The sequence below is a fragment of the Scomber japonicus genome, chromosome 18 (genome assembly GCF_027409825.1).
Source record: "Scomber japonicus isolate fScoJap1 chromosome 18, fScoJap1.pri, whole genome shotgun sequence".
NCBI classification, from domain to species: domain Eukaryota; kingdom Metazoa; phylum Chordata; class Actinopteri; order Scombriformes; family Scombridae; genus Scomber; species Scomber japonicus.
The window spans coordinates 25,359,090-25,863,278 of record NC_070595.1 but is presented as its reverse complement, the minus strand read 5'-3'; the positions used below and the strand labels follow the sequence as shown (position 1 = coordinate 25,863,278).

General features: G+C 39.1%; 24 protein-coding genes, 2 non-coding genes and 6 pseudogenes across 34 annotated transcripts in view; 11 read left to right on the top strand and 21 right to left on the bottom strand.

The window, feature by feature from the left end:
- radil2a (Ras association and DIL domains 2a) overlaps positions 1–35,941 on the bottom strand; it is a 46,065-nt gene extending 10,124 nt beyond the window's left edge. Inside the window, exons 1-11 of the mRNA XM_053338941.1 lie at positions 35,385–35,941; positions 33,589–33,927; positions 32,505–32,740; positions 28,959–29,287; positions 25,089–25,784; positions 24,785–24,822; positions 20,626–20,795; positions 20,407–20,519; positions 12,354–12,573; positions 11,315–11,487; positions 1,761–1,905 (exon numbers count right to left, since the gene is read on the bottom strand). Coding sequence (XP_053194916.1) covers positions 1,761–1,905; positions 11,315–11,487; positions 12,354–12,573; positions 20,407–20,519; positions 20,626–20,795; positions 24,785–24,822; positions 25,089–25,784; positions 28,959–29,287; positions 32,505–32,740; positions 33,589–33,927; positions 35,385–35,512 — 2,587 coding nt within the window. The 5' untranslated portion in view covers positions 35,513–35,941. The remainder of the gene's footprint in view (positions 1–1,760; positions 1,906–11,314; positions 11,488–12,353; positions 12,574–20,406; positions 20,520–20,625; positions 20,796–24,784; positions 24,823–25,088; positions 25,785–28,958; positions 29,288–32,504; positions 32,741–33,588; positions 33,928–35,384) is intronic.
- Positions 35,942–47,124: 11,183 nt separating this feature from the next.
- Positions 47,125–70,439, top strand: grap2a (GRB2 related adaptor protein 2a). Its single transcript, XM_053338282.1, has 8 exons — positions 47,125–47,386; positions 56,727–56,874; positions 56,958–57,049; positions 58,591–58,710; positions 62,476–62,665; positions 65,928–66,020; positions 67,687–67,806; positions 69,672–70,439. Exons 2-8 carry the CDS (start codon positions 56,797–56,799, stop codon positions 69,852–69,854), a joined length of 876 nt encoding a protein of 291 aa, XP_053194257.1. The 5' UTR covers positions 47,125–47,386; positions 56,727–56,796; the 3' UTR covers positions 69,855–70,439.
- A 3,119-nt stretch (positions 70,440–73,558) lies between these two features.
- Positions 73,559–93,996, top strand: fam83fa (family with sequence similarity 83 member Fa). The gene is made up of 5 exons (XM_053338723.1): positions 73,559–74,032; positions 83,672–83,839; positions 87,837–87,958; positions 91,753–92,549; positions 93,910–93,996. The coding sequence occupies exons 1-5, from the start codon at positions 73,559–73,561 to the stop codon at positions 93,957–93,959; spliced, it is 1,611 nt and encodes a 536-aa protein (XP_053194698.1). The 3' UTR covers positions 93,960–93,996.
- Positions 93,997–100,092: 6,096 nt separating this feature from the next.
- Positions 100,093–110,447, bottom strand: LOC128378360 (cytohesin-3-like). Its single transcript, XM_053337848.1, has 13 exons — positions 110,407–110,447; positions 109,258–109,340; positions 109,040–109,104; positions 106,960–107,026; positions 105,751–105,869; positions 104,294–104,374; positions 104,002–104,114; positions 103,548–103,696; positions 102,766–102,877; positions 102,573–102,649; positions 102,354–102,425; positions 101,974–102,122; positions 100,093–100,810 (listed from the first exon to the last, which is right to left on the bottom strand). The coding sequence occupies exons 1-13, from the start codon at positions 110,444–110,446 to the stop codon at positions 100,726–100,728; spliced, it is 1,212 nt and encodes a 403-aa protein (XP_053193823.1). The 5' UTR covers position 110,447; the 3' UTR covers positions 100,093–100,725.
- Positions 110,448–115,467: 5,020 nt separating this feature from the next.
- On the bottom strand, positions 115,468–406,901 carry rpl3 (ribosomal protein L3). Its single transcript, XM_053338513.1, has 10 exons — positions 406,857–406,901; positions 406,167–406,359; positions 405,728–405,896; positions 405,212–405,347; positions 404,825–405,011; positions 404,469–404,731; positions 403,923–404,018; positions 403,710–403,829; positions 403,197–403,321; positions 115,468–115,478 (listed from the first exon to the last, which is right to left on the bottom strand). Exons 1-9 carry the CDS (start codon positions 406,857–406,859, stop codon positions 403,277–403,279), a joined length of 1,212 nt encoding a protein of 403 aa, XP_053194488.1. The 5' UTR covers positions 406,860–406,901; the 3' UTR covers positions 115,468–115,478; positions 403,197–403,276.
- On the top strand, positions 158,382–159,851 carry sstr3 (somatostatin receptor 3). Its single transcript, XM_053338505.1, has one exon. The coding sequence runs from the start codon at positions 158,382–158,384 to the stop codon at positions 159,849–159,851; it is 1,470 nt and encodes a 489-aa protein (XP_053194480.1).
- Positions 170,816–178,460, top strand: eif3d (eukaryotic translation initiation factor 3, subunit D). Of its 2 annotated transcripts, none has more exons than XM_053338501.1 (16): positions 170,816–170,926; positions 172,608–172,733; positions 172,820–172,865; positions 173,068–173,204; positions 173,296–173,381; positions 173,826–173,898; positions 174,193–174,308; positions 174,399–174,531; positions 174,620–174,767; positions 174,844–174,974; positions 175,522–175,607; positions 175,860–175,989; positions 176,915–177,057; positions 177,811–178,003; positions 178,107–178,200; positions 178,353–178,460. In XM_053338501.1, exons 2-16 carry the CDS (start codon positions 172,611–172,613, stop codon positions 178,364–178,366), a joined length of 1,653 nt encoding a protein of 550 aa, XP_053194476.1. In that variant the 5' UTR covers positions 170,816–170,926; positions 172,608–172,610; the 3' UTR covers positions 178,367–178,460. The 2 variants fall into 2 exon arrangements, with proteins under 2 accessions (XP_053194476.1, XP_053194475.1); XM_053338500.1 differs by having other exon boundaries at positions 178,107–178,213.
- Positions 178,464–183,224, bottom strand: sult3st1 (sulfotransferase family 3, cytosolic sulfotransferase 1). Its single transcript, XM_053338530.1, has 6 exons — positions 182,981–183,224; positions 182,692–182,897; positions 181,626–181,752; positions 180,496–180,590; positions 180,177–180,348; positions 178,464–180,089 (listed from the first exon to the last, which is right to left on the bottom strand). Exons 1-6 carry the CDS (start codon positions 183,120–183,122, stop codon positions 179,980–179,982), a joined length of 852 nt encoding a protein of 283 aa, XP_053194505.1. The 5' UTR covers positions 183,123–183,224; the 3' UTR covers positions 178,464–179,979.
- Positions 184,988–190,032, bottom strand: LOC128379324 (apolipoprotein L2-like). Its single transcript, XM_053338939.1, has 4 exons — positions 190,019–190,032; positions 187,453–188,049; positions 187,161–187,268; positions 184,988–185,924 (listed from the first exon to the last, which is right to left on the bottom strand). The coding sequence occupies exons 1-4, from the start codon at positions 190,030–190,032 to the stop codon at positions 184,988–184,990; spliced, it is 1,656 nt and encodes a 551-aa protein (XP_053194914.1).
- LOC128379323 (alpha-2,8-sialyltransferase 8F-like) lies at positions 191,711–201,098 on the bottom strand. The gene is made up of 7 exons (XM_053338938.1): positions 201,007–201,098; positions 198,015–198,089; positions 197,484–197,558; positions 196,906–197,047; positions 192,470–192,579; positions 192,256–192,348; positions 191,711–192,170 (listed from the first exon to the last, which is right to left on the bottom strand). The coding sequence occupies exons 1-7, from the start codon at positions 201,096–201,098 to the stop codon at positions 191,711–191,713; spliced, it is 1,047 nt and encodes a 348-aa protein (XP_053194913.1).
- On the bottom strand, positions 204,896–210,411 carry LOC128379322 (alpha-2,8-sialyltransferase 8E-like; annotated as a pseudogene).
- LOC128378921 (cytochrome P450 2F2-like) lies at positions 212,833–221,804 on the bottom strand. Its single transcript, XM_053338506.1, has 11 exons — positions 221,646–221,804; positions 220,285–220,447; positions 219,255–219,407; positions 217,071–217,231; positions 216,491–216,559; positions 216,284–216,388; positions 216,053–216,188; positions 214,845–214,930; positions 214,227–214,328; positions 213,887–214,028; positions 212,833–213,775 (listed from the first exon to the last, which is right to left on the bottom strand). Exons 1-11 carry the CDS (start codon positions 221,802–221,804, stop codon positions 213,588–213,590), a joined length of 1,464 nt encoding a protein of 487 aa, XP_053194481.1. The 3' UTR covers positions 212,833–213,587.
- LOC128379321 (alpha-2,8-sialyltransferase 8F-like) lies at positions 225,198–230,374 on the bottom strand. The gene is made up of 7 exons (XM_053338937.1): positions 230,283–230,374; positions 228,825–228,899; positions 228,129–228,203; positions 227,613–227,757; positions 225,949–226,061; positions 225,735–225,827; positions 225,198–225,657 (listed from the first exon to the last, which is right to left on the bottom strand). Exons 1-7 carry the CDS (start codon positions 230,372–230,374, stop codon positions 225,198–225,200), a joined length of 1,053 nt encoding a protein of 350 aa, XP_053194912.1.
- LOC128379320 (alpha-2,8-sialyltransferase 8F-like) lies at positions 234,293–243,781 on the bottom strand (annotated as a pseudogene).
- LOC128379319 (alpha-2,8-sialyltransferase 8F-like) lies at positions 249,606–253,539 on the bottom strand (annotated as a pseudogene).
- On the bottom strand, positions 263,188–267,959 carry LOC128379318 (alpha-2,8-sialyltransferase 8F-like; annotated as a pseudogene).
- On the bottom strand, positions 271,060–275,899 carry LOC128379317 (alpha-2,8-sialyltransferase 8F-like; annotated as a pseudogene).
- Positions 281,925–287,261, bottom strand: LOC128379316 (alpha-2,8-sialyltransferase 8F-like; annotated as a pseudogene).
- On the bottom strand, positions 292,643–297,672 carry LOC128379315 (uncharacterized). Its single transcript, XM_053338935.1, has 5 exons — positions 297,659–297,672; positions 295,914–296,507; positions 295,593–295,712; positions 294,162–295,119; positions 292,643–292,711 (listed from the first exon to the last, which is right to left on the bottom strand). Exons 1-5 carry the CDS (start codon positions 297,670–297,672, stop codon positions 292,643–292,645), a joined length of 1,755 nt encoding a protein of 584 aa, XP_053194910.1.
- Positions 299,138–309,543, bottom strand: apol (apolipoprotein L). Of its 5 annotated transcripts, none has more exons than XM_053338494.1 (6): positions 309,451–309,543; positions 307,276–307,524; positions 304,450–304,520; positions 302,004–302,600; positions 301,778–301,897; positions 299,138–300,702 (listed from the first exon to the last, which is right to left on the bottom strand). In XM_053338494.1, exons 3-6 carry the CDS (start codon positions 304,461–304,463, stop codon positions 299,679–299,681), a joined length of 1,755 nt encoding a protein of 584 aa, XP_053194469.1. In that variant the 5' UTR covers positions 304,464–304,520; positions 307,276–307,524; positions 309,451–309,543; the 3' UTR covers positions 299,138–299,678. The 5 variants fall into 5 exon arrangements, with proteins under 5 accessions (XP_053194469.1, XP_053194468.1, XP_053194470.1 ...); XM_053338493.1 differs by having other exon boundaries at positions 307,360–307,524; XM_053338495.1 differs by lacking the exon at positions 309,451–309,543 and having other exon boundaries at positions 307,360–307,550.
- On the top strand, positions 316,136–388,385 carry cacng2a (calcium channel, voltage-dependent, gamma subunit 2a). Its single transcript, XM_053338528.1, has 4 exons — positions 316,136–316,361; positions 363,990–364,073; positions 385,982–386,122; positions 387,850–388,385. Exons 1-4 carry the CDS (start codon positions 316,136–316,138, stop codon positions 388,383–388,385), a joined length of 987 nt encoding a protein of 328 aa, XP_053194503.1.
- LOC128379680 (small nucleolar RNA SNORA54) lies at positions 403,411–403,542 on the bottom strand. The gene has a single exon (XR_008323450.1). It is a non-coding gene; the product is annotated as a small nucleolar RNA SNORA54 (small nucleolar RNA).
- On the bottom strand, positions 405,076–405,171 carry LOC128379685 (small nucleolar RNA U83B). The gene has a single exon (XR_008323455.1). It is a non-coding gene; the product is annotated as a small nucleolar RNA U83B (small nucleolar RNA).
- Positions 406,902–408,406: 1,505 nt separating the features above from the next.
- On the bottom strand, positions 408,407–418,454 carry slc25a39 (solute carrier family 25 member 39). 2 transcript variants are annotated; one of them, XM_053338525.1, is made up of 12 exons: positions 418,252–418,454; positions 416,006–416,123; positions 415,856–415,915; positions 415,578–415,628; positions 414,130–414,239; positions 413,966–414,033; positions 413,738–413,862; positions 412,721–412,894; positions 411,997–412,106; positions 410,752–410,833; positions 410,207–410,287; positions 408,407–410,104 (listed from the first exon to the last, which is right to left on the bottom strand). In XM_053338525.1, the coding sequence occupies exons 2-12, from the start codon at positions 416,112–416,114 to the stop codon at positions 409,986–409,988; spliced, it is 1,089 nt and encodes a 362-aa protein (XP_053194500.1). In that variant the 5' UTR covers positions 416,115–416,123; positions 418,252–418,454; the 3' UTR covers positions 408,407–409,985. The 2 variants fall into 2 exon arrangements, with proteins under 2 accessions (XP_053194500.1, XP_053194501.1); XM_053338526.1 differs by lacking the exon at positions 415,578–415,628.
- Positions 418,455–420,052: 1,598 nt separating this feature from the next.
- Positions 420,053–432,290, top strand: grna (granulin a). The gene is made up of 14 exons (XM_053338490.1): positions 420,053–420,082; positions 420,717–420,857; positions 422,126–422,263; positions 422,374–422,502; positions 423,613–423,694; positions 423,787–423,893; positions 424,196–424,349; positions 424,453–424,584; positions 426,761–426,858; positions 427,733–427,969; positions 428,113–428,478; positions 429,848–430,081; positions 430,240–430,494; positions 431,398–432,290. Exons 2-14 carry the CDS (start codon positions 420,717–420,719, stop codon positions 431,539–431,541), a joined length of 2,217 nt encoding a protein of 738 aa, XP_053194465.1. The 5' UTR covers positions 420,053–420,082; the 3' UTR covers positions 431,542–432,290.
- A 1,583-nt stretch (positions 432,291–433,873) lies between these two features.
- rundc1 (RUN domain containing 1) lies at positions 433,874–443,777 on the top strand. The gene is made up of 5 exons (XM_053338498.1): positions 433,874–434,388; positions 437,967–438,125; positions 440,931–441,129; positions 441,227–441,319; positions 442,567–443,777. The coding sequence occupies exons 1-5, from the start codon at positions 433,987–433,989 to the stop codon at positions 443,427–443,429; spliced, it is 1,716 nt and encodes a 571-aa protein (XP_053194473.1). The 5' UTR covers positions 433,874–433,986; the 3' UTR covers positions 443,430–443,777.
- A 2,149-nt stretch (positions 443,778–445,926) lies between these two features.
- LOC128379314 (gastrula zinc finger protein XlCGF17.1-like) lies at positions 445,927–448,177 on the top strand. The gene is made up of 4 exons (XM_053338934.1): positions 445,927–445,956; positions 446,897–447,350; positions 447,438–447,570; positions 447,721–448,177. Exons 1-4 carry the CDS (start codon positions 445,927–445,929, stop codon positions 448,175–448,177), a joined length of 1,074 nt encoding a protein of 357 aa, XP_053194909.1.
- A 1,024-nt stretch (positions 448,178–449,201) lies between these two features.
- On the top strand, positions 449,202–474,437 carry rpl27 (ribosomal protein L27). Of its 2 annotated transcripts, XM_053338541.1 has the most exons (6): positions 449,203–449,243; positions 449,668–449,750; positions 450,535–450,704; positions 452,906–453,016; positions 453,751–453,804; positions 474,428–474,437. In XM_053338541.1, the coding sequence occupies exons 2-5, from the start codon at positions 449,670–449,672 to the stop codon at positions 453,797–453,799; spliced, it is 411 nt and encodes a 136-aa protein (XP_053194516.1). In that variant the 5' UTR covers positions 449,203–449,243; positions 449,668–449,669; the 3' UTR covers positions 453,800–453,804; positions 474,428–474,437. The 2 variants fall into 2 exon arrangements, with proteins under 2 accessions (XP_053194515.1, XP_053194516.1); XM_053338540.1 differs by lacking the exon at positions 474,428–474,437 and having other exon boundaries at positions 449,202–449,243; positions 453,751–453,909.
- Positions 459,194–464,990, top strand: ifi35 (interferon-induced protein 35). Its single transcript, XM_053338933.1, has 8 exons — positions 459,194–459,211; positions 459,711–459,785; positions 460,661–460,819; positions 461,276–461,537; positions 463,187–463,296; positions 463,390–463,573; positions 464,548–464,654; positions 464,753–464,990. Exons 1-8 carry the CDS (start codon positions 459,194–459,196, stop codon positions 464,957–464,959), a joined length of 1,122 nt encoding a protein of 373 aa, XP_053194908.1. The 3' UTR covers positions 464,960–464,990.
- bcat2 (branched chain amino-acid transaminase 2, mitochondrial) lies at positions 468,114–483,302 on the bottom strand. 2 transcript variants are annotated; one of them, XM_053338512.1, is made up of 11 exons: positions 483,276–483,302; positions 480,865–480,936; positions 479,912–480,112; positions 476,889–476,999; positions 475,735–475,854; positions 474,817–474,980; positions 472,152–472,294; positions 471,437–471,522; positions 470,652–470,792; positions 470,324–470,398; positions 468,114–468,989 (listed from the first exon to the last, which is right to left on the bottom strand). In XM_053338512.1, the coding sequence occupies exons 1-11, from the start codon at positions 483,291–483,293 to the stop codon at positions 468,948–468,950; spliced, it is 1,173 nt and encodes a 390-aa protein (XP_053194487.1). In that variant the 5' UTR covers positions 483,294–483,302; the 3' UTR covers positions 468,114–468,947. The 2 variants fall into 2 exon arrangements, with proteins under 2 accessions (XP_053194487.1, XP_053194486.1); XM_053338511.1 differs by lacking the exon at positions 483,276–483,302 and having other exon boundaries at positions 480,865–481,066.
- Positions 483,303–486,511: 3,209 nt separating this feature from the next.
- Positions 486,512–493,561, bottom strand: hsd17b14 (hydroxysteroid (17-beta) dehydrogenase 14). The gene is made up of 9 exons (XM_053338549.1): positions 493,295–493,561; positions 493,164–493,202; positions 492,844–492,941; positions 492,312–492,378; positions 492,128–492,219; positions 491,804–491,908; positions 490,384–490,451; positions 489,323–489,419; positions 486,512–486,772 (listed from the first exon to the last, which is right to left on the bottom strand). Exons 1-9 carry the CDS (start codon positions 493,374–493,376, stop codon positions 486,626–486,628), a joined length of 795 nt encoding a protein of 264 aa, XP_053194524.1. The 5' UTR covers positions 493,377–493,561; the 3' UTR covers positions 486,512–486,625.
- Positions 493,562–496,581: 3,020 nt separating this feature from the next.
- LOC128378918 (potassium voltage-gated channel subfamily A member 7-like) lies at positions 496,582–501,946 on the top strand. Its single transcript, XM_053338503.1, has 2 exons — positions 496,582–497,286; positions 500,804–501,946. Exons 1-2 carry the CDS (start codon positions 496,582–496,584, stop codon positions 501,737–501,739), a joined length of 1,641 nt encoding a protein of 546 aa, XP_053194478.1. The 3' UTR covers positions 501,740–501,946.
- The last annotated feature ends 2,243 nt before the right edge of the window (positions 501,947–504,189 follow it).

Below are 504,189 nucleotides of genomic sequence, written 5' to 3'. Positions count from 1 at the left end.
TGCTCAACGTGACATCCTTAAATTGCGTGTTTTTGTCCAATATTTGATGTATAATGATGTAAGGCTGCGAGTCATCTCATATGAGAAGCTGAAACTAGAGTATCTTTGGCATTTTTTATTTGAAAATTGACGAAAATATTTGCAGAATATTAACCCTCCTGTTGTCCTCAGGTCAAGGAAGGACAGAAGGAGGGACAGGAGGAGGGAAGAAAAGGAGGAAGGAGGAAAAGAAGAAGGAAGTAAGGAGAGAAGGAAGGAGGAAGTAAGGGAGGAAGGAAGGGAGGGAGGGAGGAAAGAAAGGAGTAAGGAGGGAGGGAGGAAAGAAGGGAGGAAGGAAGAGAGGGGGGGAGGAAAGGAGGAAAAGAGGAAGGAAGGAAGGAGAGAAGGAAGGAAAGAAAGGGGTAAGGAGGGAGGGAGGAAAGAAGGGAGGAAGGAAGGGAGGAAAGAAAGGAGTAAGGAGGGAGGGAGGAAAGAAGGAAGGAAGGAAGGGAGGGAGAAAAAGAGGGAAGAAGGAAGGAAGGGAGGAAGTAAGGGAGGAAGGAAGGAAGGAAAGGAGTAAGGAGGGAGGGAGGAAAAAAGGGAGGAAGGAAGAGAGGGGGGGGGGAGGAAAAGAGGAAGGACAGAAGGAGGGACAGGAGGAGGGAAGAAAAGGAGGAAGGAGGAAAAGAAGAAGGAAGTAAGGAGAGAAGGAAGGGAGGAAGTAAGGGAGGAAGGAAGGGAGGGAGGGAGGAAAGAAAGGAGTAAGGAGGGAGGGAGGAAAGACGGGAGGAAGGAAGAGAGGGGGGGAGGAAAGGAGGAAAAGAGGAAGGAAGGAAGGAGAGAAGGAAGGAAAGAAAGGGGTAAGGAGGGAGGGAGGAAAGAAGGGAGGAAGGAAGGGAGGAAAGAAAGGAGTAAGGAGGGAGGGAGGAAAGAAGGAAGGAAGGAAGGAAGGGAGGGAGAAAAAGAGGGAAGAAGGAAGGAAGGAGGGAAGGAAGGAAAGAAGGAAGGAAGGAGAGAAGGAAGGGAGGAAGTAAGGGAGGACGGAAGGGAGGGAGGGAGGAAAGAAAGGAGTAAGGAGGGAGGGAGGAAAGAAGGGAGGAAGGAAGAGAGGGGGGAGGAAAGGAGGAAAAGAGGAAGGAAGGAAGGAGAGAAGGAAGGAAAGAAAGGGGTAAGGAGGGAGGGAGGAAAGAAGGGAGGAAGGAAGGGAGGAAAGAAAGGAGTAAGGAGGGAGGGAGGAAAGAAGGAAGGAAGGAAGGGAGGGAGAAAAAGAGGGAAGAAGGAAGGAAGGGAGGAAGTAAGGGAGGAAGGAAGGAAGGAAAGGAGTAAGGAGGGAGGGAGGAAAAAAGGGAGGAAGGAAGAGAGGGGGGGGAGGAAAAGAGGAAGGAAGGAAGGAGAGAAGGAAGGAAAGAAAGGGGTAAGGAGGGAGGGAGGAAGGAAGGGAGGAAAGAAAGAGTAAGGAGGGAGGGAGGAAAGAAGGAAGGAAGGAAGGGAGGGAGAAAAAGAGGGAAAAGGGAGGGAGAAAAAGAGGGAAGAAGGAAGGAAGGAGGGAAGGAAGGAAAGAAGGAAGGAAGGAAGGATGGAAGGAAGGAAGGAAGGATGGAAGGAGGAGAGAGCAAAGAAAGAGGAAAGAAGGAAGGAAGGACAGAAGGAACAGTCAAAAGAGACGGGGTCAATTTGACCCGGGAGGACGACAGGAAGGTTTAATATAATGACTATTTGATAATGATTATTTTTCTGTTAAAAGCCTAAATGATTAATCTAGAGTAGTCTGTGTGTCTCACCCGTCCTGACGGCGTCGTCTGCGTCGTCCGGTGACGGGCTCCACCCGGCTGGACAGACCTTCCCAGAGTTATACTCCCTCAGCATGTGGTGGAGCTGTGCCGGGTTCAACGCTGCGAACTCGGCCCTCAGAGACATCCAGGACGCCTGAGCAAGACAGAAAAACACAAAACATTGAGAAACATGATTCTTAAAAACACGTCTATAACAGTAAATATGGGATTGTAAAGAAGAAACCTCCATTGATGGTTTTTAGCTTGAAGAATAAACTATAAAATCTCTTTGTAGTCACCGTGAGAATGACAGGGCGGGAGACACAAGAATCTTTCCCATCATGCTTTGTTTCCATATAAGGAAACAGCCGTCTTTGCTACTCTCTCATTTGCATGCATAGCATTCAAACCAATTATATGATCTAGTAAATACTCTCTCACCAGATGTGGTAACAAAGCCTCTTGGGAAAGTATTTTCTCGACAGTAGCACTTTAAGTTGTTTGTTATCTCCGCAGTGCAGGATTTCATTAGAGTCGTCGCTAATTAACAACGTCATTCTTGTGTCTGTGCCGGCGTGAGAAATGTAAACTTTTCTTATTATCTCTTCTCTCAGGTTATAGATTCCTTATCACGGCAAAGACAATATTTGATCTTTTAATGAGTGTGAAAGGAGTCGCTCACGGATATAAAAGGAAACAGGTGAGTCACTCGTCGCTATAGCGGGCCATTCATGTGATTATTACACAGTCAAACATTATAAACATTACATAGTTCATTCAGTCGGTCGGTTTTCCCATTTGAATTGGTGGAAGTGAGAGTTTGCCCAGGCATGTCGGAGCCCCACAATAGAAAAAAAACATTCGGGTTGAATGTTGTCGTGTTCCTGCTGCCCTCATCCTCTTATAACGCAGCAGACGCCGCACTGAGCTCAGCAGAAGTTCAAGTTTAAATGCTGCTTATAAAACAGCAGAGACTTTTTTTCTTTTCTTTTTTTTTTTTAAATGTCATGTTGTTATGTCTGAGATTTAGTGTTTGGCAACTACGAAACTTAAAATAACCTTCTCAGATGTTGTATTCTCTATAAAACTGCTGCTGGTGCTTCTGCTGCTGCTGCTGGCAAAAACAAAAACAAGGCCACAGCCCTCTGGTTGTAATTTACAGCTCTGCCAACGACTGCCACTTCATTTCTTTAAAAAAAAAAAAAAAAAACCCACTCCAGATGGAAAACTTAAAAAATTCTGTTGAGGGTGTGTGCTCTGTTGCGGCAGCCACAAAAGTGACCTCATGCCAGGAGAGGGGAGGAGGAGGAGGAGGAGAAAGAGGAGGAGGGGGGGGGGGGGGTAATACAGAAAACCACCGGCTTCCTAGCAACCATCCAATCCCACGAAACAGATGAGACACTGTCTTCCACTGCCGGTGTCGTTGGGTGTTTCTGGAGCTGCAGATGAATCACGTCTAACTTGGGAGTCATGCAGTGGAAACAGGTGTCGACCTCACAGGGTTAAAACTAACAGCCCCCCCCCCCCCCCCCCCCCCCACACACCACACACACACACCCCCCCCCCCCCGCCCCCCACCACCTCCTGAATGCATGAGGAGGCATGATTCCTCTGACTTATCAGCTTTAAATTAGTAATGTGTTTTTTTTTTAATACATGCTGATGTGCCCACATGTGCATGGAAATAGTTCTTGGTTGCCGTAACGATTCGGAGAGAGTGGGGAGAGTAAAATGGAGCTAATATGAGGCTCTTCTAATTTGCTGTGCTTTGTCCTCCATATAGCGAGGATCAGTCTTAATCATGCAGAGTGATTAATGTATTACTAATATAATTTATTTTACTTGTTTGTTTAGCTACTTTTACTATTTCAAAATGATTGCTATTCTCATTTTCCATCTTTATGCTCCGTTTAGGCCATTTTAATGTGAAGGACTTGTAGTGGAAACAGGTGTCGACCTCACAGGGTTAAAACTATCAGTTCCCCCCCCCGAATGCAGAATGAGGAGGCGGATTCCTCTGACTTATCAGCTTTAACCCTCCTGTTGTCCTTAAGTCAAGGAATGAAGGAGGGAGGAAGGAAAGGAGGGAGGAAGGAAAGGAGAGGAAGGAGGGAAGTAAGAAGGAAGGAAAGGGGGGAGGGAGGAAGGAGGGAAGAAAAGGAGGGAGTAAAGAAGAAAGGAGGGAGGAGGAAAGAAGGAAGAAGGAAGGAAAGGAGGGAAGGAAAGGAGGGAGAAAGGAAAGGACAGAGGAAAGAAGAAAGGAGGGAGGAAAGAAAGAGAGAAGGAGGGAATTAAGGAAAGGAGGGAAGAAGGAAGGAAAGGAGTGAATTCCTTCCCTCCTTTTCCTTCCTCCTTCCTTAGGAGGGAGGAAAGAAAGAGAGAAGGACGGAAGGAAGGAAAGCAGAGGAGGAAGGAAGGAGGAAGGACAGGAGGGAGGAAGAAAGGAGGAAGGAAAGGAGGGAGGAAGAAAGGAGGAAGGAAAGAAGGAAAGAGGGAGGAAAGAAAGAGCGAAGGAGGGAGAGAGGAAGGAAGGGAGGAAAGAAGGAACAGTCAAAACGGACGGGGTCAATTTGACCCGGGAGGACGACAGGAAGGTTAAATTAGTAATGAGCCCACATGTGGGTGGAAATAGTTCAGAGACAGTGTGGAGAGTAAAATGACGACTTCACTACTCCTTAAAAGTTCATCTGAAGCTAATACGAGGCTTCAGGAGTCTGTTAGTTAGTTTAACATTAGTCATTTATTAGGAAGCTTCCTTGTGATACAAAGTCTTTTTCTTACCTTTTATGGAGTCTGTCTTATTATATATGTATATAAGTGGTGTAATGATCAATCTCTTATTTCAAGCTTGCACCCTAAGTTGTATTTTTGACACTGGTTGGTTTATATAGATCAGAGGTGTCAAACTCATTTTCATTAAAGGGCCACATACAGACCAATTTGATCTCATGTGGGCCGGATTATTAAAAAGATGGAGGGAAAGAAGGAAGGAAGGAAGGAAAGAAGAAGGGAAAGAAGGAAAGACAGGCAAAACGAAGGAGGGAAGAAAGGTAGGAAAGACAGACAGTGAAGGACGGACAGACAGATGGAAGGAAGGAAAGAAGGAAGGACAGAAGGAAGGTTGGAAGGACAGATGGAAGGACAGAAGGAAGGAAGGGAGGAAGGAAGGAAAGAAGGGCGGTTGGAAGGACAGAAGGAAGGAAGGAAGGAAGGAAGCAAGGAAGGAAAGAAGGAAGGTTGGAAGGACAGAAGGAAGGAAGGAAGGACAGAAGGAAGGAAGGAAGGAAGGAACAAAACAAGGAAAAAAGAAAGGTAGGGAGGAAAATAGGAAGGTAGGAAGGACAGATGGAAGGAAGGAAAAGAACACAGGAAGGAAAGCGGGCCGGATTGCACCCCTCAGCGGGCCGGTTCTGGCCCACGGGCCGCATGTTTGACACCTCTGATATAGATCATATTTATCAATCAAGTGACATTTGGTCCTTAATTATATTGCTCATCTATTGTGTTTTACCATTTTTATAGTTTTATATTATTTCTAATCCTCATTGTATTATCTGACAGGTGATGTACACTATTTATATTGACCCTAATCCTAACTGATGAAAATTAATTTCCACTTTCCAGTCCTCTGTATGTATGTTTTAATGTTTCCATGTGTTTAATATTATTGGGTCTTATTCTTATTTCTCAAATTGCTCGTTTTTATGTTTTTTTAAATTTCCTATTCTTACTGTTAAATGTTCGTTTTATGCCTCTCATTGAATGATTGAGGCAGCTCTTGTGTGTATATATCACAGTGTGATAATGATGAAGGTCCGAGAGCGTTGAAATGTTGTTATTTATTTGAAAAAAAAACAAAAGTGAGTGAGACAGAGTGCCGGCGCTCTTTTCATTTTTGTGTTTAGTACAAAGCTGAAATCAATAAAGTGCTTCCTCTCCAAGCTGTGGAAGTTTTCTAATCATTACCACCATTAATATAAACTTCAAAGTGAGCATTTTGTTTTTTAAATTCTCATATTTCATAAACGTCACGCTCCGACTCTTGTGTTTCTCGTTGTTGACCCTCTTTGATTTGCGGCACACAGAATAATATGGTTTGAATCTGCGTTGATCCGAGGGACCAAGGCATTTAGCGTTAGCAGATGTGTTTCATTTAATAGCTTTCCTTTTTCCCTCAGAGACCCTGGATGGACTGTGTTGTGGCTGATAGCCGTCAACAAGGAAATAAATAAAAGTGTTTGTGAGGTTTTAACCCTCCTGTTGTCCTCAAGGAAGGTCAAGGAAGGACAGAAGGAAAGGACAGGAGGAAGGAAGGAAAGGAGGAAGGAAGGGAAGGAGGAAGGGAGGAAGGAAAGGAGTAAGGAAGGAGGAAGGAAAGAAGGGAGGAAGGAAGGGAGAGAGGAAGGAAGGAAGGAAGGAAAGAAGGAGGGCTGGAAGGATGGAAGGCTGTAAGGAAGGATAGAAGGGAGGAAGAAAGAGGGAAGGAAGGGAGGAAGGAAGGACAGTAGCAGGGAGGAAGGAAGGGAGGAAAGAAAGGAGTAAGGAGGGAGGAAGGAAAGAATGGAGGTAGGAAGGGAAGGAGGAAGGAAAGGAAGAAAAGAGGAAAGAAGGAAGGGAGGAATGAAGGAAGGAAGGAAGGAAGGAGGAGGGAGCAAAGAAAGAGGGAAGATGGAAGGAAGGAAAGAAAGGAGGAAGGAGAGAAGGAGAGAAGGAAGGGAGGAAGGAAGGAAGAGGGAAGGAAGGGAGGAAGTAAGGAAGGAAGGGAGGAAGGAAGAAAGAGGGAAGGAAGGGAGGAAGGAAGGACAGTAGCAGGGAGGAAGGAAGGGAGGAAAGGAAAGGAGGACAGAGGAAGGAAAGAAGGGAGGAAAGAAGGAAGGAAAGAAGGAAGGAAGGAAGGAAGGACAGTAGCAGGGAGGAACGAAGGGAGGAAAGGAAAGGAGGACAGAAGAAAGAAGGAAGGGAGGAAGGAAAGGAAGGGAGGAAAGTTGCAGCACGTGTTGCAATTGAGAGTGCCTGAAAAACCTAGTTATTGAACGAGTTGAAGCTGAAAGTATAAATGATCATGTTGCAGATGTTCCTAAAAAATCTTTTCTTTAAACTGCTTCTTTTGTTCTTAGCTGGTTAGTTTCATCTCACAATGATCTCAAACCGAGTTATAGTCCGTCCCACATCAACATGCTGCTTCAATAAATAACTTCTAGAAGCAGAGAAACCCAACAAGTAATAAATCCCTCACTGCATCTGTGTCTTTAACCCTCCTGTTGTGTTCGAGTCAAGGAAGGGAGGAAAGGAGGGAGGGAGGGATGGAAGGAAGGGAGGAAGGAAGGAAGGAAAGGAGGAAGGAAGGAAGGAAAGGAGGGAAGAAGGGATGGAAGGAAGGGAGGAAGGAAGGAAGGAAAGGAGGAAGGAAGGAAGGAAAGGAGGGAAGAAGGGGTGGAAGGAAAGGAGGAAGGAAGGAAGGAAAGGAGGGAAGAAGGGATGGAAGGAAGGGAGGAAGGAAGGAAGGAAAGGAGGGAAGGAAGGAAAGGAGGAAGGAAGGAAGGAAAGGAGGGAAGAAGGGAAGTAAGGAAAGGAGGAAGGAAGGAAGGAAATGAGGGAAGAAGGGATGGAAGGAAAGGAAGAAGGGGTGGAAGGAAAGGAGGAAAGAAGGAGGGAAGGAAAGAAGGAGGGAAGGAAGGAAGGAAGGAAGGAAGGAAAGGAGGAAAGAAGGAGGGAAGGAAGGAAGGAAGAGTCAAAACAGATGGGTCAATTTTACCCGGGAGCACAACAGGAGGGTAAAAAAAAAAAGGACAAAGAATTATAGATGAGCTTTAATGTGAAAGGCTTGATTTTAGGGTTTTACTGGATATGAGATAAAATGTAGATATGAGGTTAATTAATATACATTAGAGCAGGGGGGTCAAATATGCGGCCCGTGGGCCAGAACCGGCCCGCCGAGGGGTGCAATCCGGCCCATTTTCCTTCCTGTGTTCTTTTCCTTCCTTCCATCTGTCCTTCCTACCTTCCTTTTATCCTTTCTTTGTTCCTTCCTTCCTTCCTATTTGCCTTTCTTTGTTCCTTCCTTCCTTCCATCTGTCCTTCCTTTTATCCTTTCTTTGTTCCTTCCTTCCTACCTTCCTTTTATCCTTTCGTTGTTCCTTCATTCCTTCTGTCCTTCCTCCTTTTCTTCCTTCTGTCCTTCCTTCCTCCCTTTCTTCATTTCTTCCTTCCATCTGTCCTTTATCCCTTCCATATGTCCTTCTTCCCTTTCTTCCTTCTGTCCTTCCTCCCTTTCTTCCTTCCATCTGTCCTTCCTCCCTTCCTTCCTTCCTCCCTTCCATCTTTCCTTCCTTCCTTCCATCTGTCCTTCCTCCCTTTCTTCCTTCTGTCGCTCCTTCCATCTGTCCTTCCTCCTTTTCTTCCCTCTTCATTCTGTCCTTCCTTCCATCTTTCCTTCCTACTGTCCTTCCTCCCTTTCTTCATTCTGTCCTTCCTTCCATCTGTCCTTCCTACCTTCCTTTCTTCCTTCCTTCCTTCCTTTTATCCTTTCTTTGTTCCTTCTTTCCTTTCTTCCTTCCATTTGTCCTTCCTCCCTTTCTTCCTTCCATCTGTCCTTCCTCCCTTTATTCCATCTGTCCTTCCTCCTTTCCTTCCTTCCATCTGTCTTTCCTTCCTTCCCTTCTTATTTCCTTCCTTCCATCTGTCCTTCCTCCCTTTATTCCTTCCTTCTTTCCTTCCTGTCCTTCTTTCCTTCCATCTTTTTAATGATCCGGCCCACAGAGATGAGATGAAATTGGTGTGTATGTGGCCTTTGAATGAAAATGAGTTTGACGTCTCTGCTCTAGAGGAAGTACCCAGTGAACAGTAGCACATTATTACCTCACCACCAAAACATTCAAACTGGTTCCACATCATCTTATTTACCAGGAACCATAAAAGAACCAGGAAGATGTTTGTATACCTTTGACCTTTTGTTCCTCACCTGTCACACCTGGGTACTTTCCTTCCCTATGTGTGTTTGGATTGCTTTCTCTTTAAGAGTCTGAATAACGTCAATAGCGTTCATTCAAACCCCCCCCCCCCCCCCCCGAGCCGAGTGAGAACTGTAGCTTCCTTCTGTGGTGCAGTGTAAACAAGATCCTTCCTTCCATCTGTCCTTCCTTCCATCTGTCCTTCCTCCTTTTCTTCCTTCTGTCCTTCCTTCCATCTGTCCTTCCTCCCTTTATTCCTTCTGTCCTTCCTTCCATCTTTCTTTCCTACCTTCCTTTGTTCCTTCCTTCCTTCCATCTGTGCTTCTTCCCTTCCTTCATTCTGTCCTTCCTTCCATCTGTCCTTCCTTCCTTTCTTCCTTCTGTCCTTGCTTCCATCTGTCCTTCCTGCCTTCCTTTTATCATTTCTTTGTTCCTTCCTTCCTTTCTTCCTTCCATCTGTCCTTCCTCCCTTTATTCCTTCTGTCCTTCCTTCCTTTCTCCCTTCCATCTGTCCTTCCTTCCTTTCTTCCTTCCATCTGTCCTTCCTCCCTTTATTCCTTCTGTCCAGGAAGATGTTTGTATGACCTTTTGACATTTTGTTCCTCACCTGTCACACCTGAGTTTCTCTTTAAGAGTCTGAATAACGTCAATAGCGTTCATTCAAATCCGCCCCCCCCCCTCCCCCGCCCCGAGCCGAGTGAGAACGGTAGCTTCCTGCAGTGTAAACAAGATCTGAATGGGTCACTAAGAAAACATGTACTTAAGGAGGGATTAAGTTTCATGTTGGCACGGTAGCGCTGCACAGAGAAACGTACAACATGTTTGTTTTAGTGGCGCAGTAACTTATTCCTGAAAGTTATGAAAAGGCTTTAAACCAGGAGGTGTCAAACATGCGGCCCGTGGGCCAGAACCGGCCCGCTAAAGGGTGCAATCCGGCCCAGTTTCCTTCCTGTGTTCTTTTCCTTCCTTCCATCTGTCCTTCCTGCCTTCCTTTTATCCTTTCTTTGTTCCTTCCTTCGGTTTGTCTGTCCTTCCTCCCTTTGTTCCTTACTTCCACTTGTCCTTCCTCCATTTCTTCCTTCTGTCCTTCCTTCCTTCCTTCCTTCCACTTGTCCTTCCTCCCTTCTGTACTTTCTCCCTTCCTTCCACCTGTCCTTCCTCCCTACCTTCCTTTGTTCCTTACTTCATTCCTTCCTTCCACTTGTCCTTCCTCCCTTTCCTCCTTCTGTCCTTCCTTCTTTCTGTCTGTCCTTCCTCCCTTCCTTTTGTCTGTCCTTCCTTCTTTCCTTCCTTCTACTTGTCCTTCCTCCCTTTCCTCCTTCTGTCCTTCCTTCTTTCCTTCCTTCTGTCTGTCCTTCCTACCTTTCTTCCCTGCTTCCTTCCTTCCTTCCTTCCATCTTTTTAATAATCCGGCCCACATGAGATCTAATTGGTCTGTATGTGGCCCTTGAATGAAAATGAGTTTGACACCTCTGCTTTAAAATGTCTTTACTCTGGTTTATTTGTCCATTTGAGCCTCTTGACTTGAGTTTAAACTGATAATATATCACATGCATACACACGCTGGCTCGGTTTAACAGGATATGATCTGTATAATCTTCATTACCACAATCATGACAGGTTTTTTTTAGTGTATTTATTTAGTGGCACTCTGTTCCCGCAGGCTATTTCCTCCTTTATATCTTGATCAAGGTGTTTGGTTGCATGGGAGTTTTTAGTGCCTCTCTTTCTGAGCAATGCTGCAGTAGCTATAACCATAAACCAATAACAGGCTTCCTAAGACAATACTCCGCAGCTTTTATGGCATTATTACTCCGCGTTATCACTATCAGTAAGTTTGGCAGCAATAAGAAGCTGCAGTGGGAAGAGAGAGTTAAATGATTCTCCAATTATGGATATTTTAATAGTTTTAGTTTGGTTTTATTTTGAAGGAATTGACTAGTTTTTAATTTAGTTTTATTTTGAAGGAATGGACTAATTTTAGTTCAGTTTTATTTTTGAAGGAATTGACTAATTTTTAATTTAGTTTTATTTTGAAGGAATTGACTAGTTTTTAGTTTAGTTTTATTTTGAAGGAATAGACTAGTTTTTAGTTTGGTTTTATTTTGAAGGAATTGACTAATTTTTAATTTAGTTTTATTTTGAAGGAATTGACTAGTTTTTAGTTTGGTTTTATTTTGAAGGAATTGACTAGTTTTTAGTTTGGTTTTATTTTGAAGGAATTGACTAGTTTTTAGTTTGGTTTTATTTTGGAGGAATTGACTAGTTTTAGTTTGGTTTTATTTTGAAGGAATTGACTAATTTTTAGTTTAGTTATACTTTGAAGGAATTGACTAGTTTTTAGTTTAGTTTTATTTTGAAGGAATTGACTAGTTTTTAGTTTGGTTTTGTTTTGAAGGAATTGACTAGTTTTAGTTTAGTTTTATTTTGAAGGAATTGACTAGTTTCAGTTTAGTTTTCCTTTAGTTTTAGTCTTAGTGTTTCAGGTATTAAGAGAAAGCCTTGACTTGTAGAAGCTGAGAAGGATGAAAGAATGTTTGACTGGACTTCTCGAGGGCAACACCTCACCCCTGGAAAGACAAACAGGAAAGGAGAAAACGGATTTCCTCTGACCTGCATGAGTGTTTCTTTGGGTGTAGCCAGAAGATTGACAGCGGCTGAGAGCTTCTGGAAGAACTCGGTGGCCAGATCGCCCAGACTGATGCTCTGGATCCAGTCCATCAGCAGGTCCAGGTTGGCCCGGATCTGAACACCTCGGGACCACTGGTAGAACCCAGCGACTGATCCTGAACAACAAAAACAGACTTCGGTTAAGAGACTTGAAGCTTGACTGACATATGAGACCAACTGGACTCTGACACAGGCATGAAATAGAAGAGGAAATAAACTGAAATGCTTATTTTAGGGGGGAATAAAATCAATAAATGGATGTTTTTATAGTGAAAAATGGTCAAATTTAAAGAAGCATAATAGCAAGATAGCATGTACTGCACAGTAATCACTCACCAATAAGAGAGAAAGTAAGTTTATTTTTTTATTTTTTTAACATTATTTTTGGCATTTTTTATGTCTCTGGGGTTTTTATTTGACAGTCAAACCCCCACAGAAACACTAAAAAATTGGGTATTTGAGGAAACAAGCTAAATCAATGTATGCTTTTATTGTGTAAATAGTCAAATTTAAAGAACATAGGAAAAAAATCTATGTCCATTATTAATCTCAGTCTGGGAAAATAATAGCACAATGATACTGCACAGAAATTCCTCACCAATGAAAATTTTACTTTTTTTTGTTTTAGATGAGCAGATTGAAATCAAAACTGTTTTATTTACTGTAGTTCATCCAAAAACTCAAATTCAGCAGAAAGTTTATGTTTTTTAAAAATTTCTTAACATTATTTTTAACATTTCTTGCTTTTAATTGACAGTTAAAACCCCAGAGAAACAGGAAACATGTGTAGATAAAGCAATGTGATGTCTGCAGTAGGCTAACCACTAGGTTTCCATGGCAACCAAGCTCATTATCTAACAGATAGACACAAGAGTGCTATCAATCTTCTTATCTACTTCTGGGCAAGAAAGCAAACAACTTTCTTCTGCAAAAAAATATTGAACTACTCCTTTAATGTTTGACAGTCAGGTGGGGGTCGTACCTCTCTCCATGAGGGCGTTGAACAGCGATGCGTTGATGAAGAAGAACAGGTAGGCACACAGTTGTAAAGAAATATCCGGGTGAACCTGGAAGGCCGTGAGGAGCTTCAGTGCCTCCTTCAGCACCTCCAGGATGCCGCTGAGTCCGTCGGGCATCCGCAGCTGGCCGCTCTCCGAGAACGGGTTCCCATCCAGCAGACCCGGCAAGGCTGAATACATGCTCTGCGGAGAGAGAGAGAGAGACGACGGTCTGTTGGATGTCGTTGCTGCATGTTTGTACAAAGTAGCTGAATGATATGAGCCTCTGGACACTTAAACCATCGTCGCTGCTAAAGCCCTACTTGAATCCAGTCGTGATAAGGCCGATACGAGCGGTCATAAAAGCATAAAACATGTTAACCCTCCTGAGTCAAGGAAGGAAGGAAGGAAAGAAGGAAAGGAGGAAAGAAGGAAGGAAAGATGAAAGGATGGAAGGAAGGAAGGAAGGAAGGAAGGAAGGATAGATTGGAGGAAGAAAATAGGAAGGACGGAAGGAAGGATAGAATGGAGGAAGAAAGAAGGAAGGAAGGAAGGATAGAATGGAGGAAGAAAGAAGGAAGGAAGGAAGGAAAGGAGGACAGAGGAAAGAAGGAAGGGGGAAGGAAAGGAAGAAAGGGAGGAAAGGAAAGGAAGGGAGGAAGGAAGGAAGAAAGGATGGAAAGGAGGAAGAAAGAGGGGAGGAAAGATGGAAGGATGGAAGGAAGGAAGGAAGGAAGGAAGGAAGGAAGGAAGGAAGGAAGGAATGACGGTAGCAGGGAGGAAGAAAGGGAGGAAAGGAAAGGAAAGGAGGACAGAGGAAAGAAGGAAGGGAGGAAGGAAAGGAAGAAAAAAAGGAAAGGAAGGGAGGACAGAGGAAAGAAGGAAGGGAGGAAGGAAAGGAAGGAATGAAGGAAGGAAGGAAGGAAGGAACAGTCAAAACAGACGGGGTCAATTTGACCCGGGAGGACGACAGGAAGCTTAAACATAAACTTTCCTTTGCCTTCACATTAATCCTGTTACTATGATGTTTAAGTTCAGTGCAGTAAAGTTATAAAAGGTCGCCGTGTTATGATTTGTCTGGTCTTGTTCAGCGTTGCCACGGTATCCGTACAGGACGTCATGACATCATGTCTCAGAGAGAGAGAGGAAGGCATTCATAGAGCTCACAGGAAACCTTACAGGAAAGCTTATGTTTCCCAACACTAAGGAGCAGCTGCAGGTAAAAGTGAGATCTACAGTTACACTGCAATTTTTAAGGTCATTTTAGATGCACCAAATTCTCCAAACTCCTTTTATAAGTGTGGGTTTTAACATTATGACGCATTAAACTATTGCCAATAAAGTTACAGACATTCCTGGAAATGTGTTGATGAGGTTTTCTGGCAGCTGGTAGAGGAAGAAAAAGCAAAAAATATAAAATAAAATCTAAAACTCAATAAATGTAATATGCAGATTCCTGACCTCTGTAATAGATGTGGAGAAGATAAGGTCACATTGTTCCACTGTATATGCTATGCCCTTCTGCTCTACTCGTACTAACTCTGACGTCATTTGAAGTATGTAGTGTGTTTCAACTGTAGTATAGAAGTATGTAGTATGTAGTATGTGGTTTCGAACACAGCCATAGATTTATCTGATTTGCTGTCTGAAACCACAATCATCTGCTGCAACCCGTAGACTATTTTATAACAACTGTAAGAACTCTCATGGACTCAAGTGCTCTTATTGAATGTATCTAATGTTTGTATATTGTTCAAATATGTATGTCTGTGTGCTTTTTAGTTTGGTTTATTTCAGTCACTCATCAAACACACTTGTATAAATAAAGTATTTCCTTGTTTTCTTCTTCTTTGGTGTAATTTTATACCCTAAGAAAAGTAATCCCATTTATTCTGCCTCAGGTCTTTGTGGAATTCATCGGTGTGTGTGAACAATTTCGTCTCTTAGTGTTTCCACCTGGTGAATTGTGTGTTAATTGGTTTCCAGCTGCGGTGACTCCAGTTAATGATATCGAATGCCACACATGAGTGAAAACAGGTGACTAGTGTTTATAGTTTTGGGAAATGGGTCTGTTTTGGTTAGATGGCGTCATGCTTCGGGGTGTTTGGTTATAATGTGTAAGCCATCTAGTCTAGAGAAACTGTACATAGTGTTCAATGCTGCAAATTCTGATTTTCCTGAACGCCTCATTACTGTAAAATCCAGCTTGCTTTAAGTGCCTGAAGACCTAGCAAACTAAAATCTGTCTTTCAAGATGATTCGATTTAAAGACTATAATGCAGGGGTGTCAAACATGCGGCCCGTGGGCCAGAACCGGCCCGCCGAGGAGTCCAATCCGGCCCAGTTTCCTTCCAGTATTCTTTTCCTTCCTTTTTTCTTTTCTTCGTTCTTTCCTTCCTTCCATCTGTCCTTCCTCCCTTTCTACCTTCTGTTCTTCCTTCCATCTGTCCTTCCTTTTTTCCTTTCTTCGTTCCTTCCTTCCTTCCATCTGTCTTTCCTACCTCCCTTTTTTCCTTTCTTCGTTTATTCGTTCCTTTCTTCCATCTGTCCTTCCTTCTTTCCTTCTGTCTGTCCTTCCTACCTTTCTTCCCTCCTTCCTTTTGTCTTTCTTTCCTTCCTTCCCTTCCCTCTATCTTTTTAATAATCCGCCTTCCTTTCTTCCTTCCAACCTTCCTTTTTTTCTTTCTTCGTTCCTTTCTTCCTTCCATCTGTCCTTCCTACCTTCCTTATTTCCTTTCTTCGTTCGTTCGTTCCTTTCTTCCTTCCATCTGTCCTTCCTACCTTCCTTTTTTCCTTTCTTCATTCCTTCCATCCTTCCTTTTTTCCTTTCTTTGTTCGGTCGTTCCTTTCTTCCTTCCATCTGTCCTTCCTTTTTTCCTTTCTTCCTTCCATCTGTCCTTCCTTCCTTCTGTTCTTCCTTCCATCTGTCCTTCCTACCTTCCTTTTTTCCCTTTCTTCGTTCCTTTCTTCCTTCCATCTGTCCTTCCTTCGTTCCTTTCTTCCTTCCATCTGTCCTTCCTACCTTTCTTCCTTTTGTTCTTCCTACCTTCCTTTTTTCCTTTCTTCCTTCCTTCCTTCCTTCTATCCACCTGTCCACCTGGTGAATGTAAGTCCAATATTCACTCTCTTTCATCTCTGTTTTTATCTCTCTACCAACTCCTGAGGGAAATATCTGGCTCTTTAGCTTCTAAATGCTCCACTATGTTCACCAGCTAGTCTCCAGCTAACTGTGTGTGTTTGCTGTGTGGTGCTGAGCAGGTAGTATACGGTGGGTTTTTACAGCTTTTCCTCTGAGAACAGCTGCCTGCCATGCCTGAAAGTGAAGCTTTAAGAGCGCTGGGAGTGAACTCAAACAATAAAGTTGCAGCTGGGCAGTTAAACAATGAGCTGAAACTCGCTATAAAGCTGAAATTAAAACCACTTTAAAGCTCTGAAGAGTTAAGTGTGTATTAAACTCTACTCTAGTGGTTAAAAAAAAAAATCACATAATGCAGCTTTTTAAAAAATGCTAAATGTAGGATTTTAAACACAGAGAAACAGATTTCTGCAAACACAGCAGAATCAAAGCTGTTTTTTTTTTTTTGGTGGTTTTTGTTTTTGTTTAAACCTCGTGTCGTCCTCCTGGGTCAAATTGACCCCGTCTTATTCTTCTTTCCTCCCTTCCTTCCTTCCATTTGTACTTCCTCCATCCCCCTTTCTTCCCTCCTTTCTTTCCTTCTTTCCTTTCCTCCCTCCTTTCCTTCCTTATTCCTTCCTTCTTCCCTCCCTCCCTCCTTCTCTCTTTCTTTCCTCTGCCCTTCTTTCCTAACTTCCTTCCTTCCTTTCCTTTCCTCCCTTCTTCCTTCCCCCCTCCTTTCCTTCCTTCTTCCTTATTTCCTTTCCTTTCTTCCTTCCTCCCTCCCTCCTTCTCTCTTTATTTCCTCTGCCCTTCTTTCCTAACTTCCTTCCTTCTTTCCTTTCCTCCCTTCTTCCTTCCCCCCTCCTTTCCTTCCTTCCCTCCTTTCCTTCCTCCCTTCCTTCTTTCCTCCCTCCCTCCTTCTCTCTTTCTTTCCTAACTTCCTTCCTTCCTTCTTTCCTTTCCTCCCTTCTTCCTTCCCCCCTCCTTTCCTTCCTTCTTCCTTATTTCCTTTCCTTTCTTCCTTCCTCCCTCCCTCCTTCTCTCTTTATTTCCTCTGCCCTTCTTTCCTAACTTCCTTCCTTCCTTCTTTCCTTTCCTCCCTTCTTCCTTCCCTCCTTCCTTCCCCCCTCCTTTCCTTCCTTATTTCCTTTCCTTTCTTCCTTCCTCCCTCCCTCCTTCTCTCTTTATTTCCACTGCCCTTCTTTCCTAACTTCCTTCCTTCCTTCTTTCCTTTCCTCCCTTCTTCCTTCCCTCCTTCCTTCCCCCCTCCTTTCCTTCCTTCTTCCTTATTTCCTTTCCTTTCTTCCTTCCTCCCTCCTTCTCTCTTTCTTTCCACTGCCCTTCTTTCCTAACTTCCTTCCTTCCTTCTTTCCTTTCCTCCCTTCATCCTCCACCCCCTCCTTTCCTTCCTTCTTCCTTCCCCCCTCCTTTCCTTCTTTCCTTTCTTCCTCCCTCCCTTCCTTCCTTCCTTGACTCGAGGACAACAGGAGGGTTAACATGAACTCCTTGTCAGTTCTCACACAGATCCTGCTCTTATCACTCGTCCTCCCTCTGACACAGTTCTGCCATTGTTTCAGAAGCATGACATCATCCAGTAGGTACACACACACACACATACACACACACACACACACACATACACACACACACACACACACAGGCACCATGACTAAGATAATGACCTCAGACACACTGAAAGAGGCCATAAAGACGACAATAACCCTGCGTGCCTGAAGCAACAGATCAGCTGATAATTTACAGTGAAGCTCAGCAGATGTACAGGTGCTGATCTGTTATGCATGAAGAGTACGATGGAAACTATGAGCCCCATAAAAAACTAACTAACAACCCCCCTCCCCGCCCCCCCGTCCCCCCCCAGATCTTTCTCACATTTTTCTTCCTGTTTGTTTAATCCCTATTGTGTTGTATTTAAGTGCAGTTTTATTCATATTTTAATTTTAACGAATTTAGCCTGAAGAAAAAGCAGAAGTGAAGAAAGAAAAAAAAAAAAAAAAAGATGGCTGCCCTATTATGAACAGTTAGTCAGTCCTGTCATATTTCACAGGAAATCAACAGAACAACCTTTTTCCCTCCTCCTCCTCCTCTTCCTCCTCCTCCTCCTCCTCCTCCTCCTCCTCCTCCTCCTCCTCCTCCCTCCTCCCTCCTCCCTCCTTGCTTTCCTCTGTGTTGGGTGTTTCTCTGACAACAGTTTGACTTCCTCTGCAGGAAACAGACTGCTCATTGCTGCTAATCCTCCTCCTTTCTCTCTAATAGTTTCCAATAAACACGTAATACTTTAGTAAAATATTAAAGAGAGGAACTAAAGCATAAGATACTCCTGCAACTGAGTGATTAATAAGAAAGTGAGGAATACATGTGATGGAAAGCTGAAAAACTGCCTTATGAAAAAAGACTCTACAGTCGACTGAAGACGAATCTGTGCTGCTAAATTTGCTTTTTTTAGCTCCTTTATTTCTCTGTTTTGTGCAGCTCAAGCAACAACAGCACAGATTATTCCTACTTCCTTTAAATAAAATGTTCAACTTCACCAGACAATCTATAATAAATCATTATTTCCTGTCTGAAATCTAACAGCTGCTTTCATATTTCACCATTCTGGCTGTTTGTCTGGTGCTAAATGTCCCGCTCTGCTCCTCCTCTCCCTTCCTCGCTTCCTTTAATAGTTTCTGTGCAGAGAGGAGTTTTTTTTTTGTGTTGTGTGATGTGACGGCTAAATTCTGCAAAAGCCAGACAGCCTTTAATAAGAAAACTTTTAACATGGGAAAGTCACATAAATCCAGCCTGGGAGTGTCCTGTCAGGGTTGTTAAAAAAAAAAAAAGATGCATTTGACTTTGAAATACTTGGAGAAGTGGACAACATGTATTCATCCAACTTCTGAGAATTGCACTTTAATTTAGGACAAAAAAAAGTCATGAGTGGGAAGAATAAGATGACCTAACCGCAAGGAGAAGTTCTCAAGTAGTCACATGATTGATCAGATGTATCGTTAGAGCAGGATTAGCCAATCAGAGTCAATGATTTACCCATTTTTTTCATTTTAACCCTATATTTAATTGTTATTTCATGGTTTTGTTTATTGCTGGTTTTACTGTTTTATGATATATTCTATAATCTTGATTTGGAGCTATATAAATAGTTATTATAGTGATTATAATGCCATATTGTTCAGTCTTTTAAAACAACATCCTTACATTTTACTGCGTTTTTTTTGCTTTTTTGCTTATTTCAATTGTTTTTTAAAAGTTCATTTCAGTGTTTCCAGATGTAAATATAGCGTGAAATGAACAATTGGGTCAGGAGAGAATGGCATATTGGGAAAAAACCCTCTATCACACTGTGACATGCGACAGTGAGGATGTTTTTGTTTTTCTTGTTCTTTGCAGCCATAAAGGGAAATGAAAGTTGTATAACATCTTATCAAATGTATGTATTCCACATTGACCATTCACATATTTCTAATTGGATTAAGGCTCTAATAATAATTTGGGGATATGTGTGAGAAGTTTTTAATTAAAGAACAAAAAAAAGAAGTGAAATCCTAAAGTTACTGTTTGCTTGCATAATCTCCCGGATGATGCAAGGCTGAACTGAGTGGGTGCATAAAGGTTCAGTACGAGATAAATAAGGAGTTTTTTTAACTGTAAAACATGGAAATATATTCCAGTTGAGCCCCTAAATCAGGGGGGTCAAACATGCGGCCTGTGGGCCAGAACCGGCCCGCTGAGGGGTGCATTCCGGCCCACTTTCCTTCCTGTGTTCTTTTCCTTCCTTCCGTCTGTCCTTCCTACCTTCCTATTATCCTTTCTTTGTTCCTTCCTTTCTTCCTTCTGTCCGTCCTTCCTTCCTCCCTTTCTTCCTTCTGTCCTTCCTTCCATCTTTCCTTCCTACCTTCCTTTTATCCTTTCTTTGTTCCTTCCTTCCTTCTGTCCTTCCTTCCATCTGTCCTTCCTCCTTTTCTTCCTTCTGTCCGTCCTTCCTTCCTCCCTTTCTTCATTCTGTCCTTCCTTTTATCCTTTCTTTGTTCCTTCCTACCTTCTTTTTATCCTTTCTTTGTTCCTTCCTTCCTTCTGTCCTTCCTCCTTTTCTTCCTTCTGTCCGTCCTTCCTTCCTCCCTTTCTTCATTCTGTCCTTCCTTCCATCTTTTCTTCCTACCTTCCTTTTATCCTTTCTTTGTTCCTTCCTCCCTTTCTTTCTTCCATCTGTCTTTCCTCCCTTTATTCCTTCTGTCCTTCCTTGCTTCCTTCCTTCCATCTGTCTTTCCTTCCTTCCCTTCTTATTTCCTTCCTTTCTTCCTTCTTTCCCTCCATCTTTTTAATGATCCGGCCCACAGAGATGAGATAAAATTGGTCTGTAAGTGGCCTTTGAATGAAAGTGAGTTTGACGTCTCTGCCCTAAATAATAATATAAAGCTGGAAATGCTTCTGGAGTTTTAGTAATAATAAATAACTTTTATTCTTAAATCATCCAGTTCATTTTTCTTTAAGAAGTTTGATGAATATGAGACCAGCTGTAAAGATTTGTTCCCTTTTTGTTCACCTCTCTCTAAATCAGCCGCTCTGGTTTTGGTATCCAGAAACATTGCTGTAACCTTGGGAGACAAGATTGTCTCTGTTTATATTCCAGTCAGTGGAAAAGACACCTCGCTCACTATCTCACAGGCCTTTCCTGAGCGAGGAGTGCCAGACCAACGTCGGCGTTTCCATTCTGTTTTGTGCTTTCTGTGTGGAATATACTCTATGAAAACAAGATGTGGTGTTTATACAGTTCGATTTCCTGCTTCACATGTGACCAACACTCAGATTTTACAGGTCAAAAGGATGTGACAGTGTGTGTGTGTGTGTGTGTGTGTGTGTGTGTGTGTGTGTGTGTGTGTGTGTGTGTGTGTGTGGCAGCCAACCTTTGTTAGATAATAGACAGACTGCTGGAAGGTGAACATGATGACTTCCTCCAGGACTGTCATGGCTTCTTCACACGCTGTCCGAGTGGATATAATCTCTGAGTCCGGCAGACCTGCCATGAATAAATATTGAATCATACACACTGTGCTCCAACAGCTGCGGCCATGACAAGACGCAGTAAAGCTACGTGTTTGTTTTCACGTCCTGTTTTGGCCCACCTTCGTCCTCCTGGTCCTGCCTCCAGGGCAGCAGCTGAGGGACTTCATGCTGGATGAAGTGCAGCAGTTCGATGGAGTTGGCCATCCACAGCACCAGCGGCTGCAGACCTGGGATCAGCTCGTCCATGCTCAGCATCTGCAGCTGCTCGTTCTGCCCGTCGTTGGAGCTCCTGATGTGAAAACACAGCGAGTTAATAGTTTTGCTTTACACTGTAAAAAATACGGGAGATATTTGTTAGGAAACTATTGATATATGGCGCTTTTCCACTACACAGTTCCAGCACGACTCAACTCGGCTTTTTCTCCATTTCCACTAGGGATAGTATCTGGTACCTGCTACTTTTTTAGTACCTGCTCTGCTGAGGTTCCAAGCGAGCCGAGCCGATACTAAATGTGACGTCAACAGACTGCCAGCCTCTGATTGGGAGTGAGAAGAGTTGTCGCTGGAAGAGTCATGAGCCGTCCCACACAAGAATCAAACCCGCCATTTTTAAATACCGACAACAGCGTTACAGCCATACGGCTCAATGTTGTTGCTTTGTGTGTGACAGAAAGCCTCATACAGCAGCAAGTACACCATCACCTCCATGTCCTCCATTGTTTATGTGTTTGTGTCGCGTATAAAACGAAGTCACGGCAGTATCGCGGAGCCGTTGCTATGACGACCCCGCCCACGTTGAGTAGGTACTTCTTTGTAATGGAAAAGGTCGTTACTGGAACTTTGTAGTGGAAAAGCGCCATTACTATTTACATAACATCTGATAATACTCTAAATTAAACTGTCATCAACTTGTAGTGTCATGTGACATTGAAATAGCGGCACAGCTGTCATTATATCTACAAAATAATAAAATATAAGGCTGCAGCAATGAATCAATTAGTTGTTTGGACTAAAAAATGTCCAAAAAATATAGATCAATGCTTCCAAAAGCTCAAAATATAACCTGAAATGTCTTGTTTTGTCCTGACCAACACTCCATAGAAACCAGAAAATATTCACATTAATGCTAAAACCATTAAAAAATGACTCTTATCAAAATAGTCAAATCAGTGTTCCTGTGTATTATTTAAATGTAACATTTTCCATGGTATTTGTTGTAACAACGGTATTCAGTAAGTATGAATTGAGTAATATCTGTTTTATGAGAGACATAATGAAAAGGAGAAGTGAACATGCTTAGTTTCCTCTTACATTTCTGCACGTCAGCAATAGCTTCCCTGCAGTTGCACGCTATTCCCGACTCCTTTGTTCAACTTTGACAACTTTGCTCACCTCCTCTTGAAATAGACTAAATGTCATCGAGTGCTACGTGATGATAACGCTGGCATCACTGGAAAACTCTCAGCTGCTGCTTTTAGTTTCTTAAAGAAGAAGACAGTGTGGGGGATGCTCTCATTGCACAACCCTATATTTAAGAAACCTCACTGGTTACTGAAGAGCACATAGTATTAAAATCACTTTAAACTCTCTTCAAGGACGCCGGCGTCTGTCTGCGCTGTCTTTCAGAGGCAGTGGACGGCTCGGTCTTAAAGCTACAGTAAAGATAAGGGTGTCATATGAAACTAGAAGACATCTACTTCAAATGTGTTCTATGGGTAGCCACGAGTCTCCCTTTTAATCAATTTATGCTAATCCCGTGCTATTTTCACCTATTCTAAAATAAGAGATCTATCCTTTCAAACTAAACTTAAGAGATGGATTAAAAATAACCAAAACCGTAACCATGACTACCTGCACTGTAATTTCTCTGTATGTGTATAACGCCTTGTATGTCTGTCTGTTTTTAACCACCTGTTGTTTTAATTGTGCTGATTTGTCACTCTGTCGTTCATTCATTTCTTTTTCTTTTCTTTTTTTTTTAAACTTTTTTATTTATTTATTACTCTTTCTTTCTCTCTGTCCTGACCTTTCAAGGGACAAACGGATGAAAACCAGTTATCTTAGCTAATTCTGGTGCATTTACATTTTAATTTGAAATGTTCATGAATGTACACTGTCCCTTTTTAAATAAATAAACTAAACTAAAAATGGTGTATTTCAATATTTCTGCATACTGGGGTCCCTTAAGTGTCTTTGAACCGCATAAATTGGGAATGACTGGAAAGCTGGAGACTCTTGAGGATTCAACTATGTCCCAAGTGTTTCCACAGTAGTCATTTCATTGTACTGAAACTTGGCCTCACTGTATAAAATGACCTATTGTGATCTCTGGGATAATCACAGCCTGATGAAACTTTACAGCCACAAACTAGAGAGCGGTTGCTTTCAGAAGAGGTATGGCTTCACTAGATATACATAATAAGGAGGGTATATAGATTCAAGGGCTGCTTGATTATGGAAAGAAACCATAATCACGATTATTTGGGTCAAATTTGAAATCACGATTATTAAAACGATTTTTTTTAACTTTAGAAACATGCTGCTTCCTGTTTAAGCTTTCAAAATAAAACCTGTGTTATTGTGCACTTCTCATTATTATTAACAAACAAAGTTGGAGCTTGTAAAATTACGGGATTCCCAGGAGCGGAGGGAGATGGGTCTAAAAATACGGGAGAAACACTTTTTTGCTTTTTGCGGGAAAATGACAAAAAATCGTTCCCCCCCCCCGGTGGCTTCCTGTCTATTTTGCTTTTCAAAATAAAACCTTTGTTATTGAGCGCTATCTCGTTATTATTAAAAATCGTTTCCCCACGATTTTATTAGTTTTGAGATCGTCTGGCCCCAAAATCGTAATCAGCCTTAATATAGATACACAGAAGTGCTTGCTATCTAATGCAATCCTAATAGAAACCTCCAAATGTTAAAAGTTTTTGATACCAAATAACAACATGACTTTTTCTATGGAGCTCAAGGTCTTGGTGTCTTAAAACCTCATAAATGTTTACAAAACCTGTGTAACAAATAGTATCAACCCAAAAAATATCACTGACCAAGAAATAACTGAGCGTGGGAATGACCGTCATATACTTGTTCCTAGCCCTTATACCAGAGGTGTCAAACTCATTTTCATTCAAGGGCCACATACAGACCAATTTTGGCCGGATTATTAAAAAAATGGAGGGAAAGAAGGAAGGAAGGAAGAAAATAAGAAGGGAAGGAAGGGAAGACAGGCAAAAGGAAGGAGGGAAGAAGGAAAGACAGATGGAAGGAAAGAAGGAAGGACAGAAGGAAGGAAGGAAGAACAGAAGGAAGAAAGGTAGGAAGGACAGATGGAAGGAAAGAAGGAAGGACAGAAGGAAGGAAGGAAGGACAGAAGGAAGGAAGGAAGAACAGAAGGAAGAAAGGTAGGAAGGACAGATGGAAGGAAAGAAGGAAGGACAGAAGGAAGGAAGGAAGGACAGAAGGAAGAAAGGGAGGAAGGACAGATGGAAGGAAAGAAGGAAGGACAAAAGGAAGTAAGGACAGATGAAGGAAAGAAGGAAGGACAGAAGGAAGGAAGAAAGGTAGGAAGGACAGAAGTAAGGAAAGAAGGAAGGACAGAAGGAAGGAAGGAAGGACAGAAGGAAGAAAGGGAGGAAGGACAGATGGAAGGAAAGAAGGAAGGACAAAAGGAAGTAAGGACAGATGAAGGAAAGAAGGAAGGACAGAAGGAAGGAAGAAAGGTAAGAAGGACAGAAGTAAGGAAAGAAGGAAGGACAGATGGAAGGAAAGAAGGAAGGACAAAAGGAAGGAAGGACAGAAGGAAGAAAGGGAGGAAGGACAGATGGAAGGAAGGAAAAGAACACAGGAAGGAAAGTGGGCCGGATTGCACCCCTCGACGGGCCGGTTCTGGCCCACGGGCCGCATGTTTGACACCCCTGCCTTATACACTTGAAACCTCCAATTACAGTCCTAACCAAAACACAATGCTTATTGCAGATTCATGACTAGAAACACTTCACACACAGAGCTGAGCTGTATTTCAACATTAACCTCCAGGTCCCAAGCTTTCAGATGATGTATAACACCATATATGGCATGTACAGCTGATCTGCTCTCTCCCCTCAAAGATCCTGAAGTTAACTCCTCTTTTATTTTGACAGTCAGACTTGAGGCGTCAGGTGTCATATATATAATTACAGGCAGCAGCTGCTTCTCTTCTCTCTGTGTGGCAACCTCATTGTTGTTTATTTCTGGGCCGTTCTGAAAAACACTTGGTGGTGGTTTTTGTCTACTCACGTTTCTGGCTGGATTGCTGCAAGTTCCTTTGTCTTCTCCTGAGAAAGAGAGAGAGAGAGAGAGAGAGAGAGAGAGAAAGAGAGAGAAAGAGAGAGAGAGAGAGAGAGAGAGAGAGGAAAAACATTAAAGAGAATATTCATTTCATGCACAAACATCAATCATCTTCTGCAAACCCTTGATGGCATGTTTGATTACTTTATATTCTTCGTCACACTCTGGGGAATGTGGCGTTGAATGCACAGAGATTTATAAACTCAACTGGCACAAAAGGGTCAATTATCTGACGGCAGAGTTTCATCCTTACCCACATAACCAGCTGGATCTGACTGGCTATCCGGAGCAGCAGCTGTCTGAAGTGTGTCAGCTCAAACGTGGAGGCCGAGTGTTGGATGCAGAGGCTGAGCAGGAAAGCAGGCGTCAGTTTTGGTTCGTTCCCACTCGGGTCCAACATGTCCAAAATCTCCTGCAGGACTCTTTCCTCCTGCTCCAGCTCGTAGCTTAGCAGAGCCGCCGTGCCTTCCAGGTCCCTCCAGCGAGGAGGTAAAGCCTTCCTCTGAAACCTTTTAAGGGCGATAGAGGAGCCGCACGATGAACAAGAGGACGACAGCTTTGTGTCAGAGTTCGGGCAGAGTCTGGTCATCCAAGGAGGGGTTTGGAGGGATCCCGATGTGCTCGTAGGATCCTTAAACATGAACAAGTAGTGTTTCCCCAAACCCACCAAGTCCCCTGGATTCAGTTCGACCTCCTCCTTCAGGAGAAAACCATTCCTGGTGACCGGAGCACCGTGGAGGGGCTTCAGCATTGTCAATGTCTTTCTGGGCTCCCCCGTGGAGGTTGGGCTGTTAGAGTCCAGGCGTCTGACGCAGCAGTGCTGAGGCAACACATCAGGAGCAAAGAGGAGGATGTCGACCTTTAATCTCTCCTCATCTTCTCCGTTACAGTGTTCCCTGCAGCAGCCGAAGATGGTGGTGGTCCCACTCATCAGATAGATAACGAAATCCTGCAAAGAAAACATTTAATTAATCATTTCCTATTTCTACTTCATCTATCTCTCTCTACCACTTAAACTACTTCTAAATGACATTCGATGTGTGATTCGTTTCTTATCCAACGTTCTGGAAATCATCCAGCAGTGTAGCGTGTGAACGGCAGCAGGATCAGCTGGTTAAGCAGAGTCTGCGTTGGCTGTATGACGAGACAGGAATGGAAGGGCTTATGAGAGAGTCGTCGGTGATGTCCGTGACCTCGGGGTCACCACATTAAGACTATTAGCTTGGTGATGATACTGTATCATCTGTGCTGCTAAGAGGCAGTCAGACTAAGAGGCCTGTGACAAGCAATGTAATGGTATGAAGATAGTGAAGCTGTTATCCTACATGGTAACAGATACTGGCTGCAAAAATGGATTTCATCTCATTTTAAGTATCATGAAGTTATTTTTCTTTCATAAAATAAAGCGAACATCTTGGAGCACTTTGGTAGCCAAGTGGTGACCAAACCTGCCGCATAATCACAGCGTCCTTGGTCCGAATCTGGCAAGAGACTTTTTAATGCATGTCTTTCCCCTCTCTCTCTGTTTCCCTGTTTCCTGTTGGCCTCTAAGCCAGTTTCTATCAAATAAATGCATTTAAATATAAATAAATACATAAATAAAGCGAACATCTTGGAGCACTTTGATAGCCAAGTGGTGACTAAACATGCCGCATAATCACAGCGTCCTTGGTCCGAATCTGGCAAGGGGACTTTTAATGCATGTAATTCCCCTCTCTCTGTTTCCTGTTGGCCTCGAAGCCAGTTTCTATCAAATCAAGGCATTTAAATATAAATAAATACATAAATAAAGCTCACATCTCTTATTGTTTCAAAGCCTAATCAACAAATTTCGAGAGAGCGTCTTAAATATGGTAGCAGGATCTGTGATATTTGGTTAAAGCTACAAAAATAAGTCGATTGTTTCATTGCATTTTAAAGAGGAAAAAGTTAATCATTAGCTGCAGCTCCACCGGTTAATCTGTGAAGATCCGAAAGAAACAAACGTTGGGAGGTCTAATCTCGTTACATGACCGTTGATAAACCACAGACCTGCCTCGTTCCTTTGGTTTGGCTTTGGCTTGACCTATTGTTGCAGAGTAAGATTAGAGCCTGCTGCTGCTGCCACTGCTGCTGCTGCTGCTGCTGTGGTGCTACCAGCGTCCTGCACAGTCAGCAATCTCCACCAGCGGGGGATAAACACCATTGCGAGAGAAAGAGAGCTTCCTGTTCCTGGGAATGGGCGGGGGCCGAAATAAAAAATAAAAAAAAAAGCTGCAGCCTGACGCTCTGATTTACAGTGAAAAAATGAGGCATGTAAACAAGACTTCAACTGTTTTGGAGGTGATATTTTTGAAGCAGTTTTCGAAATGAGGTGCAGTTTAAAAGCATGGATCAGGTATAATTGTAGGTAAGATTACAGCACGACAGTTTAAGTGTTCCCATCCGACTGAGTGAGTTTGTTTATACGCTCTACGCTAAGAATAGCTCCTGTGTAGTTTATCCTCCTCTGCACTTTATCCTCATCTAGAGTGCGTCTTTAATCAGGGTTATTATCTGCTTGTTTGGCTAAATGTCCTGAGCAGATTTTCCTCACTGACTGGCTGTTCCTTGTCCTTTTACTGGGACACGCTGACAGAAAAGCTCGTCCTGTGCTGAACTTCCCAAAGCAGAGAGTCACTTCTGTTTCCGATTCAGGACTCTGTGAGCCTGGGAAATCCACAGCCAAGCACAGAGTGTTTCCTTCACTTCCTATCTGGCCTCCCTGTTATAACACAGGTGACCAAAGCCTCCTCTGCTACTCTCTGACTCTCTGGATTTTCTCCTTGAGGTTCTTAGCTATAATCCAGCACTCATATATCTGTTGTCTCTCATAAGCGTGTGTATAAGCGTGTGTATAAGCGTGTCTGCTGTTGCCAGGAGACGCTTAAAGGACCTCGAGAGGCCTTTTAATGAGACAATTACAGCGGCTGTTTGACTGCAGGCTCCCCCTCTTACTTACAGGCAGTTTTATCTATGATGGATAAGAGGAGCCATTCATGTAATTACAGTCATTATGATGCAACCTAAATTACTTCCCATGCTTCCAGTGTTAAATGATATTTTGCTCCTCTCACGCGGTCTGAATGCACTTATTGTTATTTATTTTGTACTACAGCTGCATCTTATGATTGTTTTCATTAGCAATTTAAGCTGAAGTTTTATTTTCTTGATTGAACAATTAGTTGTTTTGTCTATAAAATGCCAGAAAATAGTGAAAAATGCATTGTTTAAAGTTCTTATATCTCATTGTGACATCTCTAAGGATGTCAATATTGTGTTTAATATCATGTACAACACAGATAAGTTTCAAAGCCTCCTTTCTGGTGATTGTCTAAATGATGCAACTCTCCAAATGTACTGAATGTATTCTTATCTAGAGTCTCAGGCAATGCTGTGCCACCTATCTGCTGTATTTAACTATATTTATCTTTATTTGTAGAGCACCTTTCATACAATAAATGCAGCTAAAAGTGCTTTACTACAACAGAAATTGCATACACCAAGTACTTCACATAAAAAGGAACATAAAAGGAGAATAAAGGGACAAATGGAGTGTTACATCTTGAGTTTTTAGAGATTCTGGTAAAGATAAATTCAATAAAACATAAAGAGAGAACACAAAGAAGAGACAAATAACGTTTCAGCAGCTAGTTAGCTAGCAAATCTTAATTTTGAGTAACTTTTCTGATATGAAAACACACTGCTGGTCATGATGACAACAGTTAAAATGTCTGTCTATGTCAAAAATGATCATCTGGAAGATAAAAAGAACATTTTTTAGGTCAATTCTTAAAGCTAACATGCCGAGAATATGTGAATATTTGCTAATTTTCTGAATCGGGTGTCATAATAAATTGCACATTGTTCAATGTTGGACATCTGTGTCACACATTTCATCTTGGATTAAGTAAAAGTGTGTGTATTTTTGACCAAATGAGTCATTGACTTATGGAGTTAATCATCACTTAATCATCAGATTAACTGATAGGAAACTGATGATTAGACACAGCCCTACTTATCTGTTTAAGGTCATGATAACGAGGTTTAACAATTAATCTGACAATTATACATCAATGATAAAGTTCATTATCTGATCACTGACCTGTCTGTGGTTGTAGCCCTGCAGCAGGAGGAAGTAAGGGAAGTCGAAGGGCGGGTGAATGGAGTACTGGGTGGTGTTGTCATCACTACTTTCCGTCTCCTCCTTCTCCATGCCGAGCCTCAGGACCTCCTTGTCGGCCTCGGCCTCTGGATCCTCCCTGAGAGCGCCCTGCTGGGCCCGGCTGGCCTCCTTCCCCATCGCAGACAGATCCATCTCACTCAGGCTTCTCCAGATCCCGAGCCCGTCCACGTCCTCCACGCTGCCGTCCACGAACAGCGAGGTCACTCTGGAGCGGCCCTTCTGCAGCTTACGGGCCTGAGCGTTGATGCCTGGATTGAAAAGATTACAGCGTGTTAAAGCAACGTAACGAGAACTGCCTGAAGCCAATCTGTGCTGTACGTTAGAGCTGTGACTATTAGTCCACAGATAAGTGATTGGCAACTATTTAAAAAGAAACTGAATGCTAATTTAAGGAGACGATACCAAAGATTTTGCCGTCTTTTATGCTTTTCTTTCTTATATGTAACAACTAACAGAGCATTTTTGGGTTTTGGAAAGTTAGTCAAACAAAGCGAGACATCTGAAGAAGTAACCTTTGACTCTTTGGTTAATTGCAGAGATCATTATAATTTCTTAGAGTCCACGGAGACGTCTTCAAATGTCCCAAGCAGCAAATCCTCACATTCGAGAAGCTCAAACCAGAAACCAGAAATTTCTTTTAACATTTTATCCTTAAAATAGCTGCAGATGAATTCTCTGTTGTTTAATTAATGAAGAGCTGCAACAATCGATTACCTGCCAGCTTTTAAATTAATTGACAACTATTTTTGCTCATTTTGAGTTCTTTTTTAAGAGAAAAACATCAAATTATTTAACTGCAGCTTCTTGGCAGTTTCTTTAGACTCTGTGACAGTAACATAAATGTCTTTGGGTTGATGACAGTTGGTCAGGATTAATAAAGAGGATGCCATCTTGGGCTTCAAGAAACTTTTTCACCATTTTCTAGACCAAATAACGAATTAATTCATCGAGAAAGTAACCAGCAAATGAATCAATAATGAGAATAACTGTTAGCTGCAGCTCTAAAGGAATCAGATAAATGATTGATGCTTGCAGCTCTACTCATGATAAGCCGCCTGTGACCTCAAAACTACCCAAACATGTAGACAAAATAAAAAATAAAGATTTCTATAGATTATTGTTGAAATTCAGCTTTTAAAAGGAAAACATATTTAGCTCAACGCTCAATGCATAACCCAAAAAAAATAATCAACAATGACCAAAAACTCCCCCCTGATAAATCACTCCGATCAATCAAACTCCAACATAACGGCTCGCTGCGCTGGCACCGACTCAAACGAAACATAACCGGAGGAAAGAGAGGAAATGTGCAGGGGGGGGGGTGGGGGGAAAGTGAGATGTGGCCACCTCTGTCTGATAGCAGCAGCCGCTCTGTCGGCCCCTGACGTAACACAAACACTATTCAGCTCATTTGAACCCATTAAGCACCATGGAATGTCCAGAGAGCCCGGCTTCACACCCGCCGCTCGGCCGCTCTTATCAGCTGTGGAAATGGGTGTTTTCCACATTGTTCACCCCCAGTGTGACAGACTGGGCTCTGTGCCTAAAACACCCAAGGAGGTAGAGTGGGGCAGCCCTCCCAACACCCAACCCCCACACCCCACCTCCCCCCAACCTGGGTCAGAGAGGGGAGAAGGGTGGATCACATACACACACACACACACAGAGAGGAGGGAAACCATGATGACAACTGAGGCTTTTAAAGATGTTTTTCAGATGAGAAATATTGATTACTGCATTAAAATCCTCAAATTTGATCGTATCCGTGCAACGAAATGTAAACTGTTTCTAAAAAATCAACACCAAGACCTTCGTGTGACTTTATAGGACCATTAACCTTAGTTACTCTCTATTGTTCTCTTTCTGGACCAGAGTGAAATGAGAACATTGATATCACTCTAGTTAATGTGTGTGGGACTATTTTTTGATTTTTTTTTTTTTTTTTGTGGCCAGGACCAGTATGGAGTCTCCACTGCTTGCAAAAAAGAAATAGTTCAACAAATAGCGTTTATAAAGGAGCTGAAAAAATGAGACGATTAAGTTAAGAAAATGAACCTGCAACTTTTTTGATAAACAAATAATCATTTTTGTACTTTTTTAAACAAATATCCAAAACAGTTTCTGCTTTCAGCTGCTGAAGTATGAAGATTTTATGTTTTTTTATTTGTCATACATGACAGTAAAGTTTATATCTTTTGGTTTTAGACTCTTGGTCAGACAAAATAAGACATATGAAGGCATCACCTTTGACTCTGAGAAATTAAAACAGCTCTTTTCACTATTGTCACAGTTTAATGGATTGAATGACTCCTCGACTAATTGGTTTTCTAGTTTAGTTTCCTGGTTCAGTTTTTGTAGACATTAAAAGAAGAGAGTCCAGTCTATGTGCTAAGCTAAGATGCATGAGACAACAGACATGAGAATAGGATCAATACTCTCATCTATCTTTAACCAATATGTCACTTTTCCTTTCAAACTCACACACAAACTAATAAGAAGCCATTTTCGGGGGGGTTTTGGTTGAGCTACAGAAGCTGACATGCCAAAATCAGACTTTGCATATCAACAACAATGATCAGAATTAATATTTTAGACACTTAAAACATCTGCTGATCATTGCATACTCTGCAAAAGGAGAACATTTTGGAGAGAGCATCTGCTAAATTGGGACTGCTTTTATACTGGATGTATAAAAAGCAGCAGATAAATTATATAAAACTGATGGATTACTATATGTAGAATACCTGCTGATACATTTTAGTAATTAAATTCTCACTCTATCTCTAGTTAAACACAGTTACCTCTCAAAAACAACTAAACAGACGTCAGATTTTATGGTTTTATGTTACTTTTAAGTGGCTGCGATCAGGAGGAATGTCTAACATGTCAGCAGCACAAGACACAAACACAGCGAGGTTAATTAAAAGGCCGCTATCAGCAGAGCAATAAACTGGTTTAATGCAGATGAGAACCACAACAACACTTGTGCCAAAGTCAACAGGGCTGCAGGGTCTCTACAGCGTGCAGGAAGTGAGCTCTGATAGAAAGAATAACACAGCAGCCAGCGGCCACATTCTGGCAGCTACAGGCCCGCTGGGAAGAGCTGCCCAGTGCCTCCAAGCTTCACGGGGCCCTGATGGGCCCTTGCAATAAAACAAAGATAAGAGAAGGGGCCGCTCTGACCTCCTCTATCCCTCACTGCAGCTTTTTGTTTCCTCTTGACCTCTCTCACATGCCCGCCGTCTCCCCTGTTCTAGCCGGTGATAAGCCGGACAATGAAGGCTGTTAGGCTGCAATAAGAGGCAAGGATAAAGGCTCCACATGCCACCACAAGAGAGACTGAGTGATTGATTACCCAGGCGTAAGGATGTTAGGGTCACTGAGTTATGTCTACGTCACTGAATATGCTTAGATGTGTGCTTTTGAAGGAGTCTTGGATCCTTTTTTTTTTTTCCACCTGTGTACCTGCTGTGACTGTGTCTCTGTCTTTTAAACTTTGCTCCTCGATGCTCGCTCGCATCTGGATTTCGAAGCGTCTGGAGAAGCCTTCCTTGGGTTTCCAAAGCGACTGCAGCATGAGGGGTTTCTCGTTGTCTCCCACCACGCGGAAACACTCTCTCTTCCATTGGTTGTCCGCGCCCGTCTGACCGATCACGTCACATAACACGTAGTCGTTGGGGTCTTCTTTTTCCAGGCAGTACCTAAACAATAAAAAAAGTAGAAATTAAGACTGTGAAACTATTGATGCAAGAAGCTGGAGGTCAGATTTGACTTCTCTTATCCTCGCCAGCAGCAGGGATAGGCAGTGTTAGTCTAGACTGAAATATCTACTGGATGTTGAACTATTCACATTATATTTTCTACAGATATTGATGTTTCTCAGAGGATAAATCCTGCTGATATTGATGATCCCCTGACCTTTTTCTCTAATGTCACACAGCAGGTCAACGTTTTCACTTATACTGCATTAATCTATAGTCTATAAAATGTAAAAGAATACAAATGTCTGTCCTCAAATGGCTCTTTTTCCTTTCACTATCTCATAAGACGAAAAAAAGCAACAAATCCACACGCATAAGAAGCTGGAACAAGGAATCGTATGGCTCTTTTTTTTAATAATAATCATTTGTTGATCAGTTAATCGATTCATAGTTTCAGCCCTATTGCTAAACTTCAGCAATCCAGCATTGTTACTGAATATGAGAGCATGCTGATATTTGCTTTGAACACAAAACCCTCACAAAGCTGCTAGCATGGCTGCAACAAATATCAAATCTTGTTTTTTAAATCAAGCTCTGAATGCAGCTGAGGAAATATAAGACATGTGTTGTGCAGTTTATTTAACATGCAGGACACATTTTAGGAGTTGTGAGAGGCGATGAGTCACATCATCAGAGCTGATCAATCCTCAGTGGAGTTTTTCCAGATGTAAGTCCTGCAGCAAAAACTGAGGCTGAAATATCTCTTCTGACTTTGAGAAGCAAACATATTTCAGCTTCATCTTAAATTTAAAATCTAGTACACATATAAATCACATGAAACCCCGCACCTGTCCAATGCCTCCTTCACCAGCTCCTTTGCATTGGACTGCGTGGTGGCCAGCACGCTCTTGTAGTTGGTCCCATGGCAGATGTCACTGCCAAAGATCTTCAGGATGCCGGGGACAGACATTTGGCTGGACAGCTCGGCCGGGTCGTCTGCAGCCTGGAGGTCTCCGGCCAACGTCCCGCTGCCCATCGTCTGGCCGCGTCGTCCGCTGTCCCGCAGGTTGGGGCTGTAGTTGAAAACAGTTGAAAGTCTGTTGTTGTGCCGGCGGATTTTGCTCTTGGCTGGCTGCCGGACACCCGTGCTCTCTGCGGAGCGGACTGTGCTGTCCGAGTTGTTGGACCTGAGAGGGATCAGAGGGGAAAGATGGTGAGATAATGTCACACGTTGCAACGCCACACAATAAAAGAATCAGCCGTTCTGCTTATGTGGGAATCATCTGTGCGGATCCTGAACACTCACAGGGGTCAAACTCTCAACCACAGATATCTGACTGTGTAAACTGATTCATGTAAGATCAGTGTAAGCTATGACCGCTACACTAATCATAAAGCATCACAGCCACTTTACACCATGATAAGCTTTTCAGAAGAGACTGCAACTGGCTTATTTTCACTATCGATTCATCTGCTTATTGTTTCTTCGACAATACATAGATTCATTTATCTACACAACATCAGAACACTGTCAAAAATGTCCATTACAGTTTCCTGCAGCCTGAGATGAGGTTATCAAATGTCTTGATTTGTCGTCAAACTGTCTAAAAAACAGATTGAAGCATTTATTCAATTGTCATTTGTTATTTGTTGGTCGATCGACTGCCTAATCAACTCATTATCGCAGCTCTACTTTTCACTCATTTATATATAATAGCTCTCTCCTATAACATTTGTAATCTCAACTTGTTTTCATACTTCATAAAAATGTGAATTTAAGCACTAAATATTTATATTATACATAGTTTTCCTGGTGGATGAACTGTGTTTAGTTAGGTTTTCCCTTCGGGAAGTGGATACAGACGTACAAGCAGTGAAATACAAAATAAAGGATGTGACTGCAACAGTAGTGAGTTAGCAGGAATGTGGTTGAAGATAAACAATATATTTTCCTCTAAATACTTCTCCATTTGTTGCATTTATGGTGCACATAATGACAGCTACTTGAATGAATGTGCAGCTATATTTTAAAACCTCACAACTTAGCATTAATTAGCAGTATATAAACATCTATTAACCGGTTTATAACACACTATAATGTAGTTTTTAAGTGTTTATTGATTGTATTTATCAACTAGTGTAACGCCTGTTGTGAGGAAGCCTTGCTACAAGTGGAAGTAGGTATATAAACTTCCACTTACAGCAATTGTAAATGACAATATAGTAAAATGCAGTTGTAATAATGCAAAGTGTGTCTTCATAGGAGAAGAACTGATACATACTGGATATTAATCAACACCTAAAATGTCATAATGTCTGCATATAACATTACAGTGTGTTTCCCTGTTAAGCTGCAGTGGAAAATGGGGACTTTGACACTAAAAGGACTTTAATGTTGAAATATATCTACTTGATTTGACTCATTTGGACAGCCTGAAGCTTCATATTAGCTTCAGATGAACTTTTAAGTACATTTTATGGATGTTATACCCCATCACTTAGATTATAAGTGCATTATAAAGGGATATTGTATGATTACAGCAAGAAAAATATGCTTCAGTATCTTTATGGGCTCCTGATTGTTGTTTTAAGGTTGGAAAAATGGTGAAGCAGTCCTTTAAAAAGTGAATTTTTACAGACTTACTGGACAGATCCATTGCTGGGTTTCCTTCCCAGCTTGGCCAGGCGCTTCTTTGGAGAGCGGATCAGTAAACCCACAGGGAAGTTCAGGGCTTGTTTATTTACGTGGCTGCTTCTCTCCTCCGAAATCATATTTGAAAGTTTTCAGTTCACGTAAAACACGACAAAACTACTGAAACAGTCGCGATGACAAGAAAATTGCATTATCCACCACTTAAAACAAAACAAACAAACACAACAAATAACTTTTGTTCCACCTCAAAAGAAAAAGTGAGGAATTAAAAAATATATATTCCAACAGTGTACTGCATTTGCATCCATTAGATATAAGCTGTTATTATATGTTAGTAGACAAGATAACGTTATATTCCCAACATAACGTTAGCAAGAAAAAAACAAAAAGAGCGCCGGTAACTTCAAAATCCCAACTTTTCTTGAAGGTAAAATCCAAACCGGGAAAAATAAGCAGAATATGAAAAAGAAGAAGAAGACGTGGAGATATTTTCACACACAGTTTGTCCGTGTTTGGCTGGAGGTGATTGGAAAAAGGTCCGGTCCATAGTGACAGTGTAAAGTTCCGTTAACTCCGCCGGGGAGCGAGCAGCGGACTGAATGAAGAGCAACCTGCTGCAGTGCTCCACACATACTACGGCATACGTCACCACGCAGAGGCGGGACGTATGATTCACGCGCGCACACAAACACACACACACACACACACACACACACACACACACAAGCACACACACGTTCTAGATCGTTGTGAGGACATTCTATTATTAACCGTCACAACTTAATGTCACACCTATCGACGCCCAGTTTCACCAATGTGATGTGATATTTTGAGACCTCAAAATAATGAATTAGTGTCTATACTAAGTCATTATTTTGAGTTACTGACATTATTTTGAGATACTATATCTATATTTTGAGATACTATATCAATATTTTGAGTTACCAAGTCATTATTTTGAGATACTAGGTCATTATTTTGAGTTACTAAGTCATTATTTTGAGTTACTAAGTCATTATTTTGAGTTACTAAGTCAGTATTTTGAGATACTAAGTCATTATTACAAGCCACAATGTCCCCACAATCCCAAAAATTCTAGTAGTCCTCACAATGATAGATGTACTGGTACACACACACACACAGAGTATTTTCTCCTTAAAATTTTGAGTGTAATAAGGTATGGAAATATGGTTCCCTGTGTCTTTGGGCCGCAGCTGCAAGATGTGTTGTTACTCTGGCCAGTGACGAAGTTGGAGGGGTAAAGAAGGTGAAGGTGAATTGAGGTGCTTTTACAGATCGACTTAATTGTCTTACAAGTAGAATAAACTCATTAAGCACCTAGTACGTAGGATAAATCTATTTTCAACCAGTGTGAGACAAAGAGATTGCCAACTCACACATCCATCAGATACAGAACAGTGGCATCATCCCACTTGAGCTGAGTTTAAGTCCACCTGAGGAATGTAACTGCAATATTTACTGAGCTTTTTTTGGTCTCCTACAACTTCTGTGTGAAAAATAAACCAATTTGCTGCTAATTGTACATTTGCTTGCAAGATATTATATGTGACAACAAGGTTGATCGGGATGCTAAGACTCACCAAAGACAGTAAATGTGCAGTAAAACAAACACAAAGTGGATCCAAATATAGAACACAGACAGCACAAGGAACTGAAGAATATAATTATTCACCAACTAAGAAACAAGGACAAAGGACAAAACTTAACAAATGACTCAACAGGACTGAACTGGAAACCAGAGCTATAATAGAAACTGAACTAATGAGGGAGCAAGGCGGGGATAACAAGGGTAGACGCAGGGCAGGTGTGGAGCCCATTAACAGAATGGAAACACAGAGCAAAGAGAAAACCAATTAACACAATATAACTGTGCACAAATTGTCCCAGAACTCAGATGAACCCAACGAGCACACAGCAAAATAAACTTAAGCATATAAAGCATGAATTATCTGCCTTTTAAACCGAGCGACTTGCAAAAAAACAACACAAATCAAACTTAAACACAACTGCAGCTTTGAATAACATAGTAACACTAGTCATGTTATTTACTTGAGCACTCGATTCCAATAAGAGTCAATGTGGAAAACCTCAGTGGTCCTTTAAAAACACAACCCAAATCATATATGAACCAACAAAACCACATGACCAGAAAGACTGAAAACAGAATTGCAACACAGGAAACCAAAAGAACAAAAACACAGAGTCCAAAATCCATGAGTACACATTTCTTTGTGTTTGTCCCTATAACCAAAATGAAAGACATTGTGGTCAGACATTAATTTCAGTGCTTATATGAATAAATCATGATTTAGCTTAGAGGCTTTCAGGCTTTAACGTTTAGTTATACAATGTTCACCTGAGCCTACATACAACAGTGATCAATGGTGCCAATGTCATGTTGGCCTACTGTACTCTGAAGGATGAGTGACAAGGCTTAAGTGAGGATTAGTTCAGCCCCTGTGAGAGTAATATTGAGAGTGTTGACAAAAAACAGCCAGAAACAAGACAGGAAATGATTGGTACTGTAACGGAAACGTGATAGTATTAATAGTAAAAGACGTTAAGGCGGATTTAAGTTATTTTTGGTTGTACCTCATTACCAAAAAAGATTAGACTATCATTAAAGTAAGAGAAGGTGAAGGAAAACAAGTCACGCAACTGCAGTGTTAACAGGTGCAGTAGTTAAGGAGGAATATATTAGAAATGGTGATGTAGGAGAAATATGAAGCCAAGGTGTGTCTTTACTTCTGTGGCAGAGAATGAAAATCTCAATTGAAACTGTCTCCAATCAGCTCCAACTAGCTACTATAAAATCTAATAGAAATATAACTAATGGAAAGGTGTTTTGTGTTCTTTTTTCAATTTAAATTTTAGCAAAGCATGTGTCAAATTCCAAAAAATAAATAACGTATATAATCAGTGCCTAGGTCTACGGAGCCATAACCCTAACCCATAACAGATATGTATCCTAGTCTTCTCTATAATGTGTATCATTTTGATACAAATCAAAATGCAAATTAAACTAGTCAAATATTTTCTCACTATTTTTAAAAATAAAAGCATTTTAAGCCTTTTTGGAGGTAGAGACTATCAGTAATTTGAAAATGTATTTTGATTGTAGTGATCATTTTTATCTGCACTGTCAAAAATTAAAAGTGCAAAGTCTACAGAAATAAAGAATATCATATATGTATAAATTCCTGCATGAAAATAGAACAATCAATTCACATTAAGTTAAAGGGAGAAAAACACATTTATATTGTGGATCTGAAGCTTCATCCCAGCTGAGGCTCATTTGTTCATGTGACTGTCTAGTGCTCCATCTAGTGGTAGAAAAGTCGAACTGCAACAAAGCGTCTCACCACATTGACAGGAACATTAAAGCTATGTGATGCACAGTTTCACACTAGCTCCTGGAAAGCACCAGATGTGAATGTTATCTTCTGAAATACTTCCCCTGACATTTACAATGACATGTTAAAAACGTGTATTGCATTAATGTGGAATTAGTAAAATGCATATTGCACAATCAACTGTCAAAAGTACATATGCAACATACAGATATACTCTGTGTGAATTTATCTTGTGAACACATCATGTATTTTGTAACATAAAATACCGAGGCACAGAAGACTTGACATATTTTCTTTTTCCCGCAACATTTAATCTGATTGTTGCAGTTACTGGTTGTTGTGTAATGCCTTTCATTTCCCAAAAATTAAAAAAAGAGTTAACAGCATTAGTTTTACTCTAGCTTGTAATGAAGTATTATTACTGACTACATTGAAAGGGAGTCTTCTAGTACTTTCAAATAAGCTACATGTCATTAATGGTAAGTTAATTCATGTTGACCACAAGTAACACCTGCACTTCAAACTCACTCTCTCTCTCTCTCTCTTTCTCTCACACACACACACACACACACACACACACACACACACACACACACACACACACACACACACACACACAGCGTTTGTAGTGCTGTGGTATTGAGCAACAGGCGGATGTGAGTGAGCTCCACCTGCAGCTGCTGTGCACAGCGAGCGGTTTAGAGACGAAGCGATTCAGGTCAGACATGCATCTTTAGACTTTTCTGCGAACTGCCTGTTTATGCTCTCTGGCTCTGACACTGCAGCTTACTATTCATCCTCTCTAGTTAGTTATTTCTCATAAGTATGATGTTATTGACCTTATGCACCCTGACTGAGATAAAGAATAATGAAGAAAAATACAGTAAAAGAGGAAGGGAGGGGTTGTTTTCATACCCTGCATGCACGATTACATTCATGCTTTGATAAGACTGCACATTTTCATCCTATATTAATAAATGCAGTGTCATCGTTACTATTATCTTGTTACTGTAAATTGAACCAAAGCACATAGGTGTAGCATGAGGAGATATTTTGGTGTTTTTATATAGGAAGAAAATAGGACATAAATATGTTATGATTGAGTATGGCACTTTGTCCCTCAGATTCATTCAGTATTTCTGCCACATACAGTAAAGGGGAAGTGCTTCATTAACTACTTCTGCCAAGAAGTCATACCTCAAATGTGCTTGTTTTTCCTAGGATGTTGAAATGTTATTGAGAAAAGACAACTAATGCATTAAATGTGGACTGGCAGAATATCAGCACTCCTGTGCAATACATTATAACCACTGCAGAAGTGTGAAAAACAGTGTCTAAAAGTAAATAATCAATATTTTTAGTGCAGGAAATTATCATAAAATCACAGTGCAGCCAATTAATTACATATATAATGTTCGTCATGATAAAACACTTCTCTACAGACTTCCTCAGGACTTTATAAAGTAGAATTTTATTAAGTCTATATGTCGGGCATATTCAAGAACAAAAATACAGTTTAAAAAGTTGTTTAGCAAATATTTGAGGGTTGTTATGTTTTCCAAGCAAGTTTCGAGATTTGAAAACAGGAACCGAGATCTAATGCTGTGAAACACATTAATCATCCGATAAATCATTGCTCCATTTTTAGCCCAGTCATTTACATACATGTTAACAGTGTCACGGCTCTTGTCAATCAGATGTATTTGTCCCTTTTTAAGATGTTTATATCTTAAAAATGTAAATTGGTCAGTCAACTGCATCTCCAGCTGGTGAACAACAAAAAGCTTCAAAACCCTGTTTGTCTTATGTGACTTTGCCATCTCATTATAACATGGCATGGATACATATCAGATCCTCTCCATGTGTTAGTCAGGATCATACTCGCATTGGTAAAACTTTAACCAGCTCTGTTATAAAGATTCAGGGAAACAAGGACTTTCCATACAGCTTTCCATATTAACATGAATGTTGATCCCTGCTCAGTTAGCCTTGACGCCTGCGACAGGTGGCTAGTTTGTGTTTACTTTGAGACTGAGAGACAAGCATTTTAAATTATTCATGTACAAATCATGTTTATCTGGAAAAGCTGGAGGCGTTTGCAGTTCACCCCGATCAGTATAACAAGAGTGTAAAGTTAGTATGATGATGAGCCACAGCCATCACATTTAAGGGAAATAGATCAGGTTGAAATAAACCACAATTATCCATTTTCTACATTCACCTTATAATTAAACAGTGTTTATGAGACACTCTCTCCACAAGCTCTATAAACAGACGAGCCCTTTAAAGGATAATTACCGTATTTTACAACCTGGACCTTATTTCTAGCATAAAATACGATCATTTACTCACCTAGACAACTTTGGTGTCATTTGGAGTCGTTCAGACGAACTTAGCTCCAGTGTTGCGCTGCGTATATCCCTATAATGTGAGGGGAGCGTACCTATGTTCCCCTGGTCCTATCCTATCGCGGCTAACTCCGCTGCTAGCTCGGCGGCTAACTCAGCGGCTAACACAGCTAACTGGCTAACTGTAGACAGGATCATCCCTATGTTACAAAGCGGGGAACATAGGACCAGGGGAACATATGGATGATCCCTAATGGGTGTACACAGGGCACCAAAGCGCAGCCTCTATATAACACATTATCTGCCGTGAAGCTAGTTCATTTCACCAATATTTAGTTATGATACGTTAGTGCTATTCCCCTCCGAACCCGTGGTGGCATGTTATCAACATCCGGGGTCTATAGGTTGACCTACTCACCTCTGACCTGGATGACGTCATTTCAGATGATGTCAGATCAGAGGTTATCTATGAGAGGTTAGTAGGTCCTAATTTCGTCCAAACGACTCCAAATGACACCAAAGTTGTCTGGGTGAGTAAATGATCGTATTTTATGCTATAATATTTATGAAATAAGGTCCAGGTTGTAAAAAACGGTAATTATCCTTTAAAGGAAATAGACCAGGTTGAAATAAACCAGAATTATGAATTTTCTACATTCACCTTACTGTATAATGAAACCGTGTTTATGAGATACTCTCTCCATATGCTCTATAAACAGATGAGCCCTTTAGATGTTATTTCTGTTTTCTTTACTGCATTTTGATATATTACCAATCTCAAGAATGTTTCAAATCTCTACAAGGTGATTTTCAGGTTGTACTGAATCAGTGTTTCCCACAGGTAAGGCATCTATTTTTGGTGGTGTGGTCCTCAGCTCATTTTTGATTCTCCCCAAATGAGAAAATGATCGCTCCCCCCCACAGTTTGTCACCGGCAACGTAAGGAACATCCTCAAAGCCACATAAACATTAGGGAAGACTAACTGCAGGCCAAACTTCAACATGGTGTTCAGCATATTTGAGGGTGACTTGTCTGTTTCAGCCAACATGAAGGACCGGAACTGCAGACACTTAAAACACCCTGTTCCGCCTACGGGACGGACCGGAAGTTGGGAGGTAGCGACAAGTTCTTCTGAATGTTTTAAACACCAACCCTTAAACATATATATTCATGCCGTACATTGTTAGAAAGCTTAGATTGTCCTGATTCATTCAAGACCACTCATGAATTATATGGTTGCTCACAGCTGTAATAGTATTAGCGGTTAGCTCGGCCAGCCATTCCGCTAAAGTAAGCTAACAGCTATAATGCTACATACCTTCAAAGTCTTCTCTTTATCCACAACGATCATCTTATGACTCAGGACTTTCTGTACAGCTCGCCAAATATCCATTCTGGTGAAATATGAAATCCGTTTCCATAAAACCGAAATATTTTCCTCAATATGTCCATGATGTATTTAGTCCAACACGTAAGGAAACAGACACGGAACAAACCATATACGGTCCCTTTCACGTCACTTCCTGACCTACACGTGCATCTGTGGGACACGTGACTGTTTTGTTTACGTCCGTGAACTCCTCCTGTTTCATACACACCATAGACTGTATGATACACACCACACACCAGCAGATAGCCTCTAGCAAAGACATATGTCTATCTTCTTCATCTTCTTCTTCTTCTGGCCGACCAGGTGAATTAAGTGCGTCTTCTTTGGTTTTATTGCCGCCACCTACTGCCCCGGAATTGTTACGACAAGCTACATTCACAGACAGAGTCCCATTATTATGCTTTTATGAGCGAGGTCGAGCGAGCCAAAAGCCGAAAAATCTATTCGTGGCGGACGTAATTCTTTCGTGGCGGGCCGCCACGAAAGAATGAATGTGTGGGAAACACTGGACTGAATAGAGCAAGGTGGATTTTATTGCTACATGTACATGAGACAATGTTTTGCAGAAGAATTCGTTTTCTGGTTGTTTAAAGACAGGAATAATAGTTGAGTAGTCTAATTTGCTAATCAAGAGGCTTTTAAACTGTGCTTAGATGAGTTTTACTTCTCTTCTCTTAACTTCTTGAGTGAAATAAGCTTCCATTGGGCATTTGTAAAAAGAGATTTTAAGAGTATTGCATATAGATGAACAGTTATAGTGACGTTACCCTGTTAGGAATAACCATTAAATATTAAATTGAAGCATTTTAAAGAAACACAACAAGGCAATATTTTAATTGATATTATTAGGCACATAAATTAGAACATGGTTATCATATAGTTTTTAAGGCCAATACATTGTACTGAAACTCACAATAACTTTGAAATGGAAAATGGACTTTTTCAGTATCTCAGGATTTTATTCTGTGGTCAAACACTGACATATTAATCAGACCTTGTGCAGAATGGTAATAATAATGTACATCAGTGGTAACAACATAAAAATAACTAGCATAATCTTTCACTTATACTTTGTGTGTATTAGGTTTATATGTTTATAAGTTCAGTTTTTCATGATTGTGTGTAAATGTGAGTAAACCACTGCTACAGAAGAGCTGAATAGTATTTTGAGTTTCACTATGAGTGAAAAGTGTGGTACAAATTAAATGTATAATTATAATTATTTTCATAAGTGAGTTCTTCCGTTGATGATGTGCGCACAGATAAGGAAATATAGTGTTAAAGTTATAAAAGGAAAGGATGAGGAAGCTGCTACTAGAGAGAGACACACAGTATGATACAGGAAACTCTTATGCAAAACCTTCGTTTCTTTTGCTTATCTCAAAAAAAAGAACAAAAAAAAAAAATGAAACGAGAAATTACTGAAAAAAACCCCCCCACCACATGTCCACTGCATTAGCAGACATCTAAGACTGTCTCAGATCTATCCGCACAGATACCACTAGAAATAGGTAGAAAAATATGTTTTTGAGTGTTTTTTGGATGAAATGACCCTTTAATAAAACTCAATCTGAAAAGGTGAAAACATACTTTAATAAAATGTCTAATAGGGCAATTTCAGGTAAAGTGGGAGATTTTTTTGGCAAATACTCTCTGGACTATAACAGTTTGTCCAGTCTAAAGTGATGTTGTTGTTTTTTAAAGATCATCAACTTGCCTTCAATAAAATCAAATTGTATGATTTACTCTTCTAAAAATTATATGTCACCCTCTTTTGCCAAAAGGTAACTTTCAAGTTGAGTGTAACACGTTCTTTTGGTAAAGTGGGAATCTTTACATTTTTAAAAACAAAAACAAAAAAATCAGATATTTGAGTTTAATCCAAATGAAATTTATGCACACATTTAGTTCAACAGTTAATCCTGGGGTCAACGTAGTTAGAGGATATGACTCTGAAAAAGTGTGTCCATTTCCTCTTCTTAGTTGTATGGCTCTTGTTCTCATTTCTTTCTTCCTTTCAATGTTTTATTCTAACTCTTCTATCTCTCTCTCTCTTGCAGCACGTAGCTCATTTTGTATAAGAAAATGAAATAAAAGCAAAAATGACTACTAACATTTCACACATATTACATCATCCTTTTTTCTGACTAAAAGATTAAAATGTTGATAGATGCAGTTACTGTCATGTGTGACACTAAAAAAGAACCTGGAGTCATATATTTTATATTTGTGCTTGAAAAATGACTGAAACCAGTAATAGATTATCAAAATAGTCTAAAAATGACATTAAATTCCTAATCTATGAATATGTAAATATGTTTAACTTTTATATGTTTAAGGTTCAATATGTAACTATTATGAAGCTATTTGCATTCATTTATCGTTTTTTATCGCTGATGAGTGAATGGGTATTAATATAACCTAAAAATTGGATACTACCTGAGTTGGTCGGTTGTGTATATCAACCTGTAGACTAATTTTTTTATGTTTTTATTTGCCTCTCTCCCAATAATGTTAACAAATAACACAACAACACAACAAAACCAGTACTATCCAATTAGAAACACCTTGCAGATATTAGCTCTTCGGCTAATGACACCATAGCATAGCATAGCATAACATAACATAACATAACATAACATAACATAACATAACATAACATAACAGCACCACAATGACTAGTCACTCATTCTCAAGCACACACACACCTCAAACATTATTTCCGCCAAAAAGTAGAAGAAAAAAAAAAGAAAACAAGCTCCAGAGCAAAAGCAGGACATTACTTATCCCTTTAGTTTTTTTTTCTGTCAGTAGTCCAAAGATGATAATAAACACAACAATTTACAACAAAATGGTAAATGGACTGTAATTATATAGCATAGTCTTTTTCACCACTCAAAGCACTTTTACACTACATGTCACATTCACCCATTCACACACTCATTTATACACTGATAACAGGGGCTACCATGCAGAGTGCCAACCTGCTCATCAGGAGGGAGCTAACATTCACACACCATTAGGAGCAATTAGCGGTTAAGTGTCCTCCCTAAGGACACATCGACATGTGGTATGCAGAAGCTACTGTAGGAGTTGAACCGACAAGCCGTTAATTGGTGGATGAATGCTCAGCCACAGCCAACCCCCTAAACCACGTTTCTCCCCAGCGACACTGCATCAATTGTTTCCTGGACACATCCTGTTGCTCCCTGGACACAGCTTGTTGCTTCCTGGCCATAGATCACTGGGCCTACTAGTGCTTAGTAAGCATGGTTAGCAAGAAAAAAGTTGGTAGTTTGTGAGTCTCAGTTGATTAAGGTATGTAATGTATGTTTGCCAGTTGGGTGGTGCTGATTCACTCTCTCAGGAGCCTCTGTTTGTATGTTTGTATGTGAGCATGCAGCAGCGGAGGGAGGGCGACATCACCTGCGATAGTCTCGTGCTACGAATATGCACTCAATCATAAAAGCTTAACATCCACAGGTATCACTATTTAGAAGGGATTTCTGATTTCCACATACAGAACCTTTAACCGCTGGACACAAGATGTCTCCTACTTCACTGAAAAGTCTTCGAGGTTACAAGTTGCATAAGCTGGCTCCTAACTAGTGCATTTACTCTGCAGGAAATGAGATATGTTTAAGTGGCCAATTAAGACTTAGAGAGGCACACACAACAGTGATCCAGCTACTATGGCGGCATGCTTAACAAAAAAAACCCAACTACATCACTTCAAATTATTTAATTTTTTATTTTTTTTGGCGAGCTCATGAGTGATTCTTGCTTCTTGTTGTTTTTAAGCTCCTCTCAAAATAGGTCATTATAAATCTAAAAAAAAATCTTGTGCTTACTTACATGCTATGACCGTAAATATTCATCTTAGCCTCATTACCACACAAGGCTAAGATTACATTTTAGAGTATTTTTAAAAACACCTTGCAAACTCAGCTCATCTGCACCAATGTGCAGGTACACACTGTGGACCTTTAGTGCAAAAGATGCATTTAAAAGTAGATGTGAAGATTTTATGAGGCTTCAGCAGTCTGAGTTAGAAATATCAAGTGGATATCTGACACATTTACAGTCTCTTTAGCATCACATTCTCTCTTTGTGTTTCCTCGGACAGTGTTTCCCTGTTGAGCTGTGGTGGGAGTAGACCTTTAGTAACAAAAAGAGGGCACTTTGGCACTAAAAAGACTGTAACCTTGAAAGATATCTACTTGATTTGACTCATTTGGACGTCTGAAGCTTCAGATGAACCTTTAAATACATTTTTGCACAGAAGGAGGACTGTGGATTTGGTCCTCCATCATTTACACTGTAAGTAACTGTAGTCAGTATGAACAGGATGAATGATTACAGCTAGAAAAACATGTTTTAGTGGTTTAAAAAGTGTGAACTCGTCCTTTAAGGTAAATGAAATGCGACAACAAACTCTGCACAAACATCGAACTGCGGGAGCAAGTAGTGAAGACACATATTTGGGTGGAGCAGCAGGGAGGGATGTTAATTATTCAGACTTGGAGACTTGCATGAAGCGCTGCTGCAACACGTGGGGTTGTATTTTGAACATGAGGACGGAAGTGACAAACTGCGACTGATAGTTTGGAGCCGAGGAGCGGCATCAGATCACAGACGACTCGACCGCGCAGAGCTGAGACACACACACGCACACACACGCAGCTCATCCTCCGTCTATATATTCGACTTCATCCAGGCAACAGACCGGGAAATCATCCTCCAACCAGAACCAGGACTTTTTATTTGTTCATGCAAATACTTCTCGCTCACAAATATGCTGCTGTGTTCACACTTCGGAAGGAGAAGAGGCCAGCCTTAGAATAAACTTCACACAACTTTAACTCGACTCTGCAGAGGAGGTAAGATGAGCTGCATGTTCATTTAATGCCAAAATAATCTATTAAATAATAAACCATGCAACACCATTCCTTGTAAAAGAAAATTATAGATTTTAGTTAGAGCTCAGTCTCTTCCTCTTTCTCTTTCTCTCTCTTTCTCACTTCTCTATAGTTCATCCCCACCTTAAAAAAAACATAACTGTACTTTCTTTCAATACATGTATTTTTTATAAACAGAAGTAAACCCTTATTGCAATCTCTGCTGCACTTACAATAGCCAATTAATCAAACATTAAAACATGCATTTAAAATGGATTGAATTGATAATAACTGATTATAAGGACACCTACAAAACCCGCACTTACATCTAACCATTTATACCTTGAATCCAGGTCAAATCTTAATTTCTGGTGTAATTTAATGTATGTGTTGGTTTACGGGATCCTATCCTAGTGTTTTTTCTGGCATGTTAGTTCCTCACTTGGATGTTTTTACGCTCTTCATTTAGGGGAAGTGGTTTAACAGGCTTTAGTTGGGGTGAGAGAGAGAGAGGGTATTTCAAGGCCATTACTTATAGAAAGCATTCACAGTTTCATTAGTTCAGACACACATATGTTTAATTTCGTCTGAATCACTCGAGATTTCCTCCTGAAACACATGTCACATACCCCTGTGATGGAATATGACATGATTTTACAACGCTACTGTTGGTTTATTACAACACTAAATAGTGTCAGGTCGTATGGGAAAGATCTGCCCTCTTGTTTTTCAGAGTCAGAACGAAAAATGGAGAAGCAGCATTCAGTTTTTATTCTCCATGTCTGAAACAAATTCCCAGAAAACTGAAGGTTTCCTGGCACTCTCAGTTCTCTTAAATCCAGGTTGACGACTTTTCTGTTTGCCGCTGCCTATTATTCAATCAAATTTGAGGCTTTTGATTGATAAATTGCACTGAACTGTAACTTTTACTCTCTTGTGTTACGCCTTATTCTATTCTAACTTGTTTTTATTTACAGTTTAACACTATTGCTTTGTGTTGCTTTTACATGAGGTCTTGATCCCTTTTTAAGCACTTTGTATGTGCTTTACAAATTAACTTGCCTCAAAGTGTCAACTAGTGATCAAGATCTGTAACGGATGAGTTGATTGTCATCTGCCACAAGTAGACTCTGATCCAGTGGTGCAAAGTAACTGAATACGTTAACCCAAGTAAAGTACTAAAAAGCAGCATTTACATTTCACTTCACTACATTCACCTGGCAGCTATACTGTAGTTACTCTCTAGATTAATCGATTCATCATTTGGTCTACAAAACATGAGGAGACTGTGAAAAAAAATGCCAATCACAAATTCCTGAAGCACTGTGTTACATCTCTAAATGTAACCAACAGCCCAAATCGCAAAGATATTCAATCTACTATAATGTCAGACCAAGAAAAGCAGCAGATTTCTTACATTTGAGAACCCGGAACTATCAAATATTTGACATTTTTGCTTGAAAAATTACTTAAATGGGTCAATTAACAAAATAGATGATTGAGAAATTGTTGCAGCTCTAAAATAAACATAGATTTTGAAATAAAATGCATTTTCAAAGATTAAAGCCTTTTGCTTCACGACGCCTCACAAAAATCAGTGTCCACTTGAGAACCTTTGCGCATCAGTTGCTCAGACAAGTTTTTCCTCAAAACAGACATTTCCCCTCTAAACTTCTCAAATTGTTTCATTTGAATAACTGTTTGAAGCATTTAAATAACCTATTGAAGCATTTGAATAACTGTTTGAAGCAAAGATTAACTCCCGCTCCCAATAACCATCTCGCAGGCCCTCAGATCATGACCCTTAAGACCCTTATAGATGGATCCGACTCCAGCAGGTTGGAAATCACTGGACACAAGTAAAGCAGCTACAAGAGCACTTTGCTGATAATAAGTGTGTACTATTACTGGGATTTGAATGCTAGACTTAAAGTGTTGTTTTAGTACTTGTACTTTAAGTCCAACTGAAATTAAATTTACTTTTTTTTGTCTACAGCATACATATCTGCTCTGTAAATCACATATAATCAGACCAAATGTGAGAAATTAGTTTTTTGAATTCTTTAATATCATGATTGTGCTTTCTAGTTTTACATTATTTCAATTGAATACCATTCCTGCATCCATTAACGTAGCTAGAGTCCTTGTTTCTTGACATAAATGATAACGTGTTGGTCTATCATAAGCCCTTTTTTATACAGAAATCTTGTAATATTGCCATAAATTAGGCGTGGTACTATGCAAACAACGTGTTTTTACACTGAACCGGAATAATGTGTGATGTGTGATTTTAGACATCATTGTGGTGATACAGTATCAGTGTAACACAACTGCGTCAGTGTCTAGTTTTGACAGTCCCGTCATACTAGCTCTCCCTTTTACTCAGATCTTGATCCGGCAATGTGACCACGTCTGCTGTCTACTTAGTGGCGGAACAACAATGCCCCTTCACTCCATATTTGTACCTTTTATACTTAGCGGAATAACAACGTAACATTCCCGCCTTGAACAATCTATGTAGGCAGGCGGTCACACTGAGCCTGATAGCATCCTGCTACTCAGCACAAAGGTCACGGACTGATGAACAACCCAAAATTAGCTTTCCTGCTAAAAACTCCTTCTTATCTAACTTGCAAACATGAACACGTCTTCCTCTGCATGTTAGCTTATTGAATGAGCCATTCATGGAAGAAAATTGCACTGCTGTCAGTTAGCGAGCTAGATAGCGTATTAGCTGCATGCTAACCTGCAAATGTCACTTGGGACTCAATAGATGCTGGTTTGGTCCCTCTTTAAAATCACTGTTAGTGACTTGTAGCTATAGCAGTTTGTTTACTGCCAGCTGGCTGTGACAAAAAAATGGCAGATTTCTTTCATCTAAAAATACAATAATACTATTAACTATGCATTTAAAATTAAGTTTTAACTGCAAAGACGGATGATTAAATGAGGATTCCAGCTGGACTTTGAATAAAATATTCAAATACTTTATCCAACACTGCTTTGACCTCCTAACTGGTTGTTCTTTATATTAATGATTAATCTGCAGTTGTTTGAATAGCTGGAACTATTAGATGTTGGGAATATCTGTCAGACTTCAGTAATGACAATCCAACTTTTGTAACAGGGTATTTATTCACAGTGGTATTACTGGACATATCACGCATATACCCAGGTGTATATTATTTATATAATAAATAATATAATATTATTTATATATTGGCCCCTTAGTTCATTCTCTATCTCAAACAGTCCATTTTAGCTCCTGTTTAGCTGATTTTTACTTATTTTCTCTCAAATGATAAACCTCTCAAACACATTCTTACATGTTTGAGCCAAAGTCAAACTCTTAACAGTCCGTGATGCCGTGGCTCAAGAGGTAGAGCAGCTTGTCCACTAATGAGAAAGTCAGTGGCTTGATCCCTGACTCCTCTTGTCGACCCTTTGAAATGTCCTTTGGAAAAACACTGAACCCCAAATTGCTTCCAATGGTTGCGCCAACGCTCGGCTTGGTAGCTTGCTGCCATGTGTGTTTGAGTGTGTGTATGAGCGTGACAGAGATAAAAGCAGAGGCATTGTAAAGCGCTTTGGATAAATGTGCCTTATAAATGCAGCATTTACCTTTGAATAACCCTAGCAACAAAGACTACAGAGTGGACGGACGTCTGTTGGCATATGCAAACAATCTGGCATCAGCTCGATGGGGAAGTGGACATAACTTTGCAAACGGAGCATTGAGCGCAGGCTGAAGCCGTGGTTTTTGAATTGTAGGGAGCATTTTTACATACATTCATCAACTTTTTGACCGTTGGACATGTTAAACATTGACATCCGACATTATAAAAGCATAAATGTTACAGAAAATCCCCTTTAAGTAAAAGATTAGAGTACTTCTTCCCTCACTGGTTCTCTTACTATTCCTAATTAACAGCATGTTTCAATGGGATGGTAAGCTACTGATGCATTGTAGGTTTAAGGCCAACCATAAGTTAAAGCTTTATAATCCGATTCAGAAAAATGATTCAGTTTTCTCTTCATGGGAATCTGCAAATAGACCAAGTAGGTGCAAAATGAGAACAAGATCCGACACTGAAACTTAATGCAACACTGCAAGCAACACTTCTAACAACTGAAACTATTAATTGCAGTCAGTTGTTCAGACCGAAACGAGGAACAAGTATTCGACTCAGTAATAATTGTTTAGTCATTTTTAAAAAATTTTAAGCTGAATATCCAAACTCACTTGTTCCAGCTCTTTAAAAGTAAATGTTCTATGACAGCACATTGAATATATTTGGGTTTTTGAGAGTTGGTTGTACATTTTAATTGAGATAAATTGTAAATAATGAACATTTTTTCATTATAGATTATTCACTTAAATTGTCAAATGTGAATATTTTTGTTATCTTATGCGTAAGCTAATTGAATATAATTTGGGTTTTGGCAAAACAAGTATATTGAAGACAATTTTTTACATTTTATAGATTGAAAAATAATAGAGAAAACAATCAGCAGATGAATTGATAACGAGGATAGTTGTTTTTTGCAGCTCTACTCTTTCTATTGAAGTATATTGAAGTAGTCTGACATATGTGTCATGGCCTCTTTGTCTGCACAGTAAAGAAGTACAACTGGCAGCTCAGGAAAACCACTTGACACAAGTCAAAGCTGCCAAAAATGCTGACCAGCACTCTTCTTGTGTGGTTTACCTGTTGTTACAATTGCTAAAAGTGCTACTAGAACTGCAAATATGCAAACAGAACACAGCCAGACTCAGACTTATGAAAGAGCATTCATGTGGTGGACTCCTGATTGAACGGTCCTCTTGTTGTTCTTATCATGTGGAAACTGATGTGAGACCTTGTAGCGTTTAATGTTGACTTAAGCTGGAGGATCGGACATGTTGCTACTGAGTTAGATATTAAAGATAAGACGAGGTATTTAAAAAATCCCTGAAGTCACACAGGAATGGCCTTGTGCACTAAAATTGTACTTAATTTCCTCTTGATTTATTTTTCTGCATTCAAGCACGTACAGGAGTCAGCAATGGTAGACTGGAATGAGGCCGAGGCTGCTTCTCTACAGCTGTATGTAGCAGGCAGAGTCCTTTTTTAACTTTATGCATTTAGATTTAAAGGTGAACTGCGTGTAAAATAAGTGACAGTAAGAATGAACACATGAATTTGATGCTGAGGAGAACTAAAGAAATCACTTGTGCTCACTTTATTCACAACATTTCAGTCGTCGGAGCTCCATCGGATAAAACTCAGTCTGATTAAATGGTTTAATTTACAAACATTAAAGGTTTAAATCTCTCCATGTGAACCTTTAATATGCTGTGTACTGTAAATCCTGTCTTTAACCCTCGAAAAGGTCAGATTAAGGCATTACATTCAGGAAATTAGGTTTATTTGAAGAGGATTGTGCACACAAGCTGTAACGATTTGTTGATTGAAACAATTAGTTGAACATTAGTCAGAAACTGTTTGAATAACTGATTAAATGTCTCAGTTATCTTTGCCAAAATACCAAAAATGTGTTGACTCAAGTTTCTCAAAAGCGAGATTGAATATATGTTTAGGTTTTGGACTGTTACCTTGGATTGGGGGGTAACTTAAATGTATTTTTCCTACTTTTTGACATTTCATAGACTAAACGATTCATTGATGAATTGAGAAAGTAATTGATAGATTAGTCAATGATGAAATCTTTCATTAGCTGTAGGTCTATTGTGCGTAGATTATGAAGAGATTAAAGCTTTTTTTAAGGGTTGTTTTCAGGATGTAAACTACAGAAGCACTTCCTGGTTCCTCTTAATAAGACACAAACTCCCCTTAAAACGGGATTTGTCAGATTTCGGGGGTATGGGGTTCCTAAAATATTGTTAATATCTAATTTTTCCATGCATGTCTCTTCCCCTGTATCTTCATCATTATGGATGATGTGTAGACATTGCACTATTATTGACTTATGATTAATGCATGAGGTTGATTCATCTCTAATTCCCTTGAACTGATAAACCAGCATGCATCACTGTTGGAGCGTGACGGCACAATATCATAAACTTACTTTAACTCTTTAAGATCTGAAAAGAAAAACCTGACTTTCTTATTCCCACTCAGTCTGTGTATTACTCTGCACTTCACCATTACTCATTTCTCTGTTTTGTAACCCATCATACAGCCCGAAATTCACCCAAAATCTCCCTGATTAAAAAAAAAAAAAGTTAGTTTCCTTGAAAACCACAGCATAATTCACTCCTCTGCAACTCGTTTAGTCTAAAATAACCACGAGTAGTGAAAAAATGTCCCAAAAAGATCCCAAAGTTAAGTCATCATATGTCTTGTTTTAGTCTATCCAAGAGTTTAAAAGACAAATAAAATCAATTAACTACAACGTAAGACATAAAAAGTAGCAGATTCTCGTAAACTGTCCATTTTTTGGTGTTTTTACTGTTAAACAGTTAATCAACAAATCTATTAGTTGACTAATCATGGCTGTTTTCTTTCCTGAACTGTTTACTCGTGAGACATTTGGGTTTCTAAGAAGATAGTTGTAAACTTGCAGCTGCACGAATGAAGTTAAGGTAGAGTCAGTTTTTTTTTTTTTTAATACATCTCACCACATCCTCCGTAACCACAAACAGAATGAATGTTTTATTCATGTCTGTGGGAAAATAACCAAATGTCGCACCCAAGATACAGTAACTGCTGTCATGGGATTTAAATCCAGACCAGAGTTTCAGAAGTTAAACTTTTTAATTGGAGAATTAAATTTTCTTTAATGATGTGCTGACCTCCACATTCCTGTCCTGTTTGTGTATCTGTAGGTAGCGAATGGAGAAGTGCGTTTTCATGTCTCTTCCTAATTTATAAATACATTACAAATTAGTTTTTCCACTTCCTTTACTCTGAATATATCGTTTCCATGTCCTTCATATATGTCGAGGCTTATAATACTCGATAGCTGCATGGCATGTGACTGCAGACTGTTTAAATACCAGGAACTGAAATCATAATTGGTTCACTGAAATAACGCACACTTCTGGTATATGTGTGTGTGTGTGTGTGTGTGTGTGTGTGTGTGTGTGTGTGTGTGTGTGTGTGTGTGTACCATGCTTGCATGCATACCGGGAATTTAGTTTGTCCTATATTGTGCTGTTAACATCTTCTTCCTCTCTATTGTGTTGCTTAAATGTAAACTAAAAAGACTATTGTGTTTAAATCGATTATATCCTGAAGTACCTTTCCCATCTACATACTCAGTCGTTGTTTCGATGTCCTTTTTCTACTGTTTTAATGTTTTTAATATAACTTTCATCATTTTTTAATCTCATGTCTTTGTAGTTTTTTTGTGTGTGGTCTAGTTTCGCTGTTTATTGCTCTTATAGTGTTGAAGAAATAGATGAACAGTTTGCTTCCTTGCAGTTAGAGTTAGAGGAGAAGATAGTAAATGTTTGGTAAATACATAGACTGCATAAAATTAATGGACGTAGCCACCATGACGATTTGTGGTCTCCCGTTTTGAAGCCTCGAATTTGGCATTTTGACCGTAGCCACCTTGGATTTTTGGAGCCAGAAGTGACCATATTTGGACGAAGGGGCAGCACCGACTCTAGCGCACTAGCTGCTATCTTCTTTAGCACAGTGCATTTACAGTCTATGGCTTAACTGTGATAATGCCAATGCTTATGTTCGCCAGTGAAAAACATCTGTAAAACCCCAAAATATAGTCACCTTTTAATCAATCATTTAAAAAAAGATACACATACTGGCTGACGATACCAATTAAGATCAAGTTCATGCATTTAAGTAACATAACAAGAACATCTGGTAAGGATGAACCATTATGTTTTAGAGCATTTTCACTTTATTAGACAGGTATAGATTCAAGATGCATGATGCTTTATTTGTCAGTCATCATGTCAGACGTGTGAGATACAGTACTCAGGTCTCTGATACTAAAATAAATTACATCTAATTTAAAAACAAAGCTAAAACAAGCTAAAACATCATATACAAATAAAACATAGTTAAAGTGACTGGTAGTTTAAAGTGCATTTATCGAGAGAGATCGCAGAGTCCGAACAGATTAACAGTCTCACAGCATCTGGGACAAAGCTGTTTCTCAGCCTGGAGGTTTTTTGCTCGGATGCTGCGTAGCCTCCTGCCCAAGGGGAGAGGGACAAACAGTTCATGTGCCGGGTGGGTATATATGTATAGTGGAGAGAGACAGGAAGGATGGAATATAGAGAGAGGGGATCGAACCCAGGCGGCTGCAGCAAGGACTCAGCCTAACGTTACGTGATACACACACCAACCGTCGGCTAATTCATGCTGGCTTCTGACAGCAGGTAGTGATATTTGACAACTTAGATGGAGCTCCAACTATATTTAATGTTAGACCTACAGTGAGAAAGCCCAAATAAGCATTGAAGCCAAAGCCAAAAGTGATATTTGTGTATTTATGTGTATATTTAAGTGAAAAACGTCACTTATAAAAAGCAGACCAGGCAACTGTTTTTACTTTTCAAACTCTGCAGCCCCAAATGACACTGACTCAAATCACTTGAGTCCGTTTATCACACTGGAGACACAAAACAACTTTTTTCACACATGCAGTCGTACTCCTCAATATCTGGAAACCAACGATGATGTAAAAAAAAAAAAACCCATTAAGACAAGAAGCCAAGAAATAGTCAGACACATACAGTAACCGACTGTTAAACCACAACGGCTCCTTTTTAAACTTCGACTTTTGGACAGATTTAACATACAAGAGTCATCTTTTCATTTAACTTTTGGCAGAGAGGAGAATAATCCACTCTCCTGAAATGTCAAACTATTCCTCTAATAGTTTAATGATCACATGTTAACCACTTTGAAAGATGATAGTTGTTTTCTGAAGACATTACTTTAAAATTATTCCTTTAATGTTTAAACTGGCTGTTTATCATTATTATTATTATCAATTATTATCATTCTGAGAGACGACAAGCTCTCAGAATGATTAAAAAAAAGCAAAAAGATAGACGTTAAGTTATTTCTGTCTTAACTGTATATTTGGAGCAGTGTTGAAATCTTGTGACTTCCTACAGTTACTGTAATTTTCAATCTAAAAACAGCTTCATCTGATCAGCATGTTCAAACCTCAAAGAGGAAAGTGTCTCTCTCTCTCTTCTCAACAGGCGCTTTGAAACGTGCTGCTTGTGAAGAACAGAAATAACTTGCTGGGACAAACTCTGCAGATTTTTCACTCTTTTGCTGAAGGGTTGAGAATTAATATTTAAAATATCCTACATTCATCTTGTTTCCCTGCATAGAAACTCTTGCTGTGGACCTTCAGATCTTTCCTGCATTTCCTGAACCTTTCCGACACTTCAACCCGTCACGATGGAAGCGAGGGGAAAGTACGATTTTAATGCAACAGCAGCCGACGAGCTCAGCTTCAGAAAAGGCGATATATTGAAGGTCAGTGTGTGTCAAGTGGATAAATCTTTGTCACAAAGTTGTTTATTTGGTTTGACATGTCTTCTCTTTCTTTTTCTGGTCAGATTATAAGCCCACAGGATGATTGGTACAAGGCGGAGATGAATGGAGCTGAAGGATTTGTACCACAAAACTACATTGAAATGCAGTCACCAAGGTGAGGGACAGTTGCACTTACCTCTTGATAAGCATTTGATCTGGTATGCCGACTAATTTGAGATGATCTCCAGTTGAATCCTCACCAAACTTTGACAAGGTGCACACAGCTGGAAGCATACATCTGCGTGATTCTACTACAGTGTTTCCAACAAACTCATGGAGATAACGTTAGCTTAATTAGCTTGTTACAGCCAATAAAAATCTGCTGGATGTCAACTAATTTGGGATTGCCTCCATTTGAATCATCACCAAACTTAATTATCATTATTATTATTATTATAACTTTAGCACTTTTCAAAACACAGTTGCATTGCTTTACAACAAAAACAGAGCACCTTAGAAATGCAAAAACAAACAACTGAAAACTATAAAAACTAAGCACATTACAAGAAATAAAGTAAAATGAACTAAAGTGTCATAAAATCTAATAAGATCACCGAAAAGCAATTTAACAGATGAGACGGAACGACCCGCCTGAGGAGATCAGGGCTGCCAACTCTAACGTCTTTGAGCCCAAATTGCAAACACACTGTCCTCTTTATGTTTAAATTTGGACTTTGAAACAACAAGAAGTGACGCATCCGATGATCTCAGAGAGCAGGAAGAGACTTACAGCACAAGAAGAGATCTGATAAGATGGGGAAAGGCCTCTTGGGGCTTTGTATGTTATCAATAAAATCTTAAAATCTATTCTTAAACTAACAGGTAGCCATTGAAGGGAAGCTAGGATTGGTGAAATGTGATCATGACCTGCAAATACAACAGTAACACAACTATGAAAAAAATAGGCTGGATATGTTTGCACCTCTGTAAATTTGGTTCAGTATCTTTTAGACTAAGGGCCCATTTGTGCTCAACGTATGTACCAAAACGTATCCGTCCTTTTCAAACGATGTTACCGTCACTGCTCACATACTTCCATGCGTCCTTTACGTTGGCATGGATGTTAACCAATACGTCCACCAGGGGGCAGCACAGAGTCAAACGTTTATGACAACAAGAAACTCAAAAACAAACATGGCGACTGTGGAGGAGATATTGATAATGTTCCTCTTGCATAAAAGACAAAAACGATATGTTTAAAGTTTCTAACCAACTCGCAAAACCTTTCCTCAAAAAGTTCCGCCATTGTTATTTCTTCTTCGTGTCTCACTAGAGCTACGTATCGAGTAGTGACAGCAACACTGTCCCCCCCATGGTTTCTGGTGGTACTGCTCCGTCTGTAGCTTTATGGAAACGTGCAGAAATACGGACAAAATGAACGTGGAGGACGGACAGAAGGCTCCGTCTGTATCTGTATCCGTATTTAACGTTGAGCATAAATGGGCCTTAATGCAAACTTTTTGATACTAAAGTCTAAAGAGTTAAATTTCAGAAGCAATCAGGATCAAAAGTTAAAAATATTTGTCATTCATACTGTGAGTTTGTCAACAAAAAAGTCGAGCTTGTGAAAGAGAAATTACATCAGGTTTGTGCCACTGGCTTTAGGTGTGTGGTTTACGTCAAATAATCAGGAGCATTTTCCCGCTGTGTGTGCAGGTGGTTCCAGGAGAACGCCAGTCGCAGCGCTGCAGAGGATCTTCTGAGGTTCAAAGGTGTGGGAGACTTTGTGATCAGAGGCTGTCAGAGCTCTCCCGGAGACTTCTCCATCTCTGTCAAGTGAGTGGCAAGAAAATAACCCATTGAAGTTTTTGGTTGAGGCAAATAAATAAATGGATAAAAGTTTCAGGGTTGCATCTGTACTGTAAAAGTCTGTTCACTTAATCTGTGTATGCATGAGAAGAAAGCTCGGCAGACATCGTCATAACAGAAACTAACGAGGCTTAAACTGGAATTATGATTCTCTGAGCTGCACCAAAGAGAACACATACTGGTGATGTTTACGTGATGTTTGTGGTTTTTAGTGGTGGAAACTATTTACTCAACAATACTGAGGTACTTGTATTTTACTTGTGTTTCCCTTTGATGCTTATATTTCCACTCCACCACATTTCAGAGGGAAGTATTGTACTTTCTACTACATTTATTTGACAGCTTTAGTTACTTTTCAGATGAAGATTTGACACAATGGATAATATAACAAGCTTTTAAAATACAACACATTGTTAAAGATGAAACCAAACAGCAGTGTGTAGTCGGCTCACATTTCAGATGACTATGAGTTGTTAACAGCTCCACCAAATAGTGATGATCCCTCTAAACTTCTCACATGGTTTCATTTCAATAAATGTTCAAATGATCCAATATTTCAGCAGAAATCAAAGATTAGAGATTCTTTCCTCTCCCATTAATCATCTCACCACCCTTCACATTTATCTGCTGACCCTTTGGAGGGACCCCACCCCTAGGTTGGGAACCACTGGACTAAACTAGCTAACTGTATATAAAGTAGTATAAACTAGCTAACTGTATATAAAGTAGTATAAACTAACTAACTGTATATAAAGTAGTATAAACTAGCTAACTGTATATAAAGTAGTGTAAACTAGCTAACTGTATATAAAGTAGTGTAAACTAGCTAACTGTATATAAAGTAGTGTAAACTAGCTAACTGTATATAAAGTAGTATAAACTAACTAACTGTATATAAAGTAGTGTAAACTAGCTAACTGTATATAAAGTAGTATAAACTAGCTAACTGTATATAAAGTAGTATAAACTAGCTAACTGTATATAAAGTAGTAAACTAGCTAACTGTATATAAAGTAGTATAAACTAGCTAACTGTATATAAAGTAGTATAAACTAGCTCCACCTCCAGCAGCTACAACAGTAACATGCTGCTCTAACACTGATGCTTCACTATTAATAATCTAATGATGTCATATATAATAATATATTACTACTTTTACTGTAATACTGCATACTACATCACTCATAATACTGCAGTACTTTTACTGTAATACTGCATACTACATCACTCATAATACTGCAGTACTTTTACTGTAATACTGCATACTACATCACTCATAATACTGCAGTACTTTAACTGTGGTAGGATTCTCATGCAGGACTTTTACTTCCATTACTGTAAGTTTCTTCTATACTTGTACGAATTGGGGCACTAATGTACCAAACCATATTTAGAAACCATACGAGAAATGAAAGAAGAAATCAAACAGATTTCACCCTGGTGACAGTGTAAACAAACAGATAGACGCTGGTTTCCTTTTCTCTGCTAGGAGATCACTTGTGGCAGTTCTGTGAGTTGAAATGTATGCGACAAAACAGAAAACTTCTGAACAGGATGTTTGCCATGCATGCACGACTACACTTACAGTCGATGATGAGATTTGAGAGGTGTGTCTCATCTTTGTGAGTTCATAACGACATGTATGCCTGCAGTTGCACAATTCCAGCTATTGCAAACTCTAAAAACAGGCGTATTGTCCTTTTAAAATTCACAAAAATAAGTGTTTATGTTGTAGTGAGAATAGTTTAAGCCTTGCAGTTTTGCCACCAACATGCAAAGAGGAGAATTAGTCAAAATGTATGAGCTACAGATTCTGACTAAATGCTCAGCGTCAGGTATGTTAGTTTCATCTCAAAATGTAGCTCTCTGTGACAAAGCAAACATCCTCCTCTTCACATACTTATCAGCTGGAGGGATGAGTTGTAGTTGATGTTAATGAGTAACTAGCCAGAATGCTACTTGTTAGTCACGTGATGTCTTTGTGCAAATTAGATGTGAATGCAGAGCAAGAACTGTAATGTGCCTCGGCAGATACTGTGAGTTTATATAAAAAGCTTCATTAAGTGATGAGATGAACAAAGATTTGAGGAGATTTGCAATTACGTACTCTCATATTAGAGTTTAACTGTAGCTGATTCTTGATTTGGTAACTTTTGGAAAAACAGTGGCTGAAACATGATTTAATGTGGTAAAAGTATTGCAGAAATCTGTTAAGCTTGCTATATTTAACCGTCAGGCAGTAACAGAAAAAAACATTTCCCCCTCTGTCACCTTCAACTTATATAAAACAAGTAAACTCTGACTCATCTTGCCCTCTTTGCTTCCTTTAATTCGCTGCAAACTCTGCAAGAATCCACATATTTACAGCCAGGAGACAGCTGCACAAGTGCTGGTACAAACAAGTCAGTATTTTTAGAGGTTGTGGCAGCTTTCCAACATGAGGTTACGTTAGCTCACCTCAATGCATGCAGCTGCTGTCATTCAGACTGCCGGTGAAACGCTCAAACTGCTCACTGTGCAGAAGGATCAATCGTCTATTCGCTCGCTTTAACTCTATTCTTTGATTCTTTTTTTTTTTTTTTAGCTGGTATTGCTCAAGCAAAGGCACACTATATGATTTGTGTGGCAAACCCAAGCTGTAATGTTCCCTCTGCACCAGGAAGTTAGCTGAAACTAGCTGTTTATGCTTAGTTAAAACTAGTGCAGAGCTCTGCCAGGAGCCGAGACTAAAGAAATCAGACCATATTCACATTTAAGAAGTTGCAACCAGTAGTCTTTTTTCTTAAAATGATTAATTAATTAGCTATCAAAATAGTTAGCGATGGATTTTCTGTAGCAAAGTTGAGCTTTTTGGCACAATTTCACCTACTCTCAAGATGTATGGAGAAGAAAGAAAGAAGAAAATAGTCTAAAAAAAGTCAAATCTCCAGCAGGACTTGTAATATAGAACAACTTTATTAATACACCAACACATTTCGACTTCCAACCTTTAGCAGGATCATCATAAAACACATTATACATATTATTCTTTTACCATTTAACCATCCTATTTGAATAGTTTAGTCATTAAACTCAAATATACATGTGTAGCCAACATACAGTACAGTAAATAATCATATTTCCTTGTTCCTTGTCCTTCATCTCTATTAGAAATAGTGTCAAGCCAAAAGGGAAAAGTAATAAAAGTTAAAAAAGATCAATAAATAAAGCAGTCTGTGACCGAAAAGGTGTAGGCTGAAGCATTTCCTCATAACACCTACCCTTTTTTTTTACGTTAGTCATTCAGTAGATCCCTGTGTACATAATATTTGCTTGTAACGTGTTTTTATGATGACCCTGATGAAGGCTGCAAGCCGTGATGCATCAGTCTATTAATAAAGTTCACCTTTTCCACAAGTACTGCTGCGGCTTTGACTTTCTTCATCAATTAATTGAGTCATTATTGCAGCTGTACTGTAAACTCCACCACACCAGCAACGGAAGAATACATATAATGCTATATCTGAATACAGTTTTGAGGTGATGTTACTTTCTTCCTCCAGTGTTGCGGGATCATTTTTAGTATTTCTGACCACCAGTGAGGTAATTAGTTTCTGGTGAGGTTTGATGTTGTAGTTTTGCACAGCGGCCAGCAGAGGACAATCCAGCTGAGCAAACAGCTGAATCTCTGGAATGAAGGAAACTGTAGGAGTCGTGAGGTTTTCAATCTTTTTTTTTTTCTCCCCTTCACAGACATGAGAGTGATGTTCAGCACTTCAAAGTGATGAGGGACAGCAGCGGCCAGTACTACCTGTGGTCTGAGAGATTCACCTCTCTAAACAAGCTGGTGGATTACTACAAGGCCAACTCCATCTCTAAAACCAGGGAGATCTACCTCAACGATGGCAGCCAGGACAGTAGAAACTCTCCCATGGCCCAGCCGGTAAGACTCTTTCCTTCCTGCCCACCCAGCGTCACCACAGGCGCTCATTAGACATTTGAGGTTTTTACAAAATTGAGAACTTGCTCAAACTAGATTTCTCACGGAAATGCTGCAGGTGTTGAATCACAAATCAATTTTTTTTGTTCATGAATATCTTCTCGGTGATTAATCAATGCACATTTAATCCTTAATGAAGCTTTCAGAGAGCAGAGAGAGTGTATTCTTTAGGTTTTATACTACTTTATGCTGAAAAACAGTCACAATCACACTAAATTATGATCCTATATTACCTAAAACAGGAGATTATAACATTATATTTTTGAATAGAGATTTAAATTTAAATAAAAACATCAACTTCAACCCAGAAGACCCTCTACAATATGTACAACAATATGAATCAGCTGCACCAAAGTCTTAAAAAAGTTGAAATATTTCCATTTACTATAATATCTTCATAATTTAACCATACTTATTTACACAATAACATGGTTTATTGCGTAATAGTTCATGTCCGAAAACATTGCAGCTGATTTGCAAACAGCTTTTATTTTGAAAAGCTGACCACATATTGGGAATCTACAAAGTTTCACACTTTTAAATATTTTAACTATTATGCAATAAAGTGGCGTTATTAAGAAAATAAGGAAGTTGAAATTATGATAAGATTAGATTTCATAATGATGAACTGATATATTTTGTAATAATTAACTTTCAATCAACTGGGGCTCCATAGTCATTGAAATACTTCCATTTATGAACATTCAGAGTCCCTTTCAGAGATGTTTATAGAGTGTTTTTACCGCTTTAAAATGTAGAAATGGGTCAAATGATCACACATTGACCTCGATAGTATGTGTAATAGTTACTTGAAATGGATTTTGTGTTTCAAAAAAGAGCTCAAAAGTCTAATTCTTGTCTTTATTTTAACAGTTTGTTAATGTTAGCTGTAAAAAAAAAAAGTGTTATGGCAAATTGAAAGCAGGTATTTTCTACAACCACAGTCTTTGTAAGCATCAACTAATCTGCTTATTGATTGCATAATACAAGATGATGCATACATGTTTCATTATATTAAAATAAGACACTATTTATAGTTAGTATAAATCAACTTAAATCATTAAAATGGTTAAATACTGAGAATGTGGTTGAGTATAGCAGTAGATAATGTGTAAAAATGTCTAAATGTCCGTCTATGGAGCATCCTGGAGACCAGCAAGGCATATACAAAATTCAGTCCAAATGTATGAATACAGTCTTTTGGATATAAAGCAATGCTGCAATGTTTAGTCAATAACAAAATTAGTGTTTTAGTCATTTTTTTAAGCAGAAATATCAAATATCCACTAGTTGAAGCTTCTCCAGTGTCATATATGATAGTAAACTCAATATATTTTGGATTTGGACTGTTGATTAGACAAAACAAGACATTTGAAGACATCACTGTGGGCTTTAATAAGTCAAAAAGGACATTTTTCCATATATTCCAACCTTTTATCGCCCAAATATTGCAATATTTAATATTTTAAGATACGTACAGTCTGTGTAATGGACAGTTTAATAACCCAATCTGCATGTTTTAACTCCCATAGGAGCTACACACTTGGTTTTTCATTCATGATTCTGAACAGGACACAATGTTTTTGGGGTTGTAATCTATCTTATACTTCTATTTTATGCATAACACCTTATTTACAGTATGTTTTATTTCATCATAGTGTCATTCTTGGTTCTCTTGTATGTTTCTTTTGGTCTGGTTTGTCTTTGTAAAGGAGGATAAACGTGGTACTTCATATGTTGTTTTATGGCGGAATCAAATCAAATCGAGCTGAAAGAAGTCAGACAGATAACATTTTCAATATGTCGAAATGTTTTTGTGATACCATTCAATATCTAACCAATCAAGTTTCGAGTGTTCAATTTACAGTAAAGCCCCCCCGCCCCCGAAAAACATGACGTGTTTGAACTTTTCACTGGCTTGTCACCATCCCTGCCTGCAGCCTTGTCAAAAATACAGCGCTATCAAATCCGAAAAAGTCATTATATATGTGCATGAGGGATGTTTAGCCGTGTTTTTAACGAGATGGACTTGCAAAGAGACCAACGTGAGTAGGCACGGCAAGAGATCACAGAGTCAGAGTGACTGATTACAGCCCTCCTGAATGACTGTGTAAAAGTAGACGTGCTAGAAAAGGAAATAAAAACCAGAGAGCACAGAAACAGGACCGAGACCGAGACACGTTTTAATGAGAGCAAATCAAGGCAAGCTGAGAGGGAAGATGTGGGAGAGGAGAGGCGTTTCTGTGAGAAAACCAGCATCAGAAAGATTCTCCTCAAGCTGACGATGAACTGTGAAAATCTCTGAGCAGTTTAAAGGACCCGAGTAATCAAAAATGCATCTTATTCATATCTTTTACTGGAGTTGTTCTGCATCTGACTGTCACTATTATTATGATTTACTCTCTTACTGAATCAACAGCAGTGTGGTTTCACTCATCAGTCATTCTCCTAAAATATTAGAAATATTATATAAAAACATATAAAGTTGTCCTTTTACAAAAACAGTACAAAATAGACAATAAAACACTGAAACCAGGAAACGTTTAATGTTCTTCTTCCTCATACTGCAGGTTAACAGCAGCTCTATATTGGTTACAAGGCTGTTGTTCTCCACAATAAGATATGAAATTTAAAAAAGGACTTCTCACTTCTCTAAATATTCAACACCTCGTCACATTACTATCTCCATTTTTTCTATTTTTTTTTTTTTAATGATTCAATTAATTTGTAATCTTGTCCAATTTATTCAAGTTTTTTTTACGTTTTCTTTATATTTTGAGGGTTTTAAATGAATATATTCAAATTTCGGTGAGCATGCATGTTTGGTTTTGGTTTGCATGCTTGGTTTTGGTTTGTCTAATGAGGGGTGAAAGGAGAAATATTGTGGCCTCCTTCTCATGCAAAACAGTGAACAAGTAAAGTTCCTAAAATGTTGCAGTGTTTGTTCCTTGATGGTTCAATTTGGTTTTTTGATATATTTTAACTTATCCTGTTATAAAAGCCTGCTCTGGTTGAGTTCACACCGACCCCTCCTTTTTTTTTTGTGCACACCCAGTTAAAAAAAAACAAAAACACGTTTGATTTACAAATATATAAATAGAAATTACACCCAGTGACGCCTTTATTGCTCTGCTGTAGTTCCTGATGCACGAGCTCGGTTTTACAGTGTGCTGTTATCTACTTCCTGCATGTTTCTGTCTTGCAGGTGAAGAGGGGAAGTTTGCCTGAACAGCGAAGCACAGCTGCAGCCATCGGCGCCACACCGCGCAGAGCCTCAGAACCGCCAAACAACCAGCTGGTACGAGCTTTATACCAGTTAACCCCCCCTCCGTCCCTCCGCCCCTTCGCCCCTTTTACTTAACCCTGTCAGATCAACCCCTTCATGTATGGAGGCCCAGATGATTCAAAACTCAATGCAATTAATGAATAAGTTAATTATTATGAAATATAATATTATGATCATAATTTAATCATCCTTATTTACACATAATAACATTGCGTAATTGTTCATGTCCGTAAACATTGCAGCAGATTTGCAAACAGGTTTTATTTTGAAAAGCTGACCACATATTGGGACATAGTTTCACACTTTCTCTCCTGAAATTGTTTTAAAACTTAATAGTTAAAAGTTTTGCTGGGTTGTGCTGGGGGAAAAACAGTATTATAAATAAATAATAGTCTATATATAATAAAACTATTATGCAATAAAGTGGCGTTATTATTATCATTATTATGAAAATAAGGAAGTTGAAGTTATGATAAGATTAGATGAAGATAATGATGAACTAATATATTTTGTAATAATTAACTTATTTACTAGGCTCTATAGTCATTTACATAATTTGCTCTGTTGAGAAGATTTACAACTGGATGAAATGAAATGTAACACTTTGAGTTATAAGTAGATATAACAATATATTTTATACAATTTAACTGTCAATCTTTTGGTTGCTTTACATTCATAATGCTACTATGGCAACCATTTTTTCCCATAATTTTTACATAGTAATCTATTTCAACCATTTATCCTCTTATCAAATAGTAAGAAAAATACATTTAGCTAGCTATTTTTAACTGCTAATGTTAGCCGATCATGTATCTTATGCTTTTAGCCCTTTCACTATTAATCCAAAACCCTATATTTATATGTGACTTTTAGCTAAATAGTTTATCCATAGCTGTTAACTATCAATGTATCAACTATTTTTAGCCAACGTTTAACCATGTAGCCTTCTGCTTTTAGCATTTTTACTGCTAACTGTCGACTATTGCAACTGCTAATCTTAGCTAACTACTCTAACCAACTCTAACCTTACCCAAAACTGGTAGCTATCGGTTTATCAATTATTTATAGATAACTTTTAACCATGTAGCCTTCTGCTTTTAGCATTTTTACTGTTAACTGTTGACTATTTCAAGTGCTAATCTTAGCTAACTACTGCAACCATGCAGCCTATTGCTTTTAGCCTTTTCACTATTAATCCCAAACCCTATATTTATATGTTACTTTTGGCTAAATAGTTTATCCAAAACTGTTAACTATCAATGTATCAACTATTTTTAGCCTACGTTTAACCATGTGGCCTTCTGCTTTTAGCATTTTTACTGCTAACTGTTGACTATTTCAACTGCTAATCTTAGCTAACTACTCCAACCATTGCTTTTAGCTTTTTCACTATTAATCCAAAACCATCTATTTCTCTGTTACTATTAGCTTAATTTCAACCCTGTGTTGCTAACACTTTAGATGTTACAGCTCACTCATTAGATATATAATATATCTTCAAACATTGCATTTAAATGTTTTAATATTAGCACAATCTTTCCATGTATTACCCTCTGGCAACTGCGGAGCTACTTCTGTTTGGGAATCACTGCTCTACACTTTTATGACTCATATAATATTTGATCAGTTTTGATTCAAGCAGAGATGTAAAGTGGAGTGTTTTTATGCCATTTTCCAGGGTAAGAGACCTGCTGGTATGGAGGAGCGAGCTCACACCATCGGACACACAGGAAGAAGCAGCCCTGTGAGCAATGCTTATCCTCCCCGTCGCCCGTCTGACACCATGCCTCTTCCTCAGGTCAGCTCGCTCTCCGTTCTCCTCTGACATATGGTTGGAAAAAATATCTAAGCAATCATTTTCATCATTGGATATTATATCTCAACATCTATTAGATTGCAATTAAACTTTATAAAGACATTTATGGTACCTAGAGGATGAATCATGATGACTTTGGTTATAATGAGGTAAATTTCAATTTGCCCAATATTTTAGTTTATGACTTAGGCCTAATGCTTGCAAAACTTCCCATCAGCCTCAGTTGCTTTGCATTTGCATTACACCTGCTTAACGTTAATATGTTAGCATGGCTACACCAGAACCAGAATCAGGTTTATTGCCAGGTAGATTTGAACATGCATACCTTGGTGTTTGTGGTGCATAACAGTCAAAAATATTATACAGTATTAAATAATCCTAAATAATATAAAAAAGTATGCTATAGGTGTAAATTCTAAATGAAAGACAATTAAATTAAATGTTCAAAGTATTGACCAGGAAAGTGCAAATGTTCATTCGTAGTGTAAACAGTCTGTACAATGTGCAATTAATAATAATAATGATAACAGTAATGATAGCAGTTGCGTTAATGTAATAGGTCACCTTAGATCAAAAATCACAGATGTGCAAATATAAGATTTTATGTTAATCGGAGGGACAGAGTGTCAGCCTCTGGTCTTGTTGATGAGCCCGGCTGCAGACGACAGGAAACTGCTCTTGTGGCGCAAGGGGTTTTTTGTTTTTTTTATAGACCTCAGCCGCTTGCAACAGTTCAAGTTCAAAAAGTTAACGTGAGCGTGCTAACTGAAGGATTTAGCTCAAAGTAACGTGGTGCTTTTTATAGCTTCACAGAGCTGCGAGCATGGCTGTTGAACCTGAGTAACCTTTCATGCCGAACGAGTTATAGAAGTGATTATTAAAATGTATTTGGACCAGTGAACAGATTCATGATTTAAGCAATGGTGTTTTTACTGCTCTCATACATAAAAATGGGTCAAATTGTAAGGGTTAAATATATTACCACATTTTAGTGATTTAAGAGAGTTATGTGTAATTTGACCTACATCTCTATTCATTAATAATATAAACACTTAAAATAAAACACTGAATGTTTAACACTGAATATTTAGCAGTGCAGTTATGTTTATTGAGTTTTCTTTCAGTTACTAATCATCACTTGGTTTCTCTCTCTCTCTCTCTCTCTCCCTCTCTCTCTCTCTCTCTCTCTCTCCCTCTCTCTCTCCCTCTCTCTCCTCTCTCTCTCTCTCTCTCTCTCTCTCCCTCTCTCTCTCTGTCTCTGCCTCTCTCTCTCTCTCTCTCTCTCTCTCTCTGTCTCTCTCTCCCTGCCTCTCTCTCTCTGCCTCTCTCTCTCTCTCTCTCTCTCTGTCTCTCCCTCTCTCTCTCTCTCTCTCTCTCTCTCTCTCTCTCTCTCTCTCTCTCTCTCTCTCTCTCTGCCTCTCTCTCCCCCCTCTCTCTCTCTCTCTATCTCTGCCTCTCTCTCTCTCCCTCTCTCTCCCTCTCTCTCCCTCTCTCTCTCTCTCTCTTGCCCTCTCTCTCTCTCTCTCTTTCCCTCTCTCTCTCTCTCTGTCTCTGCCTCTCTCTCTCTCCCTCTCTCTCTCTCTCTCCCTCTCTCTCTCTCTCTCTCTCTCTCTCTGCCTCTCCCCCCCCTCTCTCTCTCTCTGTCTCTGCCTCTCTCTCTCTCCCTCTCTTTCTCTCTCTCTTGCCCTCTCTCTCTCTCTCTCTTTCCCTCTCTCTCTCTCTCTGTCTCTGCCTCTCTCTCTCTCCCTCTCTCTCTCTCTCCCTCCTCTCTCTCTCTCCTCTCTCTCTCTCTCTCTCTCTCTCTCTCTCTCGTCTCTCCCTCTCTCTCTCTCTCTCTCATCTCACAGAGGGCACAACAAATGCCACAGGTGAAGGCGCTGTACGACTTCGTAGCCGAGGAAGACGACGAGCTCGGTTTCAGCGCCGGTGACATCATCGAAGTGATGGATCGCTCGGATCCGTCGTGGTGGAAAGGGAGGCTGCGGGGAAGAAGCGGGTTGTTTCCTGCCAACTACACAATACAGCTGTGAGAAAACACCCCAGGCGATGCACTTATTATGCCCCGCACTTATTCACAGACTTGCTCTGCAGGTGCACAGAAAATGTGTTTTTGAATATAAACACTGAGCAGCCAGTGACACATCAAATCTCTCTCGACCACAAATCAGAACTTCATCAAGTCACCAAAGGACTATGAGTCATGCAGCGTTGTCAGATAATATTCTCTTAGCACATTTCTTGTCCAGTTTTTGTCTCAGTCATTCACAAAGGAGCAGAGACACACCCACAAGAATTTCCTAATAGTTGGTACATGTTTAACTTGCACGTGCAGGAGCTGTGTGATCGCTGCAGATGGAGCTGAGGAATGTCCTATTATTTTTTATTATCACATATCTGACAGCAGGTATTTACTTGCAAATTGCTCGTTGGCCAGTTTTTGCTGATGAATCGACTGTAATCCGACTGTTTCTGCTCATGTATCACATTTTATACCACAAGTTTTTTTTTGTATGAAGAAACTAGTAAGATTTATCAACAAGTGTGCATGCTTAACATAGACGTGTAACTTCCTCGCGGCTCACTGACATGGAAATAAAATTATTTTTTATCACGGATTTCATGTTTAACTCTAATCCTAACTCTGAGTCATACAGGGCAGGTTTTATACTCCTCCTTTGTTGTTTCCTATCAGCTATAATAGATGTTTTTCTTTTGAACCCTGAAATTAATTAACCTTCATGTCGTCCTCCCGGGTCAAATTGACCCTGTCTGTTTTGACGTGTCCTTCTTTCCTCCCTTCCTTCCTTCTGTCCTTGCTTCCTCCCTCCTTCTGTCCTTCCTTCCTCCCTCCCTGCTTCTTTCCTTCCCTCTTTCCTTCCTTCCTTCCTTCCTTCTTTCCTTCCTTCCTTCTATTGTTCCTTCCTCCCTCCCTCCTTCTTTCCTTCCTTCCTTCCCTTTCTCCCTTCCTTCTGTCCTTCCTTCCTCCCTCCTTCCGTCTTTCCTCCCTCCCTCCTACCTTCCTTCTTTCCTTCCTTCCTTCTATCGTTCCTTCCTCCCTCCCTCCTTCTTTCCTTTCTTCCTTCCCTTTCTCCCTTCCTTCTGTCCTTCCTTCCTCCCTCCCTGCTTCTTTCCTCCTCTCTTTCCTTCCTTCCTTCTATCGTTCCTCCCTCCTTCTTTCCTTCCTTCCTTCCTTCCCTCCCTCCTTCTGTCCTTCCCTCTTTCCTTCCTTCCTTCTATCGTTCCTCCCTCCCTCCCTCCTTCTTTCGTCCTTCCTTCCCTTTCTCCCTTCCTTCTGTCCTTCCTTCCTCCCTCCCTCCTTCTTTCCTCCCTCCTTCCGTCTTTCCTCCCTCCCTCCTACCTTCCTTCTTTCCTTCCCTCCTTCCTTCCTCCCTCCTTTCCTTCCTTCTTCCCTTCCTTCCTTCCTTCCTCACTCCTTTCCTTCCTTCTTCCTTTCCTTCTTCCCTTCCTTCCTTTCCTTCCTCTCTCCTTTCCTTCCTATTTCCCTTCCTTCCTTTCCTTCCTTCCTTCCTCCCTTCCTTCCTTGACTGGAGGACAACAGGAGGGTTAATGAAGGAACTTTTATTGGTTATTTTATGAGTGAGAGCACATCTACTCCCCTGATGGCTCTTGTCCAGCTGCATGATGGCAGCCAGAGCCAAAATAAATAGCAGGAAATAAAAACACAAGTAGAGTCAACCTTTTAAATTTAAAACATTAGAGCCTAGTCTTGATTAAGCACCCAAAAAAAGATATTAGTGCTTCACAGTGACCAAAAAATTGAATACTTCTCATCTACACATAAAGGAAAATCACTTGCATGGTTATAATTCATAAGTTGCCTCCAAAAGTATAAATTACAGCAGTCAATTTGAGTTTATAGTACGAGCTCTAGTGTTTCATTAATCACATGTTGGACAGCTTGTAAATGGGCTTCTGCTGAATGTAATTATAACTTCTACTTATCTGTAAAACCCAGTGATAATAACACACACAGGCTGATATACATAAGTGACTGATTGTAAATGGATTGTAATTATATTGTGCTTTTATAGCAAAGTGCTTCACAATGTGCTTTTCATTCACCGACACACACAAGCGCTCATCAGTGGCGGTGGAGCCTCTATTGAAGCTGTTGGCCATCTCCGTCGTGACCAATCAGGGTTCATTGTCTTGTTAAAAAAACACTTCAACGTGTGGACACGAGGAGTCGGTAATTAAGCCAGCATCAATTAACATGTGACCCACTCTGCCTCTGTTAATGCAGTCTACACATAACCATTAAGACGTTAAACATGAATGAATAATAATAGAAAAATATGTAGAGTAAAGGGAAAAAAAGCAACCAGTGCTGGGAATTAACTAAGTACATTTACTCAAGTATGATTTTGAAGTACTTTTTCAAACTTCTCACATGGTTTAACTTCAATAAATGTTCGAATGAGCCAATATTTCACCAAAAACCTTTTAATTTTTGCTTTATTTATTTTGAATGACTGTATTTCATCGCCTTAAAGCACTAAAAGTTATTAAAATAAAACCAAAGAAGTCATCTTTTATTACAATATGACGTGTGAGGAGGGGTCCCAGGTAGATTTTGCTTTATTTAATGGGATCAAAAGCCAAAAAATACTGAAATACTGAAGATCACTATAGTTAATTATTGTCATTTTGATATAACAAAGCTACATTTCTCATTATAATGGGTTCATTTATCTCATTATCCTGAGACAACAAAAAGCTGATGATACCTGTGTACATTTACTTTGATATTTTAACTACATAAAGCTTCTGTGTTTTTTACTATGATACTTTAATAACATGAAGCTGAAGCTCTTAAAGGGTTTATTTACTCAAGATAACAAGATCAACTAAACCCTTATCAAGATAAAACAAGCTGTATTATCTTGAGACAACAAAGTAATGAACTCATGATCTTGACATTAAAAGGTAATTGCAAACTTGGCAGTCTTGGGCTTCCGTACAAGAAGGCAATTTACATCATTACTATCTTAAAAAAAAGCTAATTAATTGACAAAAATAAAGTCAAAATGAATAGATATACATTTAATGTTTATGTGAATTCAGAAACTACTGAAAGAGCTGGATTTACCAACACATTATAAAAAATAATATATATTTATTTAGAGTTTTATTGCCATTCATTAATATTAAACAGGCAATTTTAACTGTATAAAACACAACAAAATCACCTTGAGTTTGGACTTCGCTTCACACATACTGTATATAAGGTACACATAAATAAGACACAACAATGCTGTATTGGGTCAGAATGACATCATAGGTCCATATATCACACAGAGGATGAAAATCTTATTCAAGGTATAGAGTAATAGGTGTCCATCTCCTTATAAATATAGGCACTATTAGCTTAAGCTGGGTTGATTTTTTTTATCCATTGTCCTTTTTGCAGGCTTCATCCAGTTAATAGTAATCATTACTCAGTCAGTTCTCAGGATTTTCTCCATTTCATCTTTTATTAAAGTAATATTTTGAAGGTTATTTAATAGGAAGCTGTTTAGTTAACGTGGTTACCTTGATACTTATGATTCCCATGAGTCCCAAACTACAGTTAGCCCCGCCTCCTGCCTCTACCTGGGAGACTCCACGTCACCTGGCTGCTTTACCTGTGCGCACAGGTACAGTAGAGCTGCTGTAGAGAGCAACAGGTGAAGTCGACCAGGACGGGAGGAAACTTGTTTTTTTTTTAGCCGCTATGGCGGAGTCTCAGCTGCTGTGCTTGGAAGATGAGCACGTCAACGAGAAGATCCCGGAGTCCCGACCGGAGTTTTACTACAGCGAGGAGCAGCGAGCCGCTCTGGAGCAGCTGCTGAGGAACGGAGACGGAGCCTTCAAGATGAGACTGCAGGATGACAACACCAAAGACTTTCTCAGCGCCAGGGAAATTAAAGTCATGCGAAAGACATTACAGGAGTACGACATGGACAGTGATACTGAAACCGGAAACAATGAGAGGTCTAAAGGGTCGTCCAACGCGGACTCCGGGGTCCACTCCACCTACTGGCCCCAGAAGTCCGACACCGAGGCCCCACCTCTGGACATTGGCTGGCCGGGCAAGAGCGGTGTCTACAAGGGGGTGACCCGGGTGTCCGTGTACACCCAGCCGCCCAAAGAGCCCGGCCCGCACATCAAGGAGGTGGTGAGGAGGCTCATACAGGAATCATACAAGGTAACTTCACCTTTATTCTCATGTCCACTCAAAATGTTTTGTGTCTTAATTCAAAGTAATTTACCGTTTTCAACTCATGTCCACCACAAATTAATTTTTCAAGTGTAATTTTCTTGAAAACAAATTAAGTTGTATTGTTAGGAGCCTGGAGTTGAGTTGTAGAAATAAAAAAATATATATTAAGGCCATTTTTTACTTCATCTAGCGCTCCAAATGCTCTTGTGTGCGCACTAGACACAATTCATCCCCATGTTTGGATTATTTTTGGGTACGACAAAACAATTTGTACCCAAGTTTTGATAAATCCGTAGGCCCCATATAAAGCTGGCACAGACCTCTTTTTTTTAATTTGGGGGGGAGCTAAGGGTGTTGTTGAATGAGTTGTGTGCGTCTTTACGCACGGTGGGTAGACTTGGACTAAAACGTGCCATAGTTGCGTGTTGATGGCCTACCTATATGTCCAATTTAGGCTTTATCATGGTGAAGAAATTGATGCTAAGTTAAAGTTGATTTTATAGTTTAGTCCATAATTGTCAGTGTACAGTTTGCGCATTTGGTCAATGAATCCGCGCGTAAAAGGCGTATGGGTGCGCAAAACACGCCTAGCATAATTAGGCCTGTGATTTTTGAAGAATGCACCTTGATGTAACCACGTGACGCCAATTAGTTGTTAATAAGGATGTATTACAGAGAGCACACGGCGACTGACATCCTAATCTAGTAAACTAACCTGTATTTATCAACTGAGATGACACAGTGTCTTGGAAACGTTGATGCAGGTTACTCTGTGGATACACTTCTGCTGTGCGCACGAGGTAACCAAAACTTGTGGACGACTGCATTTCAAGGCCTCTATATAGTAAAACGAATTTAAAAATAAAACAAAGTAAAATACATTCAAAGTGAAAATCCTAAAACTACAGAGCTGACACACTAAGTTCATTAAATTAGTCTATAGATGATAGAAGAACAATTTTGATCATTTATTTCTAGTTTAAGTCCAATTAAAAGCCACATTTCTACTCTTTCTTCTGAGTCCAAATGTAGCTTTACTTCTACGCAAAACATAACTTTTTTTAAGACTTTAGGCATCAAGAAAATACAGATTGATTGGTAATGGAAAAAATGTCCTTAATGAATCAAATAAGGCGGTTATTTATGAATTCAGAACAACTTGAAAAGCAAGTTTGCTCTATGAAGCACTAGCTCATGTGTAATTGCTCCTACAAAGACTGCAGTGTTGAACCTGACGTCTACAGTTTGCCCTACATAAAAGCAAAACTCATTTTATTACACTGCCATATGAAAATAAGCAGCCGTGTGCAATAAAACTTCAACAATCAGTAGCTTCTTGTTCTTGGTGGTGAAAGTCCCTGACTCATCACAATAATTGCTCTAAAATTTTAAAATGATTGGCTCACAGGTGCTCACGTGATCTTCTACCACAAAGTGAGCGAGAGAGACAAAGACCCTCCGGCTGAGCGTAATCACTGTCACTGTCACTGTGTGTGTGTGTGTGTGTGTGTGTGTGTGTGTGTGTGTGTGTGTGTGTCCTGTCCTGTTTGCTTTCACTGTGAATTCATCAGAAAGCCTGTGAGAAATGACAGTTTAAGTTAACGTTACAGCTTGAAGGCTTTAACTTCTATCCATAGGAGACATAGTATAATTTAAAAAGCTGCCTAAACATTCATACTATGGATTAGATTCATTTCATTATGATTAAACAAAGCCTGCACTTAAGTAGTATTTTTTAAGTTGCTCACATTTATAATTGAGTGGTTGCCAGAATAATGATATTAGGGCTGCAACTATTGATTATTCTCATTATCGATTAATCTGTAGATGAATTATATTATGTTTTGCCAGCATGACCTACAGTTCACAATCCAAATATATTCAGTTTTTCATCATAAAGGATTAAAGAAACCATAAAATATTCACATTTAAGAAGCTGGAATCAGAGAATTTGGATTTGGTAATTCATTTTGCAGTTGGAAACTAATCAATTATTCAAGTTATTACCGTACTGCTGCTCTAAATGATCTAAGTGGTTTGAATAAAAGTAATTATTATTTAAAAGGAAACTCAGGCTTTGATCATATCTTTGTGATCTAAATCAGTAATAACAGGCATATTGTAATTAAAAAGAAATGAAAAGAGTATGTTTGATGTTTTATTTAAGTTAATAGATTGACGTTATCTCATCTAAACTCTTCGCTTTCTGGTGGATCAGCACAGGAAGACTGATGATTATATCTGTCTGTTTGAAATGTAGCCGACAGGCAGCGATCTTATCTCAGTGCAAAGACTGCAAACAGGGGTAACAGCTGGCCTCCACTCCGCCCCCCAGCCAGGTTAGCAGGTTCCCCCTGTTCCAAGTCCTTATGCTAAGCTAAGCTAACAAGCTGCTGGCTTTAATGTTCAATCTGATAAAAGAGTGGCATCAATCTTCTCATTTGATGTACGGTTACCATACTATATCAACTTGACACTTGCAGGGTTTAAGGTAACAGTCTCAGTCCTTTGAAGACAGTTTGATGATTTCAGGGACTTTAGCAGACTCAGCAATCCAGCGTGCCTATAGCCTCAAACAGGTTTTAACAAGTACACATCAGCTCACCTGTACTAATGTAGAAATGAAAATAAATAAAAAACTGACAGCTAAGACTTGTGACCCGAAATTTCCACTGACATGAACCGCTAAGAGCTACTTCATGTTTCATCTTGCAGGATTGACCGTCAATCATGCGCTCATACGGTTAGCGTTAGCGTTAGCGTGAGGTTTAACAAGTGGTTTAACTGTCTCCAGCTGTGTCTAAAAATATCTATGTTGAAAATAAAAGTGAACAAGAACAATTACTCAGCAACATTACATGAATGATCTTAATGTTTGAGATTGGTTTATAATCCTTCACATCTTTAAAGGACTGATTCACAATTTGAAGGCAGCAGTGGAGTGTCCATATGAACAGTGAAAGAGGTTTTTCCTCATTGTAATCCTTCCTCCTGTTCATACTGACTATTAAACGATCTCCTTCAAATGTGCTTTGACTGTAAGTGATGGAGGCCAAAATCCACAGTGATACAGTCATTTCAAAGTAGATGTGAAGCTTATATGAGGCTTCAGCAGTCTGAGTTAGTCATATGAAGTGGATATCTGACACATTTACAGTTTTCTTAGCATTAAATTTCCCTCTTTGTGTTTCCCTGTTGAGGCTGTGGTGGAAGTATAGTAACAAAAAGAGAGACTTTGGCACTAAAAACACAGTAACGTTGAAGGACTTGATTTGACTCATTTGGACGACTTCAGCTTCGGCTTCATATTAGCTTCAGATCAACTTTTAAATACTTTTTTTCAGAAGAAGGAGGACTGTGGATTTTGTCTCCTGTCACCTATGTTGTAAGTGCATTATGAAGGGATCTTCTACTGGACTGTATGAGCAAGAAAAACCTGTTTCAATGTTGATTTTGAGCACCATGACTGTTGTTTTAATACAGACTTGAAAAAATGTGAACCTGTGCTAAAAAAACTAAAGCTACATGTCCAGGACTAGCTGACATGCCAACTATTGGAGTTTATATTAGAACAGACAGACTAACACACTGTCCTAAAGGTTACAAATAGCTGTTAACATCTTTAGTATTGTTCTTATGATAGTAAATAGTTACTGTTGCTAAGCTATGATTGGTTTAGCTCATGCTTATGTATTGATATTTTCATTACATGCCAGTGGTATAAATTGACATGAAGAGTATTTACCTTCAATTTCACCTAAAGATACTACATATACATCTTGAAAACATACCAAATATACCTTTCCTCACATGAAATCTGTGTGTTCCCCCACGGAGGATTGATAAAAAGGGGAAAAAAATGGTACAAACTAAATGTAAAACGTCATAATTGCACCTGGGCTCAAAGCCGAATCTTTTCTCTTTTTAATTGCCTACAAAGACTTGCACAATAGAAAGCAGAAAATATCCCCGAGGTGCTCTCACGCTTCCCTCCTGAAATGATCACTGACTAGTTTAAGTTGGAGTGATTACATAGAATTGAAAAACAAAACCTCAATACAGAATTATATTACGAAATAGTCAAAAAAAAAAAAAAGATATTAAACAGTGAAGGGTTAACCAAGCCCAAGAGCAGCAGCAGCAGCGATAGAAAATCTAGATCAATGAAAGTCACATGCAAGTTTTAACAAGCTTGAATCATTCATGGTGCAGTCAGTGAAGGCAGAGCAGCTTTAAATGTCAGTTTCACCGCACTTGCAACAGGAGGGGATAAAGACTTTGTTCAGCCTCCCACACGATCCACCCTCTCTGATTGGTTGACCTCTCAGGTATGCACACTTAAACCCAAGCGGAGAATGTTCACCTGTGATTGGTTGGGCGCCAGAGGCTGTTGCACAGTAAAAAAAAAAAAAAAAAAAGATGGGGTTTTGTTTCAACTGGCATGACGACGAACACTGTTTCTCTTTCTGAAGGTGTGGAGGACAAGAAACGACCGGTTAGTCAGAGATGTTATAGAAGAATAACCCAACATACCTCAACGCAGAAGTTAATCCTCTTTAATATCTGTTTACAGTACCCTGACCGCCTCATTTACTGATCACACACTGAGATTGTTCCACTATAGGTGAAATGAATCATCTATTCCTGAAAGCCTGCCAAATATTTTAGAGAGTACTTCTGCATTTGAGTATATGCAGCTATATGGGAAGGCACATTTTCATACACATGCTTGATCATTTTAGAAGCAGAAAATGCCTAGAAATGAGGAGCCTAGCTGTTTCATCTTTATGTAAATGAGCTGAGATTGTGAACAAAAGTAGTTTTGGAGCCATGACAGGTGGTAATGATTTCCTGTTTAACTACTTCCACGATAAGGCTAGTACCACAAGACATGTCTTTATCAACAAGTCATTAAATTAGTATGCTGTATTTCATCCAAATAGAGCTTTACCAGTCAGGTGAGCTAATCTTGTTTTCGAGTAGGAGCCAGAGCACTACATCAGTATCCTAACCGTATTTATCATGTTAATCATCTTAGTTGTTTAGTGTAGCGTGCTGAAACATGCTCATTATTTTTAGATTACACATCTGAGGTTAATGGGAGGGTGAAAAGTATTGGTCATGAATGCCTTAATAGAGCTGGATGCTTGTCACTACTCTTTACTGCCAGTTTTTCCCCAGTGGTCACATGCGGTATTGCAGCGGCCCACAAAAAGCATTTTCCACAGACTGTAATCATAAGAGAGACATCTGTATTGACTAACTGTTGAAAGGAGACTTTAACCTTCAAAAAAAGATCAATATTTACCCTTTCTATCATGAATATTTAATCTATGAAGTTTGCATTGTAATGTTTGTGAGTGTTTGTGAATCCACTGCTATGAATATTCAATGGACCGCACAGCTTTGGACGTATTAAGTAGTAAAGCAAGTGTTTCAAGATTGCTATAAAACCTGCTCAGTGGCACAAAAAGTTGTTGTTGTCTGTTTCCACATGCTTCTGCGATTTTGGCTCCTCCTTTCACTTAAATTCAGATAAAATAATTTAATCAAGCTCCTCTTTTAGACTTTACAAATGTTATCAGATCAAAGGGATCATATTCTGATCGTAAAACGAGTCATTTTCGTGAGGGTTGTGTCTTTGTCCAATAATTTTGTTTGGGAACTTCAACTTTATTCATGCTTCACACACACAATAAAAACTAAAAATAAATAAATTAAATATAAAAAAACCCAAAACAATAAAAAAAAAGAAATCAGAATAATGATAAAAATGTCAAAAACAACTTAAATGTACTATTATGAACATTTATAGGGCCGCTCAGCTTTGGATGTATTAAGTAGAAACATGTTCAAAGATTCATATGAAAGTTGCTCAGTGGCACATGATACCCCCCAAAAAGTTGTTTTTTTCACATGCTTTTGCTATTTTGGCTCCTTCTTCACTTTAAATGGGCATAAAATAATTTAATCATGCTTCTGTTTTAGACTTTCCAAATGTTATTAGACCGAATGGATCAAATTCTGATCGTAAAACAAATAATTTGTGACGATTGTGATGCTCAGACAAATGTATTCACTGTTTTACAGCCGCTCCTTTTCCAAACATGGTTTACAGGAACAATACTTTCTAGGTCAGTGTGTTTCATGTGACACTGTAATCCAAGCAAGTTGTAATTACACAGTTTGGACACTTTGTCAAATTGGCTTCACAGTACAGCGCTGTTTCGGAGACTTGCTCATAATGTGGAAGCAAACCTAGAAGCTAGAAACTTTTTTTTTGCTTATGTCTCAGGTGAGTGACATCTTGGAGTCCGGTATCCATTTCCCATAACACATCCATGGTTTTGGACAAATTCAAACTTTGACCTGATGGTGTAGCTTGATGTTAAAAGTTAAAAAGTAAATTTCATGACAAGCCAATAAAACATTTGTTGAGACTCAAAATCACAAAACTGAACCTCAGAGTAAAAGTCACAGGATCAGTAGCATGATTTCCTCTCTATAGTTGTTGAGATACTTCAGTCTCGATTGAATTGGTGGACCAACCTGGTGTCCGACAATGTCATCGCTATAGCAACGCCCCAAGCAAGGCAAAAAATAACACTTTAATTCTTGAAAACAGGCAAATTTACACTGAAATGAGTCTAACTGTCTCCTTTCCTGGACATGTTTTTCTCATGATGTAATTACCAGTTAAGATGAGGTTTACTTTTAATGATTGTTGTCATTTAAAAATCCTCCAACCTGCTTTCACACGTAGAGAGTATAGTCTGCCAGGAAAACTTTACAGGCTGTTGGATCAGGCGCAAACATGTAAATGAGAGAGCTGCAATAAAGAAATTAAAAAAAAAAGAAAAAGCTTCGCATGATAACTCCAAATTGTTCTCATGGTTATAAAAACCTGGTGTGGTTGTAAAATGCTGTAACGCTTCAGTCACTGTGTTTGTTTAATAAGACGAAGGGGACATCTTGTGTCTTGTGTCTTGTGTCAGGTCCAGTACTTGACCCTTTCTTCCTTCCTTCTGTCCTTCCTTCCCTCTCACTCCTTCTTTCCTTCCCTCCTTTCCTTCCTTTCTTCCTTCCTTCTGTCCTTCTTTCCTTCCTCCCTTCCTCTCTTCCTTCCTTCCTTCCTTCCTTCCTTCCTTCCTTCCTTCCTTCTGTCCTTCCTTCCCCCTCACTCCTTCTTTCCTTCCTTCCTTCCTTCTTTCTTTCCTTCTTCCTCCTTTGCTTCCTCCTTTCTTTCCTTCCTTCTTCCTCCCTTTCTTCCTTCCTTCTGTCCTTCTTTCCTTCCTTCTTCCTCCCTTCTTCCTTCCTTTCCTTCCTTCCTTCTTCGTCCTTTGCTTCCTCCTTTCCTTCCTTCCTTCTTCCTTCCCTCCTTTCCTTCATTCCCTCCTCCTTTCCTTCCTTCTTCCTCCCTTCCTTCCTTCCCCTTTTCTTTTCTTCCTTCCTCCCTCCTTTCCTTCCTTCCTTCCTTCTTTCTTTCCTTCTTCCTCCTTTGCTTCCTCCTTTCCTTCCTTCCTTCCTTCTTCCTTCCCTCCTTTCCTTCATTCCCTCCTCCTTTCCTTCCTTCTTCCTCCCTTCCTTCCTTCCCCCTTTCTTTTCTTCCTTCCTCCCTTCTTTCCTTCCTCCCTCCTTCTTTCCTTCCTTCTTCGTCCTTTGCTTCCTCCTTTCCTTCCTTCCTTCTTTCCTTCCTTCTTCCTTTCCTTCATTCCCTCCTCCTTTCCGTCCTTCTTCCTCCCTTTCTTCCTTCCCCCTTTCTTTTTTCTTCCTTCCTCCCTCCTTTCCTTCCTTCCTTCCTTCTTTCCTTCCTTCTTCGTCCTTTGCTTCCTCCTTTCCTTCCTTCCCTCCTTTCCTTCATTCCCTCCTCCTTTCCTTCCTTCTTCCTTCTTCCCTCCTTTCCTTCCTTCTTCCTCCCTTCCTTCCTTGAGGGTTAATGACGTTGAACACAGGCGCTACTCTTGAAATAATTAAGTCGAAGACGTCACTGGAATGTTTTCTGACAGTTTTTTTATTACCTGGAAAACCAAGTTCCACTGAAGTGTCAACTTGTACGGATGAGACCAAATTAGGTGCCATAACAACGACGACAAGTAATCGTTGTGTTTATGGGCTGTGGGAGGGGTGAAGAACGTTTATTAGTCATTATGTTTCACCAGGCAGGCTTTAATAATGGGTGAGAGGTATGTTAAAACCCGCAGTAAACTCACATCAGTAATGTGCACTAATCTCTACTAACTCGGCTGATTTGGGGAGTTTTTGGAGGGAAACTCAACGAATGAGAGGAAAAAGATTAAATCCAGCTTTTATTAATTGTAGTAATAATAATAAACTTTATGAACAATTTCTAATACACCTTTTAAAACAGTGTTAAATAGGGGCTTCAAAGGGTAAAAAATTAAACTTAAAACAAATAACTGATAATTTCTTTTGTCAGTATAAATTAGCAGTAAAGTATATACTGTCTGTACTGTGTGTGTATATATAAATTAAGTGTTGCCATATGGTATGTATCATTATTTTATATGTCATAGGTTGTTGAAATTGGGTTTAGCAACATATGTGAAAAAATTAAGTAAAAATATCTGCACCACAGTATATTAAAATCCAGCTATAAAATATACAGAATATAATAAAATAAAGTAAATAAGACACATAAAACTGACAAAATATATCTTTGTGTTATCATTAATCAAAGTTTTTTTAAATTAGTGGGTTTTTTTTCTTTTTTAAAAACATTAAGTTTCAGAAGTGATTGATAAAAATGTTACTGGTACTTCAGGTTTAGATGTAATAAAAGTCGTTTATGGCACTTTAATCATACAGCTTCATTTTACAATTGAGAAAAAAAGCTGTTTCACTGTCCTGCTGTTAATGTGGCAGAGGAAGGATTCAGATCATTTACTTTAAGTTTATTAAATTAATGTACTGCAAAATAAACTCTATTGTAAGTAGAGATCCTGCATTGAAGATGTACATAAAATAATACTAATGTACTATTATACTACTATTATTGGACTATTGCTAATGCTTTAATAATAGCTACTGTACCGGTGGTTTAATATATAATAATTTATCTTTTTTAAACTTATCATATGAGTGAATGAAACATAATATCTGAATATTTCAGGGTTTTGTTTGTTGAACCATTTCATGACAAAACTGACAACGTTACATTTCACAAGCTGTTTTCTTCTTGAGTGTTATTAAATCTGACAGCCGTGATGGCAACAGGAAGAAACGCAGTTCTCAGTTGTGCAACTGAAGAAATGTGGTTTATAGATAAAACAAGATGTAACATGATTCAGAGCCAAACCCTTCTTTAATATGAATGTATGTTCTGGTTTTGACAGGATATTTTTCAATCTCCTTTTCGTCTAGATGGAGATTTAAAGGGCTTAAGATTCTTGAAGGTCTCATATCTCTGTAGCACAGTTCGGTTTAAGTAGGACACATGCGTCATGAAGTTGTGCATATGTAGAATAACTCATTCATCATGTCAGTTTGTGTGTTTTGTGTGTAAAATGTTAATCTGGAAATTGATTAAAGCTGTCAGGTACATGTACTAAAGTTAAAAAAAAATACTTCTTCACTGTTGAAACGTTCTTCCTGTGTGTTTCTCAGGTGGTGGCCATAGTCATGGATCTCCTGACGGACCTGCAGATCCTCCAGGACCTGCTGGACGCCTCGGCACGACGAGGGGTGGCTGTCTACGCCGTTCTGGAGGCCAAGGGAGTGCCTCACTTCCTGGATATGTGTAGTCGACTGCAGATAAATGCAGTGCATCTGCGGGTGAGTGAGTTCAGTAAACAGTGGAGAGCATTACAGAGAGGTATCTAAAGGAGGAGGCTCGCTTGTACAATACACAAAGAGAAAATATTAAGATGGAAAGTTTGAAGCTAAGCACCTCGGTAGGCCACAATGGCAGTGGATTAAAACATTCTGTATCATGTGCCAAGCTCTGTGTAAAAAGGCTTAAGAGGTGTTGGATCTGTTGGTACAAAAACCTGTTAACCTTTAAAAACACGACAATAAAATGGCCAATAAAATAATTTCAGTGCAGTCAGTGCAGGTTGATAGTTTTATAGTACAAGCACTCATCACTTTAACAGGTATGTGACTGAGAAAAGGACGTTGATGTTGAATACAGGGCATACAAAAATCCAAACCTCATCAAGAAATGTTTTTTTAGACAAATAAACTTTTAGACACATTCCTCCAATGGACAGCCTTCTGTGATGATATAATCATAATGATGCATTTAAAAGCACTCAAGGACACGGACCTTACAAGACCCAACAATACATCCAACATCATACCGTCTGCAAAACAGAGAAATAGAATATTAGGTTAGTATCAATAAATAAAATCATCAATGCAGAATTTCAACAGGTACGTGACTGGGAAAAGGACATTAATGTTGCATACAGGGCATACAAAAATCCAAACCTCATCAAGAAACAAATAAACTTTTAGACCAATTCCTCCAATGGACAGCCTTGTGTGATGATATAATCATAATGATGCATTTCAAAGCACTCAAGGACACCGACCTTACAAGACACAACAAAACAAACAAAACATCCAACATCATAACATCAGTAAAAACAGAGACATAGAATATTAGGTTAGTATCAATGCAGAACTTGATGTGGGTGAGAATGACTAGGTGGGTTTTAAGGTGGGATTTGAAGGTAGCGAGTGAGTCAGAAGTGTGAATGTCTTGTGGGAGAAAGGCGGCGGGGGGGAGTAGATCGGTTGAAGGCCCCCATTATGGTTAAGTGGGCAGATTGTGCTATTAGTTAGGTAGCAGAAGAAGATCTGAGAGTACGTGAGAGGGTGTGTGTGTAGATGTGAGCGATATCGGAAAGATAAGATGGTGCAAGATTATGAAGAACCTCAAAGATGAGAAGCAGAGTATGTGGAAATCTTTATAAAGAGACTTGAGAGGAGATAATTACAGTAGTCGATACAGGATGTAATCAGGATATGAAGTGCAGTTAGGTGTAAACAACAGTACGTGGGTGAAAGTATGCAGATAGAGCAACATGATTGATGTGGGCTCTTTTTTTTCTAAATATGTTTTAATTGGTTTTCAAAGTGCATTATCATCAAAAACACTTATATAATACCATCCACCCACCCATAGGGGTCACAAGTTAATGTATATATAGATGATAGATGAAGAAGACAATGATCATAAGCAAATAATTGGTCTTTATCATTGGGTTCCTGAAGAGAGTCATAGAAATCTATAAAAGGCCTCCATATATTAACAAATATTTGAAAGGATCCTTTAAGTGTATATTTAATGTTTTTCTAGCTTTAAGAAGTACATCACATCCTTGATCCACTGAGTGAAAGTCGGAGGGGCTCGTTGGTTCCATTTGGTTAGAATTAAACATCTTGCAAAGAGTGTGGTGAAAGCTACGACCACATACTGTAGGCTTTGTTTGGTAGAAGAGCCTGAGCCTAACCCTAACCCTGAGATTCTTCTGACGTCAAACCAAAGAGGGCACCGCCACAGTCCTAACCAACAGTCAAAGAGAAAGTGTGAAGTGTTGGGTTTTGCCAAAGATTTTTTAGTACCAATAAAGAGGACCTCAGTTTTGTTGCTGTTAAGTTTGAGAAAGTTGAATTAGAAAGGGAAGCGGACGGCAGAGTGGAAGTAGGCTTCGTGCAAAGATGTCCAAACTATTCAATAAAGGGCCAGGTGGGTGCAGGTTTTCATTCCAATCAAGCAGCAGCACACCAGGGTTGACTCATTTAATCAACTCATCTCAGCCCTCAGACTCAGTTGATTGATCAAATTATGTACTCTTGATTGCTTGGAACGAAAACCAGCAGGCACAAACACAAACATGGACATGCCTGGATTAGTGGATTAATAGAGCTGGGTGTCATCCACGTAATAATGAAATTGATTGCCAAATTTCCAATTTCCTGAAAATATGGCCAAGAGGTAAATAATAAAAGGCAGCCGAGGGGAACATCACTAGGACTGACAAGAATCTCAAGATGAGGCCAAGAAAGATAAGACTGCTGCGGAGGAAACGGTCATCATCGGCGGTCACTCGAAACGAGTATGACTGTCTTCTGCATGGGGTCATCTACTTGTGGGTCTTCAGGTGGGCATAGAGGCCGATCCGTGACCCACATATTTTGGTGCAGTGTTGACATGGGAAAGTGGTAGTGGGTTGTGGTCGTGCTGGAGACCTTTTCTGTCTTTCCTTGCGGAGGAAACGGTATAGAAGTAACCTCATAGGACAAAAAACAATTTGAGTATAATTGTAGATAGGCTTTCAAATATAAGAGTAAACATTATGAGAAGCAAGTCTCAATTTAGTGAATTCAGACTCTGAGGTTATCATATAGCAATTAATGTAACATAATGTATTGTGTATGTAATACCTGGAATATGCTACAATATCATCATTTTTCAATACAACTGTACAATGCCTCACTTACATAATGCACCCTGACCCTAACTACTTTACATGCACTTTTCTTCCATATACTCATTGTGCTTTTATACTGGGTTCTAGCAATGCTGAGGGTGGGAGGGGGTGCGTTTATGTATTCTTAGGTCTTTGTGCCATGTATTGCGGTATTGCTGCTCTGACATTTAAATTTCCCCTTAGGGCAGGGGTGTCAAACTCATTTTCATTCAAGGGCCACATACAGCACAATTTGATCTCATGTGGACCGGATCATTAAAAAGATAAGAGAAGTAAGACAATACAGGAAGGAAAGGAAAGATGGAAGGAAGAAAGTGAGGAAGGACAGATGGAAGGAAGAGAAGAGAAGACAGATGGAAGGAAAGGAAGGAAGGAAAAGAAAACCAGAAGGAAGGAAGGAAGGAAGGGAAGAGAAGACAGATGGAAGGAAAGAAGGGAAGATAGATGAAAGGGAAGGAAGGAAGGAAAAGAAGGGAGGAAGAAAGGTAGGAAGGACAGACGGAAGGAAGGAAAAAAGGAAGAAGGAAACTGGGCCGGATTGGACCTCTTGGCGGGCCAGTTCTGGTCCACGGGCCGCATGTTTGACACCCCTGCCTTAGGGATTAAACAAGTTTACCTATCTATCTATCTACCTATCTACCTACCTACCTACCTACCTACCTACCTACCTCTGAAATGTCATCATCTTTCTTCCATGAATTTACATATTTCTCTCCTATGTGTTGCAAGTGAGTGCTGAACTAGATTAACAGCGAGCAACAGTTCACAGAACCAGACTGTCATCTTATCTCCACAGAGACACAATGCCCAACCTTATCTGCTGTATTCAGAGTTTTGTAGCTCCAGTCTGGCTGAATTGGAGGACGGGAATACCTGGCAGTAGTGGTGTCAGTTGATAAAGCAGTGAAAGGCCTTTTCAGCGCTCTGGGCTCTGTTACTCTGACTTCTTACAAATGAACATTCATAGTTCCTGAGAACAGATCCACAGAGTGTAACTCGACGCTACACCGCTGACGGCAGATGATAGCCTCGCCTCCTCCCAGCCTCCACCGAGTTGTTAGGTCTTCCTTTCTTTCTGTCTGTTTCTCTTCCCTTTAGGTAAACACTTGGGGCTTAAAGGTTTTTGTTTTTCCCCTCCATTTCCTCATAAAGGTGACTCATATGTCACAAGGTGTGACAGTGCAGTTTGACTTGCTGGTATCATTACATCAACAAGTCATGCATACAGTAGGGGATGTTTGATAGCTGTCATCGAGTGTCTTTACTCAGGCTTATGTTTGAGATGCTAAGCCAGCTGAAATGTGTAATTAAATGGGTGTTTTTCTTTGCAGAATCTCCGTGTGCGGACGGTGAAAGGTGCAGGGATGGCCTTGTCGTTTGGCAAGCTGCCAGGCTCCCTGTGCTCCAAATACATGCTGGTGGATGGAGAGAAAGTCATGTTTGGGTCTTACAGGTGAGTATGTCTCAGTGAATAACCAGCAAATAAAACACACACACACAATCAGTGACTCACAGTTGAGACAGTTGAGTGTATGCAGATCTTGTGCCTGAAGGGCTTTGTGAAGAGGTTGAGTTTCTATGTAATCAAGCAACAATAAGGATGGATTAAAAAAAACAACAGCTGCAGAGTTTGTTTACAATTTCCATTTTTTCTTCTATTTATTTCATTATTTTTATGAACCTAAACCTGGTGACGACAGCCTGTTCCCCTTTCTCTGATCTAACTCCTAAGAGACTTTCATGTTTAATCCAAAAACAACTTGCTACAACAACAAATCCGTATGTCCAGCACACTAATAACTCATTAAAGGCCTTCTGGAGCTTATTAAACTTGACTCGAGTGACTGGGATTCATTTTAAGCTCCTTATCTACCATTGGTTTTAATTTGAGAAAGTCTTGCACATAAATCTGTTGTTTTGGATCGACTTCATTACATTTACCAACTGAACCAAACATGCACAGCCTGCAGTGATTATAATGAAGAAGCCAACAGTCTCACCTGAGAGTTTATTTCAAATGATTAACCAGGTTCAGTGACAGCACGGAGAATTGGGAGTTCTCAGGCTTTGTAACTTCACGTTTTAATTAAAATGTGTGAGATGTGTGAAATACAGGAGTGTGGCATTTGGCACATCTCAGCTCACCTGAAAATTACTCAATTATTGTCTAATTACAGCTGGAGCTGAGGTGTGATCAGGTGAAGTCTTTCTTAGATAATACACATATTTCAGTCTTGTTTTCCTTCCTGACAGTTATTTCAATTTACAACAGTTTGACACTTTTCGGCTGCAAAAATATGTTTATACACAACAGATTTTTCATATGCTGTATTTGTAACGAGGGCTGACAAACGTTTTTATGTGGTTTTAACCCTCCTGTTGTCCTCGAGTCAAGGAAAGGAAGGGAGGAAGAAGGGAGGAAGGAGAGAGGGAGGAAAGAAGGAAGGAGGGAGAAAGGGAGAAAGGGAGGAAGGAAGGAAGGAAGGAAGGAAAGAAGGACAGAGGAAAGAAGGAAGGAAGAGGAGGGATGGTGGGAGGGAGGGAGGGAGGGAGGAAAGAAAGAGAGAAGGAGGGAGGAAGGAAGGAGGGAGGGAAGGAAAGAAGGAAGGGAGGAAAGAGAGAGGAAGGAAAGAAAGAGAGAAGGAGGTAGAGAGGAATGACAGAAGGAAGGAAGGAAAGAAAGGAGGAAAGAAAGGAACAGTCAAAACAGACGGGGTCAATTTGACCCGGGAGGACGACACAAAGGTTAACCTCTAATACCGAACTAGTCCTCATTGGGGTTTTATCACAGTCCATTAGAGATCATAAGAAGTTTAACAGGCTGCTCAACCTGCCTAGAGTCTAATATACCTTTTAAGTATAGGATACATACAGTACATACATTACAAAGACAATACAGGTTCAGTATAGATGAGTCATGAGGAAGCTTACAAGAAGACAGACTAGCTGGAACGGTGAGTCAGCTAATCCTATAGTCTGTGGAAAGAAACAAACAAACAAAAAAAATGAGTTTTCAGGACAAAAGCCAGAAAAATTTCCAGTTTCAACATCCCAACTGTTTGAATAATGCATATGCAGTGAATAAACAGTAACATCATAAACCGTAAATGATTATCATGTTGTTTCCTGCTCTCATGTTTGAATAGTGTTAGGATAGGATGAATCTCTACTTAGAAATATGAATCATGGAGCTCCTTGGTAGCTGAGTGTTTAAGGCTCATACCACATGAAAGCCGAGTCCCGGGTTCGATTTCGGGGGGGGGACCTTTGCTGCTGCAGGTCATTCCCCTCTCTCTCTTCCTGTTTCCTGTCGGCCTCTATGCCACCAACTGTCAAAGCCTTTATATTATATGTGCTGTTTATTATATGATTATATAGAATAGGACTTGGCTGATACTGGAGCTGATGCCAATACCAATATTTGGGTGTAAAAAAAAAAAAATCTTATATATAAACAACAAAACAAACTTTTTAAATAACTTAAATGTGGTTGTCAATCATTTGTACCATAGATATGTAATGGAGGCATGATATTTTACAGTTTGACAATAAGCTTTATTGTATAAAATGATTAAAAGTGCACTGAAACAGAAAACTTAATAATTATAAATAACTATGGAAAAAAAACATATATACCAAAACAACAACTTAAAATAATGTCGGCACATTATCGGACAACATATACGCTGATACCGATATATCTGTGATAGGCCGTATTGATTAAGATTTCATACCAAGATTAAATCAATAATCATGTTTCTCAGTGTAAGAATATTGTTAGAGTAGCATGCTTATGAAATATTTACATATATAATATTTAAGACAGTGAGAACAGAATATAAACCTTGTTTTATTGTACAAAATGCAACATAACAGACAGCAGATTGATGCATAAAGAAACCTGTCATTGTGAAGATTATCATAAATCCACTGTATACTCAGAACTACAACTACTACAAAGCTTTAGAAAACTACATTTTAGTAAATTACTTGGAGTCCAGGAAGCAGAAAAGTCAGACCCAGACAGAGATAAGCAGATTGATATGTTTTGGATACAGCATGCAGCATGTTAAGCTCCTGTATACAATGTCTGCAGGCAACATAACTTCCCACACATCGCCCGTCTTACCTGAAAGTGACTTATATCAGTCATCTGGCTCTGCTGGTAAACCACATCGGTGACATTTAGACAGCGTTTTATGAACACGTTAGTGACAGAATCCATCCGAGCTGCAATAAATGATACGTGCCAGGTAAAATAAGCACCATCATGTTCTGAGTCATGTGTGATCTGTGCATCTCATTATGACTGCTTTAAGTTTTTGTGATGAAACTTTTTGTTTTGTGTGACTTTCTGGTCATTAAAGGACGAGTCTGTCTTAAATCAACAGCCAGGAGCCCAAACGAACTCTGAAACAGGCTTTTCTTGCGTCCTGTTCATACTGACCATTAGAAGATCCTTTCATAATGCACTTATAATGTAAGTGATGGAGTACAAACACACAGTCCTTAGTGTAATGTATTAAACTGAAGCTAATATGAAACTTCAGTCATCCAAATGAGCCAAATCAAATAGAGTGTGTGGCAATTATTTTTATATTTCACTTAAACGAACCTCATGTTTTTGGAGCCAAACCAACAATTAATTAAGGTCACAATTAGAGTCACACCACTGTTCCTCTGTCACTAAGAGTTAGTTTAGTTTGGTTTAGAAACAGCTCTAAAGACTTATAACGGCAATCAGTCCTTAGTGTAATGTATTAAACTGAAGCTAATATGAAACTTCAATCATATATAGTGTGTGGCAATCATTTTTATATTTCACTTGAATGAACCTCATGCTTTTGGAGCCAAACCAACAATTAATTAAGGTGAAAAAAAGTTATTCGAAACACATCATTGAGTCATACCACTGTTCGTCTATCACTAAGAGTTAGTTTAGTCTGGTTTAGAAACAGCTCTAAAGACTTAAAACGGCGATCATGATAATTCACCTTATTAGAAAGTGGCACAAACATGAACATTATTATTTTTTGTATATATATTTTTACCTTTATGATTTTTGACCCTGATGAAGGCCACAAGCTGAAACACGCTGGTTTGTTAATAAAGTTCTTCAGACTTGTTTTCCTTCTCCATGCACGAAGTTGTACCAGAAACCTCCACCCTGTTTCTCGAAAGCGGTACCACACAGGTTTACTTCAACACCACAGTTTTGGTTCACTCCTTTTTTTTTTTTTCCTCCAGCTTTACCTGGAGTTCCTCTCGGATGGACAGGAACGTGATCACGGTGATGTCGGGTCAGACCGTGGACGTCTTCGACACTGACTTCAGGGAGCTGTACGCCGTGTCCGAACAGGTGGACCTCTACACGGAATTCAACATCACCAAGCCGCCTATCCCTACGCCCATCAGGAAGCCAAAGATCGAGCCCATCCAACCTCTGCCCATCTCCACGTCTCGCTTTCAAGTAAATGTAGGGGACTCCAGACAGGCCGACATGAAGGTACCTGCTCATAAGTACCACAATCCAAAGTACTCTCTAGTTTTTGGGAACAGTAAGCACCTAACGGGCTCCCTACAAGACCTGTCGACGTGTCATAGGGATAGGGCCGACTCGCTGATCGGTGGGCTGAATCAGAGGAACGGCCTGCAGAACAGTTTCATTTACAAGGACAACATGGAAAGGTTGGAGATAGCCCGACCAATGAGTCCCGCTTCGGTTACAGGGGACGAGGATGAGGATGAAGGCTTAAAGAAGAATCAGCCGGAGGGTTTAAAGAAACGCAGCTCCTTCAGGAAGTTCTTGAAAGGCAGAGGAGCCAATCACTGCACGGATACTATAGAGGAAGACGTCGTCACTCCGCAGAAGCCCCCGTCTTCTTTTAAAGCACCGGAGACCAACGGTGTCGCAGAAAATAAGCATGAGGACTCGTTTGACATCATTGAGAAATCAAGTCCGCATAAACCAAAGATCAAGAAGCCCTCAAAGGTCATGCAGAGGAGTATGTCTATGCAGACCCTCAACACAGCAGACGAAGACGGTATGTTTCCAAATGATCTGGTTTATTATATATGTGTCTTTTATATGTATATTTGTTTCATTATAATTAGTTTCTGCACAGCGACTAGTCCAATATTTGAGAGATGCACATTTTATTTATCTAAACAAATGACAACACTCCTCAAATATACACATTTAAAATATTTTAAAGGGGTCATATAATGCTTTTTGTGATTTTCTCTTATGTATATGCTGTTGTTATGTTGGATGTCTATGTTAAACATGGTCAAATTTCCAAAACTTGAGGTGAGCATGTGTGTAAAAAGGCTTCCTGTAAGTCAAAAGTCAGAGTTTCAGCCTGCTTTGAACTCTCTGTTTGTAAAGATAGCTCCATTTCCTCCTCAGGATGACATCAGGTTTTTCACACATGCTCACAAGTGGCTCACATTGCCCACTCTAATATTTTGGATCTGATTCCACCTCAAACATACGTACGGATGTGTTTGAGAAACTGGCTACTTATGGTTAAAGAGCTAAAACAGTCTGTTTTAGACAGAGGCTGAGGCATAAAGAGATAAAAAGATAAATAAGGAGTTTTTTTTAAAACTGTAAATCATGCAAAGATATTACATTAAAGCCTCAGATTAAATATAGACCTGGAAATGTGCACATACATCCCCTTTAACACAAAAAGCTGTGCAAGAACTCAAAATACCACACAATACAAAAAATTAAGCATTCAGCAAGTGTGCAACCAAGACTATACTGTCCTCTAAAATGTGTTATTGTATGCCATTACATTTCAGATAAGCAGAAATATCAATATCATATAAAAATCTGAACTGAGTGGCTGCATAAAGAGCCACTGAAAGATAAATAAGGAGTTTTCTTTTTTACTATCATGCTATTCAAGATGTTACAGAAGAGTCCCAGAATATAAATACAGACCTAAAATGTGCATGATATGTTCACTTTAACACAAAAAGCTGTGCAAGAACTCAAAATACCACACAATACAAAAAAGTATGCAACTCCACCAAAACTATACTATCCTCTAAAATGTGTTATTTTAACATAAGAAAAGGTGCACTTGCATTAATAACACACATAGTCATACATGGCCGTTGGATATTTTACATTTCAGATGAGCAGAAATATCAAAAATGTCCCTATAAAGATCCCTTTCAGACATGTTATAAGACCCTTTCTATTCTTCATAATGTGACTTGCCACCAAAAGTCTTTATCTCATCACATGAGTATGAGACTCTGGAAAAAAAACATTTCTATTTCTTTGCTTCACAAATATTATTCTTTTTTTTGTCTTACTCATGAAGTGTCTTGTAACCTTAGTTAATCTGTCTTTTTTTTTTTTGTGTGTTTGTTTTTTTTTGTTAACAGGATTCAAAAGCCGCCGGCGGCATCAAAAGAAGAACTGCATACAGTCATGAGGGCACAACAAAGATCACAGTCTGTTGGCGGAGAAAAAGAAAAGAAAAAAGGAGCACCTGATGGTTAAACATGCTGCAATAGCTCAGTCACACTGTCATGTTATATATATCGCACCCAGCCTGTAAACACTGCTGTCACCTGGGTGAAAGTCCTTCTATAGTTTAACTAATCACATGGAAAAGGTAAAAAGTCCCAAGAAGTCTCACCGATGTAGCCAAAGTGCATCAGCAAAGGAAAACATTGCCATTATTTTGTTTTGTTTAATGTTTTTATTGTTTATTTTTTAATTAAATTATTCTCCAGTGAAGCTTAAGTTGTTTTTTCCTTTTGTGTGCTTGGACCTGAACACCACAGAGTAGTCGAGGTGTGACCCCCCCCCCCCCCCCCCCCCCCCTCTCTGCCTCCCTCCTCCCTGGGTTACGTGGGTGGATTACATCATACCTGTTAGTTACTCTGGTTGCTATGGACACAGGAAAAGTGATCAGTTGTGCTCGGTGTCACCTTACCGACGACCCTTGGTAACAGAATAAGTGTTTGTATGTACAGGCTGTGAATAATGTACGGCGTGCTGAGCGTCACCTCCACACTTTAAAACTGGGCTGAGATTAAAATGTGAACCTTTGAGAACCACTTGAGATGCAATAATCTAAATTTTATCGTAGAAATGTGATAAAATATATGAAAACTGTTTTTTTGCAGTATGTTGCACCTTTTCCAACAACCCCAAAATATCTTATCCACAAGTTTAGAGAGTTTATACCTTAAAACTCCCAGAAATGTTCATAGTAAGATTAACCTTTGACCCCGTCTGTTTTGACTGTTCCTTCTTTCCTCCCTTCTTTCTTTTCTTCCTCCATCTACCTTTCTTCCTTCCTTCCTTCCTTTCCTCCTTTCAGTCCTTCTTTCCTTTCCTCCCTCCCTTCCTTCCTCCCTCCTTGCGTTCCTTCTTCCTCCCTCCCTTCCTTCCTTCCTCCCTTCGTTCTTCTTCCCTTCCTTCCTCCCTCCTTTCCTTCTTTCTTCCTCCCTTCCATCCTCCCTTCCTCCTTTCCTTTCTTCTTCCTCCCTTCCTCCCTTTGTTCTTCTTCCCTTCCTTCCTACCTCCTTTCCTTCTTTTTTCTTCCTGTCCTTTCTCTCTCCTTCTTCCCTTCCTTCCTCCCTCCTTCCCTTCCTTCCTTGACTCAAGGACAACAGGAGGGTTAATGTTGAATAAGATATTTGAAGCTGTAGTTCAGGGGTGTCAAACTAATTTTAGTTCAACGGCCACATACAGCCCAGTTTGATCTGAAGTGGGCCAGACCAGTAAAACCATTGCATTATAACCTATAAATAATATATAATGTATATGATATGTAATATAACTTTACTATAATAAAAAATCTATTCACAAAACAGATGAACAGCCTGAGATGTCTTTAGGAAAATGAATGCAATTTCAACAATATTCAGTCTTTTACAGATTATTTTGCACAGAAGCTGCTGATTTTTGCACTTTTTACTATACAAATTATATATATATATATATATATATATATATTAATGTATGTTTAAGAGGACTGAATTCATGGTCAGGTCAAAACCTCTGAAGCAGCAGAAAAGTTTTCCAGTGGGTCAGATTGGACCCCTTGGTGGGCCGTATGTTTGACACCCCTGCTGTAGATTACTGACTTTTTACATTAATGATTAACCACTTAACATACGCCCCTATTTTTTATGTTGTTAGCCTAAATGTACTGCCTAAACACCGATTGGCTTGTGTGTGGTGTCGTCAGAAGCAGAAGAGGCTCACGGTCGTAAACATCTAGTCACGTGTACTCTGAGATGCACGCGCAGGTCAGGAAATGACGTAAACGGACCGGGTTTGTTATTTGTGTTATTACGTTATGTGTTGGACTAAATACATGGACATATTGAGGAAAGTATTTCGATGTTATGGAAACGGATTTCATATTTCACGAGAATGGATACTTGGCGAGCTGTACAGAAAGTCCTGAGTCATAAGATGATCGTTGTGGATAAAGGGAAGACTTTGAAGGTATGTAGGCATTATAGCTGTTTTTACTTTAGCTGAGTGGCTAGCCGAGCTAACCGCTAATACTATTACGGCTGTGAGCAACCATATAAGTCGTGAGTGGTCTTGAATGAATCAGGACAATCTAAGCTTTCTAACAATGCACGGCATGAATATATATGTTTAAGGGTTGGTGTTTAAAACATTCAGAAGAACTTGTGGCTACCTCCTAACATCCGTCCCGTCCCATAGACGGAACAGCGTACGTTAAGAGGTTAAAGGGTTTAGTTTTCACTGAAGGTTTATTTGACACTGATGTTCTCTCGTAGGGTCCCTGAGACCTTTTTACATTTACAGATTAAGATTTTATCATCTGGCCGAAGTGTTTATCGGCAGAGACGATCAAGCATCAGAGGAAAGGGTCCTTTTCTCAAGTAGCTTACAAAGGTGTAAGTTAAATAATAAAAGGTGCTGGACAGATGTTATTTTTATTTGAATTGAAGTAGGAAACAACTCGATGTTGACAAGTGCATAAAAAAATACTATAAACAAAGAAGTCGTGCAACAAAGTGAAAACAGCTTGAAAAACACACTTAACCCTCCTGTTGTCCTCGAGTCAAGGAAGGAAGGGAAGAAAGGAAAGGAAAGAAGGAAGGGAGGAAAGAAGGAAAGGAGGGAGGGAGGGAGGAAGTAAGGAAGGGAGGAGAGGAAAAAAGAAAGGAAGGAAGGACAGGAAAGAAGGAAGGAAGGGAGGTATTAGGGATGGAGGGAGGAAGAAGGAAGGAGGGAGGGAGGAAGGAAGGAAAGAAGGAAGGAAGGTAGGAGGGAGGGAGGACGGAAAGAAGGAAGGGACGAAGAAGGAAGGAAAGGAGTGAGGAAGGAAGGAACAGTCAAAACAGACGGGGTCAATTTGACGACACAAAGGTTAATAGCCTTTAATCAAATTTAAAGCAAAAATAACTGAGTTCATCTTTGCTGCACAAATGTAGAAACTCAACAGCAGATATCACATCATACACATCATACGTCACAACTACAGTCATTCAAAAACATTTAAATACACTATATTAGATGCTACTTCATAAAAATAATAATTTTGGTACATGGGATTCAACACGATACATTAGTTATAGGTTTAACTGATGTTTGGCATGTGGGACGAATGATTTTCTTCTATACTCAGAGACTCTCTGAGCTGGAAGCGATGATTCAGAGGACGGCATGAATCCTCCAGGATTATATCTGTCATTTGTTCAGCTGCTTTGTCAGAAGTGATGAACTAAAACTAGAGCGTTGTTTATAGCCTGACACACTGGTGGATCATTTGTTCTAAACACGGTTTTATAATGATGATAAGTTGTTTTTTTTAAAGGTCTCAGAGACCCCAGCTATAAACCGGGGTAAAAATACATGATTAAATGTTAATATTTTTACACCCAAGATCCCAAATTATCACCTTATTACTTGCCTGTTACTGGAGGTCTTATTCTCTGCTGTTGAATTGACCCAGTATGCACACAAAACCTCTACTTCTTTATCTGTGAATGACTTTATGGCGACTTAAAGGAGTAATATTTTCATTCATGCTTTACCAATATAACATATAAAACATTAAATATGTTCTAATTTGGCTTCACAACAATTCTTTATGCTCATTTCTGTATTTAGTCTCATCACTAAAACGTGCAGCTCAGCTTGCAGCAGAGTGAAGGGTTGCCACTTTAACACTGGTAAACATTTTGGGTTTTAAATGGTCCACGTGCGGTTTGATCGGTGCAAACAAACAAAAGTTGTGTTTATGTTGAGTTTCTACTCTTTAAAACACATTTTCTCATTCTGTGTGTGTGTGTGTGTGTGTGTATGTGTGTGTGTGTGTGTATCATTGAACTCCAACCTAAAGCATTTGCCTGGCCGATTTTTAAGTTGTATTTGAAAGCGTGCATCATATAAATGTTTAGTGGCTTGTGGTCTCCTTCTTTGCATTAGAGCCACATGTAGATCAGCTCAATAGAGTGAAACCAGTGGCAGGACTGGGTATGTTGTCACGTATGTGCGTGTGAGTCTTCATAAGTGTGCATGCAACAAACCAACCATGGACCCACCCCAAAAAAAACATTCTCCATAGTGCTACTAGAGGTCAAAACGTGACAGGGTTCCTTTTAAAGAGGCCAAAAGGAGAAAAAAAGCTGATTTTGCAGTTACATGTAGCAGTGGGGGTTGTTTGGTGGGAAGGAATTTAAATCTCAACGAAACACACTGTTTCAAGGACAAGTTCACAGTCTTTCGAGTGTGTCTTAAAACAACAGTCAGGTACTTAAAATCAACATTGAAACCTGTTTTTCTTGCTGTAATCATTCTTCCTGTTCATACTGACCACCACAGTGCAACAAAAATGTATTTAAAGGTTGAAGTGAAGCTAATATGACGCTTCAGTTGTCTAAATGAGTCAAATCAAGTAGATATATTTCAACATTACAGTCTTTTTAGTACTAAAGTCTCTCTTTTTGTTACTATACTTTCACCACAAGTCAACAGAGGAAACACAAAGAGGGGATTTGATGCTAAAAAGACTGTAAATGTGTCAGATATCCACTTAATAAGCTTCACATCTACTCTTTTGGGATCTGTTAATACTCAGTAATAAACAGGAATGATTATTATAAAGACACCTGACTGCTGTAAAAGTATAATCCCAGTTTTACACTTATAAGTAGAACTGCAAAAATTAGTTGACAGAAAATTAATCTACTGCTCTCAATCAACTATTTTAAAGCTCTTCATCCACACAGAAGATATAAACAACATTTCTGTTGAGCTCCACTTGTTGTTTTCTTAACCTTTTAACTCCTTTAACTGCAGCTTCATATGACTAACTCAGACTGCTGAAGCCTCATATAAGGCAGTTTTATTTATATAGCGCATTTCATACACAATGGCAACTCAATGTGCTTTACATAAAACAGAAATAGAATAGAATAGAGCATTAAATATAAGATTGCAGCATAAAATAATGATTTGCTTTAAAATCATTAAAAGGACATAGAGTGCAAATGAAAGATTAAAATGTAAAGTGCTTTAAAAGAGCTCAATCATGACCACAGGAGAAGAGAAATGTTTTTAACCTGGATTTAAAAATGATTTCAGTTCTGCTGGTAGTTTGTTCCAGTCGTGTAAAAGCTGCTTCACCATGTTTAGTTTGAACTCTGGGCTCAACTATCTGACCTGAGTCAGTAGATCTCAGAGCTCTGGGCTCAACTATCTGACCTGAGTCAGTAGATCTCAGAGCTCTACTGGGTTTATATTCTACTAACATGTCATTTATGTATTCTGGACCTAAACCATTCAGTGATTTGTAGACCAGTAGCAGAACTTTAACATCTATTGTATAGCTGACTGGGAGCCAGTGTAAAGACTTGACTTCACATCTACTTTTAAATACATTTTTGCACACTGAAAGCACATTTAAAGGGTTTTAATAGTCAGTATGAGCAGGAGGAATGATTACAGGGGAGGAAAACCTGTTTCACTGCTGTTCATATGGACACCTGACTGATGTTTAAAGACACACTTGGAAAAAAAAAAAGGTCAACCTATCCTTCAAAGTGTCCTGTTCTTTAAGATTGAGCCGCCTGAAGTTTATTTTCCACAGGTGAGTCAATACACTCACACCCAACCATATTTGAAGAAAGCACTGTGAGTAAATATATTTTGCATAAAGTAAAGATGTTTCTTTTCGTTTCTTTTACTTTCGGGGGTGGGTCGACTGTGGTAAAAGGCTCCCAGGAAACTCCAACCTCAGAACCACAACTCACTATCAAAACCATCTTAACACGACACGCACAGGAAAAGCCTTCATGCAGCAGATAACATCCTCCTTAATCTGTTGAGAAAAACAAGATTACTTTTTACTTACTTTTCATTACTGCGATAATGTGATTAAAAAAATATGTCAGCATGTCACATTTAAGTTCATATTTGAGCATATTGAGAGGGGGGAAAAAAAGAGAGGTGCAGTGACAGTTTAGCTCCATCTGCTGGACAAACAGCAACACAAAACCTTCAGCAGAAAACATTTTAATATAATATAACAAGTTGCTTGGTTCTCCCATTAGTACACAGTCATTAAATTATACATAAATTCATTAAATTATACATAAAATCATTTGAACAATGTTAAAAAATACAACATTATAAAAAATACTTACAACTTACTGAATAAAACTTGCTGTACAATTTCCACCTATTTATAAACATTTCATTTTATAGCTTTAAAAAAAAATCTATATGCAGTTAATTTGAGTATTAAATCACTGTGCTGTAAGTGGTGACACTCATTAAGAGGAAAAATGAGTCGTTTACATGATTTTGATGGTTAACTGCCATTTTCTCTAAAAACCCTTCATTTAAAACTTAAACTCAGAAGCTGGTTTAACAAAGTGCTACATTACATTTCTCCAACTGATCCAATCAGAGACATCTTTTAATTTAAAGTTTGGTCTTTAGCTGAACTGCAGATGTGTGTCAGTAGGAGTCATCAGCCCCTGAACTCGGAGCAGTAGTGCGTGCAGTTTTTCAGAAGTTTTGAAGTTTGGTGATGATTTTTTTTGAAGGATGGGTCATTCAACAGCTCACAAATATCTTTTTTAACACTTCAAGTGTCACTTCCAAAATGTGCATGCTTTTGCTGTGATGTGCTGCTTTTATGGTATTTTCTGGAGTCACATGAACACGCCCAGGATCCTCTCGTGTCTCGTGTTTCAGGCCGGTGAGGAAGCGTTGTTGATGATCTTCCTCTTGCGTAGTACCACCAAGTCATAAAAAGGGTCTTTGGTGACGCTTGCCCTGAGGAGGAAGAGGACGATTCAGTTCACATTCAGTAGTATTTTGTCTGTTTGTTTCCCCCCAATGTCTCTTAAAATAAATGCCAGAAAATAGTAAAAAAATTCCAGAAACCCAAAGTAACACCTTAAAATTGATTGATTTAGACTGAAACCTAAAAATAAATAATTTAAGTGACTAACCAATGTCATTAATTACTTTTCATTTGGATAATTCATTAGATGATGCATTCATTAACATACAGTTCTTGGGTTAAAAGGACAAGTTCACAATATTTAAAGTGTGTCTTTTAACATCAGTCAGGTGTCCATATGAACAGTGAAAGAGGTTTTTTACTCTCTGAAATCATTCCTGCTGTTCATACTGACTATTAAAAGATCTCCTTCAAATGTGCTTTCAATGGAAGTGATGGAGGATAAAAACCACAGCGTGTCCACACAGTCATTTAAAAGTAGATGTGAAGCTTCAGCAGTTATATGAAGTGGATATCTGCCACATTGACAGTCTTTTTAGCATCAAATTCCATCTTTGTGTTTCCCCTGTTGAGCTGTGGTGGAAGTATAGTAACAAAAAGAAGGAATTTAGCACTAAAAAGACTGTAATGTTGAAAGATATCTACTTGATTTGACCCATTTGGACATCTGAAGCTTCATATTAGCTTCAGATCAACCTTTAAATATTTTTTTTTTTGCACAGAAGAAGGACTGTGGATTTTGTCTCCCGTCACTTAACACTGTAATGGTCAGTATGAACAGGACGAATGATTAAAACAAGTTTCAATGTTGATTTGGAGCACCTGACTGCTGTGAAAAACGTGTCTTTTAAAGCATAAATGAGATACTGCTACACTAATTATTTTACACACTGAGTTAATTGATGTTTTTTCATGCATGAATTCATAATAATTCACGTATCCTTAGTTTTACTTTTCTGTTTGCTGATGCAACGACTAATTGAACAAACCATGAACAGATCAATCATTAAACTGTCGCTTTAGATTTGAGATGACAAATATTTGGAGAGCATCTGTAGCTGTCTTGATCGCTGTAGTTGCTTGCACTAACTCTTTGCAGTCATGTGTTCCAGCTTTGACAAACACAACTCTGGCAGGCGGCACATGGCCTCACATGTGTCCTTCAAGGTAACATCAGTTATGCAGCTCTCACCTGATCGCATTCATCCAGTCGTCCCGTTCGTCTGCGTTGGCTGCGCTGAATCTGTAGTACTGGTGTTTACCCTGCACCACTTTGCCTTTGTTCTCTGTCTTGCAGGCCTTGATCTTTTGTCCTTGGGGGTTATATAACTCCAGACAATACTGTTCAAACACACATACAGACACATGCCGCTCCGTCAGTGTGTGCATATGCTTTTCTGTTTATTTGATTAGTCTTCTGATAGCCGTGTGACTCAATGTTTGGAGGACTTGTGCTATAAAAATTCATTTAGCAGCTGCTGTGTGATTCATTAGGTTGTGTGGCAGTAGATAATGTTTGTGAGGAAGCTCAGCGCTCCTCTGTAAACCAAAGCAAGCTAAATTATACTGTACCGGTTTGCCTGTGTACTGGACCTCCCTGACACACAGGTTCTCCAGAGGAATAATCCCGATTGGGTCTTTATCCTGGAGGAGGAGACGGATGTTAAAGACAGACTGAAAGATGCTTGACATTTGCATATTTAGTTGATAATAAGAAATATTTAGAAAATTGTCCCTCAAAGCTGTTCTTTGTATTATTTCATTAAAAAAACTGAAATATACTCTACTCACTGTGGTGTATTCAAAGTAATAAAGGCAGCTGTCCGTCAAAATGAACCACCGCCTCTTCCAGGTTTTAACTCGGCCACCTTCAACAAAGAAAGGAAAGATTTAGAGCGATGCACTCACGCTGTTGTAATCTCCTCTGAAAGCCGTGCAATCAACTCTGACTTTTCCATGTGGTTCAAATATCTCATCATCTCACCCATTTTAAGGAGCCAGCCCTCTCTATCTGGATTAAAAAATGTCAACGTGAGGTCGTTCCCATCATCCACTGGGATTTTGAACGGTTCGCTGCGGATGCTCGTGTACAAGCTCTGGAGGACGAAGACAGAAGAGAATGTCAGTTTTATGGTAGATTATATACAAATATTCGTGTAATTATTCTTAAAAATGGATTTGGATCGTAGCGGAAGAAGCACTCAGTGTCAAAAACAAGTCTGCTGGTTGTGCTGAACTGTCTCTGTCAGAGTGAAAAATGAAAACCCACAAGATTGGAGATAATGAAATAATAAAATCCCCCGAAACTGGAGATAATTATTAAGTTAAATTCCCCCAAATTGGGGATTTTTATGCTTTTGCCCACAACTCTTAGAAGACGTCACTCGTGTCATATCATGACGTGTTTTTAGTCAGTTTTTGGACAATAGTGGAGGTCTAAAGCACAGAAGAACAAGATATATCAGACTTTAGATACACATACGCTACTTGTAGGTGGATAAATTCATTTGTCTTAAAAAGTTGACTCCAGAAGAAGATATTGAGGAAATTAAGAAACACCTGAAGGTACCTGCCTAATGAGGTTTCTCATATTAAATGATCTAAACCAGGATAAGATTCTTGTGCTTCTAAACATGCTCAATACACTCCTCTGAAACACAGGAAGAGGAAAAGTAGAAAGTGCAGTATTTAAGGGAATGTATTTTGTTGAATTTACTGTCAGGACGTTATGAATACGATGTTATAAATAGGACGTGAGCAGCTGACCGTGAGGAGCTCGGTGGGCAGATCTTCCCCGTTGTTGATCCCCCGGTTCATGGCGACAAAGCGCTGCAGACTGGGCTTGTCTTTCACGTTGGGGTTGTGTAGACTCGTGTTGAGCATGATGATGGAAAAAGACAGGATGTAGCATGTGTCTGTCGCACACAGAATGCAGAAAAAAACAAACAAAGCCACAGGTTAGTCTTCTTCAGCTGTGCATCATTATTGCAGCTTTGCCAGTATAAATTGCACCCATTAAAAGTAATAGCTTCCTTTTGAATACTGAAGAGTAAGGTGGTGCTACTGCAGCTTCACTCATATTTACTGCAAGAGGACATTTCTTTTTCTTAACATAACTTTCTTTTGAGTTGTTTTCTTTCAAATCTATAAATTAAAGACACTGTAATGAAGAAACGCTGTAATGATGAGACTTGAAACAAAAGCTTCCGTGTCCTCGTACCTGTGGATTGGAAGACCCCCGGGTTACAGTCACAATAGCGGCTTGCAAATGCCTCCATCATCCTGTCAATCTTCTGAGCTTCTCCCGGGAGACGAAAGCTCCATAGAAACTGCCTGCAAGGTGGCGGAGGTGTAAAAAGAAAACACAGTCACACAATGTCAGGTACGTACAGGTCAAGAAGGAGGATTTCCACACCATCATAAAAACAAGACTAGACGAGACTAAAGGTAAAATTGGCTGCAACATTTCATGCTGACTTGTCATGCTTGCAGGTGAGTTTTTTGACACAAACCTGAGTGCCTGCACCAGATTCAGGTCTGAGAATTCATGCAGGCCCACGAAGGCTTTCAGCACCTCCAGATGCATTTCCTTCCTGCAGAAAAATGAGGAAAAAGGGAAATAATGAGAACACCAAATTGAAAGTAGATTCAAGGTAGATCATAAAACTGAAAGTCTCTCTCTCTCTCTCTCTCTCTCTCTCTCTCTCTCTCTCTCTTTCTCTTTCTTTCTTCACAACCATCAGATTGGTTTTCATCTTATCCTGTGGAAAAGAACAGCCGGGAAATTCTCTGCATGTTTTGAAACAAATTGTTTGGTTTGATTTTTGGTGAAATACCCTTATTGAAAGTTAGATTATCCTACATTATGTAACTTCCTGGAGTCGTCACTGTGAGGTTGCCGGGCAACCAGCAAAAGACTCAAGGAAGTTACTGCATCTAGTCAAGAAATAGTCCAGTACATTTCCCCCATGGAATCTGTTGTTTTTCTACTTGTTTACAATGTTTGTTCTGAATAAGACAACTGGGATATAATTTGAGTTTTAGAGTTGCTGGTTGGTGGATTTTGTTATTTTTGACAGACAGACAAGCTGTTTCCCCTGGTTTGCAGTCTTTACTCTAAGCTAATGATGCAAAAGTGGTGTTGGTATTCTCATTTAGATTAAAAACAATGTCTACACAGGCTGAGTGGTTAAAGTATCATGTTTGCAGAGCAGCAGCAGCTCTAGTTCTCCATCAGGTGTCTACACAGGATGTATTGAGGCACAATATTGAGTGTAGGTCACCTAGATTTTGGTCGCATTCAGAGCCTCACACACTATCACTGTAGTTACATGCACAAAATAGAAGAAAATAGACTTTCAGGTCAGAGTTGCAATCATAAAGAGTGAATAAAACATGAGCAGATAAGTGGCCCGTGTAAAAAGTAAAGTTATTCATATAAGCACATTTTGAAACAACAAAAGCTGAACAATGTGCTTTGCAGATTGAATAAAAACACAGTCATAGTTATGAGGATCAATGGAGAATAAATGAATAAAAGCGTAGAATAGAATAAAAATTAATTAAATCCTAAAAACACAACAGCAGTGCACACAGAACAAATTAGCAGCAGAGAGAGAAAATGGAAGTTAATCTGTTCCTTCAGAGACAGATGGCTGAAAGAAAGAAAAGCGAAGAAGCTCATTTCCCGAAATATAAAAACTATTCCCTTTGAAACAGCCGCTATTAAACACGCAGCAGGAGATGTGTATGTATGCGTGCATCGTTGATATTTTCTGGAGCCTGATGAGTACTCTTTTGTACCAATGAATCTTGTGACAAACTGCAACCTTCAGAATGTAAATAGCTGCTTTATGTAATGCGTACAACTTAGTTCTTACATTATATTTCAGCCTTGACTTTCCTCTCACTTGTACTCTCTCTTTAAAAATGAAACCAATCAGTTGTGTTAGTGTGTGCTATACTGTACCTCTCTCCGAGGAAATTTCCTATGGCGGTCTTGTTCAGTCCCTCCTCTTTGTACAGAAACTCTGCCACCGACTCTGCTTCCCATTCCAGCAGGCCATTTTCAACCAGGTAATGAACACCCTGCGGCAAATGAAAGCACAGGAAGTTAGATTTGAATGAGCAGTACCACTACCAAGAGCATGCAAATCAGGAACTTTTACACACTTGAAACTTTATATTTTCATTTTATATCGTAGGCGAGTGGCTGTCCAGATTTTTAAGGGTATAATAATCAGACACTTCTGGCTTGAAATAGTTCAGAGTAGTTAAATGTCATAATGTTTAGCTCTGTAATCTGATGTTTTATCTAAAAGATTACATGTGAAGGTTGGTCATAACAAGGTTAGTCATAACACACATCAACAAAGTTTGTTTCTTCTGTATTTGTGTCACTGTTATCACTAATCAGCAAAACAGCAGATAATTCAGTACGTGTTGAATGAATACTGCATGCTCTTATCTCTTTAATCACACAGGGCGCCATAGAATAAAACTTTATACTGTGTCTACACCTGCAAAGTAGTTACTCAAATTAATACCACTTAAAGACACCCTTAACCTCGAAGATATTTCATCCGCCCACTCGTGCATTTTCCTCGGGCCTGAGAGTGGAGGGGCGACTGAGCTTTAACCGAGGTCCTTCTTCTCTTCCGAGACACTTAGAGGAAGGAACGAAAAAGACGGAGGTTGCTGTGGTGAAGTGGCGCTTCTGCCCCACTTCAGGGAACAGGATGTGGTTTTTCTCGCTTTTGCTCACTCTCTACGTCTGTGCCTGTGCATAGTTTTGCACGTCTGCACATCACGCACGCACGCGCACATGCACAAGCACACACACACACACACACACACAGCTCAGAAACACATCCACTCCCTCTGTTGAGTTATCTCCTGCTTGTTGACCTTCAGTTCCAGAGGAGCTGAAGTAAATGAAAGTGATATCTCACCTACGGTACCTTTTAATATGAGTCATTGATCAGATGGGACGTAACAAACTGTGTGTCTCCATCTGAGTGCAGGTATTCATGTGACTAATTCAGTATTTCGTCAGATTCACTGAACTCACACACTGTTCACCAGCTCAGGTTGAGTTTAAAATGTCTCAAAAACACATAATCATATAATCAATTAACATTTTCTTCTGTTTATACTGTAGATACACATATAAACTCACTTTTTCAGGGTCCATGTTGAATTTCTTTTTCCCATTTAGAAATCGTCTGTTCCTCGCAACATTTTTACTGCAACAAAAAACAATTTAAAGTTAAACAACTGCAAATAATTAGTGTTTCAGTATTAAAAAATAAAAAGTTAATAAAAAATCCACTAAAACAAATCCTTTAATTGGATTGTTAATGGATTGTGTGTTTCATTGACTATTGACTTGAAGTATATTTTCTTAATTTCCTTTATGTTTAGTATATTTAGTAGCTTTATTGTCATTATATTGAGGGTCAGACAACAATATCATGAAATTAAAATAGCACTCCCTGAGCCATAAGAACATTTAAGACAATTAAAAATAATTTAAGACCTAAACAAAACAATGATAATCTACAAGAGCAATACAAATAGGAAGTTAGGAAGTTTCTGTTTTGAATGGATGTATGTGTGTATATTTACAAGAAGATAAGCATAAATAAAATTCTAACTACCCAAATATCAAGTTATCATTTCATCTCTTTAACAGTTCAAAACCATTGGTGGAGAGTATAGTACAGTTTTGAGGTACTTATACTTTACTTGAATGTTCCCATTTCTTGCTAATTACTGGACTTTTTATTCTATCGTGTGTAATTGGCAACTAGAGACTCTGCAAGTTCAGCTTTTGACCAATACCTGTGTGAAGCTACAACATTAAAAGGCTTCTTACATGTTAATCATCTAACACTTAAATATAAAGAAGTGAAAGAGTTCCTTCTGCATAATGAGTTTCCGAGAAACTGTGCCTCTCGTGCCAGCTAAGCAGTTATAATGACATGCAGCGTCATGACACTTACAGTATATTAGTATCAGCTTTTCATAGAAGCGATAAAAGTGACAGGAAGTCCATATATGTCACAGGCGGTGCTCAGTATGCCTTCATATGTCCAGAGCTGCAGTAAATGACCCACTTTCTCCTCATGACCCTGATAAAGTTGAAAGGCATTGGTGGTCTAATAATAAAGTTGTTCTACATACTACAAGTGTTGCTGGATTCGAATTTTTAAACAATATTAATAGATGATAGACAATATTGACTGTAACATCTGAGCACTATATCTTAGGAGTGCATGAAAACTAGTTAGCAAACCAGCAGAGAAGTTGTAAATGTTCACTATAATTGAAGGATAAATGGTTGAAATAGAAGCAGTGGTCACCAACCCTGCTCCTGGAGAACTACTGCCATGCATGTTTAAGGTTTCTCCTCACTTTAAAACACCTGCATACAAAGCTTCAGCTGCTTTATAAAGAGTTAATTATTAAAATCAGGAGGTGTGTTAAGGTGGGGAGATACCTAAAACATGCTCTCCAGGGGAAAGGTTGGTGACCACTGCTTTAAGCTGTCTATGACAAGCACTTATCCATCAATTTAAGTGAATGTTTGCTCATTTGCTAACTGGTTTTCATGCACTCTTGAGATGTGGTGTTCAGATGTTACAGTCAATATTGTATATCATCTATTAATATTATTTTACTATTCCAATTTAAATTCAAATCAGTTAAACTTTTCCTCAGATGGATTTGGAGAAGTTAAGCATTGTGAGAGGTCTAAACCCCCAGCAAACCTTCATCAGGGCTCATGCAGAGAAAGTGTCATAGTCACTCTGGACATAAGAAAGCATACTGAGCACTAACTGTGAGAATAATAGGAAATACTCTTGTGATAATTTGGAAAAGTGCGTAACTGTACAGTGACGTTTTGGTTCCTTCCTGTTACTTTTTTTATTGCTTTTGAGAAACTGATACTAATATGCTGAAAATAGTTGATGTGAATTTACAGTAACGGGCGAATAGTTGTTACTTAAAAAGTTTAAATGGATATATCGTTTAGACAGTTTGTTAAAATTTAATGGAAAACTTTTTGATTTCTGACTCAGGCAACAAAACCCCCAAAACACTGCAACAAAGCTGATTGCATGACTTCAGGGGAACTGAGTATTTTTGGGAGCCGTGGGAATTTAATCTACATGAAAGTGTTGCTTAAATAAGAGGATAAAAAAAGGCCTTGCTGATTCATAGAATAGCTGTTCTTAAAATGTCCTCATACTCACTTCTGCTCCTCCAGATCAAGGTTGTGGATATCTGGCATGACGTGATTATTGTGTAACCTCTGCTTCTGCAAAGAGGGCATTGACAAAGATAGTTACGACGATGATGACGCCATGGGACCAAGCAACCATACACTCAATGGTAAACAACTCAGGGGGCCAATTTATCCTCCCCATCGTTATAAAAATAACCTTCATATCTCAATTAAAAAGTGTCATACCTGGATATCATCCGGCGGCTCAAACTTGTGAGTCTTAATGGTGCCACTCTGCCTCCTCTCTGTCAGGGGTTGTTTCATTGGAGCTGTTGGGGCGAGAGAAAGAATCAGCAGGTGGCGTTTATCAGTCAGGTCGACATGATGGAGACAACCTTACTTACTCACACCTACACTCTTTCTCACACACCCACATGTATTTAAAAAGAAAAAACTACACCCTTCGCTGGTTAGAGAAATGATCAGTGAATGAGAGAAAGAAGAAGAGGGATAAAAATAGATCTAAATTTCTTCCTCTTAACAGTCGGATAGACTAACAAGCATTGCAATTAGCTTTCAGTGTTAGTTAACCCTTACATACTGTTCAGGGTCAAATTGGAGAGCTGTAAAAACACCATATACACATTTCTATTAGCCAGATAGCTCCTAATGTGGCCCACAGCATACAAGAAAATGGAAATAAAATGTATCTTCTTTAAATTTTAGTGCAGCTGATACACAGTTTTACATATGCAAATGTTAAATGTTATAAAAAAATCAACATTAAAACATCATATTATATAAAATGTTCTCCTGGACCATAAAATAGTGATTGTTAATGTCTTTTAATCAAGCAGAAGGATTAACCAAACATGTATTAATGACTGATGAGGAGTTTATAAATGTGAATTGGTGAAGAGACTAATTATGAGAATATGAAAAGTATGTAAAAGGTTAAAACAATCCATCTTGAATCACACGTTTGCAAATGTCACAAATATTGTTGATAACAGTCATAAAAGCTCAATAAAATATGTTAAATATAACACTTCTATAAGGTTTTACAGCATAACAAGTGTCTGTCAGTGTTGGCTAAACTATGACACAAAAGTGAATTAACAGAAACCTAAAATATTTGTAAATTATAGGTTTAAAAAAAAACAACATTTCTATAAAAAAGCAAATACAAGTAAAAACAACAGGTTAAGATAAATTAAGTTTGTAACCCACACAATTTAAGAGTTATCTTAGCTGAATATTATAAACTATACAACTCATGTAATTTAACAAAAAATAATCTAAATCATCTGTCATCAAACTTCGCATTTGTCATTTGTGTCGAAAAATGTAAAGTTGTGGATAAAAATGAGAGAATAAAAGCATTTAAAAGCATACCTCTCCCCCAGAGGAAGCTGTCTTTCCTGCTTATAGCCATGTTGTTGATGGTGCAGAGAGAGTGACGGCTATACAGGAAACAGACTGTGTCAAACCGAAAAAAGGGTCGGCGCTACCATTGAAGGAGCAACGAGTTCACCCAACAGTCTGTCTTACAACATTTCAACTGACGTGCGCGGCAACATGTTGAAATGTAGTCTGATTGTGGAAATAGAGATGTCATTCAACTACAGCTATGACACAGTGCTATGCCTACTATTATTACACATCTCTTACTAAAGCAGTTGTTCTGTAAAAGTACTGTTTTATCATACTGACGTCATAAAGTACCACAAAGTGTCACAAAGTACCAAAAATACTAAGATTAAAGTTAAAAATATGATAAAACCCCAAAAAGGAGCCATATCATATTTCTACTTCTACTTATTCATTCTATATTTATCATATTGATTTATTTACTTTATTTAACCCTCCTGTTGTCCTCGAGTCAAGGAAGGAAGGGAGGAAGGAAGGAAAGGAAGGAAGGGAGGAAGAAGGGAAAGGAAGGAAGGGAGGAAGAAGGAATGAAAGGAGGGAGGGAGGAAAAGAGGATGGAAGGAAAGGAGGAAGAAGGAAGGAAAGGAAGGAGGGGATGAAAGAAGGAAGGAGGGAGGGAGAAAGGAAAAGAGGAAGGAAGGAAAGGAGGGAGGGAGGAAGTTAGGAAAGGAAAGGAAAGGAAAGGAGGGAGGGAGGAAGTTAGGAAAGGAAAGGAAAGGAAAGGAGGGAGGAAAGAAGGAACAGTCAAAACAGACGGGGTCAATTTGACCCGGGAGGACGGCACAAAGGTTAACTTCACAAATGTACAGTAAATTGATGGGTAGCTTCATTTATAAAAGTATAGAGTGCATCATACTTTTATAAACTCATTTATTTTGAGTGTATCTTCTGAAAAGTCTCTAAAAGTAACTGTAAAAAAATGTCAAATTGGAATGTACAATATCTCTAAATTGTAAATAAATGCAATATAATAGAAGTATAAAGTAGCACAATAGCAAAATACATAAGTAGAATACCTTAGGTGAACATCATGGTAGGGTAGAAATTACATCACCATGTCATTTGCCAATCATGTCTTCTTCAGGAGGAAGGAAAGAGAAGTTGAAGAGAGAAGGGCTTCTTTTATTTCTAAATACGATGCCCCCATCTAGTGGGACATCATGTTTCTTAACACCCCTAAAAAAGTTGGTAAATGTACAATTCATGTATTTTTTACATTATTACCATACTCGTTGGAATGAAGAACAATCCCTGTAAAGTTTTGAGGCTCTTTCTCTGTGTTGCCATGGTTACCTTAAAGGGGACATATCCAGCTTAGTGTGATTTTCTGTTGTTAATATTCTGTTATGATGCCAGGTGTCAGGTGTCAGGTGTGTGTTAATTAAGGTCAAAGCTCCCAAACTTGAGGTTAACATATGCAGTGATGCTCGCTGCAAGTCAAAAAGTCAGAGCTTCAACTTGCTCTTAGCGCTTAGTTTGTCAAGTATGTTTCTAACTTACCTACGAGCTGATATTAGCTTGTCAGTCATACCCGTAAATGGACATCCCTTCTGTATATTGGTTGCCTTGTCCACTCATATGTTGAATCAGGTGGATGTATTTGAGAGGGTTACATTAAGTAAAGTAAAGAATAAGAAAAAGTAGGGAACTATTATTACTATAGTTAGTTGATGTAGCCTACGGAGATGTCGCCCAATCAGAGCAGAGTGGGCTTTTCAGGAGGAGGAGGGGGGGCCTTAAAGAGACAGGAGCTAAAACAGCCTATTTCAGACAGAGGCTGAACTGAGGGGCGGCATAAAGAGCCAGTATAAAGCTTTTTTAAAACTGTAAATCATGCAAAAGATATTCCAGTAGAGCCCTAGAATATAAATATAGACCTGAACAAAATGCACAAAATGTCCCTTTTTAAATAGTAATGCTGATCATACTCAATAGTTTCGACAAATGTAATCAAAAATACAAAGCTAATGAGTCTTTTTACTGTTGCTCAACGCTTTCTGATCTCTCAAACCTTTCCGTGGCTAATGAATAAAAAGGCCTTGAATATACAGATAATACTTGTTAGTAGACGATAAGAAAAATATCACCATTAAAGTTCCTAATTACAACTTCTCATGATTCCTGATAGTAACTTATAAAAGATTAAGTGCTTTCAAAGTAAGAGATGTTTATTTTATAATCAGTGTTATGTGCGTTGGTAATTAAATGTCCGTGAAAAGTAAAGTGATAACATTGTGCTTCTGAAAAAAAAGGATGTGATTACTTTCAGAATAATGACCACAAATGGTTGTGCAAACACTTTTAATAGCTTTAAACAAATTAAGTTACTTCCTGCTATCTGTCAAAACTCACGACTACAGCAAAAGCAGCTCGAGATAGACACTCAACATCAGACTGGCCAAATATATACAAGACTGTACCCTACTTTGAAATGTTTAAGTTATAACAATGCATGCTATTAAATGTGCAGAGGGTTTTGTGCAAGATGTCAGGCATATTTTAAACTCCTTGAGTCAGACTGAGTGTGTGGTCTTAACACAGTTTTGCAGTGTAAGCGCATTGTGGCTTCATGTCATGCTGACTTTCCGAAACAAAGGTCACCAAGTTTTGCTGCTTTTTCTTTCACAGTGAGAACATTATGGTTAAAGATATTTAAAGTAAGCTGTTCAGAGTGCACTGACTCCTCATTTATCAAAGTGTCATGAAATATGTTTAGATCTTCACATGTATCACACCCTGAAAATTAATAATTAACAGCTCGCTATTGTATAATTTTAGTAGCATTTCTGGATGTGTGAAAAAATAAGCATTTATCTTCTTCATGGAGGAGAGGCAGTGCAATATCTATATTTATAGTGTAACATATTGCACTTGTCTTAAGTCCCTGCCTCCTCTAAACAAAATGTGTTGGGGTTTTTTTTGCTTCTTATTCCTTCAGTTCGATGTTTGAGCTTCACTGTGCAAAATGATGTATGTGCAGAGTTTGTCTTCACATTCACCTTCACCTTAAAGTCTGTGTAAAGTAAGAATAAATATGTGTTCTGAGTTTGACATACCACAGAAAAGTGTGTTGTTAACCACCCTGCCAAACGCTGTGGGTTTGGCCGCCGAGTTCACTGAAATCCCGCCCCCTACCAAGTGTCACCTGTCAATCAAAGTCACCACCTCTACCAGAAACTTGGACGCTACGTCTGAGAGCTTTCTGCGGCTAGCTCAGCGGCTAACTCAGCAGCTAGCTTAGCTGCTAGCTTGACGGGCTAACTGTAGACTTTAGTAGTAGTAGTAGTAGTAGTAGTGTGCACTGAATACCTCTACAGCAGCAGGGGCGGGTTTATGCCAATCACTGCCACATGATTTTCAGACCCGCCCACGAAATCCTGAACACAGAAATCTTGAAACACAGTTTGTGAAGCCTAGCTCCACAATTCAAATCTAAATGTTGAAATGCTTTTTACACCTTTTTTTTAGAAATTCATGTATGACCTATTTTAATACCATATTTCTTGCAAAGCTGTAATTAAGGAGCGCACTAAAAAAAAAAAAAAAAAGATCGGTTTTCTAACGCTCATTTGCACTTCATGTCTTCTTTTTATAATGTCACGTGTGGATCATTAACCTTGTTGCAGCTTCTACCTGCTGAGAAGAGCTCAGTCAGAAGTAGGAGAGGATGAGAGGAGGAGCTATAAAATATCTATCTATACTGTATGGGGAAACCTTTTACAGTGCTGCATACTGCATATAGTAATTATATATTTAGAAAGTAGAACTGAAGTATTATTTCCATTTTGTGAATTTCAAATAAAAGAAGTCTTGTATTTCCTTATTTAAGTTTTCTTAAAAATAGTGTTGAACTCACATCTCGATCTTGTGAACCCATTATCATGCCTCGTCTCATGAGCTGAGTGTATCGTCACACCCCTAGATTCAAAACATACTTTTTTGTTGCCACAGCACAGAATGTGACCAAATTATTTACACAGTAGTCGGGAAAACTCTGAAGTGAAATTCTGAATGCAGTTTGAACAGACTGTAGCAGTAAAAGTGTCGAAAATAATTGTGTTCATTGTGCCGAAGCATCTCTGTCAGAGTGAAAAACTAAAAACACAGAAGACTGCAGATAATGAAATAATAATAAAATCTCCCAAAACTGGAGATGAATGAAATTAAATGCACACAAAGTTGGGGACACAATTATTTGTGTGTGTGTGTGTGTGTGTGTGTGTGTGTGTGTGTGTGTGTGTGTGTGTGTGTGTGTGTATTTATCTGGAGGTCCTTAGTACAAGTTTTAATAGTTTTAGAACAACAAAGTCGAGTTAGTGGTGAAAGAAATCAGCATGCTCGTGTTTTGCGGCAGCAGACTGTGGAAAAATGTGACTCTTCTCTCACTGCCAAACTACTTCAGTGCAGACATGAAGAGGAAAAAACCAGCACAAACAAGTCTGACAATGATTTCTCAGCTGTATTGTTCTGAGCTGACCCTTGTCAAATTAGGTACATTTCTCCTGCTGTCAATCACCGGCACCATTTGTTATAAGACAAGGTAATCTACCAGCCGCAGCCTTGTGTGTCTGCAATGCTTTGAACTGCCTCTATCATTGTATTCTTTTATCCATAATGAGAAGCGCTTTGTTCCCACAATCCCATATTTCATGGGATAAAATATGTGATAAGACCCAAAAAGGATTTTTTAAAGTTACTTTTCTTTTTTGAGTTGTGGAGAATCAGAAAAGGGACATTTCAGACACTTGAATTGATCAGCATGCTGCTCGACTCTCTACCAGCCTTCGTCAAAGCAATTACTTCTAAAATGGGCTTCAGCAGCTGTTGTGTTGTAAGTCCCACACTGTAGCAGCAAGTCACAAGGAAAACGCACTCAATCTGGATCCGCTACATGAATTACAGGTGCACGAAGAGAGATGGATTAGAGGGAGAATTGTCCTTGATATTAGTAATTATTGGGGTGCCATCCATCCCAATTTGTGCCATTTAGACTCTCTCCGCTTGCACAAATAAGTCTACTAAGTGTTTTGATTTGTCATTAGACTTTGACAATAGCAACCCTGCCTTCCCTTTTCTCTGTCCCCCACATGCCAACGCCTCGCACATCTCCCCCACATGACTCTTTGTTCGAGGTTTGTTACTCTCATCCAAGGTCTTGGTGTTTTATTCAGTTGCCGTGGTAACGCGATATCCATAATGCAAATTGACAGATTGTGGACCTTCAGGTAACAAACGCAGATCTATTTTAGAGCGGTGGGATGTAGGCAGTGTGCAGAGGTGACAGAGGATTCGTGTTTAGATGTACTTGGTCGTGAATGCGTGCTGCAGTATTACCTGATTCACTCTCCAATTAGTCATGTAAAAAAACAGTTCACATATATTATCTTATCTACAGACCTTCGGGGTGACCCTCAAATTTTATGGCACACTCTCCTGGTGCTGCTCTGTTTAATTTTGTTTTCATTGAAGATGCACAGACGCTGCAGAGTGGATTTTAAGAGAAACACGAAAGTCTGTCAGTCTGCAACTTTCATCCAGACTCCATTATCTCAACTATCGAACACATCGCCATGAAATTAGCGTGAAATGTTTATGGACAGGCATACATGATCTTTTTCCTTTATGAGACTGACAACTTATTGATGGATTACTTTGACTTTGGCAAAGATATCCATGTTGCCAAGAGGAGGAATGAATTTTAACCCTTCCTGTTCAGATTCAAGCTTTTCTCATTATCCCCTCATAATTAGTCTCTATACCGATTGTGTATCAGCTGTGCTAAAACATTTTTAGAAAGTTGTAAAATATTTCCATTTTTGTATATTCTGGGTTACATGAAGATAACTCATCAAATGGCTAAAAGAAAAGTTTTTAATGTTGTTTTTCTTCTCTCCAATGTAAAAAAAATTGGTCAAATTAGACCAGGGATGTCAAACATGCGGCCCGTGGGCCAGATCCAGCCTGCCGAGGGGTCCATTCCGGCCCACTTTCCTTATTCCTCCCTTCCTTCCTTCCTGTCTTCTTTTTCTTCCTTCCTTCTTTCCTTCCATCTGTCCTTCCTTCCTTCCTTTATTCCTTCCATCTTTCATTCCTGTCTTCTCTTCCTTCTCCTCCTTTTCCTTCCTTCCTTTCATCTTTTTAATGATCAGGCCCCCGTGAGATTAAATTGGGCAGTATGTGGCCCTTGAATGAAAATGAGTTCGACACCCATGAATTAGACCCTGAACACTAAGTAAGAGTTAATGATTTACTTTTTTTGAGAGCCACAAGCAGGTTAAATCTTTATGAAAGATCTCAACATTTACTAGATGGAGTGGCAAAACATTTTGTACAGAAATTCTTGATTTCCAGATGACCTTTAGTCAGTTTAGAAGTATCACAATCGAAAGCCAGAGGACTCAAATGCACAACCCAGCGACACGAGGAGGATTCAAAAATGATTTAATAGCAATTGTCAAAAAAACAGGATGTCACTCAGTGGAGCAAAAGTAACACAACTGCAAAAATCCAATAAAACAGGCAGAAGAATAATAATGCTGGAACACTTACAAGCCAACAGGTAGACAAGACAATCAGGCTAATTGGAGTGAGAAGACACATAGTTTTATACACACAGACAGGAGAGACAGGTGCAACACATCAGGGCAGGGCCTGATAATCACACAAGCAGCAAAACACAGGAGGAAAGGGAAGGAGAGTGACCTGAAACGAGACAAAAGTTGAGTATAACAAAATAAAACAGGAAATAATGTACACTGAAATGGGAAGACAAGACATGACCATTTCTGCTGATTAGCTAATGTTCTAGCTTCCTAACACACTCTTATTGGAGTGTAAGAGATAAGATAAGATATTCCATTATTAGTCCTGCAATGGGGAAATTTACATTATTGCAGCAGCAAAGTGGATAGTAGAAATAAATAATAGTAATGGTAACATTATGTACACAAGTCATATTGGTGTTGAGCGATAATACAACAGAGTTTGATAATGTTATTGCACAGATTTAAGTGAAAAACATATATACACACATATTGCACAGTTGAACTGAAGTAGTAGTATACCTGAAATGCTAATATTGTAAACTCATGTACAGTCTCAGGAAGTCTCGACACCATTTAATCAAAGCAGACAGGATTTCACACCTCTTTTCAAATACAACCAAAGACCTAAATCTAAAACCTAAAAAAGGAACAGTTGCCTTATCTATAAAACCCTCAATGGGCTGGCTCCTCCCCCGTTCGAGGAATTTTTTAGACGGAGAGACAACACACTCAGCACCAGATCTGCCTCCAGAGGGGACTGTGAGGTGCAGTTCAGACGTTGCCATATAGGCCAAAACCCATTAACTGTCAAGGGCAGTGCATGTTGGAATAGTCTCCCAACTCAGATCAGAGATAGTTCCACTTTTACTGCATTTAAAAAACTTAAATCTTAAAGAATGGTTACTGTCCCACCAAATTTGCACCCATGAATAACATACTGACTAGCACTTTAATACAGTATTACTGTAGCCCTTATTTCTCACTGTATCCTATCCTTTACTGTATCCTATGGTATAATTGCTGCTGATCATTGTGCCTTCTTTTATATTTATGCAGGTGACAATACCATGCAGCGTTACCGCTAGCTGCGTGGTATTGTTATCTGTTGTCTGTATCTTATCCTTTACTGTAACTTATTGTATAATTGCTGCTAACATTGTGCCTTCTTTTATATTTTTTTATATTCTAAGTTGTTGTTTGTGTTTATGGTATGTCTGTCTGTCTTTTAATGTGAGGACTGCGGGTGGAAATTAGCCTTGAGCTAAACCCGGTATATTTACAAGACGTCATTGCACCAATTGTCCATTAATATGCATTGTCCTCTGCAAATAAACAATATAATAATAATAATAATAATAATATAATAATAAGAAACATCTAAAAACTGACTTTACCCATAAACATGAAATACAATCACTGTCTACTCTCTGTGTTGTCTCTGAGCAGAGCAGACTATAGTGTAAGGTTATATAGAGTGCACACAGGTGAATGGGATGTTGATAACTTGAGTCCATCTGGAGTGATACTTGGTTACCTGCTGGTGGGAATACCAGCGAGAGCTCTCACACACTCCCAGGGGAGCGCTGTGTCTGCTCCAGGCCACACACAGTATCAGCAGCATGAATAATACCCGTGACAAGAAATTTCCATAAATGGATCCTTCAGTTTGTTGTGGCTTATTGCATGTAGTCACACACAGCTCATAGGTCTTTTTACATTTGTTTTCACAGGAAATTGGTTTAGGTGGTAATGAGCAGGTATGAAATATGGAAATAAAAAACCATCTCAGCTATCAATCACTGGTTTGAGAAGGGGCAATTTGAACATTTGGGATTATATGTTGCCAGTCACTTGTCGATAAAAACAAGTTCAATTCAAATTTCGACAAAGAAAATTACTTCCCAGTGGGTCTCGGCTTCGGTGATAGTGTGAGTGGAGACAGGTGTGTTGGAGTCCAAGAAGAGAAAAACCAGCTGCAACCTGTTCCATTATTGAGACCTCGACAACTACTCCGAATTCCTTTGAGAATCGGCTCTTTGTTTGGGAGAGTGTTGAAACAGCTCCAAGGTCTGTTTGGCACATTTTGCTGTGTATTAATAACTTCAACCCTATTATACAGGGATACATTACATTAACACTGTGTTGCTAAAGGAAAGCAGTATATGTTAAAGAGAGAGAGAGAGAGTTTTAAAACATGTCTTTTCTATAATTTCTTCAGTTTTTATTTTTCTCTTTCTGGTGAAATAATAAAACATTTCAGGTGAAGCTCTAAAAAAATCTGAATAAATCAATAAATGTAACCAACACCATATTTCCTCCATTCTAACATCTATTAATTCAATTTTTTTGTACTCATGAGTTGTTTGATTTTCTCAGTCTGTGTGTTGATTTTTGCATCCAGCAACATTATTCTTTGCATATATAGATTTTCAAATAGCCTTGAGTGAATTATCAACAATGCAAATAATTGAAGACAGTAGTGGGAGTGTAGATGTGACTGAGTTCATGTGTTTTAATAATAAAAAATAGGTGAGTGCTTTCTCTTAGTGAAACCGCTGTTGCTGAATGAAAGATTGGACGGCAGCCACAGACTTCGGCAAGTCGATACATACACACACAAACTCTCTCTCATTGTTACACTCATCATCATAACATTGTTGAATATTATATGACATTTTCTTAATCACCACTGAAATGTCATTGCTTCAGAGAAAATATATACCCTTGAACAGGTTGGTGCACAGTCTAAGAGCTGCGGCACAGACTGTAGTAGCGCTCTGAATGAAAATACAAACCCTTTTTTATTGTGAGGACATACATAATGTACCTGCTCAGGGTTCAGGGCTTCAGCTCAGCTTGTTCTCAGTGGGGGTTTTTTTTAATAAGTAGTTTTTCAGTTATGGTTCATGGTTTATGATACTTCACCTTCTTTTTAAATATTGACACAAAGATGTTCAGACAATTCTAGAAAGAAATATTCAATCTAAATTTCAATGAAGGTCTAAATCTAGCCACAGATGACCAGTATTAAATGAATTCAAACAAAATGACCAACTTTCATCCATCCATTTTCAGCTGCTTATCCAGAACCTGGTTGCGGTGGCACCAGACTGAGTTAGGAAACCCAGACATCCTTTATCACGGCTATGCGCTCCAGCTCCTCCCTCGGGATCCCAAGGCGTTCCCAGGCCAGGAGAGATATGTAATCCCTGCAGCGTGTTCTATGTCTGCCCTTGGGGTCTCCTACCAGTCGGACATGTCTGGAACATCTCCTGAGGGACGCAACCAGGAGGCATCATAACCCAGACCACCTCAGCTGGCTATTTCCGATGTCAAGGAGCAGCGACTCTACTCCGAACTCCTCCCGGATGTCTGAACTCCTAACCCTATCTCTAAAGGCTGAACCCAGACACTCCAGAGGTAACTCACTTCTGCTACTTAGATGCTATTGCTCTCCGTCTTTCAGGCACTACCAAAAGCTTGTGACCATAGGTGAGGGTTGGAGTGCAGACTGACTGGAAAATTGAGAGCATCGCCTTCTTGTTTGGCTCTTTCTTCACCACAACAGTCTGGTACAACTCCCACGTTATTTCTGTTGCTGCTACACCTGATCCGTAAGCCTCACGCTCTATCTTACCCACGCTCATGAAAAAGACAGAGAGATACTTGAACTCTTTCTTGAAGTATCTCGGGGCGACTAGGCTGTTTTTGTTATATATTTATACATGTGGGTCACTCAAAGGTCTGTCTCTACTATTGAATACATTCAAAGTTTTACATCTTACCTTCTGCTTCTTTTTTTTAATAAACCCAGTAGGGCTCTGAGATCTACTTACTCAGGTCAGATAGTCGAGCCCAGAGTTCAAACTAAACATGATGAAGCAGCTTTTACACAACTGGAACAAACTACCAGCAGAAATAAAATCAGCCCCAACACTTCTCTTCTCCTGTGCTTATGATTGAGCTCTTTTAAAGCACTTTACATTTTAATCTTTCATTTGCACTCTATGTCCTTTTAATGATTTTAAAGCTAATCATTATTTTATGCTGCAACCTTATATTGAATGCTCTATTCTAGCATTTATTTCTCTCTCTTTCTATTTGTCCGTACTTGAGGGTTAATTAGGGCCCGAGCGCTGACCAGCGCGAAGCCCTATTGTTTTTGCCATGATTATTATTATTATTTTTTTTCTCTCCCGATGACGGCCTTTTTGCCCCCCTGAACGTGCCTTAAAAGTCACCAAAGTTTGCACGCAAGCCAGACCCGGCGAAAATTTTGATATTTTATGGTTTGCAGAAATGGGCGTGGCAAAATGGCTCTCTAGCGCCCCCTACAAAATCAATAAAAGCGAGCCCCTCGTGACAGATTGACATAGAGAAACGAAACTTGGTACACATATTCATCATGTCAAGACGCACGAAAAAGTCTCTTGGACACATACCCTAACACCAACAGGAAGTCGGCCATTTTGAATCAAAATATTGATTTTAATGCAAATTGTGGCATCATATTTGAACAAACTACTCCTAGAGTTTTCTTCCCATCCACTTCAAATTCACACAGAATCATCTTGACACATTGGAGATGCAAAATTATCAAAAGCTTTTTCCCACGTCATTCCTGGTTGCCGTGGTGACGCGGCGAATTTCGATGCTTCGCCATGAAATTTCAAACCCTCATAACTTGACTCCACATGCTCTGAGCTTTCCCAAATTTCAGATGCTTGTTCAGTGTCCTGGTCTGAACACATGTACAGTCTCATATTTAGTGACAGTCATAGCGCCACCTAGTGGCGACAGGAAGTCACTTGCTTCATTCTTTCACTAAGTACTCCCATAATCTTCATCCCATCCACTTCAAATTCACACAGGATCATCTTGAGACATTGGAGATGAATAGTTATCAAAAGCTTTTTCCCTCGTCATTCCTGGTTGCCGTGGTGACGTGGCGAATTTCGATCCTTCGCCATGAAAATTCAAACCCTCATAACTTGACTCCACATGGTCTGAGCTTTTCCAAATTTAATATGCTTGTACAGTGTCCCCGTCTGAACACATGTACAGTCTCATATTTAGTGACAGTCATAGCGCCCCCTACTGGCAACAGGAAGTCACTTGCTTCATTCTTTCACTAATTACTCCCATAATCTTAAGTATTTACACCTGAAATTGACTCAGCTGAGACATAAGACCTTGGTGATGCTACATTCTGCAACTCGTGACCCATCATCAAATACTGTTGCCATGACAACGCATTCAACGCCATGAAATACGATTACAGTTTTCAGAGGCAAAGGATGCCTCCACGGTAACGAAACTCAACACACACGTCTGGAGTGGGGTCATTTCACATCCTATATACTTCAATGGGATGGCCGTGACTAAATGGCTCAATAGCGCCCCCTTGAATATTTCATAATTGAACCTCAGACTTCCCGATTGACATAGAAGAATGAAATTCGGTAGGTTTATGTATCATCTCCAGACGCACAAAAACGCCATTTGGACCCATACCCTAAGTCCAACAGGAAGTCGGCCATCTTGGGAAAAATGCTCAATTTTGGTGAGTTTTGTGGTCATTTCCAGGCCTCATATTTGAACGCACTAGTCCTAGAGATTTCATCCCATCCACTTCAAATTCACACAGAGTCAGCTTGAGACATTGGAGATGAAAAGTTATCAAAAGCTTTTTTATGACTTCTTCCTGTTGGGCGTGGCTGTGCAAACCATTTCGATGCTTCGCCATGAAGCAGGAAGTCCTTATAACTCCTACAGACATTGTCCCGTCTACACCAAATTCATCACACATGTAGAGGGTCCTGCCCTGAACACATCTATGCATCAATACTGCGTCAAATACACAGCGCCACCTACTGGACACAGGAAGTCAGCCTCATATGACAAACATTATCCGATTTACATGAAATTTACAGGATGTGTTCTCCACATCACACACTGCAACATGACATGTCATTGGTGGGTCATCTCTAGCGCCACCTAGTGGACACATGCAATGTGACTTAGCCCCATCACACAACATTCATTACGAGCCCGGGTGCCAAGACGTCTACGTGCCCGCTGTGTCTGCCATGTGCCTGCAGCACGCACCGGCATGCGCGTACGAGGCGGTGCATGGGGGCGCGAGGGCCCGTTCATCACTGCTTGCAGTTTTAATTGTATGTTTTAATGTTTCCATGTGTTTACTATTATTGGGTTTAATTTTTATTTCTCAAATTGCACGTTTTTCATGTTTTTTTATTTCCAATTCTTACTGTTAAATGTTTGTTTTATGTAAAGCACATTGAGTTGCCATTGTGTATGAAATGCGCTATATAAATAAAACTGCCTTGCCTTTAAAGCTCCAGATACAGAAACTCTTTCACCCCTCGGTCATCTCTTAACCTCACTCTGTGTGGAAAAGGTGACCCGAGCACACAAACCTACTCAAAAGGCCAAATCCTAGACATCTCAAAAATGCTAGATTAGTATACCAGGAAACCACTTGTTTTAAATTGGTTTTCTTCAGTATTTCTTTGATGTTTTAATATTTTGTGTTCATTTGCTTTGAGGTTTTATCCTGAGTCCCAACTGCTGCACAATCAATTGCCCCTCAGGGAACAAATAAAACATTTCATTCATTGACGAAACTCTGTGGAGAAGCAGGGCTTTACAAGACAAATGACACAACCAGTGTTAACGTCATAACTCACAGATACGTTTGAGTGACAGAAGCTATCTAGCACCAGTAGTGATTGTGACCTGGAGCAGTGGTGCAGTTTAGATGGTGTGTGTGTGTGTGTGTGTGTGTGTGTGTGTGTGTGTGTGTGTGTGTGTGTGTGTGTGTGTGTGGACTCATTTCCAAATTGAGAGAAGGATGGGGGGTGGATGGAGGCATTGACCTAACAGCAGACTTTGCCACAGGAGACTTCACTTGGTTTCACATTTCAAACCATGAGCTTAGACAGATTAAAAAAAAACCCTTTATAGGACACTCATTGAAAGGAAGGGAGGAAGGAAGGAAGAGAAGGAAGGAGGGAGAAAGGAAAGGAAGGAAATACGGAGGAAAAAAGGAAGGAAGGAAGGTAGGGGGGAGGAAAGAAATAGAGAAGGAGGGAGGGAGGAAGGGAAGAAAGAAGGAAGGAAGGAAGAAGAAAGGGGGATGGAGGAAGGAAAGAAGGAAGGGAGGAGAGAAGGAGGGAGGGAGGAAGAACAGATGGAAGTAAGGAAAGGAAGGAAGGACGGACAGAGGAAGGAGAGAAGGAGGGAGAGAGGAAGGACAGATGGAAGGAACGAAAGGAAGGAAGGACGGGGGAAATAAGGAACGAGGGAGGGAGAAAGGAAAAGAGGAAGGGAAGAAAGAAGGCAGGAAGGAAGGAAGGAAGGAAGGATATTTTGGGATATTTACATAAGTTACTAAATATAATTATTTGCCCAATAAAGGGTTAACCTTAAAGTCCCAGTGAAAGGAAAGTTAAAGTGTCTTTAGCTTCTGTACTGTTGTGTATTTCCCAGTGAAACTAAATATTTAGCTGGTGTATAGTTACAAAAGTGATTATAAATGTACAGTAATCCTTCACATGTGATTGGACTGCTAAAAAGTGGACAGGCAGCTCTGGGGCACCAGACCTGGAATTTGGAGATTGATTGACGGGTGGGTGTCATGAGGTCCAAGCCTACGTAAGCATTGGATTGATTGATTTGTATTTTGTTATAAGAATGCAAAGAAATTGATTTTTTCTTTTTTGTAATCTTGTTTTTGCCATATGGTTGAATGGTTGAACAAGAACATGATCTAAAATGGTTAAAAAGACTTTAACCCACTTTAACCCACACAACATGTTAATCTTACTGACAGGTGCAGCTTCTTTATTTTATTCAGCACTGTGAAACTAAACAAAGTATAAAATACAGGCCTTTAAAAATCACAGTTTTAGCTTCCTTAAATTATTTAAAATCATTGCAGTTTTCATCATAATTCCTTTACATGCACATAACAATGCTCATATACTACATAATTAAAGGCCATACAAAACACATTGCACTGAATAGGTTTAAATAAACAAACAAACCAAAACAAACCCTTAATAATTTAGGAACAGAAACAGGAAAAATACAAATTAAAAACAAGACTAGAGAACAGTAACATATATTCAAGGTTAAAGATCATGACGTGCAGCTTTGAATTAAAAATGAAAAGCTACGGTAAACCACTCTGTCCTCACTTTAGTTTTTAAAAGTAGTCAGCATTGAGTCTAGTCCGAGATCTTCAGTTAATTTCTTTCAGATGTGAGCAGCATAGAAGCTAAAAGCAACTTCACCATAACTTTAGAGACTACAGTTAGAATAAGAAGCTTAAAAGGTGAGTGATAAGCAGAGTGCAGTGCAAATAATTAACAAAAATGTCAAAGCAAGTAGTTAAAAAACATCACATTACAGAGAACGGTAGCAAATTCATCAAGACAATAGTATGAAAATACAATATATATGATTACAGAGGTGGCTGGATTACTGTGCATTGACAACATAACACTACATCCATTTAATTTAGCTGTAATAATTGTTAGCTGACGTACAGTAAAGCATCTATATCTGCTATTTTCAGGCATTTCTGCATACAAGGCGACAAGTTGGACGTATTGGAGAAACGCAATGCATATACAAGTCTGAACAAGTGAGTGAGTACAAAAACACAACATCCTCCCTGCATCTGCCTCCTTTACTTCTTTGGCACCTTTAACACCCACACATCCACAAAAAATGCTTTCATGCAGATGCCACAGACCTACGCATCCTGTTTATTAGTGTTAGCTTCAGTTTCAACAATTTAGGTTAGTCCGCATAGTGTACTGTTGGTTGTGACTTTAATTTTGCTGATGACACTTTTTAAAATTTTTCTTGTATTAGAATGTTTTTGAGTTTTGTACCAACCTACAATGATGATTCTCAAATATTGCGCCCAAATATTTCCCCCTAAATTCAGTATAGTATTTCTTATTAGGGGGGCAACTAGTGGCCATCAGAAGAACTGCATTTTTTTTTTTTTTGCCATAAGTCAGGTTTTAACACTGTTTTAATATCCCCTGGAAACTTATGATGCTTTCTAGAGCATGACTGATGTTCGACTGATATTTTTGGCTGATATTGGCCTATCACAGTTCTGCTGGTTATGTATATGGACAAAATCTTGAGACAAAGGACAGTGTGTCTGGTTTGGTGACCTCAGAATTTCTTTTTGCAGATGATGTGGTTCTACTCGCTTTATCTGACTTTTATCTCAGGATCTGTCCAGACAGTTTGCGGCTTGAAATGTTAAGGGTACGCTGAAAAATGAGATCAGCCAATGCATTATCCTGGACTGTTGTGCTCAAGAAGGATATGATCTTTAAGGCCAAGCTCTTGATATACCAGTTGATGCCATCCGATAAATTTAAAAAAAAAATATATATAGGCCACATTTTATGTATATGTAAATCTTTTTCACATATTAAATTCCCATTGAAGTTTACTGTTTCAGCTTTTCATACAAATTAAGTTTATTCTTAAACTGTAAAATATCACAGCCTCCATTGCATAGCTTTGTGTTTGTGTTTTGAGTGTTTGTTAACTGCATTTGAAAAAAGTGTGTTTTATGTTTATATTAGATTGTCGGCTGATATATCAATATCAGAATTTTTTTACTCCCTAATATCGGTATCGGCCCCAAAAATCCAATATCGGTAGGGCCCTAATGTCTTCTAACTAATTTTTGTTGTATTAATTTCTCCCTTTGCAGTATTTAGGGGAACAATGCTGTACATGTTGTCAAATTAGTGAAGCTGTTTTCTGTTGCAGTGCATTGATGTATCAGGGCCACCGTATTATACACATAGGAAAAACAACAACAGTGCAAAGCAAAGTGATTGGGCTCGGTCCACCTGTAGGTTAAGAAAAGGGTAATTATTTCCACCTTTGTATTGCTAATGCAGTCATGACAACAAGCAAGAGTATAAAAGGAAGAATTTGTCCCTTAAAATTTTATTCAAGGAGACAGTTTGGGTCGATCATGAGATGCTGCAATCCTCTCATGGCGACCAGTGAATAAGAGCAGCACACACACATAATCATCTCTGCATCAAAGGAAGAGCTCATTTTGGCCACGACTGGACCTAATTAATGCATCAACTCGGTTGTAAACACACTTGTTCAAGATTGAACAAAAAGGGTCGTGGTCCACAGAGAGTTTCTCGCTGCCTCACTGCTGACAGAAAATTAGACTGTGTTGCCATTTCTGAGCAAAACATGCAAATTTGCACATACTGTATGAATTGGACAAATTTTTATCAACATGTTGCAAGTATGGTTGAATTATTTAACTGTGATCATCTTTTAAAGGCTTTGCACAAGTAAATATGGATTAACGGGGGGGGGTGGGGGGGGGGTTGAACATATCTGATCACAGGGAGATTGAGGAGTGTCAACATATAAAAAACCGAGCGGCAGTGATAAGAGTGTTTCAATGCTTTAATTCTCCAAATCAACACATACAGAAGACACATGAATAGATATAGAGACACACGCCAAGATTCAATTAATGCATAATGAATTATTGCTATCTATTTGATCTTTCACGGTTCAACTCCATCTCATCACCGTTTGGGTTTTTTTTTTTTTTTTTTTTACATTTTGCACCCGTGCGAGTTGCGAAAAGAGCACAGGGTTTCATCTGAAGGAAAAATTAACATGAAGACTTAGAATTAAATGAAACTAAAAAGCCAGCCCTAGAAGGTGACAGCTTAAAAAAGAGAGAGAGAGAGAGAGAGCTTATCTAATCGCTGTAGCAGCTGGTTCCCATCAAAAAGCGGATAAAAGGAGCATGGGAACCTGCTTTACTTTTTCATTTGGAAAAGCGAGCGATAAGCACTCAGCATAAGCGGACAGCTGTCACACCTGACTTCACAAACACAAGCTTCGAGGAGCTGTGATTTGTAGATGAGGTATGACTGACAGACAAGTGGAAACAGTACATCTAATCTAATATGTGATGTGACTGCACCAAAACTGAACTGTACAAGTGAGGGTCAGATAGGAACGTCAACCGTCTATCGATTTCCCACATGGATTGTAACTCACAAGCTCATTGACTTCAGTATTGATTCCTCATCAACTCATCAAATTACAAACAATGCTACAGGTCTGCATCAATACGCAGACTTGTAATATTGAGCTCTAAAGTGTGTGTTCATGCGTCACCAGGAAGTAGCGTATCTGAAATATAACCAACACACAGTCCATTTAACCCACACTTGATCTCTTAATATGACTTCAGTGCAGTATTCAAAAGCCAGTTGAATATCCCACAACTCACCACTGTCCAGCTGTTTGCAATGGTCCACCTATAGTCTGGTTTCAGAATCGACAATAATCCACAGTGTTAGTTTGTCTTTTTGTAGTCATGCTGTGCTCAAGCATGACTCCGCTGGGTCTAAAGAAACTTGTCAAAGAATGATTGATAATAGACCAGAATAGTTAGAGGTACTCGTACTGATGATATTTGACCCTCTCTGTGACAGTATAAGACTCTTGTGCTCTGGAATGAATCTTTGTCAGTGTCTCAGGAATGCAGACCTGAATCGAGCTTGTATTAAAACATGTATTAAGACAGAACTCCTGATTTGATTCATCTTTGCCGATCGACCGACACAGAACTCTCACTGTCACGCAGTAAACTAGAAATTTAAGATCATAAAAGCTTGGTTAAGTGTGAATAATCCTAGATCCAAACATTCATTTAGGGCAGAACCTCTACTCATGGTTGTCATGAGGCTTCTGGCACAACTATATCTGTGCATCTAAAGATGTATCAGCCATTGGGGGGTATCAAGGGGGGTAGCCAATAAACGACATGGGTGACACCATATTTGGACTGTAAACCAGAAAAATGCAACTAAAGGTGTCGTACTCAAGTTAATACAGAAGTGGCTCAAATCTAAAGTGTTGCTGGTGCTTTGACTTTTTTTAATCATGTAATATTAGAACTTAATCTGGCTTTTAGTGATGGGACTAATGTCATATGATACTGTCAATATCAATATCATATCCATTATATTTTTTCTCTTAGATTAAAACATTCAAAATTATATTGTGTTTTGTCTCTTTTATGTAATACGCCTGCATGCTCCTTGATGGCCTAATTTCTTGCTGTCTGTGTCTCCTCTCAGGTCCTGAGTTTGCTTCTTTTTTCTTTTCTTTTTTTACTGTTATCTGACTGTGACTGTGTAACACTGTTTGGCTGTTTATGCTCCAGCAAATCTTCTGAGCCTTGGAAATGGGCAGTTTTTATATTTACTTGAGTGATGGGATGTGCTTAATAATCAAGAGTGTCCCAGTGAGCTCTGATAAACAGCAACACTCTTGGTGCTTTGAAAGGTAGTTTTCTACCACAAGTGTGAGTTTTGGGACGGACTAGCAGCTGTGTGGAGGCTCTACTTACTTAGGCACAGTGGTGCTTTGAGCTACATGCTAAATTCAGCAAGTCAATATGCTCACAATAAGCCTACAATGCTAAGATGCTGATGTTTGGCAGGTATAATGTTTACTATGCTCACCATCTTAAGACGTTGGAGATACACATGGTGGCTTTTGTCATAAAATCACCAAAATAGGTCAAATGTATTTTTCTTATAATGCACCTTACACATGGAACAATCTGCAAAAGACCTTAAAATTATATCACTACAGCTGCTCAAAAGCCTTATCTCATACCTTGTTTTATTTGATTGTAAATGCTTTTAACTTCACAGTATCTTAACTGTTTTTCTGTATTTATTATTTTTTTATTTTATTTATTTCTTCTTTTATTTTACCTAATATTGTTTTGTGTGTTGTTGTGATGCTGTTAATGTTTCTTGACACCATTGTAAATGAGGATTCCCCCTCAATGGTCTTTCCAGGTAAAATACAGTAATGAACAAAGACATTTTTAATGGATGATGATTACGAGAATGATTACAATGATTCCTGAGGGAGACATGAATACCAAATATCATTGCAATCCATCTGTTAAGTGTTGAGATATTTCACTGGATACGTAAAAACAGCGTTGTGTTTACTGATATATTGTATGCAACTTAAGGTGTAATATGAAAAAGATGGTCGATTTTTGTTTTTTGGATGCTAAATGTACAATTGCTGTGTGTTGGAAAATGTCATCTCTCTCTTGAGCCAATGGCTGAAGGACTCATAAACTTACTGTCCAATGAGAAAAAAATCAATTTATGGACTAGATTCTACTCTCTGTTAACTTTGAGTGTCTGTACCAAATTATGTGGCATTATTATGGCAATCATTTTAATAGTCGAGATATACATTTCTGAACCAAAGTGGTGTACCGGCTGACATTTCCATCCCTAGACCTACAGATAAAAGCAGCACTTTGACACTTGAGGATCCAATTTAATGACAGCAGCAGTTTATGGTGAAAACAGGGGCGACCTCCTCAGTGCATGTGCGAGATAATAGAGATGTTAAGACCTCTTCAATATCCATAAGAGGAGGCATGAATGTTGTTTTATCTCGAGGGTAGATTGTTTTCCCTTTATGCTGTGTAGTTACAGCTTGAGGGTGGACCCATCTGTTTTCCTAATGATGTTTGTGTAATCAAACATGGTCAGTCTGTAAAAAAGATGAGTGTCTTATCCCCACTGAGACATTAAAGATCTAGCAGTTTGGCATCAGTGTGAGGTCTGGATGGTCCCTTGTTCACAGATGTGGATAAATTAAAATGTGATTAGTCTTCTGAACAACTGTGAACAAATTAATTCAGTTTAAGGTGGAGTCAGGGTTCACATTAGAGTAAATATATTGAGGTGTTGCTGTTACTGTATCTTATGATCGAACACACGGGTAAACTTGCACTGCCTTCATGTCACATGTTTTCTGGGTAGTAAAAATCTGATTTTTCCAGCGTTTCAATGGAAATAAATGAATAGAAATCCTTGAGATGCAGTCCACTGATGTCTGGCGTCTGAAGGACAACTGGGTCGCATTTGGTTCTGGATTTCATCACGCATTGAATCAAATGGAAAAAATCCATTACATGTCCAAATGAAAAATAACAGAAAAAATGCAATGGACTCCAGCTCCAGTGTCCATAAAAAATTAGACTTTCTTGGTCTCTTGTACACAAGGGGAGAGAATGTACTCCTTTCGCTGCTCTACATGAGTCACTGTGCTGAAAGTGACAGACAGCTGACAGAAATTATAGAATATATATCCTATAAATACAAACTCATTATGCATATTCATTTTTAAGTGATTTCCATTAATGCTTTGGATTTAAACATGAGCATGAAATGGACTGGAAACACCTGCTACACTTCACTTCAAGTCGCCCCTTCATAGCATTTATAAGCCGTTAACGATCAAGTGTGTACATGTGGACATTATCAGTGTTTAGAGATACAGCAATTTCCTGGAAACCATCAAAATGACGACACTCATTTCAACCTCATCACCTTTAATCAGCTCTTACTAGCTAATATTCTCGTGAGAAATAAGAGGAAGTAGCAGTGACAACATGAACACAAACAGGTAGTGAAAAAATGAACTGATTGCACAGATAAAAGCGCTGAGGCTCCATTTAGAAAACTAACATTGGCTTTAAAACACAGTAATGTTTGTCTCGTCCAGGTCATGTTTTCTTTGTTCTACACTTTGTTCCCCATTTCTTGCCTTTGTGTGTTTCTCGCTTCTGTGATTGTGTAGGTGTATCTGACTCATGTTATTTAATGTCTTCTTTCTTTAATGAAAATGAAGTATCAATGCCACGATGCCCCATTGCATTTGCGACTGTTTAGTTATCTTGTAGTTCATAATGCACACCTTACAATTACTTTTACTGTTACTGTATTAAACAATGATGATCATAATAATAATGATGATGATGCATTTTGTTTATTGGCGCCTTTCAAAGCGACACATACGAAATATATGAATCTGCCCATTGCTTTATCACACTCGCATACAATAATAGTGGTAGAGAATACAAGAGAAAATGTTAAAATTACCATTGGACCAATGCAATGTCAGTATTGTATTCTGGTTGTCGACTGGTTTTGGAGGATGTCCATTATTTATGCGTTTTGGTCAAAAACATTAGGATGAAAATAATTAAGAGTATTAAATTTATAAGAGATTCAGTCGTAAGGAAGCCAGCAGGATCCCGTCCACTTCTGCTCTCTCCTCTCATCACTTCATACACGCTTTCGTCTCTTAGCTGCCCTGCAGGTGTTGCTGTTGAGCGAGGAATTTTTAATAAATGATAATACAATTTGATAATTTTTATATTTTAGTCTCCCTCTTGCCTCTCAAAAATAGAAGGACGACCCTCCTATTCAGTTGGTTGTAATCTGCAACTTCACCACTAGATGGCACTAAAACTTACACACTGGTCCTTTAAGTGTTTATTAATGCTCAGTACTTTGGTTTCATATTAATCTCACTGTTTTACTATAATATCACTTATTGTCCAGTTATGCAGCAGCATTCAGTCACCAATGCCCACTAGTATACAAATACATTAGTAAACACATATCTACTTAAAATTACATTGTGCTTATAAATGATAAAAACAGGGAATAAAGTTTTAAGAAAAGCTCTTTTAAAGAGTTTTTTAAGGATAAATATGGAGAACTTTTCACGCTCCAGGAGTTTTTCAATTTTGCCTTGAGCCAACACTCTTCATCGCCTTCATTCCTCGGAGCCAGAATAATTTAGTCACTGAACGTCAGAAATGGCTCATCGATTGCAGAGTACTGGGAGAAGGCAGGTCTCTTCTTCTTTGACAACCTCTTCACAGAGAGGTCAGAAGTTAGAGTCTGCTGTCCTGAAACTGGCAGAGTTTTTTAGTGTGTGTGTGTTTAGTTTTGTTTTTCAGCACATCTCAGCAGGTTGAACTAAGGTCAGCCTTTAAACTGAAGGACTCGGTTGCCCTTTTCTGCTCAGTTGAGAAGCAGCAGTGGTGGAATAAGTATAAAGATCCTTCGCTTAAGAAAAAGTGCAAATGCAGCAAATACTCCTACTCCTAAATAATCCTACTTTCAAATTATCAGTAAAATATACTATATAGAGTATAGAGTGATGCATTAATGTGTAAGGAACATTTTATTGAGATGATTAAAGAAGAGAAAACAAGTCCTGTCTTCTTTTTTCCTCACATTTTTGCTGTTTTTCTGTTAAATATTGGACACCTTTACCTTTTTGGATCTCAAACTGTTAAAAAAAACATCTGTGAAGTTTAGAACAGAAATCCCTCTTTAGTGAAACTTCCAACAACATTACTTTAATCTTTGACAATGCATTGTACTTTATAAGCTTATCATATATTTTGAATGTAAAATCTTAAAATGAAATAGTAACTAGCTGTCAAATAAATACTTTTTTTTAGTGCAAACACAAGATAAGTACATTTTCTTTTATTGCCCAGACTTCTCAGATCATCTGGGATAGGTTTGCTTTCAGTCAAAACTCAACACAGAAAATCAGCATATAGTTTTTATGCACTGTATATCTTGAGCAAAGTAATCCCTCTCAATCAACACTACAAGTGTGTCCTTGTTTTTTCTAATTATTTCATTATTTTACTGTGTTGGGGTGATTTCTGAATCAACTTTTGGGCAGTGGGTGTGTGGCCCCCTGCCCTGACTCGTAGCGTAGTGACCAGGTTACATGGTTTTCTGCGTCTCTCTCCTCTGCTCCGTTCTACTCTTTGTCTTTGTGCCATGGACGATGTTTAAAGAGCTGCAGGTGTGTGTGTCTGTTTGACCGAGGGCGGATCTGAGCAACACACACACACACACACACACACACACAGAGAGAGAGAGAGAGCAGAAAAGCCACAACAGACAGGATGAAGCTCTACATTCACACAAAATCCATCAATTTGACACCTTCTTGCATGTTGTGCAGAGGTGTGCAGATGTGCTTTTGAACATTACCACTGTGAAAATCAGAAAATCAAGTTTTATTGACCTGATTCACAACTTTGGTTCTTGCCAGCCACCGATCCTCTCTCTCTCTCTCTCTCTCTCTCTCTCTCTGTCTCTCTCTCCCTCTCGCTTGCTATCAGCTCACTCTGGTTGAATTGGGGAGGACGTGCCAACTTTGAATCCTTTGAATTACAACCAAAGACCAACAAATGCTGCATAACACACTATTAAATATTAAATCTGGGACAATATATTCATATCTCTCCCAGCACTGCTGAACTGTTATTATTATTTTATTCTACTTCATCTTCTATTTTATGTGACTCTTTTTCAAGCCTATTGATAAGTATGTCTTTATACTGTATTTCAGTGTGTTTCCTTTTTTAAAGAGGACATATGCACATTTTTTGGGTCTATAATTTTATTCTGGGGCTCAACTGGAATATCTTTGCATGATTTACAGCTCAAACATCTCCTTATTTATGTCATACTGTCTCTTTATGCAGCCCCTCAGTTCATCTTCTGTCTGAAACTGTCTGTTTTAGCTCCTGTAGTAGTTGGATTACACTTCTATTTCTTGTTCTTTACTCCAAATGTCAACTTGTTCAACTACATCCACACATGATGCAGCCAAATCAGATACAACATTTGTGAGTGGACAATGTGAGCAACCCATAGAGCAACTTTAGCAAAAAAGACTACGCAATGGACAGTCATTTGTGGGCTTGCGCAAACAATCTGATGTCAACGAAGAGGAAAGTGGAGATAAATTGGACATTATATTTTTATACTACACATCAGACACCGTAATAGTATTCTTAAACTTTCATATTTTATGTAAAGCACTTTAAATTGCCCTGCTTTTGAAAGGTGTTATACAAATACTCTTGACTTGCTTCCCTGTAAAGTGTAGTGAAGTAGTAAGAAAATTCAAATACAGCTACCTGAAACTGTGAAGTAGTTTGTGTATCAGACTTTAGAATAGCTTAAGAATTGCATGGCCTTCAAGCCTATTATCATCCTTGTTTTGCCTGACTCATCAGAGTCTTTGCAAAACTATGACAAATCACTAAAAGTCTAAAAGCCTCACCAACTCTGAAACATGCTGTTGATATGTTGCTGAGATGTTTGCTAGTATCAGATGAATAATTCAATTGTCTCCCACATACTACGCACCCGACATGCTAATTTAATTACACAAACATCACATCTGGTAATGAACCTGAGGTGGAAACAAAGCATGTGACATACCCATCAATGGGCAAAGAACAGGCGTCCAGAGGATGCAGCATAATTTTTAATGATGATAATTTAATTTTTTCGTGAAGCCGAGTTCGTGTTTTGTTTCTTTTTTTCCTAAAGGGAACCGGTTTGCCATTTACAGCACAGTTATTCGTAATGATGAAGACAAGGCAAGAAGGATGTGGGCACTGCTCATGACCTTTTCTGATGCTGTAGGAGTCCGTTCCCTGAGGCGATGTACAGCTCCCACTCCACAGATGGGTGGTGCGATATATGATACAAAGAGTGTAATATATAGTAATTTTATATTCTGCTGGCTCCAGACTGAATCATTAGATGGATAACCTTGATATTATCTGATAGGGGCAGGTGTCAGCGGAGCTATCTTTTGCTATGAGTCCCTGAAATATTCTTGCATGGTGCACCTTACAAACTTACTTTAATGTATTTTTTCCAACTGGCATAGATTTGTAGATAAGCCTATAATTTACATATGGTAACTGAAATAGGAAATGACCATGCTATGATCAAGAGGTTTATACGAAAATACAGTTAAACAACTGAATCATTTACAAGCAGTGATGCAACAATTATATTCACTATTAATTTTTTTCATAATTATTTGTTGTAATTGTATTTGTTGGTAACATTTTGGAAATTCTTAACAAGATTAAGTTCTGAGTGTTCAAGATATGTAGTTATAATGATCATTTAATTAATGAATTCATTCAATATTTTTTATATTTATAAAAAAAGTTTAATTTTATTTATTTTGAAGGCATTTTAGAGACGTTATAAAATATTTAGATACATGAAGGAAAATTGGAAAAAAGCCTACTATAATCATTACATTTACAATAAAATCAATCTTAGGGTGCTCAAAATACATGAATAACATCTTCAATAGACAGTTTAAAAATCATGTTGGCAAAGACGACTGAATCCGACAAAGAATTTGGCTCTTAAGTTGCTAACGGTGATTTGTTTTATTTTCTACAAAAAGTAGTTAAAAATTCTAAATGATTCAATTCAATTATAATTCTCTCACTATTCATTTTTACCAACGTACGCACAGATGTGAAGTTGTGGTTACTGCCATGTTGTGTTCATTGTTTTTGAGCTGTGATGTCACATGACCAATTGATCAATCACAATCTACCCCCTCCACTCTGCATGTACTTGCATCTTAATTTAGTACTATATCATTAGATTAGGATTAGGATACTTTATTGTTTTCCCTAGGGAGAAATTTAACTTGGAGACAGGGAAAAATGTTGCATAAATAACATACAATAAAAAAACAAAAACAACATGCAATACAAACGTACAGGTAAAAAGACAGTGGTGGAACAAACACAAACTGACATTGGACGATCCTACGCATGTACCACCATACATCCACCCCCCCACCCCCCACCCACCCTCCATCATAGCATTCACTCCTAAAAAGAAAACAGTTTCCAAGAGGCAGAGGAAACAAAAGCAGAACCTGGGACAATGTGTACAAGTTCAGTTATGGGTCAGTATGCTCTCCTAGTGCCTAAAATCCTACTCCTTCTAATAATTAACTCATTATCAAGCTCTTGACAAGCTTCAGCTGCTTGATAACGCGCTAATAAAAAAAAACAGTTTCCAAGAGGCAGAGGAAACAAAAGCAGAACCCGGGACAATGTGTACAAGTTCATTTATGGGTCAGTAGATTCATGCACTCCTCCTTCTAATAATTAACTCATTATCAAGCTCTTGACAAGCTTCAGCTGCTTGATAACGAGCTAATAATTAGAATCAGGTGTGCTATGGCGCTTTCCCACTACACAGTTCCAGCACGACTTAAATATACTTTTTTTTAGTACCTGCTCTGCTGAGGTTACAAGCGAGCCGAGGCAATACTAAATGTGACGTCAGACTGCCGGCCACTGATTGGTCAGAAGAGTTGTCGCTGGAAGAGTCATGAGCCGTCCCACACAAGAATCAAACCCGCCATTTTTAAATACTGGCAACAGCATTACAGTCATACGGCTCGATTTTCTTTGTGTGTGACAGAAAGCCACATACAGCAGCAAGTACACCATCGCCTCCATGTCCTCCACTGTTTATGTGTTTGTGTCGCGTATAAAATGAAGTCAAGGCAGTTTCGCGGTGCCGTTGCTATGACCACCCCGCCCACGTTGAGTAGGTACCTTTTTGTAATGGAAAAGGTCGTTCCTGGAACCGTGTCGAGTCGAGGCGAGCCGAGTCAAGCCGAGTAGTGCTGGAACTTTGTAATGGAAAAGCGCCATTATAGTGGTGACCAAGACCCTTATACTCAAAATACAAAATATTCCAAAAGTTATATTTAAAGCTATAGACCAGGGTATAATATATATATAATGTATAGAGGCAACACAACACTTCTCAGAGCTGATAAAGAAGATCTCACTTACTCATCATCAGGAGGCCCCTAATATTTGTTATATTTCCTATTTCAGCATTCATTCTTGAAAAGTATATTCTTTCTCTTTACTTTTTTTTAAACTGCCAGACTGTTGAGGAGTTTTCTACATTAACGAGAGGGAAAGCTTTTTCTCTTTGTGTGCTAAGAAGGAGATATCCGCCCACCTTCTAACGCAGGATACACTTTCTATAAACTGTATGTACACTGCAGAGGACACTTTTATGTAATGTGAATTCCATGTGAAATGTGAACTGACTCTTTATCTGGTACATTGAAACATTGTTGTAGCAACAGATGGGCTCAAGATCCCTGTTGTCATGGCCTTTTTTTGATAACAGCGAAAGCCTCCTTTGTAGCCTTGGTGAAAAAGAAATCCTTTATAATGAATAGTGGTCTTCTTATGAAAGCACTGGAGAAGTAATAATAGTGTGTAAGGGCAGCGTTGTCACAGAACAATGTATTGATCTGTTGCATCAGCGTTGCTCAATCCATACATCTGAAAGGACAAGGCTGAAGACACATCTGCTTCACAAGACCCATGGCACTAATCAGCCAGAGCTATAGCAACAATGCAACAGCAGTCTGCTGGTTGTAAAATGCCCACACACACACACACACACACACACACACACACACACACACACACACACACACACACACACACACACACACAAATCTATAATGAAAAACGTCTTCTTCTATTCATCACCAGAGCTGAATACAATTTTATCCAGATTGTCAGCAATCTCATCAAGATGATGATGTGCATATGATATCTTTATTGCTTTTTTTATTGCTTTTTCAAGATCCAAGTTATAAAAACAAATCAGTGTTGACACAAGCATGAGGTAACAGCACAGAGCAGAAAGGCATCAACTATATAACATGAGTACATTTTGAACAAACACTACAAACAATAACTTAACCCTTATATACTGTCCAGGGTAAATATTGACCAATTTGTTCATTTCAGAGCTGTAAAAACACCATATACACATTTCTTTTAGCTGGACTTTTCCTAATGTGACCCAAAGAATACAAAAATGGAAATAAAATGCATCATTTTTTAAATTTTTTGCAACTGATAAACATTTTTATATATGCAAATCTGACCATTGTTGATTACAAAAATACAAAAATTAGCATTTAAACATGTTGTTATATTCTTCATATTCAATAAAATGTTCTCTTGCACCATAAAATAGTGCTTGTAAATCTTTTTTCACAGAAGGATGGAGGCATTTATGAATCTTAGACTAATTATGAGTCAGAATATAAACACTGTGTAAGGGTTAAACAAAATGAATTGGTCTGGAAATTGGTTGAACCCATTTAACAGTATAAAAACTACTTTTTAAGCTTCCTTTAAGCCTGTATACTTCTATTTAGGTACATTCCTTTTTTCACTGCTTGTTATCATTAGTCATCTTCTGAGAGCCTCCGAGCCTCGGGGCTGAGAGCCTGTTTAGTTGATAAATATGCACCGTTACACAGTCAATAGAGAGTTACACCAATTGACCAGATGATGGTGCTATAATGAGAAACTTTACATTTTAGTCCAGTAACATCAAGATGTATAAAATCTGATATATTCATACAGATGCATCCAACACTACAACTACTTAATAAGTTATAAATGTTACAGTAAAGCTCAAACTAAGTGCTACTACCTACAAGATTAAGGTTGAAAGTTTTTAACCTTTACATACTGGTCAGGGTCCAACTTGACCCAGTTTTCCATTTGAGAACCTAAAAACGTTTTCTTTTAGCCAAATATTTGATGACTTTTATGACCCAGAACATATCAAAATGGAAATATTTCGAACTTTTAAAAAATATTTTTGTGCAGCTGATTTTTGTTGAGTGTCTGACTCATATTTAAAGAGAAATTGAAAAACCACCCTTCAAAATAGAGTTAAATTTGAGGTCACATTCATTCTTCATTCGAAAAAGAGATTTAAAACTGAAAGTCCAAGTTTTTATATTAGATTTTGAAAAATAAAACAATGTATTTCTAAAAAAAACCCCAAAATGTATTCATTTATTTTAAATAAAATATTTAATTTCATCACAATATTTTTTTCTTTTTTTGGTTTCAAATCTAATTTTATTGGTTTCATTTTTTTTTTTTTTTCAGTTTCAAGTACATTTTTTTTCAGTTTCAGACTTTTGGCCCTGCTTTGGAGGCGTGTGGTATAAAGGGAGAAGGGCATGAAACAATGATAGAAAGCATAACAATGTTATTTTCCATTGGATAGTTGCAGATAGTGTCGATGTAGCTGCTGTAAACCAAGCAATGAATAAAGTATCTATCTATCTATCTATCTATCTATCTATCTTGGCAGCCTCCAAAATACAAAGTGGGTTGGGCTCTATTTACAATCTACAATCTTTTACAATCAATAAAAGAAAATAATCAATTAAACAAGTAGGGCTATAGATAGACAGATGATAACACACACACACACACACACACGTGTTTGTCTTTACATCCTTATGAGGACACTAATCGAAATAACTCACATGTCCTCACGATGTTGGTTTTTCCACTGAAACTGGTTCTCTCAAAGATAGAAAGACATGCACACACACACACACACACACACACACACACACACACACAGCATAGGATTTTAACACCTCCTACTTGACTCCATGCAAGGCAGGCAGAGCTGTTACCTAGTTACAAGCAAGAGACTGTTATAATGCTCGGCCGGTGACTTTCAGTGCATCAGTCAGTGAGGAACAGGCGGAGGGAAAAACTCACCGCGGACCGGAGCGGACTGTGCACAGGCGGAGGATGAAATTAAAACACATCCCGACACTGGAATAGACGGAGTCCGGCTGCTCTTCTCGCTTTTATTCCACTAATAATAAATCCTTGATTCACCAGAGTGGACGGACTGACTGACCTGGGTTGGATCGCTGTTTGAAAAAGTCTCAGCACAATAAAACAAGGTGAGTTGAAAGAGTTGTTCCCTGTAGATTTATGCGTTGTTTGTGCTGTTTTTCTTTTCTTTCTTTTTTTAATCGTCACTGTGTCCATTGACAATGTGGATCAGTATCGCAAACCAAAACACACGCTGTCCATCAAATGCTATTAATTACAACGCTTGATCAAGATTATTCTTATTATAAAAATGGGTTAGGGTTAGAAGTCAGGTACTATCAGAAGCTTAATTAAGGGGGGTTTCTGCCTGGTTTTGCACTATTATAAAGCTTATTAATGGGTTATTGCTCCTTAATTACCAACTAAATGTATCCAAATACCATTAAAGTTAAACTGTACTCAATACTCTAATAAGACGCCTTAATAAAGGCTTTATAAGCTGATTAATACATAATTTATAATCACTTACATAAAGCCTGCCATCAGTAAGAAGAATTTTTTGGGCTGCAATAGCTTGTGAAAATGCATGTTGGACTTAAAATGTATTTCTGAACAAGTTATTAAGCATTTATTTATACATTAATACTATAAATACAATATTTATAACTTGATTTTTTACAAAACAGATAAAGATAAACACAGGCAAAAGCGATATTTAACATTACCTGGCAACCTAATATGACTTTTCTATATTAATGGTGTGCAACATATCTATGAAGCATTAGTAAATGATTTATTAACCAACAATGAACCTGTTTATTACAGCTTATAAACCCCTTATAAAGGATGCATTATAAGGAGTTCAGCTACTTTTTGATTGAAAGGTAAAAGCCCATATACATCCTTATTTTATTATTTATTTTATTTATATATTAATTTGATTAGAGGATAAACCCCCCCTTTGATCTCTTATTGAGGGGGTCCTCAGGCATAAAACATAAAACTTACAACAATTAAACTAAACAATATACATTAGTTATCATAATGATAATTAATTAAATAATACAACAAAACAATTAACATAATACATCAAGAGGCACACACACACACTTCCATTATACAACACATAACACATATAATTTGTTTTAATGAATCCACTTAGAAACACTATTATTAAAGATGCTACATGCATAATTATTAATAATGTTATTGTAATTATAATTATTATGTGTCCACTTAAGCAACCTTCTATGAAACAGAGAAATTAGGAGCTCTTGACATAAGAGTGTTTTTAATGGAAAGTTTCTCTCATTGTAATGATTTTATGGAAAAAGCAGTCAGAAATGGAGTTGATTAAGACCTCGAGTATATAGTCTTAATAGCTGAATATTCATCTCTCTTAATAACTCCCTCAACGCAGCTTGTTTTAAAGGTGGTTCGGTATTATAAATAACACATGACTGAGTGCAGATCTTTGACTAATTAGACTGTCTCTCTCAATATTTAAAGATTATTAATACATTAGCATAGTAATCTAATCTGTGTGGAGCATGTGGAGCATGTTTATTACAATAAAATGTCATATGATGATGTTTAAAGGGCAGATATGGCTTTAGTGTCTTGGATCCTTGTGTCACTTGAGCCACTTTGCCACCAATACAGCAGTAATATGGAAAAATCAGTGTTGTTATAGTACACATCTTTCATGTTATGTCAGTATAATAGTTGTTTTACAAGACCACTTCTGTGAAAATGTATTTGTTGTCATTCATGTGGACACGAGAACTGTGAAGCTCATATCTCACCCTGAACGCTGCGTTGTGAGAAAACATGCTTTACCAGTGAAAAAAAACAACAAAAGTTCCCTGCTGTGTTTATGAGAGAGTGCGTGAGATTATTAGATGATAACAATTTGTTCTGTTCAGAGGAGCAGAACAACATCACATCTCCTCTAATGGTGAGCCACTTATGTGTTCAAATGCTGCATCTTTATCCTTTATCTTTTTTTTACAGCTGAAATAGCATCTAAAAAAGGGATACTTAGATCATTTTCAGTGTGAGATCCTGGCAGTTATGCCTTGTTGAAGTTATTATGAATTCACATACTAATCGCAAAATTATGCCATCATCTGTGAATCAGACACACACACACACACACAGTCACCACAGGTGGGCAAGTTAATCACGACAACCCACATTTTCATTTCAGGCAAAATTGCCTTTTAAGAGGTCAAAGAGGCTGAGCGGTAGATCTCACTGTGTCACGGGTCATGATTGCTATTAAGGAACATTTACACAGGCTGGTGTGTTTTTTACTTCTTTTGTCCTTTTCAGTCATGAAATATGTAACATTATTTGCATTTCAAATTGTGCATTTAAATCTGAGTGAAAAAAAAAATCCAATCCAAAAAATATTGCGTAAAAAGGGTTTTATGATTGGCTGAGCTGGAAAAAATGTATCGATAAAAGCAAAATGCCACACCACAAAGTGTCATGGAAACAGACTTTGTGAATAAATAATGAAATACATGAAGTGTGACTTGAACATCCACTGAAGAGATGAAAAATAGCAGCAGATGGTGGCACATGAAACAAACATAAATTACATGTTTCCATCATGTCTTACATACATTATTTTATATTTATTATATTCATCTATATTCCATTCATTATTGAGGATAGACTGGTGGACTTTTAATTAAATCATCTTGTTTTGTATGTGCTCTTCTTCTGCAATGGTTTTAGCGGACTGGAAAATAAGCTCCACCAACTGTTGTTCTCCAAAAAATTTGCCTAATAGCTGTGAATGGAAACCACAGCTCATAAGCTCATAGCAGCTTATGACATAACCCATTGGTTTGCATTGGAGCCGGCTGCAGCTTATGGTCAGTTTGGAGCCAGTGTCCTCCCAATAAGAAGTGCAGGTGTTGCCTTTCAAGCTCTGGAAACACACCCTGCTACTTTGAAAGCTAACATTAGCTACTGTAGCTAAATGGTGCTGACCAGACATTTATTGTAATCAAGTAACATGAAACTCAATAGTCTGACATTATGTGAGTCTTGGAGCCGGGGAGAGCAGCAGGAGAGCCAACTGTCAATCACAGCTGTCAATTAACACCCACACAACAGACATCAAAGCTTCTATAAGTGTTCAAATTTTATTAACAGCATAGTTAATTCCAAAATGACCAATAGCACACTTATTAGAGGGCCTGAATTTAGAGATTGAGACCTATTCTTTCCTCACTGGTTTCAGCCCCAAGCTGTATTACCTGCTGCTGATTGACTGAAACACACGTCAGTTTTCTTTTGCCCCTTTTCTGTAAATTTGGCTGAAACGTACGCTGCATTTGGATGGAAACAAAGCTACTGCTGGCTTCATTGTGCCATCATTAAAGTGATGAAAAAGGAGACTTTTACATAAATTATCCTTCTAGGGCTTGTATGGAAAAAAAGAGTTGTGTGTTTGTGTGATGTTTGCAACAGGTGCATCACTGCTGGAAAACAGCCATGAGTTGAAAGGTGCAGCCTGTTCTCTTCAGGCTGCAACACGGATGAATTTTAAAACTTACTTGGATGTTGAATCCTAATTTGTGACCTGCTAATGTGTCAAGTGAACCACCTTCTGAATATTCTCATCACTTTCATCATTTTAACATTATCAGACAGCAAATTCTGCTTCCTGTTTTAAAATGACTCTCTCGTTTAATTCCTATTCACTCACATGGCTGTCCTTAAGAGTCTTGCCAGATATTTATTAATTCATGCATGAATGCAATGAACGTTGACAGTATAAAAAGGAGAGACAACTGTTTTTTAATCTCTTTTTTCAGAAACAGTGAGGGAGGAAATTATTTTTTACAGATCACACATGAGAAGAATTTTTAACAGAACCTGGCGTCGTCTCATTCAAAGCAGCTCAGATTTGAGTTTCTTTGAGTTTAAGAGATGATAGATTTGTTACATCTCTCCCAGTCAGACGAACAAGATCTGCATTTAATCACACTCTATGCATGTGTTATCTTGTGCTGCTGGGTTGTTGTTTAACCAGCATTCAATTCAGTGTATGGTATGTTGAAAGTGTTACAAAAAGGTCACTATACATACTATTGACATAAAGAAGTGCAATATGTAAAAGGACAAAAGGACCCACAAAACAGGATATTTCCATCTTGTTCTGAGGTTATTTTTGTTCTCCCTTGAAATTGGCACCTTCCTCATATAAAACATCTGAACAAAACATAAAAAGGTCAGCAAAGCTCAAAACTAAAGGATAGCAGGCTGTCTATGAATTTCCTGTGTTTTATTGAGTCTCCAAGCCTGGAGGAAGAAGGCTTCATCACTCTTCAGCCTCAGAAAGGCAGCAGCACAGCACCCTCAGGACAACTGACTTCCTACTGAGTTGGAAGAGGAGGTTAAAAAAAATTAACAACATCATCTTTAAATATTCATCGATCAACATGCCGAGCCACGAGCTCCTAATTTATTCAAGGAGTGCTGATTCGTTGTGAGTAATGGCTGCAACAAATTAAGGGGCACCTGTGTTCCTCAGCAGTGCGCCCAAACATAAACGACACAAATATAAAGTGTATGATTTGACTTTTTTCTTCGTTTTTTAAATACATGTCTAGACAGGCACCTTTCATACAGATATATAGTCATTGGTCACACATGTAGATGCATTAAAAATGCAAGTTCTGCTATCAAACATTGTAGGTAGATCATAGGAATCACAAATAATAGGATACATTAAAACTGCCTAAAATGTAGTTTTCCTCAGATATTAATGCTTGCAGGGTTTAAAAGGCAGCTAAAATATCACTAAGAGCATCACAAAACATTAAAAAATCTCCCTTGAAAGCATCTTTAAAGCCAAATTCCTTAATTTCCTCCATATTCTCCTCGTTTCCAGTCACTGAAATGTTACCAGAAAAGATCGCAGAGTTATTGTGGATGGTCACGTGCTGTTTATATCAATCATCCACAGCCAAATTTTGGACCAAGTGTGATACCACTGAGCTTATATTCATTTTGATGTGTGAAAGAAAGACAAATACAGTGTGAAATGCGTCAGTGTTGCAGCATTAAACAGACTTTATTAGTGTTGTCAAGCAGGACGGGTGCAACCTGTCAGACTGATTATTACATCAGCTGTGAGATTAAAGAGAATACTGATACAGTAGGGAGAGTGGTTTATGATATTTCATCATACATGAATATAGCCACAACATATAAGTAGCAAAAACATTAAACCAATAGAGTGAAAGGCACAACGATGATAAGATTTCATTGAAGGGTATTCAAACAAAAAGTCCTCAAGGACACAACAACCTGACAACTATATACATACACATGAGCCGCATGCAGCCACAGCTTCTTGCTATTACACTATAGTCTTTGCACCAATTGAATAAAGAAGATATACAGTGGTAATTGATTAGCTTTAGAGTCAAGTTTCCCTCCAAAGAAAAATTATCAGTCAATTAATGTTAAATTGACAGACGCCATCTAGTGGCTCTAGTAATTATGACGGGAACAAAGAAGGAAATCAGATGCCGTTATTAGAGCGACAAAGTTGGTGTAGGGAGGAAGTTGGGGTGGAAGGATGGATCACAAAGAAATCTGACTTTAATGAATTAGATGTCTGTTCGTTTTTAGTTTCTAAACACAAGTCAACACTGTTTTTTAAACCATGACCACCATCGTCTTCTAATGGATATTTCTCATAATAATGTTATGTCAGTGTGTAATTTGTTGATCGTGGCTCATAGTGATGAACCTACAGAGAATTATCAGTGACTCTGCAGCTTCCTCTCAGCTTTACAGAGCTTTATAGTGAGTTTCAGCTCATTGTTTAGCTGTCCGGCTGCAACTTTACTGTATTTGTTCCCTCTCAGCGCTATCATAGCATCATTTTCAACCGTAGCAGGCAGCCGTTTTCAGAGAAAAAGCTGTAAAAAGCCATTGTACATTACCTGCTCAGCACCAAACAGCAAACAGACACAGTTAGCTGTAGACTGGTGAACATAGTGGAGCAGTTAGCAGCTAAAGAGCCAGATATTTCCCTGAGGAGTTGGTAGAGAGCAAAAAAAAGACCTAAAAGAGAGTGAATATTGGACTTTAATCAGCAGGTGTACAGAAACATGACTCCAAATGATTGATAATATTGCTCCGTAACTGCTGGATGTAGAATGGAGCAACTGTTCGCAAGCAAGTTCAACTCTCAGCAAGAGAATGAATACATGTCTAAATAGTCCTTGAAAGCAGCTTTAGTCGGTTTGTCTTCTGATGTGAGAAAATAATGGACATGATGGAAGCGATGTTCCCTCTTAAAGTTCAAGTATTTTCTATATTAGGACACCAGAGGACATTTTTGTTCCCTAATGGCCACTATCCAAGAAAAAAGAAAAGTATAATCCACTTTTAAAGTATCCATCACTGTTGAAGGATTAATATTGTTGCTATGGTTACTTCCAGATTGATTTCTACCATTCAAACTGATTAAAAACGTAATTAAGCATTTTCCATGGCTCAATTTGAGTCCATTGTAACCCTCAGTTTCTGTGTTTAGCAGCCTCTATAGTAAATACTAACTATTCCTATTCAGTATGTGGTAATAGCTTGTTCATTGTAGCATCTGTCTGCTAATAAATATCCTTCATTCTTTGTGTTGTTTGAGAATACGATTTCCTGTGAATCACATTCATAATTTTCCATTCTGCTCTGCTCACGTCTGTGCAGGCCTGACTGTTTAGTTAACCGCAGCTAGCCGCTGAACATTCACTCTCAGCTTTCAAGAGGAGAAAATACAAAAGAAAGCCGAGCAAACACACTATTCAAACAACTTGGCTCGATGTCCTTAACTGTGACCCTGATGTAGTCTCTTAACTGCTGTGACCTGTCAGTACCGAGCACTCAATCAGTCCAGGCTGATTGGCTCTGTGAGACAGGCAAATAACATGAATTCAGATTTAAGTGTTACGGTCAGTGTGCCCGCTCTGCCTTTTCGGTATCACAGGAAATTATGAAATGTGTGAACAGGTGTGAACATGCAAGGATGTTTTTTTTTAGAGTGGGAATGGTTTCATAACGTTAATGTTTACACCAAACCAGGTAATTATCTGCTTCCGTTTCTTTGTTTATGATCAAACCACACCCCTAACCAGGGGTGGATCTAGGAGTTGATAAGATCCAGGGTGAAAGCCAGAACACTTTTTTTCTTTTTCTTTTTTTTTTGTTTTGGTTGGTTGGGTCACATTGCTTCACACAATTTAATTTTACTGCATTGTATGACCACTGCAATCATTAATAGTTGTAATTTATTTTGGTCTTTATAAACTATTTTCCAAAATAATGCACATATAAATAAATAAATAACAATGAAGTAATAGATCAAAAGAAAAAACAAAAATATTTTATGATTAATTTTAATTACATTTCATTCAGTAACACTGCCTCAACTGAAATGTCTTCAGAAGATTCCTTATTAATCACAGTTGTTATAATCTCACGCAGATTCAATCAGCAGCTGGTTGAAGCCTCTCTTCAGAAAAAGTGACTTTAATGAGATTAAATCAAAACAAAACAAAAAATCTGGGCTTTGAAATAGCAATCAGGTCTGCAGCCTCAAAAGTCACCCCTAGCTCCGCCCCTAGTAACTAAGACTAACACTTATTAACACTATATTGAATTTAATAGCAATATTAAACAAGAACATTACCAACAATAGCTCTGAGTTTAATACTCTTTCTTAAGTAAGGAAAGCTTGTAAACATGTAGCTGCTGTTTTTACTGACACTATTTAGCTCTTTACAAAACCTTTACTAAACCTTTAAAACTTTAAAAAAACTTATATCTTTGTTCTGTTTTGTATGTTTACCAAATCAATATTTTAGCTGCTGATAATAGCAAAGCTAACAAGTTAACACTAATGATAATTGCTTGTGGGTTATAGTTAAAACCACGGATGCTGAAGTCACTTTTAAGGGAAAATCTGAAGCTCAAAGTCATTCACAAATTCATCAAAGTCGAACTGTTTCGGAGCAGAGACCTGGTGTATCTAAATTGAATTACATTATGTTGATTATATGAGGCAAGAAGCAGCATTTAGCAACTGCTACGATTAGAGAAAAGGGATCAAATGAAAGTTCATGACAACAAAATGATAAACAAAACGATACAAACACAGAGCTGAACAGATTACTGTGGCATTCAGGTTTATTTTAACGTGAATTAAATGATGGTCAACCTGAAAGAGATATTAATGTTACTAGTTACTGAGACAGTTGCAGGTCTCGAACAGTTAATATGTTTATTTTCTCCAGATTTGTCTTTCTGAATGCCATTTTATAGTGTCAAAATTTTCAAAAGATATGTGGCTTGTTAGTAAGGGTCCAACATTTAATTCAGTGACTATGGGGTGAATGAATCAGTCATAATCTGTGCTGACGTTCACTTTGATAGAATAGACTCAGCACCTGCAGCTAGTCTCCTTAAGGGTTGTGCAGCATCTGAATGCATATCTGGCTCTGTTGATCTGCACTTCATGGCTGTCAGGATTTTCACTCCCAACCTGAATGACGAAGCTCCTCCCTGAAACTCTCTGAACCTTTGAAGTGTGAGCGTCTGTCAGAGACTCTGACCTTTATGATGGATGCTCAGCTCAGCGGTGCAGCAGCGCTTGACAGTTAAGATTTGGCATTTCCGCTCCTGCAGTGAGTTGCGCTTACCCAGTGTGAGATAGACTACTGTACACACATTCCCCTCAGATGTATTTACCCTTCAGCTTGTTAGCAACATCATTTTGTTGTTGAGTGGATATATGTAGTATAAAAATCTAATTAAAGGCATACAGCATGAGTCTTAGATATAAAATTCAAGATCAGGGGCAAGATGAGAATGCACAAACTAAAAAGAGATTGGAAGAAAAGTAATGCTTGGATAGTCAGTAATAGGGAGAGATATGCAGAACAACACATAACAGATTAGCTATTTTATCAAAGCAATTCAATACAGAAAAATGAAACACAGTTTTAACAGTGACACCAACATATTGTCACCAATATTGAAGATTTTCTTGGAAACAGTATTTTCAGGAATTGTGAAAGTTTTCTTTCGATGTAGAGTTCGTATTACTAGGTAGAATACCAAATGGAGTATCATGTACATTTCAAGCTCTATATTTTTATTCAAAAAAATATCTTAAATACACTGAGAACCACCATACCAAAATAATTAAATTAGTTCAGGTTTCCCTTTTGCAGCAAAGTAGCATAAAAACACAAAAACATAAGCATAATAAGAAGATAATTGATCATTGAAGTGCCGGTACTACAGTGCGAGGTGATTGTTAGAAGCAAGAAAAACAGCAAGAAGTAGGTGGCACTATGACTGACACTGAATATGGGCCTGTACATACTGATACAGACTGAATGTGAAGTCGGTGGGATCCTGTTGGATGGAGAGTGTGGTCCCCCCCATTTTTTGTGAGTCTGGACATGATACATTCGCATACCAAATTTCGTTCTCCTACGTCAATCTGGACGGAAGAAATTCACTTTTTAAGGTGTCCTATGGGGGCGCCGTAGAGCCATTTTGCAACGCCCATTTCTGGGACCCATAAATTACGCCCCATAAATTTGCACGAGTTTTCGTGCAAAAATGCGTTTGATTTTATAAAAAAAAAAAACAGAGCTTTTCCTACATATGCAATAGGGCCTCCGCACTGTGAAGTGCTCAGGCCCTAAAAAGTAAAGTGCTATGATGTATTAAAAATAAGAGCACTTCACTTACTTCAGCTTTCTGTGAGATTTGTCTGCTATTAATGTCTGACAGAGGAAGCTGCTGCTCACCAGTGATTGTACGTGCTGTCTCGACAACGTCTCCCAGCTGATTTGCTGTTGTAAATAAATTGTATTTGATGTTTAAGATGCAGTAACAAGCTCTTCTCATAACTGCAGATCTGTTAAGACAATGCTGAGAAAATAAGCAGGTAACTCTATGAAGTGTGACGCCTGTTTTATGATTGTTTTCACAGTCATTTATCTACTATGTTGCACTCATCCACTTTCATTCAAGTGAAGAGAGTGTTGAAACCATGTTTATGAAGCTTGATGTTGTCTTCTGTAAGGGTGAGATTAGATTGCTTCAGATAAGTTACTTTAGTACTATGCATTGCTCTCTTCTGTTATACCTTCTTATGCTTCTGAAGTTCAGGGGTTCAGGATTCATCCACTAAACAACATCTAAGTACAGTAAATTCAAGCCCAAATTCAGAAAGAATTCAGTTAGATTTGTGTTTGAAAGTGAGATAAACTAGAAAATAAACCGAGATTGAATTATTAATCAGCAGATAATTAATTTATTTACTGGTAATCTCCGGTATGACTGCAGTGGATCCAAGAGATGCCATTTGGCTTTAACTTAAAACCAAATTTTAAAGGATAAAATAAGTAACTATTCTGCATTAAAATGTATAAAAAATGACTAGACTTATGTTATATATTTTGTTCAGTTGTCTACTTACATTATCCCAAATGTTTACAACAATTTTAAAACATAGAGAAATACATCATTTTAATCAAGGTAATGGTCATTTGGTCGCCTATCAGTGGTGTCACACCTCATACGCATAAGATGTGTAACTCCTTTATTCAGTATTTTTACCAGTTTAAATCATTGTGTCCGTTTGTTTTGGAGAGGAGAAGAACTCTGCAGATAATTTGGCTGCTGGTAAAAATGCTGCGAACGATGAACACTAAAGGAATCCTAACTGAGAAAAGCTGGCTGTTTAACAATGAAGACAACAACTCCATGAGCTCATGCTACCTTCAGGGGCTTCATCAAACTCAGATCCCTAGAAGCAGAAATCATACATTGTCTGTTCAGCTGTGAGGGCTGCACAATAATTGAAATTTGTTATTTTGAAAGCAAATAAGATACTGTTGTCATTTACATTCGAAACTTGTTTTGTTTATTGCCTCAAAACACATATTAATATAAAAGAGAATCCCTTTTGAAAATTAGTGATAAGAAAACTTTTGTTTTTATTTATGAGTTCCTGTTTTATTATAGGGCAGTACTGTGACTTACTATTTTTAAGTTTAACAGGTAATGTTTCGGAAAACAATTTATTTTATTTACAAAGATCCTTGATATGTAAATCAGAACATTGAGGGTTTTAGGAGGACTTTAAATTCTGAATAATTATGTCCAAATCAGGAATACTTATGTGTATTCTATATTGTGATATTTTCAGACATTATTTCAACCTAAACAGAGAATTCAAAACCATCATCATCCCAAAACCATTCAGAATACAGAATAGCACCATAATACTTGAACATGTAATTGGTTTTGATTAAACTCTAAAAAAAAAAGGTGTTTGCATAATTATTACTGGAAGATCAGAACTCTTTGATCCCACTTAACCATTGTAATTTGTGTCTCGACCTTCTTCAAGAGACCAAAAATAGCCTTCATACTCTGGTTTTTCAGATAAGACCGGTTTCACCTTCACATCGCTGATATGTGCTTATTTGTTCTGCCTCATGAAAACACTTCTGGTCAAAGGGGGAAAAAAAGAAAGAAACTGCTATTCATAGATTGTAGTTTGTTTGATTAGTCTGAGATTGGTTGAATGAAGCAAATGGCACATACAATACCCTACAAAATAATAGTGTCCATGATTATTTAAAGTATAGAGTTTACAGATAATGTGTTTAAATAATTTAAAGTTTAAAGCCTCCATTTAACCAGAGGAATATCACAAGGTTCTGTGCTTGGGTTACCATTATTTACAATTTACCTTAACAATAGCAGTTTATTGATTGGTCCAAATATAACCCAACCTCCCCTTTTCCAACAGCTGTTTTTTGAAAAAGAATTATTGAAGAATGCATGCAACACGATGTGTGTTTCTGGAGCAATCTGAGGGTAACGTGATGAGTGTGATGACTGAAGTTCAGCATTCACCACCATCATCCCATCAAATTGATCACTTAACTTGGTGACTTTGGCATCAGCACTCTCCTCTGTAACTGGATAATGGACTTCATAACCAGCAGACCTTAGCATGTTAGGTTAGAGAACCTCACCTCCTCAATCTAAACACACCCATTCGTATCGACATGACGACTGAGAATGTCACTAGCTTCAAGTTTCTGGATGTCCATATTTCTGAGGATCTCTACTGGGCCCTCAACAAATTGACCAAGAAAGCTCATCAGTGTCTCATCTTCCTAAACCCCCCGACCACCACCCCTGGAAACCTATCTACCCCTTTCGTCCAAGACTGAACCACTTACTATTTAGTACTTACCAGTATTTACTACATTATTTATATTTATGCTATTGTCTATACTGTTGGTATCTGACCTATAGTGTATTCATATGTATTCATTGCTTATACCACACTGGTTATACTAGTGTACTGGTTATATCTTATATAGTGTATTCATATTTATACTATATATTGTAGTCTTATCATACCTCAAGCTATTTAATCTGAATATCCAAGGGTTTACATTTCATACTGCTCATACGGTTCCTAATGTTCACACTGTATATATATCTTCATACTGTCTTCATACTTCATAATGTTCATATATCTCAGCATATTTATACCTACCCTTATTGTTCATTATATTAATATATAATTCATACAGATGGGTGACAAATGAGAGGAAAACCTAGTACAGGTCTGAATGTTTGACCCTTATAATGAGAGGATTTGGTGATTGTGGGGCACATTTTGCTGACATGGTTTGGGACTTCTTGGCCCCTTAGAGGGAAGGGTCACTGCAAATCAATACAAAGCTGTTCTGAGAGATCACCTTTATCCTATGATGAAACACTTCTATCCTGATGGGAATGGTTTCTTCCAGGATAACAGTGCCCCCATCCAAAGGGCATGAGGGGTCACAATGGTTTGATGGGTTTGAAAATTACATGAATCATATGCTATGGCCTTCACAGTCACCAGATCTCAACCCAATTGAAAACCGATGGGAGATTTTGGACCAATGTGTTAGACAACGCTCTCCACCTCCATCATCAAAACACCAAATAGCAAATATCTTTTGGAAGAATGGTGTTCATCCCTCCAGTAGAGTTCAGAGGCTGTAGAATCAATGCCAAGGTGCATTGAAGCTGTCCTGGCAGCATGAGGTTGCCCGACACCTTTCTAAGACACTTTATGTTGGTTTTTCCATAAATGTGTCACCTGTTATCTACATTACAATGCAGTGCACTTACTGCCTCTTATGCACTTCTGGTTAGATGCTAAATTTCATTGTGTCAGTACTTGTATTCTGTGCAATGAAAATGAAGTGGAATCTAATCTAATCTAATGAACACCAGAGATGAGTCCTCAATACAGCGTAGACTGTCAACCTATCAAAAGCAAGGGACACCAGACATCAGAAGATTAAAATATAGATCATATGTAATTTTAGCATGGTTGCCCAATTTTTTCAGATGTTGTTAACACAGTATTTAGCCAGAAGGACTCCAGCTACAGACAGTCTCAGCCTCTGGTTTTACAGTCTGAGGGTGTTTTCAGAGAGACATTGATCACTTTTGATTAGAAGTATTCACACTAGAGGTTATACAACTGTGTCCCTCCACATTATAGTTCTGCGCCCCTCCCCTCGTGTCATTTACAGAAAACAAAGACAGATGAGGAGACATTGACATCACATCACTCCCGTGTGACACCGGGAGCAGTTCAGAACCTCAGTTTCCAAACTGAATGGATTTTTATTTCAGAAAGGTTTAAAAGCCTCAAAGGGTATTTAGCATGAAGATTAATGAGGCAGAATGAAATATGAAAAATACAGTGCAGATATTTGACATTAGGCAGACTTTAGGGTGTTCAAGATGAAATATGTAGACAGAGAGTTGGATAAATTGATTTCTCTGAGGCTTCACAGTTGTGAGAAATGCAAATAATTGTTACAGCTGCACTGTGGTGAGGGTGAGAGAAAAGAAAGGTTTTTCTTTCTTTCTTTCTTCTTTTTTTTAACGTCTAATATTCATTATTTTCATTATGACTTGAAATCAGTAATAGTTTGTGAAATGTCAAAAAAAAAGTCAAAACTTCCCAACAGCTTCAGATTTTTTGTTTTGTCCGACCAGTTGTCGAAAACACACCTCAACAAAATATTTTCAGTTTACTATCACAGATGACAAATCCCTATTTTTGAAGCTGGAACCAAAAATGTTTGAAGAATTATTGAAATTACCAATCATTTAACAATCAGTTAATCTCTACTTCTTATTTTACTTTTTTATACAAATCTTTATGGTTATATAAATGTTCTATTAAAGTATATGTGCTTACTTAACAATCCATATATCATCAGATCAGATCATAAAGACAGTCATCCCAAATTCCATTTTAAGTCTGGGCTAATGTCTTATATCTCACCTTTGTAACGCTTGTATAAAGTATGTTTTCAAGTGCAGCAGCAACTTTGCTTCATTCTGATGCAGAAACACATTTTTTAAACACAGTTTTCCATCATTTCAGCTTTAATTAGAGCACTTTTTATGGCACCTACTGGAAAATTAGCACCACCAACTGTTCCAACCAATTCTCGATTAACCAACTCCTAATATTTATATAACAGTTGGTGAAAATTCACATTAATTCTAGTATTCTCTTGCAGATTAAAATGTTTGCTACATTTATATGGAAACTTGATTATTGGTTGATATGGCAGCTCTGTGTAGTGTAAATGTGGAGCCATTAAATACTGGTGTCAGTAACCAAACAAAGAATTCTATTAATTTCTATGAAACCTATAAAAAAATATATATATATATCCATCACTCTTGACTATCCTGCCCATAACTCGGTCATTAGTGAGTCTGGCAGACTGCTTGACAACATAAGGGGCACAAAAATAAAATTGCTGTGTACTTTTTGGCTTTTAAGTAGAACTAATGGCTAATTGTGTCAGTTTTCTGTGTAGTTTAACTGCCATTTGTTTTAAAAATGGGTCTCGAAAGTCATCCTGTCTTCACTAATGATGAAAACTGAGATTTAGTTTTCAGGAGGTATGAATATACCTTAGTTGGAAATTGTTTTGCAATATTAAAAAGGTTCATCTTCATACATGGATAATGATAATTGCTTGAGCTGTTGTGGCAAATGGTATAAGGAGACCAGAGGGAGGAAAAATCTGTGTTGTCCTGGAAGGCAGGATGACGCAAACCATCAGGGATTTACTCACACAGTAAGTCCCTGATGATATGGATTAGTGTCTCCTTCATATTGATAATGCCTACTAGAATTGCATTTGAATCATTAATAAACACAAAGCAGCATCATGAATGTCCCCTCCGCTATGAACAGTTGCCTTATCAGGTCAATTACTGATTTAATTTCAGTTCAGTGTAGTAAACCAATATATGGATCTAATCCTGCTCATAATGAGGCTCTTCAGAAGATGATGAGAGTTTTTGCTGCTATTGATATATTATTGTATCATTCTTTTATCAGCAAGAACCAGTTATTTTTCCCTTTTAAAGGACATTCATTTGAGATGAGAAAAGTCTGTTCTTGTTTTGCTGCCACGTGTTGCTGTTTATTTGTTTCTGTTTGATTTATGACACTGATCTCTAAGTTTGCTCCTCCTCTGCTTTCCAGTGGCACTCCAAATTTAATGTGAAATGCCCATAATCACAAGGAATTGAAGATATTGAAAAATGATTTATGGGACAATCTGCTAAAATCCAAGAAACTACTGAAGTCTCATATGAAGATGTATGTTTGTTGTCCTTTTTTGTTATCCTCTAAGTGCTGCTTCAGGCTGTTTTTTTTTCCTTGTGTGTTTTTAAATTGAAGCCTTGTTCATAGACTTTGCAGCTGTCGCCATCAAGGTGACAATAACCTTTCAGTCGGATTGTTTGATGAACTCTATCAATGAGCGCAGGGCACATCTGTGATATTCTCACTGCTGATTTTATGAAAACAACATCAGACATTTTGGAAAAAACGAATATGGTCAGAAATATTTTCTGAAAAAACTTTTTTATGAAAAATGGTCATGATGCTTATATTGTGATATGAGATTGAATGCTGTGTGGTACAGTAGGGTGAAATGAACTGACACGTCTTTTTAAGTGTGGCATTTTCACATTATACTGTAACTTTCTCTGTAAGTACATTATTTCATCTGCTAGAGTAGTGAATTAATTTAACTTAATTGCCAAGAGTTTAACGAGGAGATTACTACCACTCTCAAGTCTGTGTGCTAATATGAAGCTACCATTAGTAAACAGGTGAAAATAAACTAGATATAATGTGTTAGCAAGTGAGCCTTCTGTAGGTGGATTTCTTTACCTTTAGGCCAAGCCAGGCTAGCTAAAGCTATTCTTTTAAAAACAGTAGAATTCAGATCTCTCAATTATTTTAGTGGGTAATTCCATGATTTGATTGAGTTTACAGTTATGCAATGCTATTGACAGAAAACATAAGTCATCCAGCATTACTTTTCTAGAAAAGTGTATTTGCTGCTGTTTGCAGCCACATGGCTACATGCTTACAGTGTCAACATGCTCAAGTTAACCAGGTACAATGTTGACCATATTCATTTTAGCTTCTTGGCATGCTAACATTTGCTAATCAGCACTAAGCACAAATTTCAGCTGAGGCTGGTGGGTATGTCATTAGTTTTGCAGGAATTCAGTCACAAACAAATTTTAATTTTTGACTTTATGATGCTCTAGGAAAGTTAAGGGATTACTCAAATTAAAGTTTTTGACAAGAATATGAATGGCTGCACCAAAGTTCATTGCAATCTACTTAACAGTTGTTCCAGTTTGGACTGAAGTGGCATAGCCATCTTTAGAGCCATACCACAAACTGAGTCTTCCAATTACAGTGTTTTGCATGTTTATTACATAATATCCCATGTAGAAGTCCAAAAAGAGATCCCACATAACCCACATAAATCACCATATTTTAGCTTTGCTCTTCTGTCACAATCAGAATATCTCAAATATAAAATGTAAAAAAGGCTGATTTTGTTGTTTCTCAATGATTTTTAAATGCAAGTGAATGTGAATGCGAGGGTGAGTGTGCCAGCTGTTACTTTGCCTCAGTAGAGATGTTTACAAAGTGTGAGTCCTCTGAAACCACACATAGAGTCTTAGCCAGAGTGCTGGGCTGCTAATCAAATGTCAATTATCAGCATTGCATCTGTGTGTGGGAACATACTGTATTTAATTTGTCTGCCATATCAAAAGGACCAAATATAGCTGTCGCGGTCAAATCAATCTAAGTGCAAACATCCATTTTGCCCCTGGTTTAATTGTTTCCTGTCTGACTCATCTCATATCCCCTATTGCATTTGCTTTTTATTATCCAGATCCTGTATTTTTCTTTTTCTTTTGTTTGTGCTACCCGTACTGTGAGCGCTATCATTACCATTGTAACATGTTAATGGTGGCCGCAATCAGAAATGAAAGGGTGAAAATGTCCATGAATGATTGTGTAGTAGTTGCAGAGTTGCTTGTGCTGTGTGTAATTTCATTGTGTTTGCAACTATAAAAGAACCAAAATGCCCCTAAAGTAATATATTAGTAAAAACTGAGGGAAAAAAGTTAATTACTTATTCTGACCTACACATCAGAATAATGTTAACATGATCTACTGATGGTTTTCAAAGCTGAAATGAGCAAACATGCATTTTTTTCAATTAATAGAGAAAAATGCTTTTAAACCCAGCAGCACAAAAAAATGTAGTTTTTCGAAATCTCAGCACTTTACTCATGTCCTTGAAAAGTAAAGATGTGTTCATTTTCTGCAAAAATGTCAACAATTCAGTTAGATAACCAATTATATTTTTTCCCTTCAACAGAACAGATGGGTGGGAGCTGAGACAGCAGAAGGACAAAGCAATAGAAAGAAGACATCCATGGGTGACATCTCGGTTCCCGGGCTGGAGATGATGGATGAGATGTGGGAGAATGGCAGCTTCGCCAGTCCCTCTCCTGGTCTCCCCCTGTTTCTGCTCATGTTCAATGACAGCATTCTGAACGAGACGCTGTCCAACTCCACCAACTCCACCAACTCCACAGTCACAGATGTCTCTTCAGGTCCCACTGTAGCAGGGGTCCTTATCTCACTCATATACATAATTGTTTGCATCATCGGCCTGGGTGGGAACACTTTAGTAATCCACATTGTGCTGCATTATTCAAAGATAGAGTCAGTGACAAACATCTACATCCTGAATCTAGCCATTGCTGATGAGCTGTTCATGCTCGGCCTGCCATTCCTGGCGGTTCAGAACACCCTCGAGTCATGGCCTTTTGGCCCCTTCATGTGCCGCCTGGTCATGACCGTTGACACAATCAACCAGTTCACCAGCATCTTCTGCCTGACTGTGATGAGCATTGACCGCTACCTGGCTGTGGTCCACCCCATTCGCTCATCTAAGTGGCGACGCCCTCAGGTGGCCAAAATGGTGAATGGCACCGTGTGGGCGCTGGCATTCCTTGTTGTTCTGCCTGTGGTCATTTTTGCTAATATTCAGAAGGCAGGAGGCACCTGTAACATCACCTGGCCACAGCCAGATAAGATCTGGAATGCGGCCTTCATCATTTACACCTCCACTGTTGGATTCTTCTGCCCTCTTCTTATCATCTGCCTCTGCTACCTGCTTATTGTCTTCAAGATCCGCAGCTCGGGTAAGAAGGTTCACGCCACCTCAACCAAGCGAAGGAAGTCGGAGAGAAAAGTAACACGCATGGTTGTGATTGTGGTGGCTGTGTTTGTCTTCTGCTGGCTGCCTTTCTACGCCCTTAACATCATTAACCAGCTGGTATCCCTGCCTATAGAGTACGATGGCCTTTACTATTTTTTTGTCGTGCTTGGCTACGCCAACAGTTGCGCCAACCCCATCGTCTATGGCTTCATGTCAGACAACTTCAAGAGGGGCTTTCGAAAAGCCCTCTGTCGCTCCACAAGGAAAGTGGAGAACCATGAGCCCATGGAGCGCCAGCAGCAGCAGCAGGAGGAGGGGAGGAGGGCGCTCATGCCCAGGGAGAGCCTGAGAAGGGGAATCAGGGTTGAAGAGGACGATGATGAGGAAGACGTCTCAGAAATGACTGAGATCTACAGAATCGCCCAAAATGGCAACAGCAACTTTCAGATGCAGAGTTCTCAGCCGTTGTTCTCAGAAAAAGGAGCAAATCCAGCAACAACAGAGCTGTCCTCTCCGGACAACAAGGACACTCGAAAGGACTCAAAAGGGAAGGACCCGGTCAATGGGTCGACACTGACTGTCCCACTGCTTCTCAATGGAGCCAAAAATGGGAGCATCAAAACCCTGCCGGAGGAAAATTTAGAACAGAGCACCTCATTGGAGATAAGTTATTTATAGACTCCGCCCTCTCTAACACACAAACACTCATTCTCACATAAATATCCATAGATCACATGCGCCTCCGATCTACAAGAACTGATCACACACCTCACAAACCTCCACCCGCCCCCTCAGATCTGCCAGCAGCTCGCTCCTCCAGGATTTCGCCACTAAGCTCTGCACCAAGGGGGATCAAGCCTTCTGCTCTGCTGCAGCACACTAATAGAACAGCCTTGCTAACTATGTGAGGGCTTACAGACTCCAGACCTTCTTTTAAAAAAAACCTTTCTATTCAAGAAGGCTTTTTCATCTTAATCCTTATTACTATTTTCTTTATGTTGTGTGTTCTGTTATTAATACTGTAGCACTTGAAAATGAAAAGTGTGATACAAACTAAATGTATTGTTATTATTATTAATATTATTATTATTAATATGGATTGTCAGCTTATGTTACTTGAAGTGAAATCAGTATTATAAGAAACATAATATATATAAGAAACATTTTAAAAATCAGAAATGCTTTTTTGATCAATGGACTCAAAGTTTCTTTAGCATTTGAAGGAGTTGCTAAAGTTTTACCAACATACAGGCTGTATGTTTATAACGTGTACATATGCATGTTTGAATGTACAAATTTGTGCCTTTATTTACTTTCATCACATTTATCTTGTTGATCTTTGTACTTGTAGCCTTTTTATTCCATAATGTGACAATCACACAATTCAACTGTATTTAAGCTTGTCAGCGTTCACTGTAATTGTACACACATTAGCATTTTGGAAAAGACTCATGCCTTCACGTGTTGCATGGCTCTCATGGATTGTTTATGAATAATATATACACAAATATTGTCTTACACGTATATTTTATGGTATTTGTATTCATGCATTGACAGAACTGACCTTGGGCCTTGAAGGATGTTATTTAAATTCAGTCTGAACGATGTTGTAAATTTTGACTATGGCGAAGGAGTTACTTTGTCTCTTGCACTGTAGCAGGAAATATGGACCATTTCCTGAGAGCATAAGGCTTTGTGTGATAACTTTGCACCCTGGACACACAAGTTCAGAATTCATAACATTGCATTTTTCTTGCACATTTGATGACAATAAACTAGCATGTGCTGCCTGGAGATCAGGGTAGATTAAAAAATACACCACATTACTTACATTACATTTTGCTCTAGATTACAAACAAGCAAACAAAAGGACCAAAACAATAAACACATTAAATCCTGATTAATACTATAATTTTCCACCAGTTCACCATACTTCAGATCAAGTAATTCTAAAGGATCTTGAATCAACCCTCCTATTGTCATTGCGTCAATTTTTACTTGGGAGGCATGGTTTCATTGAAATGAGGCCTATTGGCCATTATTTAAGAAAAAATATGTGTAAAAACTCTGATAATAAATTTGAATGAAGTTGACTAAAAAGGTCTAATACATAATTAGGTGATAATTTATAGCTTATGCTTTATTAACAGTCAAACCAGGTCAATTTTGACCCAGAAGGACAAAAGTTGCACAGTCAATGTTAAGATAACAGGAGGGTTAAGCTGAATTTCTTGGTAAATCCTGTACAACTACAACGCTGGAAGCAATTCAAAGTTAATCATTTACTTTTGTTATCAGAACAAAATTCCACGTGATATGAGACACATGAGTGACACACTGTTACAGGAATTGCAAATCACACTGGCTTTGATTCAGATTTAGTGATGCATGTGCCCAGGTGTTGATTTGCTTTCTGCTTCCCAAAGACTAACAACACTGGCTCTCATCAGGTAGGCTGACGCCAACACTGAAGTAGTTTAAAATGTAAAACCACTGAAGGCCACCAGATGCTGGCTACAAAAAAAAATCTCTGGCTCCAATTAACACCTATTCAAAAAGTTTCAAATTCTCTCCAGAAATACTAAATTAGTATGTTTTTTCAATGAGTCATTCTGGTCTCAGTCTCTAAATGTGCTGGTGGTCATCATGGAAATTATTGCTCTGTTAATAAGATTTAAAGACTTATAATAGCTTTGATGTCTGCTGTGATCAGTTGGCACAATTTAGTAGCTAACGGGCATGTTTGCAGAGCATGAAAGCCAACACCTTCCACTCCTTTTTTGGAAGGTCTTAGCACTGCCCATAAGCTGCAACTCTTGGCTTCAAACCAGCTCTAACGCAGACCAATGGATGATGTCACAACTCGCTATGGTGCAGAGGCATGAAAAGATCAAGAGATGTCTCTGAGCCCTTTAAGAGTTGTTCTCTTTCGATATGTAATAAAGAAAAGTTTCTAAAAAGAAGAAATTTACAGATTTCTGAGTCCTTTAAAAAGCAGAAAGGAAGTGAAGTGTGATTTAAACTGACACATATTACTGGTAAGATAACACAGTATACAGTATAGTGCATGCAAGGCTACAGCTGCTGTACTCAATGAACACGCACATTCAGAGACATGAATTCGTATACTGACTGTCAGCAGAAAACTTACAGATGAGGCCCCTTCAGATCAACCTGTCTGATCCACTTCATATCCATCTGTGTCAGAAGATCTAACGTCTGCACACAGAACTGCTCAGCCAGCGATTCAAAGTGCTCGGAGTGGCAGACATATTTCAAACTAGTGTATTAATATTCAAAATTGGCTTCTTCAGATTTGTTTTGTGCAGCAAAACAAATTTATTAAATATATTATTCCAAAAGTCATGCCAAAATCAAGGCAAAAAAAGAATAAAGTCATTTTGTGTGGTAAATTTTGTTCTATTTTTTGCCATTTTAATGATGTATGTGGTACTTCTAACCCAGAGATGTGTTGAGGTAACGTTAAGCTCAGTTATTGTATCACCTTCTTGCCCCATGATGAAAAGAAATCTTACAAGACAAATCCTCATTTATTTTCCAAATTAACCCTAATATTCTGTTTCAGGTCAGACCCTCTTTGCTAATTTTATGAAAATTGCTTAAAACATCATTGTAACTTGATGGCATGTTTCATAAGAGTGTTGCTGTGAAACACAAAGTTAAATACAGTGAACTTTTAAATCCTCTGTATCTGTGATTTGTTGGACTCTTCTTTTAATGCAGCATCTACCAAATCCAAAATAACTATTAAGACTCATGTTGGGGTTTTTATAACAGCTTGTTCATGCGAGGTATCCAACCATGAGTTTAAACCAAAAAAAAGGTTTATTTTGCTAGTTTTATTTTTATGATTCTTTTACATTTCCTGTTGTAGAATATATTTACTTTATTTTCATTGCACATTTCACAACAAAGTTAAGTTTTCCAACTCCTGGAAGAGTAGATACGACTAAAAACAAGAACATATATTGATAGACAGTATTAAAAAAACACGATATATTAAAAAGAAATAAATAAAGACAGACAGATTAAAATGAGCTAAATCTGCATGTAAAAGATAAGCTTATTCTAAATGACACTAAATATGACAACAAATCTCTTATCATTCAACAAAGAGTCACTCATTCATGGACACACACACACACACAAACACACACACACACACACACACACACACACACACACACACACACACACACACACACACTATATTTAGCGGGCTCTAACTACAGTGAAACAATGCTTCTGCTTGCTTTGTGCTCCTGCTCCTCTCGGCTGGTCTTCATCCCACACGCCCACACTCACCCCTTTTCACACGGATCCACTGAGGAGTGTTGAAAAAACCTAACCTAAAACGTCATTAAAGGCACATTAAAAAGGGATTTGCCTGGCTGATACTTTATTTGCCAGGCCTCTGGGGCGTGCATCTTGATGAGAGCGGAGATTTGTTGAGGGCGAGCAGAGCTGGGATGTGTCTGCTGCACACTCTCTCTCTCTCTCTCTCTCTCTCTCTCTCTCTCTCTCTCTCTCTCTCTCTCTCTCTCTCTCTGTCTGTCTTTCTTTCTATGAGTAAGCTGTTTACTAGTGTTTGTGCATGTGTGTGTTCAGCTATAAATATTGTTGGACTGTATTGATCCTCGGCCCCCTCCTCTCCTGCTGCGCTTACTGTACATAAAGAGGTGATAGTCAGTTGATGGGTCTGCTGGTGGCATCGCTATGACTCAGTGTGATTCTCTGCCTACAGGCTTTCACCCACGTACAATATGGACTGGACTCAAGTTAACTCTAATAGCCCATTATTCACTTTTTTTCTCTTTTTTTTGTTTTTGGCAGGAGCAGCTATGGAAACCCTGCACAAACACTGTCATCAACACAACAAGGTCCTTACAAGATGCTAATAAACAGCAATGCTTCCCTTTTGGGTTTTAATATCTCAGTCAATGACACAACAAACAGCTTATTCTGCTGCACATTAAGCACTTTTTAATGCATATAGAACAACGCCTGTTTAATTCAATCTGTGCCTGAGTGTAATCAGGATGCTTGACTTCCTGCATCCCCACTGGTAATACCAACCGAGCGTGATTCTTCATTACTCTGTGCTTTCATGAAATGTCAATGTTGATTTAGGTGAAGAAACATGAACCCTCATCAAAGTGAGATTGAGATTAGTTTAAACCATCAGGGAGTAAAATGTGCTACATAACTCTGCCTGATGCAAGATGGTGTATACTTTGTACAGTACGTATAAACACTGAATTGTTTTATTGTTGTTTGTTTGTTTTTCTAATTGTGCTGCTGCAGTTTCGCTGTTTTGTGCCACAATCACAAATCTGAAATTTAGATTTGAAATAAGAAAAATAAAAGATGTGTTTCAGTGAATTTGTTGTGATTGTCTTCAGTATTATCAGTAAAAGAATCTACAAATATAAATGGTGGTGATATGTAACTTAGTGTTTACTGTACTTAAATACAATTTTGAGATATTTGACAGCTTTAATTACTTCGGATAAAGATTTGGCCACAACAGAAAATATAACAAGCTTTTTTTCCAACCTTTTTGTCTTTTGACGTCTTATAAAAAGCAGTGTGTAGTCCGGTTGTTGACAGTTCCACCAAATAGTGATTTTCCCCTCTAAACTTCTCACATGGTTTCATTTCAATAAATGTTCAAATGATCCAATAATTTAATATGATTAGATATGATGAATCTGGACCTTCAGTCTTTAGTGAAGTTCAGAAAGTCACAATTGTTAATTAAATGTGTTTAATTAACATTTTATATATTAAGCCGCTCGTCTTATTTTCAGGTTGTCGGAACGTGTTGTGAATATTAATTAGGCTGCCAATAAATACTGTTTCAGCTTTCTCAGTCAGCAACAGGTGATTATACATCTTTGAGTTGTAGTTAGTTCAGTCTCTTGCAGATGTTGAAAAGTAAATGCAATCAAATTCAATAAGTAATTAAAAAAGATCCAGATGTGATAAAAGGATTTCATACTGGACTAGAATTCAATAAAATGTCTGGGATCTTTAAAGGAATTTATGCCAACAACAAGAATGTATGACTCCTGATCTCCAGTAGACCTAAAACTCTTCCTCCTCTGCTTTGTTTAGTGCCCCCCTCCCCCACCCAGTAATCACCTAGTATTTACCTAGTATTTATAGAGGATGTGGGGCTCTCTGATTGAGCACAGGTGCCGGTAATTTTCCCCCAATTTTTTCTCAGACACACATTAAAGACACAGAGAGCAGTAAGAAAAACATGCAATAAAAAAAACCCATCATATATATAAGATCCTCAACTGGGGTTTCATATTTTGAATACCATATACTCGTAGAAAGCTATCTCAGTAGAAAAACTGCTTACATTCTAGTTACCTAAGCATCATGGAAATTATTGCCCCGGTAATAAGATTTGCAGACTTATAGTTGTGTTGATATCTGCTGAAGTAGCTAATGTTAGCCCTAGTTTGTAGCGCAGCTCAGTGTCCCTGATAGCTTCAATCTGAGGTAATAGGGTTTGTTTCCAGAGTGTGAAAGGCAACACCTTGCATCTCTTATTGGGAAGCTCCTGGCTCCAAATATAAAGGATGAAATAAGGGCTTCGAACCGGCTCTAATGCAAGTCTCACCTCACTACTTCCATCTATACATACAGTCAGTGTAGCAAACATGAATGTAACAACATTGGATTTAAAACAGCTAGAATAGAAATTTACTGAGATGCTGAGATGCTTAGTCTATGTGAGACCAGGGTCATTCATGACGCTCATCATTATGTGTGTTCTGGTAAATTTCATAAACAGAAGATGTGTCCTTGCAGGAGATTAGTGTGTATGGTTAGGCTATCTCCAGAGTGGCAGATTAAGGGGAATCTTTGCCTTGTTATACAAAGGGTTGGCTGTTTTCGTCTCTGTATGAAGCCTGAAGACTTTCTGTGGGTCGTAAGCTTTCTATAATATCCACTCGAGCCTACACCACTACGCTTGCAGGGCCTCAAATAAATGCTTTCTTCTTCTATAACAGGAATGCATCAAGATGTTTTGTCAGTCCTGAAGAATAGACTCAAAACATCAGTGCAGTTCACAATATCAATACATTATTATACACCTTTGAATGGTTGCAGCTCTTGTAATGTACATTTAATGGAATAAATCACACTTTCCATCTATACACATTCATGTCTAAGTGAGGATGTAACCAGTTAAATAATCAGTTATCTTCATTTTTAATGCTTGAATGAATATGACACACACACACTGGGTTTACCATCTGTTGTCAGCGCTGCTCCAAACCTCCCTGACGGACGACAGTGGGCGTGTTTGATGTGATTCACAGCCGAGCTGCCAGGTGATGATGCAACATGGGAACGAAGCAAAAGGGCTGAATTTAAATTCTGGTGCTTGCTGCGACAGACTGATGTCTCGAAGAGATTACAGCCACTACTCAATAGTGAGGATCTGTGGTTTGTGTCAGCTCAAGAGAGAGACTGAAGTAGTCAATTAATAAAGGGCAGATGTGGTCACATGACAGCATCATTCACAACTGCAATGATCCCTGAGCATCACTTCAACGTTGTTGAAATATTAGCAGTAGAAGTTATTGATATCAGTCACAGAGTCAGTCTTATTCATGTATACTGATTAGATTTCCTGACCTTTCCAGTGCAGGAGCGACATCTTAATTAATACCAAGGATTTGTTTAGAAAATACTCAAGACCTCCTAGATGACACCAGAGAAGAAGATCAGTGCATGAAATCACAGGATCACACATAGGAGAGTGTCTGTTTTACTTATCTAAAGCCCTTTTGGTGTATATGCTGCCTAATTAGCTGTATAACATAGTATTCAAAAGGCAAATTGAAATGCACTGACTGATAATTATGTTATTTATCCTGGCTCGAGGCAAAGAGTTCATGTCTTCTGTGTGGAACAGGTGGAAGGAAAAGAAAGGAAATAACATCTAAAATAACAGAGAAACACTCAGACAGCATACATTTCCCCAAAGACTGCACAGTCCAGCAGCACACAGCAGCTCTAGCACCAGAATTTGTCGCACTTTTACTCAAACCAGGTCAACATTGCAACTGTGTGATGCAGCCATGTTTGTCAGTTAAATTGGTAAAAGTCACACTCCAGTAAACCTCTCCAAAGTCACGCAAGCACTTCAATTTCTCATTTCAGTATTTATGTAATATATTATAAAATAAATCCACATTTGTTTATCATAAACAGGACATGACGGTACTTAATAGTCTCTATTTATTGAAACAATAATGTTCATAAGTGTTGTACAAGGCAACAAAAACAACATAAATTAAGGACATGTAAAGACAATAAATTAAAGTATAAAGGCAACAATATTTGCATAATAATAATAATATGTCATCCTAAAAAAATCAGTTTGTTAAATGTGTTTAAACTGTATGTTTGTGTCTCTTTGTCACACCTTTTCAGAGCAATACAGAACCTACAATGTACAATACTGAAATAAAGAAACAGCTTTTATGCAGAGGATGAAACTTTAATATCAATTTAATTAATCATGGACTACTTATATTCTCTATATGTTAACATGGTTGGTCTAATGTTACATGATATGTCATTTGATTTCATTACTTACCTTATGCCAGGAAATACATGTTCTATATGCATCTGTGTCTTATTACACATAATTCTACAAACACTATTGTTGTTATGTGATATTATGCACTCTTAGAAAGGCGGTGTGAAAGTGGACATATGATGCTTTTTGAGAGTTTCTGTTATTTATATATTGTTAAGACATTTCTGTGTTAAACATGGTCAAAGCCTAAATCATGAGGTGAATGTACAAATGGTCCCTGCGTGTCTAAAGTCAGGGAATCATTCTGCTCTGAATGTCTAATTTGCAAAGTTACTTTTACTTTCCCATCTGACATCAGATCATTCACACATGCCCACAAACAGCCGTGCGTCCTTTAATCTTTGTTGCTAAGGCTGGTCATTTGCATATTTTAGATCGAATTTCAGCTCAAACATGAAGGGATGTATTTAAAAAGTTTCCATTTCATGTTAAGTACAAAAAAAGTGAAATCCTCCAAATGTAGTTTGTTTACATAGCCTCTGGAGTGAGAGGAAGCTTCCTGAAGCTGCCCAATAAGAAAAGAGTAGGCTCATGGGAGGAGGGCCTTAAAGAGACTGGAGCTCAACTGAAGATCTGCATAAAGGACCAGTATATGTTAAAAAGAAGGGTTTAAAAATGTAAATGATGTAAAGATATTCCAGTAGAGCCACAGAATAAAAATATAGTCATAGGAATCATAGGAAATGATAGGTCTCATTTAACAAATACACACACTGTGTTAACGTTAAATATACACAAAAGAGCTCAATTTATCCAACACAATTTGATTTTAACTGGCACAACATGAATAAAACAGAAAGTATACAGTAAATGTGTTCGTTTTCCACACATTGCTTCCAAACTAGAGACACTGTTGTCTCCTTTGATTTTTATTTTGGATTTGTTTTTTTTACTGTAATTGCAACAGCAGGACTGTCAACATTGTCAAAGACTCCTCTCATCTCTCCAAAAATCTGTTCAATCCACTACCATCTGGAAAAAGGTTCAGCAGCATTCATGCCAGAACCACAAGACTGTCTGACAGCTTTAATCCTGTAGGCTGTGAGGCTTCTGAGCGCCGTAGTCCCCCCTGCCGACCGCTGCAGACGCATACAAAAAGTCTCACTCCCCCCTCCCAGCTTTCCTGTTTCATACTCGAAAACACTCACACAGCAGCAGACTTGGGACTTGTGATGCTGCAAAATGGCACTATTCCTGTTGCCATTTTTATGTTTTTTGTACTTTTGCACTTAATATAATAATTATTTTTTATGCCCATTTTCTTATGTAAGAACATGTGCTTTAAAAACAGAGAAAAAAATTACACCTGTTTTACAGTTTTTACACTGGTTGTCTGTCAGTTCCTGTATTGATTTTTTCTTGTTTTAAAGCACTTCATGGTCTTGGAGCCGCCTCCTTGTCTGACATACTTACAATGTATGAACCATTACGTCCCCTCAGGAGGCTTTTAGTTGTTCCAAAGTGCAGGACAAAAACTTTTGATGAAATATATTCTTTTAGTTTTTATGCTCTGAGCTGTTGAAACAGTCTGCCTGAAGCTCTAAGAGCAGCTGGAAGTGTTAATATCTTTAAACTTAAAACCTCTTTAGCCAGGCTTTTTAAAATTTTAATTGCATTTTTAATTTTATTTAATCATGTTTATTCTGTCATTGGTTTTATTTGTCATATTTGTTTTGTCTGTTTTCTCTTGATCTTATTTGATGTTACATCTATTGGTTTTATGACATTTTCTTTTTTATTTCTTGTGTTAAATTTGTTCTGTCTTATCATCAGCTTTTGTGTCATCAATAAAGCACTTTGAAATAGACTAACCTGTACAGAGGATGGTGTATAGATAAAGGCTGATTAACATTACAGTTTTTGCTATATTGTCTACACTGTAGCAAAGGAGGAAATCCAGTTTTATTCACCTGAGTACATAGAGCGAATGACAGTAATTGACATGAATTGTATCGTCACTGTTGGTGAAGTGCTTGGCCTGAGCGCATCTACAATCATAAGTATTTACTGCTCTCCAGTGGTGTCAGTGAGCAATTGCAACATGGTCAAATTACTCATTTCATTGGATAATGTAAATTACAACAAGAAATATCAATATATAGTAGAGTGGTTTACTATAGTGTATAATAATAATGGTTCAGAATAAACAATCACAGATTTCTACAGAGAGAACCCTAAGATAGTTAATGAACCCTGACGGAAACACAATATTAATGACAGAACTATTCAAAGTACATTAAAGCTGTTAGAATAAAACCATTTGAGTCTGTAGTATAATTGTTTGTCCCATCTCTAGCAGACAGGCTTGTAAAATAATAATAATTGTAATAATAATAAGTTGTATAAAATATATTTCTTCTTCTATACTTCTTTTTTTGTCTACAAAACTCTCTTTTTAATTTGTATTTAATTTAACTAAATTATTTTTTCACTGCTAGTTTTAGTTTTAGTCTTACTTTTAGTTAGCTATAATAACCCTGAGGTTTGGATCTGAAAATCACCACTGATGTGAGGGTCAATTCTGCCCAATTTGCTGTCCCACACACAAAATCCAGTGGGTTCCACTGGTGTGATAATAATAATTTTCTTTTTTAAGGGGTGCTTATTATAGTTTTGAAATTTTCATTAGTTTTTATTAGTTTTTATTTTTATTTAGTTTTTCAATTTTTATTTCAAAGGAATTGACTAGTTTTATTTTATTTGAATTTATTTATTTATTTTATTTAATTTTATTAATTAATTAATTTTTTTCAGTTTATTATAATAACCTTTGTTGCTGGGTCTAAAATCGCCGCTGGTGTGAGGGTCCATTCTGCCCCAATCTGCTGTCCCACACAAAATCCAGTAGGTGGCGGTAACACCAACGTGAGGGTTCATTCTCCCTATCGGCTGTCCCACACACTGTCCAATAGGCGGCGGTAAATGCGCCTGTGAGCTGTGTTTTTCAACCGCCATTAAAACTCAGTAGAAGAAGAAGAACACACTCGTCAGTTTCCGGCGGTCTGTCGTTTCCTTCCTTTCACATCGCCACACATCTGGGATTATCACAGTCTTTGGGCCGGCTTCTTTAAAAAGGGCTCGACAGGCTGTTACACCAGTCACGGTGAGATTTCAGTAAAGTATGACATATACAAAGAAAATGCTTGTTTTTTTTATGAGAAGTCTGTAAATAAATCGTAGCAGGGCTTTGTGTGTGTCAGTAAATAGCCTGTTAGCTTAGCTTAGTTTAGCCGGGGCTAGCTTGGCCACCTGGCAGGCTGGAAGGCGTTAGCATGTTAGCATTAGCCACCGTCAAATAACTGAGTCACAACATGTTAAATATAATCCTTAAATAAGAAGATAGAGCGGGTTTTATTTTGTGATATAACATCCGAGTTTGAGCCTGAAAGTCTGATTTAGTTTTAATAGTATTTTCTGTCAGTATGAGGCTAAACTAATGAAGGTGACGCCTCTAAAACACAAAGATGCTGCAGAAAAATATTAAAAATATCAAAATCTTGCTTCTTGTAACCATGCTGATAACGTCAAAACATTATGTAGTCACCCTTAAGTGACATCTTTACGCTGTAGGGTTGCAATGAATGATAACTCTATCGTTTAATCGATCAGTTGTTTGGTTCATAAAATGGTGCTAATTGATGATAAAAGCCCCAAAAATAACATCTTCAAATATCTTGTTTTAGTCACAACCTCAAAAATGTTTGTTTACTGTCACGTAAGTCTGAATAAACTAGAAACTATTCACATTTGAGAAGCTAGAATCAGAGAAATTGGATTTAAGGAGAGAGTCCAGTAATATTATTTGGCGATTCATTTAATAATTGACAACCAATTCATTATTCCTTTAAGATCTAATTTATATTAATTCTTTTATTACCATTTGAATTCATATCCAACCCAGTGCTCACATATTATAACATTTACTGATCAATTAGATGATTTGTGCACCCAGTTATGCCGTTTTTTGTGCCAGTGAAAATCACTAGAGTTTTAATAATTTAGTAATTAGGTTATAATAGTCAATGAAGTTAAGCTAAAGTGCTGCACATGATCAGGTTACAGCTTCTCCTATATGAAGATTTGCTGCTTTGCTTTGTTTCACGTCATTTTAATTTAATGTCTTGAAGGTTTTAGTCAGAAAAGTTAACTTAACTTAACTTAATTATCACTTAATTTCATACGTACTTTGCATGTACATCCTACTGCACAACGATGACAACACTTTTTTTTGTTATGTGGTTCAGTGCGTCAAGAAGATCACGTGATACAACATGATAATTCACAATTAATGTAACAATTAGCCAAGTAGGCAATTCAACAACAATATTCACAATATAGCTTCACCACTTTACGGTGCATTTTAAATTAACCTAGATTTTAACCAAAAGAACAAACTTGATGTCATTGTGGGCTTTAGGAAGGTCTTTGTTGACCTTTTATAGGTTATTCAATGTTGTCATTTAACAAAAACATACAATATAGTAAAAATTGGAAACATACAGGATTATAAAAACTGAAAACCAAGAGCTGGAATCGGATAATTTGGACACCTTTCCTTTAAAAATGACTCTTAAGTAATTGAGTACCTGAGTCGGACAGTAGTCAGGGGTCAATGATGACTAGCCCACTGCGCAAGCTGATCAGTGCCTATTGTTTTAGTGCATTGCTGGAGAGATCAGTGCTGTTCATTGGCTGAGACTCTGCGTGTGTGTAGATAAATACATTGGTTTTTTGAATCTGAATTGTTCGATAACAGAAATCTGTCGCTCTCCATCTGACTTCAGGTCATGGCGAAGTTCAACGCCCCCGTGATCCAGGACAATCCGTCCGGATGGGGTCCATGTGCGGTCCCCGAGAAGTTTAAAGACATGCCCTACCAGCCGTTCAGCAAAGGAGACCGTCTGGGAAAGGTTTGTTTTCTCTCTTTACTTCCTGTTTAAGTGGTCTGACATCTGTTTGCTACAGTTCTTTTAACATTGTTTCTTCCATCTTTCAGGTCGCTGACTGGACCGGAGCCACTTATCAAGACAAGAGATACACAAGTTAGTAAAAAATAAGTTCTCAAGATGTGGAAAAAACGGACGATTCCTGTTAATGATTGAATTTAGAATGAGAAACTCCTATTTGATTTACATTGAATTTAAAGGGAAATTAAGCACATATTACATGTTATCAGTGTTTATAGGAGTGTTAAATCCATCACATAGTTTATTATTACAATTTGTGTCTTTATTTCCTCCTCAGATAAGTATTCCTCTCAGTTCGGAGGCGGTAGTCAGTACGCCTACTTCCACGAGGAGGACGAGACGAGCTTCCAGCTGGTGGACACTGCCAAGACGCAGAAGACCGCCTACCAGAGGAACCGCATGAGGTTTGCTCAGGTAAACACAGATCAGGCCATAGACGCACCCAACACAGTGTTACATATCGTATTTGCAGTAGTCCAGTAACAGAATGTGTTTGTTACAACAGAGGAATCTGCGCAGGGACAAGGACCGCAGGAACCTGACCCAGTTCAACATGCAAACGCTCCCGAAGAGCGCCAAGCAAAAGGAGAGGTGAGGATCTTTTGAGTACTAGAACTTCTCTTTTATGCAAATTTTCTCTTGTTACAGGTGTTGTAAAGATTAGTCCGACAACAAAAAATAAATTGGCAACTATTTCTATAATTGATTAATCATTTTTGTAATTCTTCAAACAAAAATGCCAACATTTTATGGTTGAAGATTGACTGTGTTTATGTGTTCTGTATGACAGTCTTTGTGTTTTGGACTGTTGGTCAGACAAAATGGGACATTTTAATACCTCTTCTTGAGCTGCAAGACTATTAATCAATGATGTATCTCAAGAAACGTTGTGGTTAAAACAGATTATAATCAAGCATTTCCTCTCTTAATTTCCATATGAGAAGTACAATCCCAGTGTGAGATTACATTTACTCATTTTGCTTTGACAGCCTGTTATAAAGACTTTATTTTAACCTCAAGTGTTTGTCTTTCCAGGGATCGTATGCGCCTGCAGAAGAAGTTCCAAAAGCAGTTTGGTGTCCGTCAGAAGTGGGACCAGAAGTCTCAGGTAATGATCGACTAATTGATTATATTCATGGACAAACAAGACATACATGAATCCTGGAGTGTGATAATTTCCTATCATATTGCTACTATCATAAAAGGCATAGAATGTAATTTAAAAATAACTAATTTCTAGTCTTAATATGTTAATATATGGAGAAAAAAAGTAGCTTGAAGGCTTGTTTTGTATGAGCATATTGAATACTTGTGTTGAAGCTTTTTGCTAACAAAGATTTCCCCCTTTCTCCTCTGTCTATCATCTTTCTCTCCGTGCGCCTCCATTTTCCACAAGGCCCAGCTGAAGCCCAGAGACTCTTCTGTGGAGGTGAGGAGCGACTGGGAGGTGAAGGAAGAGATGGACTTCCCCAGGCTGATGAAGATGAGATACATGGAGGTGGCTGACCCCACTGACATGTAAGTGAATCACACGAGGCTGTAAAACAGACCTGCTCTTCGTAGGCGAGTCTCTTTCTTAATGAACTCGTGTTTTCTGTTTTCCTGCAGTGAGTGCTGTGGTGCGCTTGAGTACTACGATAAAGCTTTTGACCGAATCACCACCCGCAATGAGAAGCAGCTCAAAAGCATCAAGAGGATTTTCCACACTGTCACTACAACTGATGATCCCGTCATCCGCAAGGTATAAAGTCACACTTTTTTTTAAAATAAAAGAAGCTCTTTCCAATAATCACAGTTTCTTTAAACCATGTTGTCTCTTTGTCCCTCAGCTGGCGAAGACTCAGGGTAACGTGTTTGCCACTGATGCCATCCTGGCCACTTTGATGTGCTGCACTCGCTCTGTCAACTCCTGGGACATCATCGTGCAGAGAGTCGGCAACAAGCTGTTCTTTGACAAGAGAGACAACTCTGACTTTGGTGAGGCTTTGTGAGATCTTAACGAGGTCTAATTCCAACTTTTACGACATGTTTTAACACTGACTGCTTCTCTCAGATCTGCTGACCGTGAGTGAGACCGCCAACGAGCCACCCCAGGATGAAGGAAACTCTTTCAACTCTCCCCGTAACCTGGCAATGGAGGCCACATACATCAACCATAACTTCAGCCAGCAGTGTTTACGCATGGTGAGAAAACACACAGTTTTATGGCAGTATATTTCTGCAACCACGGCAGAAGAATGTTTTTTAAATTTTTCAATATAAGGTGAACACTTTCTTGTTTTAAACAGGGCTTTCCATTATTTTCATGATGAATACATTGCATTTTTTGGGCAATAAAACATCAGAAAATGGTGAAAGACACCCATCACAACACCCTGGTGTAAAAGTTGATGTCCCTAAATGTGTTATCTTGTTCATCCAACAGTCCAAAACCCCCAAATATTACATTTACAGTAATGCAAGACCAAAAAAGCAGCAAATTCTCACACTTAAGAGCCTTGAACCTGACAAATCTTTGCCATTATTGCTTGGAAATGAAAAATTAGATGATTTAAATAGTTACTAATTACATTTTCTGGTAATTGACTAATCTTTGCAGTTTGGCTTTTATCACAGTTGCTGTAATAAAGTGTTTTTGTTACAACAAGAAAACTTTGTATCTAGAAATAAGAATGACTGCCTAAATTGATTTCTCTTATCAGGATATTGATACATGTTTTTCTTTTCTTAGGGTGGAGAGCGACACAAGTTTCCCAACTCTAACCCATTTGTGGAGGAGGATATGGACAAGAGTGAGGTGGCATCTGTAGCCTACAGGTAGGCACTGAAAGCTGCTGGTTAGATCACTGTCACTGTGTAATGATGTGCAGCAACTTCAAACATTTTCAATTGAACCTGGTCAACAGTCTCATCTGTAATTACATACAAGATCAGAGTACTAAACTAATCTTGTAAAAAAAAGTAACGTATTGTAAATCAATAATAAACTAATAATCACTAGCCTGCATCAGTCTCATTAAATGTGACAGCAGCTTCCTCTCAGGCTGATGGGTTGTGTTTGTGCTTCAGGTACCGCCACTGGAAGCTCGGGGAAGACATTGATCTGATCGTCCGCTGTGAGCACGATGGAGTGATGACTGGTGCCAACGGAGAAGTGTCCTTCATTAACGTCAAGACCCTCAACGAGTGGGACTCCAGGGTAAGAGGAAACGCGTTTAGTGGTTTCAACAGTGGTTGAAGTGCATCTTCTCAGGATTCATAAAGCAGCAGCTATAATCTCTATTTTTCATAGTGTGTCAGTATGAACCAACAGTGCATAATGTGAGAGGTATCAGAAATAGTGACGAACTTACAGGGAATTATCAGTGACTCATCTCATTGTTTAGCTGTCTGGCTGCAACTTTACTGTTTTCGGTCATTCTCAGAGCTCTCATAGCGTCATTATCAGAGAAAAAGCTGTAAAAATCCTACTGTACACTACGTGCTCAGCACCAAACGGTAAACAGACAGTTAGCTGTAGACTAGCTGGTGAACATAGTGGAGCATTTAGCAGCTGAAGAGCCTGATATTTCCCTTTAGGAGTTTGTAGAGAGCAAAAGCAGAGATAAAAGAGAGTGAATAATGGACTAACATTCACCAGGTTGACAGAACACAACTCCAGATGAATAATCTGTAACTGCTGGATGTGAAAGAAAGTGACTTTCAATTTAAAGGTGAAGATTTATCAGTGCTGTGTTCACTGCTTGTTTCACTTGAAAACTAGTGGACAAAAAAATCCATTAATGTAGCTTTTATGTCATGAGAACCTTCTCATTATATAAGAAAACTGGCTGCCTAAAAGTATTTAGTGAAGGGAAAATTGTTATATTTAACATTCAATTAATCTGCAAGCCAAAAAAAGTCCATTTTGAAACCTAAATATCTGCTGACTGATATTCTTGTCTGTTTATTTTGACTTATTGTAGTAACGACAAAGTTGGTGAATGACCTCTCTGATAGACAGTTCTCATTACAAAGTTATGTCATTTTATAAAAGTAAAGAATTCAAATGTAGATTCAGCCATTCAATTCCTGAATTATTACTGTTATGTTAAAGAGCTTCTTTTCCTCTGTTTCCTCGTCAGCATTGTAATGGAGTGGACTGGCGTCAGAAGCTGGACTCTCAGAGAGGAGCCGTGCTGGCCACCGAGCTGAAGAATAACAGCTACAAACTGGCCCGTTGGACCTGCTGCGCTATGCTGGCTGGATCTGAGTACCTCAAACTGGGGTGAGGATCATTCTTTCTATGTGGATGAATACAGGAGATGTAGAGTTGGGGACAGCTATGGATCAGCAAAGGGGGGGCAATTATTTTGATTATTATATTTACTCTCATAGAGGACTAAAGAAACCAGCAAATATTCACACTCGAAGCTGGAATCAGCCTCTTAAGTAATTAATAAGTACCTGAGTCGGACAGTATTCAGGGGTCAATGATGACTAGCCCACTGCGCAAGCTGATCAGTGCCTATTATTTTAGTGCATTGCTGGAGAGATCAGTGCTGTTCATTGGCTGAGACCCTGTGTGTGTGTAGATAAACACATCAGTTACTTGAACCTGGGCTGTTTGATCACAGAACGATGATTCAATTATCAAAATAGTTGGCGATTAATTTGATAGTTCACAACAAAGTAATTAATCGACTAATTGTTGCAGCTGTATAAATATAGATTGTGTCACTTAAGATACTTAAGATCGGTTACTGCTAACTGTTAATTAGCATTCAGTGTTGTGGTCAACTGTTAGTAATATACCTGGTGATTTTCACTTGTTTAAGCATATTAAAAGATTTATATGGATAACTTTGTCCCCTGAAATCCTGGAACATACTCAAATTCCAGCTATTACACATTAAACCTTTAAAAATAACAAAAAAACACCCCTGCTGCCATGATGTTTGTGCTTTAGCTTGTTAAATGAGGGATGTTTGGACTGTTGATGACTTAATTCACCTTAAATGCATCCCTTTGTGTTGATCAGGTACGTTTCGCGTTACCACGTGAAAGACTCCGCTCGCCACGTCATCCTGGGCACTCAGCAGTTCAAACCCAATGAGTTCGCCAGCCAGATCAACCTGAGCATGGAGAACGCCTGGGGTATCCTCCGCTGTGTCATCGACATCTGCCGCAAGCTGGATGAGGGCAAATACCTGATCCTCAAGGATCCCAACAAGGTGAGCCGTCACGCTTTCTGCTCGTGGAAGTTTTAAAGGTAAAGACAGTTAATATTAATAATTACGGAACTGATCTGTCATTATTCTGTGTGTCCGTCAACAGCAAGTGATTCGGGTGTACAGCCTGCCTGATGGTACCTTCAGCTCTGATGAAGAGGAGGAGGAAGAAGAGGATGAGGAGGACGAGGAGGAGGAAGGTGAGATTGAGTGGTTAGTACTTTTACTTATCTTTTAATGTACCTTTCATCCATGGAGAATTACCTGGTAAACTTTATTTCCTCGCAGATGAATCCTGTTTTGTTAATCTATTAAAAAATCTGTTTTCTTCTGTTTCTGTTTTTTCTTCCAGATGAAGAGAACTGAAGTGTGGAGTCGGCTACAGAGACCAAAGCACCACACGTATAGAAACAATTTAATTCCTTTTGACATTCAATAAAGAGAAGATTGGCCAGACTGATTTTTGCTTGTTTGCTTTATTTACAATTAACTGTGTGTTGTAAGTTGAAGTTGTTCACAAACAGCGTAAATGAATTTGGGTGTTTTTAGCTTTTTTAGGAATAAGAACATGAAAACATCTTGAAGGATAAAGGCTGGTGATTTTCTAGATTCTTCTTGCGTGCAGAGGCAAACTGGCAATGAATGAAAGTATTGTGTGTGTATCCAAAGCCTGACACCACTGCACTGGGTGACATGTTCCTTCATAACAAAGCCACGGATTCTTTGGGAACCACTCCGAATGCTAGAAAAACGATCACATTTTCAGTTTCTGGAGAGTAGTGCTGTGTTTTTATTCATTCATTCATTCATTCATTCATTTATTCATTTACCTCCGAAGTTGGAAGTCAGGGCTGAGAATGAAGTTACACCCGAGTTCGAATCATTTTAGTTCAAGAAGTCAGAAAACCAGTTCCAGCCAGGTTAGCCATTGGTAGCAATACCAGTTCATAAAAAAGCATTTCACTGTGTTTTGCACATATAAACAGCATAGCAACATGGTCATAAATAGTAGTCAGACAGTGCTGTGTTGTACGAGTGATTTAATGAGACACAAATAAGACAAGACTGCTAATTAACAGGATATTACTACAAATTCCACACTATTCCTGCATGGGGCTACCATTTTGGATTTTTTTTTTTAAAGTCAAGGTTGAAGTCAGATATCCTACTTCGGGAAGTGGTTCCACTTGAATTTTCCGACTTCCAAGTACAAATGAAATGCACCATTGTTTCCATGTAATGAGACACTGCTGAGTATGTGATGTAACTGTTTACAGAGCATCAATAGCTGCTTGTGCCACATATCACCAACTTCTTGATTTTGATAAAAGTCTCTAAGAGCTTTATTACAATCAATCTTTTTTTATATAGCACCAAATCAAAACCAATAGTCCTCAAGGCACTTTTCACATAGAGGAGGTATAAATCGTACTTTTTAATTTAATTTAAAGAAACCCAACGTTCCCACATGAGCAAGCACTAGGCAACAGCAGCAAGGAAAAACCACCCTTTAACGGAAAGACACCTCAGACAGAACCTGGCTCTAGGTGAGCGTCTAGCCTCGACCAGTTGGGGGTTGAGAGAGGAGAGAGGCACAGTAAAAATCAATCAACATTGAAAATAGTAGGTCCAGGACAGGGACTGGTACAGCAGCACAAAATCAAGAGGTTGTTAAATGTAGCACAACAAGCAAGACTTGAAAACAGTCTTACACAGAACTACTCTAAAAATGTGATCGCTGTTTTTAGTCTTTGTAGCCATTTCTAAACAAATTAACATCCAGAGTCCAAACTCGTTGTAATTAAGGAACATGTCACCGAGTGCAGTGGTGTGGTTGATATGTTTTTCACAGTTTTTGGACAACAACAAAGGTCTACAGTCCACACATGTTGGTTTGGCTCTGCACAATTGTTGACAATGAGAAAATAACTAAAAACAATCACCAGCCTTATCTTTGAAGGTTTCTGTAGCTGCTCTCCTCATTCCCAGATGAAGTTTAGAGATAAGTCACCGAGTCTCTCCTGAAGGAGTCGATCCACTCTTTGACTCTGAGCGTCTGTAAAGGTGTTCTTCCAGTCACCGATCTTACCTGTAATGAAAAACACAACAAAAACTGAACCTGATATCTGTGCGAGTGTTTCTGCACAGGAGCTGTAGTGATGTTACATTACGTTACCTTTACGCATGAAGTCTCCGCTGAGCTTCTCTGGTGGCAGGAACTTATAGTTGGCTTTTGAGTTGTCCCTCATGGTCTTAAATGTAGCTTTTTCTACAACTTGCTGAATCGAAGCTTCACTGAGGTTTTTCCCCAAGAAACTGCAAATCTTTGTTACAGCTGTCTTCAGATCCTGAAAGAGAAAAGGGGCACAGATAGAAAAGAGAGACAGAAAGGACTATTTTCAAGTTAACACATCTCTTTAAGGTATTAAATTGATATAAAATATGTTCCTACCCCGAACCATTAACTCAACAACCCAACAAGAACAATATCTTACCAAAACCATGTCCTCATAGGTCAGAAACAGGATGTCATACTGGTCTTTCTTAGAGTGCCACTCCCTGATGTGGTCAAACCAGGACGATGCTCCAACTGTAAGAAAAAATGTATCCCATAATTAAACATCTTCCTTAAATATGTGTTTTTAAAAATATATCTTTCCCAGTAGTAACAACAGGTTTTTTAAAAGTCTGAAACACACATATTGGTAGAGCAACAGTAGAAAAGTCAATACTAATGGATTTTGTCACTCCTCCTATAATTCATTCATTCATTCATTTGAGGGACATTTGTGCTAGCTTTTTAGGAACTACAATTCCCACAATGCTTTGGGGGATGTAAAGAAACTATAATATTCCTGTACTATAATTATATTTTGGCAATTTAGAGCCAAATGACTTATTTTGCAGTTCCTATCCTCAACTATCAGTGAATTATTTTAAAGAGTGATACGAGCTGTGCAATTAGAAAATCTCTGGTTTTTAATGTACCGAAATGGTATCACAAGAATAAAAGTTTTCAAAGTTTGAGTTCTGTAGTTATCCACACACTAATTTCTCTTGGGGTGGATGGTCCGCTACTTCCAGACAGAAATATCTCAACAACTATTGCGTTGATTTCCATTAAAGTTTGTACAGACATTCATGGTGACCAAAGGATAATCATGATGACTTTGGTGATCCCCTGACTTTTCCATCAACAACTCAAGCATCTCATTATTTGTAGTTTTGAGTAAAATGTGTTAAAACTGTTTTTAGGGGGTAATTTCGTGTTCATTGATCACAATTATATCATCACTGTACACATGGCAGAATAGACATAAAACCCTTATGGCTTCTACTGACCAGTGCAACACAATAGAGGTTGAACTTTACTAATGTTACTACTGTATCAGTGTTATCATTAAGTATGGTTACCAGTTCATATCTTAGTGTCCTAGCTCAAAGGTCTAGAAAATATCTTTTATCAGGTCATTTCAGTACAAACATACAATCCAGGCTTAGAATTAGCAGTTCTGTCCTCTCTTTAAATTATTTTTTCTTGATCAGTTGGTTATCATGTAAAATTGATCAGGATTAGACTCTATCTGTCCATCATCACCAAGACTCTGCAGCTTCAGTATCTCACCATTTCCCGTCAAATACTGCTCAAAGAAAACTTCGAAGCTCTTGGGAGACTCAAGGTCAGCTATGGCATGACTGAAGTGGTAATAAGACACAATGTTGTCCTTTGGGTTCCGCATCACATAGATGATCTTTGACACAGAAACAAACACTCAGCTCAGAGGTGAACCTAACACATAACAATCTCAGGCCAAATATTCACTTTACTATAGCTACATAACGAAGCCAGGAAAAAGTCAAAATTATGATATGCTGAGTCACTCATTTATCTTAGCTTCACAATTTAACTTAAACAGTCTCATAATTCTAGTAAGTAAGATTTTCATGTTGTATCTTGTTTTCTTAGGCAATAAAAGAATTAACATACTTAACGATTATTTGATTCATCAATTGGTCAAATGACAGAAGGTCAGTCCACAGCTACTTTGATAATTAATTAATCACATATGTACATTTTTGTCAAACATGTTGAACATTTGATAGTTCAAGCTTTTTTTAATGTGAGGATTTGTTACTTTTCTTTGTTTTTCAGTACAGTATATTCAGTAACTCTGGGTTTTGGACCTCTGGTCAAACAAAAACATTTTTTTATAAAACTTCTACAATAGACCAAAGGTATAATCGGTTTATTGATTCAATAATCAGCATATAAATGAATAATGAAGATATAGCTACTTGAAGCCCTGCCCACAGTTAATAATAATAACTATAAAGTGCTTTACATGGATAAAACATTTAAGTACTACAATTAGACAGTAAAAGAAGATAATTAAAATAGAATAAAACATTAAACATAAAATAAAACATAATTGAATACCCCTAGTATGAGCTATAGAGGGTAATAATAAAAAAAACAACTGTGGTAATAAAAAAAAGATAAGACATGTTAGAAATTAAACAGTGCTGTATCAATTAAAAAAAGGCCTCTCTAAAAAAAGAGCTTGTTGTTGGTGTTGTAATTGTTACAACACTTAGCCTACTCTGTTTTTGTTTTGTTTTGTTTATTATTTTGTTTTTGTTTTTTTAATATTCCCTCTTCTGGCAGGATTGGACTTCCACAAATTACTGACCTTTGCCTTCTTCTCCTTCAGTCCAGGAGGCAGGAGAGCCGGGGTGAGGTGAGAGGCGAAGAGTCGCGGTGATGGTCGCAGGGAGTAGTCCTCACGACCCTCCCTGTACTCCAACCATGGCATCTGCTCCAAGTTGTTGGGATATTCATTCAGACCCCCGTCTAACTCACAGATGGAGATGATGATCTGTTGAGTCCATATAGTGCCTGTATGGGTACACGGGTACAGTCATCAGACATCATAACCAGGTCAAAACTTAATGAAAATGTTGTAATAGTAGGCTACTGACCTGACTTTGGATAAGTGACAAGGAATGTGTCACTGTCTCGTATTTCAAAGCTCTGGAGGGAATCAATGTACTCTGCAGTTGTGTAACCAACTGCAAAGTTGTAGTTTTTATATCTGACGAGGTAGTCGGTGACCTTTTCCATATTTACTTATTAATCGCAAAGAAAAAATCAGAGTAAAGTTTGCACATATGCGACTGAAGAGAGAAGTACTCACAGTTACAGTAGATGGACTCTGGACTTTGATTTGTGCTGTTGGCTTCCTCGTGTCTAACCTATATCTGTATGTTGGGTACACACTGCCACCAAGTGTACACTTGAAGTATAACACAATATGCTGCTTTATTGTTTAAAATAAAGCAGCAGTTCAATTAAATTAGTGGTGAAAATACAGTTAATCAAGTATCAAATTCCCTCTTTGTATTTCCCTGTTTAGCTGTGCTGGAAGTATACTAACCAAAAGAGGGACTTTGACACTAAAAAGACTTTAATGTTGAAACATATCTACTTGATTTGTTTCAGTAACTTCAGATACACTTTTAAATACATTTTTGAACAGGAGGACTGGGGATTTTTTCCTCCATCACTTATATTGTCAGTGAATTATCAATGGTCACTATGAACAGGAGGAATGATTAACGCAAGAAAAACAGTTTTCAATGTTCATTTGTGATTGTCATCACAATAGGCACGTCATCACGTGTATACAATCAGGACAATAGTTAATCAGTAGATTATAACATACATGATGTTCAGTCAAAGTTCAATGATGTTCATTAAATCAGCATTTCATGTCATTGTCAGCAGATTATGACGCACACATACATCTAATCATATAATTACTCATTTGATCAGACAAGATGAATAATAAGAATTTCCATTACAGCTCCTGACTGTTGTTTTAAGACATACTTGAAAAATTGTGAACCTATTCTTAAAAAATCCTCAAAAATAATCTATACTTAAAGCCAGGACAAAATCAGAATAAATTACCAATATAAACCTTCAGCTAATCACATACTAGTGATGCTACCAGATAGATTTCACTTAGTTTAGTTTTTGGAATAATGGGGCCATATGAATAACTTTAGACATGTATTTAAATGTGTATATAGAGTTCATAATCCAACTGCTTCCTCATTTCAAATCTCATCTAGTACGGTAAGTATTGACTATAATTTCCCATATTTACTTCCATTTGTCTTCCTGCAGCATGAGGAAGCTGAATTTCAAAATGCAGACTTACGTTGTATGACGACAGTAAAGGCTTGACCTTGAACCTTGACTGTGCTTGATCTTGGTTGTTGTAAACTCAGCTCGTTTAATGTTCTCACCAACTCTTATCTTAATTTCATAATCCAAACATCCTGTCTTTAAAATATAAGGCAATCATTACCACACTACAACACATTTGGTATGAGAAGTTACTTGAAGAAATCTGTTTATTAATTGTTAAAGTCTGTGATCAGAGTTTACATGTATTTGGATTCATTAGGAATACATGAGAGTTACATACATGTTAAGATCATGAAACAGTGAGACTAAACTATAAAATAAAACATTTCATGTTATTACAGCGTCTCCTGCAGACTCTGCAATAATGGATCCAATTCATGAAATGCTGTAACACATTAAACTTAAAACAGAAGGCAAAAAATAAACCAGATGTTGATATTACTTGACTTCAGTGACTGATGATTAAAGCACAGTAAGCACCTAGTAATACAATCTACTGCACTTATTCTGATTATTTTTAAAGTGGCTACAAATTGTAACAAAAGGGACAATGTACTGACTTTAACAAGAGACAAAAGTAATGCTGGTTATGTAATATGTTATGTTTAAAATTGTAATTGGTTAAGACATGAGAATCACAGCTTATTGTCTAAAGATAAACTGACATGAGGATGTTCAGTGATTTTCTGCTGTATCCTCAGGGTTTTTTTTTAAATTTGTCTTTCACTGACTTGATAGGATGTGAATTTCATTGTATCTCTGTGTTTCTAGATTCAACCCTGTACATAAAATGGCATATCCAGATTGGCTTGTTTCTCCTCTGATGTCGGCAGACCCTCACACAAAGAGTCACGGATCTTCCTCCATGCGTCCATCTCTGAGCTCCAAAGTGCAGCTCTGGCTCTGATGAACTTTGAGACTTTGGGCTTTCTGCCTTTGGCCAGACTGATGCTGTCTTTACAGATTTTATAGATGGTCATACCAAAAGAAAGTGAGCCAAATCCAGTCATGACTGAATTAGACAGAACAAAGGACCCTTTGATTGCTGCCTCACCAATCTCTGGGACATCTGCTGTTACACCGGCCACATGACATAATGCTTCACCTTCCTCAGCCATCACTTCGCCAACACCTGCAATCAGCTCTTTACTTTCTAACATCTTCATACCAGCAGTGTTAAGTGAATTAATACCTGTTCTAACACCTCTACCTTCTTTGATAACCTTTCCCACTCCCACAGCCACATATGTCATACTTACTTGTTTTATGTTGGTGACTGTTAGACTGGATGCCTCCTTCAGACATTTCTGAAGAATCTGCACGTCTTCCATGAAGCTTTGGAAGTCTTCACGAGCTTTCTTTTTATATGTGAGGTTGACTCCAATCTCTGTAGCTGTGGTGACAGCGCTGTTGACTCCACTGGTAATTCCCAGCCCCACCCCAGTCACAGTCAGGGCGAGAGACGCTCCAGCTGATACAGGACTTAATGCCAAACCAATTAAAGAAAGAATACTTCCAACTGCCCTCACTGAGTTTCCTGCCACACTGGAGATCTTTGCTCCCTTATTCATGCTCTCTAGGTGAACAGCGCTCTCCTCCAGGTTCTTCAGGAATTCCTGCATCCTGTGCTGTCGTTCATCAAACTTACTGATGAAGTGACGACACGATTTCTCCTTGAACAGGAACACCATCCGGAAGGGCTTGTCCTTCCTGATGAAGAATCAAGAAATGAAGAAAGGAAAAAAGAGGTGACATTATTAAGTATAACGTGATATTTAAAATACAAAATGAAAACCAGTTGGTGAGTTTTCCACATTTATTTAACATACACTATAGGAGGCTAAAACTGCAATAAACCACCTCAGAGATTAGCACAAAATAGCTACAAGTCATTAAATCTGTGGAGAACAAACCCAGAATCTGGGCTTCATGAACTGGCTAACTTGGAAATCCGTTTTTTAATTAAAGCTCTTCCTGTCTCTTTTCCACCACAACTAAACTATCTACAGCGACATATGCTGTTGTCTGATGTATAATACCAGTTGGATATACCCAACATAATTTAGTTACTGATCATTGGCTTTATTGTGTCAATCACTGGCTCCTCCTTCCTGTGTGTTGAAGTGACCTGAGCAGCACACTGAGGGTCGAACATCAATCTCAATTCATAGGAGAGCATGGATGTAATATAGTTGCAGAAGCCAGTATTTCAACTTAGCATTTCTCCTTTGTCTCTGATATGATGTTTTTTAATTTAGTTAGTTAATAGGCTACAGTAAATATTTTACCTAATGATCTTTTAATCATTACATTCATTAAGTTTCAAGTTTACATGATTCATATAAACTGTTCAATTTATAAATAATGAGAGATGAATTAATCAATGTAATCCCATTTGCCACTGAATTCAGTGTTTAACAGGTGTTCATTATATTGGACTTAGTGTTTTAATATTTTCTACAGTGAGAAAGAGTTGTTGTTTTCAATAATTTTGACTTTGATTCAATTGATATTATTGAGATATGACTAGAAAAGTTGTTTTTATTACTTCATCCTACACCCTTTTCAAACATTGACGTTTATTACTTTTTGTTGTTTAACTGCAGTCTACAGTTATTTTAATTGTTTGTTTGTTGCTGTCTATACATTTTATTTTGTTATTTTAAGATGTTCAAAATAAACTAACTAACTAAAACTAAATGAACCAAACTACGTAGTTATCTGTTAAGTCTATTGAACACTACACTAAAGTACACTGATGTAATACTAATTAGATGTGTTTTCCCATTAATTTTGTGAACATCTGTTCTATAAAACTTTTAAATAACTAAAATACCAAATAAAGCTATTAAGAGCAGCAACTGCATTTCTGATATAAACTACTTTGTACAACCAAAATGAGATATTTCAGCACCATCAAACCTCTTATTATCAATTAATGCTTACCTGATTTCATGAAGCTGTTTAATCCTTCGTATGTCATCTTCAGATAAATCCTCATCAAGATCTACCACACTTTCCATATTCATCCTCAGGCGAACCTCACTGAAAGAGCTGTGAATTATATAACTATACCATTAATTTATACATTAGATTTAAAATAATATTTTTTGCACAGAGTATTATTTGAAAAACATATTTAAGTTCTGTTTATGAAACTGTGTTTTATTTATTAAATGCTCTAAATTTTAGGATTGGGTTGTGGCATGTCATTAACAAGGTTTATGAAAAAGTTTACCTTTTCTCTAACTTGTCACATATCTTCTGGGTGGTCTGGATGTATTCATTCAACTGATATTCGAGGACTTCCACATTCTGAAGTTTGGGACGGAAGAATGCCTTTGCATCTCTTTGAAATTCGAGGAGGAGAGGACGGACCTCCCGAGCAGCTTTGATGACAGCCTTAACAGTGTCAGGACTGATCTCTTGGGGCAGATGTAACACCCGGTTCTCCTCACTAAACACATGCAGTGAGGTGACCGCCAGCCTCTCCACTGCATCCAGGAAGCAGTCGAGCTTCTCCAGTCCTCCCAGAGTGTCCTTCAACACACCAGCAAGCTCCTGCTCCAGCTCTTCACGCCTGCTGTCTGCAGTCACTTGGGTTATCTTACTCTTCGTGTACTTCCAGAAAGCCTTGCCTCTGTTGCCTGACTTAGTAACATAGCTGATGCTCAGGTTGATTTTGTCGGCTCTGTCTTTAATGTGTGTAATTATGTTCACCTCTTTCTTCCTCTCTTCCATCCATTTAGAGATTTTATCACCGAATTCTTTCACTGTGTTGATGTCAAAAAGGGTATCTTTGATGTACTGGCACAAGACCGTCTTTAGTTCCCCTCTGTAACACAAAAAAAACATCCAATATGTGAGATTTCATAACAAAATCTAACAGTCAACTGGAGTAACCCAAACCCGACCACATTATCTCTGTGCCAGTACAGAAAGATCTGGCAGAATCCTTCATTTTGTATTTGCTGGAAAAAAATTATTCAACACTGTCAAAAATTACCTGACAATTTTTTAAAAACCAAAGCCTTAACTGTGGCTTCATGACAGACATCTTGGTGCCAGCTTCTCCAGGCCTCTCAGAGTGTACTTCAACACAACAGCAAGCTCCTGCTCCAGTTTTTTTTATTTTTTTGCCGATGTATGTCACCTTCTCCTATTCTGATATGTGTTTTGGTACCTGGCAACCCAACCCAGAGGAAGACGTGAGCCTGAATTCTCTTTAGCCCTCTACTCCACTCATGTTCTTGCTGGAGGGGCTGGTTTGTCTCAGCCATCGGCTACGTTTATAAGAATTTTGTGTTATTAGATGAACCACTGGCACCATTTTACTTGTGTAAAACAAACAGGCAGTGGATGGGTATGGAAGAAGATCAAGATCACATGTGAAAAATGTATTTGAATTCTGACATTTTAAAAACAAAGATATTCAAAGTGCTTTATATGAAACATAAAATGCATCAAAACTTTTTATATGTGGTCCTAATCCTCTTCTGTAGATGAGACTCTGCAACCAACACAGTTGAAAATACCTCTTTTCTTATAAAAAAATAAAGTACTTATCAGTGAGTTAAGGTGCCATACCGTTATTACGTTTTCAACTGTCGGGAATATTAAGGTTGACAGGTGTAATGTATGTCCTAAACAACCATGTATATTATAATATTCTGCACCTAGTGTTTATGGTTTGAGTTTGAGCCAAGAGGCATGCCTTCACTCACTCTTTGATCATGATATCTAACTGAAGTTTTCTTTTGAACAAGTTAAGAGCATGTTATATAACATGGACAATTGCCTCTTGCCCTGTAGATGATCTATTGTGTACTGTTCAATGTCAGAAAATGTTGCACAGTCGTTTTTAATTTGCAAATATATGAAGCTCCTTATTTGTAGGTACTTAAAAATGTTTTCTGGGGAGATTATATTTTTGCAATAGTTGTTGGAATGACATTAGGGTGCTTTCACTGAAAAAATCACCTACTTTATTGAGCCCAAGATCCATAAAGTGTTTAAAGCCTATATCCTGTCTCCCTGGTTTGAAAATGACATTGCCCCAAATCATCAGGGCATGAGCCTCATACCAGATTGTTATTGTATTTCTAAGAAAAGGATCCTTTGCTTATGACGAGTAGAGATATAAATGTAGTGGAAGTGTTATTCTATGTTTCTCTATTCCAACCTAGGCGGGAACCTCTTCAGGAAGAAAGTAAAACATGACTGCTTGAAGCTGACCTGCCCAGTAATAAAGTTTCATATTGGGAAGTTTTGCACTCCCTAATCATGCGGCAAAGAAACTGAGATGAAGTCTAGGGCATTTATTGTTGCATATAGAGCGAATAAAGCTTTTTCTTAGTGTAGAGAAAAAGGAGGCTGAAGCAGGATTGATTGAAACATTTATAGAAATGTTGGTAAAATCCACATTTTGATAATATTAATGCGTCCTACCATAGAAATAGGCAATGGGCTTCATCAATCTAACATTTCCATTACCTCTTTCACCAAGGGATCATAATTAGCTGATATAATATTTTCAATGTCAGCAGTTATTTGAATTCCTAAATAGGTCTGTCATGAAATATATGTTTTAAAATATAACCACAAAGCCTGCGAAGACAAACACTTTCACCTTATTGTAGTGGATATGTGTTGTTGGTGTCTTTTTGTTGAATTTAAAATATAAAGTTAGATATAATATACAGTGTTGGTGTTTGTAAAATCATAAAATATATGAAATATATCAAGTGCATGTTGATTTGGATATGAAGTGTATATTGAAATTAGTACAAAGAAGCTAAACTTACCTTGCTGCTGACATTTCTAACCTCTCAGAGGGTCTTCTTTTCTCATGTACTAATATATATCTATTGCACCTCTCAGTGTCTTCTGTCCTCGTGAGACATGTCTGTTGCGGTACAGTTGAACAGGAAGCACGTCCCTGCCCAGCACTTCCTTTATCTACTAAAAAGTTATTCTGACTGGCATGACGATTTTGATTCCACAGTATTTCCTACTGTTTCCATTCAAAAATACTATTAAATACATAATAAATGTTATGTTATATGTAAACAAATGAATTCGATGATGTAATTGAAATAATAAAATAAATCCACACCACTGGCAATAAGAGAAAAGAAAGCATTTAATTGACTGAAAAAGTTTAGTTTTTTACCGTTTCCAGCCACAAAACTTTAACTTAGTCATTCTTCACTGCTGTTCTGACTTTCTTGCTAACCTTTTCATTTTCTGGAGTCATAACTTCCTGTTCAGTCAACCATAATGAAGAAGTAATCTTTCTGTTCATGGTTCAATGTTTAATAAAATGGCTAAAAACATTATTGCTGTCATTGATGTATTTTTATGTTTCTGGACAACAGCAGAAGTCTTACAGCACAGAGGAATACAGGCATCTGTTGACAATAAGAAAAATAAAGACATCACCAACCTTATCCTTTAATATTATACTCATTACTGTTTTCAAACAGCAAACATTTGACCTTATTATTTCACTGTTATGATAGGATATGAAACTGATATCATGTGATTATTATGAGCAGATCAGCCTATTGTGACCTTCTTATTGCTGTGTTATTACTGAGAAGGTTATGGCTTCTTATTTATAACATTTGTAGTGTCAGTTCAGCATACATCTCTCTCTGCTTAAAAACAAGCTGCAAACTTGACATGGTAGCTGTTTGAAGTTAGATAGCTGCTACACAACATAAATGTATTTTTGTTGCTTTTACCTTTTTTAAATTATCACTGCAGATCAAGATGAACAAACTTTAAATTGAATTCACTAATACAAAATGTAAATACAGAATTTGTCTATATGAGCCAATTATGAGTCAATATGTAACTTGCACAAGTGTCACGTGGAAACTTGAAGCCTGCAGTGCACAAACACTGATAATGAACTTTACAGTGAAGTAGGAGATGTCTCGTGTCAACAGTTAAAGTCAAGTCAAAGTAAAGTATTTACATTTTTTTCCTTTCTTCTTTAAAATTAGTGACCTATCTCAGTTTTATAGATGAGACAACTTACTAAAGAAGACTAAGAGACTAACTAACCATAAGAAACAAGTCAGTCTGTGTCTTACATTTACAGAAATGTATTTAGTATTTTTATCAAAACAGTTTCATTATAAATCAAAGAAAATAACCTCATTGTACACAAATGAGACCCCCCACCCCACCACCAAGGCTTCACAAAGGCTTCCCAGTTAAATCAAAATAACTCCTTCCAGACACCAGCTGAGACATTTGCAGTAATAAATACAGTTGTACATACAATGACTGTGTCTTATCATTGGTGCATTATGATTTCTGTGCAAATGCCTTGGTTGCTGAAGGCCAGCTTAGTCTTAACTGTAAGTTCAAACATCCACCTCGCTTGGGTGAAGTTGAGTGCCTGGCTTCATCCAGAGGCTACAGAGAAGGCACCGTGCCCCTGAGCTGTCATCTGTCCCCAAGTCTGGAAACTACTTTTCACGTGGTCAGCAATTTTTCAGATGAAGCTTGAGCACACCCTCACTGTGCAGCTTCAACAAGATGTCAAACTCAGCAGGCATGGCGTGGACTGCCTTAACTTTCATGTCATCGTAGTAGTGATTAGACAGGGAATAATAATCATATGGATGATTACCAAAAGGCCAGAACCCATACAGTTCCACATTGTCACAGATTTCCAGTGCTAAGCTAGTCATGAATAAGCCAGTGCTGAGACGTCTTGGTTTCAGGCCCTCGTTCCTCCAGAAGAGAGAAACATTCTGAAGGTACTCAGGGTTGAAGAAGACTGGTCGAGCAGGGCTGTTAAATTCCTCAACTGTGTAAGCGGCCCGCAGGGACAAATCAGTATTGGACCTAAATGAAAAGGCAGGAAGGACAAGCAAAGCGTTCCCGTAGGTTTGTAGACTCTCCACAAACAGAAGGCGGCGATTCATTAGAGACTCATATCTGGGGGAAAAAAGCAGATGTGAAGTAACAAAAGATGAGGAATATTACTAGGAGATAATCAAATGAGACTCATCCTTTTGCTCACTTGTGTTCGAGAATGCTTGGGTTTGCTGTCACAAGATCAGTCTTGATGCCCACGTGTTCCTCATAGCCATCTTTCAAAGGCGGTAGATTGCACCTGAAAAAAACAACAGAGAACATACAGAAATGTTTGTATGGAATTCCAGCAGAGATGTGTGTAACTGTGTTGATTAACTGTTATCAACATTTCAATTAACTACACTGGATGCCTGTCTCACCTCATTACAAACTCAGCTGAATCGATGCTCTTTCCACACCTGCTGTCAGTCAAGATACCGCCGTTCCCAACAAGAGCACACGTGTCCAGTCTTGTCTTGAAAGGATTCTCCTGGATTCAACAGACACTGAATTACTATTACAGTCAAAATAAAGACATAGCATACACTATTTAGGACATACGGTTCATTGGAGACAAACATCTTGAGGGAAGAACATACATGCATTTATTTAATTCATAGATTTCATAGATTCAGGAGCAGGACAACACCACAACTGTTTAACGGATCCTGAGGAAGTCCGTGTTATGGTAGACTTTGTTTAAGTTTCCCCACAACACAGTCAGCAAGCAGAACCATGCTCAACAATCATATGTATAAATGATATTTATCAAGTAATAAAGTGCTATTTGGGTTTTCAAACTAATCATGCAAATGTAAACTGAGGTTTTGGCAACACTTCATTGTGATCTGGGAATCATAGTGATTTATACAGTGGTTAAATGTTTGACACATACCAAAAGCTTTGATAATACACATAATCATCTTCATCTAGAGCAAAAACGTTTTATTTTTTCTTTATTTAATCTTGTACTGTGGTACAAGAGGTATCTTATGTGGTATTTTATTCAGTTTTATTTTATTTTGATTGTCTGATTTTAGTCCTTATATTAGTATTAGTAATAATATTAGTATTCATATTATTGTATTAGTATAAATATATAACCAGGAGGAGGATATTGCATTTTTTTCAAATCCATCCATCCATTTTCTGCCACTTATCTGGAGCAGGGTCATGGTGGCATTAGGCCGAGCAATGAAATCCAGACATCCCGCTCCACCAGCCACACTCATCAGCGCCTCCCTAGGAGGAGCCTTCAGACTAAGCGCTTTCTTCACCAGGGCGGTGCAGTGCAACACCCGCATCACTGCCACCAATCCGCCTGTCACATTCCATTTTACCGTCACTGGTGAATAAGACACTGAGATATTTAAATTCCTCTGCTTGGGGTAGCAACTCCCTCCTGGATCTATAATGACTGAATGACTCACAACAGTGACCCCGGTACCCTATACACCTGCAACACCTCCCACAAGGTCCCCCAAGGGACATGGTCGTAAGCCGTCTCCAAGTCTACAAAGCACATGTAGACAGAATGTGCGAACTCCAATGACCCCTCCAGTGTCCTTGTGAGGGTGAAGAGCTGATCCACGTTTCCACAGCCATGATTGAATCTGCATTGTTCCTCCTGAATCTGAGGTTCAACAATTGGCCAGTATCTCCTGTCCAATACTCTGGCTTAACCTTTCCCGGCTGAGTAGTGTGATCACCCAATAGTTGGAGCACACCCTCCAGTCCCCTTTTTTAAAATGGGGACCACGATCCCGGTCAACCAGTCGATGGCCACTGTCCCTGACCTCCATATGACACAGAAGAGGCGCGTCAGCCATGACACGCCCGCAATGTCCAGAGCTTTCCGCATCTCAGGGACAATCTCATTCACCGCCAGTGCCTTGCCACTGAGGAGCTGTTTAACTATCTCAGAGACCTCTGCCAGGGATATGGGTGACGGTTACCCCAGATCATCCAGCTCTGCCTTCTCCACAGAGGACATGTTGGTTGGGTTTAAGAATTCCTCAAATGTTCCTTCCACTGCCAGATAATATCCCAAGTCGAGGTCAGCAGATCTCCGCCCTTGCTGAGAACAGCCTGGGCTAGGCCCTGCTTCCCTTTCCTGAGTTGCCTGACGGCTTGCCAGAACTTCTTTGAGGCCAACCAAAAGTCTTTCTCCATCTCGCCAAATTCCCATACCCGGACTTTTGCTTCAGCGACTGCCAAAGGCTGCCCACAAGGCTTTTGATTTTGTGATCAGTGACAATGATTTTGAACTGGTTAAATATGCACGAGATGGCCTTAGTTGGACTTCTACAAAAAACAGAGTTAGTTAAGCTGCATATTTAGCCAAAAGGTACGGGTACTCTGCACAAAACAAGATATGATCATTAAGCCAGTTTCACTCATCAGCCAGTCTGTTGAAACGGTGGATAACTTTAAGTATCTTGGTACAGTTCTGGACTCTCTGATGGCCTTCTCTGTTAATACAGAAAATATTCACAACTTTTGAGAAGGATTTGCAGTCTAGGTGTCAGCCAGAAGATAATAGAAGTTGTGTAAGTGTAGAGAGTGTTGTAACCTTTCGTATTCCAGCCTGGTACAGTCATCTGAGCTTCCAATCTAAGAAACAGCTCTCTTAATATAGTAGTCTTGGTCAGTAAAATAGTTTGTTCACCTCAAATGCCCCCCCCCTCCGGGCAACTCTGTAAAAGAAAAGAGTCCTGCCCCTCTCCACAACATTGTGCCCAACCCCAGACATCTAAGTCAAGCATTACAAAGCACTTACACATTATATTTACAGTTTTATGCTGTTATTCTGTCTTGTCTACTGTTTTATTGTTTCACTGTTGAACTATCTTGTTTTAAAGCTAGTGCAATAAAGATCTGAACTGAGCTGAAAGTCAAACTGTCGACATAATGTGAGCTTTCCCAATGATGGAGGAAGGAACGATAAGAACTCTTTTCCAGAGAATAGAGAGTTAAGAAACATTTCACTCTGTGGCTCATAGTTGTATTTATTTGTATTTTGTGCAAATTAACAATTCTGGTAAAAAAGTAGATTCAATAGACAACCAGTCAATCCTTTGGTGACTCATTCAGTACATTCAGAGACACACTACCAGACATCAAAAAGACCAATTAAAAACTTTTCTAAAAAGTTACTCAAATCTGTATTTACAGACTCTAAATTTTGTTGATTTTCAATTTGTGTACAAATATGTGTACTGTGTTGTTTGTCTAATTGTTTTAGTGCCATTCTTTGTGTGTATGTTTTAATTGTAAACTGTCATTGAACTACAGTAAAGTAAGAGTAAAGCTACAGGCTCATGTCATGATTTAAAGTAGTTATGGATTGGTTCTCACACTTGAAACAAAATTGTTGATGAAGACCGGAAAAAATGAAAACTGTGACTGTATTTTTCAATGTTTCATGTTTATATAGTTAGGCCATTGAGTGTCAGGTTTTTTCCTTTTTATAATTACTCTATTAGATTCATTTACTCTGGCAAACAGAAATTACCCTTTTTCCTTGTTTTGGTAGATGACTTGACTAATCTGTTACACCCATTGGGTAACTGCTTATGTTTTGCTTGTCCTTCTTAAGTCTGGCTTGACTTTAACTAAAAACCTGCACCAAGAAGCCACACACAAGCAGCAGGACATTTATTTGTGCAGCATGCCAGTAAAGTATAGCCACTCTAACGTATATAGTTTAATCTTGTTAGCGTATTGTTTGGACAGTTTACGATTGTTGTGTTTATGTGTATGTATGTATACATACAATTATTTTATTTTGTGCCAAAACTAGCTTAATTCTTATAGGTAGTGGCATATCAATGTTCATGAAGTAGGAACATTGATTTAACAAGGTCTTGAAAATTTAGATAATTTCATTTCATTACTGGATAAGCTATCATCTGAAAACTATAACTGAAGTCATTTTGAGGCTAAAAAAACCCTTTTACTCCCAAATGTCTTTATTGCATAAATAAGCCAGACATAAATCATGTCAATTACAGTCTATTTAACAAAGATATTAGACATACCAAACACACAAACATAAAAATTTAAATTATTGACTATAATCATGTTAATATCATGCTTGATTACGCTATAAACAGCAAACACGTATTCTGTTAAAAGAAACGCTATCGTTTCACAAATACATACCATCGCTATTAGCTCAGACATAGAGTTGGTCTATTGGTGCGTAATGGCTGTTTGATCAAAATAAAAGCAGCTATAAAGTCATATAAAGTGAGCTTTTCAGTATAAACAAGGCTGCCAGCGCTCCCACAGACGGAAATAACTTTTTGGCAGGCAATCATTTTTGGCACAACACCTGCGTTCTTTCTTCTGTCGCCAACCCAGTAACCCAGACCAATTATAAAATCGGACCGCATGCTTCCGTTGTCTTAATTTGCATCTCAGCTTTTTTATTTGCGTTGTGGTGTTTGCAGTACAGTGATCTTTCTTGGCCACCGTAGTATGTTGAAGACATATTATCTGAAATATACATGACATCATTTAACTACAGGTCAATAATTGCCCCATTCAAAAGTGGGAAGTGTTTTCCAAAATATTTTATGTTTTTTAAAAAATCTTTTCATTACAAATTCCTAAAATGCGAAGAACATGCAAAGCTATATATGATCTCTGTTTTATAAAAAAAAAGAAAAACAATGCTCTGTCCTTTTTGAAATGCCACCATGATGGACACATGATGAGCAGTGGAACAATCGCTGTAGAACAATATTTGAGGAACAAGCAAGACACCAAGCAAGCGGCTGGTGGTAATATCCATGAATGATAAGCAGCATACCTTTGCAAAAGTCCTGAAAATCTCCTTGGTAACCTGAAGAGTCTTCCCGTCACCGTTGAACACAAGCTCTGATCCAATCGGAGTGTTTGCCTGGGTGATGATGGCCTTGTCGAAGCCATTGCACTGCTTTCTCAGCCGAGATCTGGGGAACCACAAGGACTTTGTTAAATAGTCCTTGAATACAGCCAGGACTGTTGACACTGACTGACGGGACAGTTTCGTTTTCCTTATTGAAGAGAAAGCTTCATAATTAGCTAAATAAGAAATATGTGAAATGGCAGTTACTTAATTAGCTATTTGAGGTTATGAATTTCAAAATGTGCACAAATTTACATCCGTAAAATATATAACTGAGCAAAAGCAGTCTCAGTTCCTTGGTGAAGACTGTCTGTAACCATAAATCACATGGTAAATCCAGTGGTTACTTGGATGACATCTGCCAGTCAGGTTCCTCTATTTTAATGTACATTTTTATTTTTACTTTTCACATCTAGTTATTATTCTTTCTATTAACAAAAAATAGGCGCAAATCTCACATTGATTTTTGTTCAAATCTTTCGGAGGATGTTGGCTTTTACCTTAATTTTAGGGAATTGTCCTCTTGCTTCTTCCAGGTTTGAGAATAACGCTTTTTTACTTTGTCGATGACCTTCCTGTGGGACACACACATGCACACATGCACACACACACAGACACACACACACACACACACACACACACACAATGTCCCATACTTCACTGTTAAGGCCATGATCAGTGTATGTGCAGTGGAAGCTTCAAGTTTCTACATCGCACTTGTGTGAGGTGCATACTGGACCAGGATTGGTTTTTCTGTTTTATGTAAAGCACATTGAGTTGCCATTGTGTATGAAATGCGCTACATAAATAAAACTGCCTTGCCTTGCCTATAAACCAGTTGTCATGTCACAAATTTTGCTCGTAGGCCTAAAATCAGATTTTCTATGAGCACAGAGAAACGTTCCACTTTTAGCAGTTGAATGTGAAAACAGCCTTCTATTGTCAAACTCCACATACATTATTCTGCACAGTGAAGCTCAAACATACCACTGAAAGAACTTTAAGGAGAAATAATGTGTGTTTGCTCTCACCTGCAGCCTTTACAAACATCACTCAGCTTGCCGTGACCTCTCTTTGGACGAGGTGGTTTATAAAATTCCAGGTCACTGTGAAAATACAAATAATGATGAGAAAAATGCATAAAACAGATCATCAAAGGAAGTCTGGGCTCACATTTCAATAAAGGAGAAACTCGTGTTCTAACAGTGTAACAGAGTTTGATGTCATGTGGGAATTTCATTATTTTCATTTTTTGGATTTTATTTTAATTGACTCAGAAAATACAAACAGAAAAATAGAAAATATAGAAATCTGACAATAAATTAACAAACAAGTGAACCCTTCCACCTCTAAACTGCAATTTTGACCTTTTACCTGCCTCTCAAACAGTAGTAGTCATAAACGTTATCACTATCCTGTCCTCCTTTACTGTACTTACAACACAGATAACATACAAGGTTAATACTCAGGAACATAATTGACGTAATACTGACTACTTTCTTTTTTAGTAATAATATATATAAATAGTAGTTGTATTCTGTCTTAGTATTTTGCAGTCTAAAACCTTTTCTAAGTTAAATAATTTCAATGGTGAAATGTGGGGAATGTTGGGTAAGCATACCTTTACTATTAATTACCCTTGGATCAAAGAGCAGAAACGGCCTGACAACCAGCTTTTCATCTACGACTTGTTGTTTTATTACTCTGTAAAGCACTTTGAGTTGACTTTCATTATGAAATGTGCCATACAGTTCTATACGACTGTATGGCATCCTAGTAGCTTGACAGGCAATTAAACTACTACTACTACTATTAAACTACGAATGCCATGGCCTAAAGAACACCCAAAGTGCCTGTAAATCGGTCTGTGGTACGCTACATGTTGCTTGTAAATGTTTCTTTTTCTTTTTCTTCTTCCTGTTTTAAGTTTCTGACAACAAGAGCTAAGATAACATGAATGAAAAATCTGCCTTTCATGTAGCAGCAGGTCTGCATTATAAAACCCAATCTGTAGGACAATAGGTCCAGAATGTGGTTGTTCCTGTTCCTGCATGTCCAATTTCATGTTCAGTGACTTTGTATATTTTGTTGTACATATATTGCATACTTGTACTATAAAATATAAGTAAAACTTTCAATTTAACATACTTTAACATACTTTTAATGTACGCACATGAAACTTATGTAGAAACTTATATTAACACTTTGTAATGAGGGCACAAATGCCACCTCAGTAATGCATGACTCACTTTACTTCATGTGATTAGTTCAGTGTTGGTAAAGTTCACGTTCTACATGAACTAGTTCAGTTCATAGTTCATAATTCCAAATTATGAACTAAGTTCACAGCTCCAAAAAATGAACTAGTTCAGTTCTTTTTTTCAATACGTTGCGAACTATACTCTTTTAAAATTGTTGCCACAGCCAGCAATTATTTCATTAGTTTAACACTGAAACTATGTGTCAGATTTCATCCAGTTTTGAATCCTTATCCAACCAGGATTTACATTAGCATCGAAGGGCCTTCCCCCATTGTTGTTTAAACTCCATTCAGTCCACACTTGTAGCAGTTGCAGCTTTCACCCCAACATTATATTCTCAAAAACATGAGGAAAAACTAGCTTGAATGTCATATATATGCTAGTTTATATAAGCTAGTTTTATATATATGTGTATATATATATATACACACACACACACACACATAAACAAATACTTAGGAGTTTATATTCAATGATAAGTAGACCAAGAAAAAAAACAACACACTGACACTTCAATATATATATATATATACACACACACACACACACACACTAACACAAACACATACTTAGGAGTTTATATTATATATATTTACAAATATTATGGAAGACAACACAGTAAGCAGGCTATTAATTAATGACATCAATAACCATTTACCCGATTTTTGTTATCTGTGACTGTGATTGTGGGAAAGTATGACTATTGTGGAATCCATGAGCGCATTTAAACATGAATCATTAACACAAAACTGGACGCTAAACAGAGCGTGACATGGAATGAGAATATCATTTTTGTCATTGTGTGTACGTTGTCATTTGTAGTAAATTAAACATGAGTATTTAGTCCTTTTTGACATTTACTCGTGAATAAGAGATCTGTGGGTAATATATGTCCGTTTGGTAGTAGTTTATAGCGTCCTCTCCACATGCGGGTTCCCGCGACGAGGGGGTGCTTTTCACGGCAGGGGTGCTTAATACGGCACAACAGGCAGTGCGACACTGGCTGCCATTGTCTTTGGTTGCCAGATCCACTCAAGTTGAGCTCCACTCAACTGTGGCGCACTTGTTAGAATCTGGCACAGACAAAGAGGCACACGCAACGGTTGGGCAACACTTTAGTGCGGTGTGTTTTTTGCCTGAACCTTATTGAACGAAATTAAAAAAGAGTGAACGTGACGTTCACAGACACTAGAATGAACGCGTTCATAGTATCGTTCATCAGGCAGAAATACCGTTCGTTCGTTCAAGTTCACCAACATTATGAACGAGTTCATGAACTTTCCTTCAATGAACGCGTTCATGCACAACACTGGATTAGTTAACACTTACTTTATAGTTAATTAATTAATTAATTAATGGTAATTGACCGGTACATCATACATTTATATAATAATTGATACTTTTTCATGCATTATTTAAAATTACTTAAATGATAATAATGATAATACTTATAATTATAATTATTTGTCATAAAATGAATGAAGCTCAAAAGGCCACATATATGCTTTGTGCAGCATCCACGTAGCCAAGTGGTTACAACAAGGGACCTTTGTTGCATGTCAAACCCATTTCTCTCTTGCTTTGTCGTATTCTTTTAATTGTTCTACCAAAAAGAAAACAAATTAACTTGTCATTCAGTCTTAAACGACATTTCCCACATTTCTCTGCTAGAAAGTACTTTTAAGAGCGAGTAGTATATTGTGAAATAAATCATGGAATTAAAGCACAGTTACAGCAAAGGTGGTAGGAAGGCAACACTTACTTGTCGAGCCAGTACCAGGTGACAGTGGTCAGCAAGCTCCCCAAACAGAGGATGGCGAAGATCCAAGAGACATGTGTATTCTCTGCCCCCATGCCTCTCTTTTACTATTAACTTCACCCTCTTGTTCTCCTACTTGCCTTACTTCATCTTGTTAAAACTTGTTAAAAATCTGTTATCTACTGTCCGTCACTCATTCTTTCCTGGCTGTGACTCACACACACACACACACACACACACACACACACACTATTTCTGAAAGGTGATAATTTGCCTCTGTGCTTTCTTCTGTTTCCTTTGTCACACCCTCGCCCCACCATCCTCCTATCAGTTTGAGTTAAGTGTTTCTCTTTCCCGTTAATACAGTTAACATGCCTCCTCCTATCAGCCCTCCTTGTCCTTGATCAGGCCAATCCTCTATCCTCTGCACTTGTCGTCTTCCCTCTCTTCCCGTTTGTGTCGAGGTCAGTTGTGTTCAATCCTTTTGTTGCTGCACATCAGGAGTAGACCTAAGGTGGCTTCTGGGGCAGCAGACCTCAATGTTTTCTCAAAAACCCTGAATATACAGTTGTGGTCATAAAGTTTACATACACTTGTAAAGAACATAATGTCATGGCCATCTTGAGTTTCCAATAATTTCTACAACTCTTATTTTTCTGTGGTAGAGTGATTGGAACACATACTTCTTTGTCACAAAAAAGATTCAAGAAGTTTGGTTCTTTTATGAATTTATTATGGCTCTACTGAAAATGTGACCAAATCTGCTGGGTCAAAAATATACATACACCAATCCTAATATTTGGTTACATGTCCCTTGGCCATTTTCACTTCAATTAGGCTCTTAAAGGACTCACCTTTTCTCCTCCAAACATATTGCTGGGTGTTGTGGCCAAACAGCTCAACTTTTGTTTCTTCTTATTTTTGTTTCTTATTTTTCTCATGTGTTCTTCTCACATATCTTTGTTGGACAGTGTTGGACAGTGATGTTTATTCATTTATTAATGAATTGATGCAGTCACCTTTTGGCTGCAATTTATTCTACCGACCAAAGATTTACAAATTTGAAATGCCTTTAAGAATTATGTTTTTAATTATATATATATTTTACTACGATCTGACCAACGTACTGTATTTCCTTCTTATCTACATGGCTGGAATGACAATAAAAATCCCTTAAGATGTTAACCAGGCTTCTCGTCATTTCTGCACAACATCCTGTATTGATCAGGTTTCCTCTAAATGTACGGACAGCTTCCTGACAAAAAATGACAAAGAATAAAACAATAAAACTGACACTTCTTATCATTGTTAACTCTGACAGGAACGTGACGATGACAAAGCTGGATAACAATTTCCTTGTTTTTTCCCGTTAACCATGCGCTGTTACTTGTATGTAAATTGATTCACAGACACTGCACATTGTTTTAGTGTTTTACAACCAGACCACACCGTTCGTGATGCTGATTAATGTGTATGGTGTGACCGTTTGTACATGAGTACTGAGACTGCAGATAAGAAGAAGTAATTTGTTTAGGTCAGGTGTATATGATACTGGGTTATAGCTATTCAGAAGTTAAACAATAACCAGATGAACATTTCATCAGTAAATTCCATCAGGTTTTATGGTGGAAACCTTGACTGACTCACAACATTACGCTGACGGAAAGGGGTCTGGATGTAATCTTTTATGTCATCTTTTTGATTTGAAAATTATACATGCTTTTATCTAATCTTGGCTGGACTACGGTGACGCACTTTATTCGGTCAGGGCTCGCTCCATTGGTCAAAAAGCTGGAGCTTGTCTAATTGTAGGGACCATATGTGAAGGGGGGTGAGCACTCCCTACACTGGCTCCCAGTAAGCTTTAGTGTTGATTTTAAGATTTTATAGCCCACCTTTATGGCATTAAGCAGGCTTTCCCCTAGTTACATATCTGGTTTATTAATCTAAAGCCGTCCCCTAGCTCCACCCCTGCTTCCATTTAGTACATTTGCCATATTCAATATGCAATATGAGGCGTTTTTCTTGCAAAATGCAAATATGTTAGTTTAGCACATGCATTGCGATTTACCAAAATTTAAATCTCATTTAAATACTGCTGTCTGCACTTGTGGTCATTTACGCAGTTATTCTTAGTTGATCACCAGACTTCAATCTGCAATCTGTTACACTGCACACAAAATGTATTATTCTTTATTTGGCCCCTATTAAATCAGGCCCAGAGCTTAGTAATAAAAGATCTTTTTTCAAATCAGATTAATAAGACAGTAAAGATAGTAAGAACAGTGAAGTTGTTTCATTACAAATCAAAGCACTACAAAAAAAAAAAGAAAGATATTGACCTTCATGGACACACATTCACAGAAAACTGCTTCCACTTCATGAAACAATAGATTAGATTTGTCATTGTGCAGTATAGGAACAAAGCCAATAAAATGCAATTAGTATCCAAACAGAAGTGTAAAAAATACAGTAATAACATTAACATTAAAACACATTTATTTTGGCTACTTGGTGTCTAATGAATGAAGCAGATAAGGCACAAGTACAATCTCATGTAAGCACTGAGCTCTGTTCATTTTGTTTAAGTTGTAAGTTTTATTATATAAGTAAGTGTGCTTTTATAGTAATAATTTTGTATGTTAAAACTAGACATTTAAAGTCAAGAATTGAAGTAGCATGGGATTGAACCACCAACCTCCTGCAGTCGATGGATATTCTGCTGAGCCTGAACTGAACTGATATGTGTTCTTCATAATCAAGGTTGTGTTGCCCCCCTAGTGTCCTTTTCATGCACCTGCTTTCCTTTAACAATAAATGAATAACAATCACTGCATTTATTTTCAATATTTCCAAGTACAAATTATTCATATGGACCATTTTACTTATGATATAATAAGAAATAAATTATTAATGGGAGTTTATTCCCATTTGGCACATAATTTAGTGTTTTAAGAGCTTTTTATTATCTTGGACTTACTGTATTTTAATCTTTGATACAGTAAGAAAATTTTGCATGTAAAGTCTATTGAACGCTTCATTAATCTTTTATCATATCAGTTTGACTATAAATCAAAGCATTACAAAAATAAGATATTGCAAAGACCTCATTGTACACACATCTTTGGACGACTTGTACTGAAGCCCTATGGTACACAATGCTTTAATGTAAAGTAAAATATGCTGGACTCTAAAGGTACATTATAGAAATGACCATTTGGTGCTAAAACTGCATTACAGTACAGGATTGTTGTGTTTCCTATGAGATAGTCTGATGATTTGCCCCTCAACACACAATGCAATTAAAATGTTCACAAAGCTTCGCCACATAAGAAGAAGGTAATGCTAATAATGTGATTAGATCTAAATATGACCTGCGTTCTCTTCTGTTTTTATGGTTTAAAGGAACAGGCTGAAATAATGAGGAATGTGGTTGTTTGCTGTCAAACACAGTGAGACGAGAAGATGTCAGATTCATCTATGTGGGGGAAACTGCCAGTCTAATTCTGTATGACAAAAAAACAAAAAAACACTGCAAAACATTAACCCTTTCACGCATAGTGTTCACTGCAGTGGACAGCTATTCAAAAGCTGTTTTCTTACTTATGAAAGGATTTTGATGGCATAGTGGCATCCATCCATCTATATCCATTAATATTCATGTACTATTAATGCATTCAATAACCTAAACTTCCAGGCTTGTGATGTGCTTTTTAATCAAAATAACTCCCTCCAGACACCAGCTGGAACATTTGCAGTAATAAATAACAATATAGGACTGTGTCTTATCATTGGTGCATTATGATTTCTGTGCTGTGTCTTGATTGCTGAAGGCCAGCTTAGCATTAACTGTAAGTTCAAACATCCACCATGCTTCGCCCAAGTCTGGGAACTACTTTTCATGTGGTCAGCAATTTTTCAGATGAAGCTTGAGCACACCCTCACTGTGCAGTTTCAACAAGATGTTAAACTCAGCAGGCATGGCGTGTACGGGCGAAACCTTCATGTCATCGTAGTAGTGATTAGACAGGGGATAATAATTATATGGGTGATTACCAAAAGGCCAGAACCCATACAGTTCCACATTATCACAGATTTCCAGTGCTAAGCTTGTCATGATAAAGCCAGTGCTGAGACGTCCTGCTTTCATACCCTCATTTCTCCAGAAGACGGTAAGATTCCGAAAGTACTCAGGGTTGAAGAAGACAGGACGAACTGGGCTATTAGAGTCCTCAATCGTGTAGGCGGCCCGCAGTGACACAGCAGTATTGAAGGTAAAGATAAAGGCAGGAAGGACAAGCAAAGCGTTTCCGTAGATTTGCAGACTCTTCACAAATGGACGGCGACGTTTCATTAGAGACCCATACCTGGGGGAAAAAACAGCAGATATGAAATAGCAAAAGATGAGGAATATTACTAGGAGATAATCAAATGAGACTCATCATTTTGCTCACTTCTGCGTGAGAATGCTCGGGTTTGCTGTCACAAGATCAGTCTTGACGCCCACATGTTCCTGATAGTCACTATTCAAAGGCGGTAGATTGCATCTGAAAAAATAACAAAGAATATACAGAAACGTGGAATTTCAGTGTGTGTAATTGTGTTGATTTACTGTCATCAGCAATTCAATTGACTACACTGGATGCCTGTCTCACCTCATAACAAACTGAGCTGAATCGATGCTCTTTCCACACCTGCTGTCAGTCAAGATACCACCGTTCCCAACAAGAGCGCATGTGTCCAATCTTTTAGTCTCAAAAGGATTCTCCTGAATTCAACAGAATGAATTAATATTAGTAACACAGTCATTAAACAAAATAAAGACATAGTATACACTATTTAGGGCATACTGTTCATTGAAGACAAAAAGACATCTTGAGGAAGGGGCAGCTATACACTTATTTTATTGAAGTTTACTCAGCAAAGATTCAGCAGCAGGACAACACTACAACTGTTTCACCTAACCCTCTCCTCTCTTTCTACTTTCGTACCCTTCGTAGGGTCCTGAGGTGGTCTGTGCTGCCCCGGTGCTACAGTGGACTTCATGTAAACCATGCTCATCAGTCATTTGCTCTTAATAAATCATTTAAACGTATCTTGTTGATGGTGTGGTCCTTGCCAGTGAAATTATTTTTATTGATACTAGGGTTCATGAGGTAGATCAGCTGTTCCCTAAAAAATCAGGCAAAAGAAGGCTGCATTTCTCAGCAATAAACAGGACAGGACTGATCAGGCTGTTATGTCATATTTTATCTAAAAAGGCAAACTTCTGAGTCTGTGAATTGATACCTAGCACTGGAGGAAACACATTACTGAAAATGTGACACCTAATTGCCCAATACCTCATTTCAGGGTTATTCAAGACAAAGATAGCCCCTCCAAAGGCTCAGATGAACAGTGCTATTGTGGGTTTCTCAGTTATCATACAAATGTGAATTGAGGTTTTGGCAACACTTCATCGGACCTGGGAATCGTAATAACTTATACAGTGGTCAAATGTTTGACTGCACATCTTCATCAATATACATCATCTTCATCTACTGGGGGGGGGGGGGGTTCGGCTCAGGGGCCTCTGGACAGGCACTGATGAGTTTCCAGTCACAACTCTGAGTAGCCGCCTCCACAACTGAGGTCTTGAACAAGGTCCACTCAGATTCCATGTTCTCAACCTCTCCGGCAATGCAGAAGAAGTTCCTCCGGAGGTGGGAGTTAAAGATCTCACTGACAGGGTCAGTCCTCTGCCAGACGTTCCTAATTCACCAGCACTACTCATTTAGGTTTCCCATGTCTGTCTGGCTGATCCAACTCACCGCAAGGTGGCGATCACTTAAACTTTATATTGACAGTTTTATTCTTTTGTTTATTTCATTTTATTTGTCTTACTGTTTTATTGTTTCATTGTTGATCTATTTAGTTTTAAAGCTAGTGCAATATATATCTCAACTGAACTAAGAGGCAAACATTTATGGTGTATATTATGATTTCAAAGGAATGATAAGAACTCTTTTCCAAAGGAAACATTTTAAATGACCAGATATCAAAAAAGTTGCCGTTCTACCACCTTGTCTAATTGTTTTAGTGCAGTTCTTTATGTGTATGTTTTAATTGTGAACTGCCAAGGAACTGCAGTAAAGTAAAAATAAAGCTACAGGCTCATGTCATGATTAAGAGTTGTCATTTGTCATTTTGGATAGGTTGGCCGTTAATGATTAATTCCTCTCTAGTTCCACAAACAGTTACTCACTATTATTACAACTGTAAAATATATGTTCTTAAATGTGTGTTAAGCTGTATGTTGAAGTCAAATGATATGAAACATATGACATCATTTAACTACAGATCAATAGTTGCCTTATTCAAAAGTGGAAAGTGAAACAGTCACTGTGGAATAACATTTGAGGAACAATCAAGACACCAAGCGAGCAGCTGGTGTCATGGTAATATTCATGAATGATAAGCAGCATACCTTAGCAAAGGTTTTGAAAATTTCCCGGGAAACCTGAAGAGGCTTCTTCCCGACACCGTCGTATACAAGCTCTGATCCAATCGGAGTGTTTTTCTGGGTGATGATGGCCATGTCGAAGCCATTGCACTGCTTTCTCAGCCGAGATCTGGGGAACCACAAGGACTTTGTTAAATAGTCCTTGAATACAGCCAGGACTGTTGACACTGACTGACGGGTCAGTTTCGTTTTCTTTATTGAAGAGAAAGCTTCATAATTAGCTAAATAAGAAATATGTGAAATGGCAGTTAGGTAATTATTTTGCAGTTACTTAATTTTTTGAGGTTGTGCACACATTTACTTCCATGATATATAACTGAGCACAAACAGTCTTGAGTCGTTGGTGAAGACTGTCTGTAACCATAAATCACATGGCCATTCGAATGGTGACTTGGAGGACATTTGCCAGTCAGGTTCATCTATTTTAATGCACATTTTTATTCTTATTTTACTTCTCGTTACATCTAGTTATTGTTCTTTCTATTAACAAAAATAAACATTTTACCTTAATTTTAGGGAATTTTTCTTTTGCTTCTTCCAGGTTTGAGAGTAACGCTCTTTTACTTTGTCGATGACTTTCCTGTGGGACACACACACACACACACACAGTCAGATGTATATTCACTGGTGGGGACATGATTTAAATTTATGAAGGCATAAACAAAAAGATCCCCTCCAGACATAACTTGGAAGAATAATGTGGGTTTAAGGAGAAATCATGAGTGTTTGCTCTCACCTGCAGCCTTTACTAACATCACTCAGCTTGCCGTGACCTCTCTTTGGACGAGGTGGTTTATAAAATTCCAGGTCACTGTGAAAATACAAATAATGATGAGAATAAATGCATAAAACAGATCATCAAAGGAAGTCTGGCCTACTTTTCCTTGGTGTCATCATGACTCTTGTTGGTGTCAACAAAGAAGAAACTCCTGTTCTAACAGTGTAACAGAGTTTGATGTCATGTGGGTATTTCATTATGTTTTTGCATTTTATTTGAATTGATTTAGAAAATATAAACAGAAAAATATAAAATATAGAATTCTGACAATAGATCAACAAACAAGTGAACCCTTCCACCTCTAACTCTCCAGAAAAAAGTGCAAATTTGAACCTTTTACCTGCCGCTCAAACAGTAGCAGTCATAAACATTATCACTATCCTTCTATTGTCTATACTTACTGGACTAAATGGATTATTTCAAAAGTAATTAGTGTTAAATTTTGTTTATAGCATTTACATCTGTAGCCTAATGATAGCCTACTAAAATGAGTGCGCACAAAGTATTGATATAGGCCCTATTACATTTAACATGTATTCATAAATGTGTGGATAGTTATGTAATTAAGCAACAGCTGTCACAAAGTCCCACGGCACACCTGGACTTGTCTTACGGCACACCTGGACTTGTCTCACGGCACACCATTTGAGAAACCTAAAGAACACCCAAAGTGCCTGTAAACTGGTCCGTGGTACACTTCATTTTGCTTGTAAGTGTTTCTTTTTGTTCTTCTTCTTCTTCCTGTTTTAAGTTTCTGTTAACAAGAGCTAAGATAACATGAATACTGCCTTCCCTTTAGCAGCAGGTCTGCATTATAAAACCCAATCTATAGGACAATAGGTCCAGAATGTGGTTGTTCCTGTTCCAGCCTGTCCAATTTCAGGTTCAGTGACTTTGTATATTTTTTATACAAATATTACATACTAAAGAAAAACATTGAACTTAACATACTTTAACGTGCTTTTACTGTACGCATTAAAAACATATGTAGACATTTATATTACCACTTTGTAATGAGAGCACAAATGCCACCTCAGTAATGCATGACTATTAATAATTAACACTTAATACAATACAATAAATGCAGCTCAAAGGTTGACATACATTGGTGGAAAAAAGTTTTCGGACACCCTTAAAAGTTTACACAATCTCAAATATTATCATGAAATGTTTGTGGAAATATCTTTTTTGTGTTTCAAAAGGTGTGGCTGCATTAGACAGACACAAACAAATACAAATGATATTGTTTTTGTTTATTGTTTACAAGAAAAACTAACAAAACTAAATTCTTGACAGTTTCAGTATGTCAGTTCTCAACATTGTCGGTATCAAAATCAACAAATAACAGATAATGTGTTCAAAACTGAACAAAAAATAAATAAACCATCACATCATCAAATTAATATTTTGCATATTTAGCCATTAGCACGCAGTAGAGCTCTAATCCTGGCTTGCATGTTCCCCACGAGCCTTTCACACTGTTGAGGGGTAATCTTGTCCCATTCTTCTTGAATTACTGCTTTAATTCTCCTAAATTCTTCAGTTTACGCTTTGAACCAGACCTTTTGATAATCTATTTTAAGATTTGTTTAGTATTTTGGCTGTGACTGTACTAAAGGAAATTGCACTTGAAGAATTAAGAGTGATTCTTAATGCAATATTTCACAAATGCATGGGGTGTCCAAAAACTTTTCCACCACTGTATATGCTTTGCGCAGCATCCACGTATTCAAGTCGTTACAGCATGTGTCATATATACACACACCGTCCTTGGCTTGAGTCCGGCAAGGGACCTTTGTCGCATGTCAAACCCATTTCTCTCTCCCCTTGTTTCCTGTCGGCCTCTCAGCCACCAACTGTCCAATAAAGGCAAAAATAGCCGCCCCCCAAAACCAAAAGAAAACAAATTAACTTGTCATTTATTCAGTCTTAAATGACATTTTCCACATTTCTCCGCTAGAAACTTCACTTTTAAGAGTGAGTAGTATATTGTGAAATAAATCATGGCATTAAAGCACAGTTACAGCAACACTTACTTGTCGAGCCAGTACCAGGTGATAGTGGTCAACAAGGACCCCAAACAGAGGATGATGAAGATCCAAGAGACCTGTGAATTCTCTGCCCTCATGCCTCTCCTTTCCTGTCAACTTCACGCTCGTGTGCCCCTACCTGCTTTCCTTCACATGGCTAAACACACACCTGTTATCTACTGTCCGTCACTCATTCTCTCCTGGCTGTGACTCACACACATACACACACACAGTCTCTTAAAGGTGATAATCTTTTGCCTCTGTGTTTTTCCCCTTCCCCCTTAAGACAGTTAACATGCCTTCTCCGCTCTCAGCCCATCCTTGTCCATGATCAGGCAAATTTCTGCACTTTGTCTTCCCTCTCTTCCTGTTTATGTCCAGGCCAGCTGAGTTCAATCATTGTGTTGCTGCTCATCAGGAGTAGAGCTAAGGGGTGGCTTCTGGGGCAGAAGACCTCAATGTTTTCTCAAAAGCCCTGAATATATATTTATTTTTAAATCTGGTTGAGCAATAACTTCAACTAACTGCTGACTGAATCTGGGTGAGTTTATTGTGATTAATAATGAAGCTTCTGAAGATAGAAAAAATCAGTTGATGTTAATGAGTGAAATATAATTAAAAATGAATCTTTGATTTAATACCTTATTTTTTATAAATTATATATATTTATATATTTATATTTATATATTTCACAACTAGTAATACCAATGTTGCTCCACATCCTTCTTTAACCTTTGAGACATTCCCCATCTTATTTTTATCATGTGATCTTCTCACATATCTTTGAGAGACAAACATGAAGTATACAACAAACTAGTGGACCAGTGAACTCCAGCAGTAACAAACAAGACCAGCTGACCAACACACACTGCAGTAATAAACAAATTAAATCATCTGAGGTGAAGAATATAACTCACTAAAGTGTTCAGTCTGTCTCACCTCAACAACCCTGCGCCTGCTCACAGTGTTGGACAGTAATGTCTTTATTAATTTATTAATGAATTGATGCAGTTACTTTTTGGCTGCAGACAATTTATTCTACCTACCAAAGATTCACTAATTAATAAGGAATTGTGTTTTTAATTACATACATACACAATACTTTAAAATCAAATAATGAATTTAAGCGACTTACATTGTGACTTTTTATGCCATTGTGTAGATGTTTAATAAATTTTATACATATGTTTACTATGATCTGACCTATGTACTGTATTTCTTTCTTCTCATGTATCTTCATGCTGGAATGACAACAAAAATCCTTGAAGATGTTAACTAGGCCTCTCGCTATCTCTACATCTTGTAAGGATCAGGTTTCCTCTAAATGTACAACAGTCAGAGCTCACTCCATTGGTCAAAAAGCTGGTGCTTGTGTAATTATAAGGACCATATGTGAAGGGGGGCACTCCCTACAACCTCTAGCCCCGCCCCTGCTTCCATTTAGTACATTTGCCATATTCAATATGCAATATGGGACGTTCCAAATCCAAAGGTAATTTTGGTGATGGTGACTGTGTCTATGATATGTTTGAAGGAAATCGGCTAGGCACAGCTTTCTGCTCGTCCAAATTCTCCATTAAGACACGCAAAACCGTCATTTAAATACTGCTGTCTGCACTTGTTGTCATTTATGCAGTTTTTCTTAGTTGATCACCAAATCTGTTGCACTGCACGCACAATTTAGTACCTTTTATTTGGGCTCTTATTAAATCAGACCCTATGAGTTTAGTAATAAAAGATGAAAGAAAGTCAATCTGTGTCTTACATTTACATACATTTAATTAGTAAAGATCTTTTATCAAATCAGATTTATAAGACAGTAAAAAATAGTGCTAACAGTGAAATAGTTTAATTACAAATCAAGCACTACAAAAATAAGATATTGACCTCCATGGACACACATTCATGGAAAACTGCTTCCAATGAAACAATGGATCATATGTCATTGTACAGTATGGGAACAAAGCCAATAAAATACAATAAGTATCCAAACAAAGTTGTAAAAAATACATGTGGAGCACAAAAAATGACGTAAACACGAATAAATAAATGCAGACGTTTTTTAAAATCAAAAATGTACATAAGATATGTATTGAACAAAAAGAAGATATTTTTAATTGGTATAAAATAGTATTTCGAGTCTCTACAATAAATAAAACAATATGAAAAATGTATCTAATATCAACATCTATTCAGAATGTTTTAATAGAAGATGTCTGTCACTTATGCCTTTACCTTTTATTTATTTATTTTTCTTTCTATTGAAATTATTATTATGTAGGGTTTTTTGTGTAAAACAAAAACTTCAGAGGCAGAATATTTGTGTTTTCTTTTTTAGAAAGTATGATATTAATGAATGTAGAGTTAAGAGGATTTTTTGAAAAGGAACCTGGCCAGGGTAAGATCCCCCATTACTCTTTATTCAGAAGGGGCATACAGAGCATGACAATGTCATTCAGAGTACCAATACATACCAATAATGGTCCCATCCATGTTCTTACCAATACAGAGATCCAGTACAATATATTCATAATTCTTGAAACACTGTTAAACTACATATTTACATTCACTACTCAGGCCACTATTGTATTCACTAGTTAGTTAATGGTAGATGTGGCAGTGAATATAACTAGTGGTATGCAATATTAGAGGAGCTAGAAAAATAGGGGAATCATTGAGATTATATTATATATATTTAAAGGTTTAAAGGTACATTACGTCAGGTTTACAGAATGTTGATTAACAGAGGGTTCATTAAGTTTATATTGGAATAGCCTGATACCCACTGCAGGACCTAACGATATGTCAAAACATCATTTAACATATATCATATACATTATATAATATACATCATACAGTTCAAACTTTTGAGTGGTACTGTATTATTATATTAGTGTTCATATATAAATATGCAATACGTACATTAGTGTCAGTATAAGTATTATACATATTATAATGAATCAAATCCAAACAACAGAAAGTCCCAATTCCCAAGTCAACTAAACATTTTCTGTGTTTTTTGTCTTAGCAAGAATACCAATACCTAAAGCAGCAATACAAAGTTGATTATAACTAATCAATTAATTGAATACTATTAAGTATTAACGTGGTATAATAATGGTCTTCCACTGAAATGGTCACCCAACATTTGGCACATTTTACATGTATTATTAAAGGCCAGTAAAGGTTACACAAAAGCCATCATATTTGTTTTTAGGTATAACTGACTGCTGGTGTTTAACTGGGTTCATCTCCACTGTCTCTGCAGACCACTTTACTGCCTTTCCCTGAGTTGGATCTCCATGCGATAAGGTTTGGGAGTCAGAGTGGCCCCATAGACTGGAGTGTAGTCCGGTTTCCCTGCATCCTCAGGCCAGATGAACTTAAACTTCCTCAGCAGAGTCACCGTGATGAGGAAGAGCTCCATACGAGCCAGACCCTCTCCGAGACACGTACGGGGACCTGAGACATGAACAAGATCTCAAAGTCATTGATTAAACCCATCTTATGTGTGCATGAAATGTCAGCTGCGATGCAACAAGATCCGTATGTTTGTTTTTTATGCTCTCGTACCTGCAGAGAAAGGCATGAAGGCCTCTGGTTTAACAAACTCTTCCTGGTCATTGAGGAAGTTTTCAGGGTTGAATCCATGAATGGATTTCCACTGTCCCTCCTCCTGCAGCAGTGAGGTCAAGTTAGGGATGATCATTGTACCCTGAGGAGAAAGTGAAGAAGGGTTTGTTATTCTGTTTGGAAAATCTGTTATCTACTTTGAGAGACAACAGTTTTCTTACAAGCAGTGAAATCAAGAAATTTGTGATTAATTACGAACTATTACTTGCAGAAGAGTCCGGCGTGTCTGTGAGATTTGCCAAATGAATGCCAAAACTATTAAACAGCTGTTGCCTCTTACCTTGGGAATGGAATATCCCATGAGCTCTGTGTCTGTCGTGGTACAGTGGAAGACGCTGAGTGGCACAGTGTTGGCGACCCTCTGCATTTCATGGACCACAGCCTTGGAAGAAAAGATATTTAAAGAATAACTTAACCCACCATTAAAAGTCTTTGCTGACCTCTAGTGGTTTAACACCTCAGTTTGCTGCAGTGATATAAAGATGTACTCCAGGACACCATGACATCACTGCCGAGTGTGGTTACAGATACAACACTCAGAAAAAAAGGGCTTGAAAGGGCAGTAAAACACTGCTCTTCAACCTTTAAACAGCATATTTAAAGAGCAGCTCTGTCTTTATGCTTTATTCGGCTTAGGACAGAAGAAAAACAGTGCAGGCCCTCAGAAGCTCAAACTTACAACGTGGAAACCTGTCAACAAAATGTTGACAACCAGGATAAGAAAAGTAGAATTAATGTTTAAAGGCAGTTTAAAAGCAGGGATCTCCAAATCTACTTTTGCGAATACTCCCCTGACTTGAGAAGAGTTGGTGTCAGTCACACTCTGATAAATATACCCATGAGAGTCAGTTGTGCACATGAAATTAAAGTCAAACTATTCTGACACCCAATGATTTACCTGCACGTAAGGCATGCTGTGTCTGTCGTCGAAACTAGCGTGATCCTTCCCTTCCAACACCTGGTCTATCTCCTGCTGACAACGTTCTGAAAAATATAGCGGGGGGTTGAGCGGGGAGAAAAAAAGTTGCATTCCATGTTTTGCAGTGCAACTGAAATGTGAACAGCAACAACATGATGACGAACATGACTGAGAGTGGGTAACAGGTATAGAGAGGATGGTAAATGGCAGAATGACGGCATGAATGATCCACTGTTTCCATTGTAAGGTTGGGTATCAGTACTTGATATCTTCATAGTATCAACCGAAATAAATCAATAGCAATTAGTATGGAAACATCTCCCATCCAATGACACCTGCAATCGATCCGTTTTGCACTGCAAAATATGACTATTTGTATGGACTGGCTCACAGCCAATCAACACAAGCATTCTTTGATTTAATGCAACATGTGATTGTCCCACTGCCACAACAGCTACAACCTGTCTGTGGTGGTGAAGTTGCAATTTAATGCTTCTATTCACATGGGCATCAAATGAAGTACTCAACTTATCAGTATCACTTTAAGGGTACTTGGATTGGTACTGGTATCATCATTTATTAAACGACACCTATAACCTACCCTGATGAACATAAGCCTTTTGTCTAAATCACATTGGCGTTAATGAATGTGTTTTGTCCCTGATATATAAATGAATGGTACATAAAAAATGAAAAAAAACACACTAGAACATTTGAAGATGCCTGAAGAATGGAAGATGAATGGATAAACTGAAGGAGTAAACAGAATTCAGCCATGCTCATGTCATTATACACACCTGTTCTTTTTGTACTATGACATGTAAAAATGTCTTCTGTGAAAGACACCAATATTAGAAAGTCTACGCCACATTGCAGGTTGGACATTTGTCACACCTTAGATTCAGGACTGTTGCCACTAGAGCCCGACCGATACTGGATTTTTGGTGGCGATATCGATACCTATATTAGGGAGTAAAAAATTCTGATATTCATATTAAATATTCATAAATTGTAATCTTTCATGGTATTGTTTCTTTCATTGTTACATCTTATCACAGATTTTGTGATGTCACATACGTCAAAATGTCTTCCGTGATAGATGCCAACTCTGTTTGTGACTTTAGATAGATGGAAAGACAATGGCAGAACTATAGAGAAGTAATCCATGATTATCTGTGCATGCCTACCTTGTACGTGTGGGTGGGTCATAAGGTAAAGGAATCCAGTAAGCAGGGTGTTGGAGGTTGTGTCAGTCCCAGCAAAGTGAATATCAAGAGCGTACATAGAGAGTCGATCCTCTGAAAATGTAGTAGTGTCATCTCTCTAAAAAGAGAACATTTATTTTAAAGCAAACAAACATTAAGCAACATTATGCTGATTAACCTTACTGACACACACACACACAACCACACACACACCTTATCTAGTTCTTCCAGATAGCAGTCAACAAAGTCCCGTGGCTCTCCAGTGACTCTGGTCCTCTTGTGTTCGGCCAACACACGGTTTGCAATTTCCAGACAAGTCTGAAAAACATAAATCATTTGTTGGTTGTAGTTCTCTGTGTAAGGTTAGAGCAAAAAATCTGTTGCAGCAAGAGTTTGAAATTACATTTGTTATGAACATACCGCAACATTCTTAAAGGCCTTGGAGAAGGGCAGTGGCAGGCTACGAATCATGGGAAAGGAGTCATACAACTGTAAAGAAAGATTCATCATTAATTGATCTGAATCTAGATGATATTAGTATCAAATGCGTCACTTCAATGAAAAAAGCTAAGAGACAAAGTACCACTGAGATAAAAGTTTATTTCACTAACCCAACCCCAACCCTAACCTTAACCCAGTTCAACTGAAAATCATCAACACACCAAAATGCCAACAGCTACTGCAGTTGCAGGAGTGTGAATGGTTTGAGAAGACAGTTATTTCAGACAGCCTCAAGGAGCTTCTGGAGAACAAGACCAAACCCTCTAATGCAAATCCTGATCTTCAATGGGCCGTGGTGCGTTTTGCAGGTGAGTGTGACACACTTAACAGCTAAACCAGGTGTGTGAGAATGAGGATCATTAAAAAAAGTTGTGAATACCAGAATGCCAGAGGATGCTAAAGGTTCATAAGTTCAGGTATCTTTGGGTTTTATTCTAAACATTTTGTGTGGGCAACTGAAAAACTAGCTGGAACCAGCTGGAAACATGCTTTGACTCACCATAGCCCACGGTCCATTGGCTAACTTGGCATTCTCAGTGAAGCACTGAACAATCACTTTGATGAAGTCATCATCATAGTCGTAGCGTCGACCAAACAGAACCTGGCAGATGATGTTGGACGCCGCATTATGAAACATAAGTTGAGGACTCAAGGTTTTGCCTGTCAAAGGAAAGCTAGTATTAAAGCAGCTCTTAGTCATGATGACATACAATTATTAGATTTGTGTACATGGACACACATTTTTAATTTTTTTCACGACACCCAGCATGACATTCAAACTAATGTATTTCATCATGTCTCAACACACAAACACAAACATGAATGCAGCCATCACTTTTAATTATTTTACTCCTGCAAGAGCTTTGTGTTGTAGGAGGACTGCTGATTTGGCTAAGACATCTAAAATAAACCAACATCTTTACTTTTTCGTAAAATAGATCATCTAGATGCAGAGTAATTACTAGATCATTGTATTTGATTGATATTTCATAGTTTCAGTAAATATATATTTTTGCAACCCTGTTTAACCTGCAACAACTACATCTGTGGTGCTGATTTAAATCAAGCTGCTAGGGAATTGTAGTTTTTAGGCTTTATAGGCGCCAAGGTTTAAAGGTCAGTATAAGCCATGGAGAATCTTCATACTGATATGATGTATTTGGTTCAATTTAATTTTCAAGTTAAGGCCTAGTTTGATTGGGTTCTCAGGTTGTCAAATAACCCTCAGGATTTTATGTTAGAAACAATGTAATCCTTTCAACCAGAATCTTTTTCATGAACTAATGTAAGCATACAAAGAATGTATGGTTACTCACAAAAATTGCAACACTGAAGAATAAAAATAGACAAAAGAAAGGTAATATTAATAAAAATTAAGTAAACAAAGTAATATTCAAATTAAATTGAAATTTTAAAATGTTATAATGGACTAGTAATAGTAGTTTTGAAATGGGATATAAAACTTGCAATGAAACGTGTGCAGATGTATTAATCCTGAAGGAAATGAAGGCATTCAGTAGCCCATATTAAGTCAGGTCGTACAGTCAGTCAGTCCAAAAAAGAAGAAAAGAAGAAAAGTCAGTCATTCCTCTCTTACAGCGTGGAGTTATAAAGCTGGACGGCCCCAGGGACAAAAGACCTCCTCAAAAATGAAATGAAATGTATGAAATATATGAAGTGACAAGGCCATGTGACATGTGCATAAATAATTCAATTATACATAAATAATTCAATGATGTAACAGTGGAGGTTAAATGCAAAGTTCAGCTTGATGAAATAAATGAGAGTGAAAAGGGCAAGGATTAAATGAGGGACGTAAAGTCCACTTTGATAACATCTTTATCCAGTTTATATGGCCATGGTGCAAGATTTGACGCACATACACACACACACACACACACACACACATATGTACACACATATTGGAGTGCTTAACTGGATAATTTTATATTAATTAATCCTCTGCCATATATTCTTGGAAATATAAAATAGAAAGAGTAATTTACATTTTACAATCACAGGCTCACAGGCTAACCCTTTTCTAAACAGAGGCAGTAGTGTTTGCATTCGGGGTGTGGCTGACTGGTGGGAATTTGAAATACCAAAAACCCAAAACAATAGTGCAACGCACCCACAACACAATGCACCTCTGTAGCCTACGCCTCTGTCAATAACTGAGAAGAAAGCCAGATAAAGCCAGGGATAAAATCTTGTGATTAGACACTGAGTAGCTGTTATAGTTTTTTAAAAAAAAGAATAACAAATACAGCTTCTGTGCTTCTGAAAAAAATACGATGCAGGCATTAAACATACTTCCAAATAAAATCCATTAGTTTGAAAATAGTTTAGAGTGTCACAAAAAAAGGAAATGGAAAAAAAAAATTCATGCCCACATACATGAATTTATAGATTACATTTTGTGGCTATTTCACAAACTGTTATGATACTGGATTAGTAAAAAGTATATCACAGTCTTAAGTACAACACAGTATTGTACAACAATTTAAAAGAACAAAACAGGAACAGAGTGTAGGCGGAAATCCACATACTAATAAATTAAAATCCATGTGGTCATATTTACACAATTGCTTTATGTAAAGAAACTGCTGCTGTTAGTGAGGAGAATTTAGTGTACAGTACACCTGTTCTGTATGAGGGTTGTGTGGACCTACAGATGACATACCAATGTGCTCTTCCAATGTTTTCATTATGTACTCTGTCTCTCCCAGAATCCTCTCCTCCATGGACTGCTTCCCCAGACCAAAGTTCCTCAAAGTCATCAGAGCAAAGCGACGATGCTCCTTCCAGCTGGGGCCGTAATCTGCCAGAATCACTCCTGCAACAGGTGTGTTGACACAAAGAGCACACAGTATGAACATGTGAACAGGTCATCTAAGGCAACATTTTCTCAAAACACCAGTCTGCTCCAGTCTGTTTTATCATTTTCTCTCTGCAGTACTTGTATTGATGTATTATCTTCATTTACTTTCAAACTTGAGATTTAGATTGGAGAGTTTTAATGATAGTTATTATCCACATCAGTTACACTTTAACCCTTACATACTGTACATTTGAGAGCTGTAAAAACACCCTATACGCATTCCTTTTACAACATTATACAAAATAGTAATAAAATGCATAATTATTTTGAAGACATCAACTTGGGGAAATGTGATCAACTTTTTTCATGGTTTTCTGATATTTTATGGACCAAACAACTAATCTATGGAGAAAAATAACTGATAATGAAAACAATCAATAGCTGTAGTCTTAATAGTGATTTGAACTGGAGGAAGAGCTCTACAGTCTCTGCAGAGTAATAATGGTGATAATTTCCACTAGTATTATATTTTTGATGTTAATGGCTGTAAAATTATCTGGTTTTTATTTTATTAAAGATAAAAGATGGATGGCATTACTTTTGTCTGTCTGTGGAGAACTGAAGACTGCTATAACTGTGTAAATTATAGTGAAAATAATGGAAGACTTTTATGGAATCGTGCCTGTTAACAGATTTCTTTTAGCTTTTTATTTGTAAAGGTTTCATCTAGTACTGAAAAAAACTTCAAAATACTTCTTCCTCATTTTGAAACTGGTTTTAAGGGGCATCCCTAGTGGTGTTGGTTACTGTCCCATCCGAAGGAGATATACTATTGCCACATGTTCCTCTGAATGACTGATACCTCTCCTTTGACAGTTCACGTCTCTCCTACCTTTCCTTTGGGTGGTATCATTGACATACAGGTCTTGGGGTCGTCCAGCAAACTCAGTAGCTTTAGTCACCATCGCCTCCTTCATGACTTTCAATCCATTGATGATTACAGCTGGTTTTCTGCCGATGTACAGACTGTAGACATTTCCGTAAGTCTTCCTCAGCTGAGACAAAACAACATGGCTTGTCAGTTTTTGAAATATGTGTTCAGAATATCACATAACAGACAGATGTTACTCTTTAACCCCTTACATACTGTTCATATTCTGACCCATCGTAAGTATTCCTTTATAATTAATACCTATACCAAACTTTGAACCACAAATGTATGTTTCCTTTTAAAAAAACAGAATTTAAAAAATATTTACATTTTTGGACATTCTAGGCCACTGTAGGAAAGGTCATAACATTTCAGGCTAAAATAATGTAATTTATGTGGCTTTTAAATGTCAGAAAGGATCATATTTGACCTGAACAGTGTGTAAGGGTTAAAAAGGGACAATTCACTGAAATCACAGCAGTGTGTGATTACACCTACAGCTCATGTTATCTAGGAATGCAGATAGTTTTGGATATAATTGCCCTGGCCTGAGATCATTATGAGAAGTTCTGGACTTCTGAAATTTTATTTTGTTTGTGGTGCTCAGAGAATAGACAAAATATGATTGTATTGTAAAAATCAACACAAATATCTCTTACTAGAAACCTTATCAAGATTACTTGTAACAGCCAGGTTTGTAGAGTTACCTCTGGCACATTTCTGTAAGGACAGTCTGCAGTCTTGTTCTTAAAAGAAACTTTTCAGTGCACCACAAAACTATCCCCTTTCACCCATATTGCCTAAGTTCTTAAGTACTGGCTTAAAAAGCCATTTATTGTATTTGACATTAGTATGCACAGTGTGTATAGCCTGTACTGTTTAGTCAAAGTGCACGGATGGTCAACTCTGTACAGACAACCACAACATATTGCGCAATCACAGGAAAACGGCTGTGCTGTTTTAAACAATCCTCGCCCTTAGAAGCACAGTAGGCTATATAGTGCACATATTTAGTGGATTTGCATGTGTTTCTATTTTACAACAAACACCAAAAAGGTTTTATTCATAAACGTTAAGTGACACAGCAACTCTTAAAATTAGAACTGTAAGGAAAAGCAGCACAAACTGGCCACAAGTGTAGGTATTTAACTGATCTAGACCCATTTTAAGGCAAGGCAAGGCAAGGCAGTTTTATTTATATAGCCCATAATAAAAACAAAGTACAGAAAAATAGAAAGACATACATAAAATGCTAGAGTTAAGTACTAATAATAGTCATTACATGTTACAATTTGATGAGAGCATAACATTGTTTTTCTTACCCTCTCAAAGTCATTTAAGGGGTTTTCTAGGCTTAAGCTCAAGACATTTCCCAAAAACGGCAGGACAGTGGGACCCGGTGGAAAGTTCTTTGGTCTACGAGATGTGAATTGAGCGAGGAGAAAGCAAACACAGACCCCTAGGAGGATTAAAGTCAACATAGTGGATGGATTGAGCTGAACTGAAGAGGGTGGCTGGTTGATTTGCTTCACAAGCAGTTGCTCAGCTTTTAGCCCGTCCTCTCCTTGTTGTTGCTTCTCCCACCCACAATAGTATCCGCCTGCAAGACAGAGGCGTGTCCAGTAGTGGGCGTGTCCAGTAGTGATGTGTTTTATTTATCTTTCAGTCAGATCAGTTTATTGTCATTCATAAACTGTAAAAGAAAAATATAAACAAATGAAACTTTCAACTCTGGACTGAACTCTGAACTTTTTATATGTAGAAATAGAAGTCTTGGGTTTGGCAGTTGGACCAAAGGAGCATAAAGATTGATAAACTGTTGAGAAGATCCTCAGTTTGTTCCTATCCTCTCTGCATAGCATCTACCAGAGTATAGTCTATAGACAAGCTTGTAGCATGATCAATTATTCCACCAACACCACACAAAGTTAGAGGTACAACTTATGGTAGCTGTGTTTTATTTTAGCGTTGATGGTTGTTGTTGGTGTTAACAACTCAGTGTGAAGTGCTGGACCTCCTAAGGTGAAGGACAGGTTTTATCCTCAGGCCATCATATTTCTCAAAATATCTAATCACTAACATTTACTCAATGTCCGTATAATGATATGGCAGATATCACTGATAACACATATTGTATGTGCAATAATGCTTTTTCTAAAGTACCTCAAATGGTACTTTGAGGCACATAAAACAGAAAAAGCTAGATATGACAGACAGATTTTAACAGATATTTATATCACACCAAAACCAACGTTGGTCAAAGTCATATTCATAGCAGCAGCAGCAACTTGAACTCACCGGTCGGACAGAGACTCAGAAACAATAGTTGAACTGGAGGGAGAGGGGGTCTCATCAATCCGTGTTTAGACAGTGTTGAGGTTGATCGGTCCTTCACATGGCTATGAAAACATAAATGAGCTACATCACCACAGTTGTAACGTGTAAAAGCCAATATACGTCTTATATAGGTCTTTTTATCACAATAATAATGCAGACACTGACGACTAGGGTAGAGTAATATCTTTAAAAATAATATACTATAATCTATTCAAAACTAGGGTCACTGACCCATTTTTAATGAATGAAGCAGATAAGGCACTAGTACAATATCATGTAAGCACTGAGCTCTGTTCATTTTGCTTTTATGATTATCATTTTGTATGTTACACAGTCTAGATCTTTAGAGCCGGGGGTTAGAACCACCAACCCTCATGCAGTCAATGGATATTATTCTGAGCCACAGCCTGAACTGATATGTGTTCTTCATAATCAAGGTTGTGTTGCCCCCTAGTGTCCTTAAAATGCACCTGCTTTCCTTTAACAATAAATGAATAACAATCACTGCATTCAAGTGCAAATGATTCATACGATATAATAAGAAAACAATTATTCATGGGAGCTAATGATGGATTCTAAAGGTACACTAGAACTGACCATTTGGTGCTAAAACTGCATTACAGTACAGGATTGTTTTGTTTCCTATGAGATAGTTGGATGATTTTTGCCCCTCAACACACAATGCCATTAAAATGTTCACAAAGCTTTGCCACATAAGAAGAAATGAATGCTAATAATGTGATTATAATTCATTAAGAGCAGCCTTACAAGTGGAGAGATTGATAGATCTAAATATGACCTGTTCTGTTTCTGTGGTTTAAGGGAACAGGCTGAAATGATGAGGAATGTGGTTGTTTGCTGTCTTTGTGTTAACTTGAAGCTATAATTGATATTTTTTTATAAGAAGAAGGTGTGAAAATGTCAGCATGTAATTTGTTGATCTTGGCTCATAGTGATGACCATACAGAGAATTATCAGCGACTCTGTATCTCCTCTTGGCTTTACTGAGCTTTTTAGCGAGTTTGAGCTCATAGTTTAGCTGTCCACCTGCAACTTTACTGTTTTGGTTCACTCTAAGTGCTCTCATAGTGTCGTTTTTGGCTCCAGAAGGCTCCTGTTGTGTAATGAAACACTTTAAAAAGCCTCTGTACACTACCTGCTCAGCACCAAAATGTCTGGTGAACTAGCTGGTGAACACAGGAGAGCATTTAGGAGCCACATATTTCCCTCAGGGGTTGGTAGAGTGCAAAGAGCTAAGAGAGAGTGAATATTTGACTTACATTAACCAGGTGGACAGACATACAACTCCAAACAAATGATAATATTGCTCTGTAACTGCTGGATGTGGAAACAAGCAACATGTTGCTCAACAAATCAACTCAAAAGGTGATCATGTCAGTGTTGTCTTCTCAAATTATTCCTGCTGCCCCCAAGTGGTCAAAAAAACTTGATGCAAGTTTAAAGTGGCTACAATCTTTATTTTCATATTAACTGTGGATCGTGATATGTGAATGAGGACTTAGAGTTTACTTTAGCTCCACAGAGCTTTATAGCCTCTTTCAGCTCATTGATTTCTTTTAGTTCTCTTTCACTGCTCAGATAGCGTTTATTTTTATCCACATCCAGCAGCTGTTTTTAGACTATACTCTACCTGCTCAACACCAAACAAGACAAGACAAAGTTGTGAACTAGCTGGTGAATATAGTGAAGAATTTAGCAGCTACAATATTTTCCCCAGGATTTAGTGGATATCAAAAACAGCTAAGTATGCCAGTGATGTGTTTACAGTCTACTGCCCCCAAGTGGCCAAATATCAGTTATTGCAAGTTTAACACTTAGAAAATAGGCATTTTTATTTTCACAGACCCACTGACTGCACACAACATCTTAACCATCCTGTCTTAAATCTCTTTTGAAGGTAACATTTAGGTGACATTTGGATGTATTGGCAATAAGACTGGCTGCTAAAAAGATGAATAACATGCTAGTTGTAGACACTGACAGGCTGGTAGGTGTCAAAATCTTAAACTGGCACACAAATCTACTCAAACCAACAAGTATATTAAATCCTGCCTCCACCTGGTTAGACAAATGACAAACTTATAACTTTACTGATAAATATTTATTTACATTCAGCTTGTGTCATTCACAAAAAAAAGCAAAAACCAAACAAAACCCAAATCCAGCCTGATCAACACTCTAAAATCAAATGAAAAGTACACAATGCACTGTGATGGAGACCCCCATGCCACCACCACCAAGGCTTCACAAAGGCTTCCCAGTTAAATCAAAATAACCAGAAACCAGCTGGAACATTTGCAGTAATTCAAAAATACAGCTGTAGATACAATATAGGACTGTGTCTTATCATTGGTGCATTATGATTTATGTGCAATGAATGCTGATGATGCCAGCTTAGCATTAACTGTAAGTTCAAACATTCACCATGTTTGGATGAAAAACCTCATGAGCGCCTGGCTTCGCCCAGAGGCTACAGAGAAGGCACCGTGCCCCTGAACTGAGTACTTTTCACGTGGTCAGCAATTTCCCAAATGAAGCTTGAGCACACCCTCACTGTGCAGCTGCAACAAGATGTTAAACTCAGCAGGCATGGCGTGGACAAATGAAACCTTCATGTCATCATAGTAGTGATTAGACAGTGGATAATAATCATATGGGTGATTACTGAAAGGCCAGAACCCATACAGTTCCACATTGTTACAGATTTCTAGTGCTATGCTAGTCATGATAAAGCCAGTGCTGAGACGTCCTGCTTTCAGGCCCTCGTTTCTCCAGAAGACGAAAAGATTGCGAAGGTACCCAGGGTTGAAGAAGACAGGACGAACTGGGCTATCAGAGTCCTCAATTGTGTAAGCAGCCCGCAGTGACACAGCAGTATTGAAGCTATAGGAAAAGGCAGGAAGGACAAGCAAAGCATTTCCGTAGATTTGCAGACTCTCCACAAATGGACGGCGACGATTCATTAGAGACCCATACCTGGGGGAAAAACAACAGATGTGAAGTAACAAAAGATGAGGAATATTACAAGGATATTTACTCATCATTTTGCTCACTTCTGCATGAGAATGCTCGGGTTTGCTGTCACAAGATCAGTCTTGATGCCCACGTATTCCTCATAACCATTTTTCAAAGGCGGTAGATTGCATCTGAAAAAAACAACAAAAAATATACCTAAATGTTTGTATGGAATTTCAGCAGAGATTAGCCTAATTGTGTTGATTAACTGTCATCAGCATTTCAATTGACTACACTGGATGCCTGTCTCACCTCATAACAAACTGAGCTGAATCGATGCTCTTTCCACACCTGCTGTCAGTCAAGATACCACCGTTGCCAACAAGAGCACATGTGTCCAATCTTTTAGTCTCAAAAGGATGCTCCTGGATTCAAATGAAAATGTGACCCCAAGTGTTATTCAAGGCAAAGATAGCCCCTCCAAAGGCTCAGATGACAGTGCTATTGAAGTTTTCACACTCATGTGAATTGAGGTTTTGGCAACACTTCATCGGACCTGGGAATCGTAGTAATTTATACAGTGGTTTAATGTTTGACTGCGCATCCAAATCAATACACATCATCTTCATGTAGTGTGGGAAAAAAAACACCCACATTCAAGCACTCTGAGGACATGTGCAACTTTCATTATGAGCAATGGACTTCAAGCAATGTTTATGATCAGTTGACTGCTATGCTTCTCTTTTCGCCTGAGTGTCCAAGACATATGGCTACAGGTCTTGGCCTGTAGCCATATGTGCTCTGGTACCAAGTACACTTATGACTGCTGTGAGTAAAGGTCCACCCAACTATATCTAGTTGGTACTGGCCTACGGTGCTCTGGTACCAAGTACACTTATGACTGCTGTGAGTAAAGGTCCACCCAACTATATCTAGTTGGTACTGCTCCACCTCCCACACTAACTCCGGCTCCTCCTACACCAACGAGGTGACGTTCCATGTCACTAGAGCTGATTTACGAGGCTGGGTATCAGCATGCCTAGGCCCAACGCCTGATCAACACTCTAAAATCTAAGTCAATAAAATTACTCAACTCTGTAATTACAGCCTCTAATTACATGCATACATGCCAGACGTTCCTAATTCACCCGCACTACTCATTTACTGTAGGTTTCCCATGTCTGTCTGGCTGATCCAACTCACCACAAGGTGGTGATCACTTACTGTAAATTTTATATTGACAGTTTTATTCTTTTGCTTTTTTTATTTTATTTGCCTTACTGTTTTATTGTTTCATTGTTGATCTATTTTGTTTTAAAGCTAGTGCAATAAATATCTGAACTGAACTAAGAGGCAAACATTTATGGTGTATATTATGATTTCAAAGGAATGATAAGAACTCCTTTCCAGAGAACAAGGAAACATTTTAAATGGCTTGCCCCTCAACTATGTTGACTGTTTACTTTCCTTTAAGGATACACGACCAGATATCAAAAAAGTTGCCATTCTACCACCTATTCAAAGAGAGTTGTTTTGTACAAATATGTGTACTGTGTTGTTTGTCTAATTGTTTTAGTGCAGTTCTTTGTGTGTATGTTTTAATTGTGAACTGCCAAGGAACTGCAGTAAAGTAAAAATAAAGCTACAGGCTCATGTCATGATTAAAAGTTGTCATTTGTCATCTTGGATAGGTTGGCCGTTAATGATTAATTCCTCTCTAGTTCCACAAACAGTTACTCACTATTATTACAACTGTAAAATATATGTTCTTAAATGTGTGTTAAGCTGTATGTTGAAGTCAAATGATATGAAATATATGACATCATTTAACTACGGATCAATAGTTGCCCCATTCGAAAGTGGAAAGTGAAACAGAGCAGTGAAACAGTCACTGTGGAATAACATTTGAGGAACAATCAAGACACCAAGCAAGCAGCTGGTGTCATGGTAATATTCATGAATGATAAGCAGCATACCTTAGCAAAGGTTTTGAAAATTTCCCGGGTAACCTGAAGAGTCTTCTTCCCGTCAGCGTCATACACAAGCTCTGATCCAATCGGAGTGTTTTCCTGGGTGATGATGGCCATGTCGAAGCCATTGCACTGCTTTCTCAGCCGAGATCTGGGGAACCACAAGGACTTTGTTAAATAGTCCTTGAACACAGTCAGGACTGTTGACACTGACTGACGGGACAGTTTCATTTTCTTTATTGCGGTTATGAATTTAAAAATATGCACAATTTCACTTCCATAAAAGATCCAACTGAGCAATAGCAGTTGCGGGTCATTGGTGAAGACTGTCTGTAATCATAAATCACATGGCCATTCAAATGGTTACTTGCTGGAAATTTGCCAGTCGGGTTCCTCTATTTTAACGCACATTTTATTTATTTTTTACTTCTCCTTACATCTAGTTATTGTTCTTTCTATTAACAAAAAATGGAAACAAAGTTCACATGGATTTTTTTTGCTTTGAGAGAGATGCATATTTACCTAAATTTTAGGGAATTTTCCTCTTGCTTCTTCCAGGTTTGAGAGTAACCCTCTTTTACCTTGTCGATGACCTCCCTGTGACACACACAAACACACACACACACACACACACACACACACAGTCAGATGTATATTGCCTGGTGGGGACATGATTTCAATTTATGAAGGCATAAACAACAAGGTTACTAAAAGATCCCCTCCAGACATATATTACTTGGAACAATAATGTGGGTCTGATATGGTTTTTCCAAAAACTCTTTAAAATCCTTAAAATGGCATCTACTTCTTTTCATTCATTAAAAGTTCCAGAATATATGAATATGCAAATATATGCATATGTGTTTGATCATGAAAGTTAAACTGCTGGACACAAAAAATGTCTCATACTTCACTGTAAAAGCCATGATCAGTGTATGTGCATTGGAAGCTTCAAGTTTCCACATCACACTTGTATGAGGTGCATACTGGACCAGGATTGGTTTACAAACCAGTTGTCATGTCACACATTTTGCTCATAGGCCTAAAATCAGATTTTCTATGAGCATAGAGAAACTTTCTACTTTTAGCAGTTGAATGTGAAAACAGCCTTCTATTGTCAAACTCCACATACATTATTCTGCACATCAAACATCCAACTGAAGGAACAGAAACAGAGAGGAACTGAAGGAAGGAGAAATAATGTGTGTTTGCTCTCACCTGCAGCCTTTACAAACATCACTCAGCTTGCCGTGACCTCTCTTTGGACGAGGTGGTTTATAAAATTCCAGGTCACTGTGAAAATACAAATAATGATGAGAAAAATGCATAAAACAGATCATCAAAGCAAATCTGGGCTCACATTTCAATAAAGAAGCAACTCCTGTTCTAACAGTGTAACAGAGTTTGATGTCATGTGGGTATTTCATTATTTTCATTTTTTGCATTTTATTTTAATTGACTCAGAAAATACAAACAGAAAAATAGAAAATATAGAAATCTGACAATAAATTAACAAACAAGTGAACCCTTCCACCTCTAACCCTCCAGAACAAAAGTGCATATTTGAACCTTTTACCTGCCGCTCAAACAGTAGTAGTCATAAATGTTATCACCTTCCTTCTATTGTCTTTACTTACTGGCCTTACAACACAGATAACATGTATTGTTACTGCAGAGCAGGACTCATAGAAGAGGAACATGATTAATGTAATACTGACTACATTTCTTTTAAAGAAATTTTAAAATAGAAAATATACATCTATAAACAGGAGTTGTATTCTGTCTCATCATTTTGCGGTCTAAAAGCTACCTTTTCATTTGACTAACCTTGAATTAAAGAGCAGAAACGGCCTGACAATCAACCTTTATATCATCTACAACTTGTTGTTTTATTACTCTGCAAAGCACTTTGAGTTGACTTTCTTTATGAAATGTGCCACGTACCTTGCTTATAACTGTATGGCATCCTAGTAGCTTGACAGGCAATTAATCTACAAGAATGCCATGGCCTAAAGAACAGCCAAAGTGCTTGTAAATCAGTCTGTGGTACGCTACATGTTGCTTGTAAATGTTACTTTTTATTCTTCTTCTTCTTCCTGTTTTAAGGTCTGCATTATAAAACACAATCTATAGGACAATAGGTCTAGAATGTGGTTGTTCCTGTTCCAGCCTTCCCAATTTTATGTTCAGTGAATTTTATTGTACAAATATTGCATACTCGTACAATAAAATAAAAGTAAAACTTTCAATTTAACATAATTTAACATACTTTTAATGTACGCACATGAAACTTATGTAGAAACTTATATTAACACTTTGTAATCAGGGCACAAATTCCACCTAAGTAATGCATGACTCACTTTACTTCATGTGATCAGTTAACACTAATGAATGTTAATTTACAAGTACATCATGCATTAATATAATAATAATTGAGCATTTTTGTGCATTACTTAACCATTACTTAAATAAATGCTTTCTGGAGTATCCACTTGGCTAAGTGGTTACAGCATGTGCCATATACCTACAACGTCCTTGATCAGTTATGCAGTCTTTAATGACATTTCCCACATTTCTCTGCTAGAAACTTTACTTTTAAGAGTGAGTAGTATTGTGAAATAAAACATGACTTTAAAGCACAGTTACAGCAAAGGTGGTTAGGAAGGCAACACTTACTTGTCGAGCCAGTACCAGGTGACAGTGGTCAGCAGGCTCCCCAAACAGAGGAGGATGACAATCCAAGAGACATCTGAATTATGCTCCCCCATGCCCCTCTCTATTAACTTCACCCACTCACCCCCTTTACCTGCCTTACCTGCCTTACTTCACCTTGCTAAACACCCAGATGTTATCTAATGTCTATCACTTGTTCTCCCCTGGCTGTGCCTCACACACAATCTAATACACACACACACATACACACACTATCTCTGAACGGGGATCATCTTTCGCCTCTGTGCTTTCTGATGTTTCTTTTGGCACATACCCCCCCTCCCAGTTTTAAATGTTTCTCTTCCTCCTTGAAACAGTAAACATGCCTCCTCCTTGTTCTTGATCAGGCAAAATCCTCTATCTTCTGCAGGTTACTTGGTGTTAATTTCGTCGAGAAAGCAACTATTGAAACGAGACGATGACGAGACGACACCAATGCCCTTTAACAATGACTAAATTAACACGCATTGTTGTTGACGAAAAAAGACTAAATCTACTTCATTAAATAAAACACTTTCAAAAAATCTCTTTCTTTTTTCGTCAAAAAACGAGGTCACACAATTATCATATAGGTGTTTACAATCCAAAAGGTGCATTCGTTGGATGCACATTAGTTTTTCTACCTGTGCTCATGCAGGGTGACGTGTGTAGACCAAAGTTACCTGGCGACCAGGCTCCATCCTCTGCCCGGTGTCCCCTGACACCGAGACCATTAGGCCCACAGCAACGGGATGTAGTCTGGGGACGCAATCCACCGTTTAAATTAAAGTTGCACTGCTAATATGGTAATTACGACAGCCCCATCAAATCCGAACCGTAACCGTAGAATACCGTACGTACAGTACAAGAGTAGCAGCGCAACCAAAAAGTCTTAATTTAGTTGATTTGTTCATTTTCTTTCATTTTTGTGCTTCTAATGAAGGCTACGTAGGAAAAAATGCTGCTTCTGTGTCTGACTTCCTGTCTGGTCTGCTCTGGTCTGCTCTGTTGAGTTTGACTTTCTCTCTGATGCCAGGAAGAAAAAAAAAAAGAAAGAAAGAAAGAAAAAAAAAAAAAATATATATATATAATTTTATTTTATTTATTTAAAATTCATATATATACATGGTTTTTATTTTGTTTTTTAAAATTGTTTTTGATATCAGCACTTGTTTAATATTCTGTACTATTTTGAGCCATTGCTAGGAAGTTTCATTTAAATGTGTACTATAGCCTACTGTATAATCTGAATGACAAATGAAATCTATCTTATCTTATCGAATAACTGAGTTTATTTAGTGGGCTGAAACTGTGTACCATAGTGATGAAAGCACTATGTAACATATCTATTTGTGGACAATGGGAGGATCTAGGACTTGACAAGATCCAGGATTTACATTAGCATAATGTAATGTTACTGTATTATATGACTACTGCAAACTTTAGTGGTAGTAGTAGTAATTTATTTTGGTCTTTATTAACCATTTCCCCAAAATAATACATATAGTTTTCATGTGCCTGTTTTTAAATGTGAACACACTGATCTGATTTGGTTTACAGTGCTGGAGATCACAATGCATGTGTTGACTTAATATGATTAAACAACAGGTGCATAGCTTTCATTTTTCTTTTTACACATCATCAAGTTGAAACATGCAAGTTGAAACCATTTCCCAAAAAGAATGCACATAAAAATAAAATAATAAATAAGCAAAACGCTAGATAGAGTAATTTAAAAAAATATTTTTAAGTAAAACTCAGTAAAACTTATTAGCAGTTTATTGGCTTCTAGATGAATTATAGATCCTTCATTGAATTCATCATTCACCATCATCTTATATTCATTCTCTATATTAAGTAACAATCTGTTGAATTCATATTTTTATTGCAAGTTCTTCATTTAATTTATTATGCCATTTATAAGGGGTGTGACGATACACTCCGCTCACGAGACGAGACGATACACGATATTGGATTCACGAGAACAAGGCGTGTCAAGATTTTAACACTATTTTTGAGAAAATTTCAATATATGACTGTAAAAATTGTTTTTATTTGACTGAAAGTCACAAAGTGCAAAACAAAGCGGGTGCATTTTGAAATGATTTAACTAATCACCTGGTAATAAATGCTGCCCCCCCCCCCCCAATAGATCAATAGATAGAAAGAAATACGAATACCAAAAATTAATTATGAAGAATAGAAACAATTCTAGCATATAAACATCAATTAAATGAAGAAGTAATAAGATTATAATTATAACAAATTATCCTAAATATCGTGCCACAAGATCCTGTCACACCGACCATTTATTAGTAAATGTATTAGTATTAATAAACTAACTTTAAATTTACTCAATTGTTGCATGTCTGTTCTTTGAAGTGATACAGAAGATTAATTGAATCATTGAATCAGGGACTCAGAGATTTGACTGATTTATCCAAATTAATTGAGTTATTAATTAATAACTCTTTTTACAACTCTCCAGCAGGATGGCACAAATTGGATGTCAATATAAAGCATCTTTTGTCTGACTCCCTCGCAGGCCTTGTATTGTGTAAGATCCTATGCATTTAAGAGATGGTGTCAAACATACTGAGAACAGGTGGGTGCCGCGTAAACACACATGTATGATTTACCGCCATCAATTAAAAAAAGAAAAGATGTGATGTAAGCAAAAAAGAGGAGACATTATTAAGTTATAACATGATATTTAAAAATACCGAATACAAACCAGCCGGGAGTGGAGTGGAGTGACTTAGTAATCAACCAAAGAGCTGAAATCAGGAATACATCTTAACTTACAGACTGCACGAAACAGAATACACCACAGGTTTGGTAGTAGGCTAGGTATACAGAGAGTCCTGGCCAACCATGAATCATTGTAACAACAGCAGTTTTGTATTAAAACCACAAGGTGGCATCAGAGTCAATTAAAAGCTGATACTATGTCAGTGTTGTTTACAGCTTCTGTCTGCTGCCAATGGGCCAAACATCAGTTAATGCAAGTTTAACACTTAGAAAATAGTCATTTGCATATACACAGACCCGCTTACTGCACACAACATCTTAACCATCCTGTCCTAAATCTCCTTTGAAAGTAAAATTGTGGTGACTTTTGGATGTATTGGCAACAAGATTGACTGCTAAAAAGATGAACATGCTAGTTGTAGACACTGACAGGCTGGTATTTATTTTCACGTCATTCACAAAAAATACCACAACAATTTAAAAGTATGAGTAAAAGGTAACATTACCAATTGCATAAGAAACCCCCAAAGCCTGCATGACACCAGTCTGAGACAAGAACTCCTGAATGTGTTTACTGATAATATTGTTTCTGATTCTGCCTGATGCCCCTCTGTTAAGTCCTTGGCTGCAACCCTAAGGACCACAGCCCACAGAGTGCAAGCAAGATGGTTTTCAGTCAAGGTCTGTGTGACAAAACCCTTTAACCCCCTTTAACTCTTTATCTTACACATCATCTAGCTGAGTAACGTGGAGTGCTAACAACTGAGGAGTAACTGTCTTTCCCTCCCAGCACGAGTCACATATAATTAGTGCAGGATTAAATGTACACTTGTCTCCAATCTTCATGTAAAAGAAGTATTCGAATTATTTAAATTACATTCAGTTTGACCTTCCCATGGACAATCAAATGTCTGTCATAAATACATTTTATTAACATAAGGCACTGTGATGGAGATCCTGCCACCAAGGCTTCACAAATGCATCCCAGTTAAATCAAAATAACTCCCTCCAGACACCAGCTGGAACATTTGCAGTAATAAATACAGTTGTAGATACAATATAGGACTGTGTCTTATCATTAGTGCATTATGATTTCTGTGCGAATGTCTTGGTTGCTGAAGGCCAGCTTAGCATTAACTGTAAGTTCAAAGATCCACCTTGCTTGGGTGAAAAACTTCATGAGTGCCTGGCTTCGCCCAGAGGCACCGTGCCCCTGAACTATCATCTGTTCCCAAGTCTGGGAACTACTTTTCACGTGGTCAGCAATTTCCCAGATGAAGCTTGAGCACACCTTCACTGTGCAGCTTCAACAAAATGTTAAACTCAGCAGGCATGGCGTGCATTGCCGAAACTTTTGTGTTATCGTAGTAGTGATTAGACAGGGGATAATAATTATATGGGTGATTACCAAAGGGCCAGAATCCATACAGTTCCACATTATCACAGATTTCCAGTGCTAAGCTTGTCATGATAAAACCAGTGCTGAGACGTCTTGGTTTTAAGCCCTCGCTTCTCCAGAATATGGACAGATTGCGAAGGTACCCAGGGTTGAAGAAGATGGGTTGAGCAGGGCTATTAGAGTCCTCAACTGCGTGAACGGCCCGCAGGGACACAGGAGTACAGAAGCTGAAGGAAAAGGCAGGAAGGAGAAGCAAAGCATTTCCGTAGATTTGCAGACTCTTCACAAATGGACGACGGCGATTATTCTTTAGAGACCCATACCTGGGGAAAAAACAACAGATAAGAAATAGCAAAAGATGAGGAATATTACAAGGAGATAGTCAAATGAGACTCATCATTTTGCTCACTTCTTTAGGAAAATGGTTGGGTTTGCTGTCACAAGATCAGTCTTGATACCCACGTGTTCCTCATAGCCATTTTTCAAAGGCGGTAGATTGCACCTGAAAAAAAACAACATAATATCCAGATACGTTTGTATGGAATTTCAGCAGAGATGAGTTTAATTGTGTTGATTAACTGTCATCAGCATTTCAATTGACTACACTGGATGCCTGTCTCACCTCATAATAAATTGAGCTGAATCGATGCTCTTTCCACACCTGCTGTCAGTCAAGATACCACCGTTCCCAACAAGAGCGCATGTTTTCAATCTTTTAGTCTTGAAAGGATGCTCCTGGATTCAACAGACAATGAATTACTATTACGGTCATTAAACAAAATGAAGACATAGTATACACTATTTAGGACATACTGTTCATTGAAGACAAAAAATACATCTTGTTTATTATAAGTTTATTTAGCAAAGATTCAGGAGCAGGACAACACCAGAGCTGTTTCACCTAACCCTCTCCTCTCTTTCTACTTTTGTACCCTTCGTAGGGTCCTGAGGTGGTCTGTGCTGCCCAGTGCTATGATGGACTTTGTCTAAGCTTCCCCACAATGCAATCAGCAAGCAGTCATATGTTCTTAATAAATTATTTAAATGCATCTTGTTGATGATGACGTCCTTGCTTGTAAAATTATTTTCATTAGTACTAGGGTTAGTGAGGTAAATCAGCTGTTCCCGACAAAAATCAGGCAGAAGAAGGCTGCATTTCTCAGCCATATTTGGCAAAGCCTTTGAAACAGGACAGGTCTGGTCAGGGTGTTATGACATATTTATCTAAAAAGGCAAACTTCAGAGTCTATGAATTGATATCTAGAACTGGAACACATTACTGAAAATATGACCCCTGAAAAGACATTTTCTTTTCAGATGTTAGGCCACATGGCAGGTTATTCAAGGCATAGGTAGCCCCTCCAAATGTATATGGCTATTGTGGTTACACACATATCATGCAAATGTGAATGGAGGCTTGGTTTTGGTTGGGGTAAACAAAAAGAACTGTTAGCTCAATTTAGCTCCAGCACCTCGCTAAATATAAACCATGCTGTGTTGTGTTTAAAATGCCAACATGTGATTTGGCACATGATCAGCCATGAAACAATCACTGTAGAACAATATTTGAGGAACAAGAAAGACACGGAGCAAGCAGCTGGTGTCATGGTAATATCCATGAATGATGAGCAGCATACCTTTGCAAAGGTGCTGAAAATCCCCTTGGTAACCTGAAGCTTCTTCCCATCACCGTCATACACAATCTTTGATCCAATCGGAGTGTTTTCCTGGGTGATGATGGCCTTGTCGAAGCCATTGCACTGCCCTCTGAGTCGAGATCTGGGGAACCACAAGGACTTTGTTAAATAGTCCTTGAATACAGTCAGGACTGTTGACACTGACTGACGGGACAGTTTCGTTTTCTTTATTGAAGAGGAAGCTTCATAATTCCCTAAATAAGAAATGTGTGAATTGGCAGTTAGGTAATTATTTTGCAGTTACTTAATTTTTGGGTCGTTGGTGAAGACTGTCTGTAACCATAAATCACATGGCCATTTGAATGGTTACTTGGAGGACATCTGCCAGTCAGGTTCCTCTATTTTAGCACATTTTACTTTTTCACGAGCAAGGAACACATCACCAACGAGATGCGTTTTAACAGATTTATTGACAGAATTTGAATGAATTGTGTATTCTTGATGCGGAACGATTCTTGATACAGTGATTCTTGCGGTGTGGGGAGGTCGGACGAAGGATCCGCCGCTGCGCCCGGGCAGTGACGAACCCCCAGGAACCTATAAGAGAGGAGAGAAGAACAGAAGAGAGGGCGGGGGGAGGGAAACTCGAAAGCGAGAGTGAACGAGGGGGAAGCCGTTAGGTCTGTTTATATAGGAGCCGGAAGGGGTGTAATTGGTGTGTGTTCCCGCTCCTGAAACTGCGCTTATCAAGCTTCGATTCACGAGCAAGGAACACATCACCAACGAGATACGTTTTAACAGATTTATTGACAGAATTTGAAGGAATTGTGTATTCTTGATGCGGAACGATTCTTGATACGGTGATTCTTGATACGGTGATTCTTGATGCGGTGTGGGGAGGTCGGACGAAGGATCCGCCGCTGCGCGTCTGAGCAGATATAGCGGCGATACGTTAATGAGCGTTAATAGTGAAAGTCCAAGATACAAGCAAGACGGCACGGGTCGAAGTGTGATGGTGACACAGTGAATTCTGAGCATCCAAGGAAACTGAAGATGCTATATGGAATATGGAATATGAACATCGTCATTTGAGGGTCAGGGCGATGTGAGGAGTTTGTTATCCTCAGCGAATGGTGTGTAAGCAAGTGAACAGCAGTTCGGCAGTAAGAGAAAGCCGTTTGGCTGGTTCTTGGCTGACGAGACCAGCGAGAAGTGACTTACTTGGGGATGGTTTATGGCTGGGCTGGAATTACCTGTGATTAGTTTGGAGAAAAACTAGTACCGCTGCGGTAGGATTTGATAGTAGGTGTTTTAAGTTCATGGCAGAATGAGCATAGGTGATGTAGCAGATGACGGTGGTGAGATAGAACAAGGGGGAAATGATTGTGATGATTGATGATGATTGTGTCGGTCATGAAAGTGTTGGAAATTATTCCAAGCTGTCCAGTAGGAGGAGAGTGTAGAAGATAAGCTGTTAATATTGTAGTTTGGAATTCGAAGATCAGGAGTATTAAAGATGGATTTACAGATTGAAGTCAGCAGAATATGGAGGAACTGGAGTCGGCAGCGGTTTGGCGTGCAGAGCCAGTTTCTGAACTTCTGGAACATAAAATGAGAGAGTCAGCGATGGTATTATGGTGGCCTGGGACGTGGGCGGCGCGGAGGATATATTGGTTAGTAATGGAGTGCCACGTGAGCGACGCATGAATGGCATGATTGAAAAGGAGTTGGAGCGACCTTGATATCATCCTGGCCGAATTGAAGTGGTGTAGATGTAGTGAAAAACAGCAGGGGTCATTGGCATCCTGGTGCTGATGTTCTGGCCTAAGCCAAGTGCTGTGATTGGAATGAAGGGACGGCAAGGGTTGTATGCATCCCGGTGCCCGATGTTCCCGTTGGAACGAAGTCCTGTGGCTGGACAAATAAACAGCATCGGTCGCAGGCATCTCGATGCCTGAAGTACACGACTAAGTGAAGTGCTGCTGTTGGATTTAGAAAACAGCATGGTCGCAGACATCCCGGTGCCTGATGTCCCAGTCTAAGCGAAGCGCTGGGGTCGTAGTGAGGAAACGCCATGGTTGCTGGTATCACTGTGCCCGATGTTCCCGTCTAAGCGGAACACTGGTTGGAGTTAGAAAACCACATGGGTCGCAGGCATCCCGGTGCCTGATGTCCCTGTCTAAACGAAATGCTGTGGCTGGAGTAAAGAAAACCGCATAGATTTCAGGCATCCCGGTGCCTGATGTAGACGACTAAGCGAAGTGCTGCTGTTGGATTTAGAAAACAGCATGGTCGCAGGCATCCCGGTGCCTGATGTCCCTGTCTAAACGAAGCGCTGTGGTCGTATTGAGGAAATGGCGTGGTTGCTGGTATCACTGTGACTGATGTTCCGTCTAAACAGAACACTGTGGCTGGAGTAAAGAAAACCGCATGGGTCGCAGGCATCCCGGTGCCTGATGTCCCTGTCTAAACGAAATGCTGTGGCTGGAGTAAGAAAATCGCATGGGTCGCAGGCATCCCGGTGCCTGATGTCCCTGTCTAGGAGCGGCGCTGCGGTTGGAGTGAGGAGGCGGCAGGGGGTTTATGACTCAGACAATATAGAAGCAATTTCAGGTTAGTTGTATTTGTGATAAATTGTGTTAGTAGCTTGCGATCCAGCTTTTAACGTGGATGATACGGAGTGATTTCGGTTAGTATTGTGATAACTGTGTTAGTAACGTGCAATACTTTGTGTTTAATGGCAGATGATGCCTAAAATGACAATTGACTCGATATATTGGCAACGTGCAACCTGGTGTTTGTAATGTTCAAGCACGTGTAACGGTGTGCAATGGCAAAGTGACGTTAGAGTAGCTGCGCGAGAAGCTTCCAGCTGGTATATGGAAAAGACAATGTGGAAGTAACTTTAAATTAATTATGAATCTTTACGTAGTGGAGATGGATAACGTATGATGCAGGACTGATGCCGTTGGTATAATGCAATAGACTGTATAGAAGAAATGGACGTAACAATGTGACGTCACCCACTGGTTTGTGGACTGCTGCTCGGGAGCCAATGGTTTCTAATCTGGGCAGCGCCATTGTGAAAATTTCAAGTGCATGCTGGGAAAAATAAAAACACGGATTCTACTTATATGGGCATGAGGCGGAGCAGGGAGGTTGCAATCAACCTGTCGATCACGACGTAACCATGCCCTAATGCATACCCTGCTTTATCAATATAAAATCAGGGATGTCAAATTTTTACAAATGATCATACTGCATTGAAAAAGCTTTAAACTAGCGATTGAGACCATAACACATTTTGAAAATGTTTACTGAGGTTAGAAATCAAGTGAGAAGTTGGTAAATTCTTCATTGACTTGTATAGAGACAGAAGTCCTTTTGACACCAAAACGATAATACTGACAAGTCTGAGTAGAATGAGTAGCGCAATACTACCTGGCCCCTGCCGGGGGGCGCTGTGGCCGTGGGGCTACGGGGCTCTGTGACGTAACGCGTGCCGAACCGGGCGATGATTGGCTTAGACGAAAACCCGGAAGGCGGGAGCGCCGGTTGCTGTTGTTGATGCTGAGTAAACAATGAAGCTTTAGTTTAATGTGGTTGAGGTTGATAGGGAATGCATCCTATGCAGGAATCCTATGCGGCAGTTCGGTCGCTGATGTCGGGGTCCGTTTGTGGACGTAAAGGCGGCCGGACGGAGAGTGCGAGTCCGGTGTGGTGGAGAGTTATCTGGACCGTTGAAGCGGCTGAGGAGGGGAGAGTTGAAGCTGCTGCTCCAGCGGCTTTGTGCGTTGCTTCCCTGGTTTTTTGCCCTCGCTAGTGGAGGAGAGGAAGCCGGAGATCTACCGGGAGTGTCACATCAGGGGAGTGTGGGTTGAAGAGCCTGCGAGGCCGGCATGTGCCCCGCGGGACGCTCGGCTGCGGTCTGCTGCTGTGTGACGAGAGGAGAACCGGTTTCCCACGAATCTTCAGTCAAGTCGGATGGGTTGATCTGCAGTTCGTGATCCGTGGTGAGTTCACTCTTGGAGTAGTCATCGTAGCATTTGTTCAAGTTTTGTTGATGCAATGCGGGAAGTACGATCTGTTTCTGGGATGACCATGAAAGCTTGACTGAGACTGCCTGCATGTGAAACTCGAAAGCGAGAGTGAAGTGAACGAGGGGGAAGCCGTTAGGTCTGTTTATATAGGAGCCGGAAGGGGTGTAATTGGTGTGTGTTCCCGCTCCTGAAACTGCGCTTATCAAGCTTCGATTAAATTGTCCTTGCATCTAGCTATTGTTCTTTCTTTTACCTGAATTTTAGGGAATTTTCCTCTTGCTTCTTCCAGGTTTGAGAGTAACGCTCTTTTACCTTGTTGATGACCTCCCTGTGACACACACAAACACAAACACACGTGTGCGCACACACACACACACACACACACACACACACATACACAGTCAGATGTATGTTCCCTGGTGGGGACATGATTTCAATTTATGAAGGCATAAACAAAAAGGTTACTAAAAGATCCCCTCCAGACATATATTACTTGGAACAATAATGTAGGTCTGATATGGTTTTTCCAAAAACTCTTTAAAATCCTTAAAATGGCATCTACTTCTTTTCATTCATTAAAAGTTCCAGAATATATGAATATGCAAATATATGCATATGTATTTAACTACAAAAGTTAAACTGATGGACACAAAAAATGTCCCATACTTCACTGTTAATGCCATGATCAGTGTATGTGCAGTGGAAGCTTCAACTTTCCACTTCACATTTGTGTGAGGTGCATAGTGGACCAGGATTGGTTTACAAACCAGTCACAAATTGTGCTTGTAGTCTTAAATCAGAGTTTCTCTGAGCACAGAGAAACTTTACCCTTTCAGCAGTTGAATGTGAAAACAGCCTTCTAGTGTCAAACTCCACATACATTATTCTGCACAGTGAAGCTCAAACATCCAACTGAAGGAACTTTAAGGAGAAATCATGTGTGTTTGCTCTCACCTGCAGCCTTTACAAACATCACTTAGGTTGCCAAGACCTCTCTTTGGACGAGGCGGTTTATAAAATTCCACGTCACTGTGAAAACACAAATGATGAGTCACATAAAAGTGTAACAGAGTTTGATGTCATGTGGTATTTCATTATTTTCTTTTTCATTTTATTTTAATAAAACAGAAAAATACAAAATACAGAATTCTGACAATAAATTAAGTGAACCCTACCATCTCTAATTCTAAATGTGCAAACCTGAACCAACCCTTTCACCTGCTACTCAATAGCAGTCATAAACATTATCACTATCCTTCTATTGTCCATTCCTACTGTACTTACAACACACATAACATGCAATGTTAATACTGCAGAGCATTACTCATAGAAGAGGAACACAATTAACATAATACTGACTGCTTTTCTTTTAAAGGAAAAATATATCTAAAATTGGGGGTTATATTCTGTTCCATTATTTTGCAGTCTAAACAATTGGATCAAAGAGCAGAAACAGCCTGACAGCCAGCCTTTATATCTACATTTTATTTATGACTTGTCTTATCACTTTGTAAAGCTCTTTGTTGTTGGAGCCTGTCCAATTTCATGTTCAGATCAGATCAGATTCAGCTTTATTTATCTCCGAGGGGCAATTCAGTTTTTACAAGCCAAACCTCACATAAACAAACAGTAATCAACAACATTCGTTCCTACACAACAATATCAGAGGTGCCCGTGACCAATGGGGAAATAAAATACAATACCACGCAATACTATAGTAATACAGCTGAATAAAGTGCTTGAGAATATTGCACAATTGAGTAAGTGCAAGTGCAAAGTGCAGCCTTAAGGGTTAGTGCAAAGGACTGTGCCAGGAACCAAGGAAAATAAAAAAGAAATCTATTCTGCATTCAACAGCTTAATGGCAGAGGGAATGAATGGAGTAGTGGTTTGTCTTTCTGTGTGGGGGCAAGTAACGGCGCCCTGATATCATTAGTGTAAATTCTTTGGATAGAGCATGCTCGCTGTTAATGATACTAACTGCTTTCTGGAGGACCCGATGCTCCCAGAGAGAGTTTAGATCAGTCAACTTAACTCCAATAATTTTTGAACAGACTTTGACCACACTGCCCAGACAATTTTTGTCTTTCACAGACAAACCGCCAAACCAGCAAACAAAAGAAAAAGTTAACAGGTTCTCAATGTATGACAGGTACACAATACACAAGATGGGTTTCGACACATTGAAATAGTTCAACTCCCGCAATAAGTGGGTTCTCTGCTGACCCTTTTTAACAATTGCCTCAGTTTTTATATAAAATATGAGACGGGAGTCAAATATAGTGCCCAGATATTTCTAAGTATTCACTATATTTTATTGTATGAATATTGCATACTTGTACAATAAAATATAAGAAAAACTTTCTTTAACATACTTTTAATGTACGCACATGAAACTTATGTAGAAACTCGTATTTACACTTTATTATAAGGGCACAAATGCCACCAAAGTAATACATGACTCACTTTACTTCATGTGATCAGTTAACACTTACTTTATATGAAATAAATGTTGACCAACAAGTACATCATACATTGATATAATAATTGATAGGCCTGCAACGGATCATCATTGGTCCGTGATCCGTTCGGACCATCTATTTCGGTTCGGCACACGCATGATACGCGGATTGATTTATGAAAAAAAAAAAAAAAAAAAAATGTGCGCATGTTCAGTCCACACACAGCTGTAACCATTCCTGCTAGTTCCAGGGACAGAGCTACTTAACACGCTCTGGGTAAAAGCCTGCAACAGTTCCCTTTTCAATAAGCAAACTATGGCTCGTTGTGATTTATTGTCCTCTGTGTACAACATGTAGAACAGTGGGCATGGAAAATAAAAGTAGGCTAGACTTCGGTGACTACTGTAACGATAACTGCTGCCTCTAGTGCTACGTCTGTTTCCTTATACTCGCGCTGCCACACAAACCAGTCGCCTAGGTTAGCCTACCACACAGACGTAACACTCAAAAAAAGACAAAACATGTTTATTTGTCTTGTCTATTTTTTTTTGGCTGATCCGAAAAATGATCCGATCCGTGACTCTGATCCGAGGAACGATCCGAACCGTGAGTTTTTTGATTCGTTGCACCCCTAATAATTGATAATAAAAAAAGGTTTACTTAAAACTTACTTAAATATAATAACTTTATTTTTATAGTACCTTTCAGACAATAAATTAAGCTCAAAGAGCAAAATATTTACTTTGTGGAGCATCTACGTAGCCAAGTGTTTACAGCATATACCATAAACCCATAACATCCCTGGCCGAAGTCCGGCAAGGGACCTTTGTTGTATGTCAAGCCCATTTCTCTCTCCCCTTGTTTCCTGTCAGACTCTCTGCCACCAACTATCCAATAAAGGCAAAAATGAAAATGCTACTACTACTTGTTCTACCAACAAGTAAGAAAAAACAAAAACAAATTAACTTGTCATTCATTCAGTCTTTAGTTACATTTTCCACATTTCTCTGCTAGAAACTTTACTTTGAAGAGTGAGTAGTACTGTGAAATAATTTGTGACACTAAAGCAAAGTTACAGCACAAGTAGTTAGGAAAGTAACACTTACTCAAACCAGTACCAGGTGACAGTGGTCAACAATGTCCCCAAACAGAGGATGATGAAGATCCAAGAGACACTTGAACTATGAGCCCCCATGCCGATCCTTTCCTGTTAACTTCACCCACTACCCCCTACCTGTCTTGCTTCACACCCACCTGTTAAACTGCTTTCTATCACTTGTTCTCTCCTGGCTGTGACTCTCACACACACACACACACACACACACAGTATCTCTGAAGGGTGATAATATTTTACCTCTGTGCTTTCTTCTGCTTTATTTGACACACACCCTTCCCCAACCCTCCTCCTCTCAGTTTAATAGTGTTTCTCTTCCTCCTTGAGTGAGTCATGTCTTCTCAGTTATCAGCCGAAATTGTTCTTGATCAGTCAAAACTTCTGTACTTTGTCCTCCCTCTCTTCTTGTTTGTGTCCAGCTGAGTTGGATAATCAGTGTTTTTTGCTCCACATCAGGGGCTGAGCTAGGGGTGGCTTCTGGGGCATATATATATACATATATAAATGTATGTGCGAAGTGAGGCGTTCATGACGATGGAATAAATTAATTTTGTGAAAATCGGCATTGTCTTCCTATCTTTTATTTACTGTAGAAATTCAGAATGTATTACTGGATGATCGGCTGATACCAACCGCTTGTCTCATATGCCATAAGGTGAATACAGGGATTACCAGCACTCATATTTTTCCACTTAAAGCACTGGGGAGGCCCTGTTCAGTTCCAGCATGACAGTACCCCAGTGCACAAAGCAAGGTCCATAAAGACGTTGTCGGGCAAGTTTGTTGTAGAAGAACTTGACTGGCCCACTGAAAACAGGTTTCACTATGCCATCTAACACATTTGAGAAAAAGAGAGATTGCAAGCCAGTCTTTCTTGTCCAACATCAGTGTTTGACCTCACAAATGCTATTCTTAAAGAAGGGTCAAAAATTTCCACAGACACTCTAAAGACATCAAAACCCTTCATTTAGATTGGGATGTCATCGAAGTTCCTATGGGTGTATGGCAGGCATCAACTAACCCTAACCCATAACTTCAGTTTTTTCTGTATTTAATAACAGGAAGTTGCAGGTCATCTAGGCCTTTATGTCCTTAATGCATGTTTGTAGTTTAGTTAATTGGTTGATTTCATTTGGCTTTATTGATAGATATAATGGGGTATCATCTGCATAACAATGACAATTTATTGAGTGTTTCCGAATAATGTTTCCTAAAGGAAGCATATATAAGGAGAATAGTATTGGTCCAAGCACTGAACCTTGAGGAACACCGTGTCTAACTTTTGTTTGCATGGAGGATTTATCATTAACATGAAATCTATCAAACTGAAATCTATCAGATAAATATGATTTAAACCATTTTAATGCTGTTCCTTTAATGCCAATTAAATGTTCAAGTCTCTGCAACAGGATTTGATGATCAATAGTGTCAAAGGCAGCACTACGATCTAACAGAAAAAGGACAGAGAGAAGTCCATTGTCTGTTAAAAGGTCATTTGTAACTTTTACTAGTGCAGTCTCTGTGCTATGATGAGCTCTAAATCCAGGCTGAAAATCCTCAAATAAACTGTTACTATGTAGAAAGTTACACAGCTGATTGGCAACTGCTTTCTCAAGGATCTTGGAGAGAAAGTGAAGGTTCGATATCGGCCTATAGTTGGCTAGAACCTCTAAATCAAGAGTAGGCTTTTTAAGAAGTGGTTTAATTACAGCTACCTTAAAGGACTGTGGTACATAAACTGTCACCGCTAACTGAGGGAAATACTTCCTTGAGAAAGTTGCCTTGCCTTGCCTAGATGGCTTTTGGATTTTTTGGCAACAAGATTGGCTGCTAAAAACACATATGACGTACCTGTTGTAGACACTGATAAGTTGTCAGGTGTCAAAATCTTACACTAGCACAAAAATGTACTTCAAACCAACAAGTACTTTAAATTGCCCCTCCATCATGTTAGACAAATGACAAACCGATAACTTCTCTAATAATTATTTATTTTCTTTCACAAAAATGCCCAAATAAATAAATAAAAACACAATTATAAAGTCACATTATTTCAAAGTTAACTCACCAGGAGTTCTAAAGTTTGGTCACTTATAACTTGTATAAATATAAATCTGTGTGGGAAAAAAACACTGCAAGACTTTAAAAGTATGAAAGTGAAAGGTAATATTCCCAGTTGCGTAAGACACCTCCCAAAGCCTGCATGAAACCTTTGTGAGACGAGACCTCCTGAAAGTGTTTACTGATAATATTATGTCTGTTTCTGTCTGCACTCCCAGCATGACTACATTTAAAAAGGGTGTAATCAAAATGTAAACCCTTAATTTTTTTCAGAGTGGTTAAATGTGTGATGTGCTTTTTAACAAAAATGTAAAAGATTTAAATAAATCAAAATTCTTGACATTCAATGTGCTGGTGCTTTCATAAGATGATAAAGTATTTCATCCAGACAATCTTCATGTGAAGGAGGCATCTGAATTCTTTATATAAGTTTATCTTCAAGTTTATCTAAAAAGGTTTGTCTAAAAATTCCTATGGTCAATCGAATTTCTGTCATTAGTCAATTTTTCTTAACACAGTGATGGAGATCCTGCCACCAAGGCTTCACAAATGCTTCCCAGCAGCTGTAGATACAATATAGGACTGTGTCTTATCATTGGTGCATTATGATTTCTGTGCGAATGTCTTGGTTGCTGAAAGCCAGCTTAGCATTAACTGTAAGCTAACATCCACCTTGCTTGGATGAAAAACCTGATGAGTGACTGGCTTCGCCCAAGTCTGGGAACTACTTTTCACATGGTCAGCAATTTTCCAAATGAAGTTTGAGCACACCCTCACTGTGCAGCTGCAACAAGATGTTAAACTCAGCAGGCATGGCGTGGACAAATGAAACCTTCTTGTCATCGTAATAGTGATTAAACAGGGGATAATAATTATATGGGTGACTACTGAAGAGCCAGAACCCATACAGTTCCACATTGTCACAGATTTCCAGTGCTATGCTAGTCATGATAAAGCCAGTGCTGAGACGTCCTGCTTTCAGGCCCTCATTTCTCCAGAAGACAGAAAGATTGCGAAGGTACCCAGGGTTGAAGAAGACGGGTTGAGCAGGGCTATCAGAGTCCTCAATTGTGTAAGCGGCCCGCAGTGACACAGCAGTATTGAAGCTATAGGAAAAGGCAGGAAGGACAAGCAAAGCGTTTCCGTAGGTTTGTAGACTTTCCACAAATGGACGGCGACGATTCATTAGAGACCTATACCTGGGGAAAAAACAACAGATGTGAAATAACAAAGATAATATTCTGTATTATTTTGAGCCATTGCTAGGAAGTTTCATTTGAATGTGTACTATAGCCTACTGTATAATCTGAATGACAAATTAAATCTATTTTATCTTATCTTATAACTGAGTTTATTTAGTGGGCTGAAACTGTGTACCATAGTGATGAAAGCACTATGTAACATATCTATTTGTGGACAAGGGGAGGATCTAGGACTTGACAAGATCCAGGATTTACATTAGCATAATTTAATGTTACTGTATTATATGACTACTGCAAACTTTAGTGGTAGTAATAGTAATTTATTTTGGTCTTTTAAATGTTAACACACTGATCTGATGGTTTACAGTGCTGGAGATCACAATGCATGTGTTGACTTAATATGATTAAACAACAGGTGCATAGCTTTCATTTTTCTTTTTACACATCGTCAAGTTGAAACACGCAAGTTGAAACCATTTCCCAAAAACAATGCACATAAAAATCAAAACAAAGCAGGTGCATTTTGAAATGATTTAACTAATCACCTCGTAATAAATGCCACTTGAGTTCTAGTATTGCCCCCCCCCCCCCCCCCCCCCCAATACCAAAAATTAATTATGAAGAATAGAAACAATTCTAGCATATAAACATCAATTAAATGAAGAAGTAATAAGAATATAATTATAACAAATTATCCTAAATATCGTGCCACAAGATCTTGTCACACCGACCATTTATTAGTAAATTTATTAGTATTAATAAACTAACTTTAAATTTACTCAATTGTTGCATGTCTGTTCTTTGAAATGATACAGAAGATTAATTGAATCATTGAATCAGGGACTCAGAGATTTGACTGATTTATCCAAATTAATTGAGTTATTAATTAATAACTCCTTTTACAACTCTCCAGCAGGATGGCACAAATTGGATGTCAATATAAAGCATCTTTTGTCTGACTCCCTCGTGGCCTTGTATTGTGTAAGATCCTATGCGTGACAGCAGCTGCTACACGGCCTTGTTTAAGAGATGGTGTCAAACATACTGAGAACAGGTGGGTGCCGCGTAAACACACATGTATGATTTACCACCATCAATTAAAAAAAAGAAAAGATATGATGTAAGCAAAAAAGAGGAGACATTATTAAGTTATAACATGATATTTAAAAATACCGAATAAAAACCAGACGGGATTTTGTGAGTTTTCTACATTCATTTAACATACTCTGCAAGAGGCCAAAGCAGCAATAAACCCCCTCAGCAGATATTAGCATAAAATAGCTACAAGTCACAAAATCTGTGGAGAACAAACCCAGAATATGGGTTTAATGAACTGGCTAACTTGGATTTTTTTTCTTTTTAATCAAATAAGGTGTAATATATGTGGAGTGACTTAGTAATCAGGCAAAGAGCTGAAGTCAGGAATACATCTTAACTTACAGACTGCATGAAACAGAATACACCACAGGTTTGGTAGTGGGCTAGGTATACTGAGAGTCCTGGCCAACCATGAATCATTGTAACAGCAGCAGTTTGTCTTAAAACCACAAGGTGGCATCAGAGTCAATTAAAAGCTGATACTATGTCAGTGTTGTGTTTACAGCTTCTGTCTTAAATCTCCTTTGAAAGTAAAATTCAGGTTACTTTTGGATGTATTGGCAACAGGATTGACTGCTAAAGAGATGAATAACATGCTAGTTGTAGACACTGACAGGCTGATAGGTGTCAAAATCTTATACTGGCACACAAATCTACTTCAAACCAACAAGTATATTAAATCCTGCCTCCATCTGGTCAGAAAAATGACAAACAGATAAGTTTTATAATAAATATTTATGTTCACTTCATGTCATTCACAAAACATACCACAACAATTTAAAAGTATGAGTAAAAGGTAACATTACCAGTTGCATAAGAAACCCCCAAAGCCTGCATGAAACCGGTCTGAGACAAAAACTCCTGAATGTGTTCGCTGATAATATTGTTTCTGATTCTGCCTGATGCCCCTCTGTTAAGTCCTTGGCTGCAACCCTAAGGGCCACAGCCCACAGAGTGCAAGCAAGATGGTTTTCAGTCAAGGTCTGTGTGACAAAACCCTTTAACCCCCTTTAACTCTTTATCTTACACATCATCTAGCTGTGTCAGTAACGTGGAGTGCTAACAACTGAGGAGTAACTGTCTTTCCCTCCCAGCATGAGTCACATATAATTATTGCAGGATTAAAATGTAAACTAGCCCCCAATCTTCATGTAAAAGAAGTATTCAAATTATTTAAATTACATTCGGTTTGACCTTCCCATGGACAATCAAATGTCTGTCATAAATACATTTTATTAACATAAGGCACTGTGATGGAGATCCTGCCACCAAGGCTTCACAAATGCTTCCCAGTCAAAATAACTCCCTCCAGACACCAGCTGGAACATTTGCAGTAATAAATACAGTTGTAGATACAATATAGGACTGTGTCTTATCATTAGTGCATTATGATTTCTGTGCAAATGTCTTGGTTGCTGAAGGCCAGCTTAGCATTAACTGTAAATTCAAACATCCACCTTGCTTGGGTGAAAAACTTCATGAGTGCCTGGCTTCGCCCAGAGGCACTGTGCCCCTGAACTATCATCTGTTCCCAAGTCTGGGAACTACTTTTCACGTGGTCAGCAATTTCCCAGATGAAGCTTGAGCACACCTTCACTGTGCAGCTTCAACAAGATGTTAAACTCAGCAGGCATGGCGTGCATTGCCGAAACTTTTGTGTCATCGTAGTAGTGATTAGACAGGGGATAATAATTATATGGGTGATTACCAAAGGGCCAGAACCCATACAGTTCCACATTGTCACAGATTTCCAGTGCTATGCTAGTCATGATAAAGCCACTGCTGAGACGTCCTGCTTTCAGACCCTCATTTCTCCAGAAGACGGAAAGATTGTGAAGGTACCCAGGGTTGAAGAAGACGGGTTGAGCAGGGCTATCAGAGTCCTCAACTGCATAAACGGCCCGCAGGGACACAGGAGTACAGAAGCTGAAGGAAAAGGCAGGAAGGAGAAGCAAAGCGCTTCCGTAGGTTTGTAGACTCTTCACAAATGGACGACGACGATTCATCAGAGACCCATACCTGGGGGAAAAAACAGCAGATGTGAAATAACAAAAGATGAGGAATATTACAAGAAGACAGTCAAATGAGACTCATCATTTTGCTCACTTGTTTAAGAAAATGGTTGGGTTTGCTGTCACAAGATCAGTCTTGATGCCCACGTGTTCCTCATAACCATTTTTCAAAGGCGGTAGATTGCACCTGAAAAAAACAACATAATATACAGATACGTTTGTATGGAATTTCAGCAGAGATGAGTTTAATTGTGTTGATTAACTGTCATCAGCATTTCAATTGACTACACTGGATGCCTGTCTCACCTCATAATAAACTGAGCTGAATCGATGCTCTTTCCACACCTGCTGTCAGTCAAGATACCACCGTTCCCAACAAGAGCGCATGTTTTCAATCTTTTAGTCTTGAAAGGATGCTCCTGGATTCAACAGACAATGAATTACTATTACGGTCATTAAACAAAATGAAGACATAGTATACACTATTTAGGACATACTGTTCATTGAAGACAAAAAATACATCTTGTTTATTATAAGTTTATTTAGCAAAGATTCAGGAGCAGGACAACACCAGAGCTGTTTCACTTAACCCTCTCCTCTCTTTCTAAAATCAGGCAGAAGAAGGCTGCATTTCTCAGCCATATTTGGCAAAGCCTTTGAACCAGGACAGGTCTGGTCAGGGTGTTATGACATATTTATCTAAAAAGGCAAACTTCAGAGTCTATGAATTGATACATCTAGAACTCGAGGGAACACATTACTGAAAATATGACCCCTGAAAAGACATTTTCTTTTTAGATGTCAGGCCAAATGGCAGGTTATTCAAGGCGTAGGTAGCCCCTCCAAACCTCTATTGTGGTTTACACACATACCATGCAAATGTGAATCGAGGCTTGGTTTTGGTTGGGGTAAACAAAAAGAACTGTTAGCTCAATTTAGCTCCAGCACCTTACTAAATATAAACCATGCTGTGTTGTGTTTAAAATGCCAACATGTGAATTGGCACAGCTCATGAAACTCATCAGCCATGAAACAATCACTGTAGAACAATATTTGAGGAACAATCAAGACACGGAGCAAGCAGCTGGTGTCATGGTAATATCTATGAATGATGAGCAGCATACCTTTGCAAAGGTGCTGAAAATCTCCTTGGTAATCTGAAACTTCTTCCCATCACCGTCATACACAATCTCTGATCCAATCGGAGTGTTTTCCTGGGTGATGATGGCCTTGTCGAAGCCATTGCACTGCCCTCTGAGTCGAGATCTGGGGAACCACAAGGACTTTGTTAAATAGTCCTTGAATACAGCCAGGACTGTTGACACTGACTGACGGGTCAGTTTCGTTTTCTTTATTGAAGAGAAAGCTTCATAATTAGCTAAATAAGAAATATGTGAAATGGCAGTTAGGTAATTATTTTGCAGTTACTTAATTTTTTGAGGTTGTGCACACATTTACTTCCATAATATATAACTGAGCACAAACAGTCTTGAGTCGTTGGTGAAGACTGTCTGTAACCATAAATCACATGGCCATTTGAATGGTTACTTGGAGGACATCTGCCAGTCAGGTTCCTCTATTTACTTTTTAAATTGTCCTTGCATCTAGCTATTGTTCTTTTTTTTACCTTAATTTTAGGGAATTTTCCTCTTGCTTCTTCCAGGTTTGAGAGTAACGCTCTTTTACCTTGTCGATGACCTCCCTGTGACACACACAAACACACGTGCACACACACACACACACACATACACAAACACACAGTCAAATGTATATTCCCTGGTGGGGACATGATTTCAATTTATGAAGGGATAAACCAAAAGGTTACTAAAAGATCCCCTCCAGACATATATTACTTGGAAAAAAAATGTGGGTCTGATATGTTTTTTCCAAAAACTCTTTAAAATCCTTAAAATTGCATCTACTTCTTTTTCTTCATTAAAAATTCCAGAATATATGAATATGCAAATATACGCATATGCATTTAACCACAAAAGTTAAACTGATGGACACAAAAAATGTCTCATACTTCACTGTTAAAGCCATGATCAGTGTATGTGCAGTGGAAGCTTCAAGTTTCTATATCACATTTGTGTGAGGTGCATAGTGGACCAGGATTGGTTTACAAACCAGTCACAAATTGTGCTTGTAGCCTTAAATCAGAGTTTCTCTGAGCACAGAGAAACTTTACCCTTTCAGCAGTTGAATGTGAAAACAGCCTTCTAGTGTCAAACTCCACATACATTATTCTGCACAGTGAAGCTCAAACATCCAACTGAAGGAACTTTAAGGAGAAATCATGTGTTTGCTCTCACCTGCAGCCTTTACTAACATCACTTAGGTTGCCAAGACCTCTCTTTGGACGAGGCGGTTTATGAAATTCCACTTCACTGTGAAAACACAAATGATGAGTCACATAAAAGTGTAACAGAGTTTGATATCATGTGGGTATTTCATTATTTTCTTTTTCATTTTATTTTAATTGATTGAAAATACAAACAGAAAAATACAAAATACAGAATTCTGACAATAAATTAAGTGAACCCTACCATCTCTAATTCTAAATGTGCAAACCTGAACCAACCCTTTCACCTGCTACTCAAAAGCAGTCATAAACGTTATCACTATCTTTCTATTGTCCATTCCTACTGTACTTACAACACACATAACATGCAATGTTAATACTGCAGAGCATTACTCATAGAAGAGGAACACAATTAACATAATACTGACTGCTTTTCTTTTAAAGGAAAAATATATCTAAAATTGGGGGTTATATTCTGTTCCATTATTTTGCAGTCTAAACGCATGGATTGAAGAGCAGAAACAGCCTGACAGCCAGCCTTTATATCTCCATTTTATTTATGACTTGTCTTATCACTTTGTAAAGCTCTTTGTTGTTGGAGCCTGTCCAATTTCATGTTCAATGACTTTGTATATTTTATTGTACGAATATTGCATATTTGCACAATAAAATATAAGAAAAACTTTCAATTTAACAAACTTTTAATGTACACATTAGAAACGTATGTAGAAACTTGTATTTACACTTTGCTATAAGGGCACAAATGCCACTAAAGTAATACATGACTCACTTTACTTCATGTGCAGTTAACTTACTTTATGAAATTAATTTTGACTGACAAGGACATTCATACATTACATTAATATAATAACTTATGATGAACTGAAAAGTGTACATTACTTAAAACTTACTTACTGCTTGCTGATTGCATTCCCCACAATGCAATCAGCAAGCAGTCATATGTTCTTAATAAATTATTTAAATGAAGTGAAATTGAAGAGTGAGTAGTACTGTGAAATAATTTGTGACACTAAAGCAAAGTTACAGCACAAGTAGTTAGGAAAGTAACACTTACTCAAGCCAGTACCAGGTGACAGTGGTCAACAATGTCCCCAAACAGAGGATGATGAGGATCCAAGAGACATTTGAACTATGAGCCCCCATGCCACTCCTTTCCTGTCAACTTCACCCACTACCCTCTAACTGTCTTGCTTCACATCCACCTGTTAAACTGCTTTCTATCACTTGTTCTCTCCTGGCTGTGACTCTCTCTCACACACAAACACACACACACAGTATCTCTGAAGGGTGATAATCTTTTACCTCTGTGCTTTCTTTTGTTTTCTTTGACACACACCCTCGCCCAACCCTCCTCCTCTCAGTTTAATAGTGTTTCTCTTCCTCATTGAGTGAGTCAACATGCCTTCTCAGTTATCAGCCAAAATTGTTCTTGATCAGTCAAAACTTCTGTACATTGTCCTCTAGTGATGTGCGGGTCGGGCGGGTTCGGGTTCAATTTTTTTGAAATATTGTGGGGGTGGGCGGGGCGGGTCAAAAAGAGAAAACACATATTTCTCACTTAGGAACTTTCACTTGCCTATTTATGATAACCCATTTTTTATGTGAAAGAAGAAGACACACTTTAAAATGAAACTGTTAATCGCTATGTGACTACTTTTGTGCGGACTCATTATGGTTGTTCAGTATGGTCATTAACATTATGGTTGTGCTCAATCAATAATAACCTACACAGATGTGTTTAATAGCTTGGTGACGCTAAAGTTAAATTGTGATCACAAGATTGATGCACCTCTGGATCTGTGAGAGTCATCAGCTATAAATATTATATGCTCTGCGCTTCTTCAATCTAAACATATACGTTTTGTTGAAATATCATTGTTACCTACAGTATATTCTATGATCTATTACTTCAATGTAAACAAGTGATCAAAGATCAGTTCACTAAAATGTAAGCTCAGTTATAGCAGATATTACAGTTTTGACTATGTTTGGCATGTGTGCACGTGTGTGTTTGTATTTGTGCGCACGGCAGAGAGATGCTTTCCGCAATCGTTCAATAAAGAATGATGTAAAAATCAATATTACAGTGTATTTGTTGTTGTTTGGTATTCAATTAATCTTTCATGAAATTGTATCATAATCTTTACTGCGAATCCAGTGCAAATCCTTGTCTATCTATGGCTTACAGTGTCACAAATGAGTTCTCATCGGTAGGTTCCATGGCAATACGTTCACAGGACGTTTGGTCCCATTTCCAATATTTAGACTCAGATAAAAAAATCACAATGCCTCGTTTTGACAGATGGGAATGTGTGCGGGAAAAAAATACCATCAACCTGAAAAGGCATCTCACCCTCAGCCACCCAAATAAGGTAAGCTAACTAGCACGCATCTGCATACACTGGTTGATTAAGCTAGTCCTAGGAGCTAGCATCCATGCAAGTAGCCACTCAACACTGATAGTTTCAGTTTAACATATTACGGCTACGATATACTAGTTTTGTAATACGTGCTCTACCAGTAACACGTCATACTTTTAGTAGATAGTATGTCAATGAAACATGTCCACACATGTCGAAAGGCTACGTTGCGTCTGCACCTTCAGTCTAATGTACCAAGTAGCTGCTAGTACTACCACCCAATGCGTTGGTAGTAGGCTAATCAAAAAAAATTAACATTCTAGGAACACTGATGATGGGCTAGACCCGACGTCTGTGTCCTGTTATTTTATTTTTCGGCATATTTAACCTGTTAAACTCCAAGGTCCCCCAACTGGGGGACTGCACATCAAATTAAACAAGAGAAACTCCGCTACAAGCACATATAAGTCATTTTTACACACACCAAACACAACTCAAACACCAAGCATATTAATGATCAAATATCAAAATCCGAATAGCGTCAGAAAGTCAACCCACTCTCCACATTTCCATTGCTACCGCTCTGATACTTCATGGTACACAAACAAATAGCATGCATCTCATGTGAAAGCTAAGACCCCGGCGAGTTCAACAGTACCACTATTATTGTCCTACGACAAAAACTCAGTGAACCAGCAGCCAAAGAATACAAAGGTAAACAACCACTTATTTACAGTGACTATAAGGAATTCTGTCTTACCTTTTGAAGTTTTGTGATGAAAAGTTGTACTTGAGAGCAAAAATCGCTGGTTTTGGTAAGTCCAACATGGCTGTGTTTGTTTACAACCAATGAAACTTCAACCCAACTTAATTTTTTTGGGGGAGCGGGCTTTCTGTCGGACGAATGCTAGTCCGTTTCGTGTACGATCCATTTGCTTTATTATAGTTAGCCAATCATGTGTCTGGCACAAATTTCGATGCTGCCCCTAAAATCTATTGGCTCTAACGGTTAAAACGAGGTGTCAATCATCCAAATCGACCAATCCCCTGCCGAGATATTAGCCTGCGTATCTTCCGGAGCTAAATCCGGCGATATCTTCCTTTACGCATGAGTGTACACCACCCGCTTCTGCCCATTGCGGGTGGAGTGAGAGATGGTAGCTATGCTTGAGAGAGTTTGTTGAGAGTATTTTGTTATTTTATTTTGTTGGTGTTTCTAATAAATATAAAAAATCAGAACAAGTGCATCATTCAAGATGTTTGTTATTCCAGACATTTAATCAATATTTTAGCTGTGGAACACAAGTCAACTGGAATGAATAAACAAAAATTATCTCTGAAATAAATAGAAAAAGACTAAAACAGTTTGACTAAAACTCGACTAAAAAAAATTGAGTTCTGGTTTGACTAAAACTCGACTAAAATGTTGAGACTTTTAGTCGAATAAACATGACTAACAAAAAATGATATGTGAATGACTAAATGTGACTAAGAATGAACTTTGACAAAAGATTAAGACTGAATTGAAAAATGGGCGACAAAATTAACACTACAGTACATGCACAGTAACAGCAGATTCACTCACAACACATCTGCTCAAACACATATACACTGTACCATAAAACACTCATATGGTCTTTGTCTTACTAATGGAGAGATGAGTCTATGTACGGTACACTTTATTGCTTAGATTGATATTGATTTTCATAAGATTGATATGTATAAATACATGTAATATGTGTGCCATGCTTTATTGATTGTCAAGGACAAAGGCTGTAGGAGGAAATATAGTTTCTTTTTCAGTTATTGTACTGGTTTATTAAGTTTATAGATAGTAGTGCAACATGATTTAGAAATTGACTGAGAGAGTGTTGCATTGTCAAAATGAAACAGTGGTACATAATTCAGTTCAGTAGCTGTGCTACTCATACCCCACACATGGGTGTAAGGGGAAAAAGTCTTCTGGCCGCCATACCCCCTGAAAGAATTTGTCAAGGTCCGTGCTGCCATCAGGAGGAGGGACGAACCACAAGAAGGATGTCAAACGTATGAGCTAGTCATACTCCTTATAGGTCGTAGTGGGTGTTGTCTAATTTGGTTATGACGTGAATTTGAGCTGTTCATATGTTCATCTGTCAATATTTACCTGTACCTGAGCATAACTCTGTTTGCAGACATTTTAGAGGAAGTAGAGAGGCGTGCATGGAGAGGTATCTAAAACTATAGTGCGATAGACAAACAGTCTCTACAAGACTCCTGTACACAACTGCGGTATTTACAGATAAGCTTATCTGATGTTTTCTGTGTGCACAAGAGTTTATATGTTAGAGTTTATGCAAATATTGTAGCATGTCTCACTGTAGACATTAATATTGACAATTCAAAAGTTTGGAATTGTTGAAATGTCAATTCTTTATTTGAACAAGGGGTTACAATTTCTCATTGATTCCAAACAGTAACAGAAAGTGAAATGAAAACAAATGCAGTTTATTCATATTTTGTTTGTGTTTACCTTTAGACCAAATCCACTGTACCAGTTGGATTCTGACCAAGCCCATCCTCGACATAAGTATGCTCCAGCACCCAAAGATTTGTTTCCAAGTATTGCACGCCACATAGTGTTTGTATGTGTGACAAAGTAAGCTTGTGCATACAATCTAATTCCGTATAATAGCTTACTTCCTCCAACGCCCTTCTTTAATACACCAGCAGCCTCCAGCTCTCATCAACCCTCTGAAAACTCTGCCAGCTCCCAACTGATCTACCAAAATCTCCAGGCCCCTCAAATATTCACCCTCAAGCTCCAAGTCAGACCCTGCATTCCTCAGCCAACTGCCAGGCGCCACTACAGCTCCAGCCATACACCTACTCAGTAGCCTTCCCTGATATTCAGGCCTAATCCCTTATGCATCACAGTACGAAACTGTTGTGCCTTGAGATTATCATAGATTTCCATTCATATGTGAAAAAAACCCAAAAAAAACATTTACTGCAAAAGTTTGATCTCATGGATTCAGAAGCTAATACAAAATGGAAAAAGTGCTTACATCTACTAAACAGTATTACCATTTATAGTTAAAAAAAAATCAAACTGATGACTAGAATATATACTAGAGGTAAAAGTCACAAGCTTGATTCAATTTCCTCAAATGTATGTGCGAAGTGAGGCGTTCATGACTCACGATGGAATAAATTAATTTTGTGAAAATCGGCATTGTCTTCCTATCTTTTATTTACTGTAGAAATTCAGAATGTATTACTGGATGATCGGCCAATACCAACCGCTTGTCTCATATGCAAAAAGGTGAATACAGGGATTACCGGCACTCGTTTTTTTCCACTTAAAGCACTAGGGATCCAGATTCCATCTACCCATATAAGGCCTCACAAATGACAGAGAATATCAGAGAAAAAACTAAGCCATAAGGTCGAAGGAACTGCCTACAGAGCTCAGAAACACAGATCTGGGGAAGGCTTGACTGTCCTGCCAAGTCCATCTCCAACCACATTGTCAAATTAGCTGATGACATGACAGTGGAGACTGAGAAAGCAACATAATGACTGATCCCTCCCAGCCTTCTCACCATCTCTTTGCACCATCTGGAACGAGGTTACAAACCATCTGTGTCATCATCAAGTTGAAACACGCCTGCCTCTGTGATGTATTCCAGTAACAGCTAGCTAAGTTTATTTAGAGGGCTTAAACTGGGTGCGGTAGTGATGTAAGCATTCAGGTTTGACGCATCTATTTGTGGTCCAGGGAAGGATATACCACTTGACAAGATCCGGGATTCACATAAGCAGAATTTAATTTTACTGCATTATATAACTACTGCAAACATTAGTGGTAATAGTAGTAATTTATTTTGGTCCTTATTAACCATTTCCACAAAAAATAACAGTAACAATTTTGCAATAGTTTTTTTTCTGTAAGCTGCCAGAAACTTTAAAAGAAAAAATGATGACATTTTGTTTTCATGTGCCTGTTTTTAAATGTGAACACACTGATCTGTTGAGAACGGCATTGCACTTCCATGTATGCTGAGTGTATCTTAGTTGGCAATAAAAAAGAAGAATACTTTATCAGTGTTGTCTAACCCTCAATATAATGACAATAAAGCTACTAAACTAAAGTAACTGAAATTTTACAATTGGCACCTCATAATATTTTACCTGCTCAGCACCCAACACGACAATGTTATCAACTAGCTGGTGAATATAGTGGAGAAATTAGCAGATAAGATTTAATCAGCAGAGTTTTCTCAGGATTTAGTGGAAACTAAAAACAGCTAAGAAGAGAAGGTTGCTCTGTATCTGGTGAATATTAGGCAAATGTTACATTACACATAGACAGTAAAAAGACAGGAAAAATACAGAGGACAATTTAAAACAGCACAAACTAGACATGGGCAAGTGCTCACTAGGTTCACTGATCAGAGTTCTAAGCACAATAAAATACCATTAAAATGCCAATATATCATATCAGTTTAAAAGCTGATAATATGTTAGTGTTGTGCTTACACCCTATATATGCTGTCCCTAAGTGGCCAAATATCAGTTATAGCAAGTTTATCACGTCACAGACCCACTGACTGCACAACACTTTGTGACCATCCTGTCCTAAATCTCCTTTGCAAGCAAAATTTAGGTGACTTTTGAAAGTATTAGCAGCAAGATTGGCCGATAAAGACGTATAATAATGTATATTTGTCATATTTGTCATGTCAGATTACAAACTTTGTAAATAGATAAAGATTGAATCATGGCCTCCTTTTTCATTTGGTGAGAGACCCATGGTATAGTCACAATAATGCACACAGAGGTATACTGACATGGAGAATAATGCCAAAAGGATAATGCATCATCATATTCTTATACATTGTTGTGCATTATCACTTCATGTCTTAAAGTTGAAGTATGTAACTCTGACACCAAGTGTTTAGAAATGGTACTGCAGCCCACGTTCAAAACACTGAAAACAGCTGTTTCTCCTCGCCCCCTCCCTTGCCAGAGTCTACTTCACGCGGGTTGCCAGTTGTTGGACGTGATCCTGCATATCCTCCTCCGTATCAGCGGATGCAGCTGAGTGCTGTATGACGCTGTAACTGTCTCCATGTTTCAAAGGCATCTCCTATACATACCCTTGTTTTGTTTCTCAAATTGTCACAATGTATTTGAGTCATAATGAGGCTTTTTTGGTTTTGTAACATCAGACATTATCTGCAGTGTTCCTAGCTGCAGCTCAGTGGCAACTGGCAACCTGGCTGCTGAAACACTACTGACATGGTGATTGGTAGATAGGTGGTGGGTGGCGCATCAGGCCAAAACACAGAATGACAACATAAACATTATTTGAGGGTTGCAACTGAGCTTTTCAATTGTGAATATTCTGGCCGGACTACTACTGTCAGTGATATCAGTGTTTGAAATGAACATGATTCCTTAATGTCTGATTACATTTTAGGGCCATTTTATGATTATTTGGAATATATTTGTTACATACAGCTACTTTAAGAAGACACTTTGGAGATCTAATCTTTGTGCAAAGCTTGGACCCATTTCCATGTTAAAGTGGGACTTTAACGGGACTAAAATAATCTTAGCCAGAGATGATTTTCTCAAACAGGTGTCAGGTCTATACTTGCTCCATATCCCTTTTACAACCTTGTGTACCTCTCAAGTTGACTGTATCCACGTCACTGCTCTTTATCTGATTCAGATAACATCAACACATGGCCATCAGCCAAGCAAGTCGCCCCCTACTAGTGTTTACGTCTGCTGGTATACTGCTGCACTCCACACACATGTATTTTTGCTGCAAATACAAGCAGACAGGAAAATGTAGGAATGTTTGTTTCCACAGCAGTAGTCGAACCCACAATGGAAGGAATTCCCTCACCTGATGACAGTTCTCTTTCTGTCGGCAGATGCTAATCTATCTGTACAGTCTCAGTGGAGCTTTGACACCACTTCCATGTGCTGCATATATTTCTGACAGAATACGGAAAGAACCCTGAGATTTTCACAGCCCCGCTAACTGAACGCAGCATCTTAACCATCCTATCCTAAATCTTCTTTTAAGGTGACTCAGGTCAGATAGTTGAGTCCAGAGTTCAAACTAAACATGGTGAAGTAACATTTAGTTGTTATGCTGCACACAACTGGAACAAGCTACCAGCAGAACTGAAATCAGCCACAAAAGTGAATATTTTTAAAATCCATGATAAAAACGTATCTCTTTTCATGTGCTGAAAGCACTTCAAATTTTAATCTTTCATTTGCACTGCATGTTCTTTCAATCATTTTAAAGCAAATCATTATTTTCTTGCTGCACTCTCGCTCCATTTTAGTCTAGCTTTGTTTTCTTTTTATTATAATTAGGTTTTCTGGTTTGGGTGTTTTCATGTTTCCAATTTTTACTGTTTAAAATTTAGATTTTATGTAAAGCATATTGAGTTGCCCCTGTGTATGAAGCACGCTATATAAATAAAGTTGCCTTGCCTAGGTGGCTTTTGGATTTTTTGGCAACAAGATTGGCTGCTAAAAACACATACAACATGCCTGCTGTAGACACTGATAAGTTGTCAGGTGTCAAAATCATACACTAGCACAAAAATGTACTTCGAACCAACAAGTACTTTAAATTGCCCTTCCATCATGTTAGACAAATGACAAATAAATAAATAAAAACACAATTATAAAGTCACATTATTTCAAAGTTAACTCACCAGGAGTTCTAAAGTTTGGTCACTTATAACTTGTATAAATATAAATCTCTATGGAAAAAAAAGACTTTAAAAGTATGAAAGTGAAAGGTAATGTTCCCAGTTGCGTAAGACACCTCCCAAAGTCTGCATGAAACCTCCTGAATGTGTTAACTGATAATATTATGTCTGCTTCTGTCTGCACTCACAGCATGACTACATTTTAAAACTGTGTAATTAAAATGTAAACTTGCCTTAATATTTGTATGTGTTAAATTGAGTTTGTTGAGTGGTTAAATGTGTGATGTGCTTCTTAACAAAAATGTAAAAAATTAAAAATTAAAAAAAGATTCTTGACATTCAATGTGCTGGTGCTTTCATAAGATGATAAAGTATTTCATCCAGACAATCTTCATGTGAAGGAGGCATCTGAATTCTTTATATAAGTTTATCTTCAGTTTATCTAGAAGGGTTTGTCTAAAACTTCCCATGGTCAATTGAATTTCTGTCATTAGTCAATTTTGTTTAACATTGGCACTGTGATGGAGAGCGCACCATCAAGGCTTCACAAAGGCATCCCAGTTAAATAAAAATAACTCCCTCCAGATACCAGCTGGAACATTTGCAGTAATAAATACAGCTGCAGATACAATATAGGACTGTGTCTTATCATTGGAGTATTATGATTTCTGTGCAAATGTCTTGGTTGCTGAAGGCTAGCTTAGCATTAACCGTGAGTTCAAACTAGAGATGTTCCGATACCATTTTTCCCTCCCGATACCGATTCCGATACTTGTGCTGTGGGTATCGACCGATACCAGTGTGTTAAAAAAATAAAGATACTACGCTTGCATGATTGTGATATGATTATCATTGTGGTAAAGCCTGGCTCAGGTTAAAGCCTTTGTAAAACATGAATGAATATAGCAAATGGAAGTCATTTATTTTTAAATAGAACAGTATAAAGCAATAGTGCAACAGCAACTTAACTAAATAAATCTAGGAATAATATATATATATATATATATATATATATATATATATATATATTTTTTTTTTTTTTTTTTTTAAAGTGCAGCCACAATATTGTAAAATAAAAAAGGCAGTTTCCAGTGTTTGCTGCTGCAGTTTGTCCTTTTTTCCCTTAGCTTTGGTAAATTCATTGTGCTCTTTAGTGTGACACGTCTTCAAATATTTGATTAAGTTGCTGGTGTTGAAATTTGCAACACTCGTGCCAACCCTCGAAATTGCTTCTTTGCATATGTTATTATATATTATATGTCTTACTGGTGGGAACATCCACTGTCAAGTACTGCCAAACCGCCAACATGATGCACTAACGTTAGCTCCTTGTTACAGGTGTCAGTTGATCAATTCTTCTTCACCCCTCTAAAACAGCAGCTGCCAAAGGCAGCATAGTGCAACTGTTTTAAGAGCAGCAAAGAAGAAGTGTGTCAGAGCTAACGGAGCTAACCAGTAAATAGAATCCTATTTCTAATCAATTACGTGGTATGGGATCGGTGCCTGGACTCCAGTACTCGCTGATACCGATGTCAGCATTTTTGGCAGTATCGGAGGCATTTCCGATACTGGTATCGGAATCGGAACAACTCTAGTTCAAACATCCACCATGCTTGGATGAAAGACCTCATGAGTGCCTGGCTTCATCCAGAGGCTACAGAAAAGGCACCGTGCCCCTGAACTATCATCTGTCCCAAGTCTTGGAATTACTTTTCACATGGTCAGCAATTTCCCAGATGAAGCCTGAGCACACCTTCACTGTGCAGCTGCAACAAGATGTTAAACTCAGCAGGCATGGCGTGCACTGCCTTAGCTTTCATGTCATCGTAGTAGTGATTAGACAGGGGATAATAATTATATGGGTGATTGTCAAAGGGCCAGAACCCATACAGTTCCACATTGTTACAGATTTCTAGTGCTATGCTAGTCATGATAAAGCCACTGCTGAGACGTCCTGCTTTCAGGCCCTTGTTTCTCCAGAAGACAGAAAGATTGCGAAGGTACCCAGGGTTGAAGAAGACAGGACGAACTGGGCTATCAGAGTCCTCAATCGTGTAGGCGACCCGCAGTGACACAGCAGTATTGGAGCTATAAGAAAAGGCAGGAAGGACAAGCAAAGCATTTCCGTAGGTTTGTAGACTCTCTACAAATGGACGGCGACGATTCATTAGAGACCCATACCTGGGGGAAAAAACAGCAGATATGAAATAGCAAAAGATGAGGAATATTACAAGGAAATAGTCAAATGAGACTCATCATTTTGCTCACTTCTGCATGAGAATGCTCGGGTTTGCTGTCACAAGATCAGTCTTGACGCCCACGTGTTCCTCATAGCCATTTTTCAAAGGCGGTAGATTGCACCTGAAAAAAAACAACAAAGACTATACAGATACGTTTGTATGGAATTTCAGCAGAGATTAGCGTAAATTTGTTGATTAATCAGCATTTCAATTGACTACACTGGACGCCTGTCTCACCTCATAATAAACTGAGCTGAATCGATGCTCTTTCCACACCTGCTGTCAGTCAAGATACCACCGTTGCCAACAAGAGCACATTTGTCCAATCTTTTAGTCTTGAAAGGATGCTCCTGGATTCAACAATGTATTACTATTACAATCATGAAACAAAATAAAGACATAGTACAGTATATACCTTTTAGGATATACTAGGATATACTGTTCACTGTTTTTTAAGTTTATTCAGAGGAGTGTCAGGAGCAGGACAACACCTAACCCTCTGACCCCAGACACTCCCCAGAAGCAACTCATTTCGGCCATTTGAATCAACAGTCTCATTCTTGCAGCCACTACCCAAAGTTAGTGACCATAGGTGTGGGGTGGGCTGACATTGACTGGTTAATTGAGAGCTTTGCCTTCAAGCTCAGATCTTTCTTTACAGGGACGGTCTGGTGTATCACTGCTGATGCTGCACCAATCTGCCTGTTAATCTCACGTTACTTAAATTCCTCCACTTGGGGCAGCAATCCACCTTTTTCTGGCAGAGCACCCTGGCCTCTGATTTGGAGGTGCTCATCCTGGCCGATTCACATTCAACTGCAAACCATGCAAGCAGCTGGTGCCATGGTAATATCCATGAATGATGAGCAGCATACCTTTGCAAAGGTGCTGAAAATCTCCCGGGTAACCTGAAGAGTCTTCTTCCCGTTAGCGTCGTACACAAGCTCTGATCCAATCGGAGTGTTTGCCTGGGTGATGATGGCCATGTCTGAGCCATTGCACTGCTTTCTCAGCCGAGATCTGGGGAACCACAAGGACTTTGTTAAATAGTCCTTGAACACAGTCAGTACTGTTGACACTGACAGTTTTTTTTCCTTATTGAAGAGAAAGCTTCATAATTAGCTAAGTAAGAAGTATGTGAAATGACTGAATTTCAAATTGTGCTCACTTTTACTTCCATAAAATTCGTAACTGAGCAAAAACAGTCTCAGTTCCTTGGTGAAGACTGTCTGTAACCATAAATCATATGGCCAATCGAATGGTTACTTGGATGACATCTGCTAGTCAGGTGCCTCTATTTTAACGAACATTTTTAATTTTTATTTCTCCTTACATCTAGTTATTGTTCTTTCTTTTAATAAAACTGGTAACATATCTCACATTGACTTTTTAAAAAATCTTTCAGAGGATGTTGGCTTTTTTACCGAAATTTTAGGGAATTTTCCTCTTGCTTCTTCCAGGTTTGAGAGTAACGCTCTTTTACCTTGTCGATGACCTCCCTGTGACACACACAAACACAAACACACGTGCACACATACACACAGTCAGATGTATATTGCCTGGTGGGGACATGATTTCAATTTATGAGGGCATAAACAAAAAGGTTACTAAAAGATCCCCTCCAGACATATATTACTTGGAACAATAATGTGGGTCTGATATGGTTTTTCCAAAAACTCTTTAAAATCCTTAAAATTGCATCTACTTCTTTTCCTTCATTAAAAATTCCAGAATATATGAATATGCAAATATATGCATATGTATTTAACCACAAAAGTTAAACTGATGGACACAAAAAATGTCTCATACTTCACTGTTAAAGCCATGATCAGTGTATGTGCAGTGGAAGCTTCAAGTTTCTATATCACACTTGTGTGAGGTGCATACTGGACCAGGATTGGTTTACAAACCAGTCACAAATTGTGCTTGTAGTCTTAAATCAGAGTTTCTCTGAGCACAGAGAAACTTTACCCTTTCAGCAGTTGAATGTGAAAACAGCCTTCTAGTGTCAAACTCCACATACATTATTCTGCACAGTGAAGCTCAAACATCCAACTGAAGGAACTTTAAGGAGAAATAATGTGTGTTTGCTCTCACCTACAGCCTTTACAAACATCACTTAGGTTGCCAAGACCTCTCTTTGGACGAGGAGGTTTATAAAATTCCACGTCACTGTGAAAACACAAATGATAAGTTACATAAAAGTTTGATGTCATGTGGTATTTCATTATTTTCTTTTTCATTTTATTTTAATAAAACAGAAAGATACAAAATACAGAATTCTGACAATAAATTAAGTGAACCCTACCATCTCTAATTCTAAATGTGCAAACCTGAACCAACCCTTTCACCTGCCACTCAATAGCAGTCATAAACATTATCACTATCCTTCTATTGTCCATTCCTACTGTACTTACAACACACATAACATGCAATGTTAATACTGCAGAGCATTACTCATAGAAGAGGAACGCAATTAACATAATACTGACTGCTTTTCTTTTAAAGGAAAAATATATCTAAAATTGGGGGTTATATTCTGTTCCATTATTTTGCAGTCTAAACAATTGGATCAAAGAGCAGAAACAGCCTGACAGCCAGCCTTTATATCTACATTTTATTTATGACTTGTCTTATCACTTTGTAAAGCTCTTTGTTGTTGGAGCCTGTCCAATTTCATGTTCAGATCAGATCAGATTCAGCTTTATTTATCTCCGAGGGGCAATTCAGTTTTTACAAGCCAAACCTCACATAAACAAACAGTAATCAACAACATTCGTTCCTACACAACAATATCAGAGGTGCCCGTGACCAGTGGGGAAATAAAATACAATTCCACGCAATACTATAGTAATACAGCTGAATAAAGTGCTTGAGAATATTGCACAATTGAGTAAGTGCAAGTGCAAAGTGCAGCCTTAAGGGTTAGTGCAAAGGACTGTGCCAGGAACCAAGGAAAATAAAAAAGAAATTTATTCTGCATTCAACAGCTTAATGGCAGAGGGAATGAATGGAGTAGTGGTTTGTCTTTCTGTGTGGGGGCAAGTAACGGCGCCCTGATATCATTAGTGTAAATTCTTTGGATAGAGCATGCTCGCTGTTAATGATACTAACTGCTTTCTGGAGGACCCGATGCTCCCAGAGAGAGTTTAGATCAGTCAACTTAACTCCAATAATTTTTGAACAGACTTTGACCACACTGCCCAGACAATTTTTGTCTTTCACAGACAAACCGCCAAACCAGCAAACAAAAGAAAAAGTTAACAGGTTCTCAATGTATGACAGGTACACAATACACAAGATGGGTTTCGACACATTAAAATAGTTCAACTCCCGCAATAAGTGGGTTCTCTGCTGACCCTTTTTAACAATTGCCTCAGCTTTTATATAAAATATGAGACGGGAGTCAAATATAGTGCCCAGATATTTCTAAGTATTCACTATATTTTATTGTATGAATATTGCATACTTGTACAATAAAATATAAGAAAAACTTTCTTTAACATACTTTTAATGTACGCACATGAAACTTATGTAGAAACTCGTATTTACACTTTATTATAAGGGCACAAATGCCACCAAAGTAATACATGACTCACTTTACTTCATGTGATCAGTTAACACTTACTTTATATGAAATAAATGTTGACCAACAAGTACATCATACATTAATTTAATAATTGATAATAAAAAAAAGTTTTACTTAAAACTTACTTAAATATAATAACTTTATTTTTATAGTACCTTTCAGACAATAAATTAAGCTCAAAGAGCAAAATATTTGCTTTGTGGAGCATCTACATAGCCAAGTGTTTACAGCATATACCATAAACCCATAACATCCCTGGCCGAAGTCTGGCAAGGGACCTTTGTTGTATGTCAAGCCCATTTCTCTCTCCCCTTGTTTCCTGTCAGACTCTCTGCCACCAACTATCCAATAAAGGCAAAAATGAAAATGCTACTACTACTTGTTCTACCAACAAGTAAGAAAAAACAAAAACAAATTAACTTGTCATTCATTCAGTCTTTAGTTACATTTTCCACATTTCTCTGCTAGAAACTTTACTTTGAAGAGTGAGTAGTACTGTGAAATAATTTGTGACACTAAAGCAAAGTTGCAGCACAAGTAGTTAGGAAAGTAACACTTACTCAAGCCAGTACCAGGTGACAGTGGTCAACAATGTCGCCAAACAGAGGATGATGAAGATCCAAGAGACACTTGAACTATGAGCCCCCATGCCACTCCTTTCCTGTTAACTTCACCCACTACCCCCTACCTGTCTTGCTTCACATCCACCTGTTAAACTGCTTTCTATCACTTGTTCTCTCCTGGCTGTGACTCTCACACACACACACACACATATACTATCACTGAAGGGTGATGATCTTTTACCTCTGTACTGTCTTCTTCTTTATTTGACACACACCCTCGCCCATCCCTAACCCTTGAGTGAGTCATGCCTTCTCAGTTATCAGCCGTTATTCTTGATCAGTCAAAACTTCTGTACTTTGTCCTCCCTCTCTTCTTGTTTGTGTCCAGCTGAGTTGGAAACAGTGTTTTTTTGCTCCACATCAAGGGCTGAGCTAGGGGTGACTTCTGGGGCATATATATATATATATATACAAATGTATGTGCGAAGTGAGGCGTGATGACTCACGATGGAATTAATACATTTTGTGAAAATCGGCATTGTCTTCCTATCTTTTATTTACTGTAGAAATTCAGAATGTATTACTGGATGATCGGCTGATACCAACCGCTTGTCTCATATGCCAACAGGTGAATACAGGGATTACCGGCATATTTTTCCACTTAAAGCACTGGGGATGCTCTGTTTAGTTCCAGCATGACGGTACCCCAGTGCACAAAGCAAGGTCCATAAAGACGTTGTCGGGCAAGTTTGTTGTAGAAGAACTTGACTGGCCCACTGAAAACAGGTTTCTCTATGCCATCTAACACATTTGAGAAAAAGAGAGATTGCAAGCCAGGCTTTCTTGTCCAACATTAGTGTTTGACCTCACAAATGCTATTCTTAAAGAAGGGTCAAACATTTCCACAGATACTCTAAAGACATCAAAACCCTTCATTTAGATTGAGATGTCATCGAAGTTCCTATGGGTGTATGGCAGGCATCAACTAACCCTAACCCATAACTTCAGTTTTTTCTGTATTTAATAACAGGAAGTTGCAGGTCATCCAGGCCTTTATGTCCTTAATGCATGTTTGTAGTTTAGTTAATTGGTTGATTTCGTTTGGCTTTATTGATAGATATAATTGGGTATCATGTGCTTAACAATGAAAATGTATTGAGTGTTTGTAACTTTTACTAGTGCGGTCCCTGTGCTATGATGAGCTCTAAATCCAGGCTGAAAATCCTCAAAAAAATGTTACTATGTAGAACACAGCTGTGTCGCCAATCAGTGCGAATCAGCTGTACACACCTGATTGGCGTTTGCTTTCTCAAGGATCTTGGAGAGAAAGTGAAGGTTCGATATCGGCCTATAGTTGATATAGAACCTCTAAATCAAGAGTAGGCTTTTTAAGAAGTGGTTTAGTCATATCTAATAAGGAAGTGCTAACTGAGGGAAATACTTCCTTGAGAAAGTTGCCTTGCCTTGCCGAGGTGGCTTTTGGATTTTTTGGCAACAAGATTGGCTGCTAAAAACACATATGACGTACCTGTTGTAGACACTGATAAGTTGGCAGGTGTCAAAATCTTACACTAGCACAAAAATGTACTTCAAACCAACAAGTACATTAAATTGCCCTTCCATCATGTTAGACAAATGACAAACCGATAACTTCTCTAATAATTATTTATTTTCTTTCACCCTGTGTCATTCACAAAAATAAATAAAAATAAATAAAAACACAATTGTAAAGTCACATTATTTCAAAGTTAACTCACCAGGAGTTCTAAAGTTTGGTCACTTATAACTTGTATAAATATAAATCTCTATGGAAAAAAACACTGCAAGACATTAAAAGTATGAAAGTGAAAGGTAATATTCCCAGTTGCGTAAGACACCTACCAAAGCCTGCATGAAACCTTTGTGAGACGAGACCTCCTGAAAGTGTTTACTGATAATATTATGTCTGTTTCTGTCTGCACTCCCAGCATGACTACATTTAAAAAGGGTGTAATCAAAATGTAAACTTGCCTTAATATTTTTCACAGTGGTTAAATGTGTGATGTGCTTCTTAACAAAAATGTTAAAAATTAAAAAAAGATTCTTGACATTCAATGTGCTGGTGCTTTCATAAGATGATAAAGTATTTTATCCAGACAATCTTCATGTGAAGGAGGCATCTGAATTCTTTATATAAGTTTATCTTCAGTTTATCTAGAAGGGTTTGTCTAAAACTTCCCATGGTCAATCGAATTTCTGTCATTAGTCAATTTTGTTTAACATTGGCACTGTGATGGAGAGCCCTTCACCAAGGTTTCACAAAGGCATCCCAGTTAAATAAAAATAACTCCCTCCAGATACCAGCTGGAACATTTGCAGTAATAAATACAGCTGCAGATACAATATAGGACTGTGTCTTATCATTGGAGTATTATGATTTCTGTGCAAATGTCTTGGTTGCTGAAGGCTAGCTTAGCATTAACCGTAAGTTCAAACTAGAGATGTTCCGATACCATTTTTCCCTCCCGATACCGATACCAGTGGGTAAAAAAAAAGATTGTGATATGATTATCACTGTGGTAAAGCCTGACTCCGGTTAAAGCCTTTGCAAAACGTGAATAAATATAGCAAATGGAAGCCATTTATAAATTCATTGTGCTCGTGACACGTCTTCAAATGTTTGATTAAGTTGCTGGTGGTGAAATTTGCAACACTCGTGCAAACCCTCGGAATTGCTTCTTTGCATATGTTATTATATATTATATGTCTTACTGGTGGGAACATCCACTGTCAAGTACTGCCAAACCGCTGACATGATGCGCTAACGTTAGCTCCTTGTTACAGTTGTCAGTTGATCAATTCTTCTTCGCCCCTCTAAAACAGCAGCTGCCGAAGGCAGCATAGTGCAACTGTTTTAAGAGCAACAAAGAAGAAGTGTATCAGAGCTAACGGAGCTAACCAGTAAATAGAATCCTATTTCTAATCAATTACGTGGTATGGGATCGGTGCCTGGACTCCAGTGCTCGCTGATACTGATGCCAGCATTTTTGGCAGTATCGGAGGCATTTCCAATACTGGTATCGGAACAACTCTAGTTCAAACATCCACCATGCTTGGATGAAAGACTTTATGAGTGCCTGGCTTCATCCAGAGGCTACAGAAAAGGCACCGTGCCCCTGAACTATCATCTGTCCCCAAGTCTTGGAATTACTTTTCACGTGGTCAGCAATTTCCCAGATGAAGCCTGAGCACACCTTCACTGTGAAGCCGCAACAAGATGTTAAACTCAGCAGGCATGGCGTGCACTGCCTTAGCTTTCATGTCATCGTAGTAGTGATTAGACAGGGGATAATAATCATATGGGTGATTACCAAAGGGCCAGAACCCATACAGTTCCACATTGTTACAGATTTCCAGTGCTATGCTAGTCATGATAAAGCCAGTGCTGAGACGTCCTGCTTTCAGGCCCTTGTTTCTCCAGAAGACGGAAAGATTGCGAAGGTACCCAGGGTTGAAGAAGACAGGACGAACTGGGCTATCAGAGTCCTCAATCGTGTAGGCGACCCGCAGTGACACAGCAGTATTGTGGCTATAGGAAAAGGCAGGAAGGACAAGCAAAGCATTTCCGTAGGTTTGTAGACTCTCTACAAATGGACGGCGACGATTCATTAGAGACCCATATCTGGGGAAAAAACAACTGATGTGAAGTAACAGGAGAAGAGGAATATTACAAGGAGTCAGTCAAATGAGACTCGTCATTTTGCTCACTTCTTTAGGAGAATGCTCGGGTTTGCTGTCACAAGATCAGTCTTGATGCCCACATGTTCCTCATAGCCATTTTTCAAAGGCGGTAGATTGCACCTGAAAAAAATCAAAAAAGAATATATAGAAACGTTTGTATGGAATTTCAGCAGAGATGAGCATAATTTTGTTGATTAATCAGCATTTCAATTGACTACACTGGACGCCTGTCTCACCTCATAATAAACTGAGCTGAATCGATGCTCTTTCCACACCTGCTGTCAGTCAAGATACCACCGTTCCCAACAAGAGCACATGTGTCCAATCTTTTAGTCTTGAAAGGATGCTCCTGGATTCAACAATGTATTACTATTCCAAACATTAAACAAAATAAAGACATAGTACAGTATATACCTTTTAGCGGGGAGGTTGCTATGATTGCGAGGGCTGGATCTCGAGGACATTGGGTAATCAACCTGTCAATCACGACGTAGCCATGCCCTAATGCATACCCTGCTTTATCGTCAAATATAAAATCAGGGAGGCCAAAATGTCACAAATGAACATCATACTGCATTGAAGAAGGCTTTAAACTAGTGATTGAGACCATAAACACATTTTGAAAACGTTTACTGAGGTTAGAAATCAAGTGAGAAGTTGGTGAATTCTCCATTGACTTGTATAGAGACGGAAGTCCTTTTGACACCTAAACGGTTGCCCCCTGGTGGCCTTTTGATAGAATGCAGTTCTAAGTTACTTCCGCGTTGGCCTCATTTCAGAGGACCGGAACTCCCCGTCTGGTTGAGACCAACAGAACCACATCATCCACAAAAGCAAAGAGGTAATTTTGAGATCCCCAAGCTGGACACTCTCATCCCTCCGGGTGTGCCTTGAGACTATGACTATGGCTTTTCAATCTGTGGCTCAAAGTTGTATTTATTCGTATTTGGTGCAAATTAACAATTCTGGATTATAGGATAATGGAGAAACATTATCTTCTCGGCTGTGAGAATTTTAGATTAAATTAACATTTTGTGTTTTACGTTTAAGTCACATTATACGAAACATACGTGACATCATTTAACTACAGATCAATAGTTGCTTCATTCAAAAGTGGGACATGTTTGCCAAAATATTTTATAACCTACAACAACAAATTCCTAAAATGCAAAGAACATGCAAAGATAAATATGTTTTTTAATACAAAACAGAGTTGTGGAATTAATAAACATTTAAATTGATTGCTTGTCATTCACATGCTGCCTATTGCTATAAAGACACTACTTTTGCTCTCACTACGTTAAATATTAATAATTAAACCAAAATGTATTTAGTGGTTGGGGTAAACAAAAATAACTGTCTAGTTCAGTGTAACTCCAGCATCTTACCAAACATAAACCATGCTGTGTCGTGTTTAAAATGCCAACATGTGATTGGGCACATGATCAGCCGTGAAACAAACACTGTAGAACAATATTTGAGGAACAAGAAAGACACGGAGCAAGCAGCTGGTGCCATGGTAATATCCATGAATGATGAGCAGCATACCTTTGCAAAGGTGCTGAAAATCGCCTTGTTAACCTGAAGCTTCTTCTTCCCGTTAGCGTCGTACACAAGCTCTGATCCAATCGGAGTGTTTGCCTGGGTGATGATGGCCATGTCGGAGCCATTGCACTGCTTTCTCAGCCGAGATCTGGGGAACCACAAGGACTTTGTTAAATAGTCCTTGAATGCAGTCAGTACTGTTGACACTGACTGACGGATCAGTTTTTTTTTTCCTTATTGAAGAGAAAGCTTCATAATTAGCTAAATAAGAAGTATGTGAAATGACAGTTACTTAAGTCTTTGAGGTTATGAATTTCAAATTGTGCACAATTTTACTTCCATAAAATTCGTAACTGAGCAAAAACAGTCTCAGTTCCTTGGTGAAGACTGTCTGTAACCATAGATCACATGGCCAATTGAATGGTTACTAAGATGACATCTGCCAGTCAGGTGCCTCTAATTTAACGAACATTTTTATTTCTCCTTACATCTAATTATTGTTCTTCTTAATAAAAATGGTAACATATCTCACATTGACTTTTTAAAAAATCTTTCAGAGGATGTTGGCTTTTTTACCGAAATTTTAGGGAATTTTCCTCTTGCTTCTTCCAGGTTTGAGAGTAAAGCTCTTTTACCTTGTCGATGACCTCCCTGTGACACACACAAACACAAACACACGTGTGCGCACACACACACACACAGTCAAATGTATCTTCCCTGGTGGGGACATGATTTCAATTCATGAAGGCATTAAACAAAAACATTACTAAAAGATCCCCTCCAGACATATATTACTTGGAACAATAATGTGGGTCTGATATGGTTTTTCCAAAAACTATTTAAAATCCTTAAAATTGCATCTACTTCTTTTCCTTCATTAAAAATTCCAGAATATATGAATATGCAAATATATGCATATGTATTTAACCACAAAAGTTAAACTGATGGACACAAAAAATGTCCCATACTTCACTGTTAAAGCCATGATCAGTGTATGTGCAGTGGAAGCTTCAACTTTCCACTTCACATTTGTGTGAGGTGCATAGTGGACCAGGATTGGTTTACAAACCAGTCACAAATTGTGCTTGTAGCCTTAAATCAGAGTTTCTCTGAGCACAGAGAAACTTTACCCTTTCAGCAGTTGAATGTGAAAACAGCCTTCTAGTGTCAAACTCCACATACATTATTCTGCACAGTGAAGCTCAAACATCCAACTGAAGGAACTTTAAGGAGAAATAATGTGTGTTTGCTCTCACCTGCAGTGTTTACAAACATCACTCAGCTTGCCAAGACCTCTCTTTGGACGAGGCGGTTTATAAAATTCCACGTCACTGTGAAAACACAAATGATGAGTCAAATACAGAAATCAGAAACCAGATAATCAAATCAGGCTGTGGCAAGTATTTACTTGGCATGACTCTTGTTGTCAAAAATGAAGAAACTCCTGTCCTAAAAGTGTAACAGAGTTTGATGTCATGTGGGTATTTCATTATTTTCTTTTTCATTTTATTTTAATTGATTGAAAATACAAACAAAAATACAAAATACAGAATTCTGACAATAAATTAAGTGAACCCTACCATCTCTAATTCTAAATGTGCAAACCTGAACCAACCCTTTCACCTGCCACTCAATAGCAGTCATAAACGTTATCACTATCCTTCTATTGTCCATTCTTACTGTACTTACAACACACATAACATGCAATGTTAATACTGAAGAGCATTACTCATAGAAGAGGAACACAATTAACATAATACTGACTGCATTTTTTTTAAAAGGAAAAAATATATCTAAAATTGGGGGTTATATTCTGTTCCATTATTTTGCAGTCTAAACAATTGGATCAAAGAGCAGAAACAGCCTGACAGCCAGCCTTTATATCTACATTTTATTTATGACTTGTCTTATCACTTTGTAAAGCTCTTTGTTGTTGGAGCCTGTCCAATTTCATGTTCAATGTCTTTGTATATTTTATCGTACGAATATTGCATATTTGCACAATAAAATATAAGAAAAACTTTCAACTTAACAAACTTTCAATGTACACATTAGAAACTTATGTAGAAACTTGTATTTACACTTTGCTATAAGGGCACAGATGCCACCAAAGTACTACATGACTCACTTCATGTGCAGTTAGCTTACTTTATGAAATTAATGTTGACCAACAAGGACATCATATATTAATGTAATAATTAATAATTTAAAAAAGTGTACATTACTTGAAACTTACTTATTATATAATAACTTTATTTTTATAGCACCTTTCAGACAATAAATTAAGCTCAAAGAGCAAAATATTTGCTTTGTGGAGCATCTACGTAGCTAAGTGTTTACAGCATATACCATAAATCCACAACATCCTTGGCCGAAGTCCAGCAAGGGACCTTTGTTGCATATCAAGCCCATTTCTCTCTCCCGTTGTTTCCTGTCAGACTCTCTGCCACCAACTATCCAATAAAGGCAAAAATGAAAATGCTACTACTACTTGTTCTACCAACAAGTAAGAAAAAACAAAAACAAATTAACTTGTCATTCATTCACTCTTTAATGACATTTTCCACATTTTTCTGCTAGAAACTTTACTTTGAAGAGTGAGTAGTACTGTGAAATAATTTGTGACACTAAAGCAAAGTTACAGCACAAGTAGTTAGGAAAGTAACACTTACTCGAACCAGTACCAGGTGACAGTGGTCAACAATGTCCCCAAACAGAGGATGATGAAGATCCAAGAGACATTTGACCTATGAGCCCCCATGCCGCTCCTTTCCTGTTCACTTCACCCACTACCCCCTACCTGTCTTGCTTCACATACACCTGTTAAACTGCTTTCTATCACTTGTTCTCTCCTGGCTGTGACTCACACACACCTCACACATACCTCTGTGTTTTCTTCTGCTTTCTTTGACACACACCCTCGCCCAACCCTAACCCTTGAGTGAGTAATCATGCCTTCTCAGTTATCAGCCGAAATTGTTCTTGATCAGTCAAAACTTCTGTACAATCTAATTCCGTATAATAGCTCACTTCCCCCAACTCCCTTCTTTAATACACCAGCAGCCTCCAGCTCTCAGCAACCCTCTCAAAACTCTGCCAGCTCCCAACTGATCTACCAAAATCTCCAGGCCCCTCAATTCTTCACTCTCAAACTCCAAGTCACACCCTGCATTCCTCAGCCAACTGCAGTCACCACTACAGCTCCAGCCATACACCTACTCAGTAGCCTTCCCTGACATTCAGGCCTAATCCCTTATGCATCACAGTACGAAACTGTTGTGCCTCTATCATAGATTTCCATTCATATGTGAAAAAACATTTTAAAAAAACATTATTTACTGCAAAAGTTTGATCACGTGATATAAAAATTAGGAGTATACTGTCATTCAGATTTCTTAAATCATACAATGTGTGTGTGTTCCTGTTTTTTTGCATAACTGTTTTAATACTTTCTGTCTCAACGGTTTGCTGAGACTGGCAGAAAGAGTTTTCAACTCTATGTGTGATGATATCTATGGAGAATCTGTCGAGAAACCGTTATGAGGCTATCTATGGAAATGTCTGTCAGTTATGGGAAGTGGCTGTTGCACGCAGATAGTATAAAAACTATCTGACAACGCTCCACGAGGAGTCTTTTCTATTGTAACCCTGTCCATTGCGTTGGTAAAACGCTCCGCTTATAAAAGCTAAATGAATTCAACTTAAACTTTGATATTTCGAATCCAGTTTTCTTTATTGAAGGTCATCATTAATTTCTTATAACAACATTGATTCAGAAGCTAATACAAAATGGAAAAAGTGCTTACATCTACTAAACAGTATTGCCATTTATAGTTAAAAAGAAATCAAACTGATAAAATATATACTAGAGGTAAAAGTCACAAGTTTGATTTAATTTCCTCAAATGTATGTGCGAAGTGAGGCATTCATGACTCACAATGGAATTAATACATTTTGTGAAAATCGGCATTGTCTTCCTATCTTTTATTTACTCTAGAAATTCAGAATGTATTACTGGATGATCGGCTGATACCAACCGCTTGTCTCATATGCCAACAGGTGAATACAGGGATTACTGGCACTCATATTTTTCCACTTAAAGCACTGGGGAGGCCCTGTTCAGTTCCAGCATGACGGTACCCCAGTGCACAAAGCAAGGTCCATAAAGACGTGGTCAGGCAAGTTTGTTGTAGAAGAACTTGACTGGCCCACTGAAAACAGTTTTCACTATGCCATCTAACACATTTGAGAAAAAGAGAGATTGCAAGCCAGGTTTTCTTGTCCAACATCAGTGTTTGACCTCACAAATGCTATTCTTAAAGAAGGGTCACAAATTTCCACAGACACTCCACACTTGCGGAAATCCTTCCCAAAAAAGTGGAAGCTGTTACAGCTGGAAAGAGTAGGCCAAGTCCACATCAAAACCCTTAATTCAGATTGGAATGTCATCGAAGTTCCTATGGGTGTAATGGCAGGCATTAAAATACTTTTGTCTATATAGACACGTTGATGTTAAAGTTAACATTAAGTTAGTGCTTTTACGTGTGAAAGTAGCCTAGGTAGACACTTATCCAAAGCAGCGTTAAACATAGGACATTAGACACATGTATTGGATACATACATACCATGTAATATTTCCAGATGCAAATTGTCGTGGTATCTCTTCTGCCACTTGACATTAGGGTTTGAATCTTTGGTTGAATCTTCCCTTCAAAGGCTGAATGACCCAAAGCTGTTGGAGGAGTTGATGACAGAAAAATATCTAATTAGCACAAATATTAAGCCAAAATCATTTAAATTCCATTTTTCCTCATCAATATAAATACCCCATAATGACAAAGCAAAAACACATTGGATTTTTTGCAAATGTATTTAAATGGAAAAAAAAGAAACATCACATTAACATTGGCGTAGGTGCATTCCATCTCATCATTTCTCAGATGTTTCCTCACCTTGATTAGAGCCCACCTGTGGTAAATTCAATTGATGGACATGATTCAATCTCAATCAATCTTTATTTGTATAGCGCCAAATCACAACAAAGTTATCTCAAGACACTTTACACATAGAGCAGGTTCTAAACCGAACTCTTCAGGTTTTAATTTTAAAGAGACCCAACATTCCCACATGAGCAAGCACGAGGCAACAGTGGCAAGAAAATACTCCCTTTTAAAAGGAAGAAACCTCAGGCAGAACCCGACTCAGAGTGGGCGGCCATCTGCCTCGACCGGTTGGGGTTGAGAGGAGAGAGAGGAAGGATAGGAGAGAGAAGCACAATGAAAATCAACAATGAAGCTAGAAGGTCCAGAATGTTGATGGATATAGATGGATGGATAGAGAGAGAGAGAGGGAGGGGGAGAGAGGAGCTCAGTGCATCATGGGAGTCCCCCAGAAGTCTAAGCCTATAGTAGCATAAACTAAGAGCTCTAAGAGCCCTAACTATAAGCTTTATCAAAAAGGAAAGTTTTTAGCTGAAGACTCTGCCTCCCATTCTAATTTTAGAGATACTAGGAACCACAAGTAAGCCTGCATGCTGGGAGTGCAGTGTTCTGGTAGGTACATAAGGTACTATAAGCTCTTTAAGATATGACAGAGCCTGACCATTGAGAGCTTTGAAGGTGAGGAGAAGGATTTTGAATTCTATTCTGAATTTTACGGGAAGCCAATGCAGTGAAGCCAAGATGGGAGTAATATGATCTCTCTTTCTAGTTTTTGTCAGAACACGAGCAGCTGCATTCTGGACCAGCTGGAGACTCTTTAGAGAGTTGTTAGGACAGCCTGATAGTAATGAATTACAGTAGTCCAGTCGAGAAGTAACAAATGCTTGGACTAGTTTTACAGCATCATTTTGAGACAGGATATGTCTCATTTTTGCAATATTACGCAGATCAAAGAAGGCAGTCCTTGACATTTGTTTTATATGGGAATTAAAGGACAGATCTTGATCAAATATAACTCCTAGGTTCCTTACAGTGGTGCTGGAGGCCAAAGTAATGCCAGAGTAGTTATGTCATTTGATAGTGAGTTTCTGAGGTGATTAGGGCCAAGCACAATAACTTCAGTTTTTTCTGTATTTAATAACAGGAAGTTGCAGGTCATCCAGGCCTTTATGTCCTTAATGCATGTTTGTAGTTGAGTTAATTGGTTAATTTAATTTGGCTTTATTGATAGATATAATTGAGTATCATCTGCATAACAATTAAAATGTATTGAGTGTTTCCGAATAATGTTTCCTGAAGGAAGCATATATACTGTAAGGAGAATAGTATTGGTCCAAGCACTGAACCTTGAGGAACACCGTGTCTAACTTTTGTTTGCATGGAGGATTTATCATTAACATTTACAAACTGAAATATATCAGATAAATATGATTTAAACCATTTTAATGCTGTTCCTTTAATGCCAATTAAACGTTCAAGTCTCTGCAACAGGATGTGATGATCAATAGTGTCAAAGGCAACACTAAGATCTAACAGAATAAGGACAGAGAGAAGTCCATTGTCTGATGAAGTTAAAAGGTCATTTATAACTTTCACCAGTGCAGTCTCTGTGCTATGATGAGCTCTAAATCCATACTGAAAATCCTCAAATAAACTGTTACTATGTAGAAAGTTACACAGTTGATTGGCAACTGCTTTCTCAAGGATCTTGGAGAGAAAGGGAAGGTTCGATATCGGCCTTTAGTTGGCTAGAACCTCTAAATCAAGAGTAGGCTTTTTAAGAAGTGGTTTAATTACAGCTACCTTAAAGGACTGTGGTACATAACCTGTCACCAAAGACAGATTAATCATATCTAATAAGGAAGTGCTAACTGAGGGAAATACTTCCTTGAGCAGCCTAGTTGGAATTGGGTCAAAGAGACAGGTTGATGGTTTGGATGAAGTAATCATTAAATCATAAATTCTGTAAGGTCGATTGTAGAGAAAGAGTTTAAAGTGTCAGGTTTAACAGCAATTTCTAGGTATCCTGTGTTAGAGGATAAATCAGTGCTTATTGAGGGCAGGAGGTGATTGATTTTGTCCCTAATAGTTAAAAGTTTATCATTAAATAAACTCATGAAGTTATCACTACTGAGAGTTAAAGGAATACGTGGATCAGATAACGTCAACACATGGCCATCAGCCAAGCAAGTCGCCCCCTACTAGTGTTTACGTCTGCTGGTATACTGCTGCACTCCACACACATGTATTTTTGCTGCAAATACAAGCAGACAGGAAAATGTAGGAATGTTTGTTTCCACAGCAGTAGTCGAACCCACAATGGAAGGAATTTCCTCACCTGATGACAGTTCTCTTTCTGTCGGCAGATGCTAATCTATCTGTACAGTCTCAGCGGAGCTTTGACACCACTTCCCTGCTAACTGAACGCAACATCTTAACCATCCTGTCCTAAATCTTCTTTTAAGGTGACTCAGGTCAGATAGTTGAGTCCAGAGTTCAAACTAAACCTGGTGAAGTAACATTTAGTCGTTATGCTGCACACAACTGGAACAAGCTACCAGCAGAACTGAAATCAGCCACAAAAGTGAATATTTTTAAAATCCATGATAAAAACGTATCTCTTTTCATGTGCTGAAAGCACTTCAAATTTTAATCTTTCATTTGCACTGCATGTTCTTTCAATCATTTTAAAGCAAATTATTATTTTCTTGCTGCACTCTTTTATTTTATGCTCCATTTTAGTCTAGCTTTCTGTTTTCTTTTTATTATAATTAGGTTTTCTGGTTTGCATGTTTTCATGTTTCCAATTTTTACTGTTTAATATTTAGATTTTATGTACAGCATATTGAGTTGCCCCTGTGTATGAAGCACGCTATATGAATAAAGTTGCCTTGCCTTGCCTAGGTGGCTTTTGGAATTTTTGGCAACAAGATTGGCTGCTAAAAACACAAATAACATGCCTGTTGTAGACACTGATAAGTTGTCAGGTGTCAAAATCTTACACTAGCACAAAAATGTACATAGACAAATGACAAACCGATAACTTCTCTAATAATTATTTATTTTCTTTCACAAAAATGCCCAAATAAATAAATAAAAACACAATTATAAAGTCACATTATTTCAAAGTTAACTCACCAGGAGTTCTAAAGTTTGGTCACTTATAACTTGTATAAATATAAATCTGTATGGGAAAAAAACACTGCAAGACTTTAAAAGTATGAAAGTGAAAGGTAATATTCCCAGTTGCGCAAGACACCTCCCAAAGCCTGCATGAAACCTTTGTGAGACGAGACCTCCTGAATGTGTTTACTGATAATATGTCTGTTTCTGTTTGCACTCCCAGCATGACTACATTTAAAAAGGGTGTAATCAAAATGTAAACTTGCCTTAATATTTTTCAGAGTGGTTAAATGTGTGATGTGCTTCTTAACAAAAATGTAAAAAATTAAAAATTAAAAAAAAATCCTTGACATTCAATGTGCTGGTGCTTTCATAAGATGATAAAGTATTTCATCCAGACAATCTTCATGTGAAGGAGGCATCTGAATTCTTTATATAAGTTTATCTTCAGTTTATCTAGAAGGGTTTGTCTAAAACTTCCCATGGTCAATCGAATTTCTGTCATTAGTCAATTTTCACTTCACTTCACACTTCACAAATGCTTCCCAGTTCAATCAAAATAACTCCTTAAACGATACCAGCTGGAACATTTGCAGTAGTAAATACAGCTGTAGATGCAATATAGGACTTTGTCTTATCAGTAGTGCATTATGATTTCTGTGCAAATGTCTTGGTCTTGGATGAAAAACTTCATGAGTGACTGGCTTCACCCAAGTCTGGGAACTACTTTTCACATGGTCAGCAATTTTCCAGATGAAGTTTGAGCACACCCTCACTGTGCAGCTGCAACAAGATGTTGAACTCAGCAGGCATGGCGTGGACAAATGAAACCTTCTTGTCATCGTAGTAGTGATTAGACAGGGGATAATAATCATATGGGTGACTACTGAAGGGCCAGAACCCATACAGTTCCACATTGTCACAGATTTCCAGTGCTATGCTAGTCATGATAAAGCCGGTGCTGAGACGTCCTGCTTTCAGGCCCTCATTTCTCCAGAAGACAGAAAGATTGCGAAGGTACCCAGGGTTGAAGAAGACAGGACGAACTGGGCTATCAGAGTCCTCAATTGTGTAAGCGGCCCGCAGTGACACAGCAGTATTGAAGCTATAGGAAAAGGCAGGAAGGACAAGCAAAGCATTTCCATAGGTTTGTAGACTCTCCACAAATGGACGGCGACGATTCATTAGAGACCCATACCTGGGGGAAAAGACGTGAAATGTGAAATAACAAAAGATGAGGAATATTACAAGAAGCCAGTCAAATGAGACTCATCATTTTGCTCACTTCTGCATGAGAATGCTTGGGTTTGCTGTCACAAGATCAGTCTTGATGCCCACATGTTCCTCATAGCCATCTTTCAAAGGCGGTAGATTGCACCTGCAAAAAACAAAAAAGAATATATAGAAACGTTTGTATGGAATTTCAGCAGAGATGAGCATAATTTTGTTGATTAATCAGCATTTCAATTGACTACACTGGACGCCTGTCTCACCTCATAATAAATTGAGCTGAATCGATGCTCTTTCCACACCTGCTGTCAGTCAAGATACCACCGTTCCCAACAAGAGCACATGTGTCCAATCTTTTAGTCTTGAAAGGATGCTCCTGGATTCAACAATGTATTACTATTACAATCATTAAACAAAATAAAGACATAGTACAGTATATACCTTTTAGGATATACTGTATATACCTTTTAGGATATACTGTTCATTGAAGACAAAAAGATATCTTGAGGAAGGGACAACTATACTTTTTTTATAGTTTATTCAGAAAAGTGTCAGGAGCAGGACAACACTTAACCCTCTGACCCCAGACACTTCTCCACTTGGGGCAGCAATCCACCTTTTTCTGGCAGAGCACCCTGGCCTCTGATTTGGAGGTGCTCATCCCGGCCTATTCACATTCAACCGCAAACCATCCCAGTGTGCAATGGAGGTCATGTGTTGAGACCATAGACTGTATAAAAGAAATGGACGTAACATCCGTGACGTCACCCATTGGTTTGTGGACTGCTGGTCGGAAGCCAATAGTTTCGGACCTGGCAGCGCCATCTTGAAAATTTCAGGTGCATGCCGGGGGAAAAAAAACACGGATTCTACTTATATGGGGTTGGAGCAGGGGAGGTTGCTATGGTTGCGAGGGCTGGATCTCGAGGACATTGGGTAATCAAGCCAATCAGGACGTAGCCACTTCCTAATGCATACCCTGCTTTATCGTCAAATATAAAATCAGGGAGGCCAAAATGTCCCAAATGAACATCATACTGCATTGAAGAAGGCTTTAAACTAGCGATTGAGACCATAAACACATTTTGAAAACGTTTACTGAGGTTAGAAATCAAGTGAGAAGTTGGTGAATTCTCCATTGACTTGTATAGAGACGGAAGTCAAACAAAACGGTTGCCCCCTGGTGGCCTTTTGATAGAATGCAGTTCTAAGTTACTTCCACGTTGGCCTCATTTCAGAGGACCGGAACTCCCCGTCTGGTTGAGACCAAAAGAACCACATCATCCGCAAAAGCAAAGAGGCAATTTTGAGATCCCCAAGCTGGACACTCTCCTCCCCCCGGGTGTGCCTTGAGACTATGACTATGGCTTTTCAATCTGTGGCTCAAAGTTGTATTTATCCGTATTTTGTGCAAATTAACAATTCTGGTGAAAATGTCAATTCAATAGACAACCAGTTATCATTATAGGATAATAGGGAAACATAATCTTCTTGGCTGTGAGAATTTTAGATTATATTAAAATTTACAAATTATAAATCACTTACCCCTCCACTATGTGACTTTGTTTACTTTCCTTTGGTGACTCATTCAGTGCATTCAGAGACACACTACCAGACATCAAAAAACATATTCAAAAGTTTGCGAAAAAGCTACTCAACTCCGTATTTACAGACTCTAAATTTTGTCAATTTCACTGTGGACAAATGTGTGTACTGTGTTGTTTGTCTAGTTGTTTTAGTTTTTTAATTGTGAACTGCCAAGGAACTAGAGTAAAGTAAAAGAAGCCATGCCATGATTAAAATGTGTCATTTGTCATTTTGGATTGGTTCTCACGCTTAAAAAATACTAATTAATGAGCTCTTACTGTTTGTCAGAGTTGATCAAGAACAACTCAAGCATGTCAATTCACAAATATTTATTTATTTATTACATAATAATTTATTATCATAAACTACCACGGCCATTACTTACATAACAGTTACCCTCCATTCTTACAACTGCAAAACATATGTTCTTAAATGTGTGTTAAGCTGTACGTTTAAGTCACATTCGTGACATATGAAACATACGTGACATCATTTAACTACAGATCAATAGTTGCCCCATTCAAAAGTGGGACGTTTGCCAAAATATTTAACATAACATATAACATTTTATAACAAATTCCTAAAATGCAAAGAACATGCAAAGATAAATGTGTTTTTTAATACAAAACAGAGTTGTGGAATTAATAAACATTTAAATTGATTGCTTGTCATTCACATGCTGCCTACTGCTATAAAGACACTACTTTTGCTCTCAGTATGTTAAATATTAATGATTAAACCAAAATGTATTTAGTGGTTGGGGTAAACAAAAATAACTGCAGCATCTTATCAAACATAAACCATGCTGTGTCGTGTTTAAAATGCCAACATGTGATTGGGCACATGATCAGCCGTGAAACAAACACTATAGAACAATATTTGAGGAACAAGAAAGACACGGAGCAAGCAGCTGGTGCCATGGTAATATCCATGAATGATGAGCAGCATACCTTTGCAAAGGTGCGGAAAATCTCCCGGGTAACCTGAAGCTTCTTCTTCCCGTTAGCGTCGTACACAAGCTCTGATCCAATCGGAGTGTTTTCCTGGGTGATGATGGCCATGTCGGAGCCATTGCACTGCTTTCTCAGCCGAGATCTGGGGAACCACAAGGACTTTGTTAAATAGTCCTTGAATGCAGTCAGTACTGTTGACACTGACAGTTTTGCAGAAAGCTTCATAATTAGCTAAATAAGAAGTATGTGAAATGACAGTTACTTAAGTCTTTGAGGTTATGAATTTCAAATTGTGCACAATTTTACTTCCATAAAATTCGTAACTGAGCAAAAACAGTCTCAGTTCCTTGGTGAAGACTGTCTGTAACCATAAATCATATGGCCAATCGAATGGTTACTTGGATGACATCTGCTAGTCAGGTGCCTCTATTTTAACGAACATTTTTATTTTTCCTTACATCGAATTATTGTTCTTTCTTTTAATAAAAATGGTAACATATCTCACATTGACTTTTTTTAAAAATCTTTCAGAGGATGTTGGCTTTTTTACCGAAATTTTAGGGAATTTTCCTCTTGCTTCTTCCAGGTTTGAGAGTAACGCTCTTTTACCTTGTCGATGACCTCACTGTGACACACACAAAGACAAACACACATGCACATGCACACACAGTCAGATGTATGTTCCCTGGTGGGTATATAATTTCAGTTTATGAAGGCATAAATAAAAAGGTTACTGAAAGATCCCCTCCAGACATATATTACTTGGAACAATAATGTGGGTCTGATATGTTTTTTCTAAAAACTCTTTAAAAATCCTCTGAAATTCAATCTACTTCATTAAAAGTTCCAGAATATATGAATATGCAAATACTTCACTGTTAAAGCCATGATCAGTGTATGTGCAGTGGAAGCTTCAAGTTTCTACATCGCGCTTGTATGAGGTTAGGGTTAGGGATAGGGTTTTGCTTGTAGGCTTAAAATCAGATTTTCTATTAGCACAGAGAAACTTTCCACTTTCAGCCGCTGGATGTGAAAACAGCCATCTAGTGTCAAACTGCACATACTTTATGCACAGTGAAGCTCAAACATCCAACTGAAGGAACTGTGTGTTTGCTCTCACCTGCAGCCTTTACAAACATCACTCAGCTTGCCGTGGCCTTTCTTGGGACGAGGTGGTTTATAATATTCCACATCACTGGAAAAACACAAATGATGAATCAAACAGATCATGAAAACAGATCTGTGTGCTCATATTTCCTTGGCACCATGACTGTCAGTGTCAACAAGGAAGAAACTCCTGTTCTAAAAGTGTGAGAGTATTTGATATCATGTGGGTATTTCATTATTCTCATTTTTTTTCACTTTATTTTAATTGACTCAGAAAATACAGACAGAAAAGTGCAAATTTGAACCTTTTACCTGCCCCTCAAACAGTAGCAGTCGTTATCACTATCTATTTTACTTCCTGGACTAACACATAATATATGAGTGCTACTGTTGTTTCTAACAACAAAAGCTAAGATTACATGCATGAAAAATCTGCCTTCCCTTTAGCAGCAGGTCTGCTTTGTAATTACCACTCTGTAGGACAAAAGGTCTAGAATGTGGTTGTTCCTGTTCCATTGTCTTCAGTTTCATGTTCAATTACTTTGTATATTTTATTGTACAAATGTTGCATACTCGTACAATAACATACTTTAACGTACTTTTAAGGGGACAAATGCCACCTAAGTAATGCATGACTCACTTTACTTTATGTGATCAACACTTTATAAGACATAAATGAATGTTAATTGGCAGGTACATCATAAATTAATATAACACTTACAATAACAGTAATATAATTTTTTGTGCAATTATTGCCAATTGGTTATAGCGCATGCCATATACCCACAACATCCTTGGTTTGAGTCTATCAAGGGACCTTTGTTCCACATGGAACCCATTCCTCTCTCCCCTTGTTTCCTGTCAGCATGTCTGCAACAAACACGCCCCCCAAAAATGCTTTGTTGTATTGTTATTATAATTGTTCTACCAAAAAAAAAAAAAAAAATTAACTTGTCAGTTATGTAATCTTTAATGACATTTCCCACATTTCTCTGCTAGAAACTTTACTTTTAAGAGTGAGTAGTATTGTGAAATGAAACATGACTTTAAAGCACAGTTACAGCAAAGGTGGTTAGGAAGGCAACACTTACTTGTCGAGCCAGTACCAGGTGACAGTGGTCAGCAGGCTCCCCAAACAGAGGAGGATGACAATCCAAGAGACATCTGAATTATGCTCCCCCATGTCCCTCTCTATTAACTTCACCCACTCACCCCCTTACCTGCCTTACTTCACGTTGCTAAACACACACCTGTTATCTACTGTCTATCACTTGTTCTCCACTGGCTGTGCCTCACACACATCTAACACACACACACACACACACAGATAAACATACACATACACACACTCTGTCTCTGAAGGGTGATAATCCTTTGCCTCTGTGCTTCCTTCTGTCTCTCTGACTCTCATTGGTAGGACTTTACTGTTGCTGTACTACCAGCTGACCAACACATACTGCAGTAATAAACAAATCAGATCTGAAGTGAAAAATTTTAACTCCGTGTTCAGTCTGTCTCACCTCAACAACCCTGCGCCCGCTCAGTGTTGGACAGTAATGTCTTTATTCATTTATTAATGAATTGATACAGTTAACAGTAATTTACTCATCAAAGATTCACTAATTTGAAATCCCAAATAATTATGTTTTTAATTACATTCCCCATTAAAAAAAAAAAAAACTCAAATCACACCATAATGAAATGTAAATAGGACACATACAATACCTTAAATGCAAAAAATGAATTTAGTGATTTACTTATTATTTATTGGAGAGGTTTAGTAAATTTAATTTATATTTATACACAACATCCTGGAATGATTTGGTTTCCTGTAAATGACAGCTCCCTGACAAAAAAAATGACAAACAATGGACTTAACTGACACTTCTTATCATTGTTAACTCTGACAGGAACTTGACAATGACAAAGCTGGATAAACATTTCCTTGTTGACCATGAGCTATTATAGTAGCTACCTGTATGTAACTTTATACACAGAAATTGCAGTTACACCTACCTAGAGTGTCCTGATCTTGATGCTGATTAGTGTGTATGGTGTGATTGTCTGTACAAGAGTAGTGAGACTGCAGATAAGAGGAAGTCATTTGTTTAAGTCAGGTGTATACTGGGTAATAAACCTGTTCAGTAATAACCTGATATGTCACACAACACAGGCGGCCTTTGTCCAAAAAGGTGGTGCTCATCTAATTGCATGGACCGTATGTGGAGGGGGGCAAGCACAAAGGGGTATGAGCACATTACCCCTGTCTCCCTACACTGGCATCGAGTCAGCTTTTGTGTTGATTTTAAGATTTTATTACCCACCTTTAAGGCATTAAGCAGTCTTGCCCCTAGTTACATATCTGTTTTATTGACATGTGCCCCCTTGACTCTTAAGAGCCCTGACTCCCAAGTCATAGTTAGATCCCCCACAGTCACTGCCTACTGAACTCAGACACACTAAGGACCTGATTCACTAAAGGTTTGTGTATTAAAAAAAGGGGGGAAACTCAATTTTGCCTGCTAAAAATGTGCAAGCTGATCAACTAATAGGGTGCGCTGAGGATTACGTCTTTCAAATGTGCAAGATAATCAATCTAGTACGTTTACCATAATGAATAAAACTGGTAGCCCTCTCTCTACCTGCAATTCTAGACCAATCAGTATTTTACCAGTAGTATCAAAGATAGCAGAGACATGGGTTGCAGAACAGCTAACTTTACACCAGAACAACACTGTTTCCCTGCACCCAATGCAGTTTAGATTCAGAGCCAAACACTATACTGATATGGCCAGCTGCATCCTTATAGAGAAAGTTAAAGCATTACTGGATAAAGGTGTTGTTGTAGGCTGTGTTTTTAGATCTTAGGAAAGCCTTTGACACTGTAAATCATGCTGTCCTCATCTCTAAGTTGTCTTCTTTTACTTTCTCACCAGATGCCCTTAGTTGGATAGAGTCTTTCCTCTCCAACCGATCGCAAATTGTGTTGAGTTGATAAACATCAAGCCTTTCCACTGGTGTCCCACAAGGATCCATATAGGGCCTACTCCCATTTAGCCTATATGTAAATGATCCCCCATCTGTTTGCCCTGAGATAGAGACATAATGTACGCTGATGACACTGTAATATATGTACACAGGGACGGACTGGCCATAAAAATTCATATATTGGTCTGACTGGCCCATAAAACCAGTAGATCAGCGGCCCGATTGACACTGAACTGGCCCAATCACATAGTTAAACACAGATAAAAAGTCAGCGCCAGTTTCCTCACCAGCGGCTCCTTGACACACACTGGTCTGCGGCCCATTGGTTACAGCTCCCGTGGCTGATGACAGTGGTGGTGGTGGCACTCATCAGGAGCATGTAGTAGAAGCTGGACTGCTTTCAGAACACTTTACGCTATATAATGAGTAGACTAATGCAACCCAGCCCCTTGGTAAATCTGATTAAATGATAAAACGTCAATAAAAAAAACATTTAATTATAATTTGATAATTTAATGTTCTATGGCCAAGTTAGTTTGTATTGTAAATGCAGGTGAAATTTATATGACACTGTGTGTACACTGACTGGATGAGAAAATAAGCCTAGGTTAATACTTTTATGTCTTCCATAATGAACTAAATAGTCTTGAATGTGAGAAAACTTTTTTTTCAATTATCATTGATTATGAAAATATTTATTGTAATGTAACAGTTATGATTTCTACAAGCCTGAACCTCTCCTCCTCTCTGACAGGATTCCAACAATCCAACAGCTTTCAAGTAATTCGTCATAGGAATTTGTCATTTGCATCCTTTTTTACTCTCTCTCTCTCTCTCTCTCTCCCTCTCTCTCTCCATCTCTCTCTCTATCTCTCTCTCTGAGTTCAAGAGTTCATCCTTTGTGACTGGGTTATTTATGTAGTACTATTCTTGGAATGGCTTAAGGTACGTGGTTTTAAAGAGTTGCATGGCTGGTATACACATCCAAGAGACCAAAAAGGTGTGTGTTATCGAATGTGTTTGGCCGGTCTGGTCCAAAATGCCAGGGCCGATTTTTTTGTCCCAGTCCACCCCTGTATGTACCCAACAATACAAAAAGTCAAGTTCACCAATGCAATGACTTACGCTTAAACCATTGCTGTCTACAACTAAAGGTGTCAAAAACCACTGGCATGTATTTTACTAAGAAAGCCAGTAATACTGTTGAACTACACATACTTGTACATGTACAAAGGCTAAAAATAGTCAAATATGCAAACGTATGCCCTTATCTACAAAATAATTCATGGTCTGTCTCCGCCTCCACGCAGTAGCTTTTTCTGGCAATGAGTAAATTCAAATCACTAGAGGAGTAACACGAGGAAACTGCATTATCTCACTGCAAAAATATGCTTTTAGTCAATCTGCCTTTCCAATAAAAGCAGCACATGAATGGAATGCTGTACCAGAGACAATAGACATGTACTGTCTGTCGTCTCTGGTACAGCATTCCATGAGCTGTATGCTCATAAATTTCCAAATCTGTCAGTACTAATCTGGATGAACCCATGTATTAGGAAAATACACGCATTCTGTTCTTTACCGGTTAAGGATTATAAAGTTGTGTTGGGGGCAGGTAAATGGTTTATGACGTTTACCCAGCATCTCCTGTGCACGACTGTGAATGTTTTGTTTACCCTTAACTTAGCTTGGTGCCGACTGAGGTCATCCTGTCACACATTTAATGATGTATGAACTACAGGTGTTAACATCATTGTGTACTGTGAGGTGTATATAAACCAGCTCCACCTACTGTAGCATACAGGGCACATTATGTCAGAAGCCTTCTGTGTTGCTGATAGATGTGACCATCGAGGTGAATAAACCAGAAAGACAGTTCCAACAAAACCCATCACCTGATAAAACTGTTGCTTGTATTTGTTTTTGCTTGTTCCAGTTAATCTGTCTTTTGTGTATGTTGTTGAACACCAATCCCATTGTGACAACAGTGTACCCATTTAGCACCATGTCGCAACTCTCAAACTGGTTTCTTGAACATGACAATGAGTTCACTGTACTCGAATGGCATCCGCAGTCACCAGATCTCAATCCAATAGAGCACTTTTGGGATGTGGTCAAATGAGAGTTTCACATCATGGATGCGTAGCCGACAAATCTGGATGGACCAAAATCTCTGCTACCTATGCCACAAAGAATCAAGGTGGCAAGGTGTACCTAATAAAGTAGCCGGGGAGTGTATTTAAGAAACACTATAGGGTGCTAAAGCAACAATAAATCACCTCAGCAAAAATTTGCACAAAATAGGAGAACAAACCCAGAATCTGGGCTTAATGAACTGATTAACTTGGAATCCCTTTTTTTTAATCAAAAGGTCTTCCTGTCTCCTTTCCACCACAATCAAAACTATCTCCAGAAACATACATGTCCAGTTGGATATACTTGACATCATTTAGTTACTAATCATTAGGGTTGGTGTATCAGTCCCTGGCTCCTTCTTTCGTGTGTTGAAGTGTCCTTGGGACAAAAGCATTTGCCAGATAAATAAGTTTTATTACATAAGTAAGTGTGCTTTTATATGTTACACAATTTAAAACTGGACATTTAAAGTAAAGAATTTAAGTATGAGAGAGCTCCTCTTCATCTTTTATCTGGTATCTAAACAGACACTGTAAATTGGCTACAGTTATTTTGCACACTTAGCACTGCACTTGTTGAACGAGGGAGCAGGGGATTGAAGCACCAACCCCTTCAGCAATCGATGGATAAACTGCTGAGCTACAGCCTGAACTGATACAAGTGTTCTTCATAATCAAGGGTGCGTTGCCCCCTAGTGTCCTTTTAATGCACCTGCACTATTTTAACAATACGGTAATAGCAATCATTGCATTCATTTTCAATGTCTCAAGCACACTGGATTCATATAGACCATTTTACATATGATATAATAAGAGAATAATTAATCATGGGATGCTCATTAATTTTGTAAACACATTTTCTATTAAACAGGTTTTTAAATAGTTGAAATACCAAATAAAGCTTGAACTGTCTCTACTATTGAAAGGTTCAAGTACATTTCAAATGCGAGACAACTTTGCACAAGTGCATCAAGGCTTAATGAATATTTTAGCACCATCAAACCTGTTATTATCACTTCCTACTTTCTGTTCTGTGTGGCCCTGTACGGGCGATGTTGCACCCTGCTTGCCGCTTGGTCTCACTCTGTCCCTCTCGTTTATCTCTGTCGCTCTCTGGCTCCCTCCCTCTTTTGCTACCTGTCTGTTCTTTTTTTTTCTCTCAGAAGCACCTGAGAGCTATTTGTAATCATCTGTGAGAGGATTTGAGGAGGATTGGGAGGAATCCTGGTTATCTCTCTAGTCACTGCCCAAAATGCTGATCTGGGGACCTTTTTCAAGCTTTTTTTCCTTCCCCTTGTTTTCCCCAGAAGTATTATTTCAACAAAAAATGCACAGTGATACTCATGATTAAAAAATCTTACATTTCATCTATGTATTTTTCTTGCTTTTACCTTGTGTAAATTATCAAAACGTGTGTAAATGAAGATGAACAAACTCTCTCTTACACTTTCTTCTCTTTGTAGAGATTAAGGAGGAAGTGAGCATCTCTGCCCGTGAAGGAGTCATCACACTGAAAGAAGTGTGATGAGTGTGCATTTGTGCCGAGAGGCTGATTATAATTGTTGTGAGATCTGTGGTCGTAGATGTGATGTGTGTTTCTGTGTCAGTTTGTCAAGTCTACATGTGAATACTAGTCACTAACACAAGTTTCTATTTGTTCAACTAGTAGAAAAGTTTGCATGCAAGACTAAAAAACACAGAAAACTATTCTAATAACTGTCTTTAAGGTCAGTCTGCAAGTCTATTATTTGTTGACGATACGAATGTAATAACTTCAAATTATAGTTTTAATTCACTAATACAAAATGTAAATAAAGAATTTGTGACATCACAACCAGTTTGTACCCAATCGTGGTTCAGTGCAACAAGTGTGATGTGGAAACTTGAAGCCTCCAGTGCACAAACACTGAGAATGAACTTTACAGTGAAGTAGGAGATATATTGTGTCAGCAGTTAAAGTCAAAGTAAAAAATGTTAATTATTTTCTTTCTTCCTTTAAAATTAGTGTCCTATTTCAGTTTTCTAGAAGACAAAACTTAGTAGACAAAGTAGACAAAAGAAAGTCAATTTATGTCTTACATTTACAGATATTTATTTAATACAAATCTTTTTATCAAATCAGATTGATAAGACAGTAAAAATGATGAAAACAGTAATATAGTTTCATTATAAATCAAAGTATTATAAAAGTAAAATATTACAAAGACCTCCATGGTTAAACATCATTGGAAAACTGCTTCCACTTTATGAAACATTAGATTAGATTCAACTTTGTCATTGTGCAGTATGGATACAAAGCCAATGAAATGGAGTTAGTATCCAACCAGAAGTGCAAAAATACAGTATTATTAGTAATTATTTACAGATGAATGCAGGAAAGTGATGCTATATCTTCAGAGTTAGTTCAGTAAGTAAACACCATATCTCATGCTCGCAGTGTATAGACACACCACAATATCCGAAACTGTGTGAAGACACAACTAACATTACATTTATATAAACGTTTATTTTGGCTAATGAATGAAGCAGGCAAGGCACTTAGCATTATTCAAATACAATCTCATTAAGCTCTGTTTATTTGGTAAAACATACAATGGAGTATTGGACATGGTGGCAAACTGCAACTGCTTGTGTTAAAAGAAGTACTCTTATTTTTCACATAAAGCTATTCTTGATCAAATGTATCACTTAATATGATACATACAGACATAATGAATTATGTTTTCAAACAAGCTTCAAATTTGGCAAAAGGTATATACATCCAGTTAAGGAAAACAAATACAGTTAATATCATTAGAAATGACTTAAGTGATGTTCAATACTGATCAATGATTTTCAGCTATTAGGTGGATTTTCACTCATGGTTCATTTACATTAATCAGAGTTGGTAGAAAAGAAAAAAAGCACATTGTGAAACTCTGCTGGTTCTACTGTATTACACAACAACATTTTTCTTTCACATTTTCATCCACTTCATCAGATGGTAACTCAATTTTTGTTTCTTCATCTGTCTTGATCTCCATCTCCGGCTCAAATGGCGTCTCCAAGGTAGCTCGTTTTTTCTCTGATGTCAGCAGACCCTGACTTAGTGAATCATGGATCTTCTGCCATGAGTTCATCTCTGAGCTCCAAAGTGCAGCTCTGGCTCTGATGAACTTTGAGACTTCAGTCTCGCTGCCTTTGGCCAGACTGATGCTGCCATAACAGATGAAGAAGAAGTCCATGCCAAGAAAAAGAGCATCGAAGAACATGGCTGTTTTGGTAAGAGCAAGGGGCCCTTTGACTGCTGCCTGACCAATATCTGGGATATCTGACACCACGTTATGTAATGCTACACCTTCCTGGGTCACCACTTTGCCAACACCTGCAACCAGCTCTTTACTTTTCAATGTATCATTAATAGCAGAGGCAGTGTCAACAATTGACAAAGTGACCTCGCCCACTCCCACAGCCACATCTGTCATACTTACTTCTGTGTTGGTGACTGTTTGACTAGACACCTCATCCAGACAATCCTGGAGACTCTGCACATCTTCCATGAAGCTCTGGAAGGCTTTGCTGGCTTTCTTTTGATATACGTAGTTGACTCCAATCTCTGTAGCTGTGGTGACAGCACTGTTGACTCCACTGGTAATTCCCAGTCCAAGCCCTGTCACGGTCAGAAGGAGAGACGTTCCAGCTGTTAAAGGACTTAATGCCAAACCAATGATGGAAAGAATACCTCCAACTGCCCCCACAGAGCTTCCTGCCACACTGGAGATTGTTGCTCCCTTATTCATGCTGTATAGGTGAACAGCGCATTCCTCCAGGTCATTTAGAAATTGCTGCATCCTGGGCTGTCGATCATCAAACTCACTGATGAAGCGACAACATGAGTCCTTCTCGAACAAGAACAACATCCGGAAGTGCTGGTCTATCCTGATAAAGAGAAAAGAAAAAAAGTGAGAAAATGTTATTTGTACAATTTGTACAGACATAATAAATTGGCTTTAGTTATTTAGCACAATTTCTGTCTCATTTACACATTCACACTATACTCATGGAAAGAGGGAGCAGGGGATTGAACCATAAACCCTCCTGCAGTCGATGGACTACAATACAGTACACTGACGTAATACTGACTAGATGTATTCAATCCTTTCAGTATTGCAGTCTAAAGACAACTTTTTAAAACTAGTTTTAGACAAGCCAAACCTCCTCCAGATATTTTTTGCTTTTGAATGTCCATTCATTTGTTTAACACATTTTCTATAAAACATGTTTTTAAATATCTGAAATACCACATAAAGCTGTCTCTAGCATAAACTATATTTCAGATATAAAACAACTTTGCACAACCACAATGAGATAATATTTCAGCACCATCAAACCTCTTATCACTTCATGCTTACCTGATTTTATTAAGCTCATTAATGTGACGAAGCATCCTTTGTATGTCATCTTCAGAAAAATCCTCACCAAGATCTACCACAGTTTCCATATTCACACTCAGGTGAGACTCACTGAAAGAGCTGTGAATTATATAACTATATCATTAATTTAGAGATTACATTTCAAATAATGTCTTTTGTACAAACCAGATATTTTGACAAAAAATAGAAGTTCTATTTACGAAACTATGTTTTATTCATTAAATGCTCTTAAGTTCTCCATAAGTCATTTTTTAGGATTGGGTTGTGGCATTTCATTAACAAGGTTTATGAAAAGTTTACCTTTTCTTTAACTCATCACAGATCTTCTGGGCGGTCTGGATGTATTTTTTCAACTTATATTCGAGGACTTCCACATTCTGAAGTTTGGGAAGGAAGAAGGCCTTTGCATCTCTTTTAAACTCGAGGAGGAGAGGACAAACCTCCCGAGCAGCTTTGATGACAACCTGAACAGTGACAGGACTGATCTCTTGGGGCAGATGTAACACCCGGTTCTCCTCACTAAACACATGCAGCGAGGTGACCGCCAGCCTCTCCACTGCATCCAGGAAGCAGTCGAGCTTCTCCAGTCCTCCCAGTGTGTCCTTCAACACACCAGCAAGCTCCTGCTCCAGCTCTTCACGCCTGCTGTCTGCAGTCACTTGGGTCACTTTACTCATCATATATTCCCCCAAAGCCTTGCCTTTGCTCTCTGAATGGGTAACATGACCGATGCTCAGGTCAATTTTGTCAGCTTTGACCTTAATGTCCATGAACATGTTCAACTCTATGTTCCTCTCATTCACCCATTCATTGATCTCACAGAATTCTTTCACTGTGTTGATGTCGATAAGGGTATCTGTGATGTACTGGCACAAGGCCTCCTGTAGTTTCTCTCTGTAATATAAAACAACATCCAGTGCATGAGATTTCAAAACAAATTCAAACAATCAACTGGTCTCTTATTATATATATAATTCTGCCTTTGCCTTTTGAGGAAGCAGCCTGATTTGATGCAAAACAGCCAATCAGAGTTGCTTCCTACCAGTCTGTGATGAAATGGTTTTGTGGTTCATTACACTGTACCAACTCGAGCAAGCATTCAGACAGAGTTGGGCGCGCACAGGACCAATTTTTGTTTGCTCAGATTCATTTTTTTCTGTTAAAAATATAAAGTGTTTGCTTGAGAGTCCCACTGTGCACCAGGGTTTTTATAGTTAACTAAAACTAAGACTAAAACTAAATAAAAACTAAACTGAAACAAAAAAGCAAACTGAAAAACTAAATAGAAATAAAAACTAATGAAAATTTCAAAACTATAATAACCCTGCTCCGCACTCACTAATGTGGCACCAAAATAACGCCATATTAATAAACTGATAAAGAAAACCAGGAGAGTGCAAACAACCTGACACACACCTGAAGTGCATCTCTTGTCTAGTAGGTTAGTTTACAATAATCTGTTATTAGTTTAACCAGCATGGTCTCTGCTTGTGTCACACAAGACGGTATTAAACATAGACTATGGACGGTGGATGGGACACTGTAGCCAAAACAGTTGAAAATACCTCTTTTCTACATGTTTATTCTTGTTAAACAAGTGGTTGTTTGAAGAAGAACTTATTGGCTTCTTACTCACAACAGTTGTGTTGCACTTGAGCGTAATTGTCATCAACTTGAATAAAATGTTAGCTTTAGAAGTTTAGGGCCATGAAAAAGAACTCTGAATTTTTTTTCACATGTGGCTCCAATCCTCTTCCATAACACATATGCACAAATCATATAAAGTAAATGATTGAAATATAACCACAAAGCCTGTGAAGACAAACACTTTCACCTTATTGTAGTGGATATGTTTCGTTGGTGTCTTTTTGTTGAATTTTATAACCCCCGCCAACACACATTAAGTATAACATAATATACAGTTTTGGAGTTTACAATATAAAATATGTGAAATATATTAAGTAGGCTACATGTTGATTTGGATATAAAGTGCATATTTAAATTAATACCAAGACACAGTAGAAGCTCATTGAATAAAAACTTACCTTGCCACAGACATTTCTCACGTCTCAAAGTGTCTTCTTTCCTTATGTACAACTATGCGTTGGTGAGCAGCTTCTTCAGCGAAATGCTTTCCTGCCAAGCACCACCCCACCCACCACTTCCTTTATCTGCTGAGAAGGTCATCTGACTGATTTTTTAAAATTTACTTTTAAACCAACAGCTACCTTTCACCCTACTTCCATCTGTTTCCCTCCAAAAACATTAAAATATATTAAATATTTAATACATAGATACGTAAATATGTAAACACATTACTTAGTTGATGTAATGAAAAATTCAAATAGTGTTTGTAATAAAATCCACCTCACTGTGGTCATAAGGGAAAAGAAAACATAATTTAATTGACTGACAAAGTTTTGTTTTTACTGTTTCCAGCTATGACACTTTGACTTAGTCAGTTCTTCACTGCTGTTCTGTTATTCTTACTAACCCTCTCATTTTCTTCCTGCTCATTCTGTTTATTCTCTCATTTTGTCTCAGTGTTCAACCATAATGAAGAAGTAAACTTTCTGTTCATGGTTTAATGCTTAATAGAATGACTGGACAGCATGTGAGTATAAGTGTTTCTTGGTTAAAAAGTATCTTAGACAGAAAACATGACAGCTGACATTAGTGCTTGACATGAACTGATTCTAAATAAATTAATGTGACCAAACTATTTGTGGTGAAACAACATGTCAACCAGTGCAGCAGTGTAGCTCATTGATGTGTTTTTATGTTTCTGAACAACAGCAGAGTTCGTTGACAATAAGACAATATGGAAAATCACAAACCTTTTCCTTCAATATTATACTCATGATTGGATATGAAACTGATATAATGTAATTATTTTGAGTAGATTAGCTGTATCATTCCCTCTTATTACAGTGTTACTACTGGGTGGTTCTTTCAAAGTTATAACATAGTGTCAGTTCAGCACATTTCTTTCAATCTTGCTTAAAGACAGGTTGCAAGTTGGACATGGTAGCTATTTGAAATTGCTTATACTTTATGTAAATTATCAAAACGTGCTAATGAAGATAAACAAACTTTCAGTTACACTTTCTTCTATTTGTAGAGGTTAAATTAGCACTGTATCACTGTCCAAGAAAGTGTAACCACACCTCTGAAAGAAGTGTTATGTGCATTTGTGCCGAGAGGCTGATTATAATTCAGTGTTTGTTGTGAGATCTGTGGTCGTAGATGTGATGTGTCTTTCTGTGTCAGTTTGTCAAGTCTACATGTGAATACTAGTCACTAACACAAGTTTCTATTTGTTCAACTAAAGTTTGCATGCAAGACTAAAAAACACAGAAAACTAGACAAAAGAAAGTCAATTTATGTCTTACATTTACAAAAATTTATTTAATACAGATCTTTTATCAAATCAGATTAATAAGACAGTAAAAATGATGAAAACAGTAATATAGTTTCATTATAAATCAAAGCATTTTAAAAATAAAATAATGCAAAGGCCTCCATGTATACACATAATTGGAAAACTGCTTCCACTTTATAAAACAATAGATTAGATTCAACTTTGTCGTTATGCAGTAAGGGTACAAAGTCAATGGAATTGCGTTAGTATGCAGAAGTGCAAAAATACAGTATTATTAGTAATTATTTACAGATGAATGCAAAAGTGATGCTACAACTGTTCAGTAAATAAACACCATATCTCAAAAACTGGAAAGACGCTTAGGCTCCTGCTCCAGTGTATGAAGACACAACTAACATTAAAACACATTTATTTTGGCTACTTGGTGTCTAATGTTTGAAGCAGATAAGGCTCAAATACAATCTCATGTAAGCAATGGGTTCTCTTTATTTGGTAAAACATGCACTGGAGCACTGGACATGGTAGCAAACGGTAACTCTAGTGTTATAAGTGGTATTTTTTATTTTTGGCATATTGTCATTCTTGATCAAATGTATAGATTTAATGCATTTCAACAAAGTTTAATTACATTAAACATTACATTAGTCAGAGTTGGCAAAAAGAAAACACTTTGGAAGTTGGTTCTACTGTATTACACAAAGCTCTTTTTCTTTCACTTTTTCATCCACTTCATCAGATGGAAACTCCATTTCTGGTTCTTTTTCTTTCTTGATCTCCATCTCCGGCTCAAATGGCGTCTCCAGGGTAATTTGTTTTTTCTCTGATGTCAGCAGACCCTGACTCAGTGAATCGTGGATCTTCTGCCACGAGCTCATCTCTGAGCTCCAAAGTGCAGCTCTGGCTCTGATGAACTTTGAGACTTCAGTCTCGTTGCCTTTGGCCAGACTGACACTGTCTTTGCAGATAAAGAAGATGTCCATGCCAACAAAAAGAGCATTGAGAGCGATGAGGCCGGCCCTGGCTGACTTGGTGAGAGCAAGGGGCCCTTTGACTGCTGCCTGACCAATATCTGGGACATCTGACGCCAACCTGGGCACGTTACGCAATGCTTTACCTTCCTCGGCCACCACCTTGCCAGCACTTACTATCATCTCTTCACTTTTCAACAACTTAGCAGCAGAGGCAGCATCAACAAGTGAGTCTATGCCTTTCCCAAGAAGACACACTTTACCTAACACCTTGCCTACTCCCACAGCCACATCTAGCCCACTTGTTTCCCTGTTGATGGCCTCCTCCAGACAATCCTGGAGAATCTGCACATCTTCCATGAAGCTCTGGAAGGTTTCGCTGGCTTTCTTTTGACATGTGCGGTTGACTCCAATCTCTGTAGCTGTGGTGACAGCACTGTTGACTCCACTGGTAATTCCCAGCCCCACCCCAGTCATGGTCAGAGCGAGAGACACCCCAGCAGTTACAGGAATTAATGCCAAACCAATGATGGAAAGAATACCTCCAACTGCCCCCACTGAGCTTCCTGCCACACTAGAGATCTTTGCGCCTTTATTCATCCTGTCTAGCTGAACAGCGTTCTCCTCCAGGTCATTTAGAAACTGCAGCATCCTGGGCTGTCGTTCATCGAACTCACTGATGAACTGACGACACGAATTCTCCTGAAACAAGAACACCATCCGAAAGTGCTGGTCCTTCCTAAAGAAGAGAAAAGTAAAGAAGAAAAAAATGGAAAAAGAATATATAAGAAGATGACACATCTTAAAAGTCAGCATGTTACTTCAAAAGTCACTATGACATTTTTGGAACATACAGGAGGATACAAGAAGCACGATAACAACTCGTGCCCAAATAAATGTTAAAATGGGGTTTTCTTGCTATAATCAAACTGGCTATTACAAGCTGCCTTCATAATGCACTTATGATGGTGCTGCTGCAGATAAAACAGTAAGGGTTATGACAATTCATCCCACCCATCACACTCAAAATCACAAATGTCAAACTCATGGTGGCATTACAAGAAAGATCCCCCAAAGAAGAATCACCAATATAATCAATATAATACTATGCCTGGGAACCATTAATGTCTACCAAATATTTTACAAATCTACTCAGTAGATACACTGTATATTGTACTGGAAAAGTGAGAAGTTTGACCTGCTGGTGGCACTAGACAAAAGGTTAGAGGATCACCAAAGTCAAAAGGATTCACCCTGTGGGACATTACTTTTATCTGTACTTTAGCTTTTAAAGTGCTTCGAGATTCAAATCACATGGATTTAGCGTGACTGATTCTAACACGTTTATGAAAATTATCAATGTCTGAAGGCTTCATCCTTTGGGAACCATGAATTTCACAGCAACTAATTCAATAGCTGCCAATATAATTCACTAAAAAACTGGGGTCTTGGGACCATGAATGTTTCACAGCAATTTATGTCAATCCATCCAAAGTGGTGCATAGACCATCCAACAGTTTGACATTACAGTTCATAGAGCTGTTGCTAGCATACATTTACATTACTGTAACTGCAGACACTGTTGACATAATATTTGGGGACAAAACAAGCAGCAACTACTTCAGTTGATTTACAGCTGTCATTGATAGTTGGTTCACTTGCTGCTGTCCTGGGACTCACAGAATTGAACCATTGTCACAATATTTTGGTATGTATGTTACATGATTGTGAAACCTGCCCTTTTAGCTACTGTTACCTGGCTACAATTCAAACCAATCAGTGGTGTATGGGCCAAACACAGGAGCGTTGCTTACCTGATTTCTTCGAGCTGATTAATGTGGCAAAGCATTCTTCGTATGTCATCTTCAGACACATGTGCATCAAGGTCTACCACAGCATTCGTAGCCATCTTCAGTGAAAACTGAGCAAAACAGCTGTGATAGAAAGAGTTACATTTACTTTCTACAATAGATTATTTCTTTTCCAAATGTGTTATTTCAAAGACCAGAATGTGCTGTTGAAAACAAACTGTCAGTTTACCATTTCGCTAACTTGTCACAGATGTTCTGGGTGGTCTGGATGTATTTGTCCAACTGATACGCGAACACTTCCGCATTCTGAAGTTTGGGAAGGAAGAAAACGCTTGCATCTCTTTTGAACTCGAGGAGGAGTGGGCAGACCTGGCGAGCAGCAATGATGCCAACCTGAACAGTGTCAGGACTGATCCCTTGGGGCAGATGTAACAGCCGGTTCTCCTCACTAAACACATGCAGCGAGGTGACCGCCAGCCTCTCCACTGCATCCAGGAAGCAGTCAAGCTTCTCCAGTCCTCCCAGAGTGTCCTTCAACACACCAGCAAGCTCCTGCTCCAGCTCTTCACGCCTGCTGTCTGCAGTCACTTGGGTCACCTTACTCTTCATATACTCCAGAAAAGCCTTGCCTTTGCTCTCTGACTGGGTAACATGGCCGATGCCCAGGTCAATTTGGTCAGTTCTGTCTTTAATGTCCATGAACATGTTCAACTCTGTCTCCCTTCCAAGCATCCATTTGGAGATCTTATCACAGAATTCTTTCACTGTGTGGATGCAGATGAGGGTATCTGCGGTGTACTGGCACAAGGCCTCCTGTAGTTCCTCTCTGTAAAACAAAACAACATCCAGTGTGTGAGACTTCATAACAAATTCAAGCAATCAACTTCTCTCTTATTGTAAACCAGTAAGTGTGAATGGATATTTCTCTCACTAAATGTTAGCTCTGTGATGGAGTGGCCACGTGTCCACGGTTTGGAAAGTGAATGAAAGAATATGCTGTACATTTTGCATGACACACTTATCAATTGGAGCTGTTTCTAATGACAAAGGTGTTTATAGTTGTTCACACCAGCTTCAATCAAATGCAGAGTGAAAATCAGACCTCGACCTGACTCCTTTATTACTTCCTCACAGCTGTCCTATCTTGCCAGGAAGTAGGCTTGTTTGTTTTAAAAAGCTACAGAAATTACCATGACCACCATCCAACAAGCATGTTTGAAGAAGTGTAAAGCCACCTTTAGGGTCAAGTCTCAGCTAAGCTTATATTACAGAATAATAGGAATAATCGATTCTATTCTAGACCACAATTTTTGTTAGCTGATAATAGTCTAATAACACTAATATTGTAATTAAGCTCAAACTTAGCTACACGTATAGTCACATACACTTTTATACACAAAATTATAGAAAATAAATGATTAAACTATAACCGCAAGGTATATATATATATATATATATATATATATGAAGGTCTACCTCTCCAAAAGGTTGCAAAATAAACTTGAAGGCAAGATAATTAACAGGGTGGAGGAGCAAGTAGAGAATTCTTTGTTTTAAGAGTCACAAGCCAAAAAGGTTGGGAACCACTGATCTACATAATAACAGGCTTTCTCACAGAGGGGCATTTTGGCATATCCAAGTAGAACAAGCATGTATAAAATGTGTGATAAATCTGTGTTAAGATCCTGTGATTGTCACAGTCATCAATACTATCAGTAACATCTGTAACGCCTGCGCTTTTTCTGCTGTGCAAAGGGCCTATTCAGGGTGCGCCACTGTTTTTTTGTTTGCTGTTGCATTTACGCAAAAAGACCAGCAGATGTCGCCAGAGAGCACATAGTTTTAAAGCAAGTGAATTCAAGGTTTGGGAAAATGTGAATTTTTCCCATTATTACACAGTATTTTAAACATTCTTTGAGTGTAATCACTTGCAAAATAATATATTTTAAACTGTGTATTGATTTTACAATGGCGATTAATACAACAATATTAATACAAGACACTATCAAAAGGGTCAGGTAAGTGAGTGTACAAGGGTTTAAAAACTAATCATGTCTCATTTTGGATATATTTTTAAACATTTTTACAAATTATTAGTGATTATTGTTTAGTATCACTTAATATTACAGGTCCTTCATTTTATACTATTTTAAGGTTTTTGAGTAATTTGCAGGTATTTAACAGTTAAGGTTTAGTTGTTAATTTCCAAAACACATTAGATTACAGTCTTAAGAACTCATTACATTTTGGCATATTCCTTAAACATGTATTTCTTATATAATGGTTCTTATAAGAGGTGTGTTACTGAAATAGACTCTCACCCATTACAGAAAATTATAGAAAAACAACCAAAAATGCAAATATGTCATTTGACACACAAACTAGTCAACTCTTTTTTGGGGGGTGCAAATTGACACATGAACTCAACTATAAAACAACATAACCAGCTTTTTTTTTTTTTTTTTTTTTTACCAAATTGTACCACCAGTTATGCACAACGTCTTAAAAATTACACCTGCAAATTAAAACTGACATGTAACATAAAGCATTATTACATATGTTTCTTGAGTTTTGGAATACGGTCTAATCAGCACACATACTTTAACCTTTTTGACACATAGTTGTTAAGAAAGGCATTTCCCTTATTGTCTGCGCAGCACACTAACAAACTTTACCTTGGTGTAGACATTTTCTTCTCTGTGTTTCCTTGTGCTGTTCCCTTATAGGAGCCTCATCATCGTACTACCTGCGAGGATTAAAAAAAGAAGAAGAAAAAAAATCAAGCTTCAAAATGTGATCGTTTACGGTGCTGGAGACCACATGCATGTGTCGAGTCGACTGAATCTGATGAAACAACTAAATCACCTTATTAGCAATCGTTCCCAGGCAAAACTTCCAACAGGTGAAGTATAGGTGTATTAGCTTTCGTTTTCCTTTCTCCACATCGATAAATTGAAACACGCCCATTTCTGCCTGTGACTCATTCCCAACTCAGCACTCGGCTGAATCTATTCAAGTGTGTGGTAGTGATAACATTTTTTAAAGGCAACAGCACAGTATCACCTGACTGGCCTGACTTGTTTGAACTCGCCGTTGGGGGTTGGGGGGGGGGTTGATCTAACACAAAAACATGGTCATGGGTTTCATACACGCTCTGTAATAAAACATCAAATAGCAAAAATTTATGAGATGGGAACCTGTGGTCTAATTTGTGTCAGTTCAGGGGTCCTTGATATGAAAAACTTTGAGGAACACTGCTTTGTAAGTGTCGTTGGAGTCTGGACCCCTTCATACTACTTTCCTTTATTCATGCACAGTGGAAGTAGGTAAAGTTGTGCCAGAAATCCCTTCTCTGTTTACTTTTAAAGAGGTCAAAAAGTGGAAAATGTCTTTTAGGTGTCCTTTGATGTGTAAAATAATAATAATAACAATGATAATAATAATATAATAATAATAATAATAATAATAATAATAATAATAATAATAATAGTAATAATAATACTTTGAATTGAACATTTAAAAAACAACAATCTAAAAGGTAGTAAGATAATAAAATAAAATAAAAATACATTTTGAAAACTATGCACAATGTTTATAAACACATAGAAATAATAATAATAATAATAATAATAATAGTAAAAATGTCAAAAACTGTTTTTTGGCTGAATGGTTCAGTTCACATATCACAAATTTAGAGTAACAGCACCATCCAGTGGTGAAAAATAATCATTACATCGAAACTTATCTTTTTTATGCAGAACAGAAAACTATGAGTTTATGATTATCATTAAATTAGATTCTGAAATATGTTTAGATGATGTAATAGATTAAACACTGCTGTGAAACCTGTAGGAAATAAGCTGGTAGACACTGATATCAGATGACCTACAGTAGCCTATATGAAAACACTGTAGATGCGCTGTGAACAATGTTGTGTACACAAGCTGCAGAAGGTGGGGAGGATATCAGTGTTGTTTCCATGGAGACAGGAGATCCCGAACATCTGTATTTTTTCCCAGCTGATCTCAGTTCACTCCTCACACAGTTACACGTATGCATGACATCTCTGACGTTGTGCAAACATTAAAACGTACATAAAAGTAATTATGTACTGAAAAATAAATAACATTTAACGTTTGGATTCAAAACACAGTCCAGGAAATATCTTCTAAATCTACTCTGTGTTTTCTCCTGTGTTGTAAACCTGTGAAAGACATTTTAATGCTGACAGTCTTACTGTAAGGCAGAGTCATAAAGATAAAGGTTATTTAAGTTCGAGCCATGCCTGCATTACTTTAACTCATTTATTTTAAAAAGAGAGGAATAAACTTAAGAATAGTTCAATAAAGAAAGGAAGCAAGGAGCAAAAAGAACGAATGAAAGTAGGAAGGAAGCAGTGGTTGGCTCAGGTTGTCTGAGAGGTGAAAACATATAAAGGGCGCCTGATACATTCAAATGGGCCCCATCTGCAGAAAACAACAATGCATATTTGGTAATAGAAAATAAAATAAAAAGTCCCCAATTAAGATGAGCATAAGATTATTACAACTATAAGAAGAACACCTCTGTATTAAAGCTATAATATTTATTTCGTATTTCGTATTAAAATGTCTAACAACGACTAGACCTTCTAACAATTTAGAAATCCTGAGAAAAAGTTTTGCCTGTTAGCAGGTTTACTCAAAACGTTATCAAGTTTTCAGAACAGTGTACATTTCATAATATACACTTCATAAAACTTTTTAACATGCCTCAGCAGAGGTTTAAGTCCTGGGCATCCCTCTTATATTGCTACTAATGCAAACGTACCTTTATCTCTCTCATATTATTGCTTGCTCAATTTTCTGCCTCTTCATGGAGGTCATTATGCTAATCTCCCTCTCTTTTACTAGAGGTTGATTTTACATGATTTTATGATGCATGTATGTTTCTGACGTTTAAAGGTTCATATTGACATTTGAAATAATAGAATTCTTTTGGGTGGGCCGACAAACCAAAGCAATCGAGATTGCGGAAGTTGTGCGGAAATCAAGCAAGGAGGAACGAAAACAAAGGAAGCAATTAAGGAAACAGAACTTTTCCTGTTGTCTAGTTCCCGTAAGAAGCATAAAAAACGAAAAAGTGAAAGTAAAGTAATCAAAATGAATGTAACATGTTGAATAAGAGGGACTTTCAGGGACATCACATAGATTTACATTAATTTCTTGGAGATACACCCTAACAATAAACATAACCAAAACTAAATCTACTTTTTCCGAATTAGGGACATAGATTGTATCCTCAATTGGACAGCTGCTGCTCCCAATTAACTGGTATTTATTCTGATATTTGTCCCCGAAAGAAGCGACCACACACGAGCGCACACAAACACACACACACACACACACACACACACACACACGCACACACACACACACACAGGAACACAACAACAGTAGCAGCAGCAGCCTCCCATGTCTACAGTGTCCGTAAAACATCTGTAAAACATCTGTAACACTCACTGACAGACACTGACATCACACAGCCAGCTGATAACCACGTGACCACGTCTGATGACAGATGTGGACATCTGGGTGTTTCCTAACCTGTGTTGTTTGGTCCACTTGTTTCAGACTCTGCTTCGTTTCCCCCTCCAGAAAGCTTCATCAGAGCAGGCCTGACAGACTCGGCTGAGGTCAAACACAACCGTACCGACCCACCGAGGAGGTGGTCTCAGTCCGATGGTCCACATTCACTTTCGATGCTACGCTCTAAGTTTTGTTTTTATAAACTCTTATTTGTCTTCTTTGTGTGTAATTGGCGGTGTAAAAGCTGCACAGCGCCAACTATTGTTTAGGAGTGTGACATTACAATTTTTCACAATTGCGTACATTGATTTCTCAATACTGACAGTAGTGGAAAGTAACTATAAGTACATTTACTCTGTACTGTACAGTGTTAAGGCACTTGCACTTTCCATTAATGCAACTTTATGCTTCCACTGTGCTACATTTCGGAAGGAAATATTGCACTTTCTACTCCACTACAATTAGCTATTTGACAGCTTTATTTACTTCAGATTAAGATTTGACACAATGGATAATATAACAAGCTTTTAAAATACAACACATTGTTTCCAACATTTTTGTCTTTTGGCGTCTTACAAAAAAGCAGTGTGTAGTCAGACTCACATTTCAGATGAGTTATTAACAGCTCCACCAAATAGTGATTCTCACATAGTTTAATTTCAATAAATGTTCAAATGATCCAATATTTCACAAAAATCAAAGATTAGAGAAAAAGTCCAAAAACTGAAAACACATTTGTGTATCTGAACTTTTTCTTCTTTCCTCTCCCATTAATCATGAATGGATGGTAAATTGACTGCATTTGTATAGGCCCTAATGCCTTTTTTGTTTTCAGACCACTCAAAAGGCTGTTACACTACAAACCACATTTACCCATCCACACACACATTCATGTGCTGATGGCAGGCTGCCAGGCGAGGTGCCAACCTGCTCATCAGGAGGATATAATCATTCACATACACACACAAACACACTCAAAGACACTTTGACACATGGACTGGAGAAGCCAGGAATTCCCCCTGTCTTGAACCACAACCACCCCCAGCCTTCAGATGTATCTGTTGACCCTTTGAAGGGGCCCCACCCCTAGGTTGGGAACCACTGGACTAAACTAGCTAACTGTAAAGTAGTGTAAACTAGCTAACTGTATATAAAGTAGTGTAAACTAGCTAACTGTATATAAAGTAGTGTAAACTAGCTAACTGTAGCCTATATAAAGTAGTGTAAACTAGCTAACTGTATATAAAGTAGTGTAAACTAGCTAACTGTATATAAAGTAGTATAAACTAGCTAACTGTATATAAAGTAGTGTAAACTAGCTAACTGTACATAAAGTAGTATAAACTAGCTAACTGTATATAAAGTAGTGTAAACTAGCTAACTGTATATAAAGTAGTATAAACTAGCTAACTGTATATAAAGTAGTGTAAACTAGCTAACTGTATATAAAATAGTGTAAACTAGCTAACTTATAAAGTAGTATAAACTAGCTCCACCTCCAGCAGCTACAACAGTAACATGCTGCTCTAACACTGAAGCTTCACTATTAATAATCTAATGATGTCATATATAATAATATATCACTACTTTTACTGTAATACTGCATACTACATCACTCATAATACTGCAGTACTTTTACTGTAATACTGCATACTATATCACTCATAATACTACGGTACTTTTACTGTAATACTGCATACTACATCACTCATAATACTGCAGTACTTTTACCTCAGTGGATTTCTATTTCATGCAGGACTTGCACTTACTTGTAATTGAGTATTTTTACATTGTTGTACTGTACTATTATTGAAGTAAAGAACCTGAGTACTTCTTCCACCACTGATACTGAGTTCACTTTTTTAAAACTTTTCCACACAGTCAGCACAATAGAAGTCAATGTGGACTAAACTTTGGAGCCGTTTAGCCTCCATTGTTTAATTTATTATTATGTTGCATGTAAACCTTCAAATTTAAGATATAACTAATAATGGTTATATGATGTGACTAATGTGAGAGCTGCAGAACAACACAGTGCTCAGCTGACTTTCCATCAATAACTAAAGGTTGAGAGAATACTAATGTCCTCTTTGGCATTGCAGCACAAACTGCAGCGTTACTGCGGAGACCTGAGGCCAGGTGAGCGTCTATCACTGAGGTGAACTGGAGGGAGATGTGAACCAGGACTGAACCCAGGAGCCGTCATCCATATGGAGCAGCAGCAGCATGTATGGTGCTGGAGCTGAGCGAAGGACAGTGTGTGGGTGTGTGTGTGCGCGTGTGTGTGTGTGTGTGTGTGTGTGAGCGGAGGTTGGCAGTGCAGGGACAGCCATGTCAAAATGCTCACTCAGCTGCATTCGGCTCAGCGCAGGCACTCGGGGATCAGGGTGGAAACGCTGCTGACGTGGCAGTGTCCTCACACGCAACACGGCAGCAAAACATCGACAGAACACACACAGGACCACAGCAGAACACAAACGGGAAGGCAGCAGAACACACACAGGAACACAGCAGAACACACACAGGAACACAGCAGAACACACACAGGAACACAGCAGAACACACATACAGAAACACAGCAGAACACACACGGGAACGCAGCAGAACACACACAGGAACACAGCAGAACACACACAGAAACACAGCAGAACACACACGGGAACGCAGCAGAACACACACAGGAACACAGCAGAACACACACAGGAACACAGCAGAACACACATACAGAAACACAGCAGAACACACACAGAAACACAGCAGAACACACACACACAAGAGCACAGCAGAACACACACAGAAACACAGCAGGACATACAAGAACACAGCAGGACACACAAGAACACAACAGAACACACACAGAAACATAGCAGAACATACATGGGAACACAGCAGAACACACACAGGAACATATGAGATAGGAGAACACACAAGAACACAGCAGAACACACACAAGAACACAACAGAACATACACAGAACCACAGCAGAACACACACACAGGAACATACAAGATAGGAGAACGCATGAGCACAGCAGAACACACACACAGGAACATACGAGATAGGAGAACACACATGAACACGGCAGAAAACACACACAAGGAGACAGCAGAACACAAAGTAACGCAGCAGAACACACACAGGAACATACGAGATAGGAGAGCGCATGAGCACAGCAGAACACACACAAGAACACATCAGAACACACAGGAACCCAGCATGAGTACTATTGCATATTTGAAAAGTAGTATAAAGCCATTTGTGTGTCCGGGGGGTAAAATGTGTAAAATCTGATGTATTGCCTTAAGTGATGTCACAAGAGTCAGCGTTGGCAGGGGCAGATTATTGGCCTCTGATTGGCTAGTACTTGTTATCTATGTTGCTTGGGTTGGTTAGGTTAGGGTTAGGGTAAGAGAGTGAGGTGTACAGGTGGAGGTGTCTATGTGCATTATGGGCAATGTAGGCAAGATTTTGGCAAAAAAGAAGAATGTATGGATTAAAAAAGATGACATCTTTGGTTCTGCTGCATTTTGTTTTAAAAAAAGAGACCAAATTTGAGTATTATTGGCCAAAAATACATATTTTAGGCTAAAGAAATTAGCATTCATATTTGTTTTTTGTATGTTTGTTTTGTATCAATGTTACCCTCAAAAATCCAATATCAGTTGTTTCATAGGCTTTTTTTTTTTACCTTGAATTTTATTAAGTTGTATGAGAAATATATTTAAGGCGTGCAAATGTTCCAACTTAAAATCCTTTTAACTACTCCCTGTGCAATTTAGTTTGCCCTCCTGGTTCTTCCTTTCTGGAGGGAAGAATTGTTTTTAACCCTGGAGACCAGAAGACCCATGGGTGCTCCCTCACCCAGAGACTCCCACTAATCAGGTTCAATTACTGCGGCTAGAAACAAACGTTCAAAGTGCGCCCACCTTTAAGATAGCTTCTGTTTTTTCCCTCCCTTTCCCCTCTTTTTATTCCAGAGCACAATTTACTGGAAGCATTCCCTGAGCCAATGCTCGAGGGGTGCTCTAACAAGGCCCCAATTAGGACTGGATTTCCAGCTTGCCGAGTTAATGTCAGATTGGCATAAAGAGTCCACGTGGGACCAGTGTGGGTGCGGGCCTGGGACCTGATTTGTGCATCCTCCTCGCCTGTCAGGGATAATTGTTTAATGAAAGCGAAGGGTGTCCCAAATCCTGGCAGAGAGGAATAATCAGAGAGGTCTTTAGTCTGAGCTCAAGGTCTCTCTTCAGGGATAAAGCGTTGGTATCTGCAAGAGAGATTTTGCTGCTCAGAGGGCTTATTCAGGGCGACTTCATGAAAAATGGCAACCTCAGACCCAGAAACCTCCCTCAAAAACACACTAGAAATCTTTGGATCCATTCCTGGCTGTTACTATCAAGAAAACTTAGGTGCTGTAGTCCACTTAGTCCCACAAAGCTTAGGACGAGATTGTTTTGGATGTTTAGAGTGCTACTTCAGTGAGAGCATGTCCCAGAAATGTGTGAACGAAGGAAAACAGGAAACCAACTAAATATAAGTACAATTTTGAGGTATTTCTACTTGAGTATTTCCATTTAGTGATGATTTAAACGTCTCCCCTGGTACATTAAATTGTGATTTTTGAGATTTTTTGTCATTTTCATACTTTTATGATGTTGGATGTCTACGTTAAAGTTCCAATATTTGAGATGAATGTGTGTAAAAATGTGTGTTGAAAATGAAAAGCTTAGTTTGCAGTATCACCTCTACTTCATCATCGAACTGATGTCAGATTTGTTGCTAACGTTGTTTCCACTTGTTGTCCACTTGCAAGTTTCTGATCAAATTTGGGCTTGAACATCTATGGATGTATCTGATAAGTTTCATTTCGAGTAAAGAACAAGTTAAGCTGGGCTTTTACTTATGTTAATTTATGTCCTCTTTCCTGATAACACTGATAATACTTCTCTACTTTTACTTAGCATTTTATTCATTTTGTAGTAGTCTTTCTGTCCCGTTATTTTTAGCTTCAAAGGTTTATATTATATAAAATATGCAAAGGTTAATATAAAGTAAAGTAATTCAGTCTTACATGCTTCAACATGCAGCTACTTGGTGGCTCAGGGATAATAAATGCTGAACTAAGAGCAACAGAAACCAGGCTGTCCGAACGTGTCTCTGACCACGACTCATCTGAGTATCTGACATGTGGCCCCCTGAGGCCCCCAGAGAAACATGATGATGACTTTTTTTACACGAGGAGCCGTCCGACCTGCACAGGCACTCTGACGTCACTGGTTACATGAACAGTTTTTATCGTCATCATCAGAGCTGTGTATAGGTCTCAAACTAAAAACACAAACAAACAAACAGTATTATCCCTGTGACAACTCGCTTTTGGCAATTTTTAGTCCTTGCACTGAAGCTGTTTGAAGGAGCTGTAAATATTCCTTATTTCTTGTTATAGAGCACATCTTTGAGCATATATAAATAAAATACATTTTTATAAGTAGGTGCAATGTTATTTTTACAAGAATAAGACGTCCATCACTAATATGATGATGCATTTTTGAATAGGAGCATCCATTTATGTGTTGAAGCCTCCATCAAGTCAACAAGTGTAAATACTTATAATTTATTGGTATTTACTTTGCCTAAATGATCATGCTCTGAGCAGCCAGTGCAACTACAACCTGGATGAACTATGCACCAAACTGTGTGAACATGAACAGATTGGAAAAAAATACCCAAGATATTTATCGTTAGGAGGAAATTAAACATGCGTGACTAAGGAAGATGTTATTACATTGTATTTTCATGAAGTTGGTTTAGGGGCAGGAAGGACATAAAGGTTAACTGTCTTTGAATTTTGACATATGGAGAATATATATTTAATTGTGATGAAGACGTTTGAACAGCAGGGGGCGACAAACTCCACAGAGGCAGAGCAGCGCTTGCAGGAAGCTGTCCTTTCAGCACCACAGCCTCACACACATACACACACCGTCGCTGTCCTCACACAGCAAGCTTGCACACTAATTACACAGGACTCTGTCTTATTTTGTAAATACATAGCTATGCAACGTTGAGTTCCGACATCCAAACGCTCAAAATGCCTGAGCTGGAGTCCGTTCAGCCGCGTCCTCGTTGCTAATTGTCATTCATGGGGAAGTAACATCATCTAATCAGCGCTTGCAGCAGAGGATGACACCATATCTGCCTTTTAAAGCTGCGAGCCGTAGCTTAAAAAATGCAGTTATTAATGACAAGATGTGAGATAAGTGCAGCCGCAAGTCTGGGCAAAACCCCCCCAAAAAAAAATCGGAGTGGGGGGGGGGGGGGGGGGTGCATTTAGTGAGATTACTTTAAGGAAGAGTGGCGGGGACATGCGTGAGAGACTGCTGCAACAATTGGATGGAACAATAATAAGCAAATAAAAACAAATCTCAGGCAGTGTGCACGAATGCAATTCAGTAGTCCGTCCATCCATCCATTCATCCATCCAACCTTCCAAACACACACGCACACGCACACACAGAGAGTCCACCATCGCAACACCCCCTCCTTCCGTCCCCTCCACTCACAGAAACGGAATTAAAAAATCTTTAATATCTTTCCAGCAACGAGCCACCATAGCTGCAGCAGGGAGCGCGCGCGCGCACACACACATACACAAACACACGCACACACACAAATGCACGCACACACACATACATTGTGGGCCTTTTAAACCGTCGCCAGAAAGAAGCAGAAGAGGAGAAACTACCCTACAGAATTGAGAGCAGCTTCCCTTCACTGACATTACTCATCATCCAAAAAGAAAAGAGGGAGCGAGAGAGAGAGAGAGAGAGAGAGAGAGAGAGAGAGAGAGAGAGAGAGAGAGAGAGAGAATGTACTGAATGTATAGCGCAGCTGACACTGACATCGTGACAACACCAGCTCTGTCTGTGGATCTGTGCAAGTCGCTCTCCTGATTGTGTATTATTTTTTTTCTCTCTCCCGTCTTCTTCTTCTTCATTCCTGCAAGCGGCGAAAACCTGCACCGGAGGAGAGCGCAGGAGAGAGAGCGAGAGCTAGAGCGAGAGAGAGAGAGAGCGAGAGAGAGAGAGAGAGAGAGAGAGAGAGAGAGAGAGAGAGCAGAAGAAGAAGAAGACGAAAGAGGAGGAGGGGGAAAAGAAGAGAGACAGAGAGAGAGAGAGACAGAGAGAGAGACAGAGAGAGAGAGACAGAGAAAAGGGGGGATTGCAACATTCATCAAAATTTATTTTTCTTCCTATTACATGGCGCAAGGGCTATACAAACGGGACCGTCCTGGGTGTGATACTGCCACGGTGAATTTGGATATCCAAGCAGCAGCAGCAGCAGCATCAGCAGCAGCATCCTCCTCCATCCACGGTAGAAGCATCCTCGGCTGCAGCGGCGCCCACACCGACTCCTCGTCCTCCTCCTGCCGGCTCTATGTCGAGTGATGGTCGGCTTGCCTTGCTGGATGCTCCCCGCTCTCTCCGGATCGTCGACGACCGAGCTTCCTCTGACCGCAGACCCCCATTTTCGGCGGAAACCTTCCCAGAGCTATAGGGCTACATATGGAAACTGGGGATCAGAATTTTAGGAAAAAGGAAAATCTAAGCGGTTAATTTAATTTTTTTTAAAATTATTATTATTATAATTTCGGGATTTTATCGGCTTTCTTTCTATCGGATTTTCTTTTTATGTGTGTGTGTTTTTTTAAACAACAAAAAAGCCTGCTAATTAATTCATTTATTCGTTGAGCCTTGATTTCCTCATTCCATCGTGTGCAGGGTTGATTTGTGAGATTTCCTCTTTAAAAAAAACCTCACAATAGCTCGTTATATAGGCTATATAATATATATATAATAACAACACACCGAGACTCGCTTTAATTTCCCCGCGACAGGACTTGAATTGGTCCATTTGTTTACTCTTTTTCTGCCTCCTCTAATATGATAGATTTCCCTGCTGTCCTCTCCTTTCCTTCCCCAGTTAATACATCTCCTTGATTTGTTCCCTTTCCGAATAACAACTAGAATAACAATAATAACAATAGTCTTTAGGGATATAGCTATAATTCTGAATTCTTACTAGTAAACGCAATGTTATAGCCTCCTGACTAAAGTAAGTGTAACTCATTGTAACAGACATATTGAACTCTTGTACTGTAAGCCTGCCATCACTCTAACCATCTCTCTGCTCCATTTGGGCTCATGTTAATTCAGCTCTGAGCTCAGCTGTAACCTTTTACAAGAAACAGGTTGCCTAGTTTTTTCCTCTTTTTCTTGCAGGCCTGTAGAGAATATAAACCCTGCTTCACTTTGGTTTATCTCACTTCCATTTTGAGGAGGATAGAGAGAGGAAGGGGGGGCTCAGCTCTGCTACTATAGGCTTTAGGACATAATTGATCCTTTATAGCTCAAGTGTTGTTATTCACTTTTTTTCTTCTTGCTGCAAGTAGCTGTAGTGTAGTGAGGGCTACATCTGCAGCTGAAGGCCTGCTGAGGTGATCTGCATATACCTAAAATTTTCCATTTATTGAGGTAGAAAAGTAAGAACAAGCAAGAGAGGAGAGATTGCTCTTCCTCTCTTCCCCACCACCCAAAAAACCTCCCTGCCATCCTCTTTTTTCTCTTGTTTTGGTCCTCACCCAAACGCAACCATAAGGTTCCTACCGCATCCTCCTCCTCCTTCTTCCCTCTCCTTCCGCTCGAGTATATCCCGTTTTTTCGGTTTGGTTTGGTCCCGCAAATTTTCAAATATTTACTTCCTGTACATCAAGAGGAAAGGGGGTCCCCCTTTCATGGAATGCGGAAACATGGGTCTGTTCGACCGCGGAGTCCAGATGCTGCTGACCACGGTGGGCGCCTTCGCGGCCTTCAGCCTCATGACCATCGCGGTCGGCACGGACTACTGGCTGTACTCCCGCGGCGTCTGCAAGACCAAGTCCATGAGCGAGAACGAGACCAGCAAGAAGAACGAGGAGGTGATGACCCACTCGGGCCTGTGGAGGACTTGCTGCTTGGAAGGTAAGAGTTCAGATCTGACCCTCAACAAACTTTCCCACATGCATCATGGACGTTAAACGGCAGGTTCACAGTTCTACCAAATGTGTCAGGTGTCCATATGAACAGTGAAACCTGTTATAGTGTAATGATTCCTCCTGCTCATACTGACTATTAAAAGATCTCCTTCAAATGAGCTTTCAATGGAAGTGATGGAGGACAGTCATTTAAAAGTTGATGTGAAGGCTCAGACTAGTTAGTCATATGAAGTGGATATCTGCCACAATTACAGTCTTTTTAGCATCAAATTCCCTCTTTGTGTTTTGTGGTGGAAGTATAGTAACAAAAAGAGGAACTTTGGCACTAAAAAGACTGTAATATTGAAAGATATCTACTTGATTTGACTAATTTGGACAGTTGAACCCTCATATTAGCTTCAGATTAACTTTTTAATACATGTTTGCACAGAAGGAGGACTGTGGATTTTGTCCCCCATCATCACTTACATTGTAAGTGCACTATGAAGGCATCTGCTAACGGTCAGTATGAACAGGAGGAATGATTACAGCAAGATAAAAATGCTTCAATATTCATTTTGGTGCCTAACTGTTGTTTTATGAAAGACTTGTGAAGCTGTCGTTTAATGCCAGTGTCTTCCTGGCAGATCCCATTACCACTAAAACACACATTTTTACGCATGCCACTAGCAATGAGGATGCTCCTTATGCCTCTGTTTCCCACATGAGATGCACTGCAACTGTTTGAAAAGCCAGGACAGTTGGAAAGTGACCGCATATGACTGCATTTTAAACTCCTAAATTAGCAGAAATATAAGATTTGTGCAAGATAAATCTGAGGGACAAACAAGAAGAAAAACTTAAATGTTTATTGCTCTAATTTTCAAGTCTCCACAAGAAATGACCCAAATGAAACAATCTGAGAATTGCTGCACTTACACATTTTATGATGCCACAACACATAACAACAACAAAAGCTTGGATATATAAACCATCATGACTAAAACTCTCCAGTTAAACCCAGCACTGTTCTTTCAGCAGGCAGGGTGAAGCATGTTTCTGGTTGCAGGTTTTTTTTTTTTTTTACAGACCGGCAGCCTGAAGCTGTTGCATAAAAGCCTCCCACACCACTCTGGAACAGTTTCTCTCTCGTCAGACATTAGAGATTTAAATAATGAAATAATAACACATTCACAAGCTGCAGTCAGGGAGGAACCTTCATCATATATCAGCCTGATATATTTGAAAACCAATATACTGGTGTCACCCTAATTAAAGGACGCAGCAGGGGGTCTGTCCCTTTAAAGAAAGAGAGTCCCAGCCAGCCGTTTGGACTCAGTGTTTCTATTTTCATGATGATTTTTATCACAGTTTAACCTGCACGGTAGCAGAGATGCAGTGATTTCTGCTGACCTGCCTGCCAGACAACCTTGATAACAGCGTGTAACCTTTGACCTGGCTGCTCTCGGTGCTCTCCGAGATGTCAAACAGCCTCCCGTCCTGAGTTCTTGCAGGTTTGAGATGACCTCAAACGGAGGCCGGTGTGTTTCCTGTCATGCCCCAGTGGAGGCGTGGGTCGGGCGCTGACTCGGAGTGCGGCACTGTAACCTTGTGAGGGTTACAGAGCGTTACAAATCTGCTCATCTTCTTAGCGGTGAGATCCTGAAAGGCCGCTGCGTCTTGACTTCACGGTCCTCCGGCTCCTGTGATAAGCAGCCGGACTCGGTGCACTTTATGTTGGAAAGCTTCATATCGAGGAAGTGTTTTGAAGTGACAAATCCAATTTAAGTATTATCTTGTAATTGATGGATGGATTGTGTGTTCTCTGTCAAACTCCTGATGTTGATGCGACAGCACTGATTCGTTTATGTCTGACCTGGACCGGTAACTGGAGACCACGTACGGCAGCTACTTCAGACGTGCTTTAAGTCAAAGTTTCTCCTGTCACAGCCACAAAACCCATCAGCATCAGATATTTTACAATACAGAGTACACTCTTTCACTTTAGCACTGTAATAGTTTGGTTGTTTAAAAGAAAATTAATCAGAAACTAGTCTAATAATAATTGTCAATGAACATTTTCTGGTTGCAGCTTCTCAAATGTGTCAATTAACTGTTTTTATTTGTCACATATGACATTAAAATGAACATTTTAAGGTTTTTGGACAGTTAGTAAGTCGACAGTGGGGATGCAACTAATGATTATTTTTATTATTGATTATAATCGATTATTTGTTTGGTGAAAGTAGTGAAAAATGTCGATCACTGCTTCCTACAGCCCATAGTGACATCCTCAAATGTCTTGTTATGTCCACAACAGTCCACAAAATATCCAGTTATCTATCAGCTATCAGGAAATTAGGTTTTGAGAAGCTAGAATCAGAGAATTTAGCTTTTTTTCTGTAGGTTGATTATCAAAATATCTGGTGGATTTATCTTCTCTTGTTCAACTAACCAATTAATCGACTAAATGTTGCAGCTCTAGTCGAAACAAGCAAAGAGAAGACGTCACTGTGGGCTTTAAAGAACTGCTATTATTTCTTTATAGCATTTAATTGAACACTGAACTGAACCATTAGTTAGTTGCAGCCTCAGTAATAGTGAAGTACATCTCAGCTGTTCCTCCAGCAGAAACCTGAAGTTTTAACATATGAAATCGACTTGGAGCTCATTTACATCCAGTGTGCCTTTAGTTATGGTGGAGTATCAAATAGTTTGTGATCAATGCATCTATCTGATATCAGGAGTCGGCTCTGAATTCTTGAATTGTTTGACGTATTTAATCAAAGTTTTTGGACCTTTTTTGCATTATCCATTTTAGATTTCTGGCTTCATCTGTAGAAATGGGAGAGAAGTTAAAGTTTACACTTGTACTGAAATTCAAACGCCCAGTTGGCACCTCATTTACTCTGATGTTGGCGTTTACACCTCAGTTGTTCCCGTGAAGCTACTCAGGTGTAAGCGTCATTTTAAAAAAAGGTGGTTTCTGTGGTCTGACTCCAGATGTGAGTGTGTGTGTATTACATTTTGCAAAGGTGAGAGAGGCCCAGTTATTCTTACCTGTATAGATAAAAGAGATAATAACCGAATGCTGATACACTGCTGTTGTGTGTAAACGGCTCCTACAATTATTACATTAATGCACATAGGATTAATCACAGCTGGAGTGTAATTGTGACAGTCACTGGCCTTTATCCCTGCCAGGCCATTATTTAATTGGCAAACAAAACAGCACAGAGTCAAGATGAGATCAAAACATCGCACTCTTGGCTCAGTATGTCTGTGTGCTCTGCTCCGAGTGGCACTGTGTCGCTTTTGTATCGGCACAATAAGCCTCTTCCCTTTGAATCCAGGATCAAAATGGCAGGAAATAAACCCAGATTTGTCATTTGTGATTCATGAATGATCCCCCGGCCCAGAAGAAGAAGAAGAAGGAGCAAGGGAGTGGGATAAAAAAAAAAACGGGGCCACTGCATTTACTTACTGGGGTCAGATTCATTTAAATTCTAATTCAAATGACTTCCTGCTCAGGAAATTGGGTCTTAAAAAGCGAGTACATTTAATTATAGGTAGTTTGCACATTTTAAACCAAAATCAGGGAGGAGAGGAGGAGGAGGAGGAGGAGGAGGAGGAGGAGGGGGGGGGGGGGGTTATTGAAAAATAGAAAAGTACAGAGCCGGATGCAGCTGGAGAGAGGCAGAGATCAGCAGGCTGCTTGCTGCAAACCCAGCCATGTTTCAGCACTGTCTCTTCACACAGTCAGGAGGAGTGATATCAAGTTTAACATTTCAGATGTTAATTAGGCTGCAGTCTCCAGCTCATCTCGATCGATTTAAAGCGCCAAGATGACTCGTATTCATCTTCTTCTTAAACAAAGTCTTATTGGTAATCAGGCAGCGATCGAGAGAGAGAGAGAGAGAGAGAGAGAGAGAGAGAGAGAGAGAGAGAGAGAGAGAGAGAGAGAGAGAGAGAGAGAGAGAGAGAATAATCCCCTCTGTCCTTATCACAGCGGAGAACACAGACTTGTGGTTTGGCTGTGCGGGCCCACACATCCAGCACACAGAGTGGACACAGGTGGGCGAAGGTTTGTGTTTGTATAACCAGCTCCCGCAGAGGAGAACCTGTGAAAAAAAAAAAAGAAGCAAAATGGGAATACCCACACTGGGTGCTTCAACACCTCGACCTCTGCTTCACTCGCTGCTCGTCAGAGAAACACAATAGTCTCACTTCTGGGGAGAGGAAAGGATTGTGTATCTGCAGTGTAGTGATGATCACATCTGTTCTTACACTGAAAAGCTTCACATTTCTTGCTTTTGTAAAATACAATATCAGTTAGTAGATTTACACCCGAAATATATGAATTATGCTGACAGTGCTGTGAGGATTCATTTTTCTAACCTCAAAGCTGCCTGTTGAACCACTTCATGGAAATCCACATTGTATTTTTATTCCAAGGCCCTAACTAAGGTTTTTTACAATTCTGATTTATTTTCTCATTACTTTTCTCGATTCATTGATAAGCTGTTTGGTGTTTAAGATGTTTCCCCAGAGTCCAAAATGCAACCTGAAATGTTTTGTCTTGTCCTCAGCGACAGTTCACAATGCAAAGATCTTCAGTTTACTGTCACAGAGGACTAAAGAAACCAGAGAATATTCACATTTAAGAAGCTGAAACATTCACCTCAGGTTTTGGACCTTTCACGATGTTTAACCTGACTTTCAATGTAAGTGATTGAGGCCAAAATCTAGACTCTCTGTACAAAGAAAGTGTTATAAAAGTTTATCTGAAGCTAATATGAAGTAAATGAGTCAAATCAAGTAGATATCTTTCAACGTTACAGTCTTTTTAGTGCCATAGTCCCTCTTTTTGTTACTATACTTACTACTATACCACAGCTCAACAGGGAAACACTGTCCGAGGAAACAAAATGAAGACTGTAGATTTCTGCATTTGAACATCTCCTAATAGTCAGTATTAACAGGAAGAGTAATTATAGCCAGTTAAAAGTGCTTCATTGTTCATTCGGGCTCCTGACTGCTGGTTAAAGACAGACTTGAAAAATTGTGAACCTGTCCTTTAACTGGATGTCCATCTTGCTGGCTTCGCCCAGCACAGTTTAGGTGACGATTTGAGTGGACAAGTTTCAGCTGGTTGATTTTATCCACTGCCGACTGCCGAGAGCCAGGCGGCAGCTCTGACCACTTCCACCCGTCTTCAACTGTTATCTAAATCTACATCTACTGTATTCATCTTCTGCTTTTGATGTTGCAAAGTCTTGTGGAAGCGTATAATGAAATATTACAGGCTTGAAACTGTATTAAAAGTTCAGACGTGGCTGCAGACGGTGCGGGTGCAGAGGTGGATTCGGCTGGTGAGGCAGGAGCATATAACATGTGTGTTGCTGATGAATTGGGCCCTTGAGGCTTATGATCCTCCATTCTATCTGGGACGCCTATAAGAGCCACCGCCGCCACCTCCACCGCCTTGCCCCCCCTCCCACCCTCCCCCCAGCTCTCAGCCAGGTGTACAGTGCTGCATTTGCTGCTAATCTGAGGCATTCATCTTCATTACAGCGCCGCCCTCAGGCTCCACAGCGGCTATAGGATGCGAGAGATAGATTCAGGGAGGCGTGGGAGAGAAACGGTGGACTGTATGATAAAGGAGGGCCACCATGGCGTCTGATGTTTTGTCCTTTATTACCTGTTGTATGAAGCTACGTGTCCGTTAAGCTTCATATTTCATCTCAGCGAGATGCTCGTCCTTCTCCCCCGCTGTGTCCAAACAATAAGACCTAAACCATGTGCAGAGCGATTTCCTAAATATTTACAGTCCACGTTAGAGCTGCAACGATCAATCAATAAGCTGATCAAAAGAACATTGTACTATTTTGATTAATTGATCAAAAACACCAAATATTTGTTGATTCCAGGACAGATTTGACTATTTGTCACTATTAGATCAAATGATGAATCAAGATAAGTGCAAAAGTTAATAAAATAATTACTATATTGACAGAAACGTCATCTCCAACTATTGTGAAAAGTGATTGTTTCGAGACATTTTTAAAAGAGCTCTCTGGTTTCAGCGTCTTTAATTTGACTATTTTCCACCATTTTCTGACCAAATAATAGATCAAGATAACAATGGACTGATGAATCGTTAATGAGAATAATCGCTGCAGCTTTAGATAAAAAAGATTATTGTGCTTTTCTCTTCGTAATATCAGAATTTGAAATGTGTTAATTTGTATATTGTCAACATCTAACCTAGTTTCAGTAAGATAATGCTGTACTAGCAACTCTAATCATGAAAATAAGCTAAATTTAGATGGAAGACTCAATTCACTATCAATTCATAGTTTTTATTTAAGTCCTGTTTACTGTTCTGTATGAGGAGGACCAATAATCCCCATTTTATAAAAACTATCATTATAAATCTTTCAGTGGTATCTTTCTAATCGCCTTTAAAGAACTCTCCTTGAGATGCGATATACATTTCTAAATGCTTGTCCTCTTCCTGGAGACACTTCCTGTTGTCATCTTCCAAATCTTCTTCCTTTCGGCCCCAATTTTAATTTCTAGTTTCCAGTTATCTCTAGGCATACTCTACCTATCATCAAATCCAACAACTACATCCTAATCCTGGGCTATCAATGAAATCTGGGACATTTTGGGCCACACCTCCTATGATAAGACAATGAAATAAATATATTAAGAATATTAAATAAATAGGGTTAGACAAAGTGAGAGATCAGGCTATGGATGCTCATACAAGCGCCACTAATCAGATGCTTATAGTGCAGCCTATATGTACCCTGAGAGGCAAAACTCAGGGCAAAGAAAGTCCACTGAAGCAACTCACTGCTGCTCATAAAACCTTTTGCTGCGAGCGCTCACTTGAGGGCAACATGGATGAACATTTCTGCATTTTTCTGAGCTCATTTGATGTTCTGCTAGTAAGAGGACACCGTTTCCAGAGATTTGAGTTAAACTTCAGCTGTTATCCGAGATTTTTACCTCCCCCGGTGGAAGTTATGACCTCAAGGAGAGAGAAAAAAATCAATAATAGATGAAAATTGTTTGCTTACAGCATTTCAGCAAAACATTTACTCATTGGTGTATTTCTGCTTTATACTTTAGTTTAAATGTGTGTGTGTTGTTTCTTTTTAAAGTGGAGTCATTGCAAGTCTTGCCTTTTTGTGTGTTCTTTACCCAACAGAGATTATTTTGGATTTTTTTTTTTTTTTTTTTTGCTTTCCTTGCTTTACTAAAATGGCAACCACTTCAGTATGGCCTCCCACAGTTCCTGTCAATCACCGCAGATCACAGTTCACGCATTCTGCCTCATGATTTTATGTATAAGCACGTGGGAGTATCAATGTAGTGTACATTCATGCATTTGAAAACACACGTGGGAGTATGCTGTGTGTATGTGTGTGTACGTAAACATGGTTGTGTGTGTGTTTGTGTGTGTTTGTGTGTGTGTGTTTTTAGCTAGAGAGGCAGGATGTGAGGCAGGCAAGAGAAAGAAAAAAAAAAAAAAAGCAGATAGCGGAGCGGAGCGGCGGAGTAGAGCGGGATTAGTTTCATAGTCCAATCAGATAAGGATTACCCAGCTGGAGTATGCCCACCCAGGCTAATATCCTGACCCCAAAGTGGCATTAGACTGTATTATGACATTATTGCCTGCATCATTGATTGATTGGCATGGCAACGGCTAATGGGGATCCTTTAAATAAACAAAATTACGCCAATCCACAGCTGCATGGGCCGGATTACAGCGAGGCAGAAGTTGAGCAGGGCCACTTGTTGGATTAAACCCTGAGCTGTTTTGCTGTTGAAGTCAGGATAGCATCACTCCTCTACCCACCCCCCCCCCCCCCTCCGCCCCCTCAGCTGATAGCAGCCCTGTGTAAAATGACCAGGCTCTATTGCTCTATTGCACTGTCACTCCCCCCCGCAGCTGGCGATGGATGGGGTTCATTTTGCCCTCGCCTGCCTTTCATTGGAGCTCCATTGAGACTGCAGACAGTCACAGCCGAACGCGACTGCTTTATTGGTCTCCTATTTGCCCTCTCTATTGCCCACTAAGGCCAAATTACAGGCCAGACATTACTGGATTAGTTTGAGGCTGCAGACAGACAGTGCAGGACAGTGCAGGATTCTGGCCTTCGGCTGTGTTTCCGTTGCAATTTTATTATAATTCTTCACTTCACAGCAATGAGCATCAACAGACGCTGCTAGTGAGGTATCAGCGGAGAGATTATTGATTATGTTTTGGTGTTTTTTTCCACTACTGAGACTTTTAATCTCGATTTTATTCAAGCTTGAGGTCAATTCACTGTTTTATTCAGCTTTTGTTTGATTGTAAAATGCAGGATTGAAACATCATATTTTTAAGCAAACAGGTTCTGACTTTTAGCACCAGATGCTTCTACTAGCCAGATCACATCCAGTTTAATAATCAGTTTGAGCACAGACACAGTAGAAAAGTCTGCTCACTTACTGATCTGCTGTTATTTGTGTTTCTTTACAAAACATCAGTCGGATATCTGCAGACTGCTGCTCGCTAGCTTTAGCTACCAAAGCAGATAGAAACACACTGAACAAAGTAGAATGGACAAATAGCACAAACCTAGAGCTCAGATTAGTGTGCATATTTCATTTCCTTTCAGTCTTTCTTATAGATGAGACCATTAAATTCAGTATGAGACAGATTGGTAAACTGCAACAGGTGAACATGTAGTGAAACTTATCATGTCACAGTTTACAGGTCTGTCATCTACATTACTTTTTAACTAGAATAACCTTTTTGTGTATATTAGTTAGACAGTTTATTTATTAATTAATCTAATTTATTTGAGAAATCGCCCGACCCATACAGTTTCAATCCTCAATATTTCCTTCACCAGGAAATATTGCTGAACTTTTCTTCCATTGTTAATAAAGTGAGTGCAAGAGATTGACAGTGTGCAGGATATTTTGGTTAAGAATTACTGCTGTGGGAATAATGTCCCACCATAGCTGCAGAAAATAAAAGAAAATTTGCTTGAGTAAAAACACATTAGTGTATTAGACAAAACAGTACAGTGTCCAGCAACAGTTTAAATCACTGCATTTGTACACTATGCTCCCGTCTGAATCTGATCCAAACCTTCCTGCCACAGCAAGTCAGTACAAACTCAATACTTGCACCTTTAGGACACTGTACAAAATATTATAGGAAAATAATCTGGAGCATAAAAAAGAGCTGCAGATGTCCACGGTCAGGAAAGGTCAAAAAAAGATCAAAAATGAGGTATAGTTTCTTTAAATGAGGCCCATTGACCATAATTTCTCCCCAAATAAATCTGTAAAACCAAGTTGGCTAAAAAGGTCTAGCACACAATTTGGTAATAATTGATATCCTTTGGTGTAACAGTCAAACCAAACAGGGTGAATTTTGACCCGGGAGGACAAATGTTGCGTGGTCGACGGGAAGACACCAGGACAGATATCTCGGCCACCATGTCTTGCCATCTTTTTAAAGTCAAGTCAAGTGTGGTCAGTTTTATTGTCTGTTTACAGTCCAGTATGACAAATTTGCCTTGGAGGGGCTTCACAATCTGTACAACATACAGCTTTAGACTCTCAAATCGGATAAAAAAAGACTCCTTTAAGAGAAGAAAAATGGAAGAAACCTCAGAAAGAGCAACAGAGGAGGGATTCCTTCCTCCAGGACAGAAACCAAGACCTGTATAAATGAGTGAACTGATGTTATGAAGTTACATAATTTGAAAGTTATCACCTTTTAAACACTTACTGAACTTTAAAAAAAACTTATTTCTTTGATATTACATCACCAGTTCCTCACAAAGCCAGAAAAGGATAGATTGCTGAACAAGGAAACACTGAAATACATTAATCATCAGCATTAACATCGGACATATTGTCAGTTTTATAACCCCTGAACTGCAGGATCTGATCCTCTGAAAACAGAAAGGAAGCAACACCGTTATGATCTTCCTCTTTTGTATTTTAACAGCGGTGTGTCTCTGTAGCTTTGTGAAGCAGCTTTGGGCCATCCTGATGGAGTCTCTGAGATGAGATGGACAGTAGACGGGGTGTGATGGCGCGGTAATTGGTTTAGCGTATGATTAATGGCTCCGATGGCTTTGATCGATGGGAGACGCGCTGTAAACTTCGGTGGCACTCTCCCATAAATGCTGTCACCCGCTCTGCGTGGAGACTACCCCCCCTCCACCCCTCCTTTCCCTCCTTCCACCCTCACCTTCCCTCCAGTCCAGAGAGTGAAGAGGACGTCAGCTATAAATGAGAAAAAAAACAGAACTAAAGGAACAAACATTAAAAATGGGGGCACACATCAAAGAGGAGCAGCATCTCACTCACTACATAATAATAATCCCCTCTGACCTCCGACACCTCTTCATCATCACAGCCTGCTCTGCTGCTGCTGCATGCATGTGTGTGTTGGTGTGTGTTTGTGTGTGTTTGTGTGTGTGTGTGTTTGTGCCTCCAGCCTTGATTTACACATGTTATTTTTAGCAGCAGTTGGTACTGTTGGGTGGGGTCTATCTTTATCCTACATGACCAGAGAACAAATCAATATAAAACACACCCTGGGCTAGTCTCTGTGTAAGCACACTGTGAGTGAGCGAGTGCTGGCTGGAGTGGCTGTGACGCCCAAAACACACAGTCCAGCAATGAAGAGGCAAAAAACAGCAGCATTTCCAATTTGTCTCACTTCTCCAACTCAACATTTTCACATCAATTTAAAATAGGATGTTGGCAGAAGTCTGTTCAAATACACAGAGAAGCTGTATACATAAGCTATATTTTTAAAACCCTTCTGAAATCATATTTAAACATTCCTCTTGGCAGTCAAAAATAATGCCAACGTGTTTTTTAAAATGAATTGTTAGTAGTTTAACCACTTAACACACGCCCCTGTTTTTTATGCTGTTAGCCTAAACGACATGCCCAAGTTGTGAGCAGCACAGATCCCACATAGTTTGAGACTCAGAGATGTGTCTGGTATCATTGGAAAGGAAACACTCTCAGGATTCTTGTAAAAGTGTCTGTGTGATTCTGTGACTTACTGACAAAGAGTGGCAGAGGTTACAATGATGGGGTTGTTTACTCGCCCATAGGTTTGCCTTTACAATGACATGTGTACAGACATTCAGGGACCTCTCAGCGAGATATAGACACAACGAGGCCACAGCCACAGGTCTTGGCTTCATGCAGTCCAAATTTGGAGTCAAAAGACCAAAAGATGAATTTTTCTGAATTATTTTTCAACAGGTATGTCCATGCGTTTTCCTCAGGTCCTTTTTGGAGACTCCAAATGGACACTTGGTTACCATGGTTACCAAAGCTGTATAACCGCAATCAAACACCTATAACTTCACAACCCCTTTGCCTACAATCAAAATATTGGTCTCTAATGAAAGCTAACGCCATATTATTATTATTATTATTACATATAACCATTTTTTTTGTTTGGCCATATCTATCTATCTATCTATCTATCTATCTATCTATCTATCTGTTTATTTTGGTATAAGTCATATGTCAAGTCGAAGAAGAACCAACCGTGTACCAAAATGCCGTGTGCGTAATGATATATGGTTCAACTCTTTTACGCACAGGGCGCACGCCGGTTACGCTTGGAGTTTGTTTATGGACAGCCAAACTTAATAGCTTAGTGTCATACACCGTTGGAAACCTCTGACTATTGGCTAAAAGGTTATCAACTTCATTTCACCGAATACTTCCATAGGCTAGAACAGCAGTCAATCAAAGCCATGTCGTCATTGTTGTCGGTCACATGTCCTCATTGGCTTTGGAGACATGTACTGCCTAAACCTAAACACCGATTGGCTTGTGTGTGGTGTCGTCAGAAGCAGGGGAGGCTCACGGTCGTAAACATCTAGTCACGTGTACTCTGAGATGCACGCGCAGGTCAGGAAATGACGTAAACGGACCGTATATGGTTTGTTATTTGTGTTATTACGTTACGTGTTGGACTGAATACATGTTGACATATTGAGGAAAGTATTCCGGTTTTATGGAAACGGATTTCATATTTCACAAGAATGGATACTTGGCGAGCTGTACAGAAAGTCCTGAGTCATAAGATGAACGTTGTGGATAAAGGGAAGACTTTGAAGGTATGTAGCATTATAGCTCTTCTTACTTAGCTCAGGGGCTAGCCGAGCTAATCGCTAATACTATTACGGCTGTGAGCAACCATATAAGTCGTGAGTGGTCTTGAATGAATCAGGACAATCTAAGCTTTCCAACAATGTACGGCATGAATATATATGTTACGTCCCTTAGACGGAACAGCGTGCGTTAAGTGGTTAGCATTATAAGAATAGAGAAAAAAGTGAATTCAAGCTGTCTGATTGACATTAGCCAGCAGATTAATTTTGTTAAATTGTGCTAAACAATGTAAAGAAACAGATTTAGCTACAAGTCAAGAACAGACTGTTAGCATGTTGTTAACAGTGATTATGAAGAGCAACGTCCAAACAAGCATTTAACAGGTCCGAAATAATATTTGCAGGTATGTTTACATGCTGTTTAATGTTGCAGCTATCTAGCCTGCTAGCTGATGTTAGCGGTGCACTTTTCCCTGTTGATTGCTGGTTTCAACAAGCTACTGTGCAGGACAAGATGTGAGTTCATGTTTGTAAGTTAGATAAGAAGGAGACTTTAGCAGGAAAGCTAATGTGGGTTGTAGTTCAGAGTCTGCAACTTGTGTGTCGTTTAACAGGATGCTATCAGGCTCAGTGTGACCGCCTGCTCTGCCTATGATTGAAGGACACTTATCGTTTATTATGTCTTTATTCAGAATTTGATTTTCTTTGAGATCTCAGCTGAGACGGATGTATACAGATTGCAGAAAGGTATTTTTATTGAAATGATGTAAAACTAGGTGCACCATCATAAAATCAAAGCATTGGAAAAATAGATTTCGCCCATTTGGTTTCAGATTTTTTTCTCTAAATAAAAGACACAATTTTAGATGGATTTCACTTGTGCCATCAGACTGTTTAATGTGTTGAAGTAATGTCTGTGGTTTTATTTTAGACTGTGATGTGTGCACAGGTGTTATATCTTTGAGATATTTCTTAATACGTCGTACATTTTCAAACCCAAATTTGATCCTGAATATGAAACAGTTGTAGTTGGATTTCACTTCTTTTTCTCATTCTTTACTTGAAATATAAACTTCTAAATAAATCAACCCAAATATGATCCAAAATATGTGCATGGACGATGTGAACAACCCACAAATCAACTTTTTTCATAAACCAAGCAACCAAAAGTAAACACTATATGCAAGTTGACTGAGTTTCTCAAGTCCCTGCAGTTGCACAGAGGTTAGAGGTCAAAAGTAGAGGAAAAACTATTTTTCCAGCACAAGCATCATCTCGACTGTTTATCAAGCAAACGTTGCTTCCCTTGAAAATGTAAAGTTTCCATGTTAAAGTGGTTTGAATAACCACTCGATTTTCAGTGAGATTGCACTTTGATTACATAGAATTGATCCTCTTACAATGAAAGTGTAATTACCAGCAGGCCAATCTGTGGTTGCATCGCAGCAGAGCTCCTCTCCCCGTTCCACTCCACCGGCCGTATCCTTAAGCTGTGGAAACATCCCAAATAGACCCTGTAGTAAATGATAATTAACTGCAGATACAATCCATTCATTTTAAGGAGGTGCGATTCTCTCTTCTTTTTTTTCTTTTTTCTTGCAATAGCACTGAGAAAGTACGGCAATCTGCCTTTTGATTAATTGGTGGTGTCCGTGGTGCAGTTCATTTGCAATCTATTACACCGTATTTGCTTTGTGTCAGAACGCAGCCCAAACACACTGCATCATCTCCGAGCCGGGAGGAAGGGACGAGGCAGAGTCGGAGTCAGTGTGGTGGCGTTACCGCTGCTGAATGTACGACCGCTGATGATAATAATAGTGGTAATAACGACGATAATAATAACAGTAATGGTCGCGTAATGGAGATATCAGAGCCGCTTCTTGTTTTTGTTTGTCTTGTTTAAAGGGCTAGTTCACCCAAACCCCCAAAACACATAATTTCTCACTCACTTTAAGAGCAGTTTTAATTGGGACTATTTCTCACATTGAAGAGTTTCCTTCTAAACCAAAAGTCGTAATGAAAGTGTCTCAGTTAGACTTTGTTGCTATATAGACACAACTTCACAAGCTTGTGCTGACGATGGTCTTTTGACTGAAGCCTTCACTTCACTTCGGTATCACTTTTTGCATTCTGGGAATGTGGGACTGGTTTTGCGTCTCACACCATCTTTTGACAAGCCTGATTGAACCTTGTTACTGTTCTTAATCTTGTGGATCTGTCAAAACTAGAGCTGAAACAATGTGTTAATTAATCAGTTGACAGAAAATTAAAACAAGCTTTTGGATTGGTGTTGTGCTGACGATGGTCTTTCACTTTCTGTCTTCACTTTTTGTCTTTTGTATCCTGGAAGCTGCTGTTCGTCTTCCATGATAGTATCTTTGGATTTAGGGTTGTTGAAGATGATATGTTGACTTCTGGGAAATTTGATGGACATTTATCAACATTTGACATACCAAAATGTTGACCAAGAATATAATTGGTAGATTATTAGATATTGAAAATAATCATTAGTTGCAGCTGTGTGTGCAAATGTGAAGGTTTGTGTGATTTAGACAAACCGATTCCTTAACATGTGATTTCTAGTATAAACTAACTGCTCATACAATTGCAGCTGTTACGTGTTGTTTCATAATGTTTGAAGTCATGTTTGTTGTCTTCATGCATGTGATGCACGATGTAGCTAACAAACAAACAAACAAACAAACAGAGCTGCAGAGACACAATAGAGATGTTCCCACCTCTGAAAAACACTCTTAGCACCCAGTGGGAGAGCTGCTGACAACTCCACAACCATTGCAAAAGCCAAACCGAGACTGAGAGACTCCGGCCTGAACCGAAGTGGGAGGGTGGGGGGGGGGGGGGGGGGGGGGGCTGAAGGGTCCAGTAGCTGGACTGTGGGTCACCAGAGGAGGACGGCTGGAGGTAACGCCAGCAGGGCAGTCTGAGTATGACAGATGGAGGAGTGAGCACAGGGCAAACAAAGAGGGCAAGAAGGGAGGAAAGAGATCTGCAGTAATGTTCCACAGCCAGTCTGAGAGGATGAAGGTGATCGGGTCCAGATGGCTCGAGATAGTATATATGTGTATCTATATTTCAAGTGCATATACAGTACAAGGCTCTATGGTGCGTTAAGATATCAGATGTTGGTATTTGACATCCAATATGATTGATTTGTTTTCTGTGCAACAATACAAAGAAACCAGACAGCGCTGTAACTGCAGACAGTTGATCTAAACACATTGATTTTTTTCTACTGTAGCACAAGACAAGTTTGCTCCTTCTTACCTGTGACCCTTTTTTTCTTTAAAGGGGGCGTATGATGCACATTTCCAGGTCCAGGTCCAGGCTATATTTATTTTCTGGGGCTCTACTGGAATATCTTTGCATGATTTACAGTTCAAAAAAACCTTCTCATTTATCTTATACTGGCTCTTTATGTAACCCCTCAGTTCAGCCTCTGTCTGAAAACAGGCCGTTTTAACTCCTGTCTCTTTCAGGCCCTCGTGTGTTTTTTCTTTTTCTCCTTATTCACTCAAAATGGAAACTTCTCAAATGCATTTTTACATGTTCAATACCATAATATGAGAGTGAAAAACACGAAAAACCATAGAATAACGTAACAGATGGCCATTTGTTGGCATGTGTGATCGATCTCATATCACCATGAGGAGGAAGTAGAAGCAGCAACGCAAACAAAGCATTCAGTATTCTTCCAGGAAGCATTTTTACATACGTTCTTCTCCACTTTTGGCCCGTTAACAATGCTTAATATAGACTTACAACATTAAAACAATACAAACATAACAGGAAACCAGAAAAAGCTAATTTCCCCTTTAAAGAATTATTAAAAATGTCAAAGAAACATCCTCACTAGCAAACATTCAAACAGCTATCAACACATATACAGAACAGATATAAAGAAGATATAAAGGTTGTCTTATTCTTTTTTTTTTAAAGAAAATGAAACTAGCAAACCTATTTGAACTGATTATTATTCAGATTTATATCCTCATGTTGTTGAATGAGGACATTAATCACCACAGTTATAAGATACTACGATAAATACTGTACAAAGTGAAGAGAGAAAAAACACCTTTCCATCTCCAAGTATTTAAAAAACAATAACTGCTCGGTGTTTAGGCCACAAATGCATTATATTTTAGTTTTACAGACATTTTTATCCACTTTTTGCATATTTTCACATGATATTGGTGAAATAAGTAAATAATAATTCACACCTTTTTTTGGTCTGCAGAGGTGTGGTACGTCCTCTGAGGCACCAAACTGGCCTTTGTGTGTGTCTGTCTGTCTGTCTCGGAGGACGTCAGAGCTGTCTGTCAGCGTGATGTGCTCAGATGGCCGTGTTTACTGCACTCCAGAGTGCAGTCGACAGGGCTGGCAGACCCCACTGTCACAGCAAATGGTGCTGTTGGGAAAACAAACAGTTGTAATGAGACTATCTGTCAAATGAGACCGCTTCAATCCGAAATACCACACATAAAGAAAGAAGGAAAGGTCGCGACGAGTTCATCGGCAAGGTTAATCTGCGTTATAGCTCCGTTTGAACTAAAAAAAAAACTATTTAAAAACAAACTGTATTTTTGTGTCAGCAAACGTTGAATGTGACCTAGCGTTAATTTATTTAGATGCTGTTTGTTCACTCACTCAAATGTCAAACCGGAGCAGCTTGATAGAGTGAGTTGGATGCTCAACCTGAAGGATGACGATTTAATAGGCTTCCTACAGGAAATTATGTAAACCTGGTGTCTGGGAAAGGCTGACACTCGATTATTCATGTCTGTGGAGGTACGTACTGTGACTCTTAGACAAAGCGTCAAGCCGAACTTGCTGACGATGCTGCTGATTTTTCGCCGGGATAAAAAGACAACGGCGTGCTAATCTGCAGATCAGAGTGAATCAGGGAATTTGTCAAAATGAAGTCGCCACTGTTATCATCGCTACATCCTGATGTAGGCGAGGATAAGGTGTTGCTAGGTCCACTGAGGAGGATGATGTAATTTCCAGTCGAGCATGCCGCTTCTTTCCTCCCCCTCTCTTCTGGCCTGTGTATGTGTGTTTGTGTGTGTTTGTGTGTGTGTTTGTGTGTGTGTGTGTGTGTGTGTGTGTGTGTGTGTGTGTGTGTGTGTGTGTGCAGGCATGTATGCGAGCGCTCACCTTCATGTCTCTGTATTTCTGAGAGCAGTAAGGAACAGGATGAATTTTTAATGAGGAGCAGCGTGGCTTCCCTTTGCTCTCTCAGATCGCTTTCCAGGACAGGGAGTCTCTCATGATCATAGCAGCATGCACACAGGCAGCGCTGGGTGAGAAAAAGGCACGCACACTCACACACACACACACACACACACACACACACACACACACTCACACATGTACAAACACACTTCACCTGGAAATGAGTGCAGATGTCATGCAGACGTGAACTGCACATGCATGTTTTTTTTCCTCTCAGCAGTTTTGATTTAAGTGAGTTTGACACTTAGACTGCATATAGAGATGAATGTATTGAGCTGTGCTGCAGTAATATGTGACTTTTTTGAATAATAAGTAGTGTTTTATTACATTTATGAATCCCTGTTACTTTTACACTTTGGGGGTCGGCGTGCTTGCTGTCCTCAAACGACAATGTAGGTTGAACATTTAGTTTCCATAAAAATGATCTATAGTTACATTTGACTGATGGACACCACCTTTCAGCCATAGTTTGACAAATTTCCCGATTAGGAGGAGGTGGATGGCCAAAACTGGACTTAGCAGCAGGACCAGGAGCAGCATTGTTGTGGTGTTTACTGTTGCCATGACAATTAACATTACCTATCATCAAGTATCAAGACTGCATGTAAAGATGAATGTATCCCTGTTACTTTTACACTTTGGGGGATCGCTGTTTGAGCAGGATTACTGACAGACTGCCCGTCCTCACAAGCAAAATGAGCATAGATTGAACATTTAGTTACCAAAAACGATCTATAGTTAACATTTGAGTGAGGGACGCCATCTTTCAGCCATAGTAAGAATGATCTGGAGAAGAGAGGTGACAAATTGCCCGATTAGGAGGAGGTGAATGGCTAAAACTGGACCAGGAGCAGCATTGTTGTGGTGTTTACTGTTGCCATGACAATGAACGTTACCTAAGTAACTTTAACCCACATCGGGTATCAAGTGATCATTGTAACCCAAACCATGATCTTTCCCTAACAGTAAGTGGGGGGGGGGGGGGGGTTTCACAGCATTGTCGCACCGTAAAACATAATTACATAGCAGGTGAGCCAACTGTCAATCACAGCTGTCAATCAATGGCCTCACTAGAGACGTCAAAGCTGCTATAAATCTTTAAATCTTATTAATGGAGCACAATCATTTCCAAAATGACCACCGGTAAACTTATTAGAGGGCCTCAATTAAGAGATTTAGACCGTAATGACTCAATAAAACTTAACTTGTGTGTCTGAGTGTTTCTAGAGAGACGTTGACTTAAATGGGAGTGAGCGGTATAAGATGCTTCCACATTGGCTCCAGCTTGAAGTGGTAGTAGCTGCAGTTTGGTGTTGCTGTTGCCCTTTTTCTCTTAGTTGTGTGTGTGTGTGTGTTTGTAATCAGCTTGTATTGTGTGTATGTGTGTGTGTGTGTGTGTGTGTGTGTGTGTGTGTGTGTCTTTAATGTGTCATGCCGTTACATCACCACGGTGAGGGCTGCGCCTGTCTTTCGGATGACTGCATGAACAACTTGTGAAAATGAATCTTTTATTTACCCACAGTGTTCCTCATACCACTCGCTCCGGGGGCAGCGCAGCCACCGGCAGACAAAGAGTCAGAGCGCAACGTTGTAGTATTGAAGGCTGCTCGTCTGGGAACTGAAATAAACTGAATATAACTGCCTACAGGGGTTCACACCCATGGCTTCAATTCCCAAACCACATGTCTGCATTGATCACTTCAACCAAATCTAATCATCTTTGCCCTACATGGTGCAATGCCGATTTGAGTCAAATTAAAACGATAAAATGTTGAGAATTAGCAGCACGGTCTCGTTATATTTTGGTGAAATGAGCACAGACTGTGAAATGCAGGTCACATGTTGAGGGCATGTTGGTGTATCAGTCCCAATATGTCACTTTTTAGTACTTTAGAGTGCTGAGTGTGACACTTTCTCTAAAAAAAGGTCAAACTTCAGTGTTTAGGGTGTTTTTAGCACCAACAGTCACAATGTTTGCTGAAATAAAGTAATGAATACATGTCCCAAAAATAAAATAAGAATAATGACTTAATAAAGCATTCACTGACAACTTTTAATACTTAGTTTTCAGGGTCAGTAAAACCCAGTTTGGTCAATAATTCAAAAGTAAATCATTAACGAACCAGCTGATGAAAACCAGAAACTGAAGATTTAAAAGACAAAATTTAGAATATGGTCGACATATCTGAGCTGATACTTTACATTCATAGAAGGAAACACAATATACCTCAAATTATAAAACTTTAGGCCACTTTATGACTAAATAACACACATATTTCTCTTGTTTTGTGGAATCTGATTTAGTAAATCACTTTTTCAAACTATTTTGTAGTTACTAAGAACTGATGATTTACACACATTCACAAACAGCTGGTGCAACACAGTCCTGATCTTTTCCTGCTACGATAAGTCAAAATATATACATTAAAAATACCGACTGATCCCAAGTTACAGTTAAACTCATACTCAACTTAATAAAGCATTCACTGACAATTTTTAATACTTAGTTTTCAGTGTCAGTAAAACACAGTTTGGTCAATAATTCAAAAGTAAATCATTCAGCTGATGAAAACCAGAAACTAAGATTTAAAAGACAAAATGTTGAATATAGTCGACATATTTGAGCTGATACTTTAATTCAAATCTAAACTCAAAACACACCTGTTCAAACTGTCATACTCACTTTAACACTGTGCACTACACTTATTATTTTTTTTTTTTTTCTTTTTGTTCTTTTTTTTTAGTTTGATGTCTGGTTTTAATAATGTTTGTTGTTTTATTCTGTGTTATTCTTTGTAAGGTGACCTTGGGTGACTTGAAAGGCGTCATCAAATAAAATGTATTATTATTATTATTATAACATTTCATAGAAAGAAACACAATATACCTCAAATTACAAACCTTTATGCCAGTAAATGACTAAATAACACACATATTTCTCTTGCTTTGTGGAATCTGATTCAGTAAATCACTTATTTGAAACTAGTTAGTAGTTATTAAGAACTTACTGTAGAAAGGATTTTACACACAAACTGATGATGGATTCACAAACAGCTGGTGCAACACAGTCCTGATCTTTTCCTGCTACGATAAGTCAAAATATATATATTAAAAAGACCGACTGATCCCAAGTTACAGTTAAACTCATACTCAACTGTCACATTTACATATATATCCAGTAAAAACTCAAACACATACACTTAAATCTATGTTAAGATCCACATCTGTATTTATACTTCTATTCATATTCTGCTTTTCTTTACATATACATAGTTGTTTAGTCTTTATCATGTCAGTATTCTTGCACATAATCCAACCCTGCTACACAAAACCTTCATAAATCTCCTTTTTACCCAGTTTGCATTCATATTTTATCATTTAAATGTTCATGTTTATCACTTTTTCTGTTAACATCTGGACTACATTGAATCCCTTGTACTTGCTACTTGGCGAATAAATCAAATTTTGCACATTTACCTCACTTTCACCAAATTTACAACACCCAGTCTGTGACTTGTTAAACTTGTAATAACACAAATTTCAGACGTATCGCTCACAACTTTGCTCGGCTGTGGAAGAATCTGTACCTGTGAGTGTGTTTGGTGGCTTTGTACAGCTTTCATCGTACGGCTCAGGTGTGATGATGAAACACCGCAGCTGTCAGAAAGTCTCGTTTTATGGGTAGACTTTCAGCGAATGTAGTAACAGAATAATTGGTCATTATCTTGTTCTTTTGATTGTCTTCTGTAACGTTGGCTGTGCTGTTAGAGGTAACTCGGCTGTCGAGCTTTGTAAAAATCAAGCAAGAATAAACACCAGGAGTGGCTTTGTTTGTGTGCACTCCTTTTTTTTTTTTTGGCATATGAAAGAAAAACTGAAATTCCTCCACTCTGTTTTTTTTTTCTTTTTTCTTTGTTACGCTCCTTTGATTCACCCGTGAGGCTGCGTGTGTATTAATTTCCACCACTGCTGTATACGTACCCTTGAAAGGTCACCAAGACAAAATGGACATTTTGCTGATCACTGCTACATATTTCATTCCTCTCATTAACTATATGGAGTCAGTGGAGCTCTGTATATATATGTGTGTGTGTGTGTGTGTGTGTGTGTGTGTGTGTGTGTGTGTGTGTGTGTGTGTGTGTGTGTGTGTGTGTGACAGAAAGAGAGAGAAATGTAGGTCACACTCTTCTCCGAACGTCATCTGTCAAAAATGTGCTTGTAGTACGCAAAGAGACAGGCTCGTCACTGCAAACGCTAACCACATAGAGGCTTAATTAAAATGATTACCCAATAGAATTAAGTGCCGATCACACAGACTGTCATCTCCTCTAACCCGACCCCCTTACCCTTCTTCTTTCTTTTTTTCTTTTTTTCTTTTTTTTTTTTTTTTTTGGAGGCCACAATATTAAATTTCCGTAGCAGCTGCATGGGGATTTAACCGAAGCGAAGGATGGGAAGAGGAATGAAAAGAGGCAGTGAAGAATCGGCGGGGAGAAAACTGTGTGTGCAAGACGGCGTTTGTCTTATAACAGGTTGTGAGAGGAGAGAGGGAAGAGAGGAGGAGAAGGCAGAGGAGAAGGAGGAGGGGGGGTATAAGGGTGGGTTTTAAGCATAAACACAAACAAACACACATGAACACACACACACACACACACACCCAGCAGTATTTACATAGATGTAATGAAACAGGGAAATGGATGAATACATGCCTCCCCATCCATCTAGCCATCTTGCCTGCCTGCCGGCCTTCCCTTAAACCCCCCCACCCCCCTCACCCCCCCCTTTAATTTTTTTCTACCTTCCTCCTCCCAGCATGCCGCGCTGCTCGCCGCTGCAGCAGGGCAAGAGATGACATGTGGACACTCAGTGAATTGCCAATCGCCACCGAGAAAGAGAGAGAGAGAGGGAAAGAGAGAGAGAGAGAGAGAGAAAGAGAGAGAGAGAGAGAGAGAGAGAGGGAAAGAGAGAGAGAGAGAGAGAGAGAGAGAGAGAGAAAGAGAGAGAGGGGAGGTGGTTTGACGCATCCAGACTGCAACCATTGGCTTTTTCTTCCTACATTAAAGATTAGAAAAAAAAGAACTGCAGAGAGGCACTACACTGAATACTGGATGTATCCCTCCCCTCGCTTTCTCCTTTCTCCAAGTCTCTCCCCCTCACCCCTATGCTTCTCTGACCCTCTCTCACGCTACCTCACCCTCCTCCTCCATCCATCCCTCCCTCCTTCTCTCTCTCTCTCTCTCTCTCTCTCTCTCTCTCTCTCTCTCTCTCTCTCTCTCTCTCTCTCTCTCTCTCACTCTCTCTCTCTCTCTCTCTCTCTCTCTCTCTCTCTCTCTCTCTCTCTCTCGCTCCCTCACATAGTTTCAGCTCAGGAAGCGAAATCAATAGCCACAAATTAATCATTCTGCCTTGGGCAGTTCAAGAGAGGAGATGGCGGTGGTGGTGGTGGTGGTTGGAGGCTGGGGAAAGGGAAGGCGGGGGGGGGGGGGGGGGGGGGGGTTATGTCTTCAGACGTTAAGAATTTGGGGATTTTAGGACCACACACACACACACACACACACACACATCCTGACTATAAGAAGAAAGTCTTGAAACGCTGCATTAGGTGAGTTAGAAGTAAAGCGACAGAGCTGTGAAGTGGTGTGTTCAGGTTAAAGGGACACCTGCAGGAGCTCTGACACCAGTAAACTTTGAATCGATGTGGTTACCAAGTGTAACAGTAAAAGTTCACACCTATCTGCTGCTTTGTTAAACATCTTTCTTCACTTTTTTTTTTTTGCTCCTGCTTTGTTGTGCTGATGCTTAAAGAAGAGCCAACTGCTGTAAACAAGTCAATCTTCATCTGAGTCAATTAATCTATTACAATTTCATATGCAACCATTTTTAGAATCGAATCATCTTTTCAGCCATTCTTTGAGCAAAACTTATTAAATATTCAGTTTTTGCAGCTTCATAAATGAGCTTTCCTACGTTATACATGACAGTAAATTGAACTGAACTGGTTGAAATACTCATTTCTAATCATCAGCTGTCCATTAAAATGCACATAATGTTGAGTGTTAGTAAGATACCAGCACTCCAAAGACTGTGAAGAACTTTTAGTCATTTATTGGTCTGTAGATCCACACAGAGACTTCGTCATTTGTGCGGTATTTGAAAGAACAGAGAAAAGATTCAGGGTGAATTGGTTTAGGGTCAATTGTGGTGGGATGATTGGGGTAGAGGAGGGGGGATGAAAAGGGTCGATTGGATGGGGGCACATCTCGATGAGCTTGCAGCTTCATCATCCCCCGTGGTTCCTATTACGAAATAGAAAGAGAGAGAGAGAGAAGAAGAATTACTGAGATGGATGCTTCAAAGCTAATAAGCATGTCTTTGATGGTGGGAGGAAACTGGAGTACCTGGCCAAAATCCATGCGGACATGAGGAAAACATGCAAAGTCGGGCTAAAAGGAGAGAGAGGAAGAGTTTTGGGTTTGGAGGGGAGGGTCGTGAGAACTGGTGACATATGGCGCTTTTCCACTACACAGTTCCAGCACGACTCGACTTGACTCAGGTTTTTTTGCGTGTCCACTAGGGACAGTACCTGGTACCTGCTACTTTTTTAGTACCTGCTCTGCTGAGGTTCCAAGCGAGCCGAGCCAATACTAAATGTGACGTCAACAGACTGCCGGCCGCTGATTGGTCAGAAGAGTTGTCGCTGGAAGAGTCATGAGCCGTCCCACACAAGAATCAAACCCGCCATTTTTAAATACCGGCAACAATGTTACAGCCGTACGGCTCAATTTTGTTGCTTTGTGTGTGACAGAAAGCCACATACAGCAGCAAGTACACCATCGCCTCCATGTCCTCCATTGTTTATGTGTTTGTGTCGCGTATAAAACAAAGTCACAGCAGTTTCGCGGAGCCGTTGCTATGACGACCCCACCCACGTTGAGTAGATACCTTTTTCGTAATGGAAAAGGTCGTTCCTGGAACCGTGTCGAGTCGAGTCGAGCCGAGTCGTGCTGGAACTGTGTAGTGGAAAACCGGGGTTAGACACACCCATATAGATACATGCAGGTGATACAGGTGATTTGGATTAGTATGGGACAGCAAGGTGGAGGTATTGCTCCTGAACTTTAGTTATAATAACTTAATTTCAATCAAGGTTGAGCGACTTTGCATTTGTGCACCAGAGCCAATCATATACCAAAGACAGTCTAACCAAAACTTAATTTATGTATTCATGATCCAATCCTGCAGCTCAGGCCTGTTTAGGTGAAACTAATCAGGTCTAGTATGGAGGATATGTTCAGTGTCTTTGGTCCAACACAGTTAAAAGACACCTGAGATGTTTTTTTCAGGAGGAAGGAGAAATATCTTTCCTGTCTTTCCTGTGATGAAGAGTCTCGGTTCACGCTGAGCAGTCACTGCTGATTTTTGTTTTTCCAAAGCACTTTAGCTCCATTTTAGGACACAGCATTTGTTATAGTTTAAAAATGAGGGTTGAGACTTCATAAAGTAAAAGTGAATAACTCTGCATTTTAGTGTTCAGATATATTACACTGCCTCAGACAATTCAATTTGTAATCCTGGGCACAAAGCAGCTGTCTCACAGTGCTGGAATTTGTCTCTCCTGCTGATGTGTGATGTCGGGCTGAGCTACAGTATTGCACCTCAGAGAACTTACTGTAATTGGCAGAGATGGGAAAGGTGACTTTGACAGTGTGTGAGCGTGCGTTTTCTGATTCCTAACCGTTATCTCTGCTTTTAAAACGGCGCTCGGCTTTAATGTGTGTGTGGGGGGGTAGGGTGGGGTGGGGGGCTCAAATATCCTTCGGATGAGTCCACAAAGTCAGCGTGCCGTTGCCTCATGTCGATGGAGCGGCTGTACCGGCTGCACATTTTGATGACATCAGACTCTTTGGCTCGGACAGACGGAGAGAGAGAGAGGTTCACGATCACAAATATTGATCAGCCTGTCCAAAGCCATAGGAATCATGTGAATTTGTAAACTGAGTTATGTTTCCACTTGAGAGACATCCAATAGTGTCCAAGACGGTACAAGATTTGTAATGTTGGCATGAGATATTGTGTTTACAGTAAACCAACATTAGTCACTCTCCCAGGCTTATTTCTCCCCCCTCAGCTGCCCGTGCTCCCGCCGTCATATTCATCACTACCCGAACATAACTGCATTTACCTCACTTCACCTTTATTGGAAATCGCTGCTCTGAGTTTGTCTTTCTGCAAAGACTTTGTTATCTCTCCTCGGTAGCCTTATCTACTAAACTGCTCAAGTGTTGCTGAGGTCTGCAGTTTTCAGGAACAAGGAGGACGCTGATGGAATTATTTAAATTGAGTGAAACCTCAGTTTAAATCATTTTTTGACAAAAAAAAAAAAGTATGAGGTGATTTTGGCGGAGCGAAATGCGTCACAGATACATGTCTCACTTAATGTATAGAGACAAACAGTACTAAAAAATATAAAATATATATAAATAATGTTTGTTATAATGTCCATTTTTGTCTTGTTTTGTCCAAGTAGCAGTCAAAAATCCAAAGAAATTCAATTTGCTATCATGTATGACCCAGAAAAGCTTTAACCCTCCTGTTGTCCTCGAGTCAAGGAAGGAAGGGAGGAAGAAGGTAGGAAAAGAGGAAGGAAGGGAGGAAGAAGGAAGGAAAGGAGGGAGGGAGGGAGAGAGGAAGGAAGGAAAGGACATAACATAATACCTGTAAGTAGATCAATTCATTGTTAGTTTGGCTCCGCAAATGAGATTTGTTGACTCACTCAATAATCATTACAGCTTTAACATTTATATAAGGTTGATTGAAGGAAGGGAGGAAAGGAAGGATGGAGGAAGGAAGGAAGGTAGGAAGGAGGGATGGAGGAAGGAAGGAAGGAAGGAAGGAAGGAAGGAAGTAAGGAAGGACGGAGGAAGGAGGGAAAGAAAGGAGGAAGGAAGGAGGGAGGGAGGAATGAAGGAAGGAGGGAGGGAGGGAGAAAGGAGGGAGGAAGGGTCACACTGGTCGTTTTATTTAAATTCTTATGATGTGTTTAACTTTATTAGTAGTTTTGAGGATGCGATGAGCAGCCAACATTTGTTTATTGCACATTTCTGCAATATTCTGAGGTTGTTTGAGGTTTTAATGTTTGGTCTTGCCCAGGATAGGATTAGAGGGAAAGGTCATTTGGCAGCGGTTCTCAAATGCTTAAAAAAAACAAAACAAAAGAAAGATTAAAAGGATTAAAATTTGTAAATTATTACAAAAGTCAAGTGTGCAAAAAACAATGCACTGAAAAATGTCCACAACTAGACCTTAAGCTCGTGTTAAAAAAGGGTGTATGTTCCCCATCTGCCAGTTCTCACTCCACTCAAAACGACAAGTACTTTGTTTGCCTGAGGAAGGGCCTCACACACACACACACACACACACACACACACACACACACACACACACACACACACACACACACACACACACACGCACAGTGTACATACAGGCACAGTGGTGGTGGGAGTGATCTTTTACCAGACGCTTTTGAGAAGGCAAAAAAAAGAGAAAAGGTGATGAGGGCATTATACAAAATGGAGAGAGAGGAGAGAGATAGGGAGGAGGGGGATGGGGATGGGGAGTTGGGGAGGGAGGGTGAGGGATAAGGGGTGAGGGGGTGTTAAGATTAATATCATATGCTGTGAGGAAAGTGATATCAGCGACCGGGTGAAAGCAAAGAGAGCAGAGACCCAAAGAAAAAAACTCACAGGGTCGTCCTTTACGAGCTCAAGGTAAAAAAAAATGAAATGGGGGCTGAAGAGAAGAGTGACTGACTTAAATGTTTCCAGTGTGGACTTTAAACGATACGCCTGAAGATACAATACACACCATAGATCATAATGTCAGTTAGTGCCGTTGAGATGTATTTATACTGTATGTTGACTGATATCCTCATTCAGAAGAGGAGCAGTGGACAGAGGCATTAACCCAACAGTGGACTTTCCCCACATCCCCTAACCTTAACCCCAGTATTGTAACCATAGCAACAAAGACCTCCTAACTTTAAGAAAATGGTAACTTAAACTTTAACGCCACATTTCTCTCTTTTTAACACTAACCATCACCTTTCTCTAAACCTAAACAGACCTTAATCACAGCGTCGTTACGGTGACGTTTTAGAAAAGGGCACAGACAAATGATGATGTCATCCTGCCGATTAATCCAGATGTGTTTGGTTGTTTCATTTGGACGACTTGGAAAGGAAGGGAGGAAAGAAGGAGAGGAGAAAGGTAGGGGGGAGGAAAGAAAGAGAAGGAGGGAGGGAGGAAAGAAAAGGAAGGAAGAAAGGGGGATGGAGGAAGGAAGGAAGGAAAGAGAGAAGGAGGGAGGGAGAAAGGAAAAGAGGAAGGGAGGAAAGAAGGAAGGGAGGAAGGAAGAGTCAAAACAGATGAGGTCAATTTGACCCGGGAGGATGACACGAAGGTTAAGGAAAGTGATGTCAGAGGCCTCGATGACAGCAGTTTGTAAGAGAAGATAGTAAAGATGGTAAAGATGGTAAAGATGGTAAGATGTGTTAAATTTATTTAATATTAAGGATTAAGATTTGCTCTTGTGTCCTTCCTCCACCCATGAGTCGGCTCTCCATCTCTCGAGGAGTCGGCGGCTCGACGAGCGATGAGATCTCTCTCCTCTCTCCTTTTTTTCGAGCCTTTTTCTGGGTGACGGCGATGACTTATCGTTCCATGTGTTATTAGCGAGAAATGGGATACAAAACATCCTGTTTTCACTGCAAAAGAAAAAAAGACTGACATATGAACATGGAGTGAGTCATAATCACTGTAAACGTAGCCAACTGTAAAAAAGTATCTCTCACTCCCCCTCGCAGAGAATATGATTATGGCTCTAATATTCAGGACGGATGGATGGATGGATGAGCCGCAGAGCATCTATCTCCTCTAAACACACATCATTCCTACATCAGGGAGCAGCTTTCTGAGCTTTTCTTGCCCCTGTTGTTTTTTTTAAAATAAATGAGTCAGTTAAATTCTTGTTGTGTTATCCAATAATATCATCATAACGGCGAGCGCTGATATTCAGGAGTGAGTTTGGCTCTATGGGTTTAACCCGGGGGGGTCGAACTCATTTTCGTTTAAGGGCCACATACAGCCAAATTTGATCTCATGTGGGCCGGACTAATAAAAAGATGGAAGGATGGATGGACAGACGCATGGACAGAAGGAAGGAAGGAAGGAAGGAAGGAGGGATGGAGGAAGGAAGGAAGGAAAGAAGGAAAGAAAGAAAGAAAAGGGATTAGGAAGGTAAGGAAGGAGGGAAGGAAGGAAGGAAGGAAGGAAGGAAGGAAAGAAAGAAAAGGGATTAGGAAGGTAAGGAAGGAGGGAAGGAAAGACAAAAGGAAGGAAGGAAGGAAGGAAAAGAAGATGAAGAAAAGATGGTAGGAAGGAAGGAAGGATGGAGGGAAGGAAACAAAGACGGAAAGAAGTAAGAAAGGAAAAGAATACAAGGAAGGAAGGACAGAAAAGGGATAAGGAAGGAAAGGAAGAAAGGAAAAGAAGATGAAGGAAAGATGGAAGGAAGGAAGGACGGAGTGAAGGAAACAAAGAAGGAAATAAGTAAGAAAGGGAGGAAGGAAAGAAGGACAGATGACAGGAGGGAAGGAAAGAAAAGAAGACAGGAAGGAAAGTGGGCCGGATTGGACGCCTTGGCGGGCTGGTTCTGGCCCACGGGCCGCATGTTTGACACCCCTGGTTTAACCTGATACACTGTTGGCAGAAGCCTGGCTGTGTGTGTGTGTGTGTGTGTGTGTGTGTGTGTGTGTGTGTGTGTGTGTGTGTGTGTGTGTGTGTGTGTGTGTGTAGGCATCTAGATGAAAATCTGCAAGGTCAACCGTAAATCAACCAACATGTTAACACATTTTCACAGCCGTTGACTTCCAGTTGTACGTATAGCGAGTATTACTACACTTGCTAATTAATAATAGTAAAGTTAATAGAGGCGTCACCTTAATTGATTAATTCATTGATAATTAATTCATTAATGAAGTTAGTCTTCTACCTGAAAGTCATGAACTCTGCTATAAAAGAACAAATACAACAACGATGAATCAACTTATTTATTAAACTACCAAGAAATAGTTACACTAAGCATTAAAATATTTGATCTGCTCGCCCAGAAGATGCATCCTGACCAATCACAGGGTTAGCTGAGGTCTGTGGCCAAAGACTCACTTCCTTTATTTCTATGGACAGGCAGGTTTTACGTCTTCTAGCAAATGCACAGTTTCTAATTTTTGCCTTTTGGATTTCAGCTTTAGGATTGTTAGATTGAAACAAGCAGAAAGATACTAAACCAGAGGAGTCAAACTCATTTTCATTCAAGGGTCACATACAGACCAATTAGATCTCATGTGGGCCGGATTATTAAAAAGAAGGAAGGAAGGAAGGAAGGAAGAAAGGAAAGACAGATGGAAGGAAGGAGGGAAGAAAGGTAGGAAGGACAAGTGGAAGGAAGGAACGAAGTAAGGAAAAAAGAAAGGGAGGAAGGACAGAAAGAAGGAAGGACAGAAGGAAGGAAGGAAGGACGGAAAGAAGGAAGGACAGAAGGAAGAAAGGGAGGAAGGAAAAGTGGAAGGAAGGAAAGAAGGAAGGAAGGATAGAAGGAAGAAAGGGAGGAAGGACAGACAGACAGACGGAAGGAAGGAAGGAACAAAGAAAGGAAAAAAGGAAGGTAGGAAGGACAGATGGAAGGAAGGAAAAGACCACAGGAAGGAAACTGGGCCGTATTGCACCCCTCAACGGGCCGGTTCTGGCCCACGGGCCGCATGTTTGACACCCCTGTACTAAACTAACCATCTCTTCTCATTGTGAGATTAATGCATCTTCCCTTTTTTAATAAAGATGAAAAGAAACCCAAAAACATTATATTTGTGTTATCAGAGATGACGAGACTGTGTTAGTGGTACACTTAAAGTCAGTGAATAAAAGTATAATTAAAGCACATAACAACTCATATTGTGATACACACACATTTTAAAATGATATATATATTACATAAATTATAATATATTAATTGCCCTTAGAAAAATCTACACTTTGGAGTCCATGGATCTGTTATTTGCTTTCTTTGATCTGATGGCAAACAGCAGGGGTCCATGCATTTATGAGTGTGTGTGTGTGTGTGTGTGTGTGTGTGTGTGTGTGTGTGTGTGTGTGTACCTTGGAAGTGAGCATATTTTAGGCAAGTGAGGACTTTCTGAAACACCCTTTTGAGCATTTTTAAGACTTCGGACTTGTTTTTGAGGTCAGAACTGGGTTTAGGTTCAGTTTAGGGTCAGTGTTGAGGTCAGGCCTTGAGTCGTGATGGGTAATGTTAGGATAAGGGGCTAGGAAATGCATTATATCAATAAATGTCCCCACTAAGATAGCTAAACATACACACTGAGTCGCTGACTAATTGTTTCACATATTAGTGGGTATGACATGTCAGGCATCTCTCTCTCTCTCTCTCTGGTCTACTTGTTGGTAGTTGGCAGTTCTTTGTTTATTTGAGACTTAACACTCAGAGTTCCCAGTAGGATTACACTCAGTGCCAGCTGGTCTCTGTGGGAGGGGTGGTGGGGGGGGGGCACTGGAGAAAGATCTGGACCTGTAGCTCAAGGGTTTCTACTGTCTGCATTGGAAACAGTTGTGATGGGACTCCCCCCCCCCCCCCCCTTAGAGGATGATAAGTAATCAATCAAGCAGCAGCATTATATTATTATATTCACCATGTCTGAGTCTGAGGTGGATAACTAATGTACACACACAAGAACAAAGCAGATAGATTATCTTCATAAATAGCATACAAGCATGTGGTGATTTTCATGCCAGTGTGATGTGCTGGTGTGAGATGGTGAAGGGAAGAGTAGGCGGGTGGCTGGATACACAGCATATTTTAGTAGAGAGAGTGCATGTATGTGTGTGTGCATGTGTGTGTGTGTGTGTGTGTGTGTGTGTGTGTGTGTGTGTGTGTGTGCGTGTGTGTGTGTGTGTGTATGTGTGTGTGTGTGTGTGTGTGCTGAGAGCATCACTGAAGTTCATTTAACAGGCTGTGCGGGCGATCAGGACCCCCAACACCCTGTAAAAAACACAGGAGTGAGTCAGCGTGCACTTACAGGCCTGTTAGTCCCGCTCATCTCAACACTGAGCGAGCAGAGTCGAGGCCCAACGCGAGCCTGATATTCACACTGACTGTATATATACTAACATACACACTCTTAACCCTCACACTACTAAACGTCTGAAGCACAAATCTACTTTTCATTCATAAATCAGTCATTAATAAACAAGTGATTAATTATGCTATACTAACATCACAATCACACTATATTATTATCCTATGTTACTTAAAACAGGTGAAACTGACAGCTGTAACAAATGACATGACATTAATGCTATTAAATGTGAAGTTATTTTTTAATTTGTGGCATAAATATATGTCAAATTTTGCATATTAGCTCCACAAAACTTCAAAATAGTTGAAATATTTCCAATTTTTAATATAATATAAGCCAATTTCAGGCTTTAAGAATTGTGTTTAGTGTGTCTTTAGTGCTCTTAAATGTAAAAATGGGTCAAAAAATCAAAGTATGATGTCAAATGTTTATTGAAATATTGATATAAATGTAATAATATGGTAGATTTACATGCAGATATTGTACTTTATGTTGCAATATGAGTATATTCTGCATATTTGGACTATTATTGCACCTTCATGATAATGTTAAATATGAAAGGGATTTAATTTAAAGTAAATATCACAATACCGTACCTTCCCTTTTATTACAGCTGGTAGTATAACAGAGAGATTTTAGCATATTTTCACAAGTTTCTCCGCTGAACTTTATCTAAGAGTCATAAACACAGTGATGACTTACTATTTGACCGCATTACCCAGCATGCTCTCTTCTCTTTATGTGTTTCGTCCTCTTTGACTCTCAGCATCTTTTTCACTGTCTTCATTTACATTTACATTACATTTTCATTGACACCTTATTCAAAGTGACTTTCTCAGGGTAGTGATGGGGGTAAAGGAGGGGGAGGGGGGCAGTGGGGGGCAAGGGGGGGTAAACAGGTGGTTCGGCATCTCGCTAAAGAACATTTTGACAGGGTCCGTGACCTGTGAGCCATCAGGACTCTTATTAGTCATCACTTTTACAGCAGAAACCAGCTCGCTTTAAAACTTACTGGCAACAGGAAAGACCTTCAGCAAGTTAAAGTATCGATGATGTTTTACAATATGAGAACATTAACAACTCTCTGAACTTTAATTCTTTACGTTTTTAAATATTAAACTTAAAGCCGACAGTGTGCAGCTTTGTTTGATGTTTAACCTTCCTGTCGTCCTCCCGGGTCAAATTGACCCGTCTGTTTTGACTGTTCCTTCTTTCCTCCCTCCTTTCCTTCCTTCTTCCTTCCTCCTTTCCTTCCGTCCTCCCTCCCTCCTTTCTTCCCTCCTTTCCTTCCTTCTTCCTTCCTCCCTTCCTTCCTTCCTTCCTCAAATGTCAAAGACTGCTTCCCAAAGCCCAAAGTGCTCCTTAAATATCCTGACTAACAGTTTATTATCATTTAGGATGAATGAAACCAGAACATATTCACATTTAAGAAGCTGGAACTAGAGAAATTTAGCATTTCATCTTATAAAAATGACCCAAAATGATTAATTAGTTCGTTGTCGTGTCTATAAAATGTCAGAAAATAAAGAAAAGTGCCTGTTAAAATGTCTTAAACCTTAAAGAGACATCTTCAAATACCCTGTTATCTCCAATCAGCAGTCATGTATGACAGGAAAGCTTCAAAATCTCACATTTAAGATGCTGCAAACACTGAATATTTGTCATTTTTGCCCCCCAAAAAAAGACTGAACCGACTATTAGATCATCAGAATCATTGCTCATTACTTTTCTGTATATCAGCTAATTGATTAATTGACTAATCCTGTCAGCTCCATGAGGTTGTGAGACAATATGACCAAAGTGTGAACATACAACAGCAGCTATAACAGATGAATAACTCTCAGTAAATAGTTATCATCCTCCCTCTCTATATATATATATATCTCTCTCTCTCCTGTGTTCTTGCAGCTCTCTCCATCATCTCTCCTCTCCTCTGTCTCAGTGTGTGGCTCACTGCTCATACAGTAATCGTTATAATCTGGTGAAACAGCTGCATCGACTGCCTTTGATTTGTGAGCCCCCCTCCTCAGATCTGTCCTTAAGTGTTCCCACTCTTATTAATGGCGGTTGGGAATCCAGTTGATTTAAATAAGAGTGCGGCGCGATCGTAAGATCAATGGGCAGCTGTTTTAAGAGGGAATTTATGATGGCCAGCCGCTGTCCCACTGTGCTCACTGTGCAGATTTTGCGCTGATACCATGAGCTCACTTCCAGGGCGCGTGATGTAAATCATAGGAAGAGGCTGGCAGCGGGGTCAAATCATTTAGGATTTCATCACAGCGAATGAGCATCAGCTACATCTTCATCACCAGCACACAGAGAGGTGAACAATCCTCCTCGCAGATAACTCGGCAACGCTGCCAGTTTATTAAAGTGAAGTGAAGTGAGAGTGATGTTTTCCAGGCTGTGGATATAAACCCGAGGTGAGAAAGTTTAAAGGACGCTTTGTTCTGCTGATCAGATGCAAAGCACAGCTGTGAGCTTCGCTGCTATCACCAAGAGCGGGAAATTAACACACACGAGGAGTGTTACATCACCCCTTGTTGCTATGCAACACTAAATTTGACAACAAGTTGAAAGCTATCTGATTAGCTTCAGCTAACCTGCAATGAAGTTAGAAATGGACGAGGAAAGATATTGATTGTTGAAGATGAAGAGCTCCTTCAGAGAGCTGCGGTGGGCTTGAACTTGAAACACACTTGCAACAACCCACTGACAGTGTTTCCTTGCATGCTACATCCTGAGCTGAGGATGCATGTAAACATTTATTTATTTATAACATCTCCTGTAGTCACTGTCCTTACGTGCTCTCACTGTTCCGCCTCGTAGCGAAAGCAAAGCTTTCCTCTCCAGATCTAATTTGCCGGAGCAGCAGCGGGATTGTTAAAAATAGAGGAATAGAGAAATAAACTACACGACACAGACTGCAGGATACGAGCACGTCAGATATGTTTTGAAGTGAATTTCATGCCAAGGTCGACTCAACTGTTGAAAAAGTGTCAGTTTAGGTCCAAATAAAGCAAATAAATGTGGCTGGTTTGACGTTTGACTGAAGAACTTTGAAGCATGTGAAGCTGAACACAAAGTTGATTCATTGTTTTAGTTGAAAATTACATTTTTACATTTACATTTTGTCATTCTGCAGATGCTTTTATTTTACAAATGAGTTAAGACAATCAATCCAAAAACTGGAAGTGCACAAGAAATACTATAAACAGTAAGAAAGTACAATCAACAACTAGAAAGTGCTCAAGTGTTTTAGGTCTTTTATTAAGAATAAGAAGCAAAGATTTGAGGGATTAAGAATTTATTAAGTTTAAAGAATTCATAGGTTTCAGCTTCTCAAATAAGACATTTCTGGTTTTCTTCTATAATACTAAATTGATGATTATAATTGAATATTTAAACTTTGGCTTTGAGAAATTGTGAGGTGTATTTTTCACAATTTTCAAACACTTGAGAAAGTCTTGCATGCCCCCCCCCCCCCCCCATTTTCTGTCATCCTGCCACTGAACTAGCCTTAAAAATGGCCTTAAAAACAAAAAAAGAAACAGTATAATATAAAATCAGTCACACATTTTCTTTAAAGCTTGTCATATATTAAATTTAGGGGAAACTACAAATATTTAAGGATCTTGTTTTTTCCTTTTGTAAATGGTGCTTCAAAGGCTAATGGACGAAGCTTTTACGTTAATGCCAGTCCATTAATTCAGGTCTGAGGGATTAGGAGGGGGGGGGTTTGCTGGAGTGCGGCAGCGCTGTGCAGCAGGCAGGATTCAACGCGGTCCTGCAGAGAGGACGCTTTATGTCCTACAGCGGCGTGGCAAGCACACACCTGATGGTTAGTTTAGCTCTTGTCTTACAGCTTTGCCTCCTGTCTGGTCGAATAAAGACTTTACAAGACATTATTTCACCTCTTACTCGTTCTTGTTCTCTTTCTTCCTTCCTTGGCAAACAACTTGCTTCTGACTCTATTAAAAATGGAGAAAGACCTTGAGTTGATCTGATATGACTTTTGAAGCTGCTGATTTGGTTTGGAAGCAATGTTTCACTTTCATTTTTGTCATTTCGGGTACATAAGGCTCTGACAGCTGCTGCTTGCAAAGTTTGAGACCGATTAGCCGACGTGATGACGAGCAGCAGCTTCGATGATGCAACAGACAGCTAGCAAGACAACACGCCAGAGCCATTAAGATTAGTTGTTTTTAATTGACTCTCATTATACAGGTAATTAGTGATGCGTCAGTGTAGACTTGTCCAAACTCTGCCTCGGCATCTTAATTTTCATTCTGAACCCAGACACCAGACACCAGACCTGGCAGATTGGCAACAGCGCTGAATGTTATCGGTCAGTGTCGCTCTTTAACAAACCAATTAACATATTTCTCATTTTTAATTTGGACACAAGGGGAAAAAACTGCAGTGCTGTTGTGGAGGATGAAAGCCAACCAAACAAACTCCATGATGTTGAGAATGTGTCCATTGAGGTTGCACATGCTTATAAAGACTTGTAGAACAGCCCTCCCTCCTCCTCCCTACCCTCCTCCTCCTCTGGTGGAGCTGATTACATGATTGTGATTGGCGTAGGTGAGGTGTTTACTTGGCCCCATGTTCTGGGAAAGCCTCTCCCTGTGGGTGCTATGCTGAGGGACTCTTCTGAGAAGTGGTGGACAGCTTTGGCCCGTCTGACCAGAAGGCTGTGACGCACTCGGCAGTGACACCAGTGACTCACTGGCTTCCCGTTCCTGGATCTGTGAAATCTCATCCTACCATTTAGCTCAGATCCTGCTCTCCCTCTGTGACCTCGTATGTCTCTGTAGCTATGTTTGCATGGACCTTAATACTCCTCTTCTAATAACCAGAATAAAAATGCCTTATTTAGCCAACTCAATCAGAACAGCGAGTTGAGAGGAGTGGTGTAAACCTATCTGTTGACTATAGGAAAATATTAGCACTTAATAACCATGTAAAAGCTTAATCTGATCATTTCTCTCTGGTTAGAATAAATATATGTTCTTTCTGAGCATGTTTGCCCCACATAGGGGTAATATTAGGTGACGTGATAGCGGAGAGAGGGAGCATGTGTGATGGAGAGTATGAAGTTAGCAGCTATTTCTCAGTGAATAAATGCTACAACTCTTCAAGCTCTAACCCAGTCTTCTTCGTACAACCTGCTGATTAAAATGAAGGTGGTTAGCCCCAAAGTTAATGACAATGGGTTAGCTTTACCTGATTGGATCATTTAAAGGTGGGCTGACTTAAGGTGGAATAGCTAGCTGCTGAGTGTCTTGCACATAATACACAGTTGTTTCGACACCAGAGCGTATTGGATCACATCTCATGTTAACAGCTGACCCAATAATCTTCAGTCAGAATGGAAAAAAGGGTGCATCTAGCTGCAGCCAGTGTATCATTATGTCTTATCTGAAACCTAAACTTTGGTCATAAAGCAAAACTAGTTGAAAATTAAGGGGATCATCAAATTAATTAAAATTCATCTTGCAGGAAGCATGATTTATCTGTTCAATATTTTGTGCCAATCCATCCAGTAGATTTTTCACTCTGACTTGTTGGTAGTACAACACAAAAAGTCAGAAGAACCAAATTTGTCAGGATTAATCCGCCATGAATATATGAACCAACTTTCATGGCTCTCCATCTGATAGTCGTTGAGATATGTCCGGAAAAAACTAAAGTGTCAACCTGCCAGTGGTGCTCAAGGAAAAGTTGGGATCATGAGAGTTAGTGAGCTTTATCCTATGGAGATCATGAATGTCTTTACAACATTTTAGTCTGGACCAAAGTGGTGGACCTTCAAACCAACACTGACACCTTTAGAGCCAAACTGCTAGAGCTGAAAAAAAGCAAAAGGGTAGAAAGAGAACTGGAGCTGAGAAACAGAGCAAAGGAACCAACATTTAAATACAGGAGACTATAAATAAAGAGCGATTCGAAGAGAGGAGTCAAGAAAGCAGTGGGAGGAAACGAATATGACTGAAAAGGCTTTGGCCTCCCTACAGGTTCAGTTCGTTGCTCCTTTGGTTGTGGATCACAGGCGATCTCCTCCTCCGTTCCTATCCCACTTCCGTCAACAACACATCATCTCAGGAGTAAACAGAGCCACACGGCGCTGCCACAGGCCACTGCAGGCCGCTCTCGGCAAGCGGAGAGACGCAGATGTGTTGCGCGCACCACGTTTCACGTCAGAAGCGGTGGACATCCCACCGTTCGGGGGCAGAGAGGAGCAGCTTTGTCGGAGAAAGCACTCAGAGCCGAGCCGTGGGAGGTCAAATGACTGTCTTAACATCTGTCAGTCATCCTCCAATGAGCTGAAACCTGACGGCACCTCGCTGCCTCCATTAGTCTGCCTCCCACATCACCTACAGCTACAGCTGCTGTGTTACATACCTGCCAACTTCTCCCCAGCCTGCAAGATGCAGCTTTATTTCCAACACTGCTAATACTGTATTCTGCTTGCTCCCTGGTATTACCTTTCCAACCTGCTTTGCATTAAAGACACAGTAAAATACAAAATATTTATCATGCATCTTGCTTTAATTGTTTTACTCTCATGGTCGATGTCAAATATACACATATATGATCTATGGCCATGCAAGCAGCTCTGTGAGGCTGTACTTAGATACACCATCTGAAGCCATTCATGTTTCCTCTAAGTGACAATTATGACAAGAAAACTATGATTTTTCTGAATGATCTTCCTACTTTGCGCTTCGAATTTTACAAAGTTCCTGAAAACCAAGCAAACATGGACGCCTCAAAGTCTGTGGCTCAATGTAATTAAACCCAAATTCATGGATATAATGTAATTTTATCAGTCATAACTTTCCATAATAACATTATTTATGGTTTACAAAGTGCTTTTAAAGGATAATCAGAAGGGAATATAGCAGCAGAAAGCCAAACAGTAAGGCCAAAATGAGACAAAAGCAAAGACAAAATTAGGATAAAGAAGACAAAATAACACAGCTGAGAGAAAAAAGAAGATTAATATATACATCTATATAAATAAGTGAAAATAAAAAGAATAAAAAGATGATATCAAATAAAAGCAAGTCTATAAGAATGGGATTTAAGAAGTGATTTAAAAGACTTCACTTATCTCCTCTGGCAGGTTGTCCCACAGCTGCGTGGCCCTGATGGCAAAAGCACGGTCACCTTTAGATTTAAGCCTCCACTTTGGAGCAGCCAGAAGGGCCCCACCTGAGGATCTAAGGCTGCACACTGGCTCATATGGGGGCCAACATATCTGTTATGTAGCTTGGAGCGAGACACAGACGAGCTTTAAAAGTAAAATCTCAAAATCAATTGTGAGTCAATAAGGGAGCCAGTGGAGAGAAGCCAGGTTTTGGGAAGCCGAGCATGAAGCAGAGTTGCTTTATTCTGAACTAGTTGGAGGTCCGAGAGTGACTTTTGATTTATGCCAGAAAAGAGGGAGATACAGTTGAGAAGATTAGTGTGTGAATGACTTTCTCCAGGTCACACTGTGAGAACGTTGGTTTTAATTCTGGAGATTCATCTTATTTGACGGAAGCCGGTCCGGATAACGTTTTTTTTTATTTTATCTGCAGTTCAAAGCTGAGATGTGAGTCAATAAGAACTCCTCAGTTTCTGGCAGCGGGCTTCACATTGGCAGACAAGATATCAAGGTCACTCTCAATGAGACTGATGAAGTTTTTGGGGGACTGAACAATGTTATTTCTCATTTTGAACTACTGAGATAGTGCGAAGTGTTTACTTGGCCTGTGTTCTGGGAATGCCTCTCCCTATGGGTGCTGCTGAGGGACTCTTCTGAGAACTGGACAGCTTTCCAGTTCTCTTCAGGTCTGACCAGAACAACTGAGACGAACTTGGCATTCGAAGGATGAACAGCTGGCCCTGTAGTTCGGTCACAATAACATGGAGCCAAACACATTCAAAACTGTGAATTCAAAGCTGTCGATTTAAGGAGGAGTGCTACATCACTGCCAGATTTCTGGGATCTACAGTCTCCCAGGACCTGAAGTGGGAGACCAACATCAACACAGTCATCAAAAAAGGTTCAGCGGAGGATGAACTTCCTGCTTCCAGCTCAGGAAGTACAACCTGCCTCGGGAGCTGCTGATCCAGTTTTACACTGAGGTCATCGAGTCTCTTCTCTTCACATCCATCACTGTCTGGTTTGGGTCGGCCACCAAACGGGAACAGGAACAGAGTACAACAGAGAGTCAGGTCTGCAGAATAGATCATCCAGGATCTGTACACCTCTAGAGTCAGGGGAAGAGAAAATCACTGCAGATCCCTCACACCCTGTTCCACCTTCTCCCCTTTGATAGGCACTACAGATCTACTCTACACCAAAAACCACCAAAACCACACATGAACAGTTTTCTCCCCCTCACAGTCTCACTTATGAACAATTAACTCACTGTGGCTCTGTGCAATAACACTGAAACACTCTAATATCCATCTATCTATCTATCTATCTATCTATCTATCTATCTATCAAGATTGTTGCATTGTTATTTTGGGTAAGCACATTTAGAGCCACTAAACCAGAGTTAAATTCCTTGCATGTGTAAACATACTTGGCCAATAAAGAGGACTCCGATTCTGATCCTGAGTTGAATACAATTTTGTTCCATCGAAGTGTTTTGAACCCTCATAAGACGCAGTTATCATACAACCTTCCCTAGTTTTCCGATGACATGAACCCTCGCAAGATTTCTGATCATTCCTGTCCATCTGACTCTGCATGAATGCGGTATTGGCATGTTAACATTTGCTAATTAACACTAGACTCAAAGTACAGCTGATGATTTTTGTAGAAGAGAAGTCAGGAGATTACAGAAATCATTTGGATACAACATCTGGAAACAATGAATGTCTATCAAATATCTATCAAAATCTACTATCTTATACGTAGAAATGAGATATTTCGCTTGATAAATGACACCTTTGACCTGGGCTAGAGGGATTGTCAGGGGAATCGTCAAAGTCAGAAGGATTAATCTTCTGGGAAACATGAATATTTGTACAAAATGCCATGGAAATCCATCCAGTATTTGAAGACATATTTCTTTTAAAGCTTTTTTGGGGGGGCAGATAGGCTGACAGGAAACAGGGGAAAGACCTGCAGCATGGGTCCCCGACCAGATTTGAACCAAAGACACTGCTTTTATGTGGCATACACTTTAAACACTCGACTACCCAAGCACTACTTGTAGAGATATTTCTAATTGAACCAAAGTGATGGACTAACTGACGCCGCTAGCGTGGATTAAAAAGTATTCCTGATAATTTATTCATCAAATTCCTCTTTCTTCTCTCCTTGTGAAATGTTTAAGTATTTTTGATGACTCATCCTGCACTCAGGGATGTATACTTGAATTATACCCAATCAAATGTGATTTTAAGCACCCAGTTGAACCCTCCCGTCTTGAACTTGTTAGCTCGCAGTATCACAGCGTTACATAAAATCTTGATTTTATTGGAAACACGTCACATTACTGAAGTTAAAGCGTCATTTCTGCGTCGATAAGTTTTTCACACAGCTCAAACGCTGACATGAAAAAAGCCTGTTTTCACAGTCCCTGAGATGCCCCGCTACATCTGTGTTGTGAGTGCATGATGGGAGAGGGGAAGACGACGCGTATGGGCCTCCCTGCCTTAGCGGGGTCATTACCAAGATGAATATAGTGATTATAAGGATGAATAAGGTGTGATTATGAAGATGAATAAGGCGATTAGGGCTCTTGTCACTGCTGCTAGGGCGGCTGTTCATTAGGAGGGAGAAGATGTCAGCGTGTAACATGCGTGAACCCATTACCTTTTCATCCACAAGGGATTCATACACACATACCTTTACTGCACATGCCTGCACATCAGTTTCAGAAAGCAGCAACGATGAAACACCAGACCAGAGGAGACCATTTGTGTTCATTTGTGCAGTTAAATGACCCGTGCGTGCAATATATCTCTTTCCATCGGGTGTCTGCTGGTGTAATCCCCGCTATATGTTTATGTGTTTGACCTGAAAGGACACGAACACACCTGAGTGCATTTGCAGGTTGCTGTGTTGAACTCTCACTAGCTCGCAGGCTGCTGTGCTGCTACTGTAACAGCAGCTGACTAATGCTGCATGCTGTGTCACTGAAGCCGCTGTGTGTCCAGGGGTTAAAGACACCTCACCGGCTCCGTCCATGTGATCTTCCCCCTAGTAGGGGCCCAGATAGCTATATCCATGGCAACCGAAGTGAACGGCGATGTTGTCCACATGGCAACGGCTGCCGTAGGGACTGAGGATGGAGGTGGGAGGGGTGGGAGAAGGGATCTAAGGGGAAGGGGGAGGAGAGGGTTTCTGGATGCTGACACACTCGGTGGCTGCCTGGAAAGTTTTTGAGGATGCCGCCCACTGGCAAATCAGAGGCAGGCTTGAATCTCTCTCTCTGTGACGCTTTCTCTTTTGAACGACACCTCCCACTCAGTCAAGAGTCCTCATGACCCTTCGCGCCCTCCTCCCCTCTCCACCCTCCTCCATGTTTGTGTCTCATCAAACCTTTGTCTCTGTCTGCAGAACTGTGGTAGCTGTGATCGTGTTTGATTACTGTTGGAGGGTTTTTTGTGTGTGGGCAGGCCTGACCCGGATGTCCCTGTCCTCGGGCATCCAGGAAGGATTTGTCCGGTTCTGTTTTTTTCTTACCTGCAGATATGTACAATCTGGTGATAGCCTTCCTGCCTGTGTCAGTTTGTAATCCAGAGTTTAGGAGAGTCAAGATCAACATTTTGTTTGGAGAGTGGGTCAGTAAATCCCCAAATTATCAGGAATTAAAGCTTTTTGTAGGGACTGTACGAACCCCTTGGCTGGACACAATGATGATACTTGACAAGCAAGCAGCAAACTTAGATTAATGATGCCAAAATGACATGCATCAGAGCCTCTGATGTATGTACCTTGCTTAGCTTCTGGCATCGTTGCTTGGTCACGTCTATCATATGAGTACAGAGATAGCCAAACTGTGGGGGTGTGGCAGCAAAATGAAGATAAAGTGAGATTCACGGTTGGAGAAATGTGTTGCAGTTGCCTTACAACTTGTAGAAAGTCTTCAGCAGCAGGTCAGAAAATTGTCTTCATACTCTGAGAAAGATGGCAAGAGGGAAAATAAGGGTTTTCTTTTCCTGTTTTTGTCTAATAACCAGGAGCCAGAGGTTGTGCTCGAGGTATCAATAGCATTAGAAAACCCTTCTCAGCTGCATGGTAGACCTTTTTTAACTGTTCAACACCTAAACCTTGGACCGCTTCCACATTAAGCAGAGCACTCCTTCAGCTGGAGTCAGTCCAAAACCCTGCACCTATATGTGAGCATCAGCCCCGGGGAGCTTCATAGGGAGCAGCTCTTAAAAAACATGAATAAAGAGCAACACAGCGATGTCATGAGCCCGGGAATAGGTTCCCCTTTCGGTTATGTATTTGGGCCAGAAAGCAGACTCGTCGCTGACCGAATAAACCCCGATCCCTCAGGAGCAGACCCAGAGCTTCGCTGTGGTGGGCGACTATAAATCTACATCCACCCACCCCCCTTGTCTTTGCCACAACAACCCCTCCTCTCCACTGCACTCCACTCTTGAGTGCTTCTCTGTCTCTCCAGGCTGTGTGGTAATGAAGTGCTTTATGGCTGCAGAGGACAGGAAGGGACACAGGGGGCATGGGGTTAGCCCATAGCTCATTCCCAGTATAGGGGGGCACCATGGCCAGCAGTGACTGGGCTGATTGAGTAAGTCTGGACAAACCACCCCCCAACCCCTTCCCCCCCTTTTCTCTCCCTCAAACACACGCTCTTACACATCATCCGAGGGTCCGCCGGGGTTCGGTGATGGCTCAATCCCAGCAGGGCATCTCATATAACGCTCTCCCTCTTTTGATGACAGCAGCTTTACAAATTATTACCACTTGATTTATACTGTTCAGTCAGGCCGAGCTGGTTATAGTCACAGCCTTGATTTTTCTTTTTTTCTTTTTTTTTTTTTTACATGATGCAAAAGTTCTGAGGGTTTCATTTTTCATTTGTTGTGTTAAATTATCTGTGTGATGCCCTTTGAGACTGTAGCAGTGATTAAGGGCTACACAAATAAGTTTGACTCACTGGCCTTAAAGTCAGGAGATTTCAATACATTTTTTCACCTTGTTAGTCCACTCTTCACGTCATAATATTTGTCTTCAGAGAATTAAATGCCAGAAAGATACACAGGACCTTCTTGCCTTCTTGTATTTTATCAAAATCACACTAAATCACTCAACTCAAAGGTTGTGGATCAGTACACAGTGATTCATCATGCCAGCAGCATGGCTCAAAGGATGGGAATGTGGGTCTTTTGGTTGGTTCACCACTTTGGTTCAGACTCAGATATCTCAATAACCGTTAGATGGATTGTCATGAAATTTTAGATGAATCCTGCTCACTTTTCCTCGAGCCACCATTTTAGTTTTTCAGTGAAATGTCTCAACAAGGATTGGATGGATTGGCGTGAAATTTGGTTCATGGTTCTCAGAAACCACAGACTTTTAAACAAGCGCCACCAGTAGGTCAAAGATGGATTGGTATAAAACTGTTCACGGCCCCAAGACGATGAATCCCAATGACTTTGGTGACCCACTGACTTTTCTTTAGGTGCCATAATATGGATGGCATTTGTGCTTTTTTGATCAACAATTATTTGATTGATTATAATGTCATTTGGTGTAGCCATTCTGTCCTCTTCAGAATTAATTGCACAACTTCTAAATCGTCCCCTATATTTTGTTTTTTGACAAATATTCCCACCAGCCTCAACTCTACAATAATTGGTGCAAATTAGCAAATGTTGGAACATAATAAATAAAACAAAATATTGCACTTGCTGAATATCTGCATGTTAGCATTGTGAGCATGTTAGTATGACTCTTATAGCCTCATAGAGCTGTTTGCATGGCTTTAGACTTTTTTTTTTTGCTCTTAGTGTTGGTTGTTTTTTTGTGTTTAGCCATAAAATCCATCAACCTGATTTTAGTGGATTGAATTTACCAATAATTAACAAAACATTTGGGATCTTTAAGGTACTCTAAGGTCCCTCACTGCATTTTCTCACTGCCTCTTTATCCTGTTCTAGTAAATGTTAAATTACAGACACAAAATGCACTTTAACACAGAGCTCTTTAGTAATCCTCGCTACTGTGCCGAAAGTGCAAGAGTTGCTCTGTGAGTACAGATGTTTCTCTTTGAATGATAGCTGTTTTGACCCGCTGCACACCTGAGCCTCTGGCAACACCTCTCCATTCAACAGTGGTCCCCCCGCCAAAGCTGTTAATGGCCAAACGGGTCTCTCCACGCCTCCGCCCTGTGCTCGCATTCACGTGGGGAGGTCTCTGAAATGAAAATGCCATTATAAAACATTTATCAGCCTGATGAGTTTACATGTCTTACAAGAAAAGGACCGTTTGGAGCGGTTAAGTGTCACATAAATCTTTCAGCACGCTAATTGAAGTGGTTCCCCCAATAGACCGCTCTCCACAGCTGCTATTACAAATCGCACAACTGCGAATGGGACGGCCAGCTGCAAACCAAATCTTACACCCACTTGATAACGCTGTTAAGACACACACATGGTGCTCTGTGGATTGCTGCTGCTGCTGGTTTGCTCAGACAGCTCCGCTGGGAGTGTGCGATGTAGTCGTATGTAAACACAAGTCATCTTTCAGTGAAATATGCTCCAAGAGGAGGCACAAGTGTGCTCTCGCCTCCCCTTCCTTCTCCTGGAAATGCAACTTATTTAAAGCTTGTTTAAGCTGGCAAGTTGAAGAGGAACATATTGTTATTTCCAGCAGCAGCCTGGGGGAGTAGTTGCAGGAGGCGTCAGGGTTACACCTACAGTATGCACTTGTTCACATCTGAAAGCTGACATGCTACAGCTAGCTCCGCCAAAGCTTCTGAGGATTACGAGCCGTGGGCTAGTTAACAGGTAACAGAGATCAGTTTACAGCTGATTGAAACAAGTCCAATTCTGATCTCTCGTTTGCCACTGAAAGAGGAACTTTATGTCGCATATCAAAAGCTTGTATTTCAAAACTGTGCAGGTCCGTTAAACTCTGGAGGGCTTTTTCATGGCTCAGCAATTACCGAGGCCTAAACTGTGACACTCAAACTTGATGTATTCCACCTCCCACTCCATCTTCCCTCGCTGTCCTTCAAAACCTCTCTGTTCCCTGCCCTTTCTATATTTACTTCTACTTCCTGCCTTTCATTGTCTTTCTCCCTGCTTCTCTTCGTCTTTATCTTTCCCTCTTTCTTGTCTTAATTGCCGTGGAACCTGTTGATAAGAATCGATAAGTGTTTTTTGATTATGGGCCAGAGCTGAGACAGAAGGAGAAAGGATAGTCGGTGCATTGGATTCTGTCCACCAAGGATTAGCGATTGTTTCATGCAGAGGTTCCCACACTCGCTCTCCTCTGCTGCTGTAAAAAAAAAAATCCTTCGTCTAAACTCAGTGACATTGAAACAATCAAAACAACCCCCCCCCCCACAATCTCAACCCATCCATCCTGAGCTGAGTCTCTTAACAGACGGTGATGGTTGCCAGCCTGCAGGTAGCCCCGACACAAACACTGTACGCAGGTGGGCGAGCAGATCGAGAACGCTTTGATGGCTTTTTTTTTTCAGGTGACACTCTCTCTAATGTCTGAGTGGTCATCACCAGGGGGTCCCTCTCGCTCCCCTGCATGTGGGCAGTTCACAAAGTAATAACTGCACCCCGCTGTGCCCATCATGCCTTTCTGCCAAGACCTCCTCGGCAACACCTGGCACCATGGTAACCAACACCTGTTCACCTAATTAGAGGGACACTGGAGGGAGAAGAGATGAAGAAGTTAATGAAACGCTAATCTGGTCCAATCAAACGCCTAGGCATCTGCCTGCACACGGCAGCAGAAGGTCTCCATAATGGCCGCCTTATGGGCGCCTCCCCTGCCACGCCACCTTGAGTGACCTCATCAATGACAAAACTCTGCAGAGTAGAGCAGTAGAGAGAAGAGCAGACAGGAGGAAGTGGGAGGGAGAGGAGAGGGATGCCTGCATGCTTCTTCCTGGATGGACAGAGTAGCTGGATTGCAAGGTGTCAGCCAAATGAACGAGCATTATGAGATGAGGTTCCCCGTGCACAGCAGTTGGAGCAGCTCCAGGTCGCACCAGCTGCGCTGTTCTTGTTTACAAGCCGCCACCTGCTGCAGGAGAGGCCTGGAGCTCAGGTCTGCTTCCTGAAGAGCATCCTCTGGTCTGTGAGAGACCACGACCAGGGCCTACTGATAGGACCTGTTTTGACAGTTTTGGGGCTGATAAGCAGGAAAATAAAGAGTTTTACATTTTCAGTCAGAAACCTTTTAACCGTTCATTGTAACAACACGCTTGATAAAAATCTGCACAAGTTTGACACACACTGTCCCTGAGCTCACTCACCCTCCTGCAGAGCCTGAGACACACAACATTTGATGAGCATGAATACATTAAAAATAAACATCCCAAACAACTGAACGCTAACAGTGGAGCATTCAGGGAGGTGGAGGAGTTCAAATCTGAATCAGGCAGTCGTGTAGCAGCGAGGGCAGAACACAGAGTTGTTGTATGCAGAATAAATGAGCCCAAAATATTTATAAAGACTGCTTGTTGAGAGAAGTCGGTCGTGGACAAACATGATTGGAGGATGTGGGGAACATGTGACCGTGCCTGCCTGAACTACCGCAAGGCTTTTGTTGATCAAAAGATAATTAATCTGCAACTATTTTGATAATCAATTCATCATTTAAGCCTTTTTTTTTAGCAAACGTGCCAATTATCTGGTTTCAGATTCTCAAATGTGAGAATTTGTTGCTTTTCTTGGTCTTATGTTGAGTATTTTTGGGTTTTGGACTATTTAATAAGATTAAAAAGGTTAATGTCATGTATGAACCCTACTGAACTCTGTTTTCTTTGCTCCCTAACAGGAAACTTCAAAGGGATGTGTAAACAGATAGACCACTTTCCTGAAGAAACAGATTACGAAGCGGACCCATCTGAGTACTTCTTACGTGAGTACATGTCTTCTTGATATTTAACACAGAGAGAATCCAGGGTGTCTTTGTGTCTCAAGTGTCTGTTTTGGTGAAAATGACCCTATAAGAAAAAAATCAGGCATCCCTCCCTCTTGTTCTCTTGACACTCGCTTCAGAATATTTTTGAAATTTTTTGGCCCACTTTTTGCTCCGTCTCAGACTGGAGCCCATTGCCAGTAACTGCTCTTGGCCCGTGTGTCACTGCTGTCTCTGCCTGCTTTTAGCGAGAGGCTGGCCAGGCTGAGCCCTGCCAAGCAGCTCGTCTGTTTTTACTGCTTGGCTGTGTGTAACATAACGTGCAGTGTTACAGTCGGCTGTGTACCCTGTAAACACAGCCCATTGATTTCTCCTCTCTTTTCCTTTGTGCAAGCAAGACAGAGATGCTTGTCGAACTCATTTGCCTGCTAATCCTAAAAATCACAACAATGACTCTGAGCTCATGATGTACTGTTAGTATCGTTAGCCCAATACTGCGCTCTGATTGGCCAATTAACGTGCTTATTTCTAAGTAGCAGAAGCTCTCGTTTGACAGTTAAACTCAAAATGTTGCTGTTGAGATTAGAAACATGAAAGATTTACTAAATATTTTCTGTATTGAATTTAGAGGAACGTCACTTTTCATTGCTGGATGGCGATATTGATTTGTTTGTGTTGTTATGGTTACCTGTCATGCTACCGCTTAGCCCATTGACGATGGACACAGCCGTTTCTATGGTCACCGCCACGGTGTAGCATCATCTGACATCTAACAAATGTTTCTATGGTTATTAATTTTGGTTTTGAAGGATGGAAAGTAACACAGAATAACACATATTGTCTGGTAATGTACTTCATTCAGTGAATATATTTTTATTTTTAAGCATATTTTTCTTTATTTTAAGGACAAAACTTCAAATCTACTTTCTAATTATGCTGTTGTGACCAATCTAAGAGGACTTTCCTTTCAATTCAGTTTCAATTCAACTCTATTTTTACTTTAATTAAAAAGTTAAAACACCAGCAGAGCACATAGTAATAAGTGTTAAATCTAAAGTGTATATTTTAAAGTACTCATTGTTTATCAGTTTTCATTGTAAGGCAAATATAAACATTTTGCAGAACACTGAAAGCACTGGATTGGAGACGGATTAGTCGGTGGATTATTATCTTTATTGAACAGTTTACTTGGACACAATTAATACAGTTAATTCTGCTTTAATTTGGATATGCTGTTCATCGCTCCAAACCAGCTTATAGTCAATAACAAAATAGTAGAAATGACACTCCCATAAAATCCAGTGTTGTATTAGTTACTTGTTGCATGTGTTAGCTGGCTTTGCTAACATTAGCCACTGGTAATAGAGTCGAGGATTCCTGGTTTTGGCCTAGCATTAAGGCTGGTTGCTGAAGTGTCTTGTTTTGTATTTGCTCAGGTGTTAAATACAGAATATGTGACACGTGGGTGTGTTGACATTGGAGTTGTTAAGGGCTGCATAAAAGCCACTGATAATCTAACTAGCACTACTACTTTTACATTTTATAAAGAAATGTGATAATTTTCATTTCATTGAGTAATTTGTAATAATGTTTCAAGTCGCTTTCCCAAATCTGCATTTTCTTTGGTATATTTGATAAGAAGCCACATTACTCACTACCCTCAGCACTAAGTCTGAAAAGCCACGGCCAATGTCCCGAGTCCGTGTCGACCCCTGATGTGGTTGCACCCCTCCTCCCCTCCTCCCCCCACATTGCCCCGCTGCAGCCTGCAGTGGTTTGAAACTAGAAGTCAGAAAGTGTCCGTCTCCTCGTCTCCATCAGCGGGGGACAGTAATTGAGGCCTCTCAGAGAGCCGAGCAGTGCGTGCCAGTGCTGGAGATTAAGCCCAGCCAATTAGGCTGTGTTTGACTTAGCGCTCTGAGCGGTTGTTCCCGTCCGTATGTGCCAGAGAGAACGGTTATGATAACAGCTCTGGTAATGATTCTAACAATGCCGGAGCCTTGGCAAAGGCAGATCAGTCTTATAACGAGGCGTCTCTCAGGCTGGGGATGACAGGGTCGCCGGGTTGAGGCTGCTCGCCGGCCCTCGGATCACCGACGCTCTTGCGCGCGCGTGTGCATGTGTGTTAACCTCTTCCCAGGCTGTGATTGGAGGAGAAGGCCGCAGTGCTCCCAGTGGCTTGCCAATTAGGACACTCACATCCATAAATATTTCAGCCTCCTTCTTATATAGGTCAGGCCTCTCTCGATCGCTCTCTCTCACTCACTCTCTCTCTGCCTCTCTTTACCCTCACACCCGTAATTTTTCATGTCAGGAGTTGTACAGCACCTATTGTCATTTCACTGGCAAGTAAGAGAGCCGTGATGATTCACAGCATTAAACCACTCTGCCTGTTTTAAACGTGTGAGCAGCATGCACGGGTGCATGAGGAGGTCACGGGGGACGCGGCACCTCGGTGGGTGTCTCCGTGTTAATCCCTGGTGGTGTATTTTTATATCTGCCCATTTCCATTTCGTGGACACACACCTGATATTTCCATAATGAGGAGTTTCACGGCGCCTCTGGGTGGCCAGAGACGGAGAAAAGCTGCCTCTGCTCTCACATGCAGTGGGGAGGGGGAGAGAGGGGGGGGGGTTAGTTATGCAACAGAAATGATGTCACTTCAGGTGAAGGCTCAAGCGGAAGTGACTTCAGTGGGGAGCTTGCCGGCCCAAAATCGAGGGGACACACCGGTGATGTCATCATGAGAGAGTAGGGAAATATTTGGTGCTGTGGTTACCGAGCAAAAACAACAGAGATCAGATTCTGCTAAACATGCACCCCCGCTCCATCATACAAAACACACACCAACACTGATCTGCTGTCCTGACATCCACAAACACACACACACACACACATACACACACACACAAATATATACAAACACCCCACATATCAGTGCTGTGTGTGTGTCTTTTCCGTGAGTCCTCAGCTCTCCCAATAGCAAGGCAGTTTGCACATCCACACGGGATTATATAAACCAGCTGAGGCGCACTAAAGCGCCAGTGGGTTTTTAGATCATGCCGTGTCGGAGCTCCCATCATCCACTGCTCTATTGGGCGCTAAGCAGCTGAGAGAAGAAAGAGGAAAAGAAAACGCCCAGTTATGCAAGCCACTAATACAAAACCGAAAGACATCAATTCACTGTAACAGAGAGAGGTAGATCATATGAGGGGAGGAGAGATGAGTGTCTCTGATTCCCATGGATGCATGCTGGTGTTGGAAATTATCTGTTAGTCAGAGGGGAGCTTTTTTTTCTCTCTGTCTCTTGAAATGACTTCAAGAAATGTTTGTCTTCTTTTTGGGTGCCAGTTTAAAACTATCAAATGAAACATAATACACTGTAAAATGAGCTCTGTGTGTAGAAGCTGCAGCAGGTCTTGGAGGACAATGGGGCCATTTTCCATTTTCTATTCCCAACAGGTTCATCTTACATCCCTCCATTGCTGATTTATTTTTTGTGTGTGGGTTTTCTCTTACTCCTGACCACATGGTGCTAACATGTTCTGCTGCTTCAGGCGCTGTATTTGCTTGTTTTCACATCAAAAAACACTTTGTTTTTCTCACCCAACAGACCAGAATCCCCCAACCATGCAGTGCGTAGTATACACTATACGTCCACACTATAATCTGATCATTGCTGTTTGGCTGTAAATATATTTGACAATAGCTTGTTTCTATTATATGAAAATTAGAGGCATCTCTAAGTAGCACGCTGTATGTATTTCAATGGATTTATTGGTATATTTTACATTCGATGAGCAGTTGTTTCACCAGTGTGAATCATAATCTACATTTTTTTATTTGCCCCTATCATTTCTATAACACATTACTCTGCAATTAAGACTGTTTGTCCAACCATGTCATAAATTAAATGGCTACACACAATGGCTATATTGTTAAAATATGGGGATAATGGTGCCAATTGTCGAGCAGTGTCTCCTGGACGAAATCCATGGTGTTGCATTTAGTTTGTGTTTATGTTTGTGTCAAAAAAGATAAAAAGATGAGAGACCTCTAAACGTTCTCACCGTCCGAACAGCTGGTCGAATCATGGTGTGATGTGGGTGTAAATATGTGATAGTCGGATTCGGATAGTTACAGGAAAACGGCCTGATACGGCTGCCCCTAATCCAGCAGTAGAAAGGTGAGTTGGAAGGAGGTTTCAGTTGCTGTTCGACCATCCAACGAGCCGTTTTGGCAGAGTACACTGGGCCCCTTAACACAATATCCAGGTTCAATCATAGTCTGACTTGGACTAGCAACAAAGCACGTTGGCTTCTTGATATTTGGACAAACAGGAGGATCATCGCCTTGTTTTCCAGTTCAGTAATAAGAAGAAAATGGTAAAAGAGGAAGTTTCCCAGCTCATCTCTGATTCAGATCCAAAGTAAACAAACTACAGGTCTGAAAACACCCTTAATTTATCATTTTTTCCTGTCTGAATGCCCCTGCAACCTTCTAAAAGATGAGAAAATGAATGTATGAATGCACAGTCAGGATAAGTATATGCAGTATAGGATTAGGGCACAGTAATGGGCTCCCATGATTCATTTACACTGGCCTCACAGATAAGTAGTTGCGGCATGTCACAAGTCAACATGAAATAATGTAATAAAAGCCAAATGTAAAACGTAATACTTGCTAATTAATGGCTCATTTTTAACCTCGTAACTTTCTTTGTGAACTTTCCTGAGTGTTTTTGCCCCGAGCTAGCGTTAATCCTCGCCTCTGGTGTTTGCATGCGTTCATCTGAGAGTATCCGCTGACATTGATGACAGAAGGGCACTCCTGTCACAGCCTGCGTCACCCCGGGGGCCTCGCGGCAGACTGGACGCTGGCCTGCACAGGCTCTGGCGTCGCCCAATAAAATCAATGGGTCTGGGGCAGGACACGCAGAGGCTTGTAGGGCAGCGAGGGTGGGAGCGCAGGGGGGTGGGAGTAGAGGGTGGCAGCAACGTCGGCTTGTCGACTAGTTTCTCTAGTACCAGTTTGTGTACAAGTTTGTGTGTTTGTGTGTGTGTGGAGAGCTGAGCGGAAGGGGGAGGGACACACCAGAGGGCTTTAATGTGATCACATGACCTGACACAAGCATATATAACGTGTTAATACTCTGCTCTTCTCATAAGTTAACATGTTAAATCCAGCTAGTGCCCCCCATGTTTGCTTTAGCAGGTGTCCCCCCCTCAGTCGCGGTGACATTGAGCATCCTGCAGTATCCTAGGCAACAAATAAGGTATCTATCGACTGATACATAAAACACACAGCACACAGACATGGGCCAATAAATTAAAAGCCAATCATATTTTGTCCTGGTTGACCGAGTGAGTGTTAGCACTCTAACTTTATATCTTATTAACGGGAAATATGGAGGCAGCGCAGCTTGTAAAACACAGAGGTGGGAGAGAGTGCGTCCTCGTATTAAAAGTGAGATTAGAATATACGGGACGAGCCTGCAGTGTTCGACTGTCACCTGGGCGTCATCAAAAGACGGCTGCACCCTCTCAGATCAGTTTAACACGCACACGTTTAATCATCAGTTGTAAGATTCCCACCGCTGTTAGAGAAAATGGAAAATTATACACTTGTGTCCTTTTTTAATCTCCAGACATAAAGCAGCAGAGAGTCACGTTTGACAGTTTGTACCAAAAATGAAGAAGAGTTTTTTAGTGCTGCAATCCAAAAGGAAAGCTGATCCACATGGAGTTGAAGGAAAAAAAAAGGAAAATGACCTCCAGCTGCTGTGGTGTAAAGAAGAAACGACGGGTGTAAACAATGTGTGGCTCAAGAGATGAAGAGTGAGATACATCGTGAAGTTGGGCTTCATGTGCACATTTCTAGGTCGCAAAAATGTAAAGTGATGCCTCACTGTGACATATTTCAAGGAGGAAAGTCATTCCAAAAATGTTGTGCAACGTAGAGTTTGTTCTTTATTAACCATCTGTGGCTGATATAAAGGACTGTTGTCTACCAGTCCACTTATGGCGCTTTTCCACTACACAGTTCCTGCACTACTCAGCTCAACTCGACTCGGTTCCAGGAACGACCTTTTCCATTACAAAGAAGTACCCACTCAACGTGGGCGGGGTCGTCATAGCAACGGCTCCGCGAAACTGCCGTGACTTTGTTTTATACGCGACACAAACACATAAACAATGGAGGACATGGAGGCAGTGGTGTACTTGCTGCTGTATGTGGCTTTCTGTCACACACACGTAACGCTGTTGCCGGTATTTAAAAATGGCGGGTTTGATTCTTGTGTGGGACGGCTCATGACTCTTCCGGTGACTTTCTGACCAATCAGCGGCCGGCAGTCTGTTGACGTCACATTTAGTATCGGCTCGGCTCGCTTGGAACCTCAGCAGAGCAGGTACTAAAAAAGTACCAGGTACTATCCCTAGTGGAAACGCAAAAAAACCTGAGTCGAGGCGAGTCGTGCTGGAACTGTGTAGTGGAAAAGTGCCATTAGAGGCTCCGAGTGGAGTTTCTGACCACTAGTGGCGCTGTGGAGCAATGTTTTTATGAGTTTATGGATGAACATGCATGCAATTGAGCAGACTACCTGCACAATTCACATTTGGCTTTTATCACTTCTGACTGTTATTGTAGTTTGTAAAGAAATTAACTGAAAGAAACATTGAATAAGAGCATCGTCGAGGTTAAATGTGCATTAACTGACTGAAAAACATCGATACATCATTGCTGTTAAAGTTCGTATACTGAACTTGTTAGCAAACTGTTTTTTACACATAGCAACATTTATTTTTGTTATAATGGGTCTAGTTTGATTTACGCTTGTCCAACTTGACCTGCATTTATGTTCTTCTACCTAATGAATCATCTTTTTTTCTGTCTTTAGATCAAACAAATTTCTACCAAGCGAACAATTTAGAAATATAGAAAGATTTCTTATTAACCAGAAATGTCTTAACAGGAGATTTCTAAATGATCATTTTCTTTGGATTAGTCACGTGTGCTTTAAAAGAAACACTGATTCTGTTGAAATGAGACTAGCCGAAACCAAGCAGCCATAACAACGCAGCCCTTACATCACTTATTGATTAATAATACATATCAGTGTAACTTGAAACCTGTGCTGAGGCGGCTCATGTGTGTGTGTGTGTGTGTGTGTGTTGTTGGTCATGCTAAGCTCTGGCAGCGTGGAGAGAGAGAGAGACGTTCAGGCGTGATCTGTGGGGACATCAGCAGTGGAGTGGAGGGTAATTACAGTAATTGAAATGTGTTCTGCGGAGGGAACTTAGATTGTCTGAGCGGGCCTGTCATGTGAAGTGATTTCAGTGTGAGGGAGTACTTTTACTGTGTTCCACTGACCCGTCTGTGTGCCGCGTTACTCTGATGTTATGTTAATATGACAGAGCAGTATTCAGCGGGAGGACTACTCGGCTCTAATGGTAGCAGCGTGTGTGTGTGTGTGTGTGTGTTTCTGTGTGTGTGTGTGTGTGTGTGTGTGTGTGTGTGTGTGAAGGCATCATCCATGTACACCTTTACATTGCCAGTGACTGTGTGTGTGTGTGTGTGTGTGTGTGTGTGTGTGTGTGGGTGTGTGTGTGAAGGCGTCATCCATGTACACCTTTACATTGCCAGTGACTGTGTGTGTGTGTGTGTGTGTGTGTGTGTGTGTGTGTGTGTGTGTGTGTGTGTGTGTGTGTGCAGGCGTCATCCATGTACACCTTTACATTGCCAGTGACTGTGTATGTATGTGTGTGTGTGTATCATGAAGTGTGTTACATTCACAGTGTTTTATATAGGATCTCATTAAAAATACAAAGACAGACTGAAACTGAGAGATTTTAAGTGATGAGAAATTTTAAATCATGTGTTTTTTTTTTCTTATTGATTTTTATTTTAATTTGTTTGAGGGCGTCCTGAAGCTTCCACAAATATCTCAGAAACATGATATTATTTTTGGCTGTGCACCAACTGTTACTTAACCCAAACCTTCATCATGATCAACCGCCTGTTAACCCTCCTGTTGTCCTCGAGTCAAGGAAGAAAGGGAGGAAGAAGGAAAGGAGGGAGGGAGGGAGGAAGGAAGGAAGGAAGGAAGGAAGGAGGAAGGGAAGAAGGAAGGAAGGAAGGAATGTAGGAGGGAGGAAACAAGGAAGGAGGGAGAAAGGAAAAGAGGAAGGAAAGAAGCAGGAAAGAAGAAGGAAGGAAGGAAGGAAGGAAGGAAGGAGGGAGGGAGGGAGGACAGAAGGAAGGGAGGGAGGAAGGAAGGAAAGGATGGAGGAAAGAAAGAAGTAAAGGACGGAGGAAACAAGGAAGGAGGGAGAAAGGAAAAGAGGAAGGGAAGAAAGGAAGGAAGGAAGGAAGGAGAGAATGAGGGAAGGAGGACAGAAGGAAGGGAGGAAAGAGAGAGGAATGAACGAAAGAGAGAGGAAGGAAGGAAGGAGCAGTCAAAACAGACGGGGTCAATTTGACCCGGGAGGACGACACAACGGTTAAATAAACTCACTTCTCATGATGTAGGAATCGATTCAGGATCAAGTTGACTAATAAAACCTTTAAGTTTAGAGTGGGAGGTTTTTGATTTTAAAGGGGAGTCTTGAATTTTGACTCAGACATACAGGAACCTTCCCCTGTCTTTTAAAACAACTATTATTTCATAGATGGACAGTTTCTTTCTGACATCATGATTTCTGCTGTCTCATAATCAACACTGTTTAGTTTAACTGTTTAAATCAGTTCAGCTTCTTTAACCCTTTTCCACTTGAGAGACCCAATTAGTGTCAAACTTCATGTCATACCTCTCAGTCTCAAAATCAAACCAGGAATCATTCATACTCTGCAAAAATCAGGTCAGATGAACCTTTTTCTTCAGACTGTATAATATGATTAAATCCACTTTGAACTCATAGAAAAAATGTTCCTTATAACATGAAATCTGGGTTCATAATTATGACTTTTTTACAGCTGCATCCGTATGGAGAGTTTTTTTGGTCGTAATTAAAATTGAAAGTTGAAATACAAAATTAAAAGAGATCAAATTAAAAAGATTATTTTATACTACCCTACTACGAATAATCAGTCCATAATTAAACCTAAAACTTAAAAAGGGAAATTTAAAATGTAAAGTGACGATGAAAAAAGTGAAATTAAATTGTAAAGACGACAATGGAAAGAGAAAAAAAAGGAAACATCAAATATGAAACTTCTCAACCTGATTATTCCTAGTAGAGCAGTAAAATAATATATATTCTATTTGGACTTTTAATTTTAATTATGACAATAAATACCCTCCATACATTCACGCAGATTCGCTTAATTTAAAGAAACAAAATGTGGCTCCATAACTTGATATCAACTGGATAATATCAGAAAACTTATATTCACGTCTGACTGGCTGATACAGAAGAAGTTTCATAAAGTCTCATCAACATGATTCTTATAATAATCATAATAATAAACTTTCTATAGCATAATTTGTGCATAAAATGTGTTCTTATCATAAAAGCAGATGATCGTAGCATTAGCAATAAAACAAGGAAAAGCAAAATAGAATATTAAATTTAAACAACAGGATACGTTAAAACAGACTTCACGTTAAAAAGATGTGTCTTAAGATTTTGGCTGAAAGTGTCGACCGACTTCGAGTCCCATAAACCCCTCAGGCAAACTGTTTCAGAGATTTGGGGCGTAATTAATGAAGGACGCCTCTCTACGCCTTTTAGTTCTGACCTCAGGAACAATTTGAAGAGGTTTGAAGATACAACTTAAACATGTCACATAGATAATATGGAGCGTTTTACTTATTTAAAAACCAGTAAATGAACTCCAAAACAAACCATGCTGTATTAAAAACTTCTCAACATAAAGACAAAAAAACTGCATTTACATTTATTGTTTCATGTGCACGACTCACATGCAAAATGATAACTCAACATATATGGTGCTTTTCCACTACACAGTTCCAGCACGACTCACTTCGCCTCGGCTCGGCTCGGTTCCAGGAACGACCTTTTCCATTACAAAAAGGTACCTACTCAACGTGGGTGGGGTCGTCATAGCAACGGCTCCGCGAAACTGCCGTGACTTTGTTTTCTACGCGACACAAACACATAAACAATGGAGGACATGGAGGCGAAGGTGTACTTGCTGCTGTATGTGGCTTTCTGTCACACACAAAGCAACACAATTGAGCCGTACGGCTGTAACGCTGTTGCCGGTATTTAAAAATGGCGGGTTTGATTCTTGTGTGGGGCGGCTCATGACTCTTCCAGCGACAACTCTTCTGACCAATCAGTGGCCGGCAGTCTGTTAACATCACATTTAGTATCGGCTCGGCTCGCTTGGAACCTCAGCAGAGCAGGTACTAAAAAAGTAGCAGGTACCAGCTACTATCCCTGGTGGAAACGGAGAAAAAACCGAGTCGAGTCGAGCCGAGTCAAGTCGTGCTGGAACTGTGTAATGGAAAAGCGCCAATAGTGACTATTAATTAAACTTATAAATCAAACCAGTTAAAAACAAACAAAAAACCATCACAATTAAAAGGATTAAAGAAATAATCCAGTTATTATCACAGTACTATATTGTGTTGTCACCTTCAGTATTAGAGTACAGGTCGATTCTCTTTTTTTGAAATCAGGATATGGTGAATGGAGTAAAAATGGCAAAAAAAAAAGATGATGAATTATCAAAGTAATGTTATTATTGTTGTTGCTGTGCTTCTTTGTGTCTCTCTCTCCTCTCTCAACCTTGGAGGTTGAGGCAGATGGCCGCCCACCTAGAGCCTGGTTAAGAGGGTTTTTTCCTTCCTGCCATGGCCAAGTGCTTGCTTATGAATGAATGTTGGGTCTCTGTAAATTAAAGAGACCTGCTGTGTATTAAAATTGCCCTTAGATAACTTTTCTTGTGATTTGGCATGATATAAACTCAATAAAATTGACTGGAATATAGATAAAACTGGTGGTAACATAAGTGAGGGAAGACAAAATACCTTCTTAATGAATTCCCAAAGGTGTGTTTAACGTCAAATCTGAACATCTCAGCTCTTATTCTTGTTCTAGTTTATAAATGCCAGTGACTGAGAGCTGCATTCACTTCATAATCAGTTCAAGTCAAATTGCGTTCGGCCTGTAATATGTGTTATGAGACTCATAGGCTTTCTTGATTTAGCCACCGAAGCTAATTTCCTTTGTGTTTTACCTCACTCAGTAGCCGCTCCCGTGAAAAGTGAGAGAGTGAGAGAGGGAGAAGGAGAAGGGGTGAGAGCACGGGGGGCAACGAGCCTCTTGGTCAGGACGAGGACGGTGCAAGGGCTCAGTATTGAGGAAGAGGAGGAAGAGGAGGAGGAGGAGGTGTGGAGGGGATTAATAAGCGTTTGTAGTATTAAATCAATGTGCCTGGGAGCTGAGGCACCTGATTAGCATGACCCTGTCCTGCACATCAGCACATTCAGGGCTGGGGGAGGCTGATTAAGAGCCCATGCTAATTTCCTCTCAACCCTGTCAATGAAAGAGAGCAAGAGAGAGAGAGAGAGAAAGTAAGAAAGTCAGAGAGAAAGAAAGAGAGGATGGAAGGTGCAGAAGGACGCCTTTGTAAAGTGGCTAGTGTGCAAGTTTATTCACATGTACAGTACATGTGTGTAGTGTCAGTGGGTGCACTGTTCATGCACATGTACTGTACAGAGTTATGTTGTATGTGTTTCATGGGTGTTAGTTGAGTTTTGGAAGGTGAGACATGAGCTCTATGTGTTGAAATGTATTTTAGTTTCAGAGCAAATGTCAAAATAATAAGAACTTGTGTAGAAAAGTAAAATATTAAGAGGAACTCAGTGAGATCTGTAAACTAGTATTAATGATGAATAATGAATTGATCTACTTCTATGTATTATGTGTGTATCTAAAGGCTGGTATATCTAAGGCCGCGTTCACACTGCAAGCCAAAATCAGATTTTTAGCACATCTACAGTGGAACCAGATGGCTCTTATGAAGTCTGAACAGTCATAAATCACATGAGATCCGATTTTTATAAACCAGATTGAAACCACCTTTGGGAGGAGGTTTCAGATCGCATCTGGACAGATGTGTCTCAGTCTGAACAGCTCCAAACACTCACATCGGATTTGACTGTCCGTGACGTCTCTCTATGTCTCTACGTTACATCACTGTATGCGACACCAGACCTGCGCTTATTCCAGTTGTTGTTGCTAGGTGATATCACTGGAGGCAACGGAGGACGTCGAAAACATCAGTCCATGGACAGAGGACCAAACCATATTCTTAATCTTTGGGGGGATGGCGCCGTTCAAGCGAAGCTCGAGGGTTTGTTGTTGCTGTCGCTGTCGCAATTATATGACATCACACAATACACGCTAGATGACGCCTCCGCTCTGACAACGTTGCCACGGCAACCTGTCAGATTGGTCATTAATGTTGCCCAGTCTGAACAGAGCCAAATCCAATTTGGACACTTGCTAAAAACAGTGTGGACAGTCAGGCCTAAAAATCAGATTTGAGAAGGAATCAGATTTGAATCAGATTTATCTGCAGTCTGAACGCAGCCTTATTCCTCTGGACCTTAGACCTCTATCATTGTCTAAAAACTATTAAAAACACATCAGTATGCCACATCACTGCACCGGGTAACATGTCCCTTCACTATAAGGATCACAGCCATGTTAGTATGTTTAGAAATGGCTCCAAAGACGAATATCAGCGATCACGTTTTCATTCTCCAGAGAGTAGTTCTTTGGGAAATTAACAGTCTAGAGAGGAATTAGATATATCAGGCTTTGGATACACACACAATAGTTGTAAGTAAATTAATAAATTATTGGTTTGACAAAAAGAAAAATAGAGAAAATTGCCAGCCAAAGCCTTTAATCACAAAATATAATGCACGATTCACTTGTTTGCAGTCATCCCCCCTTTATCAAAACAAGGCGAAATCATAATTGATGCAGCCAATTGGTTTTAGAAGTCACATAATTTATTAAACATGCTTTTTTTTTGTTTTGTTATTTCATCCCCAGTAAATGTAGCTGGAGTAATCAGCCGTATTAGTCATAGTGAAACATTATTTAAACTCAGTACTTTCAGATAAATATTAAACACACATGCTTTTCCAAGTTTAGTAGATTGATTCTCTTTGTGTGTTAGTGTGCCAGTCGGTGAGTTTTTGGTTGAGTTTGGCTGAAACTGATCAGCTCAACACAAAGCTGCTCAGATGCCTCTAAGCGTTCTGATTATTTACCAGTTGGACCCGCCGCCGCGCCGAGGAGGAGGAGTAGCTAGGACTTTCTGCTGTAGAAAAAAAAACCCAGCCACGGGTGTTGAGTCTCATTAAGCTGTTTGTCGGTGCCAGCGCTCGGACACCAGCCTGAGCTGCAGTCATGCCAATCAATAAAGTACACACAGTATCCGCTCTCTCCCTGTGTGTCTGCAAGCAGGTTGGCACGCACGCTGGCAAGGGATGGCATAGCCGGGCGGGGCTAACCAGCCTCCATCACTCATTACTACAGCTCCCGTTGTCGTGCAGCTACCAACAAGCTGGGCAGAGCGTGAGGCCGGCCTGGAGGAAAGGCAGCCAGTCTTACTCGGTGCTTGGAGAAATTAATATATGACTCATTACTTGTTTCAAGAGTAATCTCATCACTGTCCTTTACTCCTTATTAGCTTAGTTGTCCATTCTCCGAAGTCTGGGTAACTCGGTCACAAGTGTGTGTGAAGCATCAGAGAAACCACATAGTGACAAAATCTAGTGTTATAGGTCAATAAAATCAACGTAGAAGAGATTTCCCCCCATTTGGAAAGAGAAAACTTGCGTGTATGTGAAAGTGGTGGTTAATAGAAAAGTGTCAATCAACACAAGACATACAGCTACTAGCCAATATAAATATAAATCAGTTCCAGTTGCTCTTCTTTCAATAATTCTGCCTCTTAACCCTCCTGTTGTCCTCGAGTCAAGGAAGGAAGGGAGGAAGAAGGAAGGAAAGGAGGGAGGAAGGAAGGAAGGAAGGAAGGAAGGGAGGAAGGGAGGGAGGGAGGTGGAAGGGAAGAAGGAAGGGAGGTGGAAGGGAAGAAGGAAGGAAAGGAGGGAGGAAGGAGGGGAGGAAGTAAGGAAGGAAGGCAGGAACAGTCAAAACAGGGAGGACGACAGGAGGGTTAAACTTACAATTGATGCAACTTGCAGCAGTTTATACTATAAATGTACCTCACTGGGATTTTAGGGAAGGTAGAAGTAAAGCCAATCTGTATTCTGTAAGTGATCCAGCTCTAATTTTGATGGGAATTATTAATTTACACACTTTCCTTACAATATGTGAGCAGCCAACCAAATAGAGGAGAGCTGTTGAAGGGGAAACAAGGAGGAAATGTACGACGTGGGTGCTGAGCTCCAGAAACCGTCCTCAACTGGGTGTCGACTGACTGTGGGTGAAGAAACAAAAGATGCGCCAATCTCTGTGATTGTGACCATGACCCAAATCAAAACGGCGACCTCAGTGCTAATCACAGGGCTCCCGAGAGCATCCTTTCATGTGGGCCGAGGCGAGCGCTTCAGAAACACAAGACGCTGCGGAGGTCGCCGCTGTCATTAGCTATTAGCGCGGAGGTCAAAGCTTTCATTTGGACGGGGTCGTTGTTTTTCCAGCAGCTGGAGATTGACAGCTGTTTTTTTTACCACGCAGTAAGGAGTCGCCACAGCTCCCCTCCCAGGACTGCAGCCATCCCAGCAGCCCCCTTGTTAGAATAATGTCACCCTGACCGAGATAATCGCCGTTCACCAGGCCTCCTCCGAACACAGATGTACAGTTCATGAGTAGCCGATCACAGATGACAGCGGTATTTCAGTCTTCTGTTAAATATATACAAATAATCCCACACTAGAAGACAAAAGGTGGACCATAGATAAAGTTTTTTGAAGTGTTTCTTATATGAAACAGTGAAAATAGGTCCTCCACCAAAAATAGATATACATGTGACCTCTTGTTCCATGCTAAAAACTCACCTTTATTTCATTTATCACATTCATATAATACATTAGATATTATTTAATGTATTTTTTATGCATGCATTACTGCAGAAATGACACTATGGCTGACATAATGGACATACACCAGCCCTACTTGACACACTGTGAAGCTGTAACAGATGTACAGTGAATGAGTAGCCCATCCCGGTTGAGGATGACATGATGACGGCAGTATATCAGTCTTCTGTTAAATATATGTAAATAATCACACACTACCAGACAGAAGGTGGACCATAAATAAAGCTGTCTGAAGCGTTTCATATATAAAACTGTGAAAATAGGTCCTCCACCAAAAATAGATACACACATGTGACCTTTTGTTCTCATGCCAGCACATAGCAAAAATCAACTCTGTGTTAGTTTATCACATTCATAAAATACATTGAATCTTATATTGTGTATTTTAAGCATGCATTTCTGCACAAGTGTCACGCTGGCTGAGATAATAGCCATACATCAGCCCTACTTGAAACACTGTGAAGTTGTAACAGATGCACAGTTAATCACACATAATCTCACACTACAAGATTAAAGCTGAAAATAAAGCTTTTATAAAAATATTTTATCCCTCCGTTTGCTCAGTTAGCTTTTAATTTATTTAAGCATTTAAGTCATGAGCCACTGTAAAATAAAAATGAACATAAAAAATGTCATTTTATTGCAGGGTTTTTATAGAGTTGTTGTACAGCTCTGGTCAGTTAGAAACCTTTAATGTGTCAGAGGTTGCTGACATGATTAGCCAATAGTTAATGTTTCATAGAAGCTAAATCTATCAGCAGATCAATATATTTGTCTCCTCTTGTACAGGACTGTTAAACATTGTATATCATGTGGATCTGTCCTTTTTTTCCCCGACACTAACCCATCCACAGCACAGACTAGTCCCCGTGTATCTGTCAGCCTGTCAGTCTCTGTCTGCTTCCCCCTAGGGGTGCTGCTGTGCTTAAATATCCCTCCAGGCAGGATCCAAAACTCTGACAGGGGCTCAGCCGATCCTTAAAAGATGGAAAGTGAAGATGTGAAACCTCCAGGATTTGGCGAGGAAGGATTGATTTGAAATAGGTGTCCGCTCAGATAGACGCTGGGGGAGCCTCGCTGCCTTCAGGCGTAGTTATTTGCCCCTGTCTTCCTCCAACAATCCCCATCTTTGGCCCTCACTGCAGGCAACAAGCTGCTCAGAGACACGGCTATCTGAGCTTCATACGTACGCTATATGAACACTGACACGCTCAGTATTATGCAGGAGAACCGAGTGCATCCTGGCATGAAAAATCTGCAGGGACTTCAGCCTTTTCTTCCGAGGTAGAGCGTGGTCAGCCAAACCCAGGGGCACGTTGGCGCAGCAAACTGCAGCCCGATCCCAGTGAAGGCACAGTGCATGCTGGGAGGTCACTGTGAAGGTCAGTGCACTTTTCAGCGTGCGGCTAAACATGGATGTTAATACAGAGAATCCATAGGACCCGAGAAGCACTCCGGGCCAGCCGATCCTCCAAGCCATGCAAATGAGTTGGATCCTCTTGCCCTGGAAAGCTCCGACATCATAGAGTTGCTTTCAAGATTTCTCAGAGACTCTCCGAACCTGAGGCATTTGTTCTGTAGAGACCAGCTGAGTTCTCATGTCTTTAGATATAATGTGGGTTAAAGAAGGGTTCAAATAATATGTGCTTTTTGAAGCTGAAAGTTGCTAAAACAGCATTTTGACACTTGAACTGTCTGCTGACATACAGACTACTGAAAGTTTTTGAATATTTGCCATTTAAGGCTGAACAAATGGTACTGCTGATATATATAATACCTCATTTGTTTAATATATGCTCATACGTATAAAAACATCCATTTGCTGTTATACAAGGAGTGTCTGACTCTTGACTCTGAGCAGTGAAATGTAAAGTTATGATCGAATTGTAATTTTTAAACTTTGGAATTTGTTCAGATTAAAAAACATGGGACATAATATTTTTACTAGAAAGCTTTAGAGGTGCTGGTAGGTGAACTTCCTGTCTCATTTGGACAGAGCTAGACTTTCTATTTTTTCCCACGTTTCAAGTCCTTGTGCTGACAAATCGACGTAAATCAGGAAAACAGAGTCTCTTAAAGTTTTCCAAACAAACTCATCTTGCACAAATCCTTTCAAATGCATGTATAACAATATTTAATGCTTATCGTATCTACTTAGATATTATGTATATACTATAGCACTAGATTAACATGGAAAGCTTTCTTTCTTTCTTTCTTTCTTTCTTTCTTTCTTTCTTTCTTTCTTTAAAAGGGGCATTCATTGCACATTAATGGACACAGGTATCAATAAATACATATGTAAATCTGATTGTCCCCTGACAGGTCACACACACACACACACACACACACACACACACACACACACACACACACACACAAGCAAGACAAGAATACATAACACAATCGTAAGACAACTATAAAGTGCGTGATGATGGGATGGTTATCACTGTTGCCTAGGCTACCATACAGAGAGCTAGCTGACCAATCAGAGCCATAAATATCTTCAATAAGTAAGAGATTGTGCCAAATTGTAAAAGTTTTTATTTTTGGCCAAAATCTGACCTAAATAAAACAGCTGCTTAGTGGGATAAAAAGTCTAAATCACCTCAGTGTATTTAGATTTTAGTTTTAGTTAGTAGCAAGTTGATGATTAATCAATTGCACCATAAAATGTTGTGAAATGGTGAAAAATGCCATCTTCCAAAGGCCAAGGTGACTTTAAAATATCATCTTTTGTAGAGTCCACAATCTATAATATATAATATTTAAGTTAGTATCATAAAGAACTAAAAAATATTCACAATTAAGGGGCTAGAATCAGTGATTTTGTACATTTTCGTCTTGAAAAAATGATTCAAAATCCACTCTAATTTAATAGTTGGCAACTAATCAAATAATCAACTTAATCAAAGCAATATATGTATCAGATTTAAAGTCATACAGCTGTAGTTTAGACGTTTCTTTTATAATTTAGATGCACATTTTAAAAAGCTGACCAGTGTTTACCCTTCTCTCTCTCTCTCTCTCTCTCTCTCTCTCTCTCTCTCTCTCTCTCTCTCTCTCTCTCTCTCTCTCTCTCTCCTCTCTCTCTCTCTCTCCCTGTGGACCACATTTGTCTGCAATTGAGCCTCTCTGAGGTTTCTTCAACTTTCGTGTCACCTTGAAATCCCGCACTATTAAACAGCCCGGACTGTCAACAATCAATAAATTTGGCTGGAACCTCTATCCCTCTTTTGTCTCTGCAAATGAGGCTGATGGATGAAAAAGAGCCCCGGTGCCCTCTCTTAGGTAATGTGCTACGAATGGCCGTGTCAATACCTTCAGGGTTAACGGGACAGAGGGATGGAGACGGCAAGAGACGAGGGAGGGGGGTAGACGTTCATAGCGGGACAGAGGAGCAGGGTCAACTCTCAGGACAACTTAATATTTAATCAACCCACCTCACTAGTAACCCTAAACTCCCACAATTCCCCATGGTCGAGAAAGGAGACAAGTGGGAGAGAGAAGAGGGGGAAGAGGGGTAAAGGGGGGGCAGAGAAAGACGACATGAGGTTGGGGGGTGGATGGGTGAGGGCAAGAGGCGACACTTTATCTTTCAAATTGTCTTGTGCTTTGACTGAGTGCGAATTAAGTGAGAGACAGAAATGGAAAAAGAGAGAAAGAAAAGATGAGACGGATGGGGGAGGAAAAGCGGAAGGAGGGGGTGGGGGGTGGGGGGTGGGGGGCGACGTTTTGCTGGGGTGACAGAGACGGCGAGAGAGATGACCGTGTGCAATAGACGGAGACAGGCAGACGAAAAGAAAAATGGCAGACGGGCGAATGGCGGCGTTTTAAGTGTTCTTCTTCATCATACAGATTGGAGTTGGGGTTGCCGAGGCTGTTTCGGGCAAGGTTAAAGGAAGCCATGAGCACATTGTGATGTTGAATGATGACATGATGGGTGCAGGTGGGACGGGGGAGCAGAGACATTACGGTGCCGGGTCAAAAACACACTCATAAAGGTGCTCGCGAAGTGATGCGAAGCGCTCCTAACAGCTTCAGTCATTTCCAGCCCATTATCATAAAATAGAAAGCTCCAGCCCTCTGTTTTGATTGGCTGAGACAGGTTTAAGGTTTACAAACACACAATGAGAAGATATAAAAGTTAGTTTATTTATTAATAACGCAATATTTCATTTCATAACTACCCCGTTTTAAACCTTTGTGTCGTCCTCCCGGGTCAAATTGAACCTGTGTGTTTTGACTGTTCCTTCCTTCCTTCCTTCCATCCTCCTTCTTTCCTTCCTTCCTTCCTTCCATCCTCCTTCTTTCCTTCCCTCCTTTCCTTCCTCCCTCCTTCTATCTGTCTTTCCTCCCCCTACCTTCCTCCCTTCCTTCTTTCTTCTGTCCTTCTTTTCCTTTCTCCCTCCCTCCCTCCTTCCTTCTTTCCTCCCCCTACCTTCCTTCTTTCCTCTGTCCTTCTTTCCCTCTTTCTTCTTCTTTTCCTTTCTCCCTTCCTCCTTCCTACTTTCCTCCATCCTTCCTTCATTTCCTTCCTTCCCTCCTTCCTTCCTTCCCCCTTCCTTTCCTTCTTTCCTTACTTCCTTCTTCCTTCCTCCATCCTTCCTTCTTCCTCCCTTCTTTCTTTGACTCGAGGACGACAGGAAGGTTAATTGAAATAGTAATACTGACCTCACATGTGGCACCTACTGCATGATTTATTCATTTTATCCCAAAAGTAAGAAGAGATGGACCAAAAAATGAACTTATGTATGACTTTAGATTTTTTTTTTTGTATACAGGTGCAAAGGTTTTGGCCTGATGTGGCACAAGGAGAAAGGTCAGGGGGACGGTGGGACACTAAAACCATTAATATTCATCTCTTGGGTGCAAATTACCATAGAAAATGTTCTGGTAATATGATTAGTAGTTGTTAAGATATCTTCTAAAGTTCATTTTATGGTTTGTAATTTAAATGGGTGTGATTTTCATATATGTCTCTTTCATGCAAAGGCTGAACATGTTATTAGGATGAGAATCTTCATTGCGTGTTTTTTTATATTTCTCTATATATCTCCTGCTCCCTTTGTGTTTTTAACCTTCAGATGAGGACCATGGGACATTTAAAATCTCACTGAAATACTATATTTTACATTAGCATCACTTTATTTTAAATTGTATGTGTGTCCATCTGTATTTTCGGACGTGGATGATACCGACTGGCGAATATCTGACATTCAAAGACAAAATCCCAGTGTCTTCGTTTCATTTTCATATTTCATATTACAGCATGGCATGCGGCAGCTTGTATTTAAAGAGGAGATATTCATGAAAATATGAAGCAGGTGTTCTCTGCTGCTTTATTAAGACAGATCGACTGCTCAACAACTTGTTGGTGTGATGACATTGCACCATTTTGTCTCATAGTGTAGAAAAATTAATATTCAGTACCTGCCTTTTTAAAAAATGTGCATGTGAATCAGTTTTGGATGCATCTGAATGGATCCATGTAGCATATCAGCACAGTCACTTCTCCTGCTGTAGTTACTGGTTAAAACTCAGCGGAGGGTGAACGATAAGCACCCAGCCGACCGTGGCCACCGCTTGGCGCCCTCCGCCACTGCAGCTGTTAACTGCTGCCGATCAGCCCGCCTGGGGGCTCAGGGTGGCTTTCCCAACGAGCCGCCCCAGCGTCCTGAAGCTTTGGGTGTACTAAGAGGGAGGAAGAGGGGGATTAGTGAATCTCTGATTGAGAGAAAGGTGTGTGTGTTTGTGTGTGTGTGTGTGTGGGGGGGGGGGTCAGGGTAGAGATGAATGGCAGCAGGTAGGCAAGCAGATGGGCCGCCAGGAACCCCGGCGGGTCCCTGTGGAGGTGCAGGCGGCCGAGTTCAGCACAGAGCTCACCCTGCCCGTCGTCAGCACTTTAGGGAGAAGCTGGGAAAAGTGCTGAGGTGGCAGCCACGTGTGGAGATGAGGTGAAGTGGTGAAAATTTAACCAGCCTGATGAAAGTTTGCATGTGCATGTTAAACAGGAGGAGAGAGAGGGAGAGAGAGATAGAGAGAGAGAGAGAGAGAGAGAGATAGATGCTTAGAGGTGAAGTGTGAGAGGGCAGGAGGTGAGTGGAGAAAAAAAAAAGGACAGGTTTAGGAAGACTTCCTCTGTCTGCTTCTCCAATATGATGCTAATTTTACCTGACACCTCAGGGCGTAGCACAGCTCTTTTTTTTATTTTTTATTTTTATTTTAATGACCCTGACTTGACCTCAAAACTAACATCATATCCCTCTTCCAGTTTTGCTTCTTGATAATTAGCTGCAAGGACGCCGTTTGTTTCAAGGACGCGGGCTACATCCCTCTGCACTGCGGCCTCCTCGCTCATATACATGCCAGAGCCCCGTAGCACTTTTGTTGACTGCCGTTCGCATGACGCTACATAAAGCAGCCAGTGAGCTCTGTGGTCTGCAGAGAAGTGTGCTGAGAGCAAGAGAGAGAGAGAGAGAGAGAGAGGGGGAGAGTGAAGCTGCGTGATTACATAAGGTTGGGTAACAGGCTCACTGTGGGGATACACACTCACTAGACAGTGTTGATGGAGTCTTTCACAGGCCTGATGGGGTGTTGATTAGGATGTGCTCACACACAAGGAGCAGATGCTGAAATGGATTCTAATGTGCTTTTTTCTCTCTTCTCTCTGCTTTATATTCATCACTTCTTTCTACTACACCCCCCTCCCGCCCCCCTCCACCATTCGTTGCCCCTTTGGCTGTTCTCCTCTCCTATCTGCGTGCACACCAAAATCACATCCCATTCTCTTTCCACCCCTCCACCCTCCAACACCACCACCACCTTCCTTTCCTTCTCTTCCTCCGCTGATTTCCAGGTGCGGTGCGAGCCTCCAGCATCTTCCCCATCCTCAGCGTCATCCTGCTCTTCATGGGAGGCCTGTGTATAGCTGCCAGTGAGTTCTACAAGTCACGCCACAACATCATCCTCAGCGCAGGGATCTTCTTTGTGTCTGCAGGTGAGTCAGGGGAAAATAAAACACACAATATGACACAGGGATTATTGGAGGAGTATCAGCTAAACATGTGCGTATCCGGTTTTTATTGATGTTATGTATTTAATGACCTTCATGTCTGCCTCTTGCAGCTGTTTTGCAATAAAGGACTTTCACTGACTCATGAATAGCAGCTAACAAAATATATTATTTAGCAGTGTTTTTTATAGATTACATAAAAGTGTGAAAGTTTGCTTAGTTGTCTCCATGTCAGCTTAATTAAACTCCACTCTGTTTCATATCAAACTCTGCTGCAGCTGTGATGTAATACTTTTATATTATATTACATTACATTGTCCATATTTTACCATTTATTAGTGGGAATAATCAGAAATTATTTATGCATTCAGACTGAAAGGATTCTGAATAGTGAAATTATTATTACTATAAACAGATTATTTCATTCCAGTTCAGACAAAATCTTGACAGTTATCTAATTATTAAACAAATAAAACTGTAGGTGGTTAGAACATTTAATTATATCATTACTTCCTGGCGAACATTATTTAGATCAACAAATATCTCAATTGAACCAAATAGTAGATTGACACCATGATTCTTGTATTTCATTCATTTCTATAATTCAACAAAATTGAGTGTTTTATGGTGGATTATGGGAGAAGGTGGAGAGTTTGATGAGAACATTGATACCACTCTGATATCTGTCCGTTAAATAGAAGGCTACAGCCAGTCAGCTTAGCTTAGCATACAGTCAAGAAACATAGCAACAAATAGCTAGTCTGACTCTGTCCAAAGGTAACAAAATCCATCTATCAACCACTGTCAATAACAATATCATTTGTTTAATCTGTTTAGAAAAGTTTAGAGGTGCTGCTAGACAAATGCTATTGTTTCTCTATGCTTCTAGTCTTCGTGCTAAGCTAAGCGGCTGCTGGCTGTAGTTTCATATTCACTCTACAAACATGACAGTGGTATCAATCTTCTCATCTAACTCTCTGCCAGAAAGCAAATAAATGTTTTTTTCTCCCAAAAATGCCAAAACATTCCTTTAAGTAGTTGTCATTTATCACTATCGTACAACCACATGAATTCAAAAAGCCACGTAAGCACCGGTCTGTTTTGGGTTGTTGTTCGTCTTCTGTGCTGCGTCTACAAGTCACTTCTTCTTTCTGTCCTTCTTTTGTCTTCCTTTCTTTTCTCTTGATCCTGTTGCTAGGCTAAAAGCCACCCATTGGGATTCATCTCTAAAAATATGGTGTCCCTGACACACTTTCCTTACGATCCATCTTCCCAGATATACCATGTCAAACATTTCTCCGTGTGTGACTAAACTAACAGTGGAAGTACTGTATATATGATGAGCTAGACCACAGAGCTCAGCCCGGGCGTGGATTATTTTATGCTCTGTCCCAAATGATCTGCATCAAGACCTGAAGCCTTCCTGTTTCTCACTGCAAGGGCAAAGATTAGGAGTCTAATATCAGTCATGTTGGATGGAGAGTTGGACAGGATTAGTACACTGTGTACAGTGCATGAATCAGCTCTCATATTTGGTATGATACTGCATATTAAGTCAAGTATACACGAGAATAACTCAGCCTGTGAGCTCATCCTGACTTTTCTTCTTCTCTTTGTCATTTTCCTCCCTCTCCTGTACCCATGAACCCATTACCCATCACCAACCCCTCTCCTGTTGTATGGCGACCATCCTGCACCTCCCAACCCTTCAGGCCTGAGCAACATCATCGGGATCATTGTGTACATATCAGCCAACGCGGGGGACCCATCAAAAAGCGACTCCAAGAAAAACAGCTACTCATACGGTTGGTCCTTCTACTTCGGCGCCCTCTCCTTCATCATGGCTGAGATGGTGGGCGTCTTGGCCGTGCACATGTTCATCGACCGCCATCGACAGCTCCGAATAGGGGCGCGCGCAGCCGACTACCTCCAAGGCTCGGCCATAACGCGGATCCCCAGCTACCGTTATCGCTACAGGCGCCGCTCGCGCTCATCCTCCCGCTCCACAGACCCATCACACTCTCGCGACACCTCGCCAGTGGGCCTCAAGGGCTTCAGCGCGCTGCCATCCACGGAGATCTCCATGTACACGCTGCCCCGGGACACCCTCAAGTCCTCTGGCACGCCCACCGCCACCTACAACTCTGAGAGGGACCACAACTTCCTGCAAGTCCACAACTGCATCCAGAAGGACCTGAAAGACTCGAGCCACACCAACACAGCAAACCGCCGCACCACGCCGGTATGAGGGAGTCGACACAGGCCAGGCCAGCCCGGCGGCGAAAGGAGACCAGGAGACACGGGAACCCCTGTGGGTGCGGTATGCCCCAGGAGAAGATGGATTTCCATGTTTATAGACATTTGTTCTTTTTGTTCAGCTGCATGACTTTTCCATTACCATTGTTGAGAGAGTTTCAACAAGTCTGCTGTGTTCCTGGATTGAATGGCAGAAGAGAGTGAGTGGGTCAGGTTGTCCCGAGAGAGTGAGAGCTGTCATTTTTTTGCGCAGGGTTTGTTTATGAGGTTTACGGGGCACTGAAAGGGAGGGCGGGATGGGCATTTATGAGACAAAGAATTGATTTCATGATTTCATAGCCCTTTGGTTTGACAGTTTCGCCCCACAGTTTGGTTGGAGCAACAGGTCAAGCTCCCCCTCAGCCAGCCCACCACTCATACACACTCTTTTATTTATTGACTCATTTGTTCATTTTTTTGCATTAAAACTGTGAATTGTTACAGCTTGGGATTCAGTAAGAATTAGCCCAATCTGTAATCTCTAACAAAGGTACTATATATATGTATTACTTTTATAAATAAATTATTACGTTAATAATCAAGAGATACAGACTTTACCGAAGCAAAAAAGAAAAAAACAAGTTAACTAAACCAAGTGCTGTTGGTAACATGAGAAAGGACTCTTTTAGTATCTGTTCATTTGAAGGTTGAGAACAAGAGACGGTGCTGTAGGTAGCAGCAGTACAACAGCTACTGATGCCACCAGAGGCAGACGCAGACAGTCAACAGTAGAATAATATCTATTCTTTTAACAGAACCTTCTCGTCTTTTTCTCAGTCCCTGTTCGCTTTCTTTTTTTGGGAGGGGGGTCGTAACGGAAGAGTCGAACCCCTTAACAAGAAAGAGTCAACAAAAGGGGGTCACAAAGCAGAGACTCCAAACACGACTTCTACAAAATAAAAAAAAAAGGAAGGAGCAGAGGGGAAGGAAAAGAAGAGGACGCCAAACACAAAAATTAAAAAACAAAGTTAAACATGAAATAGTACAAGAGAAGCTAAGTGACTCACAATTTCAGAAATTAAATGCATGCTATAAAATTACAGCAAATCTGCTCTTGAGAAACTTAAGTTTTAAAGGTTAATAATTATAAGGGGAAAAAAAGCGAAGACGCTAAAGTTTAAAGTATTAATGTTTTCATGTGTATTTTTCTTATGTTTTCTTTTTTTATTTATTTAGTTCATTTTATCTTATTGCTTTTGTGAGACAAACCAAACAATCTACATTGAACAAAACTGCTTTTTTAAAAATGGTTTGGTTGATTTCTTTATAAATATATAAATATATGTATGTATGTATTTTATTTTTAAAACTCACACAGCCTTAGCCATTTCTTTGTTTTCTTTTGATTTTTAATGTGTTGTTCAAATTGAAAATGAAATCTTTAAAGGTGCCAAAACCGAATGATCCTATACTTGGATGCATCAAGTCCTGATGAATAAAATACGAACCCTAGGGGGAACAAATCACCATGTTTCACTGCGTGTCTCTAACACACAATTTACCCTCTAACACCTTTTTGTTTCAGTGCTAACACTCGTCTACCTGTCCGTTACATCATCATATCACTTGCAATGCTGTTCCCTTTATAAAAGCAAAGTATTTCCCTTTGTGGTAACCTGTAGAATAGAGCAGTGGCAACCTTTTTATCTTCTGGACCCTTAAAATGAAGCAAAGTTTAAGGCCGAAGCGTGGACATGAGCTATGAGCAGGTAAGCCAGAAACAATTTTCCTTTTGTTGATTGTTAATTTTCATATATTTCCACAGGCATTGAAAAAACAAGCAAATCCAGTACCTTGGACTGTCAGAAAAAATACATATTTCGACAAAAAACCTTAATGGCGCTTTTCCACTACACAGTTCCAGCACGACTCGACTCAGGTTTTTTTGTGTTTCCACTAGGGATAGTACCTGGTACCTGGTACTTTTTTAGTACCTGCTCTGCTGAGGTTCCAAGCGAGCCGAGCCGATACTAAATGTGACGTCAACAGACTGCCGGTCACTGATTGTTCAGAAGAGTTGTCGCTGGAAGAGTCATGAGCCGTCCCACACAAGAATCAAACCCGCCATTTTTAAATACCAGCAACATCGTTACAGTCATACGGCTCAATTTTGTTGCTTTGTGTGTGACAGAAAGCCTCATACAGCAGCAAGTACACCATCACCTCCATGTCCTCCATTGTTTATGTGTTTGTGTCGCGTATAAAACGAAGTCACGGCAGTTTCGCGGAGCCGTTGCTATGACCACCCCGCCCACGTTGAGTAGGTACCTTTTTGTAATGGAAAAGGGTGTTCCTGGAGCCGAGTCGAGTCAAGTCGTGCCGAGTAGTGCTGGAACTGTGTAGTGGAAAAACGCCTTAAGTCAGTGTCTACGTACTAGCTTTTTCAGGAGCTTTAATTCATTTATATTTTGTCCTTCAACCTTTTTGTCTTTCAACTGTTTCATGTACCTCACATGATGACAAATGAACCGACTCAATTTGCTGATGAAAACCATGAGACGCAATTAATCGCTCCAGATTAAAAGTAAAGTAGTAGTAAAGTAAATTGAGATGAAGAGGTAAAATTATGTCGTCAAAGTACCGTTCCCAAGGTCAAGAATGAGCTTTGGCCTTCAAAACATAATTGTGTGCGACAGGGATAAACGTTTTGTGTTAATATCCCTTTAATAATCATTTGACCCTTGAGATTTATCAGGTTGGAAGGTACCATAAAAAGAGCACACATGTGATGATAATGACGTGTGTGTGTGTGTGTGTGTGTGTGTGTGTGTGTGTTTTACTGCTCACGTTGTAGGGGCAAAAATCAGATCATATAATCACTTTGAGGGGGACTCGCCTCCCATCTGGGGACAGATCATTTGGTCCCCACAAGGCATTTAAATTAGGCTTAATTTGATTATAACTGTCAAGGTTAGAGTTAATACTAAGTTAAGGTGAAGGTAAGCCTCCAGGGGATGAATGTAAGTCAATGCGGTAGCCTCGCAAGTAAGGTAGAAATGTGTGTGTGTGAGTTTGGGAGTGAGTTTTTGCAAAATGACTCAATTTTACCCTTGTTAGCTTCTTACGACTGGCGATTTTTTCATGTTTCTATTTTTATTTTTAACAAATCTCATGTGAAGAGCCAAATTGACAATGAATTGATCAATTTACAAGTATTATGTGTGAATCCAAAACCTGATATATTTTATTCCTCTGTCCTGTAGACCTCCATTGTTGTCCAAAAACTATTAAAAACACATCAATATTCCTTCATTATGACGATTACAGTCATCATCTGGCTCCAAAGACTAATAACAGCTAACTCACATTTTCAGTCTCCAGAGAGTAGTTCTGTGTAAGGCAGACGGCACTGAACATGTTTTTTTTTTTTTTTATTACAGTGTTTCACTCGTTGGTTGTGCTACATATCACAACTGACTTTACACTACATTGTTAATTTCACAAATAACTTTAGCACTAAGTCAAGAGGTTGTGATATGCAGCACAACAAGCTAGCAAAGTGATCAGGCTTTGGATACAAGCATAATACTTGTAAGTGGGAATAGATCATTGTTGGTTTGGCTCTGGACATGAGATTAGTTAACAATAAGACATATCCTTTAAACCTGCAACAGCTTGTTTTTGGTCACTTGGGGACAGAAGTTGAACCCAATACTGGCGCAAATTATCACCTTTTTCAGTGATAAAGTTCATTTTGGCAACCAAAGGTACTAATGTCTATACTGTGCTTGTTCAGATTGACCACGCTGCTTTTCAAATGGGGATAATGATACACATTTACTTACAGTCTTTCTCTAAAAGCATTAATGGTGTTAATTTCACAAAGAACTTTAGCACTAAGTCAAGAGGTTGTGATATGCAGCACAACAAGCTAGCAAAGTGATCAGGCTTTGGATACAAGCATAATACTTGTAAGTGGGAATAGATCATTGTTGGTTTAGCTCTGGACATGAGATTAGTTAACAATAAGACATATCCTTTAAAACTGCAACAGCTTGTTTTTGGTCACTTGGGGACAGAAGTTGAACCCAATACTGGCAAATGATTACCTTTTTCATTGATAAAGTTGAAAGAGTTGCCTATTTTAGCAACCAAAGATAAGAAGGTCTATACTGTGCTTGTTCAGATTGACCACGCTGCCTTTCAAATGGGGATAATGATGCACATTTACTTACAGTCAAAGTTGCACCCATGAAAAGTGAAAGAAGTAGCTGTTCACAAGGGGTAATAAATGCATTATGTCAATGATGGTCGTCACAGGAATAGCAGCATAAATATGTGTATGTGTGCTGTCTTGTTTATATGTGTGGGAGCCAGTGTGATTTTATTCATGAATGGGGACGCAAAATGATTGTTTGCTTACAGAAATTGCTTGAAAATCGCCAAATGTTAAGATGCTAGATTATCAAAACAAAAAATCCTGGATATTGGGAACTTTGCTCCAAAAAAAATATTGGCATCAACTTTCATACACCCATAAAAATAAAAAGCTGAGCTGTCACACATAAAACCCTCCACGCTCCACTAAAACCACGGCCTCTGCCTTGCTGTTGTAAAAAGGTGATAACACGCTGTAATCGACCACCGGGAGCCGCAATCTAAAAATATCAGTACGGGCCCTCAAATGCCTTTTATCAGACAAACTCCAACGTCTACATGAGTGGCATAATAATGGCAGAAAACACTCAGCTTTACCTCAACTGGCTGCCAATTATACAGATTCAGTGTGTGACTAAGATAATGTGAAAAAAAGTGGCTGTAACAGAAAGAAACTGACAATTTATGCTCTTTTCCCAGAAGAAACTGTGCAAGTTTTGTCTCCTGCTCCAAAGATACAGCTCTTTTATACTCCAGTGAGCACATTTTCTCTCTCTGTCTCTCTCTCTCTCTCTCTCTCTGGCTCTTCGAGGTAAAAAGACAGCATGTAAGACACAAACAGGCATGGCATCTCTCTAGGACTTTGGCATTCCTGAGTAGAGAAACACAGGTTTGCAATAACATCTATTCTACTGGAGGTATCCCCTTGTAAAGAAAGCATCCGACACCTTTCTACACCACCGCCCTAAAAGCATTGCTTTCAGGGCCTAACATGCTGCGAGCGTGTTTTATGTTTTGTGTTTTGTGTGTGTGTGTGAGGAAGTGCTTCACATATGCTGCAGAGGTAGATATACAAAGCAAATCTATTTGTGAGACAAAACAGATTTATTATTCAGTGTTTTATGTGTATGTGTGGTTGACGGAGAGAAAGGGGCCTTCTCAGAAAAAAAGACATATATGATAGGCGGTACTGTACTGTATGTGCTTCTCTGAACGAGCTCTGGATGAGTTTAGAGACCAGCGGATTCATCAAATAAGGAAGAAGGGAGGGTGGAAGTTTCTATTAGGAAAAAAAAAAGTGCTGAGATCCTGATTTGCCATTATCTAAGTTCACTGACACAAGCTGCTCTCCATAAATTTGAGGGGAAAAAATATGTCAACGTAGCAGTCTAAATGAATAGGGCTTTTTTTTATGTATAGCCATCCTTATTCAGAATTCATAAGCAGAAGTCATTCTACAAGCCCGGATTATATTAAAGAGAAAGAGTGAATGTGTGTTGGGGAGGAGGCTGAGATACCGGCTTTCTCATAAAGCGGCACCTGGCCTCGGTGCAGCTGTCTGAATGTCACATTTTTAATATGTTTTAGGAATGAATAAGTTCTGTCTCTCTGCTTCCTCTCATAGGCGTTACCCTTCCCCCCTTTTTCTGTCTCTGTCTTTCTCTGACTTCTCCCTCATAACTTTTTCAGCGTGATGTCTTGTTACATGTTTCACGGTGAGCCGGGCCTGCCAGACAGCTGGCAGACGGAGGGCCGTAAACGTCTGTGGAACAATACATCAAATGTGACACGAGGGTGGGAGGACCGGGGACAAGTTCAGCCCTAGTTTCTAATTTGGGGAGAAGCTCGGTTGTCAACCTTTTAAATCAAATTGTAATATTTAAGATTAGACCTTCCCAGACTCACACTGGGAGTCAGTTGGTCCCCCATATTAATCTGGACTGAAATATCTTAAAATATTGGGTGGATCGCTTTGAAACTGTGTTGACATTCATGATCCCCAGAGGAGGAATTCCTCTAGTGCCACCATGAGGTTGATATGTGATTTTAAGTGACATGTATCAACAATTTAGCCAACTCTGAACTGTAATGACTTTGGTGACTTTCCATTTACCACAATTATCAGTTTTATCTTTGATCATTAAAACAATATACTTCCAAAGCTAATTTCCATCATCCTCAGCTGTACTCTTTGTTTAATGCTCAAACACTGAATTAAGGTAACGAAGCATGCTAGTGAGTTAGCATTCATCTTCAAGCACAGTAGACATTGTGCAAGGTGTTAAACATATTTAGAGGTAATCAGTCTCAGTTATTATGAGTCCACTGCTTTTCTTAGCAAGACTCACCATACTCTGCCTATGATTGGCTACTACTTGTCACCTTTGTTGGTTGCATTGGTCAGATTTAGGCATGAGGAAGTGAGATCGGTTAGGGTAAGGGTAAATAATATCAGGGTAAGACCATCACAGGCAGAGTGAGGTGGGTCTTGCCAAGAAAAACAGTGACATCCATAATAATAAGTCTTAGTCCTTAAAGAGATGATACAGGCTAGTTAAAGCTAATCATTGTGTTTCCATGAGTGCAGTAGCATACATAATACAGAAGATGTGATATGCAACCTTTTATTTGCTCACACAGGAAACATTGAGAACTGCTGTCTGAATGAAGACATGATGAAGTTCAGTTTGAACTTCTTCTTTGTCTCTGATTGTTTTGAAGCAGAAGTGACTAAAATTGCCCGCAACTACTTATGAAATGGATCTATGCAATAGTTCCAACCGTCTGCATTTGCCGACATCTATGGAGCATGTTTCAAGCCTTTTTAATGCTATAAACATTCTCCCTCTGATACCGATAAGTTTATGTGGATCTGGTCTTGAAATGAATCTATTCTCTTGGGTAATTAATATAGTCAAATTATAGGTCTGGGTAGACTTCGTTTTAGTCATTCAGCTCCATTGTGACGACACTATAAAGAATTTGAACAATCACAAGACTTAAATGTATTTTTGCAAGTGATGTTAGCATGTTTTGTTCCATACGTCTCCTGACAAGTTTATCCACTATGCAGGTACAGGATGAAGAAATTTACCCTCCTCCTCTTCCTCCGGCTCCTCACAGAGGGGAGCTGGGATCCAGAGGAAGAGAGACGTGCCCTTGAAGAGTCAAAGCCATTATTTTTGGCAGGCTAACGGAGTTGGACGCGGCTGCAGTGATGTTAGGGAGGGTCAGGGCGGGAGCTCCGGAGCTAATACTAATGATAGCATGATAGCTCCACCCACAGCTGCACTGTGCAGCCAAAGCAAGGCCCCATAATGCTCAAGGCCAGATTTACATGCTCTGATTGCTGGAGGGCGCAAAGTGTCATTTCCTGGAAATAGGACAAGAGGACCGAGAGGAGAGAGGTGTGTGTTTTTGCATGTATGGATGACATTATAGGGCCCTTTCTGCAGCTAGAAGACACTGGAGAATTTACGTGTTTGAGCGAAAGTAAAATAAGGTCTTGAAAATAAACAGAAATCTTTTAAGAGGAGGTTTCATGTTTATTACAACTTTTCACAGTTTTAGCTATTCACCAAATTAATTTCTGAGATCTGGAAACACAGCAGCATCATGAAAAAAAAGATGTCTAATGGGGCAAAGAACACAAAAGGTAAGACGATCAAACAGTTCAGAAACAAACCAACAGGTTTACCAAACAAATGTGAATATATATATATATAAAGATAAAATTATGATTCAAACTGTCAGCTGTTACTCTTCATCTGTCAGTTCAACTTCACCTTTGACCTGCTATAGTTTTCATGCACACTGATGGATTATTACTGAACATTCAGGTGCACTTACACTTTGTTTGCATTGCTTTTAATAGAGTATAATGATCAATAGTATCATAACAGACCAGGGGCAATACAAAACTCTTATAAGGATAGATTTATTGTATATTAAGTGTTATTTTCCCATTTTTCATTAAAAAAACCCCAACATCCTCATGAAACACATAGAAAACTCAGTACAGCTTCCTCTTCTTCTTAGATATATCTGTTAATCAGAAAATAATGAAGTATCAACATAATCATGTTATATATTTGCCTCAGAGAAAAAATACAACAGAGTAGACCTGAATAAGTTAAATTAAGGCCTCTGCAAGTCCCCAATCCAGTCTTCATCTTAACTCACTGTGAGTTTTACCTTTAAATATTGTATTTTGGTAATCTGGACACTGTGTTGTTTTGTTTACAGACTACTGTGCAGCTGCTTAATTTTAGTGATGTTGCAGTTTTCTCAGATCTCAGAAATTAACTCTATGAGTAAAGCAGTCTTTAGAAATGATGGCCGAAGCTACAAAAGTAAAAGCACGGTTGTAATAAATTGGAATGATCGTTTAAAGCGCTTTGTTTTTTAATGTGATCCAGCTCCCAAAATCATCTACATACATACTGTACCTCAGCTCTCTGGACCGTCTCTTCATCCAAAGTTCAGCTCTTCACACACTGAGACGATTCTGGCTTTAAGGCAGAAGTCTAAAAAATGAATGATTTCACAGATCATAAACAAAACAATAATTAAGGCCTCTATGATGTTCTTAACGTTGTCTTAACTTACTCCAAAACATGCAAATTGGAGTCGCTAAACATTCGCAAACAGGACACTGAAAGTCGCCAAAAAATCCTAAAAAAGAGTCATCCACCAATATAGCATAGTACTGCTATAACACAGACTCATGATTGACAGGTTTTTTTTTAAAAAGGATCAAAATTGATGCAGCAAAACTATTCCACACATTCTTCTTCCTTGTCAACACCACAGCCCCACACTTTTGTACTTTTCCACCAACTGACGCTTCCTCAAGTGGCATCACAAAAGGTAATTTATCAGATTTCACACAGCAGCTCCCTCTAGAGACACAAAACACTATATTCTACTTTTATCACGTATGCAGTATCACTCACCAGTAGAAAAACCTGTTGAGCTCACTATTTGTAATCATTCCTCCTGTTCATACTGACTATTAAAATGTGTTTTCAATGGAAGTAATGGAGGCCAACATCCACAGTACTCGTTTTCAACAAAAATGTATTTAACAGTTTATCTGAAGATAATATGAGGCTTCAGCAATCTGAGTTAGTCAAATGAAGTGAATATCTTCCACAGTTACAATCTTTTTAATGAAAAGTTCCCTCTTTGTTTGTCCCTGATGAGCTGTGGTGGAAATATAGAAACAAAGAGGGACTAAAAAGACTGTAATGTTGAAAGATATCTACTTGATTTGACTCATTTAAGTGGCTGGAGCCTCAAATTATCTTAAAAATACACTTTTAAATACATTTTTGCACAGAAAGAGCTGTGGTTGTTGTCTCAAATCACTTATAGTTCATTATGAATGGGTCTTCTAATGGTCAGTATGAACATAGGGAACAATTGCACCAATAAAAAAGACGTGCCAATGCTAATTTGGGAACCTATTCTTTAATTTTGATGTCTAATTGACTCTAGGGGCCTGAAATGTGCAGCTTGGTGTGCAAGAAGAAAATCCTGAAAAAAGTGTCCCTTCTCCATTATTTGACCCCCTGTTCTCTTTCTCCCTCCCTTCCTCTCGCCTCCTCTTGTTCCTGCTGTGGTGATCAAAGTGTCTCTGCAGTGCCATGTGATCTGAGAAGTGGGCGAGCAGCCTGGCTGGTGGTAGTTGTTGTTGGGGTGGGGTCACCGGAGGGGATGTTTGGAGTGAGGAAGATGAGGCCTGAGGAACACACTGTCCCCTCCTGGCTGTGAATATTAAGAGTCAACACACACTCTCACTCTCACTCTCACTCTCTCTCTCTCTCTCTCTCTCTCTCTCTCTCTGTGCCCGAGCCCAGCTTTGTGTCTCTGGCAGGCTACGAGGTTACATAACCTCACATCAAACCGACCGATGACCTTTCTCTGACTTTACTGGACAACGCTCTGGAATAGAGAAGAGAGCACCCATGGGAGCTGTGTGGGCGCGTCACCCGAAGCCTCTGAAAGCTGCCGCCAACTTTAAGTCACTGAGAGAGGAAAGAAGAGGAGAGGGAGAGAGAGAGGAGGAAGCTGGACGGTCACAGCAGCATCTGACAGTCATTCTCAGAGGATTACTGCTCCGGCAACAAAATGCAACCTGAAGTGTGTGTGCCGACTTTTGTACAGAGGAATGTTTATATTTTTTCCCTGTGTGTGCAAACATTGAATTTGCATGTGCAAGCCTCTGTGTGTGTGTGTGTGTGTGTGTGTGTGTGTGTGTGTGTGTGTGTTTGTTTGTGCTGACCAGAGAACAGTTGCTGACTGCGCTCACCCCGGGTTATTTTTGGGTCAAGCAGAGTTGAGCGGCGTGAGGAAAGCTATAAGTAAAATCAACCAGCTGAAAATGGAAAAAAGAAATAATAAAAATCATTGGAGCAAACATAGTGTGAAATGACACATCCACATCATCAACCTCACTGCAGCATGAAAGTTCATCATTTCCTGAATTTAAAAGAAAAACAGCAAATAAACAGACCAAAAGAGGGAGTCTAAAATCATCTGAAGCTTTTCAAATTCAGCTGTGAATAGAAGCAAAAAAAAAAAAAAGATAAAGAGGAGGAACCAAAGTAGGCTACAGCACACAAAGTGCTCTGGGATGCGTGAAGCAAATGGAGCGCTGTGCTCTGCCCTCTGGTGGTGTGATGGAGAATAGAGGGATAGAGAAAAAGAGAGAGAGAGAGGGAGAGAGAGAAGAGAGAGGGAGAGTTGGAGTCTGCCTCCCCATCAGCTCAGCTCAGCTCAGCTCAGCTCAGGGAACGCTGTGTCCACGAACGGGCCTGGAATACTGATGCCACAGTGCAGGGGTGCAGGAGCTGCAGTCTGGCAGGCCCGAGAGAAACGCTCAGGCCCTCAGATTCAACTGTCCTCCTCCACAGACGCAGCCTGGTCTGGGATCACATGTGTAAAGCTTTAAGTCACAAAGCTGCATGTGGAAATTCTTCACATTTAAAAAAGAAAAAAACAAAACAAATCCCTCCATACTTTCATCTCTTATTGCCTGGCTGACTGAAAATATGTCTTTTTTTTCATATGTGTGATGATTTCCACCTGTTTACATCATCAGTGTGTCGCTGGGCTTTTTGATGCAAGTTCTCAGCAGCAAAAAGAAGCGTGAAATACATTTTTTTAAAGGCAAAATTTTGTAAAAATGTTCCAACAACACACACCATAAAAGCTCTCCTCTCCAGCTCCAGCTCCTCCACCCTCCAGATAACTGTGGTGCATTTCATTACACCTTGTGATAATCAAAGACTTCACTACTGGGGCTCCAAATAGTCATTAATTTCATTACTGATTCGTAACTGAATCTGCTGATTAGATTTTCAACTAAGCGATGAATCATTTGGTCAATTAATGCTGAAAAATGTTTGTTTTGCTCTACCAACAGTCTCAAACCAAAAGATAGTCCATTTACATGCATCTTAAGTGAAGCATATCTGAGAAGCTGGGAGCGACAAATGTTTGGTATGTTTGCTGTCTAAATGATTTAAATGGTTATAATATATTAAAACAATTGCTGTGGATTCATTTTTTGTTGATTAACTCGTTTTTTCAGCAGCTAAATTCTTTACTTCAGCCCAGCAGACAGATAGTCAGTGTAGGAGCTGCAGTAGTCCAGCCTGTGGCCTCCGTCGTGTGTAATAATGGTCCTGTGTGTGTGGTCGTCCCCTCCGACAGTCTGTCCTCCTGTCAGACGCCACGCCACAGCACCACCCAGCCACTTCCCTCGCTCCGCAGGACGGCCCGGCGCTGACTCTGTGCCAGGACACACACAGACACACAGATGCACACACCTACTCTCGCAAGCAGTACAAGCAACTGCACACACACACACACACCCTCACACTCACACTCACACTCTCTCTCTCTCATACATAAATCAAAATGCTTGGCCCTCCTCTCTGCTGTCCCAGCATGCACCCTGGTTACCTGGCTGCTGTCCCACTAGCAACAGCTGCTACCTCAGGACTGGACCACTGCATGATAACACACACACACACCAACACACATGAATACAGTCATATAAAATACTTGTACATACATACATATATATACAGGCCTCTTTCATTAGTGTTAGTGGTGGAAAATACCTGATATGAAAAGAAACAAACTGTTTTAGTATTTGAGGTACTTCTACTTTACTTGAGAATTTCCCTTTGATGCTACTTTATATTTCCACTCCACTACATTTCAGAGGGACATACTGTACTTTCTACATCCACTACATTTATTTGACAGCTTTAGTTACTTTTCAGATGAATAATTGACACAATGGATAATATAACAAGCTAGTAAAATAAAACACATTGTTAAAAATGAGCCCAGCTTTACAAAAAGCAGTGTGTAGTCGGCTCACATTTCAGATGTCTATGAGTTGTTAACAGCTCCACCAAATACTGATTTTTCCCTCTAAACTTCTCACATGGTTTCATTTCAATAAATGTTCAAATGATCCAATATTTCAGCAAAAATCATCTCACCAGCCCTCACATTTATCTGCTGACCATTTGGAGGGGCCCCACCCCTAGGTTGGGAACCACTGGATAAACTAGCTAACTGTATATAAAGTAGTGTAAACTAGCTAACTGTATGTAAAGTAGTGTAAACTAGCTAACTGTATGTAAAGTAATGTAAACTAGCTAACTGTATATAAAGTAGTATAAACTAGCTAACTGTATATAAAGTAGTATAAACTAGCTAACTGTATATAAAGTAGTATAAACTAACTAACTGTATATAAAGTAGTATAAACTAGCTAACTGTATATAAAGTAGTATAAACTAGCTCCACCTCCAGCAGCTACAACAGTAACATGCCACTCTAACACTGAAGCTTCACTATTAATAATCTAATGATGTCATATATAATAATATATCACTACTTTTACTGTAATACTGTATACTACATCACTATAATACTGCAGTACTTTTACTGTAATACTGCATACTACATCACTCATAATACTGCAGTACTTTTACTGTAATACTGCATACTACATCACTATAATACTGCAGTACTTTTACTGTAATACTGCATACTACATCACTCATAATACTGCAGTACTTTTACTGTAATACTGCATACTACATCACTCATAATACTGCAGTACTTTTACTGTAATACTGCATACTACATCACTATAATACTGCAGTACTTTTACTGTAATACTGCATACTACATCACTATAATACTGCAGTACTTTTACTGTAATACTGCATACTACATCACTCATAATACTGCAGTACTTTTACTTTAGAGGATTTTACTGTGGTAGGATTTTTCATACAGAACTTTTTCTGTAATGGAGTTACAGTTTTTATAGTGTTGTATTTGTACTTTTACTGAAGTAAAGGGTCTGAGTACTCTTTCCTTGTGTCTCTGGCTCTGAGAAGAGCTCATTTGAGATGATGGAAGACTTCACTAATAGGGAGGAATGGTGCAGACAGGCCTATATGAAAAGTGCAGAGATGCTGTTTGAGCAGATGCACAGGGTCATAAAGAGAGCGCCTGCTGGGACACCTGACCTCACCTGAATGGGACTGAGGGAGCAATTAATGGCATAATTCTGGACTTTTATCTGCCACATTTAGCAGGGAAGGAGATGGAGTGTGGGGGGGGGGCATTATGTAAAGCTCGGCTCTGCGGGTGCTTTGAACTGCAGCCCTGCTCGTGCTGCAGCGGGGCAGGGGTCAGAGCCTCTGGAGGTTGTTATGTAACAGCGGAGCCATCTCCATGACTGTCCTCTGGCCACAGTGACACAAAGCTTCACCCCTTCTTCCACTGACGACCTCCTGCTGCTTCTACATGTACAGCAGGTCTTGGCTTATCCTAAGTGCCCTTTAAAAGCTTTTCTCCCCCTCCTCCTGCTCACTGAACTGCTTTGGTTGGAGAAAAATGACAATTCTTGAAATGCTGCTCAATAGAGAACAATTGTACTTCAACTCCCTGGACTGCAGGTTAATGGGGAGGGAAGGTGGGACTTTTAAATCTGTATAGAAGAATATCCACATTTCTGCAAAGTGTGCTAATATTATGCAGAGATGTCCCACAAAATGCCTCTCCGAGACATCTAAATGGCCCGTGGAGCCCTCTCAGGGTCTTCATCGTTACCTGCTGAAGTGGAGGTTTTTACTTTTTGGCAGTGATGAGTCAGAAATGGATGATGGTGGGGCTTAATTACTGTGCTGTGACTACTCAAGCTCCCGATGTCAGCGGGATACAAGCCTTAGAGCTCAAGGACATGTATAGCCAGTTAAAACATGCAGTGTTAGCTAACAGAGGGGGTCTCGCTGTCCCATCAGTTCTGCACAGGTGGCTGATGCTGCAAACATCAGGCCGATCACATTTAAACACAAGCGCCCACCAGACATTCGTCTTTGCAAACTCATTTCCTAAAGTGACTTCACTTTTATCACAAATCTGTTGCAGATGCCTTTCATAAAAAACCTACCAATTACCTGAGCTCAATTATTGATAAAGCCGTCATCTGCAACTTCAAAAAAGCTGACGAGTTGAGCTACAAGGTTAACACCCGCTGATCACAGATTTCCCCCAGCTGATTTAAAGACTAGCAATGAAGCCATCACCTCTAATAATAAAAACCTGAGACACATTCTTTGGTTTGTTTTTTTATTAAATAACTCTGCACAACAGTAATGATGGTGACAAACGATCCAGCAGAGACATCTCTTGTGGATAGGGACTTTAGGCAGTCTCCTCCTTGGTGATACGGTCCTTCTTGAGTGGTCCCTGTAGACAAAAATAAAAAAGGAGATAATCAGTTGTACATCAAATAGTTAGAATAGGCCATCGGCTCCATGTGTTGGCTCCGAGGGGGCCGGTGTTCCCAGAGAGTGAACAGGGAGTGAGCACAAAACGGTACCACTCCCCTGCCTCACTGGAGTTCACTATTGCACTGGAATGGAACCCAAGCTCATACTGAAGACTGAACCAGGTTACGAACAGTGCACAACAACAAAAAAAAAGTAGATATCTAGTAATATGCAATGTGTGTTATGAAGGGGATTTGTAATTTTACAGTAGTTAAAACTTGTCTTTCCCCGGTTAAAGGGAGGCTAAAAATGTACTCAAGTCTTCCACACAACCATAAGAAATCTAAAGCAGAGAGAAGTCGTACCATGAATGCCTTCTTTTCCTCCACGGTCTGGAAACGACCATGACCGAACTTGGAGGTGGTGTCGATGAACTTGAGGTCGATCTTCTCCAAGGCACGACGGCTGGTCTGAGTCAACAGAGACTGAAAAGCAAAAAGCAAAAAGTTCAGATACCAAGTTGAGCCATTGTTACATTAGGCTAGGTTTACACTGCAGAGCTGTGAATTATTCCTCACCTTGCGCAGAGTCAGCACCCTCTTCTTGGTACCGATCACGCAGCCCTTCACCATAACGAAGTCATTGGTCACCTCACCATAGTGGACGAAGCCACCCTTTAATAAAAAAAGAGAAATCGAGATTAGTCACTTCCTTCTTGTTCACCTCTACACAAGGAAAAACAACCCCTAGTATGAAAGTTTTTAAAAGTGTAAACTACATTATATCATTATGGTATAAGACTGCGCTCAGTGCTCGACATTCAGCAAGGGTTTAAACCCATTATGTCCGCCCGTCGAGAGAATCATCACAGGCAGAACAAACCATAAATCAAATAAGTCAAGTCTGTGTAATCTTCCCAGGTTATAAGTAATCATTAATTTGTAGGCTTATTATAGTTTATGTACATATTCTGAATATAAGGTTATCAGCCAGTATATTGATATTGGATTTTTTACTTCCTAATATCCACTTTGATGCTGTAACACTGTATATTTACCCCTTGAGAGACTTAAGGATTATTATACAGTCAATAACTTGACACAGGTTGCATGAATGTAACTCACCAGAGGGTTGATGCTCTTGTTGGACAGATCGTACTCGGTGGCAGCGTTGTTCTTCACCAGCTTTCCATCCTTGGTGTGGTAGCCCTGACCGATTTTGTAGATCTTCTTGTTGATCTCTGTGCGGTGATGGTAACCCTTCTGACCAGCACGAGCCACAGAGAAGGCCACACGGGCAGGATGCCAGGCACCGATACAGGCCACCTTGCGCAGACCACGATGGGTCTTACGGGGCAGCTTCTTTGTGTGCCAACGGCTGGTGACACCTAGAAAGACAAGACGCATGTGATCAGAGTCGAAAACGCTAACAAAGCAGACAAGGCAACATCTTAAGGTTATGTAATCGCAGATGCTCTTACCCTTGTATCCGTGACCCTTGGTGATACCGATGACATCGATCATCTCGTCCTGGGAGAAGACGGTGTTGATGGGAATGGCCTGCTCCAGCTTCTCACGGGCCCAGTCAACCTTGTCAGAGATGGAGCCTCCGTTCAGCTGCACCTCCATCAGGTGAGACTTCTTCTGCCTCAGGGGCAGCAGACGCATCTGCACAGAGAAAGAACAACGAGTCAGAATAGAGAACATATCCTTACGTCTAATGATTATAGTGGTGAAGTCTCAGAAGGAAGGCAGCATGGAAGGTATCCTCATGTGTGTCGGGCGCCATGCCTGACGCAAAAGATCCGTGGTCTCATCACTGACAAACTACTAGGAAAACTATCTTATAGAGGAAAATAAATACAAACCTGTGTGTGGGCGATGATGCGGACGACCTGGCAGTACTTCTTCATGGAGGCGAAGTCCTTCTCCAGCTGCTTCTTGCCTTCATCATCCTGCCATTTCTTGCAGTACTTGGTGAAGGCCTTCTTCTTGGACTTGTACCTGTGAGCGTGCGGCGCAGCCGGAGAAGACAGAACACGTTGTTTGCACAGGTCCTTCATAACCCCGAAGGGTCAGCGGAAGAACACAGTGCCTAGCTGCTCGCCCCTACCGCCATGTGGTGACATGAGGAGGGGCTGCATCAGCTAATAAAGTGTTTCGGCTCATGGCACAGTTTCTAAGCAGCACTTTCCACTGGCCAGAGGAGCCCGGAGCTCATCAGGGCACGAGGCACCTGAGCGGAGCTACCACAGAGGGTACCGTACTGTTAGACTCACTCAGTGAAAATTTGTTGTTTCATCTCCACTGGGCAACTAACATCTGCTTCATGTACTTTAATAAACTACTAATAAGTTTAATGTATCATTTCTGCAGCAACTCACCAGTTCTTGTAGAAGCGACGCTTGCACTCATCACTGACGTGCTCGGCGAAGATGGTCTTGAAGGAACGCAGACCACGAGGGGTGTTGACGTAGCCTACAACTCCGACCACAATCATGGGGGGTGTCTCCACAATGGTCACAGCCTCCACCACTTCCTTCTTGTTCACCTCTACAAGGAAAAAAGCAACCTTTGCATTAATAAAGATGTTTTAGACATCCAAAAAAAAAAAAGTGTAAACTACATTTTCTAAAATATGGTATAGACTGCGCTCAGTGCTCGACATTCAGCAAGGGTTAACCCATTATGTCCGCCCGTCGAGAGACTCATCACAGGCAGAAGAAACCATATGTTGCTTAATAAAGTCTGATATAGCTATAATCTTTCCAGCTTCTAAGCAATCATTCATTTGCAGATGGAAGCATATGCAAGTACACTCACTTGAGCCAGGTCGGTCGACCTCACGGACAATGTGTGTCATGCCGGCCTTGTAGCCCAGGAAGGCGGTCAGGTGGACGGGTTTGCTGGGGTCATCCCTGGGGAAGCTCTTGGCCTTACCGCGGTGACGTCGGCTCCTCTTGCGGGGCAAGAAGCCCAAAGATCCGTGGCGCGGAGCCGAAAACTTACGGTGGGACTGTGAAGAGAAGGGAAAACTTGTTAGCTGATAATCCATACAGAGTATTATACTATGTTTAATTTTACTTTATATTAGTTTAGTGGCTAAACTCAAGAGTAACAAGTCAACCATGCTGTTAGCTTTCTGAGCTACCATGCTTGTCAAACGACGCTCCTGCAAATTTAACCTCGGCTAACTTATTAACATTAATTAGCGGGAAAATAAGAAATATGTGTATTCAAGTAGATAACATACAGTGTCACTAAACCAGTCAATTACTGTTTAATTAGCTAGAAACAGCGGCCTACAAGCAGCCATTTTGGGCCAACATGGTTGCACAGACGCTTTAAGTAAGTTACGATTTAGAGTGAAATGCTACAAAATTATACGCAGTAAATATCCTACAACGTCTATAAAGGCTGCCTGACTGTTTAAAACAAGTTAACACAATCAGATGGTTTAGATAACAGATGGATTGCTGGCTTGAGAACCGGCAGTGAGGAGAGCACACTCACCATTTTGTCTCCAATCCGATTTCAAAGAGGCCTCACAGAGGGGTGAGCCGGCATTATATATACAAGCACATCTCGCGAGAGTATACGTGACTCCTCAGTTAAGTCCCGCCCCTGGTTCGTCACCATGGAGATGAGTTAAAGTAGAACGTGTTTGAATTCTTTCATAAATCAGTCATCCAATTTAAGACGAAATTTAAAGTGTCTATAACATATACATATATTTATTTTATTAGTACAACTTTGGTGTATTTTTAGTGATAAGTTTTTTAGTTTTTTGCCATTGGATAGTTACATGTGGCTGCTGTAAACCAAGCAGTAGGGTGGATTAGAGTAATGTGGGACACTTTTTGCCATTCTGACTTGTGTAGCATATTTAAATATGAATCCAATACATTATATCACACCCCAAGTATAAGAAGGTCCTTCATTCCCACTGCAGTCAGACTGTACAATGCAGCACTATAATTTATTTTTTATTTTTTATTTTTAATCTTAATCGTATTATTGTTGTATACATGTTTTTTTAATGGTGAATTTTCCCCATTGTGGGATCAATAAATGTGTCTTTATCTTTATTATGAAGTCATCAAGCTCTTTCCTTGTTAAATCAGAAGACAATTTTTAGATATTATACTATTAATAATAATAATATAAACACATATATTAGTGTTCCTTGTGCCAAATGGTTTAAAAATGTGTAGATTTTTAACACTAGTTTTTAGGCTTATGCATCATTTGATGCTCAAAATAAATCATAAACATAATTTAACAATTAAGAACATTATTTAATTCATGCCAGATTTATATCCTTAACATTGATTTTGTGTGAATCCTGTCACTGACCTTTAAGTGGACTTCACAAGGGGTACTTCATGTTTGTTCCTGCCCCCATTTATAACACACACAAAGTCACATGGTTTCTATTACATGACACCTACATTACATTCAACACCAATCATGTTCACTTGAATGTTGTAGAAAGGAATAAATGAGCTTAGGTGTCCCACATTAGTCAATGCCCCACATTACAGTACACCACCCTATCTATCTATCTATCTATCTATCTATCTATCTATCTATCTATCTATCTGTCTATCTATCTGCAATAACAATATCAAACTCAAGTATATTATCACTCAAAACCAATATTACTCTTGTACATAATGTTACTATTTCTATTATTACTATCATTTTCCTCTTCTTTTTACTACAATTGTTTTTATTGCTTTTGTAGTTACTTATTTATTGTCCTTGATTCTTTCTAATGACGCTCCTCCATTTTTAATATCCACTTTGCTGCTGCAATAACGTAAATTTCCCCCTTGTGGAACTAATAAAGGAATATCTTATCTATCTAAAAAGTACACGTAAATATATTAATTTGTCTTGACCTGGCATTTTGAAGTATTTCTGCTCTTTATACAGCCCAAATTAGCATTTACATTGTCTTTGTTCAGTTTACAACTAGGCTATATTAAAATAGAAACAAAATGCATTTCATTTGTATTTCCATTGTGTGCAAGTTTCTGGCCAAATAAACATGGACAATGTTTATTTTAATAATTTTATTAAAAGTACTTTTTGGCCATTTTGATGCTTCAGTAGTGAAACACAGTATATGCATTTCTCACTATCATCATTTTTATCCTATATTAAACATCTTAATCATAACTATTGTACATGTTTTGTTATTTTAAACAATTGACATTTACAGACTCCTAAATAAAATATAAATCACACTACATTTAAAAAAAGAAAAAAATCAAGCTGTCACATTGTTTTATTATCATTTGATTCATAAAAAACAAAGTACACAGTCTACCTTTTTAGGTTAAGGCGGTGATATTTTGTTTTATGATCCAGTGTTGTAACAAGTTGTAAAGAAAGTCTCCACTGCAGGCAAAGAAACACAGAAGTCATTTAACGTCACCATGCCACGCAGGGAAAATCTGGAAAGCCTTCTTTTTGTTTTTCCACTTTTTCTGCACCAGCATGCCTTGGCAAACCTTCAAGAACATTTGTGTGATATTTGTGAAGCTGGCCGCAGAGGTTTTCACAGATGTTGAACGTTGTTGCTCTTGCACTATAATCATAGCATAAACTGCTAAATTCATGCATAAACAGGCTCGCTTTCATTATGATTGAAGAATTATAATCTATATGCCTTTCTGTGTCAAATACTATGGCTTTCCTCCAGTCGTGAGAACAGAAAAAGAGGCGTACATTCAACAGACATAACAACCTTTTTTGTATATGATTTCATTTCGCAACTCTTATGTTGTCAATGTAAAGTGCTACCAATGGGTTTGAACTTATCCAGCATTAAAAAAAACACATTTGTCCGTCATCTACTTAGTAGATAAAAGTCAAAAATATTATGTTTCACTGCCGCAGGAATGCAGGGTAATGCTGTAAAGCTGATGTCTGGATTCTGTATTGAAATGAGTTGTACGCTCCATGCAGTTTGTCAGGCAATACAAACGATGGGAAGGAGAACTTTTTCTTTAAACTCGTACTAAATTACTGATGCAGAGTTTTTAGATTTTTCCCATTAAGCATTACTCGTTAAACCACAGTCCAGCAAAGATCAAGAGTCATGTCATTTTAACACATTGAGGAGGTCAGTGTCTTGATCATGAACGATTGTCTGTAGTGGGTTTTGAATGTAAAAGGACAATAATTGAATTGTCACAGGACTTATATCATGACGTGCGCTTAAGTTGTGATCCATGTCCTTGAAAATATTTGGTACAAGTCTTTTTCCTTTCCTTTAAGACACCTTTACAACATTTACTAATATAATCAGCACACACATACAGTCTGTGGTCCCGGATTCTCCCATCAGTGTCCACATCTGTTAGTCGAACTCTGTGTTGCGTTCAAGGTTCAAGGGTGCGTTTAAAGTCTTACCGCTGTAACATTTCAAACAGAGAACGGATTTGCAGGAAGCGGCATCCCAAAAATCAGAAATGTGCTTGAATCCTCTTCTTCACTTAAAAAGAAACTCCCCCCCAAAAAAGATCCTGTCCATCAAGATTCAGTTTAAGAAAAAGGCCTCGTCCCCAACTGTCCTGACAATAAAAGTCTTTTCTCCTACTGGGAAAACATCCAGCGACACACCCGCAGCCTTCAAGTTGTAAGTCGCTCTCGATCGAGGTTCATCTTCTGAAAGAAGGCCTTTCCAAACTCATATGTGCTTATCATAACGGCACAAGCAGGAGCCACTTTGATCACCCTGGGCATGAAACCTGTGGAAATACAAAAAGGTTTTTATTTCAGCTTTTTTTAATTTTTTTTTTTTTTTTTTAATATTTCTATATTTTTTTGTATTGATAGAAAAATATGTGTACCTGCAAAAAGGCCCCTGTAGCCCACTTCAGTCCTTATTTCTTTCATCATGTGCCATGTGGAAGTGGTTCTCTTTAAAGGATCTAGAAGAGATATTGTACATGAGTATATTCAGAACATACAGGAAACAAAACTGCCTGAATCATATGGTGCTTTTCCACTACACAGTTCCAGCACGACTCGACTCAAACACATAAACAACGGAGGACATGGAGGCGATGGTGTACTTGCTGCTGTATGTGGCTTTCTGTCACACACAAAGCAAGAGAAGATAAACCAATGGCTGTAACGCTGTTGTTGGTATTTAAAAATGCCGAGTTTGATTCTTGTGTGGGACGGCTCATGACCAATCAGCGGCCGGCAGTCTGTTGACGTCACATTTAGTATCGGCTCGGCTCGCTTGGAACCTCAGCAGAGCAGGTACTAAAAAAGTACCAGGTACCAGCTACTATCCCTAGTGGTATGTCAAAAAAACCAGAGTCGAGTCGAGTCGTGCTGGAACTGTGTAGTGGAAAAGCGCCATTAGAGAAAATGAGCACAAACTGACCTCCAAGAGTGTCCATCTCTCCCAGCTGGATCTGTCGACGGGTCTTCACCACGTCAAAAGGCAGAGTCAGGATGGCGGCAATCTGGATGGAGACCGAGACGGACGGAAACAGTCAAATTCTGGACGAGACTAGAGCCCAAGACTAGAGATATCGGTCTATATGTTGCTTACCAATTTGTACCAATATATTGTTATTTTTTAAATTTATGTAGGCAGCATTTTCTGTGTGTTTGATCCTTTTGATTAACTCTAGTTATATACTTATATTTACACAAGTTACACAAGAGGTTAGTTTTTTTTTTAATTCATAGTTGTATTAAATTCCCATTTCAGTGCACTCATGTCACTTTAAAGTTAAACAGTGAGGGATCATTACAAAAAAATATGTGTTTATGTACATATTCTAGATATATAAGATTATCAGCTATCGGGATCTGCTCCAAAAATTCATTATCAGTTGGGCCCTAGATGAGACACTCAAAAAAGATTAAATATTATCAGCACACGAAGGTTAACGATTCATATCAGGAGGGCCGTCGCTTAGTTGTTGCTCAAGAGACATTACAGCTGTGAATGTGGGTCAAACACTGGCCTGCTTCTATAATCTTTTTTTTTTTTTTACCATTTTTTATCATTGTTATTTCCTCTAGTGTGAATTTGGTCTCTTTTTTTTGTCTTTTTTTCTTTGTTTATGTTCCTTTTCTTTATGATATCACTTGTTCTGTCTTATTATCAGCTTGTCAATCAACTGTGAAGCACTTTGGACCACATTAACCTGTATGAAAGGTGCTATATTAATAAAGTTTGATTGTTTGATTGATTGATTGATGTATGACAATGTGCTCATTGTAAAAGAGCCACACCTTAAGTTCTCTGAAGTATTTATAAAACTGCAGATCACCTTAGTCAGTAAAATTAAAGAAAACATTCAGATTTCTCAATGCTGCATTTTATTTTAGGTTTACTTCCTTATTATTTATTGTTCTTTATTCTTTTTATTGATGATCTTTCTATTTATGCTATCCACATTGCTGCTGTAACACTATACATTTCCTTATAACTTTGAATTAAACTGATTAAATTAATTTTTCCCACATCTAAATCATAATTTTAGACTGACAGTCTTCGTGTATTATCATTTACTAATCCGCTTTAATCAAATATTAACACTTCAGTTAAGCAGTCATTGAAAAACAGGCTAAACATGAAGGACAGGTGTGTTCATACTATATGTTAAATACTCACAGCTCCAGAGACGGCTCCTGCTGTAAAGCTGATGGAGAAGTTGGCTTGAGGCATTCGGGCTTGTTCACATAGCTGAGCCTTCACCAGTTCATAGTTAAACCAGTACAGCGCTGCAAATACACACAAATAGTCATTTAAATGGCAAATGGGAAGCAACTGGTTGTTTTGCTTTACATCACAGTCACCTTAAACTTTTATCCAAATAAGCAAGAAGAAAAAATACTGTGTCATTTGAGGAAAATAATGAGAAAAAAAGGTTTCTATGTTTATTTACTTATTTAACTCCCCAAACATATTTGTTTTGGTAGCAAACACTGGAGAGGTAGCTGTAAACAGTTTCTAGTTTCACGGCACAACAAGTCACGTACATTTCTCAAATCACTTCTGCAAAATGAGCTGCTTCTGTGCAATCCATCAGTCTCAGTGGGTTTAAAACCAGCAACGTGATTTCTGCAAAACTAAAACTATGGCTCAAAATGCTACTTCCTGCAGAGCTTCAAGGACAGCAAAACCACAAAACAGAAGCTGTGGACTGGAGGTGGTTTTACGTTTGTTTGAGATTTTAAATCCAAACAGAGAAGTGAATTTTGTTGCAGGAGTGGTTTGGAGAGCATCTATTGAGGATAAGATTCATTTTTCAACCTCAGAAACTTGTTAATATTCAACCAAAGCTGCTTTCTGTCCAAGTCTACAGTTCACGTCTTGTCGTCTGTGCTGCTCTCACCAGAGAAGGGGACGTCTCTGAGGACGGTGGGTCCCCAGCCCCTCCACAGTGACAGGAGGCCGTCCTGGGCCACAGACGAGCGGATACACACCGCCAGCTCGCTGTATGACAGCCGACGCGACTGCATCTTTGTCCTCACCAGCTCCAGAGGGCTGATCACTGTCACAGCTCCCACTGCAACACACACACACACACACACACACACACACACACACACACACACACACACACACACACACACACACACACACACACACACACACACACACACACACACACACACACACACACACACACACACACACACACACACACACACACGGGTCAATGTTGTTTTTGTGTCCATGTGGTTTAGTCAAATTTAAAAAAGGGGTTAAAATAAACGTATGAATAATTTGCACACATCCTTTTTGTGTGGACCCAGCATCAAATTTCTGCTTTTAATCCATTTTGAGAGAATATATTAGAGGATTATAGCAAAAATGTCTAGGTGGTGTAACCATAAAAACTTTGTACCTAATGATTAAACTTGCTTAAAAACAAAAAAAAAAATTCTCAATAAAACACCATATCAGCTAGTTTGGCATGATGTTACATTATAACTTTTTATATTAAATAAAGCTAATGGAATACAATTGTTCTAAATATTCAATTAAATCTGGGGAATCATGTCAATCAGGAACCATTTACATTTTAAATGAAGTAATTATTTGTATAAATACACTGTAGGTAGATAAAATATTTAATATTTATAATTATTTTGTGGTTACACCATTTGACATTCTCAGGAGCATTCAGTCTTACTTTGGGTAAAAAATGGTGCAAATGTCATTTCAAATGATATAAAACCAACAAAAATACTAAATGTACATTTTAACAAACCTGACGCTGCTTTTAAAACTATTTTTTAAAGATATTTTTGACTTGCTCATCTTGCCAACCCTTAGTTGTCACTGACCCTTATACTGAGAGTAGAAGATTAACATACAACACTTAGGATGTGTCTTATGCACTTACATCTTGCAAGACCCCCAGCAACAAGGGGTACGTGGCTGCCCTGGAAACCCAGACCATATCTAAGGAAGTCCCGCAGCTGGTCGTAGCAGGTGAAGTAGATGACAGTGGCCGGTACCGCCATAACCCTAAATACACAGATACACAAGGAGAAGATCTTTAGACCACTTAGATCAGGGTCTTTATACGACTGTTTTAAACATTTTCTTGGCTGAGAGATTTGATATTCACAGTGTTGGTGGGAGCCCACTCCACAAAGACCTGAGCCCCTCATGACGACTGATTTTCACAAAAGCATCCTGTAGCACAAAAAATCAAACAAACAAACCAACTTCACATATTTCGAATCATTTCGTGGGTAAAAGATTGTTTCAGGCCGTGACGCTCGTACTCACCAGAGTCCCACTGAAGTGTGTCGGCGTTTTGTACCAACTGGTGCAGCTGGTGGCGTTCTGACAGACGTAGATGTGATCCATCAGCCCGTTACAATACAGGAAGCACTTCCCTGTGAGAGAGAGAACAATTAACTTACAGAAGAATTAAATTACAGAAACTGTAAGAATCTAAACACAACTTTTATCGTTAAACATGTAAATCAGGATTTCAGTGTTAATCAAATTAAATTAAAGGCAAAAAGAATTTTTCTTTTTAGGAATTTGCACTGATGTATCAAATTTATTGATGCCTATCCCGCTTCCCCATATTATTATTTTTTTAATTATATATATGTATTGTTTGTATTTTATGTGCAACCTGTAACTATAAAAAGGATTTTTTTTTGTTTTTAAAGAAGAAATTTTATGGAAATCACAATATGGCCCACAGCAATTTTCAAATCGTAGGAGGCGTCATATTTGTTAAAGGCAAAATGTGTCAAAATGATATTTTAAATTAAATTAATTAAATTGTGGTGCTGCAGAGACGTCCTGGCCTACATGTCATGTTCTACAGACTTCAGAGCGTTTTTGTACAGATCCTCATAAAAATCACACCATAATAATTTTAATATGTTTTTCAATGAAAATGAAAAAAATATATATAAAAATGAACATTTCATAATCATATCGCAATTTCATTCAATTAGATATTTTTTCAAAATGGATGAGCCTTACTTTTTAGACAGAAAACCAGCAGGTGCAATCAAGTCGACATAATAAATATATGTTGTGTTTTTTGAGGGGAACTGAATTAAATTAAGACTACAATGAGAATTAAGTCTTCATGTTTGTCTTAACTGAGGTGTACACTTGTTTCTCTTCTCCTCGTACAGTGAAGAGAAATGTGATTAATAATGCATGTAGTGGCAATGACCGCACAGCTACTCCCAAAGATAAGAACCAGGGCCGTCCTCGTCAGTGTTTACTCTGCCTGTTTATTTAGGGCTGAATATTGACAAAAACCTTTCAGGAAACTCTAAAAAAAGGTTTGTTTCACAACCGACTCCCACTACAGATTTTTTTAACCATGTGGAAATATCGCAACAAACCAAAACATGACGTGTACGAGCGTCTGGATCACGATTGAGGAAGAGTAAAATCTAAGTGGTGAAGGATGTTTTTAGTGTTTTTGGGGGTTTTCTGACGTAGTTGTTGTAGGCCAGGTACAAAACTGCAGCTGTATAACTTAAGACGTCATACACCAGGAAACATGTGACAAAGGGGCCAAGCAGTGAAACAAAAACATGCACATTCAAGCTGACAGAAATCACGTTGATCTATTAGCAAACAGGGGGCCGACTGTAACCGACCACGTGACCACACAAGAGGAAAGCATTGCTGTGATGGTGCATTTTCAAAACCACAGCCCACGTTTGGCATGCAGTGACGGCAGGTCAGATACTTACACTTGGACGGGCGGATGACACCACCCCACGAAGCAGATTCAGAGGCTAAAGCTACAAAACAAAAAGCAAAGGCAGGAAAGAAGAATAGAGAAAAAAACACAGAGACATAGCGCTTAAAACAACACAGATATGTTGGCAGCACATGACACAGCAAGGACAGGTGTTGTTGGTGTTAGAAAAGCATCCAGATATAATAACTGGCATCCACTAGCAGCTGTTAAAAGCAAAGACAAAATGTAATATAACACCATAGAAGAGGAGAAAGATCCTTGTTTTACCTTGGTGGAACGGCGTCTGCTGAGCCTGCAGCCTGATCTTCACAACGTCCAGCGGAGTGACTGTAAAACAAAGGATTTAATCCATTTTTTAAAAACTGATTATAATTAAGTGTTTGTGACAAATCTTAAAGACTATTTCTATCATCTCACCAAAAATAGATGTGAGGAGGGCTCCGGTGCCAGAGGCCAGCATCTGTTGCACTGGAGAGATCGCAGCCACGGCGCTGCTCACGGCACTGCTCACGGCCTGCTCCCCCATCCTGCCCACCTGTCGAACCGAGAGAGAGTGAGACAAAAAAAAACCCCAGCTCACAACGAGAACACAATGTACCGTCACTACACTACAGGACGTGTTTTCTGAGCCTGTCCAACACTGTAGAGTCCAGTCTTATTTGCCTCAGCCAGGTGTCTGTGTCTCCTTGTTATGTAACACAATTAAAGTGTTGATGTCTCTGCAGAATAAGAAACCTTACACCCAGTTTTTTAACTAAGAATGCTGATTGTGTAACGTCAGCTCCTGAAATGCCCCAAATTGTCATGGCAACACAAATTGGGCTATAATTGTTTTCCTTGAGAGACAAAAAAAAAAAGGGCTACCTTGTTATTGCTGTGTAATAAGGTCAGACTAGAGGTCCCTTCATTGATGTGTGCTGGTATAGCCTAGGTGGAGCTGCTATAATGGGGTCGTTGAGACATTACGATAGCTTATCTATGATGTGCACGTCTCCAATCTCACCACACAGCCTCCTCTCCTCCTGACCCACTCCTAACTGGGGTAGAAGCAGATTAATAAGCATTGAAAAATCAGCCAAAGACTCGTATTGTTTACGAAATGTGATGTACTAGCAGGAAAAGATGTGAAAGAACAGGTTTGAATGTGCTTAAAAGGAAAAGGAGCATTTTTTATTTGTTTCAGTCATTTCAGACATTCCTGTTTGTCTACCTGTGTGGCTGACATTTGTTTCCCTCTGGCTGCTCCTATTTCTGGACTTGATTACACTTAGACTGACAGTTATAGCCACTTGGCCCTCACTACCTTTGTCTGGCAAATAAGCTGCTTTGCCAAACCAGTGTTGTTCTGCTGCATGCAAAAACAAACAAATGTGCAGCCTTCAAATAGCAGTCAGATGCTGATATGAACAGAGACAGATGTTTTCTCATTCCTGCTCTTCTTCTTTTTTGGCTATTAAAAGATCCCCTTCAAATGTGCTTTTTAATGTGATAGAGCCAAAATCCAAAGTGTGCCCAGACAGTCATCTAGAGCAAAAATGCATTTAAAAGTTAATCTGAAGCTTATGCGAGGCTTCAGCAGTCTGAGTTAGTCATATCAAGTAGATATCTGCCACATTTACAGTCTTTTTTAGCAACAAATGCCCTCTTTATGTTTCCTCTGTTGAGCTGTGGTGGAAGTATAGTAACATAAAGAGGGACTTTGGCACTAATAAGACTTCAGAACAACTTTTAAATACTTATTTTTGCACAGAAGGATGACTTTGGGTTTTGTCCTCCATAACTTACATTACAAGTACATAATAAAGGGATCTTCTAATGGTCAGCATGAACAGGAGGAATGATTGCAGCATGTTTTAGTGTTGTTTTTCGCCAGATTTGAAAAAAATATGAACTCATCCTTTAATACCGAAAACTGAAACCTTCACCTAAGTTACACAAACATTGCAAGCATGTCAAGTCATACCTCATCCTGAAAATACTGCACCACAATTTCACTCATGTTAACAGCATGTAAATTAATGAAAGAGCAGAGAGTACACATTAACTACCTTCAAATTAAATTTGATTAATGTTTGAATGAACTGTCCAAATCAGAAACTCAAAAGGGATAAAAAGTTATCTTGTTGAACAGACAGTTTAGGACAGACTTTTAATAAATACCCTTACAAGTATATTATAAGCCACACTACAGTTGAGTGGAAAGTCATTAATTTAAAGAAGTGTAGGCATTATAACCATCATAATAATATATTCAAATTCACACAGGAGTACAGTGGAAAAAAGTAGCAGTGTAATGGTGAAAGTGAACTATAAACAATATCTACAATAAATAAGACAAAATAAGATAAAATGAATAAATAAGCTACTATATAACTTAAAGTAAAGTGTATTATTGTGTAAGTATTCTGCAGTATATAAATGTGCAATATGCAGAAGTTCCTGAGCTTATGTACATGTGTAGCTGTCACGTTGACAGTAGCAACAAATGTAGGGTTTTTTAGATTTAAAATACATTATACGACCTTTTAAATAAAGTTCAAAATGAGGCTTATGATATATAAACTCAGCTGTCACCTGCGTGGTTTAGCTGTGAGCTAGCTTTTTTTAGGTAACATGAACACGACATTCAAGCTGAGACAGCTAACCGAGCTAAAGCTACTCACCTCTACTTTAGCAGCGAGCGTCGTCGTTGTAAAATATATGTAATATTTCCTCCTTCGTCCATTTCAGTCGCAGCAACCTTATATACATGTATTAGCTAATGTTAAACGCTAACCCTCCACAATGCAGCAACCTCCTCTTCTGTTTCTCCATTGTGCATTACCCGTAAACATGTTTTTTGGACTGTGTGTGCTGCAGTTTATAAGTCGCAGAGGACGCGGCACACACGTTTAATAGATCTATAAAATATGTAATTAGTGTTGGTTTCATAAGTGAGTCTGGTGCGGATGTTGTGGAGATCTGCGGTGGAGCCTGAAGCACCGACCCGGCCCCCCCTCTGTCTGTGCAGGGGCTGCAGCAGCTCTACTGCCTCCTGCTGGATGTGGTGTTGTACTGCGCCGGGATTCTGCTGCCCCCTACTGGACATGGGGGTGAACTACTGTGCCGCAGCTCCAACCTGCAGCACACACAACTAACTGAACGGGTGTTAAACATACGGCCCGTGGGCCAGAACCGGCCCGCCAACCGGTCCAATCCGGGCCACTGGATAACTTTGCAAAGTAAAAATATTACAGAGAAATAATTTCCATTTTTCACCACAAATGTCTTTTACTCTGAAATATGATGACTTCCTGAAGTGGCCCAAAATGAACAAAAATGAAAATATTATGTTATATTTTTGTAAAGGTGCTACAACTTTTTTGGCTTTTTGTTAAATTAATAGTTAATAGTTTTAATAAGATTGTTATGTTATAAATAGTTTTATAAATTAAGAGGATTTCCAATTTTCAGTTTCAATAAATAGCTATAAGACATAAGATGTTTCATGTCTTAGGTAAAAGAGGACATGTTATTGTGTGATAGCAGTGGTTTTAAACCTTAATAAACACACTCTCTCTGCTCCCTGATCTCTGAATGATGTCAAGCAGTTTCTGTGCAAAATAAACTGAAAAAAAGATTTTTAAAAAAAGATGATATTGTTCATTAACTGCTCATTTTTCACAGTAAATAGATAATTTATTATAGTCAAGATATAACACATCTATATTATAGGTTATTGTGCAATGGCTTTACTGGTTTGGTGCACTTGAGATCAAATTTGGATGTATGACACCCCTGAACTAAACCGAAGCAAGTTCATTAGTCATGTTTAATTTTAAATATTGTGTTTGAAGAAGAAATACACATGTTGGCAGAGACGCGATAATCAAGTGACGTCTAGAAACAGCCTCTCGATCATTACTGACCCCTTCATCTATGGTTTTTGTCTGAATGTAGAAGCCCCTCCTGTTTTTACTCTTTGCAGGTAACATGTCAACTAACCACCTGAGAACCACCACACCCCTACTAATTTAACCTTTGATCTTGCTTGTGTGTTAGACAAGTTCTGAATGCAAATGCAACCCCCTTCCTGCCCTTTTGTTTCTTTTCATTTGCTGATCACGGCCCTTGGTCTTACTGTATAAAAATGCTTTCATCTCATTTGTTCAGGGTCCGTCTACTGTCTCAGACCATACTCTGGATCAGTCTACTCACCGATATATAGGGGTATCAATAAACACCATCATCACAGCAAACTTTGAACAAGGACTTGGGTGATTTCATACAACATGACTTAAGGGGAAGTATCAAGAGAGGCGCTGCAGCGTGTTCAGATAAAGTGTAAACCCGCCTTTCCTGCCCATCTCTCTCTCTCTCTCTCTCTCTCTCTCTCTCTCTCTCTCTCTCGGGGGCGTGTTCAAGCCAGTGCAGGTCTACCATATGTGTCTGCTGTGGTGAGACACTTGTGAAACACCTGTCTGCCTCACAACAGCCCTTCAGTCCTCTACCAAGGTAAGAGCTGAACCTCTTCTCTTTAAGTCTTAAATAATTTAATATACTTGCTTTGTAAAGTCATTTGAGTGACCTAAAGGACGATGACGCACACAATTAAACTAATTTCTGAGATTAAAACAGCTATCATTTGTATGTGTTCACAGTTTATTCCGATGTACAGATTTTTAAAAATTTTGAAAACCAAATATGTGTTTTTCTTTGATATGCATAAGCGAAACTGAAAGTGACTGCATTTATTTTATACGAACATTTATTCAGTTTGACTAGCGTATTTATTGGGAAATAAATTTAAAAAACAAGAAAGCAGATGTAGCCTAAGCACTGGAAATGAAGCACAGGACCTTTAGAAATAGGGAAGTAAGAGAGTTAACAGATTTTTTTTTCTTTTCGACGGGCATGACTCACTCCCAGTGATCATATTACAATATGAGTGCTGACTAGTTTTCCCCCTTTTTTACAGACTTCTTCTGTGTCTGAGCTGCTAATTATTAATTTAATTCGACATCTTCCTAATAGAGAGTTTCTGCAGAATTTAATGCAAAAACATTACTCTGATTTAAAGTGGAGATGAGAGGATTTCCCTTGCACTCCTTTCACTTTCCTTTTTTATTCATGTCCTTTGTGTGTGCAGATGCAGAAGTGGGTTGTGATCTGTTGGGCACTCTTGGCCCTGGCCGGTGCAGATGAGTGTCCAGATGGAGGGATGTGTAAGGAAGGTGCTACCTGCTGCAAACACCCAGACAATGGCTATGGATGCTGCCCATTTGATCAGGTAGAAATGGTTGCATCACCTTCACACCCTAAAATACAGTTTACCTGAGCAGAAGAACGTCTAGCAAGGAAGAAATAACTGTAACAATTGCTGTAGCCGACTAGCTTTTAAAGTAATTTTATTTAAGCATGTTCTGATTTAAACTTTTTGGAGTGGAGATGATGTTGTCCTTGCAAAACTGTGCTCATTCATGTGTGAACTATGAATAAGAAAACACACATTTTCACTAATGAAAAACTATTTATGTTTTGTGCATCATTTTGTACACTGTTCTCCTTGGTTTAGAAGAAAATTCCATTTTATTTCAAACAATGTATTTTCCTATAAGTTTACGGTGTAAAAATATTCCTTTAAGACATATCTCTGACAACTTCTGAATCTCACTTAAAAAGTTGCAGCAGTTTTCAAACAATGCTTGGATGCACAACAGGCATATAATGATAAACCTGCTCATGTATCTGACACAGGTAGAAACTTAGCAACTTTTACCGAAGTTGATTTGTGTACAATTAAATTTATAACCAGATAAACCCAAATGAAGCCACAGTACTTCAGCTTCAGTAGAATACTTTGTCCCTTTGTCCATCATATAGTAAAATATAAATATGAGATAATCGTTCTCTTGTACTCTACATTTAAAAGAATGTAAACCACAGAGGTACTATTCATCCTCTGGAGTGTTTTACTATTTTATGAGTCAGATAAAAGCTTGGGCCTCATTATGCCTGTGTGATAGCACTGTGTCTAACTTTGGTAGTCAAAGTGTGTCCACTACAGTCTGTCGTGGAAATTTAAAGGTCAATTCACAGGGAACAGGTTGCAGTTTTATTGCAACACCCAGTTCACATTTTCAAATGCGGTCCCATAGCTTGCTAGGCTGAAGAGGAGATACTGCATGAAGTTCAGTGTCAGTACATATGTCCCAATCATCCAATATGTGTCACATAAACAATTATTTTAAATTAATTCACTCTTAACATTCACATTCATTCTTATCTCTCAGGAGTTTGATTAGGTCTCTGCTGAGAATTAAGAGTTGAAAGCCAAAATCCTTATCTGCCTTTCCTCCCTGGACTTTCCCTCTCTGCCTCTGTCTAATAAGCAGTAAAGTTACAGTGACCGAGTCCCACAACTCACCTGTGATGGTACCTGTTGGGAAGCAGAGAGCATAAAGTCGTACATATTGTGTTTGGCTTTAAAACAGTATAACATAATCTTAAAACAATAACATGATGATATAAGTTTCCATTTTGCTGTCATCTCCACAGGCCGAGTGCTGCGAGGATCACATACATTGCTGCCCTGAGAACACTGTCTGTAAAATGTCCACATCCAGCTGTGAGAACGCCACCATGTCTGTTCCCTGGGCGGAAAGAGCTCTTGCTGATCAACCCAGACACTCCAAAGTAAAAAGAGAAACAGGCTAAACAATGTCAAGAGATGATAACATAATTCAGATTTTAAAGTATTTAGGGTATGCACTTACAATAAGATTGTCCCTCATTTGTCTCTGCAGTCCTTCAGGATGATCAAGGCATACATGGGGGAGGAAGATGATAATATCTGTCCGGATCAGTCACGCTGTCCTCCTGAGTTTTCCTGCCTGAAGGCCTTGACGAGGTTTGGCTGTTGTCCTCTTGCTAAGGTAATCAAACATCATCAAAAACACAGATATAACATAAGAATATATCATTTTTAAGATTATTTTCAGAGCATTTTGCCTTTATTGGACAGTTGAGAGTGAGGTGAAAGACAGGAAACATGGGAGAGAGATGGGTATGACCAGGGTGTTCCACAATATAGCATTTTTAAATAATTAGGATACTTTTGCACAATTACTGATGAAAACTGAGATAATAATTACACAAACTGAGTTCTTCTTTTTGAATAACTGTTACAAGTGAAAGACCACAGAAACAAAAAGATCAAGTGAAAGAACAAAAATGGCGAAAACAGGAAATAGAGACCAAACCATGAAATTTTATCAATAGTGGGACTGATCATGCACACAATATGCAAAACTAATATTTTGTTCCCCGAATTGACTTCCTGTCTTAAAGTGAATCTTTTTCTCTTTAGTTTACAAGCTTATACTCTTCACTTCACAACAGATCATAAATATGGTGAAAGTGATTTATGGGATTATAAAAGCTTTAGATGTGTTAGCACTAAAAAGATAAAACAGGCACTTTCTGTCTCCTGGCATCACACAAGCATTAGTTTATTTAATGTACACATCATCCGAAGAGTTTCTTCACACTTAGCATTTGAAACTTTACATGTTAAAATATTCATCAAGATATGCAGTGAAAGCTCTACCCCCATATTTAAATTGAGGAACAGTTAAGTGAGCTGCATCAAGTAACTTAAAAGGATGTGGTGGAATATACAGAGTAATAAGACTGGAGATGTAAGAGGGTGCCAATATTTTTGAGGCCTTGTAGGTCAGGAGAAGAATTTGGTATTGGTTGCCAATGCAAAAACATCAGGACAGGTGTTTAAAGGAACACATTTAGACACTGGCAGCTGCATTTTCTCCCAAATGTAGATCTTTGCTTTCAGGAGCAGGCCAAAGTACATTACAAAGCTGCATAATTACTATGCTTGCTTTGCAGTATTCAAAGTAAAATGAACCTTTGCTGTTTCATAAAAACATTAATGTATTAATTGTAGAGTAAACCTGCTTTCAAGAGTGAATCCAATCTAAAAGTCACTAATTTTATTAAGTGAATTGTGTTTTCCTGATCTCTGACAGGGAATCTCCTGCTCTGATGGGAAACACTGCTGTCCTGAGGGCCTCCAGTGTAGCGCTGACAGCCGATCCTGCATTAAAAAAGGTTAAGCTCTTCTGCCAATAATTGTTTCACTTTTATTACTTTTAATATAGACTTTTTTTTTAAAAAAGTGATCCTCGGTTATGTTGTTGCAGAACTTGTGACTGCAGTCCTGTGCAGCGACGGAGTGTCTGAGTGTCCAGATGGAACCACCTGCTGTGAAACACCCGAAGGAAAATGGGCATGCTGTCCCATGCCGAAGGTAGAACAATGGTGACCTGTTTCAATGTAGATATATGCATATGTATTCTAAGTTTGAGTGAGATTATAAATAAGTCAAATGATGGATTTGCATGTCCAGTTATCGTGACTTCACATGGTGGCCTGACCCCGATCCTTTCTGTGTGGAGTTTGCATGTTCTCCTTATGTTTGGTCCGGTTTCCTCTAACCATCAAAAGACATGTATGTTAGTTTATATAAATGCTCAAATGTAGAGGATGCATTTCGTTTAAAGAAATTTTAACCGGGTTCTGAGACTACTCATGTCTTCATTGTCTAAACAGGCCGTGTGCTGCGAGGATAAGTTGCACTGCTGCCCTGAAGCGACCACTTGTGATCTTGAACACTCTAAATGTATCCACTCATCTACCAAGAAAGAGATGCCAATGTGGGCCAAACTGCCTGCCAGGACAAGAGCAGAGTGGGAGTATCCAAAAGGTCAGATCAGGTTTTGTTTTTCGCTGAGAAAAAAAAAAAAAGACTTACTTCCTCTTAGATCTCATGACTCATTGTCTAAAAGTTGGTGTGTATTTTTTTGTAGAGAGTGAACCAGTGGTTGCAGAACCAGTTCATAATGGGACCTTAGAAAAAGTCCCTGAAGTCACCACAGCCAATCCAGTTCCTCCTACGGACTGGGAAGTTACAGTGTCATCTGTCACTACGGCAGCTGCAGGTGAGATTTTTATCTACTTGTGTGGAACGAGCAGCACTCCTAAAAATAAATAAGAGAAGCATTACAGTCCTGTGCAGCCCTGTTATGTCTCACACATGTATCATTACAGCCACACATTGAGGTCAGATGCATATTTTCTGAGCAGCTTGTGAAAGTTTAAAGTCCAAATGTATGTCTTGGCTTTTCTTTGATTAATAACTCCAATAAAGGCTGTATTTCATCAAGGTGTGCCCGTGCATGCACATCTAACTGGCACAGATAAATGTGAGTGTTACAAACCGTTTCCTGCTATGTATGACAAGACAAAAGTAGTTGCTGTCTATCGAGGCTAAAGTTAAGTCAAGCAGCATTTGTTCTGCTTGCAGTAGGCACATGTTACAGGAAAAGCAGATGTGTAAATAATAAGTTTAAAGATAACTTACTTTCACGGTTCAGTTATTGACATTGTCAGGGTTTACTTGGACAATTAAAGGTGCCACATGATACTCATTTCTGAGTCTATATTTGTTAATTCTGGGGTTCTACTGGAATATCTGCATGATTTGCAGCTTGCAGAGCACCTTATTTATCTCATACTGGCCCTTTTTTTGTTGTAACCTTTTATTTATAGGAGTTATTCAGGTTGTTAATACAGAACTAGAAAAAGCTCACACTGGCCCTTTTTGAAGATCTGAAATATGTAACTGAGCAATGCAAATAACCGAACAACCTTAGCAACAAAGGACATGAAACAAACAGCCATTTGTGATTGTGCACAAACAATCTGACGTCAGTTTTATGGGAAAGTAGAAATAACTTACACGTGTTCACCTCAGGTTTTGTAACTTGTTTGCATGTTTAAAATAGACAGTGAATGACAAAAAACAGGATAGGAATTCATACTTTCAATCTTTTAAAGTTTGTTTTGGACCCCTTGCCTTTAAAAGAACATTAATGCTATTAGTAAAAAAAAGGCCTATTACCAGTGACCCTTTGATAATCTGATGCAAGAGGTTTAAGAATGTTTTTCAGACGAACTAATAAAGTGGGGCTGTCCTTTATCAGCTGAAAAAAAAATCCCTTTAATTGTTTTTTTTAAGATAATATTTCCTCCTGTGTGAATGTGATTCAACACTGGTCAGACCAGTTTTTTTATCTGTGATGTAAAGTCACCTCAGTTCAATCTAGCTTGGTGCAATAAGACATTTTTCCCACAACGGACATTTTGACTCAGTCAAACACTGGTTTAACCTGTAACATCAATAACAGCTTCTTTCCATGTATGATTGCCAGAGGTCTGGTGTTTTTGGTTAAACTGGTGCCTTTCCTGCTGTGGATATTTAAAATGTCTACTCTCAGAAAAGGCAGAAACTCATACTGTTTCTTTTTTCTTTCTTGTTAACTTCATCATGTATTATTCTCTTGTGTGTATCTGTGTGTATATTGTTGTGTATGATCTGTGTGGACCCAGGAAGAAGCCATGGCCATATCCTAATAAACTAAACTTAACTAAGGGGCCTTTAGGGGGAAAGGGGGAGATAATCTATAACACCCTCTTTAGATTCCTTGCTGGCAGTTAAAAAAGGACTGCAGTGCATAGGAAATTAAATTGGGAGGTAAACTGAAAAACTGTGACTTATGCATACTTTAAAGGTACGTCTTGGTCATTTGAGATACACTATCTGACATACAACAGTGAGGTTACAAAACAGTTATCAAGGATCATTGTTACTTTTATTATCTCCCATAGAAGACTTGAAGACTTATCTAGGATTGAGGTGGATTGAGCACCATCAATATCAAACATAATAATAAAAGCAATTAATTAAATAAGAGCGTATGTGCAGAAGCTAGCCTGAGATAGAAAAACAAGGCAAAACATCTCAAAGCATCCACAATTTAGTAAATAAATTACAAGTAGACATGTCTCATTTCAAATGCTTACAATCAGACACACAGGCTGTGAAATCCTGCAGTGATCTTACCTCCCGTTCCCTCTGGAGTTTTCATTAATACATTTAAATTATAAAGGGACAAGATAGAGCACCACATTACTTCCCCAGTGAAATTTTTATTCTTCAAAATTTGCATTTTTCCCAAGCATGAGGACAAACATTCAAGAAGGATGGAAGGAAGGAAGTACGAGGGGAGTGTTTTGTTTTTTTTAGCCAACGTTACTATGGGTTTTTTTCCCCAGGCAATGATGTCCCCTGTGATGATACAACAGCCTGTCCAGATAACACCACATGCTGTAAAACCCAAGAGGGGACCTGGGCTTGCTGTCCTCTAGTAGAGGTACAAGTTTTTAGCTTGTTACTTCTCATTATTTATTCTATTTTTTTTAAAGGATAAAGCGGAAATTTTTCATTATTTTTTAAATTATTACAAAATGTCATGTGCAGAGCCAAAGCATCAATGAATGAATCTACTTACAAGTATCGTGTGTGTATCTAAAGTCTGATATATCTTATTCCTCTGTGCCTAGACCTACATTGTTGTCCGAAAATTATTAAAAACACCCTAATGAGCCACACAGCTGCACTAGGAGACATTTTTCTTCATGGTAACATTAGTCACCAGTCCACATGTGTTTTGTGGACTTGGAGAGGGCATTCGACTGTGTCCCTCAGGGAGTCCTGTGGGGGGTTCTCCGGGAGTACGGGGCATCGGACCCCCTGATATGGGCCGTCCGTTCCCTGTATGACCGGTGTCAGAGCTTGGTCCGCATAGCTGGTAATAAGTCGGACTCCTTTCCAGTGGGGGTTGGACTCCGCCAGGGCTGCCCTTTGTCACCGATCCTGTTCATAATTCAACCCTGTTGACTTTGTAGTACATTGTTTATTTCTCAAATAACCTCAATGCAAAGTTGAGTCAAAGAACTACTCTATGGAGATTGAAAATGTGATCGCTGTTATTCATCTTTGGAGCCATTTTTGTACAAAGAACTCGGTCAGGGCAAAAGAACATGTCACCCAGTGCAGCTGTGTGGCTCGATGTATTTTTAATAGTTTTTAGACAACAATGGATTTCTATGGCAGAGAGGAAAAGGATTTACTATGTCAGGCCTTGAATACACACATAATATTTAGCCAGATTTGTTAGTCAGCCATATCCATTGAAAGCACTGGCAATTCATTGTTTCCTGTCTTTCCTGTTGTGTGATTCCCAGGCTGTTTGTTGTGAAGATTTTATACACTGCTGCCCTAAAGGTAAGAAATGTAACTTGGCTGCCGGGACCTGCGATGATGAATTATGCTCTGTGCCCTGGACCGAGAAAATACCTGCAATCCCCAAGCAGGGCGTACAGGTGGGGAACGTTACATGTGACTCCTCTCACGCTTGTCCTGATGACAACACCTGCTGCAAGACCGAAACAGGAGAATGGGCCTGCTGTCCTTTACCTGAGGTAAACACACATTTAAGAACCAGCGCACCAACATCATGAGATCATCTCTGAGTTTCTTTTGGTGCCAGTGGTCCTTCTCATGCTGGTTTTTGACTGAACCTCCCCACAATCACTTACAATAATGTTTTAATTTTGTTCATAAGGCGGTCTGTTGCGAAGACCATGAGAGCTGCTGCCCTAAAGACACCACCTGTGACGTGGCTGCTCACTCCTGTGTGGGCTCCTCAGGATCAACACCCATGATGTCAAAGACACCTGCATTTGGCAAAGTAGTGAACAGCACAGAGGCACCTACTACAGCGCTGCCCAGTACACAGGCACCCACCACACAGACCACAACAACCCAAAGTGAGGAAACAAGCACGACACAAGCAGCGGACGAGAAGAAGCCTGAGGAGAAGGAAAAAGGAGATGGCATTCACTGTGACGCCTACACCAGCTGTCCTGAGGGCACCACCTGCTGCTTCATGAAGTCTACCCAAAAGTGGGGCTGTTGCCCACTGAAGAATGTGAGTCCTGCTTCTTCACAACATCACAGACCTTCACAAAGTCCCACTCTGAAGTATAAAGCTACAATGACGAGGATTTTATCACGTCATAGCACAAAAGAAACACCCAAATTATGATTTTATTCGATTAATGAGGTCAAATGCGGATCCCAAATTCCTTTTTTGTCTGAAAAAACAATTAAAAAACCCAAATGAATTCATCTTATGTTATATGAGGTAGGGAAAAGCTGCAAATACAATCATTTCAGGAACTGAAACCTTCAAATGTTTGGTATTTTAGTTATTAAAAATATTACAGCACAGCAAAATAAGCCTCAGGTGGCTTTTCTTACTTATCCCCTCAATTCAGATGCAGAAAAACAGACGATGCATGGTGTAAAGATCTAATCATACTGTATCTACATGCAGGCAGCTGAGCAACCAGCAGACAAACCTCGCTTTAGATACCATACAAAGTTATGGAAAAACACTCTCCAGCCCACAAACCTGCTCACACTCTCAGTTGCTGAGCAGCTGAAAACAGAGCCAGTGTAACCTAGAAAGTCATAGTCAGAACTCAACTAGTCTCATGATACCAGACAATCAGAGATCTCCACCTGCTGACGTCTGGGTGTTGCTAAATGAACCATAGTTGCATGAACGGTGGTGAGAACGACCGTTAACAAACCTACATCCCTCACATTTCATTAAGGACGCGCCCCACTGTAACTGTGTAACCTCCATTGTCCTTAAATACTTGGGATCACTTCTGCAATTCAGGGTTTTTTAAAGTTAATCTAGTTAATAGTTTCAATCCATTTTTAACAGTGAAACCTCAGTGACTGTCTCTATGAAGCGTTTAGAGACTGACCTGCCAAAACAGGTTGGCTAAACATGCAGAAGTATGAAGAATAAAGTTTCCAATAATAGTTGAATAACAAATTATATTTACTTACTAACTTCTTATGAGATTAGTAGGAACATTCTCCCAAAAAAAATGACCAATAGCTCAAAGTATCCCTTGAATTTAGTATTCACCCATTATTGGAAACTTTTTTTGCATGTCCAACTAGTCTGTTTTTCCCTGACTAACTAACTAAGCAGCTACCTGGATTAGGCACTAAAATTAGAGTATAATTCCTTTAAATACACTTCTTAGATAGTTTGAGGAAATAAATCAGGAACTATAGAGCTGTAAAATAAAGAGTTAGTTGGTTGTCAGTGAAAGTTTTTATAAAAGAAAAGAAAAGCTCTCAAGGTTTTTAGCTCATCACTGCACTTATCATGCTGATTTATATCTAATTTTATTCGTATAACTACTTATGAACAAAGAAATGAAACCCAGAAAAGCTGATGTGAAAGTATCTCTTCCTCTCTCACTTCTGTCCAGGCTGTGTGCTGTGCTGACGGAGACCACTGCTGTCCCGAGACCTACAATTGCAACGAAAACCAGACCTCGTGCGTCAAAGAAGGAGTGGTGATCCCGTGGTACACCAAGCTTCCAGCTATCAGCGTTAAGGATGAACCCAGCTCTGTGAAGTGCGACGCCCAAAATCAATGTCCTGAATTCACCAGCTGCTGCCAGCTCTCCACGGGCGAGTGGGGGTGCTGCCCTATAGAAAATGTGAGCAGTGTGTGTGTGTGGAGAGATAACAGCAAGTGCAGCTACTTTGACATGAAAATATAAGACGCATTATCAGCATTAAATTAGCTTTGTCAAGGTTTGCTTATGTAAAATAATCGTTAACATAATTTTCACTAACCCTCCTCCGTTGTCTGCAGGCCGTGTGCTGCCCAGATAAGGAGCACTGCTGCCCTCATGGTTACACCTGTCACATCGGCCTTCAGTCCTGTCTCAAGCTCATGACGCTGCAGCTGGATACCGTCCCGTTAATACCGGTGTTCCTCCCCAGCGAGCCCAACTTCAGTCCTCTGAATCACGGTGACGTCAAGTGTGACGTCACGACCAGCTGCCCTGACGGGGAGAGCTGCTGCAAGACATCCGCTACTACATGGGGCTGTTGTCCGTCTCCTAATGTATGACACACATGTTCATAACTCCAGTATTCTCCCACCTCCTAAAGCTTTAGCTATGAAGCAGAAATAGGCCATTTTAGCCATAGAGCTTTAATGAAAGCTTCCTGTCAAAAGGAATTAGTACAAAGTAATCCAAAACTATTTCTTAGAGCTGATGGACCTTAAATTAGGAGTATTTGATATCCATTATCTGAGTGAAAGCATACAGTTGCATAAAATCCCACTACTCCTCTACATCAAACATGTTTTTTTACACAAATGCATTTTGAAAGTGTTGCATTAACTGGCTGCCAGTGAAACCATTTTTCTGGATCTGGGTACAAAAAGGATCAAATGTTATAACTTGATCGGAGAAGTCTCAGTACTGCAAGATACTCAGTTATTTACCTTAAAGGTATCAAGTATCCAGACCCAGCCCTATATGTTGTATATTTATTTTTTAGTTAAGTTGAATTAAATGAATGTTCTAGTTTCTTGTCCTGGTTTTTAAAAGCAGCTTTTTGATGTGATTGTCTGAATTCATATCAGTCTAATCCATAGTAGTGGAAGCTGTGTTTAAATAGTCAAATACTGTACTTAAGTGACATTGTGAGTATTTGCATTTTATATTACTTTTATACTTATGTCACTACACCAGGGGAAAGTATTATAGTTTTTTTTTACTCCACTGCACTCATTTGACACCCAAAGTATATGATGATCATATACTATGTAATGCATTTGTATAGATAAGACCCAGGAGGATGAGGAGGGAGCAAATGGATGTCATTAACATGTCCCAAAATAAAAAAAACAAGCTTGTGCTAGTTTAGAGGCACTGACTTTAGAGATTATACCAAAAATGGCATCCATTACCATCACAGACAAAGACCTGACCTTCCTGTCTCTCTGTCCTCTCCGCAGGCGGTGTGCTGCAGCGACATGCAGCACTGCTGTCCCACCGGCTACGCCTGCACTGAAACTGGTGGCTGCACCCAGAGTCCCGGCTTCGACTGGCACAACTGGCACATGTTCTTCTCCCACAAAAAGCGAGCTATGAATTTGTGAAAACCTCACTCCTGCACTGTCATTTGTTTCTGCATGCAACGCACTAATGGAAAATAACAAGGAGGGATTTTATAATGATCTGTCAATGCTTTTATTGTTAGAGGACAGCAGTAAATGGAGAGTGGGATGCTGTGAAACTAAATTGCACTTGTGATTATGAAGTTCTGTGGTCTTGCAGTAGCAATGTAATGTCTGTATGCATCTAGGTCACATCTGACTTGTAATATTCAAATGTCGTGAATATGAGGATAGCTGATTTTAAAAGTCAGATAAACCCTCGTTAATCCAAGCACACAGTTTGCTACTTGAAACTCTACTCCAGATTTCAACTGAAACACTCCACAGCCAATATGAGTTTATTCACCGTTACTCATCTGCTCTGTTCTGCCTATGTTCTGCTTCAGCTGCCGTGTGTTACAAAGTGCCGTATATCAATAATCAATCAATTTGGGGGTCGTAATTTAATGCTGCATCATTCATAATTGTGAATATGACAAACATGAACTGCTGTGTGGCTCCACCTGGTGATCTCAGGTCAGTCTAACACTTTCACACTCATAGCACAGCACATCATGTTGTTGGATATTCTCTAATGGATAATTCATTTTTCATCTAACTGGAACGACGGTTTAAAATCATGAGTGTTTTAATTTTGTGCATCTAACTGTTTATGTGGGATTTACAATACACCATGAGTCATGAGAAAAAAGTGTTTAGTACTGCTGAACCTCTGAAGGAGTCAGAGATCTCTACATATTATACAAAACTAATAAAGAAAACCTGGTGTCCCGTCATTACGACTTGTCAAATCGTTTATGTATAAATGTTATATAATTGTGTCTGTTTCTATCAAAAGAAACAGTAAAACCTACATAGATAAATGATATATGAACATATACTGTATGCTCTGATACCACTGAGCAGTTTATATATATGATATATATAAATATTTATAAATATATAGAATAATATATGAATAACATATGTTGCCCATATATGTGTTATACATATATTTATTTTCTAAATGTTCTTAAATGCAATAAAAGTTTACATTCAGGTACAACAAACAAATGTAGCATATATAGAAATCACATATGTTGCCGTTTTATGATCTTAAATATAGAATAATTGCTACTAATTAATGTCTTTATATCTTTGAAACTCATATATTTTGCATATTTATCAAAAATGTATGTTTTAACATGAGCATATTGATATTTACATATTTTAAATCATAGTTGTACCATTAATGAAAACACAATATATACACCATTGTAGGTTTGTGTACTGTATAGCAGATGTTCAAATATGGTTGTAATTCATTATATTATTAATTCATTATGATGTATGGTTCCTAGTTCATATAGAAATGTGACATAAATATATTTATATTTCAAAAAACTACACAATTTAAAATAATCTTATGTCTCCTTCGTGATTCTCACTGTTTGTGGACATGGAATTGGGGGGAAAAGGTGTAATTTGAACACCTGTTACATTATGAAGTTGAAAAAAGTGGTGAAAATATGTTTTTTTTTCCTCATCCTGACTTCCGGATGGATGGGATTCCACTTTTTAGGCTGACGTCACACTGTTTGAGCCTTTTTTTTTTTAACTCCAGGGTTTTTTAATTATCTGAGCCTCTCATTGAGCTCCTCCCCTCAGTCAGCTGTGTCAAGCTGCCTTTAATAAAGATGACACACTTCCGTTTATACCTTTCCAAATAAAACCCTTCTGTCTATTATAAACCTTCAGTAAAAGTCATTAAATCCAGAGCCGCTATGTAATGTACAGTATATAGTCACATAGTTATTAGCATGAACTATAAATACAATATACTTAAAAACTCTGCTCTATTGCGTATATATTATACACAATACCCCTGGGAACAACTGTTAGAAACAACCATCATAGCAAAATGTTAACTTATTTCTACTCAAAACATTATTAGTTTTATAATTAATATCATCTGGAAAAATATAAAATAGTTTACGGTTATTTTAAGAAAGTTACAGGTGATTTACATATTGTGTGAAACAAATGTATAAGAGATTTTATCCCAAGTACAATCCACATTACTGGATTAAAACTTAAAAACTTACCACCATTTGACATATAAAACAACAAAAAACATTGTACAAATAACCAATAATACATTTTTATAAAGCTGGCAATACCAAAAAGATGGGACACACGGACTTTACTATGGTAGCATTTTATTCTGAAGGCGAAGCGCTCCTCTTCCGGCGTCCCCCTTTGTTTGTTGACGTGTCTCCGTGCTGACGTATGATTCATCCTTCCCAAGATGGCGATGCACCTGTTCCGTCGGTGCTGATCTCTGTTGCTTTTCCTGCGTAGTGAAAGCGAAAAACTACAACACCAGAAAGCAGGAAAAAACTATTAAACTGGCGGCGTAGTTACTAAACCTCCAGGAGTCCCAAAACAATGTCTACAGAGGAGCTGTCAGCGTCGGACAGCGAGGCTCTCTTCGCCGGCGCAGGGGAGCGATGGGCACCGGTGGGCGCCGTTGCCAGCCCCGAGGATGAGCGCAGCTGCAGCGGGAGAAGGAACGCTGGTCAGCCGGGGCAGAGAGGCTCATCGTCGGGCCTCGAGGAGGAGATGTCCGCTAAGATGAAGAGGCTGGAGGACGAGCAGGACTTGCTGAACTCGTCTCTGCTCGCACTCACCTCCCATTTCGCTCAGGTGCAGTTCCGACTGAAACAGATAGTTCACGCGCAGAGCGACGAGAAGGAGAGGATGCTGGCCGAGCTGGAGGAGTTTGCGTTCAGGGGATGCCCGCATGTGGTGGGCTGCAGGGTGCAGGATGCCACGCAGCTGGAGAACTCGGTGAGTCCCCTGCTGAGATTACTGTGGGTCCAAAAAACATCACGACAAACTGTGCAATGTACAATATAGTCACATAGATACAACAATAATAAATACAATATACATACAAACTGTGCTTTATCATATTATACACAATATGCTGTAGTGTAAGAAACAACTATCATAGCAAAATGTTGCCTTATTTCTTATCAAAACATTATTAGTTTAATAATTCATATCATCTGGAAAAATATAAAATAGTTTACTGTTATTTTAGGAAAGTTACAGGTGATTTATATATTGTGTTAAACAAAAAATGTATAATTTTCTTTAAAAAAACAAACAAAAACAAAATTAGTGGATTAAAACTTAAAAGCTTGTTTAACACCATTTGACTCTAGTACTAATTTAGCTTTCAGTCATTTCAAGTAACCAATATGTGTTTAATATTTACATATAATCATGATAATCTGAAGTCCAACTAGTGCTAAAATATAATTAAAGTCCCCTTCCTCTCAAAAAACATGCCTTTATTCTTCTTCATACAGTTTAATGTTGGAGCTTCACTGTGCAGCGTTTATTTTCATGCCCATTAAAGTGGGAAGGTTTTGTCTGTGCTTATTGAAGGTCAGATTTTAATGGGTATCATTTGAGACATCACAATTAGTTTTAAGCCAATTCTGGTTCAATAATCAACTTACACAGGTGTGATGAACAAACACACACTAAGAAGATAAGATAAAGATAATAAGATGTGTCTTTATTGATCTCCCCTTGGCAGAAAGTCAAGTTGACACATCAGTACAGTGGGAGAAAAAGAAGTAGCATAAGACTGAAAATGTAAAAAACAAAAATAACAATAAATATAGTCAATAAATAAATAAAAATAGGATAAAATAAATAAATAAAACTGGATCTTTGTGTTAATAAATCTGGGGTAAAGGATCTACCAGGCAATATATTAGCTCTGTCTTTTACTCCAGGTGACAGCAGGCAGGGGTGACATCTCTGACTGTGTGTGTGTGTGTGTGTGTGTGTGTGTGTGTGTGTGTGTGTGTGTGTGTGTGTGTGTGTGTGTGTGTGTGTGTGTGACGCTGATAGTTTTGCGTGCAGATCACAGTATGTAGATAGTAACACATGCCTGTAGGAGACAGCCGGTGTTATGTGCTGTCCTGTAAATAGAAACCAGGCAAGTCTGTAAGGTGAGAAACTGATGATGATTTATTTCATTATTAAAGAATCAGCTGGTTAATAGTTGCATCATTTGGTCCATAAAATCAAAGATGCAACCTCAAATATCATCTTTTGTCCATAAGTCAAAGATCTTCAGCTTACTGTCATAAAGGACCAAATAAACTAGGAAATAATCACATTAAAGAAGCTGGAATCAAAGAATATTAATATTTTTCTTTAATGCAGGCAAGTCTGCAACATGAGGTATGGCAAGGTGAGAAACTGATGATTTATTTCATTATTAAAGAATCAGCTGGTTAATAGTTGTATCATTTGGTCCATAAAATCAAAGATGCAACCTCAAATATCTTCTTTTCTCCGGACTGACAGACCACAGCTCAAAGATCTTCAACTTACTGTCATAAAGGACCAAAGAAACTAGGAAATAATCACATTAAAGAAGCTGGAATCAAAGAATATTCATATTAAAATGGCTCATAGAGTCTGTAACATGAAGTATGATCATGATTTATTTCATTATTAAAGAATCAGCTGGTTAATACTTGTATCATTTGGTCTATAAAATCAAAGCTGCAACCTCAAATATCTTCTTTTGTCGTGACCAACAGACATAAAGGACCAAAGAAACTAGGAAATAATCACATTAAAGAAACCGGAATCAAAGAATATTAATATTTTTCTTTAAAATAGTTGCCAATTTTTTCCATCAACATCCTCATAGACGTATTTAAAATGCACAAACACACCCACACGTCTTCTCTTTATTCACTCAGACACATAGATACGAGCCTGGATACGTGTTTGTGGTGTTAAACCCAGCTTTATTAAATCAGCACGTCAGCTGTGGTGCTTCTGTCTGATTAAATTGCGCCTGTTGCGTCACACTCGAGGCTGCTCCCACCTCCGTTTTTTTTGTTCCTGGGGATCTCTTATCTCTGGTGGAAAATGTCGCGCTTTCTGCCACAAGTGTGTGTGACTCACTCAAAGCCTCGGCCGCAGCAGGCTCGATGGAAATGTCTCCGGCAGATCACTATCTGCTTAATAAAGGTTTCTGTGTACACTGCAATTTACTCCTATGAAGCAACCAAGCCTCTTTACATTGACTCTTTTAGCTCAAGTATCGGCCTCCTGTGGTTATTGTTTGCATGTGATATGACGAAGCTTTATTTATTCTGCCCTAAAGGTCTTTTTTTAAATATCATTTCTCCTTTTTTTTCACATGCTTTACTTACAGGGGGATCTGGTGAGTAATATTCCTCGGTGTGGTTGGTTTGTGTATTTCTGTGTAAAAAGGTTCAACAGGCTATTCAATAAACTGCTGCTCAGACTTCATCACACCACAGGGCTGAAAGTCTTTGTGTAGCTTGAGTTAATCTTTAATTTGGTCTATTAAAATATAAGGGTGGAAAGACAGATGGAAGGAAAGAAGGAAAGAAGGGAAAGAAGACTGGGAGGAAGGGAGGAAGAAGGAAACTGGGCCGGATTGGACCTCTCGGCAGGCCGGTTCTGGCCCACGGGCCGTATGTTTGACACCCCTGGTCTACTGCAAACATAATATATTCTGGTCAGTGACAAAATAAGGGTTGGAAAGATGAGCAATTCACAATATCTCATCTTAAAAGCAGCATTAGGTTTGTTAAAATGTACATTTTTGTTGGTTTTATGTCATTTGAAATAATATTTGCATCATTTTTTAACCAAAAGTAAGACTGGATCCTTCTGAAAATGTCAAATGGTGTATTTAAGTGTACTTATAAATAATAATAATAATAAACTGATTTTTTAATGAAATAGTTCCTGATGTACATGATTCCCCAGATTAAATTCAATATTTGTATTCCATTAGCTTTATTTAATATAAAAGTTATAATGTAAGATCATGCCAAACTAGGTGATATGATGTTTTATTGAGAATTTAGTGTTTTTAAAGCAAGTTTAATTAGTTTTGATGGTTACACCACTTAGACATTTTGCCATAATCCTCTAATATATTCTCTTAAAATGGATTAAAAGCAGAAATTTGAATGTGTGCAAGTTATTCATACGTTTAATTTCACATTTTGACTAAACCACAATGACACAAAAACCCGTCATTGACCCTTGTATCAGATTAAACCTTAGTGCAAAAAGCTGTCATGTTTTTATAAGTGTATTTATATTCGGTAAATAATGGCAGGAAAGGTTGTGTCTTTCTTTCTTTGTACATATTTACAGAAAGGGCTTCATACTCAAATGTTGATGCTGATATCAGTCACAGTTATGCACCTCTGCTCAGAATTAAACACACACCTCATGGGATATTAGTTCCTCTACTAAAAACTGTGTGTGTGTCTGTGTGTGTGTGTGTGTGTGTCTGTGTGTGTGTGTGTGTGTGTGTGTGTGTGTGTGTCTCTCTCTTCTGACAGAGTGAAAGAGAGAAGAGGGAGCGCCTGGAGGCTCAGAGAGAAAAACAGAAGGATCTCATTTTCCAACTGAAGACCCAGCTGGACGACCTGGAGCGCTTCGCCTACCAGGAAGGCAGCTACGACTCGCTGCCGCAGTCTGTCGTCATGGAGAGACAGAAGGTGGGAATGAGGAAATGCACCGATGTGGGAGAGTCCATGAAGGGGTTTTTTTTGTATCAGAGAGACAATAACTATCCGTCATATGGAGACGTCTGTTACGCTGAGCACATAATTTGATGTTTACCTGTTTCAGGTCAGGTGTAACAAGTCAAACGTTCGTCCTCAAAAATGCTTCAGGCTCTGCGGTGTTTGCCTGTGAAGCTGAAAATCCAATTGCAACCTATTTGTTTATATAGCACCTTTCATACAAGAAACGCAGCTCAAGTGCTTTACCTTTTTTATATGAGCTGTATTGAAGCTTTAGTATTACACATACATCACTTGAAAATACAATGCATTTAACCCCATAAGTATATTAAACCCCAAAGATACAACACATTCAACTACAGAATATATTCAACCCCAAAAATACAGTATATCAACCACGAAGTAAAATAAAATAAAATGACTGTCTGAATCACAAATTTGCTGCTCACTGCACACAAACACCTCATCCCTAAACCCAACAAATCTACATTTTCTACTATTCACAGGTGCAGCACATCCCATGGGAAACATTTATCCCTATCGATTCTTTTCCTCTTCCTGAGGTCCGAAAGAACCTGCTTCACAACCACATCACCACTAACCATTGTTTGCTGTATTATCCCCACACATCTAGTTTTCCATAATTTTGAGCAAACAATGCTAATTTTGGGCTAAACAAGTGCTTTACAAGTGCTTCACATGGAAATGACATAAAAAGAACATTAATGTAGCATGAGATGGAAATAAAACCCAATTGATAACATTCATAGAGATAAGAAGTATTTGACCCTGTGCACACGATCCATAAATCAGATAAAGAAGTGTTGAATGAAAAACAAGGACCTAAGTTTGTCTTCTAGAGTCAGAAGGTGGAGCTTTCTACTTTCATATTAAATTGTATGTCTGGCAATTTTCTATATTTGCCTTTATTATGGACCCCAGGAAGAGTAGCTGTTGCCTGGGTAACAGCTAATGGGGATCCAAATAAACTAAACTAAACTAAATTATCAAAGAACTTGAAGTGAAGAGCCAAACCAACAATGAATTGATCTACTTACAGCTATATCTAAAACCTGATATATCTGATTCCTCTGTGTCATAGACCTCCATAGGTTTGTTAACCCTCTGTTGTCCTCAGGTCAAGGAAGGAAGGAAGGAAGGAAAGAAAGGAGTAAGGAGGGAGGGAGGAAAGGAAGGCTGAAGGAAGGAAGGAAGGAAGGAAAGAAAGGAGGAAGGAAAGAAGGGAGGAAGGAAAGAAAGGAGTAAGGAAGGAAGGGAGGAAGGAAAGGAGGAAGGAAGGAAAGAAACAAAGAAAGAAGCAAGGTAGGATGGAAAGAAGTGAGGAAAGAAGTATGGAAGGAGGGGAAGAACGAAGGAAAAATTAAAGAAAGAGGAAGGAAGGAAGGAAGGAACAGTCAAAATAGACGGGGTCAATTTGACCCGGGAGGACGACAGGAAGGTTAAAAACATATCAATGAGCCACACTGCTGCTCTGTGTGACATGTTCATAGAGTTAGGTTGCACTAGTTAGTTTATAAATGTTCTAAACACTAATGAACACTCGAGTGAAGAGGATTGATGTCCTCTCTGGAGACTGAACGTGTGATCACTGTTACTATTCTTTGGAGGCGTTACTAAACAAATTAACAAGACCAGACTCTTCATAATGAAGGAACCTGTCACCCAGTGCAGTGGTGTGAATCACTGATGTGTTTATAGACAACAACAGAAGTCTACGACACAGAGGAATAAGATGTGTCAGACTTTGGATACACACACACACAATACTTGTTAGTGGATCAGTTCATTGTTGAATTTAGAGAATCTGAATGCAAGCAAACAGGATAATAAGTGTTTTCATCTTTTAAAAAGTTGGCTCCAGTATTAGATATTAACTCATTGGCTGCCATTGATGTCTAAAGACGTCAATCTGATTACAACCGTTCACTGCCATTGACATCAATTATGTTTTTCTCTCTTTCTTTTGGTACCTTCGGTGTTTACATAGTCATAGAACACAATATTCTGTGGGTCTTGAAAGATCGGTCAAATGCTGGCAGTATGGGGCTCTGCTCTGAAAATGGGTCAATGAGTTAATTATTAAGACACACCTGCCAGTATTTGCTTAATGAGGTTTTTCATGTTAAATAATCTAAACCAGTATAAGACTTGTGTGCATCTAGACATACTCACTACATTCCTCTGAAACACCGGAAAGCACCAGAACCTCAACGATAACTGTTTATCCACCACTTTAAACCTAAAATAACCAAATATTACCATGATATTATTATAATAATAATAATAATCATAATAATAATAATAATAATAATGCTTTATTTTTGGATAGGGACAGTGCATATTGATGAACATCGATATTAGACATCTCTGTAAATATGCCGGATTATAGCACAGTTGCTAATTCGTTGCATCCGTAGTCACTAGTGAGTAAAATAAATATAAAAAAGAATACAAGTAGAAGAAACAGCAAATAAATAGATGAGATACAAATAAAACACACACAGCACAATATAATACACAATCAAGAGGATATCAGATCCAGGCAGGATACAGCAATGTAATAAAAGAGTTCAGTCAGTGTTAAGTCCAGTTAATGAGCCAATGTTTTAGTTGTCCTTTAAAAGAAGAGTATGTGGGGCTTTCCCTAATTGTGGAGGGAAGACTATTCCAGACCCAGACCCAGACCTCCACAACAGACACAACAGACACAACATCACAGACATTAAGATAAAACTTTAACCCTCGTACGTTTTCCAGGTCATCATCGACGAGCTGATCAAAAAGCTGGACGTGAACCTGAACGAGGACATCGGGAACTTGTCCCCCGAGGAGCTGAGGCACCGAGTGGACGCTGCCATCGCTCAGATAGTGAACCCGGCCCGGGTCAAAGAGCAGCTAGTGGACCAACTCAAAACCCAGATCAGAGACCTGGAGATGTTCATCAACTTTATCCAGGGTACACAATCTCATATACTGCACAAACAATCAACTGTTAGCTAGTTTTTTTAATGGTTCAATGAGTAATTTTGCTGTTTTCTTCCCCCAAAAAAAAGACGAGGTGGGGAATCCTCTGTTGCCAGATGGAAACAACCAGCAGCCGCAAGCAGCAGGAACCAGCGCCAGAGCTGCAGGAGTGAAGAAGAAAGGTCAGTCAGTTTATTTAAATCTCTAACTGAAGGTACCTGCTGATGTTTGGTGTGGTTAACCCTTAAACAGGCAGCGTGCACCAGGAGACTCTTTAACACCTGTTTCGGAGCACGATTGGGTAAGGTGGTCAAGTCAATTGTATGTGTCTTCAATGGTGACGACTAGATTGGTAGAATTGAAGCTTGTGGTAGGTTTATACTAGGACTGTCAAATGATTCATTTTCTTAATTGAGATTAATCGCAGAATTTCCACAGTTAATCATGATTAATCGCGTTTTGAATTGCATGTTTAAAATCCTGTTATTTTACATTTCAAGGCAGTTTTAAGCCCATAATGTAAAGCATTTCTTACCAGAGTGTCTTAACTGGGAATCAATCACGGCTCTGCTGCGACTCCCACACTCCAAAATGGTCCTTTGGTGGAGCTGAGGCTTGCTTGGCTGCACCTGGGTGTTTAGCGTGGAGGTGCTAACTCAAACTCGACGTACTCCGGTGGTAGTTAAACTCCGTTTGACACAGGTTGCATTTTACTTTTGACTTGTCAACTGAAGCGTCTGGAAGTTTTTTAAAGTTAAACAAGCCGTTCAAAAGTCCAGTAGCTCTCTTACTTTCCATCAGCGCGGTAGGTTTACTGCAGGAGGCCACTTCAAAGCATAGCGCTACAGCTAGAGGAGCCGTCTACGGGGGAGTAGAAGGGACAAAAAGGCTTGCGTTATGGATTGCATTAATCTAATCGCAATTAACGCGTTAACGCTGACAGCCCTAGTTTATACATTGATAGAAATGATAAAACTCAAAAACTATGTGTGATATTAATGAGCAGAGAAAGCAAGTATGTATAAAGCATTCAGTTGTTTATCATTATGAACATTTTTATACCTTTTAATAGGGACAATGTATTTTGTAGGAGATAAAAAACTCCAAAATATCCAAAGTATCCAAAATATCCAAAATATTTTAAAAGTAGATTTGTGGAAATGTTTTACTTAGGTGCACATGAGATAACTAGGATTTTAGTCTTCACATCTCATTTTCCACTCTTGCCTGTTCAAGAGTTAAACAACTAGATGTGTTTTATTATTCAGTAATATGTTGAATAATATCAATAAATTCATACATTTTAGAGCCATTGATCTGTCAAACTGTGCGTTCCTCAGGTTATTCAGGTTTTTAAAGACATATTAACTGACAGGCGTTAGTGTATGAAGTCTATTATATTCTGATGTTGGTCTTTCTCTCTCTGCAGTGGACCCAGAACAGGCTCAGAAGATGCGGGAGACGGGCCTGCAGCTGATCCAGAAGGCGCTCGCCGTGCTGCAGATTTTCGCTGCCAGCCAGTTTGGCTGCGCTCCCGGTCATGTCCCTCAGAGCATGTGGCCTCAGGACTCAACGGTGCAGGACTACGGCCCCTTGCTGCAGCGTCTGGAGGCGGCCGTCGACAAGGTGCGGGTGCTGGGGTCGCGCAGGCAGCCGTGCCTCGAACACGTCGTCAACTACACCAGCAACACGGCTCTGGGGCCCCGAGACGAGCTGACGACGTCCGTGAGGAAGGAGCTGGCTTTTGCTCTGAAAGACTTGTTGGCTCACGGACTCTTTTCGCCCTCCCAGACCATGAGCCTGGTGCTGGCTCCCATCTCCTGCCTGCTGCCTTACAGACCCGCACCACAGACCATGCACCCGTGGGACCTCTTTGTCAAATACTACCACTCCAAAAACGGGAAGGAGTTCGTGGAGTCACCTGCACGCCAGCTTTCGCAGTCCTTCAGCCTGCCTGTAGGGGGCGGCCCGGTCACCATCACCCCTAAACAGTCTCTGCTGTGGGCCATCCACACTGTGCTGAAGGAGCACGGACGCTACAAGCGAGGACCGGACACGGAGTTCAAAGCGCTGGTTTGCATGGCTCTGAATGAGCAGCGGCTGGTGTCGTGGCTCAACCTGCTGTGTAAGACGGGGACTCTGATACACCCACACTACCAATCCTGGAGCTACATGGCTCAGACCGGCTTCGAGGGGGCTTTGCGCATCCTGGGACGCATCAGCCACCTTAAATTTAACCTCCCGGTGGACCTGGCTGTGAGGCAACTGAAGAACATTAAGGATGCTTTCTGAGGAGGGACCAAAAAAAAAAAAAGACATAAAACAAACAGATGAGAAGTAGAGAAACACTAGTCTCAGAATTAAAGTATTTTATCAGCTAAAGTACACCGCTCTTACCTGGTATTCAGGGCTGAAAGCATGACTCTGTGCTTCAAGTATGTAACATTTTAAAGGCTGTTTAAAGGGGATTTATCATGCACATTTCCTGCTCTATATTTTTTAATCTGGGGCTTTACTGTAATGTCTTTGCATGATTAACAGCTCAAAAAAAACTCCTTATTTATCTTATACTGGCTCTGTATGCAGCCCCTCAGTTCAGCTTCTGACTTAAACATGCTGTTTTAGCTCCTTTCTCTTTAATCTGCCTCCTTCCCAATCAGTCCCTTCCTCTTTGTCTCATCCTTTATTCAAAATATAAACTTCTCAAAGCCTCAATCTGATCCAAAATATGCAAATGGAGCTGAAAAAACTCCATTAACTCCATAAAAACTCCATAAAAATAACCAAAAAAACCCAAACACTAAAAGCATGATACGTCCCCTTTTAAACAACCTCTCGTGTAAAGTACAATTCTGTGACGTCTTTTCAGTACATGCATGGATGATTTATGTCGTGTGAGCTTCGGTCATAAGCAACCTGCATATTTAACGTATCCCGGTATGTTTGAGATGCCAAAATAATGTCAACTTGTACTGTAAAAACCTGCCTTAGAAGTGGAGATAAAGTAAAGCTTTTCCTGACCTTACTGACCTGTGTTCATCATCATCATATCACCCCCCCCCCCCCCCCCGCCCCCCCTCCTCCTCCTATGCAGCACTTCCACAGTAATCAGTATACTGTAATGTTAGTTGATAGCTGGACAAGCCAAAAGACATAAGGAGACATAAGGAGACATAATGGGGGGGGGGGGGGGGGGGGGCAGTTACTGTGGCTTTCACACAGTAAACCCCAAAAAGCTGCATGTTGCTGCTCTGTTTTTTTAAAAACAACAAAGAAAAGTGTGAAATATTTAGGTGGTGAATCACGTGTAGCAAATTAGCATATTGTAAAGCACTCAGGTCAACTTGAAAATGTCTTTAAGTTTCCATCACGGTGGGAAAAAAAGTGTTGGTTATAAATATGCAGCTATCAACTTTGCTTCTCTCCTATAGCTCCATGTTTCAAACATCCGAGGCTGTTCATGCTCGTCGTGTTTTCAGGTGTGTTATTAATATTTTAAAGCCCCTGTATGAACTGCTGCTGCTGCTTTTTCCTCCTGTTCCAGGTTGTAGTTAAGAATCAAATGACAGCGACATTGTACGTAAAGCATTTATTTTATGATGTTAATTAACAGTTTGAATCGAAGGAGGAGAGGAAAATCTTTTCTTTTTTTTTTTAATCTTCCTGAGAGACGGCTAAGTTGCACGAATCGTATCCTCGAATAATGAATGTATAAAAAACCATAGATGCTATTAAACTGAGGTTAGCTCCTATCTGCTCTATGTTTCCCCTCTTACTGTTTCTTCTGGTGTTATGTTTCAAACCTTTAAAGTGTTTTCGTGCTGATAAAACATCACCCTGTGTTTGTATTTCCTGAGATTAAGACACATATTTTATCATTTATTTTACGTTACAGTTTCCTGTTTTTAGGCTGTGTACTTCAATGCCCCCCCCACCTGATTTTGTTGCGTCTTGTTCTGCTGTTATGTTGTGATTCATGTACACGGACGTTTATTTATTGAACAGCATGTTTCAGCTCAACACTGACTGGAGTAGATGAAACGTATCAGAAACACTGTTAAAAGTAGCTGCTGTAGATGTTCAGTCTGGGTGTAATAGTAATAATACACACTGAGTCATTTAAACTGAGCTGTTTATGTTGTTTTTATTTAATCAATTAAAACTGTTAATATATTAAGAGGTATGAATTGTGTCAATGTCAATTATTTCAGCGCTGGTACAGATATCTTTGGATAAGCTCTGAAACAGTCATTTAGGTTGTGTTAAATATCTAAACTGTATTTTTTTTTCTAGAATAAACCATCAAAAAATATAATAGACAGCTATCTGAATGAATAACATTGAGAAAATAATCAATCTGAGGTGAAAATGGCTTTTGGGGGCTTTAATTGACCCTGTGTGAACTAAAGAAAGAGGCTGTTGTGAGCAATGATGTCTGTCGCCCCCTGGTGGCGCATAGTGGTTACAACATGTACAGACATTTTTTTTTTTCTGTGTGTTGCAGCCATAAGAAAGATAACTGCAGGGGGAATATCAGTGTATCAGTTATTTTATAAGCACAAACTACTGGACTCCCACTTAACACAGCAGTTGTGTTTTGGGGGCTACAATAATCAACGATAATAATCAATGACCCTCTCTGCACTGATCAATTAATGCTTTATTGCTATAAATGAAGTAAAAAGGTGATGATTATGGTGGGTTTATTTTCAAAAAGCATTTTGGATTTTCAGGATGGGAGTCATTTGATTATTCTGGGATGGGATTCAGCCATTCAGCAAGCGTTGCCATGGAAACGTCCAGTGCAAACGTCAACAACGTGCAGCCCAGAGCTCAGTGAAGAGCATCACCTGCAGGAGTCTGTCCTTCTTCATTATAGCATAGAAACGGTGTGTTTAAAAGCTGGTTTTAACACTGACTGAAAACTCAAGAGCTAAACTGTTTTAATTTACTGTCAGTTTGATCTTTTTTTTTATTTTATTTGATAGTTTATTTTAAAATGTTTGTAGTATTTTTACTGCACAGAAAAAGCCACATTTAAAACAACTGCCAAACTGTTTAGCAGCTGTCTGTGGTTCACATAGCGATGTGTTGTTGCCCTCTGTGTTAACATTTCTGTTTTTTTGTGCCTTTATTTTATGTTGATAGATGGAGGAATATTATACAGAGATGAATACAATCTGCAGCAGTACAATGAGCTCATTAGCAGAGGTGAGAGCCAGAAAAATAAACCTGAGAAATGTATCAGTGATCAGTGATGGAAGATGTACTCAGGTCTTTTATTTTGGTAAAAAAAAAAAAAGTGCCACTACAGTAATATGAAAATACTCAATTACAAGTAAAAGTCCTGCATGTATAGTAGTATGTAAAGTAGTATAAAGTAGTATGAAATGAAAATACTTGAGTAAGGAACAGGTACCTCAAAATAGTGCTTGAGTAAATGAGTAAATTCTCTAAAAAGTTTTGTTTTACATCAAGGCTCTGGGTTTATTAACTTGCCTGTAACCATAGCAACCGTTCTGATGCTTAGGATCTGACAGGCTCTAACCTTAATTATGAGTTAAACTGACACAGTTTAATATATTTAACATTGATGAATGATTTAAACTCAGCTTTCTTTGTTCTTGTTGTTAAGTTGGTGGTGTAAGACTTCATCTCCACCTCATCTATGTTTTTCCACACATCATCTCTTCTTGTATCAGTCCCAATATTTAACACCTTCTTCCTCTCCTTATGTCTTTTCTCTTTCCATTCAATAGATTCACACTGGCCCTCATAGTGAAGGTGTGGAGAGTTTCACAGGAGGACCAACTGATTCCCTCCGGCCTCCACCACACACTGCGAAGAAAACACACCGCTGTGAGCTGTGTCAGAAGAACTTCTGTAATGCGGCATATCTACAGCTTCATCAGCGAATCCACACCAGAGAAAAACCGCACACCTGTGAGCAGTGTGGTCGAAGTTTCACTATGTCTGTGACTTTAAGGAGACATCTCCGGACCCATACTGGAGAAAAGCCGTACAGCTGTGACCAGTGTGGGAGATGCTTCTCTTACCTAAGTGGTCTGACTGTTCATCAGCGGACCCACACTGGAGAAAAACCTTTCACCTGCGACCAGTGTGGGAAGTGTTTTATTCAATCTGGTAATCTGAAGAGACATCAGTGCCCCCATGCTGAAGAAAAGCCTTACACCTGCAATCGGTGCTGGAAACGTTTTACTCAGTTTGGTGATCTAATGAGCCATCAGTGCACTCCTCATGGAAAAAAAAAGATTTACACCTGCAACTACTGTGGGAAAGTCTTCCCTTACCCAAGTGAACTGAGGGTTCATCAGCGGAGTCACACTGGAGATAAGCCTTACACCTGTGACCAGTGCGGAAAGAGTTTTATTCAATCTAGTCATCTAAGGATCCATCAGGGCACTCATGTTGGAGCTATGCCTTCTACCTCCAACCAATCTAGTGATCTAAACAGTCATCAGTGCTCTCATGCTGGAGAAAAACCAGTTTACTCTTGTGACCACTGTGAGAAATTCTTTCCTTTCCGAAGTAGACTGATGCATCATCTGCGGACTCACGGCAAAGAAAAGCCGTACAGTTGTGACCAGTGTGGGAAACGCTTTCCTTTCCAGTGTCGTCTGAGGCTTCATCAGCGGACTCACACTGGAGAAAAGCCTTACAGCTGTGACCTGTGTGGTAAAAGTTTCACTCAATCTAAAGCTTTAAAGATCCATCGTTACATTCACACGGGAGAGAAGTTCTGCAGCTGTGACCAGTGCGGGAAAAGCTTCCTTTACCGTAGTAATCTGAAGGTTCATCAGCGGATTCACACCGGAGAAAAGCCGTACAGCTGTGACCAGTGTGGGAAGAGTTTTACTCAAGCCAATAATCTAAAAAAACATAAATGTGCAGGAAAAAAGCCTCACATCTGTGAGCAGTGTGGGAAATGCTTTCCTCATCAGAAAAACCTGAAGCTTCATCAGAGAGTACACCTGATCTGTCTGTCTCGGCTGTTTAACATCGCTAAGAACACGTCATGAAAATATGTTAATAAAGTTCATGGCCTATGCACGCAGCTCGAGTGGTGAAATCTTTAATAATGTTGCTTTACACCTGCTGTCAAAGCTACAGCAACAAATACAGGCTTCACTGAGCAGGAAGGCAGCACCACCGGCAGGGTCGAGGGTTTGATGCTTAAACAAGGTTCACGGGTCAGTTTTATTGTCATTAAACAACACAGGGTTGCACCACGAAATGCAGCTGTAGCCAACTCCTCAAAACAAATAATAAAACATTTATTTATTTGTTTATTTGTCAGGAACCATTAATCTCAAAGAGAAAAGATGCATTGCACCAGAGTAAAGCTATTGGCTAGTTTCCATCTGCAGTCCCTGTAATAGTCCAACACAAGGACTACAAACAGTGTAGGCAAGGTGTGTAGATAGACACAAGCACAACATACATACATTTAAATTGTTATAAAATAAAACTAACTTGGCAATAAATAGAACAAAGAATATAAAAGTTTAACCAAGATATTTAATATAAGGGGGGAAAACACTATACTTACAGTCCAGACAGTATTTGGATATAGTTTTTGATTTTCAGGCTTGTTTCAACACATACCATTGTCTCCAGGAGGATTTTGTTTTTATTTTTATAATAAAATAAAATAAAAAATAATAAAAAATAAACATATAAATAAATTAATTAATAAATAATAATAATACATTTTATTTGAATGTACCTCTCTGGGCACTCGAGGACACCGTACAATAAATAAATAAAACAGTAAAAAACAAAACAATAAGAAACAAAACATAAAAGACAGTGTAGTGTAGAACAGACAAGGTGAGGTAGCTTTAAACTAAGTTGTTGTTTTTTAAAAATTATATATTAAAAATGAACACCAACAACCAAAAAAATAAATACGTGATTCAGTTTTTTAAAAGAGTAAAAGAAAAAGAAAAAATATCTAAAAAATAAATAATGAGGTCGGTTTTTTTTTTCTATAAGCGGAAGTGACGTAGGTTTCTCGCCGTGTCAAAGTTCACAGAAACCTTCTCGGCTTCCTTTCCTGTTAGCGGCGGCCGTAGAACAGCATCAGTGAGTGAAACATCCCTACTAAAAATCTTCAAACATCGGCTCGAATCCGACCGATTTATAGTTTTTATCCCACCAGACTTGTAACAAACACTCCTTTAGACAAAATCAATGTGTTATTATCGTGATTATGTGTTTGATTAAAGTAGAGATTAAGCGTTTAGTGCGACGCTTCGTCTCCGTAGCGCTGGATCCAACATGGCTCCTCCACCGTGTTATAGCTGCTTTATCCTGCGTATTTAGACTTCACACTGTAGTTTAAACTCACATTTTAACTCAATTACAACCAGCATCGGTCTCATTAACGTGTCAACTAGAAAACTCCTTCATTTTAAGTTCCTGTCTGTCGTTTAGGCCCATTCAAAGTATTGATTGTGTATCGGAAACGTTGTAATTGATTGTGATTTTCATTTTCTCTGTTTGGTAGTAATGGGCAAATTCATGAAGCCTGGGAAGGTGGTGATGGTCCTAGCTGGACGCTACGCCGGACGCAAGGCTGTCATCGTCAAGGTACAGGAAAAAGAAACATACACACACACACACACTCAACATGTGGAGTTAACTATCAGGGTTAATGTGTTTAATATGGGTTGAAACAGCAGTCAGGTTATAAGCACTGAATGAAGGCTTACTAGCTATAAACATTAAAATATCCCCTTTAAATGTGGTTTAAGTGTAAGTGATGGAGGCCAAAACTCACAATGTGTCCACACAGTCATTTAAAAGTAGCTTATATGAGGCTTCAGCAGTCTGAGTTAGTCATATCAAGTGGATATCTGCCACATTTACAGTCTTTTTAGCATCAAATTGCCTCTTTGTGTTTCCTTGTTGAGCTGTGGTGGAAGTATAGTAACAAAAAGAGAGACTTTGGCTTTAAAAGACTAACAATGAAACATATCTACTTGATTTGACTCATTTGGCTGGCTGAAGCTTCATATTAGCTTTTAAACTTTTAAATACATTTTTGCACACAAGGATGACTATGGATTTCATCTCCTGTCACTTACATTGTAAGTGCATTATGAAGGGATCTTCTAATGGCCAGTATGAACAGGAGGAATGATTACAGCAGGAAGAACCTGTTTCAATGTTGATTTTGGGCACCTAACTCTTTAAGGGGGGTCTTTAAATGTTCAAATAAAGGGTAAACAATGTGGAAAAACTGAACTTGTCCTTTAATCTGTAGTGCATTTATTTCTCCAATACACTATCTAATAACTTGAGATAACTTGTCATGTTTTGGCTCTATATAAATAAAGAGGGAATTGATTTGAATCCATCGTCTCCTTTGCAGAACATTGACGATGGCACCACCGACCGTCCTTACAGCCACGCTCTGGTCGCAGGCATCGACCGCTACCCCCGTAAGGTGACCACAACCATGGGCAAGAAGAAGATCGCCAAGAGGTCCAAGATCAAGGCCTTCGTCAAGGTGTTCAACTACAACCACCTGATGCCCACCAGGTGAGTGTTGTAGCTGGAGACTGATGACGAAGCCCGATGTAGTAAATCTGCTGCTGCTGCTGTGGGTCGAACAGTGTTGGAGGCAGAGCAGCTTTTATTTAACTCTCACATACTGTTCATATTCTACACCTTCACAGTAAGAAACCCCTCATAAAAAGTGTTTCTACCAAATTTTGAACCACAGATCTGTTTAAAAAGAGAGCAGAGAGTGTGTTTTTTAGGTTTTACACTGCTCATTTTTGGAGAATAAACACAATATCATGTCCTATTTTACCCAAGACATAGAAGAAATATAACAGAAACCAACTTTATGGACCTGAGGGGTTTATTTGAGACACTTTTAGGAAAAAGTCACGTCAATTTCATGGTCAAGGAATATTCTGGGTGTTATCAGCTGTCAAATTTGACCCTAAACAAGTATGTAAGGGTTAAGACGATGATACTCACTAGGGACTACGGATGCAAATTAGCAGCTTTGCTATAAGCTGGCATATTTACAGAGATGTTTTAATATCGATGTTCATCAATAGGCACTGTCCCTATCCAAAAATAAAGTATTTAAAGTATTTATTATGTAAAGCAATAATACATTTGAGTTTGTGACACCACAGAAATGAAGTGTAATTAATCACCCAGCCAAACTTTTAATGATTAATGTCCCCAAGTATATAAAAATAGGTTTTAAAGGTGCTGAAGATGCTGAACGTCCCCTAGATTAATGACACTCACACCAAACTCCTTTATAAAAACACACAATTTAAAAATAGGCCTTGCTTGTAGGTGCAAAGCAGCAACATGGATGAAATATTTAAAAAGGAAAGTAGCATTAGGAAACACTTAATTCAGCACCTATATTGCAGGTAAATGTAGATTTATTCACTTTAATGAGTTAACAAGCGAAGCATCACCAGTCAACAGTATGTTGTTCAGTGTATTAAATGTTTTGCACTTCCCTGCTTTAAATAACGTTGGTAGCTTCATTGAGGCCGTCAGCAGCAGAGTAAAAACCTCTCACTGAGCTTTTTGGTGAAGTGCTGACGCTGAAGCTGCTGGCGGCTCCACCCGTTAGTCGATGCTTCAGCTGGAATTAAAGTAACTCATGTAGCGCTAATGTCAACCGATGGTGAATCCAGACTGTCTTTGTTTAAGACTAGTGACTGAATATGTGGCTGTAGTGTTATCAGATTGTCAGATGATCTTTTACACACATTTTAAGACTTCTTGAACAGGAGAGATGACTATTAAAGAGGTTCTTCTGTCTATAGATGTCAGTTATATAATCATTCCTGCACTAATGTTTAAATCCCTGAAAATCAACCTGCAGGAAGCTGTTTCAGTTTGACACATTTATAGTTATATTTAATTGATGGAGAGTTTGTTAGTAGGTTAATTAGATTAGACTAAACGTTGAGTGGAGCTTTTTAAATTATAACTCTTGAATATTGACACTGACACTTGACACACTTCATTTTATAGACTGAAAGCTAAATATTTTTCTACCTCTATGTATCAGACTGCAGCTTTAATTTGCATTTGGTGCTTTGTTGTATTTTCTTGGTGCATTGTGAGAATATGATGTCCTTTGTACTCATGCTCGACACAAGATAACCTGGGAAGCTCTCTAGAAAAACACAATATAGCAATACAAGTGTCTTTTATGTTAAGTGTGTTTTATGTTTGTGCTGTATTCACAATATTGAGGAAATAGGAGAATCCAAAAGGAGACAGACGTCATTAGTGTGGAGGTTGTTTGGTGATAAATGATCAAACTGTAATATGTAAGAAGTGCAAGAAAACTAACAAAAAAGGGACAATACAACTAATTTATTTAACCACCTTCAGCAGAAACAGCTGGTTTCTTTACAAGGAGAACCTGAAATCCTTCCTTCGTCATATCATCAATATCAACACAGTAATATCCTGAAATACTGTGATGTGATATTAGAGCCATATCACCCATCACTACTGCGGCTTATTCTGCCTGTAATGCTTTTTCTAAATCAGACACAAACAATAAACATATTAGATTTGATGTGAAGTCCTCGGTTTCTAATGTTGAAGCTGCTTCATGTTAAAACACTCCAGTTATAAATCTTTAATTATACAAGATGTTAAACAGGCTCAAAGTTCAGACCTGTTCATACAGCAGGAGTAAAGATGTTAAACTCTTTTTTTTTTTTTTTTTTTTTTCCTTCCCTCAGATACTCTGTGGATATTCCTCTGGACAAAACTGTTGTCAACAAGGACGTCTTCAGGGATCCAGCCCTCAAACGCAAAGCCAGGCGGGAGGCCAAGGTCAAGTTTGAGGAGAGGTGAGTCCAGTCCCATCATGTCTTTCTTTTTAAATGACTCCTATGTAATGTAACAGTTCTTGTTAATCAGCACATATATATCTAAACTATAATAATGTCTTTTAAGATGTTTTTGGTGATGTTGCGTCGCCTGTAGAAAGTTATTTTCAGGTTAATTTGTTAGAAGAATCCTTTTTATTAACTATTATCAGACAGCAGATTGAGATATTAGCTCAGTTCTCAGGTTTTTATTCAGTTAACCTTCCTGTCGTCCTCCCGGGTCAAATTGACCCCGTCTGTTTTGACCCTTCCTTCCTTTGTTCCTTCCTTCCTTCTTTCTTTTCTCTGTCCTTCCTCCCTTCCTTTCTCCCTCCCTCCTCCCTTCTTTCCTTAAGTCCTCTTTTTCTCTTTCTTTCTCTTTTTTTTCTGTCCTTCCTTCCTCCCTTTCCTTTCTTCCCTTCTTTCCTTTCCTCCCTTCCTTCCTCCCTCCCTGCCTTCCTCTCTCCCTTCCTCCCTACTTTCCTTCCTTCTTTTCCTCCCTACTTTCCTTCCTTCCTCCCTACTTTCCTTCCTTCTTTCCTTTCCTCCCTACTTTCCTGCCTTCCTCTCTCTCCTTTCCTCCTTTCCTTTCCATCTTCCTCCCCTCCTTCCTCCCTTTCCTTCCTTGACTCATTACATTTCTTTATATAAAATCAGCTGTTTGTGTTTTTATTTTAGAGGAAAATGAACTAATTGTGTTTTCTTTCTGTTTGCAGGTACAAGACGGGCAAGAACAAGTGGTTCTTCCAGAAGCTCAGATTCTAAATTCATTGCTTTCACAAATAAATGTTTAAAAAAAGTGTTTTGATTTCTGACTTTTTATTGTAATATTCCAGTTGTTGATTGAGTTAATAAACAGGTTTATTGTACTGAGAGACATCAAGTATGTTTGTTATAGTCTGGACACACTGAGGCTGTGATGTAGTAAAGATTCAGTTATTATTAGTCTGGTTTCTATATTTTGGGTCAATACTTTGGAATAAATCATTGAACACTTAAAAAAAGAAGCTTAAAACTAAATATAAAATAGGTTGTAGGGTGTACAGACATAATATTTACACCCATAACAAGTTAAAATGTATTAATGCTTCTTTATATTTTCTCACTTTAAGTTGTCATTAATTGAAGTTGACCTACTTTTAATGTTTGTCCACAAAATGAAAAATGGCAGCAAATATAAACACTTCAGTCCTCTGTAAAGTATACTTGGTAAAGACAACAGTTATATTAACGTTTTAAACAAGATGAACATAAATTACACTAATTTTAATTATTGAAAGTGTAATGGTACAACAGAATAAAACCTCTTCAGATTCTTGTTAAAATCCACACAGGTTCTTTTATTTTGAAAGAACTTTTAACTCTATATTACTATGAATAATTCTGTATTTAAGTTAGATGTTGAATTAAAGTGAGTATATTTAATATTTTTATGTATATACCTGTTTCTAATATAGTTTTGGTGCTACATTTATCTACTTTTGTTTAAATGATCAAAACACATGGTTCTTTGTGGTATATACCCCAGTCAGTTATTAGATACAAAATGGACTAAGCTGTTGTATTTAAACCAGCTTCGTGCCATTTCAATTATGTGAAACTTGAGTTAATTTCATTTAGCAGTAACAGACTAACAATATTCCCACTAGGTAATACTCCTAGGGCTGGGCCAAAAAAATTGATTCTCATACAATGTTTTTTGTGAGGGCAGGTGAACAGTTTTAAACATAAATCTCACAAACTGATGTGTTTTTTGTAAATATGACTTATGATGTGTTATCAAGTGTTTGGTTCAACCTGTTCTTGTTTAAGGAAAGAAAATCACAATAATTGGTAAAATTGAATCGAGACCCAAAAATCGTTAGAGAATCGAATCAGCACAAAAGCATATCGGCCCAGCCCTAAATACTCCCATGCCGGACAATGAGAAATAATGCTCAAACCATACACTGTTGTTTAGTAAACTTTATTATAATATCCAACAATTAATAAGTCAGAATGCTTCGTAACATATTTACAGAAACAAATAACATTAACATGAACAGTACTGATGAAAGGTGTTCTCTCCTCTCATGCTGGCCCTGGAACCACTACTCATCTTCAAATGACCTATTGCCACAAGTTTGTACATGGCAGCTCGTGTATTTTGCAGGTGCAACCAGAGCAGTGCACCACTTCAAGGTTTGCCTCTGGAGCTGGGGAAGGGTCATCCAGTCCATTTCCAAGAAATCTCCTGCCATCTTCCAGCCATGACATTCAGGGGCCTACATTCAGGCCTACACTCAAGGCTCCTTCTGTGGGAATAGGACGAGCTGTGGCCGAGACCATTCAGCAGCAAGCCTTATGAGCTGAGCTGAGCTGAGCCAGTCATGTGCCTTTGGTGCTCATGGTAATGATGTCCTGACAGGTCGAGACTATCTTCCTTCTGTCTTCCAACGTGACCTCAACACACTCATTGTCCGACGGTTCCATTGAAACTCCACATGTCCGTGCGACAAAGTTAAAAAGTTGATCTGGTACCATGTTTAGGGCACTCTCATGTGTCAGGTCTTCTGCTGCTGGAGGCCAAGGGAGCTCTGGTGAACTGTTTGCTGTGTTGTGAATGATATCTCTGAGTGTGAGAGCTGCGTGATATAATAGCCGAGAACTATCTTTTGTGATGATGCCAGTGTTATGTTTTGTGTGACTTGACCCTGGAGTGTCTGCATCATTGCCTTCAGCTTCAGCGTCAGATGAGGAAGAGGAGGAAGAGGAGGCAGCATTTTCCTGAAGGATCTCCTCAGCTGTCAGATCATCAACATACACAAAGTAAGTTGTTGGTGCTTTCTGAAATTTTAAGAAAGGATGCGACTTCTGGAGTCTGGCCTTCAGAGAATGTGCCTTGTAAGATGATATGCTGAGTCCTTCCCTTTGTCTTACAACGTCTTTAAAAAGCATATTCAGCCTACAAAGTCGAAGCACCTCTCGTCCTCTTAAAAGCCTCTCCTCAATCACGCTCTCACAGAAGTACTTGTACCCATTTTCATACAAGTTGCTCTCGGTCTCATTTGTCTTTTTAGAAAGATAGCGAGTATAGTCTCTGAAGCAGGTGAAGTGGTATCTCGCTTCGCTGGCCACCAAGTCCCTGTCCCGAATGTGCAGAAGCAGACTCTCATCTTTCCGTCCCTCAGCTGCAAGAAGCAATTTCCCGGCTGTGAGTGTTCCACACCGAATTAGTTTTTCTTTCATTCTTTTCCGGGTGTATGTTTCGCGTTTGTATTTTTCATGTTTGCAGATAATGCAGTGAACTGGCAGAAGGTGTGGAGCCCGCTTGGATGTGCAGAGGTCAGAGGTGTGTGAGCTCAGAGCCTGCGTCTTTGCTGCAGTTCCCTCACCATCATCACCATCATCACCATCCTCTGCTTCTCTTTCTACCTCTGGCTCTAAAAAGCAAGAAGCAGACAACACATTTAGGCTTCTCTTCCATTACATTATAACAGATTAAAGATGTCAGGTTAGTAGCTAGCATCACAATTATTATTTTAACCCTCAGTCAGACTTCCAAAAAACTCTTTAATTTACAGAAGGGGACAAAACATCAGCTACTCTAAAAATAGGCCATATGTATATGTGTGTATATATCAACTTTCAATCAACCTGAGTTCTTATCAAAAATACTAACTACTATTTTTTTTATTGTTTACCATTTTTATTGGCAATTTAATTATGGGGTGCAACTGATTTTGGCAAAAAAAAAAAAAGAAGACACAAAATGACTGACTTTCAATATAGTAAATGATCTGAGGTGGGAAATCTTTTGTTTGTGTAAGATTGGTAACAAAACTTACTTTGATGCATTAGTTATTTTGTAGTGTCAGATTTTCACTTTATCTCCTGAATTTATAGTTAGTGGACATTTTTGTCCCATTGACTTCCTGTGTGTGTATGTGTGTGTGTGTGTGTGTGTGTGTGTGTGTGTGTGGCACCAGGCATTGTAACTTAAACTGAAGTAATCTAATTCATATTTTAACATTTATGTGCTGCAGGGGGCTCAGGAGGAAACACCAGGAACATCCAGCGAGAAAGTTGTTATATCTGTTTTTTTGTCCCCCACATAATTCTAAGAAACAGTGTAATAAACTTATGTCATACGAGTTAAAGACAAAGTTTGGTTCTCAAATGTAATGTGCATAATGTCATTGTGTTTTCATGCTAATTTCTATTCTTTTTCTTCACAGATTCACAGCTGAAGTTCAACATTCACATTGACATGACTATTCTTTTCTTCTATTGGACACCTTACCCTCTTTTTCAGCTTCTTCGTGAAATAAAGGTGCCTTTTCAAATCTTCTCTGGGCTCGTCTTATGTTGGTCACGTTGGTGAAGTGGCTGTAGCAGTCTCTGTGGTAGCCATATTTAGCTGGAATAGCAGCAGGTTCCTGAAGTTTGAGGTTCACAGTTAACTTATTTAAAAAGGGACAATTAATGAACGCACACACATAATAAATAAAATAAAAATATATAGTCACAGTTTATTTCCATTTTCAGTCTCTTGGCAAGCTAAAGCCATCCACATAACACAACCACTATATAGTATGACAACAAACCTGGGTTGTAAGTTTAAACCTCAGCACTGCCTCTTCTGCCACAGTACTCTCTCTGGTACCAAGGTCTTTCCAGAGAAACACAGAAGTTGTAAATTTCTTCCATCCGGTGTCTGTAAACGGGGTTATACGACCATCTTTTTCAACAACATGCATACAGCACTCCATTTTTATGGTGTTTGCCATAGACATGTCTACGGTGTTTGCTAGCAAGCGTAGTTTCAACAAGAAAAAAAAAAGAAGTTAAACCCCCCCGGGCAATTTCGAGGCGTGTCATTGGACAATAACTGCTGACGTCATCAATGTCGGACCCCGAGTATAGCTGCCCGCTCAGTTTGCCGGAACCGTTAACTCAGACAAAGTTACCGATAAACAAAAAAATGTGCAAGAGGTAAGAGTGTCAACAATTTTTGGTTTAATTTGTTGAAAAATTACGATGTTGTACACATAAAATTAGGTCTTCCCTCGGTGGGGTTCGACACGTAATCTCCCCTTGGCCCACCGTCTAGTTTGTGCATACTGAAACGCAAGAGAGCCAGTTTGTCCGACAGCACCTGAACGCATCCTCGTAGCGTAGCGACATCTGCTGGAGGAAATAATGATCACTTTATTTCATTGAAAAAGAAAGTGAAAGAATAAATGATAGCACTCAGCAGAGACGGTCGATAAGAGGTAAGCAGCTTTTTTAGTGGAAAAATATAAGTTTACATGTTTATTTTATACTAACAATAACACGTTTATGTGAGTTTAGCATTGAGGAATCCATTTTTTATACATTATAAGGGCTGTTACACACACACACACATATATATTAAGTTTCATAATCATTGTCAAGGCGTAGGTTTGTTTATCTGAAATCAGGACATTCAGTTCATCTATAAAAGTTTAGTTTAACACTCTTTTCTCTGTTTAATCCACTCTCTAATACTATTTATGAGTGGAAGCTTTAATGTCTTTAATATGTGTTTTATTTCAGACTACTTTTTCATCATGTCTTCAGATGAGGTGAGGCGTCATTTTTATGGGTTTTTTTGTGTGTGTTGCTAGATAAATAAAATAATATATACACACATTAGATTTAATTAAATGAATCTGTGAGTTTGATGATTGTTGGGCTTTTTGCAACACTGAAACTTTCACACAAGGAGATTTTTTTAATGTTTTATTGTATAACTAAACTAGTTTCACTTACAAGATGACTCATTTGTTTTCATGCTACATTAGGCCTACGGTGGCCTGGAAGTGCAAAACAAGTTAACTATACTATTTAACCATTTATATAAGTAATTGAAATAGTTACATTACACATTTTAAAGGAATCTGTAACCTATTACATTTACAAGTAACTTTCATAAACCTGTATATTATATTATTATATTCTTCTGTTCATTTTGGTTTCATATAAGCTGTTAAATTTAGGATTTCTGCCAAACTGTATTTCATTGTGTATTAATATAAAATGACAGTAAATACTAATAACATTTTTACAGACCATACAATAAAGAGAATAATACTTTTACAAATGACACAATCTTCACGGAAAGGGAGTGTACCAAATAGTGGAAATGATGCGGAGATGATTAACGGAGTGAAAGTGAGCGATATGTTTCCTCTGCTTCTAAATAAACCATAACATAATAATAATAATAAACTAAATAAACTACCATGCTCATCTTCTTCTCTTGACACTTTCACATCTCTTTATCTCTTCTGTCTAACTATCTGAATCCATCATATAGAGACTAATACGATGCCTAAACAATTACAGCATTAGTGTGAAACATTTTTATAAGGCTTGAGACAAATTTAACATTTTGGAAAAAACACTTTTACATACAATAAAACAAAATTACATGAGCAAAAAAACACTTTAAGCAAGGGCAAAACACATTTACACTTAAGAAAATAAATTAGCTAATGACACAATCTTTACGGAAAGGGAGTGTATCAAATACAGGAAGTGAGTAGTACACAGATAAACCAATGCAATGTTGAATTATTACATATCGAGTATCTTATTTTGGTAAGTTCCTGTAGAGAAGAAGCAGTTTATTCTCCTCTTTGACAAACGCTTGTGTGTCTTTGTGTTTCAGGATTTCTCGCTGGTGACAAGTCCAGAGTTTGAGGAAAGTTTAGAAGGAATTCAAGCTTCAATCAACTCTTTCAAGGTGCATCTTCACTCATCGCTCACTGCAGTGCGGCTCGTACTTTCTTCACAGGGTTTTAACGTCAGATAAGATGAAACTCTACTGCAAAGAAGAGCAAATCTTTTAAAAAGCGTCCTTTTAATACACTTTCTCATAATAACAGCAGGTCCAGGATCTCTGGGTGAGACTGACACATTAAAAAAGCTTTTTATTTGAAAATAAACAAAAAATCTCAGCAACAGCATTAATAAGATGTGATAATGTGCATGCACTTTGCTGATTTTGTGGCTCGTTACAAGCTTGAAATTACATTTTCTACTTAAATTCAGCTTCAGGCTGAACAAATAAGTCTTTTTATCTTTGAGTATTTCACTCATTGAAAGCACCGTATATCATGCTGCATAAATAATGAAGATTAGAAGAAGAGTCTCACATATTGACACATGAAAATTGAGATGTCCCATTAAACCATATCTGCATTGGGAGCTACAGTGTACAGACATTTTTCTGCCTTTACAGATTTAGTCTTTTGGTCCAACACCTTGTCTTTTATTCCAGTGCGCATCTACTAAACAACTTTTTAAAGCTTTAGAAGAGCAATTTAAAAAGGATCATTCAGTGTTTTTATGTTTTTACACCAATCAGCTGTTGAAACTTTTAAACATAATATATCTGAATTTGTGGAAATGTTTATAAAAAGATGCACAAGACACTTTTTATTAACCTGTGATAATATAAGAAGCTCACAGACGACATTTAATGAAAACATGAACACTTAAATGAAGAAAAGATATAAAAATAAGCATCATTTAGTGTAATTACTTGTAGACTAAGAGCAAAGGCAGATAGGTAAAAAGGAGAAATAAAACAATTGAGACGCAGTTTTTTGTCCACAGAAAAAATATGAGCAGATTCTTGAAGTGCAGAAGGAGCTGAATGACAACCGAGAGGATGCGCGTGAAATGACGGTGAAGTACAAACAGCGAATAGAAAAACTGAAGGACGACATTATTAAGGACCAGCAGACCCACACCAAGAGCCTTGCAAATGAAAAAGTATGTATTTAAATTTTTATTTAACCCTCCTGTTGTCCTTGAGTCAAGGAAGGAAGGAAAGATGGAAGGATAGATGGAAAGATGGATTGGGGGAGAGAAGGAAGGAAGGAAGGAAGGAAAGATGGATGGAAGGAAGGATGGGGGAGGGAAGGAAAGAAAGAAGGAAGGAAGGAAAGATGGATGGAAGGAAAGATGGAAGGAAGGATGGAAAGGAGGAAGAAGGAAGGAAGGATGGAAAGGAGGAAGGAAGGATGGAAGGAGGAAAGAAAGAGAGAGGGAGGGAGGAAGGAAGGAAGGAAGGAAGAATCAAACAGCTTAAACTGTTAAACTACTTACATTTCACAAAAAAACTGAAAATTTGACTTATTCTCAGAACTTTGTGTTATGTGTATATTTATTTGTAAGGTGATTTTTTTCAGTACTTTTCACTGTGTTTGTCTCTTTTCTGTCTTCCAGAAGAAGCTGGCGAAACACGAGCAGGAGGAGCGAGAACTGGAAGAGGAGATCGAGAGAGTCAAAGTGGCGGTGAAAGAGGAAAAAGACAAACTCTTGCATCTGAAACAGGAAGCTGACGTGTTCGCCGCCGTGCCGGAGAGGAAGGTCATCTTCAAAGGAGAGGCGGCGAAAGCGACCAACTCACAAGACTTTCAGATGGAGGCACATATAGTTTATCCCATGAACGGAGGAACGGCGCTGGTTACGTTTGAGGAGGAAGTCGGTGAGTTTGTGTTATTAAATAATTAACCCTCCTGTTGTCCTCAAGTCAAGGAAGGAAGGGAGGGAGAAAGAAGGAAGGAGGGAGGAAGGAAGGAAGAAGGAAAGGAGGGAGGAAGGAGAGAAAGAAGGAAGGAGGAAGGAAGGAAAGGACAAAGGAAGGCGGGAGGAAGGAAGGAAAGGACAAAGGAAGGTGGAAGGAAGGAAGGAAAGGACAAATTCAACTCAACTCAACTTTATTTATATAGCACTTTAAAACAACAAAAGCTGAAACAAGGTGCTGTACATAAATAGATAAAACAATTAACAGGAAATAAATACTTAGTTAATAAAAAAAATATATAAATGGTAAAATAAATGTCTTTTTTTGCTTTTATATACTGAATTAGTTGATAAAGTGATACAGATTATACGTGTTGATCTGCCTGTATGGTCAGATTAAACCACCAGGGGGCACTGGGGCAACAATTAGCTACTGAAACCTCTTCTCTTTACCTGGAAGTACCATAGTTTACTAACCATAGAGGTGAGAACTAGACAATATACTTCACTATACAAAATACATGCAGAACATCATCCCACCCCTTTAAAACAAAGATGCTTGTTTGCAGCTTCTAGTCACACGTTGCATTTATTTTTCAACTAAAGAATAACTTTTTCCCTTCTTCTATGAGTACTTTTTAAAAATTATGCAGTAATTCACAGGAAAAAGACAAAAGATTAAAGGGAAAATTAGCTACAGAAATATGTTTTTAATGCTTTCCTATCCCATCTATTGCCCCCTCAGATTTATCTTTGTGGCTCATTAATGATCCCCGACCCAGAGGTTGGGAACCACTGCAGCAGACTACTCATAACAGCTTCATAATATTTTGCATGTAATTGCAGAAATCAATGATGTCCTGTGTGCAAACAGTTTATTTATTTTTTTGGGGCTTTTTGCCTTTAATGGACAGACAAGTAGAGAGAGACAGGTAACTGGAGGCAGAGAGGGGGGAATGACATGCAGGATAGGACCACTCGGTGTGGGATTCGAACCAGGATTGCCTGCAGTGAGGACTATAGCCTCAACACATGGGGTGGGTGCTCTACCCACTGAGCTAAACACCACCAAACAGTTTATTTTTAATGAAACATTGATTCATTGTGAATGATGCATCATGTTTGCACATCATAAACTGAAATAATACAAGTGGAAGAACTTGATTTTATTGTATTAATATGTAAATGAGTGGAAATATACTTCTAATTCCAGCTGATGTTGCAGATTTAATAGCAAAATTGATCATGTGACCTTTCCATAAAGTCTATGATTTTCTCCGCATGCACCAAATTTAGCAGCTGCAGCCAATCAGCGTTAATTAGTCCGGGAGAGATGAACAGGAAGTGCAGAGAGAAGCGACTGGGACAGTTAAAGTTAAAGTTGGCTCAGTTTGACCCATGATTTCTTTCCCATTTGACTTCCTGTTTGTGTGAATAAAGAAATATAAACTTTAATTGAACTGTTGAACTCATCAGCACACAATCACCTACAAAACTAAAGCTTGTCACCATGGCAACGCCGAAAATGTGATCCTACCAGTCCTCACACCTGAAGAAAAACCCCAGAGCTCGATTATTCTAAAATCCTGACTAACTCTGTTCTGTTTTCAGTGGCCAAGAAGATCCTGGTGACGAAGAAGCACCAGGTGGATCTGGGAGGAGACTGCAGCATCTGTGTGGAGGCCCGACTGGTTCAGCTGATTGTGCCTTCGCTGGTGGAGGTACGACAAACACACTGAATGAGCCAAATCTGACCTGAAATCTGATTTCAAATCCGATTCAAACTTCCTGTGTGGCTGTCGCTGTCTTCTCAGATCGACACCCAGGTTTGTCCTCATCGCATTTTAATTTCCAACCTGCCCAAGATGGACACCGACACTCTGCTGAACAAGCTGGAGATCCACTTCTCTAAGAGTAAAAACGGAGGTGGAGAGGTGGACGAGTGCGAGATGCTGACTGACTCCGGGACTGTGGTCCTCACGTTTGTGGAAAATAACAGTGAGCATGCTCTGATCTGAATATATATTAGAAAATCACTGAGATGATGATGATGATGAAATATTGTTACAGTTTAATGTTTTAAAGGGAGATTTGCTGTGGTGGTAATGTTTCCGAACGTGTTGGAATCATAGACGAATCTAGGGAGCGCCATCTTGAAAATTTCAGGTGCATGCTGGGAAAAATAAAAACACTGATTCTACTTATATGGGCATGAGGCTGGGCAATGGGCGGAGCGGGAAGGTTGCTATGGTTGCGAGGGCTGGATCTTGAGGACATTGGTCAATCAGGACTTAGCCACACCCTAATGCATACCCTGCTTTATCGTCAAATATAAAATCAGGGAGGCCAAAATTTCACAAATGAACATCATACTGCATTGAAGAAGGCTTTAAACTAGCGATTGAGACCATAAACACATTTTGAAAACGTTTACTGAGGTTATAAATCAAGTGAGAAGTTGGTGAATTCTCCATTGACTTGTATAGAGACGGTCGCCCCCTGGTGGCCTTTTGATAGAATGCAGTTCTAAGTTACTTCCGCGTTGGCCTCATTTCAGAGGACCAGAACTCCCCGGATTCTTCATTATATAATATTTATGTATTAAATGCCTGATGTTCGAGGCTATTTACCTTCTTAGACACAGGTAGTAAAATGTATTTATCACTGCTGAATTTACGCAAAGCACAAATGTCCTATAGTCCTCTTTGTTGCTCATGCATTCTTTTGATTAATTAAAGGATAAGTTAACTGATAAGTTCATTTTTCTGATGGAAATTTTGTGATTAAGAGAATCTAAAATCCCTGTTTTGGGTAAAAAACAGTTTAAATTTACAGTCATTTTAACATCACAATTGTGAACCTGTCCTTTTTTAAATGCCTCAAAATTAAAATGAGGGGAAATTATCTTAATTAAATTATCTTAGGAAATTAGATTATATATTCTAATCTGATGAAACTCTTTCTACCGTCAGTTGCCAGCGGTTTGACAGACATAGAGCAACATGAAGTGAAGCTGCAACAGAAGAAGCACAAAGTGAGAGTGACGCCTTTTATAAACGGAAAGATTACAGACTTCAAGGTAAGGTATCACAAGAGGACATGTTGAATTGAAATAGTCTCTTCTAGTTTTCCTTTACAGTTTTAAATGAACCCATGTTGCGTTTGCCTCTTTTCCAGAGCAAGATGTCGGTGTGTCCTCGGACGGTGCTGCTGACGGGAATCCCCGTCGTCATGGAGCAAGACACTCTGCAGGATCTGCTGGAGATCCACTTCCAGAAGAGCAGCAACGGCGGCGGAGAGATCGAAGCCCTCCTGTACAACCCGATGGGAGAGCAGACCCTAGCCCAATTCGAGACCGTCCCTCCAAACAGTGAGGAGGAGTAAGAGCGGTAGACTCATCCTCATCCTCATCATCATCATCATCATCATCATTATGATCTCAGGCTGATTTCAATCATGTGCCACAGTGAAGAAAGGCTCCACCCTGCCTGAAATCTGATTTAGTATAACGTTTTTACACCTTTGTTTGCACTTTTGTGAAGGAACTCAGTATAATTTAGCACAAAGGAAATAAGTCTCTTTTATTATTTAGAGTTATAAGCTGCTCATTTTACTCAGAACAGGATCCTGGATGCCTTTTACTGCTGGTGATGTTAATACTGACAATGTATCACCTGCGTGTTTCTGCCTGGTTGTGTAAAATTTGAAATTAATGACAATGCCAATTTTAGAGTAATGAAAATGATACAATAACGTCATCATCAAATGAACAACTAATGTGCATGTTTAGTTTGTGAATCCTGTTTCTTCTTGTATGACATTAACCTGCAACATGTTTATTACTTTTAACTATTTGAGCACTGTCCCTTCAGATGTGTTTGTAGTGATGAAGAGACACATGAACAAGGTTGTGGGAATCTAGAAATATGCAAAATATATAATGGTTTTTAATTATAGGAGGAAAAAACTAAACTTTAATATCATAAAAATGCATTTAATATTTCATTTTAAGGCTGCAATCTCTCTCTGCAATCATTTGGTCAATAAAACAGTCAGAAAGGTGTCGTCTTAAGATTTCTTATTTTGTCTTAACTACAGTCCAAGAGGCAGATATTTGATTTATCACATTCATTATAAAATAATTGCAATTGTTCCTGATTGACATGATTGCCCAGATTTAATTAAATTTACTATTTAGAACAATTGTTTTCCATTACCTTTATTAATATATAAAAGTTATAATAAACACTTTTGAATTTTTGCCAGAATCCTAATATGTTCTCTCAAAGTTTTATGTTGGGTCCACAAAAAAAGTTATTCATGTTTATTTGAACATTTTAACTTCTTTAACCCTTGTGTCGTCCTCCCGGGTCAAATTGACCCTGTCTTATTCTTCTTTCCTCCCTTCCTCCTGTACTTCCTCCATCCCCCTTTCTTCCCTCCTTTCCTTCCTCCCTCCCTCCCTCCTTCTCTTTCTTTCCTCTGTCCTTCTTTCCTACCTTTCTTCCTCCCTCCCTCCTTTCTTTCCTTCCTTCCTTCCTTCCTCCCTTCCTTCCTTCCTTGACTTGAGGACAACAGGAGGGTTAAATTTCACTAAAACACATAGACACACACAAACAAAAGTAATTGATCCATATACAACAAAAAGTACAAGTTAAATAAATAAAAAAAGAAAGAGACTCATTGAACTCAAATCAGGTTTATTGTAAAAACATAACGCCGAGTAAAAGTAAAACAGCACATTTAAAGAAAAAAGAAAAACTAGACTGACATGACTTAAAAGTATCCAGCAAAATCCCCTATAGTGCACTAAACTGGAAGAACAAAAAAACAGCAGCTGCGGATCCACAGAACGACAAGCAAACAGACTGAAGTCAGGCACTTAGACAGAAGAGAGGGACAGGTGAACAGTACGAGAGTGTAAAAATAAAAATACATTCATAAGAGAGAGGGGGGAAAAAAACAACAACCAGCGGGGGCGGTAAAAGGACGTGAAGCCAAGGAGAGACACACACACACACATACATACACAACAACAAAAACACTGGTGACAGTCAAGTACTTTGGTGATACACTCAAGTACTTTGGAAGACACTCTGCCCTAATTTAACATCTAGACAAGGAGAGAAAAATAATTTAAAAACCTCCTAAAATTACAAGATAATCTATTTGTTACCGTACATTATTTTTCATAATGATTACACACACACACGCACGCGCACACAAAACTAGTGCAGGAGTTTAAAAAAAAACAAAAAACTCCAGCACATCTTACAGTCCCGTCTCTTCTTTAACAGCGTTTGTGCGTGCTACAGTTCAACGTGGACCTCACCGTTTTCGTTTTTTTTTTTATTGTTTAAAATCTCAATCTTTAGGCTATATATCGTTTTTTGTCGTATTCATATAAAACAAAACAAAAAACAACCAACAAACATACAAAACCGTTCGTGTTCCCTCTCTTTTTTTTAAATAAAAACAAAACAAACGGTTGAGTCACGCGCTCATGTAACATACCTGACGTTAAAACCAAGTTCAGTGCAAACTCCGGTGTCAAAGTGACGTGGCCCCCGTGGAAACTACGGCAAGTCTCTCTCTCCCTCTCTCTTTCTTTCTTTCTTTCGTCCTTCCTTTCTTATCTCTCTCTTTATTTTTAGCTCATTATGTACACGACAGTAACAAAACGTGTGCTATGATGCGTTCACAGGTTTCCTATTCACGATCCAAATTTCAACTACTCACATGTAACAGGTAAAAGGTTTCGGAGAAGAAAAAAAAAACAAAACAAAACAAAAAAAACACCACAGGTTGTTGCAAGTAGTACAGGTTATTGTTAGTACAGTAAGTTTTTTGTTTTTTTCCTGTAGAGAAATACTATTTTAATACATTTGTTTATTAGAAATAGTAGCCTACTTACAGTAAGCGTGCTGCCAGGAAACGAACTATCCAATGTTAAGTCCTTGAAGGATTTGGCTGCTTATTTTCTATATTTTTACTTATTGTCAACTAATCTCATGTGCAGAACCAAACTAGTATTGTGTGTGTACCTAAACTCATATATCTTATTTCTTTATGCAGCAGACCTCTGTTGTTGTCCAAAAACTATTAATAAAACATTCGTGAGCCACACCGCTGCTCTGAGTGATCATTATAAAGAGTTTGGGTACATTTATATTAGTTTGCTTAAAAATGGCTCCAAAGACTAATAACGATTTTCAGTCTCCAGAGAGTAGTTCTGTATAAAGCAGACGCTACTGAGCATGTGCAGGGACGCTATTCTGTTAACATAGCTTCATTAGCTTGTTGTGCTACATATTAAAAACCTTTTTACTTTATACTAAAATACAAATCACAAGGATTGTGATACGTTTTACACAGAACTACTCTCTGGGGATTGAAAATGATCACTGTAATTAGTGTCTGAAGCCATTTTTAAACAAATGAACATGACCAAACTGTTTATAACTAAGGATCACGTCACCCAGTGCAGTGGTGTGGCTCATTCATGTGTTTCTAATAACTTTTGGACAACAATGGAGGTTTATGACACAAAGGAAAACAATATATTAGGCTTTTGGATACCCACACAGTACTTGTAAGTAGGATCACTCCAATGTTAGTTTGGCTCTACACATGAGATTTAATGACAGTAAGAAAAACAGCCACAGCCACACAAAGTACGTAGCTGCATTAGTATTGCAAGTATTTCAGCTCCTACGCTCGAAATATGTCAGTTTGTGCCTTTTTTTGTGTTTTTTTTTTTTCTTGATGCCAGAATGCAGTGTTGATAAAAATGAGACATTTGTGCTATTAGCTATGAGAACTATCCTCAGGAAACACGAAGAATTTAATCCAAGTGAATGTTTGGACAAATACTTGAATGAAAGGAGTGTAGCATTTAAGCTGTGTGACCTAATTAGACAGCTGGTGTGAGGATTTGAAAGCATTCTTGCTAGAAGAATAATAGATATCACTACCAGAAACTCCTCATCTTTGTTTTTTTTAACTTCATCTGGTTGCTTGTATTTGCTTGATTCTTGTTCCTCAGTGAGATTGTTTTACTTGGCTTGTAGTGAACACCTCAGAGGGTTAGAAAGGGTTGAGTCAAAACGTTGCATATTGTCGTCAATATTGCTCTCCAAAGCTACAGTCAAACCACCAACCGTCTTTTTGAGAGAGCCCACAGATTGAGGAACATCTGTTAAAGTCGCCTGAGAAGACCGACAGAGGGAGGCGTCCGTCTCCTCGGGTTGGTGAGTAAGCAGGAGTGCATTAGTGGGTTGAGAGTGTGGGGGGAGGGAAAGGGGCTGCTGGTCGTCCAAACTGGAATTATTTAGCTAACTGTTGATACAACCGGCGTGTGCAAAACGGCCGCTTAACCGACCAGTGGTGCCCATTCACTTTCTGTGCGTCCATACTGGGCGAGGCAAAGGGGAACAACAGCGGCAAAAGGAAAGAGAGAGAATAAGAAAAGATGAGTCAAAAAAAGCAGAAATCATTACATTTTGTTGTTTTGTGAATGTAAAAGTTTACAATTCACGCATCTTAAAAGCTTGAATTAAGAAGTGATATCACAAATGGCTACTTAAATTAATTTAACCTTCAAGTATATGGCTGACAAATTATCTATATTATTCTTATTGTCAGATCTCATGTGCACAGACAAAATAAGACAAGGAATTAGTCAGTTAACAAGTATTGTGTGTGTATTCAAAGCTTAACATATCTTCTTCTTCTGTGCCCTAGACCTTTTTTGTTGTCCGAAAACTATTAAAAACAAGCCAATGAGCCACAGCGCTGCACTAGGTGACATGTTTCTTGGCCGTGAAGATTGTGGTCACATTGGTTTGTTTAAAAATAGCTCAAAGACAAATAACAGCGACCACATTTTCAGTCTCCAGAGAGTAGTTCTGTGTAAAGCCGTTATTTACAGAGCTTCGTTAGCTTGTTGTGCTACGTGCTACATATCACAACCTTTTGACTTTGTACTAGAGCTCGACCGATATCGGTGAATGTGTTGTCCGATATGTGCCAATTGTTTTTTTGTTTGTTCTGCATGTTGTTGTTTTTTAAATTCAGCTAATAGCTAATTCGAAATATTAAATTCCCAGAGACGTTTACTGTTTTAGTGCACTGATGTCATTTGATTTACGATCAAGCTTATTGTTAAACTGCAAAATATCATACTTATTACATCTGAGGGATCATTACAAAAAAAATGTGTGTTTATCTTCTGGACATATAATATTCTCGGCCAATATATCAGATTTTTTTTTTTTACTCCCCAATATCGGTGTCAGCATCTGCCCCAAAAATCCAGTATTGGTTGGGACTTTATACTGAAGTTCTTTAAGACATTTGTAATAAATTTATGTGTTTTTGGACAATGGAGGTCTACAGCACAAAGGAATAAGATGCATCAGGCTTTAGATTCACACATAATACTTGTAAGTAGAGCAGTTCATTGTTGGTTTAGCTCAAAACATGAGATTTGTTGACAATAAGAATAAAGCAGCCATATCCTTTAAGAAAGAATTGCAAGTCTCAGCTTTTTAGCAAAGAGAAAGCTGCACTCATTAATATCAGATAACCTCTTGCATGCTTTCGGTTTCCTTTGGTATAAACAGGTTTTACTCGCTTGCCGAGATATTTATCAGGACTTGGATGTAAAAATCAGTTCCTTTTTTCTACCACTTGGTGCCGCCAACATGCAAGTTTGCCAAATACAGCTTGAAGAACATCAACACTCACCTGAATATCAGTAAGATCTTTGTGGAACCTCTTTGCCAGGTCTGGACCATTCTGCATAGTAGGGATCTCATACGTCTGAGAGAGAAAAAGGAGAAGAAAACACATTGCATTTTTAGCGCTTTAGCAAAAAGTGAGTTATGAGTTCAACAGTAGAACTAAAAAGCCTTAAGTACTATGAAAAGTAACAACCAGAAGGGAGTTTTTGTAGAGAAAATAGGCTTCAGGGGGTCCGTCAGAGCAATAAGACACACCAATAGGACAAAATCTAAATAAAAAAACTGAATTCACCAAACTAAACCACTAAAATCCACAAAATGTCCACTTGTACCTTTCCTCTGTAGAGGAGGCTGCCGACAGGACAGACGACGCAGGCCGTCCCTGCTCCGAACACCTCCAGGACTCTCCCCGCATCCAGAGCCCCAAGCAGCTCCTTCATGCCCATCGTACGCTCGGTCACCTTAAACTCACCCTGATAGAAAAAACATCAAAATGGGATCAAAGTTTAAAGAGGATGACGGAGTATATTCACCTGGGAGAAAATAGACCTTTTAATAATGCATAGGATTTAATTTAATACTCATTCATGTTCAAACCAGAAAAGAAATGAGTGTATGATGGAAAACCAGACTTTATCATTATCATATCACATTCTTCCAGTACTTTCCTGCAATATATAAGAATAACTTCTATAGTTTATATATAGCTGCTTAAGGCTGGACAAAAACTATATTTAAAGCATGTAGATTATAGATGTTTTAATACTTTCTAACACCTTTTTCTTTTGAGGAAACTAAATTTAATGCTTTTTATAAAGACTTTCCAAGACAGATACCCTGCATTATCTGTGTAGAGCTTACACCAACTCTAACAAATGAAATGACGTGTGCGACATTTCATTTGCTCAAAGTGCCAAATCATTTGAAGAACTCTACTCTTCAGATCACCTGACCAGCCCACAATACCGATGACATCTTTCTGACAGGAAGTCTGCTGAACTAAACATCTGAGGAGCATATTGAGAGAAATCTGGATGCAAGATTTCACAAAGCAAAGAAAAAAAATCCCTCCTCTCTCTCTCTCTGTACTAGGTGTTCTCGTCTCTAGTGGTCTTACCCAGGATCTGGCCAGGTCCAGCAGAGACTGTCTGGTGACTCCTGGAAGAATGATGCCGTCCAAAGGAGGGGTCACCAACTCTTTCTCTACACACACAAAAACACACACATATTAACGTAAAAAGCTTTATCCTTGTTACTCAGTTGTACTCCGTTGGTTTAAAGGACAGATTCCCAATTTTTCAAATCTGTCTTAAACAAAACTTGATTTTGCTTGCTGTAATTATTCCTCATGTTCATACCAAACATTTTTTAAATATCCCTACCTCATACATTTTTCGTTTAAGTGATGGAGAAAATCCACATTCCTAGTTTCACTCAAATTTATTTAAAAGTTGATCTGAAGCTAATATGAAGCTATGAACCGTCCAAATGAGTCAAATCAAGTAGATATCTTTCAACGTTACGTTTTTAGTGTTAAAGTCCGTCTTTTTGTTACTATACTTCCACCAAAGCTCAACAGGGAAACACAAAGAGATAACTTTATTCTAAAAACACACAATTTGACTTTATTTAAACCCTCATTTTAGCTTCAGATACGCTTTTAAATACATTTTCGCACCATTGCTTACATTGAAAATACATCACATGGGCGCCTGACTATTGTTTCAAGACAGACTTAAAAAAATTGTGAACCTCTCCTTTAAAATGTGGACAGTAGACCTCGGTAACTTCTCAGAAAAACTATGATTGAAGACTCAAGAAATCTCTCTGACCTCCATTCTCGTTGGTCCAGTAGATGAAGAGGTTCATGGTGCCGACCTCGGTGATCTCCTCCTGTTCTCCGTACAGCCACAGGACCTGCTGACAGCCCCTCTTCACCGCCTCGTTCTGCACCGCTATCGTAGGGCCGTAGTTACTGCAGAGAACGAGAAGAGAGACGGTTAAAATAAAAGGTTAGATATCTACAGAGATGTTTAGAGAGCGGCAGGGCAAAGAAGGGAAAAACTGTGAATTGGTGCAAAATAGATATCATGTTTTGATTTTAATAAACACTGTTCTCCATTTTTTCCAGCACATTGATTGTTCTCATTAAATCAATAGGCTTGTTGTTCATCTTGCAGCCTTTCAGTGTAACACAAGTATTCTTGTAAGATCCAGGAAGTACTGTATTGTACTTTGAAATGTATTTCCTTGGGTAAATAGAAAGGGCGCTCCCATTTCTGTTCAGAGCCGTCATTTCTCGCTCTAATGTTTAACTCTTGCCAAGAATCCGATTACATTTTGAGAAACATGCTGCACTGAAAGGATTAAAAAAACAATGCACAAACAAAGAACAATGCATTTCACAGTTGAGCTTTAACTGACGAGTCATACTTAACTTGATAAAATGTCAGTTTTTTTTCCTTGTGTCACAATGACTGAGCAGCACTAATCGATTTTAATCCACTAGATTTGCAAACAGATACACAGACTTAATATATAATCCATTTACTATGTTTTTATAGCAAAAAACAGTCACAGAGCAACATCAGCATCACAGTGGAGTGACAGAACTCGAATATTCACTTTTATCTCTTCTATCTCTGGTTTGGCTCTCTACCTGCTTCAGATAACTGATTCACTTCGATCAGTAGTTAAGGAGCAACATTATTATTCATGTCGAACTTCTGTCCACCTGGTGATTGTTAGTCCAATATTGGCTTTCTTTTAGCTGTGTTTTTGCTCTCTACCAACTCCTGAGGGAAATATCTGTCTCTTTAGCTGCTAAACAGCTGCCTGCTGTGGCTCAAAACAACGCTATGAGAATGCAGAGAGTGAACCAAAACAGTAAGGTTGCAGCTGGACAGCTAAACAATGAGCTGAAACTCACTATAAAGCTCCATAAAGCCGAGCACAGCTGCAGAGTTGCTGATATGTAGGTTCATCGCTACGAGCCACGACCAACACATTACAAACTGACAGCTCAGACATTTGTCTTTCATATAGTTTATCAACCAGGCTGATATTAGCTTATCACAGATATATCGGTCTCTAGGGAAATGTGAAAAAGATAGTGTTGCTATTACTTCGCTTTTCCACCAGGAATCATTGACATACAGCAGATTCAGATTTGCACTTTATGTTATGTTGTTATTTAAAATGTCCACTTCTAAGCATTGTAGAGCATACGGTGGCCATGAAACTCAAGAAAAATGTCCTCTCTAGAGCCAGTGTTTGGTTTGTCCATTCTGGGCTACTGTAGAAACATGGCGGGTTCCGTAGACAAGGACCCGCTCCCTACGTAAATATAAAAGGCTCATTCTAAGCTAACAAAAACACGACGACTCTCATGTCCAGATGATTATACACTAATTGAAACATGCTAATAAATGTTATATTTAATTTCTGCCAAGTCTCCTCTACTAGATGCCACTAAATCCTACAGACTACACCTTTAAGTGTCAAATATTAACATTAGGCTCAAAAATCATGAATATATCAGCCTGTATTTTCTTCACAAGCTCATCACTAGCTTTGTCTGCCGTTTGATGCTGAAAACAGGGTTGTTAAAAAGAGCCTGAAAACCAACTTACAAAGCTCCTCGTATATACAAAGTCAATCAGTCTTTAAATACCCGGGAGTCCCGTGTCTACTGGCGCTTAATCAGGCCTGATAGCTGAAGTGTACTCTCGCCGTTTGACGGGACGACAGAGCAGATTTTGTTGGGCTTAGCGAGTGGAGTGGGCGGTTCCTGCAACGTTATGTAATCACACTGTAGCCGAGCAGGTGCTTTCTTACTGTGGGATACCAGAGTCATGTGAGAGCACGCCTGTGATTATAGCAGCTCAGTGGAATGAGTGGAGATTACAGCAGCACTGATGGTATCTGCACTGCGAGAATACTTCATTTACTTTAGACAGTAAAGGATTATCCTGCTGGTTGTGAATTCATAAACTTATCTGGTGATTTCTGCACATTTTTTTTGATCTGTAACACATCACAGTAGAGCTTTTGTCCCTTTTGTCTCGTCATAGCAGGAAAAGCCCAAAAACAATAACATTAAGGATGGCTCGGTTTCATTAATCCACCTGCGTCTGACAAGCCGAACTGGTCATATCAGTGTTCCTGTTCCTGGTTATAAATAGGCTGCAGTGACGAGACAAAATGGCTCTCTCTCTTGAAAACAGGTCTCTTGTTCCACTGTCTCTGTTCTGGCACCGGTTGAACTGTGACGTTACCGTGCTCGGTGGCAAGCCTCCACAGCAAATCCAAATAGTTGCTCTTTGTCCAGATCCGCCGTTGCTGAATGAAAACACAGCTGTGCTCCGGAAACCCAGCTAGAAGCTCAACGTGCTTTAAGTGTTTAATCGTGCAAATCAATAAAAAGTGAAAAATGTGTATGTGTGTTAGTTTTCTGTATTGTGTGGCTCTATTGGAGCAGAAAGAGGAAAAGCTCACCCTCCCATCTTATAAGCCCCGACTCCTCCTCTCCAAGCTCTGACAAACGAAGGGTCGGCCAGCAGAGACACGGGGTTGAAGGACCCTGTGGCGAAATACGGTCCCACTGGGCCCACGATGACGAAGATCATCGCTTTGCCCGGTGGAGACACACCGAGCGACGGCTGGAGGAGGAAGAGGAGGAGGAGGAATTGTTAAAGTACAAAAAACTTCTCTTCAGTGTTGTTTAGCAATGACACAGCAACATTTTTACTATTTTAAAAGTATTACTATTCTTATCTTCAATCTTATATTACATTAAAGTTTATTTTTTGTTCTTTTTTAACATTTGTCTTTGCTCATTTTAGGTGAATATCATTTATTTTTGTTATAAGGCTGCATTTCTTGTATGAAAGGTGCTATACAAAATAAAGTTATTATTTAAGTTATCAACAGTGTTGGGGAGGAACTAGTTACATGTAATAGTGTTACATAATCTAATTACAAAATAAATGTAACTAATCTGTTACAGTCAGACCTTTAAGATTTTGCTCAGGAGGGTTTTTTCCTCATTTTTTAATATACAACATGTTACTGAATAAATATATTGCTGTTTTTAATTCTTTGAAATAAATAAATCATGGTGTGGGCTTAAATGGTGCCAGACTTTTGACTTTTTTCATCAAATATCTTTATTTTATATTCCAAAAATCTACATGAACTAATGAATATATTTTAAATGAGAGATAAATGTTGCTTTATAAGAAATGATCTCCCTTATAAATCATGTCAGTATCCATGGCAACAGTTGAACTTAGATTTTGGTGCTTAATGGGAACACTTGAAACAGTTACATCACTTATAACTTTTTAAATAGAATAACTAGTAATCTGTAACTTATTACCTTTCCCAACCCTGGCTATGAAAGCTAAAGCTCACCTCCGTTCCTATGAAGGTGGGTCTGATGTAGAGGCTGGCGTTCAGAGAATAGGGAACCCATTCTTGGTCGAGCTCCACCAGCTTCCTGATGCACTCCAGCAGCTCGCCTTTGTCAAACAGCTACACGGAAGACAAACACAGAAACTGTCAGCTTGTGGTTTTTCTTCACACCGCTCTCGTTTCCTTCCTGCTTCAATCTCTATGTTTGACTTTGGGATGAAATACGAGACTTAAAGCTACAATGTGGATGTTTTTTTTTTAGGACTGTCAAACGATTAATTTTTTTAATCGAGATTAATCGCAGAATTTCCGTAGTTAATCACGATTAATCGCGTTTTGAATTGCATGTTTAAAATCCTGTTATTTTACATTTCAAGGCAGTTTTAAGCCCATAATGTAAAGCATTTCTTACCAGAGTGTCTTAACTGGGAATCAATCACGGCTCTGCTGCGACTCCCACACTCCAAAATAGTACTTTGGTGGAGCTGAGGCTTGCTTGGCTGCACCTGGGTGTTTAGCGTAGAGGTGCTAACTCAAACTCCACGTACTCCGGTGGTAGTTAAACTCCGTTTGACACAGGTTGCATTTTACTTTTGACTTGTCAACTGAACCGTCTCGAAGTTTTTTTAAAGTTAAACAAGACGTTCAAAAGTCCAGTAGCTCTCTTACTTTCCATCAGCGCGGTAGGTTTACTGCAGGAGGCCACTTCAAAGCATAGCGCTACAGCTAGAGGAGCCGTCTACGGGTGAGTAGAAGGGACAAAAGGCTTGCAAAACAAAAATTAACGCGTTATGGATTGCATTAATCTAATCGCAATTACCACGTTAACGCTGACAGACCTAGTTTTTTTTTTAACTCTAAAGCACACAAGCACAGCAGCTAAAGGCGACATTTCTCCTTTCTTACAAATCTGTTCATGTCAAATAAAAACAGCAAGTATTCAAACTTACGGTCAGCTGTTGCCTCTCCTCAGCAGCTTTTCATTAAATGCCAATAAGTGTTTATCAATCATTCACAACACATCTTTATTCATTAACAACCGTGAGACATGTTTCTACTTAGATGAGGTTAAAACTACTGGCTACGACTATGACGTCATAAACACAGTAACACCAGGGAGTTTCTTTTGAAGAGCAGGTGTGGTGCAAACTCACAGGAAGGCAGCTTCGGTCTGCGCTGCGGTGCATCCTCTCCATGTTCAGCATCGGTCTGAACAGCCGGATGCGATTGTCGACTCCACGGAAAGCTTTCATGCCTTCAAACAGCTGGAGAAAAGACAGAAAGAGGGGATAAACTGTGAGGTTTCATGTATACTACTGATTTCAATTGTGTGCAATAGGAATATCACCTCTGGTATATTACCATTCAATACCAATATTACTCTTGTAAATGATGTAATGATTGTTTTTATTATATATTTTTATCATTATTGTTCTTATTGTTCTTTGTACTCCTTATTTATTGCATTGTTAATAGTGTCTTTATTCTTTTACTGTCCACTTGCTGCTGTAATAATGCAACTTTCTCCACTGTGGGACTAATAAAGGAATATCTATATATTACTAATAAAGTATGAGTCCCTTGTTACTGGTTTTATTAGACGACCTCACATCCTCCTTGTTTGTTTCAGCATTGATTTTAAGATTTTACTGAGCACCTTTAAAGCTCGTCTGGCTCTGAGATTAGCTATGCACTGAGCTCCTCTCTCCTCCTCTCTCTCCTCCTCCCTCTCTCTCTCTCTCTCTCTCTCTCTCTATCCATCCATCTATATCCATTAACATTCATGTACTATTAATGCATTCAATAACCTAAACTTCTTCCCCCGGAGTTGTCTGTGCTTTCTGGTCTCACAGGTAATCTGGGCCTGTAGACGTCCGGATGACAGATTCCAGTCCCGGACCTTCTAGCTTCATTGTTGATTTTCATTGTGCTTCTCTCTCCTCTATCCTTCCTCTCTCTCCTCTCCTCTCCTTCCTCTCTCCTCTATCCTTCCTCTCTCTCTCTCTCTCTCTCTCCTCTCCTTCCTTTCTCTCCTCTCCTTCCTCTCTCTCCTCTATCCTTCCTTTCTCTCCTCTCCTTCCTCTCTCCTCTATCCTTCCTTTCTCTCCTCTCCTTCCTCTCCGTCCTCTCTCTCCTCTCCTTCTTCTCGTTCCTCTCTCTCCTCTCCTTCCTCTCTCTCTCCTCTCCTCTCCTCCCTCTCTCTCCTCTCCTTCCTCCCTCTCTCCTCTCCTTCCTCTCTCCTCTCCTTCCTCTCCCTCCTCTCCTTCCTCTCTCTCCTCTATCCTTCCTTTCTCCTCTATCCTTCCTTTCTCTCCTCTATCCTTCCTTTCTCTCCTCTATCCTTCCTTTCTCTCCTCTATCCTTCCTCTCTCTCCTCTCTCTCCTCTATCCCTCCTCTCTCTCCTCTATCCTTCCTCTCCTTCCTCTCAACCCCAACCGGTCGAGGCAGATGTTCTCCCACTCTGAGTCTGGTTCTGAGGTTTCTTCCTGTTAAAAGGGAGTTTTTTCTCGCCACTGTTGCTCATGTGGGAATGTTGGGTCTCTTTAAAGTTAAAACCTGAAGAGTTCGGTTTAGAACCTGCTCTATGTGTAAAGAGCCTTGAGATAACTCTGTTGTGATTTGGCGCTATACAAATAAAGATTGATTGATAAAGATTGATATATACCAGAAATGTTGACCCAGTATGAGCCAGATCACAGCCTCGGACCCTCAGGTGTTTCCTTCTGGCTGCTCTAAAGTGGAGGCTTAAATCTAAAAGTGGCCCCCTCGGCTTTGAAGTGAGCTGCCTGAGGAGATAACGGCTTTACTTTTATGAGATATCATTAAATCTTTTTCATTGTGTTTGTCTTCTACTGTCCTCTCTTTGATGTTGGTCTTGTTATCGCTTCCTGTGTCGTCTGTCTTTGCTTTTCTATTGTACTAACTTTGTAAAGTCTGGTTTTTTAAAAGATGCTATACAAATAAAATTATTATTATTATCTGACTGTAAAATCTAACTGGTTTTATGGAAGTTCCTCCCTGTTAACAGCAAACAAGACAGTAAACCATTAAAGAAAGTGACTTTTCATATTTTATTTATTCACTTAAACAGGTTAGTTATGATTATTATAATAATAATACTAAATACTGTTAACATATATATATATATATATATATATATATATATATATATATATATATATATATTGTATTAATTTATTATTTTTAACATCCAAGGGCAATCCTAAGCCTTACTACCATAGCAAAATCCACATGTATAAATATTATATAAATAATAATCATGTATTATAGCATATTAATATCATTTAACAGTCTATACTCATATATTATAGATTGGTTATTTCTCTAGTTTCTATTCAAATTTTTTCTATTTCTATTGTATATTCAGCTTCACATTGTATCTGCTTCTTTTATGTTCCTCTCTGTTTTTGTATTATGATATTAAGCAGCTGCTGCAGCACTGTAATTATTATTAAATGAGATTAATGAGGTAGTCTGGCAGTCTATCTCTAATCTAATCACTTTGTTTGTTTAAAGGCTGAATGTTGCACTGTTTTCCTGCAGATGAATGAGTGTGTTGAGCTCTGTTGGGGTTACTAACTATCACTCAGATGGAGGATAATGTCAATTTTTATAGTTTTATGAGGGTCTTAATGCTTTCAGAGGCTTTTCGGTAGGTTTTTGGCATCTCAGTAATAAAAAAAGTCTACAAATATCATCTCTCAGCAGCTTCGCTCTTGTTCTTACGCCCTGTGACTAGTTTCAGTTTAGTTTTATTTTGAAGGAATTGACTAGTTTCAGTTTAGTTTTATTTTGAAGGAACTGACTAGTTTTCAGTTTAGTTTTATTTTGAAGGAATTGACTAGTTTCAGTTTAGTTTTATTTTGAAGGAATTGACTAGTTTTCAAGGCTGAATGTTGCACTGTTTTCCTGCAGATGAATGGTAATGTTGAGCTCTGTTGGGGTTAGATGGAGGATAATGTACATTTTTATGGTTTTATGAGGGTCTTAATGCTTTCAGAGGCTTTTTCCGTATGTTTTTGGCACCTCAGTAATAAAACAAACTCCTGAATTATCATCTCTCAGCAGCTTTGCTCTTGTTCTTACGCCCTGTGACGACCTCAGAAATACTACAGGTGTGATTTGATGCGTTACGTGTCGACTCTCCTCTCTCACCTCTGTGGAGTAGTGCAGGGCGGAGGTGGCAGGGTGCAGCGACAGGTTCTGGAAAGGCACGATGTGAGGTGCCTCCCAGCCGTCTTTCTGTGACCAGTTGATGGTCAACATGTGGTCGGAGAAGCTCTTGCCGAACAGCAAGGTGGAAGGGTCCGGCTTCGGCTTGCATGCTGTGTTGCGTTCGATGCTGAGATCCGCTGCCTGAGACGGAGACGGACGAGCCGGGCGGAGGAAAAAAGGAAGTAGACGGGACAAAAGCAGAGCAGGCGACGAATAGAGTGATTGTTTTTTTGTTTTTTAAATCATCATTACATAAAAAAAAGAGCATGCTTTAAAAATGGGAACAATTAGTTGAGCGTTACATACATAGAGCCAGTTGAAGTGCTGACTTTTCAGGGTGATTAATTAAGTTGAATCAAGCTGAATTAAACAATTATAACAGCGAGTGAGGGAAAGACAGAAGAAGGAAAAAAGAAACTTAAAATGCTGAAAGACAAATCCTTCTTTTTATGTTTTTAAATGTCACTTCCTGCTTTGCATAAATCACCTATAAACACCTTTCAATCAGTGACAAAACCCACCTGATATGTACAGTCAGGCCACACCGGTGCAAACTAGTGTAACTCAATCAGGGCAGACAGGTCTCTCTCTTTCTCTCTCTCTTTCTCCCTCTCCCTCCCTCTCCCTCTCCCCCTCTCTCCCCCCCTCTCTCTCTCTCTCTCTCTCTCTCTCTCTCTCTCTCTCTCTCTCTCTCTCTCTCTCTCTCTCTCTCTCTCTCTCTCTCTCTCTCTCTCTCTCTCTCTCTCTCTCTCTCTCTCTCTCTCTCTCTCTCTCTCTCTCTCTCTCTCACACACACACTCTCACTCACTCACTCACTCACTCACTCACTCTCACACACACACACCTTACCTGCTGAGGCGGAGAAAGAATAATATTAATGTTTTCTTTATTACCTTGAAGGAGCTGGCGAACCGTTGTGGAGCAAAGCAAAAGGGAAGGGCCTGAACAAGTCGTCCATGGAGTGCCTGCAAATTAAACAAATATACAGTGTTATCATGAGGAGTAAAGGATTTACCAGGCAATATATTAGCTCTGTCTTTTATTCCAGGTGACATTCGGCAAGGGTGACATGTCCGAGAGTGTGTGTGTGTGTGTGTGTGTGTGACTCGACGCCCATCGTTTTGCGTGCAGATCACAGTATGTAGATAGTAACACATGCCTGTAGGAGACAGCAGGTGCTATGTGCTGTCCTGTAAATAGAAACCAGGCACACATGCAGGCAAGTCTGCAACATGAGGTATGGCAAGGTGAGGAACTGGCTTACTTTGATTAGGCCGCAACTAAAGATTCATTTCATTAGGTCTATAAAATGGCATAGAATAGCGAAAAATGTTGCCCAAAGCCGAACATGCAACCTAAAGAACCTCTTGTTTTGTCTTGACCAACAGTCCAAAACCCAAAGACCTTCAGTTTACTGTCACAGACAACTAAAGAAATCAGAAAGTATTCACATTTAATATTTTTTTCTTTTAATAAAGGACTCAAATGGTCAAAATAGTTGCTGATTAATGTTCAGTTAATGGACTAATCACAGTAGCTCTCTTATTCGCTTGAATGATGGTACTGTAGGTGACAAAAAGCTGCAAAAATAAGCGTCATTTTCCTCCACTTAAAAAACAAACCGAGGGTAATTAAATGTCTCTAACAGGTTGAACACACAATAAGATACCAGCTGTAATGGTTGCTATGGGGACAGTAAACCACAAGATGCACAACATGCTTGGTACCTGTCTGATGTGTTGCCACTTGCTTTATTGACTTTCCAGTTAATCATATTATACCTGACTGTTGTTATGTCCTGTCATGAGATGATATTAGCAGCAACTGATGCAATAATAGTGGTAGCTAATGTAAAACTATCAACTTTACTATCCTGTACAGCAGAGCAAAGCATTAAATCATCATTTCTAGGAAGTTTAAACCAGCTACTGTTCGGCAAATAAAGTAGAGGGTTAGACTGGGTGGGTTATTGTTTAACTGGGATGGATAAATTATACAGGCAGGTAATAGCAAATAAAACACACTGTGCTTTTTTAAAAAGTAATCCATTAATTAATCTTTTAATCTGCAAAAAATGATTCAGCATAGCCTACATAGATTTAAAGGCTTTTATCGTGCAAATCAAATGTTTATCAGCTTAATTGGGTGGGTGGGGGTGGGGGTGGGGGGAATGCATGTTAAGCAGGCAGCATACCTGTTTGTACTTAGCAATCCCTGCAAAAAACATAAAAAAAAGTTGCACAGCGACTCAACTGCTTGGAGTCTCAGTTGTGCACTTTTGAGGACTGAGGCTGATGCAAGTTTTGTTGTGATTGCAATCATGTGTATATATATATATATATATATATATATATAAGCACACAGATGTTGGTCTTTTTTCATTATGATATTTATAAGCAAAAACCGGTGCATGATATTTACCCTTTCTTGTAAGTATGGATCAACAATCTGCAATTAGTAAGCTTAAAACTATTAGATAAGCAGTGGGGTTATTTAAGCACCCCCCTTTTCCTCCTCCTCCTCCCTCCTTCTCCCCATTCAAACTGTGATTCAGCAACAACGCAGCAAAATCACTACAAATGCAAAACACGTAATAAGACATAAAATGATAATAACACACATATATATACACACACACACACACACTTTAACCAAAGCTTATACTTGAAGCTATTATAAAATGTCTCTTGCACGGAGAAAGACACTCAAACCAAACTCCATTTAAAAATCGTACAATTTAATACAAAAACTTGCTTATTGCAAAGCTTAGCCAAACTTTACAAAAGGTGTGCTCCCTATTACAACTAATATACTTCAATTCGGCATAATAATCTTGAGCAAATACTAAACAGAAAATTAGATGTTTAGTGCAGGTGTTCCATCAAACACCGTTTGGATGAAGCGAGCACTGTGGTGTTATATCACCTTTAAAAAGGTGAATTTATATTAAAAACTGACAATAATATTAAAATGGATGTAAGCCGAATTTTAGATTAAAGCTTTATGATTCATAATATGTAATCAGTTTGGTTTTTAGAGGTGTAATTTTTAGGTTATACTCAATACAAACTTGACTTTACGCTTCTGCGAATGGGTTTTTTTTTTTTTTTTTGGCTGAGCGTCCTTTGCACGTCTGCACGAGTCGTTTTGGCCGGCGGGACTCGTTATCTCTCCCGGCTTATTAACTGCTGACTTATCGCTAATTTCAGTGAATGATTTACCCAGATAGTCAAAGAAACAGATAATAAACACACACACACACACACATAGAGAGAGACAGATAGGTTGCTCAATGGGGACTCACCGATCGGAGGGCTGCCATCTCCGCTACGTAATGATGATAAAAGCGAGGTTATCCGGCCGTGTGGAAACAAACACTCAGCTGCAAAGTCAAAGTTCCGCTTTTGAAATCCGACACACTGCCTCAGCTGAGACGAACCCATAAACCCCACCACACACACACACACACGCGCACACGCACGCAGACACACGCACGCATATATAAAGATGATACAAATGTGATCCTTTCCCTTTATTTCCTACTTTTTATTGGACCAATCTATTGTTGTAGTTTTTATTTTATTTTGAAGGTGTGTCTGTGCTTTTTCCTTATCTTTGTAATATTAAAAAAATCAATAAAACATGTAGTATATAGGCTATATATATGAAAAAAGATATACATATATATATTAAAAAGTCATTTTGATAATAAGACACTTATTAGTTTGTGGTTTTAAACGTTTAAGTGTTAGAAATATATTTGTTTTACCCCTCTTCTTTTCTTTTTACATATGTAATTTTATTCAGTTTTCTCTATAAACGTCTCCTGGACTTACATGTGGCTCTTTTTTTTTTTTAAATTGCTTTTAATGTGTGCACCTAGTCTCTCCCAAAAAACTGTATAAGGTAAAGTTCAGAAATCCTAAAAATGTCGCTATGGATAGCAGAAGAGATAACACTATACTGGTATACTGGTTTGATGAATGCATGTATTAAAATCTGCAGAAAGAAATATAGACTATTCATTTTGATTACCTCTCTAATTAAATAAAAACTTCACTACTCCATATGAACACCATCTCATATGAGGGATAACATATATTTTTCAACATCAACACTCAGCAATAAGATAAGAATAAGATCATCTATTGGTAGTAAACCGGTTTTATTTAACCAGCAAGGTCTCATTCAAGAAGTCACTGAAGGCGTGACACAAAACGTGCCATCTGATTGGTCGACGCCAAGTTGGCACAAGAACGCAAAAGGGGCGAGGTTACTAGAGGTCAAATGGGCGCGCGCTGATTGGTGGAGAGGTGGGGAGGGGTGCAGCAGGTCCTGTTACAGCTGGGTGCCAACATGTGCAGCTTCATACCAGAAAGCATCACGTTTTTAATGCAAGCCAAGCATACTTTTAACATGTGTATAATATAATGCAGTGATGTAAAAAAAAAAGACTTAATTATAAAAAAAAAAGTGGAAGTATATAAGTGTTATCAGCAAAATGTTCCTCTCTGAAATACTGTTGTTTGATATTTGATTTAAAAAACAACACATACATTATATTATTTAAGCTTGAAATGTTATGATTTCTCCTACAATGGCCTAAAATATCCAAAAGTGGAAATATTTTTTAAATGATTTATGATATAGGGTGTTAAAGGTTGTCATGAAGCCTGCCATCCTTTCAATCATCCTTACTTAAATTAACAGAAAATGATAATATAGTGTGATTGTGAATGTATTTTTTACTGTAATAGTATCAAATCTAAAGAAAACATGAACACAAATGTTGGTATAGACACTTGTTATAAAGGAAGATTAACAATATGTAAGGGTTAAAGTAATCATGTGATGTAGTATGCAGTATTACAGTTAAAGTACTGCAGTATTATGAGTGATGTAGTATGCAGTATTACAGTAAAAGTAGTGATATATTATTATACATGACTTCATTAGATTATTAATAGTGAAGCATCAGTGTTAGAGCAGCATGTTACTGTTGTAGCTGCTGGAGGTGGAGCTAGTTTACACTACTTTATATACAGTTAGCTAGTTTATACTACTTTATATACAGTTAGCTAGTTTATACTACTTTATATACAGTTAGCTAGTTTACACTACTTTATATACAGTTAGCTAGTTTATACTACTTTATATACAGTTAGCTAGTTTATACTACTTTATATACAGTTAGCTAGTTTACACTACTTTATATACAGTTAGCTAGTTTACTACTTTATATACAGTTAGCTAGTTTACACTACTTTATATACAGTTAGCTAGTTTATACTACTTTATATACAGTTAGCTAGTTTACACTACTTTATATACAGTTAGCTAGTTTATACTACTTTATATACAGTTAACTGTATATAAAGTAGTATAAACTAGCTAATTAACTAGCTAGTTAGCTAGTTTATACTACTTTATATACAGTTAGCTAGTTTATACTACTTTATATACAGTTAGCTAGTTTATACTACTTTATATACAGTTAGCTAGTTTATTCTACTATTTTATATACAGTTAGCTAGTTTACACTACTTTATATACAGTTAGCTAGTTTATATTACTTTATATACAGTTAGCTAGTTTATACTACTTTATATACAGTTAGCTAGTTTACTACTTTATATACAGTTAGCTAGTTTACACTACTTTATATACAGTTAGCTAGTTTATACTACTTTATATACAGTTAACTGTATATAAAGTAGTATAAACTAGCTAATTAACTAGCTAGTTAGCTAGTTTATACTACTTTATATACAGTTAGCTAGTTTATACTACTTTATATACAGTTAGCTAGTTTATTCTACTATTTTATATACAGTTAGGTAGTTTACACTACTTTATATACAGTTAGCTAGTTTATATTACTTTATATACAGTTAGCTAGTTTATACTACTTTATATACAGTTAGCTAGTTTACTACTTTATATACAGTTAGCTAGTTTACACTACTTTATATACAGTTAGCTAGTTTACACTACTTTATATACAGTTAGCTAGTTTATACTACTTTATATACAGTTAGCTAGTTTACACTACTTTATATACAGTTAGCTAGTTTATACTACTTTATATACAGTTAGCTAGTTTATACTACTTTATATACAGTAGTTAGTTTAGTCCAGTGGTTCCCAACCTAGGGGTGGGGTCCCTCCAAAGGGTCAGCAGATAAATGTGAGGGCTGGTGAGATGATTAATGGGAGAGGAAAGAAGACAAAAAATCTGATTTGGGATTTTTTTGTCTAATCTTTGATTTTTACTGAAATATTGCATCATTTGAACATTTATTGAAATGAAACCATGTGAGAGCATGTTTGGTGGAGCTGTTAACAACTCATAGACATCTGAAATGTGAGCTGACTACACACTGCTTTTTGTAAAGACGTAAAAAGACAAAAATCAGTCAAATCTTCATCTGAAAAGTAACTAAAGCTGTCAAATAAGTGTAGTGGAGTAGAAAGTACAATAAGTATAAAGTAGCATTAATAATCAAATTAAAACCTCAAACTCATACTTGATTCATGTTATTAGTTACTCTCCACCACTGACTGGTATAAAGTTATTTTAATCATTAATCTGTTAAATCATTAATCACACACACACACACACACACACACACACACATTAGCAGCCTGTAGCGTTCAGGATGGGATCTGACTCTTGAAGCCGTAGTTCAGCTCGGCTCCTCCGCTGAGCAGCAGGTCGATGCCGGTGCAGAAAGTGGCGTCGGCGGCCAGATACAAGGCGGTCAGTCCGCACTCGGCCTCGGTGCCCATGCGACCCATCAGCTGTTAGACAAAGAACAACGTTGTCACATCTCATTCCTGTTCAGCTTCCACCGGTGCACGTTGGTGTTGACACTGCTGGGCAACTGTCTCGTTTGTCAGTGTCTGTTCCCATGGTTACTGCCTCTGCCGCTGCTCTGTTATTACACCGACAGGCTCTGCAGCATTTCCAGGTAGAGGAAGAATAAAACTGGCTGCAGATGATGGGATTTTTTTCATTCTTTGCATCCAGGAACAAACTTAATTCCTGAAAGTTTCTCACAATGCATTGATTGTAACTCAGTCGGCCGACAACTGGGAGAAACTAGAAACTTCCTAATGCCACGTGTGATTAATACATTTTAATCTTTAAACTGTTATGATGTTCCTGCGCTCCACTGTCCATCCTTCCTCCGCTCCTCCACTATGAATAATGAAGTGCAAGCTGACACACAGGCTAGTCCAGGGGTGTCAAACATGCGGCCTGTGGGCCAGAACCGGCCCGCCGAGGAGTACAGTCCAGCCCACTTTCCTTCCTTCCATCTGTCCTTCCTACCTTCCTTTTTTCCTTTCTTCGTTCCTTCCTTTTTTCCATCTGTCCTTCCTCCCTTTCTTCCATCTGTCCTTCCTACCTTCCTTTTCTACTTCCTTCCTTCCTTCCTTCCATCTGTCCTTCATTCCTTTCTTCCATCTGTCCTTCCTACCTTCCTTTCTTCATTCCTCCCTTCTTTCCATCTGTCCTTCCTCCCTTTCTTCCATCTGTCCTTCCTACCTTCCTTTTTTCCTTCCTTCCTTCCTTCCTTCCTTCCATCTGTCCTTCATTCCTTTCTTCCATCTGTCCTTCCTACCTTCCTTTTTTCCTTTCTTCATTCCTTCCTTCTTTCCATCTGTCCTTCCTCCCTTTCTTCCATCTGTCCTTCCTACCATCCTTTTTTCCTTCCTTCCTTCCATCTGTCCTTCCTCCCTTTCTTCCTTCTGTCCTTCCTACCTTCCTTTTTTCCTTTCTTCGTTCCATCTGAACTTCCTACCTTCCTTCCATCTGGCTTTCCTCCCTTTCTTCCTTCTGTCCTTCCTACCTTTCTTCCCTCCTTCCTTTTGCCTGTCTTTCCTTCCTTCCATTCTTCCTTCTGTCCTTCCTTTCTTTCTCCCTTCCTTCCTTCTGTCTGTCCATCTGTCACTATCTCTTGTTTCCTTCTTTTCTTCCCTCCTTCCTTTTGCCTGTCTTTCCTTCCTTCCCTTCTTATTTCCTTCCTTCCTTCCTTCCTCCCCTCCATCTTTTTAATAATCCGGCCCACATGAGATCAAATTGGTTTCCCCTGGTCTAGTCTCTCTCTCGTCACCCTGTTAGCGTTAAACATCTCATCCTACCGAGATGAAACGACGGCTGTAATTTACATGGCAAAGAAAAAAAAAGAAGCTGTTTCAGGATCTCTCTCCCCATCTGGATCCAGGAACGAGGGTGTATTAACATTTACAACACAATAGACAGACCACAGTGCGTTGCGGTGCGGGTGCGGCTCATTAACACAACAATGTTTGCTGAGACCGTCGGCTTCACCGTAATCATCCCCGTAATGGTTTACAGTTAAACCTGGAGACCTTCGCTGGGGTTTTACTGCTATTCCAGCTCAGCAGAAATCAGAGGTTAACATTTCTCTGCAGGTGAGAATCACAGAGCGGCAGCAGCAGGAAGCTTCAGAATAAAACTTCACTTTATTATTATTGTGCTGCATTTAAGTTACTTAGACCTTATCGGTTAAATGCAACTAAAAAACAATGCCTGTAATATTTGACCTGATAATAATAGTTATCTTTTATAAGAGTCACTATATTTTTTAAATACTTTTCAGTCTTTAAAAGGAATGTTTCAGACTCTTTAAGTCTGTGCCGAGACAACAGTAAGGTGTTTAAATGAACATTAAGACATCATTTTCTTGCCATAATCGTTCCTCCTGGTCATTGAGAGATCACTTCATAATAAACTTTCAATGTAAGTGATTGGAGATTAGAGATTGGAAGTGATTGGAAAGCTTTTCTCCTGTGCAAAAATTGTATTTAAAAGTTTACTGGACGATAATATAAAGCTTCAGTTGTTCAAATCAAGTCAATATCTTTCAAAGTTACAGTCCTTTAATGCTAAATTCCCTTTTTTTTGGGTGATTTTTATTAATTATTATTTATGATTGAGCTCTTTTAAAGCACTTTACATTTTAATCTTTCATTTGCACTCTTTGTCCTTTTAATGGTTTTAAAGCAAATTATTATTTTATGCTGCAATCTTATATTTAATGCTCTATTCTAGCATTTTATTTCTCTCTTTTATTAGTGTGGGGTTGCATTGAGTTGCCATTGTGTATGAAATGCGCTATATAAATAAAACTGCCTTGCCTTTAATTTCAGCTAAAGTGCATTTAAGGCATCTGTCAGTATGAATAGGAGGAATAAATACAGCAAAGTAAAACCTGCTTCAATGCTCAACTGTTCACCTGACTGTTGTTTTAAAACCTGCCGAGTCACTTCACTTCCTCTTCTAACAAGTCATTTCTACCCGAGTGTCCTTCAGTGAGAACTTGCCTGAGCGTTTTCTCCCATTTTAATGGCGGCTGCAGCGTCTGGTGTCTGTCCTGCTAACTCTTCCCACAGCGGTGTCATCACATTGCCCGGAGAGATGCTGCAACAAATGGACAGCAGACACTGTTATTAGGCAGGAAATGGTATTAGTAGGTTTCAAAGCAGTTAAGTACTTTAAGACACAGGTGCTCTAAGCTTTAAGTTGACTAGTGCTGTAAGGGTTAATGACATAATTATGGTGTCTGGTCAGTGGTTTTAAGTCAGGGGTGTCAAACTCATATTCAATCAATACAGCACAATTTGATCTCATGTGGGCCGGACCATTAAAAAGATGGAAGGAAGGAATGAATGAAAAGAAGACAGGAAGGAAAATTGGAAGGAAGGAAGGAAGGACGGACAGAATGAAGGAAGGAAGGAAGGATGGAAGGAAGGAGAGTCAGAAGGAAAAAGGGAGGAAGGAAAGATGGAAGGAAGGGAGGAAGGAAGGAAGGAAGGAAGGAAAGATGGAAGGAAGGAGGGAAGACAGGAAGGAAAAATGGAAGGAAGGAAGGAAAGAAGGATGGACAGAATGAAGGAAGGAAGGCAGGATGGAAGAAAGGGAGGAAGGACAGAAGTTAGGAAAGTCAGAAGGAAGAAAGGGAGTAAGGAAAGATGGAAGGAAGGAGGGAAGGAGGGAAGAAAAGAGGTAAGGAAGGAAGAAAGGGAGGAGGGAAGGGCCGCATGTTTGACACCCCTGTTTTAAGTTGTTGAGTAAAATAGGAAGCGTTCTTTACTTAAATGTGACTAAATGTTTAAAAAAAAGCATGATTTTCTAACATTAGAAGACTTAATGTTTAATTAGCTCATCAAAAAGTTAAACCTAAGACTCTCAAATAGAAACAAGGTCATGAACATTGTTTGGAAAAGAGCTACTGTTGTTCATTTGAATTGCCAAACTACCTACGCTTTACATTTAAATATAAAAGGGGTGAGAGTGAGGGAGTAATTAACAGTGAAATAAGTCATAGAGGAAACTGTCGCAGAGAGAGGAGCCAGATTTTAACACAGAAAATAGTTTCTCTCACCAGTTGACTCTCACATTGTAGCGACTCTCATCCACAGCCATCGCCTTTGTCATGGCAATGATCGCCCCCTTGTGGAGAAAAGACCACATTACATGACTCCCTTTGACTTCAGCTGAGAGTAAAACAGTAGTGGAAGAAGTGCTGAGATGCTTTATTTAAAAGTACCAGTACAACAATGCAAAAATACTCTGTTACAAATAAAAGTCATGCATGAAAAATCCTACTACAGTAAAAGTACTGCAGTATTATGAGTGATGTAGTATGCAGTATTACAGTAAAAGTACTGCAGTATTATGAGTGATGTAGTATGCGGTATTACAGTAAAAGTACTGCAGTATTATGAGTGATGTAGTATGCAGTATTACAGTAAAAGTACTGTAGTCTTATGAGTGATGTAGTATGCAGTATTACAGTAAAAGTACTGCAGTATTATGAGTGATGTAGTATGCAGTATTACAGTAAAAGTACTGCAGTATTATAGTGATGTAGTATGCAGTATTACAGTAAAAGTACTGCAGTCTTATGAGTGATGTAGTATGCAGTATTACAGTAAAAGTACTGCAGTATTATGAGTGATGTAGTATGCAGTATTACAGTAAAAGTACTACAGTATTATGAGTGATGTAGTATGCAGTATTACAGTAAAAGTACTACAGTATTATGAGTGATGTAGTATGCAGTATTACAGTAAAAGTACTACAGTATTATGAGTGATGTAGTATGCAGTATTACAGTAAAAGTACTACAGTATTATGAGTGATGTAGTATGCAGTATTACAGTAAAAGTACTGCAGTCTTATGAGTGATGTAGTATGCAGTATTACAGTAAAAGTACTGCAGTATTATGAGTGATGTAGTATGCAGTATTACAGTAAAAGTACTACAGTATTATGAGTGATGTAGTATGCAGTATTACAGTAAAAGTACTGCAGTATTATGAGTGATGTAGTATGCAGTATTACAGTAAAAGTACTGCAGTATTATGAGTGATGTAGTATGCAGTATTACAGTAAAAGTACTGCAGTATTATGAGTGATGTAGTATGCAGTATTACAGTAAAAGTACTGCAGTCTTATGAGTGATGTAGTATGCAGTATTACAGTAAAAGTACTACAGTATTATGAGCGATGTAGTATGCAGTATTACAGTAAAAGTACTACAGTACTATGAGTGATGTAGTATGCAGTATTACAGTAAAAGTACTGCAGTATTATGAATGATGTAGTATGCAGTATTACAGTAAAAGTACTACAGTATTATGAGTGGTGTAGTATGCAGTATTACAGTAAAAGTACTACAGTATTATGAGTGATGTAGTATGCAGTATTACAGTAAAAGTACTGCAGTATTATGAGTGATGTAGTATGCAGTATTACAGTAAACAACAACACAACCCCTATTTCCTGGACAGTGAACTCACCTTGGTAGCGACATAAGGAGCAGCATCTTTCTGACCGATGGATCCGACCAGACTGGAAACATTGATGATGTTTCCATGACGCTGTCGCAAGTACGGCAACGCAAACTGCAGCGAGAGTGAGAGCTCCAATTAACACAAAGATCCTACATTATTTACAGCTGCAACAATTTATCAATGAATTAATTGACAATTAATCAACAACTATTTTCATGACCAATTAATTTAAAAAATATCAAATTACAACTTCTTAAATGTGAATAATTTCGGGTGAGGGGGCAGTTTATCATCAAATTATTTGCCTTTTTAAGAAGTTGGCGACTTTACTTTAGAAGCCAAGAAGTAGCTGACGAGGTTCAGATTCAGCAGATCTCTGAACTCCTCTGCTGTGGTGTTATCAGTGGATTTATGAGGCGGGTCTGGGGAGGAAGATTTAAAAAAAAACAAAAACAAATGAAATAAAAGAAGCATTGTCACGAAAACAAACAACAGAAGTGAGAGTCAGACTCACGCCACCCTGCATTGTTGACCAGGCAGTCAATGTGTCCGTAATGCTCCACCGTGACAGCGATGAGTCTCTGAAAACACAATCACACCTTAAATCAGCTGCATTTTAAAACAAGCAGACCAGAGAAACCAGTTATCAACAAAAGAGCTGAAACAGAAATAACTTCAGCCAGCAGAGCACACACACACACACACACACACACACACACACACACACACACACACACACACACACACACACACACACACACACACACACACACACACACGCAACATTAAGAAACCTCATCTAGATACAGATGAGTGTAACAGACAAGATAACAAGTTACTTAAAACTGAACATTTCCTATCCAGTATATATATGTGGACACTCAGCCTTATCTCACTTTGGGACTCTGGCATTGAGGTCAAGTCATGTGACAAACCAGACACAATGTGCACTTCTGGTCTTGTGATCATGATGACTCTCTGCTCATTTTATAAGCTAACTATAACTATAAATCTAAGTGCAGTATAACCAGTTCATTAAAGCTTACCTTGATATCATCCTCTTTAGAGATGTCACATGTGACAAATTTGCAGGATCCTGGCCCTGCTTTGTTAAGCTCGGCCTCCAGAGCTTCACCTACTGCACCTGTAATACATCAATGAGTGTGGTGATAGTCACACTTTATATTTAGATCTCTTTCAGCTTATATCATTTTGTTTATTTTCTACCAGATGCATGCATTGTACTATTAAAAAAAACATAACAAATTCAATATGTGATTGATAGAATGTGGTGATATAACATATATATAACCTTTCGCATTCAATATAGCATTTAATAAGAATAAAAAAAAGCAATATTACAAACCTCCTCTTGCACAAAACACCACTTTGGCACCATTCTCCACTAAAAAAGAAAGTTGCAAAATGCTTAGTTTGCAACTTCCTGCTTTAATAACAAGCAAAACAACTGCAACATGCAACACAAAACCAGCATACCAAACACTTTGACAATCCCTCTGCCAATGCCTTTGGATCCTCCTGTGACAATCGCGACTTTGTTGAGGTAACGCAGGGACATTTTGGCTGTTTATGGTGATAATATAAGTCTGGTCGTGAAACGCAGAAACGCCGCGCTGCAAACAAACAGCGCTGCAGCTGTTTACACTGCAAGAAATTATCTTTAAATTTAAATTAACTTTCTTTTCTTTACTTTATTTTTTCGCAGCAGCTCCGTGTCTCTTCAGGTGAATCCACCGACTTCAATCATCACTGTTTATCACAGCTGTTTATGTGTGAGGTTCAAAGTTCCACAAAATCATGGGGTTTGCTCTGCTGCCTTCAGGTGCAACCGGAAGTATCGGAGAACACCATGTTCCCGCAGAAACGGTGGGAATTTTGATGCTAGGATGTTTCTTTAAATAAACGTCAAGAAGCTACAAACCTAATCTATTAAAAATGATATGAAAACATTTATGGCTTCATTAAAGACACCTGCTGTAGCCCAATAATAAAAAAAAAACAGCAGTATATACTATACTGAGTCTTACTTATATCAATCATATTAGGGTAATTGTTTTTTCACAAAGACGTTTTAAAAGGGAGGTCAGAAATGTGTTTGACATGCAGACAATAAAAAACACAATTGCAATCTAGTTGGCCAATAAGTAGAGTTTACAGCCATGCAAGCAGCTCTGTTAACATGCTAACATACTAACAATGACAATGTTAACATGCTGATGTTAACCAATTATATAATGTTTACCATGTTAGTGTATCAGCATGCTAACATTTGTAAGTCTGCAATTAGCTTAGCTTCATTATCGATTAATCTGTTTCCCTGTTTATCTTCTTTTGTCCCATCCAACAGTGGACAACCCAACGGTATTCAGTTTAATATCATAGACGATAAAATAAACAAAAAACACCAGAAAATATTCACATTAAAGAAACTGGAAACAGAGCATTTTGACACTTTTTCTTAAAACATTACTCAAAACGATTAACTGATTATCAAAATTGTGACAATTAATTTTCTGTTGATTAACTAATTGTTGTGTTGCAGCTCTAAACATTTTAAAATTAGCACCAACCATGTGGTACAGTTAGGGTTAGGGTTAGTTTGCTGGTATTTCAGCATAAATTGGACAAAGTGAAATTGTAACCAGATGCTGCATGGTGCGCTATGAAAAGGCAGACGATGATTCTGGGAGGACATGACTAAAGTAGAAAATATCATGGTAATCCAACAGTTGTTAATACATTTCACTAAAACCTCATGGTAGCACTCGAGTCCAGTCTGATTCCCAAAACCAAAAGTTATTATAAATATCTTCTGAGGAAAAAGAAAGTCTGCACATCATTTTAAGGCAAATCATCCAATACTTTAATTATTTCAGCCTGAAAGTGGTGGACCAAAAACAAGCCATGCAGCCAGTGTGACTTAAAAAATGAAATAAAATCTAAATTCTGTAGAAAATGATGTCAGTAAATCTAATTTCTTATTTTCCCACAAAAGCAATTAAACGTAGCAGACAGTCTCAGTTACAGTTCTGAAAAGTGAGAAATCCAAAGTTTATGTGGAGTATTTAAAGGCAGCATTTTGCACAGTGCGTCTGTCATTAAAGCCTGTTATGGGAGTTGTAGTTTTACTGCACGCAGACGCGGCGCCAGACATGCACGCTTGAGCTTAGACTTCATAATGCATCTAAAATAACCACAGCCTTCCAGATTTATACTTACAGTCAAATGAAATAAGGAAACCAATAAAACATAATACTAATCAAGTTTGTGGTCTAATTATTTTCACCACAGAGTTTAAATCAAGATAATTACAACCTCAATTTTTTTTCTTTTTCTTTCTTTTTTTTTTTAACATAAAACTTTTGGCCTCTGCTGTGTGAGTTCATGTCTACACGAGTGCGCAAATATGTACAGTATGTTTAAGAAAAAAAGAGAGGGGTTAAGAGGTTGACATTTTTATGGGGGGTTATGGGGGGTGAGAAAAAAGGGGATGAAGAGGCAGCGGTGCTCTTACACTAGGAGAGGGTTGAAGATTGAATTTCGGCTTGACAGCATTCCCCAGAGGCGTACCGAGCGTGAGAGAGCGAGCACAAGGGAGAAAGTGAAGACATGGAGTGACCTACAAACAAGCTTAACTATCTTCACTTCACCCCGGTTGCAGATTAACACCAGAGCAGCAGCTCCTGAAGGAGCCACGCTGCTTCCTGCTGCCTCCTCCCCTCCCCTCCCCTCCCCTCCTCTACCAAATGAACATCACACATCATAATGAGGGAATCGATAGCCTTTAAACTGTTTCACAAGAAGGGACGGGTCAGCCCGAAAGACACCCTGAGGTGGAGGTTCACGAGGAGCGTCATGGTCGTTCTCTGGAGGTTTGATTAGTTTGAATCAGCAGCTCAGAGAGGAGGAAGCCGGTATCAGTCTGATCCCTATTGGACAAGGTGATAAGCTCAGCATGAAGTTTGTTGCATGGAGTGTGTGCACAATGTGATTTACAGTAAAGTGTAGCAGAGAGAGGTGCAGAAAAGTCTTCTCAGAAATCTACAAATAATTTTATTACTAATTTTAATTTGTTTTTAATTGTATGATCAGCAATTTTTTTTTTACTGTGGCATATTTCTAATCACTCTTACCCCATACATATCTACCTCATATGTTTCTAAATAATGTGTTGTCATGTAATTTTTCTCTTTTCTATTGCACTGAAAATTGCATTTACACAGAGAGAGGTAAGATTTTGATGGTTATATATTACTGACTAATTTATTTATCTATATTGTAATTTGTATATATCTTTATATTTTATCTTTATATATATTTTTATTGTGTGGATAAATATATACATAGCTCTCCATCCTCTTACGTATTTATGCATATTTTTATATTCGTGTTTTTATTCTTGCTTGCACGATCGGGATTGTCGCAATTCATTTCACTGCAATTGTACATGTACAGTTTATATGTGATAAAAAGTCTTATAAAACTTTATTGATTCTTAAATGTTTTAGGATGATAAAGATTATTTGTGATGCTGTGTAACTGCTAGATGGATGTTTTGGCAACTAAAAGACAATTTATTTAACATGAATAGGATATTATACTAAAAATAGATTTATATGTACTAAAGGTTGTAGATAAAACCCTCTACTTCATTTTTCTTTACCTTTATCTACTCATATTTCCCTATTCTCCTCTGTTTCTTCCAGGGCAAAGAGACAAGAGAAGTAAAACAGTAAAAAGAAAAAAAAATCGAAGGTTAAGAGATGGATAACAAAGATAAAGGAGGAGGCAAAGGAGGCACAGAAGGAGGAGGGCAGACAGAAGAGAAACAGAAAGCCGAGGAGGCTGGCGATGAAGACAAGTGGACCAAAGACAAGCACAACAAGCTGGAGAAGGAGGGCAACGAGAAGGAGCCGAGTGGAGAGGCCAAGAGGGAGAACCGTCGCTGTCCGTTGAGGAGTGGCTGGGCTCTGACTGAACGCCTGGCCATCAACGTGTCAGGGATGCGTTATGAGACCCAGTTGCGGACCCTCGCTCAGTTCCCAGACTCCCTGCTGGGCAACGCTCGGAAAAGACTTCAATACTTTGACCCATTGCGGAATGAACTCTTCCTGGACAGGAGCCGGTTCTGCTTCGACGCCATCCTGTACTTCTATCAGTCAGGCGGGAGGCTGCGGAGGCCTGCCAACGTTCCTCTGGACATATTTGTGGAGGAGCTCCGCTTCTACGAGCTCGGAGAGGAAGTCATCGACCGCTTCAAGGAGGACGAAGGCTTCCCAAAAGTGGAGGAGAGGCCTTTACCCAGCAATGATCTGCAGCGTCGCCTCTGGATGCTGTTTGAGTATCCGGAGTCCTCCAGTGCAGCTCGGATCATCGCCATCATCAGCGTTGCGGTCATCATTATTTCCATTCTCATCTTTTGCCTGGAGACTCTGCCTGAGTTCAGGAATGAGAAGGAACAGAGGGAGGTGAGGAGGGGCGAGGGCTGTGTGATGGGTTACATGATGCTACTTATTATAGTTGAGTAGAGGATTGACGAGGCTGCAGATGGAGATTGTGTCAGTGGAAATTCACATAAACGAGGGAGACAACCAGATGGGTGATGGAGCAGGAAAGTAGCTGACAGGGTGCAAAGACAACAGACGTTAACGCTGTCCAGGAAGTGATGAGGTGAACATAGAAGGACAAAATGTGCTGACGGGTGTCACCTTGCCAAACATAAACCAGCTCTCTCGGTACAAGGTGAAAACGGTTTTATCTCCTTCATTCAATGCCTGGAGAAAAAAGTGAAGGCTGAGTAGGAAAAAAAATGCAGAATTTGCAGTTCATGAAAACAATCTCCAAGAAAGATCGAGGAAAAGGAAAAGCAAGGTCAGCAGATAGAGAGGAGACAACGATGGCAAGCTTTTCTCGAGATTATTTTGGACTTGTCGTTAAATCTGATCTGCTCAGATTGAGAGGGAGTAATGAAAGAGATGAGGAGTGAAGTTTAAACCACTGGTGGAAAAACCGTAGTCAGGAGAGAGAGAGGAGGTGAGGAGAAACTGAGACAGAGCAGGTTTGATGGAGGTCGGTTACTGTAAGAGGAGGGATATGTTTTAGAGATGCAATCCCTCTTCAACCACTCAGGGACGACTGCCAGAGCCAACAAGTGCATTACGGTGGAGTAGATACTTCAAAAGTGCTGAGAAAAGAGAGACTGGAAGGCATTAGTAGTAGAGAGGCGAGTGTGAAAGCAAGGAAAGGAGACGAAGTTGTCTCACGTTACCCCATAGAGATCTAAAGGGCTATATATAGAGAAAGGACAACTCTAAGAGCACATCAACACATAAACAAATGTCTGTATTAATAAACACTGTGACTCACGGATACTGAAAATGGCATGGAAAAGAGGCTCGCAGATCAGCTTTTCTGATGACCCGACTCAAAATTAAATTAGCCTCGCATACGCTCCGGTAGCCTGGAGACGAGGCGGATTCTGGGGTTGAGGCACGGAGGTGATCCGGAGCGGCACGCAGTGGATTTACGCTCTCCATCACCACCGCAGCCTCTACATTACTGCCATCCAGAGATAGATAGGCTCATATGATCAGAGCACATGGACGCCTTGAACACCACAGCAGACAGCCGTCCCCATACGATCACTCACTTAAAAGATGGTCGACTGTGATGCTTGTATATGACAAGACCTGATATGGATCTACATGATGTCTCTTAAATGACTGGTGGATCATGGGTCTAGTAGTCTATTAGACATGCAAATTCGTGCCCAAGTTTTGAGATATTGACCGTTGTGGAGGTGAATTAAATGTTTTTTGTGATGTTCAAACTATTAAAGTAGACATATTATGCACATTTCCAGGTCTACATTATTATTATTCTGGGGCTTTACTGAAATATCTCTACATGATTTACAGTTAAAAACACTCCTTATTTATCTTATCTTATTTATCAAAATGCCAACTTCTCCATTAGATCCACACGTGTTTGAGCCAGGATCCAATCCAAAGCAGAGAGAGTGGACAACGCAACAAAACCTTTTGCAAACAAAGTGTGCAGAGCAGGTTGAAGCTCAGATTTTGACTTCCAGAGAGAATTTCTACATACGTTAACCTAAAGTTTGATGTTTAACATAAAACATCCTTTTTAAAGTAGATTACAGTTGAAACTATGTCCAGATTACTCTACTATTATTATTTAGCGAATGCAAAGTCTTTAAGCCAAGCAGTTGCCTCCTGGTCTGCTGTATGGAGGGTGACTAATCCTCCTTTCAGTCTTTGGAGAGGACAAACTTCTATGATGTGCTCCATAGTCTGCTCCTCTCCACAAGCACACAGTGGGCTTGGGCTACTGCCCCATTTGTGAAGGCTGGCCAAGCAGGGGCCATGTCCAGTCCTGAAAAGATTTAGCGTAGACCACTGTCTCCTTGGGAGGTTGGTGCCAGGAACCTACTGTCAACAGTTTTAATGAGGATTGGTTTCTTTTTTGTTAACAATTCTTGAGCATTTTTTGTCTTTATAGAGATTTGGACAGTAAAGCGATGACGGGAATTAAGGGAAAGAAATGGGGAGTGACCATAGACTTTATATAACGATGGACGTAGTGAGGCTTATGGTAGACCACGTTTTTCAAATGGAGACCTTCCAAATAAACACACCTCGCTACCTCTGACCGAAGGGAACACTAGTTTACTGGGAATGTCAAACGCTGCACACTTGGGTTAATATCAGCTACTTTAGATCAATTGTGCTAACAGGACACAAGTAACATTAAATCTTATAAAATATTATTAGCAAACTGTCAATCACAGCTGTCAGTGAATACCCACACAGCGGACATTTAAGCTACTATGAGTCTTCAAAGTTTATTAACAGAGCAAACATTTTCAAAGTGAGCACCAGCACACTTGTTGAAGGGCCTGAATGTAGCGACTGAGATCATAACGACTTGTTGAAAAAAATTACTGACTATTTCTTGAAAGGGTGATGACAATTTCTGAATGGGAATCATTAGTGACATTGCACTTTAATGTACTTCTGCGTTCACTTCAGCCTCAAGTTGTGGTAGTTGCCACTTGGAGAATGATATGGAATAAAGCCACAGATGTTGCAGTTCATGATCGGCGACTTATTCCCCTCAGCACCAGACCAGAGCACACCAGAACTATTTTCTAGCAGTGTCAGAAATGTCAGAGACGTAAATCTCTTTAAGATCCAATGATACTCTCATCTGAGCTGGTATGAAGTTGGAATTCACGTTGTAAATGTTGCAAGCAGTTAAGTTTGTATATAAAGAAACACATGAGGACACGACGTTGATGGATGGACACAAGCATTAAAAAACATATAAATACATAGCGTTGAGGACAATGTGTGCTGGGAGGCCATCAAAAGCTCAGCGTAACTCTATCTAACTTGTTAAAAGTCACTAATGCCCAGTCATTTCAAACCCACACCTACTTCCTAGAAAAAAAAACAAGCAGGCGGGTTAAATTAAGTGTCAGATGCCACGGACATGCCAGTGTCTGGTGTGTAACACAACCCAGAGTCACATGAACTTAATATTTTTTGTGTGTTTAAATATAGAGAAACTGATTTATATGAAAAGTCTGTGAGGAAAAATAAAGCAGGGGAGTGAAAATAGAGAGGAGAGAAAACTTAGCACAGTATCACAGATTTCACAGGCTCAGTCATACTCTAAATGTGCTGACAACAAACTATGTTAATAATCGCTTCTTCTCAGTTTCCGTCCATCGCACTCCTGTTTACGCCATCCTTGTTTTCTCTCTGTTTACCCGCTCGTAACCTTCGTCTCCATGGAGGTCTTTCACCTTCCCCCTTTAGAGGCTACTCATGTCTGATAAGCAACAGATGATAAAACATGTAAAGAAGTTGTATAAGTTAGGAAGAATACCTCATATGCTTTGACTTTTTCAAATCATAGAGTGTAGCTGTAACCTCTTTTCTTTTATCCTTTGTTTTACAGCAATTCACCACCATACCTCACCCCACCATAGCGAATGAAACCATCTTGGTCCCACCTGGCTTCACTCCCTTCCAGGACCCCTTCTTCATCGTGGAGAGTGTCTGCATCTGCTGGTTCTCCTTTGAACTCATCATGCGCTTTATCTGTGCTCCGAGCAAGATTCACTTTTTCAAAGACGTCATGAACACCATTGACTTCTTCGCCATCATTCCCTACTTTGTCACACTGGGTACGGAGCTGGCCAAAGACAAAGGCACCCAGCCCTCTGTGTCTCTTGCCCTCATCAGGGTCATCAGGCTGGTCAGGGTCTTCAGGATCTTCAAGCTCTCTCGTCACTCTAAGGGACTCCAGATCCTGGGCCAGACGCTGAAGGCCAGCCTGCGAGAGCTCGCCTTGCTCATCTTCTTCCTCTTCATCGGGGTCATACTCTTCTCTAGCGCTGTCTACTTTGCGGAAGTGGACAGTCCTGACACGTCTTTCACAAGCATCCCGGAGGCTTTCTGGTGGGCCGTGGTGTCCATGACAACGGTCGGTTACGGGGACATGTATCCGGAGACGGTTGGCGGGAAGCTGGTGGGCTCCATGTGCGCCATCGCCGGCGTGCTCACCATCTCGTTGCCGGTGCCCGTCATTGTGTCCAATTTCAGTTATTTCTACCACAGAGAAACGGAGTGTGAGGACACCACACAGTTCCACCACGTCGCCACGTCACTCTGGGAAAAGGACGATGATGACGACGAAGAAGAAGAAGAGGATGGGATGGACGAGGGGCTTGAATACATGGGAGATCTTTCACCACTGTACGGGCAGGACAGCAGGGGTATCTGCCCTCCTCTTAATGGGACTCTTCTAGCAGGACTGTGTGCAGGGCAGGCGGACGGTTATCAGAGGGGGATGAACTTCTACCTCAATGAACCTCTAGTCACTCAGGTTTGACAGAGAGCAGGACAGACTGTATTTTCAGGTTTACAGTCAAACACTGAGAGTCAAGATGGGAAGATGCTGTTGAAATGGGAAAAAGGAAGGCAGTGTGTAGCAGGAGAGTCATACCGTATGAAACTCAAAGACTTGTCAAGCCCAGTTAATGTCCCTCATGTGATTATCGTTCTAAGATTTTATACTCTTCATACTCGACTCACCGATACAAACACCTCAATAAATAAAAGTTGAAAACCTGCATGTCCTTTGACGAAACACACTACCTTGTTTCTCTAGATTCTTCTGAAAATCTTCTATTCAGCTGATTAATGAAAAATATGCTATTTGCCAAACAATAAAATAGATTTTAACTACTTTCCCAAGTTGCAACACTAAAATATGGTACCTTCTTGCTTGATTTGGACCAATATAAACAAATATACCTGATAATAAATACTTATATATATACGTAGTAAGCAATGTGTCATTTGTTGTTTCTAAAAGAAACCCAACTTGGAAGGTGGTTTAAATATATATGTACAGTATATGCAATTCAATAGTTTTCATTCCGGCTGGATGGAAAATGTTTCAAGAATCTAGGAAAGTCTTTAAAATTGAGTGCTGTTGAATATCCTGTGAGGTTTTCACAGTTTGGCTTGGATCTGTCTTTTAGGAAAAAAAATTTAATTGTAATCATCAATGCACAAGTTTGAAATAATATGTAATGGATGTAAAAATGATGATTACATGAAGAGTACAAACTGGGATAACCCTGACACCAAAACTGAATTTATACTACAAAGAGAATGAACAATACTTCTACAATACAGAGACAGATAATCAATTCAATCCTTGCAAAGACTGTTTCTCTGTTGTAACAGTGAAGAAGACTGAAGTGTTGCCTATTCATCTAGTTGTGTTAAGTGAACTGCAGCATCGTTAACCCGTTGCTGTGCACGCTGCTGAAACGCACAGTCAGTGATAAAAGTGTTGTTGATGCACCATGCCTGTCAGAGCTATGACAGAAATGTGGCGCTGTAATCTCGTGCTGACGCGGACAACAAAGAGATCGCTCATCGGCTGGCAGTGGTGCAGACAGAGTTCATGTCGTTGGTGTGGAGCCAGTTTGAATGATACACAGTGTAAGGGATACAGTGCAGAGAGGAGCATGGAGAAAGATGATCTCAGGTCAGAGACGATATAGCTGCAGGCCCTCAACTGACATTTCTGTCACAGCAATAAAGCCAAAGCTGTACTCTGATGGTCCTGGGCTGAGCTAGTCATGACTGGAAACTACTACACTTGCATCACAGCTTTGTCCCCTTATCATTGAGAATAATTTCGACTAAATTAATCTTCTGTTACACCGCACATTAAAGTGATATTGAACCCTGAAGTCTTGTGAGTATGAAGCACTCATCATCTTAAGGTTTGAAAGGTGGATGCAAAGGTGATTGTAATTTCCTTCTTAAAGGATAAGGAAGATGATTTTCTATATTTTTCTTATTGTCAACAATCTCACATGCAGAGCCAAACCAACTATGAATTGATCTACTTAGAAGTACTGGGTGTTTTCAAAACCTGATATATCGTATTCCTCTGTGTTGTTGACCTCCATTGTTGTCCAAAAACAATTAAAGACACATCATTGAGTCACACCTCTACACTGTATGTGATCATGTTCCTCATGCCCATCATTTTCGGCCTGTGAGTTCGTTTAGAAATGGCTCCAAAGACTAATACCAGTGATCAAATTTTCAGTCTCCGGAGAGTAGTTCTGTGTAAGGCAGATGAAACTTCTTGTTCTTGTTCTTTACAATGTCGTGCAAAGTCAAAAGGTCTTATATGATATGTAGCACAACATGCTAGTAAAGCACTGCCAACACAACCGCGTACCCGCACATGCTCAATGGCATCTACAGTACACAGAACTACTCTCTGGAGATAGCTGTTATTTTAAAATTTCGGGTGCAAATCAGTGAGCAACTGTTTTAAGGCAATATTAGTTTTACACTATGAATGCATCAGTGTGATGTAGTTCCCTAGAGACTTCAAGTTTCCACATCACATTTGTTTAAGTTGCAAATTGGACCACAACTGGTTTCTGAACTCGCTTTGACGTCATAAAATCGTGCTCATAAGTAAAGATGTTAAACTGATTTAAGATGAGCAAACAAACTCTGCACATACACCATTCTGCACAGAGAAGCTCAAACATTTCAATGAAGTAACAACATATCCAGAAAATTTACAATATTTAAATTTCTACTACTATCGTGACATAAGAGTTAATACAAATCGTCATGCAGAGCTTTTGCGGTTTAAAGAGCGGCGTACATTGTGATATTTTGTTGGAACTATGTGTGTTCAGAGAATATGAATGGACAGCAGAGAAGTGGATTTATGTTGCAAGTTTCATAGAACATTTTGATACTTTTGTGAATAATTGTCACTGCTATAATCCATTG

Excerpts from the sequence above, each read along its gene's own strand:
- rundc1 (XM_053338498.1), top strand. The coding sequence starts at position 433,987 with ATGTCTACAGAGGAGCTGTCAGCGTCGGACAGCGAGGCTCTCTTCGCC. Across the intron at positions 434,389-437,966 it reads CCACGCAGCTGGAGAACTCG|AGTGAAAGAGAGAAGAGGGA; the intron begins GTGAGTCCCCTG and ends CTCTTCTGACAG. Across the intron at positions 438,126-440,930 it reads TCGTCATGGAGAGACAGAAG|GTCATCATCGACGAGCTGAT; the intron begins GTGGGAATGAGG and ends TACGTTTTCCAG.
- LOC128378921 (XM_053338506.1), bottom strand. The coding sequence starts at position 221,804 with ATGTTGACTTTAATCCTCCTAGGGGTCTGTGTTTGCTTTCTCCTCGCT. Across the intron at positions 220,448-221,645 it reads CCTTAAATGACTTTGAGAGG|CTGAGGAAGACTTACGGAAA; the intron begins GTAAGAAAAACA and ends GTTTTGTCTCAG. Across the intron at positions 214,029-214,226 it reads TGGGATATTCCATTCCCAAG|GGTACAATGATCATCCCTAA; the intron begins GTAAGAGGCAAC and ends CTTTCTCCTCAG.
- ifi35 (XM_053338933.1), top strand. Across the intron at positions 459,786-460,660 it reads CTTCAATCAACTCTTTCAAG|AAAAAATATGAGCAGATTCT; the intron begins GTGCATCTTCAC and ends TTTTGTCCACAG. Across the intron at positions 463,297-463,389 it reads TTGTGCCTTCGCTGGTGGAG|ATCGACACCCAGGTTTGTCC; the intron begins GTACGACAAACA and ends CTGTCTTCTCAG.
- bcat2 (XM_053338511.1), bottom strand. The coding sequence starts at position 481,026 with ATGTCACCTGGAATAAAAGACAGAGCTAATATATTGCCTGGTAAATCC. Across the intron at positions 480,113-480,864 it reads GGTTCGCCAGCTCCTTCAAG|GCAGCGGATCTCAGCATCGA; the intron begins GTAATAAAGAAA and ends TCTCCGTCTCAG. Across the intron at positions 472,295-474,816 it reads GGGGCTTATAAGATGGGAGG|TAACTACGGCCCTACGATAG; the intron begins GTGAGCTTTTCC and ends CGTTCTCTGCAG.
- LOC128379324 (XM_053338939.1), bottom strand. Across the intron at positions 187,269-187,452 it reads TGTGACAAGTTAGAGAAAAG|CTCTTTCAGTGAGGTTCGCC; the intron begins GTAAACTTTTTC and ends TATAATTCACAG. Across the intron at positions 185,925-187,160 it reads AAACAGCTTCATGAAATCAG|GAAGGACAAGCCCTTCCGGA; the intron begins GTAAGCATTAAT and ends ATTCTTCATCAG.
- LOC128378918 (XM_053338503.1), top strand. The coding sequence starts at position 496,582 with ATGGATAACAAAGATAAAGGAGGAGGCAAAGGAGGCACAGAAGGAGGA. Across the intron at positions 497,287-500,803 it reads ATGAGAAGGAACAGAGGGAG|CAATTCACCACCATACCTCA; the intron begins GTGAGGAGGGGC and ends TTTGTTTTACAG.
- LOC128379321 (XM_053338937.1), bottom strand. The coding sequence starts at position 230,374 with ATGGGGGAGCATAATTCAGATGTCTCTTGGATTGTCATCCTCCTCTGT. Across the intron at positions 226,062-227,612 it reads TTTTCAAAACCTTTGCTAAG|GAGCATCCTTTTGAGACTAA; the intron begins GTATGCTGCTTA and ends ATTTGAATCCAG. Across the intron at positions 225,828-225,948 it reads TCAGCTCAGTTTGTTATGAG|ATGCAATCTACCGCCTTTGA; the intron begins GTGAGACAGGCA and ends TGTTTTTTTCAG.
- fam83fa (XM_053338723.1), top strand. The coding sequence starts at position 73,559 with ATGGCGGAGTCTCAGCTGCTGTGCTTGGAAGATGAGCACGTCAACGAG. Across the intron at positions 83,840-87,836 it reads TAAATGCAGTGCATCTGCGG|AATCTCCGTGTGCGGACGGT; the intron begins GTGAGTGAGTTC and ends TTTTCTTTGCAG. Across the intron at positions 87,959-91,752 it reads GTCATGTTTGGGTCTTACAG|CTTTACCTGGAGTTCCTCTC; the intron begins GTGAGTATGTCT and ends TTTTTCCTCCAG.
- hsd17b14 (XM_053338549.1), bottom strand. The coding sequence starts at position 493,376 with ATGTCCCTGCGTTACCTCAACAAAGTCGCGATTGTCACAGGAGGATCC. Across the intron at positions 493,203-493,294 it reads AGGGATTGTCAAAGTGTTTG|TGGAGAATGGTGCCAAAGTG; the intron begins GTATGCTGGTTT and ends TTTCTTTTTTAG. Across the intron at positions 486,773-489,322 it reads AAATGGGAGAAAACGCTCAG|CTGATGGGTCGCATGGGCAC; the intron begins GCAAGTTCTCAC and ends TTTGTCTAACAG.
- rpl3 (XM_053338513.1), bottom strand. Across the intron at positions 405,897-406,166 it reads GGTCGACCGACCTGGCTCAA|AGGTGAACAAGAAGGAAGTG; the intron begins GTGAGTGTACTT and ends TTTTCCTTGTAG. Across the intron at positions 405,012-405,211 it reads GCATCATCGCCCACACACAG|ATGCGTCTGCTGCCCCTGAG; the intron begins GTTTGTATTTAT and ends TTCTCTGTGCAG.
- sstr3 (XM_053338505.1), top strand. The coding sequence starts at position 158,382 with ATGGGTGACATCTCGGTTCCCGGGCTGGAGATGATGGATGAGATGTGG.
- slc25a39 (XM_053338525.1), bottom strand. The coding sequence starts at position 416,114 with ATGGGGGAGCAGGCCGTGAGCAGTGCCGTGAGCAGCGCCGTGGCTGCG. Across the intron at positions 414,240-415,577 it reads TGTCATCCGCCCGTCCAAGT|GGAAGTGCTTCCTGTATTGT; the intron begins GTAAGTATCTGA and ends TCTCTCTCACAG. Across the intron at positions 410,288-410,751 it reads AGAGATGGACACTCTTGGAG|ATCCTTTAAAGAGAACCACT; the intron begins GTCAGTTTGTGC and ends TATCTCTTCTAG.
- apol (XM_053338494.1), bottom strand. Across the intron at positions 301,898-302,003 it reads TGTGACAAGTTAGCGAAATG|CTGTTTTGCTCAGTTTTCAC; the intron begins GTAAACTGACAG and ends TTTCTATCACAG. Across the intron at positions 300,703-301,777 it reads AATCAGCTCGAAGAAATCAG|GAAGGACCAGCACTTTCGGA; the intron begins GTAAGCAACGCT and ends TCTCTTCTTTAG.
- rpl27 (XM_053338541.1), top strand. The coding sequence starts at position 449,670 with ATGGGCAAATTCATGAAGCCTGGGAAGGTGGTGATGGTCCTAGCTGGA. Across the intron at positions 449,751-450,534 it reads GCAAGGCTGTCATCGTCAAG|AACATTGACGATGGCACCAC; the intron begins GTACAGGAAAAA and ends TCTCCTTTGCAG. Across the intron at positions 450,705-452,905 it reads AACCACCTGATGCCCACCAG|ATACTCTGTGGATATTCCTC; the intron begins GTGAGTGTTGTA and ends TCCTTCCCTCAG.
- grna (XM_053338490.1), top strand. The coding sequence starts at position 420,717 with ATGCAGAAGTGGGTTGTGATCTGTTGGGCACTCTTGGCCCTGGCCGGT. Across the intron at positions 424,585-426,760 it reads TGTCACTACGGCAGCTGCAG|GCAATGATGTCCCCTGTGAT; the intron begins GTGAGATTTTTA and ends TTTTTTCCCCAG. Across the intron at positions 430,082-430,239 it reads GGTGCTGCCCTATAGAAAAT|GCCGTGTGCTGCCCAGATAA; the intron begins GTGAGCAGTGTG and ends CGTTGTCTGCAG.
- eif3d (XM_053338501.1), top strand. The coding sequence starts at position 172,611 with ATGGCGAAGTTCAACGCCCCCGTGATCCAGGACAATCCGTCCGGATGG. Across the intron at positions 172,734-172,819 it reads AAGGAGACCGTCTGGGAAAG|GTCGCTGACTGGACCGGAGC; the intron begins GTTTGTTTTCTC and ends TCCATCTTTCAG. Across the intron at positions 174,309-174,398 it reads GTGGCTGACCCCACTGACAT|TGAGTGCTGTGGTGCGCTTG; the intron begins GTAAGTGAATCA and ends GTTTTCCTGCAG.
- LOC128379323 (XM_053338938.1), bottom strand. The coding sequence starts at position 201,098 with ATGGGGGCAGAGAATACACATGTCTCTTGGATCTTCGCCATCCTCTGT. Across the intron at positions 192,349-192,469 it reads TCAGCTGAGTTTGTAATGAG|GTGCAATCTACCGCCTTTGA; the intron begins GTGAGACAGGCA and ends TGTTTTTTTCAG. Across the intron at positions 192,171-192,255 it reads CCAAGCATTCTCGAACACAA|ATATGAGTCTCTAATGAATC; the intron begins GTGAGCAAAAGG and ends TTTTTCCCCCAG.
- grap2a (XM_053338282.1), top strand. The coding sequence starts at position 56,797 with ATGGAAGCGAGGGGAAAGTACGATTTTAATGCAACAGCAGCCGACGAG. Across the intron at positions 62,666-65,927 it reads ACTCTCCCATGGCCCAGCCG|GTGAAGAGGGGAAGTTTGCC; the intron begins GTAAGACTCTTT and ends TCTGTCTTGCAG. Across the intron at positions 66,021-67,686 it reads AACCGCCAAACAACCAGCTG|GGTAAGAGACCTGCTGGTAT; the intron begins GTACGAGCTTTA and ends GCCATTTTCCAG.
- LOC128378360 (XM_053337848.1), bottom strand. The coding sequence starts at position 110,446 with ATGGCTATAAGCAGGAAAGACAGCTTCCTCTGGGGGAGAG. Across the intron at positions 104,375-105,750 it reads GGAAATTTCCTCGGAGAGAG|GAAGGAAATGCATCTGGAGG; the intron begins GTACAGTATAGC and ends ATTTTTCTGCAG. Across the intron at positions 102,123-102,353 it reads TCCAGTACACAGGCAAACCG|TATTGTCTGGAGTTATATAA; the intron begins GTACAGTATAAT and ends GTGTTTGAACAG.
- cacng2a (XM_053338528.1), top strand. The coding sequence starts at position 316,136 with ATGGAATGCGGAAACATGGGTCTGTTCGACCGCGGAGTCCAGATGCTG. Across the intron at positions 364,074-385,981 it reads CCCATCTGAGTACTTCTTAC|GTGCGGTGCGAGCCTCCAGC; the intron begins GTGAGTACATGT and ends GCTGATTTCCAG. Across the intron at positions 386,123-387,849 it reads GATCTTCTTTGTGTCTGCAG|GCCTGAGCAACATCATCGGG; the intron begins GTGAGTCAGGGG and ends CCAACCCTTCAG.
- LOC128379314 (XM_053338934.1), top strand. The coding sequence starts at position 445,927 with ATGGAAACGTCCAGTGCAAACGTCAACAAC. Across the intron at positions 447,351-447,437 it reads CTGCAATCGGTGCTGGAAAC|TCTTCCCTTACCCAAGTGAA; the intron begins GTTTTACTCAGT and ends ACTGTGGGAAAG. Across the intron at positions 447,571-447,720 it reads CATCAGGGCACTCATGTTGG|AGAAAAGCCGTACAGTTGTG; the intron begins AGCTATGCCTTC and ends GACTCACGGCAA.
- sult3st1 (XM_053338530.1), bottom strand. The coding sequence starts at position 183,122 with ATGGAAAAGGTCACCGACTACCTCGTCAGATATAAAAACTACAACTTT. Across the intron at positions 180,591-181,625 it reads GCAGTATTTGACGGGAAATG|TTGGAGCATCGTCCTGGTTT; the intron begins GTGAGATACTGA and ends TTTTTCTTACAG. Across the intron at positions 180,349-180,495 it reads CCTATGAGGACATGGTTTTG|GATCTGAAGACAGCTGTAAC; the intron begins GTAAGATATTGT and ends TTTCTCTTTCAG.
- LOC128379315 (XM_053338935.1), bottom strand. Across the intron at positions 295,120-295,592 it reads AATGAGCTTAATAAAATCAG|GATAGACCAGCACTTCCGGA; the intron begins GTAAGCATGAAG and ends TCTCTTTATCAG. Across the intron at positions 292,712-294,161 it reads CTGATGAAGTGGATGAAAAT|TGTGATGACTCCTTCACGGG; the intron begins GTGAAAGAAAAA and ends CACTTCTTTCAG.